The sequence below is a fragment of the Marmota flaviventris genome, chromosome 16 (genome assembly GCF_047511675.1).
Source record: "Marmota flaviventris isolate mMarFla1 chromosome 16, mMarFla1.hap1, whole genome shotgun sequence".
Classification (NCBI taxonomy): domain Eukaryota; kingdom Metazoa; phylum Chordata; class Mammalia; order Rodentia; family Sciuridae; genus Marmota; species Marmota flaviventris.
The window spans coordinates 24,542,299-25,118,180 of record NC_092513.1 but is presented as its reverse complement, the minus strand read 5'-3'; the positions used below and the strand labels follow the sequence as shown (position 1 = coordinate 25,118,180).

At 41.1% G+C, this 575,882-nt stretch overlaps 5 protein-coding genes, 2 long non-coding RNA genes, 5 other non-coding genes and 1 pseudogene across 20 annotated transcripts; 5 read left to right on the top strand and 8 right to left on the bottom strand.

Moving 5' to 3' along the window:
- Nucleotides 1–35,128: 35,128 nt before the first annotated feature.
- Smad7 (SMAD family member 7) lies at nt 35,129–62,594 on the bottom strand. Of its 3 annotated transcripts, none has more exons than XM_027949044.2 (4): nt 61,750–62,594; nt 60,331–60,384; nt 54,752–54,826; nt 35,129–37,224 (listed from the first exon to the last, which is right to left on the bottom strand). In XM_027949044.2, exons 1-4 carry the CDS (start codon nt 62,360–62,362, stop codon nt 36,686–36,688), a joined length of 1,281 nt encoding a protein of 426 aa, XP_027804845.1. In that variant the 5' UTR covers nt 62,363–62,594; the 3' UTR covers nt 35,129–36,685. The 3 variants fall into 3 exon arrangements, with proteins under 3 accessions (XP_027804845.1, XP_027804846.1, XP_027804847.1); XM_027949045.2 differs by having other exon boundaries at nt 54,752–54,823; XM_027949046.2 differs by lacking the exon at nt 54,752–54,826.
- Nucleotides 62,595–128,820: 66,226 nt separating this feature from the next.
- Nucleotides 128,821–200,764, top strand: LOC114103321 (uncharacterized). Of its 5 annotated transcripts, none has more exons than XR_011704803.1 (7): nt 128,821–129,094; nt 135,219–135,409; nt 136,746–136,836; nt 180,247–180,284; nt 181,606–181,686; nt 185,258–185,317; nt 200,655–200,764. It is a non-coding gene; the product is annotated as an uncharacterized lncRNA (long non-coding RNA). The 5 variants fall into 5 exon arrangements; XR_011704804.1 differs by lacking the exon at nt 128,821–129,094 and adding an exon at nt 129,128–129,173; XR_004618660.2 differs by lacking the exon at nt 128,821–129,094 and adding an exon at nt 129,153–129,296 and having other exon boundaries at nt 181,610–181,686.
- Nucleotides 143,212–489,115, bottom strand: Dym (dymeclin). Of its 2 annotated transcripts, none has more exons than XM_027948972.2 (17): nt 488,838–489,115; nt 455,831–456,017; nt 434,945–434,997; nt 430,523–430,616; nt 429,430–429,563; nt 412,327–412,399; nt 388,176–388,301; nt 386,834–386,976; nt 353,852–354,034; nt 349,494–349,672; nt 337,413–337,538; nt 336,613–336,726; nt 335,546–335,640; nt 249,224–249,326; nt 213,429–213,611; nt 197,338–197,451; nt 143,212–145,050 (listed from the first exon to the last, which is right to left on the bottom strand). In XM_027948972.2, exons 2-17 carry the CDS (start codon nt 455,968–455,970, stop codon nt 144,901–144,903), a joined length of 2,010 nt encoding a protein of 669 aa, XP_027804773.1. In that variant the 5' UTR covers nt 455,971–456,017; nt 488,838–489,115; the 3' UTR covers nt 143,212–144,900. The 2 variants fall into 2 exon arrangements, with proteins under 2 accessions (XP_027804773.1, XP_027804772.1); XM_027948971.2 differs by lacking the exon at nt 488,838–489,115 and adding an exon at nt 488,733–488,792.
- LOC114103331 (C-terminal-binding protein 1 pseudogene) lies at nt 424,410–425,773 on the top strand (annotated as a pseudogene).
- A 9,614-nt stretch (nt 489,116–498,729) lies between the features above and the next one.
- On the bottom strand, nt 498,730–503,456 carry C16H18orf32 (chromosome 16 C18orf32 homolog). Its single transcript, XM_027948987.3, has 3 exons — nt 503,235–503,456; nt 499,856–500,043; nt 498,730–499,425 (listed from the first exon to the last, which is right to left on the bottom strand). Exons 2-3 carry the CDS (start codon nt 500,018–500,020, stop codon nt 499,360–499,362), a joined length of 231 nt encoding a protein of 76 aa, XP_027804788.2. The 5' UTR covers nt 500,021–500,043; nt 503,235–503,456; the 3' UTR covers nt 498,730–499,359.
- Nucleotides 503,457–503,565: 109 nt separating this feature from the next.
- LOC139702213 (uncharacterized) lies at nt 503,566–505,593 on the top strand. Its single transcript, XR_011704802.1, has 2 exons — nt 503,566–504,643; nt 504,684–505,593. It is a non-coding gene; the product is annotated as an uncharacterized lncRNA (long non-coding RNA).
- Nucleotides 505,594–507,360: 1,767 nt separating this feature from the next.
- Nucleotides 507,361–509,605, bottom strand: Rpl17 (ribosomal protein L17). Its single transcript, XM_027948983.2, has 6 exons — nt 509,537–509,605; nt 509,402–509,442; nt 508,970–509,104; nt 508,619–508,717; nt 507,750–507,941; nt 507,361–507,450 (listed from the first exon to the last, which is right to left on the bottom strand). Exons 1-6 carry the CDS (start codon nt 509,574–509,576, stop codon nt 507,403–507,405), a joined length of 555 nt encoding a protein of 184 aa, XP_027804784.1. The 5' UTR covers nt 509,577–509,605; the 3' UTR covers nt 507,361–507,402.
- On the bottom strand, nt 507,635–507,698 carry LOC114103400 (small nucleolar RNA SNORD58). The gene has a single exon (XR_003584661.2). It is a non-coding gene; the product is annotated as a small nucleolar RNA SNORD58 (small nucleolar RNA).
- On the bottom strand, nt 508,806–508,870 carry LOC114103406 (small nucleolar RNA SNORD58). Its single transcript, XR_003584667.1, has one exon. It is a non-coding gene; the product is annotated as a small nucleolar RNA SNORD58 (small nucleolar RNA).
- On the bottom strand, nt 509,272–509,336 carry LOC114103405 (small nucleolar RNA SNORD58). Its single transcript, XR_003584666.1, has one exon. It is a non-coding gene; the product is annotated as a small nucleolar RNA SNORD58 (small nucleolar RNA).
- Nucleotides 509,606–509,678: 73 nt separating the features above from the next.
- On the bottom strand, nt 509,679–509,744 carry LOC114103407 (small nucleolar RNA SNORD58). Its single transcript, XR_003584668.1, has one exon. It is a non-coding gene; the product is annotated as a small nucleolar RNA SNORD58 (small nucleolar RNA).
- Nucleotides 509,745–538,644: 28,900 nt separating this feature from the next.
- On the top strand, nt 538,645–562,078 carry Lipg (lipase G, endothelial type). 2 transcript variants are annotated; one of them, XM_027949030.2, is made up of 10 exons: nt 538,645–539,002; nt 542,006–542,187; nt 543,790–543,969; nt 545,452–545,563; nt 550,545–550,766; nt 552,889–553,131; nt 554,136–554,256; nt 555,250–555,468; nt 557,920–558,024; nt 560,013–562,078. In XM_027949030.2, the coding sequence occupies exons 1-10, from the start codon at nt 538,906–538,908 to the stop codon at nt 560,032–560,034; spliced, it is 1,503 nt and encodes a 500-aa protein (XP_027804831.1). In that variant the 5' UTR covers nt 538,645–538,905; the 3' UTR covers nt 560,035–562,078. The 2 variants fall into 2 exon arrangements, with proteins under 2 accessions (XP_027804831.1, XP_071458867.1); XM_071602766.1 differs by having other exon boundaries at nt 558,792–562,078.
- LOC114103402 (small nucleolar RNA SNORA51) lies at nt 546,873–547,010 on the top strand. Its single transcript, XR_003584663.1, has one exon. It is a non-coding gene; the product is annotated as a small nucleolar RNA SNORA51 (small nucleolar RNA).
- Nucleotides 562,079–575,882: the final 13,804 nt, after the last annotated feature.

The following is a 575,882-nucleotide window of genomic DNA, read 5'->3' as shown; positions in this document are numbered from 1 at the left end:
CACAGCTGCCCACGTCATGTAACTAAAGGGTGAAAGCTGGGACATCGGGAAGGATGGAGGGGACCTCAGGAGCCTTGGTCCTCCCTGGTTGGTGCTGAATCCCAGAATGCAAAATATTTTAATTATCGTCCTTTCTTTCCTTCCCTTTTTATTTTGGTACTGGGGATTGGGCCCAAGGATGCTCTGCTACTGAGCCACATCCCCAGACCTTTTTATTTATTTTTTCTTTTGAGACAGGGTTTCCCTAGTTACCCAGGGTGTCCTGAGCTTGCAATCCTCCTGCCTCAGCCTCCTGAGAAGCAGGGATTATAAGGATGTGCTACTGTGACTGGCTTCAACATCACCCTGCCTTAGGCCACCTCCACCCCTAACCCAGCCTCGGTGTTGGCCCAGTGACAAAGTCCAAAGTCCAGGCATCCAGCAACGCCACTGTCCCTGAGCCCCACCACAGCAGGGAAAACAGCCCAGAGGACATTAGAGAGCGTGAGTCGACCATGACCCAGACCCCCCAGGAGCAGGAATCTGCCACCTCTTACGATCCCCTCCCACTGTGGGGTGAGAGAGGGTTCTGGTCTTGGGGCTGGCCGACACACTGCGTCATGTCCCACCTGAGCATAGGTTATGGTATGGTTTTTCTCAGCTTTTGTTAAACACTTTCTCCTCCGCAAACTGCTCAAAAGTCCCAGAGAGAGAGTTTCTGAACTGAGAGGCAACGAGGGTCCAGACCTCGGCTCCATGTCAGAAGCTGACCCGAGGTCAGGGGTTGGGTGGACTCTGGACTCCCGGCAAGGGGCCTGCAGTCCTCCTGAACCTGCTCTTCTCAAGGGCACCTTGTCTCCTTGAGTGTGATGTACCTGCCGTCGGGGCTGCCGTCTTGAGGGGAAAATCCAGCATGGGAGAGAGCAGTGTAAGTTTTCAGGAATGGAAGAAAATCCTGGCGCGGTGGCACACGCCTGCAATCTCAGCAGCTAGGGAGGCTGAGGCCCCGAGTTCAATCCCCTGTGCCGGAAAAAAAAAAAAAAAAAGAAAGAGTCTAGGCGTCCACTGGCCCCGTGGGTGGGCCTAGAGCGGCAGCGAGTGGGTCTTCCTGCGCACAGAAGCTGATGCCCTCCTGGCCAGCCCTCACCTCCATGGAACAACATCCCCAAACTTCCTCCCGGCCTCCAGCAGCCTGTCCTTGTCGCTGGTACACTCCTCTCTGTGGCTCCTGCACCCCAAGTCAGTGGCTGACGTGGGGCCACTGACCCTTCCCTAGTACACCATGATGGGGGACGGCTCCCTCCTCCTGGGGACTCCCCACGTACACACACCCCAAACCTCACAACCCACAGGGTTGGCGGAGGCCCTGGGCTGGCTCAGGGTGGTGGGTGAGGCCAGGAGGGTCTCTAGTGCCCTGCTTAGGAAATGCCCTTCTCAGGCTGACCACCAAGAGAGAAGCCTGAGCCAGGTAGCCGTGGGTCACCTCACGGATCATGAGCTGACCACAGAGGCCAAGGGCAGACTCCAGGTCTTCAGGAGGCCCTGCTCCAGGTGTGAAAGGGAGCAAAGTCATGTGTGAGAGCAAGAGAAGCCCAAGGTGTCTGGGAGGGCTTCCCTGGGTGCGCTTGAGGGAGAACGTCCCCATTTGTGAGAGCGTGTATCTAAGAAAAAGGCAAAAAAATGGTGAGAATTCTGTGAGAGAGGATTAGTGTGGCAAGAAGCAGAGACCCCTCTGGTCGAGGGACAATGCTCCTAAGGTGGACCTGGGTGTGAGACTACTCAAGAATCCCCTGCAGTCCAGGCCAGGCAGGGAGACCAGGGCTGCCTGGGCCAGGGGACGTGCCCCGGCTGCCTCAGGTCTCCCTTGGAAGGACCTGGGGCTCCTTCCTGTCTCCCTTCCGTCAGGGACTCAGGGTCTTCATTTCAAAGTGGTGAGCTGGGGTCTGGGAATTCCCACCCCGGCCTCCCCTGGAGGTGGCCTCAGAACCAGGAGCCTCACAAATATGCCGCTCAGCCGGTGGGACGGCTTTCCTGTCAGCGGCAGCCTGAGAGGGCAGGAGGAGGAGAGACCTTCATTATTCACTGCCCTCAGGCAGGTGACAGCCACCCACAACCTTGAGGGTTCACTGCGAAGGCTGCTGGAGTGTTCTGGGCCCTGGCCCCGCCCACCCTGCTCCAAAAGCCCCAGGGTGGCTTCAGGAAGCCCCTCCCTTGCACAGGGAAGCAACCCTGGGGACAGACTATGCAATCCCACGAGCAGGTCTTCTGTCCTTTGGGGGGTCCCAGACCTCTTCAAGATTCTGAGGAATACCACAGAGTCTTTCCTTAGAAAAATGATCACCCACTTGCAGCTCTTTCCTCTAATTTCAGAAGGCTTTTGAGTTCATTCCTCAGTCCCATAAGGACCCCCAGATCCTGGTAAAGGGCACCAGAATCCCCCGACCCAAAGATGGCCTGAAATTGCCAGAACTGCCCCCCTGGTGACAAGGAGCTCAGCTAGAATCTCAGCACACAGAAAGTGCTGGGTAACTGATGAATGAGCCCATTCCCTGCGGGCTGGGGTGTGGGTGGGGAGCAGGAAGAGTCCCCAGAGGAGCCCCTGAAGTTCTGGCCTCCACCACAAGCAACTTTGGGACCTAAGCCTTGGCTCATGCCTTTTCATTATTGTCTACGTATTTTGCATCAGGCATGATGAGCGTGTGTTGAGCACGTAAAGTAAAATAGACACATAGTCATGTTCTCTGCCCTCACATTGCTTATAGTCTAGGGTGAGCCAGGAAATTAACAAGCAAATCCATAAATAGTCTTCTAGGAGGCAAGCAGGGATTCTGACTAAACCCCTAGGGCTTTGGTTTCCTCATCTGTAAAAATGAAGATAATTCAGTTTTTGCTAGTGTTTTTATGAGAAAGAAATGAAACAACTTACCTTAAGCACTGAACCCCAAGCCTGGCATAATTGGTATGTCATTGAGTGAAACAGGTCAGCAAAGAGAGGCAAGCCGGGCCTCCCTCCAGTGGTAAAGGCTTTGCTGAAACCAGACAGTCACCAGCCTGGACCAGCCTGGACCCTGCGGCTGGAGGAGAGTCAGTCTCCTGGCGGCCTCCAGGTTAGGGACATCATTGGCAGCAGTCAAGCCCCATAGGTGCACAGGGTAGGAGGAGATTCACGAAGGGCTGAAGCTGACCCCTTGGATGGTCAAGTTGAAGCAGTGGTTAGATCTCAGTAGTGTTGGGGAAAGTATAAACGGCAGCCGTACCCCAGAGAAAAACCCCAACATGGCGCTTAACGACCTTCTTTCTCCTTTTTTTCACTGGCGCGAAAAGTTCCCGCGGGTTGAACTCTCCCGCCGGCGCCAATTTCAAATTTCGCTGGCGGGGGAACCTTAGCCCCAATAAGAACTAATTCCTGGGCTTCGGAACTGATATCTGGAAGAACTTGCCAATAAACGGATGGCCTGCCATTTATCTAAGCCCTGCCATCTCTCCTTAGATCTATATAAGCACACAGCCTTTTGCAATAAAATTGGAATTCTCCCCGGCGAAGTATCTTGCGTGGAGGAATTCTTTCAAGTAGGGGTAAGGTCCAAAGTCTGCAGATTTCTGTTTCTGGCTACAGTGGACTAGCTTATATATCATACCCACCTTCCCACCAAGAACAACTGGAATAAAATTTGAAAAGATACATTTTTCAAATTTTCTTTGAAGGCACTGAAGATGTTTAGAGGTCATGATCCTGGAAAGAAGAGAAATCTAGAGAAATGAGCTCAATATTTGGCCCTATTTTTTGCCCTAACCAGTAACCATGAAGTTAAAAATATGAGCAAAAAGTAGAGACTGAGGTGTTTGCAATGTGATGAAGTCAGGAAAAACAAATATGAGTGGAGGGGCCCCTTCAAGAATCTTCAAAGGTGGGGAAGGCTTTTTTTTTTAAGGCTTTCACTTGGGGTTAGGACCCTCAAAGACAAATCAGGTCAAGTGCAGTGGGCACACGTCAGTAATTCCAGCTACTCAGGAAGCTGAGGCAGGAGAATCACAAGTTAAAGGCAAGCCTGGGCAACAGAGTAAGATTCTGTCTCAAAATAAAATTAAAAGGGCTGGGGATGTAGCTCAATAATACAGCTCTTACCCAGCATGTGCAAGACCATGGTTCAATCCCAGTACTATTAAAAAAAGAAAAAAGCAAATCAGAAATGGATCCTCCTTACAAAGATTGAAACCCAACTTGGATTCAGGTAAGTTGTCTCTACTATAATTTCCTTCCAGAAGCAAGAGTAAATCTCCTCTGGGACATCCAGGGCCTCAAATTATCTCTACTATTTTTCCATATATGATGTCTTGGCAGGCAACAAAATTTACTAGCAGACCAGAAGACAAGACCATATGGTTAAAACCAAGAGGTGAAACAAAAACAGACAATGGCAAGAGAGCCAGATTGGCCTTTAAAATAACAGACTCAAAACTAACTGTGACTAATAGATTAAAAAGTATAAAGAAAACTGGAAACTTTCAAAAGTTACCAAATGGAAATTATAAAAATAAAAAACATAATAATCATAATTAATAAAATGGATAGGTTTAAGAACAGATTAGATGAAGCTAAAGGAGGATTAATGAACTGGAAAATAAGGCAGTATAAAATATCAAGACCTGAAACATAATAAAAATTTGGATAGAAAATAAAAGATGGATATAAAAATATAATCACAGCTAAAAATCCTCAAATTTACCCCTGTAAAATACAGTCTACACGGTTTTGTATGTAGTTTTGTAGAGTAGTGTCTATGTATAGTATTGTCACAGCATATGTGACAATGAACAGAATGCAATAAAGAATATATATGTCACCGGGCATGGTGACACATGCCTGTAATCCCAGCAGCTCAGGAGGCTGAGGCAAGAGGATTGAGAGTTTAAAACCAGCCTCAGCAAAAGTGAGGCACTAAGCAACACAGTGAGATCCTGTCTCTAAATAAAATACAAAATAGGGCTAGGGGTGTGGCTCAGTGGTCAAGTGCCCCTGAGTTCAATTCCTGGTACCCCCCGAAAAAATAAAAAATAAATAAAAGAACATATATGTCCACTGAACTTAATGGCATTTGTATTACATAAAAGAACTTGGAAGGCTTATGCACTAAATGTGAAGTTGATCAGACTCCAACGGGTGTCAAACAGTGAGAAGGAATGGACTTTAGTGTCTACTACTTGGATTTAAATCTTGCTTCTGCCCCTAATGTGTAGGCCTGGACCAAATCACAAAACCTCTCAGAAGCTGTTTTTTCATCTATAAAAAAGTGCAGTTCTGTTATGAAGATTCAAGGAGGAAGTGTATCATGTGTGGTGTATCCAGCAGGTGCTTAATACATGACAGAGAGACAAGGGCTGGATTCAGGAGGAGCTGGCTCTGCTCTCTACAGCACAGGAGCTGTTACTCCACAGAGGTGTCTCTTCTCCTGCCTTCAGTCCCCTCCATAAAACCAAAAACTGTTCAGCCCCCTTGCCCCTCGGAGGGAGTCAGTAAGTCCTCCTTCAGATGTCACTTCAGAATGAGCAGCGCAGGGCGGGCGACACTCCACTCCCAGGAGGAACTCTCCAGCGGGATCTGAGGCCGGGTGGGACTCTCCGGAGAGGGCCTCTGAGTGGGGGTTCTTCCTCACGTTTCTTGGTCCACAGCAGCTGGGCGATCTCCCAGGCCCTACAGTGGCTCTCGCCCCAGTGACCACTACAATCAGTCCCTGGTCTTCCTGCAGCCCCTTAACCTGTCCGTTTCTCTCCCACCTCAAAGTTCCTGTGTCTGGAATGTTCCTCTTGGGGCTCTTCTCACATCCTACCATCTACTCCTGCTCACCTTCAGGTCTCAACCCAAATATCACATCCCCAAAGATCCTTAATGGTCCTGTGTCCTGCTTCAGGACATCCAATGACACTAAGCAGTCACTCTTCCTTTCTTTCTCTCTCTGTCTCTCTTTCTTTCTTTCTTTTGGTACTGGGGATTGAACCCAGGAACACTTAACCACCGAGCCACATCCCGGCCCTTTTTATATTTTATTTAGAAACAGGGCCTCACGGAGTTGCTTAGAGTCTCACTAAATTTCTGAGGCTGGCTTTTAACTTGCCATCCTCCTGCCTCAGCCTCCTGAGCCACTGGCATTATAGGTGTGTGACACACTCCCCGGTGGTGCCTGAGTTGGCCAGGCCGCTCTTGCATTTGCCATCTTCCTGCCTCTGCTTCCCCAGTAGCTGGGATTACAGGGGTACACCACCTCACCCAGCTTTTCTCTTTCTTGTTTTTGTTTATGAATTGCCTCTACTGCTTAAGATGGCTCCTACAGAGCCCTGAATATTATGGTCACTATTAGTTTGAGATGACAAGTGACAATCCTCCGTCATTCGTTCACAAAGCCCTTATTGAGGACTCACTCTGACAGAGGTGGAAAGGCACTGGGAGAACAGAATGAACCAAACAGACTAAGCCCCTGCTGCCCCGGATTTGAACAGAGACAGACTCAGGCAGAGATGAGGCTGACCAGGGAGGCTGACTGCGGCTGAGGTCAGAGTCACCGAGGAACAGACCCGAGGTCACAAAGAGGAGACGTGCTGTTCTGTAGGAGGGAACCACGGCGTCCTTGATGACCAAGTGACATGTACTCACAACACTGAAGGAAAGGATGACCCAGCCGTGAGGTTCTGGGGATCAGCTTTCCAGAACTTCCGAAGAGGGTTTGTGTTGCTTGGCCAAGTGGGAGATTGTGTTTGTGTTTATTTGGTTTCCAAAGCAAATTGTCTCTTGTGATTTAATAACATAAATCAAAAACCTTAAAATATGCATACTCTTTGACCCACAAGTCCACTTAGGAATTCAGCCACAGGAAAAATGATATGTACATATATTTATGTATAAGGCTATTGACGAGGGAAAATGGAAACTATGGAAAGAACATAAATGTTTAACATTAGGGATGTGGCTCAGTAAATTAACTGTGCAATAATTAGATGTATTTAGAACACTATTTAAAGATAGTAGGGAGGTGTTGGAAAATGCTCACCACCAATTTCTAAGTCATAATCTATATTCAAGTTTCAGGAAAAAAAAATACATGTGTAGAAAACTTTGAATATATAACTATGAAAATGTTGACAGTAGTGATTAATGAGTGATAGCACTATGGATAACTTCTGCTTTCTTCTCTTTGCTTTTTGACTTTTCTATCATTTAAGGTTTTTTATATCAAGTACATGCCATATTAATTTTGTAATTTAAGAATATTAGTCAAAGGCTGTATCTCAGTGGTAGAGCACTTGCCTATCAAGTGTGAGGCACTGTGTTCAATCCTCCACCCCACATAAAATAAATGTATTGAGTCTATTTATTTTTTTCTTTAAGAATATTAGTCAAGCTGGGTGTGGTGGCACATGCCTGTAATTCCAGCAACTCAGAAGGCTGAGGCAGAAGGATCACAAGTTTGAGGTCAGCTTTAGCAACTAAGTAAGGACCTAAGCAACTTAGCAAGATCCTGTTTCAAAATAAAAAATTAAAAGAACTGGGTATGTGACTCAGTGGTTAAGCATCCCTGGGTCCAATCCCCCAGTACAAAAAAAAAAAAAAAAAAGAAAGAAAGAAAGAAAAAAAGATTAAGTCAAACTGAGCATAATGGTTCATGCCTATAATCCCAGTGACTTGGGAGTCTGAGGCAAGAGGATTGAAAGTTTGAGGCCAGCCTCAGCAACTTAACGAGGAGGACTTAAGCAACTTAGTGAGAACCTGTCTCAAATAAAAAAATTTTTAAAAGGACTGAGAATGTAGGTTAGAGGTAAAACGCTCTTAGGTTCAATCTCTCCAGTACCTCCTGCCTCCTCCACACACAAGAATATGAGTCAATAAACCTAGCTGTCCCTAATACAGACTCATTTAGCAATGAGCAGACACGTGGAGAGGACCAGTTTAGGTCAGGAGCTCTGACAGCAACTCCGTAGTGGTGATGAACAAGTAAATAACAAAGCAACAAGCCACTCGCATCTTACAAAAAGTTCAGGAAGGGTCTCAGGCACTGAGGTGGGGGGGTCCACAGGGGTCAACTGGTAACCACTCAGATGGTGGAAAGACAGAAAGACATGGCCACCAACTGAGAGTGGGCTGGGGCGGGAGGTGCGAGGAAAGTCCAGTCTGGAAGGAGAGCAGATTCCCCACGAAGCACAACGACCTTGTCAGACAGCAGGGGTCCCCTGGGAGGCTTATAATCAAACACTAAAGCGACCCCATCCTAAAGCCTAGGATTTTCTCCAGCCAAATTCAACTCTTGGGGAAAGGATTGGGTTCAACTAAGGTCGGGATTCTCCAAACAGACCCAGAGAGGGTGAGAGAAGCCCAAAATGGTGAGGTTGAAATTGTGGCAGTTGAGAGTCAACAGAGTCAGGGGCCTGGGATGAGAGTGGGGTGGCAGGAGAGAGTGGCGCTCCCTTTCAGGCTGTAGAGGTGGTGTGGCTCCTGGTGGGGATGTGGGCAGGACCGGGCAGGGCCCTGAGACCAAGATTCCCAATGGTGAGCCAGTCTAGGAACCAAGATCTGGATAATAGCAACCCATCTGGAGGGTCCCAAGATGTCAGGGACAGGGCCAACCTCCCAAGGAATGAGGGAAAGTACCCAGGAAGTCAGCAGACAGCAAGTCGGGGTGAGCTCCAAAAAGAGCCGAGCTTCCAGAAGGAAGAGGGAGGAGGGAGGTTGGCAGTGTCAGTGGAAACAAAGATGGCGCCTCCTCCCTGCGGGTACCCCGCTCGATGGGGAGGAGGAGCGCCAGCTGTACCGGAGGCTTCAGGGAGAGCAGAGCACCTTGGGTAAACACCCAGCACCACAGAAGTGAGCCACAAGTCTTTAGGGGTCAGAGAAGAGCTTTGAGTCAGTCCTGCGGTGGTGGACTCGGGGAATCTGCCCTAGGGCAGGGAACCCAGGCCTCCTGCCCTCAGGGGGAGCAGCAGATGGGCCCTCTTCTCCCCACGTCGGCTTGGCACAGCATTCCTGACTCCCTGACCCTAGATGACAGGACAGTCCCCCTTTCCAAGCATTCCACGGTGATTTTAATGCAGTTTGGTTACTTGTTAAAAGAGTGAACTTTTATGGGGAGACACAGTCAGGTTTGGCTAGGGAGTCGGAGGTGGAGGCTGGGGTTCCAAGGACACCCCCAGTCTCTCAGGATGAGCCAGGACAGCTCTGTCCCTTCCTCGCCTGCCTTTGCCACCTTCTCTTGCCACCTCTTATTCTCCCAGCAAGAGCTGGAGGCAGGAAGACGCAAGGGAGAGGGGACAGGGAGGAAGGGACGACCAGGGTCAGCTAGCTGTGCGTGAGGACTGCCCTTGGCTCCTCAGGTAAGATGTGGTTGAACAAGCTCTGCTCCCGGGGCCTCTTGAGGCTCTCCAGAAATATCCACCGCTCTTCATGTACCCAAAGGGCAGACTAGACAAGGGCAGGACTGAGGCTCCCCCGACCCCCAGAGCAGGGGAAGAGGGCCCAGGGAAGCCTGGCACCTGGGGGTAGCAGGTAGCAGCAGGCAGACAGGTGTGTTTTACCTGGACAGGTTTCCTGCCAAATCCAATAATCTTGATTCCATTTATAATCCCAGCCGCTTGGGAGGGTGAGACAAGTGGATCACGAGTTCAAAGCCAGCCTCAGCAATTTAGCGAGGCGTTAAACAACTCCGAGAGAACCTGTCTCTAAATAAAATACAAAATAGGGCTGGGGATGTGGTTCAGGGGTTGAGTGCCCCTGAGTTCAATCCCCAGTATGCCCCCCCCCCAAAAAAAAAATAGTAATAATCTTGATTCCAGAGCCAGCTGGAGAGGACAGCAGGAGGTGGGCCCCCAAGAGCCCCAGAATGGCAGGTATAGTGCCACTACCTAAGGGCTGTCTCAGAATCCAGTGAAGAGGACCCAAAGGGCCTCTGTCCTCCCACTGTATTAGCCAGGACCCTCAGGGGTCTCCTCCCAGAAGACTCGGGATTATACAAGCAAGGATTCTATTGGGAAATGCCTAAGGGGAGAGAAAATGGGAAAGGAGATGGTAAGTGCACAGGAGCCCTGAGATAGGGCACAGTTGGACCTAAGTGAAATGCAGGGAGGAAAGTTCGTGAAGTCTCAGGAAGGCTGGGCAAAGCCAGGAGGCCTCCTGCTGACTTCCACCCCTGGGGGTCCTGTGCCTCCCAGCAACGTGACAGCTGCTGCATGCCTGCCTGTAGGTGGATCTTGGTGAGCAGCGCCGGCTCCTCCATCCGCCTGACCACAGCCAGCCCCACTTTTCTCATGCTGCGAGGCTACAGGCAACTGAATCAGCCTCTCTGTGTCTCCATTTGTCATAAAACCCCCACCACAAAGCAAAGAAGTGAGTAGCCCTCACTCCTGGTTGAGCAACTAGCAGAGGCGAGGTTAGCAGATCAGCCCGTGGGTAGTCCCGTTCAACCTAGCAAAGGAAAGAAAGCAGAGCCCAGCATCTGTCACTGTGCACAGGGGGACACGCAGACCTGTCTCCCGTTTTCTACCCTTTCTCCTCTTTCCTTTCTACCTCTCCTGGTTCCCTGATAGAGTATCCCCAGGTCAGGCAACCATCCCTGGCCTCCAGCCCCACCGCCCTCTGCCTCCTCCTGGGAACCCCACAGCCCAGGGAGGCCCCTCCAGGGTTTATTCATCCCACCCTGCTGAGGTCTGGGGAGGGCTGTCTTGCCTCCTACCTCCCTGAGCACTGGCTGAGCCACAGAAGTCCCTGGACTGGCAGGCAAGAGTCTGAAATGCCAAGCCAGCTCCTGGGCACAGCTTGCCTGGGGGCAGGAGGAGACTGTTTCTGCGCCCCGATTCCATTAATGAAGCCACCTACCGCCTGCCTATTCTGCTCCTGAGCCTGTGTGGGCCTCTGACCTGTTCTTCGTGAGCAGGATGGAAGGTGGACTGGGGACTGAGCACTTAACCAGCTAGCAGCATCCCTGGCCAAGGGCATCAGACTCCTCTGGACTCAACCAGCCCACAGAGGGCACAGGGCCAAGGTTGGGACCTGGGGACCCGCCCCACCTCTAAAATGCCTTCCCTGTCCTGAGTGGGAGGGAGAGGGAGAGGGAGGGGCTGAACTTCTCGGCTGCCACCTTCACCCCTGCCAGTTGCTCCACCAGGAGTAAATGTGGCCAAGGACCCCTTTTCAGGATGAGAAGGGCTGGGCAAGACCCACTGAGAACCCCTCTTGTCCCATCCCTTTCCTGTGGGAACAGGGCCAGGGCAGGAGGGTTGGGGAGCCCTTCCTCCCTCCTGAGAGCAGCAGGGATGGCACTTCATGCTTTTTGGTGAGCTTTTGCATGGGTCACCATGAAATCCCTGTGACACTCCAGGGAGAGGGAACAACACTGTCGTTCCCACAGTACAGAAGAGGAAATGGCAGCCCAGACAGGGGAAGTATTCTGCCCAAAGTCACAAAGTTACTCATAGATCTGCACAAAAACTCTGAATCCCAGTCCTCTTCTTCCACCCGTGTCTGTTGGGGGGCCCCAGGGGCACTCACCTTCCCTTTCCTGTGACCCTGTACGTGTGACATTTTCTCTCAGCATTCTGCAGAATGCCCTTGGCAGCACCTACCTGGCCCGGAGGCTGCCACAGGGGGCAAAGGTAGGAAGGGGAAGCTTTGTCCTCACCTCAGCCTGTCCAGCCCCAGCTGGGGCCAGGCTCCAGGCGAGACCTGAGGCTGCAGGGTGGGAGAAGCGCTCTCAGTCTGGCAACCCCAGCACTCAGCCCGGGGCTGGGATCCTGGCTGAGCACACATGGAGCATGTTTCTTCCCACAGAAGTGTCTTCAGAGCCTGGCACAGTGGTGCACACCTGTCATCCCAGCGGCTCAGGAGGCTGAGGCAGGAGGATCGTGAGTTCAAAGCCAGCCTCAGGAACTTAGTGAGGTCCTAAAAAATCCGGCAAGACTCTGTCTCTGAATAAAATATTATGAAGGGCTGGGGATGGTAAAGGGACCTGCCCCTGGGCTCAAGCCTCCTCCAAGTACCAAATAATAATAATAATAATAATAATAATAATAAAGTGTCTCCAGGGTTACTACACCAGAATGCCTGAGACTGGGTACTTTATAAAGAACACCGCCCCACCCTTTTTTAAGGCTTTCCTCCTGAGACCTAAACACTTCCCATCAGGCCCCTCCCGACACTGAGGCATTGCTGATTAAGTTTCCAACATGAGTTTGGAGGGAACAAAACAGTCAAACCATAGCAACCCTAGCCCCTGACCTGCTGCTCCTTCCCAAGGTCACTGGGATCCCTGCCGATGGCCCCTTTCTCCCCACAGACCTGGGCCCCCTGACCCAGGAGCTAGCCAGGCACAAAGGGGCCATCTCCTCTCCTACCACCTCTATCACCACCACAGGAGCCTGGAGGGAAACAGAACTGTGCTTCTGAGGGTGGCCTGTCCCTGAGGAAAAGTTCAGTCTCCCTCTACCTCTCCTTGGCCACTTGACCTTGGACAAGTCACCTCCCCTCTCTGGGCACAGGGGTGATGTCCACAAGGTCCTTGCCACCGTAAACAGAAGGTGGCTTGGATTGGGAGGTCTAGCCGCAGGTAGAGGGGGGGGTCCCAGGTCCCTGGAAGCTACTTTCCTCCTCCCTAAGGATTAGGGTGAGGGTGAGGGTGAGGGTGAGGGTGAGGGTGAGGGTGAGGGTGAGGGTTGGGGTGAGGGTTCTCTGAGACCCGGGGGAGGCTGCATTCCAAGCCTCCTCCAAGTCCTAAGATCCAGTGCGGACCAGAGGCAGGTCACTCCTGCGGGAGGGACTGGAGGGGACGCGGGGGATGGGCAGGGTGGGAGCTCTTGGGCCCCTCCCGCAGCCCGCCAGGCCTGAGAACGGGCGGCCTTGCCGGCTCCCTCCCGCTTGGGCCGGGCCAGGTCTCCCAAGGGAGGGCCCAGCCATCTGACCCCCGCTCCCTCGGGCTGGCGCGGTCGCGTCGGCGCGTCGGTTCCCAGACAGGGCGGGCTGGCCCTTCCAGCCCCGCTCTCCCCGCCCGGCTCGGCGCCCTCCCCGCACCCCAGCCGCCCCGCTCCGCAGCCCTGCACCGGGTGGGAACCGTCGCGACGCCCCCAGCCCGCGACGCCCCTGAGCGCCCCTGGGGCCTGCTTCCCAGACCGCGGGGACTGTGAGACTAGAGGTCACAGGGGTGTCACCCCCGGCCCCCTCCTCCGGTAGCAGTTCCCCAAGTCTGCTTTGCTGGCAGCAGAACATCCACCCAGCCCTCTGGTTCTTTCTGTCAGGCCCCAGCGATCCAAGCAGCATGAACATGGCATCGATTTAGCAAAAGGAAGCCTGGTCTCAGCCGCCCCACCCCCCACCCCCCACCAGACTTTGCCACATTTTTTTTTTTGTACCAGAGATTGAATCCAGGGGTGCCTAACCACTGAGCCACACCCTCAGCCCTATCTTATATTTTATTTAGAGTCAGGGTTTCACTGAGCGCTTAAGGCTTAGCTAATTTGCTGAGGCTGGCCTTGAACTCAGGATCCTGCTGCCTCAGCCTCCCAAGCTGCTGGCATCACAGGTGTGTGCCACCGTGTGCCTGGTTGGCCGAGTATTCTTGCAGGATCCGGGCACCCTTATCTCCAGCCCTCCTCTCCACCCTGCTGCAGCAGGACTCAGGGCTGCCCTTGCCTCTGGTCTCCCAGGGTCTGTCCAGCCCTACCTTATGAATGAATGAATGAGAGAATGGGTACACCAGGTCCGGGACCGTGGCCTGGCCCTAACAGAGACTGCTTTAAACTTTCTGTCCAAGGAAGGAGACATCAGGGAACTGGATGGACCCAGACTCAGGATGACAAGATGTTGTCTGGTATGGAGTGGGGTACAGTGGTCTGCAGGTGGAGGGGACACATCAGTTTGCAGACCTAAAGCCACCTTGCAGTTGATCATGGAAATGTGCTTCAGAGAATGTCTGTTGTGGATGATCCAGGGCTTACTCTTGTCCTCAAAGGGCACTTAGGAGACAGGTCAGCATTTCCTAGTGTGTGGCTTCACTTTATCCCACCAGTCACCCTGTGAGGCAGCCCTTACCTTCCCGTGTCACAGATGAAGGAACTGAGCTCAGAAACTTCTCATCTTATTCCCCACACCTGCCTCTCTCCTCTGTTTCCTCATTGCCTTGCCTCAAATACAGTCTGTCTACCCATGATTCCTCCCTGTGACCCAGGAGGGCAGTGGGGGGTGAGTGAATGTGGCTACAGAGTCTGTGGTCACTCTCCAGAGGAGAAAGGGCCAAGGGCTCTCCCCAGCCCACCAAGCAGTCTCCACCATGGCCAGACATAGGGCTTCCCAGGCTGGAAGTTAGGAGCCCCAGGTTTTCATCTCAGCCTGGCTGCCTGCTAGCTCTGAGACCTTCCATCTCTATTGTCTCTTGAAACCACACCCACACATTTGTGGGTGCAGACAAGCACTCGCAGATACACACACACACACACACACACACACACACACACACCTCTCTGGGTCATTTGGGATTATAGTTTCCAGAATCACCCATGCTGGGCTCCATCATGTGGCAAAGGAATGGTCTTTGGCTACCAAAGAACCCTTTAAGACCCAGAAATTTCAATCAGGTGCGCCCAAGGTGGAGTCCCCCAGGGAGGCCAAGTTCTGAGCTTGCACATCACCAGAGATTCTGGAAAGCTCAGATTTCTCCAGCAGTCCTGAACTTTTGACCTTCACCTCATTCCTTCATTCCGGAGAATTCTTGAGCACCTCCTATGCCCAAGGCTTATGCCAGGGCTCTGCCTCCCAGAGCTCACTGCAAGGGAGGGGCAAGGCCCATTTCAAACCCCGAGGCAGACCGTGGGAGACCTGGGCAGGTCGATAACTCCTCCCCATGAAGCGAACACTGGTATTTTACTTCATCTCAGTTTTAAATGGTTTGAGAGATTAAATGAGATCATGAACATAAAGAATTTTGCATCTAGACCTGGTGCATAAGTGGTCAGTATGAGGACACCCTGGGCCAGCCATGCCTCAGGGCCCCATGGTCACAGGGACAGGCTGAGGGCCCTGGGCACTGTGCCCAAGGAGGATGTGTGTCCAAGCTCACTGTGTCCACTGCTGAGCAAGGGCTGTGGCTGAGGGCACACTGGGAAGAACTGCTCAGAAAGGCTCCTGGGGACTCTCAGGGCTGCTCTCTCCTCCGAGCACTCCTCCACCAAGCCTCCCCACCTGCCTCTGGGAGTGAGAGAGGCACTGAGCCACAGGCGCACACAGCGCAGAGCCCTGCGAAGAGGTGGGCCCCGGGCTTGGCAGGCGGTGGGCGGCCCTATCCACACGCGCACACACACACACACGCCCGGGAGGGAGCAGGATGGTCATGGTGGAGGGTAGGAACATATTTCCAGGCCTTGCTGCCAGCCTCGCCATGTTCCAGCTTGTTGACACAGTGATGGCATAATTACAGTTTCAATCACAGATTAATAATAAGTCGTTTTTGCAAACGAGGAGGCAGGTCTGCACTGGAAAGAGCCCCAAACGGCCTGTCGCCTCTGCTATCCGAGGCTGCTGGCTGCTCTTGGCTGTTTTCTGCCCAGCTGGGGCTTTTCTAAGGACGTTCATAACTCCCACCACCCAGGGAATAGGGAATAGCATCCTTGCCTGCCCCACCGGCCTCCTGATGGAAGGAGATGGTAATGCCATTTGCTTCAAAGAGGCATCTGCTGTGTGTGTGTGTGTGTGTGTGTGTGTGTGTGTGTAAGAGTTACCCATGTCCATCAATCAGGTGACTGCCCTCGTGTGCTGGTCCGTGTGTTTGATGTGTCCGTGTGCGCACATGGGAGTATATTTGGGAGTGTGTGTGTGTGTTCTCCTGGGACATCAGCAGTGCCCAGAGGGCCCACCCCTCAGGTTGAGGCCCCTCTCTGTTTCTCCCCTCAGGGGGACTGTACTAGAAGACTGGGAGGGGCACAGAAGGGCCCCTGCACCTTAGAGGACTTCGGGGTGCAGCAGAGGCCTTTGGCAGAGCCCAGAACCATCCAGCATTCCTGGGGCTCCAAGGTCAGGCTGGGAACCTGCCTGGTGGCACTGCTCCAGCTGGGCTGGCGAGGAGCTGGTGTTACTAACTCTGACAATAACAACCACTGGCCTGCGTCCTGAGCTTTCTTCTTTTCCATTCTCTTCTATTTTCATGACCTTGTTGGATCCTCACAACCTCTCTGAAGGGAGAGAGGGCAGGCCTCATAAGCACCCCGGTCCCCAAGTGGAAACAGGGGCTCAAGAGGAAGGAGACCTGCTGAAGGGGGCACAGCAGCAGGTGATAGAGGTGGTCAGAGTCCAGTGGAGTCCTGGCCCCTGCTCCGGCCTCAGCAGAGCTCCTCCAGACCCTGTGTGCTCTCCATGGCTGCCTGGGCCATGGGCCGAGGGGCAGGCAGGTCCAGTGACCCAAATTCCCTTTGAAGCCAAAGGGATCTCTGTGCCCATGGGACCACGGCATGACTGTGTCTGGGCTCCCGGGAGCTGGACAACCGCCAGCCAGTCTCCCTGTGCCCAGCTCCGCATTCCTGCTTCACTGTAGACCAGCACCCTCAGGAGGCCTGAGCCCGGCTCCCTCACAGGACAGGGACTTTGCTGCTCATTCCTCTCTGCCCAGCCCGTCCCAGGGGTTTTAACAATGCTGTGGGTGTGGCCTCACCCAGGGAGCCCAGAGGAAGCTAGTGTCATGATGGAAGGAAGAAGGAGACTGCAGGTGAACTTGGCTGCCTGAACTGGTGCTGCCCGGTGCTGCTTGTCCCCATCGCCCCAGCTCTGCCCCGGGGCTCCTGGTTCCCCAGTGTCTGGAGGGCAGGCCTGGTGCTTGCTGTGCTAGCAGAGAGCCGCCATTCTGCTCCTCCCACCGAGTTCTCTGATGGCCATGCGGTTCAAAGCCATGGAGGCAACATCTAATTAAGCCAGGTGCAGAGCCCAAGTTGGCAGGTGGACAATCCCATTTCTCAGCTGGAAGACAAGGTGGAGCATTCCTCAGAGGTGTGGTATGAGTCAGAGCCCGGGCCCGGGCAGGGCAGCCCCTCAGATTCTTTGTTGGGACCCTCCAACCCACTGGAAGCAGGCCCAACCCCTACTTAAGAGCCCCCAAGAACGTCTCCCAAGGCCTGCAAGGCCCTGGTACTGTGTCTTTAAGGACCTGCTACTCCAGGCCCTTCACAGACTGATCCCAGTCCACCCATCTAACCACCACACTGCTTAGGGCCTTGCTGGATCAGTCCTCCAACCCCACGCACCAGCCTGCCTCCGGCTCTCATGGTTAAAGCTGCTCTCTCTCTCCCTCTAAGTGTGGCAAGCGTTAGTTTTGATACCGGGGCTTGAACCCAGGGGGGTTTAACCCTGAGCCACATCCCCCGCTCTTTTAAAAAATATCTTATTTAGAGACAGGGTCTCACTGAGTTGCTAAGTGCCTCACTAAATTGCGGAGGCTGGCTTTGAACTCGCGATTGTCCTGTCTCAGCCTCCCGAGCCACTGGGATTACAGGCGTGCACCATGGTGCCTGGCACGTTGAAGCCTTACACACCCCTCTGAGCCAGTAGGGCTCAAACAGGGTGCCAGGCACAGTTGGCAATGTCTGGGGAGACTTCTGGTTGTCACAACTGGGAGTAAGAAGTTGTCACTGGTATTTAATGAAACCAGGAACGCTGGTCAACATCCAACAAGGCACAGGACAGTCCTACAACAAAGGATCATCCAGCCCCAAATGTCAATACTGTCAAGGCTCAAAACTCTTGCTCTAAGCCTTAGAGTCCAAGGTAAGGTCATCATCCCATTTTACCCTTGATAAAACTGAGACCCAGAGAAGTTGGGTTACTTTCCCAAGATCACACAGCTAGTCAGAAGATGGATTCTTCCCTGCTGTGTAGGCCACAGACCACACACTTCAATCTTGCCTTCTGGCAGGCTGGCTTTAGCCCTGTGGCTAGGATCCCTTCCTAGAGAACAGCTATTTTGACCCCACAGTAAACTGAAACCTCCTCCCAGCCACAGGGAGGAATGGATCCATCTGGGCCAGGCGAGGGTCCCTGAATGCTCAGCCACATTCACCACCCCTGGGACCTGGGAAGTCCTGTGCCAAGTTTGCAAGTGAGCAATGCTGACTTCCGTTCTCAGAACAGGGTCGCAGCCCCTGCAAGATGCCTGTCAGTCTCATGTGCAGAGCCCTGGTGCAGAAAGGTAGGGTCTACACCTCCTCCTGTGTCCCCACCCCACAGACCCAGGACGGCCTTGAACACACAGCTGGGCTTTGTTGGCCTCCTGTGGTTTGGCCTATGACGTGAGGGGAGTGAGCTCAGAGGTTCTGGTGCAGGACAAAGACCGGGTGGGCGACTGGATGGACGTGAGCTCAGGGACCACCAGACTACCCCAGGCGCCACAGGGCCTGGGCTGGAGAGAAAGCCGCGGTTGAAATGAGGAACTTGCTGGGTCCTTCCAGACAGCGGGGAGGAAGAAGAGGCCCATTCAAGACAGGGAGATACCAGGACTGGTACTGGCTGTCTCTCAGGCCCCAGGCCCCTGATCGGTCAAGCCAGCAGCCACTGTCCTGCCTGGGAGACAGTTGGCCAGGGTGCGGGGCCCAGGCTGGCGCCTAGGCAGGAAAGAGTCAGCTGGTTCAGGGAGAAATCTCCCCACGTGTCAGGCCACTGCTTCTAGGGGGGGCAGCAGGCAGGGAGGTCCTCTTCCCCCACCCCTCCCCGTTGGACTGGCAGGGCCTTGTACAGTTCAGGGTCCTAGCTCCCTGTCACCTGTCTGCTAGAGTTATGGTGGGGACAGAAGGGAAAGAGCAGCAGGAGGCACAGGCAAAAATGAAAAGAGATCCTCAAAGGGACAAAGGAGGAGCCATGACATGAAAGCCCAGGGTTGCCGCGCCCAGGGTTAGGGAGCAGGATGCTGCTGGGGGAACCCGTAGCATGCAGCAGGGGGCCTCCACTTTGGGAGGCCTGCCCCCTCCCAGGCTTCCCAAAGATGCCCACTTCCTGTTAACAGCTCCCTGGGCCTCCTCCGTGGGGTCTTGTCTTGGCCTTGCAGCCATCCAGAGTGGGCAGGTGTGCATCCCTTGCAAACGGCCAGCTCCTCCAGCTGCTTAGAGATCCACCAACTTGCAAGTCTTCTCTTACTAAAGCGGAAGAGCCCTCCTGCCTCTGAAGGACACCTCTTATGTCATGCTTCAAGGACGAGGGAAAGACATGAAGAGCGATAATAAATAGGACCTTATCATACTTTGCATATATTATCCCATTCATCCTCACAACAGGTTCCTTGCTATATCCTCAGCAACCCTGACAGTACTAAGCATAATAAGCATTTGTTTAAAAATTAATGGACAATCCAAAAATGGAATTAAAATTCCATTCACAATAGCATCAAAAAAGAATAAACTACTTAGAAATCAATTTAACAAAAGTAATGCAAGATTTAGACTCTGAAAACTAGAAAACATGAAAGAAGATCTAAGTAATTGGGTACACATCTGCTGTTCATGGATCAGAGACTTCATATCTTGACGATGGCAGTGCTCCCCAAGCCGACCTACATGTTCAGTGCAGTCGCCATCAGAATCACAGCTAAGCTGAAAAGTTCTTCTCAGCAACAGACATAATCACTGAGGTGAACAGAGAGCCTATATTTTGGGAGCAAATTTTTACCAAACACACATCAGATAGAGTACTAATCTCCAGGATATATAAAGAACTCAAAAAGCTTAACACCAAAACAACAACAACCCAATCAATAAATGGGCTAAACAGATAATTCTCAGAATAAGATATACAATCGATCAACAAATATATGAAAAAATGTTCAACATCTCTAGTAATTAGAGAAATGCAAATCAAAACTACACTAAGATTTCATTTCATGCCAGTCAGAATAGCAACTATCAAGAATACAAACAACAATAAGTGTTGTCAAGCATGTGAGGGAAAAGGCACATTCATACATTGCTGGTGAGACTACAAATTGATGCAACCAATCTGGAAAGCAGTGTGGAGATTCCTTAGAAAACTTAAAATGAAAGTTTAACCCAGCTATCCCACTCCTTGGTCTATACCCAAAGGACTTAAAAATCAGCATACTATAGTGACACTGCCACATCAATGTTTATAGCAGCTCAATTCACAATAGCTGAACTGTGGGACCAACCTAGATGCCCTTCAATAGATGAATAGACTAAAAAAAAACGTGGCATATATACACAATAGAATATTACTTAGATTAGAAGAGAATAAAATTATGGCATTTGCAGGTAAATAAATGGAGTTGGAGAATATCATGCTAAGTGAAGTTAGCCAATCCCCAAAAACCAAAGGCTGAATGTTCTCTCTGATAAGTGGATGCTGATCCATAATGGTTGGGGGGGGGGGGCATGGGAATAATGGAGGAACTCTGATTGGGCAAAGGGGAGGGAGAGGATGGGAGGCAGGAAAGATGGTTGAATGAAAGGGATATCATTACCCTAGGTACATGTATGACTGCACATACGGTGCAACGCTACATCGTGTACAACTAGAGAAATAAAATGTTGTTTTGCAATTGTGTACAATGAATGGAAATGCATTCTGCTATCCTATATACCTAATTAGAATAAATAAATGCATAAATTTTTTTTAAAAATCACAGCTGACTTCTTTGTAAAAACTGACAGGGCGATTCTAAAATTCGGAGGAATTGCTAGGAACTCAGTAATTAAAACAATACTGAAAAAGAAGAACAAAGTGAGAGGACTCATACCTTTCAATTTCAAAACTTCCTGCAAAGTGACAGTAATCAAGATAATGTGTACTGGCTCAAAGACAGATGTAGACTAATGGAACAGAATTCAGAGTTCATAAAATAGTCCATAATTAACTGATTTTGTGGTGAGTGGATACTCAGAATGAACCCAGGGCCTTGCATACATTAATGCAAGCACTTTACCACTGAGCCACATCCCCAGCTCTATTTTGTATTTTATTTAGAGACAGGGTTTCACTGAGTTGCTTAACGCCTCACCATTGCTGAGGCTGGCTTTAAACTCGCGATCCTCCTGTCTCGGCCTCCTGAGCCACTGGGATTACAGCGTGTGCCACCATGCCTGGCCCCAGCCCTTTGTATATTTTGTTTTGAGATAGGGTCTTGTTAAGTTGCTTAGGGCCTTGCTAAGTTGCTAAGGTTGGCTTTGAACTCGACATCCTCCTATCTCAGCCTCCTAAACTGCTGGGATGCACCACCATGCCTGACTAGGACAACTTTTTTAAGTGAAGTTGGATCCCTACCTCACACCCTATATAAGACCCAACTGAAAATGGATCAAAGACCTAAACATAAGTTAAAACTCTTAGAAGAAACACAGGAGTAAACTTCATGACCTTGGATCTGACAAAAAATCATTAGATATAATGTATGAGCAATAGAATATAGATTCATTAAATTTCATCAAAATTTAAAATTCTGTGTTTCAAAGGACACCATTAGGAAAGTGAAAAAACCCACAGAATAGGAAAAAATATTTGCAGATTTTATCTAAGGAGATTTGTATGCAGAGTATATAAAAAATTCTTATAGTTTAATAATAAAAAGACAAATAACCCAATTAAATATAGACAAAGAAAATTATAGACATTTCTCCAAAACATATGTAAATGGCACATGGCAAGATACTAGTCATATCTCTAGTCATCAAGAAAATGCAGCCAGGCATGGTGGCACACACCTGTAATTCCAGCCACTGCAGAGGCTGAGGCAGGAGGATCACAAGTTCAAGGCCAGCCTGGGCAACTTCGACAGACCCTGTCTCTAAATAAAAAGGGCTGGTAATACACCTCAGGGGTAGAGCACCACCAGGTTTAATCCCTAGTACCACAAAAATAAAAGCAGATGGAAATTAGTAAGATGCCACTTCACATCCACTAGAATGGCTGTCCTCAAAAAGCCAATAGCCAGCGTTGGTGCCAATGTGGAGGAATCAGGACCCTTACCCCCTGCTACTGGGGTTATAGAATGGTGCCACCACTTTGGAAAACAGTCTGGTATTTCTTCAAAAGTTCAACAGAGTTACCACGTGACCCAGCAATTCCACTCCTAGGTATATACACGAGAGAAATGAAAATACATGGTCATACAGAAACTGGAACTCAGATGTTTATAACATTCTTCATAATAGGCATAAGATGAAAAACCCAAATGCTCAACAACTGATAGATGAGCAAAATGCAGTACATCCATACAATGGAATATTTTTTCTGGCAAAGCGGGTGAACCCTGGTGGAAACTATGAACTTTGATAATGACATGTCAATATCAGTTCCCTCCTCCTCCTCCTCCTCCTTCTTCTCCTCCTCCTCTTCCTCCTCCTTCTTCTTTTGTGCTGGGGATTGAAGCCAATGCCTTATGCATGTCAGGTGAGTACTCTACCACTGCTCTAGACCCCCAGCCCCAATATTAGTTCATTGATTAGAACAATTGTATGAAATGCATAAGAGGCTGATGGTGGAGGGAGTGAGGGAGTAAGGGAGAACTCTATCATTTTCCCCAGTTTTGCTATGAACCTAAAATTGTTCTAAATTCTAAAACTTTTTTTTTATACCAGAGATTAAACCCAGGGGTGCTTAACAGTTAATCCACATCCCCATCCCTTTTTAATATTTTATTTAGAGACAGGGTCTCACTGAGTTGCTTAGGGCTTCACTAAGTTGCTGAGTCTGGCTTTGAACTTGTGATCCTCCTGCCTTAGCCCCCAGAGCCGCTGGGATTATAAGCATGTGCCACCGTACCTGGCAAAAACATTTTTAAACTAAAGAAAAAAACAGGAATTAAGTACTGACACATGCTACAACATAGATGAACCTTAAAAACACAAATTTAAGGGGCTAGGGCTGTAGCTCAGTGGCAGAGCGCTTGCCTAGCATGTGTGAGGCTCTGGGTTCGATCTTCAGCACCACATAAAAATAAGCAAATAAAACAAAGGCATTCTGTCCATCTACAACTACAAAAAATTAAAAACAATAACAACATAAAGTTAAGAGCAAGGTGTAGGGACACACTCCTGTAATCACAGTGACTTGGGAGACCAAGGCTGGAGGATTGCAAATTCAAGGCCAGCCTCCCCAGCAATTTAGCAAGATCCTGTCTCAAAATTAAAAAGGCTGGGGATGTAGCTCAGTGGTGGAGCACTCCTAGGCTCAATCCTTATTACTGAAAGAAAAAAAAAAAAAGTTAAGTGAAATAAGTCAGTCACAAAAGACTACCTAATATGATCTTATTTATATGAAACATTCAGAATAGTAAAATTGATAGGGACAGGACATATATACTAGTGGTTGCCTAGGGCTGGTGTGGGGGAGAGTGTTGAAAGAAACAAATGGATACACCAGATTTCTTTTGGGGGTGATAAAGTTGACAGGGCAGTGGTTGCACCCACCTGTAAGTATACTCAAAACCATTGAATTAATTAATTAATTAAATGGGCAAATTATACAACATGAGAACTATATCTCAATAAAGCTCTGGAGAAAAAGATATTACTGTATTGGGGCAGTTGAAATTGCCCCAATGTAGACAGTGAATTTAAAAGTTATATCAGTATTGCTCAGTGCGGTGGCGCACACCTGTAATCCCAGCAGCTTGAGAGGCTGAGACAGGAGGATCCTGAGTTCAAAGACAACCTCAGCAATGGCAAGGCACTGAGCAACTCAGTGAGACCCTGTCTCTAAATGAAATACAAAATAGGGCTGGGGATGTGGCTCAGTGGTTGAGTGCCCCTGAGTTCAATCCCTGGTACCCACCGCCCCAAAAAAGTTATAGCAGTATTAAAACTTTCTGACTTTGATAATTACAAAAAAAATTAATGGACAACCCTATAAGGTAGACACTAGCATGATTCCCACTGGATACCTGAATACCTGTATGTAGCTTTAGAGATTTGAGTTTGTTGGAATCCTGTGGTGCTCTACCACTGAGCTACAGCTACATCCCAAGCCCTTTTTATTTTTTATTGTTTTATTTTGAGACAAGGTCTCACTAAGTTGCCCAGGCTGGCCTCAAACTTGCAATCCTCCTGCTTCGGCCTTCTTCGTCACTGGGATTACAGGAGTGCCCCACTATACCCAGCTATGATCCCCACTTTACAGATGCAGCAACTGAGGCACACAGAAGTCGAGTTACTTGTGCAGAATCACAAGGAGACTAAGAGCCCATGGTCATTACCTCCTCCTGGTTTCTCCTGGTAGCCCAGTCTTTTCTTCTGTAGCACTTACCATTGATCATTTTGTATTTTTAGTACCACAAAGATGGTAAATTCCTTGAGGGCAGAGACGGTTCTCTTCTAACCAACACGTCTCCATATTTTTTTGTTCTCTTTTTGTGGTGCTAGAGATGGAACCCAGGGCCTCACACTTGCTAGGCACACACTCACCACTGAGCTACCCCTCAGCCCCACTTCTCCAGATTTCAAGTGAACATTTTTGGGACCTACTATAAACCAGGCCTCTCTGCACAAGAGTCAGCGGGACTATCTAGCACAGGGGTTGGTTTCTATTGGGTGCTCAGAAGACGTTTATGGTTTGGATGGACAAATGGATGGGGCCTGGGCACATGAGGGTAGGGATAGTTAAATGGATGTGGGGGTGGGTAGATGGGTGGTCAATGGGTAGATCAGTGTGGGGTGGGTGTATAGGTGGAGGGTGGAGTTCTAGACAGGCTGCCTGGGCCTGTCCTCTTACCTAGCTGTCTCCCCTTCCCATCCCACCCTCCCTGCCGGCCTCTGTCTTCAGGCCCGTCCCATCCTGACACTCCAGCCCACTACCTGGCCCCTCCTCTCTCCCACCAGCAGAGCTGTGCGAAGCTTCTCCTTCAAGGCCCCTTAGCCCGTGCTGACTGGGCCTTTTCTGAGCTCCTTCTGAGCACTACTGACAGGTAGCCCACACCATCACCATCTGGAACCATCATTCTGAGACTCTGATTTGGGGAGGGCAGGGCTCCCTCCTCCTCCGCTGTCTCAGGGAACTGGCCCGTGGCAGGCACTGAGTGAGGCTACTTCATTGGTTCCACTGGTGGGAGACGCAGCCTCTCTGTTGGTAGAGAGGGAAGCCCCCGGTGAAGCTGACCAGGAGGACTGGCAGGAGGAAGGCCTCCGCCGGGCCCCCTCCACAGAGCCTGCGGGGCCTGACTCTGGGGGGAGCCAGGCCAAAGCCTGACCCCAGGCGAGGCTGGGGCTGAGCCACAGGAGGAACAGGCAGGGGGACACAGTGTGGGCGCCTCCCTCCCCTCTGCAGCCCAGGCCAACCAGCCCCCAGGCAGGCTGGAGGCCTGTTTGCCTTGGCCCTGGGCCAGGCCGTCCCGCCAGTGAGTAACCGTGAGGACTGCTGGCTCCAGTTCAAGGGAAATGGGCTGGAGTCGGGGCCTCCTCGGCCTCCGTGGGGCTAAGTTCCGGGGGCGGCTTCCCAGAAAGTGCCTGGGCCTAGGAGGCCTCAGGGCTCTGCCTGCCACTGCCCTTCCCTTCCCCTTTCTTGCTACCCTGTCCCCCACCTCCTCTGCCACAGAGACCAAGGAAAGCCCGACCTTGAGTTCCCTCCCAGACAGAGAGCTGCTAGCATGGTCCTGGACCCAGGGAAAAGGAGCCTGCCAGGATCCCAGCCACCCACCTGCGCCCACTAAAAAAGCCAGTCATTGCCTTGCGTCGGCTCACTCTTCTGAGCACCCGTGTGTGGGTGGGCAAGGACCTGCAGAGAGGGAAATCATGAGAGTTCAGGGGGTGGGGCAGGGGTGGGTGAGAGAGAAGGTTCCAGCAGCTCCGGGCGCTTGTACTGGACGCACTTGTACTGGAAGAGGCTCCCAGCTTCTCTCCACCCACACCTGGGCTCTTGGTAAGGACACTGAGGCCCAGGGAACCGAAGTGACTTGCCCGAGCCACAAACTGAGTCAGCTGTAGCAAGGAAAGAAGGAACCCAGACTTCCTGCTCCTCAAAACAGGGGCACTCTTTCTTAAATTGCATGGCCCTCGTGTTGGAGGGGCACTTGCCTAGGATGCTTCCAGTTTGAAGCTGGATTCTTCTGGAGCATGACTCCTGTGGCCTTCTGGGAAACTATGACTCTGCCCCTACTGAGTGGTCTCTTCCTGCTTGGAACCTGAGTGACCACCTGGGTGGAAGGACTCCAAGGTCAGTCAACATCATTGGGGAGGCACAGAGATTCCCAGCCCTCCTGTCCCTGTTTGAAGGCCTTTGCAGCCACCAATACCCCTGTGACCGGCCCCACCGGACTCCCAGCCTCTATTCACGGTCAGTCTTCCTACTTGCAAACAACTTAACATTATTCTGGCTGAGTCAAGCACAAAATAAAAGTCATGGAGGCTCCTAGGGAGTCACTGAACCAACAATGGGCCAGAAAACTTCTCCATAGCAGGGGTGGTTGCCAAACCACACGACAGAGCTGGCCTCTGGAGAACCGCACTGGCCCGGCATGGAGCCCCAGGTGACTCTTCTCTCCCTACTGACATCAGCACTAGACACCAAACACTGGACTCTGCTGTTAGCCCTGTGGTCCCTGCTTCCTCCCCCACCCCACCCCAGAAACAGGATGTGGCCACTGGCCACAGCTAGAATGAGTCTCCCACATTCCTGCTGCTCCCTTCCCAGATCCTGAGCCTAGGATGAGGAGGAGCATCTGATTGGCCAATCTCAGGTCACATGCCTAACTCCGCTGCTGGGTAAGCTGGGAAAGCTGATATCTTCTTGCCCTGTATCTTCTCAGTAAGACCCAGGTAAGGAGCGTCCCTGGCAGACCCACAGAAATAATGAACTCCCACCTCTAAATCCTTGTTTCCCCCACTCTCTGTCCAGAAGTGTGTGGCTAAAAGGGCTTGAGGTCCACCATGTACCTGTGTAATCACCTGTGCTACGTAAGCCCAGTCCTCTGCTGAGGGTGTGGCCCAGCATGAATACTGAGCACAACTGAGTTGCTCTCCAGAAAGGGCTGAGGCGAGTGCTCTGTGGCTCAGCTAGCTGGTGACAGGGTCTGGCCTGATTTATGTGACTCCTCTCTCCCTATCCCATGCACCCGAGGGTATTGGTTAGAAGAAAATGGTACAGCGGAGTCCAGGGCCCAACTCATTCCACCAGGAGAGAGGGGCAGATACTTGAGCAGGACATTGGAAGAAGAGATAGACCAAGAGGGGGACAGGTGTCCCATGCATGGCTTTTACAAACAAACAAAGTAACTCAAATGGCTGCAGGTGTTGCTCAGAGGTTGTGCAAGCGGTTTACAAAATCATACTACAGTGTCATTCTCTAGCCATTTAAATGTCCACTCAACAAATCTCCTGTGAGCACCAATGGTATGTGTAGGGCAAATAAGTATGAGTAACAGAGTCTGGAATGGTCTGTGCTCACATGTGACGTTCTTAGTGATGGGCAGGATTGGAGGTGATTTCTAAATATATATATATCTTTTGTTAATTTGTCTTTCTTTCTTTATTGGTGTGCTGGGGATAAACCCAGGGCCTTGTGCCTACTAAGCACGTGCTCTTCTGCTGAGCTACACTCCTAAGCCCTGGTCCCTAACTTTTAAACAGTGAACACAGCTGGCTAAAGAGAAAAAAGTCAATAGCAAACAAATAAATCACCTATTTTAAGCACCCCCAAAAATGGGGTAAGAGGGTAACTGTAAGTATGTGACCTCCAATATGAGCATGGATGCCAACTATATGGTGTTAAAAGACTTCAAGAGTTGGGTGCAGTGGTACCTGCCTATAATTCCAGCAACCTGGGAGGATGAGACAGGAGGATCGCGAGTTCGAAGCCAGCCTCAGCAACTTAGCAAGGCCCAAAGCAACTCAGTGAGACCCTGTCTCTAAATAAAACATTAAAAAAGGGCTGGGGGTGTGGATCAGTAGTTGAATGCTCCTGGCTTCAATCTCCAGTACCAAAATATGCTTCCAAAGAATGAGGCATAGGAAGCACTTGGCAGAGTATGTCGCACTAGTGACACTCAGGGCTAGTTAACGTCTTTAGTAACGGTAGTAGTCACTATTGTTCTGTTATCATAGTGTGTGGGACCTTAATAAGTCTAGGCTCAGTGTAGCCTTACTAATCACCTGAGGCTGGACCCCAGGTCTCAGGGATTCTATAACCAGAATATGCATCTCTCTCTCTCTCTCTCTCTCTCTCTCTCTCTCTCTCTCTCTCTCTCTATCTCTCTATCTCTCTATCTATCTCTATCTCTCTCTCTCTCTCTCTCCCCCCAAGGATTGAACCCAGGGGCACTTAACCACTGAGCCACATCCCCAGCCCATTTTTATGTTTTATTTAGAGGCAGGGTCTCGCTGAGTTGCTTAAGGCCTCACTAAATTGCTGAGGCTGGCTTTGAACTCAAAATCCTCCTGCCTCAGCCTCCTGAGCCTCTGGGATTACAGGCATGCACCACTGTTCCCTGCAGAGTTTTTCAGTCCTCCTTGCTCCATATTGTAAACAAAGAAGGCAATGTCCTGGGTTTGGCTCATCAGTTGCTGGAAGGGAAGGAGAAAGAGCCAAACCCAGGGGAAATGAGGCTGATTTTGGGGAGAGAGGTTTGCACACCATTGATCCTATTTAAAAAAAAACTGAAGTATAATGCACATACTGAAAATTGCAGAAATCATTTCACAAATATGTGTCCCATGTAACCAGATCAAAAAACAGGATCTCAGGGATAAAGTTATAGCTCAGTGGCAGAGAGCTTGCCTAGTACCTGTGAGGTACTGAGTTTGATCCTTAGCACCATATAAAAATAAATAAATAAAATAAAAGGATTCTGTCAATCTACAACTAAACTAAAAAAAAGGATCTCAGTAGCCCCAGAAGTTTCTCTCCTGCCCCCTTCCTGATGTGTAACTCCATCAATTTGTTTTGCCTGGTTTTAAACTTGTGTAAATGCAGTCCTCCTGAGTGGTCTTTTTGAATGTAGCTTCTTCTGCACGGCGTGGTGACTGGGAACATCCTTCTGTGACACAGGTCAGAGCACCTTCCTTCCCATTGCTGCATGGTGGGCACCGCATAAGCAAGCATCCTACTTTTGATGGACATTCGAATTGTTTCCAGATTGGGACGGTTGCGAATAGCGTTGCTAGGAATATTCTTGTACATGTCCTTTGGGGGACATATGGATGCATGTTGGATGCAGGTATGATCACCTCTAACTTTGGTAGAAACTGTTGAACAGTTTCTCAAAGTGGTTAAACCAAGATACATGCCCACCACCATCACCATCATCCCTCTACTGGACACCTTCACTCCCACTCAGTATCCAGGGGCATATGTTTTAAATGGATATTGGCATCTTTCCAGTTCAGCTCCTGTTATGGTTCTGATATGAGGTGTCCCCCAGAAGCTCATGTGGGAGACAGTGCAGGAAGGTTCAGAGGTGAAATGACTAAATATGAAAGCTTTAACTGAATCAGTGCATTAATCCACTAATGTGGATGAACTGGGTGGTAACCCAGGCAGGTGGGGTGTGGCGAGAGAAGGTGGGTCCCTAGGGGCGTGCCTCTGGGGTTTCTGTTTTGTCTCTGGTGAGCTATGCTTCCTGTTGCCATGTCCTGATCTGCTTTTGTCCACCTTGCCCTTCCACCATGATGCTCTGCCTTACCTTAGAGCCATGCAGTGGGCCGACCGTGGACTGAACTTCTGACACCATGAGCCCAAACAAACTTTTCCTCCTCTTCAATGTTCTTGTCAGGTCATTTGGTCAGAGGGACAAAAAAGCTGACTAAAACAGGTCCCATAGTGGACAAGTATGAAAACGACTGACCGACACAGATGTCCGTGATGTGTCATTAAGTGGTTAAGCAGGTATAACACAACATCATTCTCAAAATGAGTGTCCATAGAGCAGCAGAGGCCTGATTCAGAAAGGTGATGTTCAAGGTCTCTACAATGGTCACCTCTGGGGAGAGGTGTTGGAGGGCATAGTTTTAAATGATGACATCAGGAATGCTTTTTACTTTAGATTTTTGTTTTTCAATATTTTAAAATTAGAAAAAAAAGGGCTGGGGATGTGGCTTTAGCGGTAGCGCGCTCGCCTGGCATGCTGTGCAGCCCCGGTTCGATCCTTAGCACCACATACAAACAAAGATGTTGTGTCCGCCGAAAACTAAAAAATAAATATTAAAAAAAATTCTCTAAAAAAAAATAAAATTAGAAAAAAAAAAACTTTTACATAAATAAAATAAAGTGCGACATCTCCCCTTCTCCTGCCCCCATCGCCGTCACATGCCATTCCATTACTTATCCTGACGGCCTGACTGTCTCCTATTTCCCATCATTCGCTCCTGCTCTGGAATTACCCTGGGCAGGGCTTCTGGGACTAGTCTCCTGGGCACTGTAATTTCCCTGGCTGCAGTGTGTCATTAGACGATTTGGTGCTGATGACACGACGCCCAGATGAAGCAAAGATTATGGCCCCTGACGGGACAGGACGGGGCAGCTTGTCCACGGATTGATCCCCCCACCAAGGTTCCCTGACAGCCGCTGGCATCTCCAGCCTGCCATGGCAGCTCGGGGCCCAGCAGAGGGCTGGAGTAAGGAGACCTGGCTTCCAGCCAGCTCTGCCACGTCCCCTCCTGAGTTCCTCAAGGTCCTTCACGTCCTCACCTATACAATGGGCTAATGACAGCCTTCCCCTTAAAAATGACAACTTAACTCACAGAGAGTGCCTGCCACACACACAGCCCTCAGTAAACACAGGCTGCCATCAGAATGGCTGTGCTGGTGGCTGTCATTGTTGTTACTACCCCGGGAAGAGTTTTCCATTCACTTTTTTGGGGGAAGAAATAACACGAATGAGCTCTTTATTTTCCTAAGTGTCATAAAGTAAGTAGGCATCCAGTTTTCTTGGGGAAAAGTGAAGTTCACCTAGAACTCGATGCATATTTTTGCTGGAAAGTTAAGTAATCATTCAATACGGGTTTGTCCAAGGACAATCTGTGGAGTGCCTACTATGTGTTGGGCATTCTTCCAGATACTGGGGATCTGGCAGTGGCTAGAGCAAAGTCCCTGCTGTCACAGAGCTTCCACTTTGCTAGGGAAATCTGACAGTAACCAAACCAACAAACAGATACATGATAAAATGTCCAGCATGTTTACGATACAAAATGCCTGATGTCCCAACAGTGCCATGAAGAGAAATCTAGCACGGTACAGAGGGAGAGCTGGGGTTCTTTCTGCATGATGGTTCAGATCCGTGTGTTCAGTTAGGCTCTGCCCATACTTTCTACCAGGGGCCACTGCTTAGTGCAACACTCAGGAAAAACAACGCGTATTCTAAGAGTCTGGGATCTGCCCCTGCCAAGCTTCTACTAAACCAGCAGCCCCAAGCTCTGTCTTCAGCTTCACCTGGCCCTGGGCATGTGTGTCCATGAGAGGGCCTTGGAGCTGGGGAGGAGCCCCCCGCCCCTAAATCTGGCACAGACTCCCTAGAAAGAAGCTTCCAGCTCTCTTAGGTCTCTGACAGGTCCTCAGCAGACTCCAGAGTGAGCCCAGCCTGGCCCCCACGCAGGCAGCTGCCCACCTTCGGCCCCAGCCCCCGCCCCCGCCCCATCCCCAGCCCCAGACAGTAAATTGTCCCTGAATTAATCAAAGAGCTTGCACTGGTCTGAACCCACTGGGGGCCTCCTCCAGCGGCCACTTTGTGTTCAGTAGATTAATTGCAGCTGGGGGAGGGGTGGGGAGGGAATCCATTTTTAGAAAATCATTACTTTCAGAAAGAGAGGGGGGCGCTTCTGGCGGGGAAAAGTGCTGAGCTGGCAGCCTGGGCTGTTGCTGGAGCACGGGGGAACCAGGGACTGTGCAGGCTGCTCCCAGCTCAGCGGGGAAGGCACGGCCTCGTCCACACCCGCTCCTCCCCAGGACAGGGCACCCCAGCTTCCCAGTCCTGGCTGCTGCGGGCCTTTGCTTCCTGGCCTAGCTTCAGCTCAGCACTGTGCTGGCATCCTGAGCAGAAAGAGGTCACCCCAATATTGACCACCCCTCGCTGCCGACTGTCATCTCTCTGCCCCACTTGCGGCACATCATACCACCCGGAGGGAGGCCACTGTCAGTCCTGCCTGCATCTCTGGAAAAAGGAAGGTCGGGGACCCCTCGTCTTGACTCTTTTGGATTGCAGCAGTTAATCGATTTAACGATATGAAATTGTCATATCGAATGGTCAGCTACTAGCAATCCCGTTTCCACCCATTATCACATGCCTGCTCTTCACAAGCATTTGCTCAGTAATTCCCATCTCCGTCCCCTGGAGCAGCTATAACGCCCATTTTGTTTCAGAAATTGAGGTTCAGAGAAAGAAGTTAAGTGGCTTGTCCAAGGGAGCACCCAAACTCAGGTTGACTTTTTCTCCAAAAACGTGTCAGTGAGCCACATGGTGTTTCTTGTCTGGTTCCCCCACATCTGCACCCTGCACACCTGCAGCGGACACGGCCAGTTATGCCTTCTTTGCAATGTGACATGGGGAACACAGGCTGCCACCAGCCTCCTTTGTGGGCTGAGTCTGGGGCTTAACAGACTTCTTGGTTTGGGGTATAAATCCAGCCACTGGGCTGTGTAGGGTGGTCAGGTAGGGTCATCCCTGCATGCCGGACGGAACAAGGGGAAGGCTCTCGGTGCATACAAGCACACACACAAATGGAGTGTTGCTTCTGTTGCCAACACTCAGCTCAGCTTGGTCCTTCCAAACCAGTACTTGTTCAGGAAAATGTATAATAGAGTCAGAGACCCCTTGACCTTGACCTGTCCAGAACCATCAAGGATTCTGCCTCTCCCTCCCTCAGGGGCAGCACAGACCCAGACCATGGCCTTGGGGGATGCCGGACACAAAGGTCACCACAGTCTTGGGAACATGGAGGGCTCTCAGGAGATAACTTAGTAGATGGCCTCTCTGGCAAGAAAACTGTTGGCTTCCAGCAAATGCCAGACTTCTCCTGAGCATTCCTCTCTCCCCGCCCACCCACCCAGAGTCAGTCACCCCACCGGCATCCAAATGCCCACACCCCAATTCAAGCCTCCTTCTAGAGCCCACAGTTTGTTCCTCCCAAATGGAGAGACCCTGCTCTAGTGGTGGAGCTGGTGGAAGAGAGGCGCCTGCCTTCTCCAGATTACAAGGTCCTACCATGAGGGCCACAGGGGATTCCACCAGACACTGCTGTTGGAGGGCGTTCCTGATCTCTTACCACTTTCTTCCTGGTTGTGTGACTTCGGGGAAGTCATTTGGCCTTTCAAAACCTCCAACATTTATTTATTTATTAATTCTAGTCTGTTATACATGATGAGAAAGCTCTTCGATTCATCGTACACAAATGGAGCAGAATTTTTCACTTCCTGGTTGTGCATGAAGTAGGGTCACACCATTCATGCAATCATACACGTACCTAGAATAACGTTTGTCTCATTCCACCGTCTTTCATACCCTTTTGCCCCCTCCCTGCTCTCCTTTGCCTCATCCAAAGTTCCTCCACTTATCCCGTGCCTCCTCATATAGATTATCAGAGAAAACATTAGGCCCCTGGTTTCTTGAGATTGGCTTGTTTCGCTTAGCATGATGCTCCCCAACTCCATCCATTTACCTGCGAATGCCATGATTTTATTCTCTTTTAATGCTGCAAAACCTCCATTTTTGAGAAAGGAACAAATGGTGATACTCCCAAATGGTTACTTCATGCTGGTACCGAGGGGGACAATCGGTAGCTATTATCATTGGAGAACTTTCTGGCATGCCAATGCAAGTCAGTGCAAACTGCAATGGCTTCGACAGCTCCCTGAGGTTGCCCTTTCATCCCCCTCCTTCCCCACCTCTGCCACCCTGGAGTTCATTAGAACCTTCCTTGGGTGTTTTCCAGAGATGAGACTTTATACTGACACTGGGTTATGGAGCTGGAATACATGGAGGCAGTTCCAGTTCAACGGACAAAAAGCTGCTTTGAGAGGTAGTGAGTTCCTCATCAGCCCATGTAATTAAGCTGGCCCAAATGGCCATTTGGCCTTTGGTCTGGAGCATAAATGAACACATTCATATTTCTTGCTACACAATTGCATTATAATTCCCTTGAATGAAACCATGGTGCCAGTAGGTTATAGCGCTTTGTATCACTATTTGGCAAAACAAAAAGTTGGCAGCTCTACACTGGCCTTCCAGAAAGGGTTTTAGAACTGTTCTGGTTTATGGTATCTGGTTTTTGTTTGTTTCATACCAGGGATTGAACCATTGAGCCACATCTCCAGCCCTTTTTGAGACAGGGTGTAAGTTCCTGAGGCTGGCTTTGAACTTGCGATCCTCCTGCCTCAGCCTCCTGAGCCGCTGAGATTACAGGTGTGCACCACCATGCTGCTGGTATCTGACCTCTCAACCCCTACTTCAAAGGGACTCCTTCCTTCACCTAGGGTTCAAGATCCCCTGACACAGACACCTGCAGAGCCCTCTGTTGACCCATTTCTGGTTACGAGATTCCCTGGATCTGAAGCACAGCTCAGATCAAATGGCAGAAATCCCAGGTTGTGCAGGAACAGTACTGAGGGGCCCCCTAAAGCTGGGCTCAGTGAAGGGACTAGTGACATGCCACAGAAGTTCAAGCAGAGAGGGAGATGTAGACTGGACTTGAACTCAGAATGCCTGGGACATTACCTAGGAGGCGGCCTAGTTTCTGTGACCCTAGTCCCTCAACCCCTCATCACCCCTCCAGGGTCTCAGCTGCAGGACACCTATCCGGCAAAATCCCCTCCTCTGGGAAAGGTGCAGCAGGCTCAGGATTTAAAGTCAAGTGAGGAGTCAGCCAGAATCCAGTGGGCCCTGGTCCTCGGGCTGTACTCATCCATCCCCTTTCCCGTGACATCCCTCTTTCTCAATTCCACAAGCCCTGAGAGATCACAGGGCTCCTTTAGTTTGTCTCCCCTTACAAATTAAGGACACAGGGTGAGCTTTGCCCTGTGTCACAGCCTAATAAGAGGAGGGTGTCTGGGTCACTGAAGATCTCTCTGGCATCAGGGAGGAGCCACCGTTTCCAGATCAGGTGTGCCAGATCTCTCTCGTGACATCCCCCTCCCCCCATCAACTTGACTGAGCACTAAACACTCCTCCTCCCTCCCCTCAAACAGAAAAAAAAAAAAAAAAGGAGCTAGAGGACATAGAATCAAATATACATTTTAAAAATTGTTTAATGGAACATAAACTCCTTTAGAAAAACATTCAGCTAGGTGATAACACCCATAGAAAAAACACCAATCTTGTGTTTATCGTTTTTAATTTGGCATTTGTTATTTGCATTTATATTAAAGCAAAGTGCATCTTTTCTTTATTTTTCTTGTTTATACACATTGCACAATACATAAATAATGATGCTTATAAAACGTCTTTATATTTACAAGTAATAATATATTTATATATAACATAAAATACATTTTTTTCTTTAATAAATCTCAGGTTTCTTTTTTCCAGGAGTCCTTTCTCTCTCAAAGCACTACAATGCTAAATTTCCAATGAGAATGCTTCTCTTGTTCATTTAAACCTTTGTAGTTAGAAAAATAGCTTATGTTAAAGTCTAAACATGCTCATTGAGCTAAGAACAGTGTCAAAGTATCATACGAGCGTATGAGTTGTAGAAGAATGAGAAGAGGTTAGGTGTCAGCTAGGGTGGTACCTTGGGTTAGGATGGACCAGATCCTTCTTGGAGGGAAGGGGGCCATGAGCAGGTCCCTCCCCGGTGCTGGCCTAACAGCTGAGCTCAACACAAAGCTGGGGAGGGGAGGAGCGAGCTGAGCTGGCTTTGAAGTCTGGGAGAAACCTGATGAAACCAGGGCAGGGGGAGAGGCCGGAGGGCCCCAGAGGGCCCCAGGTGAGCAGTACTGCCCCAGCAGCCCTCAGGAAGCCCATCTCAGAGAGAGCCAGGAGCAGATGGCCAAACAGACAGATGCTACAGTGGCAGCAGGCTGGTGGAGGGGAGTGGGACAAGGTGAAAGCAATTGGTTCTGGTTCAGCCTCTAGCAGGCTGGCTTCTCAGAAGCCTGTGGATAGGCCCGTGTCCTAAAAGAGGGAGGAGGGGAGGGGGCTTCCCAGGCTGGGCAGAACCTCGCTTCTGACAGCTGCTGGGCCTCTGCCCCCAGCCTGCCCAGGTAGAGCCTCTGTCCCACTGAGCATGTCCAAAGGGCATGAGACACACACAGCTTGAAACCGCAAACGTCTCCACCGGGGACATCCATAAGGAACTCACGGAGGACTCATTCCTCATCTGTTCACACGCATTCATGCACACATAGGCACGCACGTATGCGTGCACACACACTCACACAAACACACACACTCACGACAAATGAAATGCTGATCCAAAAGTGGAGGGGAGCCCCCATTCATACACTGTGTTTGGCGGGACTCCGACTTTCGCTTCCCCTCTTCCAATAAGGATGTCCTGCCAGCCACACCCACCCCCTCCAAAAATAAAAAAAAAAAACCACCAACAATTCTTTTCATAAGCTATTTCTCAAAGAACAAAACAAAAGAGAACACAGACAAGATTGACAAGAACAACAACAAAAAAGAAAAAAAAACCAACAAGAACAACAAAAAGAAACGACCAAAGAGTTTGCATGAAGAGCAAGCACTCGGGAGGAAAAGATTAGCAGCAAAGTAGTTTTGAATGGTGGCCTGCCCGGCTCCCGCTCGTCCTCTCCCCACCTCCACCTCTGTCCTCTCCCCGGCGGCTACCGGCTGTTGAAGATGACCTCCAGCCAGCACGGGCAGCTGCTGATGAACTGGCGGGTGTAGCACTGGCCCCAGCCCTTCACGAAGCTGATCTGCACGGTGAAGCCCGTCCACGGCTGCTGCATGAACTCGTGGTCGTTGGGCCGCTGCAGGCTGTACGCCTTCTCGTAATCAAAAGCCTTGATGGAGAATCCGGGGAACACCTTGTGCACCAGCAGCGTCCTGGAGTCTGGGTTGTCCAGTGTGGCGGACTTGATGAAGATGGGGTAACTGCTGCGGTTGTACACCCACACACCGTCCACTTCCCGAGTCAGCTGGATGCCGCAGCCGATCTTGCTCCGCACCTTCTGCACCAGCTGACTCTTGTTGTCCGAATTGAGCTGTCCGAGGCAAAAGCCATTCCCCTGAGGTAGATCATAGAAGATATCCAGGGAAGGCTCCTGGACACAGTAGAGCCTCCCCACTCTCGTCTTCTCCTCCCAGTATGCCACCACGCACCAGTGTGACCGATCCCCAGGCTCCAGAAGAAGTTGGGAATCTGCAAAACAAAATAGCGGACACGGTTGGTGGGGATGGAGATTGGCCGGCTGTTTCCTTTTCCTCCTAGAATCTAGACAGACAGATACCCATAACTAGCTTATCTCTCAGTACAAGACAGGAGGAGGGTGCTATGGTCCTGGACTCTCTGCAACAGGGGGTGTCCTGCCAGCCACACCTGTCCTACTAAAAACGAACAAACATAAACTCCAATGATCCCAGTCCTCCTAACTAGACGGAGCAGACATCTTGACCCAGCGGGGGAAAGAGCCCTGCCTTCCTTAAACGCGTGACTCACTGGGGCGCTCACTCCCTCCACTTCCCCGTGCTGTCAGGAAACCAGGACACCATCACCTGGCCCACCTGGCCACGGCTGCACCCTGGCACTGCCCAGAGGCCAGGGAACCCTTGGTAACACTGCCCTCACTTTCTGTGCTAGAAAAGACCTGAGATGGCCTAGAATTATCTTTCAGTAGGATGGAACCTCGAAGGTCGCTCCTCCAGCCAGACCCCTTTCCAGCAAACTGGAATCCGGACGGCTGGGTCAAGCCCAGTCCCTAGGACCACCTACTCTACCATCTCTGTGCTCATCACCACCTCTCCTTGGTCATAAAAGACTCCAATCTAGTAAAATAAAAATGAGGGCGGTTTGGGGAGAAAAAATTTTTTTTTAAAATTTGTTTTAGTTGTAGTTGGACACAATATCTGTATTTTATTTATTTACTTTTATGTGGTGCTGAAGATCAAACCCAGTGCCACACACATGCAGGGCAAGCGCTCTACCACTGAGCTACAGTCCCAGCCCCAAACATCTATCTTCTCAATAGGAAAACTGCTCTCAGTATGTTAGCAGCAAGGTAACAAAGGTCTAAAAAAAAAAAAAAGCCAATCACAAGGGACAATGAGTGTGAACCCAGACTGCCTTAACAAGGCCTCCTCTGGCCCTGTTAGGAGATTCTAAAATGAATGTGACCATCTTTGAAGTGCCTCCTCTCTGCTGGCACTCCTCCAGGTGTCCCCTCTGCCTTCCCAGGTTGACCCAGCCTGCAACTGAGACGCCCAGGTTCCTCCAGGCGCCCTTCTCTGCAAGCCCACCCTGGCTGGCCTCCCCTGGGCTCTGCCTAAGAGCAGCCTAAGAGCCTGGGGTGAGGCTGGTGAGGCGACTTCCTAAGCAGAAGCTCCGAGGACTTAAAAGTGGGGAGTCATATGCAGGGAAAGGACCCCCCCACGCTGGCATCCCGCTGCCTCCTTAAGCTCAAGCCAGCACTGGGCAGGCCTCAGACTGGGGCCATAAACCCCCAGCCCAGCCAGGCTGCAGGAACGCTGTGGTTTGTGGTGGCAGGGTGGAGACCGGAAGTCTTGTATTTGTTAACAAAAATGGGGAAAGGCCAAGGGAGGTGGGGGCATGAGAGGCAAAAGCAAGCCCAGAGCTGGAGATTAGGGGGCCCCAAAGGTAGGGGCCGAGTGTGAGTGAGAGGGGTCTGCTGTGGCCTTTGTGTTTCTGAGCAGCTGGGCTCAGAGAGCCATAATGGGGGCTGTCCCATCCAGGGCAGGAAGTGGACAAGGACCAGGACCTGTGTCCTGCCACCCCGGTAGGCTGGGAAACCCAGGGCAGCTCAGCACACCAATCCACTCTGACTCTGCAGGCAAGTTAGGACCTGGGAGCCACTCAGCCCCATGCCTTTTTTTTTTTTTTTTTTTTTAAGCAGCAGCCAGTCTTGGACGGCGGTGTCCCGTGAGTAAGTCTGTACAAATGTGCACAGTACAACTCATTGAGGCAGCCATAAACACACACCCTGAGTGGCTGTGCCCTACGGACTCCCCAAATGACCTTCCTGGTGCCTGCCCAGATGGCTACATAAAAAGGGGAAGCTGAGGGCTCCTGCCTCTCTCCCTACCCCACCAAAAACCACCACCACGAAATGGGGCCGTCACTGTTCCCCACCCACCCACTTCCATGTATCTATACAGTCCGTGTGTGTGAGACTGTGTGCTTGAGTGCACGGGTATGAATGTGTTTTGTGAGTACACACACACACACACACATTGGAACAAATGGAAAAAGGAGAGGGACAAGGGCTCCAGGCAGAAGGTGACTCATCAGACATGAACTAGTTTCTGCAAAGTATCCATCAACTGCTAATAAACGCGTGAGTGCTGGCAATCTGTGAACTTGCTTGCCGAGGGAGCTCGGGAGGAAGGCTACACCAAAGACCCAAAACATCCACGGAAAGAAGAATGCTGCTGGCACGCAAGTGAGCAAGGAAGGCGAAGCCTCCTTTGGAGGCACGGAACATCCCTTTGGGGAGAGGGTGTTTTGAAACACTGGCTCATCCCACCCAGACTCCAGCCAGGAAGGGGAGCAGGGCTAGGTCCAGGAGACCCTGAGGAGCCTCAGTGTGCTTTGTTTCCTGCGCCTGCACCCACCCCCGAAATCTGGCCTGGGCCAGCAAAGGGGGGGGGTGAGGGGTGGGGCAGGGGCCCAGGATCGAGTTGCCCCCCCCCATGCCAGGGCGAAGTCGACAAGGGCAAGGGCTGGGGCTCCTCTGCCAGGCAGGCTTCTGGGGACAGAGGAAGCTGGGTGAGGCTGGGGCTTGAGGCTGCAGGGGGAGGGGGAGGGGGAGGGGAGGGGGAAGGGAGAGGGGAACCTGCCCAGGTTTCTCTTTCATCTGTGAGGCCAGTCTACCCAGCACTTTGCTCCAGACGTCCCCTGGAAAGGCCTTTTTCTGTTAAGGTTAATGGCCCAACCAGGATGAACAGCAGCATGTGGGTGTCCCTGGATGGGAACAAGGCCCCTGAAAATTGGCTTGGTGCACCAACCTGCTGCAGGGAGACCGTTGCTTGCTCTTCCCTTCCTCCTTGTCCCCTCACCGTCCTCCAGCAGACTCCCACCCCCGCCAGAGGGAAGTTCTAGGCCCTTCTGCCCCCAGCATTTCTGAGCACAAGTTTGCTCTCCAGCAAACCCATTCATTCAGGGAAGGCACATACCCTCAGGCTTACATCACACCTTCTGGGGACCTGGCACTCCACCCCTCCCCCTCTGCCCTGAATTCCCCAGCTTTTGGACTCATTTCTGGGAATCACCCGGCATCACCTTCATAGACCAGTTCCCTGAATTGGGCCCACAGCCCACGAGAGTCTCCCCGACAAAGGTCAGCATAGACACTTGGCTCCTGGGGCTTCCCAGGACCTTGACAGGGCCTAAGAAGTCACGGTCATCACAAGGACTAAGGAAGACGAGCCTTGGAAGCCCAACCCTGGCTTCGTATCCTCTCTGCGGCCGCTTCGCCTCCCAAGGCAAGAGCCAGCCCCTCGTTAATCTCCCTGGCTTTATGACCTTTTCCGGTATTTTCAACTTCTTCCCCTCCCCAGAAAACTGTACAGGGGCTTGTTTTAAAACTGTATGTGTTCATTTTAAAGCATCCAAAAGAAAAGCTGTGTTGTAAAAAGCTCACTAATCAGATGCCTGCTCACAATTTTTTCTTTTTATTACAGTTGGGGGAATTTTTGGAGCAACACCAGAAAAATGCTGAATCTGCCTAAAATTCCATTGAGGTGTTTCCCCCTCCCCTTCCTGGTTTTTTTCCTTAAAGCAAAAACTCTTCCCTTTAAGGAAAGGGCCAGGCCCGCACTTGCATAAGAAAGCCCACTTCCCAGGGAATGCCTGGCTCTTTCTAGGACTTTGGTAACTATAGGACTCTCGCACTCTGCATCTCAGTGGCACAGGGTGACCAAACCTCAAAGGCCACATTTTAAGTAAGTGAGGAATTTTCCCCTTTCCAAAGATCTCATTTGAAGGTGCAAGGTAATGAGGAAGAAGTAAAGGGAGGCAGAAAGGTCAACGTCAGGGCCTCAGTGGTACCATTTCTGGTCTCCAGCTTGGGAAATTGACCATGAGGTCAGAGGCAGAGCAGAGGCCAAGGAAGGAGTCGCCAAGCAGGAAGGGACCTGGGCAGACACTCGGCCTCCCAGGGGCCTCTCCATGCTACTCAGGGACAAAGCAAGGGCAGAAATGTAGACACAAGGCTCACACCCGGCAACCCCAGAAGGCAAACATCACCACGCCTTGACCAAGGCAGGTCCAGGAGCCTCCCTCTTCAGGACTCAGGCGCCACCAACGGCTGCCCATCCCGTCCTCCCCTCTGCATCAGACATCTCAAAGGTTAACAGCACCACAGCCCTGCTCCTCACCCTGTCAGGGAGCCGGCTGCTATGAACTCACCCAAACCACTTCAGGGACAAGGACTGAGATAAATAAAAGGGGCCCTGGCACCAAGTCACCCAGTCTAGTCTTACCCCCAAACCACTGCAACAAGGACCCTCTTAGAAGGTCATTCCAAGAGGCAAAGGACCAAAAACTAAAGCCAATATGTAAACTGAAGTCTTTGGGCTCGGGACAGCTGGAATCTGCCGAGATTATATGTTGGGTTAACTCTGTTACTGAGAGAAGGAGGCCCCAACCCATGCTCCTTCCCCTCATCTGGCTGGTGAAGAAAGTGAACTAAGAAAGTCGGTGTTTTGCATCATCTGCACTGACGTGGCTAGGTTGGGGGGTGGGCAGGGGGTGCCATGGAGTCTCCTTCAATGGCAGGGTGCTCTCTGGGGTCCCTGGACCCAACCAGCTGAGTCCCTACACTCAGGGATTCCCAGCCATGGCACATTCCAAAGATGAGCTGACCAGCTTATAAAGTAAAATAACCAGGCTTGTGTCAAATCCGCCTGCCATGAACCTCAGTAGGTGACTTAACTTCATCCTCTAATAGGAGCTCCTGGCCCAATAACGTTATTGTGACAATCTGATATAAAACTGGTCGGGGCCAGCCCACTTCAGGGTGAGTGCGCCACACACACTGGTCCAAACTCTTGGGACCCATCTCCAACTGCTGGGAAAAGGCTCATGATAAAGTGTCCCCTTTGTTCCCACACATCCCCAGATAGGGAACGGTCGGACCAATGCTGATACTCAATAAGCATTTACTCTGCACAGGTCTTACTCCAAGTGGCTCAAAATAGCCCCCCAAGATTGCACAGTATTATCTTGGTGTTTTTTTCTTTTTTTTTTTTCCTTTGGTGGCGGGGGGCGGGGTTTGCTGGGGATCAAAAGCGAGGCTAGGTGGGCCTCTATCACGGGAGCCATATCCCCAGCCCAGCCCACCATTCTTTCAAAGAAGGACAAATGAAGCACAAGTTACTTGCCAAGGAACAGAGCTGGGATTTAAGCTCAGGATTTCGGTCAGTGTGAACCTTGGGTAGGAAGCCACTTCAGGCCACTAAAGCCACCATTCCCAATGTTCCTCTCCAAACACTCCAGGGAAAAATCTGGGTATGGGGTCCAGTATCCCGGCAGCAAAAAGTGGGGAATAAAAGTGCTTCTTGGCCAGCAAATTGCTCTGTGACCTTGCCCTCTCTGTTTGATCCATCCTTAATATGAAAGGAATGGAGCAAAATGGCCCCCCTCCAGCCCCGATGATTTTTGGGTTGAACTCTGTGACTCACAAGTGTGATTTATCAGTATCAAGCAACACTGGCTCTGCATTTTCACTACCTTCTAGAGAGTAAGAAAATCACTTTAAGGAACAGGACACATTTTTGCATTTAATTTGCAACAGTTTTGCCCTGTCCATCTCTAAACCAACTATTTTTGTTTTCCTTATTTCTTGAACTTCAAAGAGTTACAAACTCGAGTTCTTTTCCTGTCTTCTCACTCACTGCCCTCAGGAAAAGGTAAGCCCCAGGGCTCCCTGCCATCACCATACTTCCAAGTTTGCCCAGGTCTCACCCCTCACCACCTCCTGCAAAGTCTCCTGAGCTTACACACTTTGCACTTCCTGCTGTTCTAGAAGACGGATTAGTGAGTGTGCCCGTACAAACAGACCATGGTGAATAATCAATTGCCAGAGCTAAAATATACACCCACACTCCCCACACTGGTCCTAACCCAAGTCCCATGCGTCCAGGTCGGAAGCCCCCAGCCCAGGGGTTCCTCCTGAGAGCACTATCTGGCCATCAGAAAATATAATTGAGGGTAGCACAGGGCAGAGGAGGAACCACACAAATCAAAAGCTCCTGTCTGTCTCGCCAGTCAGGCTGACGCGGCTTCCTGTGGCCCTGCATGTTCAGCCATGCAAATTATAGCATGTACCCGGCTGCCTGCAGCCACTGCCTTCCGAGAGGCCAGCTCTGCCTAGCTCTCAGAGAGGCCTCAGAGGAAGGGTGGGGACTCCCAACCCAGCCAACTCCATTCATAATATTTACAGTAAATGGGCCTCTCTGGCTGTTGTTTAGTTGCATTCTGTCTTGGTTTCTTCTCATTTGATTTCAGGGCGCTTCCCTCTCACGATGCACCACCAAGCTCCCCCCAAATAATTGGGCAGCTCCCTTCAGAAGGGAGTTTCACACACTTGCACACACAGAGCCCCCTACCTGCTCACCTGCCTTCTCTCCTTGGAAATGACCCAGGTCGCCTAGGTGGGACCACATGCAACAGAAAGTCCATCTGTGTCCAAGAGGGACATCCAAGTCAAATCTCTGACTTGGCTCACCCACCTGCCGCCTTTGGAGATTTCCCCAAACTGCAGACCTGGATTCCCAAATGGGGAGCAGGAACCTATACACAAAGAAGCCAACAAAAGACTTTCTTGCAGCCCACAGGGCTCCTCCGTTTCTGCTTCTTACTGACCATGCGCAGCTATGTTTGCTCTATATGCTGCAGCTCAATTTCTCAATGAAATCTTAATACAAATGGATGCAAAATAAGCTAATTTTCCAAAAGGACAAAATCCCCGGAGGAGCAGGACCATTTACTTGCCCGCTTTTGCAGGTCCAGGGGCTGTGAGTGTGCAAAAGCCAAGCTCCTTCTGCCTTGGGCCTCATTTTAATAAAGCCCCAGCTACACTCCAGTCCCTGAAAGGTGTCCCAGAATCCTAACGCAGGAGCTGCCCTGCCCCTCCCCCTCCCCCACACAGTTCCAACTTAATTCAAGAGGGTAGGAAAACCATCCTAAGACATGGAAAAATACAGTGAGGAAACAAAAGTCCTTTTCATCCCTCCCCTCCCCCCCTCCCCTTGTTCCACAACAATTATGAAAACTGGTGGATGGGATGGCATGTTGAATATTTACTGCATTCGGGCCAATAAATTCCAATGCAGGATCTGATGGAAAAGCCTCCCTCTCCGGCGAGCTCCCTCCCTGATCCCTCCCAGCCCTCTTTCCTCCTTTTTTACAACCCAAGACCAGGGCCTGCCAGGCCAGGGCTGCACTGTACTTAGAGGGAAAAACAACACAGCGAGGCCTGGAGCCGCGAGGACTGGAAAAGTTAATCATTACTTCTGTCTGCCTCCGTAATCTAATCTGCTGGCTTGGACACACTCACTGCAGGCCATCCCAGCCCTTTCATCCCCAGGGCACCCAGGACCTCCCAGACCTGAGCCCCACTCCCTCCCCCCTCCCCCCTCCCCTCCAGTTTAGAGGCCAAGGCAATGGAAGAGGAATGAGAGGCTTTTCCCCTGGCAGGGGTAGCTGTCACAAAGCCCTGGAGTCCCACAGGCATGGCTCCCGTCTGTGCGGTGTGGCCTGTGATTCAGAGTACTCCCGGCCTCACAGGATGTGGGGCTCCGACCTGGCTGGTGCTTCTGCAGTCCCCTAGGGCCGCTGTCTCTGGTCACTATGCTTAAAAATTGGCAATTTCGTTAGTGTATTTTACCACAATAAAGAAGAAAAAGATGAGGGCTGGGGTGTAGCTCAGTGCTAGAGCGTTTGCTAGCCTGCTCTGTTCCATCCCCAACACAGCAAAAGGAAAAAAAAAAAAAGAATAGGAAGCCACTCCCCCTATGTCCCTGGGTGTGCAGCCATAAACCTTCCCTGCTGAAGGCAGGGTTTCTGAGTTGGGGATTCCTTGGGTGGGGGTGGGTTTCGGTAAAGCCAAGCTCCCCCACCCCCGGAAATGAATGTGTATCTACATTTTGGGGGGCAGAGTTCTCAGCATTCACTCATACTTGGAAGAATTTGCAAGTCAAGAAGTAAAGAATGACGATCTTTCTTATTTCAGAATGGAAGAGGTTGGTGGGTACTCTGTACCCCCACCATATCAACAGGGATCTCATTCCCACACTCCCTCAAATTCAAGAACCAAAGAGCAAACATCCTAGATACCAGAACAGCAAGGGATTTGGAGTCAAGTCCAACCCCTTATTATTATCATTATTTTATTTTTGGTATGGGGGAGTGAGCTCAGAGGCACTCAACCACTGAGCCACATCCTCAGCCCTATTTTGTATTTTATTTAGAGACAGGGTCTCACTGAGTTGCTTAGCGCCTCACCATTGCTGAGACTGCCTTTGAACTCTAGATCCTCCTGCCTCAGCCTCCCGAACTGCAGGGTGGGATTACAGGCGATTACAGGCGGGCACCATACCAGTTCCAATCCCTTATTTTGCAGAGAAGAAAACTGAGAACCAGAACACAAAAATGGCTCTGGCTAGGCCCTTGGGGCCCCCTGGAGACTGAGCCCTCCACCCTCTGCACAGGAGGGCAGGCCAGGTGACTCTCTCAGAGCTTCCTCCCAGGGCTCAGGCATCCTGCAAACACCGATGGGGGTGGTGCTTTTGAATCTTTCAGGAAATACCCCCAGCGGGGTTTCCGCTGTTACCCCACTGAGCTGAACATGGGGCCCACCTCTCTCTAAGTATGTAGGGCACCCAGAGCACAGCAAGACCTCAACCTGCTGCTTTTCCTTCTCGGTTACTGATTAATGAAGGGGAGCGACAGTGCTGGCTAACAGGCTGCCTGCCACGGGCTGACAAGGTCCCCAAGCACTTTCTAAACAAAGCAGCTCAGATGACCCTCACTGAGCCTATGGGGAAGGGGACACCTGCAACCTCACTAAGTGAAGGGGAGAAAGGGGAGAGGAATAATGGTCTAACCTCCAACTCCAGTGGCTCCACTCTCAAAAGTGCAGCCAGGTGAACCTGCCACCAACACAGTCACTTCTTGGTGCTATACTGTCCCAAATCAAAAAGTAAAAAGGCCCTATCAAAATGAGCAAACACGGGGGCCACCAACAGTCACTGGCCTGCTTATCTGAACTTGGAGTTGGAATCCATGCTTCCCTTTCTGCCCTGCATCAAGCCCTAACTAATAAGCCAAACCATCTCACCCAGCCTCTTCTTCCCGATGGGGCTCCTCAGAAGAGCAACCACAGTAATTCAATTAGCAGACTCCATGGAGCTCAGAAGCATCGGTTGGCCCCGGGGGGACCGACAGGGCAGGATGAGCATAAAAGTGAAAAACACCTTGGTAAGCACATCTCGGAGTAATCTGTGCAACAGACCCCAGGCTGGGCTGGGCTCCAGCAATGGCCTTCACCTTCAGATTTAAAATTAAAAAGCAAAAGTTTCAGTTCACTTGCTCTCTTCAGAAAGGGTCCTCATGAATGTCAAGTTCCACAGGGCAAGTCAAATTCCTGGGCTCTGAAAATCCCACCTCCTCTGCGACTGTCAAGACCTTGGGTACTGTCCTGCCAGATGTCCTCCCACAATATCCACTGTGGCCCCACTAAGAGCCTGGGAACTGTCTGGTCACCTCCATCAGTTCCAGTTCTGTACACCTTGGTCCAGGAGGGCAGGGCAGGGGGATTATCACCCTGCCTCCTGCAGCTATTGCTGTTATCTTGTAATCAAACAAGGGGCTGAAACCAGAAGTGTGAGAGGCAGACCCTTCTGTTTATCCACAAACAAGTCAACCCTGCCTACACTGTTGTACCCAGTCACCCCAGGACCCACCCCTGCAGCTGTGGGCTGGCACATCAACCCCCCACACCTGGCCCCTCCTGCTGCCTGCACCACTCACTGACTCAATCACCCCACCAGTGCACCGAGCCTGGCACACAGCAGGAGCTCAAGAGATATTTGCTAAATGAATGGAACTCAGGGACACAGCAGCTTCTTCCAAAGCAGCTGGCCCACCCAGCTTTACCCCTGGCACAAGCGACTCCACCTGGGACAGGAACATGCCTTCCAAGCAGGGTCAGCAAGCAGGACAAGGTCCCCTCCTGGACCCCGTCAAGGTGGGAAGAGAGAAGTCCCTGTCCACAGCTGAACTGCTGCCCAGCCAGCCACGTCAGATGCCATGGAGAGGTGTCTGCAAGGCAGGCGCCAGCCCGGCAACCTCTGTGGGCACGCCACCTGCCCACAGCGTTCTGCTCTGGCGTCCTGCTCTGTTTGGACAAGTTACCATCTCGGAGTGTTCAACAATGCTTTTACACACCCCAGGGCTCTTGTTGTGTTATGAAAACAAAACAAAGCACGCTAGGGAGAGAAGCTGGGAGGTGGGGTGAGAGGGGTGCAGAGCGAGCCAGCCACACACAGCCCCTTTCTTTCTGGTTCCTCAGCAGTGCCCGTCAGGGCGGCTTCCCATGTCCTGTGTCATGAGACCAACGTCTTCGCAAAGCGAAGCCCTGGACACCCAGGATGAATGAACTGCATGCCCGAACTTTCTTCTCCAACCCACTTGTGGGGCTGAGGCCAGCCCTCCTTCTGGGGGGATACCCCTGGTAGGTCACATGACCTGGTTCCTGGACACAGCTGTCCCAAGGGGACTGTGAAGCCCTGTCCTCTCCACTGGGCACTGGAACTAGTCTAAGAAAAGTTAAAGAACTCCTGGGGGTGGCCACAGTGACTTGAAAACAAAAACAAGGGCAACCCTAGGTCCTGGGTGCCCAGGGCCCAGCATCTCTGTGAGGGGCAGGCCAGGCCAGGCCAGGTGGAGAGGCAGAGGGCAGGAGTAAATGCCTACCTCCCCCACCCCTAACAAAAAGGAAAAAAGTGGTGTTTTTTTTTTTTTTTTTGCAAGTTAAAACTGAGCTAATGACACTGGGTGGGGCTGGGTGTTGAGGACAGCGCAGCCAAACCAAAATTAGCTTCCAGCCAAGAGCTGCTTGGCCACACCATTTGGGGAAGGAAGCTGAACAAGTCATGAAAGATTCTTTAGTAAACTGGGAAATAAGGCTGCAGTTAACATTCAACTGAAGGTGACCCTTCGGTAAAATATTTTTTTAAATAATAAAAATAACATAAAGTTCTCAAACAGCCTCTTTCTTAAAGAAAATGGCCTAAAAGTCCTCGTGGGAGTGGAAGGGAAAGGGGGGGGGGGTGGAGAGAAGGGGGGGAAAGCCACGGCCAGCCATCTCTCAGCCACTACCTTTCATGAACAACTTTTTTCTGGAGTTCTTCTCAAAAAAGGGATGATGCAATTTCCTGTCTTGTCCCAATATTTCCTGTTAACTTACAAGGTGAAAGTTATCACTATGTTTAAATAACTGTCCTAAACGCCATCGAAAGTTCCTTTCCCACCCGTTACAACCTGTTCCCATCTCAGAATACAAATACAGCCTTTTGTACACCTTCAAGAGTGGAGCTAAGGCAAAGCCTGGTTCATCCTAGAACAGACACAATCTACAATGTCAGCTTCCACAGGACCTGGGCCAAGGCTGAGGTCCTCAAGCCGAGCCCACAGGGGGAAGGCAGAAGGGGCCGGGGGACGGCAAGTGAGAGCAGAGTGGCCACGACCAAGTGAATGTGGCTTTCTTGGTGTGTTAGCCACTAAATTGAGGACTGTGCCTCAGCAGTTAATAATATCTCCCCGCTGAAAATAGCCCATAGAGGAAGCCTCCGTGTGACAGTAGGCAAGCGGCCAGACACTGGGCCAGCCATTCAATCCCCAGCGAGAAAGATGCTAGAGCCAGTGGTGACCTCCCGGTGGCCAGGCTCACAGTATTCTCACGAGGCTCCCGCAAAGGGCCGGTGCCCTGGCCAGTCACTGGCCTGCCCCAGAAGACAGGGAGGATGTCACACGCACCAGGGGCTCTGGTGGCTCAGGAAGGATCTGGGTCACCTGGCTCTGGGAGCTAGCCCTTACTGCGTCTTGCCTCACTGTCACTGGGCTGGGCAGGCCAGAGGACAAAGCAGGGTGGTTGGGGCAAGAGAAAGCCCTGTGCTCCCTTCCCCCAGCAGAAAGGTCAGATTTGGGAAAGGAACTTCCCCCCACCTTCTGCTTCTCATTTAACTCCAGATGCACTTGCTTGTTCAGGTAAAACAAGAAGCAGGTCCCAGGTCCCAGGTCCCAGGAGACCACAGGGTGCAGTGGAATCAAGCACCCATAGTATCCCACAATAGATCCCAGGACCTAACGGGAGGCTCTCCTCTCCACAGTCACCATTCTTGATTGGTTCTCCAAACATGCACATGTATTTAAAAGCTAGCACAGTTACTTTTTAAAATTGTAAAGACACATAGCAGGAAACATACCACCAGTGACACTCAGCACATTCACCACTGTCTAGTTCCTGAATATTTTCATCCCCACAGAAGGACACCAGACCCATGGGTCACTTTTGCAATCTCATTCACAACAGCAAAGCAAATCGGAGAAAGATACACAGTCACCGCTTTCCAGCAAATGTGTCTATCACCAAGCAAAACTCTCACTTGAGAAGAGGCTTGATCCCAAGGGATTCGAAGGTACAAGCCAGTCTAGAAACCAGCACCCTGTGCCTTTTTAGATTCTTCCAGGTTTAGATATCTGTTTTATTTACAGGTTCTACTTCAAGTTCAAGGCCCCTGGATGAAAGTGAACAAAGACCAGCTCTGCCATCATAACACTGCAAGGAGCAATATTATGGAAAAGTCACAACAGTAATAAAGAAGTAAAGGAGGCCAACTCCATCATGAATCCTCTGGCATTTCCTCCCTTTTCGCTGCCTGGCTGGCTCGGCTTGCCTACAGAGGGTCCTCAGGTTTACAGCCTGGTCTGCTAAGTGAAGGCCCTGCTGGGGGTGGGGGAGTCAGTGTGTTAGATTGTAGCCAAAAGCCACATCACCTGGAGCCTGGCTTTCCCCTGGCCCCCTCCCCTTCACTGGCTGGCCCAGTTCTGCCTGGGGACAGGATGCAAGAGGCAGCAGCCCATCTAGTCTGGCCTGCAGAGCAGCCCAAATTTACTCCTGAGACTTTAAATGCTGTCACCCTGCATTTAACCCCTGCCTAACTGCCACATTCTTTCCAAGACAAAGGGGGTTTTATCAGGAGTTCTACTCCAGGGATGGGCACATGACCTCAGGCACTGCAGAAGAGGCCAACAAACAGTCAGAGCTGCGGTCCAGGACTGGTGACACCAGGGTGTGGGTGTGCACCAGGTGAGCCTGCCCTAGCCCCAAGTCATTAGGCTGGCTTATTAGGGAGATACAGACTGTATGTGTCACTGAAGTCACAGACTGTCATTTCTCACAGTGGCCCAGGGGGAAGGGGGCAGGTGAGGAAGGAGCTCACCCCTGGTCACTGTGCTGGCTCTTGGGATTCCCCCCAAAGCCCGGGCTCCTGACCAACAGGATCAAAGTCTGCCCCTCTCCCCTCCCCCATGCCATCAGAGACCTCAATGAAACCAGAAGGTACTTATTCCCAGGCAGGGAGAGATGACATCGAAAAACACAGCAACAGGCACCCAGGCCCAGATTTCTAGTTCTTTATCACAATTTGAAACCAGACAATAAATAATTGTTCACATGCAGCTGAATAGCTTCCCTTAAAACAGGATGGAGCAATCTTTCCTAAGCTACTTGGTTTGAGCCCAAGTCGGCCATGGGCTGAGCCAGGGAGGCATTTTCAGATTATATAGGCATTTTCGGAGGCTCTTTTCTGAAGCCAAGACAGATGGCAGCAGGGATCAAAGAGGAGGAAACAGACATTGCTCCTCAAGTGGGTGCTGATGCAAGGATGCTCCCACTCCCAGCCTTGGGTGCCATGGATCTTAAGACCTTAGCAAAGGAACTGGCCCCCCTTGGGATGATGTCCTTCCAAATAAGCATGCTGGCACAGCCAAGAGATGGGGTTCCCTCAATCCCCTGCAAGACGTGTGATCATTTTGGCCTCTGATACCCCTACCTCCCTCCAGGAAATCACAGGGACACCTCTTTTGAAGCTTAAATAACTACAAAAGGCTGGTGGCCTCCAATCCTGCTCTGGCTGGGGAAGTCCATCTGGCTGAGAACCAGCCAGTGCCAGGCATTTATATCTGGTGGTGGCGGCTGGAGGACGGGTCTGTCACTGAATAACCTAGAACAGGTGAGAGGTTGCTCCTTCCACCCAAAGGAGGACAGCAGACAGGTGAAGCGCAAGACCCCCAGAAACTCCAGATGGAGGCTCACAGATGACAGCTTCGAACACATGCTTTTCATTACTAGTGACACAGTGGAAGCTGTGGGAGCAAATCCTTTCCATTTCCACCCCTGAGCTGGACCTAGAAGCTTCCCGGATATGTCAGACCTTGCCAAGGTGGATCTTCCTGAGCCATGACACATGTGTCCAAGCAGAAGCAAGGGCTTGATCTGGAGTTGCATTCCTTTCAAAAAAGACACGCTTGCTGAGAGAGCTGAACTCAGGCTGCCAAATCACAGTACCAATCCACAAACACCACCCAAGGCCACATCTTCATGGAGAGGCTCCTCTGACGTCAACCAAACATGGGACAGGACCTTAGCCTATCTCCACGCCTGCCTGTGGGCATATGCGTGCTCGCGTGTCTGCGCACGGGACTGTCTGTATGTCTAAGGCACGCAGTGCATGTATACACACACACACACACACACACACACACACACACATAAGCTTGCACTGAGCAATCCATCTGTCTCAGAGAGCCGGCTGTCAGAAATGAAAGTACAATCTCCTGGAACCAAAGTCACTGCCTTCTAAAAATGATCCATTTTCCCAGACTGAGGATACTTGCAGGGGTGGGGTGTGTTTCACTTGCAAGGAAGGACTGGGCCTGTCGGTCCCCGCACCCACCCCCCCCAGCCAAGATGCGAGGCTGGAATTCCAACCTGCAGCCAGCGGCCCTGCTCCCTGGGCTCTACCCGCCCACTCCCCTTCCTCTGGGCCAGCCATTTGCAAGGGCGCAGGAAAGGGAAGGGCCAGCCTTGGAGTCACCCCTGCATCTCAGGAGGGGGTAGGCCTTTGAGCACGCCCCACCCCCACCTCTGAGGCACCGCATTTTCGCATTTTCACATTCGGCTGCTTTTTCTTTCCCTTCTTCCCTTGCCAAGAGAATCAAGCTCTGGCTCCCGCTGCCGACCTTCCTCCCACCCTAAACTGAGCCCCATTCATTAAGCCGGTCTCAGTCAGGGCAGGACAGGAAGGAAAACAGCACACAGGGCCTGTGAAAGAGACTCCGAGAGGTTATTTCAAGGGGGAGGAGGCAGAACCCCCTCGCAGGCGCTTTGGCTGCTCCCCACCCTGATGCCCAGCTCGCACCCCCATCCTGGGGTCTGCTATGCTAACCCCTTCCCCCACCGTGTCTGGCCCCATTCAGCTGCCACACCCCTGTGGCCCCAAGGCAGAGGTGCCCAGGCCACCCCAGGAACCCTCAACCTCTGGAAAAGGACGAGGTCCAGTCTTTCTGCAGTTCACAAAACCCTCCGTCCTGCCCTGGCTGCAGTCGTCTTCGGGGGTCATACACACCACAAAGAGTATATCCCACCAACTCTTCTCCGGACACCCCCAAACCACTGGCATCAACTCAAAAAGGAGTTCCTACCTCCTCCCCCCGCGGCACGTTATTAATACATGGTTCCAACTACGCTCAGGAAGAAGAAAGAGCTCCAACTTTGAAGCCCTGGGAATTAGTAAATCAAGAGCTAAAATTCAAAACAAATGCTCTTTCATGTGCAGGCCCCCCCCCTTTTTTCTTTTTGCAGTTTTGTCAAACCACACCATTTCTTCAGAGACACACCCCTTCTTCCTAGCAGCTCCACATTAATCTACGTGGCTGCAATTATCTGGGGGTCTGGGGGGGAGTCGGTCATGATTGTTTTAGCCCCTGGTTTCTTTCGAGGACTGGAGGAATTGGAGGGGAGCAAAAAGGCTACCCATCTCGGAAGGGCTGCCCAGGTCACACAGTTTGGCTCCTGGGGCTGGGCGAGGAGGCACTCAGGCTGGTGGTGGCTCAGGCTGGTGTCGTCATTTCCTCCAGCAGAGGAGACAGACAAGATGTTATCAATAAGACAAACCTTCCGAAAAGCCCCTTTCAAAAGCTACCACTTCCCTTGCTTATTTCATGTGGTTTGGAGGGGCTGGGGCTCCTCCCTGCACACCCAGGGTTTAAAAAAATAAAAGCATCCAACAACATCCCGAGCATGTTATTCTGCTCAGACCCTTTCCTCTCCTTGTCCCTTTCTTTCAAGAACTCTCTCAACTCCCTCAGCCTTAGAAAGCAGAAAAAATACAATTTACACATCACTGTGCTTGCCTGCTGGCTCCCTGCTCAGCCACCGTCCACCCCCCACCCCCTGCCCAAAGCCCCCTCTCCTCTGGGTCCTTCTTTTCCTGCTCAGTTCTCATTAGAAGCCTTGAGTAAACAATACCCAGTGTCTCAGATAACAGAGTATATACTGCCCTGAAATCAAAACAAACAAGGGTCTCCCCACAGACACTCAGCAAGCTCTACTCCTGGAGGGGAGGGAGCTACCCAGGAGGAGCTGTATGTGAGCAGCACGTGGTGGCAAAGCTTGACCAATTAGTCAGGGGGTAACCCCACAAAGGAGGGTGCAAAACAAGTTTTACTGCTTCCATTTGAGCTGCTACACTATAGCCTTACACAGTGGCCCAAAGGCAAGAAAATGACCAGAACTCTGCTACAACTACTCTTGCTTTTTACCCGCCAGGTGACTTTCTCTGGCTTTAGCTACTTCTTAAAATCTAGTGATGGCGTGGTGAGGTGAAAGAAACAGGAAGAAAGAGAATGTCTTTAGAAAAGAACTATCTGCCTCTCACTTACACAGTGCCAGTGAGCTTCCCCCAGTATCACCCTTTCCTGGTGTCCTCAGGGACAATGAGGGATAGGCTCCCCAATGGCGCATCTTCTCCATCCCATGATCCTCTAGCACCAGCATTCCAGGGCCGCAGCCTGTGGGCCACCAGAGGAAAGCCTGCCCTCAGGGGACAGCTAGGGAATCCACTGTCTGCAGCATACCTGCCCTGTAGTTCCTATCCCCAGACATGGGCTGGAGAATTTTGCACAGAGCTGGAAGGGCAATCAGGACTTGGAAAGGAGGTTCAAGAATCTGTTTGGAATTGGTTCAACAAGTTCCCCTAAAGGTGCATCCCCCCTGCTTCAAGCCACCTCATGCACAAAGAGCAAGGGCAAAAACAGAGCTTAAATGCATGAGTTCAAGACACAAAATCACCAAGTGGAAGTCCCTCGAGCCATGAGCTGCTTAAAACCACCACAAAACAACACAAAACTAGCCCCTGGCCAGCTCCAGTTTCCCCATCCATGGAACTGGCCAATGCTGCATAAAGGACTGTAGGACGATGAGTTCCAGCACCAGCCTCCCTGAACGCATCCAGTTTAAGGCACATAAAAATGAGAATGAGAACGACTCCAGACCAGCTGGGGTGGCAGAAGGCCACCCCCTTCCTTCAGACTCCAGCAATTTCTAAAAATCTTGGAATTGCCAGGAAAATAAGAGAAAGCATCTTACCTGAAAGCCCCCCAGGGGCCAGATAATTTGTTCCCCCTGTTTCAGCGGAGGAAGGCACAGCATCTGGACAGTCTGCTGTGGATTCAAAGAGGGGGAGAAACATATGAATACACCACGACTCGTCTCTAGGCACAGCCTAAACAGCACAACAGAGGGCCAGCCTTGGTGCAGATTATCAATGTTCTGCCCATCCTGAGACAGACCACAGCACCTTGTCACCTCTCTGGGCTCTGGGGCAGCCCTTAATCTTTAGTCAAGTCAGGCTGGATCACAGACTGGCTCAATTCCTCTTAATTACAAGTCCCCATTGAGGGGACTTGGTGGTTCCAAGGTCAAAGGAGGTTCAGGTATACTTTCTCCACCCTGGCTGCTGTGTCCTCCCTAATAGAGGAGGTAGCCTCTCTGATACGCCCATCCATGAAGGTTTTGCCCTGGTCTTTCTTTTCCTTTTTAACTGAGGTCTAACTTGAGTATAGTAGAGCATAAACGTTTCAAGTGGACTCATGTATACACCTGTGTAAGCACCACCAGATCAAGATAGAAGCTTCCCAGCCAGGCTCCAAGCCCGAGGGGAAATGCTCTCCCTGCTTCCAAACTGTCCAAACCTCCCCCATTTCTGGAAACCTTCCCGGGCAACCCCATTCCACAAGGCTGCTTGATCTCAGCTCCGACAAAAATCTTTCAGGCACTCAGTTTCCTCCTGCTGCCTTGGCTAATCCTTTTCCACCTTCAGATTCTGTTGTGCCCTAACTGGACTTGTCCATCACCCTCAGGTGCTCAGCACAGTGACCTCAATGCTAATGAGGATAATGACAATTCCAGCTGAGAAATAGACTCTACAACCGCCCTCCAAGCAATTTAAACAAAAAATAATGCCCATGAACCACAACTAATTAGCCCCATGGAACACAAATACACAGGACCCTGTCAATTTCTCATGCACCATTGCCAATGCCAAACTTCCTGAAGTCTATGTAGAAAGCCTGAGAATGGTGTTTCCCAGCTCCACAGCTAATGCACCAAGTTGGATGGTATATACTCAAGTCCTTCCACCCAAGGCCACCAGGCCACCAGCAACGAGTCTCTGGGGTGTGCATTACCAGTTTCTAAGTGGAGCCCCCCTTGACAACACTGGCAAAAAGGAAACCTAACCAAAGAGAAGACAGAAGGCAAGCAGTCCACGGGAGCCCTTGGATGGCACAGTACATTCCTCCAACTCCGCTGAAACAGGGGGAACAAATTACAGGTGGCCAAGCCCAGGCTGCAGAGCTCCCAGTCATCGTTATGATCTCCAAGCTTCTGCTGTCTGTCCCCCTTAAATGCTGAGATTCTCTCTCTAATCCAGAGTCCTTCCCTCTCCCATATCCTCTGACACTCTCTCCCAGACTGGAATAATAACTTTTGAAGAACTTTCCTGGGCTGGGCTGGACTAGGGGTTAGTTCAGTGGTAAATGCCCTGGGTTTGATCCCTAGCACCATCAAGAACAAATCAACAAAAGACCCCCTCCTAAATGGGGAGGGGCAGGAGGAGGGCAGGCAGAGGAGGGCAAGGGGAGGGCAGGGCAGGAGGCTGTGTGTGTAATCTCATTTCATCAGGAGAGAGTCTAATTCCTAACAGGAATATACAGCTTTGCAGGATATACTTAATCAAATGGAAAACAATAGAGAGAAGCAGGAAATGGAGTTACTGGTTAATTGGTGTATGCCCTGTACTTTCTAAACTACTCTGAGGGCCTTCACCATTTTCTAGAGATAGACTTCTCATCCCCCTTTCCTCCACCCACCCCATATTAAACATGATGACTTATCCATAGCCACTCCCCCCAGCTCAGGCTGGCTGAATGCCAGGGGCAAGGTGTGTTTCAAAGGAAAAGCTTGGCCTCTCCAGGCAGAGCTGAGACCACAGTCGGGGTGTCAGCCTGTCTCACATCAAAGGTAAGCCAGCTCCACCACACGCGTTTTTTATGAAATGGTGTTCTGCCCTTCTGCAGTGCCTTTGATCTCAGGAGGGATTTACAAACGTTAATTAGGCCTCCCTACCAGCCCTGTGAAGTAGCAAAACATACCTGTTCCACACGCACCCAGGTAAACTGAGGCGTCATTGACTAGCTCAAGGGGCCACCCAGCGAGCCAGGCCATTCCCAAGAGTCCAGCTCCTAGCCCATGGCTGTGTCCACTCCCCGCAAACCCCCGGCAGGCCACTGAGTCTCAACAACTCTCCTTGGAGGTGGCCAGGCTGAACCAGTTTTCAGCATCCAGACTGGCCTCAAGCTACAGCCTGGCTTGTAAAGATCAAGGGGGCCAGACTTTTATCCCTTACCCACAAAGACAGACTTCCAAAGTCAGAGTCTCACCATCTGCCTGTGTCTCCTGCTCCCTAAAACCCAGGCTGGCAGTCAGCAGCACTAGGCTGTTCCTGGTTCTCATCTACTGCTATTTAACAAAAAGCACCCAGGCCATGCTGGGTTCTGGGGGAGAAAAAAAGACTCACCCTCTGTCCTAGAGTTTCTAAAGCAGAGGGTTTGTTACCACAAAGTCTAAAACCCCAAGCCTGGGGAGCAACCACAGAATGAACTTGAGGGAATTTCACCAAACTGTCCCTACCCAGAGAGCCAGGGCAGGCTTACCAACTTAGTTCTGAGCTTCCTAAGCACTGCTGGCATCAGAGTCCACCACCATCACAACCAGTATACCTGGGCTCTGCCCCAGGTGGTTCAAACCTCAAAGAAACCCTAGTAGTGACAGAAGAACGCTGTACTGCCACATTCTAATTTTTAGGGAGGCCCATCATTCCACCTGTGGAATGAATGAAAGGAGCAGTAAATGAATGAATGAATGAATGAATCATCTAATCAAACTCTTTCATCGCCTGGATTTAAAGTGAGACCAGGAAAAGTTAAGAGAGACCTAGGGACCAAAGTTAAGAGGCAAAGGCAGGGTGCCATCTCAGGTCAAGATACCAGACTTTCTGCTAGGCTTTGGAAACTGAATCTATGAATGGTCACTGGCCACCTGGGTTCTTCAAACCTTCCAGAGAGCAGACATAGAGCACACAGGAAGCAGAACCCACAAAGTTACCGTCTCAGATTCCTCACTCCATAAACTGAAATCTAGCAGCAAACAGCAAATTCTTATTACTTGTGGAATAGGGAGTCTTCCTACCTTCCATTAGCCACAAGTCACAACCACTTTGCCCTGAGGCTCAGGCCCCTCTAATACTCCTTGGAAGATGACTGCTGGTGTGGGACCACACAGTGCCAGCTGTTCAAAGTCTGGGCCCTCCCAGAGGCTGTAGCAAGAGAGCTTAAACCACCACAAAATGGAGCCCCCAGTTTTAGCCCGCCAAAGGCTCCTTCAACTCAGTGGAACCTACCCCTACCCACCCTTCCCATCTCCTCTTCTCAAGCTGGAAACTTCATAGCTGTGTAACTGGTCAAGACTTCAAACAGTTGTCCATTATAAAACCTTATGCCTGCTCACCTAGGAACCCTAGAGCACAGATCCAACCTCGGCTGAGCAATGTAAGCAGCCCGTCTAAATTCTCAGGCCCAGCACTCTGTGGTACTAGGTGCGGGTAGGTGGCTAGGGCAGTACCCTCCCATCTGGGTGTCTAACCGCAACACCCCTGGCCACCACCACCAGCAAAACCAGTTCCAGACTTGTCCCCCTCCAGCTCCAGACCATTCCTCTCCTGGGGGGCTTCATCTGTTACTGTCCCTAGGTTCTTCTGCAACAGTTGTCTTTTTGTTGTTGTTTTCCTTTTTTTGTTTTGTTTTAAACAAAATGTTTTGGGTGAGTAACCAGCTGTTTGGGTTTCCGATTAGCAGGTTAATCACTTCCTATTGGCTGTTCTGAAGAACACTTCTCCCCCCCCCCCCACCTTCTGGAAATGGCACATTCCTGTCTTTGTGGCTTCTCTGTTTACACACATTTTGCTACCTAATGTCAACACTTGCTAATGAATAAGTATATCACTCTACTCACCAAAAAGGAGGCCCCTGACCTGACAGAATGACTGCTTAAATCCTGAGAACACATTATCCCAGTGTCTGCAATAAACCCAAGAGAACAAGGTCCTTCTTTTCTATGATTTTGGGGGTTTTGGGGAACACTGACCCTAGCAGTTTCTACCCCTGGGCCCATGAAATTTTCTCTCTTTTAAGGAAAACCTTCAAATTTGAAGAATACAGAAAGAAAAGCAAAACCTAGACAGTGATGGTCCCTTGGAACAACCTAGTCTTGATTCTTTAAGCCAAAAACTCAGGCAAGTTACATTCTTTGGGAAAACAGCTTGGTAATTTTTAGTTAACGTTTGTTACAAATACAGAGAGCTGCTTATCTCCTCATTAATGGCCATTTATCTAGTGTTTTGTAAATCGAAAGCAAAATATCACATGCTTTGCAGGTCACTTATTAGACAGGCACCAGGCAAGCAGAAACGCCTTCCCAACTTGAGAGCTGGTGGAGTCCCGGGAGGGCTGGCTGCAGAGCATGGGCTTCGGTTACACGTTCATTAAAGTATTTAATTTATGACAACGCCCCAGCAAAACTTTTAATTAGTGGGGGAAAAGGCCCGACAGCCAAAACTCATGAGGCGGAAGGACTTATAGAATTCCAGGAGCTAAATGGTGCCCAACCCTTCACTTTTCCTTCTCCCAGAACCTTGGCAAAATAAAAATGTCACAAGCGGTTATATTTTCTCAGGCACCCAGCATTCAGACATAAAAAACAAAGTTACAATCTGTACTTTTAGCAAATGAATCTCCCTCTGTAAGAAGGGGCTCCAGGAAACAAAGCTTGTTCCTGCTGTCATCCCCAATCCGTTCTGCTGACCCTGTCCCCTGGCACTGACAGCTCCAAAGGATGGGCCCTTGTACTGCCAGCCAGAAGTTGAATGCAGACAACCGCAACGGGGCTGGTGCCAGTCTCAAATGGGCTTCTGCCCTGGCCCCATGCCATCCGGTGACAAAGCAACAGGCAGGCAGAGTTATGCTAAAAACTTTTATGGGCCCTACCAAGAATTCTGAGAAAACCCCAGGAGGGATGACTCTGGAGGTGGCTGGGCAGGGGCTGGACCTTCCCTTTACCTGTTGCCCATGCTTCTTAAGTGTTCTAGTGTCTCACCCCAAACCCAAGTCCCCTCTGCAACTTCTGAAACAGTCTTCCCTTCCATCTGATCATCCCTTCCATCCTTTCCACTGATTCTCCTGGCACTTACAAAGTCTCTGAATGTTCCCATCAACCTGTCCTATTTGGCTTCCAAGACACCGCATGGATTAAAGCCTCCCTGAGTTAAAAAAGCTGAGCTAACTTTGGTCAATACGACCAATTTGCAAATACGAAAAAGAGAAACAAAATGTAAAGAATATGAAGGAAACACTTTCACAAAAATAAATAAGTTAATAAGTAATAATAATAATAAAAGCAAAACAACAGAAAAATTCAAACTGCCCATAGAGGAAAACCTAGCACCAACTGGACCAAGCACCTCCCAGGCAGCAGCCCAGACATACACAGCCGGGGTTCTAGAGGTTCCGGTTCTAACTTAAGATAAAATATTTTGAAAATCATCGACTCACCAGTTGGCTTGAGAAAATCCATCGGGTATCTGGAGTAGGGAGGGGGGGGAGACTCTGGAATTAAAAAAAGTAAGAGAATATAAAGTGCGAGCCATGAGAAAGAGAGATAGAAACTTGTGATAACAGAGGCATTCTTTCAGCCCAACTGTTTGTCTTAGCTGTGGGGGTTGGAGGCCGGGCCGCGAGGCGGTGATTGCCTTGATATTTAGCTGTCAGATAAACAAAAGAGGCCGCCTGGCGCCAGCCTCGGCGCTCCGCTCCTCTACGTCTGCGGCCGCCGCCGCCGCGCTCGGCGGGCCCGGCTGGAAACCACCGGCTCGGCCGAGAGACCAAGCCGCACTTCACCGTTCACAGGGCCGGGGGCAACCAGGCCCCCTCGGAATCCTGGAACTCGAGACCCCGCTCCCCTCCCCCACCCGCCCGCCCCCAGGAGGGCAGCTCGCCTCCGCCCCCGCCGCTCCGCCCGGCACCGCGGGTGGGGGGGCACCGGCCCCCCTCCCAGCCCACCTGGGAGATGCACCCCAAGTGTGCTGGTGAACTTGGGGGTTCTGCAGGCATCTAGGGTGCGCCCCCCCACCCGTACACAAAGCCGCCGGGAACAGAGAAGGATGGGGAGGGAAAGATAAAAGGGTGGGCGCCTGGGGTCTCAGCCTGAAGCCGAGGCCCCAGCGCGGTTAAGGGGCAGCAGCGTCACCGAGACGCTGGGAAACCGCCATTCTAACGACCATTAATTGTATACTTTTCTGTGCTGAAGAAAGGAAAAAGTAGGGGGCAGCCAACTTCTCCTGGCTGCCGGTTCCTTTCCACCCGGGGCTGGCAGAGCTTAGGGACAGTAGATACCCAATTCGGCCTCCCATCCTAATCCTCTGCCCCCAAACTCGGAAGCTGCGAGGCCAGGGCAGTATCTGGGCCACTTGTGCCCGACGTGACTCTCCTTATTTACTAAAGCTGCGGAGACCTTCCAGCTTTTATAGCTCGCTTTCCCCAGCCTTCTTTGGCGGGCTTGGACCGTATCCAACTCGGCCACACACCTCAGTGCCTTTCCGGGTGAAGGGGAGGCGTGACCCCCACTTCTCTTTGCACCCCCTTGCTGATCTGCAAACAAGAGCCTCTGGTTTTCAGATGCAAGTCTGTACGGTGAATGCATAAGCAGTGCCCATGGACACCCTCGAGGCGACAGAGGAGAAAAGCCAGGAAGGGAACCCCCAAGGAATGCCCTTCGAACTTCCCCTTGTCCCTTCTCTGTTTTAGTCCCCCCCACGTTTGCTTCAGGAGAGGACATATTGTCCCCTCGGAAAGGTGAGTGCCCACACAACACACACACATACACACACACACACACAGAAAGCCCACCAGGACTTTTCTTCCAGCACTTGCGCACCAGGGAGAGGAAAGAGTAGGCACAGAACAACTTCTTACCTAGTTCGCAGAGTCTGCTAAGGTGATGGGGGTTGCAGCACACCAGCTCGGGGTTGATCTTCCCGTAAGATTCACAGCAACACAGCCTCTTGACTTCCGAGGAATGCCTGAGATCCGGCCACCTGAACACTTTGCACAGCAGGAGGGGGAGCGAGTAGGACGAGGGCGGCTGCGCGGGTTGCGCACTGGCGGGAGCCCCCGGGCCCAGCCTGCAGTCCAGGCGGCCAGGCAGCAGGAGGCACGCGGTGCGCGTACCGCCGCGGGACTCCACGGCCTGAAGCAGCAGCTCCAGCTGCCGCTCCTTCAGTTTCTTAAGCACCGAGTGCGTGAGCGCCTTCAGATCCGCTTCGGCGCCCCCGGCCGCGCCGGCGCCCGCGGCTGGGGGATGGGGATGGTGGTGACCTTTGGCACCTCGGACTGCCTTGCCCAGGCAGCAGCCAGCCCTGCCCACGCCGCCGCCACCGGCCCCATGCGCCCGGCAGTCCGTCGCCCCTTCTCCCCGCAGCTCGCCTCCTCCTCCGCCTCCCCCAGCGCCCTCCTCCTCGTCCTCGCCGCCGGGCGCTCGGCTTCTCCAGAGACGCCGGACGAGCGCAGATCGTTTGGTCCTGAACATGCGGGGCGAGGAGGCGAGGAGAAAAGTCGTTTGCCGGCTAAGGAGCGAACATGACCTCCGCACACCATGAAGAAGTCGGGCGCCGAGTTGGGGCAGCAGGCGCAGGCGACAACAGCAACAGCAGGGGCCCGGGCAGGAGCGGCGGCGGCCCGAGGGGCGCTCCGTGGCATGCGCCAGTCTCCCGGAGGCCGGGGCGCGCGCGGGGGCCCGGGGGCGCCCGCCGGGGCTCGGGGGCCTGCGCTCCGGCTGCCCCACCCCGCACGGCCGGCGCCCTGCGCGGCTCTCGGGCCCCGGCGCGCCCCGGAGGGACGCGGCCGCCGATTCCCTGGGGGCGTCCGAACCTGCCCCAGTCGGCGCCTCCCCAAAAAGAGGCCCCCCTGTAGTGGCTCCCGAGGGTCGGGCTCGCCAGCCTCGGCTTCCTACATGGAAGATCCTTGGGGGCAAAAAACCAAAGGCGTTCGGCTGGGCTTCTGAAGGAAAGAAAAAGCCTCTTTCCCCCTTGCTAAGCAACTTAATTTGGGGGTGGGGAGAAGCAGGCAATTAAAAAAAAAAAAAAAAGCAGGCACGCGATTTATTTTTTTCCTCTATATCCTTAGTAACCGGATCTCCTCGAATTCCGTGCACACGAAGACTCGGGGGAGGGGGCCGAGTGGACTTCACCCCGCATAAGACGTCTGGCGAAAAGAGAAGGCTCTCTTCAAAACCTAAAAACCAAATATGCAAAGCCCCAAATGAAAACCACCACCTCCTCGCACCTCGGAGGTCTGGGGGCGTCCCGCTGGAGCCGAGGTTTAAAAAAAGAAAATGTTTACAAAGTAGAACAAGATGTTTGAGAGGTGGAGAAACGTATCCATGAGTTACACACACCCCTTTTTTTCTTGCAGAGCCCCGATGGTCTTCCTTTTCTTCTGCCCAAAAAAAAAAAAAAATCGTATATATATTTTTTTAAATCCACAGAAAGCTTTGGCTACACTCCTTCAATCTTGCGCATCTGGGTGTTTTAGGGGAGTCTCTGGTCTTTCCTCCTGCACTCCCGGGCCCAGGTCCTCGGCGGGGACTTCCTCAGCGCTGGCGGGGGCGTAGGGGCAGAAGATGCTGCGGCGGCGGCTGCGCCCCGGCGGGGCTGACAGCGAGGGGGAGGGCGGCGCGGCGGCGGGCCACTGACGGGTCGCGCGCTCTCGCCTCCCTGGGCACTGGCTGATCGCTAGTGCGGGGACCGCGGGTTCCCCCTCCCCTGGCTGCGGCTGGCCGCCGGCGCTCCCCGCATAAGCTGCTTGGCCCGACCCGGCTGTGGCGGCAGGAGGCCCGGGTGTCCTCTCGCCGCCTCCTCCTCCGAGACTCTCCTCGTCGCGCCCGGGAGCCTCCTTGTCCCCCGTCCGCCCTCTCCTGGCGCTCGGGTCCTTCTGCTGCCGCCGGGGGCTCGCCGCGCCGCACTCAGGGGCTCCTGGGCCGGGCGCTCGGCGGCTCGGCGCCGGCGGGCTGGCTCCGTCTCGGGCAGCTCTCTCCGGCGCGGCGAGCAGACCGAGCACGGCGCCCGGCTGGCTCGGCTGGCGCGGCTAAGGGACAAGATCCTCCTTGCGCCGAGCAGCAACGAGTGTGCCCGAGGCTCGCCGCCTCCCGCAAGGCCTCCCGCCTCCGCCCCCTTCCCTCCCCCTTCCTCCCCCTTCCTCCCCCGCCCCCAGCCGCCGCCGCCGCCGCCTCCTCCCCGCCCCCCCCACCCGGCCCTCTGCTCGGCTGGTTCCACTGCGCAGTGGCGCGCCCGGCTCCGGCCTCGTCACGTGGCCGTCTAGACACCCTGTCGCTTTAAAAAAAAAAAAAAAAAGCGATTGTGTTTCGCAAACAACAGATCGGGTTTCTAAAAGCTATTTCTCCCCCCACCCCCGCCACCACCACCGGCTCCCGGGTCTGCTGTGGGGGGACCTGTGGGGCAGGATGAGAAAGGTGGGGGACAGAAAAGCTCCCAGAATCGGCTGAGATCCTGCAGGAGCAGAGGAGAAATTGAAAGAGTCAGGAGCACCGAGCGGGCTTCGCCGGCGAGTTTTGGAGCGGAACGAGCCGGTCGGTGGCCGGATTTAGACCCTTCGGAGCTTCGCAGCGGCAGTCCCGCGCGCGCTCGCCCTAGCGCTTCATTCATTCGTTTTGTTTTAAAGGCCCTGGCGGCGGATCCCTTGGCTGCTAGGGAGGGAAAGGGGAGGAGAGCGCTCCCTCTGTTTAAAAGACATTTACACCGCACTGGACCGAGGCCCTGGGAAGTGTGCGCTGGAGGGAACAGCCGGGCCACCGAGGGCGGGGAGGCGGCGCGAATGTGACCTCAGCAGCGGCCGCGCGCTCCCTCCCGCCCTCTCCCGCTCCGGGCTCCGGTTTCTAGGACTGCCTGGAGAAGTGTGTCTTGTGCACAGCTCTGGAATGCATTTGGCCGGCTGACGAGCTGCGAGGGGTAGCATCCTGGCGGGAGAACTGGGAGCGGGAGGGGACTCGCCTGTGCGCCGCCGGCAGGTTTCCTCCAGGGCCCGGAAGACCTCCACCACCCGCCACTCCGCCTACGGGCGCGGGAAGGTTACCCAGCGCGCAGACCAGCCCGGGGCATTCATTTGCATGCGGGTCCTGTTTCCGCGCCCTCCTTGGCCTCGTAGCTTTCAAGGTGCTTAGAATCAGAGTTTATCCCCTGACCCCAGGATCCAGAGATGGGTATTCCCAGCTGGAGGTTTCTGCGTGGAAATGGGAAAGGCGTTAGTTGGGTAAAGGACCTGAGCGCGTTTACGTGGTGAAAGCTGCTGGTGCCGAGAAACGTACTATAGTGTTTAAATATTACATAGGCGTCAGTGTTGACGAGGCCACTAGTTGGCATGGTGATCTAACCTCGCATCTTATTCACTGAAATACGGTTTGTTTTTTAAAGTCACTTAGAATTGGGAGGTCAAGATAGCAATGAAACTTAATGAGGATTTAAAGAATCTTTAGAAAAGGTGATATACTATTTGCATCTCCCTGACTAAATTGTTCTTAAAAGGAAAAGGCAAGGATGAATCTTTATAATTCAAGCCCTTTTCCTCCAGCAATTTGGAAGGTTTTTTACATGCAAGAGATACTTACTAAATATTTAGAGGACTGGAGGTGTACCTCAGTGGGAGCCCCAGATTTAATCTCCAGTACAGCAAATACACACGTGTATATACATATATACACACACATATACATACACACAAATATATATGTGTGTGTGTGTGTATATATATATATATATATATATATATATATATATATATACACACACATACATTAATCCACACTTATAATTTGATAGGACTTAAAGGTGCATTTGGAACCCTCTATCCCAACAAAATCACCTTTGGTGACATGAATATGAAAGGATATTGGCAACATTGGTCACATGATTCTCTCCAGGCATGGGAGCTCATGAGCCTAGAAGATTGTAATACCAACAGCACAGAACCATGGGCAGGGCAGAGGTTGGCATTCTGAATATTTACTTTGTAAAGTCACATAGGCTGTAATTATATAACATAATTTTGTTTATAAATTAAAAGGTTCTCTGTTGAAATTGTGTCTGTGTTTGTGTGTGTGTGTGTGTGAAGACAGAGCCAGGGAGGGAATGGAGGAGGGATGATCCCATCCCCATAGGCAGTGAAAGGCAAAAGAGCCAAATGGCATTGGGGGGTGTCTGAGAAAATATACAATACATTGACCTTCAAAAGACTTAGGAAGAGCAAACTAGAAGTCAGAAAACCTGGTTTTAGTTTGGGGCTCTGCCGTTCACTGGTTAAATAACTGGTGGCAAGAGTGAGCCTCAGGTTAGGTGAGCCCTTGGCAGGCTTTCCAAGGCTTTCTGGGCAAGTGTCTTGTATTCTCAGAGTCCGATTCCCTCTCCCTGTTTTGGGTCTCCCTAGAAGAGAGGCCAGGCCAGACTACAAAGTGTCATGAAGGATTAAACAAACACAGAAAGCAAATGTCATCGTTCTAATACAGCTTCTTGGCTACTTGGAGAATCTGAAGAATCTTCTGGAAATCTGGCCAGTGGTGCTAACACCCTTTGTGATGAGAGGCCAGAGTGCACACAGGGCAGGTAGGTTTAGTGGGTGTTTCAGGAGTTGAATCTGACGTCACAGCTTGTCTGGGTGGAACGTGCATATACTTGCAGAGCTATGTTCCCATCTCGTGTAATTGTGGGTGTTTTAATTCAGGCGTCACCCCTATTTTGCCCTCTCTACCCGGCTTTCCTCCTTCATTTTACTACCCTGGGTAGCAGTGGGTGGGATGCTGGGCAAGTAGCTACAATGTTTGGTGGTGCTTTATGGCTCCCTGGCATCCCCTGAATCAGTTAACATCCCAACCCTCCTGACAGCCGCCCCACCCCATCACATTCTTTTCACACTCCTTTCCTTTCCAAGAAAGAATCCAGAAGCCAGGGAGGTAGAAGGGCTGTGCCTGGCTGGTGTGCCTAGAAAGGGAGGTCCCTCCTTCCCTTCACAGGCATAAATGAGACCCACAAAAACAGAGTTCCAGACCATTCTGATCCTTTAAGAAGAGTTTAGGAGTTCACCAAACTATTGTGAATGAGTTTGATTTTAATCATTTGCTGGCAGGGAATAGTGGAATAAAATATCTCATTTGCAGTTGTTTATTTCCTGTTGTGGCTTCTATTTTCATCTTTTAGTCGCTTTGGTGATAGTAATCAAACCCTAATCATGGTGCAGCCACAAGTCACAGAGACCAAAATAGCAGAGTTATGACAAACAAGGATGCAGGCAGCTAAAGACCTGGCTACTTAATCACTGGCCCCTGCGTCCGCCCTCGGGACTGTGGGGCCGCCTCTCTGCAGCTCTCTGGCTAAGCCTAGGCCTCTGGAGGAGAGCGGAAGCCCAGGGAAATTGCCAAAGGCCCAAGGTCTCTGAGCAGCCAGGGACCCCAGAAGGAGAACAGTAGAATACACAGGAGAGGACTGGAAATAGGTGAATCCCTACACCTGCCCAGAGGGGAGGCAGGCTATCAGCTGGGCCTGGGGTGACAAAAGAGAAGGGCAAAGAAAAGAAGTCTCCCAAAACTCAACACCTCCCAGTGACCAGCAGCAAAAACTGAAAAACTCCTCTGGAGGAGAGACGGGATTCTTTCTTTTAGTTCTTTCCTCATTTTCAGTGGTTTCCTTCAGGAAGGGAAGGGAGGGGAAGGGAGGGGAGGGAAGGGACAGAGAGGCCTCAAAGTGCCTGTGGGTGTGTGTCAGTGGGGGTGGGGGAAGGAGTGAGGCAGAGATGAAGATTTTTCTTGCAAAAGCCAAAGGAAGAAACAATTGAAGAAGCCAAAAAAGTATTGGAAAATATCAACATTTCTTGCACAATCGTCCCCTGAAAAATGCGTGAGTGAGCCCTAAACCATCCTTAACTGGCGACAATACAAAAGGAAGTGATGGTTATGAAAGGAAGACGACGGCAGGAGTGAGGCCAATGTGGCGATCAGCACTTCTTGGCTTATCCTGGGAACATAAGTGAATGAAAATGCATCTAATTCACAATCAAATGAAGAAGCTATAAGCCCTGACTCATCAAATATTCCCCTACTACAGACAGCCTGTCAGCTGATCTGCAGCATTTGCCAGGTGCCTGTCCAAAACACTCAGCCAGGTACTGGGGCTGTAAGAGGGGAGCAGGATGATTTTTGTGAGGGAGACAAGAGAAACATCCAGAAAAAGTAAAGAGTGAGAATAACACAGATTTCAAATATACAGTCACATGTTGACACAGTTTGCTCCAAAGAAAAACTGATGAATTGAACATATATGTTGATGAACCTTTTGAGGGTTACAGAGTCTTACCCAGATGTGGTAAAATGCCTATAATCCCAATGACTCAGGAGGCTGAGGCAGGAGGATCGCAAGTTCAAAGCCATTCTCAGCAATTTAGGGAGGCCCTGAGTAATTTAATGAGACCCTGTCCCAAAGTGAAAAGGGCTGGGGAAGTGGCTCAGTGGTTAAGCACCCCTGAGTTCAACACCCTCTGTATGTTCAAAAAAACATACAGAGTTTTACATTTTTAAACCGCCTGCTTGCTTTTCTCATTTCCTGAAATTCGCTGTTCTGATGTCCTTATAAAGAAGATCAAGTTGGCAAGATCCCACGTGGAAGTGAGGCTATAGACAGTGTGTCTCTCTCTGTAGGACTCTTACTCCAGGAAGGTCGATGACAGCGGAGGCCAATGTCTCATTCCAGACAGCAAGGGTGGAGACTGACTTGTCATGACCCTGGTGAGAGTCAGCAAGGAAACGCGCCAGTCCCAATCAAAAGTCACTACAGATACCAGTCAGGTGCAAGTCCTAACCAGGGACCATGGCCTAATAAACACGAATGCCTCCACAACAGAGGCTCAGGAGGAAGCCTGCCCGGATCTGAGAGCCAGCACTGATTCAGGGCCAATGGGCCAGACACCAGACGAAACTTGTGGGAGATATAAAGACTTAACATTCATCAGCCTCTGCCCTCAAGATGTGTGCAGTTGAGCCTGGGGGTAGGGATAGGAAGCCAAGTAACTCACAAAGTGTGCTCAGGGCTGCCTGAGCAGTGAGTGGACGCCATCAGCCCAGATGTTATATCTCACGGTTCCATGCTGCAGAACCTCAAACCGCATGCAAATGAACTCCAGGTTCTGGTCATATGGGGCTGCCCAGTTAACTCTGTCTTCTGATTTATTTCCTATTTTAATCTTTCTCATCGCCCTGCAAAGGTTGCTAAAGGGTGACTTTAGTGCTGAATTCTACCTAGTGTAAATGCTGGTTAGGATCTGAGCTAGGAGACCTGGCAATGGAGACTCAGAACCAGCATCCTGCAGAGGGGTAAAGGATGTTTCCCTCTCTAGCAGGAAGTTTTTACTAGGGCAGAGGGGCCACAGGTGACCCCATATATAAACTACCCCTGGCAGATGGAAGGATCCACCAAAGGACCCCAGTCCTGGAGTGTGGCCAGAGTGTTCCTCCTGGAGGCACCCAGGGGATCCGAAAGAGCCCCAGCATGAAATAGGCTCTTCTGACATTACTAACGACTGTGAGGCCTTAGCAAAGTTTGTTTCTGTCGCCGCCTGTCTGCCTTCCTCCAGCAACACCAAATCAACAAGGGCTTGTATGCACCAAACCCCGTGTGCGGGCTCAGAGAACAAAGTCCTCCCCATCGGCTGCCCAGAGGAGACCAGACACCACGTGAGCCCAAGTGCTATGTAAACCAAGTGGCATACAGATGCTAATTACCATTATTCTGGATTCTGAGGTCCAAGCTGCCTGGTGAGTTAATTTTGCCTAACCTTGCACGCTTAGGAAATGAATTTTGAGGGGAGATAATGGTCCTAGACTGCTGCTTTTTCTTTTTTCTTTTTTAAAGAGAGAGAGAGAATGAGAATTTTTAAATATTTATTTTGTTTTCGGCGGACACACCACCTTTGTCTGTATGTGGTGCTGAGGATCGAACCCGGGCCGTACGCATCCCCAGCCCGACTGCTGCTTTTTCTGGTGGCTGGGATTTTGTTTGCAGGGATTTTACCAGGACCAGGTGGAACTGAGCCAAACTGGTAAGGCCTGAGTTTGAGTTTAAAAACAAATATGCCTAGGAACTCTTTTTTTCCCTGTTAGAATGAGAGAGAGATGAGTGAGAACACAATAAAAGTAGTTCTTTTCTAGTATTACAATGAGTCACGAATGTTTTCCTGGCTCCTCCGACACCTCTGGTACTGACAAGCAGTGAGGAAGAACAAAGGGGCTCCCTTCCTGGAGGAGACCCCGGGATTCCACACTGCTGATTGAGAATCGGACCTTACCCAGCACCCTGCAGGAGAAAGGTCAGGAGATTCGGGGTGGAAGAGATGATAAAGGGGACAGCCCAAGATGGTCCATGGTCAAGTTTGAACAGGCTTGTGTTCTTCCAAGAGCCACATTATTTGGTGTGCTTATTTTGCTTTTTACGTTTTATTGACTTTTGAACAGGATACATGCAGAGTGGTGCAAAAGACAAAGAATACAAAAGGCTATGCAGAGGAAGGTAAGGCTTCCTGCTACCCAGGCCACGGGTGTTCACTTCTCTCTCCCAAGCAGCCACCATTAGAGCCCAAGATGCAGAAAGTGAGTCAGGGTAAAGAGTTGAGCTCTGCTTTGAACTCCAGTCCCACATATCCACCTGCCTACTTGACATATCTGACACCCTAAGCTCCTATGTCCCAAACAGTCTGTCCTCCTCCCAAAACCTGCTTCTCCAGATGTCAAAGCCGGCAGCCAAAGACGGCAACCTCTCTCTCACCCCTCATCCAAGCAGCCCTCAGTCCTGTCAAAGAGCCTCTAAGTCATCTGTTCTGTCCCAGGCCCACTGGTCCATTGCCAGTGGTAGCAGCCCCCAGCTCCCCTCGGGGACTGATCCTCACCAGGCTCTGCCTGCTCTCCCTAATTCCTCTCTGGCCTCAGGTGAATCCACTTCTAAGAGTGGCCTCAGTGCTGATCTGATTGCACTGCCACTCAAGGGAGCTTCTGGCCTCCCTGGTACAAAGGCAAATTGCCCCCCTTGGACTATAAAGCCCTGAATGGCCTGGAGTCCCCTCCCTCCCCTCCCAGCCACCTCAGTATTCCCTCTCTGTCCCAGGCCTTGGCACATGCTGTTTCTGGGCTGGCAAGCCCTCTCTTCTCTCCTACGGCTCCTCCAGGCTCCCCAATCTTTGTGATCAGGAGACACTCCCTCATGGTGCTCAGCACACCTGCCTGGGGAAGCATTTGCAGCATTTGAAATGTGGCATCTAATAGTGATTCTTTGATGAACATCGTCCACCCCAGCTGCAAGCTCCGTGAGGGCAGGTAGAGATGCCCAGCTCCTTGGCTGGCATGGGGTGACCCTCATGTACTGTGCCTGTGAGAAGATGACCCGTAGTGAAGAATGAATCATATATTCTGAGATGATAGCCTTCCTAGTCTGGGGAATGAATGTGCTCTATCTTTTATGAAATGGTGGTGATCCTACATGGTGTTGATTTACAGATCTATTTAGCAAAATTAAATATTGGCAATTGAATTTAGGGACCTCTCAATTCAAAACTGTGAAGTTGAAGGACTACTCAAGTCCCAAGGACGGAATCTCAGAAGGCAGAGAGATCTGGAGGCGTCCTAAATATGTAGTTGAAGAAAAGGGCACCCCCAAAGTTAAGGGAATGTAATTCAAACTCTCCTAATTTCTCCTGATTAGGTTCCCCTCCTTCCCTCCCTCCCTTCACCATTCCTGTCTGACCAGAAGGGGCCACTAACCAGCTTGAAGAATCATCTAGCTCTTGGGTTTGCATTTCATCTCCATCTTCACAGAGTTCCAGATGAAAGAGAGCCCCTTCCTTTCCAGAGCTCAGCTATTCCTCTGTCTACTTATTGCCCCACAGTTGTCCCGAGTAGACAACAAAGCAGATACAGGGGCCAGCACACACACAAGAGCCCAGCCAAGCTCCCGCGGCTGAGGCTCGCACAGGTAGGTGCTCTGTGAGGAAATGGAGCACAATGTTCACAGGACCACACGTGTCCTTTGTATGTCACAGTCCCCAGAGTCCTGTCTCCTGTCTGCACTGTGAGCGAGGAGGGGAGGGACTGCACCTCCTGTTCTCCTGTACCCCAATCTGGATGACCATTAGGATCTGGGAACATGGCTGATAGCTGATTTCATTGTTAAGTTCCTAAAATGTTTGTTGAGACCCACTCTGTGTCAAGCATCATCCAGGCCCACTGCCACTCCCTTGAGGAGTTCATTCTGTGGGAGAGACAGAAAAAAACAAATAAACATGTGTGTGTGTGTGTGTGTGTGTGTGTATACATACATATATATTGGTTTTTTGTTTGTTTGTTTTTTCTTTTTCTGGTACTGGGGATTGAACCCAGGGGTGCTTTGATCACTGAACCACGTCCTCAGCTCTTTTTATTTTTTATTTTGAGACAGGATCTCACTAAGTTAATGAGGACCTCCCTAAATTGCTGAGGCTGGCCTTGAACTTGAGATACTCCTGCTTCTATCTCCCGAGTCTCTGGGATCACAGGTGTTCACCAGGGCACCTGGCAACAAATACCTTAAAAAAAATGCATAACTTCACATTTTACAAGAGCTTTGGAAAACATTAAGTAGAATTAGGGACTGGAGGCCAGGCGCTGTGGCTCATGCCTATAATCCCAGTGACTCCGGAGGCTGAGGCAGAAAGATCGAAAATTCAAAGCCAGCTTCAGCAACCTAGGGAGGCCCTCAGGAACTTAGCAAGACCCTGTCTCAAAATAAAAAATGAAAAGGGCTGGGGATATGGCTCAGTGGTTAAACACCGCTGTTTTGTACCCAATTCCAGGTGTAAAAAAAAAATAAGAATAAGAATTAGGGACTGAAGCTGGTTGACGGAGGGTTGGCGGGACCCTTTGGTAAAGAGAATGGCTGCAGATCAGGGAAGGCTTGTCTAGGAAGAGCAAAGTTCAGATAAGAGTCTTCCAGGAAAAGGAGACAGCCAGAGCCCTGCCGGAAACCAGACCCAGGTGAGCTGGCTCCTTAGAGGACAGGCCAGGCGACCCCAGGGCCTGGGAGGTGCTATCCTGGGAGAGCAGCAGGAGCGTGGGAGAGAGCTACCCTGGGGCTCCGCGTGCAGGTGTTACATGTGAGGTGCTGGCGAACCCCAGGCCACCGTGAGGGGAGGGTGGAGCGCAACGCACCCCGACATTGGAGCTGGAAGTGCTTTGTTCAGCCTCAACTCTGCCTCCTCTAGTGATGTCACATCTATTTCCCCCCGGGGTGAAATGGAGGGTCCTCATCCTTACCAACAAAAAGTAGTCTAGGGGTTACATGAGACCCTGTAGGGAAGAGGTGTTGCTACCAAATCATGATATGAGAAGGAACTCCCAAAGCAGGTCACCTGAGCTAAACACAGTGCAGAATGCAGTACCCTCCACACCGGTGGGTCCCACATCCCAATAAAAGCTGGGCACAAGTGGCACAAGACTATAATACCAAAAACTGGGAAGGCCGAGGCAGGAGGATCATGGATTCAAAGCCACCTTAGCAACTTAGCAAGGACCTAAGCAACTTAGTGAAACACTACCTCAAAATAAAATATAAAAAGGAGCGCACGCCTATAATCCCAGCAGCTCATGAGGCTGATGAAGGAGGATCGAGAATTCAAAGCCAACCTCAGCAAAGGGGAGGGGCTAAGCAACTCAGTGAGACCCTGTCTCTAAATAAAATACAAAATAGGGCTGGGGGTGTGGCTCAGTGATCAAGTGCCCCTGAGTTCAATCCCAAGTACCCTCCTCCAAAAAAAAAGGGCATAAGCACATGTTACTTTCTGAAAAACAAAAGAACAAGTAGCACTCAATACCAAAAGAGGATTAGAGAGCAGGGATGAGCTCCCTTGTAAAAGCCCCAGGCCTGATGAGCCCCTGGCTGGGTCTTGGCTTTCCTGGAGACCCCACTTTCCTAGAGTGTATTTTTGCATCTAACAGTTCCTGATGCAAAGAGAGGGTGGTCCCGGGGCTGGGTAATGTTAGGGACCTCTGTTTTTTCTTCGGCACCATCTCCTCCTGGTACATTGGCCTATTGGGCAGCAGTCCTCGGGGTGGGTGGCTCCTGGAGGGTTTCCCAGTCAGGTCTCTGTCTCCTCCTGCAGTCCCAGCGCAACTCTCCCCTCTTCCTGCTCCCTGGGCTCCAGGGAACACTAGCTCTGTGTTCTGGGACCAGGTCAGGGGAGAAGCCACCAACAGCCACCTGTGCGTGCAGAACTGCTATCCAGGTAGACTTGTCTGGTTGTCCAACTGAAGGGAGACAGTTAACAGACATCTCCTGAGCTGCCAGTGCTGCGGGAAGCCGGGGAGGGTGGGTCCCACCTACTCTGTTTTCCACCCACCCCCCAAATCCACTCAACCTTGACCTCAGTCAACTGTCTCCCAGTGTTTTCCCCTGACCTGAGAGAGATCTAGATGTAGAGGAGGACCAGAGGAAATCCCGTCATGCTAGAAAAAGACAGTCCCAGAAGCACTACCCAAATGAGAGTTCCCTTCCTCCTTTCCTGGTGACCGTGGCAGACAGGGGTCCCTGAGAGGGTATTTTCATCTTCCAAGAGAATGCGTTCTATTACTCCAGGACTTTTCTGTCCTCCTCCTCAACATGGCCTTGTAGCCCGACACTCAATCTCTCATGGAATGTTCTTGACACTTGAAAGGACCTGGCCAGCACATACACAATGTGGCTGCATTTCTTAATTAATATTTATTGAGTGTCCCTATTAGGTGCCTGGCAAGCGCAGTGCGCTATGTGGCTAAAATATCTATTTCCCTTCCAACCCAGGAAGGCTGGAGGCCAAGGAAAGGAGTAGCCTCCTCTAGCCACAGCCAGACTTGGACATTTGCAGGAGAACAGAGGCCGTAAGCCTGAGCCAGGAGATGGGACCTTGAGTCCTGGGGTCACTGACCAGCTGTGTAACCTCCAGCAGACAGTGTCACGTCTCTGAGCCTATGTCTATACAAATGTGACTTACAATATCATTCTGCCTGCCTCCTGGGGTTGGGGTTGTTGAACCCCAGTCAGATCATGTAATGAGGCCCTTTGAATGGTGTAATAGAATGCCAGATGTTTCCTCTCAAATAAAATCTTTAGGGCCTTTCTTGAGGGACAGGAACATTTCAGGAGACTTTAAAGAATGGGATTCTGGGAAGTCAACATCTGACTAGTTGTGGCGTGAGGTCAGAGCCCCAGGCTGTGATGATTCGAGCTGTAGACAAGCTTCTTTACCCTTCGAAACACCAAATACGCTCATCTTCAATTACACAAGGTACATGATGTCTCACGCACATTAGGAGGAAAGGGAATCCTTTTGGAGATCCCTTTGTAATAACTTGGTGCCAAATAACTGCAAGTACAGTAAATGGGGTGCATGTGCAACATTAATAAATTAGATTGTAGGTTATTTACCAATACGGAGTTAGTGCACAAGCTTGAGAAGTTTAATTTCATTCATTCTTGGTGGATATGCAAATTGATGTGATCTTTCTAGAAAGTGGTAGACAATTTGAATCAAGGAAAATTTGAAACTTAAAAATGTTCTTATGGGCTGGGGGCAGTAGGGCATGCCTATAATCCCAGCGACTCAGGGGGCTGGGGCAGGAGGATTGCAAGTTCAAAGCCAGGTTCAGCAACTTAGTGAGGCACTTAGCAATTCAGTGAGACCCTGTCTCTAAATAAAATGCAAAAAAGAGCTGGAGATGTGGCTCAGTGGGGGCACCCCTGGGTTCAGTCCCTGGTACAAAAAAAAAAAAAAAAGTTCCTGTGGATAAACAAAATAGTATTGTTGCAGTTTAGACCTTAACTGCCACCCCCCACCCCCGCCGGAGTTCAAGTGTTGGCTTTGGTCCCCAACGCAGCAGTGTTCAGAGGTGGTCCTTTAGGAGATGAGTGAATCAAGAAGACTTTGATCTCCTGAGTGGATCAACCCACTGATGGATTCATACCAAAATGGATGATGGAGTGGTGGTAGGAACTTTAGGAGGTTGGACCTAGTTGAAGGAAGTAGATCAATAGGAACATGCCCTTGAAATGTATATTTTGTCACTGGCTCCTTCTTTCCATGCATTCCTGATCACCTTGAAGTAAACAGCTTTGCTCCACCACATACATGCTCACAATCATCCCAAAACAACGGAATCAAATGATCATAGACAGATAACTCTGAAACTTTGAGCCAAAGTAAACCTTTCCTGCTTTTAAGTTGTTTACCTCAGGTATTTTGTCACAGCAAGGGAAAACTTACTAACAGGTATGTATACACAGTGAAATATTATTCAACCTTAAAAAGGAAAGAAATTCTGACACATGCTACAATATTGATGTACCTGAGGACATTATGCTAAGTGAAATAAGCCAGTCACACAAGGACAAATACTGTAGGATTCCACTTATATGACATACTTAAATTCATAGAACAGGAAGTCGAGTAGAGTTTACCAGGAGCCGGGGAGAGGAGGGAATGGGGAGTCATTGTTTAATGAATGTGGAGTTTCAATTTTGGAAAATGAAAAGGTTCTGGAGGTGAATACTGGTGATGCCTGCACCACAACGTGAATGAGCTTAAAGTCACTGAAGTGTATACTATATTTTTTTTCCACTTTTTTATTGGCACATTATAGTTGTACCTAGCGGTGGGATTTGTTGTTCCATATCTGTACGTGCACACAAAATAACAATATAATGTGGCCCAGATCATTCCCAATCCTTCCCCTTCCCCTCCCCTCCTCCCTCCCCGGGTCCCTTTTCTCTGCTCTACTGATCTCCCTTCAACTTTCATGAGATGCCCCTGTCACCTATTTTTCCTTTTTCCCCTCTGGCTTCCACAAGTGGGAGGAAAACGTGAGACCCTTGGCTTTCTGAGTTTGGCTTATTTTGAAGTATATACTTTAAAATGATAAATTATTTTGTATTACGGGCGTTTGGCCACAATTTTTTTCTTTTTCCCTCCCTCCTTTTCTTTCCTCCTCTATTTCTATACTGGGGATTGAACCCAGATGCATTCTACCACTGAGCTACATCCCCAGACCCTTTAATTAATTAATTAATTAATTATTAATTATTATTAATTAATTTTAGATGAGGTCTCACTAAGTTGCAGAAGGTGCCTTCAAATTTGTGGTCCTCCTGCCTCAGCCTCCAGAGTCACTGGGATCACAGCTGTACACCACCTCGCCCTTTGAATGGGCGAGAAATGTCCCTAATCCCCAACCCAGTCATCAATCTAGGAATGCACTTTCAAGGACACAATTAGAGAAGAGGGTAAATGTGTTTGTGTAAGGGAGATGATTTAAATCTTATTTTGGAAAAACTGGGAACAACCCAGTACAAAGTAATGGTGGAATGCCAAATATATTATAGAATTGCCTTTCTTAAGAAAAATACAATGCCGGGCTGGGGTCATGACTCAGTGGTACAGCGCTTGCCCAGCCTGTGTGAGGCACTGGGTTCGATTCTTACCACCACATATAAACAAATAAATAAATAAAGGTCCATCGATAAGTAATAAAAATATTTTTTAAAAAAGAAAACTACAATGTCATTAAAAAGCTTGCTTTGGAAGAACATACAATGACATGGAATAACATGAATAAGAAGCAGGATGCAAAACCATCCACCCAGAGTGAACTTAATCTTGGACATATGCATACCAGTGTATCTGCAAGGAAAACGGATCCTAAGGAGACATACCAGTGGTTATTTCTGGGTGGTAGGGATTAGAGATGCATGTTTATGTTTATGTTCTTCTTCATATGTATCCGAATGGTCTCATATGAGCATGTATTAATTACTTTTATATTGGGAAAAATGATAAATCAATTTTTAAAAGGCCGTAGCGCTTGTAGGAGCCTCCAGATCCCAGCTGGATGTGGCTGCGTCCAGGAAGTGGCTAGCACCCAGGCAGAGTGCCACAGCACATGCTTCCAATCAGCTGAAGGGCGGGCAGATCAGGCCTGGGATAGATGCGCACTCACTGACTGCAGAGCATCAGGGACACGATGTGGACACTCGTGATGAATATTTGTGCTAAGAAGACTGTGGCCTAAAATGCCTTCTACTGCTTTGGGGCATCTGTAGCCCCTTTGCTGGGAGTTTTGGGATATATGCATCAGTAGCTCAGAGATTATGTGTCAGAAATTCCAAAGAAACAAAGTCTGATGGGCATGGCACTTTCAAAGAGGATGTGGTTGACCAGGATGATTCACATGGGGTTTGCCAAAATGTCCAAGACACAATTATCATTACATGGTAAATAGAGGCATCAGAAGTTGATGGAGGGAAATTATGTTATATAATCAAAGAAAAGCTCCTATTTAAATGGCAACCATAAAAGATCCTTAAGAAAAACATTCCAAAAATATGCTTGATCTATAGGAAGAAAACTTTCAAATACTAAAGAAGAGTTGAATACTCTGTTTTTTTGGATGGAAAGATTGATTACAATTAAAACATTAATCTTCCTCAGATTAATGTATAATTTAACTTGATCCCATAAGCAATACCCACAGGATTTAAGCAAGGGATTGGCCAGGCTGATAGACTAAGCCTAAAGTTTAAATGAAAGATAAATGCTAGGTAACATCTGGAAATTAAGAATGATGGACAGGTATGAGGCCAACCAAATATCACAAGATACTACAAAGCTTTGGTAATTAAAATGGTTTCTAAGTGACACACGCATAAATAGATCATACTACAGAATGGAGAGGCCAAAAATTGGTTTAAATATATAAGGTTTCTTTCAAAGAATCAACTTATGGCCTTAATATTTTTTCTATAATGTGTATGTCTATTTTCTATTTTGTTCAATTATTTTCTTTTTTCTTTCTTTAGGCTTCGTATGATTTTTTTTCCTAACTGATCTAAAAATATTTAGAATATTGGTTATCAGCCTTTCTTCTTTTATAATACAAAAATAAGGTCATATAGTTTTCTTTCAGTATAACTTTAGCTATGTCTTGATATTTTATATTTTTATTATTTAATTTAATTCACAACAGTTCTACTTCTTGTGGACCCAGAGTTATTTAGATGTGTGTTGCTTAGTTTCTAAATATTTGGGAGATTTCCTAGGCTTCCTTTTATGCCTTAATTTCACAAAGGTCAGAAAATACACTCTGAATGGTTTCAAATATACATGGATGTTAGTTGTATATACAGATGGCATTTCAAAGGAGTTGGGAGAAAATAGATGTCCAATAAAGTGGCCTTGGGACAATTCAATGGGGACCTGAGGAAAAAGATAATTGGTTGTGCACTTCATTCTACATAACAAGAAAATCCCAGGTGGATCTTAGATTTATTTGTTTTTTATTTCATTTTATTTTATTTATTGAGAAAAAGGAAAAAGAAATTTTATTACTTTGCTAGCAAAGGAGAGACAGGGGACTCCTGACCCAGAGGCTGGGATTCTGCCCACCAAGGGAAACAGGCAGTCTCTGTCCAGAGTTGAAATTCACTTGCAATTTGGGAGACAGTCATTTCTGAGATCTTCTGGTGTTATCCTTAGGTCTGAATGACTTTGTTCCTGAAGTGAGTGGGCATTCAAGGACAGATGACTCTGCCTAGGATGGGGAAGAAAGGTAATCCTCTTTCCCCAAGATTAGGAACCTGGAGAGATTAGGGAGGGGGAGAGAAAGAGGAAGAACAAGAGAAAGAAACACTCCCTTTTAAAATAAGTCTCAGTGGCAGAGCAGCAAGGGCCATATTCAAAGCATAACACTCAAACATTTCCCCAGTGTCAATTTCTACATTCCATTTCTATGGAAAAAACGGGTGGCGACATCTCCAAGCTACTTCCTGCTGAGAGAAGGAAGTTGGGGGAAGTGACCCCAAGTCCTTGTTCTCTATCAGGTTGGGCATGGACAGTTACAGGCCTTCAGCATCAGGGCAATCCAGAGTTCCATGGTGGCAGTTGGTGGGTGACTTGTAAGGCAGGAATCCTGCGAGGACAGCAAAAATCAAGACAGCAGCCAGGTGTGGTGACACAGGCCTGTACTCCTTTCAGCTCAGGAGGCTGTGGCAGGAGAATTGCGAGTTCAAAGCCAACCTCAGCAACTCAGTGAGATCCTGTCTCAAAATAAAAAAGGGCTGGGGATGTGACTCAGTGGTTAAGCACCCCTGGTTAAGTACCCTGTACAAAAACAAAAACAATAACAAAACAAAACTCCAAGACAGAAAAGCATTTCTTTTTTTGTAAACAATTAGCAAAGGATCTTAGGTTTTAAAAAAATATTTATTATTTTTTTAGTTATAGATGTACACAATATCTTTATTTTATTTATATGTGGTGCTGAGGATTGAACCCAGTGCCTCACACATGCTAGGTGAACGCTCTACCTGTGAGCCACAACCCCAGCCCAGGATCTTAGTTTTAGATAAAAACCATAAAAATAATAGAGTCCAGGGGAAACTCTGTTAAAATTTCACAGTAGGGAAACACTCCCAACTCAGAAGCTCAAAAGATTGATTATTTTAGCACATACAAAATATCCAAAGCTTTTCATGGACTAAACCACAATGCACTGATTTTCAGAGGTGCGATGAGAGGCCAAGTCCATGGAAGAATATGTATAAAAATTGCGCTTTCAGAGAGTAGGAGGTTGGACCTCAGAAATAACCCGGTCCTAAATGATCAGTAGGACTTGTATTTATAGACAGGAAGTGGGGCGAGTATGTTAGTCAGCTTTTTGTCACTATGACAAAATATTTGAGAACATCAACTTAAAGGAAGAAAGATTTATTTGGCTCGTGGTTTCTGGCCTTTCGGTCCATGGTCATGTGGACCCATCACTTTGGGCCTGAGGTGAGAATGAACATCAGGGTGGAGAACATGTGATAGAGCAAAGATGCTCACCCCATGTCAACAGGGAAGAGAGAGAGTGAGAGAGAAGGGGCTGGGGGACAAGGTGTACCTTCAAGGGCATGCCTCAGTGACCTACTTCCTCCAGTTAGGCCCCACTTCCTGTCATTTCCATCACCTCCCAGTAATGCAGTCAAATTACAAATTTATCCACGGGTTAACCCACTGATGAGGTGAGAGCCCTTATGAAATTCATTTCTCTTGCTTTCCCGAAGGCCTCACCTCTGAACGCTGCAGCACTGGGGGCCAAGGCTTCAACACACTAACCTCTAAGGAACGGTCAGATCCAAACCCTAACAGCAAGTATTTAAAATCCTGGGAAATGGAGAGGGCCAGGCATCTCCCTGTGCTGATTGTTACAGTTCTGTCCTCAACTTGCTGAAGTCTCAGGGTATGTGATTGAGTCTTCATGGTTGGTCATCTCATTGAATGTGATATTATCCGGGACTCTTATCTGACGTGTGGGTCACAGGTGATAAAAGTTTTCCATATAGACCAGACTAGGGGGGCCAGGAGAGTAGTTTCCATTCAGATCTAGGTGACACTGCTCTACTAGCCCTGTGACCTTGGATGCATCACCAAACCCCCCTATTGGGCACCATTTCCTCAGTTACCAACGGGGTGTCAGGAGAGGCAGTGGGTTGGAAGTACAAACTCTAGACCCATTCACATTTGTAAAATGAAGGGATAATAACGGCAACTTTACCATAGGTTTGTTCTGAGAATTTAATAATATTATTACTATATATTAAACACTTAGAAAAGTACCTGAAACATAATAGTGCTCTGTAAGTATCCACTGTAAAAGTAGCAATCATCAGGAACTGGGGATATAGCTCAGCTGGCCAAGTGCTTTCCTCGCATGCACTAGGGCCCTGGGTTCAAATCCCAGCACCACAAAAGAAATAAAATATGCACTTATTTAAAAAAATAACATAGTTCTGGGGCAGAGTGCTTGCCTTGCATGTGTGAGGCACTGGGTTCGATCCTTAGCACCACACAAAGATAAACAAATTAAAAATAACCAAATGCCGAATGTTTTCTCTGATATAAGGAGGCTGATTCAAAATGGGGTAGGGAGAGGGAGCATGGGAGGAACAGACGAACTCTAGATAGGGCAGAGGGGTGGGAGGGGAAGAAAGAGGGGGCATGGGGTTAGAAATGATGATGGAATGTGATGATCATTATTATCCAAAGTACATGTATGAAGACACGAGTTGGTGTGAACATACTCTGTATACAACCAGAGATATGAAAAATTGTGCTCTATATGTGTAATAAGAATTGTAATGCATTCCGTTGTTATATATAAATTTTTAAAAATAAATAAATAAAGGCATGCTGTCTATCTACAACTACAAAAACATTTTTTTAAAAAAATAGCCATTGTCAGTAGTATGATTTTTATTAATGAAGTCGATGCGTACATGGAAAAGACCAACTCTGTATTGCCAGGAGGCGGACGGCTTCATTTAGAGCCAAAGATGAAATTTTAGATCCTGAAATAAGAGATGCTGGGAACTCTTTCCTCAGGAATGGTGACTCAGAGTTGGGAAGAACGTTAGAAATAATCAATAAGACACATCCTTCAGTCTGTTTGAAGACTTTCAGGGAGTGTGAATTCCCTGCTTTCAAGAAACCTGTTCCCTTGCTGGTCTTTCTAGTTTAAAAGCTGACCCCAACCTGAGCTGAAATTCGCCCCACTAACAACTTCTACCTATTAATCCAACTCCCAGGCTCAGCGGCTACCTAACAGATAGAATGCACGTCCACCTGCCAGCCCTTCTTGGAAGATTTCCTATGGTGTCCTTCACTTCCTCTTATCCCAGGACAGGATTTCCAGATGCCCTCCATCTGGTCCCCTCCACCAGGGAACTGCTGTTGAAATATGGTACCCCGATCTCAGTGTTTGGGTCTGGAATATCCCAGACTTACTTAAGTGTCAAATGAATGAATGAAGTAGTCCAGGTAACACCACAATATACAAGAACTATCATCTCCCTTGAGCTTTTTTGGGGGGTTGGAGTGGTACCAGAGATTGAACTCAGGGGACTTGACCGCTGAGCCACATCCTCAGCCCCTTTTGGGTATTTTATTTAGATAAAGGGTCTCACTGAGTTGCTTAGCACCTCGGTTGGTTTTTTGTTTGTTTTGTTCTACTTAGTTGTACATGATGCACCTCACTTTTGCTGAGGCTGGCTTTGAACTCACTATCCTCCTGCCTCAACCTCCCAAGCTGCTGGGATTATAGGTGTGTGTACCACGCCCTGCTCCCTTAAGGAGGTCCAGGCATACCTCCAGAGTTGCTGAGTTCCCTTCCTGGGATGATAAGGCAGCAGGACCCATTGATTGATGCCCACACCCTGCCCACAGGCCTGCCAAACAGGAAGTAGCCCAAGTAAAGAGGTGCAATCAGAAACACACTTTTCCCATGCAAAGAGGAACGTTTTCCAGGGGCTGACTTGGAAGGCCCTGCCTCTCTTGGTAGACTGAGCACCACTGGAGTATTCCTTGGGGCTGGTCAACCATTGTTTCTGGTTTCAGTCCCAGGAAAAGGTAGAAATAAATGTATTTCCTGTGCCCCTGGAAAGAGGTGTGGCCATGTGATGTGGTTTAGTCACTGAAATATGAGCACAAAAGCCTGGCACTCTCGCATTCTTTTTTTTCTTGCCATTGACCATCACCCAAAGATGAGCCCTCAGTGAAGGTGCCCAGAGCAGAGCCCTACAGCCAACCACAACAGGCTCTGGCTCTCAGTGGAAAGTAGACCTTTCTTGCGGTGCTGCTGGAGAGGAGGACATGACCACCTGCACCTGCCAAACTGACCTAATCATAAGCATCCCAGAGAACAGAGGGTGACACCCCACACAAATGGAGCCACTAGGACCCAGAGAGGCCTGGACCCTGCCATGCCAAGGTGTGATCTTGCAAGTTTCTTGACCACTATGGATTTCTCTCTTTTTTTTTTCCTTCTCCTCCTCCTCCTCCTTCTCCTCCTCCTCCTCCTCCTCCTCCTCCTCCTCCACCACCACCACCAGGGATTGAACCCAGGGGCACTTAACCACTGAGTGACATCCCCAGCTCTTTTTTAATATTTTATTTAGAGAAAGGGTCTTGCTGAGTTGCTTAGGGCCTCGCTAAATTGAATTTGTGATCTTCCTGCCTCAGCCTTTCGAGTCACTGAGATTACAGGTGTGTACCACCACACCTGACGCAGCTTTTATTTTATTTTTATTTTTTAGTGGTAGATGAACACAATACCTTTATTTTACTTATTTTTATGTGGTGCTGAGGATCGAACCAGTGCCTCACACATGCCAGGAGAGCACTCTGCCACTGAGCCACAACCCAGCACGACACCCCCCATCTTGCCATCTTTCATTTATTGTTTATTTTGCAGTGTTCGAGATTGAACCCAGGGTTTCAAGTATAGTAGGCAAGCACTCTACTGCTGAGCTACATCTTCAGTCTTAATTTCTGTTTTCTTATTTCCACAAGAAGAGAATTTGGTTAGATCTTCCTTATACCTCATGAACTCTATTAGGTCACACAAAATGACATTTTTCTTTTATCGGGGAGGGGACTGGGGATTGAATCCAGAGCTCACTTATCCTAGGCAAGTACTGTACCACTGAGCAACTCCAGAGGCTGAAGCAGAAAGAAGGATCACAAGTTTGAGGCCAGCCTCAGCAATTTAGTGAGACCCTAAGCAACTTAACAAGACCCTGTCTCAAAATAAAAAAGCCAGGCACAGTGGTGCACACCTATAATCCCAGCGGCTCAAGAGATTGAGACAGGAGAATTGTGAGTTCAAAGTCAGCCTCAGCAACAGCGAGGCGCTAAGCAACTCAGTGAGACTCTGTCTCTAAATAAGATACAAAATAGGGCTGGGGATGTGGCTCAGTGGTTGAGTGCCCCTGAGTTCAATCCCCAGTACCAATAAAATAAAATAAAATAAAATAAAAATAAAAAGGGCTGGGGATGTAGCTCAGTGGTAAAGTATCTCTAGGTTCAATACCTAGTACCAAAAAAAAAAAAAAAAAGTCAGCCTCTAGATTCTCCCTTCTCTACTACTCCCTAGCAAGGGTTTTCCCACTCCTCACACCTGAAGCTACTCTTACATGCTTTTAATTTTATATAAATGGAATCTCCACATTTTAAAAATATACTTCCTTTTAAGCATCTAACAATATAAGTTTACATGTAGGGGAATTTCAACATAGAGCTGTATTTCACTTGGGCAACTGTGAACGGATTTAAAATCACATTCTATGGACCAGGAGTGATTAAAAACTTATTATATTACTCCAGCTGATCAATTCCCCATGTCAATCTAGCAGTTCACCTTCTCAGGGTCCCCTGGGTGCCTATCCCAGCCTGTCTTAGAATACCTATGCCCTATGTTCCAAGACCACACCAATTTTTGTGTATGTGAATGGCATTTTTGTTTGTTTGTTTGTGTTTTGTTTTGTTTGTTAAGAATAGTTCTAGGTTTTTGGAAAACTTGTGAAGACAGTACATACTGTTCCCATTTATTCCACACTCAGTTTTCATCTTAGACTACAATGGTAATATTTGTCACAACTCAGAAACTAACATCGGTCCATTACCATTAAATAAACTCCATACTTTATTCCAATTATATTATTAAAAACTAGTTTTTCCCTTTCTGGGTTTTTTTTTTTTTCCTCTTCCAGCATCCACCCATCACATTACCACCTTTAATCCTCAGTCTGCTTAGACTCCCTGGGGCTGTGATAGTACCTCAGAATGTTGTTTTGCATGACCTTGACAGTTGAGGAGTTCTGGTCATGAGTTTTGCAGAATGTCCCTTAGTTGGGTTTGCTGATGTTTTCTCATAGTAAAACTTAGGGGTGGGGCTGGGGATGTGGCTCAAGCCGTAGAGCGCTCGCCTGGCATGCTTGCGGCCCGGGTTCGATCCTCAGCACCACATACAAACAAAGATGTTGTGTCTGCCGAAAACTAAAAAAAAAAAATATCAAAATTCTCTCTCTCTCTCTCAAAAAAAAAAAAAAAAAAAAAAAAAACTTAGGGGTTTGGGGAGAAAATCTACAGGTGAAGTGCCCATATCTTCCCATTGTATGAGGCACATGCCATCAACATGCCTTAGTACTGATGATGTTGAACTTGAACACCTTCCTGAGAACTGCTGACCAGTTTCCCCACTATGTCATTACTGCCCCCCCCTTCAATCTGCACCCTTTGGAGACAAGTCACCAAGTAGAGCCCACCCTTGAGGGCAAGGGCATTAGGTTCCATTACCTGCAAAAATTATTTGAAATTATCTATATAGTAGACTGTCTCTTCTTATTTATTGATTTAGTCAATCAATTCTTTTAATCCCTATAGATTCATTCGTGAGTATTTAATTTTCAGACTTTGAGTTACAATCCAATACTTTATTTATTTTACTGTTTAACAGGCCTTGGCTCTTAGGAGCACTTTCAGGTTGGTCCTGGTATCTCTTTGACATACCCACATCCTTTTGATCTTTGAGTACTTTCTTAAGTTCTGACATTACAAGATGCTCCAGGCTCATCTCGAGTATTTCCTGCCTCAGCCCTAGAACAAGCCATTTGTTCAAAGAGTGGACTGGCAGGTTTTGACCCATCTGTTCCCATCAGGATGCAAGCAGTCCCGCAGTGGGGAGAAGTAACCCAGCCTTATGATCTGGTGCAAGCTAGTCATTTGCAAACAACTTTGAACCTAGTTCAGGGTTTTGTGGGAGTTTCCCCAATTTTGGTTTATTTCTATAGTTAGACTAGCTATGTCCTCACTCTTATGCTCACTGTCCCTTCTCCCAGTGTTTTAGTTTGCTTGAAGTCACTTTCTTCACTCACTTCACTAAGATTGTGATGTAGACCCGCCCCCAAGTGAGTCAGGCAAGGAGCTGGGAGAATCAATTAGGCCCTCCTCCTGCAAGGCCTACCCACCAGCCTGGAAAACTGCTATATAAAGATAAGTAGCCAGCTAGCTATGCATGAGCTTACACACACACACACACACACACACACACACACACACACACACACGGCCCCAGTGCTACTGAGAGAGGGCAATGGAGGCATTCCCCCTGAGAGTCATGTTCAAAGGGGAAGCACAGGGAGGCACTTGGGCAATCCAGAAATGCAGGTCTGAGCTGGCCTGGGGTTTTAGCAAAGGAGGATTGAGTTCTTCAGAACAGGACCAATTAAAACCTTTTAAAGTAATTGTTCCCCTGCCTTCTTTCAAAGCTGAGCACTACTCTTTTATTCTTCTCTCTAGTCCCTCATTTTAAATTAACCCCCTTGCTTCTCTCCCCTGCTGCCTCTCACCCACCACAGAATGCTAACACATGGTTGCTGCTGGGTGGCAGTGGAAGCCGGGACCCTGCCACTTGTTTTGCCTAACACATGCATTGTGGGCTTTGTCTCTCTCCTCCCCACTCCACCCACCCCACCGCAGAGCAGAGGAGAGGGGGAAAGGAACCAGACAGGTTACCGAGCAAGAGAGGAGGTGGTAAAGCTTGCTGGCTGCACTACCCTCGGGGTGTCCACTTACTCAGTCTCTAGAGCCCTGGTGGTAGGGTGGGCAGGGCCTCCTGGGACAAGGCCATAAATCGTTTATGGCTCCCCTAAATGTGACACATCGAGTTGACCTCACCTGTTCACCTTCGTTCTTCTCTCCCTCTATCAAGTGTCCCTCCTCTGGCTCCCTCAGTGCCCCACCCAGTTCCTCTGGGGTGGGATGGTACAAAGGTCTGCAGATTCCAAAGTGGTGTGGAAAATAAAGTTCTCAGTGGACTTTTCTTTCTGGCTACAGGGTACTTCATAATTAATGGAACTGACCAGACCGTGAAGGTTACCTTGACCTTGTCTGAGCAATAAATATAACTGGATCAAGGCACACAACCCACCATTCAGAAAAACACACTGCTTTCATCTTTTTTTTTTTTTTTTTAAATCTCCATTTTTGAGTCTCTGTAGCATCAGAACACTTTAAGGAAGGAAGCCCCAGCCTTTCAATCTTTTAATGCCCAGGCTGGACCGTGCTGTCGGCGCCCCTCACTTGGAGCCCACCTTCCTCCCACTGGCTGAAAGGGCGCGTGAGCCCCAGTCGTTCAGCCAGGGGGTGGCGGGGCTGGGGCTGTGACTGCATCTGGGCCTCCAGACGCCTCTGCGTCCAGGCGCTTCCCATAATGGAAGGCTTCGCGCCATTAAAAGTTATTTTGGGGATTCCACAAGCCCACCACCATCCCCCCCAAAGTGGAAATATTATGTAAACGAGTCAAAATAAAGCAACCGTTTCTTAATAAGTATGTTTGGAGTTACGCTCTGGATGAATCCGGGCCGGATCAGGCGAGGGATGCAGACTTAAAGGTTCCAGTGTTCTCCATACGGCGAGACTATTTTTAAAAATTTAAGGACATATTCAAATCCCGCAGTCCACAGCCCCGTGCCACCCCGCAGGTTAGCCAGGGCACGGGCTCTGCCCGGGTGACCCCGGCTTGTCGTCCCTGCGGTCCCTGCAGGGACACCGGGTAGCAGGCGCAGCCACGATCTACTCTAGGTCCCCCTGGAACAGCGTCCCTCCCCTCACCCACCGCACCCCTGTCCCTCCAAGAGGCCGAGGCCCGGCGAGGGGGGGTCCGGGAGAAGGCCCCCGGTCCCCGGCCGTGCCCGGGGCTGGCAAGGAGGCCCGTTCAGGAGGCGGGGGGGGGGGGCAGAAAGGGGTGGGGACATTATTTACAGGGGCATCTGGAGGAGGCCGGGGGCCTAAGGATTCTCCTGGAGGGCTTTGGGGTGTGGAGGATGGAGAGCCAACCACCAGGCTGGAGATGCTCATTGCTTCTCTAAAAGGAGCCTCCCGAGGCGGGGACGGGGATTCAGTCCCCCTCCCAGGCCGCGGGGGTCCGAGGGCGAGCAGCCGATGCCGAGCCAGACGCCGGGGCTGCTCGGCGGGTGACTCAGCCGCGAGGCGGCGGCGGCGGCAGCAGTGGTGCGAGACCGGGGGAGGGGCGGGCTCGGCGCGCGCCCCGATCCTGGGGAGGGGGAGGGGCGCGCGCGCCGGGCGGGACGGGAGCGCGCGCGCAGCGCAGGCGACGGGTGGGGACTGAGGCCTGGCCGTGCTCCGTCTGCCCGGCGCCGCGCTCCGAGCGCCCGCGCCGCCTCCCCGGGCGCCGGCCGCGCGGGTGGTGCAGGTAGCAGCTGGGGCGGGGACCAGGGCCACCTCAGGGCTCAGGTTCCAGCCTCCCGGCGTGGCCCGTGGCACCGCGCTGCCCGCAGGCGGGAGGGCGGGCCGGGGAAAGTGAGGCGCAGGGTCGCGGGGCCGGGCGGAGGCTGACCTGAGCTCCTGGCGCAGCCCCCGCGGGCAGCGCGCTCCCGCAGCCGCGCTCGGGGCGCAGCTTGAGGAAGTGGGGAGCCCCGCCGGGCGCCGAGGCGTGGTGGCTGAGCCGGGCGCGGGGAGGCGCCCGCGGCGGGGACTCGGGTCGGGCGGGGCGCGGGCCGCACAGCCGCGGTGGCGGCGGCAGACCTGTAAACCTTAATGACAGCAATCTTCCCTGTCTGCGCCGCTGACTCACGCGGTGACCCAGCCTCCAGTCACCCGGCGGCCAGCCCGCCCCCCCCCGCCCTCTGGCCTCAGTTTCCCCAGGCGCCAAACAATGAGGCCACTGTGTCGTTATTCATTCCTGAGAGCCCATTCACACAGGGAGTACCGCCGCCTCCCCTGGGAAGGGACCGAGGCGTCCAGCTTTTAATTACCCCTGGTGGGGTCGGGGGCGGGGAAGGCAGAGCTGTGCTGGATAATTGAACACGGTCTATTCCCAAGCCGGCTTAAGCTCTTCACTTTAAACCGTCCTTCCCGATGCATCATGTTTGAGTTTTACCCCTTCCTCTCCACTCTGGTGGGGCTGCTTGAAAAGCAATGAAATGACTCACCACCTCGGTTTGGCAGTTCGTGCTTTTCACAAACACTGCCTGTTTAATTAATTTACTCGTGACAAATTTGAGCGCTTACTCTGGGTGTAGGGCACTGAAGATACAACTGAGCTACAGACAGGGCCAGTCCCCAGGAGGCCCTGCCTGTCTGAGGAGCCCTTGGAAACCCCCCACCCCGCACTGGTTGTCTTTTGTGTAGAACTAGAAAGGTGCCGAAGACTGGTATGTGAATTGGTGGATGAATCTCAAACGTATTTTGCAGGGTGCAAAGTGAGACCCAAAGAATACATACTGTAAGACTCCTTTATGTAAAACCCCCCAAAGATGGATTTAATCCTTAGGTCACCAGAAATGATGATTGTCTGGGGTGGGGGGAAGGCAGGTGACTGGGATGGGGTCAGGGAGGATCTTCAGGGGTGATGGAACTGTCCCATGTCTTGAGGTGGTTACACGGGTGCATACTCATGTCAGAACTCATCTAAGTCTACCTTACACTGGGCACATTTTGTTTTATGTAGATCTAGGCCATTAAGGGTCACAGAAGTCTGGAGGCTTGGTGAACACTACACGGCTAGCCAGCCTTTTGTTTCATTCTTAACATTTGAGAACACGTTGAGAGATATAAAATATTATACCCAGGTCAGTTAGGGATGCAAAGGAATTGGGGAAGGAGAAAAGTTGCCTGTGAGGATTCCTAAGGGAACGCTTTACACATTTCATTTACGGAAATCTTACCACCATCTAGAATGTTACTATTATTATCCCCATTTTACAATAAAGGAAACAAACTCAAAGAGATAAAGTGACTAGTTCTGGTGTCCCAAGCTTACATACAGACGTCACTGAAAGAGACTGCCTACATGCCTCAGTGCACTTAGGCGATTTTATCACTGTGTGTGGGACACAGGTTTGAGAGGCAGGCCCACCAGCAAGGGCTTAGGAGGCAGCGGGGACCCTGTAGGAATCCTGCCCCTCCTGTTCTGTGGAAGGGCCTGGGCCACACTGACTTATCTCAGTCCCAGCCTGGGTTCTCCCCTAGGTGACTTGGAGGAGGTGCCTGCCTTCAGGGCTTGTCATGAGGGGATAAAGGAGCTGAGCAGGACACACCCATGAATGTCCACTGTCCACTGTGACCCTGGGACACCCATGAATGTCCACTATCCACTCTGACCCTGGGCAGGTCCCTTCCCTATAGAGGCCTCATGTCCTCATCTGTAAAATGGGAGGGTGGCTCTGACTGCAGCCTGGAGCCTTTGGGGGTCAGCTGGGGAAGAGGGCAGAGCAGCCTCTGTAGATGGAGATCAAGAGCTGGGCCAGGAGGAAGGAGGTGGCCCAGCTGCCCCTGCCTCGCAGAGCCTCCAGGTGGGGGTCGTGGGGGCATTCCCTGAGGCACCAGGCCCCACCCTCACCGCCACTGCTGGAGGCTGCCTCCTCTGCTTCTGGGCAGCTCTGGGTCCCTTCCACTCTTCCTGTCCTCCTGGGTCTCCTGAGCCACAGTCTTTGCTGACCAGGCGCCTCCTGCTGACTGGAGCCCTGGCCCCTGGGGAACAGGTTCCTCTCTGATATCTCCTTCCTGTCTGTCCAGACTTTCCCTACCAACTGAGGATGAGCCAGACTTCCAGAAGGAGGCCCTTGGTGAGCAGAGGCATGTGGCCAGGCCACTGGGACCACAGCCATCCTAACTGTAGCAGGACCCGCATCACCTGCAGCCCCAGGGAGCAGCGAAGGTGGGGTGGCTGCGACCTCCTCCAAGAGGTCACAGTTTCTAAGTCTAGTGGGAATTCCCTCATAGAGACCCGTTCATCTCAGAGGCCAAGCAGCTGGGGACATTTACAAAGGGCAGCACAGTTTCACACACAGCCGTATTACACACACACTCACCCTGCGTGTACACAACATAGCCACACATCACACACTCTGCCCCCTACACAAGCACACAGTACCCCACACACACCCACACAGAGCTCACACACACACCGGAGACTCCCAAGCACAGCAGGCAGATTTGTCCTGCAGAAGGGTGGCCAGGCGAGGGGTCCAAAGCAGCTCACAAGGTCCCAGGGCAGGGCTGGGAGCCTGAGGGAGGAAGGGCACCTTCTGCTCTGCATAAGGGTGGTGTCTGCACTGACTGAGATTGGAATCCCCACAACAGAGCAGCCCACCCATGTCCAGGCCTCTCTAGATTATAAGACCCTGGTCTCTGAGGATACCCCTGCCCTCCCGCTGTCCATCCGTCCTCCCCCCAACTCCAGGACCTGGCCCACAGTGGAGTTTAGCTCTTCCCACTCAGAGCCCACACCCTTTATCCCCTGCCTATTTGGCATCTCCTGGAGCCAAGCCCTGGGTTCATCACTGGAAAGGCAGGGCAGGCAAGGTCAAGTTTATAGTCAGAGGGCATCTAACTACCTGCAGGGCAGTGGCCACACATAATGAGCAGGGCTATGGCAGGAGTTGTCCCTGGGAGCTGCCACTTATAACCCTGATAAGGGGGTGTTCAGGGAGAGCTCTGCCCCCTCTCAGCAGAGGGAGGCTCCTTTTGAGTTGAGGCCTCCAATCTTAGATGAGGGTCTCTGCCTCAGCACCTAAGGTCTTATCTGTGAAGTGAGATTTTATCATTGTCCTCACTCTGTGAGCTGCCCTGCCCTGGGGAGCTAGGTGACCTCTGCCTGACTAGTCCAGCCTGTAACTTGGAGTCCTAGTGGGAATTCCCTCATAGAGTTGACTCAAGGATTTAAAGCATTTCCATTTGGAGAAGTTTGAGACAGCATTTGGCACATTACTAACTGCTGTGTGTACAGAATGTATGGACATGTATCACAGTCCCTGGCACATAGTAGGGCCTCACCAAATGTCCCAGGATGCACATGACCTTGCTTCATCCCTCTGGACCTTGAAAGCTTTGTCTTTGTGTTGGAGGGAGAGGTACCAGGCTGGGTGCAGAGATGTGTGCTGTGCTCCACTGAGACTCCCAGCCAGCCAGACCTTGGTCTGGAGGGGACGGTGACAGGGAAGAGCCTTCAGTCAGTGGGTAGGTGGTCAACAGTACTGGCCCTGTGCCCATCTCCTCCCATTTGGCAATGTCCTGCAAAGATGTAAGCCTCTCGTGGTGATCTGGTTGCTGTCCCGAGCTCTCCCCTCCCTGGCTTCCTTGGGTAGCAGGTGGATTTCCATTGTCACTGCTGTCTTTGCATTCACTGTGACCCTGGGACACCCGTGAATGTCCACTGTCCACTGTGACCCTGGGCAGGTCCCTTCCCTATACAGGCCTCATGGCCTCATCTGTAAAATGGGAGGGTGGCTCTGACTGCAGCCTGGAGCCTTTGGGGGTCAGCTGGGGAAGAGGGCAGAGCAGCCTCTGTAGATGGAGAGCAAGAGCTGGGCCAGGAGGAGGTGGCCCAGCTGCCCCTGCCTCGCAGAGCCTCCAGGTGGAGGCTTCAGAATAAACATAGAAATGCAAAACAGCCTGAGCAGTCCTCCAACAGCTAGGCCTACAGTTACCCTGGGACCCAGCAAGTCCACGCTCGGGTTTATACTCAAGAAACAAAAAACATGGTCCACATCCGTAATGCAGGAGCCACGGTAGTCTCGACTTGCACAGAAACGCGTATGTGAACACAGGGTCCCCAAAAGGCAGGAACAACCCCACGTCCATCCATGGACGAGAGGCTGAGCAAATGTGGTGTATTCATACAGTGGAATGTTATTTGGCCCTAAAAAGGAGTGATGTGTTGATACTTGCTATAGTGTGGGTGGCCATCAACAGGGTGCAGGTGTTATGCTGAGCAAGAGAAGCCAGACACAAAGGCTTCTCTTTCCTACTTACTGTAGGATTGTATTTGTTTGAAATGTCCAAAATAGGGAAGTCTACACAGACACAAAGTAGATTAGTGGCTGCTTGGGGCAGGGGAGGGGGGTGAGGGTAGGGAGAGAGGACTGTAGATAAAGGGCCTGGGGCTTCTTCCTGAGGGCATACAATGCTCTGGGTCGTTGATCTTGGGGAGGGTTGCTGAATCTGTGAATAGACTTAAGAACCCTTCCTTTTCACACCCAGAATGAATTGGGTGGTAGCTGACTTATATCTCAATAGCTGTGGAAACAAACAAAACACACACTTACATAAATATAAATGCAGTTCTTTCTGCTTCAGGCATTTGTCACCTTGCTGGATATCACCCACCCCCTAGAGGTCCTCTCCCTGCAGTGGGGACAGAGTAGTGAGTGCAGAGGCCGACCCTGGCATCCTTATCACCTCTCCAAGCCATGGGTCACCCGCAGACCAGACTATCACCTTCCCTTTCCTCTGTTCCCATGTACCTGTCACAGCTTTTCTAACTTTCCTGCTGTCCTCTCTCCCTATCCACAGCTGCCTGGGAACCCCTACTTCCTGCTCAGTGCCCCATGAAATAAATACTACCTTCCATGGGTTCTTGGGCCAGCCTCACCAGAACCCCTTGTCCCCGACTGGCTGCTGGTGTTTAGCTTTTTTAGTTGCTATAGGGACTGTGGTCATTTGGTTGTCTCCTTATTCAGCTGAACAGAATATACTTGAGACTGTCTCACACCTGGTTTATTCTTGGAACAAACCATGTGTTAAATAAATACAAATGCTTGTCAAGTTGATTTGCTCAACAAGATACTTGAACTAAATCAAGGAATCAAAAGACTTCCACTTGAAATTTCCAACCATGAACTCAGATGCTAATATTATTTTTTACAGATTTCTTAAATTGTGCTGTTGTTATTTTTGTCTTTGAGATGGTGTCCCACTAAATTGCCCAGGCCGGCCTCCAACTTGCCACCCTCCCACCTCGGCCTCCTGAATAGCTGGAATTACAAACCTGCACCACTACACCCAGCTCGATTCCCGTTTTCTCTCTAATCCGAAAGTACCCAACAAACCCATTTGAATTGGAACCAAATCTGTGCCTTTTCTAAACATGTTCCAGTTGAACTTGAAAATTAAAACCATCTTTTCCAAGCTGGAAATTTCCTGCAGTAGAGACTTGAAAGTCTAACGGCCTTTATTTTGGGGATCCACCTTCCTCACTTCCTCTTGTAGGCCAGAACCTCTCCTGGGCCCAGAAGACTCTACAAACCTCCTGTTTTCCTTGCTTGGAAGCTTTACCTGGTCTCTTCAGAGTGATTCTCACAGTGAGCTATTGTGACATTGAGGCTTGGGATGATTATCCCAGTTTTACTGACAGGAAGTAGCCTTGTCAAGGTCACACAAGCAGTGCCAAGGCCAGGTCTGCCCCTGCCACCTTGGCTTTAACCCACTCTGCAGCATGTCTCCCTGGCAGGAAAAATGTCTGCCAAAGGAATTCCCTTGAGATGTCCCCATAAAAAGGCTTGTAGTGGTGACCTCCCCGGGGCATCTACAGAGAGTTCTTGGGGAATAGCTATTCACGGAAAGAGCTCGCTATTCAAGGGCTTTTTTTCTTTTAACCCCTTTACCAGACTTTCTGAATTATAAGCTTTTGAAAAGCACTTGCCATTGGTTTTGTATTCCCATAGGAGCCTCCAGGGACAGATAGATGCCGGGGAGGGCCTGGTTCTGGGGATCTAATGGCAGCAAAGGGGGTTCTGCATTCTTAACAAGTCTCCCAAGGGATTCTGATGCCACACAGGCCTGCGCCTCAGGTTAGCTTACCTGTCTGTCAGCCTGAAAGGACCCCATGGAGCCCTTTGAGGGTCATTGTGTTGTCCAGAAGTGATAGCCACTACCCACGTGTGTCTGTTTAAATTTAAATGAATGAAAATTGAATATGAAATTATTTGGGCTGGGCTTGATGGCACACACCTGGAATCGAAGCTACTCGGCAGGCTGAAGGAGGAGGATTGCAAATTTGAGGCCAGCTTGGGCAACTTGGTGAGACCCTGTCTCAAAATAAGGTTAAAAAGCTCTGGGGTGTAGCCCAGCTTCCCAACCAGCTCAGGCCCCTGGAGTCACTCTTCCGTAGGGGGGACAGGGGAGGGCGAAGTTCCTTGGTTGCTGGAGCCACATTTTGAGTGCTTAATAGCCAATGTGCTCAATAGCCACTGCTACTGTATCGGACAATACAAATATAGAACATTTCCAGTTTCCATCACTGCAGAAAGTTCTGTGGGATTGCAGTGGCTGGGTGGGGGTAGAACAGAGAGGAGAAAGGGGAGAGGTCAAGAGAGGATGAAGAGAAAATAGAGGAAAGAAGGAGGAAGCAAATATGCTGAGCTAGGAGACTGAAGGAGAGGCCCCTGGGGCAAGCTGGGACGGACCTGGGCTAGTCACTGGTGCAGCCTCAGGGGCAAGCCTGGGTCTCACCTCCCCAGGGCTTCAGGGACGCTGAAGAGCTTACAGGAAGCAGAGCTATGGGCAGCTGAGCTGGGTTAGAACCCTGTATTACAAAAAAGGGAGTGCTCATCCCTTTAAGAGTCAGAACTGTGCTCAATTTTGAATATAATCTTGAATCTCTCTTATTAACCCCCCCAAATTTTGATAGTTTTCTTGGTGACGGGTGGTCTCCATGTGAATCCTATTATTTCCTTGGACTTTGATGCCCCACACGTCAGGGAACTATAAAGGGGAGCTCCTCTCCTCATGCCAGATACTCCAGGCAGCTGAGTTCTTATCTTTTTCCTCCTTGAATCTTTTATTCGCCCAAGGGTTTGGATATCAGCTCACACATGCAGCTACAGTTGTACATAAAGTGGTGCACGCCTGTCATCCCAGTGGTTTGGGAGGCTGAGATCACAAGTTCGAGAGCGGTCTCAGCAATTCAGTGAGGCCCTAAGCAACTTGGTGAGAACTTGTCTCAAAATAAAAAGGCTGGGGATGTAGCTCAGTGGTAAAGCACCCCTGAGTTTAATCCCTAACACCAACAAATTAATTAATTAATTAATTAAAAAATATAAATTACCATTACACATAAAGTAGTTTGAAAGGTTTTAACGAAGGGGCTCACTAACAAAGGGCTTGTGCTATACAGCAAAGGGTTTCAACATGTACTTTGGCTGCTCAGAAGTCTTTTCTATTTAAATCCTGCTCCTATGGGGGTATTTTAAACAAATGTAGTTTTGACTAGTTGACATGTCGCCATTCATTGTCGGTACAGTTACTAAGAGATTAAGACCTTGCCTCCATACATGCATTTAAATTACCCATGACTGCACTGGTTTTGACTACAACAGCCCTGACTGAGAGGCACTGGAGGGTGCTTTGGGGACCAGCAGACTCTACCAGAAAGGCAATGGGCCAGCCCCAGCCCCATGAGCATACTCCAGGAGGAGTTCGTTCACACACACACACACACACACACACACTCACTCACAAGGAGCACCTGATTTAAATGAGAATGGGGTGGGGGGTGTAGAGTGACTCTCTTGGGTGCTCAAAGGATTTGTAGGCTGTCTGTGGCCCTCTGTGGCCCAGCCAGGCTGTTGGAGGGGCTAAGAGAGGGAGGTGGTGGCCACTAAGAGAGGGACCCCACTTCTCTACGCTGCCCAGAGACCTGAAGCACTTGGTTTTGTCCTTCATTTGGAAAACAAGAACCAGCCATTTTTGCTTCCTGGACACAGAGTGGGAGAGGGGAAGAAACAAGAATTCACCCCATCTCCAGCCTGTGGAGCCTGCCAGGCCCCACTGAAGGGGAGGGCTGGACAATGGATAGGAAGGGGCATTAGGTCACACTCCCTGCCATTAGGATTTTTCAAACCCCAAGATACTCTCCAAATGCTTTGACTATAGAAAGTAGCAGTTGTTGGTCACTAGGCCCCAGGGGGTCTTAAAGTTGCTCTCCCACCCTCCTCCACATCTGATTGGACCTCCCACCTGCTCATCTCCCCCCCCCCCCCACCAGGGTTCCTGGAACCATCCTCCCCAGCAACAAATCCTACACACTTCCCCTCCCCGCTCCCTGCCCTCTTTGGAGAAGCTGCTGTTTTGACTGGCGAGCCTCAGCCCAAGTCCTCACTGTTTGTTTTCAGCCTGGGTATTTTTCTGCCATGGTTTCCCAGCCCTCTTCTTCTCAGTGTCCCCTGGCCCAGCCTGCAGAGCTGTGGTTGTCCCTGAAGCCTTCAGAGCCCCTGCCCTCACAGCCTGCTGCTCCCACCTGGAAGACCCCGAAGGCGGCTCCCACCCTGGAAGGTTGGGGCTTTCCTACTGCAGAGCCCAGAGTTTGTTCAGAGACTCCGGAGGTAGGATGGAAGAATCCAGGGAAGATCTGAGCCCCCAGAACTATTGCTCACCAACAAGACAGTCCAGCATCTCGGGCTGAATGAACATAAGCTGGTCTTTCTGCCGTTTTTTTTTCTTCCTCAACCCAAATACGCTCTCTCCTGTTTTCGCCCTCCACACCGGAAACTCTGCTTAGGATTTGTAAATGGTCCTAACTGGGAGGCGAGGCTGATTGGCTGTGGGAGAATTCCTCACTGGGTCCTATCCCACTGGGCCCAGAGTCAGTAGGAGGGCCCTGGGGGCTCCAGACAGCAGGAGACCGGACAAGCCACTGAGGATTTATTTTCTGTGGCTTCGCTCAGGCCTCAGCAGACAGAGTTTTTATTGAATCTGGCCCCAAAACTGCTGGGATTAGGACTTGCTTGGCTACTCAGAGAGAAATAAGTGTTCTGAAGAAAAAAAAAGTTGCCCTCTCCCACCCTCCTCTTCTTCCCCGTTTTCCACCCTCCCCATGTGGTTTCCTGGTTTAAAAGTTTTTCAGAATTTACTAAGGAAGAGACATGTTTTTCCGAAAAGCCCAGAAGGCCCTTTGGCCCCTCCTGGACCTGGAGTTGGCAGTTGGTCTCAGGAGCTGCCTGCTACTCCCAGCTGAGTTTAGGGCAGGAGGGATCATCGCATACCCCCTGTGCCCTGGGAAGGCCTGCCTACCCAGCCTGAGGCCTCTCATGCAGGCAGCAGGGCTTTGCCAGACCTTGCCCCACAGCTCAGAGCTTGGGGCAGATGGGTGGCTGCAAAGCCCCAAACACAGTACCACTCATAGCTTCAACAGGGTGCTGAGGGCCTCCCAAGGGCCTCCCCAAGGTCGTAGATCTTGCCTGGCAGGGTAAGGTCAGAATCAGGCAGAGCTAGCCGTGCATAGAGGGGCACACCTATAATCCCAGCAGCTCAGGAGACCCAGTCAGGACACACAAGTTCAAAGCCATTCTCAACAATTTAGCAAAGCTTAATGCAACTTCGTGAGACCCTGTCTCAAAATAAAAGTAATAAAAAAGGCTGGGAATGTGGTTCAAGCATTCCTGGGTTCAATTCCCTGTACAAAAAAAAAAAAAAAAAAAATCAGAGCTGATTCTTTTTTTTTTTGTACTGAGGATTGAACCCAGGGGTGCTCAACCACTGAGCTACACATCTCCAGCCCTATTTTGTATTTTGTTTAGAGATAAGGTCTCACTGAGTTGCTAAGTGCCTCACTGAGTTGCTGAGGCTGGCTTTGAACTTGGGATCCTCCTGTGTGGCACTACCATGCAGGCTAGAGCTGAGTTCTTTAGCTGGAGTTCTAGGCATTTCTGTGGTACCCTGAGGAGCAGGTTATCGATCTGCAGGGGACACCCAAGCAAATGCTAACAACAGGCTTTCAGGCTGTACTCCCACTCTCACCTGACTTGGTTGGAAATGTCCCGAGGAAGCTCCTCATGGTCCCTCTGGGGCTGCTTAGGGGCTTGCACAGGGATAGGTCCCAGCCCCAGAACACCAATGGGCATTTATCCACTACCACCGGCAGCCCACAGAGGATGCCAGGCCCTGATCCCAGGCACGGAGGTGCCAGGGCAGACTGTGGGCCCTGGCTGTGCCCCAGCCTGCCTGCTTTCCTCTGTCACAGCCTGTTGTCTGCATTGTGCTTGCTCTTAGGACCCTCCTAGGAATCAGGCAGACTACCTTCTGTGACCCACTCATTCATTTATTCACTCAACAAATGAAATAGCCCTAAGATCAGTGCTTTGGGGGTCCCAGAGGGGATGGCCTGTTAGCTGCTCCCCTAGGCTCTTGCAAACTGGAGGCACCTGGGGGGAGCATCAGTCCACCACCAGGGCAGGCTCTGCCTCTGCTTTGACCAAACACTCAGGCTGGGGGGGGTTGAAGGATTTTTGTGGAGGTGGAACTGGCCTGTCAGGCCTGGGCTAGCTTTCAGCTGGCAGGAGAGGGAGGGACAGCCTCTCTGGAGAGAGGGACCACTCTAGTGGAGGACCTGAGGGAGAGTGGGTGAACACTGTTTTTGCAGGCGAAGGAGGATCCCTGGCCCGCTGGGTGGACCCACTATGGGAGACCTCCTGGGAGGCCAGCTGTGGCACCAGTCCAGATTTGTTATGGACAAAACCCAGCCCAGTTGGGCCTGGTGGTTTGTTGACCTGTTTCCTTGTTTTCCCCTGGAGAACTGTCTGTGTGGCGGGAGGGGGAGCTGCCTTATCACCAGGGATTATTGTGGGGCCATGAATAATGAGCCACCAGGCTCCAGGGTGGGGGAGAGAGGCTGGGCAACCAGCCCAGGCCCTGGAGCCCCTTCCTCCTGGCCCTGCCAAATTCCTCAGAGCCCAGTGGATAAGATTAGTGGTTTCTACTTCCGAAAGGTCCTGGCCTTTTTTGTGTGTCTGGTACTGGGGATTGAACCCAGGGTCTCATGCATGTGAGCCATATCCCAAGACCTCAGCCTTGAATTGTTACCCAGTTCCAATCTCTGTAACTCAGATGCCAAATTGGCCTTCAAGGACTGGGAGTTTAGGACCCCAGTGAGGGGCCAGGGCTGAGGAGAAGGGCCTAGAAGAAGCCCCCATTCAGAGGCAGCTCCGTTCGTGGACCCTGCTACTCACCAGCAGAGCCTCCACCTCCTCCCTCTCAAGGCCCCATTCGGTCTCCATTTTCACAGACCTTTAAGGCAATTCTGAAAGTGAATGTCTCCACGCCCACCCTGCTCACCAGACTTCCAGATGGGGAGCTGAGGAAGGAAAGCCCGGCTGGACGCAGCCTGAGAGTCCCTGCTCTGGCCTGCCCTGGGTCCTTTCCCTGCCCTGTTCCTCACTCCAGCCTGGTGTGGGTGGGCCTCATGACTGGCCATCCCCTTGTCTGTCCGTATGTGCACCCACTAGCACCCACTGCCCGCCTGTCTGTGACTCACCTGGCCCCACTGGACCCCTCACCAGATCAGTCTGAGACATGGCAGAAGAGAGACACTGCAGGCTCCAGACCCTTGGGCTTCTCTGTGTGCAAGCAGGGTCTCCTCAATCCAGTGGCAGGCTTCCAGGTGGCAGGGTGGCACACACATGCTCACAAACACACACACACACACACACACACAGCCCCCAGGGCACGCAGTGGGTGCCCAGTGTCTGTTGGTTGGTAAATGATTCACCGTGGTGCATTTAAAACTCCATGGGAGCAGAGTTGGTGGGAGCAGGGTTGGGGGCCCCGGATCCCGGGACTGACCAGCCTGCCCTGCGCCTTGTGGCCCTGTGGGAGTCACCTCACCTCCCTATCTGCAGCCTTCTCATTTCCTACTGCCTGAGATGAGATTGGCCTATCTCTGCAGAACCTGTTATGAACGAGGCCAGGAGAGCTCCCCAGGTCATGTTAGGGTCAAGTCATCCTGGAGTCATCTCAGGGAGGGGTGCTGGGGCCACCTTGCCCTGAGGCTGGACAGGATCCTGATCCAGTTTCCAGACAGGACCGTTTCAGCTCTGATTCCCAGCAGACTGTCTCTCCTGATGGCCTCGAGTTCTCTTCCAGGAAGGAGAGCACCCCCCTGGTGCTGACCCTTCCCCTTTGTCCTCTGCAACACTGAAGATCAGGGCATGTCCCACTCAGAGCGAGGGCCCTGGCTCTGACCTGGGTGACCTCTGGGGGTTGCCCCCTCTACGCTCTGATTTAATCCAAGGTCAGATTTTGGCCAAGGGGCCTCCAGAGGGTCCTCCAGCCCCCTGAGGCTGGAGAGAAGCTTCGGGCTCTTGAGTGGCCAGCCCTGGGCTGTGGCCTTCCCTAGTATAGAGTGACGGGGGGTGACCGCCGAGAAGCCTGGCCAGTGTGGGTTCCAAGAAGCTCGGGGGCCTCCCGCATAGAAGGGGAGGGAGGAGCCCAGTGGATTGAGCAGGGTGGACACTGGGGTTGATGCCCTCCCTGGGGTAAAGAAGCACCAGCGGCCTTTGAGGGGTGGGGAGAAGGCAGGGGCTCTCCTGGGTGGGAGGTGGCCTTGTGGGAGGTGCTCTGCTCCTCCCAGCCCAGCCTGTTCAAGGGGTTCCATTCTTTCAATTATTACTGCTTCCTTCTGACCTAGAACACGCTCAGAGCCCCACGCCTGGCTCCTCTCCTTGGCCAGTGACTTCTGATGCTGGGGAGCTTTGACAAACACCAGTGCCTAAGATCCCCCAGGGACCTTTGCCAAAGGCCTAACCTGACTCCAGGCCCAGGGGCTTTTCTCCCCAGGTGCGCCAGGAGGACTGTTGACACCCTTGGTCTCTCTAATGGGCCCGGGGAAGCTCCCCACCTGGCTACCTGGTGCCTGCACAGGTGGGCTCAGGAGGGAGCCAGGGCCCAAGGCCTGGAGCTCAGGAGACATGTGGAGGGAGGGCATACTGGGTCTGTGCCCTTCCTGACCCGCCTACTGCTCCACTGAATGGAGCTGGTCATGGGTTCCAGCCTCACTTTGTCACCCTATGGTCACTTTCCAGCCTGTCTCTGGGTGGTGATGATACTGTGGACAGTGCCTTCCTCAAGCTTCTAGAATGCTCCGTCACTCCCTGCCTCCCGCCATTCTCCTCCATATGGACTCCTCATTCTCTCCTGCCACCCGCCCCAAATGTGGGGTCCCCAATTGCCACCCTTGGTCCTATCCTTGCTCCACACTCTCCCAGCAGTGACTTTATTCAAGCCACAATCTTACTCGCTCTGTGTGTCCTAACTCACCTCTAGTCTGAACCTCTTTTCTGTCTTTCAGACTCAGGCATCCGGCCACTGATGGACCCTCACTCTGGATATCCCAGATATGTCCCACACCTGCCCACATCCCAAATGCTCCTCCTCTTCTTTCTCCATCTCAGAAATGACAGTGTCATTCCCTGGATTGCCTTGACCTTGTCCCAGCTGCTTCTTGCCCACACCCCCTATTGAGGGCATCCTTCCCCACCTCCAGTCCGTTTGCTTCTCTCCACCTCCCTCCACCACAGTTTCTCATGCGACCACTGCTATCATCTCATTTTTTTTGGGGGGAAGGGGTGTGGTACTGGGGATTGAACTCAGGGACACTCAATTACTGAGCCACATCCCCAGGCCTATTTTGTATTTTATTTAGAGACAAGGTCTCACTGAGTTACTTAGCGCCTCGCCATTGCTGAGATTGGCTTTGAACTCGTGATCCTCCTGCTGCAGCCTCCTAAACTGCTGGGATTACAGGCATGCACCACTGCGCCCAGATACAATCATCTCTTAACAGAATTTCCTCCGTCTGCACTCATCTTCCTTAAAACCTTTCTCTACAACGCAGCCAATGAGAAGCTGGAAACACAGGAAACTGAAGATGCTTCTTCTCTGCCTAAAATCTCCCATGGCTCCCCATTGCTCTTAGGAAAATGTTCTCTTTAAGGAGATCGACCCTTCCTTTATTCCTGGCCCCGGTCTGCCTTATCCTCTCTTCCTCCAGTCGCTCACATTCCAGCCATTCTGTCTCCTTAAGGAACTGACGCCTCTGAGATGCTCTAGAATGCCCTTCCCAATTTCCTCCATCAAACTCCTATACACTCCTCAAAATGTCACTCAAGTGCCACTCCTCCTGGGAAGTCCCCCATACCTCCTGGTGTGTGTGCAGAAGTGCTCAGGAGTGACTTGAGATGTGCCCTAGTGTTTCACAGTGTTCAAGGCCACAGCTCTTCTGCTGCCATGATCATGGGAGTTCAGGGCCGAGAGGCCACAGAATATTTGGACAAGGAGAGAATATCACACATACTTCATGTTGACCGAGTGGCGTTGGGTGGGACTTAGTGGTGGGGGCTTAGGTTTGAGCTTTGCCCACAAGTGCCCTGTGAAGACTTGGTAGGAGCAGTGTCCGTGTGAGGGTGTGCTGGTGTGAGGGCTGTGTTCTGTGCCATGCTGCGGTCCTGGCCCCTTGGTGTATTCATTTGTCAAAACCCAGTGAAGGGCTGGGGTCGTGGCTCAGTGGTAGAGCCCTTGCCTCTCATGTGTGACACACTGGATTCGATTCTCAGCATCACGTATAAACAAATAAATAAACAAAGGTCCATCAATAACTAAAAAAATACTTTTTAAAAAAATCCAGTGAAATGCATGCAGAAGATTGGTGCATTTCATTTTCTATATATTTATTTTGAAAGATGATGCACTTCAGACAAATATTGACTCCAGCTGATGATATGCATGGTGAATTATTTAGGGAAGTGATCTGATGTCACCAACACACTTGCAGATGTGTCAGGAAAAGCCTAACACGCGTGGGAGAGCGAGACCTGCAGTGGGTCGGGGGTAGAGCCCAGGTGGGAGCAACAGGTGCTCACTGCAAGTCTTTTAATTTTAAGGTTTGAAACCTTAAAGTGACCTTATCATAGGAGAGATAGCAGAGGAGACAGTGAGGTCCGGGCTGGGGGCATGCAGACAGGTGTCTCCTGATGGTGCCCGAGAGACAGCTGGCCTGGCTACTGTAGGAGATACCCAGCTCCTTCCAGGGGACCCAGAAGCTGTTGAAGTTCACAGTTTGCATTTATACCAGTGGCATAAACTGGACATGCTTTATTGCAGAGTGGGGGCCCTGCCATTTTCAACAAATCCCTTGGTATCCTTGCAAAATTTCCAGGGTAAAAAACTAGGGGACTCTCCCTGATGATTGCCATCAATGACTGTTGTCCAGGGTCAACAAGAGCAGGCCCACCACCCCCTCAGCACCCAGCAGGAGGATCTTTCCAGAGAGATGACTGTCAACCAGGCAGAGGTCTCTGAATTCTTGAGCCTCTATCCCTACCTCCTGCAAGGTGCTACTTGGGGCAGAGGCCATGCCTGATTTCTCTCTCTCTCTCTCTTTTTTTGGCTACCAGGGATTGAACCCAGAGGTGCTTAACCACTGAGCCACATCCCCAGCCCTTTTTCATATTTTCTTTAGAGACAGGGTCTCACTGAATTGCCTAGGGCCTCACTAAGTTGCTGAGGCTGACTTTGAACTTGAGATCCTCCTGTCTCAGCCTCCTGAGCTGCTGAGATTACAGGCCTGCGCCACTGTGCCCTAGGCTCACGCCTGATTTCTCTTGCATCTCTAGCACTTGGTGCAAGAGACTGGCATGGTGGCAGCTCAGGACAGTTTGCTGGGTGAGAGGGAATGCTCTGGGCTGTTCCAGTGCATGGAACCAAAGGTGACCCCAGCCCCTGCCCCCCCCCCCCCCCCCGAGAGCAGGCATGAAATCTTAAAATTAATTCCCAAGTTTGGGGAGGAACACAATTAGAGCTTAGTTGGGGATAGAGCTCCCTGGTCTGGCTCTCCAAGTGGCTCACAACTCCCCCACCTCCTTTCCATCCTGATTCCTACTCCTCTCAGAGACCTCCGTTTGCTTGAGCCCCACAGCCCTGCCCCCTGAGGTCTGCCTCTGCCTCTATTTCCCAGCTCCCATGCTGCTGCCTGCCCGGTGCTCTGCCTGCAATGCAGCCTCCACATACCAGCCTGTCTGAGCTGGCCCAGCCTTCAAGGGCTTCCCCAGACCAGGGATCTTTTGGCTCCACTGTTACCTTCTGCTCACCTAGCCTCAAACAGTAGTGTTTTTAGTTTGGGGCTTTTTTTTTTTTTTAATATTTTTTAGCTGTTGGTGGACACACTATCCTTATTTATTTTTAAAATGTGGTCCTGAGAATCGAACCCAGTGCCTCACACATGCGAGGCAAGTGCTCTACCACTGAGCCACAACCCCAGCTTTGGGGGTTTTCGTTTAGTTTTGTTTTTCCTTAGTGCTAAGCAAGCACTTGACCCCTGAGCTGCGCCCCCAGTCCCAGCAGTAGTATTAAGGCATCACCGAGCCCACCAATGGCTTCTTTTGGTGAGTCTGGCTGATTGCCCCAGGTCTATGTTCCCTACACCCCAGCACTCCCCCAGGGCTCAGCCCAGTGGGCAACAGGGTGGACACCCTATGAGCTGGTGGACAGAAAGTGAACCTTCAGAGCAAGGGTTGCAGCCTCAGGCCCAGAACAGAGGCCATTTTTATGAATGAAGCATCTGAAATTGAAACCTGCCAACACCAGGACAGGAGCAGGGCCCCAGGTTGCGTCCCAGGCCTGCAGAGTGGGGAACACAGGCAGGAGGGACAGTGTCCCCATTCCTCCAGCTCCAGAGCCCGTCTCCTCCTCCTGCACTTGGAAGGGGGCTCACATCTGCCCGCTCCCCCATCTCTCCCCCATCTCTCCCAGAGCTGCCTCCTGTAAAGTGATCTTTCTATATTTACTTAAACTTCTATTTAAAGAGGAATTCCTCATAATTACTCAGCCACAGAGAGCTGACGCTGTTTGGCTCTGTTTATTTAGTTTCTCCTAGTGATTGGCAAAATGTCCTCAGTGGCTTTCAAGAGCAGATATAGACCAATGACCTGCTGGTCATAAAATAAAGTATGATGTTCTTTTCTGTCCTCATGGGAGATGGCATGGGGAGGGGACATGCCTCCCCACGCCATCCCCTCAAAATGAGAAATCCAGTTGTTTCTGGATTGGATTCCTGAAGCAGTTTTATAATTTTTGAAAGGCCCTGTAACCTCGAGTGTGAAGGTGTACGTGTAGGTAGTGCATGGTGTGCACACACCAGGGCTGCTTACACGCACACACGACCTCCCAAACAGCAAAGAGCAGGCGAGCCAGCGAAGGGATGAGGCAGAGATTCATCCGTCTATTTTTTTCTTTAAAAAATATTTAATTGATACTTGGCATTTAGTCTAGTAGTGAAACTAAAATAGCCAGTTATTTATGTAGAAATAATTCCCAAGGCACTTCCCTCCCCCTCCCCCTCAGCCCCCCCATGATGACCTCACAGACCTCACAGAACATTGAGGGGAGAACACTACTCTGGCCAGCACGGAGGGAGGAAAGGATTGGGCTAGATTTTTATCTGTCAAAACTAAGCAATGAGGGGCTGGACTCAGATGGAGTTGGAGGGTTTTGGGGTGGTGAAGTGCGTGCATGTGCCTGTTGGTCCCAATGAGTTTGAAAGCACGCAGGACACGGGGGGACAGTTGTCATGGCTCCCTAAAAGTGACTCGACCCACCTAGCCCCAGCCGGTCACTGTCCTGAGCTTCCTTTGGATCCCTTCTCTGGATCGATTCATCAGCACAAGCCCTCCAAGTTCTGCCCTCTCTGGGGCGTCCACTCTCCATTCTCCAGCCTCTGGGGCCTCCCCTACCCCGTCAGCCCTTGCTGTGGCTCCCTGGACTGGGGGAGCCTCCCAGCACCCCACACCTTCCCCCTAAATGCTTTCCAGATAGCTCTGTGGGAGGCACGTTGCCCTGTGCAGTCCGATGGGGACAGGCCTGTGTCTGGAGCCCTGCCGTCTCTCCATGTCACCCAGTCACACGGTGGGGACTGCTGTGGCGCACGTAGTAACAGTCCGTACTTTCTGCTTGATTCTGTGGTCTGCCCTGACATGGCGCAATATGAAAACCCCAGAACTGACTGGGGCTGTTGACCAAAGGCTGTCGCTGTCAGGAAGGAGGATGGTGGAAGAAGCCATCAGACCCCAAGACATGGCCTCCCTTTCCAGATCCACCCCTGCTTCTCCTCAGAGCCTGTGAGCAGATGGAAAGATGGAATACAGGACAGGCAGACAGTGAGGCCTGCTCAAGGGGACCATGGTGACCAGGTGACATGGCCAGGGCTCCTTTGCTCAGGAATTGCTGACACCACAGCCTCTGAGTCCCAGGCCATTCTCTAGCTCATGAGGAACCATCTTTCAGTTCCTGCTTATTCAGTGGCCTCATTTCCTGGAAAACCAAGAGGACTGTTGCTATAAAAGAAGTTGGACTGCCCCAGTGCAGTGGCGCATGTCTGTAATCCCAGTGATTGGGAGGCTGAGGTCGGAGGATCCTAAATTTGAGACCAGCCACAGCAATTTAGCAAGGCCCTTAACAACTTAGCCAGACCCTGTCTCAAAATAAAAAAAATAGAAAATAGAAAGGGCAGGGGATGTGGCTCAGTGGTACAGCAATCCTGGGTTCAACCCCACCCCCACCCCCCCACCCCCCCTGTACAAGAAAAGAGTTGGATAATATAAGATGGGAGGCCCTCCCCTCACTACAAAAGTTAGTCGTCCTCAGCCAGCAGGGTCCAAATGGCATGCTCTGCAGCCTCTGGGGACACTCTTCCATACCCATCACCACCCTGCTGTGTTGTTTACCACCACTCCATCACCTGCTAGAATGCAGATGTTCTGAGGGACTCCCTAATCCATGCTTAACATTAAAACTCCAGCTTGAATTAGTGTGGTCATTCGACAAACATTTCATGAGCAGCTATTGTCCTTCAGGACTCTGCTTCAGTGGTGTCAGCAAAGCAGGCATCGCCCCACTCTCATGGGGCCTACAGACTAGTTAGTTTAAAGTTCCTCAAACCTTAGGTGCATCCAAACCCAAGGGTCTGGAGTCAGGGCTTATTAACACCTAGGGTGCAGGCTGAGTTTGGATTTTGGACATCTGGGATAGGATTTGAGATTTGCTTGTCTAAAAAGTTTCCGGAGGTGGGGGCTGGGGTGTGGCTTGGTGGCTGAGCACTTGCTTAGCATATGCAAAGCCCTGGGTTTCCTACCTGGTGCTGCAAAAAACCAAGCGAGCAAAATCAACAAAACCTCCCAGGAAATTCTCAGAGGAGGCTGCTGCTGGTAATCCTAGGGTCCCATTCTGAAAAACACCAGGATTTGCAAATCCCCACAGGAACCGAGGTTGGGGCATTGATTTTACAGGAGAAAAGACTCATGACCCGGAAAACCCAGACGGTGTCCTAGGGGTCCCCAGCACACAGCCACCAGGATCCCTGGACTAGTGATCTCTAAGGTTCCTGCTAGGTCTCATACTATGGAGGCAAGGAATCTGGTGAGAGGCAGAGGTGACCCTTCGGGCTGTGAGCAATGGCAGGGAGGCCGGGTGGAGGATTCTGGAAGCAGCTGGGGTTGGGTGCGTGTTGGAGAGGAGCAGGCTTCGAGGCTTGTCTTGGCTCCAGACTCCTGCTCCGGGCACCACCCCACCCCCACCCCAGACACGGCGGCCTGGCGGGGCTGAGAAGGGCGGGCTGGGGCCAGCAGACCTGGGAGCCTCTGCTGCCCACGACACCTACAGTTTTAGAATCTGGAGAGCAGATGCCTCTCCTTGCTAAGCAACTCGTGAAACAAACAGCTTGCCTAGGGCTGTCTTTTTTGAAGCTGACTTTGTTGTTGGGGTGGGGAGATGTGAGTAGTGATAAGCTTTCAGAGTGATGACATCACAGGAATCATAAAAATGCCACTTTGCACTCTGTGTCTTTCACCTCTGAGGCAAGTTCTTCAAAATAATGACAGGTCAGTGCCCCCTCCTGCCAGTCCCAGGACTGGGGGTGGAAGGAAGCAAGGGAGCTGGCGGCTGGCAGGGGCGGGGCAAGTCGCCCTGCCTCTCAGAGCCTCAGTTTCCCCATCATAGAAAGGGTGGTTTTTTAAGATCCATTGCCTGTTCCCAATTATGTACATGGAGCTGGAATTAACTGGGTGTTTGACCAAAACCATGGCGTTTTCGCCACAGGTCTCTTTATTGTAGTGAATTTCACCTGGATTCTCATGAGTAGAATTTTTCTTGGGGATGATAAAAGCTCAAGGGCTGCTCCAGGTTTTGAGGGGCCCTGAAGCTCATACAACCTGTGAAGGGCTGTTCTGAAGAAAAATATACAGAGTTAAGGATCAAAAGTAGGTGTGGGGCCTGGCAGGGGCTCTGGCCACGGGAATCCTGCCACCTTGAACCTTTTCCTTGTGCAGTGAAAGCCCCACAGCTTGTCCTGGGCCAACGTCAGTTTCTGGAGTATGGAGACTCTTGAGACTGTCATGGGCTGAAATTGGCACTTTGCAGACCTGAGTGTCTCCCGCGCCCATCCTGCCCTGGCCCATGTTTTGGCCTTGACACTGCGTTGCCAGGCAACCATCTATCCTATAGGAATTCACACTCCTTCTTCAAGGCAGACACGTTTAATTTCAGACCCAGAGTGCTCGGTGACGCGGGGTGTCACCAGCCTGCACCCTCACAGAAATAGCCTGAAGCACTGAGTCAAAAGTAGCTGGGGCAACTGATCCCCACATTTGATCTTATTCCCCTAAAATAGCTCTGTCCTGTTTATGAGGCTGCTCAGAGTGGGTCTGTGGAGCCTGGCGGGGTGCACGGCTTCCTCGGCTTCCCCGTTCCTGCTGGGTGCCTGCGTCTGTGACCATCACCGGAGACAGATGCAGTGACTCAGGGCCCTGAACATGATGTAACACCCCTGGCTCTTGGGCGGGGTGCAGGGGACTGTGTGTGACAGCCTTGGAATTCCAGGCGGGCCCCTTGGTGCCTGCTGGACAGTTTTTCACCAAGGTCAGGTGCCGCTGAGAGCTGGGCTCATCGTCTCTGGGTGTGGAGGCTGGGGAGGGTGTCCTGGCCCCTGGGCCAGCATTCTCAGTGACAGGGAGTCCAGTTCTCTGCCTGTGGCAACACACATGAATGTCCTGTTCTCTAGAGCAGCAGTTTTCAACCTCAGCTCCCTGCTCGGATCCCCCAGGGAGCTTTAAGAAACACAGATTCTGATGTCACCATGAGATTCTGATGTGGGCCTGGGCTGAGGGCCAAGGGACGCCTGCCCAGTGTCCCCTCTCCCACCAGCTGCTGTGCTTTTCCTTCTGGGCCAGCCTTTCTGTGGCCCGGGCACCCTCTGGGTTCTGACCTCCCTCTCCTGACCGAGAGAGTCACTGTCCTGCCAGGAGTCATTCCTCAGGCTCCAGGAACCTCAGCATCAGGTCTTACCTGCAGGCCTACCGTGTGCTCCCATGGGGTCAGGCACCTCTGTGTGGGCACATGTGAATGGCACCCCACTAGGGCACAGAGGTCAGAGGCCTCCCACCCCCAGGGTGTCAATGCTGGACCCAGGCGGGGTGGGAGGAGGAGGCAGGTAGCCCAGATGGAAGGAACCTGCGTTGGCTTTGGAAGTACAATCAATGCATTGTGCGTGGGGGAAACAGCAGGGCTCCCCAACAGCGCACGGGCGCCGCTAAAATAGGGTTTATAATTTGCCCATTGGTCAGTTGTTTTTTTAAAATTATTTTTAACTGTGGTAAAAACACATAATACAAAATTTACTCTCGTAACCATTTTTAAGTGCACAGTTCAGCAGTGTCAACTACGTTCACATTATTGTAAAACAACAGATCTCCAGGGCATTTTCCTCTTGCTGACTAAAGTTTGATCCCCATTAAACAGCAGCCTCCCTTTGCCCCTCCCCTCAGCCCCTGGCCACCGCCATTCTACTTCCTGTTTCCATGGTTTTGACTCCTATAAGTGGAACCAAACCGTATTTTTGATTTTTTTTTTCAGTACTAATTTAAAAAGTCCTTTTCTGAAAGGACTACTGGGCAGTACCAGGAGGCAGTGGGTGTGGCTGGAGGAGGTGGGTTTCTGGGGCTGCCCTTGAGGATGGTACCTTGTCCCCCAGCCCCTCTTTCTGTTTCTCTGCTTCCCAGCCACCATGCGGGAACAGCTTTCCTCCCTGTGCCCTTCCGCCATGATGCTCTGCTTCACCTCAGGCCAGAGCTATGGAACCCGCCGACCCAGGACTGAACCTCTGAAACCATGAGCCAAAATAAACTTTTCCTCCTCTAAGTTGTTCTTGTCTGTTATTTTGGTCACAGCAACGAAAAAAGCAGACCAACACAGGTACGTATTCAGAAATGGAATTGCTCCATCATATGGTGATTCTATTTTTAGTGTTTTTAAGAATCACCATACTGTTTTCCACAGTGGCTGCACCTTCTTGCATTTCTACTGTCAGTGTAGGACAGTTCCAAATTCTCCACAGCCTAACCACACTTGTTATTTTCCATTTTCTTTCTTTCTTTCTTTTTTAAATAGTAGCCATCTTCATTGATGAGATGGCATCTCATTGTAGCTTCGATTCACTTTTCCCTAATGATCTGTGATACTAAGCATCTCAGTATGTGCTTATTAGCATTCATGTATCTTCTTTGGAGAAATGTCTGTTAGGGTCCTTTGTGCATTTAAAACAAATCTGTTTACTTGTTTTATTATTGTTGGAGTGCAGAAGTTCTTGCTGGGTGTGGTGTGGTGCCTATAATCCCAGTAACACAGGAAGTTGAGGCAAGGAGGATCCCAAGTTCAAGGACAGCCTGGGCAACTTAGGGAGACCCTGTCTCAAAAAAACAAACAAAAGCACTGGGATTGTAGCTTAGTGGTAGAAGCACCCCTGGGTTTTATTCCCAGTGCCAAAATGTAGGAGTTCTTCATGTATGCAAGATATGAATCCTTTATCAGACACATTATTTACAATTTTTTTCTTCCATTTCATAAGTTGCCTTTCTCTGTTGAGCGAAAGGTTTCCTCTAATGTGTAGATCTTTGGTCAGTTTTTAAGTATAAAATGCAGCTGGCTAAATAATTAACAGCACTAAATAATCCATGGCTCACATTGTCTGTAATAAAACTCAGAGCTCAAAATTGAGACGAAAATCAAATCAAGGTCTGGGGGTGCAGCTCACTGGGAGAGTGTTTGCATAGCTGTGGGAGGCCCTGGGTCAAATTTCTAGCACAGAAAAGAAAAAATAGTCAAGTCAATATCACATCCAACAGTTAACTCTAGCAAGACTATGTTTATAAATTTGTAGTAAGTTTTTTAAAAAGGAGTTGTTCACTGGAGTCCCACTCCAGGGCTGTCCCCAAACCGCCCATGGAGTCACATGCCTGGAACCACCACCCTCTGGAAGAGCAAGGCCTGGGCGAGGGCCTGTGCTCAGCAATCTAGCTCTGGTCTTGGGAACAGAGAGTCTTAGAGCCTTCCCATCTGAATTTAGTGCCCCCCCCATTCTGTTGGCACAATAGGGGGCCAGGCCCCTGGGGGAGCTTGGCTACCACTTGAGGCCAAGGCAGGGAGGGAGGGAGGGAGGGTGTTCAGGGTGCCTCCCGGCCTTCAGGCACATGGACCATCGCCTCCCCACACCTATTGGCCACCCCCAGCTCCTCAGGCTGCCTGAGGTCAGGTCTGCAGACTCCCCAGCTTCAGGGCGGCCTCCTGCTCTTTCCCCTTTACACTTCAACCTCGTGCCCCCTCAGGCTCTCTGGGCCAGGCCAGCTGGGCCAGCTTCCCTCAGAGTGGTCGGGGGACACCCGACACCCTTTCCTCCTGAGTGGAAATGTGAAGGTCCAGGTGACCTCTGTAAGTGACAGAACCTCCTGAGCCTCAGCTTCCTCTTTTATTTATTTAATTTTTTAAAAATTGATTTAAAAAAATGAAGTGGGATGCATCACAATTCTTATTACACACATATTCCACAGTTTTTCATATCTCTGTTTGTCTATAAAATATGTTGACACCCAATTCGTGTCTTCATACATGTACTCTGGATAATGATGTCCATCCCATTCCACCATCCTTGCTAGTCCCCTGCCTCCTCCCTTCCCCTCCCACCCTCAGCTTCCTCTTAATGCCCCACTCTGCCTGGCTCAGGCGGCTTTCCTGAGCCCTCCTTTCATCTAGCCACCACCTAAATATAAGTATAAAATTTTAAATGTCTTATAATTTTATATAAATATATAAACATTTCTTTGGTCTTTTAAAAATCGCTCATATATCCAGGCACCCCAGAGCACACCTGTCATCCCAGCAGCTTGGGAGGCTGAGGCAGGAGGGTCTTGAGTTCAAAGCCAGCCTCAGTAACTTAATGAAGCCCTGAGCAACTTAGAGAAAACCTGTCTCAGGCTGGGGGTATAGTCAGTTGGTAGAGTACCTGCCTTGCATGCACAAGGCCCTGGGTTCAATCCCCAGCACGCACGCGCGCACACACACACACACACACACACACACACACACACACACATATATATATATGGATGTGGCTCAGTGGTTAAGTGTCCTAGGTTCAATTCCTGGTACCAAAAAAATTCCTCACATAATATAGGATAAACATCAGTCACAAAAGGGTGCAATCGCCGTGAGCTCTCTCCCTTTCCCAGGGCTGGCAGCCAAGAATAATTCCCTTTTTTTGCATTATGAACATCTCTGTACCCCAGCCCTGTCTGCAAGTGTCTATTCAATTGACATTCCTCTAGTTTTCTGTGACTTCCTTACCTAGCTTGACACCTGTCCTGGAGGCTTTCCACCATGGCCAAGGGTCTCCAGCTTTTCAACTATGAAACCGTGTTCCAGGATCACAGTGCTACAACTCACGCTGCCACTTGTTTTTTTTTCCCCCTTCGTTGGGGATTGAACCCAGTGGCTCATGCAGGCTGGGCAAGTGCTCTCTCACTGGGCTTCACCCCAGTCCTTTTTATTTTATTTTGAAACAGGGACTCTCTAAGTTGCTGAGGCTGGCTTTGAACTTGTGATCCTCCTGCCTCAGCCTCCCAAGTAGCTGGGATTACAGACAAGTGCCACTGTGCCTTGCCACTAGTCGTCATCATCTTCTTCTTCATTTTTTTTTAACAAAAAAGTACCTTAGAGAAATGAAGCTTTTGGGAGACATGGAGGTCCTGGGATGTGGGAGGCAAAGGTGGCGAGGAGAGGATGGAGCCACTGCTTCTTTTCATGTGATGTGGTCTCACATGCCCGGCTTCACCCAGTGACTTGGGTTGGGGGGACCAGCAGGGGCTGCAGGAATGCCTTGTGGTGGGGCCTTCCACAGCCTTCAGAGCCCCCAACCCTGGCTCAGCCTGCAGCCTCCTCCCACAGACTCTGATCCTCCCACCTCCAGGAGGCCAGCTGGCATCGTGCCCTTAGCCACAACCTGAGACCAGCCGGTGGCTGCTCTTGGCCTTCTTCATCAACGACCTTCATTTACCAACCCCTCCTGACTCAAGTTCCTCACTCCAGACACAGGATCAGTTTTGCCCTCCTCCCCCTCCGCCCCCACCCCTCCCCATCTTTTTCCCCTTCCTCCTCCCCTCCCTTCTCCCAACTTCCCCTCCCCTCCCCTCCCTCCTTAGCTAGATGGCCAGCCCTCAGGCCTTGGCTATACCCACTCCCTTGTACTTCCACCCTCACCTGTTGGCTGACGACATCCCGGTTCAGACCTCTCCTTAAGACCAGGACACGGTGACACACGCCTATAATCCCAGCTGCTCAGGAGGCTCAGGCAGAGGATCACAAGTTCAAAGCCAGCCCCAACAACTTAGCAAGGCCCTAAGCAACTCAGTGAGACCCCCGTCTCTAAATAAAATACAAGGGCTGGGGATGTGGCTCAAGTGGTAGCGCGCTCCCCTGGCATGCGTGCGGCCCGGGTTCGATCCTCAGCACCACATACAAACAAAGATGTTGTGTCTGCCAAAAACTAGAAAATAAATATTAAAAAATTCTCTCTAAAAAAAAATAAATAAAATACAAACTGGGGCTGGGGATGTGGCTCAGTGGAGTGACCCTGAGTTCAATCTCCAGTACTCAAAAAAAAAAAAAAAAAAACCAGCCAGAATCCAATCAACTCTGACCCCTCTGGGATCTCGGCGATTTCATCTGAAAACCTGAATTACTCACTGGTGTCCCTGTGTCCACCTTTGTCCCCCTGCTGTCTGGTGTTAACACAGCAGCCAGAGTCTCCTTGTAAAATGTGAACCATGTCACCGAGCCTCTGTTCACAACCTGGAACCCTCCAGGGCTCCCCAGAGCAGACCAGAGGCCCAACAGCGGTTTTACAGAGGCTGCCTAGACACCTGGGAACTTGCTAGAAAAGAACATTCTCAGGCCTCACACAGGGATGGGGTAGGGGAGCAGCCCTCCATGTTTTCCAAGCCCTGCCAGAGACTCTGAGGCCCCAAGGGTGAGAACTCCCATGGGTAAGGACTGGCCTGGCCTGGCCCTTCCAGATGGACCTCCCTGATGAACCTCCCTCCGGTGTCCATCACCACGTCCCAGCCACATTCAAGCCACGTTGGCCTCCTTGCCACCTTCACAGACAGCAGACTCGCCCTGCTTCATCCAGCTGCCTTCTCCTGAACCACTCACTGCCCCCTTTCAAGTCTTGGCTCAAATGCCCCCTTCTCAACCAAGGCTTCCCTTCCCATCCTAGATACCCTGAAACTCTGTTTTCCGTGTTAACGCCCCTGGCCTTCGAGCATGGTGGACAGTTTACCCACTGACAACCTTCCCTGCTGTCTGCTGACTCCTCTCCCTGGGATCTTACTCCCTGTGGCAGGGGGGCCTTAGTCTCCTACACAGGTGCCTGGTTCAGGGAGCCAGGAAATACCCGTCCATCAGATGATGAAGGAAAGGATGAGAGAATCCACATAACTCCAAAGAGCAATAATTATGGGTTCTTCCGCACATTTTATTCTGACTTCTTTCCAAACGTTATTCCTCATTCTCTCAACATTTCTACCATGGTATGGCACCATCACTGTTTTATGGACAAACTGGATTCAGAGAGGTGAGATATTTTGCCACGAGTTGTCCAGTTAGAGGGGTGCGTTTGGAGTCTTGTCTTGCCTTTTTTCCACTCTTTCTTTCTTAATAATGAAATTGCTTCATTAAAATGGAGGGGGCTTGCTGGAGAGGAAATGTTCCATTGGAATTTGCGAACAAAGGAGCACAGAAGTCCTTCTAGAGGCTGGGTGCTGGGAGTCGGGAATTGTGGCGGGAGTGTGGGGAGGTGGCACCACTTTGTCCTGGGGGAAGGGCAGGTGCCCCTCCCACTTGAAGGCCTGCAGGGCAATTGGACCTCAGGGACCAGTGAGGCGCTGGTGCCCTTCCTAAGAAAGGCCCTGTGCCTGCTCTGCCTTGCCCATGAGGGAGAGTCCCCCTCAGCTGTCACCCTTGGGCTCTGGAGGTAACTGAAGCGGACCCAGTAATCTCTAAGAGCAGATTATCTCCCTGCTCCACAGTTTGCCTTAGCAGGAGGGTTGATGTGTAGACCTCTGAGGTCACCACGACAAAATGGTAGGCCTAGGGCATGGCTGGGGGCAGGGCCAGGGCAGAAGGCAGCCAGGCACTTGGCGGGAAGGACAGTCCAGGGAAGCGGTGATCAGAAGCTTCATCCTCTGGGGCAGGAGCAGGTGTGTGCAGACTCAGTTCAGAAAGGTCTACCTGGAAGAGGCGGCTGAGGAGGCAGTTGGTGGGCTTTCTGCTGAGCACTGTGGGGGTTATGGGGGCGCTGCACTGCCAAAGGGTCAGAAGTGGCTTGAAGGGACAGAAGGACCGAGGCCCTGCCTCATTCTGTCCATGGAGTATATTACCTGGGCTTCCCACCTTGTCTCCAAGATGCCATTAAAGTCACCTTCTGTTGAGGGCTTTTGCCCAGCTCTTGAGAGCATTCCATTTTCCTTTTATTATTTGTTGTACCAGGGATTGAACTCAGAGGCACTGACCACTGAACCACATCCCCAGCCCTATTTTGTATTTTATTTAGAGACAGGGTCCCACTGAGTTGCTTAGCACCTCACCTTTGCTGAGCTTGGTTTTGAACTCATGATCCTCCTGCCTCAGCCTCCCGAGCTGCTGGGATTACAGGCGTGAGCTATCGTGCCTGGCTTAACTTATTTATTTTTATTTTATTGTATTTTGGTATCAGGAATTGAACCTAGGGGTGCTTAACCACTAAGCCACATCCCCAACCCTTTTTTCTATTTTATTTTGAGACAGGGTCTTGTTAAGTTGCTTAGGGCCTTACTAAATTGCTGAGGCTGGCTTTGGACTCAAGGGTCTCCTGCTTCAGCTTCCAGAGTCGCTGGGATTCCAGGTTTGTGCCACCACGTTCAGCATTGCTGAACAGTATTAAAACAACACAAAAGGATAGAAGTAAGGAATTAATATCTACTCCATCCCCAGCCGCCTCCTTCCGGGCACCTCTGGAGACAGCACTGCCCTGACTCAAACCCAGTTCTGCAGTGCTCTTATTCTCTATTACTGTTTGGCTTTAGTTTGTTTTGTTTCTGCAGATTTGGGCTCATCTTATACATAATCATCTGTCACGACTTGCTTCTTCACTCAACAACATGGTATCATGGGAATTCTTCCCAATGGCTGGAATGCTCAAGACTAATATTATTAGAGATACTGTAATTTACTGAAGGCCCCTGTGGTACTGTGATATTGATGCATATTCAGGTGGCCTCTGCATTTTTGTTAATTCGGAAAAAAAACTGCATGAAGATCTTTCCAAATTATCTGCATAGACTTGTGCAGGGACTTTGTGCAACATTTTCCTAGACATGGAATGGCTGAGCTGAAGTCTGTGTGTTAACCTTTGGCAGCTGTTGCTAAATTAACTACCAAAGTGCTGCACTCCAAGTAACAGCAGGTAAGCTGTTTTGACACACCTTTACCTGCGTCAAATTATCAATCTTTTAAATTTTTTTTCCAATCTGATAAAGGAAAAATATCTCATTGTTGTCTGTTTCTATTGGAGCAAATGAGCATCATTTTGTAAGTGTATGGGCCATTTTATTTTCTTCTGGGACTCTCTTTTTTCCATCTTTTGCCTATTTTCTTGTTGGATTACCTTTTTCTTGTATGTACCTTCAGGATACCAATCTTTAAGTATTTTACACATGATGCAAATATGTATTTTCTCTCAGGGTGTCATCTGACTTTGCTTTAAGAAACATAATGCTTTCCCCCCACTTTCAATTTCCAAGTACCCAAAGGATTATCTTTTGTGCTAAATTCTACCCCTCAGGGTAAAATGATGGGTCCTGGGACCCTGGGAACTTGCTGGCATAAGAGCCAAGCCTGGAGGGACTTGAGTTTACCTGAGAGAGAAGCCTTGTGGGAGGTGAGCATGGGGACCTCAGGCCAGGTGTCCTTAAGCCTCCCCCAGGTCTGCAGGTGTTTTCCTGGCCCACCAGCCCGGCCAGACCTCAACATCCAGATGGAAGGGGATTTCTTGGCTCCTGGAAGGGGAGTGAGCAGGGGCCTGCTGGGCGCCCCCCACCCCAGTCGCCATCCTGCTGGGAGAGGAGAGGGCTTCTAGCTCCAGCACCCTGAGAGCTGAGATATGCTAACAGACTTGAGCAGGAAGGAGTGGGGCTGGCTCCAGCCGGCCACCCGCTGCCTCTCTTCCAGCCAGATGCCTGTCTTATCTCCTGGGCCTCTGGAGGGCACTTCCAGAAAATGGGTCTCAGACCCAGAGTGCCCCCCTCCTCGGGCCAGCCCTGCTCAGGGCAAGGACGGCAGCCCTTTGTTAAACACTTGGGTTTTTCCATTATAAAAGTGCCATATACCACACTGAAAAAATATCTCACCCGTCACCCAACCTGAGCCCCAGGCCTGGGATCCTGTCCCGGGGTCTCCTTCCCCAGCTCTTCCCAAAGCGCATCCCCATCGCCTGCATTGTCACCTCTTTGGGGCGCAGTTTTATTATGACATCATCTGTCAGTGTGCAGTCCCCTTCTTACCCTTGCAGTGTCCCCTTTCCCAGTCCTTTTGTTGTGGGGCTTTCATATTCTTTTTTCAAAAACTTCTCTTACCACAAATGAGGCCTGGATCAAAGTGCATTAAAGATACAGGTACAGGGCTGGGGCTGGGGCTCAGCGGAGAGCGCTTGCCTAGCACCTGCGAGGCGCTGGGTTCAATCCCCAGCACCACATAAAATAAATAAATAAATAAATAGTACTTAAAATAAATAAATAAACCCAAGTTTATGTGGCAAAATTATATATATATATATATATATATATATATATATATATACAGAGAGAGAGAGAGAGAGAAATGTACAGTGGAGTGAATAAAGGCGGCACCACTGCCCGCAGGCCACGGGGACACTTCCAGCATCCCAGGTTCCACCCTTGTCCCAGAGCCCCCCCCAGGTCACAGCCTCTTCTTGCCCAGTCCCCCCAAAGTAACTGCCATCTGACTTGACCACTGTCACCTCCTGCCACTGTGGTTTGGTGGTTTGTCTCATGTCTCTTTTTGGCCTTGTTTTGTCAAGGACTGGGGAGCCCCGGCCAGGCTCCTACTCCCACTTTATGGGGGGTGGGCTGCAGGGCCCACTCCTGACCTCCAGGTTATCACCGCACAGGTTGGAGGTCCCTCTGCACCCCACCCCTGCACTGCACAACCCTGGGCAGGCTGCAGCATCTCCTCCATGAAGTGGCTTGTTGGGGACAGGGACAGTGCTAATGCCCAGAGTGCCTGGCTCTTATTTATTTATTTATTTATTTTGGTACTGGGGATTGATCCCAGGGGCACTTAACCACTGAGCCACATCCCCAGACCTTTTTAATATTTTACTAGAGACAGGGTCTCACTGAATTGCTTAGGGTCTCACTGAGTTGCCGAGGCTGGCTTTGAACTTGCGATCCTCCTGCCTCATGCCTGGCCCATTTAAGAAGCAGGACACAAATACTATCTTTCATTTCTGCACCTTCCCACCTGCCTGCCTCGGCCTGGCATAACTTGTCCTCCCTTCCCACGGGATCTCCTACTTCACTGCACCCCAATCCCAAAGCCTCAAAATTTTCTAGCAACTTGTTCCTCCTACATTTTTTCCTCACCCTGCACCCTACATTCTAAAAGGCTCATAAAAACCTCTGCCATTTATGGGGCCAGCTATTCACGCAACCTCTTTCTACATTAGATCCATAATTCTTGCATCAACCGGGAGAAGTGGATTATGACTCTGTTTTATAGATGAGTAAACTGAGGCTCACAGAGGTAGAGAGATTCGCCCAAGGTCACAGCTGAAGTGGGCGAGTGGCAAACCTGGGAATCCAACCAGGAAGACGGGCTCCAACTCACCTCTCCAGTCTCAGTGGACACAGCCAAACAGGGATGAACACTGGGAGGTGGCGGTGGAGGTGGGGACACATTTCCTTCACCCTCTCCCCCAGCATACTTCTTTCCTTGTTGCTTTCTTCTGAAGTACTGAGGACTGGACCCTGGGGTGCCCCACCACTGAATTACATCCTGGTCCTTCTCTTAGTTTGAGATAGCACCTTGAACTCACGATCCTCCTACTTCGGGCGTCCTGCGTTGCTGGGATCGCGGGCCTGCCCAGCTCCTGTGCACTTTTCTAAAGTTCAGACAGGAAGGAGCTGCAGAGTCCCAGAAGCCCCCTAGCTGGTGTGGCCATGCTTGTGGAGAAGGGGTGGTCCCTGGGAGATACACACTCAGATGTCCCGAATCTGATTTACCCCAAGGCCCTAGAACCTGCTATGAGCATTTTATGGCTTTTGCGCCCTAGTGCAGGCCAGGACTCCAACGGTCTCCTTTCCAGTTGTCAGCCAGTGCAGCCATTTTAAAAGCAGTGGGGCTGTATGGGGTGCCTCTGAGCCCAATAGCGGGGACTTCAGTTCCAGTTCCTTCCTTTTCTGCCTGTGTTACCAGGGGCCAGCTACTTCTCTATGCTGCAGTTTCCTCCTCTGTGAAGTTATGAAAGGCTGTTGAGAGCCACAGCCGAGTTGGAATGGCGCCTGGCATATTACCAGAAGGAGTGGTTGAGAGGTGATGCTAGGGAGCCATTAAGATGATGATAATTTAGTTAAGCTGTGTATAATTGCTGTGACTTGGATGATGCTGGATTGAAACAGGCTGTCTATTCAGTTGTATATGGACCCCTGCTGACCAGCAATAGGGTGGCTCCTGCTGCCTCAGGCGCCCGTTGAGTTCCCGTTGAGCGTTGAGCTCTTGCGGGGATTCCTGGAGAGTTTGCGTTGGTTGGTGAGGTTCCAGTGGGGGAAGTTCCGGTTGGTGTGTGGTGTTCCTGGAAGGGGGGGTGGTTTGGCATTCGCAGGAGTTCGGGCAATAAAGAAGTTCCTGTTTGAACCTACAAGTGCCTCGTGGCGGCTCGGTTATTTTGTGCCCAGCCAGACTGCGGCAAAAGGCAGTCCTCTGTGGAGCTTGATTGGAGATGCATCTTAGCCCACTGGGCTGTGGTGAGAACTGAGTGAATTTATACCCTCTCAGGCAGAACTGGGTGCAGAACAAGGTCCATACGTGTCAGCTGCAGTGAGTCTTCCTTGTCCTGCAAGAGTGAGCTCAAGATACCCAGCCTCAGCTCCAGCACACGACTGAAGCGCTCTCACAGCCTTCCAGGCATCCTTGCAAAACATTCATTCCCTCACGGGCCTTGAAGTTAGAGGTTGCAGCATGTCATCCTTCCAGGATCCTGAGGGCCCTAGAAGGCTCCAGTGGTTCCAGCTCTGCCCCAGGAGGTCGGGCTCATGGGTAACATCCATGACTACATGTCCCCTGGGCCTATCCCAAGGTAGGTGCACCTTCTCTAGATCTGGGCCTATCCCAAGATCTGGGCCTATCCCAAGGTAGTGCACCCATCTGATCCAGGAGGACTGGGGTAGAAGGAGCCATGCAGGACACTCACCCTGTTTGAGCACCCTGTGTGCTGGACCATGTGGGAGGGGCTTTGCAAATATTTCATTTTCACCTATCCTATGAGACAGGTGGCATCAACCATCATCTTATTATAGTTGTGAAGAAGAGGTTCAGAGAGTTAAGTAGTATACCCAAGGTCGCACATTACTGGGATTCAGAGTGGACCCACCTGGCTCCAGAATCTGATTTTCTTTGTACAACTCAGTCATTCCTCTAAAGTGGGCAGCTTTCTGGGGTTAGCTGTGGATCATCCCCAGAGAATGAAAGTGAGCTCTCCAACTTTCCCCAAAGAGAGGGCCCCATTCTTACTTCCCAAATGAAGACATTTCAGGGTCTTAGGAGATGGAAATTGTGCTTCATCTCTAGAGCAGTTTGGAGAGTGCTGCCATTTTAATAGTATTATATCTCCGATTCATGAATATGGTATGCCTTCTTATTAATTTTAACTTTTAAATCTTTCAACAATGTCATTGTAACTTTCAGAAAACAAATTCTAGATTTCTCTTATTGAATTTATTATCAAGTATTTTATTCTCTATGCTATTTTAAATGAATTGTTTTCTTTCTTTTTTTAAAATATTTTTTTTAGTTGTAGATGGACCCAATACCTTTATTTGTTTATTTTTATGTGGTGCTCAGGATCAAGCCCAGTAGCTCACACATGTGAGGTAAGTGCTGTACCACTGAGCATCAACCCCAGCCCTGGAATTGTTTTGTTAATTTCATTTTTTTTTTTTTTAAATTGGGGATTGAACTCAGAGGCCTTAATCACTGAGCCACATCTCTAGACCCGCCTTTCTTTAATATTTATTTTTTAGTTGTAGTTGGACACAACACCTTTATTTTATTTATTTATTTTTATGTGGTGCTGAAGATCGAACCCAGGGCTGCGCATGTGCTAGGAAAGTGCTCTACTGTTGAGCCACAACCCCAGCCCACATCTCCAGCCCTTTTTTTTTTTTTAATATTTTAATATTTATTTTTTAGTATTTGACGGACACAACATCTTTGTTTGTATGTGGTGCTGAGAATCGAACCCCGGGCCGCACACATGCCAGGCAAGCGTGCTACTGCTTGAGCCACATCCCCAGCCCTCCAGCCCTTTTTATATATTATTTAGAGACAGGGTCTTCCTGAGTTGCTTAGGGCCTCACTAAATTGCTGAGGCTGATTTTGAACTTGTGATCCTCATGCCTCAGCCTCCTGAGCTGCTGAGATTAAGGCATGTGCCAGATGCCCGGTTTCTTAATTTCATTTTGGATTGCTCATTTCTGGTATACAGAAACCAAGTTGGTTTGTATATTGATTTTTCCATCCTGCAAATTTGCAGAGATTGTTTAATGGTTCTAATAATTCCCTCTCCCCACCCCCCTCGCTGCTAGAGACCAAACCCAGGGCCTTGCACATGCAGGCAAGCACTCTACCACTGATTTACACTCCCAACACTTCTAATCATATTTAATGAATTATGTAGGGTTTTCTCTCTTTGGATACATCATCTGCAAACAGAGATAGTTTTGCGGAGGCGGTGCCAGGGATTAAACTCAGGGGCACTTGGCCACATCCCCAGCCCTATTTTGTATTTTATTTAGAGACAGGGTCTCACTGAGTTGCTTAGGGCCTCGCCATTGCTGAGGCTGGCTTTGTTTTATTTGTTTATTTTTATGTGGTGCTGAGGATCAAACCCAGTGCCTCACACATGCTAGGCAAGCATGCTGCCATTGAGCTACAGCCCCCGCCCCCTGAGGCTGGCTTTGAACTCTGGATCCTCCTGTCTCAGCCTCCCAAGCTGCTGGTATTACAGGCATGCACCAATGTGGTCGGCTCAGAGATAGTTTCTTTCTTTCTACTCTGAATGCCTTTCGTTTCATTTCTTGCCTGCTCACTGTGGCTAGGACCCCTAGCACAATGTTGAATAGGAGTGGCGACAGCAGAATCCTGCTTTGTTCCCAACTTAGGGGGAGACCACCCAGTTCTGCGCCAGTAAGCATGATATTAATAATGAGTTTTTCATAGAAAGCCTTGGGTTGGGGTGGTTCCTTTCTATTCCTAACTTGATGTGTTTTTATCACAAGCTATCTTAATATCATAAAGCTATTTAAGAAATGGACCCAGCCCCCTCTCCTGCTGGGGGCCTGCTGGGGGCTTGGTGGGGAGCAGAAGAGGGAGGAGGAAGAGCTGTCAGCTTGCCACCACTCTCAGGGGTTCCCTTGGCCTGAAAAGGGAAGAAAGGCTGGCAGGGGCCAATCTAGGGGTCACTATAGGTCTCCTGTCACCAACTCATACAGGGACCTGTGGGGGACAAGGGAAGAGGCAGTCCATTAGCTTGCTTTTGCACCCCGAGCTTCAGGACACATATGCCACGGACACACTGGAGAGTGAGACCTCGGCTCCAGGATCGTGGTCAGCTCTCCCAGTCACTTCAGCGACAGCGCCACTTCACCCCTTTTCACCTCTCTGTCCTTCCATCCCTCTCTCCAGTTCTTCCTCTGGAAACAGCTTCACCAGGGAGAATCCCTCCCCTCTTTAACAGTCACCTCTTGGTGCCTTATGATGCTGGGCAGCCTTATCACTGCTGGATTGGCACACAGCAGGTGCTCAAAAAATGTTATCTTCCCTGGATATGCACACAGAGGTGCACCTACATGCATACGTGTGTGCTGTGCGGGCAGGGGAAGGGCATAGGCTGAGCTGGAGGGTCCTCAGATGGCCCTGGTTGGGAGGTGGGGGCTCTGGGAGCCTTGAAGAGACAAGCAGTTCTTTTGCAAGGGTCTAGGGGACAGTCCCGCTGCCCTGGAGTCTACACCCAGCTCTGCAGGCCTGCCATCCTGGGCCCTAAAGAAGACAATGAGGTGGAGGAGGTGTTTAGAGCATACCTCGAGGCTCACAGGCACGACCTCCAGTCACTAGACGGGGACCAACTTGAAGAAGGAGGAAACTGAGGCCTAGGAGGGAGACAGTTCATCCGCAGATGTCACCCTGGAGCCAGAGGGTCTCAGGAAATAGGAGCCTGCCCTCCTTCACCATACCCCAATCAGGGCAGTTAGAACAAAAGGGCCCAGTTAGGTCTGCCCTCCTTGTCAGGAAACTGGGAGAAGCCAAGGCCGAGCTTTGTCCTCTCCCTGGGGGTTGTGAGGAGTGGGGAGAACCCAGGAGGCCCAGAGGGGAGGGGTGGGTTGGCTGTGCCTGTGGGAACCACTGAGCTCCACTCTGGCCCCCTGCGGGCCTTGGCCTGGGTCTCTGAAGGAGGGGCCCTGCCTTCTGTACCCGGATTCCAGTAAGAGGCCTGTTAGAGCTCTGCAGCTTTCTGCCCCGCCAATGTCCCTGCTCAAGGACAGAGCGGATGGGCCCAAACTTCCCCATTTATTTCCAGTTCTTGGGGGAATCTGCGTTGAGGGCTGGTAACCCAGGAATCCTCTGCATCTCCTTAGTAGTGGCCAGCAGGCCTCTCCCTGGACAGAGCTGCCCCTCCCACCCCACACAGCTGCACAGCTGGAGAGCCTGGGGACATGTGCTGGACATGTACCTCCCCCCCAGCCCAGCCTGCATGGCTGAGGAAGAGAGGCCACTGTGACCTGGGCTTGGGCCTTGGGTTAATAAGTTCCTCTCCGAGCTGCTGAGCACACCTGAAGCCCACTCCACGGCCACATTCAACCCTCATGGTGGCCTTTACCTCTGCTCTCCAAGTCCCCAGGATTCTGAGGGTTCAGGTGGTCTGTGATTGTCTATCCTGTCTTTGGCCAGGCCGGTGTCTCCAGTGTTTTCTGTGCACGTGCACAGGGACCCAAGCTCAGCAGGGCTTCAGAAGGTCTCTTCATCTCCCACCCCACAAAATGGACCATTTCCCCCACTGAGGACACCTCCCCCAGCCCCGCCCAGGGCCATCTTCAGCTGTTCCTCTTTCTCCTTCATCCATAACTGGAGCTGAGCCCTGGTCTCTGGAAGAGGAGCCTCCTTGACCAGCCGGTGGGGGACAGGGCGCCCTGGCTCTGGAGTCCCAGGGCTGGTTTGGGCCCCTGAGGTCCCTGTGTGACCTGGATCTCAGAGCTACCCCCTTGGAGCCTTAGTGCGCAGCGGCCGTCAATTTCATGAGGGCCCCTTCCCCCAGTGCAGTCCTGACGCTTGCCCGGCCATGTCCCAGCTTAGACCCCTGAAGGCTGGCGTCTGTGGAGAGCCAGGTGTCCATATGTCCACCCTGGGACCGACTTCCATCCAGTACTTCCCTACAACGTCTCCACTCCTCTAGGTGAAGGAGACAGCGCAAGCCCATCAGCCCCCCTTGCCCTAAGTGCCCTTGCTCATCCCCCTCATCCTCCCGCAGCCCCCCGCCCACCCCTGGCTCTGTCAGTGAAGGGGAAGAGGAAGGGCTGGAAGCCCAGGAAGACATGGCATCAACAAGGAAGCTTGGCGGCTGGACGCTCAGGTCCCCAGGTCAAGGCAAAGGAGCTCCGGGAAGCATGAGCTCAGCTGCCACGCCCCAGGGAGGGGACGTGCCCTTCCCTGCCTGATGGCAGGGCCAGTGGTGGACGCGACCCATGAGCTCACCTCTCCTGGCTCCAGGCAGCAGCCCTGCCCACCTCTGGAGAATTCCATGACTCAGGTGAAAGGGGCGGGGCCCTGCCAAAGTCTCAGAGCCAAGGTCACACCACCCTGTACCTCACCATCTCTGGAGCATCTGCGGGAGATAAAGGCCCGGACTGTGGGCGCTGCCTTCCCACTGGGCAGAGGGAGCTTGAGGGGCCCAGAGGAGAGCTCTGGAGCTTGCGGGTGCCCGGGAGCTCCTTCCTGGCTCTTCCCCAGCAGCCTGCAGGGTGGGAGCTGGGTTGCAGCTGGGGCAGGCAGGCCTGGGGCCCAGAGGTGGAGGCTTGGGCCTAGCTTCAGGGAGCTTCCCTGGCAGATGGGAAGCCAAGTGTGTGCCCAGCTCACTCCCACACCAAGGGCTGCCCGATGTGGCTGCATGGTCGTATACTGCTGGACTCCAGGGGGCGCCCCACACACAGACTTGATAAACTGGCCAGGGGTGATGTGATGATGCTGATTATCTCTCTCACACACCCACCCACACCCACATCCACACCCCCCACACTTACACTCCCACACAGACACACACACAAGCAGGACATCTTCAAAGTGAATTCACACCAGTGTCCTCTTCCCTGCTTAATGAGACCAACAGCAAAGTAAAGGGGTGACTGGGGCCTGGGGCAGGGTTCAGGAAGGAAGAGCTGAACTGCCTTCCTACTGAAACCCCTCTCTGGGGTCTGCTTCAGGTTCCCAAAGGTCAGGATGATCGTCATGACCCTAACTGGGACCCACTGAGGCCAGCTCTGGGCCAGCAGCCTCCAATTGTCCCTGGTGGGCCTGGCCCTTGCTCATGGTGCTCTTCAGCAGTCCTTGCCCATCTGGACTCGGAGGCACAGTTGAAAGGTGACCTGGTGCACAGGGGCTTCCAGGAGCCCTGAACGACTGCGCCAGCCATCCCCTCCTGAGCTGCCCTCTCTCCTTCCCTCAGCCTGGAGCACACCCCTGCCCATTATTGGGTGTCAACCAATTCGAAGCAGACTGAAGGCATCAGACCTGCTCTGAGCGTGCCACTTTGGGCACAGGCTTAATGTTTGTGACAGCGTTGTGTGTAGATCAATTATTATGCTATTTTATACATAAGGATTTGAGAGGTCCCCGTAGTCAGTCCAGGCTGTCTGTTTCCAGGGGCTGAGTTTTTTTTTTTTTTTTTTTAGAGAAAGAGAAAGAGAGAGAGAGAATTTTTTTTTAATATTTATTTATTTTTTTTAGTTTTCGGCGGACACAACATCTTTGTTTGTATGTGGTGCTGAGGATCGAACCCGGGCCGCACGCATGCCAGGCGAGCGCGCTACCGCTTGAGCCACATCCCCAGCCCAGGGGCCGAGTTCTTAAGGTGCCTCTAGTGTCCCCACCTTCCCCTTTCAAGTTTCCAGAGGGAGTTGGTGAAGTAGCTTCTGCTTTACAGGGACACTTGCTTGGATCCCTGAGCTGCTAAGTCTGTGTCCCTCTCCGCTGAGGCTGCGGCTGTGAAGAAGCCCAGGCCAAGAGCCGCGGCTCCAGCCCTCAGCCCAGCTGAGCCTGCAGACAGCCCACTTCCGATCCCAGTCGGCTGAAGGCACCTCCTGGGCATTTTGACCTTGGCGTTGAGTGACCCAGCTTTGGTGACTTGCCTGCAAGCCCCAGACATCATGGGCGGGCATGAGCCATTCCTGCTGTGCCCTGTCAACCTTCTGATCCAAACTCTGGACAGTGGCTGTTTGAAGCCACCAAGTTTTTGGCGGTATCTGAGGTGCAGTACCAGATAAATGGAACAGCTGCCATCTGCTCCTGGCCCTGCTCTGTCACCGAAACCCCTTCAACACACTGGCCCAGGACTTCCAGGTGGCTAAATTCAACGGGCTCATTTCTGCATGGCCTTTCTTCTTCACCTTTTGGCCACCATTCGGGCCTTCTGGAAAACACCCTGGCTCTTGGCTTCTGTGACATTCTTTTCCTCCTGGCCTCTCTCTCACTGCCGAAGCCTTGGTCCCTTCATGGGGCTCCTGTCTGTCAAATGCTCCTTGAATGTGGGTGTCCCGCAGGGTTTCTGTCGTCTTATTCTTATCTCCCACACACAGGGCTGCAATTCCATGTCTCCAAAGGCCCCTGGACCCAAATCAACAGCTGCGTCCTCTTCCCTCTATCCCTGCCTCCCCTCCCAGACTTCCTGTGGCCTAGTTCCTGCCATCAAATCACTCCCCATGCCCGGCCTGGACACTGGGGCCCACAGAACTGGGAAGGCCATGGGTTATGTGATGACGCTGATTATCACACACACACACAGGGAGACTGGTGCCATCAGTCTAGGCAGAGGGCTGTGGCTCCTCCTGTTGTCCCCGCGCAGCCTTATCTGAAGGTAACTGCTGTTTTTCTTTTGCTGTCTCCGCCGGCCTGCTCAAGGGCCCAGTGCTGATGGTTTTGCTGACCATTGGCAAGTGAGTTCACCCCTGAGTGGAAACGCAGAGCCCACAGTCCCTAGGCCCTTGCTCTTGCCCCCTTTGCTTGTTAGATCTGACTCTGCCTTGTGTGAGGACAGTGGCCTCCCGGGACTCCTTGGGGTGAGTTGGCCATTCTGTGGCAGAGGATGGAAATGTCCTTGAGCTTGTTCTGGGGTCTGCTGTGCTCTCCTGGAGCTGTCCCTGTGGACAGATGCTAACAAACTAATAAGCAGAAGAAGGGTCTGGAGGTCAAGAGCCATGGGCAAGTAGTGGGGGCAGTGGGGCCTGTGGTGGTGGGGCTGGGAGATTCCCTTGAGGGGCTGAGAGCAGAATAGACCCACAGGGGACTCCATTTAGGGCATGACCTCGGCATCTAGGGCCAGCAGAGTCTGAGGGCTCCAGAGCAGGAGGGGTGTCCAGTTTCCTACATGGGAGCCTGAGGGCTGCAGGCCTGCCTTGGGTGAGTGTGTCCATTTGAGTGTGGGTGTTGGGGTGTGTGTGTGTGTTTGGGGGGCTAAAGGAAGAGGAAAGCAAGGAGATGCAGTTAGACATGAAGGTGGGGAAGGTCAGGCCAAACGGGGCAACGCAGGGTGGCATCTGGGGTTATGGGCAGAACTGCGTCCCTCAAATTCAGGGAAGTCAACCCCCAGTCCCGAGAATGGGACTGTCCCTGGAGAGAGTGACAGGTCATTGAGGCAAAATACGGTCACTGGGGTGGAGCCTTAATCCTATCTGACTGGTAGCCTTCTGTTAGTTGGCTTTTTGATGCAGGGTCTCACACGAGCCAGGCAAAAGCTCTACCACTGAGCCATGTCCCCAGCCTCCACTTACGTCCTTTGAGCAAGAAGAGATTAGGACAAAAACACACAGGGAGGGAAGACAGGGGAGGACACAGGAGGAAGGCAGCCCTGGGCAAGCCAGGGAGAGAGGCCTCAGAAGAAACCAAGGCTACCGACATCTTGACTGTGGGCTTCAGCTTCCAGAGCCATGAGGAAATAGATACTGTCGTTTGAACCACCCCTCCCCCATCTGCGGGGCGTCTTAGGGTGGCCTCAGCACACGAACACACCTGGATTCCAAGTCAAGACAGGAGGAGGGCATGTTGGGTGGCTGGTGACAGGGATTTCAGATGGGCTGCGCCTCCCACCCCCCACCCAGCCTCAGGGCGAGTCACACCCACCTCAGCATCAAAGTTCCACCACCTGCCCACCCTCAGTTCCTGAAGGTTCAGCTCCTTTGCACCAACAGAGAATCTGGAAGTGACCCCGGCTGTCCTTTAAGAACTGGCACCCCACCTCCTAAGATGCCGTAGCTCCAGAGCCACCCAAGGGCACACACACATGCGCACACACAAATATGTCATCCATTAAAATTCCAGTTTTACAGACTTGTTCTAAAATTGCCCAAAGGATATGGAAAATGGCCCTCTTTGAAGATGTGTGCGTTTTGGAATGGCTGCCTCAGCCGACATCTGGTTTCCTGGTCTCTGGACTGAGGGGGAGGCTGGGTCTGGGCCTCCTGCTCCCTGAGAGCAAGGGCTGTTTTGGGGGTGTTCTCCCTACCCTGGGCCCCTTCTACTCTGCCTGCGTCATCTGGATTGGGGCTTGTGCTGGATGTGAATGTCCCTGTGTGGTGCCTCCTCTCTGTTCCCTTCACCAGCAGACCCTTGGGCCTCCTCCAGCCCCAGGCCTGCATCCCTCATCCAAAGGTCCTGACTCAGTCCCCATGGTGCCGCCCTGACTCAGAGCCCAAGCCCGACACTCCCTCAGGTGGCAGGGCAGATGGGGAGAGTGTGCGGAGGCAGATGCGCAGTGAGAGGGCCGCACTGTGTGTGCCTCAGGCTCCTGTCTGTGCAGTGGGGATAATGATCCACCTGCAGATCCCAGGCTGCTCTGAGGGGCTGCTGGACCCTGGTGGCCAGAGAGGAGGCTTGCCCACCCTGAGGTGGGAGGAGCTGCCAGTTCCTGTTGGGGAACCAGGGAGTTGTGGCCAAGCCATGGGAGCCCAGGCAGGGAGGACGCAGGCTGGGCTGGCCCAGGATGGCTTCCTGGAGGAGGCTGGATTTAAGCTGGGTCAGCAGGCTGAGTCTTCCTCAGAGGTGGCCAGGACATATGTAGAGTTTCTTCTGAACCTTCTGCCCCGTCCCCCAAAAGACAGCCCCCACCACAGGGTCCCACTCTGCCAGGCTCTGGGGCTGAGCTTAGGTTCCCTCACCGCCACCTGTCCCCTATCCCATCCTTTCAGTGGACCCAAAGGGAAGCCGTCCCCTCTATGGGGTTGCAGGTGAGTCCAGGTTCGGACCCACATTCCCGGCAGCCTGCAGGGAGAGCTGCCCCATGCAGCTCCCTCTTGTCTGGGAGCCCCCACTGGGCACTTCACACCTTTCCCTCCTACTCCTGTGGCCCTGCCCCTGGGCATGTCATTCTTATTACACACCAGGGATTTAAGGCTCCAGAGATCTGAGGGCAGACCTGGACCTGCAGGTGCCCACCAGGCAGCCAGGTGGGCTGCTCTGAGGCCAGGTTTCCCAGGGTTTGGGGGTTGCGGGGAAGCATGCTGATGTCTGTCCTAGCCACGGTGTCCCCTGAGGGGGCCGAGCGTGTGAGTGTCAGCGGCTGGTGTTTGAAATTGGAGGCCCCCAGCCCTGGGTCCTAGGGACCCAGAGGACAGCATCTTATCAGTTTGGACCAGGCTGCGTGACAAAGGCAGCTGCTGAACTCGGGGGACTGCAACGGGCCAGGGAGAAGAGGAGGGGGAGTGAGTGGGCAGAGTGTGAGCAGGTGTGTGTGTGGGGACTGCAGCCAGACCCCTCCCACAGGGCCTCTCCCTGCCGAATGCACAAGACCACAGGATGCTGGGCTCCAGGACTGGAAGCCAGGACAACACTTGCAGGTTGAGGGCTCCACTGTGTTGTCCCTGAGGGCAGACTTCCCCACTTAGGCTAGATGGGCCCCTCAGGAGCTGGGATGGGCTGGGGAGCTGTGCCATGGCAAGGACAGGCATGTCCTTGAGGGCTCGGGTTGGCATGAATTGTTTGCTCCCACCCAACTCTTGATTCCTATTAAGCAGACCTGGGAGATGGAGCGGCCGCTGTGCGTCCTGCAGGGGTGCTCACGGAGCCCTGAGGAGCATGGGCTGGGCCGGCCATGAGGTGGCTGTGGATGCCGTGGGCTCATCTCTCCCTCATGGCTCCAGGCCCCCCACAGGCAGACTGGCCTCCACCCTGGGAACTGTCCCTTGGTGTTCCAACAATAGGGCCTGGGAGCTGGGATCCAGGCATCTCTGGCTGGGGTTTTCATTAAGATCCTTGCACTGTCACTGCATGAAGACCTGATTTCTACATGGTTCCCTGGCCACCCTGCCTCTCCCTTCCTCCAAGAATAGCCTGGCTTACACATTCTGAGATTTACTCCATGTAGCCTGGCTCCAGAACCTGACTAGTTTGCCACAACAATGGATCCCTCTCCTTGCCAATATTGGTTTAGGAACTGGGCATGGAAATGTGAGGGGGCTTCTGGGAGAGAACCCCACTCCACACTGTGCTCTGGATGAGATCTTGTCTTGATGGAAACCCCAGGAACTGTGGCAGCCTTCTTGTGACTCCGAGGGGACCTGGCCAGAGGCTGTCAAACTATAGATGAGCAGAGCTTGGTTCTGTTAAGATGGCACTGAGCTGCTGTATTAGCCTTTGCTGGGGTTTCCTATCATGTATGATAATGCAAGTTATTATTTATTGGATGCTTGTCATTTTTAGAAACGGTGCTAAATACTGGTATTAGTCAATAGATGCTTTTTTTCTGTACTGGGGCACTTTATCACTAAGCTACATCCTTGGCCCAGATTGGCCTTGAACTTGTGATCCTCCTGCTGTGCGCCACTGCACGGGGCTAATAAATACTTCTTGAGGTCAGATGCTGTTGTGCGCACAGGATGTAGATTTGTAAGAATCACAAGGTCTCTGCTCTCAGAGAATTTATATTCTCCATGCTCTCGATAGTATATCACTTAAGATCCAAAAAACAGCTGGGTGTGGTGGCGCATGTCTGTAATCTCAGCAGCTCTGAAGACTGAGGCGGGAGGATCGTGAATTCAAAGCCAGCCTCAGCAGCTTAGTGAGACTCTAAGCAACTTAGTGAGACCCCGTCTCTAAATAAAATATTTATTTAAAACAAAGGGCTAGAGATGTGGCTCAATGGTTAAGTGCCCCTGGGTCGAATTCCTGGTTAAAACAAAAACAAAAACAAAAACGCGACTCTAACAACAGCCTGAAGTCCAGTGACAGACGCCACAGCTGGGCTTCAGGGGTCCCAAGCAGGGGGCTTCCTGGCACTAGAGGCTGGAAAGCAGAAGGCATCTCTGGCTCCCCTACAGCTGGCATTCTCCCCTCCTAGAGTCGCCTGGCTGAGACTTGAAAGGGGGAGTGAGTATCAGGGGTAATAGGTAACAGGCATTAGGGAGAAGTGTGGCACTTGGTTCCTCTGGGGCCACTGTGGGCAGAGTTTAGAGACTGGGCTGTCACTGCACCGATAGATGCTGGGTGCTGAATGGGACCAAGTTTTCAGTCCTGGGGAGCCACTGGCATTTCTACTGGCCGTGTGTCATCCAAGCTGAGGTCCCTTCCCCTCCCCGCCCCGCCGCCCCCAATTGGGCAGTTATTTAATACCCAGAAATAAATCATTTTCTGCCTAAGTCAACTCAAGAAGCTTACGTGCTTGCCACAAATACCACCACCACAAATGTACCACCGGTTTAGTCTCATCCACTAAATGAGGTGGTGGATGAGGCTCCACCCACTGTGGGTGAGAGGCTGGTGGCCCTTGGCATAGGGTGGAAAATAATTGGGTCAGAGAGTTGCCTCCTGTATTGAGGAAGGAAGCAGACACAGGGCTGGGAGCAGCAACAGGCTGGGACTTGGGCTTATCTTCCTTGAAGAGGGAGCATGGTGCTGTTTGTTGGATGGACAAAGGCAGAGACAGTAAGGGGAATCTCAGTCCCTCACAGTCTCCACGGTCTCTCCAGCTCCCAAGATGGCGCGGAGTTTGAGTAGTCAGTCTTACTGCACTCAGAGATTGTGGGTCTGGGTGGCCAATGTGGCTGGAAGTGGAGGAAAAGAATCCCAGAGAGAAGGGAGCACCTTAATTTGCTACTAATTGAAGCCACTGACTCTACAGCTGAGCCGTATAGGGGAAGACTCCACCTGAAATTCTGTATGCAGTAAGATGACCTCCAACAGTGAAGGCAAAATAAAGGCACTTTCAGGTAGACAGAAGGTGGATTTATCAACAGTAAGCACTGTAACCACCCTTATTGTGGGCTGCCCTCAATCTACGACATTACCTTCAAACATCGCCCCATGTAAAACAACTCAGAGAAACTGGTTTTATTAAACCCAAACTTTTGAACCCAAAGGTTGAGCTTTGCAGTTACTCCTGCTACATTTCATTTCATAAAATCAGCCTGTTGCTCTTTTTGGATTTTCCCTCTATCATCTCCCAATTTCATGTCATTCACAGGTCTAGAGGACATTTTTTTTTTTCTAAAATTTCATCCAAAGCAAAAGCAAAACAAAACAAAAACCAAAAAACTTTGATAAGAAGGTTGCACAGGGCAAGTCTGAGACCAGAGACCAGAGACCAGAACCATCTAGATAACTTCCCTTAGATCAGTGGTTCTCAAAGTTTCTGGAATCAACACACTGTGTGTGTGTGTGTGTGTGTGTGTGTGTGTGTCTGTGTGTGGTGCTGGGGATTGAACCCAGGGCCTTATGCATGTGAAGCAAGCACTCTACCAACTGAGCTATATCCCCAACACTCAACACACCTTTTGTGCTCTTAAAAATTATTGAGGACCCCAAAAAGATGTGTTCATGTGGGTTATGTCTTCAATATTTATAAAAAAAATTAAACTGAGAAATTAAAAAAATATTTAACAACTTAGTAAAATACAACAATAAATACATGATGTTAATGCAAATAATGTATTTTTATAAAAACCCTTTAAAATTATGAGAAGGGAGAGTGAAATAGTTTTGTATTTTTGCAGATTTCTATAGTGTCTGGCTTAATAGAAGACAGCTGGATTCTCATGTCAGTTTCCCTACTGGATCTTGCTATATCACACACCAAGCAACTTCTGGAAAACTCAAGAAAACTCTCTTTGAGAAAATGAATTTGTAAAAGAGCAAATAACTACTAGTGATGATGATGATGATGAAGCCTCAAGGACCCCTGGAGGTGGGTGTACTGGACAAAGGGGTGATCACATCCAGGGGAGCCGGAGCAGGAGGTGCTGAGCTCTCATCACACTGTTAAGAAATGTATTACTGGAATTTTTCATTAATATATCAGAGGTAACCGAAACCTCAAAGAATGATAAGGGGGACTACTGCACTGCCTTTTATTTATACATTCTGGCGTTGATAGTCATCTGGGGTGCTTCCAGTTTTTAAATTCTGTCTCCTAGTGCACATTCGTGCATTTCTTTTGGGTGTCTTCCTAGCACGGGGATTGCTAGGTCTTAGCAACTTTTTACTAAGGTCTTGTTGTCAACTACAGTAGTACTGCCCAAGTTTCCCCAAGTACTTTTCATTTATATTCCTACATTCAATATATGCCATTTTTGTTGCTCTAAATCTTCACTCACACTGGATGTTTTGGAGAGGTTTGATTTTTTTTAAAAGGAATTTGTTCATTTTCCTAAAAAAACAATCTAAAAGTAATTTCACTGAGAAATATTTGACATCAAAACTGCATGTAAAATGTACAATTTGATTAATTTACACTATAATCTAGATCATTTCATCTAGATTTAAAATGAACCAGTGTCATACTGCTATGGTTTCAATGACCCCTCCAAAGCACACTTTGAAATATATTGCCATTGCATTGGGAGGGAGAGGGCCTGAGGAAGGGATAAAGTTTGGCCTCCAGATTCTTCACGCCCCCCGACCCCATGCTCTCTACCATGTCGTGATGTAACAAGTTGGCCCTCAAAATCCTGATGTTGGACTTCCTAGCCTTCTGAATGGTGAGAAGTAATTTTTATTTTCTTTATAAACCACTCAGTCTGTGGAATTCTGTTATACCAGCAGGAAATGGACAAATGCAATATACTATATTTTTAATTTCTGCACGGTCGGAAGGAATCCAACCATTTCCTCTTCTGATACTGGCTATTCCTCTTCTCTCCCATGCCATTTCTTCTTCAATCACTTTTGTTAGGGGTTTTCAATCCTCAGTCCTTTTAAAGAAACAACTTTTAACTTTTCTGATTTTCTTTATTGTATATTTGTGTTCTTCTGCATCAATAATTTTGGCTTTTATCTTTATTTTTGGGTTTCATTTGCTGTGAGCGTGGGTGTTTTAAATTTTGAGATGGTTGCGTGGATTACTGATTTTCAACATTTTCTCTTTTCTAACACATGCATTTAACAATACATTTCTAAGCACCGTTTTAGTTGCCTCCCATAATTTGTTTTATCCTTATTTTTTGTTTCGGTACCGGGGATTGAACCCAGGGGCACTTTACCTCTGAGCTATGTTCCTAGCCTGTTTTGTTTTTTGACACAAGGTCCTGCTAAGCTGCCCAGGCTGGCCCTGAATCTGCAATTCTCCTGCTGTCTCTGGATTACAGGCACATACCACCCTATCTATTAGTTTTGGTATGTACTTATTTTTGTTATTTGGTATGTACTTATTTTTCAATTCAAAATATTTCAAATTTCCTTTGTGATTTCTTTACCAGATATAGAAATCTAATTTCCAAACATATGAGGATTATAACATTTTAAAATAATCAATTTCCACTTTAATTGTGTTGTGGTCAGAGAATATATTTCTTTTTTATTTTTATTTTTTAAAGTTTGTTGAGACTTTTATGGTCAGCATTTGGCCAAGTTTGCTAATTGCATTGCTTAAAGCTTCTATGACTTGAGTTTTGTATGTTAGTTTTAAATTATCAAAATAGTCATGTTAAAATCTGACTCTCATTACATATTTGCTTTTTATTTCTATCATATTATTTCATTTATTTTCAAATTACATCATTAAGTGCATAAACATTTAGTATTAGTTCCTCTTCCTGTAATTGAATTGAACCTTTTACTTCTGAAAAAAGAAAAAAAAAATTCTGTTTTTGGCCATGAAATCTGCTTTCATATATTTATACCACTTTCTTTATAATTAACTGTTTGTTGTGTATATGGTTCTTCATATTTTTCTTTCATAATTTCTAAACACACGTTTTAAAGGAATCTCTTATAAATAACACAAAATCAAGCCCGACAATCCTTGTCAACATTTGAGCATTAGTTCATTTACATTTGATGCAATAATGGGTTTATCACAAATATTTTGCTTTGTATTTTTCCACCTGTTCTGCTTTTTCTTATTTCCTTTTTTATCTTTTGCAACTCTTAAATCTGGTCCCTGAATTGATTATTCCAATCCCCCTTATTGGGTTGAAAGTTTCATACTCTTCCTAACATCTCAACTATTACATTGTGCATACTTGACTTACCCAAGTCTGATATTAAGTGGGTTTTTACCTCCTTGGATGTTTCAAGGGTCTTAGAACACTCACACTCCACCTGAGTCTTCCCACCTACTTTTACTCTCATGCATTTTATTCCTACATATATTTAAATCTCCATAAGACAGAATTATTGTTTTATGTAATGTTTACATCTTTCTCTTTTTTGTTGCTTTCAAATCATCACATCCCCTAATTTTTTTTACTGTGTGCATTTTCTTCTTAGTCAAACCTTTCCTGAAGCTCTGTCTCCATGTTTGGGATCATTTACTTCTGCCTTTAAAACACCCTTTTAGTATTCCTTTAGGGTAGGTGTGCTGATGAATTAATTCTTCCAGCTGTTTCTCTAAAAATGTTTTTATTTCTCCTTCATTCCTGAAGGATATGTGCCCTGATTAGAAATTTTTAGGTTGACAATCATTTTCTTCCAGCATTTCAAAAGGCAGGATTTCACTGTCCCTACTGTTCCTCTGAAGCTGGCTGTCAGTCCAGATGTTGCTCCTTGATGGTTACATCTGCCCACCCTTTCCCAGCAGACTGGATATTTTGTTTGCTTGAGGATTTACTCTGATGCATCTCGGTGTGGATTGTGTGTTTTTTCTTATCCCACTTGGGGTTTATAGGAAGGCTTTTTCAATTCATGACTTGATAACTTGAGTTTTTAGAAAAGTTCTTAGCTGTTTATTTTATTTAATTTTTTTTTTAAATTAGATAAAGAGAGAGTGACAGAAAGAGGAGAGAGAGAGAGAGAGAGAGAGAGAGAGAGAATTTTAAAAAATATTTATTTTTAAATTTTCGGTGGACACATCTTTGTTTGTATGTGGTACTGAGGATCGAACCTGGGCCACATGCATGCCAGGCGAGCGCGCTACCGCTTGAGCCACATCCCCAGCCCCTTAGCTGTTTATTTTAAAGATCCCATGCTCCTACACTTTTGAGATTCCAACTGTACTTTGATCAGAAATTCTCATGTACCCTTTATGTCTTTTACCCCTTAGTCTCTATTTTCTGTCCTTGACTCTGCTTCACACCCCCCAATTTCTTTTACTGTGTGTATTCTCTTCATAGTCATGTCTAATCTGCTCTTAAATCCATCCAATGAACTATGTTTAAGTTCTTATTATAGTATTTCCAGCTTAAAAAAGTCTCCAATTCTCTGCTGAAATTCTTGGTAATATAGCTGTTTAAAATGCAGTGACTAACATATCTAGAGCCTTTCTGGATATTTGTGTCCCCCTCTAATGGTTTAAATGCAAGTGATTCATATTGTTTGGTCATCCATACCTGAACCTTCTGATTGTAGTACTATAGATGTAATTCAAGAACTTGGGGGCTGGGGTTATAACTCAGTTGGCAGAGCGCTTAGCTAGCATGTGTGAAGCACTTATTGGGTTCAATCTCAGCACCACATAAAAATAAAATAAAGGTATTGTGTTCATCTACTATAAAAATGTTAAAAAAAAGAACTTGGGTTATGTTCACTTTTTAAAAAAAAATAATTTATTTATTTATTCTAATTAGGTATCCATGACAGCAGAATGCATTTTGATTCATTGTATACAATTGCAGCACAACTTTTCAGTACTCAGTTGTACATGATATAGTGTTGTACTGTATGTGCAGTCATACGTGTACTTAGGGTAGTGATGTCCATCTTATTCCACCATCTTTCTCGCCTCCAAGCCTCCTCTCTTCCCCACCCCTCCTCCCCCTTTGCCCAATCAGAGTTCCTCCACTTTTCCCATGCCCCCTCCCGCCATTATGGATCCAGCATCCACTTATCAGAGAGAACATTCGGCCTTTGGTTTTTTGGGATTGGCTTACTTCCCCTAGCATGATATTCTCCAACTCCATCTATTTACCTGCAAATTGCCATAATTTTATTCTCTTTTAATGCTGAGTAATGGTTCATTGTGTATATATACCTAAGTTTCTTTACCCATTCATCTATTGAAGGACATCTAGGTTCGTTCCACAGTTTAGCTATTGTGAATTGAGCTGCTATTAACATCGATGTGGCTGTGTTACTATAGTATGCTGTTTTTAAGTCCTTTGGTATAGACCAAGGGGTGGGATAGCTGGGTCAAAACTTTCATTCCAAGTTTTCTAAGGAATCTCCATACTGATTTCCAGATTGGTTGCATCAATTTGCAGTCTCACTAGCAAAGTTGAGTGTGCCTTTTCCCCCACATGCTTGACAACACTTATTGTTGTTTGTATTCTGCCATTCTGACGGATGTGAAATGAAATCTTATAGTTATGATCTGCATTTCTCTAAGTACTAGAGGTGCTGAACATTTCTTCATATATTTGTTGATCGATTGTGTATCTTCTTCTGAGAAGTGTCTGTTCAGCTCCTTAGCCCATTTATTGATTGGGTTGTTTGTTTTGTTGTTGTTAAGCTTTTTTTTTTTTTTTAAAGAGAGAGTGAGAGAGAGAGAGAGAGAGAATTTTAATATTTATTTTTTAGTTCTCGGCGGACACAATATCTTTGTTTGTATGTGGTGCTGAGGATCGAACCCGGGCCGCACGCATGCCAGGCGAGCGCGCTACCGCTTGAGCACATCCCCAGCCCTGTTGTTAAGCTTTTTGAGTTCTTTATATATCCTGGAGATCAGTGCTCTGACATGCATGTGGCAAAAATTTGCTCCCAAAACGTAGGCTCTCTCTTCACCTCATTCTTTTGCTGAGAAGAAGCCTTTTAGTTTGAATCCATTCCATTTATTGATTCTTGATTTTATTTATTGTGTTTTAGGAATCTTATTAAGGAAGCTGGGGCCTAATCTGACATCATGAAGATTCGGGCCTCCTTTTTCTTCTATTATGTGCAGGATCTCTGGTCTAATCCGTAGGTCCTTGATCCACTTTGAGTTGAGTTTAGTTTCATTTTGCTGCATATGGGTTTTCAGTTTTCCCAGCAATATTTGTTGGGTTATGTTCACTTTCTTCAGAGAGAATTTACATGTGCTTTGGGAAGGTACCAGAGGTTACTCGTGATCTAGTTTCACTTTAATTTACATTCAGATCCTGAGGTGGTTTAAAAAAAGAAAGAAAAAATGCATTGTTTGCTGTGGATGGTGAGCTTTAGTATCCAGGTTTATTCTCGACAAAGTAATAGAGGTAATCTAAACCCTCCAGCTGAGGACAGCTTCAAAATCTGGTCAAAACTCAAACAAACAAACTAAAATAAAACCATACAAATTTGTTGGGAGGCATCCAGCAGGGTGGTGAGAGTTCACCTCTTTAGCTGTGTGGTGCTGTGTCATAGTTTTAACATTTGTCCTCTCCAAAACTGGTGTTAATTGCCACTGTAACAGCATGAAGAGGTGGGCACTTTAAGAGGACAGTGGGCCCTAAAGGATCTGCCCTCTCAGGAAGGATTTTTGGAGTGGTTCCCCTCTCCCTGCCCTTTTGCATTGGGATGAAACAGCAAGAAGGCCTCACCAGATGCTGTCACCTTGATATTGGACCTCCCAGACTCCAAAATTGTAATAATTTTTTTTTTTTTACAAATCGCTTACTGTGTGCTACTCACACCACAGAACACACTAAGGCAGGCTGCTTTTCTCCTGGGCTTTGCTAGGCCCGCAGTAGCTGACATTTGCCTTGTGAAATCAAGTGGTGGTTGGAGCATTGACCAAGTGGTGGGGTTGCTGATGAGTCTCCCTTGCTCTGCTTTGGGACCCTGACTACCCTAATGATTAAATTTTGTGCTTTAATAGAATTCTTTAAAAAAAGAAAAAAAATGCATTGTTCACTGTGCATTGTGTGCTCAGTTTTTCATACTGACAGAAAGCTTAGTTCATCAGAGAACAGAACCCTGACCTCCTTGACTCCAGGAGATCATGGATACTGGAGGAGCCCTGAATTTGTCTTTGGAAGGCCCAAGGATCAGTCCCTGATATCAAGTGGCAACTACTGAAATAGCAGGCAAAGTACCAAGAGGGAACCAAGAGACCTGCAGGGTTGACTTCATGAACGAGCCCGGGAAGCCTCAGCCAGAGCACCTGAGTCTAATTCATGGCCTGCCACACAGAGCAAGGAGCTCAGTTATGCAGGCTCCATACCTGGTGCAAAACCCTGGCTCTTCTGAGTCTCAAGGATGGCATGGTGCCTAAAGAATGATATATTAGGAGGGTACGGTGGCGCATGCCTCTATTTACAGCAGCTGGGAGGCTGAGGCAGGAAGATCACGAGTTCAAAGCCAGTTTCAGCAACTCAGTGAGACCCTGTCTCTAAATAAAATATAAAATAGGGCTGGAGTTGTGGCTCAGTGGCCAAGTGCCTCTCCATTCATTCCCTGGCACTGCCCCCCAAATCAAGAATGATATATTAAGAAACTCAGCACCTAAGAGCCCACTTCCACTGAATGCCTCTTTTGGAGACATACCTTAATCTGTGCTAGTGAGAGGGGCGAACACTGTCTGAGGCTGCTCCTATGTTCTCTCCTCTTTACATCTTCCACTTTTCCATCTCTGCCTTTCCCTCCAGAGAGAAGTGTGTGAGCAGTGTGCCTCCTATGCTGCCATTCCAGGGTCCTGTTTTCTTTACTTTCTGGTCTTTGCCCTCTTTGGTGTGCCCTGCTTAAGGTCCTGTTCAAGGTTGTTCCTCTACCCTATGACACCAGCCCCAAAAGGTGGTGGTTGGGACCAGAGTTAGAATTCTGATGCTTTGTGCAAAGTGCCTGAACTCTGATGAGAAGGTGGAATTGAAAGGGGGCACATTGTTTTAGAAATAAATACGTGGCAGAATCCTTTGTTGATACAATGACGAGATGCAATAATGGCTTCATGCCTCGGGTAAAACCACCTTGTCTATTCTGTTAATTTCCATCTGAACTCTTGTGTTGCTGCATTTTGCACATTTTTACTTTGGGGGAAATGAAAAGATTTCTAAGCAAATTAATACTCAAAATGAATTCAAGCAGGGCAGGGGATGTGGCTCAGTGGCAGAGCACTTGCCTAGCATGCTCAAGGTCCAGGTTCAATCCCAGCACAGGCAAAAAAAAAAAAAAAAAAAAAAAAAAAAAAATCAAGCATAATTCAAGCACAGCACTTAAATTTATTGCCATGTGATAAATCTTTCACAAAAATAAGAAAAGAACTCTGGGTGGCTTTGCAAAGCTGAGGCAGTGATGTGGGTAGAGGCCTTGATGCTGGGGGCCCAGGTGGTGGAGGCTGCTGCCCCAGGGGAGCTAGGCCTCAGCACTTGTGCTGTGTAGCAGGCTGGAGAGGAGGAGAGGGAGGCACGTCTGAAGCCAGGGCTCCGGTGAACTCAGGGAGCCTAGAGGCCTGAGGAAGTGGCCCTCAGTTTCTTGTCAAGGGTTCCGTGGCAGTTTGCTCTTATCAAGATGTCTGGGCTCTTGGGGACCATATTCCCCCCTGCTCCCCACCACATGGATTGACAGTCCTGTATCAGTCCTGTGTCATGGCTGTTCCATGGCACTGCCCAGCCTTCAGACTCAGAGGACAATTCTGTGGTCTTAACAGACATTAGCTGCTTCACATAACACTTAAAAACCTTTTTATTTTTTGATGCTGTTTGTTCAAAGGAAAAGAAAGCAAATTAGAATGCTTTGGAAACAAATTAAAGCTGTAAGTCATTTCCCACATAGGAAATAGGCATAATGCTACCTCAAATGACAACCAAGTCATTCCACCTTCAGGTCACCTGCACCCCAAAGCTGGACTGAGGAGAAAGTGTGAGCCACAGCACCAGCCAGAGATCCCACACAGACCACAGGAGGGGAGTCCATGGCCATTCTTGGGGACAGAGGGGCCTGACAACACAAGTGCTGAGAGGGAGGCGGGCCCAGTCATGTGAAGCAGCTGAGTCCCTGCGAGGATCTCTGGGAGGGCCAGGAGCCAGCCCCTGGGATGCATTTGCTTCCTGTGCCCACCTCTCCAGGCCCTTCGTCATCCGGCCTCAGGGGCTTCCACTTCACCCTGTCCAAATGAGGGTAAGGGAACGCTCCTAGGCCAAAAGCCAATAAGGACGGCCCATCCCTGGCTTTTCACAGGTGGAAACCACACAGAGGTACACTGAAGTGCTGGCATGGTTTTATCCTTTACATCAAGTGTGGTGACTGAGGATGTGACAGACCAAAATGAATAGAGACGCTGGTCCTGAAGAACTGAAGGGGTGACTGCCAGCTGAAGCAGCTGCCCAGCCTCATCTGGGTCAGGCGCTTCCCATTAGGAAACCTGCAGACGCTTTTTCACATTCTTGACAGTGAAACTAGGCTCCTTGTCTATACTGGGCAGGGACTGGCCAGGGACAGTGTGTGACTTGAAAGGACAGTCCTATGGTCCTCATACCACGATTCTGCTCAACAGAGCTCAGTGGCATGTTCCTCAGAGAAGCCCCTTCCTCTAGCTCAAGGACCAAACCCACAGTTTTCACGGCCCCAAAGCATTTTTAAAGTATTAGAAACAAAGAGAAAATCATGTTTTTCATTTCGCCTGGATTATAGCATTAATAAATGAGTCTCCTTTTGCTTTGACTAGCCTGGTTGAAGGAAAACAACTGCTTTCAAAATTAAGCTTTTCTTTTCCCGGTGATGAATACAGAGCAGATTCACTTAACCTGTGTGACGCTCTAGTTGAACTCCAGCTGTAGTTCAGAGGCCAACTCTCCCCAAAGGAGCCTTTTTCTTTCTTTGAGGGAAAGACAAAGAGCCTTGAAAGGTTAGTGCTGCACTGCCCAGGCCAGTGTTTAGGACACTGTGGACTGCTGAGAGGCGTGCACATGCACGTGCACGCACGCGCGCGCACACACACACACACACACACACACACACACACACAGGTATGTGTGCCTACATGGCCAAAACAAAGTCTTAAATGTGCTAACGACAACAACAAAAAAAATAGTGTGTACTGCTGTGTTTGTTATGTGCCTAGGGCATCAGGATCCTGGGAAGCTCTAGATTTTTGGTTTAGAAATAAAACTGCATGTTGACTAGCAGGTTTTCATGTTTATTATTGTTGTGTGCCCCCAACCCCTTGCACTACAATCTAAGCTGAGTGATCTACTGCCAACTGGCATCAATTCTCCAAATCTAAGTGTGCGAGGGAAACACGTTTGTGATCCTCTCTGATAGAAGACACACTGAGCATTCTGTCTGCCTCTGTTCCCCAGAAATAAAATAACTAGCAGGGCTGTTTGGCTGGGGTGGTGGGAGGTGCGTCCTGCCTCAGTCAGAATCCATTGTGAACAGCTGGACGTCCTGTGGGTTCCAGTACAGGCCTACTGCTGAGTTGTAGACCAGAGACCAGACGTAGGGGATGAAAAACTCCTCGGGCTGCTCCTCTTCCACATATTTGAATTTCAATTCTGGAAATTTCTGCAACAAAAACAAGATGATTTTATCATCTCCCAGTTCCATGCACAGGCAAGAGCAGCAGGAGTTTGTAAGTGGTGTGGTGAATGGAGAATCCCCTCCCCTAGTCAGTCACAGGCTGGAAGCGCCAGGCTTTTAAGACATTTGCTGTACAATGGATCCTCAGGAAATGTAAATAACTTGTGGCACGAGTGACCCCACAGTGAGTTCTGGTCAGTTAATGTCAGTCTGGCTGACAGTTTGCTGAGGAGGGACCCAAACAGCGCATATGACTAAGATGAGACTTATCACAGCTGAGCAAGAGCCCCTCCTTTGGGCCGGACAATGTTCAGGCAAACATCCTGTGGTGTATGAGGCTGGGACCTCATCTGCAGTGTTGAGTCATTCTGGAGATGAGGACCCTCCCTCACAAATCCTGGGCCTTGAACTAAAGAGGGAGACGCTGGCCACAGTATTGGAGTGGGCAGCTTTCCCCATAGCCTTAGCTCAAGGTCACTCTTCAAAGCCTTGCAGGTGCCCTGGGCCTGCACTCCTCAGTCCTGTCCCACAGGGGAGAAGGTGAGCCGCTTAGCAGCCTACAGTGGCACTTACATTATAGCAGGTTTTGGGCTGTAAAAATTTTCTAATTTGGGGGCTGGGGTTGTGGCTCAGCGGTAGAGAGCTCGCCTAATGCGTGCGAGGCGCTGCATTTGATCCTCAGCACCACATAAAAATAAATAAGTAAAATAAAGGTATTGTGTCCAACTACGACTAAAAAAAAAAAAAAGACGACTATATATCCTATGCCAATTAAAAAAAATAAACAAATAAAATAAAGGTATTGTGTCCAACTACAACTAAAAAATATTAAAAAAATTTTTTTTCCTAATTTTATTCCTGACCTATATATGTAATCCAGCTTGGACACAGAATGATTCTCCTAGCAGCCTGAGGAGCAGCTGGGACCTACTAAAGCCTTTGGTGCCAGGGCAGCTCTGTCAGGAGAGACCACAGTTTGGCGATCCCAGTCACAGGTGGGTGGGAGATGAGGGGCAAGCCCAAGGTCCTAGGAGGTGGGGGTGGTGGTGGAAGGCTGAGGAGGAGCGCTGAGAAAGCAAAACCACACATCACAGCCATGACCCCATTACATAGAAGGCCTGGCCCATGAGATTTTCATGCTTTGTTAGTGGCTGCATGCCCACAGATAGTGCCAGACACTTGAAAAAGTGACAAATGAACGAGTCACTGAAAGGAGGCAGATCTGAAGAACTGCTTGTCTCTGTCTCAGAGTTTGGCGCAACCAGGAGGCAATAGGCCCTGAGTCAGGTTTATAACTGTAAGTAATGTGGAGAAGATGGTCAATCCTACTATGTACTTGACATTAGGACCGTGACCCAGAGGTTCACAATCTTCCCATTATGTAGTACATTCAGCAACAGCCGAGGAGGAGCTGGGGTTGTGGCAGCTCGCCCTCTGAGCTATATGGGGCTGGAGGATATGGTGGCTGCAGTTGACCAGAGATGACACAGAGCCTTGTGCTTGAAGTTCATAGAGAAAACCTAGTAGGGAGCTCAGGGAAGTGACATTTGACTGGAGTCACCTATATGACATGCCTGGCACATTCTGTTTCACTAGTGGCCACCTTATTAAAAAGAAAGTGGGACCTTACAGCCCATTGCCTTACTGTGTTCACAGCACTTAGCACAATGGGTGCTTATTTCCCGTTAGTTTGTTTACTTGTGTACTGCGTTTCCCCCACGAGAATGCAGGTTCTAGGAAGATGGCCACCACACGAGCACCTGCCATACTAATGACATGAAATGTTTGCTGAACTGAATGAATGAATGACTTCACATTTGCACATGACAAGTATGATTAACCCTGTTGTAGAGAAAGGGAAAGTGAGGCTCAACCAGGTTAAGCAACATGCCAGAGGCCACAGCCAGAAGTGGTGGAGGCAGAGGTAAAGGAAAGTCACACCTTCCACCTGCAGCGTCCCAGTCACCAGGGACCCAGTGTGCTCTTGTTGAGAACATGTACAGGTTTCCAAGTTTTTCAACAAATGATGATGAGCTTTAATGTCCCCCCACCAATAGTACTTAACCTTTGTGCACAAGTGTGAGTGCCCACATTGTGAAATAAAGGGACTGCTCTGTTGGAGCCCCAGGCTCAGGAGGCCTGGGCTCTGCCCTGACAGCTACTGCTAGGCTGGGCAATTTGGGGCAAGTCATAGCATTTTGCTAGAATGCGACTTTCTTACCCTGTGTAAAGTGAAGGCCTCTGAGCTTCTTCCAGTTCTGACAGGGTGTGGCTTTATGAGATGACCCCAGCAAGGTCTAAACATTTCTTATCCCCTGTCTGCCTCTGGGCTCTGCTGGGCTGGTCCCGAGAAAAGCCTGAATGGGTGGGGCCTAGGCTCAGCTGAGGTCAAGCAACCCTGAGGTCCAGTGGTTGCTGATTTCTGCTTAGACAGCTTTCACAGCAGGGAGTGAGTGTTCCTGAGCTGTCCTAGGTATAGACTATAGATGGCTTGAAAGGTCAAGTTCCTCAACTGCTTAAAACAGCATGAAGTTGCTGTTGAGAAGCTCTGTGGCCTAGAGAGCTTACAGGTAAGCAGGCTGGGCTCCAAGCCTCAGCCCCCAAAGATGGGATCTTCGGAGCATCTGGTATATTATTGACATATGTCAATATTGTACTGCTAGTTAAGGTCTGACGCTTTTCATAGAAAGGTTCCCAAACGGATCTCTTCCACGTGTGTGCCACTGGTGGAAAATTGCTTGGACACCTAGACAGCTCATGCTTACATCCCTGAGTCCACAGCGCCAGCTCTCTATGTCTCAGAGTAAACAACTGAGCTCTGAGCTAGTATTTCTTGGGTTGTTTGCTTGAAACTTTTTACTAGCACTTGAACAGTCAGAAAGGAGAATCATGCACAAAAGCAAGAAAAACAAGGGCTTGTTCACCAAACTGCGTACACTAAGCTAACACCTGAAAACACAAGGCAAAGAGCTTCCTCTACTGAAATGAATTGTTTACAAGACCAGTGTCCTGGGAGCACTCTGCAAGGGTGAAAAGTCGGCATAAATCATAAGAGTTTCCACAGTGCCTTTCAGCCAACCTGATGAATGTGACGAGGCTGCTGATAGGCTGGGTCCAAGCTGCATTTAATTGAACCCCTTCCCCAAATGGCCTGTCAGTCTCTGCAGCTGCAGGGAGACTGAAACAGACAGCCTTCAACCATGTGCTTCTCTGAGATGTCTTAGAAGTCTGAAGGCCAAGGAAAAGAAAGACAAAAGGTTTTATTTAGCACTAAGAACACCGGGGACACATTTGTTGGGACCCAGTCCAAGAAATGTCATGTCTGAAAGTCAAATCAGCAACCCAGAAAAAGTCGCCTTTCCTTTTTGTTTCTTTGCAAGCCTGGGGAGAACAATAATGCCATCCCGTGGGGCTGAGGAGGTCCAGCTTCCTTACTCCACAGTGCCTTTGTCTCTGATCCATCAGCAATACACCCTGGGTGAGGGCCATGTGGGGATTGTTAGGCCCTCCCTGCTCCGACATGCATCCAGTGCTTCTCTCCCAATCTTCCCTCCTGGACTTCTCAGGACCCCTGTGGACTCTAGGGCTGCAGGGCGCTGCTCTGGGAAGGCAGAGGAGGTGCTAGGGCAGGAGGGGCCTTGGTTTGCCAGTTAAGGCAAGAGCTAGTGCTAGAACTGGCCAGCACAAGGCAGGGTGCTGGTAATGTCAGTCCAGGCTAACCTGGGAGAGCCCTTGGCGTCCATTCCTCTCTGAGGTCCTTATCCTGTGACTCAGCCCAACAAGGAGAGAAAACCCATCTCTGAAGCTTGGAGTTTGGTCTTGATCCAAAGCTACTTACAACAATCCTGTTGTTTTGATTTTTGGAGCCAGAGGTAATGTTAGACTCTCAGTGTGGCCGGAACATTTTTATCAGCTCCAGTGAATCAACCTACCACAGTGGGACATCCGGACGCCCAGCTCAGACAAAGCAGAGGTCTGATTCAGTGGCGGAGACTTGGATCTAACAAGCAGACCAAGAGCCGCACAGCCCGACTCTGCTGTCAGTTATGCGATCTGATGAAAACCCACAGGAAGTTCAGTGAGCAGATGTAGGGCACAACTGTCATAATTATATTACCACAAAAGTTCAGTGGAGATTTCCAGCTTCCACGTAAAGGTTATACAGATAGCATCAGAAACTCTAGCGAGCACCTGGCATGGCTCCAAGGAAGCTTAATACAATTTTAAATCAAACAGCTACACAGCACATTAAAAAACTTAAGCCTGGATTAAGCCTCTGAACAGACAAGTGGACGGGTGACCATTGGCAATGAGGTGGCCTGGGATCTGCTGGCAGCTGGTGTGCCCTGATGGATGGGCCAAGCCACTGTCCACAGCACAGGCAGGGTTTGTGGTGGATAGTCCTGTCAGTCCTCTCCACAGATTACTGTCATGTGACTTTGGTCCTTCCTTCAACTAAAAGTAGGTGAGCGTCATGATACAGTGGTACTGCATTTGGGGCTGCAGAGGAAGGAGAGGAGTGATACTCTGCTCCAATGGTGTTATTTAGATTTAGGAAGAGGAACAGGAACAAGCAGGGAGGGTGTCTTGAGATGGGGAAAGGGGGTGGACTCCCAGCTAGCTCTGGCTAACATGGGGCCAGGTTTGGATAACAAACTGGGGGAAAGAATGAACTGAACAATCAGGAAACATCTATGACATCCACTCAGTGGAATTACTGGTTGAGCAAGACTATAGGGAAGACTCTGCCACGTGCAATAGAACAAGTTACAGTGTATCAAATACTGTAAGCCCTGGCAAAAAGAAGAGTGGGTTGGTCAATGAATAACAGCACTGAACATATAGTATTCTACTTTATGTGAATTTATTTATTTATTCTCTTGACGGGGTCTAGTTTTGCCTAGGCTGGCCTTGAACAATCCTCCTGCCTCAGCCTCCTAAGCAGCATACCACCATACCTGGCTATGAATTCTTTAAAAAAGAGTCCAGAAGTAAATTCAAAATTTAGAAAATCATGAAGGGCCACTTCTTGGAAGTTATAAATTAAGAAAGACAAAGATAAAATTAAAAAGCCCATAATGTCAGCTCTCAGAAGATGAACAAGACACTTCTTATTCCAGGAATGCAGCACTGGCGGTACACAGGGCCCATGGGGGCTCTCTGGAAGCGTGCTGCCATCAGGAGGACAACCATGAGGTAGCAGACACCACCCTGAAAGCCCAGGCCACCTGGAGTTCAAGAAGCAATTTCACCATTTCTGAGTATCTATAAGTGACACTAATGGCTTCCATATTGGGGAAAAAAAGACTCCTCTACAAAGTAGGAAAGGTACAGGATAAGGTCAAAGCCCATCCAGATGACAAGGTCTCTAAAAGCTTGCCATCATTTAACCAACCAGAATTTGAAGCCCATGAGAGTCCGAAGCCTGAGCATGTGCCCCTGCTGGGCCCTTCCTTACCAGGTGAGGGGCCGTGGGAAGGACAGCTTTTCTGTCTTTAGTTTTCAATGTCTCTTTTCTGGGGGCTGATGAGCAGCCTGGAGCAGAAGGAACGACAGTCCCTTCTGCTGCAGGCGGCATCTGGAAGGGGACCTGACGGTGCAGGGAACCTTGTGAGCATGAGGCTAATGGCTCTCCCTGGACTAGCTGTTAGTGTGGTGTGCCAGCAATTGGAAGTTGCATTTGTGGGGTACAGGGAAGGTGGCCTCGAGGACTGGTGTGAAAAGTGTGCTCATCTGCTAATATGAGTAGAGAGCAGGTTGAGGATATTTATAATTAAAAAGTCATTAGCTTTGCTGTGTCAACTCCTCGTCACTGTCCTTGTGCCAACTCCAATTCAGGAGGCTGGAAGGCAGAATGTTTTGATCCTGAGGTAGGAGGGGTACAAAAGTAGAGTTTATTGTAGAACTTATTTTGCTGAAAGTTGGCCCAGAGGAGAGCCAGGAATGTCTGAAACTATTTGTCCTTCTATGGTGGGCTCACTGTCACAAGGAGGACCCAGACGCCTGGCCAAGAGCAAGTTCTCAGGAAACCAATGCATTTCTATGAGATGAAATTTTAACTAGAATATAAGCTCCATGAGGGCAGGGATCCCACCCGCCCACAACAGGGCTCCCCTAATACTTAGAATACTGCCAAAGGCTTAACAGATATTTGCTAAGCAAATGAATTAGCAAACAACAAATAAAGGGGTAGAAATTATCTGTGGACAAAGTTAGAATTACATATAAAATAAAATGTTGGGAAAATTTGGCCCTGTATACTAAGTGAAATTAATGAAATAACTAGTAAAAATTATTTGGGATCAATATTTATCAACTATACATTATAGTTATTTAGGCAATATTTAGCCCATGGTACTCTAAGAATTAAGTGAGCTGTGCTATTTAGAATTTGGGGGACAACAGTCTAACAGATTAATTTACTTCTCAAATTGCCTGCTATCCTACCATTGTGAAAGTCTCACCTAGGAAAATCCAGCTCACAGATAATGAACCAATAATGCTAACAGAGAGGGTCATCTGTCATATTTCATATATGTTATGAAACTTCATATGAAATTATGAAAAGGAAATGAACTCCTAAACAAGTTCATGAGTTATAGATAGTTATGGGTTAGACTAATGCATAAAACAGAAGCTGAGAAGTTCCATTTTTATTAGTCCCTTACCTTTGACTCTTGTCAAGGTTTTAGTAAGGTTAAAAAAAAAAGCAAAAAAAAAAAAAAAAAAAAAAAAAGCAAGAATATGACCTCAAAATGAGAGTTAAACCTAACTACTATGTTTGTGATAATCTTTCTTCATGGTAAAAATTTTTCCAAGACTAATTTATGAACCAGGGTGGTAGAAGAAGAGGAGTTCAAGGAAGATTCTGAATCTTGTTTAGAGTTGTTGTTTGCCATATTTGAGATACTTTTGCTGGGATTACATGTGTAAAGACATATAGAAGATGGGGGGACAAGAGCAGAGACAGAAGGTCTGCCCATTGACTTGCCCAGACGATGTGTCACTAAGTAAAGGAGTCTGGGTGATTTTATCAGGTGGGGACATAGACTTTGCCACAGGATGTCCAAAAGATATCTGGAAAGAATTACAATCAAGACAGATATGGAGATAAGAAATCTTCAATTTCTCAGGAGCTATCTTCTTGGATCACTCCTAGGATTTAAACTGTAAACACACTTGACAGTTTTTTAAGTCTCCAATGGTATCACCCACACTATTAGAAAATCATGCCTTGATTGTTCCTGAGCAAGAGGTAAAAACTAGGCTCTGGTAATCAACATTCCTTTGCATCCTTGACAGAAGAGGGTTTTTTTTTTTTTTTTTTTCCTTTCTTTTTGCTTTTGGAAAGAACAACCTACTCAGGCTGGGTATAGGCCCAGGGTTCAATCCTCAGCACCGCCAAAAAAAAAAAAAAAAAAAGAACAACCTTCTCTTGGTGGTATATGGAAATCCTGTGGTTGCTAAGCCAGTGATGTTTCTCCAATCTATGTGGAGAAAATCATACTTAAATCCCATAACTCTTTGTTTTGTTCTGTTTTTTTGATGTGCTGGGGATCAAACCTGGGCCTAAAGCATGCTAGGCCAGCACTGTGGCACCGAACTTTACCCCTAAATCCACAATTCTAAAGAATATTTTTAGAGTGAAGAGGAGGAAGTTCAATCTGTATCTCCCATGGCCATATTTCCCAGAGATCCAAGCATGATCCGTGATGTACTGAGCCAGTCCTGTGGCTTCCCTTCCAAGCGCGACAATCTTGGCTCCACGGTTATCCCCAAATGTATCATCAACAAACTTGAAAACACATAATGCAATCTGTTTACTTTTTCATAGCCATAAGGACTAACAAAGAGAATTAGGAAATCTAGAAGTCAGTATCTGGGCCTTGGCTAGGCCGGCTCCATGACACAGAAAGGTGGAGAAACATGCCTGGGGCCTAGAACACAGTGAAGGTGAGCAGCAAGAAAACATGGGAAAGGTGGCTCTAAATGGTGCAGGACAATCTAGTTGGTTCAAATTTTGCTAGGAGCTTCCTAGTTCCACTAGTTTGCAAACAATTATTTTTTATGTCCCTGTTGTATCTTCAAAGATGCTGGTGATAATGCAAATCAGAATCTGAATGAGGTCCTAAGAGTTCTTCCACAGAGTAACAACACTACTTTCCATATTGAAGTCCTGAAGAGCCTGCATGGATCCTGCCATGGTTCATCTCCTGCAAAGCTCCATGCCACCTTGTAAGCTGCTCCAAGTGCAGGGGCTGAACAGGCAGAATGTTAACCAGAGAGCAGCACAGTGCTCTGGATAAATTATCTGAATTCCCTTTCTTAGACAAAGGTCTCTCTGCAGTTAGAATGGAAAGGCAAAGACCATGCTGAGCTGGAGACTGGCAAGGCTGGGCTCATAAAGGTTTCCCTCCAGAGTTCTAAGAAACGTCCTGGGAAGGCTCATAGCAAATGAATGAACAGCACTCAGAGGTTGACTACAATGTAACAGCGGGGCCTGGTGCCAGCCAGTGATGACTTTGGGCTGGTAAGGCCACAGGAACCCTGATGCTTGGCTTGGGAAAGTGAGTGATGGGGATGGAGGGAGAGGGTCGAAGGGCACTCTGGTGTTTTTCAAGTCATGCCTGTCTCTTCAACTGTCACCCTTCACTCCTACCTTCCTGAAATAGAGGCAGGACCATTCAGATAGCCCAGAGACTGGAGAGCCACAGAATGTGCTTAGGGTCCTTCTTTATTCTGGCACTGCCACAGAGCAACTAAACAGCCAGCTAAAGAGAGCACGTTTTTATTGTCAATATTGTGACAGAAAAGAAAAATAATACTTCAAATTCTCTGCTTTCCAAAACCAGTGCAGAGACAGGATAATAAACAAGGGCAGACAATGACTATAAATCAAACATGATCCAGATCTCAGCCTGCCTGCCCCTGAGGAAAATACTCACAGAAAGCTAACAAATGTGAAAGTACTAATATTTATAAACTGAAGGTTGACTCTTTCACTTACAAGTCTGCTCTTTGCTATTCAGGAATCTGCTTTTACCCTTTCCTGGACGAGAAAACTACTCAGTATGTGAGCAGCTCAAAAAATTGGCCACCATATCCAAACTGGAGTCTTGAACTAGTCTCAGGGGACATTAGAAACTCAACTGCATAGGTACAAAGCCATGCAATTTAAATTTTTCTCTATTTTTTAATGAAGATAACATTTTCATATTTTATAACATTGTGAACAAGCAACAACATGGCAAACAGTTTATAAAGGAAAATTATGTTGCGAGGTGGCAAAGTGATGACACTGGCTGAGACTAGGACACCAGGGTAGATGAATAGGACGCTGCTGGAGCCCTGGCCCTTCATGACCGCTCAAGTCCTGGTCATCAGGGCCACAGTTGGACTCTCGTGCATGGCGGCCAGAAGCAGCCAGGTGAGGAAGATGGAGGTGTGTTTGATCTGTGTGCTGCAGATATGGAGTCCAGCTACGATCCCAGCTATCAACTCAGGACTCTGGCAGGAAGACACCCTGTCTTGTGCCATTCGTAGTCGGAAATCTGAAGCTGTGCCAGATATAATGCTCCGTCTTCTGTTCTGCTTTACTTCCCCAGGTGAGACAGATTGGAGGTGGCAGGAAGCAGCAAGTTGACACTTAATGCTCCCTAAGGCAGCTATCATAGTTACCAATTATTTGAAATTTAAATAAATGTCATAAGAAAGCATAAACTTTTATGACCATTATGTACCCCTGCCATCTAGAATAAGAATGACAGCACAGAGGAAAATTCAGGATGTCTGAATTTTAGAGCTGGCCCTGACACTGACCAACTTAGACCAATAATGTCACCTCTTTGACACTGAATCACCTCATCTGTAAACCATCATGGATGACCAGGCGTGCTCTGACCAGCCAAAGACTGGTCCTGCTGGTGAAATGATTCCCATGGGGCTGCAGGTCCAACATGGGCCAGGTGGGGCTACTGGCTGGACTCAGTGCTGCACGTGGCCTTTCCAAATGATGCCATCGAAGGACCCTAAGAGAACTCATCTCCTTCCTGTGGCAGAGGTCATAGCCAAAGGAACACTGAAAAGCAGAGAGCCTCTTCTCTTCTGTCTTTTGGTCTCTAACACTATTTTTTCAAATCAAGATTCCAGAAAGCAATAAAACATCTAAAGGTGATGTATTTAAATACAGTCATTTCCAAAACATGACAGTGGTCTCAGAGTAAGTAAATACACTTAATAGAGTAGGCTTTAATTATTCCAAATTTACTTCTTCCAATAAAGAAAGAGGCATTGCTTTTCTCTTGCTTTCTGGGATCAAGCATGGATAATTTGGTTTGTTAGACACTGCAAGCATGAACATAAACAATATTGGAATTTACCTTGAAAATATTCCCAAAACATTTCAAAGGATCTTTTGAAGGGAAATTTTTTTTTGGGGGGTACTAAGGATTGAACTCAGGGGCACTCGACCACTGAGCCACATCCCCAGCCCTATTTTGTATTTTATTTAGAGATAGGGTCTCACTGAGTTGCTTAGCACCTCACTGTTGTTGAGGCTGGCTTTGAACTCATGATCCTTCTGCCTCAGGCTCGAGAGCTACAGGGATTACAGGCGTGTACCACCGAGCCTGGCTTTGAAGGGAAATTCTAAATTTAAATAGTCAACATACTATATCTTAATATTTGGTTATAAGAAGCAATAGATATTCTTTTATATTTGGATTTATTTAGAGAAGAGAATACAAAACTGTTTATTTTTGTAAAACAAAAACAAAAAACAAAAACCTCCCATGTTTTTGGATAGGCAGAATTAATATTTTCAAAATGGCCATACTATGAAAAGTGCTATATAGATTTAATGCAATTCCTATTAAAATTCTGATGATATTCTTCACTGGAAAAAACAGTTCTGAAATTCATTCGGAAAAATAAGAGACCCAGAATAGCAAGCCTTAACAAGAAAAGTGAAGCAGAAGGCATCGTGATAGTAGACCTCAAATTATACTACAGAACTATAATAACAAAAACAGCATGGTACTGGAACCAAAACAGGCATAAAGACCAGTGGAATAGGATAGAAGACACAGAGACAAACCCACTTAAGTACAAATAACTGATACTAGACAAAGGTACCAAAAATATAATTGGAGAAAAGGTAGCCCTTTTAAACAAACAATGCTGGGAAAACTGGGAATCTATATGTAGAAGAATGAAATTTAACCCCTATCACTTAACCTGCACAAAAGTCAACTCAAAGTGGACCAAAGACCTAGGAATTAGACCAGAAACCCTGAAATTGCTAGAAGAAAACAGACCAAATACTCCAACATGTCAGCACAGGAACCAACTTCCTTAACAAGACTCCTAAAGCACAAGCAATAAAACAAACAAACAAACAAACAAACAAACAAAAACCAATAAGTGGGATGACATCAAATTAAAAAGCTCTACATAGCAAAGGAAATAATTAAGAGTGTGAAGAAAGAGCCTACAGAATGGGAGATCTTTGCCACCTGCTCCTCAGGGCATTAATATCCAGAATATACAAAGAGCTAAAAAATCAAAAACAAAATAACCCAATCAATAAATGGATGAACAGATACTTCTCAAAAGAAGAAACACAAATGGTGTCGACAAATGAAAAAATATTCAACATTTCTATCAATCAGGGAAATAACAAATCAAAACTACATTGATATTTCATCTCATTACAGTTAGAATGGCAATTATCAAGAATACAAATAGGGGCTGGGGCTATAGCTCAGTGGCAGAGCGCTTGCCTCATACATGTGAGGCACTGGGTTCAATCCTCAGCACCACATAAAAAAATAATAAACAAAATAATAAAGATTTAAAAAATACAAATAATAATAAATGTTAGAGAAGGATATGGGGGAAAAGGTACACTCATACACTGTTGGTAGGACTGCAAATTAGTGCAACCACTCTGGAAAGCAACATGGAGATTCCACAAAAAAAACAGGAATGGAACCACCATATGACCATATCCATATCCATATCCAGTCATCCCACTCCTCAGGATATATATCAAAAAGATTTAAAATCATCATACTGCAGTGACACAGCTACATCAATGTTTATAGCAGCACAATTCACAATAGCCAAGCTATGGAACCAACTTAAGTGCCCTTCAACATATGAATGGATAAAGAAAATGTGGTAATGTATATACAATGGAATATTACTCAGACATTATGGCATTTGCTGATAAATAGATGGAACTGAAGACTATCAGGCTAAGTGAAATAAGCCAGTCCCGAAAGCCAAAGGTCAAATGATATGCAGACACGAATCCAAAACTGGGGGAAAGGGGGGGGGGGTAAAAAAATAAGAGAGAGAAAGGAAATAAAAAAATTCAACAAAATAGAGGAAAGATCAGTGTAGTAGACAAACAGGTTTGAGGAGAAGGAAGAAGGTACAGGAAAAGGAAAGAATAGTGGAATAAATCTGACAAAACTTTCATATGTGCAGGCACAGATATGGCCCAGTGAGTTCCCAGTACAGGTGTATCCATAGGACACTAATTAAAAAAAAAAAAAAAAAGTCAACTGTGTATCTGACATTATATATAGCTAAAAAGAATAAAATAAAATTTTGGTCTAAATAAGAAAACAAGGTGAAAACTATAAATCTCCCCTATGTAGGAGCTGGAAGAATAGCTCAGTGGTAGAATACTTGCCTAGCATGCTCAAGGCCCTGGGTTCAATCCCTAGCATTGGGGATGGGGTGGGGTGGGGGAAAGAAATGAAAGAGAACTAATGTATACTCACTATCTAAAGCATGACAACATAAATTCCTGGGACTTTTAAAATGTTGCTTTATTTTCAAAAGAAGCAGATTTAGTAATAGAAAATGTTGTGCTTTTTCAAAAAATTAATTAATTTGTTCTAATTTTTTATACATGACAGCAGACTGCATTTCAGTTCATAGTACACAAATGGAGCATAATTATTTCTCTGGTTGTACACAAAGTAAAGTTACACCATTCACGTCTTCATACATTTACCTAGGGTAATGATATCCATTTCATTCCACCATCCTTCCTACCCTCATATCCTCCCTTACCCTCCCTCCCCTTTGCCCTATCCAAAGTTCCTCCATTCTTCCCATGCTCCCTCCTACCCCCATTATGGATCAACATCCACTTATCAGAGAAAATACCTGGCCTTTGGTTTTTTGGGACTGACTTATTTCACTTAGCATGATATTCTCTAACTCCACCCATTTACCAGCAAATGCCATGATTTTATTCTCTTTTAATGCTGAATAATATTATATTGTGTATATATACCAGTTTCTTTACCCATTCATCTACTGAAGGACATCTAGGTTGGTTCCAAAATTTAGCTATTATGAATTGAGCTGCTATAAACATTGATGTGGCTGTGTCACTCTAGTATGGTGTTTTAAAGTCCTTTGGGTATAGTCTAAGGAGTGGGATAGCTGGGTCAAATGGTGGTTCCATTCCAAGTTTTCTGATGAATCTCCAGATTGATTGCACCAATTTGCAGTCCCACCAGTAATGTACGAGTGTGTCTCCCCCTATCCCCACCCACCACATCCTCACCAACACTTATTGTTGCTTGTAATCTTGATAACTTCCAGTCTGACTGGAGTTAGATGAAATCTGTTTTTTAAAAAATATATATATACATATATTTTTAGTTATAGATGGACTCAATACCTTTATTTTGTTTTTATTTATTTTTTTAATGTGGTGTTCGGGATAGAACCCAGTGCCTCACGTATGCCAGGCAAGTGCTCTCCCACTGAGCCACAACCCTGGCCCTAGAATAGTTTTGATTTGCATTTCTGTAATTGCTAGAGATGTTGAACATTTCTTCATATATTTGTTGATTGATTGTATATTCTTCTGAGAAGTGTCTGTTCAGTTCCTTAGCCCATATTTTGATTGGATTATTATTATTATTATTTTAATATTATGTTTTTTGAATTCTTTATATATCCTGGAGATTAGTGCTTTATCTGATGTGTGGTAAAAATTTAAATGTTGTAATTTACATATACTACAGAAAAATCTTCCATGATTTCTCCACTCTAGTGAACATAAAAAATACTTTCTGATGAAGAAAGATATTTTAAGATAAAACTTCTGATTAAATTCCTCCTGTGAGAAGCTATGATCTGAATATTTGTGTCCCCACCAAATTAACATGTTGAGACCAAAGTGATGATAATAGATAGTAGGGCCTCTGGGAGGTGAATGAGATTAGTGACCTTATAAGAGAGACCCAGAGCTAGCTACTTATTGTCTTCCACCATAGAAGGACATAGCTAAAAGGATACGGTCTACGAACCAGAAAATGGGCCCTCACCAGAAATCAAATCTGCTGGACTTCCAGCTTCTACAACTGTAAGAAATCAATTTTTAATATTTTTATTAGCCCCCCAGACTATGATATTTTGTTAGAGCAGCCTGAACAGACTAAGACAAAAAGTGACCTGCTCACCCATTCATCCTTCCTTCCTTTTCATTAATTCTACATTATAATTACATAAACACCTGCTTTAAAAATATAATATTTTAATTCAATAATGGATAATACAAAATAATAGTCTTCTTTGGCATCAGGCTGACGGATCTTTATCATTTGCCTATGACTACACCAATCAAATGGTGGACCCTTAGTTATTTTCCTGGCTGCTCTGGGGGTCAGGGCTATAGCAGTGGCCTGGGCTGGCAGTGAGAGGTGTGGCTGGCTGCTGGCCAGGGCCCTGGTGTGAGGAAGTGGGGAAGGGCTAGGAGCCTGCAAGCTGGGGGCTCACTTGGCACCACCACAGGCCCAACGTTTGTTCAGGGAGAATTATCCACAAAGAGAAGTGAAGAGGGTAGTACCATGAACCCTGTGTGCCCACTGTCCAACTCCAAGTCATTAACTCATGGCCATTCTTGTTTCATCTACTTCAATTCCCTCCTCTGAATTGTTTTGGTGCCAATTCTGGACATTATATAATTCTGTCCATAAGTATTATCAAATAGGTAAGAACTTTTTGCTCTACTTTAAGATAACTCAATATGAGAATAAATTATAGGGTGACCCTTTGTACCATAAAAGCATTTAATAAAAATATGAAATATGGTCTCTGCCCTTAAGGATCTTAACATTTACTTGGAGAGCTAAGATAAATGTAAATGGAAAAAAGTCACTAAAAAGCAATCCCAATGTAGCCTAACGTTAGAGGGTACCATGTAATGATTGCCAGTTCTGATTTGAATGGATCCTAGGATCTCCACAAAGTAGCTGCACATGACCTCTTAGCTTTATCTGCTTCCTCTTCTTGCACAAACCATCAGCGTCCGCGCAAAGGAACTCCACAAGTTCTCTGCGCCCTCTAGGCTCATGCCACCTCCAAGTCTTGGAACTAGGTTATCTACCCCCCCATCACTACCTCTGAGCTGACCCAAATGCTTCCCCTTTTACCGACAGTCCTTCATGGTCCTCCCCAAGCTCAGCCCTGTCTGTTTATAGCATTTTTCTGCACATTTCCCACATTTCCCATCCAACCTGGCTGGATCCATGTTTGGATATGGGTAAGGTTATTCATTTATGTCATGATGGACATAAATGTTTTGAAGGCTATGCATATGCCACCTACAGCTCCAGGAAAGACTTTGCAGATTGAGGAAGAGCACTCTGCCAAGGGTTATGGTGGCTTAGGAGAAGAGACCCTGTGGACAAAAGCAGTGAGGGGAGGCTCACAAGACAGTAAATTTGGTTTGGTTTTGAGAGACAGGGGAGTATGCAAAGGCTCTCTGAGCAGAGAGGATTATTTAGAAGCCTGGCCAACTAAGAAACAGGATCAAGCCTTCCTACATAGTGACCCCTCTGAGAAATTCCTGGGTAGTGAGGGGAGCATGAGCAAAAAGCCCCATAATGAAATCTGATTGTGCTAGTCTGTGCTTAAAAAAGCCCTTTCTGATGGCAACCACTGCCATGGTAGACGCAAAAGCACAGGCAGAGCCTTTCTGCACTGGGTGTGCATAACTAGGCACAGAGCCAAGACATTCAAAAACCATTACGGGACAAGACAGGGAGTGATAAGAACCCTGTAGAGTGCACTAAAAAGTGTAACTCATGGGGCTCTGGGAAAGGAGAAATTAAGTTGGGAGCATCAAGAAGGGTTTCAAGGAGAAAGTGGCAAATGGGTGGTTTGTAAACAAGGGGCAGAATTTGGGCTGTGGAGATGGGAGGAAGGCAATGCAGGTGGAAGACTTGCCAAGCACACAGAGCCGGGCTCAGGAGGTCTGCAGCACAGTGGGTGGGTTGTATGAAGAGAGCTTGAAGGTGGGTTTACAGAGACCCACTGAGACTATGTTCTGTGTGCAGAGGGGACACTGCATGCATGCGAGCAGGGAAGTGCCCAGGGCAAGAGAGTGGCTTTGGAAGGTTATTCAGAAAAGAGTGTGGGGTACGATCCATGTGGTTCAGAGGTGGAGTGGAGCTGCTGGACAAAGCCTTGTCCAGGTAATGAGGACAAGGGCCTGGGCCCAAGAGATGGGAGAAAGAACAGAGGAGGGTGAAGAGCAGGGAGTCTGGGCAGCCCCTCCCAGGTAGATGTCTTAGAAAATCAGGGTTGGGAAAAGACAACAGGAAAAAATTCAAGAGCCTTCTCTGTCTATGGTCAAATTTCATATTTTGAGTCCAGTGACCTTTGTTACTCTTGCTTTTCACTAGAAACAAAGATGCAGACAAATAGAATTTTGTTTCCATCCCATCTGACTCCATTCTAATGAGTCTCTATCTTTCTGCCATGGTTTCTCTAGCTGGCCTGCCTCTGGGAAAGGGTCTCTGTGCTGCTGACTGCACGGGCCTTGACTATGCATCCGGGCTGGACAGTCTGAGAGCGTGGATTAAGCAAACTGTCTGGAAGGCTTGACAAAGTTATAATTCTCTTGCCCCTGTCTTCAAGAGTTAGAAAAGAGGGAAAGAGGGCCTGGGAGAAAGTCCTAATCCATGTTTCTGAAGGAAGATGTTTTACTTAGTTCTGCACATTTTAATCAGTGATTATCAGCCCTATAAACATTAGAGTGCAATGACAATGGCTTAGGAAAAAGGAAAGACTTACTGTCACTGATGATTACCTTCTGATCAGGGTCTAGGAAGCATCCTTATCTAGCTTGAGCTTAGGACCCATTGACTAATGCCTGGACTTGATAGGGAGCTCTGGCCTGCAACTACAGTGACTAATGACCCTGGTTAGTCCTCCTGCCCAAAGTGTGAGGCTAATAAGATGCCCCCACAGGTTTTGGAAATATAGCAAGCCCTAAGATTCCAGAGACCAAGGACAAAATGGACTGGACTTGGGGGACTTCATGCCAATGGCACAGCACCAACTGTTTCCCATGCACAGGACACACACGGATGGCCACACTGTTTGTATCTGTCCTCTCCCTATAAATTATTTGGAAAGGATATAGAAATCCTTCAACACACTAGGATTAAGGGTTTCAGCTTAGAAAAACTCACTTCAGTGAAGTGCTCTGCCTCTATTCAAAATTTAGAAAAACTCGCTCTCCTCCAGGAATGTGTGTTCAATGCACCCTACATTTCCTTTTCAGTTCTGGAAATGATGGCTGGGAATGAGGTGAGGGACAGGAGTTTATGATAAGTTTGGAAAGTCATTTAGCTAACCTGCCTTCTCTGAGAGTGGAATGCTCCAAGTAGGAGCTCTCTGCATCTGAACTGTTGAGCCACTGCCACATTTCATGTATCACTCATCCTCCTCTTTCTAGCGTGGCAAATCTAGATGGAACCCTACTAATTAGAACCGTCTCTATAACACATCTATTTTTGGACAAATGAACTGATGGAGAATAAGGACATATTCAGCAAGCCAATAACATATGCACACAAACTCCCGAGGAACCCATCACTGAAGTTATTATATATGCTGCCCAATTTCCCAGGCCTCATTCGCACAGGCCTAGGAAGCTGAAACACTGCATGGGTAGGAAAAACATGCTTCTTATCCACTCTGTAAGAATTTCCCCCATGCCAAAAAGCTTGGGAAATAAGTTATATTGAATTTGTATTTGTAGATAGATAGATAAATAAATAGTCAGAACTAAAGAAATAGGTAAATAAAAGGTACTATGTTAAAGGAGGAAATTAGAGGTGATAAGATAGTCCCTGCTTGAGAGGAGCATCCTCTCTACAAGGATGTCCAACTCTGTGACACACAGTCAATTCCAAGCAGGGGGCACTTTCAGAGTTGGGCTGCCAAGTGGTGACACAGACTTGAAAGGAAGGGGTGAGCCACAAAGGCAGTAACAACTTCATCTTCAGAAGGGAGATAGGATAACTGGCCACTCTCGGAGGGACTAGGTTTTAATTTTTTACTTTTTATAAATGGATCACTCATAATGTGTACCTATCATATACATTATGAACATTGGCCATGCCTAGAAAAGGAGCTTTCTTGGACAGACCCTGCTTGGAAATATAAAACCTTGGACTGAAAAACAGGATGTCTCATAAGCCTAATGCCTGGCCAATAAAATTTAACTTCCGAGATTTCAAATATTTGAAAATATCCTTTTTATTCTACCTTCTCCAAAAGTCACTTACCACTTATAAAGAAAACGCCTTGAGATAAACAAGCAAACATTTATATCGGACACACAATTTTAAAAATAAATTCATTTGTGAAGCTCTCCACAGCAAGTGTTCAGACTTCCCAAAGAAACTGTTAACAGTAGGAAATGTCACATTCACTTTCTGAGGGCCACACAGAATTTCTTTTCAGCTATGATGGATTTGATTAGATCCTATTTGAAAGTTAAAAATAACATAAAACTAGCCAGGCAATGCAAGGGCATTTTCAGCTTTGGCACTTGTATATGAAGAGGCTGATACATATTTGAAATCTGCAGCAAAACATATTATGTTTTACTCTCTGGACACTGTGTGCCAAATATATGTATGTATATGTGAAAGTATATACATGTATATATATGTATGAATGTATATGAATGTGTGTGTGTATATATACATATATTTTCAGACTTCTAAATCTGCAACTAAATTAATTTTCCCCATGTTCAAAAATTATAGTTTCTCTTTACTTTTACATAATGTTTTGCAATCCAGCCCTTTTTGTTGCTTATTATATATGTAGTATTAATTTGCAGTCATCTTATGATACAATATTGCCTCTTAAAAACACAGATGTCCTACCCCTAAGGGTTGTTAATCTATAAACAAATTATTTTCTCAAACTTTTTACTTACTTATATGATATAAATTAGCTACAGTCTCATTTCTGAAAGTACTAAATTGTTTAAGGTATACTTAAAAGATACTTGTTTAGCTAATTCATTGCTAGATCAGAGAGAATAACTCAAAAACACAAATTGTCTCTAAGTGCTCACAGACAAATCACAGCTTTGCCTCGGGGTTCCTTGCGCAGCATGTCACTAAAGTACCCACAGGGGGCCTTTTTGTTAGAGAGACCAGGGATGGAATCCATTTCCCTATTCTCAATTACTTCAAACCATTAACTGCACATTCATTAGAATCTCCTCTAACTCATACTGTCTGGATCATCTTTTCCTTTTTTATGAAAAAACTTCAAAAATTTTTACTACATTCCTTATAGTAAAATAAAAATACTATCCTATTCACTGAAGAAAAGTTTTAAAAGAGATTGAAATATTATTATTATGGAACTGTAAAAACTGAAACATGGTGCTCTTTCTCCCTCTAGTCCTTTTTTTAAATATTTTTTTTTAGTTGTAGATGGATACAATACCTTTATTTTATTTGTTTATTTTTATGTGGTGCCAGGGGTCAAGCCCACTGCCTCAGACATGCTAGGTAAGTGTCTACCACTGAGCTACAACTCCCCACCCCCTTCTGGTCCTTTTAGGGCTGGGGCATAGATCACATTTTAGAAGAGAAAGAAGAGGTGAACTCATTTGACTTTCATATGCAAATGAAATGGGTAAGAATTACATTATTGATTAAAAATTTTGCCTTCAGTGGAATCCGCTTAACATATCTATCACTTGCCACACTTTGTTCATTTTTAAATAATGGAGTTTATGGAATCTCCCCCCACCCTCATCCTCACCCTCTTAACCTTTTCTGTTATGAACTATATCACACATCCAGAGAAGTACATAGATATGCAAACAGAGCAACTGCGTTAGAGGATGGCAAGCACTGGAGTCTGGACAAGGGGACTCAAGGGGACCTCTTTACCACCAACCTGGCTGTTGTGGGCATCATTTCCTTGTTATTTCTCATATTTCTCTCACCTGTATCTATATTCCTCAACTCTATAGGCACGTTCTGCTTATCTCTGATGGAATTATATAGTGTGTACCCTTAGGTGTTGGGATTATTTCCTTTTACCACTATGTGTGTGAGATCATACTGGTTAGGGTTAGCCAGTTAGGGTTCACTGCTGTGGAGCTTTCTGTTGTTTGAATATACCACAATGTACTAATTAATTCTACTGTTGATGGACAATGGGTTGTTTCCAGGGTTTGCCTATTAACAATGGTATGGACATTCTTACACATGTCTCCTCATACACAAGGGCAAGCCTTTAGTTATATTTCTAGGGGTGGATCAGCAAAGGGATAATTACTAATAGCAGCTGGACTTCCAGTTTTTCAGGGCTCCATTCAGAGAAGATTTTTAGACTGATAGTAGGCATCACACTTTCCCTGAGTGCAAGGAAAAGTCATGCAGAACATAGAGATGGTACCAATCAGGGTCAGAAACCTGGAGTCTGGGCCTACATCTGCCCCACCAGCCTTGTGATCTAGGACAAGTCAATTCTCATTTCCCTAAAGATAAAATAAAGGGGTTGAAACAGAGCTTCTGAAATACTCTTCTCTCTCCACTGTAACGACTGATGGTGAGCAAAGGGATGTTTTTTGGTCTATTTCCTTGAGAAATGAGAAAGCCCACGCCTATATCTTTTTGTACTTAACATTCCCACAAACCCTAAGGCTTACACTGGAGAAAGGCCCCAGTTTGATGTTGCTCCTTAGAAATGATTCTGAGAATATTCTTTTAAATAATTTTAAGATAGTTTTCATTAGGCTGGTCTGGTGGAGGCGAGACATGCGAGACAAATCAACCAAAAAAAAAAAGAACTAGGCATCCTGACACTTGGCTGCTTTTGTTAAAACTTAAAAAAATCGCACGCAGTGCTCATATGCAGAAGACAAAAGTAGACAAGGAAGTGGCTTCTCCTGTTTCCTCTCTAGGAGTGATTTACATTCCAAACCATTTTCCTCCCCCTCACTTTTGAGATTCAGAATCATGCTCAATTTTAAGGAGTTAACACATCTGCATGGAATTGAGAAGTCTTTTTATAAATAGACTTACTAATGCTCTAAAGGGCCTTAGAACCACCAGAATCAGGGAATAGTCTATAATACTAAGTTTTTAGTTTTTGTATATTGAGAATAGGAAACATGGGCAAAAGAGAAGTACAGTAAAAGATATTCAGTTAGGCTGGTTCAGCCTCACTTTGTACCATATCAGTAAAATATTTACCGGCCTAGTGGGGCAATTATGAGTTAGATTAGATAACTTGGTTTTGATAGTTATTAATGTGTTCATGGAAAATGGTGAATAAACCATGAATTATTATAAATCAAAACATTTTTTAAAGAGTATTGCTATGCTTCTTTCCAATGTAAAAGAACAAGCTATCTAATTGACTAACTATTGACACTCAGCAATCTGGGTTCTGAAAGGTCAGATCAGCGGAGCCTTCTCTGGCCTTAGGTCCTCCCTTTGCTATTTTGAGCCAAGGGGCTTTCTATTTCTCAAAGGGAGAGATGATATCAGCTCAGTGTCCTGGAATCACTCCAACTTTTCTCCATACTTGCAAAATTTTCTGATATCTTTCCAGGAGTAGGGTGTAAGAGTTCTTTTTGTTTTTTGGTACCAGGGATTGAACCCAGGGGTGCTTAACCACTGAGCCACATCCCCAGTTCTTTTTTAAATATTTTATTTAGAAACAGGGTCTCACTGAGTTTCTTAGGGCCTTGATAAATTGCTGAGGCTGGCTTTGAACTTGTGATTCTCCTGCCTCAGCCTCCCAAGCTGCTGGGATTACAGGTGTGCGCCACCACACCTGGCAAGATATAAAAGATCTTAATAGACAGCACAATGGAGCATTCACATATGTTGCTCTCTGACCCTTCCCTAGCTAATGAGGATAAGTGGCCTTCCATTTGCACTATTGTTAACGTACGCACTTGAAATGAGAAGTGTCAGATTGTAAATTAGGGGCTCACAGCCCTCTACTAATACAGTGCATGGAAAGGACTTTGAGCCATTGCTTTGACGTTCAGAATTGATGGCTCTAGTTCTTGTCTTTGTTCTAGAAAAGTGAAGTTGACACAGATAAGCGAAACACTAACATTTACTAACGATCACTGAGTTTCAGTGTGTAGGAGATTTGACAAATACGGACTGGTCCTTAGTTTCCTAACTTCTCCAGCTGTCCTTGAGGTGATAAACTGATGCACAGTGAGGGTTGCATAACTTGCCCAGGCTATCCAAGTGGGGCAGCCCTGATTCACTCTCCGGGCCTAGGGCAACCCGCCTGCCTGTCCTCCTAGGCCAGTTAGAGTATTGGCTTCAGGGTCTGTATTCTGTCCACAGCCCTTTCTCATTTTAAGAAAAATCACAGCATCCCGAAGTCCCCAGGGTTTGGCAGTCTCCTTCCTTGGCTTCCCCTTCCCCTGCCCATTTGCATCCCCAATTTGCTTAAGATTTATTCCTCACTTTTGAAAGGAAGTAGGGAAGCTGTTTCTTTGAATGTTACTTTAGACATCACGCTCTCCTGAATGGAGGGGCTCTTTAAGGGATAACCACTGAGTGCTGCTGGGGCAGGAGCTGCTCAATCAATATTAGTTGAACAAATAAATGAAAGGCAAGAAAATCCCTACTGCAAACAGTAGCTTTGTAAAAAGAGAAATGTTAGCCACTGGATGTCGGAGATGTTGACTCAAGGACTTGGAGGTCTAAGGACTGAGAATACCTTAAATATATATAATGATCATGGGATCACATGGTCCTTGTACCCCATTGCGTCCTGACTTGGAAAACCCTCAGTACTGGATTTGGGGTTTTCTCTTCACCAGGAACTCTTAACAATGAGAGGCTATATGAGGGAATGCACAGAACATTTACAAAGAACGAGCTTGCTCACTAGTTTTTCTCTTTCAGGTGCTGTAAGTTGGAGCTAGGAGTCAGGTAGCCAGAGATGAAGGCGAATCTTTTACAGTACCTACCTGCTATTATTTTACATGTCTGTATCAGCCAAGAGAGTGCCGAATGCACAGCTGATAAGACTGATATTTAGTTAATGGCATAGGTTGTTAAAAACAATGAAATGAACAAAACATACTCTGAATATTTTTATTAGTAAATTCATCTAATGGACATTTTTAATAAAAGAGTATACTTTTCATTTCCAAAAATATGGTCTTTTGCTATAAACATATTATAATTGAATAAAAAAATAATATTCTTGACAAAAAGTAACCACCCACTTCAGTCTGTGCAACATTCTGGGATACAATTGAAACCATGGACACAATGGTCTAAAAGCAATTCAAGTTCACAAAAGCTTATCTCCCTATGATGAATAAAGAGAATGATTCATTCATTTACCCTTTATGGAACCAGTGGGTCTCTTCAGGGCTCAGATTATGAGCAAAGTCACCAGCTGGCATAGGCCAAGAGCTGGCTTTGTGACCATAAGCACATTTTTAGCTAATAGAAGCCACAACAGGCCAGGGTAACAGGGCTCACTGATAGTAACTGTCTACTTGTATAGCCTAAGATAGTCAAAGCTAAGAGTTTAACGAAAAGTATCTCTAAAGGGGGACAATAAGTTGAAGGAATTCACTCCTGAATTTTATTGAGTATATTCATTAACTATTATATTTAATGACAGAGAGAGAAAGGACAATAACAGTAGGACTACAAAGGGACCCATTTATAGTGTCCTGTTATAGGGACTATTGAAAATTAAATAAGGCTGTCTCTAGCTGCTACTGCTATCAATTAGCCAGCAACCACGTCCACAGCCATAATAACTGCCACATGCAAGTTGTGTGTTTACCTCTGGGCTAATTCCAAACACAGGAGACTGCACTGAGCACACCAGTCTGCGACAGAATGCCTTGCTCCACTGACTTCGCTTTACAAAATCAAACGATTCAATACGTCAGAATATTTTGGATAATGTAGCCTAGTTCCGTTCCTTACACATATGAACTGGATTATACACTTGGCAATGATTTAACCTTTCTTCACCCAAACCATTTCTGTGCCACACAACTACATGCTCCTCTTTTTGTTCCTTCTAGCTTCACAAAGTTTAAACAATAACCAGTTTGTGCTGCCAATAAGGTGACTGTGTCATGTTTAAAGGCTTTCATTTTTGAAAGTAAAAAGGTCCTGTGAAAGTGAGACTTAAGGTTGAAAGATGAAGATGTCATCATGAAAAAAAAAAAAAAAAATCCCATGCCCAAGGGTTGTCTTTTAATATCAATGAAAGTAGCTCCCAGTCTCACTCCATTCCTGCCTGTTCCTTGTGGTGTTGCTCAGACCCTGGTATTGATGGGGTTCCCAGGGACAAAGCCTGCAGTGCTGACCAATAATAGTTAATGCTTCTCCTGAACTTTGGAAGAAGTCATATTTCGTCAGTGAGGTTTGGCAATGTGGAAAATGCTGTAACCAATTTCATTTCCTGATAAATGAATGGTCCACAGGGAAAGTCAGCCAGTGAGTTTGGGAACTTTACTGAAAGGTTCCTTAAAAGATCCAGCCTGTCTCTGCTTATCACTGCTGGGCCAGACAGCCCCATGCTAACAAGGAGCTGCCAGGCTCCATTTCCGGCCTTGCTGAAGCACCAGTGATTACCTCTGCCCGCACCCCCAGCGCCCCACCCCCGTGCATGCAGTATCTTCTAGGAAAGGAGGCCAGTGTCCCTTAGATCAGATGAGGTTTTAATCTGTATGTGCCTGTTAAAATTATTTTAGAACAACAGGCTTAAAGTCACCATCATTTAAACTTAATCCCCTTTATCCAGCCCCAAATGAAATATTCTTAGCTTTCAGTTTCAATTCAGAGTTGGAGAAATGCAATGTATACATGCACGCACACACTCAGATACACAAGAGGAAAACCCAGAGTCAACCTGAGGGGAGTTACAAAGAATAGCAAGTATCTCAAAGTGTTGAAAAAAATTCACCTAAAATGTGAAAAACCTCATTAATCACAAGGTCATTTATATTTTAGGCCTGAAATGAATACCTTTGTGTTTGAGAAAACTAAAAGCCAATTGTCATAAATACAGCCCTATATGCTGAATTTATGCTGAAATTTTTTTTAAACTTAAAAGAAGATTTTCTTTTCATATTCAGAATTGGTGAAAGCATATACTGGAAAGTATGTTTACTGAATTCAAATAACTTGTTGTCAAAGGTTCACTTGACAGATTTAAGGTATCTAATTTGGGCTTACTTAGAATGCATATGTGGTTACCCTCCATAAAATACTCAAATGAACACTTGGAGGCAGGAGAAGGGGGAGAGTCTTAAATAATGGCTTCAGGCCCTAATTATAAAATATAAAGAAAACAAAGTCTGAAACTCGCAAGCTTTCCGGAGACTGGCAGGCTCAGGCTGGCAGTGGGGTGCCTCGAGCTGATTAGCCTCACCCTACAACATGGCCCAGCATCGAGGAGGAAGCACTGGAGGTCTGCAGAGAGGGAGACACTAGCTTCATCCACCAATAGAAATGATGCATACGATAAGGGAGGAGGGAGCACCATGGAGCCCTTCAGCTTCCTCGGTAACCATTTAAATCCATTTTCTTCTCTTCCATGATTTTGGGACCATAAAATTCTTTGTTGACTTCAATTTTAGACCCTTGTGACACTGAGCGGGTCTGTCTCCAGGGCCAGGCCAGGGAGAGAAGGGTCTGTGCACTCCCTTGCAGGGAGTCAGCATTATGATTTATTAAGATCAAATAATTTGCCAAATATGGTGGCACACACCTATAATCCCAGTGGCTCAGGAGGCTGAGGCAGGACGATTGCGAGTTCAAAGCCAGCCTCGGCAACAGCAAAATGCTAAGCAACTCAATGAGACCCTGATTCCAAATAAAATACAAAATAGGCTGGGGATGTGGCTTATTGATTAAGTGCCCCTGAGTTCAATCCCTGGTACCAAAAAAAAAAAAAAAAAAATCAAATAATTTGATAACAACAACAACAACAACAAAAAAAGACAAAAGGAAAAGCCAGTTCCCTAGGCTTTTAAAACCAGCTGAGGTGTGAGTTGAAAAGGACAACCACCTTCACACCAGGGCTCTTTAAGTCTCCACCATTTAAAGAGTAAAAGTAGCTGGGTGTGGTAGGGCATACCTGTAATTCCAGTGACTCAGGAGGCTGAGACAAGAGGATTGCAAGATTATGGCCAGTCTGAGATACTCAGTGAGCCCCTGTCTCAAATTAATAATAATAATGGCTGGGGATGTAGGTCAGTGGTAAGATGCCCCGTGTTCAATGCTCAGTACCAAAACAAACAAACAAAACAACCAAATAAAAATAAGTAAGTTTCTAAGCATTATTCTTATGAATCACATTAAATTTCAATCTATATATATGAGAGTTGGGCATGGTACTTAATTTTTTTTTTTTTTTGTTATTGTAGATGGACAGCATTCCTTTATTTTATTTGTTTATTTTTATGCTGTGCTGAGGATCAAACCCAGTGCTTCACCGTGCCAGGCAAGGGCTGTGCCACTGAGCTACAGCCCCAGTACAAGCATGGTACTTTTAAAAACAGAAAATAAGCAAAACTGGAAAAACTGAAAGGTTTAATTTAAAAATAGAGCTCGTTACCTGTGGTGGGAGAATTAGTCTATTTTCTAACATGAAGGCTGAATTGGTTAAAGGATAACCATCAGTACTTTGTAGATCAGAGCTACAAATAACTCTGGAGTTTAATGGCCAAAGCAAATCTGAGACCTCTAATGAATCTCAAGAACCATTTCTTGTAAATATTCTGCAAAGCACATGAGTTTCTTATACAATAAATTCCAAGAGAACTAAATGTTCTTCTGTTTGCTTCTGAATGTGACTGCTTTCAGACGGTCTCAAATTCAGCAGCCAGATGGGATGGCAGTGAGGGGGAGAGGGGTGGAAGGCTGAAGGCTGATATGTTGAGGCTGCCATGGAGCAGGCCTGATGGGACTAGACTCATGGAGTTCTGACAGCAGAGGATACTGAAGGGCCGTGAGGGAGGGGGAAGAACAGGATTCTCCTCAGACGCTCATCAACTGCACATCCTGGGGGTCAGAGACCTGGCTTCAAATTCTGCCTCTGTGCTGGACAGGATCAACAAGGCCTTTGCTGCCAGTGAATGAAGACCCTTGACCTGTGGGTCTGGACACAGGAATCTGAGGTACTCTTAAGTAGGCGTCAGAGAGATTCCCCCTATTGGTATGCTTCTCCCCGCTTCCAGGTTCTCGTGTATCAATGCAAGTCATAAAATTCCCCTAAGGGTTGAGGTGTGGGTCCTATGGAAGAGGTGGTGCTGGTGGTGAGGGGCAGGAAGGGCCGACAGGCCTGCGTGTGGGAGGTGTGCATGCTCCTCCACTCCCACATCTCCCACTCCTTACACGTCTTTCCAGGTTGTTATCTAAGCACCAGGGTCACTCAGAAATGTGTAATTAAAATGAGCAAGTATATCTGTTTTAGAGATGAGGATATGTAGGGACAGAGAGAGATTCAGTGAAGGGGAAAGGGCATCAATGGCAGGGTCAAGAGGAAAATACACGTATCGGGAGTCTTACTGGGGACCCTGGCAACGGTTATGGGCAAGACCACAGACATAGCCTCCCGCCCATATTTTGATGGTGGGGCTCATGGGTAATGCTATGAAATGCCAGAAATTTTCCAACACTGAGAATTCAAAACATTTACTACTGTGAGTCTTGGAAACAAGGAACGGGCAGTTGAAGTTGCGAGGTAGGGAAGCCGAAGGATCAAAGACTGTTTATTCTGTTTTGTAGAGAAAGAAGTTTTATGAAGTGCTCCTACCAGTGGAAGACATAATTATTATTTTCTGCTGGGAAACTTTCTGGCTAGTTTACAGTAAAGATCTAATATAACATGGGAAGAGTTTAGACCCTATATACTTAAAAGTCTGCTAACACATATTTTCCTGTCGAGGCTGTGGCAATGTTTACCTTCTAGTTTGATAGGGCAATGTTGGAATAGTGTTAGCAGGGCACCCTGTTACTGTAGAAGCAGCATAACAACATTAAAGAACATTTTAACAAAGCAAAGCAAAGCACAGCAAAACAGGCAAACAACCCACCCACCCTTAACCTTACTCTAAGTAAGCAAATTTTTATTTTTCATTTTGGGGAATAATCTTTTTGTCTCTCTGTGCTTCTTTCTCTGTATAAATATGAACAGAGTTACAATCATATGAAAAACATTATGATGTTTTAAACTTGAGTCTGGAAGACACATTAAGAAAAACTGCCATGCCTTTCTACTCATAGATGACAGAAATTATTTCCTACTTTTGATTTATTCCCCATGCTACAGAGATTATGCCAAAAGTAAACTACTGAAATATGTTTGGTGAAATATACTATTGTAATTGTTCAAGTAATTCACAACTCCATTTAACAGAAAGCACTGTGTTGTTCAGGTTTTGAAGCTACAGTCACATAAAATGATTTTTCTAGAGCAATTTTACTTTCCATTAGCTATCATATAAATATGTAGTAACAGTAGAAAGTGCAGAATGCTCACATCCTGAAGACACTGGGAAGGGTGAACTGTACATTCTGCTTTAAAACAACCCTTGAAGGTACTGCAAAAATATGGTATCAGTTACTGCCAGAATTCTCCCTGGGACTGCCACAGAGAGGTGATGGATGCCACAGAACACATAGCTGCTGTCAGCCTCCATCACTTTTTGACAGATAATAAGCTTAGGTGGAAAAACTTTTTTTTTTTTTTAATTCCACATTAAAAAAAGCTCATTTTTTGAGAGTGGGTATTACATAGCTTTTATTCTCTGTTATAAGAACTGGCTCTGGGATGTATAATGAGAATATGGAGGAAGAATGGTCTTACGTCCTTCTCAGGAGCTTAGCTTATATAGTTCCTTTTTCCAAAATCTGATCTCTTTAAATGCTCTCTAACCATGAATTAGTTCCTTTTTCAACCTGCGAAACACATAGTACCCTATACAACGTGGGAGCTTCAAGTACTTTTTGGCAATGTTTTTCTGGTCTCCAATTATATTTTTGAACTGAACTCTGACCAAATACTTTGTTTTCCTCTCTTCTTTATTTTGTTCATTTTTTTTTTTTTTTTTAATGTGGTACTGGGGATTGAACCTGGTGCCTCATGCATGCTAGGCAAGTGCTCTACCTCTGAGCCACAACCTCAGCCCACCCCCGCTTCTTATTGAGGATTTCAAACAATAAAAGTGTTCAATTTTATTACTTATACACAACCATGTGATCACTGCCACAATCATATACAGAATAGGTCACTTTGCACTTGATTCCTTACACTGTCTAAGGTAGTCGTGGCTCTTCTTTCTGCCACAACTTTGCCTTTTTTGAAAGCACTTAGTGATTTCTAATCATGTGATGATTCTAATGGCTTTTTTTTTTTTTTTTTTAGATAAGTTCTATGGCTCAGAATAGGGTTTACTTTGGTAAATGTACCATGTACATTTGAAAAGAACGTGAATTCTGCCACCATTACAGGAAATACTCTAAGAATATCAATCAAATCAAGGTGGCTGAAAGGATCTTTCAGATCTCCTATGTCTTCGCTGATTCTTTTGGTCTAGTTCTACCAATTACTGAGGAAGGGATGTTAAATTCTCCAGCAAAGATAGTGGATTATCCATTTCTACCTTCAATTCTGTCAACTTTTTGTTTGATGAAACTTTAAAACTTTGTTACTGGATACGCATTTGCAATTAATCTATCTACTTGTGGGACAGTCCCTTTAATCATTATGCAGTATCACCCTGCACCTTAGGTCTTGTTTTAAAATCTGTAGTAGATATTAATACATTTACTTTAACCTTATACTCTCGGCTCACATGGTATCTCATGTCCCATCCATCTGCTTTCAAACTAGTTTTATAAGCAGAGTATGTAGTTTTGTAGACAGCATGGAGGTGGGTCTTATTTTATCCACCTGACAATATTGCCTCTTATGAGTTGATTTTTTTTTTAAATTTAATTTTATTTATTTTTATTAGCTACATATGACATTACAATGATCTTAGCAATTCATACATTTGAATCATTGGGGTATAATTGTACAGACTGCAGAATCACACTGTTCATAGAGTCACCTATATACATACAGCAATCATAATGTCTATGAGTTGATGCATTAACATTTAATGTACTTAACTGAGTGGTTATGTTTGGGCCAGCCATCTCGTTTTTTGTTTTCTACTTGGATTCTCTCTTATTTCTTCATTCCATCTTTCCTGCCTCAATGGTGGTGAGGATTTTAAAAAATATTTTTTAGTATTCCAATCTTTCTGTTAGCCTTTGAGCTATTCATTTAAAACATTTTTATAGTGGTTGCCCTAGAGATTACAATAGATATCCTTTTCATCGTATATCTACAAATACTACTACTACTACTAATATACTACTTCATGTATATAGCCTACAGGATCATACCCCTTCTCTCCTTTCCTTTATGCTATAGTTGTTATATATAATTCATCTACACACATGCTAAACCCTAAAAGGCAATGTGATGATTTTAGTTTAAGAAATTTTATATAGTTTATTAAAAATTGGGGGTGGTAAAGGAAGAGAGAATGAAAGTATAAATATGAACATTTTGCATTTATCTAGGCATTTATCACTTCTTATAAATAGTCCTCATTCTTCTCTGAAATCTGAGTTTCCATCTGGTATCATTTCTGCTTAGTCTAAAGAACTTCCTTCAGTATTTATTTATTTATTTTTTTTGCAAAGCAAGTGTGCTGGCACCAAGTTCTTTCAGTTTTCTTTCACCTGATAATGTCTTCATTTCACTTTCATTCTTGAATGATCTTTTCACTGGATACAGAATTCTGGGTTGATAATTGTTTTCTTTCAGCACTTTAGACTTTGTTCCCTCTCTTTGAGAGTCTGGTTTCTTAGGAGAAGTGAGATGTTAACTGGTCTGTTATTCTGCTCACCGTGTTGTACTATGTTTTTTTTTTCATGGTCTTCCTCACTTGCTTTCAACAGTTTTGATGCTAATGTGCCTTGACTTGAGATTCTTTGTGCTATTCTGCTTGGTATTAGCATCTCATATCTGCACATTTCTGTCCTTTTTCCATTTGTTTTTTTTTTAATTGTTTCTGTTGCTCAGTGAAGACATCTCATTTCTCTACTGAAATTTTCATGCATTGTAAATGTTTCATGCTATGAAAAAACTGAGGAGAGTTATAGTAGTCACTTTAAAATCCTCATCTGTTAGTTCTAACATCTGGTTCATTTTGGGATTGAACTTAATTGATTTTCTTTTATGTAGGGAATGTGTTCCATTTTCTTGATTCCTTGGATGTCAGGAAATTTTGGATTGTATCCTGAATAAAATTAATGTTAAGTTGTTGAGATTCTTGTCTAGGTTTGAACTGAAAGCATTTTTATTTTTATTTTTTTGCCATGCTGAGGATTGAGTCCAAGGCCTCACACATGCTAGGTAAGTGCTCACCACTGAACAAACTGTATTCTGAGCAGCAGCTCTTGACTCTATGCAGATCTTCTATCTTTAGCTGGGCTGCTTTATTTCTGTAGATATGTGGTTCAAAGTCTCGTTCAGAGACATGGCAGAGAGTGTTTAAGGATCCCCTTTGACTCTTTTCTGGGATTCCTCCACTATTTTCAGAGTTCCTGGATTCTCAGCTTCTCTTTTCTGATTCTCCAGGTCAGGGAGGCTGCAACTTTTTCATATATACCCCATTTCTGCTGTAGGTGTCATGACTACAATAAGTCCAAGGCTAAAAGCCTCAGCCACAGGAAGTTTGATATTTTCCATCCCCAAGTGAACAATATAGTCTTCCCCAAGAGGCTTTCTGAATCTGTTCACACTTTCCAGCTTCAGAGCTGCAACTCTGGTTTTAGTTCACATTTCTGGTCTTTTGGTTGAGCTGCTTTTAGTCTGCTTCTTACACACAGTTGAGGTATCAGTCAGAGATCTAGACAGATATAGTTTGGGGATCCCTCCTCTGGCTCTTTCCCTTTGAGGATTCCTCTATTCTCTTGAGCATTCATGCTTTCTCAGGTTCACTTTTGTGGTTTCCTAGACCAGAAATATTAAGAGTTTTTCCATGTGAGCCCCTCATTACCATGCTGGAAACTATGCAGATTGTACTCAGCCCTAGGCCATGGAAAGAGAAATGTATTTACATAGCTTCCTACCTCCCCTCTTCTAAATGAGTATTAACTCACTGTAGAGTCTGCTTCTACTCACTCTCCAAGGACCTTCAGGTAGTTTTATGTTTTGTATTATTTGTCCAGACTGTTTTCTTTCTTCCCTCCCTCCTTCCCCCCCTCTTTCTTTCTTCTTTTGATACAGGGGATTGAACCTAGGGGTGTTTAATCACTAAACCACATGCCAGCCCTTTTAATTTTGAGTCAGGGTCTTACAAAGTTGTTTAGGGCCTCGCTAAATTGCTGAGATTGGCCTTGAACTTGCCATCCTCCCGCCTTAGCGGGATTATAGGCATGTGCCACCATGCCTGGCTTCATAGCTGTTTTCTGAGGAGGTATTATCTGAAAGATGCTTAGATCATGATATCTGGAAGCAGAAAATTAATGCCCAAGCTGATTTTCAACCATGCTGCATTTATTCATTCAAGAATGGTTAATGATTGCTAGTCTGTGCAGGGTAGTGTATTATGTTAAGATGTTATGGGGAGATAGAAAAAGAAAACACACCAAGGAACTTGAAATGAAGAGAAATTAAAACATGCACATGCATATGTACACATAAGGTAGCGTGGAATAAACCAGTACAAGATGGTAAAGAACAACTTGGAGACAAAAGATATAAGGGTTTTAGCCACGCCTTTGAAATGGATAGAATTTCAAAGGAGGGCAGGAAGTAGCACATATAAAGGCAAAGAGATGGAAAAATGCAAGCAATGTTTTCACAAGAATGCATGGCTCAGTGCACCAAGAGGAGAGGGCATGTCCAAGAGTGTGAAGGACATAATGACAGGGCACATGAATACATGGGTAAATACGGAGGGGGAATCTCCAGTGTTTGTCTACAGGCAGCTGGGGAGCCAAAACTGCTTCATGCTTAAAGTGGCATTTCCAGAAGCAAGAGGTAATTCTTAAGAAGCAGAAAATAAAATAGGACTACAAGGAGATATTTTTTTTCTCCTTTTTGGGTAAAAAAAGAAACTATGAAACACTGCTGATGAAAGCATAAACTAATACAACCATTTTGGGGAGCAGTTTGACACTGAAATTGAACATATGTATGTTATACAATCCACTCTTGGGTATACCATTGTTAATATAGCACTGTTTTCAGTATACAGAAACATAATAGATTTTTGTACACAAATCCTGTATCTAGCAACATTTTTAATTTTGGGGGTGGGTACATAGGATTGAATCCAGGGGCACTTAACCACTGAGCCACACCATTAGCCTGTTTTACCTTTTTATTTCGACACAGTGTCTTGCTAAGTTGTGAGGCTAGCTTTGAACTTGAATCCTTCTGCCTCAATCTCCTGAGCTGCTGGTTTACAGGTATGCGCCACCATACCTGGCTCCAGCAACATTTTAAACTCATTTATTAGTTTCAGTAGTTGTGTTATGGAGTCCTTAAGATTTTGTACATATGGGATCATTTCACCTGCAAATAGACAGTTTTACTTCTTCATTTCCAGTGGGTACACATTTGATTTTTAAAAATTCTGTCTTAAACCACTGTTCAATGCTGAACAGATGTGCTGAGAGCAGACTCCTTGCCTTCTTCCTGATCCTAGAGGAAAAAGCATTCTGCCTTTCATTACCATGCATGATATTAGCTGTGGGTTTTTCACATATGCCCATTACCATTCCTATTTTTTTTTTTTTTAATTTTAATCATGAAAAGATAAAACAGTTCTGTCTGCTAGCACACTTTTTCTGTAAAGGACCAGATAATAAATGTTTTAGATCTGTGAGCCATATGGTCTACATCACAACTACTGGACTTTGCTACTTTAGTGTGAAAGTATCATAAACAACATGTGAGTGGGTGGAGCTATGACCCATAGGACTTGGCCTGTGGGTCATCATTTGTTGGTCTCTGGTCTAATTAAGATGATTATGTGGTTTTGTACTTTATTCTGTAAATGAAGAATATTATATTATTTGATTTTTGAATACAAACCAAATTTTGCATTCCTGAGATAAACATTGCTTGGTCAAGGTACATATCCTTTGTGTTGCTGCTGCTGGTTTGCTAATATTTTATAAAAGATGTTTATGTCTGTTCATGAGAAGCATGAACATATATAAAGTTCATGGTCGGTACTTTTGTTCGATCTCTTTATCTGGCTTTGCTATCACGGCAATACTGGTCTCACTGAATGGGTTGGGGAGCATTCCTACCTCCTGTAGTTTCTGAATGATTTTGTAAAAGATTTATATTATTTCTTTTAAAAAACTATCTATAGGGCTGGGGCTGTAGCTCAGAGGGAGAGTGCTTGCCTAGCATGCATGAGGCATTGGGTTTGAGCCTCAACACCACATAAAAGTAAACAAAATAAAGGCATTCTGTTCATTTACAACCACAATAAACAAACAAACAAACAAACAAACAAATAAAGGTATGAGTTTGTTTAAAAGAAAAACTATTTATAAGTGAAGCTACATGAGCCTGTGCTTTTTCCTTATGGGAAGATTTTAATTACTAATTCTTTTTATTTTAACTTTAAAACTAGTGATGTTATCTATTCAGACTTTCTAATTCTTAAATCAGTTTTGATCATTTGCATCTTTCTAAAAATTGCCTATTTCATCTACAACGTTTAATTTGTTGGTTTAAAGTTGTTCTTAATATTCCTTTACATTTCTTTTTATCATACAGAGTCAATGATGAGATCCCCACTCTCAGTCTTCACTTTGGTAATCTGTGTTTTGTCTTTTTTGTGTGTTTACTCAAGGTAAATGTTTATTCATTTTATTGTTTTTCTCAAAAAAGAAAAAAAAAAAAAAACCCAGATTTTGATTTCACTGATATTTTCTACAATTTTTCTTTTTATTTCATTGATGAGCTTTATGATTTCTACTCTTTTGTTTGCTTTGGGCTTAATTGTTTTTCTTCTTTTAGTTTCTTTTGGTAGAAGCTTAAATTATTTATTGGATTTATTTCACCCCAATACAAGTATTTTAAACTATAAATTTTCCTCTTAGCACCACTTGGAAGAACACCATAGTTTTGATATGTTGTGTGTTCATTTTCATTCAGATAAAAATGTTTTCTAATTACCTTGTGATTTCTTCTTTGATTCACTGAAAGTGTGTTGCTTAATTTTCTAATATTTGGGCATTTCTCAAACTTCTTTCCTTTGCTGACTTGTAATTTAATTCTGCTGTTGTCAGTGAACACATGTGTATGACTTCAAGCCTATAAATTAATTTGGCTTATGACCTAGCATGTAGACTACCTCAGAGAGTGTTCCATTTGCACTTAAAAAGATTATATTTATTCTGTTACCACTGGGTAGAATGCTCTCTACCAGTCAGATCAAGCTGGTTGATGGTGTTGTTCAGGCCTCTATTCTTGCTGACTAACTAATTATTCTATTATTGAGGAACTGAAATCTACAACTATTATTTTTGGATTATCTCTATTTCTTTTCAATTTTGTAAGTTTTGTTTCACTTTCTATTTTTAGTAGCTCAGAATTTGAAGTAATCTGAATGTATGCCAACAGTAGAATGGTGAAATTTGAACTATTTATATGATGTCATATTAATGCATCAGAGGAAACAATCTATATAACAACATAAAGGTCTCTCATAGACATAATATTGAGTAAAAGGAAGTCGCAAAGGAAAATATAGTGCACTATTTCATTTATGAAAAGTTCAAAATTAGAAACTATGTTGTTTGGGAATATACATGCAGATGGTGGATGAAAAATAAAATGATTATCTACAAAGAAAGGACAGTGTTTATTTCTAGGGGGAGAGGGCATGTGGGGACTTCTGGGATGTTGGCAACATTCCATTCCTTGATCATACAGATATTCACCTTGTAGTTTCTCTTTTAAAAGTATATATCTATTATGTAGTCATCTGTATTGTGACATCTTTCTCAATTAAAAGAGTAAAAAAAGGGGGGTTATTTTTGTGGTGGTTCTGGGGATTGAACTCAGAGCCTCATTCTATGTGCACTATATCTGAACTGCATTCCCAACCCTTTTTATTTTTTTAATTTTAAGACAGGGTCTCACTAAATTGCCTAGGCTGGCCTTGAATTTGAGAACCTCCTGCCTCAGCCTCTTGAGCAGCTGGAATTGTAGGTGAGTGTCACTGTGCCTTGCTGGAGGTGGTTTAATTAGTAGAGGGAAACTTGACTATGTTTTAGATATGATGTTTAATCAGAAGCAAGTTATCATTCCTGTGTCTCAAACAACTTCTGAAATTAGCAATAATATATGTTCCTTCCAATTTGATTCTAAGACTATTGAACAACAGTATAATTTGATGCTGAATACATCACATATTTAACTTAACTAAAAAAAAAGCTGATTTAAGTTTTTTTTTTTAAAGTTCATATTTTAAGGTGTAATAGGATCATTTCTAGTTGGAAGAGCACATAAGAAATCTTTTTTTAAAAAAAATATTTTTAGTTGTTGATGAACCCTTATTTTATTCATTTATTTATATGTGGTGCTGAGAATCAAATCCAGTGCCTCATACATGCTAGGCAAGCATTCCACCACAGTCCCACAAGAAATCTTTCTGATGAACAAAGATAATTTCTGGACACAAATAATTAAGCCTATGATTTGTCATTTTTAACATGAGAGTTTTTGTACAGTGGATATTTTTGAAGTGGGGCATGTTGTCTTTAAATTTTAATATTTTAAACTGGGCTTGGGGATTAAAAATCATATTATTATTTTTAAGTTTTCAAAATAGATTTGGTTTCTACTGATTAGAGTGTGCAGTGTCTTAAGTACTCCTACTGCCCTTGGAGCTCCCAGGCAAGAAATCTATAAAGAACCCGTATGTAATGAAGTCCCAGGAAAACAAAACAAAATTTCACATGAACTACTTAATCATCTCGTACTCACTTGGGCAATAATACTATTCACATTCTTCATAGAATTAGGCTAGATTTCAGGGCCTTGAATCTTTTAAAAATCAACAAATGCAGTGTACCAGGAAGTTTGAATCAGTTGATCAGATGTTCACCAGCATTCTCAGTGTGACTATTTATTTGTCAATCACCGCTACCTCCAATTTGCCTCAGAAAGGAAAATCATTAAAGAAAGTGACCTTATTCCTCCAAATGACCAAGTTTTCTGTATAAGGTATTACATTAGTATTTAAGACAGTGGACATTGTCTTTTTTTTTTTTTTTTTAAAGTCTTATATCCCCTTCAAAGTTTTCAGAAACTTTTGGGCTATCTTTATGTTCAATTAAGAATACCCCTTCAAAAGTCACAAGAACCAAATACAATTATTTTCTTATTTTATCACTTAAAAAAGTATATATGAAAAAGCTGAATTGAGAATATAAATAAAATAAGCAGAACCATAGGACAAGTCATTATGTTCTGTTAGCTTTTCTTCTAATCAAACTAATTCATTATTCACTTATGCCTTGACATAAATAATTTTATAACTATCTGGTAACCATTAGTTTTGGCATACATTAACAGTTCAAAGTGTTTTGTAGGAATTGAAATAAATAACTCAAATGATCACTACATAGGCAATGAAACAGTCTCACTGACATTCAGATAGTCAATCTCAGAACAGTTAAGGTTGGGACAGATGAATGATGATAACTGGCTCTGTCTTTTTAAATTACCATACTATATTCTTCTTCTTTTTTTTTTTTTAAGGAAATTTTAGTTTGTGAATCACAAGTTTCTCTCCAAAGAAAACCCTATCAAAATTAATAGGGATTTAAAGATGAAATCACACAGAATAGTATTTCCTCAGCATTTTCCAGAGCTATGCTTGTACTGTGAACCTTACATTTCTTAGTCACTGGACTAGGTGCTATAGACTGAATGTTTATTTCCCCCAAATTCTTTGTAAGACATTATAATTTAAGACATTATAACAAATATCATCTTGATTGTTTATCAAGAATGGCCAGGTCAGGTGCACTGGCACACATCTGTAGTCTCCTCAGCTACTCAGGAGGCTAAGGCAGGAAGTTTACAAATTCAAGGCCACCTGGGTAATACAGTAAGACTCCAACTCAAAAAAGTGCTGGGGTATAGCTCAGTGGGAGAGCACTGGCCTAGTCTGCTGAGGCCATGGGTGCAATTTCAGTATCACTGAACAAACAAATAACAAACCTCCCTAAAAGTAAATATGGGACCACCCATGTGTTTAGTGCAATTTCTTTTTTTGTATCTATATTTTTAGTTGTAGATGGACACAATATCTTTATTTTATTTATTTATTTTATGTGGTGCTGAGGATTGAACCCAGCGCCTCACACATGCAAGGCAAGCGCTCTACCGCTGAGCTAGAAGCCCAGCCCTGTTTAGTGCAATTTCTATGTTATGTACGAGAAAGGCCTAACAACCTTGCAGTATTCCTTAAAGCAGTGGCATCTCAGAGATTACTCTATAACACAGCATATGGATACTGTGAAACCAAGAAGCTAACCTGGCATATTGTGAATGATTTAGGTTAAACAAATTGATCTAACTGTCAGAAGTGACAGGCATAGGCTCCTATCAATTTCTGTCAGGACCTAAGAACATGCATTCTCTACTCACATTGGAGAAGGTAGACAAAAGTCAATCAGAAAAAAGCACAATGTCTCTTTGCTAGACCTTCTACCATGCTCTGCACCTTCTGAGAAAGAACCAGAAATAGAATAAACTAAGATCACTTCACAAATTGATGCTAATAACATAAATCAGAATATTGCCCTCTGTTTGAACTATAATGAAATCACTATGAGCAAAAGCCAAGAGAACCCTGAGAAATATTAAAAATTTAGTAAGGCCAATTTACATAGGAACTATCTTCCTGATAAGGAGAACTAAAGCAGAAGTCCTCACATTAGGGTTTTGTAGCTATAAGAAAGCATGAGTGTGGAATATTATCACAGATTTAAATAACTATTCACCAGTTACATCTGAGCTTCTTTATTACATTTTGCCTTGGAAGATGACTCTTCAAGAGTCGATGGTGAATTCTTCTTCAAAGAATTGTTTTCAAAACAGTATTATAGACCATCACTCACTCAGTCAACAGGCCTATTCTTCCTTTTCTCTCCTTCCTGCCTCTTCTTTCCTCCAAAATAGCAAATATCAAAGTGTCCAGTATGTTCCAGATACTCCAGAACAAAATGTAAAGACCCCTGACCTCCTGGAGCTTATGTCATCTGGCAGGATTATAATAAATAACTTACAGTATGCTAGGTGAGAAACGCTATGTAAAAAGAAAAATATAGTAGGGTTAGAAGGACTGGAGTGCTGAAAGTGAAACAGAGCAGCCAGGGCAGGCCTCAGTGAGAGCTTCCATCTGTTCAGGTGAAGAAATCTGAAGTTAGAGCAGGAGTGAGGTGGGAGGTACCTGGAGGGGGACTGACCCAGGCACAGTTCCAGGGGTAGAGCTGCGAGGTTGTCTAGTGCTGTGCTTCTCCAGTTCCAGCAGGCAGCAGAACTACCTGGAGGCCTGCTACAGTACAGGCTCCCACTGCTGGGTCCCAGCACCATATATTCTGATTCAGCGGGTCTCAGGTGGGGCCTAGGAAATTATATCTCTAACAAGTTTTCAGGGGATGCTGATGGTCCTGGTGCAAGAATCACACTTTGAAAACCACTGATTTAATGCACTGTTTTTAACCTCTGAATCACTAAATGACAATTGATCATTAAATTAATTTTATAGACCTGCCCAGCAATTAAAAAAAAAAAAAAGAAATATCACAGTCCATTGGATTTAATGAGGGTAATTACTGTTCTAAGAAATTTTAATATATAAATATATATAAATGTGCTTATTGCATCACAGAATAAAAATTATTTTTTATTGGGAATGGCATTCACAAAGTTCGAAAGCCCATTAATGACTATTGTATCACTGAATGACAAAAGCCACATTAATTTGGCAGAGGGAATTGAGGAGTCCTACTGTTTCCATTGAGTACCAAGCTGATATTGCCTTGGGCCTTCTCTTCCACTCACTTCCTCTGCCTGGATTTCTCCTCTGCCTAGGATCTTTCCAAGACATAATATGAGTCGAGGTTCCTCTTTAACCTTTTCTGACAAGCCCTTCTCAATGACATCTCCATTCCTTCCTCCTGAACTTAACCTCTACACCCTTTATAACATTCACTTGATACATAGCATAAGCTGCCCTGTTAATATCTGTCTGTCTGTCTATTTATCTATCTCTACCTTTTTCTTTTCTTATCTTTTTTGGTGTAGAGTTGGTATCTTTTTGTTCCCTCAATGATTCCCAGCAGTGCCCCGTTCAAAGTGGAGTCAAATAACTACCTGTGGGTAGAATGAACAGTCAAGCCACATCTGTAAATTATAATGTATTATTTATAGGATATAGGTTAATCAGAGATTTGACAGAGAAATGAAAGATATTTGATGGAGAGGAAGGAGGGCGATCCCAACAGGAGAAAGTTTTTAAGCAAGTCAATATTTAAGAAGCTATAAAAAAGCTTGGAGCTGATTGTGGTATAATCCCAGCAACTGAGCAGGCTGAGGCAGGAGGATTGAAAGTTTGAGGACAGCCTGGGCAACTAGCAAGACCCTGCCCTCAAATTAAAATTTTACAAAAGGGTGGGGGTGTAGCTCAATGGTGGAGTGTTTGCCTAGCATGGGCAAGGCCCTGGGTTTGATCCCTAATAATGAAAAACAAAAACAAAAACAAAAAAAATCACTTGAAATTTTAGAGTAACTTTCTATATTGCTCTTTGTGTAAATGAAGACAATGATGAAAGTACTCTAAAAAAGAGCATATAAAAATGAAGGCTTTAAAAGTCAGTGTGAAACTGGTTATCACTTTTAATTCCTATGATTTACCAAGGGTCTTAAGCAAATGAAATGTTAGGTTAATAGTAACTTTTAACTATCCCAAAGCTTCTTATTTACATGAAATAATTCCCCTTGAAAAGCATGACCTCACATTTGTGTATTTGAGTGTGTGTGTTACTGGGGACTGAATCCAGGGCCTCATACAGGCTAGGTAAGTGCTTTTCCACTGAGCTATACCCTCAGCCCTGGTAAAATTCTTAATCTTCATATGATGCAGATAGTTCACTAAACTGACAAAAAGAGGGAACCTGGGAATTATACATATTCAAATATGAGGTGGTGTGGCTGTGAACATGCATGCAATGTGATGAACTGTGTCCTGCCACCATGACATTCAAATTGTTCCACACTATGTGAAGTAGGAGCCAGGAGCTGCTATAGACAGACAGTGAGAACTTTGAGCTGCAGCTCCTAACTCAGTTCCCAGAGGACATACTGACTTTCTTTATTTCCTTCCAAACCCTAAAGGAGAAATAAGCAACTAAGGATTTCAGAGCTTGTTCTTTAAGTCTCTGTTTAAGCAGGAGGGTCCGGAAAAAATAATTACCTGGTATTGCCTTTCCCAGACTTCACGGAATACCAGTAAGAAGAGAATGTTTAGAATGATATTAATACTATTTACTCTGAGCAGCCAAGTTGTTTAACTATATAGACAGATTTATTCAGAGAGTATATATTCCCACACAGGATATTCTACAAATATTTTAGAAGACTATGTCAAATAGTGTTTGATTGAAAAATATTTTATTTGGTTGAGAGTCAGTTACTATGCCCTGGGCTTCCAGATTTTAATGTTTACTTGCCCCAAAGTAGAAGAATAATTCTTCTACAAATTTGGCTGTAGGTCTATAGTGCTAGGGAAACATCAAAAACTTTTCACTCATCTGCTTCAGCTGACATTAGCTTGGCAAATTCATGAGTAAGGGGCACTGTGATCCTCTTAACAACCCACAAGGTACCCAGAAAGAACTCTGAATTTTTTGGTATTTAATTTACATATTTCAAGAAAAGTGAATCAATAAGCATACACTATTCTGCACGTTCATAGAGAGCTCACTAGAACAGCATTTTCAATTTAAAACTAACTCTTTCATTAACTCACATACAAAGCTGCTATTATATACCCAACAATTATTTTATCAGTATATATTAGTAAACTAACCCAAAAGACTATAATGTGCTCTCATGTGGTGTAATACAAACATTATTCAACACACAGCTTGGATTTTCAATCAATTTTAGATATCATAGTATTCTGTGAATTAAACCCTAGAGGTTTTAAGTGATTCATTTTATTATAAATACTCAATCCAAAAAGATGATTAAAATAATTGAGATAAGGCTTGATTGTAAAGATAAACACAGCCTTTTATTCTAGAAACATCTGTGGTAATAATATGCTACCATTTAAACCAACTGAGGATGACTCACCATCTGTGAGTAGATGTAATTTTAGTTTCCTTTCCTAGTACTGGTGATAGTTATTTATTTATTTTTTTAAAGACGGAATCATCCATCTTCTGTCCTTTTGCATCCATGGAGTGAGATGGGAAGCTGGGATCAGGAGTACAATTTCTTAATGTGCTTCAGAACAAAATTAACTCACTCCTTTAAGGGAATTACTCATGACCTTGCTCTCAGCAGAATCTTACTCTAAAGTTAACTTTTCTAGGACCTCTCAAAGATCAATTAATTTCTTTATTTAGTCATAATACTAAAAAACAAAGTGTTATATTTTTAATTACATGCCACTATCTCAAAGATAATAGGTGCTTTCTGAACATGGTATAATAAATGAACAGCACATTAGTATTCAGGCATGTTGCCTGCACACTATAATTCACTTCACTTTAAGGTCAGTGTTAAAGTGAACTAACTACAAGGTTAATCTTCAGTATCTACTGTGGCCCACAGAGGGGCTCTTGGACCCAAAGTGTTCATTAAAGGAATTAGAAAATAAATCTGGAATTGCAATAAGTAGAAAATATGGGACAAGGACGTAGTGAGAGATATGTCAAAGATAAGAGCAAAGATTTATCGAAGAGATACAGGGCTAGGGCTGTAACTCAGTGGTAGAGTGCTTGCCTGGCACGTGTGAGGCACTGGGTTTGTTCCTCAGCACCACATAAAAATAAATAAAGTAAAGATACCGTGTCCATCTACAACTAAAAAAAAAATAGAGAGCTACAAAAGGAAAAAGTTCCAGTATTTATATGGTAGTGAAGTCGGAAAGCATTTTAGCTGTCAGAAAGAGAGGGAGATGGGAAGGGGGGGGCGTACAAGGTTCTAAGAAGGTGGTGACCTAATGCACACACAGCTCTTGGTTTCTAAAGAAAACCAAAAAAGGAACTGGACTTATTGGGGCAGCAGTGGTTGACTTCAGAGCTGAGCTCGAGGTGGGGAAAATGCAGGGTTACTACGCAGCATCCTGTGGTGTCAGGAAGTTAGTTCTCAAACAAGATGGGGACATGTAGAATGCCAGGGGAACCAACCTGGAGGAGTCACACTGGCCAAAGCTAGAACAACCTGAGCAACAAAATAAACAGTGCTAAAATTGAGTTATAACCCATGGAATAAAATACAAAATCATCACTAAGTAAGTACCACAGTAGTAAGGTATTATTATGTAGGTGAGATCCACCCATGATGATAAAATCAGTAGGCAAAACTGGGAGAAGACACAGCATCCCAGTAAAGACTCTAAGTATCAACACCAATGTATTTATCATTGACAAAGGGAAAGACAGTCACTTTTCACTGGAGAAGCTTGGAGACAGCACCTTAATCAAATAATCAAAGACAATCTCCCAGTCACAAGACATGCTGCCCTCACACACCTCTTGATGATGCACTGAGGACACATTGCTTCTGTGATGTTTTGCCAAATATGCTTAACTTCAGTAGATTGATGAGAAAACATCAGGAAAAACCTAAATTGTGAGACATGCTGGAATGCAAAAAAAAGGGCATCAAGAGAGTAAAAATGACAAAATTCAAGAAAGGTCTGAGTTACCAGTATTATGTTAATACTAATTCGGAGGTTTCCATCACTGTGCTACAGCTACACATGCTGTTAACATTAGGGGAAGCTCGATGAAGGTTTTGTGTGAACTCTATTAAATATTCTTACAACTGGTGCCTACAACATACAGGGAAGGACAGAGAAGTTAAAATTCCATAGAGGATGGTGAAATAAAATTTGAAAAGCAGGTCTAGAGATTGAAAATTTTGGGGCTGGGGATGTGGCTCAAGCTGTAGCGCGCTCGCCTGGCATGCGTGCAGCCCAGGTTCGATCCTCAGCACCGCATACAAACAAAGATGTTGTGTTTGCTGAAAACTAAAAAATAAATATTAAAAAAAATTCTCTCTCTCTCTCTCAAAAAAAAAAAAAAAAAAAAAAGAATGGGATGGATTCAAACTAAAAAGTTTCTTCTCAGCAAAAGAAACAATTTGTGAGGTGAATACAGAGTCTACATCTCGGGAGCAAATCTTTACCCCTCACACATCAGATAGAGCACTAATCACTAGAGTATATAAAGAACTCACAAAGCTAGACACCAAAAAAACAAATAACCTAATCAATAAATGGGTCAAGAACCTGAAGAGACACTTTTCAGAAGATGATGTACAATCAGTCAACAAACACATGAAAAAATGTTCATCATCACTAGCAAGAGAAATGCAAATCAAAACCACTCTAAGATTTCATCTTACTCCAGTCAGAATGGCAGTCAGAACTGTGGAAAGCAGTAAGGAGATTTCTTGGAAAATTGGGAATGGAACCACCATTTGACCCAGCTATCCTTCTCCTCGGTCTATACCCAAAGGACCTAAAAAAAGCATACTACAGGGACACAGCCACATCAATGTTTATAGCAGCACAATTCACAATAGCTAAACTGTGGAATCAACCTAGGTGTCCTTCAATAGATGAATGGATAAAAAAAAATGTGGCATATATACACAATGGAATAAGATCATGGCATTTGCAGGTAAATGGATGGCGATAGAGAAGATCATGCTAAGTGAAGTTAGCCATTCCCAAAAAACCAAACGCCAAATGTTTTCTTTGATATAAGGAGGCTGATCCACAGTGTGATAAGGAGTGGGAGCATGGGAGGAATAGACGAACTCTAGATAAGGCAGAGGGGTTGGAGGGGAACAGAGGGGGCATGGGGTAAATAATGATGGTGGAATGTGATGATCATTATTATCCAAAGTACAGGTATGAAGACATGAATTGGTGTGAATATACTATGTATACAACCAGAGATATGAAAAATTGTGCTCTCTATATATGTAATAAGAATTGTAATGCATTCCTGCTATATATAAATAAAAAAAAGAAATTAAAAAAGTCTTAGTTTTACTATTATTAGTAGAGCTTAAGCTCTCAAATTTACTGAAAGTTATAGTTCAAATTTACTGACAAGCATTTTAAGAAGCAGTCTTAATATTGAAAGGCTGGTACATTATGCAAAACAGTACAGAGGTTCCTCAAAAAACTAGAAATAGAACTACCATATGATCTAGCAATCCCGGTACTGAGTGTGCACCCAAAGAAACAAATCAGTACGTTGAAGAGACCTCTGCACTCACGTTTACTGCAGCACTATTCATAATAGCAATGGAATCAACATAGGTGTCCAAAGATGGATAGATGGATAAAGACAATGTGGTACATATACAATGGAATATTATTCAGTAATAAAAATAAAACATTCTGTCATTTATAGTTAATGAATGAAACTGGAGGAAACTATGTTAAGCGAAATAAGGCACAGAAAGACAAATACTACATAGTCTCACTTGTAGGTGGAAGTAAAAAGTTGATCTCAAAGAAGTAGAGAATAGAACAGTGGTTACTAGAGTGTAGAAAGGGTGTGGGGGTAATAAGGGACTGAGAGTGGGTGGGTTAACAGATACAGGGTGCAGGTGGATGGGAAAAATAACTTCTAACATTCTGTTACACAGTAGGGTATCTGTTGTTGGCAATGATTAATTATTTCAAAATAGCTAGTAGAAAAGATTTATATGTTCCCAACACCAAGAAATGATAAATGTCTGAGGTGGTAGATATGCTAATTACCCTCATCTGATCATTATACCTTTATACACGTATTGAAACATCACAATATACTTCATACAATTACTATGCATCAATTTAAAATAAAAAGATACTAAAAATAAAATAAAAGGGCTGCTGCCAGCTTTTTTTTTTTTTAACCATTCATTTATTTATCTTGGGTTTCAATTTGTTTAAAGGACATATTCTTCCAGTGTGAGATTATTCTCATTGAAGGAGATAAGAGAACCAAATTAGAATTAAAAATGGGGGAATGCATAAATCAATCAATCAATCACGTAGTAGCCTTCCTGTGCTGAAGACCCAAAGCTTCTGGGTTCCCCACTAGAGGATCAAAATCCCTTTCCAATTTGAGTCTTCTGACGCTGTTGTACAAGTTCATGCCACTCCATTGCATCTGGCCTCCACACGCTGCTCCTTCTGTCTTTTGTACACATCCTTTCAAAAAGCCCACACTTGTCTGGGAGTGGCTTTACTACTTCTCATGCTGCTTTACCACTGTCTCTACATCCTGTGCCACAATTTAAGGGGCAACTTAAACACGCTCCTCCCTGTCTCATGCTTTCCCCTGTGGGCAGGTTCTGGAAGCCTGAACCCTACCTTTCCTATCTTATCTCCAGCAGGGCATGGGACTGGATTGTGACAATGAGAGGAACTTATATTTTGGAAGGTGGAAAAAGAAACCTGGGTCTGGTCACAGTGGTGGGCAGGACTGCGGGCGTCAGCAAAAGCTTAGTGTCTTCCTGCAGACCTCCACTTTGATGCTCTGGGCAGGCTAGGTCACTTGTGGTGACATTCCTGCCACTTCTGATTTACTGGCTATCAGCAGTGGTTTTCTTTCAAATTTGCTCCCCAGTCCTTTCTGTGATTTTAAATTCTTCATTAATTTGACTGTTTGAAATCAGAGGTTTTATTTCCCTGACAGGTTTGGTAGCAAAAAACAGAAGCTACTTTATACCAGTCAAACGTAAGGGATTTATGTGTGAAACAGACTGATACAGTTGTTGGGAAGGGTGCGACAGCCGATGGTGTTACATTCTTAAGAGCGCACTGCAAGTGGCTGCAAATTCTCAGCATCTCTCAGTTTCTCAGCCATCAATACCCTGGGCCAGCTATCCCACCAAGAGTGGGGCTATATTTGCATCTAGGATGTTTCCCGAAGGTTCAAGTGTGCTCGTGTTAAAGGCAGTCCCAGTTCATGGAGTTATTGGGAGGTAGTGGCAACTTTAAAGAGGAGGGGCTTGGTGGGAAGTCTTTAGGTTATTGGGTGTGTGCCTTTGAAGGGGATGGCACGACCCTGGCTCCCTGTTCCTCTATTTTGCTCCGTGGCTCATGTTGAGGTGAGCAGTTCTGCTCTGCCGAATGTGCTTCTGTAATAATATGACGCTTTGTCACAGGTCCCAAGCACTGGAACCAAATGATCATGGACTGAAACTTCTGAAACCATGAGCCAACATAAATCTTTGTCAGTTGACTAGTTCAGTCATTTTATTACAGTGGCAAAAATCTGACTAACACAGCAGGTAAGGGCAGGGCTGACTCTGGAGAATAATGGCTTTTCTTTTTCTTTTGCCCTCTAAATCTCATGCAAGTACCTCTCTTTGGCAGACTCTAACCTAGATTGACGAAGAGGACTCTGGGAAATGTAATCATCTTGGCCCCTCCTCTGTAACAGAGAGACAGGAGAAGGGGGTGACAGCGATGCACAGATGATACAAGTTACTCTAGTACAAATGTATCTCTCATATTTGTTTGCACAAAATAATCAGTTAAGTGTATGTTAAGATTCCCCTCACCCCCTAGTTTTCTATCCTTCTTGAATCACATTTTTTTTTTCTCCTCGTTATGAGCTACACACAACTTAAAGCAATCTGTCTTTCTTCTAGCACACAGGTCTGTCATCTGTTATTATAAACTGAAAAGTGAATTCTTTGTAATATAAATCTGCCCACAGTCACAGCTTTTTCTCATTGTTTTTTTGCATTTTCTGAGAGCAATAACAGTCATCAAAATTTATGCAGTTCCCCCTTTGTGGAGAATGACAATTTTAGTTCATGCATAGACAAAATTAAACTCTTAGGAATGGAAAAATCCTTAGCAGCAACACAGTTGGATTTCCCAACCAGTGTTTGAATCTTTATGATCAGAATGGCAAAGAACAAGAAGTATATGTGCTCCTTGCTTTGTGCTCTTGCTGCCAGTGGCAGGGCTTGGTAACACACCTCAGTACTTTTCCCGTTAAACCTGAATTGAGCTTTAGAATACTCTTCTATCACTGTCCTCCAGCTAGCACCAAAAGGTAACAGCTGCATTCAAGATGGAACCTATTCACCTCCCTGCCAAGTGGCTATCAGTCTGTTACTTTCACACTCCAGTGAGAGTGAACACATCACTTTCCCAAACTTGCTCATTCCATCTGTAGAAAGTTCTTTCTTATTGGGATGGAAATGTGTGCCCCTGTATGTGGCTTCCAATCATTTGTCCTAGTCCTGCTCCCTGAGAGCACATATAACAAGACCAAATCTGCTTCTATAAATAATTCTTCCAGTACTTGGAGACAAGTCTTTTCTGCTTGAATCTTTTCTTCTCAAGGCTAATAACAATAGTTCAAGTTCCTGTAATCAGTCACTCCTTGTGTTCTTTTACAATTTTGGTAATCATCTGAAAGTTTCCCAACTGGCATTCACTAAGTTTTCTCTGACGAGTCTCCAACAGACAGCCTGTCTACCCTAGCAGTATATGGCTGAGCCCCACAACACCTAGCAAATCAGGTGTATCCATGACACATCTGGCTGACCAACCTCTGAAAGTTTTCTAGATTGTCTTCAGGATATCCTTGAGACCATACAGACCAAGTTCAAATTCACTTTCGTCAACAGCTTTTCCAGTGCTCAACCAGTTCTCTAACCCTCTGTCAGAACTTAGGTTGTTCTAGCCACCGAATGGAGGTTTTGTAACCAAGGCAGATGGCAGCTCTCTTCTAGGGCGCCTGAGTGCTCTCCCCTCCCCTCCAGACATTTCTTAGATGAATTCTGTTGGTACTTCCACTTTTAGCACCATGGTCCAAGACAAGCAACAGTCTTCTAACTAGTTTGTTTCTCAACCCAGCAGCTAGAGTGATTCTATTAAATTTCTATTAGTGATTCATATAATTTGTCTTCTCAAATCTTACAAAGTTTCCCATTTCATTCCAGAAAAAAAAAATCCCAAAAACAAATTACTAAAATAGTCTAAAGGCCTCATTGTGTGATGTGTGCCCCTCCTTGGTCCCCTGTCAGCTCTGTACACCCATTTCTCCTCTCTCCCAGCTCTCACTGTGCTGTCTCCTTGCCCTCTCCATTATGCCCAGCTTCCTCCTGCTGAAGGAGCCCTTGAGTGGCTCTCTTACTGTGGTGTCAGCATATTTAATTCCCTCATCTTCTTATATTTGCCAAATGTTGCCCAGACTATTCTCTCACCACACCCTCACTGATACGCCCACCCCTTAATCTGTTCCACATTTCCTTCTAGTCCACAGCACTCACTGTGCTCTAACACACCAGACTGTTACTTTTCATGCTTGCTTACTGTCCACCCCTTTCTGCTGGATGGTGAGCCGTGTAAAGGCATGACTTTGGTCACTTACATAGCCCAAGCACCTACAGCAATGGCTGTCACAGAGCAGATGCTTGAGGATTTATTCAGTGTTGATGGGACCCTTGGTAAGCTTAAAGCTAACACATCAAGTGACTTTATCTCACTGGGCTCTGCCTCAGACAAAAGCCCTCCAGCCAGCCGTCCCCTCCTATACTCTTGTCCTCTACTACTTTGTGCCTTATCTCCCCTGCCCAATCTCTTATTTCTTCCCTCTCTCCTACACTCCATGGTTATTTTTTTCAAGCCTGTTTTACGCCCTCATCCTCATTCTTGCGCTCAATCCTTCACCCTTATCTCTTCTTTGATTGTAGGGCTCTACTCAGCTCTACTCCTGATCCCCTGAGCTTTTCATACTCTATATTCTTAAAGTCTGGAAATAGGGTTGGTGACCTTTTTGCTTTCTTTGTTTCTTCCTATTTCTCTTTTACCCTTAAGTAAAATACAGGCTGGTAGCAGCCGCTTCTCTTCCTTGAAGCTGTCCCCCACTGACTTCTAGGTGGCTGCCCCATAACTTCTAGTTCTTCACCAACAATCATGCTTTCATCCACATCCATACCATCTCAGTCCCTCATACTCATGGTCAATCCAGACCATGTTATTACCAAAATCTGCCTCACTTTTGAAATCACAGTCTAAATACACTTCTCTCTAATCACAATCTTTCTTTACTTCCACTAAACAAATTCTTTAATCTTAGAAAATCTTCCTTCTCCCATCTCCTCTGCATTATCCTTCTCTGACGGCCTCCTGATATTTCACTTCTTTCTTGACTAAGCTTAGATGCCAAGATCCATCACTTTCTGGGAAGAGCCACTCTAATCTTCATGGATTTTTGCTCCGGTTCATATGGCATAATGCAAACAAATTGAAATAGTGCAAAACCCCAGAACCAACACTCCAACGTCTTAGTTTATGTAAGAATGGGAATATATTTAGAAAATTGTCAGGAATAGAATAATGTGAAAGCTGAAGGATCCAGTGAACTGTTTTTATGCTATTAGTACATGTGGTGCCACTTATTGATCCACAGAAACATCTGCCATTTTTGCTCAGGACTGTGCAAGTCTCACTGCTGTTTATGTACAGGGGAGCTTCTGTAAGTGATTAAGATGACTAATGTGCTGTTATTTTACAAACTCTGTTATTATAACTGAAAATATTTTTATAACCTACAATAATATCTCTCAAGCTTTCATGAAGCAATGGTTCTAGTGATAGTACAGGAAAACACAGCCCCAAACAGCAACTATGGAACAGAAGTTGGTTGTGATAAAACACAATGAAGAAGGCCAAACATCCACTAGGTTGATAATTTGGGAGAAAGCACTCTACAAAAATTAGATCTAATGAAGGACAAACATAGTGAGAAGTATTAAAATAAAATTATGTTTCAATATTATTCATTCATACTTCTCCCAAAATAGCTCCTTTATATTTTTTCTTATGGGAAAGTTAGTCTTAAAGAATGAATTTCAAATCATGAGATCACTTCAGGAATACATCTATCACACATATGTAAATGTCTTTCCCAAATCCAGCATTTCTCATACCTTTTCCTTGAAATGCTTTCTTTCCCTTGCTATAATGCTGGCATACAGTAAATAGCACAGTAATTATGAGCACAGGCTCTGTAGCCAGACTTCCTGGATCTGAATCTCCCAGCTTAATAATTTTCCAGTTGTGTGTCTTTGACTAGGTTTCTTTGCCTCTCTCTACATCTGTTTCCTCATCTGAAAGACTCAGATGATAACACTGCCCACTTCAAAGGGCTGTTGTGAAGACAGAATGAGTTGATGTAGGTGAATAACGTGAAGCTCTTGTGACACTGAGCAAACACTGAGGAAGGATTAGCTACTGTGGTAACTGTCATCATTGCTACCTTCCCATCAACACTTGATACTTTTACACTAAATTTGCTTAATTGGGTTTAAAAAATAAGGTGCTTCTCTGTTAATGGTATATGAATTACTCACAGGATATACAGGGATACTCACAGGATGTGCTGTGGTATCCTTCTTTTGCTGTTTTCTTTTGAAAAGCTGCAGGAACGGTCAGCACAATTCTGAGTATCAGTACACAGAAGAGTGGGGAATACTTGGCCTTTCTAGCACATGTACTGGGTCAGTGGTACAATTCCAAGTAGAACTTGCTTAGACGATGATGTGACGATGTTACACCAAGTGTCATGGCCATCTTACCTTTAGTCTGTCTTTGGGCAGTGCAACAACCCCTTGCTTAATGATCTCTAAGACCCTCTCCACGGAAAGCTCAGCTCCAGCTTGTAGCAACCTTGAGCTAAAGAAGGTGATTACCTGCAATACAAAGAAAAATTTTTTCCAACAAATAGTTTTAAGAAATATATTTTCAGTAGATGTCTTCCCACATGGTAGTCGACACTGTGTTTACTTGATCCTGCCTTCCTATGTGCAGTCCTGTCTTTCTTAGGGCTTAATGACTACATCAGGACCAAATCTGAACACCAGGGTTGATTATTCATTCTCTGAATTGAGTAGCTTCCTAGATTCTAGTCTTTCTTGTGCTGCCCCATGCTGTATTTGTATTTCATTTAGAGAGCAGCACCCAGGAGATGGTGGGAAAAGAAAGCTCAGTCTAAAAACCTGTCACTTTTGAAGCTTAACAGGAGGTCTCAGAACAAGACTTAATAGGATAGGAATTTTAAGTTAATGGCTAAAATGATGTTTTGGGGATTATCTGTTAAATTTAATTTATCCATATCACTCTCATCCCTGATCATCAGAGGGAATCAACGGCAAGCTGTAATTACTCTTGTTTCATGTCACAGCACAACATCAACTATGTAGCAAGACCCTAACATAGTAGTATTCTCGGAATAACATCTAAATATTTGTCATTAAAAACTAAGAGAGGCTGGAGATGTAGCTCAGTGGTAGAATACTTGTCTAGCATGTGATAGGCCCTGCATTTAATCTCCAATACTGCCAAGAAATAAAACAGAGCAAAACAAAATAAACAAAAATGAAACAAAAAACCTAAAAGAATGCCATAACTTTTTAACAAACCATGTTTAAAACCACAACATTAACAAATCAAGAAGACTTATGTTGGACCTGGTGGCACATGCCTATAAACCCACCACTTGGGAGGCTGAGGCAGGAGGATCACAAGTTTGAGGTCAGCCTCAGCAAGTTAATGAGACCCTGTCTGAAAATTTAAAGAAAAGCAGAGGGGGGGAGGAGGCGGCGGCGGTGGCTGGGAAGGTAGCTGAGTGGTAAAGCACATTCTCAGTAACATCCCAACCCCCAACCAAAAGGCCACTTCTGACCCTTTTTATTCAGGCGAGTATTCAGGTGTTTATAGTCAAATATGCAAAAATATAAAACTTTGTTTTTAAAACTGAACTTTCCCTTTTACATGTTTTCTATTTTATAGGTAAAATGCATTAAAAGTAATACTTGGCAAACGTTTTAATGTTTTCCTTTAAAGTGCTCTTCTAAATATTATTATAGCACACAGGACTATAACTTTTAACTACTCTGTGGAGAGAGTGCTATATTACATGAATGCCATTGAAATGCATTTGCTCTGCAAAGAAAAGACATCTAGGGGAGCAGCACCATCTCCAAGCCTAGGCCTCACAACTTAGGTAATCAGCAAATACAAAGGCAGGTGATGGCTGGCTACACCACTTTTCATTCTAGATAAATCACTGTTTTATCTCAAGCAATTTGTTGGTTTCAGCTCCTTCACAAATTGCTGATTTTGTCCAAAACAGTTTGGTTGTGCTTCTATGCTTATGAGTCTTATTTTTCCCAAATCAGATTTTAAATTTCTTTTGGTATTCTGAGATTAAAATTCTGTTTATGGAGTTTAGAGGTACACAAAATGATTTTTAACATAGTGAATAAATTTTCGAAGAAAGACACAAATAGGAAACACATTGCAATAATTCCGCTAAAATCCTATTTTAAGATATGCTACAAAGATGTGAAATAAACGCTTCCCTTTTGTGTAAATATCCTCACAGGTTTTATTTTTAAAATCTTAAATCTTATAAATGGAGTTCATAACCCACTTGAATCTAATGTATGAAATATGATATGTCAAGAGCTTTGTAATGTTTTGAACAACCAATAAAAAAAAAAAAGGAAAAAAAAATCTTAATCTTATTTCTTATTTTTTGAGATAGGGTCTTGCTGTGTTGTCCAGGTTGGCTTCAAACACTCTTGCTTCAGCCTCCCAAGTAGCTAGGATTATAGGTGCTTGTTACCATAATCAGCCTTATTTTAAATACAAACAATTTTCTGAGAAAAACATTGGTTAACCATATAAAGTACCATTTTTGTTGGTTAAAAAAAAAAGAGGCTACATATTGATAATTTCTTACGGTTTAAATAAATACCTGTGCACAAAATTCTCTTCTTTGATCAAAAAATAGTAGAGTAGGAACATATTTGTTAAAAACACATTCTAAAAAATGAAAAAAATATCAGTGAAATAGTAGACATCTGTTTTAGGCTTACAAAATGATTTTCTTTCTAATATTTACTAAAAGCTGAGATTTTGCTATTGGATGATGTTTAGCTTATAACAATGGAGACAAGGAATAAGTTCCCATATATGTCTGATCATCAAAGGTGGCCGGGAAGCTTGTGGAACACTGATCCCAGAGCCTAACCAGAGGCTTTCTATGTCGTTCTCTCCAGGAGATTTTGACCATTAGCCAGAATCTAGATCAGAGGTCTTAAACTTCTGATTAAATATGTCTATAAGTTAAAAAAAAATTAGGTACTTGCAATATATATGTTCTAATTATTTATGAATTGTGTAATACAGTATAGCATTAATGTTTCACATATCATATAATATATATAAAAGGAATAAAGAGAATGAGATAAAGACAAAATAAACTAATTTTAAAGATACTTAACTAATGATTAAAAAACATTTTTTTTGTACTCATTAAAATATTTTAAAAATTAATTTGTGCCAGGTTCGACAGGAAGATTGCAAGTTTGAGACCAGTGTCAGCAACATAGGGAAATCCCGTCTCAAAAAAAAAAAAAAAAAAAGCTGGGGGTTTAGCTCATTGGTAGAGAGCCCCGTGGTTGCAGTCCCCAGTACCACAGAAAGAAAAATTATCTGGATAATTGGCTATCATATATTTCGCTAATCACAAAGGCTTCACATTATCATCAGCAAGCAAAGTATATACTCACAGTAAGACACACTGTTTATTATTGTGGATGCAAACCCGTAATGGAAATAGTCTTCCTGATAATGTTTATGGATCCATTTCTTGTGAGATTATGTGGGTTTGTCACTGCTTCCACCTTGAAACATGGTACCTGCTCTAGGAGGAGGGGGATGTCAGCTCTACCACTGTCTTCTGTCGTGTATTGATATTATTACTGTGCTACCTTCAGTCTGGGGGGCAATTACCAGGAACGCAATACACAATGAACTGTAGAGGAGTGACAAGGTGAGAGCCCATGTGCCAGGCTGCGTGCTGACTCTCTCCTCTCTCTTCCCTCAGGGCACCTGGAGCTCTAGAGTTGATCCCTGGTGTGTTGTCTGTGCCAATACCATCAGTAAAATGAAATCTCTTTATTTTTAAATGAACAAATAAAGCGTTGGCATATTCTTGCCCTGCTTCTCTGGTGCATCCATTTACTCAGGAGATTGATGATCAAGATAACAAAATGCCCATAATCAGAGCTGAGGGGAACACATGGCATTCATACCTTGGCAGACATTATGAGCCAACAAAAGAGTGAGTACTCACATGTCACATCACCAAATAACAAAGTGATGAGATGACAGTCCTGTTTTGTTCCCTCTGTGGCCTACAATGAGTTGCCTCTAAGCCCCGAGCAGTTTACACCCCACCAGGAGACGTGCACAGGGCGCATGAGGCTTAGGTTCTAAGAAGACTTCTTCTTTCAAACTCTCATTTGTATATTTTAAAGCTGACATTCTAATGTTTTTGCATTCAAATTGACACTATTTTAGCAAATGATAAAACTACCACTTCCAGAAGGGAAGTATAATTTATACATCAAGAAGGAAGAAAATGAACCTGCACTGAATGTTTACTATGGACCATGGGCTCTACCTACACTATTTATTTCATTTTTACAGAAATTTTATGAGGCTGATAAAAAAAAAAAAAAATCCCTGTCCTACTGAGGAGTAAACAGGATCAGTGACAGATGAGGGGCCAGAGTCCCGCCCATGTCAGGAGCAGAACAGCACTCAGGTCTGGTATACAGCAATTTTTATGTAACAAAATGGAGCACAGGCTTAATTAGGATTTTTCATTGAACTATATACCAGGCTTCCTGCCCCCCCCCCCCCCCCCCATTGTATTTTGAGACAGGGTCTTGCTAAATTATCCAGGCTGGCCTAGAATTTGCAGTCCTTCTGCCTCAGTCTCCTGAGTAGCTGGAATTACAGGTGATGTACCAGGCTTAGTAGTTGTTATTTTTATTTTTTTTAAAACAGAAACATTTGAGCTAAAAGGTGTAGGTGCTTAGCCAAAAAATTCAGATAGAACTAGAGTGAAATACCAGCAAAGACTGTGAAAAAATTCACCCAAGGATATGAACTTGTATTTCCTACGCCCAGTTTAGAATTTTACATGCATAGTAACTTTAGTGATGATGACTACAACAGATAATATGGTTTTTATAAACTTGCATAGCAACTGTTAAGAATGTTCAAATGGATAAACTTTTTTCCTCTGAAAATGTCTGCACAAATATATAGCAACAGAAAAAAAATAAAACCTTCAGCTAAAATGGGAATGAGTGCTTTGTTAGTGTGACTCAAAGGAAGGTACTTTTCTATGGTGCGTGCTTCATGACTTTCTCCACCTGCCCTACTTGTCTGCAACTCATGAAATCCAAGTATAGCAAGTTAACTCCCACTATGCTATTAGCCTGGAATCCTGACTGCCCAATGCCATGTTCTGATTAATCAATGTACTCTTGAAGTAATGACAAAATCACAGTTGACTGCCTGTCTCGAAACCAGTGAATGATCATTCCAGCACAGATTTATGGAAATGAACTTTTCTGAGGTAGGGGTATGTCAGGAAAATATTCTTCCTTGGCCATTCTCCCAAGAGTCAAAAGTAGAGTGATCACTTGTTTTTTTTTTTTTTTTAAACAGATAGAATGTCTTTATTTTGTTTATCTTTATATGGTGCTGAGGATCGAACCCCGTTCCTTTTGTATGCTAGGCAAGTGCTCTGCCACTGAGCTACAGCCCCAGCCCCTGTTTTTTTTTTTTTTTTTAAAGAGAATAATAAATAGGTTTTAGAAAGTAGAATATGTATGTATTTCCACATCAACTTCTTTTGGTTTTCCCTCAGATTTTAGTTTAGTTTTTTCTTTTTAAACTTTTTTTTTTTTTTTTGTAGTTGTAGGTGGACAGAATGCCTTTATTTTATTTGTTTATTTTTATGTGGTGCTGAGGATCCAACTCAGTGCCTCACACATGCTCAGCAAGCCCTCTGCCACTGAGCTACAGCCCCAGCCCCAGATTTCTGTGTTTTAATCAATACATGTATTAACACCCATTCAGCAGTGGAGACCTCCAGAGGATTTACAAGGGAAAAATAACAATTTTCTGTCTTCAGAATGTAAGTGGGAAGATAGGTAGCTCAAACATGTATAATTCATAGGTCAGATACATGGTACACTAGACAATAAACTACTCAAAGTGAAATGGCTAAATTGGGCCCTGCCTTGGATATCTAGTAGCAATGTGCCCTGTCAGACACCAAACTTCTTCCAGAGGGAGAATCATGCAGCGGTTCAAAGAACCTACCCAATGTCAGAAGCTTGGGGTTAAATCCCAGCTAAACCTTAAGCCTTGGCAAATTATTCAATTCTATGTCTCAGGGTCCTGATCTATAAGCAAGGAAAAAATATAGTTAGTACCTGCCTCATGGGCCTACTGAGAAAAATAAATGTTACCCTCTGCAAAGTGAGAAATGCTTTACACATAGTGGGTGCTTGTATCATGTCAACTACTATCATTATTAGGTGTATTTCAGTATTACCATTTACAAAATTATAGCGTTGCTTTGTGTAAGGCATAGGAACCAACAATGATAAAGCATGTGAAGCAGTCTGTTAATGATGGAACCTATGCACGTTGCTATCACCACTGCCAGTTTATATCATCATGATCTTTGTTGGAATTCTACTTCTGATTTTGTACTACATGTAGGTGAAAGATCTGTCAGAACTTAGTTTGGTGGCAAAGGTCACCTTAACTACACCAAACAGAACAGCAAGTGAAAATTATCAAAAGTAAATTCCAGGAAAATCTGCAGGTCAAAACCAAAAGATCACCAGCTTAATACATTGCTGAGGGCCAGCTAAAACCTCTCTGATTCTTAGTTGAATTTATATATAAATATTCTTTTTCAGAAAGTGTAGGTTTTATTTTCAGAAATATTAAACTTAGTACCAGATTGAGACAATTTTCTTTAATATTTAGTTTGCAGAATTTTTTTTCTATTGTGAAAAAATGCTAGGTTTTAACAAAGGCTTTTTCTGCATGTATTGATATGATCATATAGCTTTTCTTTTTTGGTCTGTTAATATGAAGAATTACATTTAGTTTTCTAATGCTGAACCAGCCTTCATTCCTGGGATTAATGCCAATAGATCACAATACATTACTCTTTTGATATTTGGCCAATCTACTAAGCTATTGTCCGAGGATTTCTGAAACTATGTCCAAGAGCAACCTACAGCCTATGGGCCAATCCTGGCCTGTTGTCTGAAGTTGTAAATGAAGTTTTACTGGAATATAGCCATGCCCACTCGTTTACATACTGCCTATGACTGCTACTAAACTCTAACAGTAGAGCTGGGTGGTTGTGACAGAGACAGTGCAGCCCTTAAAACCCCAAATATTTACTATCTAGCCACTTACAGGAAAAATTTGATAACCTCTTTTATAAAGTCAATTATTATATAGAGTGAATCAACAATAACAAAAACCTTTTATGTTTGCCTTAGTTTTTACCATTTCAGGAACTCTTTATGTCTGTTTGTAGATTCAAGTTTCTATCAGGTATGTTATTTCTTATGTCTGCATAACTTCTTTTTAGCAGTTCTTTATTGTATACACTGCTAGCAGTACATGTTCTCCATTTTTGTCTGAAAATGTCTTTATTATGTTTTCAGTTTTTAAAGATATTTGTGGGAGGTATAAATTCTGGGTTAGCAAGATTGTTTTATCTTGATATTTAAAAGATGTCACTCAGTTAATCTGACTTGCAGAGGTTCTATTATTATCTTTATTCCTGTGTATATAATATTGTATATAACATTTTTCTCTTCTCTGGTTGCATTTTCTCTTTTTTCATTGTTTTTAAGACATATAATTATAAAGTGTGTTGTGGGTTTTTTTTTTGGGGGGGGGGAGAGGGAGGTGCTGGGGACTGAACCCAGGCCTCCAGCATGCTGTGCAAGTGCGCTACCACTTACCTATACCCACATCCTCTATTTTGTTTTTTGAATGAACTTTTCCTGATTTCTCTTAGATTTTTGAATCTTTGGCTTGATATCTTTCAGATTTTAGAAATTCTCAGCCATTCTTTTTTCTAATATTTCTTCTGACCTGTTCTTTTTCTCTTTTCCTTCTAGTACTTCAATTATGAATGTTTAATCATTTGATATTGCCCTATAGCTCTTTTACATCCTTTGTCTCCCTGCCTGCCATATTGGGAACTGAATGCAGGGGCACTTTACCCCTGAGATACATCTCTAGCCCATTTATTTATTGGGTACCAGGGACAAGAACTCAGGGGTACTCAACCACTGAGCCACATCCCCAGCCCTATTTTGAATTTTATTTAGAGACAGGGTCTCACTGAGTTGCTTAGTGCCTTGCTGTTGCTGAGGCTGGTTTTGAACTAGCAATCCTCCTGCCTCAGCCTCCTGAGCCACTGGGATTACAGGTGTGCACCACCACTCCCGGCTTCAGTCCTTTTACTTTGAGACACAGTCTCACTAAGTTGCTGAGGCTGGCCTCAAACTTGTGATCCCTCAGCCCCAGCCCTTCAGCTAGCTGGGATTGAAGGTGTACGCCACCGTATCTGGCTCTGTTCTCATTTTTCACATTTTTTCTTACTTTGTTTACATAATTCATAATGACCTATATTCAAAATCCCATGTTTCCCCCTTTGACTATGCTCAAGCACACTAATGAGTCAGTCAGGGCAACTCTGTCATGCCAAAGTTTTTACTTCTAGCATTCCCATTTGATTTTTTTCTTAGAGTTTATACATCTGTTTACACAGCTGTCACCTAATCTAACTTTTTCTGTAAAGGCAGTATATATTTTCAGTTCTGTGGTCATAACACAGTCTCTGATACCTATTCTTCTTTTCTAAAACACCCCTTTAAAATGCAGAAGATGCCCTTGGTTCACAGGCTGTACAAAGACCAGTCCCAGGCTGGATTTGAGCCATGGTTCATACTTTGTTGATTGTCACACTAGATCTTCCCTCTGTATTGATCATAAAGTCCCTTTCTGATAGTTCCATCTGAATCACCACTGAGTCTAGTTGGGTTGTCTCTAGACAATTACTTTTTTCTTGCCTTTTTGTGCCTCATAATATGTTGGACACAGCGTGCAGAACTGTAGAGACTGAGGTGAAATCTATGCTAGAGGGAATATCTCTTCTTAGCTCAGGTTTGGCACAAGCTAATTTACTCAGAAGGTAAGCTAGATTTGAGTTTTTCTGTTGCTATGGCTGCACTGAGCACACCATATCCTCTAATAATGTTATGTGCTTAGTTAGGACCTAAAGTGCCACAGGTTTTTCAATGTTCCTGCTTCACTCTCTGCTTTCTCGTGTGCCTAGGTCATAAAGCATGCTCTGGATCTTTTCCCTGTGGCAGACTGCTGTTCTGCTGCTGCTTGTAACTCAGAACTTGCCAGACTGGTGACAGAAGGCATTGGGTCCTGTGTTGTCCTGGACCTGCTGTCCTAAGACTTCAGTCTTACGTGGGCTACATATAGCTGGGCCTACAGCTTGAGGTTTTCTCAGCCTTTTCTTGCCTTTTTTTCCAATGGCAACGGAACTTTGTCTGTGGTGACTCTTGTGGTAGGATATCTCTAATGGTACTTTTGGAGGATACTGGGGTGAGGGCAGTTTCCTGCCGTTTCCCCACAAGTAGGGGGTGCTTTCTTCTATCTTTCCCAGACACAAGGAGTCTCTACCCATGCCAGGGGGCAATAAGGAGTGGCTCTTCCTGACTACTCTCTAAATCTGCAATCTCCCACTTCTACTCCAACTCATTCTCATTTCCCTTTCTTCTTGTTCTTCTTTTTCCCCATGAGCATGTTGATGCTATTTAGTAAATGAAGATAAATGAGATAAAGAAGGCTGCAGAAGAAAATTTTTAATTTTGTATTTTGGAGAAAATCAAGAATTATGATTGAACCTGTTGAACACTTATGAACTGTCAAATGGACAACAAAATGAGCTAACTGGTGCTCAGTAAGGATGGTCAGATATGGAAGTACACAAGCTCTAAGGTCAATTTTACATTGCCCAGACATAAAATAATTCTTGCTTTTACCATATTATATGACTATTAGAGCTCATTGTATCTGTTCTCTACTCACATTCAGCCACTTCGGGCCTTAAGCAATTAAAAAACTTTTCTCCTAACTCTCCTGTTTGGCGTGGCAGTTCTGCTTTGTCCTGCTGCTTATGTCACCAGATCACAGCATCCCATGTTTGGGATTGGAAAGAGAGGGGCCAGTGGGTAATAAAAATGTGGGTACTTGAAAAACATGTCTTGTTCCTTCTGCAGAACTTACAAGTGCTCCAGGATTAGTCACTCCTGTCTCAGATATTCAGTACTGCTGAATATCTGATGTCTTAACGAAAATACCAATTCTCAACTCCCTGTCAGCTAAAAATAACAGTAGATTCCTAGTCTCCTCCACTAATACTTTTCAAGGTTAACTCCATGAAAGAAAAAAAGTAGCAAAGGCATGCTTTTAGGCCCAAATTTCAGGGTATTTAGGAAGGTAGGGGGAAGGTAAAGTGCTGAAAAAGGCAAAAAGCAGAAATGTTATTTACATCTTTATCAACTACAATTCTTTTCTATCTAAATATATGAAAGGAATTTAAAAAATTTTAAAGAATTTCCAGTGTGCCCAGCACAATTTTGGATGATAGTTATTTGACAAAAAATTGCTGAAAAACCTACTCATTTTGAGTCTGTTTCTCCAAGTGAATAATGAAAACATGGGATGTAGAATGAGAAGATCTGGATTCAAGCAGTAGAGTGACTCAGAGGCTGAGTGACACTCTACCAAGGATTTATTTCTCCTCTCTAGGCCCTGCACTGCCTCCCTCCCAGGGAGGGAGGAAAAGTCAATGAGATCTGCATATGCAAAAAACCAGCAAGGATCAAGGTGAGCAGATAAAGTGATCACCTAAGACAGTGATGCTTAGGGAGGGGATTTGTAGTTGGTTTTCTTATTTGTCGAATGGGATGATAACTGTGGTTTATGTGGTTTAAGGGGAGCAAAAGAGATAATGAAAGCACTTGGCCTCACAAGGCAGTAGCTAACCAAAGGGATACCCTGACAATGCACTTTTTACTGAAACAGGTGAAGTATCAGTAAGTCACTTATTCTTGTGACACTGACAGGAAAGTTGGCACAGTGGGCACATGTTTGGATATATGTTCAGATGAATACACTGCTTTTATAATTCCATGGTGCTATATACAGTGTGGCCCTTACTATACCTCCTCACTTGCACTCTGTACTGTTCTCTGAGACTGTTTCAAATGGATGTGATATAAGTGCTTCAATGGTTCTTGTTTGTCCTCACAAAAATAATATAGTTGTTCAAAGACATTTTTAAGCTTGTCAAGAGCATTGTCGGTAAGAATGATCTTCATGTTTACGAATGGTGGCATAAAGACTGATTTGACACTGTTAGAAGTGATCTCAAGGGAGAAAGTAAATAGTGGAAGCTCGAGGCATGTAGGTCTGATCAGACATTTGCAGGGAGTAAACATGTAAACCAATGAGAACCTGCAGGCGCAGCTGGCGAGTAGGAGCGCAATCAGGCGCAACTACAGACACTGGCTTGCTTTATGGCCAGACTGTCTGGGTTTGACTGCTGGCTCTAGCACTTTCTGAATGTGTGACTGTGAACAAGTTAATTAATCTTTCTAAACTGGTTTCTTTATCTGTAAATTGAGGATTAAAATGCAATATACCTCACAGGTTTATTTTTAAATTAGGATTAAGATAATGCATGTAAATGCTTAGCAGGCATGCAATAAAAGCTAGCAATGACAATGAGGAGGAGGTATAGGAGGGGAAGGAGGAGGAGAACAGGAACAGATGTTTTTTGATGTGGTTTAAATAGAATTTTAAAGCTAAATAATCCAAATGATATGTTATCGTATAATAATCTATCACCTATGACATCCATGACCATGGGAGGGGGTCAGAGAACTCTGGGTTAGTCTTTTGAGAAACGCAAAGAAAACATTGGCAATCCCAGTGAAAGTTCTTTGGAATTAATCAGAGAGCATTACCCCCGAATATAATTGGTGTACATTATCAGGCATATATCAGTACATAGTTCAGGTGCCTGTCCTTAAAAACAGACAAAACAAAAAGGAAGGTATGGAAAAAGAAACTGAAATCAGAGAGTGCCAGAGAAAGGCATAAGTTAGGATATAGATGTAACAGAGGACTGTCATTAAGGCAGATTCAAATGAATAGGACAACAAAGATTAGAAACACAAAGGCTGAAAAGGATTGTGTTAGTTAGCTTTTTGTTGCTATGACCAAAATACTCAATGAGAACAATTTAGAGGAGGAAGTTTATTTGGGCTCATAGTATCAAAGGTGGGCTGAGTATAGTGCTCTAGGCCCAAGGTGAGGCAGGACGTCATGGTGGATGGTCCAGGAGAGGAAAGCTGCTCCCCTCATGACTGGCCAGGAAGCAGAGGGAAAGTGGAGAAAGGCTGGACACAGTGGCACACGCCTGTATTACCAGAAGCTCAGGAGACTGAGGCAGGAGGATTGCAAGTTCAAAGCTAGCCTCACCAACTTAGTGAGGCCCTAAGCAACTTATCAAGGCTATTTCAAAATAAAATATAAGAAGGGGCGGGGATGTGGCTCAGAGGTTAAGTGCCCCTGAGTTCAATCCCTGGTACCCCAAAGAAAAGAAGAAAGTGGGGAAGGTGTTACAGAAAAGAACAACCCTTTCCAGGGCATGCCCTCTGTGACCACTTCCTCCAGCCACCTGTTCTGTTACCATTCAAGCTATGATGCACTAATTGGGTTAGAGTTCTCACAATCCAGTCACTTTACCTCTGAACATCCTTGTAATAACACAGGAACTTTTCAGGGATACTTCATATCCAAACCATAAGAAGGATATATTAAATATTTTTATGATGTAAAGATCTGGATAAATCTTGGAAAACCAGAAATAAGCTCTACCCTAGAGCTTGAAAGTGACACATGTATAAATAAATATAAGAACATACTATTTTACCACTGCAATGCCTATGCCTGGGTGATATTCTTAGGCCAATTACATATCAAGAATGTTGAGACCATAAAAGGCCATGCTTGACATCAGGTTAATTTAAAAGGATAAAAGGTCAGGAAAAAAAGCATGCTAATAGCATAGCCACAGATTTTTGTTTTCCTTGAAAATCCTTACAATAGTTTTGGGACTGAAATTTGGCCCCTCAATGACAGTTCAGATCAAGAGAATGAGACTGCTATGGGTGGATGCAGCAGGCACCCTAGCTTGGAAACCATATCTCAAATTGAAAACAATACCCTGTGAAAGTCTTAGCTTCTGGGTTCCTGAAAAGAACATGCCTGGTTATAAGAGTTCTCTTGCTCAGAGCAGCCCAAAGCTATTGCTTCCTATCAGGTATTTATAGTTCCTCTCAGTGCAGACTCAGCTTACCCATCAAATATCATTTTATCATATTATCATTTTACCATAGCAGGGACACTGGTGACACAGCTGACATCCACTTTCATTAGTTTTCTAATGAACTGAGTGAAGAACAGCTTAACTCAAGGACAATTTCTCGTGTATAAGGAAGAAATTTGTTAAACTTTTACTCTGAGGTATCATGAATATTAAACAAGTGTTTTACTTCTAAAAATAGTACGAGCAAGAAACAGAAATGAGGGGCTGGGACTCAGCGGTAGAGTGCTCATCTTGCATGTGTGAGGCCCTGAGTTCAATCCTCAGCACCACATTAATAAAAATAAACAAACAAACAAACAAACAAATAAATAAATGTTAAAAAAAGAAAGAAATAGAAATGAATCCACAGTGGTACAAAGTAGCTTTTTTAGAAATAAATAAAATAAATAAATAGTCTATAAAGTTGCCTTCACAAAAAAAAAAAAAAAAAAAACAACTTCTGCTCAACATTATAATCCATAAGACTGCTGTTAGGATCAGCTGTTAGTAAGGGATGAAGGCTCTCTCTGCCTTCTTTCTGGACAGTTTCTTTGTAAGTCAGGATCAGAGCAGGGACTGTTTTGCCCATCCCTGGTGTTTCTGCATTCTCATCTTTTACCAAAGCATACAATTAACATTAATTATTTAACTATAAGCCACCGTCTACCCAGTCTAGAGTTCAGTCTCCTCCTCCAAGTGCCTAATACAATTAACCAAGGTTCAGCAAATCATGAAATCACCTGAGAACACAAGATCAAGAAGTGGAAAAGCTTCAAGAGAATAGATCATACATAAAGGAAGAAGAAAAACATTTTCAAGCAGGAAGGCTAAAACATTTTTTAAAAATCTTTGGCCAGCCTCAGCAACTTAGTGAGGTCCTAAGGAACTCAGTGAAACTCCATCTCTAAATAAAATATAAAACAGGGTTGGAGATGTGGCTCACTGGCTAAGTGCCCCTGGCTTTGATTCCCAGTATCCAAAAAATAAAATACAATAAATAAATAAATACTATCTAGAAGAAAGAACTTTGAACGTTCTCAACAAAGAAATGATAAATGTTCTGAGGTGATGAGGATGTAAATTACCCATATTTAATCATTACACATTATATACATTTATTGAAATATCACATTATACCCTACATATATGTACAATTATGCATTAACTTTAAAAAAAATCAACATCATATCATCCTTTTCCAAAAAGTTAATGTAGTATATGATAATAAACTGTCTACAAACATGAAACCATAAACCAAGAAAGAGGAAGACACAGGAGCTAGGTTTGACCATAGGAAAACAGTGAGGGAAATTCCCAGGAAGCCACTGTAGCTGTACAGGAGAACCAGCGCACACTGTGTGCAGCAAGAATCAGATCCCCAAGGAAATATGGAGCAGAATGTCCTCTGATCTCTTTTATCATTTTGAGAGAAGACATTTGTTAGAAGACTCTGTAGCTGTGTTAGTGATTGCTAGACACCAAAAATCTAGAGCATAATGGAATAATAGTAATAAAATGTAATATTAATAAGAAACATAAATACTTCAAAAGAAAAACTGGCAAAAGATTTGCATAGGCACTTTACAAAACAGAAAATCCAAATGAACACTAAATCTATGAAACATACTCATTCTCAGTAAAAAAGGAACTACAAACTAAAACTGTAATGAGATGCCATTACAAAATTGGCAAAACTATTAAAGCTAGGATGTTAAGCAACAGGAATCCTTATACACTGTAGCCTGGAATGTAAAATGGTAGAACTCTGGTACGGTTTGGATATGAAATGTTCCCCCCAAAGCCCCTGTGTTAATGCAGAATATTCAGAAGTGAAATGGATGGTGAGAGCTGTAACCTCATCAGTCCATCCTAGTGTGAATGGACTGGGTGGTAACTGTAGGCAGGTAGGGGCGTGGAGGGAGGAACTGGGTCCCTTCTCCGACTTCCCTCTCTCTGTTTCCTGGCTGTCATTTGTGATGCAGCACTCCTCCACCACACCTTTCTCCTATGACATTCTATCTCACCTTGGGACCAAAGCAATCTCTGAAACTATGAACCAAAATAAACTTTCCCTCCTCTAAGTTGTTCTTGTCAGTATTTTGGTTATAGCGACTGCAAAGCTGATTAACATATACTCCAGAGTAAACCCTTTAAGGTATGAGACAGTTCATATAACAATTCCATTATTGCATAGACACTCTAGCGAAAGGCATATACTTATGCTTAGTTATTATTGAAATTATAATATTTGCTTGTGTGACAGTTTATTATCAATTAATTTCCTAGATGTAAGTAACACAAAAACAGGGTGTTGGCTCTTTAGTAAACTTTAGTGTCTAATGCCATGAATCATATTAGTCATTCAAAAAATATTTATGGAACCAAATTTGATCAGAAAACAAATAGCAATAGAAAATTTAACCAAAATCTTTTTGGAAAGGACAGGAAGCAAAAGTTCATAGACCTGTAAAAAATTTTCAATCATACTAGTAATTAGAGAAATAAAAATAAAAATGATGAAATACCAGTTTGCTATAAAAAAAGACAAACATTAAAATAATTTTAATACTCCAAGCTGCAAAAGTGTAGTGAGACAGATCCTCTCACAGGTCACTTGTGGAAATATATAATGATATACAGATGCATAAATTGTACAATGTTTCTGGAAAGCAATCTAGCAGCCTATGTTGAATCTTGAAGATATACATAATCTCTGATGGCAAAACCAGTAAAATTCCAGTTATAACACTAAAAATATAATTTGAAAACGTGAGCTAAGATTTATTTATAAATAGTTCATTAACCATGAATTGATAAAACACTGAAAATAATCAAAAGTGGCAACAATGGGATAATAGTTAATATATTTTAGGATATCTACAATGCAGGCCAGATAGGTACTAAAGTGTACGGCTCAAAGAACTGATGATACCACAGAAAAATTTTTCACGATCTAAATGTTAAGTAGAACAGAACAGAGAATTGTTTAGGTATGATCTCAATTCTATTAATGTGTGTGTTTAATACATACACACACATATGCACACACAGGAATGCAACAATTGTTACATAAAATTATAATCAGGGAATTACAAATTGAAACTATACTGAGATGCCATTACAAAATTGGCAAAACCATTAAAACTAGGATGCAAAGCAATAATAATTCTTATACACCATAGGCTACATAGTTTAAGGAAAGGACTCACTATTGTAGAGAGTTCATAGCAAGGTTTGTTAAATTACAGCTTTTCTGCTTTAGTACTTAAAAAAAAATAATAAATACCTTCATTTACAACTTACCAGATCAATATTTTGCATTATATCCTGAAATGAAGGATGAGTTCGAAACTGTTCAAAGAGATCGCGTTTGTAAAGCAGTGCATACACCAAGTTTGGGTTGTGGTGGAGAGAATTTGTCAGGCAGGAATTGATGATCTCCAACATCATTCGAATCACTTCTTCAATGACATTGAGGTCCTGTGCCTATGAGAAAGTAAACCCCAACACAGAGTCAGTGGTTTCCTCCTTGCTATAGAAGTAATCAAAATTCAAGTAATTATTTAAAACTAGAGCAGCATTAAAAAGATCTTGTAGGAGAGCTGTTCATGGTTATTTCTATCAAGAGTCTTTAGAATTTTTTTTCTTTTTAAAAATTAATTTAGTTACTCTAGGTAGGTATATATGACAACAGAATGCTAGAATTAGTTTTAGAAGTTACTAAAGGATTTGAATTAAAATTGTTTGATCTTATTATGGTGATAATTAGGAATCTCATATAATAAATATGAATAAATGATAAGAGTCACCAATTTAGAGCTTACTCAGCTCCAACAGATCCTCATTTGCAATCTTATCCTAAATCATTAGACTTTCACAATGTAAATTAGTAAAGGGGGGTCTTACTGTTTCCCAGAAAAGTTCCTAAATCAGAAAGTAACCTCAGTTTTCTGTACTGTCATTTCAACCATTATATTTACAGATAAATAGCCTGTGGTTTTGTCACTGTTTCTTAGAGTTAGCAGTCTTTGGGAATCTGAATATAAAATGATTTGCCAGCATCAAAACTCAAGGTAAGCAATGAGCAAGTTTTTTAGTGAAAGATCTAGTCCAGCTCCCAGCTTCCAGCAGGAAAGTGGCCCAGTGTGGTCCTGGCACCTTGGAGATCTCCAGAACTCTTGCTTGCAGGAGTAGGCTGAGCTCCCAACCACTCCTACTGCCTGCCAGGCCCAAGGCTCAGCAGGTTCTCTGGAGCACCTGGCTCCCTGCTTTGAGAGCTTTTTCTGTTTTGGGTTCATCAAGAAACATCCCTGTCATTTTTAGGTGTGGCTATGTATTTTAAATGTTTCCTTATTATGATTCATCTATCATTGGTATGTTTTTATTGCAAAGGGAAGGAGATCAGGCTTCAAATTTGAAACTGACAACATAATCTAAACTGTAAGTTCTCTTAATTGTATTTTCATCTCACCTAGTGTTCGAATGACTAGTGGAGGAGAAGATATGGAGTTTCAGAATTTTCTCTCAGGTCATTTAAAAGCAACTCAGTGGGATAGTATGATTACTTCAGAAACAAAAGTTGGGCAAAATACTAGCTTCCTGTAGAATTTTATGTTAATAAATATTTCATATACTTATTTATGTTAAGTCTAATATATTAAATTTATGTTTACAGGGTTATCTGGTGATGGATTACAATTTCTACTTTCAAACACATCATTTATTCTCAATATTTAATTAAATAATTTGCTGAAGCAAAAAGGAAAACATACCCAACCCTCAAACAGGACCTGCGCATTTAAACCCAAGCTAAAATATTGACCATTTATTTCATTCCTAAGTCAGGAAAGTATAAACTGAAAACTTTAGATCAATATGCAATGCTCTGCATTAATTTTTACTTTGCATCAATCTGACTGAAGGCTCTTTAAGAATTATATTAACCCTTATATATTTAAAGGCATTTCTAGATATCTTATTTAACTTATTTTATGTTGTTTCTCTAATGTAAGTTCTAATGCTACCTTTTATAGACTATATTCAGCTACAGTTATGTAAATTGAATGACAAGAACATATAGTTTCTAATGTTATTCAAATTGAAAATGTAATGTGGGAAGATGTAGCAATGATATTTTATATAACATTAAATTTAGCTGTATTGTCATGATAAAAGGCACTTCTATATTTTCATGCTGTGAAACAAGGTAACAAAAATGAAAAATTATACACAATTAAGAACACTAAGTTAAACTTAAAGAGGAGCTGGTTACATTTTCTGTCAAAATCTATTTTAACATATAAACTTATAATTTAGGTTATTAAAATTTCAACACAAAGACTTTCCAGACCTCAGCACAACTATCCTTTTTATGACATAGGGTCAGTTTCCTTCCTGGATATACCCAGGGGTGAAATTCTAAATATTTAACAACTAGTAGACACTATTAGTTCTATTAGATGGGGCTGTACACAACCCGAGCAGCCCCACCAACTTGCAACAGCTGGATGTCAATTACAGTTATTTTCACAACTACTCTCAAAGGAACGATTCCTTGAGAAATTAAATGAGATTACTTGAAGTCAGCTATCTACATTGATTAGTTTTATTATGTTCTAAATATAGTTCCAAAAATTGCTACATGTATCTTTCATTCAATTTAGTAATTCTTTAGTTTAGTTCTGAGTTAGAAAGTTTAGAATTTGGTCAAAGAATCATAACATCACAAAACATACTCAACACTAGACACTAAAGCTACTTCTTTTAGAGCTAGAGTCTCTTTCCTTCTATAATGTTCATTTCAAGTATACCAGCTTATTCTTGAATACAGAACATATAATATTGCAACAAATTCATTTTCAAGTAACAACCACTACTTTAATTATCCTTAAGAAATAAAGTGTTAACCACTACTTTAAATATTTTTAAGAAACAGCCAGAGTTCCTACAGTGCAAGTTGTTCCTAGAAACCATGCTCTGTGGTCCTTCCATTTCTGTTGGAAGATCATTTGTAGCTTTAAGATATCAAGGAGACTGTGAAATAATCATGGGCCAAAGGGGTAAACTATGTTTACCAAAAATAAGATAATCAACCTTTTGGCTAATTTTAATTTCCAAGAAAAATTATCAAAATAAATATAATCTGTAAGCTATTTGAGTCTTTAAGTTGCTACTATGACTAGATTCTGGTGCAGGTCACTACTGGATATGGCAGTTAACCATATCTTTTATGTTTCATTTTTAAAAAGCATTATTGGGCAATAATGACCACTTGTAAAATGATAAAAAACTAGAACAAATTGATTAGAGAGTTTTTAGAAAAACTACAAATTCATCCAAATTTCAACATATAAATAGACCTAAAGAGTTGTCCAATTTAATCATTATTTGGGTGCCAACACTTCAAATGGTATTTAACATTTTTTTCCCCCTTTTGGTGCCTGGGGATTGAATAGAGGGCTTTGCACACGCTAAGCATGAACTCTACTGCTGGCTACGTACCAGCCCCCATTTAATATTTTTTTAAAAATATTTTTTAGTTGTAGTTGGACACAATACCTTTATTTTATTTATTTTTATGTGGTGCCGAGGTTTAAACCCATGGCCTCGAACATGCTAGGTGAGTGAGTGCTCTACCACTGACCACAACCCCAGCCCTCAATTTTTTTCCCAAGAAGCTTAAATGAGGCTGTATTTGTAAAAACCCTTAAAGCAGTGTGTAACACCAGGTAAGCACCATGTGAATATGCTCCAAAATAAAAACAAAAATATTATTAAAGTACTTTAAAATGGAAAAATCACTGTAACTTTAGACATTATTACAAAAAGAACAAAAAAAAAAAAAATGTCTTTCTAAAGTTGTTCCACTAATATAATTACCATAAATGCCCAAAACTCGGAAGTCACATTTCTAAGTCTTAAATTTGAGTCACAATTTTTACTTTTATTTATAAAACCAGTCTTTTAGAAAACCCTATGCAGAAAACTGCCTTATAGAATAAAATAAGGTTTTATAAAAATTATATGCTTTTAAAAGTTAACCATGTATTCTCTGAGCTGTCAAAATTATCTTTGTCAGAGATAAAAATCTCATTGGCAGAGCAACAAAATATGGAGAGATAACAAGATATGTGTTACCTCATCTATTGTACTCATGGTCTTTTCTTTTTAGTACATATGGCTTCTGTGACAGGAATAAGGTCTAGATTAAAAAAAAAAAAAAAAAAAAAGGTGGGTGCATACTTACTTCATTGCAATTTCAATGTAAAAAAAAAAAAGATTCCCATTTCATGTTTTATTTGAACATGTTGGGAATGAAAGCCCAACAAATTCTATGTTAAATAGTAATTTAATATCTAATAGACAAGTTGGCAGTTGTGGGAATATTTTACCTAGTTAACAGCACTCAGAATGAGTGCCTTTCATTCTATAAACTTCCTTTTCCTTTTAAGAGGGAATTTATACAGTTAAATAGTTTCAAATCATTTATTTTTAGTTTCCTTAGGAGGAGCATATGTATCTTGTTTGTATTAGTTTTGGGGGGATTCCAAGAGAGTTGTCTAAATTTCCTGCATTTTCAGCAGAAAATAAAACCTTCAACAAAATTAATAGGACTTTGCCAAAGGCAGGGAGCAGGAGGAAATGTGCAGGCAAGGGTCTTTTTAAAGTCACTGAGCCACTGGCCTTCAAAGGCAATCCTCCGGTGACAGACTTGTTATCTTTATGTTGTTAATTCACTGGCACACACACTGAAAAGCTTTGTGACCATGTTATTTGTAGCCAGAATTGGATTTGTCCCAAAATATCAAGCTTCTAACTAGCTTTGTGTTACATACAAAATCACAGCTGAAGAATAGATCCTGTGACCAACTTAGACAATGGGTAACCTTCATCAAGAGGTGGGAGGGGCAGGTGGAGAGAAGAGAGCAGTGTTTTGGCCCCACTGTTCCTGCGAGGGAGTGGAAACCAAGCAGTCTTCACTCACTCTTCCTGGAGCCCAGGATCCTCCACTAGGACCCTGGGAAGTGGCTATTTACAAGACACTGCTGTGCAGGCAGTGGTGGCACGGGACAAGATAATGGTGGCCACCAGGGCACTGACTAAGTTTGCACGTTTTCCCACATCTGGAAAATTATCAAAATCCAATGAAGCTGCAGTCCCCAACAATTAGATTACCTCAGCAAATCATGGCACAGAAAAGCAGGTACGAAATAGTGCTGCCCACCCTTACCCAGGCCCTTCTCCCAGAAGGAGAGACTAAGTATACACCAGAGCCTGGCATTTTTCGTTTTTTAATTTAAATGCTTTAAGAATTAATGTTCATTTTCATTCTTTTAAAAATGTATTAGTATTTTATCATAAAAAGAAATACCCTTTCATGTTCTATAAAAGGTAAAATGGTACTCTGGGAAGATATGCTTTTTTTAATGGATTTGACTTCCTACTGAGTGCCTCCATTTACTCCAACTTAGGTCCCAGTGTCCCAATTGGGTCCCAGCTCTGCTAATAACTAGCTTTGTGACCTTTGGTAAGTCACTTGAGTTTCGGTATTTGCCAAAACAAATGCTTATGTGATTTTAAACAATTTCTCTACTCTCAAGTCTCAATTTCATAAGGAATGTAAAAAATACTGAATTTAGAAAGAAAATCATGAGTATAACCAATAATGCAATTAGTGTAGAAAAATCTTTATAGAGTGACCTCAAATTCAGAATTTACTTTAAATTATCCCATCACCTTGAATGGAGTCATTGTCAGTTTTTAGAAGAAAATCAATGCCCCGTGAAAGTACAAACACACAAGGCTAAGTTCCAAAATAATCATTCTCTAGACTGAAGAACTTATTGCTGCTTCTGTTCTCCGTGCATGTTAATTATCTTTGCCATTGTTAATGTGGGGACAGCAGAGGATCATCTCTAAACCTGTCTGTCAAGGACTCTGCATTGACTTCAGAGACCTACAATGTTTGGTGCCATTTTTTATTCTTGCTTGAGAAAGAGTCAGTGATGCTAAGAAAGGCAGTAAAGAATCATACATGGGGGTTTTGTTAACCTGAAGTAAAAAGGAAAAATGGGTGCAGCTGCAAGTTAGCAGAGAGCAGCTCTAGGTTGGGTTCAAGTCTCAGTTTTGCCATTGACTGGGCAAGCCACTTTCTTGGGCCTCAGTTTCTTCAAATGTAAAGTAAATGGGTTCTCTGAGACAATGCCAGGAAGCATTATTAGGGGCCTGGACTTGGGCTTCTGCTTAGGGTATAGGGGAAAAAAAAAAGCCTTTCTATCCAAGCCTAACATGAGGAAAAGCCAGACAATTTAGACTCAGGTCTTGCTGTCAGAGAACAAATTTTCAAGGCAACCCAGTGAAATGAATTCCTTCTAAGGAAAGAAGGAAGACAGGCACTCTCACACCTTAGACTGAGTATGGGAGGAAGCTGTGTTCTCCGCTAAACTTCCAATGAATTTGTAAAGGCTAAGTGTGGTCAGCTGGGTGAGGCTGGGAAGCTGGGAAGCTGGGCCCCAGGTGGAGTGAGGAAGGCCCTTACTTGAGAGCACTTTTCCACAGGTCTCCACCAGAGCACATGAGAAAGGCTGTGTGTGGAACAGGAGATGTAAGGAAGCCACTCCATCAGTCAAGCTTACAGAAGGTGGTCAGCTGCTGCTGGGGACAGATGCCAAGACTTTTGGGCTTCCCAGACTCGACTCTTACGCTATGTAAAAGCCTAGAGCCTTAAGCTAAGCCAAGAACACCGGCATTTCCACTGCTCCTAGGCGAGAAGTATACACATAACCCATCCTGTCCCTGAATGGGTACGAGACACTCTCATGCCTCCAGGATATGGGCAAAGACCCACTCTAGTGGTGGGAGAATAGAAGCAAAAGAAATTCTAAAACTGGGATTTGAGGCAGGAAACCAGCTTGGGTTCAGAATTCCTTACCTGTATGAAGAAGAGGTCTGCCCCAAGGGTAAGGGACAGGGAGTCCGAGAATGCCTAACCTCTGAGATTCAGGCACATTCAGGGACTCCCCAAGATTGAGATGGACAAGTATAACAAAGAGATCCCTCTTCCAACCCAACGGGAGGGACTGCTGAAAGCAGAGGGCAACAAAAGAACACTTAAACAAAACAAAAAACCTCCCTCTAACACCCCAGACCCATCTCGTGAAGTATAAAGTAACAACTGTGGGGAAAATTTGAAGGTAGTGTTGCGCGATAGATATAAACCCTAAAAGCTTAAGTCCCAACAGCAGAGGCAAACCCACTCACAGCAGAGGCATAAGGACTTTTAAACCCCAGTTTCCTTTGACCTATTCACAGTGTCCAGTATTCAACAGAAAATTATGAGATGCATAAAAGAAATCATACAGTCCCTAAGCACAGTGGCCTATACGACTGGTAAGCACTGGCACTGGCAGGTGCTGGTGAGGGAGTGGTGATTCAGACACATTTGTGTCTCACTAAGGTTAGCACTTAGAGGGCAGACACCCTAAATGGATGGAAGTATCAGGGGCTATGGGTGCCTTGGGGTAGGGTGGGGTTGGCTTGGTATGGGGAGTACAGCAGAGTGGCTAGACACATGAACTCTGGAGCCAGGCCAGGATTTGAATCCCAGTTTTAGCATATACTAGCCATGTGTTCTTGAGCAATTCATGGAAACTCTCTGAGCCTTAGCTTTCCCATCTGAAAAATGGGAATACTACCTATTTCAGGGGAAGTAAGGATTAGATAATATAATGTATTCAAAAACATTTGCAGCCTTACTTAGCAGGTAAAAGGGCTCTTTACACAGTAATGATTATGAGCACTTATTTTATGAATAGGCAGAGGCCTGTAAAAGTTGTGGGAAAGGGGAAAGGGAGAGGGAAGTACATGTACAAAAAGCCTAACAGTGAAATGGAACATGGTTTGTGCTTAAAGATTTAGTCCCATGATATTTATTATATAATAACCCCTGAATTTGAGCATCAAATTTGAATTAGTCTTCAATTCAGTTTGACATAATAAACTACTACAAATTTAGGGGTTTACAACAACATAAAAGTTATCTCATAGTTCTGCAGGTACATTTGGCTGTGCTCAGTTTCACCAGGCCAAAATCAGCTAGGTGGGTTTCTTTTCTGGAAGCTGGGAGACAATCTAATTCTAAGTTCACTCAGATTGTTGGCAACATTCAGTTCCTGGGGTAGCAGAGCTGAGTTTCCTATTTTCTTTTGGGGTAGCACTAGGAGTCTCTGTTAGCAACTCAGGCTACCTGAACTACTCATCCTATTGCTCCTTCTGTCTTCATACCAGGAACAGCCTGTCAGATTCCACACATCCTGACTCTCCTTGAGGTCCTCCTCTGGCATAGCTCTTCTACTTCAGCTGGAGGAAATTCTTTGCCCTAAAGCCTCATGTGTTTAGATTAGGTCCACATAGACAAACCAGGCTAATCTCCCTATTTTAAAGTCTATAACCTCATTTCTATCTCCAAAGTCCCTCTTGCTAAGTAACCTAACATATCTGCTGGTTACGGGATATGATGCAGACATTTTTTTAGGGGTGCCCCAAAGTAGATGATTGTTTACATAAATTATAGTGTAAATAGACAAATGAATGTGAGGCTATTGAAATGATTATGAAACTAGTTTTGAAATGCATCTAAATAGGACAGACTGATGGAAGAACAGAGATAAACAGGTAATGATAAAGCAAGTTGAATAAAATGTTAATTGGGGAATCTGGGTGGTGGATACATAGGCATTCATTGTAAACACATTTTTTTTCCAACTTTTTTGTATATTTGAAATTTTTCATAAATTTTTGAGGGAAAAACAGCAGCCCAATGATTTTTCAAGTCCTCCTGAATTTTCCAAACTTTATTGGGTAAAAATCTAAATGTCTGCAAGGATATGTTTTTTTCCAGCAAAGCAGCAGGAAATAAGGTTTTGTTTAAGGTTTACAAAAAAATTAATCTCAAACAGCATTAACTATCACTCTACTTTATTTTTCAAATAATTACCAAACTAAAAGAGAAAGGCAATAGTATAGAGTGCATTTTCTGAATTATTAAAAAACCAAATAATCTCTCGAGTGTGAGGAATTTTATTTCCAAAAGGAAAGTTGTCACTGCAATAATTAACATATAAAATCAATGATGTTTTGATTTGATTGCTTCTAGACAAGAATAAGCAAATCTACTTCACAATTTAACAAAATTCGACAACACAGATCCTCTCAGTTGGCCAAAAAAGATATAGTGAAATGAACTTTACAATGAAAATACACAAGACAATGATTTTACAGACATTAACTGGGGGCCAACACCATGACATAAGCACTATCCTAAGCACTGGGAACATAAATAAACATAAAATAAAATGCAATCCTTTGCTTTTACTTTACCCTGGAACTATAAAATATTGTCTAGTTTTGTAATGCGGAAATATCTCAAAAATACTTCTTTCAAGATATTTACAGTATACTACTTGTACTGTAGTGTGCACTCACAAAGGAATTTAACATTAAAGGAAAAAGAAGGAGAAGTAGGAGAAAAGAAAAAACTGATTTCTTTCACTTGGAATTATTGCCAGTGTATCTGAGGGATACTAAACCTCACTGGGCATGGAAGCTAGTGGCCCAGTCTCTGGTCAATCTGACTTGCCTCTGAATCCTTGTTTTACCACCTACTACTTATGTAACCTTGGGCAAGACTCTAAACCTTGATTTATTTACCAGTAAACTGGTAGAGTGAAAATGAATATGTAAGACATCTACTCCAATGTCTAATACAGAATATTAGCTCAAGAAACTATTGTTCCTACTAGTAATCATGAATGAAAATTTCTCATTAGAAGCAGATGTGCCTGGGAGATGTATTAATACTATCGCTACTAAGATAAACTGTACCTTTCTCTGACTTGTACTGTAGTGTGCACTTAAAAAGAACAAAGAAGTGCTTCCATGATGCTGAAATTTGAATTCAGAACAAATATGTGAGTTATAATGAAATGCTCTGAGCTGTGAACCTGAGATCTTTAAGAACCTAACTGCCATTATTACACTAAATGGTTAATCTCCTTAGGAAATACGTTTAAAAATAATCCAAGTCTAATGCTAAAATATAGGTGATCCCTGATTGAAGACAGCCTGATTTGACACCCAATGTATTATAATCATATTTCACAATAAGGACAAAAAGTTGTAGTTACAGTTGCCTAATGAATGGTTCCAATGCCTACATTTTGTCTAAATAACCACTAAATGCTCCTGATTCAGTCAAGGTCAATGGCAATGGGGGTGACTCAGTCTGCTGCTACAATTAGAGCAAAAGATCACTAAAGTTGCCATGGAAACTGCCTATTGCCCAGCAATTACCATTCAAAACTTTGGGAGGCAATCCCTGTATTAAATTTGCAGTTTATTTCTTGAGGCAGAAACTAATTTTAAAAGCAATTTGAAGGTCCTCAGAGTAACAATAAATGTTTGCCACAGAAAGCATCACTACAAGATACTGTCAGTCCAAACGTCAGTTGATTTTATACTTTTCAAAACCTCAAAGGCACCTAAAAAGCATATATACCACCCAATTTTTAGCTGTCAGTGTTTATGATTATATGGGTATAAAATAAAAATTTTCATATCTATTTTTGTGTTTTCATGGTATGAAATTAGTCTTTTGGGGTGGAACTTATTAATATGTGAAACATTTATAAGGACCTGACTTAACAGGGATCAACTCAGGATCAAATTCTAGCAATCAATTCATGGATTGGGGCTGTCTGTCATTTTGCTAAGTGGTGCTAATTTGGGGGGTGGAGGGAGACAGATGCCTAATTTTCTTTTCCTCACGTTTTTAGAAACAACTATCAATATATAAAAGAAAAATCAAAATAAAAACCAAACTGTTAATGTAGTGTTAGGGTCTGTAAACAAGTCAAGATGGAGCCTGGCATTTTGCCAGGGGGAGTGGTTTGTGAGGTGGCACCAGCGAGCCATTAAGTGTGGAGACTTCTTATTGGTTGACTGCTGTATCTAGTTTATGTTAATTAAGATAAGCTGTGTGGAATGTATATATACCCCTCCTGTCCTTCAATAAAGGGCTCCCACTCCTGCTGTATCAATGTACACAAGTTGTTCGTCACCCCCTGGTTATTTTGCTGCAGCCGGACTGCGGCAATGTAGCATGAAGGGAACCCTCGTCCTAGGAGAAAATGAGAGTTGATATTAATGGAGAAGTACAAACAAGGCTCTTCAAGGAGCATTCTCAGTCAAAATTTTATTTGGCAAGAAGGAATGTGATCCCCCACCTCCTCTTTTCTTCAATAGCACTTCTTTATTCTACTTGTATCAAGATGGGGATAACAAAGAGATTTTATTAGGGGTAAGATATGAAATGCAAGTAAAAGCAATAATAATGATTATTTAAAGAAAACTTGCAGATACCTGTACCAGAATTAAAAGCAAGAAAGACAAGATTCACTTGGTAGTGTTTCTCATCAAAACATACAGACAATTCAAGGAAGTCACATAATGAAGACACAGGTGGTTTTCCACAACGTATGAACGTATGTAATATTTGTCTAATCCCATTATCTCTTACCAGAATGTGCCAAACCTTCACATCATGACTTCTGCTATGACCAGTGACCACTTCCTTCCTATATCCACCTCATGGTGGTGTGGAGAGGACTGGATGAATTATGGTACTCAGAGCAAGGCCTGGCCCCAATGAAATGGAAAGAATACTGAGCTAGGAGTCAGAGGACCTGAGTTCTAGGCCCGACTCTGCTAAACAGTTGCTTCTGAGCTTAACCCATCAAATTCCAAGTTTTCAAATCTGTGAACACAATAAATATTCAAACATTATTTTGAAGTTACCGTAAGTGGTAAACTTGCTGCTCAATTTAAGTTTTTATAGGTGTTCCACATCTGGCACAATGGACAAAATGGGTTAAGCAACTCCTTTAACTTTTCTGGGTGGAATTTCCTCTCTTGTTAAGTAGATACACAGTGCTTACCTACACTGCAAAATTATGAGGGTTGACTTATTTGAAAATGGTTTATTAACTATAAATGTTAAAAAAATGTGTAGTCAACTGTATGTATTGAACCCTTTTGCCTTTGACTCTAGAAATTCTGCCTTTTCCTAATTTTGTGTGAATATTAAGAAAGAGCAAAGAGGTTAGAAAATTTAGCAGCAGATAAATGAAAGTGGCCATAATTTGGTCATCTGTCCTTAAGTTTATAAATAAGAAACAGGCAGTTTTGGGGTTTTCTTCAGTAAGGCAAACCATGCTCTTCCTAAGACCCAGAGTCAGAGACAACATGAGATACACACCAGCTCAAGTCAGTCTCACAGCAGACATACACACTGCACCACTCAAGCTGCAACCACGGAGACAAGGTGACACCTGCCAATCTTTGGCAAGGACCTACTCATGTACAGGAACAATTACAGAAGATCCTATTAGGTAATGAACAGTTTTTAACTTCTTGAAAACCTCTTGGTTTTACCAAGAAATCACATTAGGCATTAGGTGAACTCCAAAGAATCAGGGAAATGGTAGTACCAACCAATTTTAGTAATTTAACTGCCTTCTTAATAAAAATGACACTCCAAGAAAAATTTTTAGAAGGCATTTGTTCTCCTACATATTTGAAAAAAATATATATATATGAAATGTGTTGTGACATTATTTGAACTAATTTACTGGTCATTGTCCAATAGGAACTGCTAAGTCTCTTTGGTGTGTCAACAAGTCAAATAAAAGAATGATTATGATCTTTTTAATGGCTTCTGCATGTCAATTAACATTTGAGTAGATTAGATAAGGAATCAGACATATTGAGCAAAAAGAATAAGAAAACAAAGACAAATGGAGAAATTAAAAATGCATCCATTGCGTGCGCGTATGCGCGCGTGCGCGCACACACACACACACACACACACACCACGGTTACAAATTGCCTTTTACAAAAGATCTCAAAACAGTCGCTATCTGAATATCCCTTGCAGCTCCTAAGAGCCTTGATAATATGGATAATGAACACCTGCTCAGTATTCTGGGCTTCACTGTGATTTTCTGGCTGTGGAGGTTTGGTTGAATGTAATCTAAACAGGTGGGAAAGTTTGGTTACTTTCTTCAGATTACCAATCTAAGTGATTCAATTTAATCAATTCTCCCAATGGGGACCCATTAGCAACCTCAATATTTCCAGATAAAATATATCGTTCATTTAAAAAAAATTGCAATTGACCGACTTTATGTAAAGGTGGAGCTTACACTCCAGTGGGAAAACTGTGAATTGTGGAGAATACTACGGAGGCAGAAAAAGGGAGAATAAATAAAAACAATTTAGATTGGGACCTGAATAAAGAAGTACAGGAAGTGTCCCATTTAAAACTTCATATTATTCGTATCCCTTTAATTCCTTTCATCTAATTGCTCTAGCTACAGTTTCAAGACTATGTTAAATAGAAGTAGTCAAAGAGGGCATCCCTGTCTTGTTTCAGTTTGTAGAAGGAATGCTTCCAATTTTTCTCCATTTAGAATGATGTTGGCCTTGGGTTTAGTATTGATACCCTATACAATTTTGAGGTATTTTCCTACTATCCTTCGTTTTTCTAGTGTTTTGAACAGGAAAGGGTGCTGTATTTTGTCAAATGCTTTCTCTGCATCAATTGATATAAAAACTATCATTACTTGCTGACATGATTCTATACTTAGAGGACCCAAAAAGCTAAACCAGAAAACTTCTAGAATAAATAAATGAATTCAGCAAAGTAGCAGAATATAAAATCAATACCCATAAATCAAATGCACTTCTGTGCATCAGTGATGAATCCTCTGAAAGAGAAATTAGGAAAACTACCCCATTCACAATAGCCTCAAAAAAAAAAAAAAAAAAAGAAGAAGAAGAAGAAGAATACTTGGGAATCAACTTAACAAAAGAGATGAAAGACCTCTAAAATGAAAACTACAGAACAGTAAAGCAATAAATTAAAGAACACCTTAGAAGATGGAAAGATTTCCCATGCTCTTGTATAACAAGACAAAATTAATATTGTTAAAATGGATATACTACTGAAAGCGCTATACAGATTCAATGTGATTCCAATTAAATCCCAACGAAATTCCTTATAGAAAAAGAAAAAGCAATCATGAAATTCATTTGGAAAAATGAGAGACCAAGAATAGCCAAAGCAATTCTTAGCAAGAAGAGTGAAGCAGGAGGCATCGCAAAACCAGACCTTAAACTATACTACAGAGCAATAGTAATAAAAGTGGCATGGTATTGGCACCAAAATAGACATGTAGACCAATGGTACTGAATAGAAGATACAGAGACAAACCCACATAAATACAGTTATCTCATACTAGACAAAGGAGCCGAAAACATACATTGGAGAAAAGATAGCCTCTTCAACAAATGGTGCTGGGAAAACTGGAAATCCATATGCAGCAAAATGAAACTAAACCCCTATTTCTCACCATGCACAAAACTCAACTCAAAGTGGGTCAAGGACCTAATAGAGGAAAAAGTAGGCCAGAATCTTCATCATGCTGGATTAGGCTCCAACTTCCTTAACAAGATTCCTAAAGCACAAGAAATAAAATCAAGAATCAATAATTGGGGTGGATTCAAACTAAAAAGCTTCTTCTCAGCAAAAGAAAGAAAAACAATGAGGTGAAGAGAGAGCCTATATTTTGGGAGCAAAATTTTTGCCATATGCACGTCAGATAGAGCACTAAATCTCTAGGATATATAAAGAACTCAAAAAACTTAACACCAAAACAGCAAACAATCCAATCAATAAATGGGCTAAGGAACTGAGTGGACACTTCTCAAAAGATGATATATATGCTGATTGCAGCATATATGAAGAAATGTGCAATGCCTCTAGTACTTAGAGAAATGTAAATCAAAATTAGATTTCATTTCACACCAGTCAGAATGGCAATTATCAAGAATACAAACAACAATAAGTGTTGTCAAGGATGTGGGGGAAAAGGCACACTCACACATCACTGGTGAGACTGCAAATTGATGCAACTAATCTGGAAAGCAGTATTAGAAAACTTGGAATGGAACCACCATTTGACCCAGCTATCTCACTCCTTGATCTATACCCAAAGGACTTATAAACAGCAGCCACATCAATGTTTATAGCAGCTCAATTCACAATAGCTAAACTGTGGGACCAACCTAGATGCCCTTCAATAGATGAATGGATAAAAAAACTGAGGTATATATACACAATGGAATATTATTCAGCATTAAAAAAGAATAAAATCATGGCATTTGCAGGTAAATGGATGGAGTTGAAGAATATCATGCTAAGGGAAGTAAGCCAATCCCAAAAACCAAAGGCCAAATGTTTTCTCTGATAAGTGGATGCTGATCCATAATGGTGGGGGGGGGGCATGGGAAAAATGGAGGAACTCTGATTGGGCAAAGGGGGAGAAGGGCGGGAAGGGGGGGCATGGGGGCAGGAAAGATGGTGGAATGAGATGGACATCATTACCCTAAGTACATGAATGACTGTACATATGGTGCAATGCTACATCGTGTTCAACCCAAGTACTGAAAAGTTGTGCTACAATTGTGTACAATGAATCAAAATGCATTCTGCTATCATAGATACCTAATTAAAATAAATAAATTAAAAACCAACATATTATATTTTCAAGAGTTTCATCAGTTAAGTGTCATCAGATTTCTATGTAAATGAAGCAGAATTCCAGAAGCAGGAGAAAATGCCTAACTGTGGAATACAAAATGTATCAGTCATTTTTTTGCCAGTCTCTCCTGAATGACCAAAAGCTAGACTATGCTTAAGCGAGTGAGGGTGCTGATGAGTTCATTACTTTAAAAGCTAAGTTTCAAGAACAGTATATTAAAAACAATTTTGAAAATGATTCCAAATATTTACTGTACATGAGGGCTTGCTTTCCTGTTCTTATATTTCTTTTCCCTAAATTTCTGCTTTAATTTTTAATTTTCAGCAAAGTAATAAACACAGCTTAAATGTTCAGAAAACTATTAAAATTAAAACAGAGTCATCTCCTAACATGTCCTTTGCCTCCCCTCAATACTCATTACCTAGGGGGAAGTACTCTGAACCACTTTAGCTGTTTCCTCCAATATTTTTATCTTCTATTTTGAAATAATGTTTGCTGTTATTTCTAACTTTTAATTCTATACTTTTACATTATTTATTGACTTCTTACTCTCAAAAAATAAGGCGTTTCCTCTATTAAAGTAATTCTAGATTAGGCTTAAGGTTTTACTGACTCACTAAACTGTGAAAATATCTTTTTTTTTTTTTTAATTCACTGTATGAAGGAAACACTGAAAAGAAATGGATTTCCTCTAGGCTCAATTGTTGAAGGAAATAAAAACAAAATTAGCAGGAAATCTGAGAATAAGATGGTGCTTCAAACTTTATGATACTGCATGGAGATAATGGCAATTAACAAAATCCCCTTCTATCTGCATGTCTGTTTGTCAGATGAGGAAGAGAGAAGAGGAACTACTCATGGTTAGTTAACGGAGTAAAAATCTGGGTCTGTGAAGCTACAGCATATTTCAGAGTGCCCTCTAAGTTCAATTAGGCCTCTCTGAACTGCACCCCATGGTCATTCCCTCCCTTTGACTGACAAATTCATTTTGTAGCTCTCCAATATGATGAATCCTAGGTTGTTGGTTTTTTCCTTTTTCTTATTCTCTTTTGTTTTCTCTTCTTTTCTTTCTTTTTAAGAGTCTGGCATTCCCAATAGGCAAAGCGGCAATCCTGCAGGCTTTCTCTCTTATTCCTGTGCTATTACATTTAATTTGCGCTTTTATAACTTTGTGCTTACGCCCACAGGCTTTTGAACAATGGGCGCCCATTCAATAAATCCAAGAAATAAATGACTTGATGATTGTAAGTGCTTTGAACTCAATGGACAGAAGGCTCTACATAAGTAATATAATAGTAAGGACACTAGGATAAAAGCATAAGAAGAAAAAAAAAACCCCATAATCTAAAGCTTTTTCAGAACGAATGAACAGAACACACACACACACACACACACACACACACACACACAGAGTTGTCATCCTTTTTTACACAGCATTCATTTCCTTCATTTATACTCAGTTCTCAAAACCTCTTCCTCTATATTTTTTTGATAGGAACATGACAAACATTTGTAAAGCAAAAACACATTTATAGTTGCTTTTAAGGAGTATTTCCTTTGAACTATGTATGGGTTGACCACTGCAAGGCTTCCTCTATAGTATAAGAAATACTTAAATGCATCCTGAAATCTCATGGAAATAATTCTAGTGCTTGATGAGGCCATTTGGTATTTCCTATAACCTGTGATATGAAAATCACTTGTACTCTAGTGCTTCTTATTTATTTTATTAAGTGTAACAACTTAAAATCTGATGTTTAAAGAAAATTAATCAGGATATTTAGCTACTATGAGGTATATAAGTTGTTATTAAAGTACTGATTATCAAATTTGTATTTTAAACAAGCTGGTCTATTACATGAGTTCCCACAAGTACTCATAGAGTGTGTTAAAAAATAGGACAGGTGCATAGACATATTCTAAGGCAATTAGAAGATTAAGAATATAAAATTAGGAGATAATATAATTAATAATAAAATATAATTAAGAATATAAATTAGGAGATTAAGAATATAAAAGGATATTAATTTTATATCCTTTCTTGTAGAGACTTCAATTTACAATTCTATTACTTAAAATAATCTTTTTAGGATTAATCTAGTTATCAATTTATACTATTTCAAAACTGCTTTTGAATAGTACATGCCTAGGTATCATCTGTTTTGCCAAATCCAGTGGACATGCTTTAATCCTCACCTCACTCTCAATCTTTAGTCCATAATGGATTCATCATTTCTTCCTCTTTAAGATATGCCTACTTGATACCATGCACTTGGGGTCTCCGTAGCTCCCCTTGTTAAATAAGAAATAGACTGTTCTCATGTTCAGACAGATTTTGCCAAGGAAGGATATACAAATAAGTCCTTGTCTTATTTTCTGTACCTGAACAATGATAATCGCATTTGACCAATGACTGTATCTATCATTTACTGAAAACCTACTGTGATCAAGTCAGTGTGCCAAGAACATCACATGTATAATCACTAACATTCAATACAGTTGTGTAGCATAGATGTTAGCATCCTCACTTTATAGATATGGAAGTTCAGAGAACACAAAAACTTCACCAAGGTCACTAAATACTAACCTAGAGAGTACAGCTATTAAATGCTAAGACTGAGAGTTAACACAAACTGTCTAACTGGCAGTGTATCATTATGTTACAAGGCACTGGGCAAGAGGAGTTTTTAATAGGCTTCTTCATAATATGCTTTGGTTTTCAGTGATAGGCAAATCAAGGATATATATGTTTCTATCTTTCAGGGAGTAGAAGCTGTAGTGAAATAGCAATGGCCGCTAAGATTTACAGAGGACAATATGCCAGATATTTCCTAAGTACTCTCTAGGCACTATTTAATTTGATATTCACAATTCCATGAGCTAGGTATTATTATTTTTTGTGGTGCTGGGGATTGAACCCAGGGCCTTGTGCATATGAGGCAAGCACTCTACCAGCTGAGCTATATGCTGGTATTATTGTTTTTTATTTAACATATGGAAAAATCAAAGATCAGAGGAGTGAAGGTCAAGGTCATATAAAGGCTAAATCTAGTTCTTTCAGATTCCAATGCCCATATTAATATTTTAAAAAACAGTGGTAAAATACATAAAACTTACCAATGTAACAATTTTTAAGTATACAGTTCAGTAACCTTAAGTATACTCTTACTTGTATAACCTCTTTAACTTGTTTTATTGGAAAATTTCATATATATATAAATAGGAGGGCATAATTACTACCTCATTGTTGGAAGCTCCCCTCACCTCACGGTCAATCTCGTTTCTTTACCTTCATTCACTTCCTCCCCTCAAGTATTATTTCAAAGCAAAGCATATTTTTCAGCCATATGTATGTATTGATAAATACCTTTAAAAGATAAGGATTCTTCTTTTTTTTGGGAGGGGGGAGTGTGGGGGGGGGGCGGTACTGGGGACTAAACCCAGGATCTCACACATATTAGGAAGTGCCCTACCACTCAACTACTTCCCTAGTCTTTAATTTTACTTCGAGAAGACAGGGTCTTGTTAAATTGCCTAGGCTGGCCTTAAACTTGTGATTTCCCTGCCTCAACCTCTGGAGTAGCTGGGATTACAGTTGTATGTCACCACACTTGGCAGGAGTCTTCTTTTAAATTATAAACACAGTGCCATTTTCCATATAAAAAATTAATACTGAATATTTGAAAATCATCAAATCTCATGAGTGCTCAGCTTTCTATATAAGTTGAAAAAATTTAAAGGATAGTTTGTTAGAATGAGGATGTAGGTGAATGTTGTGGTGCACACCTATAATCCCAGTGGTTCAGGAGCTGAGGCAGGAGGATTGCAAGTTCAAAATCAGCCTTAGCAATTTAGTGAGACCATGACTCAAAGAATAAAAAAAGGGCTGGGCATGTGGCTCAGTGGTTAAGCATCCCTGGGTTCAATCCCTAGTATTCCTGAGAAAGAGGGGTGGGTAGAGGATATGAGGATCTAAAAAATAGTCTCTATAATGCAACTCATCCTTATTAAAGTGTATTTTATTCTCCTTTTTCATGGCACTTTGTCAGCTGAATAAACAGTTATTTGTCCTGTATAGTTTCCTGCAATCTTGATTTTGCTGGTATTTAATGTTTCTTTGTTCTGCAAATTTCTGGTAAATTGGTAACAAAATCTAGAGGCTTAGATTATTATTATTATTTTTTTTTTGTTTTTTCACAAGACTACTTCATAGGTGGTAGAGTGTTCTACATTAGAAGGAACACGATGTATAGTTGTACAGTTGTCTAAGTCAGCAGCCATTGATGATGTTCAATGCTTGGATCCACTAATTTATTAAAGCTTTCAAAATGGTGATATTCAAATTTCTCTCCATATTAGTTTTTTTCCCCCTTTATTGTGCCAGGGATTGAACCTAGGGGTCCTTTACCACTGAGCCACATCCTCAGCACTTTTTATTTTTTATTTTGAGACAGGGACTTGCTAAGTTGCTTAGGGCCTCGCTAAGTTGCTGAGGCTGGCTTTGAACTTGCAATTGTCCTGCCTCAGCCTCCTGAGCTGCTGGGATAACAAGTATGTGCTACCGCAAGCTGCCTTTATTATTAGTTATAAACTTGTAATATTTCTCTAAAGAGGAAATTCTCCTTTTCTACTATTTTGTTATACAATGTTCTCCTCTGGTTTCTTTTAGTGAAAATCTGGTTGCTGGGGGATACTCAACGATATTTTATTGGGTAGGTCACTGTTTTCATGAGATCAAAGGACAGAAGCAGAATGACTAGACATAGTTCAAAACATTAATAAACAAAAAATGAGTCCATACAGTTACATCCTATTCAAATTCAAGATCAAAGGGGTTTCACTTGATTGCTTTATTTTATATTAGCATATAATGTTTCCATACCAAGATTCCAGGTTTCCAAGGACAATGGAAAAACACAATTATAATATTTCACAATTATTCATTTGCTTTATCTTTTGTTACCACGAATGCATCTTGAAATAACAACACCAAGGTTTCTATTCAGACATCATTAGTAAAACAGTTTGATAATTTTTCAGTTGTATCTGAATCTATGGCATACTAGAAATGACGAGTCACTTAGATGTCTGATTAACTAGACATATATTTAGGTAAATTTATTTCAATTTTAGAGATTGCTCTTTTTAAATTTTGTTTTATAATCATGTAAAATATTGTTTTTAAATTACATCACAGAACAAGAAATATTTAAAGAAATCTATATTCATTCTTGAAATTAGCTAATTACCTCTTCCCCCCTCCCCATTCCTTCCCAGCATCTAACTTGAAGTATATCCATAATTTCTTTTCAGAGTATCCTCATGGAAATAATGGAACCAGAGATTTCCAACACTAAAGAAACCACACAGAGGGGCTGGGATTGTGGCTCAGCGGTTCAGTGCTTGCCTAGCACATGCAAGGTCCTGGGTTCGATCCTCAGCACACATAAAAATGGATAGCTGAAATGAAGATATTGTGTCCAGTTACAACTAAAAAATAAATGTTAAAAAAAATAGCAATCACACAGAGAATTTACCATAAGATACAATGTAAAGGCAGAGCATTAAGAGTCAAAATAGCAAAGTAAGTCCCCAAACTCATAGTAAATTAAATCTAGCCCAAAAATAGAACTCAAGTCTTCTAATCCACAGGCTGTTGCTCCATCCAAAACGTTCCTGGGTCCCTCCTCAATAAGCATTTGTTCGGGATGACTATAAACATGATTCAGATAACCTCCTTTCCAGCCACAACACCTTGCTAGGGTGGCTGCCCCCAAACCCTTGTACTGTTTTATCTTATTGGAACACATTTCCTCTAGATAGCTGTGTGGCTCTCTGCTTCTTTGTTGGTTCTTTGCTCAACGTCACCTTCTGTATAAGGTACCTACTCACTGACCACCCACTTATATGGCTACCTTCTCATTCCTAGCACACCCAATCCCTTTATTCTGCTTTGTTTTCCAAAGGGACTTAATAATTTTCTAGTATTTTATAAGTTCCTGCATTGAAACAAAGGTTCCATGAGGACAGAGATGTCTATTGTCACTGGGCAGAATAGTGCTTTGAAAACTAAATTTTTGTTGAATGAAAGAATAAGGGAATATGCATATATTACTCTCTCATACTACTACTGTTAATCCAGATAACATTTGTAATTTATGGGCATTTATAATGGGTATGTGAAATTTGGACTTCGAATTAGTTAAGGAGTCATTTTGTATGTAGGTTTAAAGCACTACTAATAACAAAAGTCATTCTAATTTGAATTCACTGACCAGATGAAACTTCTTAAAAGAGATAATACTTGATTATTAATGCTCAGTACTGTTAAGGCTGTTATGAACTGAATATCCATGTTCCTTCCCTGTCCCAAACTTCATACTGAGGTTCCAACTTCCAAAGGGATGGTGTTTGGAGATGGGGAGGTAATCAGGTAGTAAGCATAAGGCCATGGTCTGAAAGGATTAGTGCCCTTATCAGAAAAAGACACCAGAGAACTTATCTCATCCTTCTTCTAGTGCACACACTGACAAAAACATGTGTGAGCACATATCAAGAGGGAATGCAACTGTGCTGGCACGCTGATCTTGGACTTCCAGTACCAGACATGTGAGAAATAAACTGTATAAGCCACCCAGTCTATGGTTTTTTTGCTGTGGCATCTTGAGCTGACTAATACAAGCTTAAAACACAACTCAGAAGACAATATATCATTAATTCAATCACTGCATTGATCACTAGCACTGTACCTTAAATGAAATACTGAGCAACACAATACACACCTCATGACCTCAGGCAAATTCAAATTTAAGATCATAGAAGATACCAGAAGACAGAGATTATAGGTAACTCAAACATGTAAAAATAATTAAACATTTTTGTCCTGTGGATTTTTAAATGAACATGCTCATTCATTTTGGTAGTTCCAAGTACACTCAAGTTCTGAATATTTAATTCCTAAACCTCAACCATGCAAAAGTAGATGCTTTGTTGTATTAAATAAATCAAGAAAACCAATATACTCCAATCATGAAATGGCCTCTAATGAGCATCAAAGCACAATTACCTTGCTTTGTTAAGTCCCAAAGTATATTGACTCCAATTACTGAAATCTCCAAATTCTTATCTCAGAACTCAAATAATCTAAGAATAAATTATGAAACACTTTAAGGCTTAGCTCTATCTAGTGTTCTGGTGTTCTCTGAAGTTTTAAATATAACCTTAAGTCTAGATAAACTAGATACTTTTCCTGTCCATTCTTTTCATTTATAAGGTGATTCTCAAATATTCCTGTTAAGGATTCTTCTCTTAAGAATTTTGCAGAAATCCATAAAATTTCCAGAAAAAAACCGCCAGAATTGAATTCTCAAATACAATTTGTTTTCAGAAATAAAGTCAATCAAGGAAAGGATTGAATTTCCACTCAGAAACTAAAATAAAGTGCCATTTATAAAACATTTGTAGCTTTGACTATAATCAACTGTAATAATAAGATACCAGCTCAAAAAATTCTTTTCATTTAAGCCTCTTTTGTAATACTGCTTTTTAATAACCCTCATAATAGTCGAATTAAAGAACCCCAACAGAAATCATTCATCCCACATAAAACAAACATTGCCTTTTCTTCTTAGCTTTGTTTTACAAGCTACATTATTTCCAGATGACGCTTGAGGGGACTATGGTTTCAAGAATTAGATGCTTAAATAGACAGCTGCTTTCTATTTGCCATGTAAATCAAGGATAAATCAAAGAAAATTCCAAATAGTGGACTTCTTTTCTTCCTATTAGGAACTATGAATTCAGGCAGAAAGGGAGAAAAAGAAGGAGAAACAATTAAGATATGAGTAAACAGAAAACTTAAAAAGGGACTTCTTAAATAAAAGGAAACTTGGAAGATATCTCTGGAAAAGGTGTTTTTATATCAGCTCTAAGAATTTTTTTTTTTTTTTTTTACTATGATGAGAAGGGGGAAAAACCCACGACCATTGGTTTTTACAAATCTATCACACATTACTACTGAATTTAATATGCATGGGTTATTTTTTTTCTGTATTCTTTAAAGTTCACTTAGAAAGTTAATTAATCATTGCCAGATTTCAATTCAAACACATCCTATTTCTTTTTATATGCCACAGGAAGGAACATAAAAGTTATTTAAGTATTTTTAATAATTTTTTAAAGTCCTCAAAAAAGAATATTCTACCATACTCCTTAAGAAGGAACAGGGCAAACTTCCCCTCCAGGAAAAAAGAGAAGGCAACTTTTTTCTCCTGAATCAATCTGTACTTTTAAGAATGAAAAAATTATTCTTAAAAAAAAAAAAAAAAAAAAAAAAAAAAGATGAGAATCCTTCAACTAAATGTTGTCCTTAGAAGCATTCTCAGAAAACTCTCGTTTCCCAGCCAACTTATAGCACAACCCTGAAAATCGGTCTTATGTTAAAGTCAGACGTGGTCTTATGGAAAAGTGGTGGGATGGAAGGCAAGGATTTGCTCTATTTGCATGCTAGAGACTGCTCATTTGAATTTTTAATATTAACTGTATTGGTACAACCATTATCAAAAACAGTATAGAATTTTCTTTAAAAATTAAAAATAGAACTACCATATGACCCAGCAATCTCACATCTGGGTATGTATCCAAAGGAAATGAAAGCAGAATCTCAAAGAATTATCTGCACTCTCACATTTACGTTGTACAATAGCAAAGATATGGAAACAATCTCACTGCCTGCTGACAGATAAATGAATAAAGACAATATGGTGTATGCATGATGATGGAATATTATTCAGCCATAATAAGGAGATGTTCCACTTGTGATACCTTGGATGAACCTGGACGATGTTATGTTATGTGACCAAGACAGAGAAAGAGAATGACTATATTGTCTCACTTATCTGTGGAATCAAAAAAAGCTGAACACAAAGAAGTAGAGTAGGAGATAGTTTCCAGGGGACAGGGGTTGGGATGGAGGGGAAGATGCTGGCCAAAGTACACAAACTTTCAGTTATAAGTTCTGAGGATTATTACACAATATGTTGACTGTAGTTAATAATACTGTATTTGCTAAGGGAATAGATCTTAAATGTTCTCATCTCCCCAAAACAGATAACTATGAGGTGATGGATGTGTTAAATTTGATTATAGTAAACATTTCACAATGTGTACATGTAATAAATCACGATGTTATACACCTTAAAACATATTTATAAAACATTTATTAGTCAATTATACCTTAATATATCTGGGAAAAATTAATAAACTAAAAAAGAAACTTATAAATTCTAATCAATGTGGGGCTTGGGATCTATTTACGTTCAAAGTTGTTGTCTGAGTGATGTTCACCAATCTTATTCTCAATATTTGGCTCTAATTTGTGTTTTATACTGTTCCTTCATTATGAAACTAACTAGATAGAAATTCACAGTCTTCCTTGGAGAACTAGTTGGTATGGGGCAGGGAAAGACCAGATGAACTGGAGCATCCTGAGGGTCTCACAACAGAAAATGAAGTATACCGAGAGGGCAAAGGATGAAACATGAAAGAGTCCCCAGTGGTCAAATTTGGGACACCACAAGCAACATAATAATTAACAGTATCGAATCATATCACAAAGAATAAAATAGTAGCCATGAATCTATATTGATATAAATAATAATTGCATAAATAAATACAGTGGGAAGATACGGTAACTTCTCCTTGCAATTTCTATTAATAAATGTTAAAGAACGAGAAAAACAGAAATCACCAGTAAATCAGTGATAGATGCTGCAGGCAAGATCCACATATAATTTCTAAAATTTGTGGGGAAATGTTTAAGCAGAAATAGTAGTCTAAGTATCTCCTCCACAAATATATAGCGATTACAAAGGAAAAAATAATTTTATGGTAAAAAGTCTTGGCAGATATCACCTTAGTAAAGTGATCAAGGTAAACATGTCCAGCAATATATATCAATATTGTGCATCCCCTGATATGATAAAGGAGAGGTGCATCACCTCTACAGCATGCTCCTCAAGAAGACAAAATGTTAATCTAATCCTAAGAAAACATCAGATAGACCCAAATTGAGGGATTCTACAAACTAACTGATTAGGAGTCTTTAGACATGTCAAGATCATGAAAGACAAGGAAGATTCAAGGGGAGATGACAACAAAATTTCATGTGGTATCTTGGGTTGAATCCCAGAAAAGAATGAGAGCATTAATGTTAAAATTGGTGAAATCCAAATGAGGTTTGTACTTCAGTATTCACAGTACTATAACAATATTAATTTCTTAGTTCTGAAATGTTATGTTCTCATGTGAGATCTTAAAAGAGAAAACTGAGTAAGTATGTAGAAATTCTTTAAAACTTTGTAATCCAAACTGTCAGAAGAAAATAAAGGAAGGAAGGTAGAAAAGAGAGGAGGAAGGGAAAGGAAGGTATGTGTGTATTTGGCAAAAATTAAGATCTATGTCTATAAAAAGTATATAGAGGAAATGTGCATTACTTGTGCATTACATCAGCTTAAAGATGTGAAAGCAACATGCTTTTCTGGGTTAAATCTCTATTGTTAAGATTCAATTTTCCTAAAAAAAAAAAAGAAAGATTCAATTTTCTTGTATTTAAGCTTTTGGCATCTGTAGTCAACTCTTATATACCATGATATAATCTTATACATTTTACACATGTATGTGTATGTAAAATCTAGTATGCAGTATAATTTTGTACATAGAAGTATATATTATATAGAATAGTTTACAAAAAATAAAAAGTAAGTTATCTTTTCTCCTTTCTTCAATCTGACTCTCCAGAGCTAACCATTGCTTTATAGCTTCTTGTACATTATTCCTAGAAATTTTAACACATATTTTCAAGCATGCACATATATGTGTAACTTATAAAGTATTTTTAACCAGATTTATATATGGATACCTTTACATAAACCTATATGAATTGACTTTAAAAACCAGCTGCAGAATACTGTAAATTGGATGAATTCATACATTAAGTAGATACTTACTGATGAATATTTTGCTTCTTTCCAGTTTTTGCTCTTAAACAAGGCCAAGAAATACACTCTCGTGTAACTGAATATCTAATTGACTAGCACTATTAAAGTGAAGATACTACTCAAGAAACAAATTTTGCCCCCTTGAACATATTTTTTCAAAGTGTAAAATTTATTTTCCTATAATCACTTTTGTGCCATAATTGCAGTCAAACTGATATCAATTTCCTATTAATCCACCAATTGGTTCCTCTATTCTAGTCCTCTAAATACTACTTAAAAAAATGGCTCCATAGAGATATAATTCACAACCATATATCTCACCAATTGAAAGAGCATGGTTCAAAACTTTTTAGTATTTTCAGAGTTGTGTAATCATCACCAAAATCTTATCTTAAACCATTTCCAAATCCCTCCAAAATAAAAATTGCCTCTTTTGACAGTCACATCTCACTCTGCCTACACCCCCAAGCCCTATACATCTACCTTCTGTCCCTCTAACATTTGCCTATTCTGAACACTTTGTACAAATGGGACTGAAAAATAGGGGTCTTGTTACTAGTTTCTCTTCCTTAGCATAATGTCTTTTTGAGTTTCATCTATGCTGAAGAACCTATCAGTATTTCATTAATTTTTATTGTTGGATACCATTACATTTTATTTATCCATTTATAAGTTGATGGACATTTTGGTTGTTTCCATTTTTGGTAATTATAAATAATGGTTCTATGAACATTCACATTTTGGGGTGGACATATGTTTTCAATTCATTTGTATTTAAATTCAGGAACAGAATTGCTGGGTTATGGTAATTCTATGTTTAATCTTTTCAGAGACTGTAAACTGTTTCCCAATGTGACTGTACCTATTTTACATGCATTCCCATGAGCAGAATATGAGAATTCTGATTTCTCCATCCATATCATTGCCAACACTTGTTATTAGCTGCCTTCTTGATTCTAGCCATCCTAGTATCTCATTTGGTTTTGATTTGCATTTCCCTATGACTAATGATGTTAAGCATTTTTTCATGTCCTTATTGGCTATTTTTAATATCTTTTTTGGAAAAAAAACAACCTATTCAGACCCTTTCTCCCTAAAAAAAATGCAATAAAAGCCTTATTGTTTACTTTCATCATTGTCCAACAAGGTGCTCAGATGGCCTTCCATGAAATGATTCAGGGATCCAGGCAATGCCATCATTGGAATCTCCTACTGTATGTCTGCATCTGGCTAGCAGATGAGGGAAGATAAGTGTTGAAGATGGTACAGTGGTGATGTCACTTCTTCCTACACTGCTCTGACTACCCCTAATCTTATTGCCCCTTTCTAGACACAATGGAGGTGAAAGATGTTGCTTTGCTGTATAATTAGGAGAGAAAATGGATACTGGTGAGCATTTAGCCAGCCTCTGCCTCACCCAAAGCCTCACCCAAAGCTGAGTGCCTGGAACATTAGGAAAGATGGCTAATTGAATGGAAGCCTGCCAACATAACCTGTCCCTTTGTTTATGGTGGTCACTCTGATTTAGCTTATTTTGGAGCTCCAGGACACACTGAGACTTGGTAACTCCAAGGTCAAGGAAGTGGGGGGACCAATTACTGGTGCCAAGTAACTACTGAGTTGTCCTCACACAGATTAGAAGGCTATCCTGATCTCGCTGCTCACCTGTGGACAGTGAATTTTAACTCTACCTCTGCATCTGATGTCTTATACCTCCCACTACTGCAGGGGCCTCTTCCTGTCACTAAAGGGCCTAGAAATAGTCCCATCCTCTGAACTAACACCTGCTGTCCCAGAATGTCTCTCCACATTTGGGCAGCACAGCACATCAGAGTAAGTGTTGGTCTTAGGTGCTTGCTATGTACCAAGGATCCTACCTGGATACACTCATTTAATCCTCACAACTACCCTGGGTGGTCAATTCTACTGTTAGTCCTATTTTACAGATAAGGTAACTAAGGCCCAGAGAGGCAAAACAACCTGCCCAAGACCACATACCTCACAAGCTACAAATAAGGTTATAAAATATAATATTTGCTCTTTTGTTTTTTCAATACTGGAGATTGAACACAAGAATGCTCTAACACAGAGCTACATCTCCAGATCTTTTTATTTAATTATTTTGAGACAGGGTCTCATTAAGTTGCTCAAGCTGACTCTGATGTTTCAATCCTCCTGCCTTGGCTTCCTGAGTTGCTGGAATTACAGGCATTTTCTACAGTACTAACTATTTGTCTATTTTTTAATTGGGCTATTCATAGTTTTACTCTTTTTTTTAAAAAAATATTTTTTAGTCGTTGATGTACCTTTATTATTTATTTATTTATATGTGGTGCTGAGGATAGAACTCAGTGCCTCACATATGCTAAGCAAGTGCTCTGCCACTGAACCACAACCCCAGCCCCTCATATTTTTACTCTTTGAGTTATAAGAGTTCTCCACATATTCTGGATATTAGTTCCTTGAGGGCTTGTTTGGAGGTTCTAGGCAGAGAAGTACAGCTATACCCTTGACTGAAGAATGGTTCTCCTCAATCAAGGAAGGTTGTCCTCTTTCACTGAGACAGAAGCTTCAGGAGGGATGCATATGAAGCAGTGATGGAGTAAGGGACATCTGCCTAGCCAGCCAGATCAGCCGAAGCAATCAATGGGGTGACAGATGTTGCAGCCAGATCTCCCTCAACTCCTGGATATTAGTTCTTTATCCACATGCTTTGCAAATATTTTCTCCCTTCTGTGGGCTGTCTTTTTACTTTCTTAATTGTGTTCTTTGAAACGCCAAAGTTTTAAATTTTAATGAAATCCAACTTATCTATCCTTTTTTTGTCTTTGGTATCATCTAATAAGTTTTTGCTTAATCTAAAATTTACTTACATTTTCTTTTAAAAGTTTGTTGTGTTAGCTCTTACATTTAGATCTATGGCCCCAACCCAAATTGACATGAGGGGTGATAAATGGTTCTTGAGCACCTGTGATATACAATTTTGTTACATATCTTTAACAAAATTTATCACATGCTGAATTGTATTTTAGTTGTACCTTTGTTCTAAGTAGTCTTTTAGATTCCCTATGTGTAGATACTATACCTTCTTCACTTTTACCATGCTGAAGTAATTCCCAAACAGAAATTTTAGCAATATTCTGATGAACATCACTATCATTTTAATAACTGTATGTAAAGCCAGTAACAAATAATTTTTTGAAAAAAGCCAGTAATAAGTAATTGTTTGAAAAGTGACAACATCTTAAAATGAACTGACAAATGTTAGAATTTCAATATTTGGTTATGTCAGTATATAAAAAATAATTGTTCCCATGTTATGTGAATATTAAATTCTCTATCCCAGTCTTGAGTTAAAGAGTAAACATTAATAAGAAATCTAAAAAACAGAATGACTTAAAATGAAAGTGGGGGAAAGGTAGAAAAATCTTAATAAATTTTCTTGTCATATGTGTGATAGATCACAAATTAAATCCCTTAACACATTTCCGAAGAAACAAAATGTCTAAAAGCAGATATAAAACTTATAACAAAATGTAAAATATGATTAATAACAGCCATCAATGCAAAAGGTAAGACAAATGACATATACCAGGGTTAGCAGTATCTTAGGATTCCATATAAAATAATATGCAATCATGTACACAAAATAAAAATAAATTTCTAATATACTTATTCTTTAGTAAGTTATGATATAAACAAACTATTCAAATTAGATTAAGAAATTGAACTGGCTCTATTTATCTTGAACTAAAAGGAAAAAATACCACAACTACCTCTTGAATATGAAAGCATAGATTTTTAATATACAGATCATGTGACAATTAATGGGGAAATTTAGTTATTTAGCATAGAAATTACCCATGTCTACTATACGTTAGAAACTAATCTATGACTTGAAGATGATCAAAGAACTTTAATTGTATGTTATACAGATATGAATGAGATCCAAGACTTTTTCAATCAAGGATACCTCCCAGAGTGTGCACATATGCTGAGCAGGGCTTCACCCCCATCACTCAGTAATGTAGTCTATTTTCTCAGCCTAGGGTATGAAAATCTCTACACCATACAGATTTAATGCAATTCCAATCAAAATCCCAGTGACATTCCTCATAGAAATAGAAAAAGCAGTTATGAAATTCATGTGGAAAAATAAGAGACACAGAATAGCTAAAGCAATCCTTCGCAAGAAGAGTGAAGCAGGTGGCATCACTATACCAGACCTTAAACTATACTACAGAGCAATAGTAACAAAAATGGCATGGTATTGGCACCAAAATAGACTGGTAGAGATCAATGGTACAAAATAGAGGACACAGAGACAAACCCACATAATTACAGTTATCTTATATTAGACAAAGGCACCAAAAACATATATTGGAGAAAAGATAGCTTCTTCAACAAATGGTGCTGGTAAAACTGTAAATCCATATGCAGCAAAATGAAACTAAACCCCTATCTCTCACCATGCACAAAACTCAAAGTGATCAAGGACCTAGGAGTTAAACCAGAGACCCTGCACCTAATAGAAGAAAAAGTAGGCCCAAATCTCCATCAACAAATGGTATGGGTTCAAACTAAAAAGCTTCTTCTCAGCAAAAGAAACAGTCAGCGAGGTGAACAGAGAACCTACAGAATGGGAGCAAATTTTTACCACACACACATCAGATAGAGCATTAATCTCTAGGTTATATAAAGAACTCAAAAATCTTAACACCAAGAAGAACCCAAATAACCCAATCTATAAATGGACAAGGAAATGAACAGACATATCTCAGAAGATGATATACAATCAATCAACAAATATATGAAAAAAATGCTCAACATATCTAACAATTAGAGAAGTGCAAATCAAAAACTAAGATTTTATTTCAAGCCAGTCAGAATGGCAGCTGGTAAGAATACAAACAACAATAAGTGTTGGTGAGGATGTGGGGGAAAAGGCACACTCATACATTGCTGGTGGGACTGCATATTGGTGTACCCAATATGGAAAGCAGTATGGAAAATTCTTGGAAAACTGGGCATGGAACCACCATTTGACCCAGCTATCCCACTCCTTGGTTTATACCCAAAGGACTTAAAAACAGCATACTACAGGGACGCAGCCACATCAATGTTTATAGCAGCACAATTCACAATAGCTAAATTGTGAAACCAACTTAGATATCCTTCAGTAGATGAATGAATAAACAAACTGTGGTATATATACACAATGGACTATTACTCAGCATTAAGAGAATAAAATCAGGGCATCTGCAGGTAAATGGATGGAGTTGGAGAATATTATGCTAAGTGAAGTAAGCCAATCCCCAAAAACCAAATGCCGAATGTTTTCTCTGATATAAGGATGCTGATCTATAATGGGAATGGTGGGGAAGCATGGAAGGAATAGACAAACTTTAGATAGGGCAAAAGGGAGGGAGAAGGGGTACGCATAGGGGTAGGAAAGTTGGTGGAATGAGATGGACATCATTACTCTAGGTACGTATGAAGATACAAATGGTGTGACTCTACTTTGTGTACAACCAGAGACACAAAAAATTGTGCTCTATATGTGTAATAGAATTGAATTGCATTTTGCTGTCATATATAACAAATTAGAATAAATAAAATTTAAAAAATCTGTTGTCATGTGGATTATATGTATTGGTATTTATCATAGTAGAAACTGAAAATAAAAAAAATTGAAAGCACAAGAATATACAAACACATTGTTACCTGTCAGAACAATGACTATCACATGTCATGTAGCCTCTGGACAAATCCAACATGAAACTTGGAGAACCACTGGAATGGGTCTGCATATGTTGGCAACATTACTTTTACTTAGCAAGTGAAGGACAGACCCTCAGCTACTGTTTATACTTCTGTTGATTTTTCCAATTCTGGTTCCTGTCTTATCTTGGTGAGGGCCTTTTTTTGCCTTGTGCCTTTGAATTACTTTTTTTTTTTAAGTTTATTTTTTTAGTTGTAAATGGACACAATATCTTTTTTATGTATTTATTTTTATGTGGTGCTGAGGATTGAACCCAGTACCGCACACATGCAAGGCAAGCACTTAACCACTGCATTACACTTTGAAATTACATGATAGGTCAGTTCTACAGAAAGACTCCAAAGCTCTCCAGTGAGCAAAAGGGAAACATAATTTCATTTCTGTGACTCTTCCTAGGACAAAAATTAGATTCTTCTCTTCCCAAATAGTTGTTAAGCAATTGTTAGACACTAGGGAAACAAAGCCTATATGACACTGTGACAGTATTAACAATTTAAAAGCCACAGTTATAGTTTAAAAAGTCATTTGTCATATCTTTGTTTCATTTTCTATATTCAGGTTCTGTTATAAGGGACCAAAGTTGTCTGAAAGGGACATTCTGATTTTAAGAAACTATCAAAAGAGTTTCCTGCAACAATTCTGTTCTTTTGGTCACTAAATTTGAGACAGCAAAGCACAGCCAAACTGTCACTTTGTCTGCCCATGTAGAGGCACTATCTGCAGTGGGTCTTCTTGCTCCCTGTAGAGGACTGGTATGGGATTTCCTGACCCCGCCTCCATTCCCAAAGCAGCCAGGACAGCTTCCTCATTATCTAATATTTAGTTGAGAGATGCTCAGAAAAATATGGCTGTACTAAACTACTAATACTAATGTTTTGGTAACTTGTAATTTGCTTTCTATGTTTTACTCAATTGACTTGTGAATTATACAGTATAGTGAGCATAAACATTTTCTTAATAAACTCAGAAACCTCTAGGTAGACTGAAAGTACTCTATGTACTACAGTAAGAAGAAAAACATATCCTTATTTTTAAGCACTTATTCAAACTCTTTGCTAATATATTTATTCAATCTTGGTACAGTGAGCATACATCTGGGAATCCACTGCTGCATTAAGACTGTTTCATTTTCTTTTTCCATCTTTTATAAACAAATAGTCTAAAGCAGTAGTCCATGACACATAATTTTATGTGGCTGTTGGTAAAGATACTTACCAAGTAAAAATTCTGGGGAATAATAAAAAGAGGAACAGGGGCTGTGGCTGTGGCTAAGTGATAGAGCACTTGCCTAGCATGCATGAAGCACTGGGTTTGAGCCTCAGCACCACATGAAAATAAACAAATAAAATAAAGACATTCTGTCCATCTACAATTACAATCAATCAATCAATCAAAGGAGGAACATATTCATTTTCCCAGTTAATGAATAATTTAAAAGAGAATGACTATGAGAATGATTTCAAATTTATAAATCACTTCATAAACAGTGTTTTGAGCAACAGAAATTACCAAAAAATATTGATTTATCATGAAAGAGTGATTTGGCAGTGCTCATTTTTTAAGGTTACTATTGTTTTCATTAATCAACTTTCAGATTGGTGGCAGAGGGAGTGACTGATTCACAGTTATCACTACCACTGAATTGCTGCTAACCATCCTCTTTAATTAAGGCATTAAAACTCAAGTTCATAAACCTATTTGGAAAATGTTGTGATTTGCGAAGTCTCATATATATGAATGTTAAAATAAGAACTGTTAGTGACAGATTCCAAACAAAACTTTCCCACTATTCCTAGGAAGCAGATGTGTTAAGAAATTCATTTTTACTTTGTGAAAATTTCATGAAAGAATAAACTGTGACTTAAAAACTGTAGAATTCAATAATAAAATTAAAATCTCTGGTTTCAAACTATCCTCTATCATTGCACATAAACTTCATAACCAGAAAATATCATTAAATATGACATATTTCCTTTAAAGAAATCAATTTGAGGGATCTCTGATTAAGAACACTTCAGGACTATATAAATCCAATACATTTTGTGGGGAAAATGAAAAGGAATACTGGGTGAAGCAAATAATAATAGCATAAAAATAACAAAACATACGGATGAACCAAATTCAAGTTTTTAAATTTTTTTTCTTGTAGTTGTAGATGGACAGCATGCCTTTATTTTATTTGTTTATTTTTTATGTGGTTCTAAGGATTGAACCCAGTGATTCATACATGCTAGGCAAGTACTCTGCCACTGAGACAGCCCCAGCTCCCTCAAGTTCTTAATATAAACATAATTCCACAATGCCACCCTGTTCGCATCTGGGATTTCCAAGGAGCTATCAGAGGGAGATTTTTTTTCTTATCACAAGTCAAGGTAAGTATAGAATTAAGTGAATTGTTAGGCTAATTTTTAAAAAACTTTTTGAAATTACAAACTTAATACTTAAATGGGATGACATCATATCATAATACAGTGTGTGCGTGTGTGTGTTTACACTTGCATGTGCGCGTACACACACACAAAGATGAAAAAGAGCGCCAGTCAGGTTGTGGCTACACATAGCTATGTATGTTTATCAACAACTGATATCCGGTCTGATTGCTGTTCCCACAGTCTCATATCAGCACAACTATTTAGAAATGAAACAAACCACAGGAAATAAGCAAAACCACTCTTCAGCTATCTGGTGGCACTGCCACTTTAAACACAAATGTTTAAAGTTTCCAATAAAGTTTCATGTATCAACCCACTAAGTTGTTGTCTGAGATTCAGGGATGTCTCTATTAGAATTTAATGAACTTCTGGCAAGATAATTTTTAGTGTCTTCATCTAAGCCATGTTTCCAGACCTGAGGAACATCACAGATAGATAGCAGCACTGCCCTAATGGGATTCAATGCAGCACTCTCCGTCCCATTATGGTACAAGGCTCACCCCAGGGCTGCTTTTGTTGTATTCCATCAGCATCCTTCAAGGTCAGGTGGTAATGAGTTCTTCATCTTTAAAGTGGATGGAACACACAACACGTTATTACTGTCACCTCTGACCATGACTGACATGTCAAATCCCACAGGCACTGAGAATTGGTGCTTCAAGACTCTGATCAGTTAGCTAAAGGCACTATACTCTCAAGGACATGTTACGTGTTGGTGTGAAGAAGGAGGAAGGTTGGGCTTTGATCATATGTTCAAGTGAGCAAGCAGAGTAAACCAGCTGGTCACCAGAAGAACAAAGCAGAAGCAAAGCAGATCAGAGATCAGAAACTAAATGGCCCTCAGTAACAGGACATTCCTGAATCCATGGATTTTCAATTTTAGGTTCTAGTTCTTTGTGAAATCCAGGTGTATTTATGGCCCCAATACTCCCTGCCACCCAAGTTCAGAGAGAAACCTTTGTACTCTTCCTATAAAATACTTTCTTTTGTTTTTATGTAATTAGTTTGAGTACATTTCCTGACTCAGTTAGTAGGATTCCTAATAATTAACATTAATTATTAATTTAAAAATTTTATTAATTTAAAAATTTAAAAGTTTTCCATTGTTTTGAGACCTCATTTCTTTATTTGCATATTAGAGGTTTCTAAGAGCATGAGAGAGATATTGTTATTAATAAATTTAACAATAAGAGGAATATTTTATTGATGAAATAAGGCAACTACTTACATAATCTGGCAGAGGAACATCATCGGAACTCAGTGAACCTCTCAAGGACTGTGTGGCTTGTTCCAGAACTTTGTTATGTTTTTTAGACAGCAAAGAAAACAAACTGGAAAAAAAAATACATACACACACAAACACACAGAGGAAAACTCATTATATTAAAAGAACTAAATGTGACCTTTTTCAGGTCCAATATGGAGTTACATAGTTCTATAGCATATCAATTATTCTGAAAGCTGCTTGTAAATAACTTTTATCATGCCTATATTAGCAGGATTAATAATATTATTATATAACAAAATGGTGAAGAAGATGTTTAAATTATAAGAGTTCTGAAGAATAAAATAAGTTTGATAGTTTAAAATTATGTTTCAAAACTAGAAGAAATTTTTAAAAGATTACTATAGTGTGGAGTACAGTAGACAAAGATTGAGAAAACCTGGGAGATGGGCTAACTGTATGACTAATTCATATTGTAACCTACTATAGGTCACTTGAGCTTATGTATCTTAATTTTCTTATCTTACAAATGAGTGTTGTATCACAGTATTATTCTATGGTGTAATATAAAGTCAATGTTTCTGTATTTTAGTTTTAGGTTCTTGTTTCTCAAAAAGAATTATTTTAAATATATGCCTTATAAAAATTTACTTCTGGCTATAATGGATTAACTAGAGCTTGACTAACTCTCCTGCTGTAAACAACTAAAATCTAGAAAAAATTGCATGAAACAAGTGTTTTCAGATATTCTACTACATCTGAAATGCAGGATTATAATCCCTAAAAGAGAAATACACATGAACCCCATAATGGTGAGTTTCTACATATAGGAATATTCCAGACTATGGCCCAGAAAGGTGGGACCCAAACAGTACACAGCAGGACTGAGCTGAGAAGACTGAGATATGAATTTAGGGCTGCTGTGGCAGCTGGAATTTACAAGGCAGGATACTAGAGAAAAGAGAATTTCAAGAAAAGGGTTGCAGAAATCCAGATGTCTTCTTGAGTACCTGAGTAAGTACTAAGCTATACCTGAGCATAGCAAGATATTACAAGATGTGGTGATGAGCTACCCAGAAGCTGTATACTGAACATATATTTTGGAGGTCATAAAATACTGAGGGCTATTGTGTTCCAACCAGCCAGTAGATAAAACTCCTTGAACATGAACATTCAGTTGAATTTTTAGAAAGGCCATGCTTTAGGATCAGGACTATTGTACAGATTATTGTAGCCTAATAAAGCTAGTGAATAATCTTCAAAAAATAAAGTTGATTTATATTAAATGTAAATGAACTAAACACTGCAGTTCAATGCCAGAGATTTTCAGATTGGATAAAATTGCAAGACCCAACTACTTGCTGTTTAAAAGAAACATACTGTAAATTTAAAGACCCAGATAAGTTAACAGTTAAATGATATAAAAAATCATACAGCTGGGCACCATGGTACATGCTTGTAATCCCAGCAGCTTGTGAGGCTGAGACAGGAGAATCATAAGTTCCAAGCCAGACTCATCAATGGCGAGGAGCAACTCAATGAGATTCTATTTCTAAATAAAATAAAAATAGGGCTGGGAATGTGGCTCAGTGACCAAGTGCCCCTGAGTTGAATCTTCAGCACCCAAATAAATAAATAAATCATACAAACATTAATAAGAATATTAGAGTGGCCATATTGATTACAGACACATAGGATTAAAGACCATAATATTAATAGTAATGATAAAGAGGAAAATTTTATAATGATGAAAGCCAGTTCACCAAGAATACTTAATAATCCTAAATATTGGATCCTTAAATATACATTATAATTATATGATCCTAATATTCAATCTACTATATCTAGTAAAGCAAGAAATTCTCTTTAGGTTATATGGCAGCATAAAAATGGAGACAATCTTGACATCATGTACTTTCCACATAAATTTGAGATATGATTATATGTAGTATATATTTTTTTAAATGCCCAAAACACTACTCTAGTATTTCTTAGTGATGCTCTTTTAAAAAGACTATTGACTCAAATATTAATTTAAGAAAGTAAGCAATGATTTCAGATGATTTAAACAGGATATTCAATGAAGACAAGACCACTAAATATTAAGGTTTTTTTTGTTTGTTTGTTTGTTTTTAACTGGTGCTGGGGGTCAAACCCAGTGTCTCATATGTATGCTAGGGAAGCTCTTTACTACAGAGCTACAACTCCATTCCAAGTTTTAACTAACATCATCAAATGCTCTCCTACACATCAGTGATAAATAAATTAGGGAGACTATCCCATTCACAATAACCTAACCCCCCCCCCAAAAAAAAAAAAAAAAAAACACTTGGGAATCAATCTAACAAAAGAGGTAAAAGACCTCTACAATGAAAACCACAGAACACCAAAGAAAGAAACTGAAGAAGACCTCAGAAGATAGAAAGACCTCCCACGGTCCTGGATAGGCAGAATTAATATTGTCAAAATGTCCATACTACTGAAAGCGCTATACAGATTCAATGCAATTCCTATTAAAATCCCAATGACAATCTCCATAGAACTAGAAAAAGCAATCATGAAATTCATTTAGAAAAATAAGAGATCCAGAATAGCCAAAGCAATCCTTAGCAAGAAGAGTGAAGCAGGACGTACCACAATACCAGACTTTAAACTACACTAAGAACAACAGTAACAAAAATGGCATGGTATTGGCACCAAAACAGATGCATAGACTAATACTACAGGATAGAGGACACAGAGACAAACCCACATAAATACAGTATCTCATACTAGACAAAGGTGCCAAAAACATTCACTGAAGATAAGATAGCCAATTCAACAAAGGGTGCTGATTGGAAATCCATATGTAACAAAATAATATTAAACCTCTCTCTCTCACCATACACGAAACTGAATTCAAAGTGGATCAAAGACTTTGGCACTAGAATAGAGACCCCTGAGCCTAATAGAAGGAAAAAGTAGGCCCAAATCTTCATCATGTCAGATTAGGATTTGACTTTCTTAATGAGACTATTAAAGGGCAAGAAGTAAAATCAAGAATCAATAAATGGGATGGATTCAAACTTTCCTCAGCAAAGGCAAAAATCAATAACATGAAGAGAAAGCCTACAGAATGGGAGAAAATCTTTCCCACATGTATCTCAGATAGACCATTAATCTCCAGGATATATAAAGAATTCAAAAAACAACAAAAACTACCACCACCACCACCACCACCAACAACAACAACAAAAAAACCCAAATAACCCAATCAATAAATGGGCTAAGGAACTGAACAGACACTTCACAGAAGAAATATAATCCATCAACATATATAAAAAAATGTTCAACATCTCTAGCAATTAGAGAAATGCAAATCAAAACTAAGATTACATCTCACTCCAGTGAGAATGGCAATTATTAAGCAAACAAGCAATAATAAGTATTGGTGAAGATGTGGGGGAAAAGGTACACTCATACATTGCTGATGGGACTGCAAATTGGTGCAGCCAATCTGGAAAGCAGTTTGGAGATTTCTTGGAAAACTAGGAATGGAACCACCATTTGACCCAGCTATCTCTCTCCTCAGTCTATACCCCAAATACTTAAAAACAGCATACTACAGTGATGCAGCCACATCAATATTTATTTACAGCAGCTCAACTCACAAGAGCTAAACTATGGGACAAACCTAGGTGTCCTTAAACAGATGAATGGACAAAGAATATATAGTACATATACACAATGAGATATTACTCAGCCTTAAAGAAGAATGAAATTATGGCATTTGACAGTAAGTGGATGGATGTCGTGAGCCATCCATGGGCTGTGTGTGTGTGAGATATGCACATCTGAGCATATGAGGGGACTGGTCTAGCGTTGCGCACTGAATGGGTTATGCAACTCAAGTGTGCCTTTCCTCTCACTCTGCCTGTGATCCCACACAGCACCTGAGAAGGGTGTGACTTGCCAAGATGTTAATCAATCTGCTGACCACAAGACACCATCAAGCAAGACTCTACCCTTGGAAATCCTATCCCTTGACTTATTTGGGTGGAATCTTCTATCAAATGTCTTGTCCCCAATAAGTAGGAATGTGTGTGCTCTGGGTGTGATCTCTCTCTCTTGCTTTTTCCAGCACTCCCCAGCATGGAGCTGATCCTTGGGGTCACTGAGCAGGCCTTCCCTCAACCTTAGAAACTCATTTTCATGTGTTGCATGGTTTGTTTTCTGTTTTCTTAGTTATTGCTGCATCCGGCTCCTTTAAACCCAGCTCATCTTGTCAGCCCGGACAGTTGACAGATGGAACTGGAGAATATCATGTTAAGCAAAATAAGCTAAACCCCCAAACCAAAGGCTGAATGTTTTCTCTGATATGTGGATACTAATTCTCAATAAGGTGGGGATGGGGGGCTAGGGAAGAATAGCATTACTTTGAATTAGGCGAAGGGAGTGAAGGGGTACGGGGTTAGGAAGGACAGTAGAAAGAGTCAGACATTATTACCCTATGTACGTAAATGACCACCTGACCAGTGTGATTCTATCATGTATGACCAGAAGAACGAGAAATTGTACTCTATTTATGTACGATGTGTCAAGGTACATTTTACTGTCATGTATAACTAATTAGAACAAATTTTAAAAAATCCTTAAACATTCATTAGTTACACTAGGTTAGCAAATATAACAGAGGGAATGGATATTCTCTAAGTTTCTATAGAAATATAGTGGGAAGAAAAAAATAATTATAGGAGATTAATTAATAGTTATGAAATGATACTAAGTGCATGCCAAGCATATATCTAAAAGAGCGATTTCTGTCAAATGGAATAGTACCGTATAGGGTTTAGGTCTTACATAATTTTTTTTTTTTTTAAGAGAGAGAGAAAAGAGAGAGAGAGAGAGAGAGAGAGAGGGAGGGAGGGAGGGAGAGGGAGGGGGAGAGAGGGAGAGGGAGAGAGAGAGAATTTTTTAATATTTATTTTTCAGTTTTTGGCAGACAGAACATCTTTATTTTATTTTAGGTGATGCTGAGGATTGAACCCAGCGCCCCGCGCATGCCAGGCGAGCGCATTACCACTTGAGCCACATCCCCAGCCCCGGTCTTACATAATTTTGAAAGGAAGAAAGATTCATTCGTGCAGGAGAGGAGAGGAGACATTTCTGAATACAGGCAAAGCCCAGAGGCATAGGTAGGGGGCAGTGAGAATGAACTTGGAGTAGAGGCGCTACACAAAAAAGCAGGAGAAAAAATTCAATCTATGAGGGTGCATCATTTTTTTTCATTTTATTTTTCTGGATCTCCTGCATTTGAGGTTTTATTTTGTTTTTCCATTTTAAGCTGAAAAGTAAACATCACACTTTCCTCTTACCACTATTCACATGATCCATTAGTAACTAATATCAGAAGTTTATTTTACACGATTCTAGAAATGTTCAATGTACCAATCCATGTATAAATGCATACTGTGTGTATACATCCATAATTTTTATTCCACAAAATATGCATTATTTTGTATTTTGAACTTTTCCCTCCATTCATTCAACACATACTTACTGATTGTCAGTTATATGATATTTAAGCATACGGAAGAACTATGCTTCCTGTAGCCTAGTCACTGCAATTGTTTCCAGTGTTTTGCATCATCTGCAGTACTGCGATCAATACCCTGCACATGACTTTTAGCATAGCCGAGACCACATATAGGATAAATTCCTTGAAGTAAAGCTGCTGAGTAAGAAAGTAATTATGTAATACTGAATTTAATTCAGGGCACATATATTAAAATATGCAAATTATTTTGCAAATGATGCAAAGGAAAAGGTAATAATACATTGGAATTATGAGTAAAGCAGGTTCACAAGGAAATGCATAAAGAAAGAAATCAGTAAGATGATTCAATTGGTTGTAGTACATTTTCTGATATAAATGGAACTTCAGGAGTATTTTGAGACTAAAGGTTGGTAGTCCATTCTAGCACAAGACATGGCAAGACTCAGAGGAAGCTGGGCCCAGAAGCTCACGCTTAGAAGCTCGGGAGGCTGAGGCAGGAGGATCATGAGTTCAAAGCCAGCCTTAGCAACTTTAGAGATCTGTCTCTATTTTTTTTTTTTAAAATATTTATTTATTTTTTTTTTAGTTTTTGGCGGACACAACATCTTTGTATGTGGTGCTGAGGATCGAACCCGGGCCGCATGCATGACAGGCGAGCGCGCTACCACTTGAGCCACATCCCCAGCCCAAAGAGATCTGTCTCTAAACAAAATACAAAAAAATGGCTGGGGATGTGGCTCAGTGGTTAAGTGCCCCTGGGTTTGATCCCTGATACTCAGAAAATAGAAAAAAAAAAGATTCACAGCAATAAATTGGATGCTCAACAGAAAGGGAAAAGGACAAAGGAAACAAAGTGGTGTTTTTGGTTTTTTTTTGAGTTTAGAAAGAACTAAGGAGAGGCCTTATGAGTTCACCAAACCTGGAATATTCCCACTCCCCACAAGCTCTGCATGCATGTGTGCATCCTATTAGTGTACCTTCAGAGAACAGAAGCAATCTATGGTAAATTCCATCATCAAAGGAAAATTGAGTAAATCCTAGAAATCAGAGCAAAACCAAAACAAAACAGAAAACCCCAACAATACTTGAAGCTCATTCCTTTTCTTTGGAAAAGAAAGACCAATGTGTTTACTTATTTATTTTACAAGAGAATACTAACAATCTGTTTTTCTTGTTGGTAGGAGACCAAACAAGGAAATGAGCTTCAATTCAAACATAAGGTATTTCAGTTGAGCATGATGGAAAGTGTGGCTATTAAAGGCATCAAATGTTGCAGCCGTATACCCCAAGAAGCTGTGGTATTGCTCACAGTTATCTTTTAAAAAATTGTCTAAGAATAGATCATTTGAGGTCACTTCCAATTCTCTACCAGGAATGAGAAACAGAATTCACACTGGCCCTTAAGATATTATTCTCATACACTTTGATAGGCTTTCCCTCGAGTTCCTACAGCTAGTGCTTTCAAAGTGTTGTGTGTGTGTGTGTTTAATAGTCTAATTTTGGCTTTCATTTAGCATTTTTAAGGCAAATGACCCAAATTTATAGAAGAAATGACTTGCAAATTGCTGTGACAAAAGTAACTTTTGCTTAAAGCTCTGCATTCCAAGTACTTAGACCCAGCTTAGGCTAGTCAAAGTAATAAAGACATATGATATTTGTATATAAAAAGGTAAATATGTTTATAAGTGAAGCTGATCTTAAAGTGTACTTAGTATTCACTCAGTTGGGATGTATTTGCCAGAATACTTTTTTAAAATTAGAAAAAGATGAATTTTTCTATAAGTACAAGAATATGCATTACAAACTGGGTAAATGATGAAAACAACTAAAATGCTGATGGGGAATGGGTAAATAAACTGGGGTATTCACACCATGAAATACTGTATAGCAATTTAAAATAATCTACAGCTATATGTTTTAAATTATCTAAAACTACAAAGTTGAGCAAAAACCAAGGGAATTCTTATAGAATGGGAACAAGGTGATGATATTTACATAATGTTTTAAAATGTAGAACTAGTGCATATATTTTATAGATAAAACACATGAAATAATAATGTAAAATATATATGGAATGATAAACACTACATTTAGAATAATCATTGTTCTCTTGAGGAAGGAAGGAAGGAAGGAAATGGGATTAGGGAGGAAAAAATAAGGGATTTAGTTTCTCTCATAAAAATGTTCTGGTAATACTGAATACATACACATGAAATTGCTATAGTATTGTCTATTTCTGTGTATGTGTGTGTGTGTGTGTGTGTATGTGCCTGAAATATTATATACATTTAAAAAACTTGATAAAAAGAGCATGCTGTCCTGAAGAAAACAGAGCTCCTGCCAACAGCCAGCATTTCACAAAAGAAAGAAGCATGTAAATAGAATCTGCGTGGTCAGCCCAAACTGGGACGTGTGGAGAAGATCACAAGCTGGTGAAAATGGCTGCAGTTGAGGGTGCACAGATGGTGGCAGGAGCTGAGACCAGAATGAAGACAGTTAGAAGACAGACTGTGAGGGGCTGCTCATGCATCAAAAGCCCTGGACTTTATTCTACACAGAGCTGAGAAGCTAATGGAAACGCTGAAAGAGACCTGGTTTCTTGGCCTCAAGAAGCTCAAGTCCAATAGGATAAGGAAAAAAAAAAAAAAAAAAAGTCTACAATGCTGAAATCAGAGAAGGCTGGGGGTCTGAAGAGAGAGCCATGGGGATATAGAGTAGGATAAGTATATTCCACAGAGGAAATCTAGCTTGAATATGGCCTTGAAGTTTAGGGATGTGCTAATTAGAAAAATAAAACATGAAGAAGAACAATTCAGAAAGGTGAAAAAGTGTACCAGAAGTGTATCAAGAGACTGTGGGGCTACAGCCATAGCCATAGCTTACAGTGAGATTAGAGAAAGTTCATGGGGGTGAGCTGTGGCAAGAGATGAAGTTAGCAAGACAGGCAGAGGCAGATTCAAAAAAGGCCTTACATACCAAGATAAGAGGTTTATGTTTCATCTTGTCAAGTTGTAGAGACAGAAAGTAAGTCAAATATTTACCAAGGGCTCACTATGTGCCAGGCAGAGTAAAAGCTGCCTGATATATGACGGTAAGTCTAAGCAACAGTCAGTCATCATCCTGCCTTCCTGGAGGGCAGTTCAGAGAGGTCATACCTGGATAGACTGGAGTGAAGCTGGAATGTCATGAGGACACAGGTGAGGGCTGCCCACCTGTACTTTAAGATTAGAATAAGAAACCATTTCTGGAGACAATGCCTAAGTGTCCCCTTAAACAACATTTAGGAGTTGGCCAAGTAAGTTAGGTAATGGTACAGGTAACCTGGGTAGAGAAAATAGCATGAATAGAGGCTGAGAAACATGAACACTGCTGGTAGAAGAACAGCATGTAGCAGGGCACAGCCACAAGCCTGGGGCAGCAGGCAGGAGCGTTCAGCACCTCTTGGGCCTCACATGCACCTTGCCAGAGGTGCTCTATGACAGCAGGACTGCAATGCCAGAAAGAGACAAAAAGTCAAGCTGCTGCACTTGGTATTCAGGCATAAGGAGGAATGTAGGATTGGCAGCAAGGATGGTGGTTATCTTTGTGCATCTGTGGCCTTAGCTTCTTTCCTATCCTCTCCCATTCTATGGTGGCCACAGTATCCCTACCATGGAATCCCTCAGGACTCAGAACCAATGTTTGAAAATCACTGACCTGAATAATGAGGCACAAGCATGTAACTATAACTATATTTGCTTTAGAAAACATCCTCTCTCCTGGAGGGAAAGAGGGACAGGAAATTATAAGAGAACAGAAGTGGAAACAGAATTTTAGGGAAACATTTACATTACCCAAAGTAAGAGTTGAGGAAGCTTTGAATTAAAGGAAGTAGGAGTTATTTGGAAGACAAGAGAGATAACACAGAGAATAAATGAAGGGCATCACAGGTGACTGAGGTTTCTAACTTAGGAAATGTAACAGCTGATGGAAAACAGGTAGAAGACCTGAGGCAGGGAGAGGGCTTGGGAGGACAGCAATTCACAACAGCAGCGGCAGCTCTAACACACACAGGGCTTACTGGGTATCAGGCACTGTCCATCAAGCAATCATGTGAGGTAGGTACTACCACTACCATATTCCCTCCACCTCTTTTAAAGGGTTATGATGAAATTGAAGCAGAGAGAAGCTAAGTAATTTGCACAGGTACATAGCTACTAAGGAGTCGAAAGTCAGGAGTTAAAATTCAGGCATTGTAGCTCCAGAATCTAGAGCTGCTCAGGGAAACCAGTGGATATGGGAGACAGGGGTGGGCAGGCCTAAATGGCAGCAGAGGAATACTAATCTGGTGCTATTAAGAGCAGTGATGAGAAATTTTGGGGTAATCTGCACCAGCTTCAGTCAAAAAAGTGAAGGTGATTCCAAAGATGTTGTGTAATGTAAGCAAAGAAATGTAAGGACAGAGCCCTGGAAACCACCAAGACTGAAAGGGTAAAGAAAGCAACAGCAGTCAGTAAAGGTTGATTAAGGAAGTATTCAGAAGTAGGAGAACTGGAAAAGACAGACATTGTGGAAGCCAAGAGAGCAATTTCAAGGAGGGAACAATTATCACTGTTAAAAGCTGCCAATGGGTAAGTAGGGCTTAAAAATGAAACAGGGCCATGGATTTGGCACAAGGAAACAAGTCAATGGTGACCTTACCCCTTTTCAAGGGGGGAGAAGTGAGGCTGCAGAGGTGGGACATATATCTGGGGGAGCAAAGAGGTAGAGCAACACCAGGAAAGGAAGGCACCGGAATAGAGAGCCACCCAGTGGAAGGTGGTAGGCGGGGAGGGGCTCGGCTTTGAGAAGGTGTTCAGACATTTCCCACAGTCCTGCCAGTCCCCACAACTCTGAGGGAACTTCTCCCCATGCCACAGACCTTCCCTCCGCACACTCACAAGGACACTCACCAGGGAGAAGATGAGTTCCTGATGTTCACAAAAGAAAATAAGCAGGGGGCTTACAGATAGAGGTACAGGTAGAGAGTGCTGGGTAGTTGACCTGAGCCCAATATTAATATTGTTTTATAGTTTTAATTCTTATTTAGTTCAGTGATTATAAAGTTCTTCACAAATCCCAAAGAAATGCAAAACAATTGAAAAAAAAAAACCTATTAAAATTATCAGAGGGCCCTAGAAGCCAAATCTTTCCAAACTCTAAGCTCTGCTGCTGTGGTCATTGACTCCTACATGCCTGTCCCCATTTCCTCCTCTCATTCAAGGCACAGCTCCAGAGCCTTATTCACAATACTCAAGGAAGAATGTTTCTCTCCTGTGCTGACCCTGCCTCTGAACTATACAAACTTCGCCACTATTCACTGCATACAAACATACAGTATTAGGCGGCTGATTACCTTACTTTTAATCAGTATTGTTGAGGAATAATTTGTATGTAATAGTAATAAAACAGTGATTTTAAGCATTCAATGTGATATTTAAAAAAAATATAAATATTAATGCAACCCACCACTATAAGCATTATTAGAACATTTCCATTACCCCAGAATGTTCTCTTGTGTTTTTTGACAGTCAATATCTTCCTCTAATAACCTCCCCTACCCTCCAGACAACCACTGCTCTGCTTCTGTGGTTTTGCTTTTTCTAGAATTTCATGAAAATAGGATCATAACCCTATGTATTCTTTTGTGTGTTCTTTCCATCTCTCAACATGCTGTTTTTCCAATTCACTCATGTTGTTCAGTATATCTATAATTCATTCCTTTTTATTGCTCAGTAGTGTTCCATTATATGGACATACCTCAATTTCTTTATCTATTTGCTAGTTGATATATATTTAGGTTGTTTCCAATATTAGGCTACTATGAATAAAGCTGCTATAAATATTCTTGAACAAGTTCTTGTGTGAACCTGTTTTCATTTCTCTTTAATAAACATTTAGTTGTCAATGGACCTTTATTTATTTACCTATGAGTGGGAATGCTGTTTGTTTAATTCTATATCAAACTTCCAAACTGTTTCATATTCTTACTTGGTATTTCAGGGTTTTTTTTTTGTTTTTACTTTAGCCATTCTAGTGGGTATGGAGTAGATTTTCCCTGTGGGTTTAATTTGCATTTTCCTAATAAGTTTTCTTATACTTTCTTTGAAGGATCTATTCAAATTTTTGCCCACTTAAGAAAAGGGGTGTTTTTCTTCTTTCAAAGTTGTATTCTGGATATAAGTCATTTATCAGGTGGCCTGGGGCTGGGGTAGGGTGTTGTCTTTTCATTTTCATAACAGTGTCTCTAGAAGAGAAAACATTTTAAAATTTGAAGAAGTCCAATTCACCAAATTTTAAAAAAAATGTTTTTTGTGTTCTATCTAAAAAAAAATGTATGCCTAACCTAAAACCTCAAAGATTTTCTTCTATGATTTTTTTAGAAGTTTTGTAGTTTTAACTATTATATTTAGGTCAACAAATACATTTAGGTATTTGAGTGAATACGTGTATATGGCACAAAATAAGAGCCAAGGTTCATTTTGTTGGTTTTGAATTTTTTTTTTTAATACTGATATTTAATTGCTCTAGCAGCATCTGCTGTAAAGACTAATCTTTTCCCTTGAATTACCTGGGCACTCTTGCTGAAATTTCATTGCCCACACATGAACCCATCTACTTCTGGACTGTACTCCATTCCATCAGCCTGTCAATCTATCAGGCACTGATATCATACTGTCCTGATTACTCCAACTTAGGTATTCTCTGTCAAAATGGTGTTGGTTATTTTAGCTTCTTTGTATTTCTATACAATTTTTAGAATTAACTTGTCAATTTCTACCAAATAGCTTTAGAAAATTTTTGATTAGCACTGTGTTACATGTATAGATCAGTTTCAGAATCTTTTTTTTTTTTTAGTTGTCAATGGACCTTTATTTGTTTGTTTATTTATTTATATGTGGTGCTGAGAATCGAACCCAGAGCTCACACATGCTAGGCAAGTGCTCTATCACTGAGCTACAGCCCCAGTCCCCAGTTTCAGAATCTCAACAATACTAAATTTCTGATCCTTGCATAAGAAATTTCCCTGTTTAGTTATTTAATTTCTTTAATATTTTATAGTTTTCAGTGTACGGGTCTTGCATGTATTTTTTAAGTTTATCCTTAAGTTATTTAATATATATATGTGAATATGTAGACCTTGTGAATGGGATTATAAGTGTGTACTGCTGCTGCCCAACTTGTACTTTCAGATTTTTGATGCTAATATAATGTTAAAAAAAATTTTTTTGATTTCTGATTGTTCCTAGCAAGAATAAAAATAAAACTACTGCTAAATAGTGACCTTCTGTCCCATGACATTGCTAAAATGCTATAATTTTGGATTATCTATAGATTATAATTTTTAAAAACATGTATTTTTATGCAAATACTAGTTAGAGAATTAAAGACATCTTTAAATCTTCTTTTGCAATGTGAATTTTTTAAAAAATATTTATTTATTTATTTATTTATTTTTAAGTTTTTGGCGGACACAACATCTTTGTACGTGGTGCTGAGGATCGAACCCGGGCCGCATGCATGCCAGGTGAGCGCGCTACCGCTTGAGCCACATCCCTAGCCCCCGTGCAATGTGAATTTTTAAAATGTCTTTTTCTTGACTTATTGCACTGGCTAGGATCTCTAGTATATGTCAAATAGATATGAAAACAGACATCCTTACCATTTTCTTGATCTAGGGGAAAAACACCTAATCTTTCACAGTTATGCTTTTTAGCTATAAGTTCTTTTATCAGGTTGCAGAAATTCAACTCTATTCCTTGTTTGGAAAGTTGTTGTTGTTTTTAATCATGAATAGGTGTTGAATTTGTCAAATGCTTTTTCTGTGCTTACTGAGATGATCACAGTTTGTTAAAGTAGTAGTAGACTGTACTGATTTATGGAATGTTAAATCAATCTTACATTTCTAGAATGGATCCTTCCCTTTCTCTCTCTTTTTTTTTTCTCTCCTTTTGTTGTAGTGGGGATTGAACCCAGGGTTGCTACATCTCTGAGATACATCCCCAGCCCTCTTTGAGAAAGAATCTAACTAAGTTGTCCCGTATGGCCTCAAATTTGTGAAACTTTTGCTTCAGGCTCCCAAGTAACAGGGACTATAGGTGAGAGCCACTATGTAGCCCTGGAATGGATTCTAATAGCTACGTTTTTTTATGATGGTGATATAGATAAGTAACAGGAGTAAGGGTGGTTGTCACTGAGAATGTATTCTATGCCAATCATATTTCTAATCTTCTATATTTGTTAACAAGATTAATAATACAACTGCTTAATGAAGAAAGTATTACTATTATTATCACATTATACATGAAGAAACTAAGGTATTCAGAAGTAAATTAGCCTGCCAAGGATTATATTGCTCAGAAGTGGAGGAGCCAGAATTTACACTCTGGAAATCTGACCAGATCCTGGACTCATAATCAGTTTATTATCTCTTATCTGGATTTATTTTATGATTATGGGCACTATTGTTTTTTCTGTCCTGGATGATTCACTCTCTTTCACTTTTAGGAACTGAAACTACTCTGGGGTGCGGGGCTGAGTTCATGATATATAGGCCATGTTAATTATAATTCCCCATTCTCAGGTCACAAAAACTGGTCAATGGATACATGCTCCTAAGTTGAGCCAGTTGAAAACTTTCCCTAGGATTGTTCTAACTAGGGACTGTGAGAAAACCACTTGTCCTCTCTGGCCAGAAGACTGTAAAGAAGTGGCTATGGCAATACTTCAGCTTCATGGAGAAAACCTATGTTCCAGAAGGAGAAGGAATCTATGTTGAAAGAGAGAATATGAATTTGAGAATGAATACAGTCAGTACTTTCAGCATTTCTACTGCATCCTTGCATTTTTACTAAGTATCCTAAGGAAATTCTTTCCCTTTTTATATATACTAGAGCCTAGTATGGCTTACTTCCTAAGCTTGGGGTCTTTGTTCAAATATCACCTGTTCCTTGAGACCTACCACAATCACCCTAGTTAATATCACTACCCAACCTGGCACATCTACTTTTTCGTTTCACTACTTAATTTTCCCCCTATAACTGTCATTTTTCTAAAGTATCATGTACTTTCTCATGTACCTTATTGTCTTCATCACTAAAACAGAAATTGGCCAACTACAGCTTGCAGACCGAATGCAGCCCACCATTTGCTTTTGTACATGAAGCTTATTGTGACATAGTCACATCCATTCATTCATGGACTGTCCATGGCTGCTTTCACACTATAGTGACAGAGCTGTGTAGTTCAGAGGCCATGTGATAAGCAAAGCCTAGCATTACTTTAACATTCAAGTCTGTTACAGAGAAAGTTTCCTGACTCCTCACCAGTGTGTGATCTCCATGGCAGGGGTTCTCACCTGCTTTGTTCACTATAGCATCTCTAGGCCTGGAATAATGGCTGGCACATAAGGAGTCCTTTGATATTCACTGAATAAAATGCAATGTAGAAAATCCCATAGTCAATAATAGGATTTTAATATGTCAGAGTTTATCTGGTTTCTGATTTTTAAGACAGATACCTGATGGTTTTATGGTGAGGAAAATTACCTTTTGTTCCCCAAATTCTTACTACACTAAAAACAAAACTAAAAAACAAGCACTCTCATATTTACCTAGAAATATAACTGTCTTACATGTTTCGGTTTCTCCTGAGAGAAATATTTCCCTGAATATACAAACCCAGTTGATGGCAGAGCCAAAAGGACTTGCTGCCAGATTAAATTTGGGGTACAAGAGAAAGAGCTGAGGACATCATCAAGGTTTTCAGCATATGGTACAGTGGATGTACCATTTATGGAGACAGGAAGACTGGCAGAAAGGTACAGAGAGACCAGCAGGGATTCCTTTGGGATATGCCAAGTTTGAGAGTCCTCCTTGGTATCCAAGAGGAGGTTCAAGTGGGGGGGTTGGTTTCTGAGTCTGAATTCAGGTAAAAAATATCCATCTGGGAACTGTAAACATACGAGCAGAATTCAAAGCTATTATAATGGTTGAGAAGACTCAGGAAAAGCTGAAAATTAAGCTAGCAGTGGTGAAAGGGAGCAGTGAATGAACTATACTTCAGAGCTCCAGTATGTACAGGTGCTGGCAGCACTGGGTATTAGGAGGTAAAGGCATAGGTGAGTTTCAAAACAGCAAGACTTACTGAAAATCTGCATTTTAAAAGATAGACTTTCATTCCCACCCCTGCCTGCCTCACTCAACCCAGTGGATGCCTTCCTATACCTTGGCAGAGAGAGAGGTGCTCACTCTCAGAATGGTGAACCTGGGACTCTGGTCTTGGGATAGGAGGCCTATGTGAGGATGGAAGTGCTACACTGAAAGGGGCAATGAAGTCACAGCTCAGTACCAAACACAAACCCCTGGCTTCACTCCCCCAATCAGCTCAGAGAATGCCATCAGCTGGGTTTGCTGACTTGAGGATAACTTTGATACTAGAGGATAACTGTTAGCTGAAATTGAAAAGCATTAGGACAAAAAGACCCACAGAAACCAACTCTTAGAAATCTCTCAAAAAGAGCTGGGGCTGTAGCTCAGTAGTAAAGTGCTTGTCTCACATGTGTGAGGTACTGGGTTTGATCTTCAGCACCACATAAAAATAAATAAAGTTATTGTGTGTCCATCTACAACTAAAAAAAATTAAAAAAAAAAAAGAAAGAAATTTCTCAAAAAGCCCAAGTTAGAGCTTCCAAGTCTCCAGTCAACAACACTCAACCCACTGTACAGAATTTCCAATCAGTTCTTCAGTGCCTCACTTTTTTTTTTCTTTTTCTTTTTTTAGTATTCTTTTAGTTATTCATTAACTTTATTTTATTTGCTTATTTATATGTGGTACTGGGAATCGAATGCAGTGCCTCACATGTATGAGGCAAGTGCTTTACCACTGAGCTATAACTCCAGCCCCCAGTGCCTCACTTTATATATATATATATATATTTTAGTTTTCGGTGGACACAACATCTTTATTTTATTTTTATGTGATGCTGAGGATCGAACCCAGTGCCTCGCGCATGCCAGGTGAGCGCGCTACCGCTCGAGCCACATCCCCAGCCTGCCTCACTTTTAAATATAAACTCTTTGTTAAGATCACCAGAGAGGGCCACTAAATGACAAAACAAGCAAAGAAGAAAAAGGGATAAAACAGAGATAATGCAGGAAGGAGAAAAGAACTTCTAAAAAGTTGTGATTACTAAGTCAATGAAGAATAGTAAAGTAAATATACTGTAGCTGTGAAGGAAATCATATTAAAAAGGAGCATCAGGAAACAAAAAATTCTTTGGAAGTATGAGAACAGAAATGAAAATTTTAACAGAAGGAAAGTAAATTTGAAAAGTAGAACAAAAAAAGACTAAAGAGTTGGAAAAACAGTAGGGAAGGGGGAGCAATTAGAGAACTGGTCCATAAGAACAGAGAAATTAGGAGGACATTACTTAAGAATTATTTCAAGAAAAGTTCTCAAAACGGAAAAACACGAATTTCCAGAATGAAAGAGCCACCACAAACCCAGAAATGAGATTAAAAAAAAAAAAAATCATAAGACATAACCAGAATTTCAAAACACTGGAAACAAAAGTTGGTCCTAAAAATTAAAAGAGAAAACAAGGGAGGGAGAGAGATACAAATATCAGGTATTGGTATAGCATTAGACATCTCAACAGCTATTAAACAATGAGCAATAACTTCCAAATACAGGGGAAAAGTCACTGTGAATGTAGAACTAAACACTGCAATATTTAAAAATTCTAGAACAAAGATTAAAATAAAGACTTTTAAAGATAAATTGTTTAAGAAAGGAAATATGATTATATTACACTATGTGGATCATCTGTGAGTAAAACTGGTTATAACACAGTAAATGCGGACACTGACCTCATATGTAATGATCAGCACTGGGAGAGTGAGGGAAGGTGCACTTCTCAGTGTGGGTATGTGCTTGTGAGCTGCTGCAGGGCAGTTTAAGATGAGGACTACAACTTTTGAATACTGATCTGTTCATATACAAAGCATCTCTTCCTTAATCCACTTTTCTGCTGGTTCTTATGGAAGAAACAGAAAAATCCTCTGTCTATTCCAAGAAAGTCAAACAGACCAATGATGCCAGAGCAAGATTCAGGCATCCCTTGTCAAAGGCAATTAGAACAAATCAGAAGTGGGAAAAAAAGGCTGAAGGAGGAAGGAAACCGTCAAATAGCTCTAACAGGTGTGGAAAATATATGAGGAGTAAAGCACCCTTAATAAAATAAAATAAAAATTAAAAAGCACCTAATCTATGAAGATAGAACTAATTTCATTGTGTGAAACTTCTCTTTGTACTTGTAGAATACAAAGGAATAGTGACATTCCAGGCTTTGCCTCTCTATCAATTTACGCCATTTAAAAATTTTAATATGTGGTTTGGTAGTTGCTCTTTAAGTGCTCTACAGCTGTGTATGTATGATATATACACGTATGGTAAACATGTTTTTTCCAAATAATAATTTAAAGCTTTGATTACAGACCTTTGGACAATATTCTGTACACACCGTGGTCTAATGATGTCTTCTTTTTCCTCTTCTATCTTTACTCCAGTAGAAGAAACTACAAAAATGTCAGTATTCTTGCCTTATGAAGTTAGAAACAAGAAGTGTCCCTCCCTCCCCCCCCCCTTCTCTCTCTCTCTCAATGTGGGGATTGAACCCAGGGTCTTGTGCATGCAAGGCAAGCATTCCGCCAACTAAGTTATATCACCAGACCTTAATTTATTTTTAGTAAAAACAACAACTTTTTAAAGACCTCAAGTTACAATGAAGGAGATAGTGAGCCACATAATTATCTTTGCTAAGAACATGGACATTTATATAAAGAAGCAAGATTAGGGCACAGTCAATTGCCCTTTCATTCAAACTACATTGACTTAATAACCATAAATATTTGTGTGTGTGTGTGTGTGTGTGTGTATCAACTAGCTTAAAATTCATTTCTTTCCAAGACAAGTAATAAAATGGTGTTGAGCTTATGGTATAAAAGATAGAAAACAAAAGAAGAAACATCAGCATCACAGCTTGCTGATTGTTAAATAAGGCTTGTTAAATGCAAGCATCTTGTGCTGCTGCAGCAAAGAACGAGGCTCGGACAATGATGCACTCATCACTGCAATGAATGTCACACACACAATCTATTAGAATCTATGCTGTTGTATGTTTCAATGCTACAAGGAAAAGTCATTACCCATCTTCTTCAAGATCTTTGAAATAAAAGCAAAAAGAAAAAGATTCATGTATAAAAAAAGTATGCAAAATTCCCACCAAAAGGACACACCTTGAATTGCAACTGGAGAACCCAGTGGGATTGCCATAAAAACACACAAGGTGTCTTAGTAACTTGCAATTACAGCTACAATGTTCAAAAACAACTAGTCATATATCATGGCAGGTATACAATTAAATAAGGTTTCTTAAAAAAAAAAAAAAAAAACTCAGGAAAAGAACCCCCTCCATTTTAATAAGGTAACTGAATTCCTAATAAGGAAGACAGGAGAGCTGAAAGATGACTAACAACTTTAAAAAGAATGTTACATAATTACTGTAATTATTACTAGTAAAAATATGTTGAGAATAGTGGATAAAACATAAGATCTGTCAATACATGATCTGGTAACTATATTACTAAAAATATAAGTGAGTGAAACAGAGAATCTGTCATTAAATACAATTACTTTAATCTTCACAAAGGCATTCACACAAATTTATTTTATGTGTTTTTAACTTTAATTCAATGAGAAAAATATTTAATAAGTGAAAATAATATGAAGGGTGTTTTTAAGGCAGATTTTCCCAGATTTTGATTAAATTTGCTCAGAAAATCTACTTAGTAAGAATAACCAAATTAGAAAATTAGTAATTTGGTTGCACTCAAAAGGAGAACTATACTCCTAATTTTAATTTATGTTTATACCTATTATACTGCAATATATTTAAGAATGTATATCTATATAAACTATAATAAAGGACTTAAAATATTTTGTAATTAGTATGTAATTCTACAGAATTGAACTTAGAAGTTTTACAGTATTTTCTCTTCTGTATTAGAAAAAACTATTCTGTAAAGAACAGAAATAGGAGCCGAGAATGTCATTCAGTGGTACAGAGCTTGCTTGGTATGTATGTACAAGGCCCTGGGTTCAATTTCCAGCACCAGAAAAAAACTTTAATATAAAATAAGAACAGAAATAGATTTACTGACTTGAAACCATGTAAGTTTTCTTTTCCTGTCATCCTTTCTTAGCCCTTTGAGAAAGCTACATGACTACCAGATACCCATCAATTTAATTAAAAAAATGAAACAAAACCCATAGCATGATATTACTAATTTATGGCAATAAATGGGATCAAAATATTTAATGATTAAATTCACTTGGAAAAAGGAATTACCTCACAGTGAGTACAAGAGAAGCCACGGTGGCAGTTTAGAACTTATTATTATCACAGGTCATAAGGTACTTCCTAAAGTGTAAAGCAATTTCCTTTCAGGGGAAACCTACCAAATAAAGCATATTTCCTATATGTCAGACTTTACAAAGATGGTCACAGGAAACTTGACAGTGGCAACTATGAGGAAAATGCCACAGACTACACCTATATTGTAACACAATTTATAAGGAAGATATTTTCTAAATGTTGGACTCTTAATTTGGAAATCCCAACTAGAACTTAGGGATTTCTGTTTTGCTTAGCCCTTAATCTTAACCCAATGAATATAATTAGGCTTTGGGAGGGCCATAGGAACAGGAAGTCTAAATTGGAATTGTTAGGTCTTTCTGATAAATTCCCTTTTTCAACTTTTGCCAGCTTCATTAGTATTAAAAAAACAAAAACAAAACAAAACAATAAAAAAAAAAACCCTTAGATCTGTAAAACCCCTATCCATTTATTTCAACTTCTTGGGAACTTTGTGTATTTAATTACTGATTTACACTTGCTTTGCAGACTTTTAACACAGATCTTCCTTGCCATCTTGCTTATGCATGTCCTGCTTTCTATGAACACAAGTTCAAGGGTATAGATGACCATGCCACCTTCTTCCTTCGACTCTCCTGCAATGCTCCCTGTATATATGGGTGGTTCTGGTGGGTTAGTTACTCTGGCTCTTTATTTTCCTTTTTCAAAAAGTATCTTCTGACCACATTGGTGGACACAATATACTTTGAGTTAAAGTTTAGAAATGGCTTTTAGAAAAACCACAAAACCAAATATGTTTACAGTAACTTCATAGGAAACCCACGTCCACTGTGACTCATCCTGAAACACAGGAGCAGCCTTTTCCACCTCCTAAGACAAAAACCCAAACCACAAAGAGGCAAAGATTTCCATGCATGAAATGGCCATTAAGGCCCAAAGGAAAGCTATAATTTTAACTCTTTAACTCCTTGACTCAAAGTCTCATTAATTTTATTTTATGAAATTCTCAACAAGCTCAGTTATTAGCATCTTCAGTGGTATTCTAAATAATAAAAACAACAAAGAAGAGGGGAAAACCAGGATGCAAACAGGTAGAGATGGGAAAAATTAAAGTGTAACCAAAAAGAAGTCAGGACATCAAAATAGGAGCAAACTCGGGATTCCATCATGGTTTAGTTCAAAGAGGCACAAATTTAAAGTGACGATTCTACAGGATCAAGAAAAAGCTCATTGGTGTACAAGGTCTTAGACTCAAAAACTCCCCAGAATCCACAACAGTGAGGTCTTCATCCAAATACCTTAAAAACATTTTTGAGGTAGTGCTTCTGTGCAATGTATTTTTGTTATCTAGGAAATACATGGGACTCCACAATTCTCAAGGGTACTAAATGAATTTGGCATCACTTAAAACCGGCTTTAAAACTTGTGGCTTCAAACAGCAGAGCTGATACAAAATCAACAGATTAATTCTCTTAACATAAAATTACAATGCTTCCTTTAAAATATATTTAACAATACAGAAAATAAACCATAGTGATCCTTATGAATAACCACTGATTAAAATACAGATATTGATTGTAACTACCAATAATTATAAAGGTAGAAGTCTATCAGTAGTTGTAAAATGCCATCTTTTCAAGACAAAATTATAGTTCAAAAAACTTTGAAATTAACCTGATAGGAAAGAACCTCATTTTAAGAAGGGTGTGTTAATGTTCACCCACATAAACCCCTCCACAGTCCTTGGGCCTGGACATAAATTCATGCGTGCTTTGTGCTCCCTCTACTGGCTCTCTGACCATACTTAATCCCGTTGCACAAGGCATGCCTGTGCATGCACTGAAAGAAGGAACTGCTTTATAATATCTGGGATCTTAAAAATGTAAACCAGTCCTCTCCTTTGAGTACTGAGGAAAAACAAGAAAAGTGACATAACTTGACCAAAGTCACACAGCATTCTCAGAGACAGAACAATCCTGATATTTTGACTCAATACTCAATCGCTATTTCATAGCGATCTCAATGTTTCCATGTAGAAGACTATAATTGAACTGTATTTTGCTACAGGTTATCTAAAATATGAAGCTTAATGTCTTTGGGTCACACAGGCTCTTCCCTGTGCTACAATCATAACTGATAAGAGGTTTGGCCAATATTCAGTGTGTACATTCTGGGCTTCACGAGTATCCATGTTTCAAAATTTCTTGACAGTGCCCAATGTAAAATAGCTACCATAAAGTTTCCTAACACTGAGTACTTATTTCTCCTATGTTTCTACCATTTGCTTACAAACCATGTCACATTTTTTGGCTTGGAATAAATAATTAACCTATAATGTGTCATCAGGTCAGTAAAACCCACAGTCATTCGTCGATGATGTTAATAACAAGGAGAACAGTTATCATCCACTGGATGTCTATTACAGTCCAATACAGGGCTGCAATTTTATCACAACTGTAAAAAGACCAGTGTCTTTTTAGACACTAGTTTAGAGTAATCTCTAAACTAGGCATTTCCATCTCAATTTTACACCAAAGTAAACTGAGGAAAAGTAACTTCTCCAAGGTATGTCTGACATCAAAGTCTCTGCTACCTCTGCTGTACTTAACTCTTTGTTATTTTGTTCATTCTAGGGATCAACAGAGACTTAACAGGAAAAGATACTCTTACCACCACTATCATCATACTATCTCCAGCAAAAACAAAAGCTTCAGGCAAATTTTAAGTGAAGAGAGTTAATTATTATTAAGAGAGTAAGTTACATGACCTGCACCACAAATTTTAATCAACCCACAGTATGTTAATATTTAGTTACCATTTATTTTTGTGTAATGTATTTAATTATTTGTCAAATAGTGTGTGTTCTGGGAAATTGATAACACTAGCTCTAGTCTGATAACAATGCTATTTGGATAGACCCAAACAGTCTGGGATTAAAGAATCTAATCTGTAAATATTTATCAGCTAGGATATACAAAAGTCTGACTTTGTGGGGAAGAGACATTTGTTTCACAAAAGATATAAATTGTTATCTAAACCATGAACAATTTTTATTCAAAATAAAGTTGAAATTCTGTGTTCCTTTTGAAACCAGAAAACTACAGACATCAATATCTCTTCTTGTAATCTGGTAGTGATTAACTGTTATTTTCATGGAAAAGAATCATGTTAAGGTATTTAAATACCTTATTATTTATCAGTAAACTATTGGAAAGTACAGACAACAAATTTGTCAATGTTTTAGAAATGAGATAATAGCCTATGGTAAATCTAGCCTTAAGGAATTTAGAGGGGAAAAAAAGTGAGGGGAAATTTTAATCTTATACAATTTGAATAATTTAATAAACTTGATACTTTGGGCTTGATGACTAGCACCATATATTTATGGACAGTAATGATTTTTCAACTGAAATGAAAGATAAAAGTAACCTCATTTTTGATGTTTTCAAGATGATCCAGGCATACATGCCTTCAAACCCCAGTTCCACCTCTTACTAGACTGGTGAGCTTGGACACTTCACTTTCCTGAGACTCAAGAGTTCTTACACACAGTGAGGGTGATGATGACAGTTACTAAAAAAGAACTGCTGTGATGACGAGAATTAGGGTAAAAACTCTTTAACAGAAAAACCTCTGAGAAAAGCCTTCATTCAGTTCCAACCGACTACAGGCATGAGGAATGTGGGCTCCGTGTTGCCAGCTATTCCAGCTCTTAGTTATATGTTAGCAACAAATCCTAACTTTTTAAAAACACTGTACAAACTAAACACAGTACCTCTCTGGGCTGAGTCCAGATTGCAAGATACTGGTATACCATTTCTGTTCTGGAGAATCACTGGAAATGCCACACATCCTGAGATTGAGCAAATAATCTAGAGTCAAGGTTGTGCTAGGGTTAGATGGATGTTCTAAAAGAAAGATGTTCTCATGTATTTGTTGATTGGTTGTACATCATCTTCTGAGAAGTGTCTCTTCAGGTCCTTGGCCCATTTATTGATTGGGTTATTTGTGTGTGTGTTTAGTTTTTTGAGTTCTTTATATACCCTAGAGATAAGTGCTCTATCTGATGTGTGAGGGGTAAAGATTTGCTCCCAAGATGTAGGCTCTTTATTCACCTCACAGATTGTTTCCTTTGCTGAGAAGAAACTTTTTAGTCCCATTTGTTCTTGATTTTAATTCTTGTGCCACAGGAGTCTTATTAAGGAAGTTGGGGCCTAATCCCACATGATGGAGATTAGGGCCTACTTTTTCTTTTATTAGACGCAGGGTCTCTGATTGTATTCCTAAGTCCTTGATCCATTATGAGTTGAGTTTTGTGCATGGTGAGTGATAGGGTTTAATTTCATTTTGTTGCATATGGATTTCCAGTTTTCCCAGCACCATTTGTTGAAGAGGCTATCTTTTCTCCAAAGCACGTTCTTAGCACCTTTATCTAATATAAGATAATTGTAGTTCTGTTAGGTTAGTCTCTGTGTCCTCTATTCTGTACCATTGGTCTCCCAGTCTGTTTTGGTACCAATACCATGCTGCTGTTGTTACTATTGCTCTGTAGTACAGTTTAAGGTCTGGTATAGTGATGCCACCTGCTTCACTCTTCCTGCTAAGGATTGCTTTAGCTATTCTGGGTTTCTTATTTTTCCAGATGAATTTCATGATTCTTTTTCTATTTCTATGAGGAATGTCATTGGAATTTTGATCAGAATTGCATTAAATCTGTATAGTGCTTTTGGTAGTATGATAAATGTTCATCATCACTAGCAAATCAAAACCACTCTAAGATTTCATCTCACTCCAGTCAGAATGGCAGCTGTTATGCATAAAACAACAGTAAGTGTTGGCGAGGATGTGGGGAAAAAGTTACACTCATACACTGCTGGTGGGACTGCAAATTGGTGCAGCTGATATGGAAAGCAGTATGGAGATTTCTTGGAAAATTGGGAATGGAACCACCTTTTGACACAGCTATCCCTCTCCTTGGTCTATACCCAAAGGACTTAAAAACAGCATACTACAGGGACACAGCCACATCAATGTATATAGCAACACAATTCACATTAGCTAAACTGTGGAACCAACCTAGATGCCCTTTATGAATGGATAAAAAAATGTGGCATATATACACAATGGAATATTACTCAGCAATAAAAGAGAATAAAATCATGGCATTTGCAGGTAAATGGATGGAGTTAGAGAAGATAACGCTAAGTTAGCCATTCCCAAAAAAACAAATATCGAATGTGTGTGTGTGTTTTTTTTTTTGGCTATAAGGAGGCTGATTTACAGAGAGATAGGGAGAAGGAGCATGGGAGGAATAGATAAATTCTAGATAAGGCAAAGGGGTTGGAATGGAAGGGAAGGGAGGGGGCATGGAATAATTAATGATGGTGGAATGTGATGACCATTATTATCCAAAGTACAGGTATGAAGACACAAATTGGTGTGAATATGCTATGTATACAACCAGAGATATGAAAAATTGTGCTCAATATATGTAATAAGAATTGTACTGCATTCTGCTGTTATATAAATAAAAAATAAAATAAATTTAAAAAAAGAAAGAAAAAATATAAAAAGAAAGAAAGAAAGATGTTCTCTGGCAGGAAAAGTCAAGGGTAGAAGCTAAGATGATCTGTCAAGAGAAATTCAAAGCAAAATTCAAAGTTTCCCTGGATACTTTGAGATAGCTTGGTATTATACTTAAGTGCCAATTAAAAGACAGAACAACTAGTTTATAATTATAAACAGTCTCCACATTCATGTGTCCAGGATATAGTCTTGGCTAGAGGTTTCTTAATTTTATTCAACTTCTCAAGAAATGAGCCTTTGGTTTCATTTATTTTTCTCTATCATCTTTTTGTTTCTATATCATTCATTTCTGCCCTTTATTATTATTATCTTCCTTCTCCTTATTTTGGGCTTAACATCAGATCATTGATTTGAGCCCTTTCTTCCTTTCCAATATAGGCATTTCAGGTTATAAATTTCCCTCACAACACTGTTTTAGTGGCATTTCACAAATTTTGATATGACATTTTCATTTCTCATTTAGTTTAAAATTTTCTTTGAGATTCCTCTTTGATTCATGGGTTATTCAGAGTGTACTATTTAATTTGAAAACTTTGGGGGTTTTCCCAGAGAGCTATCTATGATCAGTCTCTGTTACAGCTGCATTGTGGCCAGACATACTTTCAGTGACTTGAATTTTATTGAAACATGTTTGATGGTTTAGAATGTGGTCTTTCCTGATAAATGTTTCTATGTGTAAATGGGAACAAAGTATATTTGGCTATTATTGATGGAGTGTTCTATAAATGTCAATAAGGTCTTTTTATTGGTGCATTATAATTATACAATATAGTTGGATTCACTATACCGTATCTGTACACGTGCATAACATAATTTGATCAATCTCATTCTCCTTTCCCTTCCTTTTCCCTCCCTTCCGCTGTCACCCAATCTGCTAGCTCTATTATACTGATCTCTCCTCTATTGCTATTATTTTACTTACTGCATTATAATTATATATAAAAGTGAGATTCATTTGGGGTATATTTGTACATGGGCATAGCATATTTGGTAGGTTTTGTTGCCCAGTACTTCTCCTTGCCCTCTTCTCCCTCCCATATCAATCATTTTCTTCTTCTGTTAGTATCCTTTCTGTTTCCATGAGACCTCCTACCCCCACTTTTCTTTTTTAAATTCTCTCCACATCTCCCTCCAACTTCTCCAGCTTCTGCATGTGGAAGAAAACATTCAACCTTTGACTTTTTGAGTCAGACTTATTTCACTTAGCATGATGTTCTCCAGTCCCACTCACTTACCAGCAAATGAAATAACTTCCATTCTTCTTTATGGCTGAGTAAAATTCCATTGTGTGTATCTACTATTGCACACTACAGTGACACATGCATACCAATGCTTATAGCAGCACAATTCACAATGGCCAAGCTGTGGAACCAGCCTAGGTGTTCACCAACAGACAAATGGATAAAGAAAATGTGGCATATATACTCAATTAGGTCTTCTATATTAGTTGGTTGTTAGTATAAGTCTTCTATATTATTGTTCATTTTCTATCTACTTGTTCTACTAATTACTTAGAGGAAGGAGCTATATAGTTGTAGATTTGTCTATCTTTCCTTACAATTTATTAGTTCTCTGCTTTATATATTATAAAGCTCTGCTGTTCATTGCAATGAACATTTAGGATTGTAACAGTCCTCTTGATGAATTGATTCCTTTATCATTATAAAATGGGTTTATTTATTCTGATAATATTTGTGCACAGAAGTCACTTTGATATTAATATAGTCATTCCTATTTTTTTAAAAATACTTTCAAAAAATTTTAATATTTTTTCCTGAATCCCGTTAATTATATTCTTTGTACCACTATTTTTATTTGCACAATTAGTTTCTTTTCACAGATTATAAATCTAGTGAGGCAGCAGTCATCTATAGCTGAAGGGAACAATCCTCACCAGGTACCAACCCTGTTGGCATCTTGGTCTTGGACACCCAGGCTCCAGGACTCTGAGTATCTCAGTGACTGTTCTTTAAGTTATTCAGCCTATGGTATTTTGTTATGGCAGGCAGAGCTGACTAATGCACAAAGGCATGTGGGTAAGATAAGGCAGTTGCGCTCTTCCCACTAAAAGGCAAGTTGGGCTCTTGGGTGTCCAAGACCAGCAGTCTATTGGAGAGAGAAAACAAAACAAAACAAGAAGTTTTTTTGGCAGGGGGAGGGGAGATTGCTTTTCTCCAGAGGGCTATATTCAAACTGTGCCTCATTAGCTACCACTATAACTCACTCCAGACTAAGATAGTTAGACTTTCTATAACCTCTTTTACAAGCAAACTAATTCTAAATGAAAGCTCAATTCCCTAAGAACTGACCACTGGCATAATGGGGAAGTACAAATCTTTATTCTATCATCAGGTCAGTGTTTAGAGATTCTCCAGCAATATCCACCTCAGAGGTATAGAGACCCATCATAGTATCTCTAAAATAACTATTATTTATGAAATCACAGGAACAAAGCTAAAGAGGAAATGGCTAGAAAGAGGCTCTAGTGGTCAGGAATGGATTTACTGAGAAGGAGACATTTAAGCAAAGGCCAAAAGGAGGTTAGGGTGTGAATTATGCAAGTTTCTAAGGAAAGAGCATTTCAGGAAAAAAAGGAACAAGAAATGCCAATGGTCCAAAGAAGGACATGTTCAAGTTAAATTACTGACAATTTCATGAATCTCTTTAAAGGATTATTTAAAGCTTAAAAGATCTTAGTCATATAATTATTTTTATTTGCCAAGAACCATCTCCTCTCATCCCCAACAAAAGTTTCAACTCTTACTTATGCCAGAAAACTTAATGATTAATTCAATCAATTATCACAGTAATAACAGAATCTGATGTAGAACAGAGCTAGATCTGAAAAATAACACTGGACTGGGGTTGTGGCTCAGTGGTAGAGTGCTTCCCTAGCACACATGAGGCCCTGGGTTTGATCCTTAGCATCACATAAAAACAAATGGAAAAAAAAAAAAAAAGATATTGCCCTCCTACAACTAAAAAAAAAAAAAAAAAAAAAACTAAAGAAAAATAACACTGATGAAAATATCTTTAAAAATTATTGAAACACAACATGAGCGTTACTATCCTCAATAGTTTGTTATAGGACTGTGAAAACCTGTCTACTTCTGAGAAGTGAGAATGGCCTAAATAAATAGAAGGTGTGATATGAGCTACATTAGCCACCAATGTATAGTCGTCATCCTAGCAATGGTAGGGAAAATGATCATAGTGGCATCTGAGTGTTTAACATATGACAGGCATTGTACCAAGTGTTTTACACACATTATCTCACTGAGGCCTGACCTCAGCCCAGAGAGGCAGGTTTCCCTAATATCCCCACCTTGCCAGAGGGTCAATGGCAAAACCAGCATTCAAGCCCAGGCAGTACAACTCAACACCTAAGCACCATGCATGTCACCACTCAGTGACTACTCCTGCTGGTCCTGATGCATCTGACACTTATTTACGGATCTTGTTTTGTTTGTTTTGCTTCGTGGTACTGGAGGTTGAACCCAAGGCTTCCTACATGCTCTGCAAGCACTCTACCCTGGACTAGCTCCCTACCTTAGTTCTTTTCATGTAAGTGATCCATTAAAATGTGATTATAATGTTTGCATACTCAGGATTTTAATTTTTCCTCTTTCCTACTTTTCCTCTTTGTGCTCTACTAGGGGAGTTCAAATAATTGTTCAGGATTAAAGGCATAACCACATGTCCTGATTTGCCTAGGAGAGTCTCAGTTTACACATTTTGGCTCATCCTATCAGTGTCCCCTTTCACTTTCCTAAAGTAACCTGGTTTGAATGATAAATTATACGATCCCCCACTTAATAATCACTTTCTTCTTTGCTCACTGTCTTTATTATTAAACAATGAAGTTTACTAAATTGGCAACATTCTTTCTTTGGGGGTATAGTCTCACCACATCTCTTCTATTCAGAGTATCAGCTCTCAACATTTAAAGCACCATTTTTCTTGTCTTCAAATGGCTCCACAACTCTTTTCCAACTCTTATGTCTGATCTCATCTTCTCCTACGTCCTGTCCCATTCCTTATTCTTTTCTCTTAAATGAATCCTTTGTCTCTCTCACCCATTCTTGCCTATATCTTCTTTTATGCCACCCCTACACTTGGAACAAACCTACTAATCCACCGAATGTCTGTATCCTCTAAGCGCTGTTTTAAAAGTCACTTAGTGAGGCCTACCTGAGCTTACCCATCCACCCACCTGGATTCTGAATTCTTCACACTAATCTTTGTGAGGCTCTAGTTTGAAGTGTTATTATTTTTATTATACTACTATATGGTTCATGATATTCACTCACATCAAAATGAATGTGAATCTTGACAAAGTTTATAGTTCAACATTTGGGCTTTCAGCTAAATCTATTAACCAAAGGGAATACATCATGCATAAGGATCTTGCTAAATATTTTAAATCCAACCACTACTTTTAGAGGTTACAGGGGCAAACTCTCCAAAGTGGACATTTGACTATCAAAAGGGAGGTCATATTTCTTGGTAGTACATAAAGAGTCACTCTCAATTTCATGGAGGAAAACAGGTGAAAAAGAGCTCTGGCCTCGCTCTGCTACTGTCTCCTATAATTTGCCCTCTGAACACTACCTTTGTGCCTCTTTGGGGTTAAAGGCTGCAAACTCAGTGAACTAGTATAATGAGCTAATAAATTAGAAATCCCATTAGCCTATTAAGTGTTTTAGTGGACCTGTACATTAAATAAGAAAGATAATATCAGATAACACTGTAATTTCTGAACATCCTGGTTTGTTTAAAATGAGTACAATGAATTAAAATTCAAAGCTGAAATAGGACAACACCAAAAGATATTTTTAATGAGATAATATATCAAAAAATTATAGAATGAAAACTAAACTCTATTCAAATATTTGAATAACAAGATTAACAGGCTTGGAAAATTTTTTTTTTCTTCTTCTTGTACTGGAGATTAAGCCCAGAGGAACTTCATCACTAGCCCACATCCCCAGCCCTTTTTAAAATCATTTTTCAGTTTTGAGACAGGGTCTTGCTAAATTGTTTAAGGCCTCATTAAGTTGCTGAATCTGGCCTTGAACTTGCAATCCTTCCATCTCAGTCTCTAAAGTTGCTGGGATTAGTTGCTGGGTAGCATGCGCTACCATGCCCAGCTGGGAAATAACTTTTGTATTTATATAAACATAGACTATTAAAAGAAATGTCATTTGATTACATAAGTGGGACACCCCAGCTTTTCTTATAGTGTAAAATCAGAGAATGCCACCCTATAGAACCAGAGTGGGAATAATAACTTGATAATACAGGAGCACTGTTAGCTAAAAAACACGACAAGTAATGGGAAAGTGAGTTCTATGGACTTGGTTATAGGGACATATGTCAAACTTTCACATGTTCTAAATGAATAAAGTCACTTCACCCTCTCAGAAGACTATTTGTTAATTCTTTTTCATTCTTGACATTAAAGAGCACTACTCAGATAAGTATGTGCATTCCTCAATACATAAAAAACAGAGACTTAAGTCATGTCACAAATTCAAATCCAAGAATATAAATATACTAGAGTTGAGCTAAGTATTAGCAATCATTTAAGAGTTCATTTTGCTGTTTGGGGTAGCATTCTCATTAAGCAGAGCAAAATAACTACCATTTGGACTACAAAAGGCATTGCAACAGAAAGCCAAATTAACATGATCTCATTAAAAGAAAAGGATGCACAAAAGGCAGGAAGTGGAAGTAACTCCATCCAAGGAGTCCTGGTCCAGATGGTGTAGCACAGAAGGTGCATGCTCTTAATGCATCTTTGTCAACAAGCAGTACATGGCACACAGACAGACCTGAAAGTTGAGGTGAGGGAGCCTTTAAGACCTAGCTGTAACTGAGAAACTCCCCTCAAGAATGAGGGTATACTGTTGCTTTCTTCCAATGAAAACAGATTTTTGCTTCTATAGTTCTGGTCAAACTTCTAAATGGCATATGGAGCACCAGAGAAGCATTAGATAATATATTGTTATCTTTCCCAAAGCAGTTTTAAATAAAAGGCATGAGCTAAGTCTATAAATGGCCAACTAACAAGCATGTGGGCAAACAGCAACAGAAGAGTAAATGGAGCAACGCAGAAATCAGGGGCATTAAGGGATCTACACTTACACCTTCATACCCAATGTCTCTCAGTTTATACTATAACAAGCTCAAGTGGATCTTCTTTCAATAGAACCACAAATTCTTAGTGCATACAGATTCAATGTATAGACAGGCTGTTGTTATCACTATCATATTCACAAAAGGTAGGGAGAGTGGAGACAGGCTGAAAAACAAATACTCTATAAACAACCAGAAAATATCATAGACCTCAAGAGTCACACCAAGAATCACACAAAATTTTGTAGCTTGGCTACCTGCTGCATTTGCTGTTAGTGCCAGGCGCGGGAATTAAATGACAGTGATTTTCAGAAGGAATATTTAAAAACTAATGAAAATGGAAGTTCTTTTCCTCCCTCTAAACAAAACAACTACAACACAGTGCTCCTGTAGCTTTCTTACTGCAGTAAAATACTGTTATATAAGATGGGAAAACAGCAAGAATGAAGTACCCACAGAACAGATGACTGCCCACTCTAACTGATGAGCATTTAATTCACAATGATGCTCTCTGACTTGACATTTAAGGATCCTAAGAGGGATTCAGAGGCTTTTTCACAATTCAATAAACTATAAAAAGTATGCCCCAAACTCACTTTTTTACTAAACATTAGAATTAACACAAAGCCTAGACTTGGAATATGTTATTTGCTTATTTTTTCCTTCAGTTTTTTAATCACTAATTTTAGATTAATTCACTAACTTTTCCTTTACTTTCTCATATTTTATAGAAAGGATATCATTGTAGCGCCATTGCTATCTTTAAAAATTATTTAGAAAGTTTAGGATTGAAGGATATTAAATTAAACCTATTGGAACCCCCATAAGCAGACACAAATTGCTGTTTCTGCCTAGATTTCCAATGCCATGAGCACAGCATGCTATTTTATAGAGACCATGCATTGAATTCATGAAACTTCTACTGTCCAAAATAATGCAACTCGAACTCCCTCCTATTGACTTACAATATGCGTTACTTGAAAACAAATGCACACAGGGAAAGAAATTAATAGTATCAACATGAACTACAACCAAATGAGCTTAAGTAGACATTTTTTAAGTCTATACAAATGTTATTTGAATAAATATACACATACATGGATACCAACTGTACTTCTAAACACCTAGGAAAGCCTCTCCTTATTTGTTTACTTACAGATAGAAGAATGACACAAATGTTAGTCATTAAATAGAGGAATGACAAGGAAACTATAAGACAATTAGTTACCATTCCCAATTATATTCAGGTGCTAATTGTGTTATTTGCTTATTTTTTCCTCTTTCCAGTAGTAAACTAAAAAACTTATTCCTTGGGTCACCATGAAAATCTCTATAAATGCTTGCTTAATTTGTAAAATTCAGTTAAAAACAATTGAGAGGGCTGGGATGTGGCTTGGGAATAGAGTGTCTCCAACACATGCATAAGGCTCTGGATTATGTTCCTAGCACCATAAAAAAAATAAATAAATAAAGACTGTTCTGTATCCATTTCACTATTACCTTGAGAAGAAAACAAAAATCAAACTTTTATTAAAAATTAACACAAAGCCTAGACTTGGAATATGTTATGGTTTGGATCCAAAATATTTTCCCCAAACCCATGTACTACAGGTTTAGTCCCCAGTGCAGCAGTGTTCAAAGGTGGAGCCTTGGGAGGAGATCATGAGAGCTCCAACATCATCAATGGATTAATCATTGATGGGTTCATAGCTAGTGGACTATTGGGAAGTGGTAAAAATCATTAGGAAGCGCTCCCTCCACTTCTAGCCATCATAAGGTAAGCAGTTTTGCCCCAACGGCAACAAGGAGCTCAAGGACCATGGACTGAAACCTCTGACACCTTTCCTCCTTTTCAATTGATTCTCTCAGATATTTTGTCACAGCAACAGATATATTCCTGTGAAATTTTTTAAGGACCAGTATGGAAAACAAGATATGCTATATGTTTTTAGAGCAGAAACCAGGATGAATGGTGTTCAAAGAATTTTAAAAGATGAAGAAATAATGAGATTCCTGTTTCTATAACCTATACTTCAATTTAAATTTTTTTTTGCTAATTTTATAAACTATCTCCAAGTGAAATTTTAAGTGGTTAGAGAACAGAATATGTTCAAGAATTCAGACATAATATAGTTTAAAATGTATAATCACTAAATGAGATTTTTAGTGAGCTTTAGAATGGGTTGAAATGATTTCAAGGACAAAGTTACTTAATAAAGCCATATTATTATAAAAGGCTTTATGATAATATTTTAAATAATATTTCGGAAGCAGTATAACATTAAATGTATGGCTTTTGGAGCCAGCATATTTGAGAATCAATACTGACTTTTTCACCTTCTAGCAAGTTATTTAATCATTCTATGCATTAGTTTCCTTATCCATAAAACGGGAATAATCATACAGTAGCTCAAAGAGTTATTTAAAAAAATGTTTTTTAGTTGTAGATAGACCTTTATTTTATTCATTAATTTATATGTGGTGCTAATAATCAAACTCAGTGCCCCATGCATGGTAGGCAAGCCCTCCACCACTGAGCCACAACCACAGCCCTCAAAGAGTTATTTTAAATATTAAAACAAATAGTTAATAATTGGAACAGTTCTGCTAAAGAATAAGAATTTAGTAAGTATTAGCTATTATCACAACTAGCAGACAATAAAATATTTTATATTTATGCTCTAAAAAATATATACAGTACATCTAAAGTTCACCTTAAAATTAATTTTTAATAAATTGCCTCTAAAGCTAGTTGTTGTGCTAAAGAAGTGACTTCTTAGAGAATATTTTATTCCAGTTTAAGATCAATATAAGAATGAACATGGAAAAATGCCAAAGTAACTCTCCAATTCCTGTTCCAGCTCAAATCTGTGAGAGATTTAAAAATGTAACAGAACTGAAGTTTTAAAATCTCAAAACATAAAATTTTTTAAAAATAGAACAGCTATCTATTTAGAATAATTCACTAAGCACATGTATGGTAAGATACATTTATCTTACTTTATAATGCTGTGATATTCAATAAGATGAAATTTAGATAAGAGCATGAACTCCAGAGAGACTGGATTTTACTTCCAGCTCATTGTCTGATCTTTGCCAAACCATTTAACTCTGTATTTTCTTCTGCTTCCTCATATTTTGTCACACAGAAGTAAATCATTTTGTTGTCAATATAACTTAGAGGGATCAGATTAGTACAAATGCCATTTCCATCCTGTAGCCAAACTGAGAAGGATTTACCTGCTTTATCACAAGTACAGTGGTTTAGTCACTTAATGCCAGTAGGTGAAATATTAACTTCTGATTTACATCAGCGCCTATTTAAATTCTGGAAGTCAAATAAATGTTATGGGCTGGCATCATGACATGCCAAGGCATGGAGAGTGGGTGGAATTACTTTTCTTCCATATACGGGAAACCCTGTATGTTTAAGTCTGTTAGACACTAGTAACCAAGAATATTTCTATAATAAGCAGTTGTGCAAGTCTGCATGTCTGAATATGTGCATGAAATTCCCTGCAAATGGCAGCCCCAGGGGAAGAAGAGCCACAAATCCCCATACACTTGCCTGAGAAATTTTAATTTATTAGAGTGTTTGGGAACTCTGGTCACAATTACACACCCACAGATGTCAACTAAGACTTGAGTGTATGCTTTGCCTGAGATTCATACACAAGGAGCAACTGGTGGGGAAAAGATCTACCATTTTTTAAACCAAATATGAATTTTTATTGCTCTTTCATAAGATTTTATCAATTCTCATTCTGTTTACATCTGTCAAAATGCTAATGACTTCCTCCTCCCAGTATAAAAATTTACTTAGTTAGTAGGTATCTTTTGGTATATTTTAGCTATTAATTTTATCTAAATTTCTTCCCTTTGAATGATAAATTTTACAATACAATTTTGTGCCATTTTAGTGTAGATCACTGTCATGACTGGCTAGTATAACATTTATTTTGCATGGGATTTTAATATTGGCCTTCACTAAATCTTACTGATATTCTTATAGGGAATACACTGAAAATATTTTCTAAATAGTTCCAATTAGGCATCATATCAGAATTTGGTTTTCCACTAGTAATTTTGAATTAAAAAGCTAAAAGGAATTTTTACTACATACAATAATATATTTTCTTACTTCTTACTTATATTTTTAAAACTTTATTCTGATATCACCAGCCATTTACCTCCATAATTTATTACACCACTTTTTGAAAGGGGGGGTTGCTAAAGCTTGTTACTAATTACTCTGTTTTCAAGTAGTTTTTCAGTGCTGTGTTTACATTTTAAGAGGCAAAATGAAATGTAAAATAATTTTACTTCTGTGTTCTTTTGCTTAACCAGAGCTATCAGAATAAATGTTTTTTATGAGGCATCTTTTAAAACATGTTGATATTGCCTTCCTGGTCACAGATTACCAGATATCCAAAAAATTAAAAAAAAATTGTAAAATATTTTACTGGGAGAAAAAGCAATCCAGCTTTACATATTCCAGAAGAATTAAGGATCCTTCCTTTGCCGGGCAGTTTTACTACCAATCTGTGGAAACTGTAACCAGAGAACTATAACTAGAATCCTCCATTATCTAATGATGCTATCTTAAGTGATATTCTGAAGATATAGCAGTATTGGAATATGGTGCCACTTTTCTTCATTTGGTTAAAATAATCTCTGAAGAAGGTGGTCATTAGAAGACTGAGTAAGTTTGCATTAAGTTAATTTCAATTAACTAAAACCATTCATTCTCAGCAAATATGAAGCACCTGATGAATTCAAATAGCTAAGAATCATATTAGGTAGTGGGGTCAGTGGTTAAACACACACACGTTCCCTGCCTCTGTGAAACTTACAATCAACTCAGGGTGTACATGTGTGTTTGGGGGGAGGTGAGAATGAGAGAAAAAGAGGGAGGGAGGGAGAATATGAATGTGTGAGAGAGAGAAAAAACATAGTATGAAGGTATAACAGTGAATGACAAATGTAAGAGAGAGAGAGAGAGAGAGAGAGCAAGGAAAAGACAGGAAAGAGCATGTGAAAAGTCCTAAGATGGAAAAGGGGTCAACAAATCCAGGGAAAGAAAAGACAACTGGTGTGGCTAGATAATGTACCATCCTAAGGGCAAAGAGAAGCCACTAAAGGGTTTAAGTGAGGAAGAGAAATGATCTGATTGAGAATATATGAAGACACTTACTAGATAAGAGTTAAGGGTGGGATCGGAGTGGCGGGAGTATAGGAGGAGAAGCAGAGAGGAGTCTGGTTGTGAGATAAGGATGGTGTGAGCCAGGGTGGCTGGCAGAAGGAACAGAAAAAAGAGGGGATTCACTCTATATTTTGGGTGCAGAACTGAGAGGATGGGTGTAGGGATGAAGGGGGGAAATGATGATTCTCATGTGACAGGCAAAAGCAACTTGCTGTCTGCAGTCACCATTCACTGAGATGGAGGGGATGAAAAGAAAAGGTTTATGGAGAAGGCCTAAGAATCAATGGGAGAGGGTAAGGTGAGAAGCAGGAGTGGTGGTGCTAACGGTAAGGCAGCTGACAGTATAGGCTGGAATTCAGCATTTCAGCAGGAGTATGGATTTGGGAAATACTGGCTCATGGATTGACATTACAAGTGACAGAAAATGATGAAAATGCCTAGAGTAAGAGTTCAAGTGAAAAGAAAGAAGCATCTTAGGAACAAGACTTAACGCATTCTAATATTTAAAGCCCCAAAGCCTAAAAACAAATGGCAAAAGGGTGGGAAGAAAACCGAGAGTATACTGTCAGAGAAGCCAAGAGAAGAGGGTGGGGCAAAATTATCTACCCCAGCTGTGACATCCAGCAAAGATGGTGGCTGAACATCTTCTCCTTTCTTCTTCAGAGTGTGCAGTACCAATTCATTCCTAGAGCTCTTGAGAAGAAAAAAAGAAAACCCCAAACCAGAACACAAATCAAGTTAGAAGAGGGAATTCTAAAACAACATTAACTGCTTATTGCATTTTCTTACCAACTTTTCAAGTCTGGGTTTACTTGTCCTACTCTGATTTATACTGTACTAAGAACAAAGCAGTCAATCTCTGAGACCAAACAGCACATTCTAGAACATGGAAGGAGTATAATCAAGCAGAGAATACGTAATTCAAAAGGAAACCATAACGACTTAAGTGGGATAATACATTTCATTTCATGCCACAGAAGTGGCACAGAAATCAATAAAGCACACAGCCACAACAGAATTATTAGGACAGTATCATATGCACAAAAAATTATTACTATGGTTTCAGATATTTATTTATTACAGATTCAGTGAGTGGTATACTATGAAAAGACCATTTCAGCTATTTTTAAAAACTCTTTTGAGGAAACTCATTAAAACAGTGTCTTAGATATAGAATGAAGATGCAATTCTTTCAAAGTAATAAAATGGCACCAGATGTGATTTTTTTTTAAATACTTCACTTTACAATTCTATTTTTTTAAGAGAGAGAGAGCGAGAGAGAGAATTTTAATATGTATTTTTTAGTTTTCGGCGGACACAACATCTTTGTTTGTATGTGGTGCTGAGGATCGAACCCGGGCCGCACGCATGCCAGGCGAGCGCGCTACCGCTTGAGCCACATCCCCAGCCCCACCAGATGTGATTTTTAAACCACGTATAAAAGACACACCAAATGGGCCAAAATACTCCAAAATCTGAAAAGTGCTACAGTTTAGATATAGAAATGATTTAATGTTGTGCTCACTTGGAATTATAAACCCATTCAGTGAAAGAGGGAAGAAAAGAAAAATGGTGAATGTATACACATTCTAAAATAAGTCATTGGAGAAAGTCTCTGTGATAACGTCACGGGAGCTCCTACCCACTCTGCAAATCACTGCAGTTCTGCGTCAAATAAATGACATTACATTACACTGATGGGGAAAAAAGAAAAGTGTATATTTAACTTAGGCAATGAGAAGGAGGGCAAAAAAGAGGACGGAAGAAACTTTAATTTGTATAATCTTGAAAAATTTCTAAAAAATGAATTTGAAATTATTTTAAAAGAAATGTCATGTATATTATGCTAGTATTTCATAGCTATTATACATTATTTAGTTTTTTTGTGTATATGCATATAATTTTTATATTATTGCTTTAATAGCAGTATATAGTTTTGTATTCTCTTTTCATTTATTTTTTTTTTGTTTTTTTTTCTTTTTATTTTTTTATTATTAGTTGCTCAAAACATTACAAAGCTCTTGACATATCATATTTCATACATTTGATTCAAGCATCTCTTTTCATTTAACATTCAAATGTTTTCTGAGTATCTACTTATTTTTCTTTATAATATTTTTTAACAGCTGCATATTTTTCCACTGAATTGAGAGAATACATAGTTTACTTGACCATCCCACTATCTTATACCTAAATATAACTCTTTCCTTAGGATAAATTCCCAGATGATCACATTTAAATGAATTTTGGTAGTTATTTCTAGTGTATTCCTTAGTAGAAACCAGTATTTTTCACCATTCTTTTCAAAATTATTTTTTAATTGAAAAACACTATGTATACTTATGGTGCACAACATGTTTTGATAGAGGTGCACATTATGGAATAACTATGTCAGCCTAATTAACATATCCATTAGCTCACATACTTAATTCTTTTTTTTTTTTTAATGGTGAATACACTTAAAATCTACTCTGTTCACAATTTTCATTTACAAATATGTTGCTTTTAACTGCAGTCACTGTGTAACCATAGTCATGGTAAAAGGAAGACTGAAAACATTTCTTGAATCACCATTTTTTATCTAGCAGATACAATTTATGATTAGAAAATAATGCAAGATTGGATATTCTACCATATCTCTGGACTATTAAGGCAGAGTTTTTAAAGTTTTTGCTCTTGAAGCTCAGTAGTAGAGTTCTCACCTCAAACATGGGAGACACTGAGTGTAATCCTCAGCACCACATAAAAGTAAAATAAAGGTATTGTGTCCATCTACAACTAAGAAAATTTTTAAAAAGTCTTTGTTCTTGAAAAATCAACCTTTACACTGGATTAAATAACGCTTACAATATTGAGTATTAATAACAAGAATATCTCTGCATAGTCTTACAGTATAAAATATAAATCACACTGACAATATATACTAAATATGTGCCATGCTGATCGAAAAGAACTAAGTACATGCACGGAAGAAACGGAAGAGTTCCTACAGTATTCATACCATATCATTGCAATGATTACATTCTTTCAATATGGCTCGCGAATTCATATTTTTCAAAAGTCATCTACATTGATTCCTTCTTTAATCATCTCCACTGCTACAATCAGCTAGTCTCTGTTTTGGTCTTTTGCTTAAATTCAGATTCTTCCCTCTCAACTTCATGTAAATGCATGACAATCATCATCAGAATGATGCTTTGACCATATCACACTCATGCTCAAAAATACTAAAGTAAATTCAACTGCCTACAGAAATCCATACACAATGAAAAATGTCAAAAATAAAACAAAAACATACATAATGAAATGTCCTGGCCTGACATGCAAGATCCTCAGGAATCTGACCCTATACAATATAACTAACTGCAATATTGAGTAATGCTATATGTAAATCTGCTCTTCCCAAATGACCCTATTTATTACCCTAGAATATATACTGTGTGCTCTTCCTTTGAACTTGAGTTTTTGGTACCTGTTCTACTAATCTAACACTATCCTTTGTTCCTACTTAAATACTACTTATTTGAGGATACTTCAGATCTCCCTGTCAGAAGAAATCTCTTTTTACACCTGACTAATTTTACATTTAACTAACAATGCAAGATAGGGATTTTGCCAGAGATTTTGTCTTGTCTTTCTGTCTTCACCTTAAGTCCTCTTCTTGGGTGGCACAAGACTAATAACATAGTAATAACTGAGTAAACATTTGCTAATTTTATGACCCAGGACAGGGGCTCTCAATGGTGAGACACACATAGTAATCCCACAACTATCTCCCCTTCCTTCCCAGGAAGAAGATTTTTAGCACACCACAGTCACTTTGCTAAAGACTCAACTTCTAGCAGTCCAGGCAGGTTGGACAGTCTTATGATTAACTTTTTGTCGAGGGATGGGTGATGCCTATAAAACGGAAATTTACATAAAACCCCAGTTCCTTCCATCCTCCTATTCTCTGGAGTGCAGAACTTGTGGTGAACCATTCCAGACTTGTTGGGTGAGGTCAAGATACTGTGGAAGGTGGAACACAAGAGAGGAAGACTCTGGTTTGAAACTTCTATGGGACAGAGCTGCTGTACCAGCTCAGGCTTTATTTTAGAAATAAATTGCTATCTGTGCAATCCATTGTTATGGAGGGGGTGTTCCTCTTTTACAGCAGCTGGATCTAATTTTCTATCTTAATCAGATCCACAAAACCTCTAAAATTTAAAGGCAAAAATTTCTCTGTCTGTTGGTGAGAGGGTCCATAATTTTTAAGACATTATAGAAGGGTTCTATGGCACCCAAAAGGTCAGGAGCACTGATGACAGCAAAGTATTAATTAGCCAAGAACTTACGTGTCAATATGCTTAAGAAGAGAAACATAATATCTTAAAATCAATATGTGATAGAAAAAATTTTTAAACACTGCTGGTGTTCTTTTTCAGTATTCAAACACCCGGCAGCAATAAACTGAAGCCCCAAGTTAACAGTTATTCAAAATAAATGGTGCCAGTACAACAGAATCATCTCAACGCTAAACTTTTCCTTGATCTCTCCTTGCCTTTGGCCAAATTAAACTAATAGCAAGCAACTATGTTTTTTACATCAGCCAAAATAAATAAATTAAATATGCAGTCCATTAAAAATAAGGAAAACAGGTATTTTCTTACTTCACAGATTTCTTATAAAATTTATTTGCCACTCCACCCTGAAACCTAAGAAAGTGGAACTTAAAGTTGGACATAAAAATCTGATCATTTGACTTCATGTAGTTACCAGCAATGAATTCAAATTCTCAAGTGCTCCCTCAAAATTCTAAATTTGATTTCCATAGAAACCAAATCTAAGGTTAGTAGCTCAAGAGGTGAGCTCAATATTTGGGGGGGTAAAACAGAGGAGACACCATGTCTGAAAGGCTTATAACTTTAACTTCATGAAGTATGACGCAACCAGAAAAAGACAGTAAGAATACATTTATTCTTTCTTTACATTTAAGTAAAGCCTCTGCAATTACATCCAAATAATTAAATGTAGAACAAGTCCAGGGAGATGTGTGTTCCCATGGAAAAATATCTGAGAATTCTACACGAGCCAAAGTGTACCTGTTTTCAAACACCAGTGAGTCTTAGGACAAATTATGAATACTATGTATATGTATGTGTGTATTATACACACACACACACACACACACACACACACACACACATATACACACATACATTTTTTTTCTTTTATACCAAGGATTGAACTCAAGGCACTTTACCATTGAGCTTTACCTGCCAACCCTTTTTATGTGTAATTTTAAGGTAGGGTCTCACTAAGTTCCTGAGGACCTTGCTAAATGCTCAATCTGTGATCCTCCTGCCTCATCCTGCCTTGAGATTACAAGTGTGTGCTACTGCACCCAGCAAACTGAGTAAAATTTATAATTTAAAAATTATAAAAGTCAAAATTATAACTTGCAAAAATATTATATCTAATTCTGGATACAAGATTTTATGATTGGTACTGTCAAAAATAGCCCATCTAGGAAGATAATAAAAACACTGAATAAATTGTTGTACAGAATGGTTGAAGTAACCTAGGTAGTTAAGCTGAAGGAAAAAATTAAGAAGTCATGACATGTATTTTTAAAAACCTCAAGGAATATCATAAGCCTCAAAGTTTCTGCATTTGTACATTTCTCTCAAGTTCAGAGCTACAACCAACTTATGAAAATTACTGGCAGGCAGACTTGACAAAAATGAAGCAGCAGGAATTCTACCATCTCCTGAAGTAGTAAGCCCAGCTCTCTCTCAAGGCCACTGTAAGAAGAATTCTTATGCTGGGAAAAAGTTTGCAGCAAAATGACTGAGATTTCTATCTAAAGGAGTAATACATGTTAGACTTAAGGACTAAGCTCATATTTTTCTCTAGGAACTGAATTACATTTTAAACATTCTGCACAAGCAAAAGCAATATGATTTTGTAAAGTGAGTTTGAGTGCTCCATTCAGACTTTGGCTAAGTTTGTCCTTTTTATCATATAATTCTGCTGGAAGATAAATTTCTCAACTATGGGGATTAAACTATAGTTGACCATGTGTCACTGGGTACGCAGGATGTTAGCTACTTGCAAATGAATACTGCATGAGAAGGTGACCAGAACCTCCTTTTAGGCAAAGCATGCCCACATTCTGAGGTCTGTCCTGAACAGAACAGTTTCCTGTGCACTATCCCAGATTGGAGGTGGTGGGTCTGGGACTGAAAGCCAGTGGAGAGGCCTTAACTCTAGAGCTCATGTCTCTAACTAGCACACTGCATTAGAACAGGCAGGACCTGGCAGACTTGTAGGCCCAGAGACAGCTTATCCGGAAAACAGCCCTAGAATAAGGTGAGAAAAGATGGAAGACTGTAGGAAAACAGAATGTGTTCAAAAACACTTCAGAGTTTTTTTGGCCCCACTCTATTTCCTCAGCTACCTACCTGGGTGTACTAGGGCCTAACATTTCCCATCACAGATGCACTCACAAGGGTAGTTCAGTCCTCAGGAGGGTTGATATTGAAAAAATACCCTCTGGATGCTTATACCTTAAATCCTAGCTGAAAGCACTAAGGAGGAGAGAGGAAGTAAAATGGATAAGAGATGAGGGGTTCCAGGAAAATCGTTGAATGAGGAAACAGAAAATATAGATGGAGTTCTATGTGGACCTAAGGCACAGTGGAGATTTAGCTCTGTGGCAGGCAGCTAAAGCAGGCATAGGAAGAACACTCTGCTTTTGCCACATGATGCCTCCATCTTCTTCTCCCTCTCAACATTTTTACTCTTGTTCCTCCCTACTCTGCTTTCCTTAGCCTTTTCCTTTCATCTTCCTACCTGACCATGTGTTTATCTTCCTTGTCTGTCCCTGCCAGGTGAAGGGTGGAGTGACTCCAGAAGAAACTATAGGCAGTGGCCTCTATCACAAATGGCAAACCGGAGAAACTGCTGCCCGCAGTATTCATGAGGGTTAATGATGTGCTGGGCATGAAGCTACAAGGTGTATGATGATGTACAAGACTGAATGTTCACTCCCCGGAGCTTGTACCCTGATATGACAGATCCAAACACAGGGGACCAAAAAGAAGTACAGCATGACAGTTACTTTTATGTTCCACATGTCTAGACTATGGCACCTAGTTCCTTCAAACACTAAGTCTAGATGTTGCTGTGAAAGTATCTGCAGATGTCTTAACACTTACAATCAGCTAATTTCAAGGAAAGTAGACTGTCCTCCATAATGTGACTAGGACTCATCCATACATCTGATGGCCTCACAAAGATTGGGTTTCCCAAGGAAGAAGTAATTCTGCCTTAAGACTACAACATAAAACTCCCCCGTGAATTTAGACTGCAACATCAATACCTACCAGAATTTCCAGCCTGTCAACCTCCCCTATAGATTTCAAACTTGATAGCCCCTCCAGTCACCAAAGTCAATTCCCTATGATCAATTCCTCACTGCATATATATATATATATATATATATATATATATATATGTAAAATCTCCTATCAGTTTTATGGACAGCCCTGACTGATGTACTAGTGAATAAGGATAAGGTCAATTATGCTGTCAATTTAAGAGGTTCACTGAGCAGTATTGCTCCCCATTCCTTGCAACTAGACAAGATCTGTCTACAATTCCTAAAAGCATTCACTTAACTGACAGTATTTTGTGTAAGTCAGTGAAATGTCAGTGACTTTAGTTTGATTCTTCTATATTTAAGAGTTTATTATTTTCTCTTAATTTTTTATTCTTGATTTCTCAAAAGTATCTGTACCATACTTATCAACAGCATAATGAGTCTATAAAATCTTTATGCTACCAAAAAAAGGCTCTGCCAACTTATGTGCCACACAGTGTTCCTTTCCTAAGAAAGTGTTTTCACTTAGATATAATGTGTAGTCTGAAGCTTTTGTATGTTTCTTCATCTGTGAAGGTCTATTTTAATTCTAAATGCTTTCCATTTCCTGGTTAAGGTTGCCATGGAGTTTTTTTCCTCCTCCTTCTAAATCATTTGGCAGTGAAGATACTGCCTTAAATCATCACATCTAGCTCACAGTATAGTGTTGGTATAAGTCATCTCTGACTTATAGGAAATGTGTTTAAAAATGTCAACTGCAAAGTACAAAGCAGTAATGTCATACTGCCCCTCTATTTTGGTGCACGATACACACTAAATAGCAGGTGTTGATTTTCTCTGATATTTGAGATTGATTGCTTGTCTGTTAGTACTCCCACCATCATTATGTTTAATCTACACTCATCTATGACACATTGCAACTTGCTGACTTTATAACTACTCTGTATGTAAATAAAATGAGCAAGAAATAGAAAACCCAAATAGGATGACTTCTATCTTCCTATAAAATCAAATCTGCTCAACTGAATGTGCCTCTATCAGAACAAGGGCAAAGTCCTAGAGTGAGCTCCTAGGTGCACTTACAGATCAAGAAAAAGAACTAAAATTTCATTTGTAATTGATGGTTAACTGTAAAGTACATTTCATAGGCAAATAAGACAGAGCACTCCAACTACTATAAAATAAGTCAAGAGATCTGCAAAGGAAACAAAATATAGAAAAGTTCTGACAAGTTTATGTGACAATTGTGTGGCTAAAAGTTTTCCTCTTTCCCATGAAACATAATATAAAGTACTGAAGACATATGTAAGGAAACAAATCCCAGGCAGCACTTTAAAGAATTATTTAGCAGTAGTTCAAATATAAATTTTCACTCTTATTATTTAATTGACATGTGTCCTATGAAAGCATGCAATTATCAGTTATACACACCATGCAGCATGCAGTAAATGGACAGCATAGGTTAATAACCTGGAAGCATAGGATCTGAGAATGTGAGAGCAAGTTAAAGACAAGAGTTCCTCTCCATTTTCACTGAGGGCCGAGAAGCAATGCTGAAGCGTAGAACAGTGAGAGTGGGGGAAATACAGTTTGTCCAACACATAAACATATCTCCGCAAGTGGCGGCAGGTATAACTGAAAGACAAAGGTAAAAGGAGAAAAACAGAAAGAGAGAGTTTTCCTTTGAAAAAAATAAAGTCATTCTTTATGCCCTCAAAGCTTTCTGTGTATCTTCACTAGATGGTGCCCAAGATAAAACAACTATTAAAAGAGAACATAAAAAGGATAAAAAAGCAAGCAAAAAGAACAACAAAAAACCCCGACTAAAAAATGGGCATAAGATATGAACAGACACCTCACCAAAGAAGATGTACAGATGGCAAATTAGCCCATGAAAAAGTGTTCCCCATCATGTGTCATTAGAGAAATGAGAATTAAAACAACAATGAGATAGCAGTACAGATCCATTAGAACAACTAAAATCTGGAACATTGATAACACCACAGAAAATATCACTCACTAGTGGAGGGAATGGAAGTGGCACAGTCACTCTAGAAGACAACTCTGCAGTTTCTTACAAAACTAAAGACACTCTTACCGTAAAATCCAGCAATGTGCTCCTCAGAATTTACCCAAAGAAGCTGAAAATGTATGTCCACCCAAAATACCTGCATATGGATGCTTACAGTAGATCTGTAACTGAAAAACTTAAAAACAACCAAGATATCCTTTGGTAGGAAAATGGATAAACTGCATTATATTCAGACAACAGAGTATTACTTAGCACTAAAAAGAAACAAGCTATCTAAGTCATGAAAAGACATAGAAGAAGTGCATATACCAAGAAGCCAATCTGCAAAGCCTACATATTGTGATTCCAAGTATATGACACTGTGAAAAAGGTAAAACTAGGGAGTCAATAGAAAGATCAGTGGTTGCCAGGGGTTAGGAAGGAGGGGAGGGATGAAGAGGCAAAGCACAGAGGATTTTTAGGACAATGAAAATACTTTGTAGAGACTATAAAGGTAAATACATGCCTTTATACATTTGTTCAAAGCCACAGAATATGCAACACTGAAAGTGAACCTTAATGTAACATTAAAGTCTTTGGGTGACAATGATTTGTCATTGCATTTGTTACTTGTAGTGAATTTTTCTGCTCAATTCTGCTGTGAAGCTAAAACTATTTTTTAAGTCTATTTAAAAGGAAAAAATAAACACAAAAACTCATAGGGAAAAAAGTCTCAAAATATGTTGGTGTCATTAGTGAATCATATATCTGCTTTGGTGGAATAAAGTGATCTAAGATATTTTCTCTTCACAGTATTTGAAATACATTCTTGTCAGATATGCAATAATATACCAAAATGATATGGAAGATGCTGTGGCAAAGGAAATATTAAATAAGGAATCAGAAAATTTAAAAGTCTAGATCCAGCTCAGTAATTAGCAGCTTTAAAATAGTAAGTATTTGATCTCTTTTGTCTTAATTCCACAAATAACACAGAACTTAAAACTTTAAATTGCTCCAAAATTTTGAAGGATATTATGAAAAAGTAAAGTAATCAGAGGGACAATTAGAATTAGGATTATTATTAAAGTTAGGGAAGTTTCACTGTTACCATATTTCAGGCCATTTAAGTGTAACAAGTTCAAAGAGGAAAATGCAAAATCAATCTGAGAAGGTGAACAACAAAATAGTGAACATATCAAGTGACACACCTTGACTACTAGTCTTAGAGAACCACGTCAAAAGCATAAAGTTACCAAGGGGGTATCAGATGATTATTAAAGTACGCTGAACTCAAAATAAAACTAATTCATTGGAAGACTTTCAATTGGCAAATTTCCACAAATGAACAATGCACTTATCCATTTAACCACTAACCAAAAAACCAGCTGGCCAGGCACTAACTACTACCTAGTGCTGGGCACTGAAGATAGGGTAAAGAACAAACTAAAAATCCCTACTGTTACAGAGCTTATACACTAGAGGGAAAGAGAGAACAAGACTTTACTGAAATTGGAAAAGTCTTAGAAAGCTAATAATATCCCCAATAAGGCAATTCAATGAATTTCAAAAAGGACTCAATCCACCAAAGGCGAGTAAAATCAAGAAAACTGAAAAACTGTGTTCTTTAAAAATGTGCTTCACCACCACTTTCAACAAGTGATCAGCAGTTACTTTTATCATCAGAAATGGGACCAGCAGACATCATGTGTCTCCTGAAAGGACCACAGCATAGTGAAAACCTACTGCTGAGGAATCAGACAAACTTAAATTGAGATTGAGTCTTAAAAAAAAAAAAAAAAAAAGTTTTGTACCCTTTAGCTTTTGAAGGTCATGAAAGACAAAAACTGAGGGACCGTTTCAGATTAAAGATGAACAAGGACAACAAACTGTAACATGTGGTTTTGGTATTGAATTCTCTACAATAGGGGAAAAGGCATTTTTTCTCTTTTTCCCTAGAAAGGGAATTAGCAGGGCAAAGGACAAAAAAAGTTGGATGACAGAAAATTAGACAATACCTTTTAAAATTAATGTTAATTTCCTGATTTTGATAATGTCTTCTTCTTCTTCTTTTTTTTTTTTTTAAAGAAACACATACTGGAGTCGTCAGAGGTATGGTACATCATATCTATACATTCATTTTCAAGCATTTCAAAAGAAGAGAGATGGAATGATGACAAAACAAATGTGGTAAATTTTGTGGAATCTGAGTGAAAAGTAAATGAAAATTATGTGTACTATTTTTGTAACCTTATTTGTACTATTTTGTAACCTTTTTGTAATTCTAATTTCAAGATAAAAAGCTTTAAAAAATAAACACAGTATTAAAACATCAAAAAATAATTTAAAGAAAAGAAAAAAAACTAGTTTTTTTTTTTTTTTTTCCAAACTGAATGATACTCATTTTAACATGGATTCAAATAGAGGGCCTTAAGAATGTTACCCTGACCTCTATACTTAAGGCTCGGGCCATCAGAAAAAGTAGAGCGTGGGAAGTAAGCAAATGTGGTCTGGAGTTATCCCATAAAAAACAGTCACTGTTACTTAAGAGTTGCACTTTCATAAAAACTAAAGCCTCCTTAGTGCCTTCTTATATAAAAATGTCCAAGATTATGCAATGTATAGTTCTGAAACGTTACTTGATATGGTTATCCTTCACACCAAAATAAATTATGAAAATGTTCTGTCCTAGAACAACATTCAAATCTGTATAGGATGCCAAAAACCACAAGCAAAAAAGTAAAGCTTAAAAAGTACCCTGGAGTCAAGTCTTAATAATGATGTATTTTACAGTACTTTGACGATAAAACTGTAATTTTCACAGCAATTTTTACTAACTTATATTCTCAGTTATTTCTATGCTTAAAGAACTTTCAAAGAAAAATAAGATTACCAGAGGCAGGTTAAACTTTAAGGACTACTGAGAATATTCTGAATGCTAGCTACCCTTTTCTTTTTCTTTTTGAGTTTCTCCCCTTTCCTTCCTTTCTTAGAGGAAACTTGTTAACAGATCCTTTAGTAGACATAAAATATAAAAAATTAATTTAATAAGAAAGATTTAGAATTTACATGAAGAAAATTATAAAAACTTACTGTTGGGTATAAAAGAAACGAAATAAATGGAGAGACACTGGCCTATTTCTGAATGGGAAAACAAACTATTATAAGGGATGTTATTATCCTTCACAGATTTTAAACCAAGCCTTGTGTTTTTTTGTTTTTTTTTTAATTTTTATTGGTTGTTCAAAACATTACAAAGCTCTTTTTTTTTTTAAACCAATTTTGAGTTCATTTTTGCATCTGGTGTGAATAAGGATCCAATTTCATTCCTCTGCATATGGATATCCAGTTGTACCAACACTATTTATTAGAGACTACCCTTTTTCCATAGAGTATTCCTGGCACCTCTGTAGAAAACCAGCTGACTATATATGTGTGGGTTCTCTTCTCTACTCTCGTCTTCCCCTGGTTGTATCTTTTTCCCCATGCATTTTAATTACTACAGTTTATAGTATGGTCTCCTACTTTGTTCTTTTTGTTCATGATTGATTTGGCTATTAAAGATATTCTGTGGTTTCATTTAAATTTTATAATTGTGTTTTCTATTTCTATAAAAATAAGAATTTTTATAAATATTGTGCTGAATCTGTATGTCACTTTGGCTATTATTGACATTTTAACAATATTAAATCTTTCAGTCCATGAACATATAATATCTCTCCATCTATTTGTGTGTTCTTGAATTTATTTTATCATCCTTTCACTTCCTCAATTTAACTTATTCCTAAGTTTGGTAGCTGTGTTTTCTTTTCTTCTTTTTTTGGGGGGCGGGGTGGGAGTGGGATTGTCCTATGACTTCTTTTTCAAATAATTCATTGTTGAAATATATAGAAATGATAGCCAGGCACAGTGGTGCATGCCTATAATCCCAGCAGCTTGGGAGGCTGAGGCAGAAGGACCACAAATTCAAAGCCTCAATAATTTATCAAGGCCCTAAGAAACTCAAGAAGACCCTGTTTCTAAATAAAATATTTAAAAAAGGACTGGGGATGTGGCTTAGTGGTCAAGTGCCCCTGAGTTCATTCCCCAGTTCCAAAAAGTAAATTAAAATATATAGAAATGTTAGTGATTTTTTGTATATTGATTTTGCATTGTGCAACTTTACTGTACTTGTTTATTAGTTCTAGCAGTTTTTTAGTGAAGACTGTAGGATTTTCTTTATCTAAGACCACCTTATCAGTAAACAGTGATAATTCTACTTTTCCCTTTTCATACTGTCTCCAAGAGACTCATCTCACTTATTTCTTAAAATATTTTTTAGTTGTAGGTGGACACAATACCTTTATTTTATTATTTTTATGTGGTGCTGAGGACCAAACCCAATGCCTTACACATGCTAGGCAAGTGCCACAACCCAGTCCTCATCTCACTTTTAAGGACACATGTAAGCAGGCAATGGTGGTGCATGCCTGTAGCCCAAGCTATTAGGGAGGCTAAGGGAGGAGAATTGCATGAGTCTACAACCTAGGCTACATAGTGAGATCCTGACAAGAAAGAAAGGAAGGGAGAGAGGGCGACTGAAAATAGACTGAAAGTGAAGGACTGGAAAAAGATATTCCACACAATGGAACTCAAAGAGAACAGAGGTATCTATTCTTAAATATACAGACAAAACAAACTTTAAGTAAAAAACTGTTTTTTTTTTTTTGTAAAAAAAGACACAGAAGGGCATTATATAATGTTAATGGGATCAAATGATCAAGAGGATATAATAATAGTAAATATATATTTACCCAACAACACTGGAGCACCTAAATATATAACACACTAAAGGATCGAGAGAGTGAGCGAATGAGTGAGAGAGAGAGAGAGAGAGAGAGAGAGAGAGACTGAGACTGCAATACAATGGAGGACATCAATATCCCACTTTCAACAATGGCTAGATCATTCAGATAGAATATTATTAAGGACATACTGGATTTAGACTTTAGGTCTAACAGACTACAAATATACAGAACATTCCATCCAAAAGCATCAGAATACACATTCTTCTCAAGTACACCCAGAACATTCTCCATGATAGATTAAATCACACATGGTAGGGCTCAAAAAAGCCTTAGCAAATTTAAGAAGACTGAAATTTTATCAAGTATCTTTCCTGACTATGATCACATAAAACTAGCATTTAATAGGAGGAATTTCAGAAAATTCACAAATACCTGCAAATGAAACATGCTCCTGAGGAAGTTAAAAGGGAATTTTAAAAAAATCTTCAGAAAAATGAAAATGGAAACATAACTTATGAAAATTTATGGGATATAGCAAAAACAGCTCTTAGAAGAAAGTTCAGGAACTGGGGATGCAGCTCAGTGGTAGAATACTTACCTAAAATTACTTTAACATTAAAATCTGTTACAGAGAAGTTTCCTGCAGTGGCACATGCCTGTAATTCCAGTGGCTTGGGAGGCTCAAGCAGGAGAATCACAAGTTCAAAGCCAGCCTCAGCAACTTAGTAAGACCTTGTCTCAAAGTAAAATATGAAAGGGGCTGGGTATGTGGCTCTGTGGTTAAGTACCCTGAAGTTCAATCCTCGAAGGGTGGGGATAGGGGTCAGAGAAAGTAAGTAAATTTCCTGACTCCTCACCAGTATGTGAACTCCTCCATGGCAGATCAATGAGACATAAAAATCCTCAACAAAATAGTAGCAAATAGAATTCAATAACATCCATCATGATAATGTGGGATTTATCCCTGGAGTGCAAGGATGGTTCAACAATGCAAATCAATGATTATGATACATTACATCAATATAATGAAAGACAAAAGTACATGATCATCTCATTAGATGCAGAAAAAGCATTTGACAAAATTCAATATCCTTTCATGACAAAAACTCTCACCAATTAGAGTCAACACAGTGAAGTCATATATAAGAAGCTCGTACCTAACATACTCAGTGGTAAAATACTGAAAGGCATTCCTCTAAGATTTGAAACAAGACAATGATGCCACACTTCTACTCAACAGCATATTGGAAGTACTTGCCAAAGCAATTAGGCAAGACAATGAAATAAAAGGCACATTGTAGTTTATAAGCATCATGCCCACTAAAGGAAAACTTGGCTCCTGGGAAGAATGGCTATTTCTAGGACTACAACAGAAAATATACAAATTAGCCTGAGACACATTGGCCTAAAAGCAAATAAAGAAGAAAATTATCAAAGATAAATGGGGTCCTGGGCTGGGGATATAATTCAATGCTATAGTGCTTGCCTAGCATATGAGAGGCCCTGGATTTGATCACCAGTACTACAAAAAAGAAAACCAAACAAATGAAACAAATGAGTCCTGTGAAAAGGACATAAGAAACAATAATAGGGGTCTCCCAGTGACCAAAAACAAACAGAAATCAAAATGAATAATTATCCTGCAAGTGACTAAAACACATAGACTATATATAAAAATCCAGGAGTTCATTAAAAAATAATAATAAAAACATAAAACCCAGTACTTATTGGTTACTCCTAGAGGTGAGAAAGGCATCAATATCTATTTCTGAAAATTAAATATTAAAACAAAAAATTAAGGACTAATCCTGTGTTTTCAACTAACCAGAGTTGATGAGGGAAAAAAATCCTCTTTTAATAGAAGAATTGCACTTACTATTACAATTAGAAAACTGTCACTTGGTAGCCTGTAATAAAATAACTAATTCAGCAAAAAATCATCAATGAGACCATTATGTGACAGAATGATAGTAAAATTTAGAATGAAGGGAATAGGCTATCACCATATGAACCCACTGATAAATCTCAGCTTGTCTAGCATAATTAGATATTATGCGTCTTCTGACATGATAAAATAGGAAATATATAGGTACAATTATTAAGAATATTTACAGGGGTTGGGGTTGTGGCTCAGTGGTAGAGTGCTTGCCTAGCATATGTGAGGTACTGGGTTCAATCCTCAGCATCACATAAAATAAATAAATAAAATAAAGGTAATGTGTCCATCTACAAATGAAAATATATTTTTTTAAAAAAAGAATATTTACAAAAACAACCCTGAGTTAATTTTAAGTTTACAGTAGAAATTAATGTGAGAGGACATATTAACATGAAAAGAAGCAAACAAATTCAGAATGCAGGATATTGTCTAAGACAAATGACCTATCAATAGAGTTGTCAATGATATATGAATTAAACAAAAAAAAAAAAAAAGAAAAAATGGGATACTTCTCTAGACTATATAAGTCAGCAATTTCTTAAAGAGTCAGAGAGTAGGTGGGTAGTGAGGTATGAGATCGATCTAATTATGTGCACATAAAACTATGCCACAATGAATCCCACTATTTTATTGGAGCATAACTATTATACACCAGTAAAGATTTTTTCTTTGTTTTAAAGAGCCAAATAATAAATACTTAGGTCTATACTTAGTTAATTTTGCATTTGCTGAGAGAAAGCAGTCATAGAAAACACATAAGTGAATGGGCATGGCTATGTTCTAATAAAATTTTACTTGAAAAATCCAAACCTGCTACACTGAAAAAAACAAAAAACCTGATACATAAATAATCACATGTGGTGTGATGATCTTATGTTCATTATGATTGAACTAACCAAAATTGTTTTTTTCCCCCCAAGCACAATGTGAATATGAATTTGCTATGAGTTGATATTAGGAACCACTGTTAATATTTGGGTGGACAGAGTAATTAAATAGTCAAATTGATGTAAACAGGTAATGAAGTACTACAAATGAAACTTAAAATAGGGAAAACTTCACCTGATCAGATAGGTAAGGGAAGGATTTCCTAGAAAAGTAATAATTCAGTCAAGTTTTAAAGAGTGGAATAAAGATAAACAGGAAAATAATTTCAAACAGAAGTAACAACACAAACAAAGGACCTGGGTTGGAAGAAGAGGCTTCCTATGCGTAAGTAAAGACCAGTGTGGCAGGAGCTGACCTTGAGGGAGAAGAAGCAGGTAGCACAGGAGTTTTGTCTTTATCTTAGGAACAATGACAAACATCTGGAGTGTATTAGGAAGAGAAGTTTCAGGTGAGATCTGTTCTTGAAATGATCGGTCTGGTTATAGGCCGATGAAGCAGGAGTTGACAACAGACCTGCTAAAAAGTTAATACACCTGTGGGGGCTGGCACATAAATGCCTGTGATGTCATCCCAGCTACTCAGGAGGCTGAGGCAGGACAACTGCAAGTCTGAGGCCAACCTGGGCAACTCAGTGAGACCCTGTCTCAAAAAAAAAAGGGGAAAGGAGTGGAGATGTAGTTCAGTGGTAAACTGTTGACCTGGCATGAGTAAAGCCCTGGATTCAATTCCCAGTACCATCCCCACATGAAGTTAACACAGTAGAGACTAAGGTGACGGTAAAGGAGAATGGCTGAATTTGAGGTATATTTATTGATAAGTCTTGGTAATAAACTGGATATGGTAGGTAAGAAAAGGGAAGAGTCCAAAGAGACTTTCAGGTTTCTGACTTGCATAAAACACAGTGTCAGTCATGTGGGTACGAACAGGAAAAGAAGATAAAGGAAGGCTGGAAAAGGATAGGATTTCCATTTTGGATGGAAAGTGGAAAGATGCTGTCAAGTATCTGAGTGGGCACGCAGTTCTCAGAGCCCAGACCTGGAGATGTGTGCTTTGTTCTTTGTATATATAAACCATTATGTGTGCTTTGTATACAGGTGAGAGTGACTATAATCACCTAGGAAAAGGGAAGGGAGAGAAGGGGGTCGCAATGCTTTCAGTTTGTGATCCCAGTCCCCCAGATTCATATCTCAAAATACCAACCCCCACGGTGATGATATTAAGAGGTAAGGTCTTTGGGATCTGATTAGGATTAGATGAGGTCATGAGAGCAGAAGTTTGTGTACAGGATTAGTGACCTTATAAGTCCTGACAGAACTTGCCTCTTTTCTTCACCATATGAGAACACAGAAAAAACGAACCTCTAAGAACGAGGAAATGACTGTCTCTAGAACTATTCTTGAAGAGTGCAATATATAGAGCTTAAAGAACATGCCAAAAGGTGGAGGTAGCCACAGAACAAGGCTTCCAGATAACTTGGTACACACTGTGTGAACTAAAACAGAAAAGACTAAGCCCAAGAATAAGTAAAACTGTGCTCTCCTCACTTACAAATAAAGCATGGCTTTGGTGGGATGCCAACACCAGGAAGACAATCAGTTACATCTTTAGCCAATGTCCTTTGGACCTGTAGGGGGCCACCTTAAACTTCCTAATACAAAAATCAGAAGATGTGAAGACTAGAAGGCATCTCAGTATACAATTCCCCCATTTATAGACTAGGAAACTGTAGGCTCTGACCAAGACACAGAGATGTTACTATTGTGGAGTCACACCGATACATGACCAATAAGCTGAGACAAGAGCTCTGTCTTCTGCCCACTATCCTTGCACTACTCCATGCTGAGCCCTCTGGGACCTGCCAGGACTCAAATCTGCTCATGCCAAGGCATACTCTTATTAACTGCTGTCAATTGTTCTTGACAGGCAGTCTCTGTGTCGTGACTGAAATTCCAGCAAGTTTTATCTCCTGCGTTTCCTGATTGACTTGACCATTTTTGCAAGAGTCAGGGTAACAGACAAAAAATAGAGTCAGTTGGTCCTTCCTAATTTCTTTGCTGAGAAGAAAGCCTGAGGAAATTATTCCTCATGTGAACAATGATCTATACTTTTAAACATTGTAAAGAGCATAATTGTCAGATAACAGAAGAATGATTACACAAATTTTGTAGTTTCTGTAAGATGGAACACTATTGAAATTAACATTATAAAGAATTTTTAATGATGTGGTTTAAAACTGCTTACGGAAGGGGCCTAGGATAGCGGCTCAGCGGTAGAGCGTTTACCTAGCACGTTCGAGGCCCTGGGTTCAATCCTCAGCACCACATAAAACAATAAATGAACAAAATAAAGGTATTGTATCCAACTACAACAAAAAAAAATATTTAAAAAATGCTTAAGGCATTATGACAAGTGAAGAAAAGCTAAATATAAAAAACAATATGTGGCACAATTTCAACTATATTTTGAATTATATAAATTCCTATTTTATACTTAGTAAAGTTCCAGAAAGAAATGCATCAAAATATTAATAGTATTTATCACAGTTTTATAGAAAGATTTTATTCTTTTTTCACTTCATGTCTAACCTATATTTTATAATATGAGCATTTATGATATTTAAATTAAGAATTAAGATCTTAAGGGGGGGGGAGAGCCAGGAACTGGGTCCTCACTGGACATCAAACTGGCTGGTGCCTTAATTTTGGACTCCCTAGACTCCATAATTACGAGAAGTGAATATCTGTTTCTATAAGCTACTCAGTTTATGGTATTTCATGAGAGTAGCCCAAATAAGGACAAGATGACCCTGAGAAATGGCACTGTTTAATACAAATTCACTTTAAATCAAGATAGAGGGAATTAAACTTTCATTACAGAATTTTGAAGAGTGGCAAAAAGAAAAAGAACACACATAACCACAAAGAAGAGAAGATGAGGAAACCAAGAAAAGATTATCTTAAGGAAAGAATAGGTAACTGTCAAAAATATAAGTAAGAAGGCAAGTTAGAAGAGCCACTGGATTTAGCAATATGGAAGTCTCTGGTGATCAATAGTCCTTTTTGTCAATAATATTAATAAACGATTCATTAAAACATAATCTGAATGTAAGACTTCCTGAGATATGCTGAATCCCACTGATTCACTCATTTATATAAATTAAATATGTATTAAGTTTCTAGGGGAGGTTTCTGCAAACCAAAAAATTTACAAAGTAGCACACACATACAATTTTATATTATTTTACACAGTTTAAAACTTCCATATCCAAGAAAATAAGCAAAGGAAAATCTGGGATGACTGTCAGGAAACTATACAACGGTGGAGGGAAGCACACCCTTGAATCATTTAACTCTTTGGCAGCAGAAATAATTTTTCCTGGAGCTGAATCTGCCACTAGCAATGAACATCTTGGGAATCTCTAGTATGAAGGATTAACAGACTGACCCAGGCAGTGGAAAATACATTGAAAAGAAATAATCCAGAGCTAGCTCAGAAGGGATGAAATGACCTAATATCCCAGGGCCAGATCTAGAAAGTAACAGGGATCAAAATAATAAAAAAGAACCTCTTTAACAATATAAATATCTTTTTCTATGAATTAGTTTATTAATTTGGTTGCTAAAAAATTTCAGAAGAAGAAATTCCTAACTTTGTAGCATAAAATTTTTAAGCAAATAAAATTTATACTGTCATTAATACATGAAATTTAATCAAATTCCCTAATACAGATTTTATTTCCAGTAAGCACTTTTATCCTATATTTGGCACGTATTTTGGCAAGTAAATGCATCAATAAAGAGCTAACTTTTTTGGAAATCTAAAAAACAGCCAAGTATTTCAGATAGCAATTTTACAATGTCTTGTTCAAATTCCTTGCTTCATGATTTTAAAATATTTGTTAGATTAAGACATAAATTTGGTAGTACTACAGGATTAATCATATTTTCTCTTAAACTTTATTTCCAAGAATGTTTTTGAGAACTACAATTTGTTTTGAAGACATAATCACAGTGCTGCAGAATCTCATTCTCTCTTCATATAAAACAAAATATACTTAAAGGCACTAATTTTCTTCTGCTACCAAAGCAGATGCAGCACTTAAAAATAGAAAGAAAGAAAGAGAGAGAGAGGGGGGGGGGGAGGGAGGGAGGGAGGAAGGTTGATTCATAAACAGTAAGGGTCATATGCACCAGGTATCTAAAAACACTAGACTAAGCAGATGTAAACTTAAATGGTACCATTGTCCCTTGCTTTAAAGATGTTATAATCTATATTTACAGTTGTGATTAAAGATTAATTTATTGCAAGCATTCCTTTCTACATAGCATGTATGTAAAAAAAAAAAGTCCCTTGATTTTGGACAAAGCAACTATTTAAAAAGAATGGTGTCATGGCTCTCCATTACAGACACTTGCTCTGCAAATGCCCAATACGGCCATGCAGTAATACGAGGCTGGCTGGGTTCCCAGCAATGCATAGTTTGCTATATGGCTTGAAGCTGTATTTCAATGAGTTAATAGCATGTTACTATCTACTCTCTACTTGTGTATTAATAAGCAAAAATCTAAAAATTCACAAATGCAGACATTCATTCCAAATTTCCTCCTAACACTTTCTTTTCATGAACATACAGTTAGGATGAAGAGAACACTGAAGAAAATTTCATAAGGAAATATCAAAATTTATTTTAAAATAATTTCTTGATTAGATTTTTTTTCTTACAATTTATATTTCAAGAGGCATTTCCATGTCATTATGACCCTCCCTGTACAAGGAGAAGTGATAGATTAACAGAGGACACATTAAAACAATGACTCCCACAGACACCAAATTGGGTCCCATGGGAGTGTAGTTGACTAAAAGAAAAACAGATCTTGGGCTGGGGATGTGGCTCAAGCGGTAGCACGCTCGCCTGGCCTGCGTGTGGCCAGGGTTTGATCCTCAGCACCACATACAAACAAAGATATTGTGTCCACTGAAAACTAAAAAATAAATATTAAAAAATTTCTCTCTCAACAAACAAACAAACAAAACAGATCTAAAGCATGCGCTCATTACGTAAACAGCTACCAGAGGCACACAACTAGACTGAAACTTTTTAAATTTACTTTTTCATGTCATGTGGAGAAATCAAGATACTCATCAGCACATTTTATGATCACCAAAAAGCTTGCTCAGTTTTAAAGTCATTATATCTTATAATGACTTGACAAAAGGATTTATACCCATTATAAAATTCTTCTGAATTCTAAGTTTTGACTCTTCACATACATGCCACAAGTGTTAGATCAGTGAAGTTAGATAATCTAGAGCTATGAAATAAGGAAAATTCTACTGAGGCTGATTAAATATTTATGTCACATCCTTTCTGCAGCAGAGCTGGAAAAATACACACAATAAAATGCTATATAGGAGCTGAAAATCTACTGGAATCATTAAAAATAAGAACAAATATTCCCACAGAGAGTGCTAATAACTCATCAATGGAGGACCATCTCAGAGTCATTTTTCAGTTGTGGTCATGTATAGACACTGAAATATCTACATGCCCTCATCGTTTTACCCATCTGGGTGTGGAGACACACACTAAATCCACATCTGTGAAGATTATGGGTGCTGCCTGTGACAGGAATGTGGTTACTATCAAATTGAAGCTCACTTGCCTGGGTGGGTAAAGATGAAAAGCCAGATCTTGGTCTCACCAGCTCAGTGCTCTAGTCAGGCTCACTGATGGAGGAGCTGAATTTCTATGGACCTTCTCCCAGGAAAAAGACAACCAGGAATCCTCTTGCCTCTGCGTATTTGCACTAGCTGGCTGTCAACTATCTGGACAGGCTTGCTCAACTTCCTTGTCCTTTTGGCAAACTTCCATTCCTCCAATCTTTAAGTGTGACCCTTAAGAGGCCTTCTTCCATTGCTTCAGAAACATTTTGGTATTTTCCCTAGTAGCTAGCACAGTGCTTTGGCCCAGGAAGGTTCAATATTTATTGATTTATAGGAGGAAAACTGGCAAAAATTAGCATTCTAGATTCAATGGTCCAAAAGTCATTCTTATTTATGGGAATTTCTATGCATCACAATTACTTTTATATTGTTCTGACAATCACAGCTTAGGCTGGGCTGGGATTCAGAGTCATAACCATAAACATAAAATTACTTCCTTCCTTAGGAGTGAGCAAAGGTCTATAAATCACTGACAACAGGAACTTAAACCTCTCTCTGAGGCCTTAATTGCTAATTTTTTTAAATCCTAAAAAATACTATTATCTGCCCACTTTTAAATCCTAAAAAATCCTAATTTTTTTAAATCCTAAAAAATACTATGATCTGCCCACTTTGCAGAAATGCAAAAGAAATTAATCATTTTAATCATCCTAGGCACCCAATCAAATAAAACCTTCCTGTTTTCTTCCAGTAGAGCAGAGAATAAGAACAACATGATTAATCTCATGGTTGGCCAATCTGAAATAATTCTGAAGGCATTACTTGTTATCATTTATTTCATTCTAATGGATTATTAAGTTGTTTTGGATCAAAATTAGCAATATTTCTACCAAGTTCCAGAATTAAGGTTCTGGCTACCTATCCTTTCAAAGCTAAAAGCTGTAACTTTTGAATCTAAGAAACAGGCAAGATGGTATATACCAAAGAGATCATTGGTGGAGTGGAGGGGGCGGGGGCGGTGGTGGCTGCTGTTTATTGTGTATAGGAAGGAATACAAGCCAAAGTATTTTTCAGGTGACCATACACAGAAGGAGAAAATTTGGTACAAGGAAGACCTATGCCATAATGGAAGAAATACAGGTTACTATTTCACATTGGACTTGCCTTTCTCATCTTTACTTTGTATATAACCTACAAGACAATTAACCAACAGTTACTCATTAAACAGTTTATAATCTAGTTGAAGAATCAAAATATAAACATACTAAAAATTAAATAACAAGAAAACAACATCAAACATACAACAATTCCATATATTTACTATTTAACAAAATAATAAATCTGTAACAATAAGACCTAGAAGAACAGGGAAAGAGAGAGTACTATAAAGAATGAATAAGTATAGGGCTGGGATTGTGGCTCAGTGGTAGAGTGCTCACCTAGCACATGTGAGGCCCTGAGTTCAATCCTCAGCACCACGTATAAATTAATGTAAAATAAAGGTATTGTGTCCAACTACAACTAAAAAATAAATATTAAAAAAAGAATGAATAAGTATCAAGAAAAATATTAGGTGGGTATTATGAGATGAACTGTTTCAAAGACACTATTAAGAGACAAGCGAAAAAATGGTAGACATACATTTTCAAAATACATACCTGTAAGCGACTTATATCCAAAATATATAAAGAATTCCCCAAATTCAAAGTTCAAACAACCCAATACAACATGACAAAAAAAAAAAAAAAATCTCAATACACATCTCACCAAAAAAGGTATATGGCAAAATAATGCATGGAAAGATATTCAAAGTTATTAGTAATTAGGAAAATGCAAAATAAGATGAGACACTACTACATAATTTTTTAAATGGCTTTTACAAGAAGATAGTACTAATTGCTACTCAGTGAAGATATGGAGTAACTGGAACTCTTGTGTTGCTGGCAGAAATGCAAACAGTACAGCCACTTTAGCTGGCAGTTTCTTATAAAGATAACATTTTCCATATGACTAAAATACTCCTAGTATTCACCCAAGAGAAATGAAAACTTAGGCTCCCACAAAATTCTCTATGTAAATATTTATGTCAGCTTCATACATAATTGTCCTCAAGTAAAAAGCAACCCAAATGGTGAATAGATAAACTGCAGTAACCACATAATGGAATACTGCTCAGTAATAAAAAGGAACAATATATACAAGAACATGGATAAATCGGTAGACTTAAAAGACTATATACTATATGATTTCCTTTATTACAATCTGGAAAAATGGGAAACTACAAAACAGAAAGGGGCTTGGATAAATGGAAAGATCTGACCACAAATTGGCACAGGAAAATACTTAGAGATGAAATTTTTAAAATCTTGATTATGGTGGTAACTATCATCCTAACACAAGACTATCTGTGTTTGTCAACTCAAAGATCTATACAAAAGGGAAATTTTCTGTATTCAGTTTTATAAGTTATAAAACACAATTTTTTAAAACTATATTAAAAAATTAAAAATGATGACAGCCTTTGATGAAGCATTAGCCTATCTATGCTTGTCAAATGTATCATGTTTTCTAAGGAGGAAAAAAATTAGGTGATAGATTTTAAGCAAAGTTCTATATGCTGTATTCAAGCACAGATCATTTGTTTTTGTAGAAACTTTTAAATACAAGCCCTTTATAATCTCCATGCACTTTTCAAGTTTCTTATTCCATGCCAGCATCAAAAATATCTTACTATTCTTAGCCAGGCATGGTGGCGCACACTTTTATAATCCCAGTGGCTCGGGAGGCTGAGGCAGGAGGATTGTGAGTTCAAAGCTAGCCTCAGCAACGGCAAGGCACTGAGCAATTCAATGTCTCTAAATAAAATACAAAATAGGGCTGGGGATGTGGCTCAGTGGTTGAGTGTCCCTGAGTTCAATCCCCAATACCAAAAAACCAAAACAAAACAAAAAAACCTTACTATTCTTAAGACAGAACTATGTACTATCAGTTATCAGGAACAAAAATCAAGTGTTTAGTGCAATGATAGATATTTGTCAATCTCCTACCAAAAATGAACTATATTGAAATTACGTAAGTCCTTAAGAAAAGATTTCCACACCCTAAATGCTACTGCAATGGCTTCCTTCTGCATCAATATGTGTACTGGCCCCAAACAAATGAGAAGATTATTAGAGAAGAATTATTTCTTCAGGTCTTAATGGAAGTCAGAGGAAACAGTCAATGAAGCCCTAAATATTTAATTCAAAACACTCAGTACAGTTGTTTGGTAGCTTGAGACATATGCCTTATAATTAATAAAACAGATTTTCTCCATAAGAATCCATATTCTACCTGCTAACAATAAAATTCTGTAAGGCAGAGAATAAAATAAATAATAGAACCAACTAGAAAAACTCAAAACCCTATATGCAAATATAAATTTTTAAAAGTTTCTATATCACAAATTTATTTTAAAAGGTTTCAGAGTTTAGTCAAATGAACCCATTATTTATTTTTTAAAACCCTAGATTTCAAGAATGATACTAAATAAATGCTATTCTTATGATGTATACTATCCATAGAAAGATTTAAGGAACCCTAAGTTCAACCTCAATACACCATTATTTAAATAAGTGTGGTCTAATTTTCATCTTATTTATTCATGTATACATATATGCATGTTCTTCTGTACTTAAAGCAACGGAACCCTTTCTTCAAATGAAATCTGATGGCAAAGAGTAACATGTAAAACAGAAAAAGGCCGAATAGAGATGCTCTAAGGAGAGGGAGAGAGAGAGAGAGAGAGAGAGAGAGAGAGAGAGAGAGAGAGAATGTGTGTGTGTGTGTGTTGGGGGACGGGGTGGTGTTACAGATTCCTAGGTACTCATGTTGCCATGGACAAAGAAAACAAAAGATCTGCAGGAAAACAAAACCTAGAAACTACTACTTTTGAGTAAAGATAACAAAACCACAGATTCCTGGATTGGGAGGGACATTATTTACCTTTTCATCCATCTCTCCTGTGGCACCTGCAAAGGTCTGCAGCCACTGTTGAAGAGCTCACATTCTTAGTTCTTTTCCAGGTTAAGCCAAATGCAGGTCATACTTTCTACACTGCTCTGTGTGAAAGATACTTAAATGCAAGAACAAGCTACCACATCCCTCTTAGTTATTAGCAACAACATGTTCACTTTGCAAAATCAAGTAAGGTGGAGTGGATTGATTTATAGCTGATTCCTCAGAGTCAAGGGGCAATCCAGATCCAACTCTAATGAAATAAGAAGCCTTCAAAATGCTTCACATTGTACTGGCACATTCAGAGCTGAAAAATCACCAGAAAAATCTCAAGCAAGGAATATAAACTAAGCACCAACTAGTCTTCAAGAGGGCCATGTCAACATGATTCCTAAAATTGATAGCGTATCTGATTTTACTCTCACTGGCAGATTGAAGATAAGAAAATCTCAGAAGCAAACATTCAATTATGTAAAATTAAAAAATAAAAAGCAATTCCTTTACAATAATAAGCAGTTCCATATACTTTCTAAAATTCTCCTTCCTTGCTAACCTGTTGATTGTTTTTAGTAACACATGTGATTTTCCTATTCCCCTACTTTTACCCATTGAAACAGTCTTCATGTCTTAAAAGCTCACTTCAATGCCTTGTCCCTCGTGAAGTCTGCCGTTTTATCCTAGGTTAGAACCACTCATTCCCTCTTCTTTCCATATCCCTGCAGCACTGTGTACCACTCATCACTTTTGGTCTCGTATCTGTTGGCCATACAAAAATCCTTCTGGATTGAAATTGAATTTCTTATTCTTAATCTGTACTCTGACATTTTCTTTCAGTGTATAAGATACTTAGAAACTGTAAGAATTAAAGATTCATAAAAGGCAAAAATGCATGGACAGGTTACAGATTGTGGGATGCCTAGTTGAGACTTAATACAATATCCAAGTATCCAAGAATGTACCTTGGAACATTCTCACAGAACAGTTGGATGTAAAAAGGATCCTCTGCAGCTTTATAAATAGCTTTCTCACTCAAAATGCCACTAGAGGAGTACCATTTTGGTAAATTCACAAAATAATTACTAAGATTTACTCTTGGAAAGCACTGTGTCATATATATAAGAATAGAAAATTCAAGACTAGATGTTCTTTTAAGGACAGAAATTTTGAGTTCAGATGTCAAGATGCACTATTTAAGGATTTTTCTTCAACTTGACCCTAAGGACCTTTAATTTGCTCACAAAGACACTGAACCCCATCCTGAAATATGGTATTTGTGCTACTGCATTAGAGACCTAGGTTCCTAGTCTCCAATGATGAGATGGGCAGAAGCTGTTGGCTATTTCCCAATAACCCATTTCTCCCTTCTAAACTAACAGATTTTTCAGCTGGGCACGTGGCTACAGTGTCCATCTCCCAACTTCCACTTCTGCTAAGTAAGGTCGAATGTCTAACTTCAGGATTAGTAGACCTACATTTCCTGGCAGCTGCTAGGAACCTTCCTCAAGACTCACCCAGTACATCATCTCACCTTTTATTCTTTGTCTCACCCTCATTTGGAAATTAAATAACATTCTCTGAAGAACCAATGAGTCTATGAAAAAATTTGCAGGATAAGTTGTTAAAGTTCTTAAAAGAGTGGGAATGAAGATACAACATTCCAAAACCTATGGAATATCGCAAGAGCATCACTAAGAGGGAAGTTTATAGTAATAACTACCTACTTCAAAACAGAAAAATTCCAAATAAACTACATAATAACGAAACTCAAGGAACTAGAAAAGCAGGGGAAAAGACCAAAATTAGCAGAAGGAAAGAAATAATATCAGAAACAAAAGAGTGACTTAAAAAAATACAAAAGATCAATGAAGGGACTGGGGTAGTGGCTCAATAGCAGAGTGCTTGCCTGGTATGTGAGAGTCACTGGGTTTGATTCTCAATACCATATATAAATAAAATAAAGGTCCATCAGCAACTAAAATACATACATTAAAAAATCTAAGAAGAGTTGTTCTTTTAAAAAAATAAACAAAATAGATAAACCTTTAGCTAGACTGACTAAGAAAATCAGAAATGAAAAAGATGACATTACAACTGACATGTAGCAGGGCTGGGGTTGTGGCTCAGCGGTAGAGCGCTTACCTAGCATGTGTGAAGCACTGGGTTCAATCCTCAGTACCACATACAAATAATAATTAAAACAACTGACATGTAGGACTTGAAACTATGAAAGGACTGGGGAAACACTTCAGGACATTGGTTGGGGCAAAGATTTTTAAAAATATGACCCTCAAAGCACAGACAACAAGAGCAAGAATTAACAAATGGGATTACATTAAATTAAAAAGCTTTTGGACAACAAAGGAAATAATAAACAGAGGGAAGAGAGAATCTACAGAATGGTAGAAAATACTGTCAAACTATTCTTCCAATAAGGATTTAATTTCCAGATACATAAAGAATCTAATCAATTGTACAGAAGCAATAATAATAATCTGATTTTTTTAATGGGCAAAGAGCCAGGTGTGGTGGCACATATCTGTAATCCAGTGACTCAAGAGGCTGAGGCAGGAGGATTGCAAGTTTAAGGCCAAACATAGCAACTTAGTGAGGCTCTTAGTGACTTAGTGAGATCCTGTCTCAAAAAAAATAAAAAGGGTTAGGATGTAGCTCATAGCTCAGTGGTAGAGCACCCTGGATTCAATCCCCAATACTAAAACAAAAACAAACAAACAAACGGAAAATGACCTGAAAAGACATTCCTTAAAAAAGGGTATAGCATAGTTGGACAAGTATAGTTGACAACATCTAATGGAACATTTCAAAACAACTAGTAGGGAGGATTTAAAATGTTCCTAACACAACAAAATGATTTATATCTGGGGTGATAAATATGCCAATTACCCTGATCTAATCATGATACATGTACACATTTATTGAAACCTCATACCATACGCCATACATACATACTATGTGTCAATTTAAAATACATTTTTAAAAGATTATATACTTTAAAACAGGAAAGTAATCCAGATGTGCACAATCTAGTCACATGGACCCTTAAAAGCAGAGAACTTTCTCTGGCTGAGGTCAGAGGGTTTCCGTGCATAAGCAGCAGCATTTGATGTTCCACTGACACTAGATACAGAGAGCCCACCTGAGTGCTAGTAAGGCAAGGAGGACCTCAGTGTAATAGTCACAAGAAAATGGATCCTGCCAACAACCCAGTGAGCCTGAAAGAAGACTTTCACTAGAGCCTCACAGTAAGAGCTCAGGAGGCCAAGAGCTTGATATCAAACCTTACGAAACTTAGAGGAGATTTTTTCACCTACAGAACTACAATAAAGTTGTGTTGTTTTATGAAGTTATGTTTGTGGTGATTTGTTATAAGCACAAATGGAAACTAATACAGATTTCCTGGAGCAAGGCTCCCCATCAGCCCTGGAAGGGCTGCTTTAGACTTTTATTTCTCTGGAGAGAAATAAAATTCTTTCTTCTTTCAGCTACTTCTATTTCTCACTTTTCTGTTATTCATAGTTGAATCCAAATCTGATTAATACACTTGATGAAATTCTTTCAACATATTAACATTACTATTATCAACAGCTAAAATAAAATACTACTTTAAATTATAATGATTTTTTAAAAATAGATGTAGAGCTAATACTTTGAAAGACTTAATAAGGTCTACAAACACTTTTTAAGTTGTAACAAAGAGAGCTGTGTTGATACTCCAGATTTTCTTTTATTTAGTGTCTCACCAATTTTAAGAAAGTGTTTTAAAAATGGCATAAGATTACACTGCTACCAGAGCCTGGACCAGTCAGGGTTAGTAATTACTTATGGGATACAGCAATTTCAGCCAATACACACTAACAACACAGGTGCAAATGGTACAGTAGGAAATAAAAGTACAATTTCAAGTAAGTGCTACGCATGGCTGTGAAAAAGAAACAAAATACTTGTCTAAAATCTTTTAATTATCACACAATATTCTTGCCACTTCCTAAGTGTAGTATAAAAACAGGCCACAGAATCTTTTCATACGGAATCAAAAAGATTTCTGCAAAATAAAATTTGTTTGCACTAATTCACCATTTTTAACATGAGACATCTGATTTCTAGGTATACGAAGAATCTAAAATTTGTATAAAATACTATAATAATTTAGTTACAACTTTATTTTTGGTTCTGGGAAGCTTTATTCACATTTCAGTTGTCACTTTGGATAATCTAAAAACTAAACTTCTTTTAAAGCCTATTGGAAAGGACTTCCAGTTCTTTCTTCATGGCAGGGTGGTCTGTGAAATACCCACTAATACATAACTGACAAAAAAATGTAAATAGTCATTTTCAGTCACATTTGGTATTTCAGGACTGTTTCAATTTGATTAAATATACTCCATGTTAAGAAAACCAATCTGTAGAAGGAGAAAATGAATAAATGGTGACTCAGAGAGCAAAATAGGCCAGTATAAATTCAATAGCTAATTAACAATTAATAAATGAAAAGCAAGCCTTTTAAAGATAATGATGTAGGTAGATGGGAAAAGCATGAATTGACTGCCCTAAAAGCCAGCACAAGGTACTCGCTGGCTCTGAAGTAGGATGAGCATAGCACGCACATCTAAAGAGTCAGGTTAGACAGAACAGATGTCCTCTTTGCTAAAAGAACTTGGTGGAAGAGAAATTAGCGGTCCCTTTAGACCCCAAACACCTTTCCCTGCTGTTTCCTGAAGGTCAAGACACACCTCTGATCTGGCAGCCCTGTAACCAGCATCACCTCTTTAAGAAAGGGAACTGCTCTGAAGCCACCAACCAGGTATTTTCCAAATGTTAAACTTCTTCAAGCCAATTATACATAAGGGTCTCCTGCTTGTGACCCCAGGAGAACAGTGCCAAGAGGATAAGCTATAATCAAGTGCTCATGAAGGGTTTCAAGGCTCACAAATGTTCATCAGTAATAGTCACTCTGAATGAAGTCTGCCTTTGGTTTTTCCCACATTCCACATGGGGAGAAGGGCTGTCTATCATTAAATTTAACATTGTTCTAAATGATTTTCCTATTTTTACTGATTTAACCATCATAATAACCCCACAAAGTAGGCACTATTGTTATCCACTGTATACACAGAATGGCTAAATAGCCTCAAAAGTTCACAGCAGCTACAAAGAGGCGGAGATGGGTCTCACTTTAGTGTTTGCCACTGCTAACCACTAGCACACATTATCTTTAAGCATAAACAAAGACTTTCTTTCCAGAGCTGGATATATGTAAGTGTACAAATATACAAACAACTTATATACCCAAATATATGGCATTATTAATTTTATTTGTATAAATTTTTCCATATATGTATAATGGAAAATGCCTACAAAATTCTTTATATGGTATAGCCTGTGTTTATAAAAAATATATTACAATTATATGAACAGAAAATAATCTAGAGTATTATATATGAAGGCATTAGTTTAAGGATTACTTGGGGCTGGGGGGGAGCACAGCTTTGTGGTAGAATTCTTGCCTAGCTTGTATGAAGCCGTGGATTTGATCCAAGTGTTATGGTTTAGATATGAGGTGTCCCCTCAAAAGCTGAAGTGTGAGACAATGCAAGAAAGTTTAGAGGTGAAATGACTGGGTTATGAGAATTTTAACTTAATCAGTGCATTAATTCCCTGACAGGGATGAAACTGGATGGTAACTGTAGACAGGTAAGGTGGCTGGGAATGTGCCTTTGGGGTATGTATTTTGTTCTTGATGAATGGAGTTCTCTGTTTCCTAATTGACATGTCCTCAGCTGCTTTCCTCCTCCATCCCTTTCCACCATGAAGTTCTGCCTCATCTTGGGCCCAGAGCAATGGAGCCAGCCATCTATGGACTGAGACATCTGAAACCGGGAGCTCCAAAAAATAAACTTTTCCTCCTCTAACTGTTCCAGTCAGGATTTTTGGTCACAGCAGTGAAAAAGTTGACTAAAATACTCAACATGGAAGAAAGAGAGGGAGAATTACTTAGACATGGGCATTCTGGTTGTTTTCAAGCTTGTGTATACCTTCTGTAATGAGTCTATGTTGCTTTTGTTTTTAACTGAGTTATTTTTGAAAAATAATTTACTCTAAAAATGTTATTTATATGATATATATTATTATAGATACTTAGGATACATTAGTGAACACATAAATACATAATAAAGATCATACACCGAACACAGTCCCTTTGGTGCTCACATGGTGAGAGAAGAAAAAATATAAGTCTTGCTTTCTTCCTACCCCATAACCACTCTAATCAGTTTACAGTATATCCTTCCAGAGTTTCTACTTGTAAAGACAATGCAAATGAATATGATTTCCCCCTTACTTACACTAATCATATACCACACATATTGTTCAATGCCTTGTTTTTTTACATCATATATCATGTGGAATATTCCATCAGTACCTTTACTAATTTTTTTTTAACAGCTGCACGCTATCTGTTCTAACAGTGTACTAACTTTATTATGTCTTTATTGATGGACATGAGTCGTTTCTAATTCCTATTATTTAAAAACTTCCAAAATAAACTGTATACTGTCATTTTGCACGTGATTGTTGGGTCAAAAGGTTATGAATTGGAATTTGGACAGATATTGCCATTGTTCTTCAAAGAAGTCATACCAATTAACACTCCCACCAGCAAAATTTTAAAAGAATCTATTTCTACATAACCCAGCAAACAGATTTTTCTAATGTGGTAGGTAAACATGATATGCCAGTGAAGTTTTTAAATTGTATTTTTCTTGTAGAATAAAATCATGCCTTTTGAAATATATTTCAGGGCTATCTGTTACCTTTTAAATAATTTTTAAAATCATGGGGATGGGACTGTAGCTTAATGGCAAACTGCTTGCCTAGCATGTGTGAGGCACTGGGTTTGATCCTTAGCAAAACATTAAAACAAAAACAAAAAAAAACCTAAAATCATGAACTTTGCGAATACATCATCTATAGGAAAGCAGGTTAGTACCTTCAAGGTCAGGGTGTCTACAGTCAGCTATGGATCTGGCTTGAATTCAGTTAACACCTCTCCGCCCCGCCCCCCTCCTACTATTCAGGAAATGTCAAGAAAGTCGAAAGCCTATGAGGCTATGAGGACATCTATGAGGACAACAACTCTGCCTTATTAGTTCCTCCAAGCCTAGCACAGGGTCTAGTGCACCCTAGCATTCAAAAAAACATGTTTGCTAAAAACAACAATTAAAAAAAGGGGGGGGGGCACTAAAATGCTGTTTTCTTTCGAAGTCAATGCAACAGCACCACCAAGGGGAGCTTTCACTAAAGCACCCTCTATCAAATTTTTCTTCCAGCAATATCTCCAAACCACTGTGAACACACAATCAAGCTGGAGGCAGCAAGAATGATGTACAAATGCCACGTCAAAGCGATCTTCAAGCTCCAATCTCCAAACTTACTGCCACCTCTCAGGGTCTCTTACAGAGAACCTGAAGCTGCCACTATCAGAGAGTGAGCATCTCTCTGACAGGGGGCACTGCTAGTCACACTGCCACAGGATTAAGAGAGCCCTACATTTTTCTCAGACCTGAGATGAGACCTAGTCAATATCAACCACTCTGTGGTTAGCAAGTGCAGTCACATGAACATCCACAGAAAAGGAACTCTGTGCCTCTGCTCCTTTACTCTAAGTAAAGGCACCTCTACCACACACTGGGCATTTCCTTCTCAACAAAAGAAACTGAACATGAGGGGAAAAATGCTTATGTCAAATGTAAATTAAAAGGAAAGAAAAGTGAGAGAAAAGTATTTGAAAGATTCAGCTTATTTTTCTATGACATTTATCTTAAGCCAAGGCTTCAGGAATAAAAGGAGTTATTTGTTTTCATTAATTTGTGTCACTGAATTCAACAGTCTTCATAAGAGTCTTAGAGCAGCAGCTAGTATCTAAAGATGGCCACAAATGAACCACACCTCCCAGCATTTATGAATTGCTATGATCCTCTCTTTCAGGATTTGGTCTTATAACCTGCTTTTGACAAATAAAACGGAGCAGAAATGATGTTCTTGGATAGCTGAGCTAGGCTGTAAAAAACTGTTTCTTCTACTCTTGCGATATTCCCTCTTAAGAACCTAGTTGCACTGCTGAGGGGTCAAGCTTCATGACTAGGTCACATGCAAAAGAACCAACGTATTATGGTCAATGCCTCAACAGCCCTCCCAGCTTACAGCTAGCCTCAACAGCCAGTCGTGAGTTGGGGTCCCACTGGGCATCCAACCCAACTACCCTCTGACTGAAAACACAAGAGACCTCAAGGGAATGTCTCTTGGTTAAGCAATCGGGACAGCATGTAAGAGATCATTATAAACTATTGTTTTCAGCCACTAAATTTTGGGGTGGGTTGTTACACAGCAACAGACAACTGAAACAAATTTATTTCATAGTCACACACAGGCAAATGAATGATAAACTTAAAAGACAATTTAATACAGTGACATTGCCAGCTTATGACTCTTAGAGACCATAAGCTCCTACAGATAATAAACATGATTTATATATTCAGTATGCCCCCTTTCTCTTCTAACCTGATAACCATATTCTCAATAAATATTTATTAAATGGAAGCATGAATAATACAAACATAGCTAACTATTGATTATATTGATGAAAGGAAGTAGGTCATAATTAATTCAGAAATAGTAGATATTTAAAAGTATATACAGTGAACTCTGCAATACAGACATGTTTATATTCGCTCTGTCTACCTTGTCCTCTGAAAGGCAAACAGCAGTTCTCAAACTCAACCACAGAGCCCCTTTTGGCTCAAAGAAAATTGAGGACCTCAAAGAACTTTTTTATATGTGCACTATACCTATAGAATTTGAAACTGAAAGAAATCTAACATATTCATTAGTTCATTTAGATGCCATAGTAAACATATTATGTGTTAACATAAATAATATGGTTAATGAAAAATAGTCATTAGTTGTTTGAAAAACATTGGTTGAGTTCGTTGAACAGATCTTTACAATGTTGATACGTTTCATCATATAGTATCTTCAAAAACCCCACATTTATTAACATTATGATTGATTTCATCACAAAAGTCTAACACTGGCAGGTGTTTTGTTGGAACTGACAAGCTTGCTTTCTTCATTTTCAAGAAAAAGTCTCAATAACCACAGATTGCACTGGTTCCTTCTTCTAAAAGTGGTATTCCACAAACTGAGTGGCCAGCTGAGCTCACAACTGGGATTGCCCATATGCTCTTCCTAAAGACACCACTGTGGTTCGGAATGCAGGCATGCTTTATGCAAACTTCTAGTTTTATCACATGAATATTAAAAAACATGCACTAAAGGGTCAAGATTTATTGCAACAAATCATCTTTACTATTACATTTTAAAGTGAAGATGCAATAAAGTGAGTACCAGCACAGTGTGTGGTGCACTTAATTTATGCTACAGTCTCACCAGATTCACCTCAACTGTGCTTTTGCACAACTGATGCAATTTTCAGTACAGTGAAAATGGCAAATGATGCCTGATAATAAAGAGTTTAGATTCCAAGGACCCTCTATGGCCTGCAGACACATTTTGAGAACCACTATATTCGAGTGACCCAAGACTGTAGAAACTCCACAAAGTGGATATTCCATTCATTCCTGAGAGTCCAGGCATAAGGTAGACAATGTCTGTCTATTCCTCTGAATATTTATCAATATCAGGTCTTCCAGAAACAACATTTCTAGGCTAGGGTCAGTCCAAGATTCCAGTCTCAGTTGCATCACACTATGAGCTACTTGACCCTGAGTAAATTCCATAGTCTCTCTGGGCCCTCAGTTTCCTCATCTATAAAGTAGACATTTTGTACTTTGTAGAGGGCTATAATCACAAATAAAATAGTGTCAATATAACATTGATTAGCACTGTGAGTGGCACAGAGTAAGCCCTGAACTGAAGTGGATTTGAAATGACAAAGGTACCAATGGCTAATGTCCATGTTTAGTGCTGATTTTATTTTTTTTCTCTATCACAGAGGAACCAAATCATATATATGTGCTCATAAAAACTTGTCCTTTTTCATAATGTAATTTAAATCCATGAAATGATGTCAGAAATTGCTTCAAAATAATCTACAGTAGGGAGGAAAAGGTGGTATTATAAATGAAACAAAGCTGGTCACAAATTGATAGCTTTTGAATTGAGATGTAACTTAAAGATTTATCATATTATTCTCTATAAATGTGTTTTGAGTTTTGTACTCATTTTAAAGCTTCTAAATAATCTGGCTCTAGTGAATTTAATTATGTGGCAGTTCATAGACTATACTGTTGGTCACCTTCTGTGCTGGTAGTTATCAACTGCTTTCTCCCCCCACAACACACACCACACAATCCCTAAGGAATCTTTGCTGCAGAGATGAGTTAGCCTGAGGTCACACTCTAATTGTTACACCCCACTCCACTGAAGAACTGCTAATCTGTTTGGTGTTTAATCAAACTAAACTTTAAGTTAAGAGTATTTCAATTATCTGACAACTATGATACAAATTGAAAAACAGTTTTCTGAGTAAGAAAAATTAAAATTGGATGAAGGTCAGATTGGCCCACAGCCTCTGCAGTAGTTTTTACTTTAATTCATATTATTATTTTTATCACTTCTTGTGGGAATCAAGTTAGATAAATTTTGTGAGTGTTGCTGTAGGCAGCTGAAAGGGAACCATGTATACAGAAGTTAAATTATACCTAGGTTTTTAAAGGAAGGTGAGGGAAGGAAGAACTGGAAGCAAAACAAATGGAGAAAAGAGGTAACTGCTCATCTTCCAAGACTCAACTCCAGCATCACCTCCCTGATGAGGTTTCAGCAACATTCAGGAAAGCGGTCTGCCTTCTGCTGCATGCTGCCTCAGAGCACCACAGTCCTCCAAGACCGCAGTCCTCTACAGCTGCTGGACTCAAAGCCCTGTGAAGGCAGTCTATGAGTCCTTGGAGATGTCTGACATGATGGACACAGGGAAATATCTGATGGTTAAATGACCCCTAAGTACCTGCTCATGCCAAAAAGAAATCACAACTGTGTTATAAAATATTCCTTGAAGAAAATATTTGAACCAGTATTAGTTTCTTGGAGGGTATATTTAGAATCTCAGTTTTATTTAAGACTGAATCATTCTAAATAGGAAATGTGAAAACACCAAGGTCTTCAATTAGTTGATGTGCTGTAACACCATCATGGTACTAAGGTAAAAGATTATTACTACATCAGGCAGTAAAAATAATGACAGAAGTGTGTACCTATCTGAATTTCCAAGACTAAAAGGTCCATGAATGTATACTAAATAAAGAACACAGTCGTTCTCATACTTCAATATAATCTTCATGTTTGACTAACAAAGGTAAGAAAACAAGAACAATTTTAGAACACCAAACATTAACAGGAATGTTACACAGGGTTCCTCCAGTGATTTTCTTCATCAGTATATCTAAACCCAGAAGGCCTCTCAGATCTTTTCAACCAGATTCCTACTTCTCTCTTACATGCTTGGAAAGGTATTAACTATGTGCCATCTTTGGGAGAAGAACTGTAACTCCTCTCATTTTCTCTTTTCTCTCATTTTTTTCTCTACTTATGGTGCTGGGGATTGAACCCAGGGCCTCATGCAAGCGAGGCAAGTTGGATAACATGAACAACATATTGTATAAGGCAAGGATGCAACACGTGACAGATACAAGCTATGCAAACAAAGGCTGTCTATATGGCATGTTGGCTCCATCTCACCCATAGCCAGTAGATTTTAACCATTTATTTTAGTCCATTTAGAATAACTGGAATTTTGCCATTCGTTGAAATACCTTCTTGAGCTATCACCAACAAGACATGGTACTGTGTGTCTTCTAACAAGACAGATTTTGTTTTTCCCCTCTGATAATTACTGATAATTGCTATCCAATAGATGTGATTCTAAGCATTCTCTACATATTAAGTTATTTATTCTTCACAGTGGCCCGGGGAGGACAGTGCCATTTTATAAATGAGGAAATACAAATGAACAAATGATAAATGCTCAAAAAACTCATACTATACTATTTGTGATAAGGAGTGTCTAGCTACCCTTTCACAGCCACCTTTTCCTGGTTCACCTCTTAGATCTTCTAGGGAGGCATTCTCTCTTCCCTCATTTGTTCCATCTCTGGTACCTCTGATTCACTGTGCATTATCATTCATTTTAAGTCTCTTTACCTTCATCTCATTTCTCCTGTTAACACAACATTCGCTTGTCTTAGAAAAGATGCCTTTTACAAAAACCATGAAATATGTGCAATATATCAAGAAAAATATTTTATTAAGTCAGTATATTTCTCTTATCTGGCCTTAGCATTTTATAACATATTAGATATCACATGTATGAAGAGAGAGAGAGAGAGAGCGAGAGAGAGAGAGAGCGCGCAAATGCGCGCGTGCCACTCTTTTTCTCTCTTCTGTTCTAAAGTCACATGCCAGGAGCTAGAGTCCTAAGTCTGCTTCTGCAATAGTTTTCACTTAGACTAGTAACATAGTAACTAGGTTTCGATATCACCACATATGAAAAGTACAGATTGGTCACAAATGATTTTTTAAAGTCCTTCCAAATCTATAATTTTAAGATTCCATAAAATTTTACCAAATTACTTTATCAATTATAATATTAAAAATATTATAAATTATAATAACATTATAACAAAAATATTCTGGGTTTGTCAAAGTCACTCAGACCAAGGCTTTAGGGGTTGTGTTATGGACATTGACCTTGAGCTGGAGATTCATTATGACAAATGTGTAAAGCAGAAACAAAAGAGCCCCTTCAATACTTCTAACATATATAAAGCCAATGCATTTACAAGTGAGAGAGAGAACCTAGGGCAGTATCAACTAGTTACCTTAATGAAACAGTGACAGGCATTTCCAATCAGCAATACAAATGCACGACCAGGTAGAAGATGTTGGGGGACAAATCTTCAGCAGTATATTATTTCTGCATATCTTAAAAGCAGGTACACAAACAGCCTTGTGCTCTGGATTATCTGTTCATAGATGTTTATAAAGTGAATAGACTCTGAAGAGATAATTGAGACAGTATCTCCCTCCACAACAGAGGGCAATTATTGTTGAATACATTAAAGATCTCTCCTTCCAAATTAAAGGCTGGGCAAGTTTTTTGAAACCTGCTATACAAAATTATGGCTTTCCAGGCTCAGGGTTCCTCTCCTGCAATGCAACCCACGATATTTGCAGGGGTTAGCTGCCTTGTCATGTTGTCCTATGGGCAGATGGAACCATACAAGAAAGTGATGATACTCTGGCTCCTACTAGTGTTATGTTAACTATAAAATATGTGATAAAAAGACAGTAATGTACTGTTCTTTGTCTCTGATCCAGGAGTCCTGAATTTCCTACCAGAACCTACAACACTGTGGGAGGCTAATTCGCTAGCTTAAAAGCAGGGAAAAAATCTCAGATCCTTCACAGTACAGCAGACAGAAATGGATGCTTAGAAATTTGGGGCTAAGAGGACAAAGTATGAGACATATCTCTCCACATACCCACTTATCTCTACAATGTGATATGACATCTATAAAGCTCTAAGAAAGTTATTCTATTTAAAGTTATGTTTAATTTCCTATGTAGCAATTTTGTCCATAAAGGTCTCTACTCAAAAGAAATAAAAATTCAGATAAATGTGTGTGACATGCTGCTTTAAAACCTAACATTCTATGGTGCTGGGGTTGTGGCTCAGTGGTAGAGCACTCACCTAGCACGTGCAAGGTGCTGGGTTCGATCCTCAGCACCATATAAAAATAAATAAAATAAAGGTATAGAAAAATTTAAAAATAAAACAAACGAACAAATAAATAAAAAAAACCCTGACATTCTGGATGTGCCAGCAATCTAAACTGAAATTAAATCAGTTATAAAGTTTTCACATGTCCCATCAAAGTCTGCCAAGACACTCAGTTGTATGTTACTAATAATCCTCCAATTAGTTAGAAATTTTCAATTGGGAACTTAAAATTTTTCAACTTGGAGCTTTTTAAATGCTTTCAATGTAACTTCTTAAGAAAACAGTAAACTAGAAAAGCAAACCATAACAGATTTCTTTTAAAAATTTAGCTGCCTTCAAAGTACCACTGTAGTAGGAAGCACAGGAAGCCAGATTTCTAAGGCAAACATTCCTCCTTCCTTTCTTGGCTAATGCTCTGCCAGGATCAAACAAGGATCAGCAAAGACCACAGCAATGGAGAAAGTGGAACCTGTTTACTGCCTGGGCATAAGGCAAGAACAAGTTAATTCAGTCTTTAAAAATGAAATAGGCCTCAAATGTAACTCAGAGGTACAGCACTTGCCTAGCATGCGTAAGACTACTGCAAACAAACAGAAAATGAAATCATGTGCATTTAAAAGAAGTATTTACCTGTGAGCCATTGTTCAGATCTCCCTCCAATCTAAATAAAAATTATTATTATAAACTTTTATTTACATCCAATGAGACTTTTATTTTCTTCCTTTATAGAAAATACAGTCAACTTGATGACCTTCTGGCCAGGGAATCGGAATCTAGGAATATTAACAGAGACCAAGAAAATCTTTTGCACAGATGTTATCCAGATTTTATTTTCTGATGCAAAGTATCTTTAAAATGTTATAATAATATAAAAGACATGCAAAAGTCTTTATAAGCCATTATTGACTCTCACAACACTCACACAGAGTAGTTATATCTTATTTTAGAGATGAAAAACAGAAGTTAAAGAACTTTCCAAGATTTTGAAACACAACTGAACTATTCATTGTAACTCTTTGTATCAAATAATTCCTTCCCTATTTCTTGACTACAATGATATTAGATAGTAAAATAAGGGTCAAATTCAATTAGTTTAAAAAATAAAATCACTACAATTTCTAGATACGACAAATGGTATTAGTCTAAAATGAAACTAAGAAATCTCAAAGAGGACTTTAGAGGTGGCAGGCATACAGAAGAAGATCAATAAGTATTAATTGAATTAAAATAAATTTTAACATCAAAGATTAGATGTAAAAATATTATTAGAGTTTCAGCCTAAAGGCACATAGTCCTTGTCCTCTTTTCATGCTTACTTCCCAAGACAAATTTCAACAGGTCATGCATATAATACCTGAACACGTCCACACCTGTTGGTTTAGAAACAATTAACACAACCTTACTGTCTTTACAACTGTCACTTTAGGTTCTTAACTACATGGAAAAGCAACTGGCCTGAGGGATACGGAGTAGCTAAAAGAATGGCACCAAGGGCTGGGCTACTTTGCAGAGTACCATAGGCTTCATATAATTCCTGGGAGTTTAAATGCACAGTGCCAGGCAGGTTAACATTCTGCTAGTCTGGCTATGACAGTACTGTGGAATGAGCACAGGCTTTTGATTTGGGACAGTCACTTACCTATGGTATAAAGCCAACATCCTACACTGTATAAGCCCCCCAGCCTTTCACCAGTCTTAAAAAGCAACAAAAGGGAAATAGCAGTGAGAAGCTGAAAGTGACAAGAATGAATTTATTATTAAACTTATCACTTTAAAAACAGGACAGTATTCCTAAACTGTCATAACCAAGAGAAATGCCAAATATCATGTTACTGTATTATACATTGAAAATATGTGTGTACAGAACAGATTCACGCCAGTAACGAACATGGAATTTGCTTATTAATATTCTCATTAAGCTTTTTGTTTGTTTGGTTCAGAAACAATCAACCCATGAAAATTTAATTCAGTGGGGACAGAAGTGAGGAAGGCTGATAAGGTTAAGACTAGAAAATATTATTCAAAGCAAATTTGATTGCATGGGCCAGAAAGGTGTTTATTTGCCCAAAATATAGGAGCTATATGTCCAGAGTTAAATAAACAATTTGTGCTTTTGTAGTTTTCAAAAGAGTGCTGGGTGAGTAGAGTATACACCATCACATGTGCAGAACAGGAAAGGCAGCTTATTAAAAATGCCGTCGTGGGACTAGGGAAAAGCTGCATAGCCTGGTTAAAATTTGAACAGTAAGTGTTAACTACTGATGGCTGTTAACTGTAAAGTGAAAGAATAAATAAAGTTGTAAAGATTTCTAAATTCTCAAATTATATGACCAGATTTTACCAAGAAGAACAACTACTATTACAAATTATTTTAATTAAAAATCAAATTGATGTTTTGTGTTAATTTATTCTCAATAAGTTTGAAAAACCAGAAACCTCTCAATCATGTCTTGCATTGTCTAGAGCATTTTACAGACATGTTGTCATAAATTTCACCAGCTTTGAGTAGCAGCAGATTACCTGAAACGTGGCTGAGTTATATTAACTTACATGAATTTCCAATGGTGGGTGCCAGAACCAAGCTTAAAATCCCAGATTGCCAACCCATCCTCCAAAAGTCAGAACTAAGTATTAAGTTCTATAATATGCCTCTCTGTAAAGTATGGTAAAGAAATGTACAAATCTTTTTTGGGGTGTCAAGGGGTTTACTGGGATTGAGCCTAGGGTGCTTGATCACTGAGCCACATCCCCAGCCTTTTCCATTTTTTATTTCGAGACAGGGCTCACTAAGTTGCTTAGGGCCTCTTTAAGTTGCTGAAATTGGCTTTGAACTTGTGACCCTCCTTCCTCAGCCTCGTGAGTCACCGGGATTATAGGCATGTGCTACCACTGCTAGCTGACAAGTCTTTTATCTCCTATATTATTGCTCTGCACAAGCAACAAGATTTGCAATTTCACGTCAAGCCAGTGTGTCACTGGACAAGTCAAGACTCAAGTTCTCTTTCTTTTGCCTACTTCTGAGAGAGCCAGATTTTCTAGCATATAACTCTCTATCCATGGCCCTTCTTTCCAGCTCTTGCCCTAGTAATTAGCTGCTGGGTCAGAAACTGACAGTGATCCACGGGCTGCTACAAGGAAATTAATAGAACCATTTGGGCACTTTTCCCTTTTAATGTGAACGGGAAACAGGAAGGAACTATGCTAGGTTCCAAAGTAAAAAGTACCTGGGTCCAAAGTAAAAAATCTGGGAGCTGAATGGAGGGGAAAGGAGTGGCAAGTCAAAGAGGCCATTGCAGACTTCAGAAAAAACAAAAAGAATACAAGCTGTGTGAAAGAAAGACCTTCAGAAAAAAGGTAATATGGTCAGTGTATGGTCCACTTTTTTTTTTTGTAGTTCCAGACCACATTTATCCAGATGCAGAAATGTGGCTGTGGAAGAACAGAGAACTGTAATGATTCCACACAAGGAAGCAACAGTGGTTGTCAAGGAGCAATAGAAGACTAACAGTAAAGGCCAGTGCCCAGACAATGTCACTCTGAGGCAGGGTCTCTAGCTTTGATGCTACTTTCTGACACTTTGGGCTGGATAACTCTTTGCTGTGGGGGCTCGTCCTGTGCATTGTAGCAGGTTTAGCAACATCTTGGTGTCCACCCACTAGATGTCAGTAGCAACCTTCTCCCCAGGTGTGGCAATCAAAAACAAACTACAGATAATGTCAAATGTTCCCTGGGAAGCAAAATCACCCTCAGTGGAGAACCACTGCTCTAAGCAGGTTGGATGCTAGCAATGGGAACCCGTTTAATAATTTTAAGCAAAGGAAGCAACAAGGTCAGATCTGCTTTTTGAATAAATAGCAAGCAGCGTGAAAGGAGACCATGGAGGGGCAAATAGAGAGGCAAAATGATCAGTAAGACCACAAAGTTCGGGTTTGAAAATGGTGAACAGTAAACCAAGGCAAAGGCAACAGAGTCACAGAGGAGGGTACAAATGTGAGACACAAGGGCAGAGTTAGAACTCTAGGCTCAATGATATAGAATTTGAGGGTAAGGGAGAAGTGTGACAGAATTACTTGCAGGTTTCTGGCTTGGCAATTCAGGTAGCTAAGGTGCAGGTCATTATCTTGGATATAAAATTTAAAATAAAGAGTTCTTTAAAAATCAGCTAAACATAATAAAAGCTTACAGTAAGTATGGGCTGTCCAGGGAGTGAAGTCCAAAAGAGTCAGTGCTCAGCTACTAACACACAGTACACATTACAAATATTACAAAATATTAACTCGCTTAGTCCTCATCATCGTCCTTTGAGATGTTTTCATCTTATAGATGGGGAAACTGCTACACAGGAAGTTAAAGAACTTCTCCAAGATTCCATAGCCTGTCAGTTTTGGAGCTGGGATCCCAACCTTGACATGTAGCTCTAGCATGTAACTCTCTATCCCTGGCCCTTCTTTCCAGCTCTTGCCCTAGTAATTAGCTGCTGAGTCAGAAACTAACAGTGACCCACTTGACAGCTGGCTCATTCATTACCCACTACACTTCACTGCCTGCTGGTACATTTAAAGAGAAAGAAAAACAAAGGTCTAGATGAAAAATATAGATTTGGGTGGTTTCCAGTATACAAATGGACAGTTGGTAAAATTATAGAAAAGAAAATGTGTAAAGTCAGAAGAAAAAAAAAAAAAAAGGTAGAATGAGCTACTAGAGAAAACTACCTGCTAGGCAAAGGTGGAGAAGCCAGAAGCAGCAGCCAGTGAGAGGGATGTGAGAGGCAGAAAAGGAAAGTTCTAAGGCAGGACATTTGTACCCCAGGCAATCCTTTGCATATAATCTACTCTCCTCCATAAATGTCTTTAAAGTGAATCATTAACTTCAAACAAGGAACCTGTCAAAAATCAATATTATATGGCACATTCAAAATAATTTATTATAAAGTTGAGCAGAACTCAAATCATATGGGCTTGCAACTTTTCTAGACATTGAGAGTTTGTGAAAGGTACACTGTCTAATTAAAAATGAATAGCCAAGGCATCATAAGAAATCATTCTTTACATTTATATATAGCTAAGAAGATTTTAAAAGTTTCATTCAAATCCTTTCATAGCAACAAAACATGTTACTGTTATCCATTTTGTTGAGTATCACATGAAATATTGGCTCTTTGAAGTTTTGAAACTGACAGATATAAAACTATATCCTAAAAGAGGATTTAGAAATAGTATACATGAGAATTCGTCACTTCTCACTCAAAAGAGTTACCTGACTATCAGTAAATCTAGAGGTGCATTTCTCTGTAACTCTCTGTTATCTAAGAAGTTTTGTTCACACATTTCTTATCAAACTTTGCAATTCTAACCCTAAACACAAAAATATAGTAGGAAATAAGTTCCCTCAAGATACAAAAAGATGGACTCACTTCCAATTCAAGACAAGTATTTCCTTGGGTAATAAATCTTGATTTTCAGGCCAAAAATTTAATGTGCATACAAATCATTCAAAAGGATCAAGCTAAAAAGAATATTCTAACTAAGTAGGTCCAAAGCAATACTCATACTCTGCCATTTCTAACAAGCTTCCTCCTGAATGACATGGATTCTCTGGTCCACAATAGTTACTCAAATGTGGTCCTTGGACAAGAAGCACTGGCAGCACCTGGGAACTTGTGAGGATTGAGCTTCTCCCAGACACCAAACAGAACATAAGAATATCACCTACTGAAATGGCTGATCCTAGAAATCTAAAAGTTTTTTCCTTAAAATCCATCTACAACTCATTCACTTACTTTTTATATTTTGTTGTTATTAAAGATTACTTTTCCACTATCTAAAGCTTAGAGTCTCCAGTTCTCTCTGGCTCCTCACCTATAATCCCGTATGAGTCTACAATATGCCAATCAGATGGGACTGGTGATTTTTTACTACAAATCATCCTCCCTCTCAAGAGGTTTTGTTATGGTGGTTATAGTTGATACTTCCCCTCATCTGGGCAGCCTCTCTAGTCACTGCGCCTAATTTCTCAATGAAATGTGTTCTCACCATTCTCTGAACCAACAACTTATTCCACTAAGGAATTTTTATTTCATTAGAATGTTTACCACATTCTGCTGAATATAAGACATATTTATATGTGGGAGGCCAACCTTACGGGTGACTGAGTTACACTCCCCAGCTGGGTGCTGAGGCGCTCAGTCACAGAAATGGGTGTGTCTTGCTACAGCCCCATGGGTGAAGCTATGCTCACCTGTTCCTTTGTAATATAACCCCTTGCCCTGTTTAGGATAGAATCTTCCATGGAAGTGCCTTGTGTGTGTCCCCTTCTCTTACTGTGCCCTTGGGTGTGGCCTACCCAGGTGTCAGTCAACCTGCTGACAGTGGACATCATGAAGATAGACTCAGCCCCCTGAAACCTGACCCCTTGCCTCATTTGAATAGCTTCTCCTCAATAAAAGGGGTCAGCGCGTGATCTCGCTCTCTCTCTCTTTCTGTGGACCCTTAAGGTCAGAGGAGCCGTCACAGCTACCCCAAAGAAAAAGGTATTTGTGTCTCTTGTGTGGTTATTTCGTGCAGCCCAGTTAGCCCAGTTTAACTAGAGTGACCCCTGAGCCTTTTAGTTGCGAGAACAGAAACCCGTCATTTGTATGTACAAGGCTAGGGTCTTTTGACCTATTGCTGCTGCTGAACTATAAATTATTTGAGGGCAGGAATCTTTATTGCTAATTCTGATATTCCTTGCATTGCTTAACATAGTTCCTTACTCATATAATACTCAATAAAAATCCAAGAAAATGAAATAAAGCACTATTATTGTTGAAAACTTAATATAAACACTCATTCATCACAAATTTAAATTATGTTTTTTACTTTTTCAACCATGATTGATTTATTTTCTTTCTTTGGCATAACAGACATGAAAATTAGGCACAGGGCCTTTATTTTCATTTTTCCCCAACTCTAGAAAATTTTAATTTTTAATAACCTTACTTAATACATTTTATCAGAACTTAAATTCTGAACCAATTCCTTTGGCATTTTCATATTGAACAGAGTTGATCAGTTGAGAAAAATGAGTCTTATGATGAAATCTTTTTTTTTTTTTAAGAGAGAGAGAGAGAGAGAGAATTTTTTTTTAATATTATCTTTCAGCTTTTGGCGGACATAACATCTTTATTGTATGTGGTGCTGAGGATCGAACGCAGGCCGCACGCATGCCAGGCGAGCATGCTACCGCTTGAGCCACATCCCCAGACCTTATGATGAAATCTTCATAAAATCATCATAAATCTCTGCACCTATGAATAGAAAATGACTACAAAACAGCATAGAAATCATTAAATCTGTCATGTTGAAATAAAGTACAGTGGAAAAGATTAACTTTTGGAAACTAAAGTCTCTTCAGGATGCCTAACAATGTGAGAAGTATAAAGAGACTGTCAGGTCTACTTTAAATCATAAAGTTTAGGTTAGTCCAAAGTTAGCCAACTAAAAAAAAAAAAATCTCTCAAGCACAATCCCTTCAAATACAGTAGAATGTATAAAGACCAGACATAATTTAAATAATGAGTTAATGCAAAATATCCTCTATTATTCTGAAGATAAATAAAGAACATAAGTCAATTTCAAGTTACTACTAAAAATGAGCACAGGTCAATAAGCATATAACAAATGGGCAGAATATGAGATCAGAGCTTAAAAGTGATATGGAGTTGGGTTCAGCACCAATGGCTAGAAACAAAAACTAATCTTCTAAACTGTACTTCCCTAAAAGAATTAAAGAAAACAATGACTTTGCTGACATCTAACAAGTGTTCTATTTGAGAGCTGCTAACATTCAGCATCCTACTAGAATACAAAAAGTAACCACATGCTGAAAATCCCTGAAAGTGATATTTATTCATGATTAGTTAATTAGCTCTCTATACTTTAAAGATCATGTCACTGGCAGAGGGTGGGAAAGGAGTTTCTGATGATGACAGTGATGGCAGACAGTACAATGCCTGCCCCCCATCCCCACCCCCAAGTGCCCCAAATGTCACACCTTAATCCCCAAAACTTATAAATATGTTACCTAACATGGCAAAAGGGACTTTGCAGCTGTGATTCTGTTATAGATCTTGAGAAAAAGCAGATCACCTGGATTATTTGGGTAGGGCGGAAACAATCACAAAGGGTCCTCTAAGTGCCAGAGGGAACAACAGAGGAGGGCAGAGTGATGAGAAATGAGAAGTACTCAGTAACCTGCTGTTGCTGGCTTTGTAAATGGTGGAAGGGATCATAAGCCCAGGAATGAGGAAGCCTCCAACAGCTAGAAGAGATCAAGAAAAAGATTCTCTCCTGGAGCCTTAAGAAAGGAAAGCAGCCCTATTGACCTTTGATTTTAGCCTAGAGAGACCTGTTAGACTTCTAATCTATAGAATTGTAAGATAACAAATGTATGCTGCTTTAAGCCCATTAATTTGAGGCAATTTCCTATGGCAACAAGAAATGAACACAATGGTAAATTGCTATAAAAAGAATTCTCAGGGCTGGACATATAGGTTAGTGGTAGAATATTTGCCCAGCATGAGCAAGACCCTGATTCAAACTCCAGCACCAAGAAAAAGAATTTCCTCAAAACAAATACAGAAAACACCTTTAAAGTGTAACATGATGTTCTGTGAAATACTCAGCAAATATGTTGATTTTGTTTGCAATACTCATAAAAGCACCTGTTCCCCTGTAAAAAGATATCACACAATACCTACCACTAGAAAAAAAAATTAAAAGTAAATAAAATGAACTTTGATCAAAAAGTAGATGAGAAAACAGAAAGATATTTTCAACCAAAGAAGAGGGTGATGAAAATTAAGTTGGAAATTTTGGTATTTCTTACATTTAAAAAGAGACCAACATTGTATTCTACTCATAGGTCAGCCAGAAGGCAGAAACCACTATTTCTTTTAAAGCTTATATTTACCTGATGATCCTCTGTGCAGCATACTGATGGAGGGAGCGAAACTGTGCTGACATATTTGCTAGCGCTGCCAAACAATTTGTGTGAAGGTACTTGTCCTGTTAGAACACAGCAAGTTTAAAGCACATGTCAAATCTTCTCTACATCTTAAGCAAGATTAACTAGGAGCAAGTGTAAATTCAATTATTATTTATTTTAGAAAGTTCAGGTGCAACATTCCTTTTCTCTAGTTCCCAAATCCATAAAGTTCAGAGAAGTCAATGTTTTTTCACAACCCATCTAGAAGCAACTAACACAAAATATTATGCCACTGAAGGTGTCCATCATTCCCAGCATGGTGAACACTCAAATAGTTTGCTGTGGAAATATTAATGTTAAATATAGTGTGCTGCTTCAGACCCTAATGATCACACGTAATATAATACATACACTATAATTACCTTCCTAAAATACAATGAATTCTCTATACCAAAACACATCTGGCTCCTAGGGTCTCAGATAATAAATATGAACATAGATCTACATTAGCCCTATAGAGAGAAATAAGCAAAAATATTTAAGTTAACTGGACCATTTAGCTATGACTTCTATACATTACTTTCTTTGATAATATATTGCTATAGACTAGAACTGAAATTCACTCATCAGTAGTACATACAGAATCCAGTAAAAATTTTTCTTTTACTCTTTCAAGTATTCTCTCTCTTCTACATTTCTTTCCCATCTGAAGTCATATTTTCTCCTATTTACACCTTTTATACTTTGTTGTTGATGCTTTGAAAAAGGCAAATCGTGTTACAGTTCAGCAAAGATACATAACTTTGATCTAAATGTGTTGCACTGCTTGTTTTCTATTTCATATAAAATATCTCTGCTAGTATAGATAGCCATTAAATATTAACAGACATTATCCAATAATCATGCAATGGAGTGACTATATGCTGATGTGTATTTTCCCACTGAATTTCATGAGAATTTTAGTGCCCCCCAAATTAAGATCATTCTAAATTGTAGTCTTACTTATACTGTATGAATAAAAATTAAAGGAAAAAAAGCTGAGGAATACTTACTCTTGTCCTTGTCATATTGTACTGAATGGTTCTTATTACAACCAGAATCAGGAGACTCCCCAGTGAAATTTCAGTTAAAACCCGTTCTGAATACCAAGTAATATTTTTTAATATCTGTAACAGAGAAGAAAGGTTTAAGTAAAAAATAGTGCTTTAAGGAAAAAGGTACTGCTCCATGTCTACAGTTTTTGATAAGCTACAGCTTCACTCAGAAAGGTTAAACAGTAAATAAAAGTTAATTATGAGATTTTTTCAGTTCTAGCAAGTAAACGGAGCTAATGTGCTTGCTTCTTCCTTCTTAAAATAGAAGAGACAAAAAAAATAAGCCCAACCCAGTCTGAAAAACAGAGGAAGAGATCATTAATAGACAAAAAGGAGATATATCTGAAAGAGATATGGCATATAAGATAAAAGTGACAGAAAAAAGTGATTTGAAAATAAGAAAAGATAGATGCCTTTTGAAAAGTAGAGCTTTCCCAACAGAGTTCAGAAAACCTCTCCCGGTATGTGTAGGAGAGAGGCCAGGAGCACAGGGAACCTGACTTTCAGGAAGGATGTGCAGCCACCAGCTGTGGCTGTGTGAAGCAGGCAGCTCTGGAGAGCAACTCCAGGCCTCAGGGAGAAAGAACTGTTCCTAAATTAAGCTGAGGTGTTTCCACAGTAGATCTGTACCATGGGTGTCAAGGAAGAAAGGAATTACACACACAAAAACTGGGCATGAGAGGATTCCCCCAGCAAATTGTATGCAGAAGCATATCTGCACTGTAACTCTGACTGGGGTCAAAGTAACTGTAACTTACCACTTCATGAATGGACCTATTGAAGCCATCATCTTCTGTAAGGATCAATAATATTATAAGGGCCATATATACATGGTGTGAATTTCTTTCTTCAACATGATACAGAATCTCAAGAATTGGTAAAACCTAGGGAATAAAAACCATAATGTACTATTCCAATACCTTACTCAACTGTTTTAAACCCTTTACACTTTTGTACTTTTTACATTAATATCATAGTTATATTTGAATTTAAAGGAAAAAAACATGCAAACCCACTCCTGACTACATGCACTTCCCATAAGCATAGCTAAGAAACCAAGAAAGGAAATCATCCCTAACTCTAGGAAGGTCTATGAAAGTCTATCCAACCTAGAGACTGAATTTTCAGAGAGCATTTAGGGTCAGGGGCTGAAATGTTTAAGAAATCACATCACCTTGCCCCAGCCAAAAAAGGGGAGAAAAGCCAGATGCCCAGAAATTCAAGAATGTTTTCATGCATATGCTTAGTTTCACTAAGTGAAACTAAGCATAAACATGTATTACAGTATGTATTTCAATGTTAATAAGTTAAACAGACTACTATAGCCCATTTTTTCATGTATATTGAGGTTTTACTCTTCAGAGTATTTGTCCAGCATTTCATTTTATAATCCTGTTTCCACACAGACAAATTTAGTCTATTTCAAATCATTACTTTGACACCTTCAATTTGTTCATTCTCTACTAATTAAGTAGATTACTAAATGTATCTATTAAATATGAGCTAATTAGCTGCAAATTACTCTTTATATGAAACTACCATGAATACTCTCCAGTGGATGCAAGAAAACAAGCAAAAACTCTTATATTGTAAATCAGACAATAACCTGTAATGAGTTCACTGTACAAAGTTCCCACAGTGGTATGCAAAGCCATAAAAATAGATACATTCGGGAAGGTACACCTATGGTAGTTGTATATTACTCTTTTACAAGTTACAGCTGAAACTTTCTCTTATTTCTCTAAATTGTAAAGTGCAGATGCATGAACATCACTAAATTCAAGAACTAAATGCACCACAATAGTCATTGCTCTTTTTACTTTGTACACCCCAGGCATCTTTCTCTTTAGAGGTCCTTCTGATGTCAAATACAATATATTATACTCACATTTCACATTACCTAGTTAGCATAGTTAGATTCTGTATAGTCATTTAACTCAGCATTTGTTATTTCTGATTCTGCGGTTTTCAATAGATTTTTTGTGCCATGTCATTCTTGTTCTGTCTAAGCCTTAAGAAACACATTCATCACTACAGTGAATGTACTACAGGTATTACATACTGTACTACCTAACACACTCTTAAAACCCTGTACTTTACTGAACAAGACAGACAAGTAAATGGTATATTCAAACATATGAGCAATAATGCAGGAATATGTAATGGGTCCAAAATGAGTATGTTGGAATAGCGCTTGAATTTTTTTCTTTTAAACATTTTTTATTGAGCTATAACTTACATATCATACAATCAATCCATCCATTTAAAGGGCAAAAGTCAATGATTTTTAGGATATTCATAAAAATGAGTTAACCATCACAATTTTAGAACATTTTTATCTCAAAAAGAAATCCCAGGCTCTTTAGCTATCACCCCAACCATCCCTCTTTTCCTACCCTGCCCAACACTCAAAGAAACTACTTTCAATCTCCATAAATTTTCCTGTTCTGGGGTTTCTTTTTTTTTTAATTAATTTTTTAATTTACATATGACAGCAGAATGCATTACAATTCTTATTACACATGTAGAGAACAATTTTCCATATCTCTGGTTGTATACAAAGCATATTCACACCAATTTGTGTCTTTATACATATACTTTGGTTAATAATGTCCATCATATTCCAACATCATCTCTAACCCTATACACCCCCTTCCCCTCCCACCCCTCTGCACTATCTAGAGTTCATCTATTCCTCCCACGCTCCCCCTCCCTACCCCACTATGAATCAGCCTCCTTATATCAGAGAAAACATTCGGCATTTGGTTTTTGAGATTGGCTAACTTCACTTAGCATTATCTTCTTTCTGGGGTTTCTAATGAAGGGAATCTCATAAGATGTAGACTTTGGTGATTGCCTTCCTTCACTGAGCATGTTCCCACATAGTAGCATCCATCAGGATCTCATTCCTTTTTATGTCAAATATTATTTTACTGTACACACTTAATTTGTTGATGGACTTCTTGATTGTTTCTACTTTAGGACTATATTTCTACTCTACTTTAGGAATGCTGCTGCTATGAACATTTATTGAAAAGGTTTTTCTATAGGCAGGTTTTCATTTATTTTGAATATGTACTACCATTTACAGTGAATTGTTGGGTGATATAACTGTTTCAAGATCTGTCAGACTTCTCCAAAGCAGCTGCATGATTCCATGTACTAACAATGAATAAAAGAGCACATATCTACACATCCTTGCCAACACTTAATATTATTTAACTTTTTTTACTATAGCCTTCAAGTGGGTAAAGTGGTATCTCACTGTAGTTTTCATTTCCATTTACCTAATCACTAGTGATGTCAAGTACTGTTTTTATGTGCTGATTATTAGCCATTTGTATGTCTTCCTTGTAGAATGTTTATGCAAATCTTTCAAGCATTTTTAAATTGGGCTGTTTTTATTATTGAGTTATCAAGTTCTTTATATATTCAGACCCATGATTTGCATTCATTAACCTTGTTCTCACATCTGTGGACTCTTTTCACTTTCTTGATGGTATACTTTGAAGCACACAAATTTTTATATTGATGAAGTCTAGTTTATCTGTTTTTTCCTTTTGCTTTTCATGCGTTTGTTGTTATACCTAAGAATCATTTGCCAAATCCAAAGTCATAAAGTCTAACTCCCATGCTTTTGATGCGTTTTGAGTGAATATGGACATAGTTTGAAGCTCAACTCCATTCTCTCACAAGAGGCTCTCCAGCTGTCTCAACACCACTGGTTCAAAAAAGACTATTATCCCTTCCATACTAGTCTTGATTCCGACTAAAAATAAGCAGACCATCAAAATAAGGGTTTATTTCTGAACTTTCAAATCACTTCCATTCATCTATTATGTCTGTCCTGTGGCAGTAAAGTCCTAATTACTGGTACTTTGTACATTTTGAAACAATAAGGAAGTGTGAATGTTCCACCTTCATTCTTTTTTAGGAATGTTTAGGCTGTTCCAGGTTCCCTGTAATTCCATATGAATTTCAGAATTGCCTTATCAATTTCCATAAATAAGTTGGCTGAGTTTCTAGAAGGTATTGTGTTGAATCTGTAAGTCAGTTCAGGGACAACTGCCATCTTCACAAAGTTAAGTACTATGATCCATAAATATGGGATTTTTCCCATTTCTTTCAATAATATTTTCATAGTATAAATTTTGTACTTCCTTGGTTAAATTTATTCCTAAGTATTTTACTCTTTTTGATGCTACTGTGAATAGAACTATTTTCTTAATTTGATTTTTGGATTCTCCATTGTTAAGGAATAAAATTACAGTGGTTTCTACATATTGATTTCGTATCCTAATCCTATATCTTACAACCTTGCCAAACCCTTCTAATAGTTTTAACAGTTTTTTTTTTTTCCCCTGAGGATATATTAAGGTACTCTACACATAAGATCCTGACACCTGCAAATACAAATGTTTTACTCCGTACTTTCCCATTTAGATGACTTTAAGCCAGGCATGGTGGCACACACCTGTAATCCTAGTGACTCAGGAGGCTGAGGCAGGAGTATCACAAGTTTAAAGGCAGCCTCGGCAACTTAGCAAGACCCTGTCCCAAAATAAAAAATAAAAATGGGCTGGGGATGTGGCTCAGAGGTTGAGCAACCCTGAGTAAAATCCCAGGTACCAAAAAAAAAAAAAAAAAAGGCAAAAGTAGGCATCTTTATCTTTGATCACAGGACCAAAGTATTCTTTCATCATTTAGTATAGTGTTAACTCTGGGGCTTAGTGACACCCTTTATCAGACTGAGTAAGTTCCCTTCCTGGTTTGTTTTTTTTATCATAAAAGTTTTTATCATGAAAGGGTAATAATTTTGACAAATGCTTTTTTCTGCATTTCTTTAAATGATCATGTGATTTTTAATTTTTACTCTGTTGACATGACATTAACTGATTTTCAGATGTTGAACAAAGCTTATATTCCTGGGATAAATCCCACTGGATATGATATATAATTACTTTTAGAACAGCACTTTAAATCTGAAAGAATTATTGAAACTGAGATCTGAAGAGTTATGGGAGTTGAGAAAAAGGGCAAACAGACTTCTGTGGGAAGAAGTATTCAAGAGAGAAAACCATGTCTAAACTTAGGAAATAGATCACATTGAGAGAAATTCAATTAATTGAGTATAAATAGAAAAGAACACAAGAACAATAATGCAGAAAAGAAAAACCCAAAAAAGGGATCTGTGACAAAATTAATGTAGTCTTTTGGCTACATTAAAGAATCAGAGTTTTAACTGAGGAAACTATGAAGACATGAAAAGACTTTACAGCTAGGAAGGGACATGATCATATCTGACATTAGTAAATTCACTTTGACTAACGGGTTGAGAATGTTAAAGACTGGCAAGACAGAAAGCAGGAAAGCCAGTTAAAGATATTGAAGTAATTGAAGAGATAAGCAGCTTAAACCACAGGAGTGGCAATGAAGAAAAAAAATTAATAGATTCCAATAGTATTAAGGTTGGGAAATCAAAAGGACTTCTTTGAATGTGGGGGGAAAAACAGAAGGGTCAAAGCATCTATCTTTCATGAACTATATGGATGGCTCATCAATGTGATAAAGAACACAGGAGTAAGAGAAGAAGGAAGAACAGGTCCTGGGGAGATAATGAGTGAAACTTTCACATGTTTGGGACAAGGTATCTATGATGAAGCCACTAGGGAATGTCTGGGGCAAGTGGGAACACAGATTTAAGACATAGGCAATGAGGAATGTAAATACAGAACTCAAAAGCTGTGCACATATAGGGGCTGGGGCTGTAGCTCAGTGGTAGAGCCCTTGCTTAGCATGTGTGAAGCTTGGGTTTGATCCTCAGCACACATAAATATAAACAAATAAAATAAAGGTATAAAAAATACAATGACATCATTAAAAAACACATATAAATGACAACACAATGGAATTCACTAGATGTTTGAGGGAGAAGAGCAAAGCAGGGGGAAAAAAATTAGGAGAAAACTCTTCAGCAGGGCACATTTGAGAGCTAAGAATAACATATAAAACAGAAAAGCAAAAGGCACAGAGGTAGAATACCAGCAAAGAACAAGGGTCGGAAAGATAAGAGTGTGTGTAGGTGGATAGACAGCATGTTTCTACTCCCCAGAATTCACAGGTTGAAACTCTAACCCTAATGGTATGGTATTAAGAGGTGAAGTCTTGGGAGGTGATTAGGTAAGAAGGTGGAACTCTCATGATAGGACACAGCTTGCTTCCTCTCCCTTTAAGCCCTTCGCCATATAAGGACACAAGCAAGTACACAGTCATATGCACACCAAGAAGCAGGCCCTCACCAGACAGGGAGTTGACAGCACTTTTATCTTAGAATTTTCAACCTATAAAATTATGAGAAATAAATTTCTCTTGTTTAAGCATTCACTCTGCAATATTTCTGTGACAGCAGCCAGAATGGATTAACATATGGAGGTTGGGTATCTTAAGAATAGAGGTGAACACTGTCAAATGCAGTAGAATGCTCAAATAAAGTAGTGATGAAACATGCCCACTGGGTTTAGCAACAAGCAGCTACTGACAACAGAGCTGTGGGAACAGAAGCGGATCATAACAAGCTGAAAAGGGAACACTAAGTAAAGAAGCTAAGGCAAAAAACATGTCCCAAGGCTTTCAAGAAACACAGTCATAAAAAGAGCTAAACATGCTGGGTATGGTGGTGCACACCTGCAATTCCAGTGGCTCGGAAGGCTGAGGCAGGAAGATGGCAAGTACAAAGCCAGCCTCAGCAAAAGCGTGGTGCTAAGCAACTCACTGAAACTCTATCATAAATAAAATACAAAAAATTGGGCTGGGGATGTGGCTCAGTGGTGAAGTGCCCCCTAAGTTTTATCCCAAGTACCAAAAGAAAAACAAACAAACAAAAAACAGGGAGATTTTAGGTTTAACCTTGGGAACTATCTGTGGCTCTCCCTGGCAAGAGATTGCCCAAGGCACATGACCTTTATCTTCACTGTGCTAGGAAGATCTCTTAGGGTTGCTCTAGAGATGGGCATAACCCATTGGGAACTGGACAGCCCACCTTTAACCTTTTTTGGAGAAGAACATTCTATGGAAGGCCTTTGATGTTCCCCAATATAAACTAAGCAGGTGTGGGCACCATTTTGCCTTCTAATATAGAAGCTGGATTCATATGATTGACTTGCCTGTCCTGCCCACGCTTTTTTGAAATTTATTTCTGTGTCCTGTAGTTTTTTCATTGTTCCATTTTTCTTAGCTTTTATTTCTCAGCCAGCCCATTTCACTGAGGGGAACCCCATTTCCATCGCCTGTGCAGGGTGCAGGCTAGACTAAACAAATAGGATATTTGACCTTTTTTATTTTTATGTACAAATCACACTCAGAAGCTGGTTCAAGAAGTTAAGGCAAGAGGATTGCAAGTTCAAAGTCAGCCTCAAGAAACATAGTCATGAAAAGGACATATTTTTTGCCTTAACAATTTAGCAAGATCAAGTCTCAAAATAAAAAATAAAAAAGATTTTTAAAAAGGCCGGGGATGAGTCCCAGTAGTTAAGCAACTCTGGGTTCATAAATAAGTAAATAAATAAATCTGTGGGAGACCACCTCGCCCATGACTGAGTTAACTCCCAAGCTGGGCCATGTGGTGTCAAGCACCCATGCTGCTAAACTGCCCCGTTCTTCTAGAGTTCAAGTGACTATGTCTTTGTGCCCGGGCAGGTCTTCCTACAGCCCCATGGGTGGAGCTATGCTCACCTGTTCCTTTGTAATATAACCCCTTGCCCTGTTTAGGATAGAATCTTCCAGGGAAGTGCCTTGTGTGTGTCCCATTCTCTTACTCTGCCCTTGGATGTGGCCTACCTAGATGTCAGTCAACTGCTGACAGTGAACATCATGAAGATGACTCAGTCCCTTGAAACCTGACCCTTTGCCTCATTTGAATAGCTTCTCCTCAATAAAAGGGGTCAGCACATGCTCTCTCTCTCTCCTCCTGTGGACCCTTAAGGTCAGAGAAGCCCTCAGAGCAACCTCAAAGAAAAAGGTATTTGTGTCTCTTGTGTGGTTATTTTGCGCAGCCCAGTTTACCCGAGTGTTTTAGTTGCGAATGAAACCCGGCAAAAATCATACTCAGAAGATAAGACAGCTATCCAGAAGAAGATATAAAAATCCTTATGTAACTTGTTTTGATAATTCATGACACATAGACTTTATGTCACCAATAAATACCTATCTCATTTTCTATGTGTCTCTTCAGTAAAGTTTTAAGCTTGTAAGCTATAAATATGACATGACTTCCATATGTACAGTATATATGCAGGTTCAAGGCCTGATCCAAGAGCATAAAACTGGTGGAGGCTTAAGGGAAATGTCCACAAAATCTCTACCTGACTGATGAACATAAACAGAAATTTAAATGGTAACTAACTTATAATCACCTAATTAAAGAAGTTACAAATAATGCAATGCTCCAGTGAGTATATCTTATTTGTCCAGAATCCCTTTTAAGAAATCCTCTTGTACATTGAAGAAAGATATGAAAGAAAAACTCAAGAGAATGGAAAGACCTCCCATGTTCAGGGAGAGGCAGAATTAATATTGTTAAAGTGTTCATACTACCAAAAGCAATATAGAGATTCAATGCAATACCCATTAAAATACCAATCATTCTTCACATAACTAGAAAAAAAAAATCCTAAAATTCATTTGGCAGAATAAAAGACCCAGAATGCCAAAGCAATTTTAAACCAAAAAAAGCAATACCAGAGTCATCACAATACCTGACTTTCAATTATACTACAGAGTTATAGTAACAAAAACTGCATGGTACTGGCACAAAAACAGACATATAGATGGTACAGAATATAAGACACAGAGACACACACACACATCTACAGTCATTTGATCCTTGACAAATGGTGTTAAGAAAACTGATTATCCATACGTAGAAGAATGATATTAGACCCTTATCTCTCTACATGCACAAAAAAATCAACCCAAAATGGATCAAACACTTAGGAATTAGAACAGAAACAATCAACCCCTAGAAGAAAAGATAGGATCAACACTCCAATGTATAGGCACAGACAATGACTTTCTCAATATGACCCCTAAAGCTAAAGAAATCATGCCAAGAGTTAATAAACAGGACAACATTAAATTTAAAAGCTTCTGAACAGCAAAAGAAAAAATTAGGAATGTGAAGAAAGAATCTACAGAATAGAATGGGGAAATATCTTTGCTAGCTGTTCTTCTGACACAGGATTAATATACAGAATATATAAATACAAAAAAACAAATAACCCAATTACTAAATGGGCAAATAAACTAAGCAGGCACTTCTCAAAAGAAGAAATACAAATGAACAATAAATACATGAAAAAGTGTTCAATATCATTAGCAATCAGGGAAATGCAAATCAAAACAACAATGAGATTTCATTTCACATCAGTCAGAATGGCAGTCGTCAAGAATACAAACAATAATAAATGCTGGAGAGGATGTGGAAAAAAAAAGAAACACTTCTATACTGTTGGTGGAAATGTAAATTAGTACAACCACAATGGAACTTAGTATGCAGGTTTCTCAAAAGACTAGGCATGGAACCACCATATAATCCAGCTATACCACTCTTTGGTATTTACCCCAAATAATTAATGTCATCAAACTATAGTAATATATGCATACCCATGTTTATAGCAGCATGATACACAACAGCCAAACTATGGAACCAGCCTAGGTATCCATCTACAGATGAATGGATGAAGAAACTCTGTTTTATATATACACGGTGGAGTATTATTCAGCTATAAAGAAAAATAAAATTATGTCATTTGCAGGAAAATGAATAGAACTTAAGACCATTATGTTATATTATGTGAAATAAGCCAAGGTCAAGGGTCCTATATTTTCTCTCATATGAGGAAGTTAGGTAAAAGAAAAAGAAAGGCGTGTGTGTGTGTGTGTGGGGGGGGGGGGGGTTGTCTCATGAAAACTAAAGGGAGATCAGCAAAGGAAGAAGACCAGAGGATGGAAAGAGGGGAGAAAGGGGGAACAATACTGGGAAATTATATTGTTATATGCATATGTAACAACAAATCCCACCAATATGCACTACTATAATACACCAATAAAAAAATGTGGAAAGAGAAAGAAAGAACGAACGAAATCCTTTTGTTAAAGGTTAAGAAGGCTAATTATTAAGAGGGCTCCATTCCATAGTGATTGGTCAAGGAAGTGAACACATGGCCCAAAAAAGGAATACTGGAGCACTTCATGAAATTTTTATGAATAGTAGATGTAAATTTTCTTCCTTCTGGCTTACAAATGATAATATAGACACATGCTCTGAGCTACACATGGTCCCCTCTCTCTCCATTTCAAAGTGTAATGCCTGACAACAAGGCCAAGGCTTTCTTGTTTAAGCATTTACTTTGGAAAGCAGAGGCAAGGGATGGAAATGTTTAGCCCCTAGATCCAGCCATGACTGAAGCTAAAAAGCTTCATGAGTTTTTCATTTGTGCCAAAACATTTCTTTTCACTCAAGGCAGACATAAAGAAGTTTGTTACTTACAACTAATAGAATTGTGACATTTAAGATGTCTAGCTACTTTCATGGATAAACTACTTTGCTTGTGATGATAAAATCTTAAAAAATCACATCAGTATAGTTTTTTCCTAAAAAGTTTGCCTTCTTTAATTCTATTCTTAACATTTGGGTACTTGGATTCTGCCTGAAACACTATTCATAGAAACAAAAATAAATTTAGAAGTCATTGCATTGTTATTCTAATAAATACCAATTTAAAAATGCATCACAAGAAGTTAGACCAGATTAAGGAGTACTTGAGTTAAAAGAAGTCAAAGAGCTATTAAGTCAAAGCACCAGTACAAAGAGCTCAAGTCAGTCTACACTTGACATTGTAGAGAGGAAGGAGTTCCTCCAGCCTCACCAGCACCTGTACACTACAAGGTATTCTGAGAGACACTGTGATATGCCTAACATTGTCTTCTTCTTCTTTTTCTTCTTTTTTTTAAGTGGACATAATACCTTTATTTTATTTACTTTTTATATGGTGCTGAGGATTGAACCCAGCGCCTCACACATGCTAGGCGAGCATTCTACCGCTGAGCCACAACCCCAGCCTCCTAACATTGTCTTCTTAATATCAGAGTCTAGAGAATTAAATAATGTTAACAATAACAAAATCCTCAGTACAATAAATTCCAACTGATAACGTGTTTTCTGAGAAAGGCAAAAGGACACATGGGGACACAAATTAAAAAATTATCAAAGTAATCTATGAAAGAAAATTAAAAACAAAACTAAAACAAATGCTACTCCATCCCCCTAAAAACCTCAGAACAAAACCCTGCCACCATTCACTGTGTGTTGTCAAGGACAAACAGCTGCAGCTCCCTGCCTCATCTTGCATACCCGTATCCTCACCATAGAACACTGAAAAGGTGATGTCCTGGACTTTCTGGGCTTTCTGCTTAATACATTTCTGTTAGAATGCAACCCGCTTAGACTTGTCTCTGTGCTTATTCATATCCATGAGAAACAAACCTTCTCTTTATAAGTTCATACTCCAGAGCAGTACACTTTTACACCCAATTTTGCTATTTAAACAAAATATGTTTTCCACACGTCACTCGTGAGGAGACAGGTTCTTTCATCACACTTTCTGTTCATAGTGTCACTGTGATGCAGAATATGCTCAGTGAATTCCAAAAGCTCATGTTTCTTCAGTATTTACATAGCACTTTAACACTGAAACAAATGGCCACCAAATTTCTTATCAATCTGTAAAAACTGGGGAAGAGGGGACATTCTGTTGCTATCAGCCAGCTGCAGGCTATTTCAGGAATGTTCACATTTTTTATGAATGCATTAATACATTGCCATCTGAATATCAGAGTTTATAGATTAAAGAATGTTAACAACAATAAAATTGGACAAGCACAATAACAGTCCACAGTTATCTGTATATGATAAGATATCAAACATACCTTAGTAAGATGGCTAATGTCTTACACATTAGTTATAATGGAAATCAATGATTTTTTATAGGAGTTTATATCTAGAGATAAATATTGTGGAACCAATTTCACTCACATAATGAAAAAACACTGTTCATTAAAGAGATGTCTAGCTGAGTTCAGTGGTGCAAGTCTGTAATCCCAGCTACTATGGAGGCTGAAGCAGGAGGATTGCAATTTTGAGGTCAGCCTGGACAACTTAATGAAATCCTGTTTCAAAATAAAAATGTTTTAAAAAGGACCAAGGGATGTGGCTCAATGGTAAAGTATCTTGAGTTGGGAGACGTCCAGTAAGGTACCTTAAAATAACTAACTATAACAGGCCAGGAACTGTGTTCAGACAGAGCTAGAGTCCAAGCCTTCATGAGGATGGGACACTATCACCTTTCCTTTCAGCCATTCTCCTCAGGAAGATGCTGCAACTGTGACCAATTACACTAACATGGTGGGCAGGCAGCTAGCAGCTGGAAGGGACCAAGAAGAAATAAAAATCTTGAGAATTGCAGAGGGTGCTTCTTAGAAGACTTTAATCAGGCTGAATCCTGAGCAATGAGTGTCTGCTAAAGGCCCCAAGAACTGGGAAGCCTGGCACCAGCTGAGGATGCTGCTGTGCTCAGCTCTGTGAGGTCACTGCTATGAGAGGAGTATCACACACCGAAGCAATGCAGGCCTTTGCCTGTGCCTAGTGACATTTTCCCTATCAACTTCTTAACCATCAATCTGTGTGGCAACCAGGCAAACATACTTACCCTCTTGGGAAAAGAAATTATTCTTCAAAATATTATAAAATACACAAAATGTGGCAGGTTTAGCATGATACTTACAAGATTTTCCATATCTGTGCGAGCCAGCATGTATGTTCTGACATTACTATTCTGATGGAGCAGTGTGTACAAGAGGAGCGTTGCTTGATCAGATGTTTGCTGTTCACACAGGGCTGTGTACAAACTGTTAAAGTTAATCTGGAAGGCATGTGGAATTGATGAGGGGAAAGGGCTGCTATCTAGAATACAAAAAACAAGCAGATTTTTAAAAAATAGTGCATGAGTATTTTCTGGACCATGTTTTTTGTACAAACAATAAAAGCACTGTGAAAATAATGCATACAAATCAATTTCTCTTAGCTTTAAGTAAAATCCCTACATTTCAGAGCCAAAATTTCAAATTATATTTTAAACTTTACTAAAATAAGTTACATAGTTTGACTCTGTTACTATGTTACCATAAATAGAGCTGAACTAAATCAGCTAAGAACATGTGTTTAAACAGCGCCATGGGGCAAAAGGTCCTTCCATAAATACCATTTAACCAAGATACTGAGATCCCTTGACGTCAAAACAAAAGCACCAATACTAAATAAAAATATCTAAAAAACAAATAATACAGCTTCTATATAAAAAGGAAGTCTTCTTATAAGATAGGGTTTACAAAAAACCTGCCTTGAAGCTAAGTTCATTTACTGCAAACAAATAAATCATGGCTGAAGTATTCACTAATGTTATTAACCCATTTCTAAATATGGATAGAAAAACAACATATAATTTAGCAAGTTTTAAAATAATACCCAAATCAATACACATTCAACATTAGTTTCTCTAATGTACAGAACATACCAAGCCTAAGACAATTACTAGAAAATTTCTATAACATTTTGTTTAAAAGAGAACAAAGCTAATTGACCATAACTGCTAAGAAATTTCTTCTTCTTCTTTTTTAAAGAATGGTCACTGGAATGATAAAAAGCATAAATCATAGTCTACTCTGGGAAAATTCTTCATATTCTAAAACAGACATGTCCCTTTTTCTATAGTTCACAGGATTTGTGTAGAAACTGAAGGAAGGTTAGATTTAGGAGATAAAGATAGGTTCAACAGAAAGTCATAATCTCCTGAGATAAAACAAGGGAATGTGACACTACAAAGAGCTGACGCTTTCATGTGTGCTGAAAATAAGCACCAAAAATCTCTTAAAAACATGAAAGCAGGGGCTAGGGTTGTGGCTCAGTGGTAGAGCTCTCACCTAGCACATGTGAGGCGCTGGGTTTGATCCTCAGCACCATGTAAAAAAAAAAGTAAAGATACTGTGTCCAGCTACAACTACACACACACACACACACACACACACAGTAAAGTTGCCACCAATAAAGCAAAACATTTACCATTCCTGAAAGCCATGCTCTTGTGGAAAAGAGTTATGTCCGAACACCAAAAACCCTAGTGGCCCTGTACCTCTGATTCTCCTTCCTACACTTTGTGTTTGTGAGAGGAAGGCATCTATAAATGCTTTCACTTCTACTACATGGTGCCCTGGCTTTTCCACATTTGAAATAATAGATTATTTTTTCAATCTTAACACTATCATTTTGACACTTATAAAAATAATGCCTTTGTGTGACCAAATTCTTGTAAAGGATGGCAAAAAGAAGTTTGTCTTCTACTTTAAGTATGCAAATATTACAGAAGACTCACTGGAAAAGACTCTGGACACTCTGAACCTCTTTAAAGTGGAAGCAGAGCAGCGTGTTCACTGAGCTGTAGCACAGCTGACGGCACTGAGTGCCTCCACGGCGTCAGCAGCAAGGGCTACCAGCCAACCCACAGCCGGCTTTCTGCCTGCTAGCCCCTGCTAGCCCCTACTCAACGTGAACAACAGCCATGTCTTTATCTGACCAGCTGGACAAAGGATGAAATGGAGACTTGGAGAGAATAAGTAGCTTTTCTCGGGTCAGCCTTGAGTAAAAACCAGATGAACCTCAGAATTACATCGGTTCCTATAACAACAGGAATAATGTGGTAAGTCTGTGCTATGGTAAAACCCCAGTTAATTCTTACAAAAATCATGTGAAGTAGAGATAATAACCCCTGCTTTACAATTCAGGGCAATGGTATTGAAAGAAAAAAGGAAAAAAAAAAAACCCATAAAGCCAATTTTTTAATCTCTGTACTACATGGTCTCCCAAAAAATGACTATCTCAAGCAAAGTTCAAACCAAAATGCTTACTAATATTTGGCCAGAGCAGCCACACTAACAGCAGTAGAAACCATGGACAGGAGAGGAAGGCATCTATAAATGCCTTCATTCTACTACATGGTGCCCTGGCTTTTCCATATTTAAAATAATAGATTATTATCTATGTGGTAAAATCTGAACTGATCATTTTAAAATTTTATTTTTCTTAGTATTTATATAAATGCTATTAGGTGGCATTATCTTCATTTCATAGACAAAATCATTGAGGTGTACTAATTATGTGAAATATCAAAGGTCTCACATTCTAAAGTGACCAAGGTGAGGTGTGAACCCAGGTCTGTTTGGCTCCAAAATTTGTTTACTTAACCATTAAGTCACATTGTCACCAAGAAGAAGAGTGTAGTAATGGAACAGAAAAGTACTACCACCAGATGTATGAGGTTTCATTATTTGCTCATCAAACTATTATTGAGTCCCTATTGCCCTGTGTTTCTGGCGTGAATTCTAGTGTTGAAGCTTAGACTCCAACAATTGTGTTAAGAGGGGAGCCCTATAGGAGGTGGTTAGGTCTTAAATGCTCCTCCCTTGTGAATGGGATTAAAGCTCTCATAAAAGAGATTCCACGCAGCCAGTTGGCTTCTTTAAGTCCTTCCATCTCTTCTGCCATGTGAGAACACAGTATCCATAGTACCATCTTAGAAGCAGTTTTCAGTTCCTCACCAAACCTAAACCTTTGGAGCCTTTGATCTTCCCAGAACTGTGAGAATAAATTTCTGTCCTTTATAAATTACCCAGTCTCAGGTATTTAATTACAGCAGCACAAATGGGCTAAGATACTCTGCAAATAATACCAGAATTGGCAAAGATACAATTAATTGATACACTAATCCACTGACTATTAAAAATGTATGTTAGAATAGTCTGGAAAGACATAGCACAGAGCATCAGAAGCCTTAATGTTCCTACCCAATGTATGTACATTTGCACAACTTAAATACATGAATGTTGGGTGAATCTCTGTTTTAGGACATTACATTTATACGTTATTATTGGGGTTCATTTTGACATATTCATAAATGCATATAACAGTTTTCTCCATTTCAATCCCCAGTGCTGTCACCCTCCTTCTCTTCCTCCCTTCTGATTCCCTTCCTCTACTCTGTTGTCTTCCTTCCATCTATTTACTTATTTATTGGTACATGATAGCTATATATAAATTTGGAATGCACTGTGATATATTTATGCATACATATAGCATAATTTGGTCAACTTTATTCTCCAGTTCTTCCCGTTTCCCTCTCCTCCTCCCTCCCCATTAGTCCCCTGCTTCTACTATACTGCTCTCTCTTCTGTTTTCAAGAGATCAATCCCCTCCTTTTCCTCTCTAGTATCTGCATAGGAAGGAGAATATTCCACCCTGGTTTTCTGCATCTGGCTTACTTTACTTAGGATGACGTTCTCCAGTTCCACCCATTTACCAGCAAATGACATAATTTTATTCTTCTTTATGGCTGAGTAGAACTCCACTGTATATATGTACCATATTTTCTATATCTATTGCATACATCTTGATAATCTAGCTACTATAGAATTGTAGAATGTTACCTTTTGTTAGGAGATTACTATTTTAAAATATATCTATCTGTTCATGTTCTACTTTAGGGGTTAATGAAGTACAGTCCACCATCTGTTTTGGAAATAAAGATTTTCTGGTACATGGCCAAGTTCGTTCCTTCTTGTGTTATCTATGGTTGCTTTTCAATTGCAATGGCAGAGTTAAGAGGAAAAGACCAGATGACCTTGTGAAGCTACTGCTCCTTAATATTTGCTGATTTCTGATCTAATTTTTAGTTCTATAAAACTCTAACTAGAATAGACTTTAAATGAAAATTTAAGATAACCTACGATTTGGTTTTCATAGGTTATTATTCTGAATCCCTAATAGGAGGACAAGCTGGCCAAATTAAACACAAGCTAGTTTGGTTAGCTCTGAAAGAAATATAAACTTAAAGGGATATAAAGGATCACAGCACTCTTCTAAGATTTATTTGACCTTCCTGAGAATATTGACAGGAAAATCTAAGTTTTTCTCATTTTTAACCAATATAAAAATAACAAACTGATACATCTCCAAATCTATAAGACAATAAACAATATGGTGTGAACAACAATCTCATTAGAAAGAATATTCAGAGAAAAAAACATTACAAACCTTGTGTGTTCTTAAAGGACATAATGGCCTGTCTGTAGGGATTGGGTGCATCTGGAGCATCTGTCAGGTTAGCCAGCACCAGCAGAAGCAGGAGACTCTGGTTGGCCAGAGGGGAAGAAAGCTCTGGAGAGGCAGCCGCTTTGCTGCCCACACCTCCTAGTGTGAACACAGTCCAGAGTCCAGCTTGAGAAGAAAACACATAGGATTGCTGCCATCAATAATGTATGCATTTCTGCACAATATTCTACACTTTTTAATGTTTAAAATTTGAAATAACACCTTTTTTATTATAGGAGCAAAACAAGTTCATAATTTCAAAATTCTATTGTTCAAATGTTTTAAAGACTATCAGTTTCTAATTCCATAACTCTACATAGATAACCGTAAAAGATAATTATTTAAGAATTATCTTAATTATTGATAATTAACAATTATCTAAATTCTTCTTTACATAAGAAAGCATATGCATAATTATGAGAAAATTCCATGTACAACTTGATACCAATAATTCACAGTGCTCAAATCTGTAAACACACGAACTAGTCCCATTAATACCATCAGTATCAGCATTGTACTACTGGTACTCCAAGCAAGATTAAGGTAAGGAAAAAAAGACTTCTTAAAAGTTAGGGGAAAAAAAATATTCATTATTTGCACACATTATGATTGTCGATTTAGAGTGCACTGTCCAATAGAGTACCCCCTGGCCACTTATATTTATGGAACATGTGAAATATAGTTCAAATTGCATATGCTGTGGGTATAAAATATACAATGAATTCTGACAATTTAATACAGAAAAAGAAGAATGTAAAATATCTTACTATATTATCTTTGTAACACTGCTTACATGTATTTTGGATATAATGAGTTAATGTATATCATTAAAATTACTTTCACATGTTTCTTTTTATTTTTTAATAAGACTTCTAGAAATTTACAAATGTGACTTATATTTATATTGGGTAAAGATGCTCTAGAACATCAAAGAGAATCAACTGACACTGCAATACTAACACACTATTATAACTAATAGAATATTTTGACACAGTTCTATGGCTATAAGATAAAAATCAAAGCCTTTTTATACATAGTGATAAATAATTAGAAAATATATTTTTCCAAGCCAGGTGTGGTGGCACACACTGGTAATCTCATCAACTCAAGACACTAAGACAAGAGGATTGCAAGTTCAAACCAGGCTCAGCAACGTAATGAGGGCCTGTCTCAAAATTTAAAAAAATTCGAGAGGTGGGATGCTGGGGATGTAGCTCAGTGGTAAAGTGACCCTGGGTTCAAATCCCCAAATTAAAAAAGAAAGAAAAGAATATATTTAATTCCAATCATAATAGTAAAATACAATAAACTATTCAGGAATAAAACTAAAATATGTAAGACCTTCGGGAAAGCAACCCCAAAACTCGACTGAAGGCCATAAGAGATCTAAATTAATGTAAAGGCATAACATGTTTGTGGACAAAGACAGTACTGAAAAAAAAAGTCTCATCTGCCCCCAACTGAATCTAAAATTTAGTATGTTAGCCATCAAAATACGAATAAGAATTTATGTGACAGAAAATTTTATGCAAACAGAAGATTTTCAAAAGACTTATACCACCCAGCATTGGCAAAAGTTCAAATTGTAAACAGAAAGAGATCAAAGTGAAACAGGATTTGGTAGAGGATAATTTGGTAGTTTTCATTAAAATTTAAAATGCATATCCTCAGGCTGGGGAAGTAGCTCAAGAGGTAGACCACTTGCATAGCAAGCACAACTCCAGAAAATGTGACATAATATACTTTGGAACTAGGGATACAGCCAATGGGGGTGGACAGGGGAAAGAGGGGAAGAAGAAGAGAGAAAGGATGGGAAGGAAGGAGAGGAAGGACTTCTGATAATTTTGGAGGAAAATAAAAATCACCAACACATATAACACTCATTCTATCTAGAAGAGTGGCAATGGATTTGTTATTTTACTTGAATCATTTTACATGTCTGTATTTATTACTTACTATAGTGGGCAGATGTTATTTTTTGAAAAACACCTTTGTCAAAGGAATTAAATGTTTCTGGAAAGTAATCAAAAAAACTGCATAGCAATATAAGCAACTGATAATTTTTATTCCTCCTGAACTGACACAGGCAGATACTTTTTATTCCTTTTTTTTTTTACACTATAAACAGTTTAGTGTGAAAATTTGCTCTTTTCTAATACTATGTGTTTTTAAATTCATGCAATCTAAACTACCTCATAAAAGCCTATCAATGTATCCTTTCTTACAGAATTTTGAGCATACAAATCTCAAGACTTTTTCTATCATTCACTGGAATGGTTTACTACTAACTCAAGCTGTTATGAGGGAAGAGTGTAGTTCCCTACCCCACCAAATTTCAGAGATCCCTAGAAGAGTATGAAGGGAATTTCCAATGACATATTTGCTATAAGTCTTCAGTGAGACACAAGCAGAGTTGAGGCTCAGCAAGGATTTTTGTTTTTTTTAAAGCAGGAAGGATTTTAAGATAATTGAGGAAGATACAAATGTTTCTGTTAGTAGTGTACTTCCTCCTTTTCATTAAGAAAATCTGAGTAAAAAATATCAGTAATTGATATCTACAAATCACAGATTCCCATTTAGTCAAAACAATGGCCACAACAGTTAAGAAATAAGAAATTTAATAAGAAAATCAAAATTATTTAAGTATAGCCAGTAGCCAAGTATTAATTACTGGGATTGGTTTGTTGTTTATCTGTAATATTTTTTAAAAAGCTTTTAGGTCATTTCCTTCCACTTAGAGGTTGTTCCATGACTGTCTGCCCCTTATATCCATCACTGTGTGTTCCAGGATTGCAAGTAAAGAAAAACACAATTAGGAAGTTCAATCCACAACAAAAATAATCACAAAATGCTTTCCAAGATAAAATAAGTAGTGTTTTTTTTTTTTTAATTCCTGTTTTTGTATTCTCTTTGCAGCTGCTCATTTTCATTACTATGAGAACCAAGAGTTGACTATCCCCGGACAAATTCCCAAATCAAAATATTAACTCTACTTAAGCACAACTTCACTCCCCCATTCCCTTTTGATTGTTTCTAAGAGGACCGAGAGCTGCTTATTAATGTCAGATAAACTAACATTTTATGAGGAATCTCCCCCATCTACACACACACCAAAAAAGAAAAGAAAAGAAAAAAAACACTTTCCTTTTCTAATGAACTGCAATGTTGCCTTTCCTTATAGGGAGAATGAGGCCACCTGCCATTGCTTACATTGTAGTTTAAACTGGCCCATGATATTGGATCAGAATTCTTCCAAAGGTTCATTTCTTTTTGTTGATCCAAGCCTCTGATCTATGACCCAAGAATCTTAGTGGAACTGTACTTTCCTGTTGGGGGCAAGGGGGACACTCCACCAGAAAAGTAAACGAAAGTTACAGTGTATTTTCTTCTGTTCCAAAAATTATATTAAGGATGGTTCCCAAAGTTATTTAATTATATCCCCTGGGTATTCCAAATAAGTTCTGAAATAAAATTGATCTAACTCAAACAAAAATGTACTGAAATTAACTAAAAAAACAAATCTGGTGTTGATTCTATTGTTTTTTTAAGTTCTCAAGGATATGTATTCTTAAAACTCAAAATGTGATGAAAATACCAAGAATGACAAACTGAAACATTAATAAATATTATAATCATCAAGGAAAAGAGATTTCTCATTTAAAAAATATGGAACTCGGGCTAGGACTGTAGCTCAGTGGAAGAGTGCTTGCCTAGAATGTGCGAGGCACTGGGTTCTATCCTTAGCACAGCATAAAAAACTAAACAAATAAAGTAATTCTATCCATCTACAACTATAAAAATTTTTTTAAATGGAACTCAAAAAATCAATGATATTTCCTTAAGACTTAAAGAAACAGAGGTAAATTACTATTTTTCCATGTTAGTAAACATGCTACTTGCTAAATTAATTTCTTACATCAAACAAATATATTACAAAACACTAAGTATTCCTTCAGAACTATATAAAAATAACTAACATTATCAGAATAGTTATAAAAATCTGGTAAAATGGTCATATTCATATATTTTTAAAGATATAATATTATAACAATCTACATACTTGAGAAAACTAAGACGATAGGTCAGCTATCCTATTGTCCATGGATGAAAATTCCACTAGAGATATTTCAATCCACACCTACAAGAGGCTATTCAGTCAACAGATTAGGAATGCCTGCTGGGGTTAGGCTCTACACCACAACTGAAAATACAAATAAGGAAAGCCTCCCACTCTGACTTTGAGGAAGTTAGTACAACAGGGAGAAAAGGGTTCTAACAACTAAGAACCAACTTTAGTTGCCACCACAATCCAAAAAATCTCTCAAAACATCTGGGCTTTTCATATACAAGTATAGAAAAATAATAAGGGAAGACAGTTTTACCAAAAAAGTTAGTAAACATGTTCCAGGATAAACACGATGGCAAGCCCTCCTTTCTATAAAGGACATACACAGTGGGATTCAGCAATGTAAGCTGCATTTCCCAACCTTTCCTGCAGAAAATTATGTATCATAAATGCAATTATGTATCATAACATTCCAGAATATTACTCCTCAGAGTTTTTTTTTTACAAATAATATTTTAAATTTTCTGCCCATAATTTTTAAAAACTTTTTATTTTAAGACAACTGTACAGAGCCTGGGTAGAATATGAGGAGGGCAGATTAAAAAAATATACAACTGTAGATTCACATACAGAGGGATCCTGTATACCCTTTACCCAATTTCCTCTAACAGTAACATCTTAAAAAATTGTAACACAATATCACAATCAGGACTTTGGCACTGATATAGACAAAATACAGAAGAAATTTACCACTAGTTAGGAAAATCTGCATGGAAAAAAATATTTGACAATCACTTAACTTCTCTATAGTTCATTTTCCCAATCACCTATACTCCAAACACAGATGAAACTCCCTATCTCTAAATATACCCCGACTGCCTGTGTACTGACATACATACATTCAACTCATGGTGTATTCAGGACCTGCTACAGATTGGGCAAACTGCAAGAAACTGGATTTGAACTGATGAACCAAAGATAATCATGCTCTACCCACTGTAGCTTAAAGTCTAAAGGAAACACTGACATAGAACAAAAATAAGCAAATGAACTACAGTATGTTTGCTGGGGTGAGGGGCAGGAGATGTTACCTAAATATAATGATCCATGAAGAAAAAAAAAATTGCTCAGAAACTTGTGAAGAGGACTGACCATTGCTTGATAGGTTTTTATATGTATACAAAAATGTCATTTCACTTCCTCCGTTTTAAAATTTTTCTTTCGCTTCTTTTCTTATTTTTTTCTTGCTTAGAAAAATCCTTCAAGGTCCACAGCAGTTATTTGTTGTAATACATAAAGCAAAAAGTAATTATTCTTGGAGCTGGGGGTATAGTTCAATGGTAGAACACTAGAGTGGCATTCACAAAGCCCTGGGTTTGAGCCCCAGTAGGGAAGAGGGGGAGGGAAGAGGAAAATTTAAAAAACACAAAAAACAAAAACTATGCCTTCCTCTTAGCTCATGACACTAGGCATCAGAACCATCTTTTTAAAAAGTATACCATCTCAACAAAATAATGATCATCCTAAAATGAACACAATGATCAACTTAAAAGGCTGTTCATAGACACAGTGAAAATGTATACACTTAGAGGAGATGAAATAAGAGGGAATGAACTAGTAACTTGTGACAGAAAACCAACCCTCAGTTACAAATCTAGGCATATGACACAGAATATCAACAAAGTTAACATTTTTCCAGCAGAATTTCACATATTTTTTATATCCAAATTCCCTGGAACATATCACTCAATTTAATGCTTTTCAACCAGTGTTTATGAAGTAATGTTTTATATCTCCCAAACTCACAAAATATTTTTAACAAATAATATATGAAGAAGATCAAGTATCATTACAAAGATAATTGGCACAATAGAATTACTGACACTTTGAAAACTAATGTGATGTATGTGTCATAATTGCTGGTACCAAGAGAAGAACACAGCAGCATATCTTAGTGCACCATTCTCCCACTGGGAACACAAACTAATCATGTTTCCATAAGACCTTTGATTTGAACCCTTGATTTTGCTGAGTGTTATACACTAAAAGGCAGAAGTTGATAAGGTGTTAAGAATATTCTGGCAAAACTAACAGAACTATACACTACAAGGTACATTATTAGCTCCACAAGGATAAGTTTTTACTGTTTGTAATTATACTTCAGTAAATCTATCTCCATCTTCCTCCTCTCCAAAAGTTTTGCTATGGATGTGGAGCAACTGGAACTCTCATATAATCTATTAAGCGTATCAAACTGGTGCAAATAATTAGCAAAACTATATAATTTTAATTATTAAAGTTGAATGATGCAAAACTAGGACCCAGCAATTCACTGGTGATTAATACAAAGATAGGTTTGAGTGTTATTACTACAATAGTCAAAATTTAGAAACAAACCAAATGCATATTGTAATACAAAGAATAAACAAAGCATGAAATAGTCTTAAAACGAAATAATACACTGCAATAAAAATGAACAATACTTTGCATAAAAATATGGATGAATATCTCAAATTTAAAAAATAAAGACAACCACAAAAGAATACATAGCACATGATCCCATTAATATCAAGTTCACAGTCAGATAAAACTTATCTACAACATTAGAAGTTAGGATAGTGGATTCTTCACTGGTGAGAGGGAAGAGTAATTAGGAGAGTGTGTGAGAAAAGTTTCTGGAGTGCTATAATTATCTGACCTGACTACACGTTCACTTACAATTATTAATTGAACTAAAACCTAAACTACCTGTGTTTTTCTGTACGTTATAGTTATGTAACAATGTTTATCACTAAGAAAAAGAAAAAAGCAGCGTGCATTCCTTTTAAGATGATAGATGATGGTGGGGTACACTGTAATGCTCACATGGCATTACAGTGATTATATAGTAAAAGAAATAAAAATTTTAATTTGAAAAAAGATAACAACAAATTCTTAGAACAATGTTTTCTACATGAAATGGAGTGTTGGTTTCATCGGAGGAAAAAAAATACTTGATGTTTTATCTTTATCAAAGAGCACAGTCCTGAAACACCTCCTTTTCTATACAATCAAATTATACAAATTATACTTTGTATACAATTTACTATTTTTGCCAGCTTAAAATAAATGTAAAACAGTAACATACAGAATCTTGAACTGAGGCCAGACTATATAAGGCTAGGAAATTGGGGGGAAAAGGTCACTAATAGTTTCACTTTTTACATGTGTTTACATTTAAATCACTCTTGAAATATCTGGTGACTGCTAGTTCCTAAAACAGTTTTGAGTCAAATTCAATTTTCCTAACACAAAACAACATATTACTACCCCCATTCTGTCTCCTAAAAGGAATGCTTTGACCATCTCAAAAGAGAGAAAGAGAAAGAAAACACATTATAAAGGAACAAAGAAATCTGTTTTTTTTTTTTTTTAAATTCATAGCACAGTAAAATATTTTATCCACCTTTGTAGTTTGAAATCTGTCAGGATCTCTGACTTATAATCTGCATAATACAAGCCATACGGAACTTTTTAAAAGTTTAATTCCTTTAAGAATAGAAAACAGAACAATTGTTAAATGTTTTTAAAATATACATGATTCAGTAATTATGATGACTGATACCTGTTTTCAAAAATAAAAAACAATGAGAGGTAATAGAACTCATTTTTTTTTTTCAGTAAAAGTATAGATTCACACTCACACACCCCTAAAATAAACATTCATGAGAACCTTAGATGAGCTGGACCTATATTAAAATGTAAAATATAAAAAGAAACAAATAAGAAATTTTGTGTACTTGGAGATAAATCCTATGTCATACACATATGCAAAAATAATCAAATTAATCATGTTCTACGAAACAGGAAAGGGCACTGAGCACAGAGAGCTCCTCCTCGTTTCCAGTAACTTTATTCATTATGTCCCAATGTCATCCTCTACAGAGTTTTCCCAAACTGGTAAATGAACCACTGGTGATATGAGGCATGGTTAAGTGTGGCACAGGAAAACTTTTTAAAAAATCTATAATTGTTATGTATATTAGAAAGATATACAATTAGCATCTCCAAAGCAAAAAATTTTAAGGACTTTGTCACTTAACATAAGGATAAAGTAAATAATATGCTTAAAATTTTGAAACAGTGAAATAAGTATTAGAATTCAAGTTACATAAAACAAAATCATGGTTGTTGCAGACATGTTGAAGTTTGGTAAATATCAGCCACTAAATATCTAACAGTGTAGAGCAGTGCCCCATTTCCATGGGGTGCCTTCCAAGACTCACAGTGGAAGCCTGAAACCATAGGTAGATCAAACCTTGTATAGACTTTTTTTTTTTAAACTACGCCTGCCTACCTATGATAGAGTTTGTGAATTAGGCACAGTAAGAAATAAGCAATAATTACTACTAATAAAATAGAACAATTATAAGACTATACTGTAATAGAAGCTATTCAAAAGATACAAAATTTGATAATAAAAGAACTGATAGCTTATGGGGAGAAAACGTAGATATTTTATTCCTAGAAATTTTCATTTAATATTTTTGGATCACCACTGATAGCAGGTAACTGAAACCACAGAAAAGATAAGAGAGGACTATTACAGACAACCACAAGATACAAAACACGCCCTGTCCCATGATACACATTCATTAACCTGGCAACAGCTGTCCACCCTTATATCTATTAATAATGAGGTACCCCAACAGAACATAACACTTTGGTGTGTTAGTGATGGAAGAGAAACGTAAGTCAATCAGGTTTAACCTAATGCAACCATTTACTCCTCCTTCAGCCGAGGAAATCTTGCATGTAGTGTGCCACATCTGTGAACACCACAGGACCTTGCTGTGTTTAGAGCATCTGTTGTTACTACACACTTCTCTTCTCCCCATGGCTGTCCTACATCTGTGGCTTGCAAAACCATCTAGATATGGGTTCCCTGAAACAGTACTTCCCTTCTTCACCATGGTTTAATTCCTTTGTGCCCCAGACAGGATCAAACCAATTTTTGATATTACATTAAATAGGAGGAAAATAAATATTTTTTTAATTTTGCATTTTTGCAGACTGATATTTTTGTCTTATGTAAAAATATTCATATAAAATTCCCTTCACAAAATCAAAACTAAAATCTAAATCATATATGATTTGTAAGGAACAACCTAGATTAATGTGTGATTTTCACATATCAAAAACATACAAAATAAACTCATTAATTTTAACAGTACTAGTAAACAAAAAAGGACAAATTTGAAATCTACAGATAAAAGTTTCTACACAGTACAATCTTAGACGAATTGTTTACAATAACGTGTAAGTTTCACTTGCAAAGGCATAAATATAAACCAAATGACTGCAGAGGTAATTTACTCCTACCTTCAGTAACTGTCATGTTTTTCTACTTAGGTCTCCAACTGCTACTTTTCTGGTAATTAACAATTGGTTCCCCTTAGAAAACTTGGAACCACCATTTGACCCAGCTATCCCACTCCTCAGTTTATACTCAAAGGACTTAAAAACTGCATACTACAGGGACACAGTCACATCAATGTTTATAGCAGCACAATTCACAATAGCTAAATTTTGGAATCAACCTAGATGCCCTTCAGTAGATGGATGGATAAAGAAACTGTGGTATATAAACACAATGGAATATTATTCAGCACTAAAAGAGAATAAAATCATGGCATTTGCAGGTAAATGGATAGAGTTGGAGAATATCATGCTAAGTGAAGTAAACCAATACCAAAAACCCAAAGGCTGATAAGTGGATGCTGATCCATAATGGGGGTTGGGGAGGGGGCACTGGAGGAATAGAGGAACTTTGGGTAGGGCAAAGGGGAGGGAGGGGATGGAAGGGGCCATGGGTGTAGGAAAGATGGTGGAATGAGATGGACATCATTACCCTAGGTACATGTATGAAGACACGAATGATATGATTCTACTTTGTGTACAACCAGAGAAATAGTACACAAATGAATACATTTATGTGAACTGAAATGAACTGAAATGCATTCTGCTGTCATGTATAATAAATTAGAATAAATAAATAAATAAATTTTTAAAAAAAGAATTGGTTCCATGCAAGATTACTGTAGGCCAAAGGAAAGAGAATTCATAAGCACTGCTCCCTTGTTGAAAGTGACATTCAAGGAAAGATAGAATTTCTTCCCAAAGCTCTGATGTTATTAATAATACCAAGAAGAAAGACACAGTTATCAAGAAAAGTGTTCCAGGCCTTCAACACTGCAATTGCAATGTCATCTCCATGGACAGATGAGAGCTTGGGAGGCAATGGGAAATCAGAATCTTTGAAATGAGAGGCCACACATAAATATTTGAAAAAGAGGATTTCAAATGAATGATTCCAGAAGGTTCCCAAGACATAAAACCGTCAGCAAATGAAAGAATGTATTAAATGGATAATATGCAAGTAAGAGTGAACATGGCAGAAAGGAATGCTCTTAAAGTATTCAAGAAATAAAAAAAAAATATCCTGAGCAGTCAATTCAACTCGGCAAACAAGTTAATAAACACATTCTGACACTAGTCACCTCTCAAGTGAGAGAATCGAAAACCTCGATTTCATCTGAGAACTTAGCAAAAGCTAAGTTTTAGCAGTATGCATCACCCAGACTGATACTCAATCCTTCTTCCAGGAAGTCACGGTCATGTGTGATACACCAGGTTTCCTGAGAGAAGTATGGGAGCCCTGCTGTGCAACCGGGAGGACAGAGGCGCTTGCTCATTCTTTCTCTTTCCATATAGTGATACATTGTGGTTTAGTGTGCTTACAATGTTACCTAGGTTCAGCTAAACTAACTGACTGGGCTGGGGTTGAGGCTCAGTGGTAGATACGCACTGGCGCACTGGCGTAGCATGTGTGAGGCACTAGGTTCAATTCTCAGTACTGCACATATATAAACAAACTGTCAAACTCAATTTAAAAATAATGGAAGCATACAACTGTTCTAAAACTTTCTTGTAAAGAAATCACAGATTTAAAAGTATATATTAATGATCCAAATACAAGCAAACAACAAGGACACACACACACACACACACACACACACACACACACCAGCAGAGTTGACCCATCTGCAACCTGTATAGACTCTGTTAGTCATGTTGCAAGTTAAAAACAAAGAAAATATGAGTCAGATCTCTGAAGAAAACTACTCCCCCATCCATTACAAAGACTCTCTGAAATATAGATTTATATCCATCATTATTAACAATGAACATGGCTATAAAATACTTTCTTGAGACATTAAATGACACTTTGAAGCCATTGTAATTAGCAAAATATTAAAACTTACCTAATTAATAATTTTACATCAAAAAGATTTATTAATAAACATAATGTTAAATACTTTGAACTTTTTATTTAACCTTATCTTTTAAAAAATGCCAATTTATAGATGTCTTTTGTATATATTAGCATAACAATGTATTACATAATTCTTAAATCCATTCCCTTAAATCGGGGATTGTTTAAAGTGCTATATTGATAGGATAGATAATCGATGAAGTTTAAAGGTCACTATACTCAAGAAAGGGGGAATGAAATGTTAAAAAGAAAAGTAAAGGAGAAGGAAAATAGCAACATCTGTCATTCAATGATGATCCAAATTATCATTTAAATCTCACTATGGTTTTACAGATAAAGGAATTGAAGCTCAAAGAGTTAAGCTCCTTACTCACCAAACAGAGCTATGCAGATCTGCATGCCTGTTGTTCTAACAATCAAGTGGATGCACTCAACCACTGCCTTCCCTCATTGTCTCTTCTACTCCAAAATAATGAAGGGAGCCCCTGCCTCAGCTGGGAATTTGTAATCAGTCTGAAATTTGCCATAGAATAGATCTTTAGTACCTGGGATACAAATGCCTATGCCCAACCTTTTTGCTTCGGGGAATAGGATTTTTGGTTTATAATGCAGCTAACCTCAAACCATTTATTTAGATTTTTCTCCCATTCTTCATCATCTTCCAAGAACCCCAGATCCAAAAGAAAAGCACAACTGTGTTTCTGTTCTTTTGTTTGTTGGCTCTTCTAGCTTCCACTCATCATGACACTGCAGTGTTTCTTGATTCCCCCAAGGAACAATCTCACCTAGGCATTTTGCCCCTTTCTTTATGCTTCACTCCTTTAATATTTGCCAAATTGTCAATCTGGAAGTCTTCTCAGATTCTTCAATGAATAAATTGCTGTCACTATATTTAAGGTATATAATTTTAAGAGAGGAAACAGGTAAGACTACCATTTTACATGTTATAAGGAGAGGTTTACAAAGTTCTTTGGGAACAGAGAGACCCAGCTCTGCTACTGCACTCCACAAGAGCATCCCCAAAAAGGGCTACCTGTGACCTGGGGCACGGAGGTTGGGGACAGATCTGAAGATGGAGCAGAGATCAGACAAAGCTAGTTAACTCAAGTTGGACCTTTTGCTGGAGCTGCAAAGTCCAAGAAGGCAGGCGAGGGCAGCTGTGCTGGATGGGCATCACTGTCTGCTTCCTCAATTGGGATGTATGAGCCCTTGGAGACAGCCTACGACATGCTAGGAATAAGCAACACCACAGAATAAACATGGTACATTTTCCTAGACCACTGATTTTACATAAACGTTTCAAAGAAGCTAATTAATTAAATTAGCATGTAATTACATCTTTAGAAATAAAAATATGGATATTTTTATTAAAGCAGAACTTACATTGTGCAGACATTTATAAAATATGAAACCTGAGCACATGCTCAGTGCTGTACATTCAGTTATTTGCCTCAGCTAGTACTGCCAAAAGTACCATTAAGGGCTTTCATGGCTTTCTCAAAAATATGTGAACTACCATGATTCTCAGTATTTAAGGTGTATTTAAGGTCTCTTTACAAGAAAAAATATTCTTTGAATGATTCACTACACCTTTGTTGTTGTTTCTTTTACTCTGGATCTAAATGTTTTCTATTGTAAAGAGTATGACAAAAAAAATGCCAGCGGACCGAGGACAAAAACTGATAGACAGGAAGAAGTACATGGTTCTGTCTCATTCCACACTCTTCTGCTTGAAATTCTGATGATAACTTCTACAATAACCCAAACTATAATAATAGATTATTATACCATGACTCTATCTTTACCTCCTAAACATTAACTCTAAGAGTAGAAGTCAGGATGAGGGGCAGTTACAAGTAACAAGCCTGTATAATAATGGCTTCCACAAAATCCCCAAAGTAAATGTAGCAGAGGTTGCATGCTGCTTCATCATGTTCAAGAATCAGGTTCATTTTTCAATTGTTCTTTCACTGGGTAGGGTTTCCCTTCCTAAGGCTACTTATTGTCCAAGATGGGTAAGTTAGCTCTAGTCGTCACATTTTCATTCAAGTCAGCAGGAGAGATGAGAGCATATGAACTCCCTTTAAGAACCCTTAAAAGGGATGTGGCTGAGTAGCTGAGTACTTGCCTAGCATGCAAAAGGCCCTGGGTTTGGGAGGAAGAAAGGGAAAACTTTACCTGCAAGTTTGCCCATGCCTCTTCTGCTTACTTCCCTTTAGCCATACACAGACCATATCTGGTTACAAAAGAAACTGAGAAATGTGTCCTATTCTTGGTGCCCATGTAGTCAGCTAAAATGGGGAATATAATGTTTTACTTAGATGTGGTGTCATGGTAAAACATTTGTAGTGTCCCCAAAATATGCTCCTTCTGTCTCAGATGATGTGAGACAGCTAGTTTGCCTTCCATACTCTGTCCTTTAAGTCCTTTCTTTCACTCAGTTTAGGGGAAGCAACCATGCCCAGACAAACCAGCAAGCTGTATTAAAAACATGAGACTGGCAGAAGAACTGGTAGCCTTCCCATAATATCCTCCCTCTGAATGCAAGCAGCAGGATGCCTCAAAACATGTGCTATAAATCACAGAGCCAAAAGAATGAGGAAAATAAACTTGCTCCTTTATGGCAGGAATTTGCCTACTTTCCTGATGTGACTGAGTCAGGAACTGAAATTAATAAAAGTTAACAACTTGGATTTACTGCACCTTTCTTTATTAGGATTTTCAAATGTCTAATAATATGCTATTTTATTTTCATAATATACTGTTGCTGTCACCCACGGGTAAACTTATACCACCATCTCAAATATTATTTCACCAGTTGATGATTATCATTTCCTCACTTCTCTGTATAGTTTCACCAACTATAAACACAACACTAAACAATGTAGTTTGGTTTGGCTAGCTTTTCTCTCTCTCTCCTTTTGCAGTACTAAGGATAACCTGGGGAATTCTAGCACTGAGCTACATCCCTAGTCCATTTTATTTTGTTTTATAATTTATTTTTGAGACAGGGTCTCATCGATACTGGCCTTGAACTTGAGCTGCCCTCGTCTCAGCTTCCTGAGCAGCTGGGACTACAAGTGTGTGTCACCACATCCAGCTTGGTTCTGCCATCTCCGTAGACACAGTTTTTGCCTGGTTTTGAGCTTTCGTGCTATATGTGTTCTTTTGTAACTTGCTTCTTTCAGTCAAGCCTGTCTTTGTGAGAGTCACCCCAGGTGTACGTGTATAGCTGCAGCTCCTTCAGATGCATATAATGAATATAATATCTGTTGCTAGTCAGCTTCTTCCTGTTCTGACCAAAATACCTAACAGGAACAACTTAGAGGAGGAAGTTTATTTTGTCTCAGTTTCAGTACTCTCAGCTCATTCATGGCCAATTCCATTGCTCTGGGCCTAAGGTGAGCCAGAATATCCGGGAGATAGGAATGGCAGAGGAAAACTGCTCAGCTCATGGTAACCAGGAAACACAGTGAGAGAGAGAGGATCCAGAAACAAAATATAATTCCCCAGGGCACACCCAGTGACCCACTTCTTCAGCCACACCCACCTGCCCATGGTTATCACCCAGTTAGTCCATTCAAATTATGAATCCATCAAGTGGATAAATCTAACGTCTTTTAGTTATAGCTCTCATAATCTAATCATTTCACAAACTCTGAACATGTCCCATGACCTTTGGAGAACACCTTATATACAAATTATTACATTTGTAATTACAAACAATGCTGCTACAATTTATATATATGTGTGTGTGTGTATGTATGTGTGTGTGTGTGTGTGTGTATATATATATATATATATATATATATATATATATATTTCCTGATATACATGTGCAAATTCCTCAGGGGAGTACACTTGAGAATGGAGATGCTCAGTTCCAGAACACGTACATGTTCCTATTTTACTAAATAATGACAAGCCCTGCAAAGTGGCTGTGCCTGATTACATTCTCAAAGTGAATAAGATTTCCTACTGGTGTCCAAATGCCTTCTTTTGTAATTTAGTAACATGCATCACCAGTTTTGCAATTATTATGTTTTCATATTTACCCAATTTTCAAACAGGTTCAATACATTTTCACTTCATGCAAAATAGAAGTAAAGTTATATCCACAGTCTAACAAGTAACATTCAGCTCCATACAGAACTCACAGGTGAATTAAGATATTCATGCCCAATGACTGACCACTGGACCTCTACGGGAAGTATCAAAAACAAACAAACAAACAACAACAAGAAGCCATTAGAGCTATTCTTCACTCTCCTCTGTGTGGTTCTTATTTTGTGGTACTATAATCATATTTATTAAGAATGCTTATTTAAACATTTAACATACAATTTTAGTCTTCATAAATCTAAATACCCATGCACAAAAATACTGAATGCTTTTTTATCTACCAGAATTATATTTGGCCTGTCTGCAAGGTGAAGGGGAAAGAAACAGAACTACCAAAATCTATAGTAAGAAAATGGAGCCAGGTTCAGTGGCGCACACCTGTAATCCCAGAGGCTCAGTAGGCTGAGACAGGAGGATCGCAAGTTCAAAGCCAGCCTCAGAAGCAGTGAGGTGTTAAGCAACTCAGTGAGACCCTGTCTCTAAATAAAATACAAAAAGTAGGAGTGGGGATGTGGCTCAGTTGTCAAGTGCCCCCGCCGCCGAGTTCAATCCCTGGTACCAAAAAAAAAGGAAAGAAAGAAAAGAAAAAGGAACTTTTTGGGGGGCGGGGGGGACACTGGGAATTGAGCTCAGGGGCACTCAACCACTGAGCCACATCACCAGCCCTATTTTGAATTTTATTTAGAGACAGGGTCTCAATGAGTTGCTTAGCACCTCACTTTTACTGAGACAGGCTTCGAACTCGCCATCCTCCTGCCTCAGCCTCCCATTCTGCTGGGAACTTTTTCTTTTTTTCTTATTTTGGGGTGTGTGTGTGTGCTGGGGCTTGAAATCAGGGACATTCAACCACTGAGCTACATCCCCAGCCTTATTTTTGTATTTTATTTAGAAACAGGATTTCACTGTGTTGCCTAGCACATCGCTGTTGCTGAGGCTGGCTCTGAATCCGCAACCCTCCTGCCTCGGCCTCCCAAGGTGCTGGGAACATATTTCTTAAACACTGAATTACATTATGAACATGTAATGTTATAAACTTCAGACACAGAAGTAAAGACATTCTTATAAAGAATTCATCCACTTGCCACCCACTACTGCCCACTTTGAACAGTTATGGTCTTATCAAGTGTTGCCCCAGTTCTGCATGAAACTAAACAACAATATTTTAAAATATTTTTTCAAAATAAATATATTTAAAACAATCAGTTCAAATGCTATCTGATTCTACCAGAATTTTAAATAAAATTTAAAAGCAAATGGACCATAGCATATTACTCTGTTGTACCAAAGTGTTCATATAATTGTTGATAACCTGAAAGCATCTCCCAGTGGCAACCATATAATTTGGAACTCTACATGTCAATACTTTGTTTTTGATTTAAAATAAAACAGTCTCTGAAAAACCTCAAACAAGTATTTTCTTTTAAAAAAATAATGGAAGTGCTAAGATAACAAAATACTCTAATATAACTGAAAAAAATAAGAGACACATACTTTATGATTAAAAAAGAAAGAAAGACGTTTTACTGAAAGAGATTCCAAGAGTACAATAAAAACAATAAAATAATGTTTGCAGGAATTGTTCCAAAGCTGGATATCATTACAATATCATAAGAATAGTGTCGCTGTCCTAAAAATGCTATATAGTATTCAACTCATTCCTGTCTCCCTCTCCTGAACCCCTTGCAATCACAGATCTTTTTACTCCTCTTTTTTTTTTTTTGCATTTTCCTGAATGGCATACAGGTAGAATCATGCAACATATAGCCTTTCAGACTGAATTCCTTTCCTTAGCTTTTTAAGATTTCTCCATATCTCTTCTGGGCTAAATAGGTCATTTCTTTTCATTGTCTCTTGAATAGTGGTAGTTCCCTAATCTTTAGTCATCCAGATTTTCAAAACTGGCCATATTCTTACAAAGACTAGATGACATTTATTCTTTTATTAAATATTTTATTGTCTCCTACAACCCAGACTCTCTGCTAATGAGGTGAAGGTATAGGTCAGAACAAGAAGCAATTCCTGCTCATCCAACCCGTTAGCAGAGGATCATAGTTAGGGAACAGAAAGGCCTAGTTCATTTCAAAAATCACAGGGCTGCTCAGCAAAACAGGTTGTTCTATACAGATCACCCTCTGAACTCTAGTTCTTATTCTCATGCTCTTTTGATCCTGTGCAAAATCCTAACTCTGCCACCTCAGACCCTCGCTCCAAGGTTCACTCTTCAAACTATCAAGTCCCCAGGGAGCTACTACTGTTTCCAGTATCACGGACCCAGAAATGGGAGCAGTTATTCAGGACAGGGCCACACACAGCTGCAAAGTAGGGCAGGAAATGTAAGTAAGCCAAGAGCACCGAAGAAGGGCCAGAACGGAGAGGGGTGGAAAGGTGAACAAGAATGGGACCATGAGAACAAACTGAGACAGGTCCAGGAGCTAGCTTTAAAAACAGGCAGAAAACCCCACAAATTTTTTATTTACTCACATATTATCAGCTCTTGAGTAATACAGGTATGTAGGTAAAATTATTTTTACTTTTAGAGACAATCCTATGAAGCTTTATATTTTGGAATAATTACCATTGGGAAAAATGGCTCCTTTAAAATGAATCTCTCTTGGTCTTTCTACACTTTCTAAAATAAACGGGATCTAATGTACATCATGAAGACTATAGTAAATAATACTGAAAAATGTTAATCAGACTAAAAAATTAGTACTGATAGTAAGACTTCTAATTTGGTGAAGTCAGGATGAACATGATTATGGAAGTCGCTGCTGAATCTATATTTATTATCTTTTTTAATAATTTGGAAAAGGAAGGAAATTACCTTAATTTAATAATTTTAATTTTAATTACCAAAATAGAAAGGCTAAAAGGACCAGGAAACAGAAAAGATATTTAAGGTGTTAACTAGTACAGTGCTGCTTTCAGCACTCATGTACTAGATACTTGTTCATTACTTGCCACATGTCACCTGAATATAACAAAAGTTCACAAAGGCATCCTAAATTCTGCTTTTTTTTTTAGTTGTAGTTGGACACAATATCTTTATTTGTTTATTTATTTTTATTTATTTATTTTTTGAGAGAGTAAGAGAGAGAGAGAAGGAGAGAGAGAGAGAGAGAGAGAGAGAGAAATTTTAACATTTATTTTTTAGTTTTTTGGCGGACACAACATCTTCATTTGTGTGTGGTGCTGAGGATCGAACCCGGGCCGCACGCATGCCAGGTGAGCGCGCTACCGCTTGAGCCACATCCCCAGCCCCATGTTTATTTATTTTTAATGTGGTGCTGAGGATTGAACCCAGGGCCTCACGCATGTTGGGCAAGCACTCCACCGCTGAGCCCCAGCCCGAGCCCCTAAATTCTGCCTTTAAAACAAGGAAGCTAAGTAACTTGCTCAAGGTGACACGACCTGTGAAAGGCAGGGCTCAGCTTCCAGCTCAGACTTGTCTGATGCCCAAAGCCTTACTCTCTTTCAATCCAACATCCTGCTCCTGAGGACAGCCACTAGTTCTCTCCCTCCTTTTCCTTGTCTTGCCCTGCCAAGCAGGCGAATTGGACAGCCTTTCAGAGTGAATCTGGTGGCTGAAAAGCACCGTGAAGAGGACAGTTTCATGCTCTCTCCTTCACTCACCCCACTGGATCTGACGGGCCTTCAAGGACCGCACTCTGGCTCACAAAGATTATGAACAAGTAGAGGAGGACAAGAATGAAGGGACATTTGCCATAATCCTACAAGGAATCCTCATTCTATTCTTGAGATGAGGAAGGGCTTAGAGAGGTTATAAAACATTCCCCAAGAGAAATGCAAATTAAAACTATGCTGAGATTTCATTTCACTCCAGTCAGAATGGCAGTTATTAAGAATACAAGTAACAGTAGGTGTTGGTGAGGATGTGGGGGAAAAGGTACACTCATACACTGCTGATGGGACTGCAAATTGGTGTAACCACTATGGAAAGCAGTCTGGAGGTTCCTCAGAAAACTTGAAACGGAACTACCATTTGACACAGCTATCCCTTGCTTGGCATACACTCCCTGTTTGGCATATACCCAAAGGACTTAAAATCAGCATACTATAGTGAGTGACATGGCCACATCAATTTTTATAGTAGCTCAAGTCACAATACCTAAGCTATGAAACCAACCTAGGTGCCTTTGAACAGATAAACAAATAAAGAAAATATTGTAACTATACACAATGGAATATTACTCAGCCATAAAGAAGAATGACGTTTGCTGGTAAATGGATGGAACTGCAGACTACCATGCTAAGTGAAACAAGCCAATCCTAAAAAACCAAAGGTCAAAGTTCTCTCTGATATATGGGTGCTAACACAAAATAAGGGTATGACAGGGAGAACAGAAGTTCACTGGATTAGACAAAAGGGAATGAAGGGAAGGGAGGGAGGATAGAAATAGGAAAGACGGTAGAATGAATTTATAACTTTTCTGTGTTCATATAGGAATACATAATCAGTATAACACCCCACATCATGTACAACCATAAGGATGAGAAGTTATACTCCATGTATGTATAATATGTCAAAACACATTCCACTACTGTCATGTATAACTAAAAAGAACAAATTAAAAAAAAAAAAAAGAATTTCCCCAAGGTTATAGAGCTAATTAATCTGCAGTCTGGGTTCACGCCCAGGTCTGGTCCGACCCCAGCTCTTCAGAAGCTCTTACTTAGCACTTCTGGAAAGACTAGGGAAATTCAAAGAGATACCTTCCCCGCCCCCATCTTTGTCTAAAATAGACAAAATGAAATTTAGAACAGTAGTTCATCCTTGGAATGATTCCATATTCCCCCCACCGAGATTTCATTTCACTCCAGACAGGATAATTTTCTATTATGAAAATTGTCAAACAAACAGAAAAGCCAAAAAGAATGATAGTGAATTGCCAAACACTCACCACCTAGACAATACATTAACATTTTGCTGTATTTGTGATACCATTCTTATTTATAATACATGTATCAATATAGTTTATTTTATTCATCCATTTCAAAATAAGCTGCAGAAACATAGTGATTGCATTTTAAAAGGAAAGCTTTTGAATATTTTCTAATAGGTTTTTTAAATTTTTATTTTATTCACATATAAAGTGATTTCAAAACTACAACAGCTTTAATTTATAAGAATTCTTATTAACAAATTCTGTCAGCAAATAATACTGAATAAATTAATCTTTAAATTAATCTGAACACCCATACCTGCTCCATAAAAGTTATGCTCACTTGACTAGAATAGGTTTTAACAGTCTTAGAGGAAATCAACTTGCTTTATTTTTCAAAAAATAAAATTTGCATTCTCAAATCCCATAATTTTAATAATTTTAGTATTCTTATTTATACAATTTCTAAACCCCACAATAAAATTTACATTAATAGAAATTTCAAAATCAAATTAATCATATATAACAAATTAAATTTAAAAAACAGATTAAATCATTTGTACCAAAAAACACACAACTGTAGCAAGTCTCAGATATACATTCCTATGATTTCAACTGAAATTCATTATTTCACTCCATTCTTCAGAGTAAATACAAATGAATTCACTCCCCAGTTATTTGTAGTATGGAGGCGGCCATCAATCTTCCCTTTAAATCTGTTACAGACTTCAGAATAGAGGGCTAAAAGGAAGCCGATTACAAGGAATAGGATAAGTCAAACTATTTTGAAAATATGTTTTCTAATAAATATCACTTAGTAAATACCTATCAAAAAGTTTAAATCTAAACCAATACTTTTGTCAGAAAGCAATTAAAATTTACTTTTAATAACATTACTACTCTACAACGAAATACAGTCATTTTGGATTGTTGATACTATTTTAAATCTTCAGTGTATCTATCCCTTCAAGGAAACACTCCAATGCAACAGTAAACTGATATTAACTGTATTTTATAAATTATAAAATGAGTTCAATACTGGGGGAAAAAAGAAAAGAAGTCATTCTCTCATTTGATATATAAAGTCTACCAAATCATTCCAAATAAAAATGAAATGAGAATATTATTATTGTTTATAAAACACTTTCTGTATTGAAAGTTCAAAGTGTTTTAATTAGGAATTTGTTATTTTCACAGTGATGCCTGTTTCTGAGTGTCACATACTTTTTCTCTTACTGTAGTTTTTCTTTCTCTTAATGAGTCATCCCAGAAAAAGCCAAAACTGAAGAGAAAAATAACCATCATGTAAAATAAATTACAACTACTAGATACCATACCTATTTTAATAAATTCAATAATTTTCTCAACAACAGCAATTGGGAAAAATGAGTTTTAATTTTCAATTTCTACTTTATTAATTTCTCTATTGCAGCATTTGCCTAAACAAATAATCACTACTTTGGCCTTATAATTTGCCTTGGACACCCACCACTGCAAGCAAAGGGAAAAAAAAACATTTTTGATGGCTCATTCCAATGGAAAAACCATATATCAGAAGTTATTGTGTAAAAACTCAGGACTTGTGAAAGAAAGCACAGTTTGGCAGAACACATTTAATTAGGCTTGACTCTTTAAAATATTAAATACTCAGTTAAAATCACATTACCACTTTGTCTTATAACTTAAAACACAGAATAAATTTCAAAGTCAACCCTTCCTTGCTTCACCATTTTTTAGACATTAGCAGTAATTACAATGTTTGGAAATACAGTAAAAGACCGATCAAAGAAGTAAGGATAGAAGCAAAAGAAACTCTGAATAAATGTTATAACATTTCTCCATACAACATCAAATTTTCAACATACTATTTCTTTTCACTACTATCTGAAATCTGTTATAGTCATGCACCACATGACAGTTCAATCACAACAAACCGAATACACAATAGTTGTCCTGTAAGATTATGATAAAGCTAAAAAATTCCTCTTGCCTATAATCATCATAACGTTGAGTGCATCCCACATATTTACACATCTGATCTCTGAGATGTCGTTGGTATAGACAAACCTACGATGCTTCCAGTCAAATAAAAGTTCAGCATACACAGTATAGTACAGAATACTTGATAACGAAAATAAATGACTGTTACTGGTGCATGCATTTATTATACTTTTTAATGTAATTTTAGAGTATTCTCATTCTTAAAAAAAAAAAAATGCTGTCAACAGCATGCCAGGTTATGCTGGCAGGAGCCTCACACACCTCAAGATTACTGCATCTCTTGACTGCACCATTTTCTTTTGTTATTGATTTAATTTTGTGTTCTGTTCATCATGCCTATGCAGCAATAGGCCACACAACACACAGCGTAGTGTGCAGTGAGCTATACCACCTAGGTTTGTACAACTGTACTCTATGATGTTTGCATGATAAATCACCTAAGGACACATTTCTCACAATATATCTCCATATTTAAGCAATACATGACTGTATATAATATATAATACAAAAATAAAATGTACCAAATAACTGATGTTTTCATAATTTATTTACATTAAAAACTGGGTAAATTTCTAAATCATCATGAGGTCATTTTTTCTATTATTTTAGCATTTTTAAACAAAGTTATATTCTAAATGTTACTAAGTGATATCTACTACTATTAATGGTCATTTATTGTGTATCTAGAAGATGTCAAGCTCTTTCCTACACATTTACACATCTGATCTCATCAGCCCTACAAAGGCAGGTACAGTGCTCACTCACCCTACAGAGGACATGTTCAAAGACCCCCAGAGGATGCCTGTGAATAGAACCTTTTCCATATTACCTAAGCATTTATCACACACTGTTAACTTGTGCAGTTTGGGGTATAATAGCAAAACAGGCATAAATTTCTTTTTCTTTTCTCACAATTTCATAGATTGAAGATTCATTCTTACCATATATCTTAGCAATCTTAGTATTTGATTTTTTTTTCTTTCCTTATTAAGTGAACAGCATTCAGATTTGCAATTTATGGCTTTTCTTTGGTATATCTAAATTGCAAGAATCACTCTTTTATTGCACTGTGGGGTCACAATTAAGTAAAATAAGGGCTACTTGAACACATGGACTATAACAGTCAATCTAAGACAATTATCAAGTAACTAAATGGATGGGTAGCATATGTAGCACAGATACACTGGACAAAGGGATAACTCACATCCCAAGCAGGCTAGAGCAGGATAATGTGAGATTTCATTGTACTATGCAGAGCAGCATGCAATTTAAATCTTGTGAATTGTTTATTCCTGGAATTTTTTCCACTTGATATTTTCAGACTATAGCTGGCTGCATGCAGGTAAGTAAAACTGCAGAAAGTGAAAATGTGAAGAAAGAGCAACTATTATATTAACTTCATTTTACCATAAGGAATTTAGGTCATTGAGAGTTTAATAGCCCAAGTACACACAGTAAATGGCAGGTCTGGGGTTCGATCCTAGTTCTACCTAATACCTACATACAATTATCTTTTGCATATTATCAAATTATCATAATCCAGAATTTGCTTCTCCAAAGGACAATATAAAGGTGGTCTCCAGAGTCAGAATACAATTTATTTCAATCATACAACTGCTTTTTTCTTGGATTTCTTATACATTTTGGCATGATTTTTTTAAATTAAACAAGTTAGTATGGTTAGAATCGACTGTGAGTAACATCTTCACCACCACCAGCAAGCAGGGTTATGATGTAAAATAAAGAGTGACTGGAGCCAAATGCTTTTTTAGCTACCAATGTGTAAAAGATGAGTACTTTACAAGTTAAATATTACAGGAAGCAGAATTCTAGCATAACCTACTTAATACCTGGTGCTATGGTCTAAATATGGTTTGACCTCTAAATCCACGTATGTGTTTATGGTATTATGAGAGCAGAAACTTAACCCAACTATAGTGCTTAAAGGTGGAAGGAACCTTTGTAGAATGATTAGGAAAATGAGGTCATTAAGATGGAGCCCTCACAATTAAATTTTGGTGCCTTTATAAAAAGAGAGCAAGAGACAAGAAGAGACAAGTATGGGTGTTTCCTTATGCCTCAGGACATGGCAAGCAAGAAGACCATCATCAAAGGTCAAACCAACAGAGCCCACCAGATCTTGGACTTTGAACCTCCAGAATTATGAACCAAAATAAACCCTGTTTTCCTTATAATGTAATCTACCTCAGTTATTTCATTATAATAATAAAACTTGACTACTACACCTGGTTATAGAATGGATTTTTGCTTCACCTCCAAAATTCATGTTAAAGTTTTCTCATTGTATTGGGGGTAAGGTCTTTGGAAACTAATTAGGTTCAGATGAGGGCATGATGGTAGAGCCCCCATGATGGGATTAATGCTCTTACAAGAAGAGGGAGAGATGCCAAAGTATCTTCTGCTATGTGAGGACAGAGTAAGAAGGTGGTTAACTGAAAACCAGGGAAAGGGCCCACACCAAGAACCAAATATGGTGGTGCCCTGATCTTGGGTTTTCCAGCTTCTAGAACCATCAGAAACAAATGACAGGACTGGGGTTGTGGCTCAGTGGTAGAGTGCTCATCTGGCATGTGTGAGGCACTGGGTTCAATCTTTAGCACCACATAAAAATAAATAAGTAAAAATAAAGATATTGTGTCCATCTACAATTAAAAAATATATTAAACAAAGAAACAAATGACAGTTGTTCAGCTGCCCAGTCTGTGATATTTTATCTTAGCAGCCTCTGCTGAGTGAGACAATACCTTCTGACCATACATCCTGCCCTAACAAATTAACAGATCATAGACATAAAGGTCACTGGCCACTTATAAAACATTTTTTAACAAGGGAGGGTAATGTGCCTATAGATTAAAGTAAGAATTATCTTACTGACTATAACTAAGACTAACAATACTACTGATATCTATGATTAGTTGAACATTTCAAATATTTATTAAAACACAGGATCAAATATTTTCTAGTAAAATCAAGTCTTTTCTATTAAAATCTTTGACTAATTTTATGAACAAAATGTCAAAAAGCAAACATAATAATCTATCAGATAAATTACTGAGTAAGAAATGGTACCATAGTGATTGTTGTCAAGGCAAGCTCATTTAGGAAGCAAGGAGAAATCTCTTGTGGAAATATCTATTTAACAATCAAATTTTCCTTTCTAACTGACATTGGCCAAATTTTACACCACATAAAATGAAAAGCCAATTGGAGAAAAAACAAAAACATGGCAGGCATATTCAATTTAGTCAGTTTTTCAAAATATTTTTTACATAAACTTTTGCAGAACAAAAAAATACAAAGATCTTAATTTTTTAAACTAACATAAATGTGTCTGGCTTTTCTGGACACTAGCTGTTTCTCCAAATAAATGTGTTCTAATTATTTTTATTTTAATTAACAAGCACCAGAACTTTAGTACAGATAACAAAAGTTATTTACATGAGGACAGATACTATATAGTTTTACAAGTGATTTCATTTGTTCCTCATAATAACCCTATACAAAACTGGTCTTGTTATTTATCAATGTTACATATTAGTTAATGAGATTTAAAAAGATGAAGAACTTGTCCAAGGTCATGCTAAACTGTGACTCCACCCCAAATCTTCTGATTCTGATTATCAGGCTCTAGAATCCAATCTTATCCACCAGGATTTCCAGTAATGGAAATGAGAAAAAGCAATTGAGAGGTCTCTGGGATACAATCACAGTGGAGATACTGAGGGGTGGGGGACATGGTTTGAACTCACAAAAGGATCACCTAGCACCTCCCCACCAGGGGGATTACTAGCTCTGGTTTCAGGTAGATTCTAGCAGGTAAGCCCTAAAAGTCAGGGAAATCCTCATTAACTGTGAAGTCTACTACCTGGAAAACACAGGCTGCTGTCCCTACAGCAAACCCTTCACCCAGGTCTCCAGGAAATGAAATCTGTTCCAGGTAGAACAGTCACAAAATCCCTAACTATGTTCACATTTGTTATTTTTCACATGACATCTACAGAAGCACTCTAATCTCCACACATCTCTCAGCATGGTGTTGAGGACACAGTCATGGATACAATAGGAGGCCCCAAAATATTTTTTAATGATGATCTAGAGCTAAAAATAGAAGCTACCTTATCCATTGAAAGGATTTATAGACCACACTACACCTAACACAATCAAATCCTACTGGATACACTAAAAGGTTACCTTTGTGCATAAAATTTGAAGGGAAAAACAGGAGATAAAAACTATTGATATAGAAAAGATTTAGAACCTAAAATTGATAGTAAATCCATTAATAATTAAATATTAATAACCAAAAGTGGCATAAAATCTAGATTAACTTAAAAAACAACACTAGAATCAAGGAGATCAGAATTCCAACCTATTTGTTTTACACTGAAGTACCATACTCATTGTCACCTTTAACAGACTGATTCTGACAAGCTGGACCTCACTAGTAGCAGAAAACACTAAGAATAGAAACCAAGAGGGCTGGGGATATGGCTCAAGCGGTAGCGCGCTCGCCTGGCATGCGTGCGGCCCGGGTTCAATCCTCAGAACCACGTACAAACAAAGATGTTGTGTCTGCCGAAAACTAAAAAAAAAAAAATATTAAAATTAAAAAAAGAAAAAAGAAAAAAAAAGAAACCAAGAAAATGCGTCAAGAGATTAGTTAAACACATTAGCACCGCCTCAATATATTTCCTCAGCAATTAGTATTGGCTCAGCCACTTTCCATGAAGGGCCCCCAGGAGAAACAGATTCCAACCCTGGAAAAGGGGCTGCACCCCACCACAGTGGTGCCCAAATCATATCAGAATAATCTAGAACACTCATTGAAAATGTGTATGGCTAGGCCCCACCTCATATCTAATGATTTTAAAATTCCAATGTCTGGTTTTAATGATATATTTTTTAAAAGTATGCCAAGTATACTGAAATTCTGATTCATTTAAAAATTCACTTAACATATCAAAATAACTAAAACTGGTACTTTTCTAAACAGTGAAATGATACATATCAATTGATTCTTTTTCCATTCTTTCAGAATAGTGGAGGAATATCTAAACTAAAAAAATATAGAGAAAGGAAATAACTTTTTATTATAAAAATATGAATAATATAGTTTATTTACAGGTGTTATAAATATTACAAATTAAGGTAATATAGTAACATGTAATTAATTCTAACCAGTTTCAGTGAAAGAAACCACACTTGACAGATTTAAGGTTTTTTTTTTTAAAAAAAGATGAAATCTATACTAGTTAAATGTCACTGTTCTCAATAACAACAAAAAACATACTAGTTGTCATTTTTAAAAAAAAATTTTAGTTGTTGATGGACCTTTATTTTATTCATTTATTTATATGTGGTGCTGAGAATTGAACCCAGTGCATCACACATGGTAGGCAAGTGCTCTACCACTGAGCCACAACCCCAGCTGACTAGTTCTAATTTTTAAAAAATTAATAAATCCTCCAATATCCATTACATTGATTCCACACTATGCCAGGACTCCCTGCACACTGGAGTCCCGACAACAGAAAGAAGAAAGACTTGTGATGCGCCATGGAGCCTTTAGTCTAAGATAGTTAGAGGAAAACCTAATCATAAAAATTCAACTTCAATGCAACACAAATGATTGTAACTTAATAGAGGAGATTTTAAAATACAGAGAAAAAAAATCTTTATTTCTTTATTTTTACTGAAGTAAAAACAAATTCCCTAACTCACCTGTATTTAAGGGTAGTGAAATGTTAAACTCACTGAAGTTGGTAAATATGCTGTAGTTGAGTAAGAAGCATCCCCTTCTAGAAAATAAGTACACTGAAGAATTGAGGGAGTAAAGGGCCATGGTGTAGATAACTTGCCCTTAAGCGGTTAAAAAAAAAACTGTGTGTGTTTCTGTGTGTGTGTGTGTGCGTGCGTGCACGCACACATGTAAAAACAAAGAGAATACAATGACAAAACGAGGGGATAAAATGCCAACATAAATCAATCTTGATAAAGATACACATAGGGGTTTTTTAACATTTTATTTTTGAAACCTTTCTAAGTATATAAAATTATATCCAAATAAAAGGGTGTTCCTTTTTAATGTACAAAGAAGGAGATAAATGAAAAAAAAAAACAAAAACAGCAAAATGTTGACCATTCCGTAAGACAGGTTGTGGGTAAATGAGAGTTCATTCTATCATTCTGTCTACTTCTGTTCATCTTTATTTTATATACAAAAACATGAAAAAAAGAAAACAGTAGATAAAATCATGTAGGTAAGGTAGCTACTATAGTGCCTAGCAAACAGAAGGTATTCAATAAATGATAGACACTTTTATTACAACTGAGTCACATGACTCTCAAGTGTAGACAAGTATTGGCTTTTAGTGTATAATTACATTTTAGTATTAACTGACAATCCATAGATGTAAGGTGCTTTGCTGGACACTGTAGTGCCAAGAAGTAGCTCAGAACTCAGGTGGTCATGACACTGTAAAAAAAAAATAGAATAGCCTATTTCATATAGATGAGGTTGCTATGAGAATAAAGCAAGCGTTTAAAGAGTTCTCTTATATACGCAGAAGAGTTATATAAATGTTAGCTCTCATTTTATTGTACATAAGAGACAATATAGGGAGAATAAGGCACATATGTATGTAAATATAATCAAAATCAAGTGACAGGTTCCACAGAAAACAATCACACAGACATCAAAGGAAGTCTTCATGGAGAAGGTGGTACTCAAAATGGACTTTAAGAGATGGATGAGCAGAAAACTGAAGTCAGTGAGAGGAGGAACTAGGATGCAAGACTACTGAAATAATTCAAGCAAAGGCATACTAAGAGAATGTCAGGAAGCAAGAAGTAACAAAACGTTAGGGCCTGGGAAAAAACAGCAGTACGACCACAAATACTTCTGTAAAAGTGAATGAGAAGAAACTACAAAAGGTCTTGCCTGACTTGGGAGGCTCCAGGTATGTGGCTCGCGACTCATCTGGACCCCAGTTCTATCACCAGGTTTCTCCTCTTCCCATGGCTGGTGCCAATAAAACTTCACTATCCAAGACTGTTTTTTGAAATACGAGACTCTGTTTCAAAAGGGACATTTTAAGCAAAGCATACAATGCAGAAATTGCTATGAAAGGAAATGCTTTCTATGCCCAGGGAAAATTCAATCACAACAAAAATGAATGTAATCCAAATAAATTTGAAATTTACATTTAGCTTTTAAATATAATTTTTTTCTGTGAGAAACTTCCAAATCATATATTTCATAAGCTGTTTTAGTCAGCTTTTTAATCACTATAACCAAAAGACCTGACAAGAACAATTTTAAAGGAAGAAAAGTTTATTTGGGAATCACAGTTTCAGAGGTCGAAGTCCATAGATGGCTGGCTCCATTGCTCTGGCCCAAGGTGAGGCAGAACGTCCTGGCCGAAAGGTGTGAAGGAGGGAAGCAGCTCAGGACAGACAATCAGAAATACAGAGAGCTCTGCTCACCAAGAACAAAATATAAATTCCAAAGGCACGCCCCCTCAATGACCCACCTCCTCCAGTCATACCCTACCTGCCTGCAGTTACTACCCAGTTAACCTATTAATGGGTTAACCCACTGACTAGTTTTCAGCTCTAATAATCTAATAATTTCCCCTCTGAACAATCTTACATTGTCTTACATATGAGCTTGGAAGACACTTCATATCCAAACCATAACACAAGCTAATATTAATGTAAGAAATTCCTTAATTACCAACTAAAAAATCATCAAAAGTGAGCACATGACGAAAGTTAAATTTTGTCAGTGTAACTGATATTTCTAAAATGTAGTTGAATTCAAAATTACATGACTGTGATAGTTCTTAAATTTTATTTTGCTGACAGTACATAGCTGCATTTTTTAATAGTATGTCCTTTGTTGTTTTTTTATTACGTTTTGACTCACATACTGTAAAATAATGAATCCATAATTATTCCATCCTGATTTATGCTTCTACATGAATAGTTTTATGAAGATTTAGGAAGAGAACCAGGCAAAATGTCCCGCTATAAAACATACATCTATTTTAATTCCTTACTAAATTTTAAAACAGTGAAAAAAATACCAGAGAATCTTTAAAAGTTATTTTAGAAATAACCTCAGAGATCATTATCCCAATCAATCTTCTCACTCAATAGGCAAGGAAATAGTTAGGAAAATTAGAATTATATGCTAATAATATGATAACCTCCTTATGATATGTTGCTAACTGATTAAAAACAAATCCAAAATTTTAAATTCATATTTTTTGGCACCCAAAATACTAATGACACCACATACAATACTGGGCATCTACCTAATACAACACAACACATAACCTAATACAATACATAACTGAACGAAAAATCAAAAACTACACACATTTGTTTACTTTAAAAAAGAAACTGGCTATGTATTATCACTGCCTTAAAGGAAAGCAGATAATAAACTTATAACATTCCCCCTAAAGCCTAAATATTAAAAATGGTCACTTTTAAATACCAGCTTACCGACTCTGTTAGCATTCTGTTGCTGTGACAAAATGTTTAAGATAAACAACTAAAAAGAAGGAAAGATTTATCTTGTCTGGTGGTTTTGGAAGTTTCAGTCCATGGGTGGCCCGTTTACTTTTAGGCCTGTGATGATGAAGTACATCACGGTGGTGGGAGGATGATGCAAAGGAGGGTGCTCACCTCATGGCAGCCAGAAAACAGTGAGAAAGAATAAGGGGTCAGGGACAAAACACATGCTTCAGGAACATGCCCCCAGTAACCTATTTCCTCTAAGTAGGCCATTCCTTCCAAAGTCTTTACCACCTCCCAACAGCACCAGCTAGGAACTGAACTCATGTGCTGACATGAGTCTTTGGGGGACATTTCAGATCTAAAACATAACAATGATTAAAAAAAAAAAAAAAAGAATTGAAAATACTAACAGATCAATTAAGTCTTCCAATGGGACACAAAAAGCCATTCTTGTGTTGCCTTTGCCTTTCAGCTTATGGATGAGCTGTACATAGCTTCCTTGTCTAAAATAATACAGACCGGCATTGGGTAATGCAGGTACAGCATTCTAAGCAGGCTGCTCAACACCAAAGACAAGGGCATCAGTGATCACAATGTATTTAAGTTCACAATATTAAGAGAAATCAAAGGAGGACAAATCTAGAAAGTCTAGTCTACTGATCAATTTCTTAAATCAACAAAACAAACCCAGAAGGGTTTGTTTTGTTATTTGTTTATTTGTTTGTTTTTAACCACTAAGATACATCCCCAGCCCTTTTTAATTTTAAGATAAGGTCTCAATAAGTTGCTTAGGGTCTCTCTAAGTTGCTGAGGCTAGCTTCAAACTTGCAATCCTCCTGCCTCAGCCTCCCAAGCCACAGGGATTACAGGTATGTACCACTGCACTCGCCAAGTTTACCATTTCTTAACAAAAAATTACCAACATTCATTATCTAATAAGTTATTGCACAGTACTGCCTTTTCCTATTACACTGATGTCCTGCCTGAGTATGGAGAACATGCCATGACCACAACTCCACTGTAGAAACCAGCTTCATCTGGACCCTGCACTCTAATTAAAGAGAGTATACTGCACACTGTGTAGACCTGACAACTGCTAAAGTATCACTCTATTTTTTATTTATCCTTCAGAATAAAGCAAAAGTTCAGTGTTGTAACCTCATATGACCTGGGATCCCCAAGCTAACAAAGGGGAGGACCAGAGGTACTTGGTGCTTCTCATGTCCTCAGGTCTGAACCCTGTGAAGCAGAAATGAGAACTTCCTATGTGGTAGGGAAAAAAGGGCTTTCTTCAGCTACGACACTTTTTCCCAAGCAGAAAAATTCAAATTTGTAACTACTTCAGAGTTTATTAGAAATTCTTCAAATGTGCTAATTTGTCACTGAATAAAATGGAGCACTAAATATAATAGAAAAACTAAACTCAATTGGCCATATAAAATCCCAACCAATAAAGACTCTAAAATACAAAGGTCTTTTAAAAAAAAAAATTTATTTATTTTAGTTGTAGTTGGACACAATGCCTTTATTTTATTTATTGTTATGTGGTGCTGAGGATTGAACCCGGCGCCTCGCACATGCTAGGCAAGTGCTCTACCACTGAGCCACAACCCCAGCCCCCCAAAGGTCTTTTATAACAAAAGCAGTAAGAAGTTTAAACTTATTTTAAAAGGTTTAAGTTTATTTTTACTGTATAGCCAGAACTCATAAAATATAGATATGTATGCATAAACATTGTTCTTGAAGAATGGTGCTTTATAGATAAATAATACATTCATTATCTGCATGTATTTAATATAAATCACTGCACAGAATGGAAAGAGTAATATTTTAGTTATTTTCATTATTTCACACTTACCCAATACACAAATCCAACATAACTGTTGAAGATGGCAGTCAAAAGAACAGAATTTGTTATTCCTGATTAAATGTATACACAAAAAGAATTGAAAAAATCTTATAGGACTTACTTGCTACTCCTGATGCCAGTCCATAAAGCAGTCCTCCCCCATCTGACTGCTGGGGGTAAATATGGGCTCCTGGAGGAGGAGGCTTTTCTTGTCTGATGAAGTTATATAATAAAGTTTTCACAAGTTTGCTGGTGTACGGAAGACTACACAAAAAGAAAAAAATCAAACATGTTAATGGGAGTCACCTAATTCTATAAAAGTGACACAGAAGTAACTCTGACATTAATATTGCTTGAAAGAAATATTCACTGTCACATATCAGTCAAGACTCTGAGGGCTGAGATCATTGTTGAGGCTTACTTCTGACTTTGCCTCTTGCCACACCAGAAGACACTGGTCACATCTTTAAAATAACTGAGAGTCAGTTACATTAGCTGTAATCAATATAACATTTGTGAGACATTAATTTAGTGCAAAATATAGTACTGGTACTTAAAGAAAGGTGGTAATATGAAATCATTACGGAAGAGCAAGGATTTAAAGATAGTAATAAAAGACTGCACTTGTTAAGCATGAAAGTATTCGATATATCCAATTATTTAATTGGTAATACACCAATTCCTGCAATCTATATTGAATTTATTAACAGATCCTTGAATGTACTATTGGAATTTTAAAAATACTGCTTCCAAAATTAACAACAAAAATCAGTAAAAGAATATATTATAGTTTAAGTACCTGACACCATACTAGTACAAAAACCCTACTATCTATTCATTCAACCAATTGCAGATTAAAAATTTCAGAAAAAATATGCATCTGTATTACACATGTACAGAGATTTTTTCTTGTCATTATTTCCTCAATGATAAAATGTAAATCATTTGGATATGATTCAAAGTATACAGGAAGATGTGTATAGGCTGTATGTATTTTATATAAGGAACTTGAGCATACAAGGATTTGGGTATCCTTGGTGGGGGGCTGTGGGAGGGGGGTTCTGAAACCAATTCCCTGTGAATAACAAGGGACAACTTTAGTTTCAAACAGATGAGTGAGAAGAAGATACAAGAACAATTTGAACAAACAAATATGACTTGATGACTGCTAAGACATAGAAAATGAAGAAGGAGGAAAAAAAAAAGAAAGACACTTTGAAGGTTTCTATTCTACAAAGCAACTGCTAGAGATGGCAATGAATTTAGGGGACAAGAAAAACAGGGAAGATGGGTAGTTTGAATACAAAATTGAATTTAGACCCTAAAGGATGTAAAGTTGTAGTAAAAAAAAAAAAATCAAAAGCAATATATTGGAGATACAGGACCACACTTAGGTAAAAGGACAAGAATACAAATATAAATTATGCAGCTTAAAAAGGGACAAATTTAAAATAGAAACATACCATGGACCTTGCATCAAATACTTGTGACTAATGCTCTGTCGCAAAATTTCTTTGTGGAAGAGTTGGCAGGAAAGGAAAACAACCATTGTTGATATAGCTTCCACTGATATTTCATATGTAATATCTCTGGAGAAATAGGGAAAAACAGTAATGATCATTTTGAGAAATTAATGTACTACTCTTTTTTAAAATAAGATATACATTAAAAACTCAAATCAATATTTTCTTAATATTAAAGAACTTACATATTTAACAAAAAAATTAAGTCAAACAAAAATATTAAACTCTTTCTCAGGCATTAGTTATTTTATTCTGGCATTTCATTATTTTCCTAATTTCCAATTCCACCTCATACTGAAGGACATGCTTGTCATGAACACAATAACCAGCAGTGTTCTACTTTGAAGATCCTCTCTAAACCCCTACATTTATCCCTGTATAGTAATGGCACAGAAATAAATATTCAGATTGTAAAGTGGAAGATAAATTACAGTGCAGGGAAGAAAACAATATTTAGGAGTTCATAATTTCTTTACACTCATAACCATGGTAAAAGATCTTTCATCTCTAGTGTATGCTTTCTCAAGGTCAAATTTGCATGTCTGGCAAAATATTAGTGGTAAACACATCATTTCTGTTTTATTAAGCATATTTCTTTTAGGAAGGACTAACCTGTCTGTCCTCTCAAGATCATTAACCACTTTTAGAAACAAATCTTAGATCACTAAAAAGCAAAAGTTTCAGCTGAGTAAGGAGATCAAACAAGAAAAATGTATCAAGATATCTTGAGGGCTGGGGTTGTGGTTCAGAGGTAGAGCGCTTGCCTAGCATGCATGAGGCACTGGGTTCGATCCTTAGCATCACATAAAATAAAATAAAAATATTGTATCCACGTATAATTAAAAAATAAATATTAAAAAAATAAATTTTGAGTTACAGTAAAAAAATGGGATTATTTCAGGGACCAGGAAAGCAGAAATCTCAACAGCATAGCAAAAAGAATAGTAGCTCCAAAAGAATGCCAAAATACTTTTATAAATCTGAAATATCCATACAAAGTCCAAATTTTAAAAAGTACTTAACACATCTACTTAAATGAAACCTCATTAAATAATTTAGGGAAAACTTGACTCTAGAGTTAGACAAGCTTAAACTCTACCAGATATTTTAAGACGTTATCAATAATAGAAATATGTTTAAAAAACAAAGTCGGCAGGTCTGGGGTACAGGGCAAAAAAAAAAAAGTATACAAAACACTCAACTGATCCTATTTTGTAATGAATAAATCTCAATTCTACTCAGAAATTTTATTTTTAAAGTACTTTAATTCTCTTTCCTAAAATTTCCAGAACTACTGCAATAAAAAATAAACCATATAAAAAGCAATTCTTATACTTAATCTGATTTGCAAAACTGAATGAAAGATAAACCTGATGTTTTATGCTTATGATATGATTCACTAATGATGATTTGGGTGCTCAGATAAGATTTTACATTAGGTAATCATTCATTTGTATTGTCCAGGCTTGTCTAGAATCCATACTCTATGTCAACTGACTAGGCTTTTCAGTTGAGACAAAGTTTAAAGCCAAATCCTGAATTAACAAATACCCTTCTAGTAAGACAGAGCCTATCTAGGGGAGGGGGTCACAGATAACAAACTACAACACATCTGCAAAGGTATTCAATAACTAAATCAAAAATAAAGTATCAACTATAGTGCTTTACAACTCCGCATCTTGTAGAAACAACAAAGACTCAGAAATACATGGTTTTATTTTGTTTAAACTATAAACTATAACTATTAATAAATACTAGGCCTAAAATCCCTGAGGGAAAAAAGCATGTATTTAGAAATAAACAAAATCACAAGTGAAAAAAATAGGAAAAGTGTTAACCCTTGGATCATCCTCTCTGATCAAGGAATTCTGAAAATTTAAGAGTGAAGAGTAAAGGGTTTGATGTTGGGAGGTAGTAAGTTCATAGTACACAGAATATTGACCACACCAGACTAAAGGTGCATTCCCCAAGACTTCTAATTGGAACCATGGCCCTTACCTGTATTATTTCATATGCCCAAACATATAAATTCTATCAAATTGTTTATCAAACCACCCTTTGGCTCACATATCATTTAATAAATATTTATGAAGAATTTACTCTTACTATACTTAGTGTTATGGTTTGGATAGGAGGTGTCCCCCAAAAGCTTATGTGTGAGACAAAGCAGGAATGTTCAGGGGTGAAATGGTTGAACTGTGAGAGTTGTAACCTACTCTGTGGATTAATCCACTGATCTAGATTAACTGGGTGGTACCTAGGCAGGTGGGGTGTGGCTAGAGGAGGGAGGTCACTAGAGGTGTGCCTAGGAGTTTACAGTTGGTCTTTGGTGAGTAGAATCCCTCTCTGCTTCCTGCTTGCCACGTCCTGAGCTGCTCTCCTCTGTCGTGCACTTCTGCCATGGTGTTCTGCCCCATCCTGGCCCCAGAGCTGTGGAGTCAGCTGACCATGAACTCAACCTCTGAATCCATGAGCCAAAATAAACTCGTCCTCCTTCACATCGTTCTTGTCAGGTCTTTTGGTCACAGTGGCACAAAGTTAACTAAAACGTCTAACTAGGCATTATATTACATATTGGAGACAAATCCATCAACAAACAGACAAGGCTTCTACCTTTATGGAGTTTGCAATTTAGTGGAGAAGACAGAAATCAAATACTTAGTCCAAAAAGGGACACTTATGGAGGGGTAGGGAGGGGAGAGGGGAAGAGAAGGAGGGAGGGAGGGAGGGAGGGGGAGGGGGAGAGGGAGGGGGAGAGGGAGAGGGAGGGAGGATTATACGGAAATTGTTTTTAACTTTGAAATTAGAAGAAAGTTTCTCTAAAAAAAAGTGACATTAAATTAAACCTGAACTATAAGGGGGCAGTTCTTTGCATTGAAGTCTTTCTTACTAGAACACATGAGGTTCTAGCTCAAGACTTTTTCATTTTTGGTATCGTTTGTATTCTTAATTCTAGTACCTAATAGGCATTCAACAGATAAAGAGAGAGAAGGCTCTTTATTGCTCTGATTTTGACTAAAACTTACTTGATAGTTTCCTAAACAGATTCATCAGCATAATGTAACAACTTAGGAAAATAAACAGGAATTAGTATGTGAGGTATTGTAATACATATGATAAGCACAAAAGAATACTCATGTGACAAAAACGTATAGGGAATTTCTCAAAAGAAGAATGCAGGATGTTACTGACTGGATTAGAACTATGAAACATGAACTCTGCCTGACCAACATCCTCCACCTCCCCTTCTTTGGCAAAAATAGCCCTCTTTGCCTTTCAGGCCATTCCTCACACCATTCAAGGTGCAGATGCTTGACCCTACCTCCTGGTTATAAGAGGTGATCAAAGACTGGCCAATAAAAATGTTCTTATTAAAATGTTTCCCAGGACTTTTGGAACTATCAGGGAAAAGGCACTCTTTCCTCCTGACTTTGTAAGTATAAAAACCATCATATCTAGAGCTTCTGGTGGCTTTCTTTGCCAATGCAGAAGAAGCTCCTGCCTGAGAAATGGTCCAGTTGAGGGTGTGAGCATAGCAGAGGCAAGAGATTGAAAGGAAAAGGGGAAAAAAGCAAGAGGAGAAAGTAAGGGGTCCTGCTGATTAGTCAACAGAAAAATCAGGCATATAAAAAACAATTATAATGATAATGAAATCCAGCAAATGTCCAAGAAAGTGGTTTTTGTTTTGGTTTTGATTTTGGTTGGTTGGTTCTTTGGTGGTACTGGGGATTAAACCCAGGGGTGTTCTGACCTATACCCCAGGCCCTTTTATTTTGAGATGGGGCTTCACTAAGTTGATGAGGCTGCCTTTAAACTTGTGATCCTCCTGCCTCAGCCTCCCAAGTAGCTGGGATTACAGGTGTGTACCACCATACCCAACAAATATGTCCTATCTTAGGAACACAAAGATAACGACAATCAGTATTGCAGGAGCAGAGCTTGTCTAGTACGTGTGAGGCACTGGATTTGATCCTCAGAACCACATACAAAAATAAATAAATAAAATAAAGTTTAAAAAAAATAACTGGAGGATCTTCATGTAAGATCTGAAACTCTAAAACTACTAGAGGAAAACCTAGGGAAACATTTCAAGATATTGGCACAGGCAACAATTTTCTGGCTAGGACTACAAAAGCAAAGAAAACAAAAATAAGAACTGACAAACATGACTATATCGAGTTGAAAAGCTTCACATAGCAAAGAGTGAAGAGACAACTCTACAGAAATGGGAGAAAAATCTTTGGCAGCTATTCATCTGACAGAGGATAATATCCAGACAGCACAAAGAACTCAAAAAACTTAACAAGAAATAAGTAATCCAATCAAAAATGGGCAAATAATCTGAACAGATAATTCACAAAGGAAATATAAGCCAGGCTCAGTGGTGCATGCCTGTAAACCCAGTGACTCGAGAGGCTGAGATAGAAAGATTCCAAGTTTGAGTCCAGCCTCTGCAACTTAATGAAACCCTCAGCAACATAGGGAGGCCCTGTCTCAAAATAAAAACTAAAAAAAATGAAGTGGGGATGTAGATCATTTTTAAAGCACACCTGGGTAAATTCCCAGTACCAAAAAGAAAAGAGGGGTCAGGAAGAAAGAAAAGAAGGAAAGGGAGGAGAAAGAGGAGGAAGACGATGATGATGATGATGACCACAACTGGCCAATAAATACATGAAAAATGCTCAATTTGTTTAGCCATCAGGGGAATGCAAATCAAAACTGCAATGAGAGTCTATCTTACTCTAGTCAGAATGGCCATTATAAAAAGTACACAAATAACAAATGCTGGAACCCTTATATACTGTTGGCATGTAAGTGAATTATCCAGCCATTATGAAAAACAGTATGGAGGTTCCTCTAAAAACGAAAAATAGAACTACAATATGATCCAGCCATCCCACTCCTGAATATCTATCCCAAGGTATGCGGCATACCTGCAAATCCTGCAGTACTATTCACAATAGACAAGATATAAAATCAGCTTAGCTGCCTGACAATAGATGAATGGATATAGAATATATGGCATATATATCATTCAGCCATAAAGAACAAAATCCTGTTGATTGCAAGACAATGGATAAAAACAGAGGGCATCCAGTTGAGCAAAATAAGTCATACACAGAAAGACAACTACTGAATATTTTCTCTCATGTGTGGAAACTGAAAAAAAGAAAAAAAGATGAAATGAATGTAGGAAGGAATATTAGAGACTAGAAAGGGGCCCAGTGGGGAGGACAACAAGAGAGGAGGTGGGAAAAGGGTAGAAGAATGGTGGATAAGCATGATCAATGCACAATATATGGATGTATGAAAATATCATAGTAAATTCCATTAATATGCCCAATAACTATTTTATAATAATTATTATAAAAATAAAAGTATATGCATTAAACACAAGAGTGGCTGTTTATGAGAAAGAAAAGGAGTACAGTACAGAAATAAAGGGAAATGAGTGAATGAATATTAAACACAGGGAAAGAGAGGCTTCACACAAGCCAATGACATAGTGCTGAAGAATGTAATTAACTCACCCTATGCCTGACAGGTCCAAAACCAGGAACTGTGGGATGAAGAGAAGCGTAAGAGGTGAAAGAACATATCAAAGTGGGAAAATGCTTAAACTAATGCAGGATACAGAAGGAGAGTGTGCAATAAATCATTTGGTTGGGGCATTATGACGATTTTGACTATGAAAATGGAAAAGAGCAATCAGACATGAATGACATTTAAGAAAATAAAACTAGTACCACTCTGTGACAGAATGGATGCTTAAAGTGGGAGAGAAACCAAGACCAATCAAGAGAGACCGAGGTGTCTAGATTTAGAACTCACATGGTAATATCATCAACCTAAATTGTAGAAAACAGAAAATCATTATGTATATAGTCAATGCTCATTATTCATAGATTCCAATATATTTGTGATTTTACTTATTCACTAAAATTGGCTTGTAATTCCAAAATCAGTATTGCAGCAGTTTTGCAAACTTAACTATTTACATGATTTTCACACATCAAAGAAATCCAAGACAAAAGTTCATGACAAAAAAAATTCATTTGCTAAAAATTGCAAGTGAATTTACACATGAAAGTGTATACATTATGATAAAGATGACAAAATAAAAACAAGATCAATATTTTTCTTGGGTCACTGGGGAACATGAGATAATAACTACAATAGCAAAACTCTACGTAAAATTGCTCAGAAACATGATGCCTCAAATTTTCTTTAAAACAATTCAAGAGGTGAAGAAAGGGTGGCTGTGAAAATAAGAGTAACCCTGAGTTGATAATTATTAAGGCTGAGTGACAAACATATGGCGTTTCAGTATTCTCTCTGTATTTGTGTGCTTATAATTTTCCACAAGTCTAAAAATATAAAATAAGCTGACCAATTATGAAGTGTTTATAGACCATGAGTTTGGTACAGATAGGGTCTTCTCTTCCAGTAAGAATCTACCATGATTCCCCGAAGTCAACAAATGTTAGCTGGAATGAATGAACAACTGAAAATTCTATCTTAACAAATCTAATCTGCTGAATGAAGTTTCTGCTTGAGAAGCTGCATATGTTTCATCCCCATGGTATTAGTTTTATATATATATATATTGTTGCCATTAAACAAATCTTCACAAATAGCCACTTTAAACAGCACAAATTAGTTGCACTGTTTTAGAGGTCAGAAGTCTGGCACTGGTCTCACAGGTGTTGGAAGTTCTAAGGAAGGATCCATTTCCTGCTCATTTGGGTTGTTGGCAAGATTCAGTCCTAGTAATTGTAGGACCTAGGTTCTCATTTTCTTTTCTTTTTTTAATTTTTTAAAAATTTGTTGATAGACCTTTATTTATTTATATGTGGTGCTAAGAATAGAACCCAGGGCCTCACACATGCCAGGCAAGTGTGCTACCGCTGAGCCCCAGCCCCAGCCCCTAGGTTCTCATTTTCTTGCTGGCTATACACTGAGGGTGCTTCCCAGATTCTAGAGGTCATCATATTTGATTATGGATCTCTTCTTCCATCTTCAAAGCTACCAACAGTTTTGAATGATACATGTCTCATTTCTGTCCTACTTTTCTGGTTTCCTCGACTACTGAGACTGCCCCCCTGGGATAATGGAGGGCATTATTAGAAAGTCTTTAGCTTTGATCACACCTTTGCAATCACTTTAGACAGGTATTATGTTACTCATAGTTTCCGAGGATAAGTGTAGGGACATCTTTGGGATTAAGTAGAAGACATTACTTTGCCTTCCACTAGCATTAGTATAAAACAGGTTTAAACGCTAATTTTAATAAGAACCAAAAATCTGCCTATCATTCAGCATGAAAATAGTACTCATTATACTAATCTACCAGATTAGGTGGGGAAGTAAGGGTAATAAAAATATAATGTTCAAAAAATAGATTAAAACAGGCTCCAATATACTGGCTTGATAGAAGAAATAATTTAAAACACAATGCTTCAAACAATAACAAAGGTATAAGTATTAGAAATCGCTAGAATAGAATCTTCCCCCTCCCAAAAGATGTCAATTTCCATTGCATTTACAGGTGTAGAACAGAGAAAATTTAAATGAGAACAGTAGAAAACATCTAAATAAGATGATGACCATCTAGTAGTTGCTTCACATCTCTGTGTGTGTGTGTGTGTGTGTGTGTGTGTGTGTGTGTGTGTGTGTCTGTTTTGCTGGGGATTGAACGCAGGGCCTTGTCAATGGGAGGTAAGTACTCTACCAATTGAGCTATATCCCTAGCCCCTGTAGCTGTACATCTTATGGGGGGCAGGGAGTGGGGGCAAAGACCCTACTAGCTAACTCCGTCAGACTCCAGGATTTCTGGCTAGTCATGCTAACTCACCTCTACCACATGCCCTCCATCCTTGCTCATTCTGCTTCAGCTTGACAGCCAGCCAGGTGTCTGGACATGCTAAGCATGCATCCACCTCAGGGCTTTGCATCTGCAGTCCCCTCTGCTAAGAACGCTTTCCTTCAGACAGCAGCAGAACTTTCTCTAACTTCATTTTAGTTTCTGTTTAAATGTTTTCTTCACAAGAAGCCCTCCTTTACAATCTTGGCTATTACCACCTATTTTTTTTTTTCACTGACTTTATTATATTCTGACATCATATTATGTATTAATTTATTATCTTTCTCACAACTCTAGTTTGTCATATTCAGTATTATATCCCTAGCACCCAAAAAAGAAGCTGATGAGTACATACTCATTATTTGCCAAATAGTCTTTCCTACTATGCTCACAGGTGCAAGGAAATACCTGTCCTAGTTTCCAAACACTTTCATGATTTAGCACTATACATAAAATTCACTAGACTCCTGGAGCCACATAACTAGTGGCAACAGCAAAAATAATTACTCAAAACTACAGCAAGACTTAGGCAAAACAGCCCATGCCCTCATTTAATTCATTTTCTATCATAAATGGTACTGAAGATGATTGACTTTTTTTTTAAAAAAAACTCAGCTACAAAATAAGGAACCCAGATTTGTGTTCTGCCCATCTAGGGAAAAAATTGATATAAACAGAAAAATCTCTCAAATAGCCATTAACAAAATATAGTTGAAAGACACACATGGATAAGATGCAACTACCTATCAATTGCCGCTTCCTAGTTACTACAGCCCCTCATATCTCTCAAGTTTGTGTGACAGCTCCAGCTTCTGAATCTACCCCGAAATTGCTGGGCTGAATCAGATTCATCATTCACAACCGAGGACTAGTTTCTTCACCTCCTCCAGAAAATTCTCAACTCACAAAGCAGGTTAATGATGTTTCTATAAAATAGTCTCAATACCACTATTAGAATATATTTAATATTCTGTAGTTCTACATCACACCAGACCAAAAAAAATGCTGATTAAAAATTCAACTGATATTAGAAAATATTATAAAATAGCTATATTTTATTTTAGTATTAACTTAGAGAACCACATAATATTTAAAGAGAATACAAGAATTGGGGCTACTCCCATTTCCAACAATAATGGACAAGAAATTCAGAAGAATCTTCTAATGAAGTCAATAAAAATCCTTGGGGGGAGTAGAGGTAGGAAAGGGCACTTCATGAAAGCATCAATGAGCTAACACAATATTAAAAGACTATAATGCCAAAATGGAAGGCACTAGGAAAACTCTTCAGCCTGACATCTGGAATTGCTTTGGCCCAGGCATGTTTACTGATTTCTAAGAGGTAGCTGGGAATCATAGGTGCTTTGATGTGGCTGAGCTGGAGTCAAAGGATGCAGGCCCTGGTGATCCATCCCAAACAAAGAACTGGGATCCTCAAAAATATCCTTACCTGAGAGTAAAGGAGAGAAGAAGTAAATCAACTCTCCCTGGACTAGAACCCAGCTTTAAGTTGTCTGGTTGGCCAGAAAACTTCAACCCTGGAAATGAATCCAAAGCACTCAGCAGAAATAAGAGACAAAGCTCTCTCGAGAAAGATAAAATTATCCTAACCATCAAATCATTTCTACAACATTAACACTAAGAAGTAATAAAAATTAGGCAGCTAAATAGAAAGAAATGCATAAAGAACTACCATACACCCATAAAACAATCAATCAAAATCCTCTCAAATAATTATTAAGCACAACTACACTTACTATATTTGTGGGATAAAAGGCAAATTTTTTAAATCAAAATTTTCTTGAATACCCCAAAATTATACTATTTAAATAATAAAACGAATCTAAAAAAATAAGGTCCAGAAAAAAATTAAGAACTTAAAAAAAAAAGCTAAATTTAAATTTTAATTCATTTTTTAAAAATAAAAGGAAGAAAAAAGATAAGTACAGATTATATCCAAATGAAGACAGATTTAGGGACATGGACAGTAAATCACAAGAATTACCATAGTAAAATATAGAAAGTAAGATACTGTTGATGGGCATCTGGGTTGTTTCCAATTTAGAGCTATTATAAATAACTTTATAAATTTTGCATACAAGTCATTTGCAACAATATAATTTCATTTCTCTTAGGCAATACCTGAAAGAAAAGTCTAGAGATAGATAAGTACTTGACTTTATAAGAAATTATCAATGAAAACTATAGAACATCAAAAGAAACTGAAGAAGACCCTAGAAGATAGAAAGACTTCTAAGTTTTTGGATAGGTAGAATTAATGTTGTCAAAATGGCCATACTACCAAAAGTACTATACAGATTCAATGCAATTCCCATTAAAATTCCAATGCTGTTCTTCATAGAAATAGAAAAAGCAGTCATAAAATTCATTTGGAAAACTAAGAGGCCCACAATAACCAAAGCAATCCTTATCAAGAAAAGTGAAGGGGGAGGCATCACAAAACCAGATGTTACATTATAATACACAGCTATAGGAACAAAAGCAGCCTGGTACTGGAACCAAAACAGGCATGAAGACCTGGAACAGAAGACAAAGAGACAAACCCACATAAGTATAGTTGTCTCACACTAGACAAAGATGCAAAAACATGCATTGGAGAAAAGATAACCTCTTTGACAAGTAGTAATGGGAAAACTGGAAATCCATATGTAGTAGAATGAAATTTAACTGCTATATCTCACCCTGCACAAAACTCAACTCAAAATAGGTCAAAGACTTAGGCATTAGACCATAAACCCTACACCTGCTAGAAGAAAATGCAGGCCCAACCCTTCAACATATCAGCCCAGAAACTGACTTCCTTAACAAGATTCCTAAAGCACAAGAAGTGAAATCAAAAATCAATAAATGAGATGGCATCAAATTTAAAAGCTTCTTCACAGCAAAGGAAATAAGAGTGTAAAGAGTCTACAGAATGGGAGAAAATCTTTGCCACCACCTCCTCAGATAGGGTGTTCACATCCAGGATATACAAAGAACTTGAGAAACTTAACGCTAAAATAATAAATACCCCAATCACCAAATGGGCAAAGGAACTAAACAGATGTTTTTCAAAAGAAGAAATACAAATGGTCAAGGAATACATGAAAAAAATGTTCAACATCTCTAACCATTAGAGAAACACAAATTCAAACTATACTGAGATTTCATCTGACATCAGCCAGAATGGCAATTATCAAAGGCTAGGGATGTAGCTCAGTTGGTCGAGTGCTTGCCTCACATGCAAAGGCCCTGGGTTCAATCCCCAGCACCACAGAAAAAGAATACAAGTAAGAATAAATGTTGGCAAGGATGTGGGGAAAAGCATATACTCGTACATTGTTGGAAGGACTGCAAATTGGTGGAACCATTCTGGAAAGCAGTATGGAGATTACTAAAAATAAATAAATAAATAAGAATGGAATCACCATCTGACCTAGTTATGCCACTCCTTAGTATATATCCAAAGAATTTTAAATCAGCATACTATTGTATCAAAATGGATTCTGCTGTCACATATAACTAAAAAGAACCAATAAATAAAATAAAATACTACAGGGATAAAGCCACATCAATGTTTATAGCAGCATAATTCACAATAACTAAGCTATGGAGCCAACCTAGGTGCAGTTCAACAGACGAATGGAAAAAGAAAATGTGGTATATACACACAATGCAGTATTACTCAGCCATAAAGAAGAATGACTTTATGGCATTTGCAATTGCTGGTAAATTAGATGGATCTGGAGACTACCATGCCAAGTGAAATAAACCAATCCTCAAAAACCAAAGGTCAATTGTTTTCTCTGATATGTGGATGCTAACTCACAATGGAGAGAGGAGTGGCAAGGGTAGATTTAAAAAAAAAAAACAAGTTCAATGGAGTAGACAAAAAGGGAATGAAGGAATGGGATGGGGGATGGGAAAAAGAAAGACAGTGGAATGAATCTGACATAACTTGCCTATGTACATATATGAATATACCACAGTAAATCTTACGATCGTATAAATACACAAAAAATTAATTTAAAAATTAACTATGGATAAACTGCACAAAGATCAGTTAAGGGAAGGGAACAGGGTGGGGGTATAAAGGAGAAGGAGAGGTACTAGGGATTCAATAGCACAAGATATACTCCAGAATTTTATAATTGTGTCAAAATGAATTCTACTGTCATACATAATTAAAAAGAACCAATAAACTTTAAAAAAAAAAAAAAAGAAGAAGAAATGAACTATTATATAGGGCAAAAAAAAAAATTAAACAAATACAGATTTTTTACCTCGGAAAAACAAAAAGAAATTATCAAACCTTTTGCCAAAGTGCTTGTACATTTTACATTCTCACAGCAATATTTTAATATAAATTTAATATTTTAGAGAGGTTTTATGCTCACAGAAAATTAATGGAAAGCACACATTTACAAATGCATAGCCTCCCCTACTAGAACTAGAGTAGAATACTTGTTACAATCAATGAACCAGCACTGACCCTACAATCACCCCAAGTTCACAGTCTGCAATAGGATTCCTTCCTGGTGTTGTGTATTCAGTTTTGATAAATGTATAACACCAGGTCTCCAATGTTACAGTATCATTCAGAGTAATTTCACTGCCCTAAAAACCCCCTGTGCTTATTCCTCCCTCCCCAACCCCTAGCTACCACTGTTCTTTGCCATGATCCTAGTTTTGCCTTTGTAGCCTTTTCAAATTGGCTTCTCCCACAGCAGTTTCTGAATTCTAGTTGCTTCACATTTTCACCAATTTTTAGTACTGTCAATCTTTTTGTTTTTAGCTACTTCTAGTAGTAGTAATGACAATAACTCATTATTTTAATTTGTATTTTCTGATATTAGATATCTTTTAATAGCCACTCACATCTTTTATGTAAAATATAAACTTTAAGTCTTTATCTTTTAATTGGGTTTATTTTCCCAAAATGTTAACACTATTTTAAGTTATAATATACCTTGATATACTCAGGAATAAAGTCTTTTGTCAAAAGAAAAACTTAATAGTCTATCATGGATACAATTTATAGACATTTTTCCATCTGTGACATGACTGTTCATTTTCTTATGAATGTCGTCCTCCACCCTTTCTTTTTCATTCTTTTTGGTGGTGGGAGGAGGGGATTGAACCCAGAGGCGCTTTACTACTGAGCTACGACTCCAGTCCTTTTTTATTTTTTTAATCTATTTTTTAAATTTTTTTAATCTATTTTTTTTTATTTTTTTATTTTGTGACAGGCTAGCCTCAAACTTGAGATTTTCCTGCCTCAGCCTCCTGAGTCACTGGAATCATAGGCATATGTCACTGTGCCTGGCTATCCCATAACTTTTGATTTATTGGAACAGTTGCTTCATGATGTGTTAAACAAAGGTAGCAGTCTATGTTTATGGTAGCAGATGTGCCCATAAATGCATACATATGCAGGTGCTGATATGAAAAAATAAAAACAGCAATCCTAAGACACGAAATTATAACAACTTTTATTACTTTTAATTGAAATTCTTAAAATGGTAAGGGTACAAAAATGATGGAAAAACTAATGGTCTCTATTAGGAAATTTCCAGAAAAATTATAAAAGATGGCCTAGGAATTACATCGGTTATTGTTCTCTCACTTCATCATTAACAATCAAAGTAAAAGCTATATGCAAATAGGGAAAAATACTCTAACATGAGCTAGCCATAGCTGCCCATCAAAGTGTGAGTTAAATTTTTTGCTCCTGGCACAGTCACAGATTAACAAATTCAGTCTCATTAAAAAGTGTTTAGTAATTAAATGTATTTCAATACTACTTGACAGCTTTACACCTAGAAATTCTATTCCAATATAAGAAAAAGCACTCACAGAAACCTAATTTGTACCAACCATAAAAAATGAATACAATTTCAGCACCAAAAACTGCACTGAATATAAAGGGTAGTGACATTGTCCAAGATAGTATCTGTTAGTCTTGATTATTTCCAAAAAAGCTGAGAACTATAAGCCAAAAACTAGGAGATTCCACATGTTGACCTACCACTTAATATGAATAAAAGTTTAAGACATTTATTTCTAATAAAAATGTTTATTTAATTTATATTTATTCCTAAATGAATATAAATCTTATATTTTTATCTTTCTTTTTAAAGAAGAAGATAATGAACTTTAGAAACTATTAATAATTTATTACAGGAATGCTATGATTTAAAATAGGAAAACCAGCCAGGTGTGTGGCACAGGCCTGTAATCCCAGCAACTTGGAAGACTGACACAGGAGGATCATGAGTTCAAAGCCAGCCTCAGCAAAAGCAGGCGCTATGCAACTCAGTGAAATCCTGTCTCTAAATTAAATACAAAAAATAGGGCTGTGGATGTGGCTCAATGGTCAAGTACCCCTGAGTTTAATTCCTGGTAACCCCCTCAAAAATAAAATAAAATAGGAAAACCACAATAAGATGTTGACATTTAAGCAAAGACATGAAAGAAGTAAGGGGGCAAGATTAGTCTTCCAGGTAGAGAGACCAGCACATACAAAGGCCCTGAGATAGGAACATGACTAAAATATTTAAGGAACAGCAACGAGACCAGTAGGGCTAGAACAGAATGAATAGAATATGCAAGGAGAGTAATAAGAGATGAGGTAACAAAAGAAAAAAAAGGAAGAGTTTGTAGATCCTGAAAAACTGCCAATGACTGATAAAGTAAATTTGTTAAAATTGTTTTTAAATATTCAATAGGCAAAACCAAGAGTATATTATAAGCAAAAAAAGCCAAGTCAAGAGACAAACTGAGAAACAATACATTTCAGATTCATTTCACAAAGGGCTAATCTTGCTAATATAAAAAGGGTTCTAGAAACAGATACAAGAGGCTCCAATACAAAAATGAGCAAAGGATATGAACAAAAAAAAAGTTAACAATCCTCATGTCTATCAAGAGGGGAATGATTAAATGCATTCTGTGTGTCCTACAACAGGATATTATACAGTTTTTAAAGAACAATGAGAAAGGATGTGGAGAAACTGTAACACTAATACGTGGATGGTGAGAACGTAAAATGGTAAAGCCACTGTGGAAAAATCTGGCAGCTATTCAAAAAGTTAAACACAGTGCCAGAGGATCTAGCAATTCTATTCCTAGATATCCACTCAAAAGAATTGAAAACATATGTCCACACAAAATCTTATACAAGAATTTTATAGCAGCATTATTCATAATGGCCTAATAGTAGAAACAAACCAAATGTCTAGCAACTGATGAATGTTTAAACAAAATGTGGTACAGACATACAATGAAATACTTTTCAGCAACAGGAAAGAGTGAAGTCTCAGCAACAACATAGATAAACCCTGAACACATCATATCAATTTTTTTAAAAAGCCAGACACAAAAGGCCCAGTCTCATTTCATTAATATAGAATATCCAGACCGGAAGTAAGGTGTGGAGATAGTCACAGGGACAACTGGGGATGGATTACTAATGGTAATGGACACTTCTACCTGGGTTAATAAAAATGCTCTGGAATTAGTGGTGAGGTTTTCAAAACTCAAAAACACTGAGTTATTTCCTTTGGAAAGGTGAATTTTGGGGTATTTAAATTACATCTCAAGTTCTTATTTCTAAAACTAAAAAATAAAAGCCCTCTAAACACTGGTATGCAAACACTGCCAGAACAGATTGCTAAAAGAGCAAAGTCAAAAAAGAAAAAAAAAAAATGTGGCATTTTCTACCTTTATGTGAAAACAGGATGAAGAATCTATATCAGAATTATGTGTGTGTGTGTGTGTGTGTGTGTGTGTGTAAATGAGTGAAATTTTTCAAGAAAGATACATAAAAAACTAAGAACTGTAGTTAACTACAAAAGCAAAGGGAAGGGAGACAAGGATGAGAGGGAGCACACTTTTGTGAGATGAGTTTTGAATCGCGCAAATGTATCAACTAAATTAAATTACTCAAGAGCTGGAAAAAACTGCCACAAAATCTTAAAAACTGAACTTTCACCTATTAAAATTCGATGACATATTGAAATAAGAGCAAATAAAAAACTTAATCACCCAAATCACTTTGTGGTACGCGATAGGACTCATTGACTTAAAATTTTAAAAGTTGGAATCTATTTCTCAGTTCTCAACTCTGTTAACTTTGACAAATAACTTCTCTAGATCTTGTTTTTCTTATTTGAAAACAGGTATACTGAGCAAGATGATCTCTAATGTCATTTCTTACTGTAATTTACTTTAATGGTTAAAAAAAGAATTCAAGGTAACATTAGATTCCTGTGAAAACAAAATTTAAAATATTAATTGGGCTATCTTAAGCGCCAAAAAATCAGAGAAATGAGCCAGAGGGCCAATACTTGAAAGAAACCAAAATTCTACCATGCTGAGTTGTGGTGGCTTTCAAAAGATGAAAAATATATTAAGCCAACAGATCTTTCTTGTTTTAGTGTCCTTGTATAATCTTCAGAAGATTTTCATTACATAATCACCAAAACAAAGTCAACTTTAGAAAGCCAAAATGTTGCTTTGGCTGCCATATCATCCCAAGAACTTTCCACCATCTGGTCTGGAAATGTCCTAGAACAAACTACTGTTGGAGCAAGTTATTAATTTTGTGTGAAGAAAAAAAGACAGGCGCCATGACCTTGTACTGCTCTGCTCGGGCAGAGTGGAACACTTGGATAAAGACAAAAGCCTTCATGAAATGGGTGTTAGTGTTGGCTAAGGGCAAAATCAATGAGCACAGAGGGGAAAAAAACATGCTTTTTTGACTTACTATTGGATAAGAAACCTCAAGGTACTGTAAATGGAACATAAGTTTAAAACAAGTGACAAGTTCAAAGGATTACCAAAATTTAAAAATATTAATGCCATACCAACAAGGAAATTCTAAAAGACAAATATAAAGAGAAACTAAAAGTTAGTATCATATATTAGATACTATTAATAGTGATGGCTACTTTTAAGTTAATGAATTAAAGACATGGTAATAATTCTCATTTATAAATCTTTTTTTTCTGGTGCCCAGGATTGAATCCAGGGTCTGTGCATGCTAGGCATGCACTCTACCACTAAGCTACAACTCCCAGCCCCTATAAAAATCTTAACAATAAAACAAAAAGTGCCTGGAGGTCAAGAGTCAAGAAATCTGGATCTAGTTTTAGAACTGACACTCATTACCTTTATCAACCACCTTATCTGTCAACTCATATGTAAAAACTAAAGGGGTAGGTCACAGGAACTCAAGTATCTATTCATGGTTGCAGTTTCTCAAAGAACTGATACTCCATATGTAAAAATGCATTGATTGTTTAAAACAGAGCCACAAATCTTGAAACAAAGTTCAACAGAGTTTCTAAAAAATCCTTAAAAAGCAAAAATTTAGATTGACAAGTTGAAAAAAATGGGAACATAACAATAATGCAAACATACTAAAATCATAATAATTACAGAATGTATGGTATGAATGTGAGTGTCCTGAGTGTAATTATGCCAACTCAAAATGTTTCATTCATAGGGCTGAGGTTATGGCTCAATGGTAAAGCACTTCCTTAGGATGGGTGAGGCCTTGTGTTCAATCCTCACCACCACATAAAAATAAATATATAAAATAAAGGTTAAAATCTTTTAAAAAAATGTTTTGTTCATGAAACAAGAATAGACAGAGAAAAAAAGCTCCTGAGGGGAGAAAATTATTGCTAAAACTTCATCAAAAATTAGAAATAGCTTTTAAATTGACATGTGTTACATAATAAGGTTTCAGTATATGACAGACCACATACACAGGGTGGTCCTATAAGATTATAATGGAACTGATAAATTCCTATCACCTACTGACTTTGCAGCTGTCATCACACAGCTCAGAGTTATGTGTTTCTGGTACTGATGCTTCAATAACCAACTATGCTTCCAGCATCATAAAAAGAATAGCACAGGGCTGGGGTTGTGGTTCAGCGGTAGAGTGCTTACCTAGCATGTGTGAGGCACTGGGTTCGATCTGCAGCACCACATAAAAACATAAATAAACAAAATAAAGGTGTTGTGTCCATCCACAACTAAAAAAGAAATTCTTTAAAAAAAATAGCACATAGAACTGCATACCACACATAATATTTGATAATTAATGACTGTTACTGGTTTATGAATTGATTACACTATATTTTTTATTGTTATCAAAGAATGTAATCCTTCTAAACTTTACTGTAAAACAGTATGCCATGTGACCAGCAGCAGCAGTCTCCTATGTTTTTCTGAGAAAATGCATACAAAAAAAAAACCTAATAAGTTCCATTTTTAACTTAAACTGAAAATAATTTTTGACTAGTTTCTTTTTATTTTTAATTGACACATAACTGTATTCATATATTCATGGAATATGGTGTGACATTTAGACACACACATACAATTGCAATAACTAAATCAGGGTGATTAGCATATGCATTACTCTGAATGTTTTGGTTTTTTTTTTTTCCTTTTTTTTTTTGTGTGTGTGTGTTGGGAACATTCAAAATCCTCTCTTGCAGCTATTCTGAAATGTTAACTTGAGTCACTCTACTGTACTACAGAGCATTAGGACTTAATCCTCTTATCTAGCTGTATTTTTGTATTCAATAACCAGCCCTTCTTTATTCCCCCCCTCCTCCATACCCTTCCTAGCCTATGATAATCATTATTCTACCCTCTACTTCTATTAAAAATAACAATCTAAACATATAGCAGGGAAAATAGCAAGAGAAAGTGTGAAAGGAAGCAGAAAGAGATAATCAAGTGAATAGACATCAATAAATAATTTAATGAATCAAGAAATAGTGGTATACATTTATATCAGCACTCAAAAAATGAAATGTTAGGGTAAAAACCTAACAAAATATTTACAGGAAAAAAATTTTAAAATACAAATTTTAAAAATATATGTACTATGAGAGAAACCGCAAAACTCTTGATGATTGGATGTCAGATCCCTGTTGATTGCAGTAATTAAAAACCCAGAAACTGAAAGTACAAATAAAATAAGACTATTATTATTAAACTATCACCTTGCTTAGCTGTTCCTTCTATGCTATATGAGTTGTTTTCTGAACTCATGCAACTCCATTTCCATATCTAAAATATTTAAAAACTGAACTACATGCCTACAAATGTCTTTTTCAAACGACAATCTCCAATCTGTTAACTCTGGTTTTACTGGAGGATATAGAGACTGGGGATTGAACCCAGGGCCTCACACATGCTAAGCCTGTGTAATAAACAAAATAAAGGTATTGTGTCCATCTGACCTATATCTCCAGCCTTAATCCCAATTTTAAAATGAGAAAACAGGCCTGATGCAATGTTGCTGCTTAGTAATAGAAGTAGAATTCAAACCTTATCTTCTGTGTTCATGGAATACATGGATATTTTTCTCTGCTACGAGATATAGCTCATACCTCTTTACATTAATCAGTTAAGCATTTATAAACAATCTAGCACCTATCTTGTAAAATCAACACTGTGTGTACTGATAAATATTTTTCAGATTTCAATAAACCAGATAATGTTTACTTGTTAAAAACAATTAACTGGAAATCCCTCCAACCAAGACGCCAGGCGGCAATTTTCTTTCTTTGCTGTTGTTGGGTTTTATTTTTGTTTGGTACCAGGGATTGAATACGAGGCCACATCTCCCTTTTTTAAAATTTTTTTTAAATTTTTTTATTTTGAGATAAGGACTAACTAAGTTCATTACAGCCTCACTAAGTTGCTAAGGCTGGCCTTGAACTTGCGATCCTCCTGCCTCAGCCTCCCAAGCTGCTAAGATTACAGGCAAGTGCCATCAGACACAGATCAATTTTCTAACTAAAAAGCTATTGGGGATTTTTAATTATATAATACTATCTTGGTACATAAAAACTCCATAAGCTTTGATTCAATGCTTATAGTGTCTTAAATGCCTCACTCTTGCAGAAAGCTGTATGAGATGTTTACTTCACAGCACCTAAATCAACTGCTGACTTGCTGTAGCCCATGCCCTGCCCCGCCCTGGTTGAATCCGGCTTTGGAAGAGTGTTTGAGAATCACCGCACAGGAGGGAGCAAAGCATTTTCCCAACAGGCCTTTCACTGCCAACCACGGGCCTCTGATACCTTCCCTCTCTTCCAACAACTGGAGACTTCATAAAGAACCATTTATGACTCTTCAGGTTCTTCAGCCACCTACTCACTGTTAGCAGCAAACACTTTCAATATTCAAACTTTTCACAGTATAATATCTAAAGACTATGGGCTAAATGTACATTTGAATAAATGTGCATTTTATGTAATTTTATTACATTTACGAAATCCTGCAGATATAATTAATGTTATAACTAAGATTATTAATCAGTTTTAGTTTCATTCCCCCACCCCAAATTTCCAAAATGGACAGCAGAGAAATAGATCTAAAAATTATGCTGTTTATATGTAAGAAACAGAATCCTAAGCATAATTAAAACTTCAATCCTCTAACAGTCAACTCTTTGCTCCACCAAATAACAAAGCTTTCCCAGCCCTAAATTTCTACAAACCTGCTGTAATCAAATCAAAATAATAATGCTCTTATTATTCTCCAAACATATTATTCACCATGAGAGGTCCCTATCCAGCTCCTTTCTAACTCTTCAATGATTTAGCCACTAATAATCACTATCACTCCAAATGCATTTATCCACTGTTCCTCTTACGGAGCTATCTTTCTGTGTATCTTTCCATCTCCAAGGTTTTTAAGAGTCACTCCTTTCTATAACCTGGGCCTCGTACAATATATATCCATCATATATTTAAAATACATTTTCAAGGATTAACTTAATTAAAAAGAAATTATTGTACTGTGAAGGGATAATCTGGGGAAACTGAAATAAAAAGCCAAAAGTCCCTTATTTCCTTAAATATTGTCAGATGTTTTGACTTCTATAAATGTCAGTAAGACACCTGTTTGTTACATAACAAAAGGTACCAAGTACAAAGGGATCTGAGCCATGACACTTGGAAGGGAATATTGCCTTAGCACAATACTGTGTTTCTGTACAAACTAAATGATGAAAAACAAGCAAACAAAATGTTTTAAGCACATTAAATAGGTTGTATCCTACTAATTTACTTATTTAATAAATATCTTTTGAGGCTCTACCACATAGAACTGAGTACCAGGGATATAGCAGAAAACAAAGCAAACACTGGCACATGAAGACTCCTGGTTTTCATGGAGCTTTCATTAAAATTTTATTTGAAAATTGCAAACAAAAGAGAGAACAGATAATATGAAAAGTAGTGCTAAGTGTTCAGACAAAGAAAGAAGCATGACAAGAGGGCAGAGAAGGATTGGGAGCTGTTTTAGGTTAGCTGAAAGAGCAATTTCTGAGAAACAGACCCCAAGCAGAAGAAAGCTGAAAGGTGGTTAGGGAAAGAGTCATGGAAGTGTCTGAAGGGAGAGAGTCAAGGCAGAAGAAGAATGTTAAAGATGCTGGAGAGAGTTTGGCTGGCACAGAAGGGGTGTGGACAAGGTGAGCAGCTGACACCAAACACTCCCTGCACTCAACAAGCACACAAAGTCACACTACACAGCCACTAAACGGCAGTAGTGATGGCAACTGATTACAAAATCTCATCTTCATCAATCCATAGCCCATGAAAAAACTAGGAAAGGTTTCCTCAGATTAAGCTATCACTGAAAAATCTACAAATCAAAGCCAGGATAAGAATTAATTGAGCCCCAGTTCACAATGAGTTCACAGGTTCAGAAAGGAGACCACCACATGAATGGATCTCACAGGGAAAGGCTGCATGTCAGGCCTGGTACCAACAGAAAGGCCTACTCTGCACAGACCTCTCAGGGACCAGCACAAGAAAGGAGGAACAGGGCCTGTACTTGACGATGACATCATCACATACAGCTAACAGCATCAGCATGGCCCACACTTAGGGCAACAAAAACAGATAAAAAGACTAGGTCAGAAATCTACTTCAAGTCCTCTATTCAAAAACTTCTATTTCACAACAAAACAACATCATAAGCAGTCCCCAAAATATAAATATGGTACTGGGTCTAAATATAACCTAACTGCTTCTGGTGCTGTAGCCCCATGTAAACCCCGCCACTGAGTTGATTCTCACGGGTCTCCCTCGGCCCTTTCAGTGACACTGTGCAAACCAACACTGTTCAAATTCTAAACTTGGGGCGTGACTCTGGCCTATATATTACACTCCATGTTAATGCCCTGAGGAAAACACCTCTCTCTTACTTTATTTCTTTCCAATTCCCTTGAGATCACAGAAACAGTCTAAAAATCAAAGGCATGGTTTTTCTCTTGGAATACTCATTTAAATTCTAGTGGTATCAACTCCAATACACTGAAAAAATATTAAGGGACAAGTAAGTCTACATATAACAATCTTTATTTTAATTATATAAATGCTGAGAGATATGGAGTTAAAGAAGGATTCCTCAGAGATTTGCAACTTTAATTTGACTTTAAAGATTTATACCTTATAGAATTAATACTTTAACAAGTAATCCAAAGTGTCTGAAAAGCAGTGGCTGCTAACAACTTAAAAGTCAATCTCCTCTTCAAATGAACCCTGCAAAGTTCATTGCAATGAACTTCTAGGGGTTCATCTAACCTACAGTACTACAGTTGATCCTATTCTCTTAGTAATAAAGTATCATGTATAAATATATGTGTATGTGTGTGTGTGTGTATGTGTGTGTATGTATGTATGTCCTTTGGTAATCATTTTTCTTTCAATTTTAATAAAATGACTTAACAGAGTCTCATGAGAAACATTTAAGCTAAGTTTTGACTTACTCTCTGAGTACTAAAATTAGATTTCTCACTATTCACCTGCTAATTCAGCACAAACATGTCAAGGTTAACGTGAAAACTTCATGGCAAGCTTGATGATGTTTAGATGTGACACCATTCCCAGCTTTCATATATTGATATTCCCCTTAAATCATAGGCAGATCTATAATACTGCACTATAGTTATAGTTTAAAGAGTAGCTTGGTTTCACATGGAAACTGTAACCAAGACAAACCTTCTCATAGGATGGAGTTCCAAGACCATTAAATCATAAAAAATTGTTTCAGCAGCTGGTTAAAGCTGAGTGTACATAACACAAGACATCTGGTTGTCTGTGCATTTTCAGTTCATTTAAAAAGTATAAACACATTAAAACACTGAAATGTTTGATAGATTGCAACACCGTTTGCTCTTCAAGAGTGTCTAAGTGGCTATTCACCCACTGTGTTCACACAGTTTATTTCTACCTAAAGATATTTACAGTTTTCATCCCCCTTAACTTCACCAAAACATTTTATTAATAAAGGCAAAACAACAAAAAAGAATGTAACTATTCAGTAAATATATTAAATCATTGCTATTTGGTAATGAAAAAAAAATGTTACTAGACGTGTAAAACTAAATCAGAAGCATCTGAAGCACTCTACATGCTATGATAAGGAAACAGCAGACAATATTTGGGTTCCGCTGCCCTATCAGTGACAGAAATCCAGTCACAATAACGTAGACAAACAAGGGTCTACTGTTATCACACTAGAAGTCTGGGATGAGGGAGGGGGACCCTAGTTGACGACTTTGCTTCAGCAGCTCAATAACATCCAAGCAGAATATTCTGTTAAATACTTGGTTCAGGGTGTCAAAATGGCCAGACAACTCAAAAGACCTTGTCCACATTCTTTGACAACAAAAGGGTTGTCAAGAACAAAAAGATACCCCTCCTTCTTAAGTGTTTTACCCAAAAGTGTTATTGGAGGATTTCTCCAGGTCTCAACTTCCCCCCTAGCTTCAAAGAAGGCTGGACACAGAAATCTCTGAAAAGAGGCCAGAAATAAAATCAGGCCAGGATTTAGAATGGCTAACTAGCTGTGTCTATGACATACAAATTTGCTTTTCTCTCAAACTCATTTCCATAGATCTATAAAATCTCTTATTACAGAGATTAATCTAATTCTGTGCCTAACGCTTAATATTGCCAAAAGATTTGATTATTTTCCCTTAATATAAAGTTATTATTTTGATGATAGATAATCAAAGTATAAGTACTATTAGGCAAGAGAGATAAAGGAATTCCATGGATGTATAATCCTTAAAAGACACACATAAAAATACTACACCTGGACCTACAAACTCTTTAACATTATCTATTATCATCTTCAATACACAAAGGAGATAAAACAAATCCTGGCTTAGCCAGAACTTACAAGAGTGGAATATCAGTGATTAACTGCATCAAACAGCAGAGCAATTCTTCCAAAAGATCTTCTGAGTCAGAACCTGGCAAGACACAAAAAAAGTTTTTAACAAAGTATATAACAGAATGGATTTGTTTAGAGGTTTTCAGTCCTAATGAAAGTAAGAATAATTATCATTATATACATTCACACACTAATTCTGACCTCTGAATAAAATACAAATCATAAGCAAGTTAGCATCTATGATTATTAATTAATAATAGTTATTAATAATTCATCAGCTATTAATATAGCTTTTAAAGCTGGAAAGTATCTTAAAGGTCCTGTAGGGCAGTAGTTATGCAATTTCTTATTCTGCACTGCATTTCTTTTAATGAAATCATATATTAAGGTAAAATACTGTTTGAAGCAAGGGGAGAGTACATGTACCCCATCCTGCTATAAATATCTGACCTTATCTTTGCTCTTCTTGATAAGCCCCAAGGCATCTTTTCTGAACCCTTAGGGTTCCACAGATCAGACTGAATCCCACCAAGAAGCTAATCAAGTCTTTACAGACAAAATGACAAATGAAATGGCTTTCCCAAGTCACAGAATAAATAAGTAGCAAAGGTAGGATACAAATTACCATTCCAATAGAACTGCCTTCTATCCCAGACTGCTACTGCTAAGTGACTTTCAAATTTGCAAAGCCAATCAATATCCTATGTGACTTCTGGTTTTGGACATGTTATTCTTTCCTGAGTTCCTGTAACATTTTATTTCCAACCCACTTCTCTTTCTATTTCTTCCCAGTGTCTGCTTCCTCAGACTACCTGCCCTGAGTGCTCCCGCTGGCTGTCTTCTCATTCCCAACATCTCTCACCAATCACTACCCATGTACAAGCGACTCCTATAGTTTTCCTCTTGGCCTCATGTCTGACTGTCATGTTTCTATCCAATTGCCTACTAGCCATCTCCACCTAAAAATCAAACTTACCTCTCCTAACATTTCTTCTTTATTCTCCTTTTTGGCAACTGCATCAGTAGCCAAGGTCTAAACCCAGACTACATTCTCTTACTCATCCTTCTGTAACTCATTCAGTCTGTTACTAAAACAGACTGAATTTGGGAGCACCCTACTGAATTAAGAGGAACTTTCTCAAGTGGGAGTAAGAGCTGAAGAGTTGAACCCCCAAACCAGAAATGGGCCTCTGCCCAGGCCTTTGCAGCACAGCTAACTCAATGTGCATCAGTATTTCCTGTCGTTTTTTCCATTGTGCTTCCTCTTCAGGTCTTCTAAATCTACATATGTCTATCACTTGGCTTTTGTTTCTATAAACTGTTATGCCTCTGTAGGGCTGGCAGGAGAAATAAGAGAAGCAATTTAGTTGTTTCTCCCTAGTTTGATTAAACTGCATTAAGTTCATTTTTCCCCCTTTCATTTTTTGCCTATTTCTTATTAGGGCGGGTGGTAAAATCCAGCCAACCAGGACTCAGGCAGGGTCCCTGGGCTGGGTTGATGGTAACCTAACCACCCAGTCTCTGGGTCCTGTCAATTACCTAGTCCACCTCTCTGCCTCTTTCCTTCAGTCCCTCTGTTATGACTCTGTTCATTAGTTCATCATCTCATTTCAGTTAAACAAGTTTATTAAATTAAAACTCACTCCTGAACATTTCTAACCCTTCGCAGTTCTAATAATTGTACCTCAATTTCAATCCTCTTCAATCTAAACTCCAGATGATAACCAGAGGGAGCTAACTGAATTCCATCCTTTCACCTCCTAGCTTAGATCTTTTCATTACTTTAAGTTGATGACTATATATCAGGAAAAAATTCTGAGATCTAAAGTAAGCATGCCAGTCCTTTCAAGTTATAGACCTGCACCCACTTCTACCTTCTCTCCCTCCATTATCCCTTTCACAGTGTATATTCCAAGCTATCTGCTATATGCCATTTTATACTTTCACAACATTCCCATTTCTTGGAATACTCTCCAACAATAAAAATATGATTTTTTCCTTCTCTTTTTCTTCCTTGTACTGGGGGTTGAAAACAGAGGCACTTTACCACTAAGCTACATTCCTAGTCCTTTTTTTTGAGATAGGGTCTCAATAAATTGCGGAGGCTGGCCTCAAACATGAGATCCTCCTGTCTTGGCCTCCCAAATCACTAGGATTACAGGTGTATGTCATGGCACCTAACTAATGATTGTTTCTTTTCTTTCTTTTTTTTTTTTTTGTACTGGGGATTGAACCACTGAGCTACCTCCCTCGCCCTTTTTATTTAGAGGCAGGGTTTCACTAATGTGCTTAGGACCTCATTAAGTTGCTGAGGTTGGCTTTGAACTGGTAATTATCCTCCTCAGCCTCCCAAGACACTGGAATTATAGGCATGTGCCACGATGCCCAGCTAATGATTTTTCCTTAAAGTCCATGTTTATCCATCTGAACTATTCTCAGTATCCATCTCTTTTATAAAATTCAGTTGCCTAACCATAAATAAAAATAATAATCTATAAAGTATCCATGCGTTAAGCATGACTTTGATTGCACACATATGCATATATGTTTCATCCACTGACTATGGTAAACTATTACTTCCTATCTACAAGCAGGCAGATCCTTATTGGATTCTAGACTTCTTGAGGGCAACACTGATAAACAGCTTGAACATCACTTGGCCCTCCATGCCATCCCTGAATTCAAACAACTGCAGATTGAAAATATTTGGGGGGTTAAAAAACTGCCCATATTGAACACATATGAACTTTGTTCTTGTCAATATCCCCTAAACAATAAACAACTATTTGCATAGAATTTTCATTGTGTTATATCTATACATAATCTGAAGATGACTTATGGTATATAGGATGATTATGTAGGGTATATGCAAATACTATACATTTTATATAAAGGTCTTGAACATCTGTGGATTTTGAAATCTATTAGGGGGTGGGCATTCCTGGAACCCATTCCCAAAGATACTGAGGAAAAAACTAATATATACTCAAGACATATTTGCTGAACTGAATCCAGGTGTATTAGTAAAGATTCAGCAGTTGTATCCAAATCATTCAGAGTCTCAAAAAAAAATTTTAGTCTTTTTTTTTCCTAGGCCACAATATTACTTGCTATTTAGAAATTATAGAGAAACTTTCCTGCCTTACCACAAAGAGAACTGGCACAGTAGCCCTTTGATGGGTGAGTACAAATATTGAAGAGAATATTAAACCACATTGAACATACCAATCAATGCTAAAAAGAATACACAGCAAGACTCAAGTTCCCGATTGGACTTTTTATTTCTTGGCTGTAAACATATCTAATTTTTAAGCCTTAAAATAGTGACATGAACTCTCTACCCAGTTGCCATCATGACCACAGCCAAGTTTACAACTAGGTGAAGGAAGGCATATTAAAAGTATTCTTATCAATTTAATATAAAATGATAATTTCACACAAGTAAAAATTTTTTGGGCATTTCAAACCCAATGCCCTAAAAAAGATAAAAATAAACAATTTCCATAAAATTTCAGAAGACTTAAGTTTATTTTTAAAAAAGCTTCAGACTCATTATTAAAATAAATCTTCAGAATTATTATTTTTGGGGGCTAATCCAGAAGTAAGTACTTATGCACTAAGTGAATATTAACAAGGTTTGACTGATTATCTGGTTTGTCATTAAGCAAACCATTCATACTGCCCTGATTTCCAAGAGGTATTTATATCACCTTAGCTTTCAATTAAAAACAAATAAATATAAATTCATCTACCAAAAATTACAACAAACTCATAACACTCCTCATAGTAAAGAGAATCTAAAAAGCCTTTCAGGTTAGCAGGTCAGTGACAAAGTACACTGAGATTCTTTTAGCACAGAACTCTACAATGTTCAATGTGTTTACTCCACTGTGAATTTTACTACTTACAATTTTTCTCCTTAAAAGAGACTGTGTCTCTCTTAAGAATTCTTAAAGAGTTTTAAATTGAGGCTAGGATGAAGCTCAGTGGTAAAGTGCTTTCATTGCATACACAAAGCCCTGAGTTTGATCCCAGTTCCAACAGAGAAAAGACAAAAAATAAGTAAATAAATTGTCTAAATAGCTGTAGTCAAATGTTTTAATATTTTAACTCTTACTTTCTGTGAGCTAATATAATAGCAAATCTTACTGAGTGCTCTGCCCTTTGAGAGGCACTGTGTGGGAAACTTCACACTGTCTCAAATTGATTCTAACAATAATTCTTAAGGAGTTGATATGATTATAATTATCATTTTACAGATGAAGAAATCGAGACTCAAAGAGGTCAGTTTACTTAGAGTAAAGGGTACAGGTCACATCTGTACCCAAATCTAGACTCTCATGGGGGAGAAAAAAAAACTTACAAATTATTCTAAAGCCCTGTTTCTAAAAATAGCAGAGGAAAAAACCTGGTCAACTGAGCCATGTTTCACTCAAAACCCTAAATACAAAATCTCTGATAAGTGAGGATTGAGAGCCAGATTAGGGGAGAGAGATGTGAACTATTAGTTTATGCACCAGCATTGTTTGCTATACATTCAACAAGCACACAGGAAGTCCCAATAATAACCAATCTAAAATAATGAATAAATATTAAAATTATTATGCAGAAAAGCTCAGTAATCTCAGCCCTGTCCCTGGATTTCTTCCACTCTAAAGCCTTAACTCACTTCTCTGGTTCCTATGAGTTTCACAGAGGAAGGAGCAAGGATAGGAGGATTTCTCAGGTCCTTTCCAGCTCTACTAATCTATACCCCAAATTGAGCTACAGCCAATTTATTCCTTTTGTTTGGCACCCACTTGGTACCATGGGTCAAGATATCCCTCGTGTTTTGTCCTTAGGAAAAGAAGCAGAGTAAAATAGTGTCTGAATCAAATGCCTTCTATCAGAGTAAGAGGAGGAAAAAAAAAGAAAGATAAAAATAAAACAAAAAAAAACACTCATTGATCACTGGTTTGTTTTTTTTTTTGTTTTTTTTTAAAAAGCAATCAAAATAAAGGAAAACATGGGTCAATTAAATCAGGTTACATAGTGTTATTAAAAGAAATGTTAAAAGACCAAGAGCTAACTATTGTTGTCCTCAAGTTAAAATGCCAATTTCTCAGTGTTGCCCAAAACTACACTGTGCTAAAAACAATCAAGAACAGAAACATGCTCCAAAAACAGAGTTAAAAAGAGTGCCTAAAAAGTTGGGAACAAAATTAACTTCTTAAAATTAAAGGCATATAGCCAGACTCTAATTATCATAAACTTAAGAGTCACAAAACCATGATAGATTCTATGTTGTTACCAGTTGTAATTGTAAGGCTAATATTAAAAATTATTCTAAAATATTAAACATCTAATTAGCAAGATTTTTAAAGCTTATTAGCTAATCACAAAGCAGAAAAACAAATGGACTTACTTCTTTCTAAAAATAAAAGTGATCTACATCTCAATGCATTATAATAGCTTATGTCCTATACCAATCCAATGAAATCAATAAGAATTTTGGTTGAGTGCTAAGACTGTGGCCAAACAGAAATGTTTTTAATTGCCTTTATGAATAATACTATCTACCATCTTTGATTATAAAATATGTGCTCATTAGCAAAGTTTAATTGTTTCTGTTCAACTGATAACAGAAAAAGAGAAAAGAAATACCGCAATGGACAGCACCCATCACAGAACCAAAGAACAACTTAATGTCCTGAAGGCACATTAGTTTTTCTGCAAAGAGAGATTACAGTTCTTATTGTGTTGAGTATTTTAACACAATATTTAATATTTAAAATGCTTTCTTTTTTCCTCTTTTTCCATTATTAGTTTATTGTTCATATTGCTTACCTATAAAAATGAAACTGTTAAATTTTTGCTAAAATAAAAATAAAATAAAACCTACTCAGCCATTCACTATACAATTCTAGGTTTACCTCTTGAGCTAACTACAACCTGCCCCAGTCTCTGAGGACCAGTTCAAGGAGAGAAAAGTGAGTTGTGAAGCCCCTTTTCCAGACAGCCAAACCACATTGGCCAGCAGAAAAAAACAAATAGTTTCAAGAAAGAAAAGATTTACCTCTACCGAATTTAGCAAAATGAAAATTCCACAGATTTTAAAGGTAACTCCAAAGAAAGAGTTTTGAAAAAGTTTTAAGCCACAGGAGAACAGAAAGGAAACTGGTTGTATTAAGAGTACAATTAGGGATTTTTATCTCTCTCCACAAATTCCCTCTTATCTGACTTTTGTTTGCTTTATTGCTTACAAGTTTGCTGTCTTTTTCAATCATGTGGCTCCACAGCTCTCTATTGACCTGCCAGAGTAAAGCACACAGTGCCATGTGGCAATACACACTGCAGGGGTCAGAGCTGCCTCATTGAGGACACCCAAAAGTCAGTCTTTTCCTTGTTTGGTACGCTTTCTCTAGAAGAAGGTGAAATCCTGATGCCAGCATCTAGAAGCCAAGTCCAGACACCTCCTTCCACCACAACCTTTTCACCCACCCTGTGCTCAGCCGGCCGGTCCCTTACCACACCTAGGGGCCACTCATGGAGGCCTGTGGTTCAGCCTCTACCAAAAACAGACCTCCCGAAACTGGGGAAGGAGTGGTCTCACAACTCCATGACTGAGACAGGATCTTGACCTCTATTCTGCTTCTTTCAAGCGGTCCTAGTTGTCTGCCTTTCAGAGATGCCTGGCACTTCCAATTCCCAAATCTCTCCAGGTATTCTCCAGCCCTGAAGGTATTCAGCTTTCAGCTTCCACTAAGCAGTTAAGCTCTTCAGTGCTCAGTTCTCTAACTTCCAGTGTTACTAGCATTGTGCCCCCCCTGCTTCTCCTTACTGGTGTCTTTTGGAGTTTTGAGAGAATGCAAAGATAAACATACATGTTTAATCCACTATGCCTAAGAGCAAGTTCTACAAAATAATTAATTAAAAAAATACATTTATAACCAGGCCTAGTGGCACATGCCTGTAATTCCAGTGGCTCAGGAGGCTGAGGCAGGAGGATAGCAAGTTCAAAGCCAGCCTCTGTAACTTAGAGAGGCTCTAAGCAACTTAGTGAGAACCCTGTCTCAATAAAACATTAAAAAGGACTGGGGATATGGCTTAGTGATTAAACAATCCCTGGTACCAAAATAAATAAATAAATTTACACTGAACTACTTTGTGTCAAGAAAATGTAGTTAAGCCTTTCCCTTTTCTACTCTCTACAGAACTGAACTAACCAGTTTTCCAAATCCCCAGCTCTCCCAGCTTTAAGAATGTGACCCCTGTCCCCTCTCCACCCCACCTGAAGAGTGACCACCTATTCCAAACCCCAGCCCCACAGTTCCAGAGCAGCTGCGCAGGCCCAGGTGGTACTTGCTTTTCCAGCAGGCCTTCACTCCCTCCCTACACTCTTCCTGGAATCTCCTGTTTCCCTGGGCCTGCCTTTCAGCATTTTTCCCCTTTTGTGGCTTCTATCTTTAGTCTCTCAATTTCCAAAGGCTTTCTCTTTCCTGGAAAAGGGGTGAGAGTATAGAGCCCTTGCCTAGCATTGTAAGACCCTAGGTTAAATCGCTGGCATTTATATTTAATTATAAATATTTTTATCATAAAAATAAATGAAAGTGGGGCTGGGGCTGGGACTCAGCAGAAGCACACATGCCTGGCATATGTGCGGCACTCAGTTCAATTCTCAGCACCACATAAAAACAAAGGTCTATAACAACTAAAAAAAAAGTAAATAAAAAATAAGTGAAAGTAAGGAAACAAACTGCCTTATGCTGGCAGCAGCACTGTGAAGTAGCTACTCCATCACATTTTTTTGTGTATTCATGGGCTTCCAGAAAGTAAAGATCTCCAACAACCCACACACCATAACCAAAAAGAACAGTCACAAGCAAGTAAACTGATTTGAATCTGTGGCAAATACTGTGCAGCAACCTCTAAAGCAGCATACCAACACGAAGGAAGCCTAAGATACCTCAGTTGACTTTGCTCGGTTGTTTGCAGATAGTCCTGTGCTTACGTGAATTCAACCTCACACAACCTATACTACTGAATATCATCAATCCCTAAGCAGTCTTTCACACATCTAACTCAGGTGTTCATAGATGAGCTGATAAATGAATGCTTTTAGCTATTGCTTCGTGAGGTTCCCATTCACTACTCTTTATTTATAAATTGTAAAAATATTGGAAGACAATCTAAAAAGGGCTTAAATTAATGACCAGAAGTAGAAATCTTAAACAATATGTAAGACTAAGACAAAAATAAGTATATATGCCAAAAACAGCAAGCCTTTAACCTTAAAAAGACATTATGCTGGTGAACCAATAGTAGACTCAATAATAAACAAAAAGAACGTCATTAAAATGCATGTTAAAAAATCCTAAATTGCTAACTCCATGTAAAAGCAGATAGTTACCAAATAGCAGACCTCACAGATTGCTCTTTTAGAGTGACAACCACCTTGATAATGTAGTCAGTGGTTAAGAAAGTATTGTTTTTACACAGTCCCTAGGTAATCTAGAATGATTAACAACAATAACAAAAACATGTTTCTCAAGCCTGGAGGAGTGGGAATGAAGGGGCAAAATGGATACTGAAGGGAGGATGATGGCCCTAAAATAAACACAGTGTATCTCTTAAGTACATCTATTTACTCAGTAGTAAGTAACAAAAAATAATTTCATATTAGAATTAAAATGACATAGTATTAATGTATAAAGTATGCATACTTTTTAGAAAGAAATACAAAACCAAGAGTTGGGTTTACAGATGTTGGTTGGATTACCCTCTTAGGTCCCATGGGGATAAATACTGACTCTGTTCTTGCTGCAGAACTTCATGGAAAAGTTTGCAACTCAAGTAGCAGAACTATTCCTGGTAATGTTGGTTCCACAAACATGAAGGCTAGCATTAATAAAATATGCAAGTCACAATTCTTATTTAAAACTCTGCTTAAATGTTAGTATATATTTAAGAAATACAGAAAGCTGATTATCAAAATAATAAATCAAACATATTCATCTCTTAAAGAGTTTCACAAACTCAAAATCAATACATAAAACTCAAGCTCTGAAAATCAATGCTGAATGATAAACAATAATTGTGAAAGACACTGGAGTATTTTAGAAATAACTACATTAAAGTAATTCTACAAAATTTTCACAAACATTCCTTCCTAGAATAAGCAGGCTCATAACATTCAAGACTTCAAAATTCTGCAGAATTTCTCATACACCAATTTGGTTTATTTCCTCAAAATCTCTGATTAAGTCTGTGACTATGACACATAGTTACACAGTATATTAGAGAACATAACAATTGATCCAGAAAGAGGATCAAAATCAGCAAAAACTCTAGCTATATTCAGAAGTAATTTAGAAGAGCTTAACTTCATTATGTTCCTTTCCTTTTTTTTTTTTGTAGATAAGAGAGAAAAAGATAGGAAATATATTTGGTCTGTGACCAGTTTAAGTTTAAAAAAAAAAAAAGAATTGTTTTTTTCAATACACCTAATTAATTGAATTTGAAGCCAGAAGGCCTTTCATTATTGAAACCAGTTTTGGAAAAATAACAACAGCTCAATCTCTAAATGTGCAGGATGTTTCTGTGTGCTTCCCATGCCCAGCCTCCATTTTCCAAAATACTTCACAGATCTTTAAAACGGAGCTGCCTGTCCTGTTACAGCAGAATCTGAGGGGTTCCACAGGAGCCACTCAAGAGTGAACAGCAGGGCCTGGGGCTGTAGCTCAGTGGCAGAGCGTTTGCCTTGGACATGGGAGGCACTGGGTTCGATCCTCAGCACCACATAAAAAATAATAATAATAACACACAAATAAAATAAAGGCATGCTGTCCATCTGCAACTACAATTTTTTTTTTTTTTTTAAAGAGTGAACAGTACAGAATTCAAGAAAGGAATAATTATTTGATCTGCAACAGAACTGGACAGTTGCTTCCCGAGAGTGACAAAGTAAATATTTTCATATAACGGAAATACACACAAACAGTCCAAAATACCGAGCACTCTCAGTTATAAAATGAGAAGGGGGAAAAGACACACATAATCCACACCTAACTTTGGTTTGTATTTTATTTATTTATTTTTGACTGGAGGTAGAACCCAGGAGTACTTTACTACTGAACTTAGTCCCCAGCCTTTTTTATCCTTTATTTTGACTACGTCTTGCTAAGTTGCTTAGGGCCTCACTAAGTTGCTGGGCTGGCTTCAATCTTAAGATCCTCCGGCGTCAACCTCCTAAATCCCTAGAATTACAGGCCTGAGCCACCATGCTCAGCTAAATTTGATTTTGAAAGTAAAAATTATCTGTGATTATTGTATTTTATTCACTCTTTAAAGTAAGCTTTACTTGATGAATTATAACATGGCATATTATTTGAAATTTAACTGTTTTTAATAGCATCAAGAAGAATTTTTGTATCTACACCTCTCTCTCTCTAGTCTCTCTAGTCTTCACCTTCCCTACTGTTCCCCAAACTTAAGGAGGTATCTTAAAACTGGACAAAAAGGGAATGATTTTCAATGGAAAAGTTCTTTTGAACAAAAGGGGCAATAAAAATGACAGCAAATAAAATTGCTAAAATAAATATTAATATGCTTGCTTTGTTCAATAATAATAACCTAGTTAAAGGTATTACATTCTTGCTTTGAAATGAAGAATAACACAGCTTTAAAAGAAAAGTAGACTATATCATGATTCAGCTTCCCTGAAACCAGAGAACTACATCATTTGTTTGGAAAGAAATTTTAGAGTATTAAAGAAACAAAACTTGATGTTGGTCTTTTTTTTTTTTTTAAATTCAGCAGCCTCTTGGGGAGGAAAGTGCAATAAAGGTAAACAAACTCAACCCGTATTTTTCCTTGTCATTAGAGGAAAAAGAAAGATTTTTCACCTAAGTTAAGCTGTTCCTGGTAATGCTGGAACATGTGAAGCACTGGGTTTGATCCTCAGCACCACATAAAAAATTTATAATAAATAAAATAAAAGCATTGTGGCCATCTACAACTAAAAAAAAATTTTTTTTAAAGATGTCCTTGTTCAACATACACAAATCAATGAATGTAATTCACCCCATAAATAGAATGAAGGACAAAAATCACAATCATCTGAACATATGCCGAGAAAACCTTTGACAAAATTCAGGACCCACTCATGATAAAAAAAAAAACACTGAAGAGCAGGTGCAGTGCTTCATGCCTATAATCCCACATAGGCATATAAATCCCATATAATCCCTATAAAATAAATGCTGTGAATGAAGATGGGATTTGGCTCAGTGGTTAAGCACCTTTGGGGTTTAGTCCCTGTATAAAAAAAAAATTTTAAAAGTTCCACCAGAAGACTGCTGAAGCTAATAAACTCAGCAAAGTAGGAAAATATAAAATCAACATACAAAGATCAATAGCTTTCCTATATATCAATAATGAATTAGCTGAAAAAGAAATCAGGAAAATAACTGTATTCACAAAGTCAAGAGAGAAAGACACACACACACACACACACACACACACACACCTTGGAATAAATCTAATCAAGGAGGTGAAAGAACTCTACAATGAAAATTATAGAAAACTGAAGAAAGAAATTGAAGAAGACACTAGAAGATGGAAAGATTTCCCATTTTCATGGATAGGCAGAATTATCATTGTTAAAATGGTCATATTACAAAAGTGATCTGATCTACAGATTCAGCACAATCCCCATCAAAATACCAATGACATTCTTCACAAAATTAAAAAAAACAGTCATTCATTTGAAGATGCATGGCTGCTGTCCCACTTGTCTCGGCTGAGCAGCAGGTAGGAGAAGCACCATGGCTGCCCAGGCAGGGGCTAGCAGCTATGCAGCCTGTGGGACTGAGACTGAGCCCCATGAAGGCCTCAGTAGTGCTGTGGAATAGCAGTGGCACAAGAAGTTTGGTTAAAGATGTGGGATGAGGAGCTGGGATTGTGGCTCAGCGATAGAGCGCTCGCCTATCGTGGGGGCCCTGTGTTCGATCCTCAGCACCACATAAAAATAAATGAATGGAATAAAGGTATTTTGTCCAACTACAACTAAAAAAATAAATATTAAAAAAAAAAAAAAAAAAAGATGCAGAATGAGGCACCACAACAGGACACGATTCTGCCTGGGGATTCTGGAGATGAAAAGCTTTGAACAGCTGGTTCCAACCTCCTACTGGAACCAGCCCATGCACCCTAGGCCTCTGGTAGTGCTGCTTGACAGCTGGGACTACATGGTGGAGATGCCCATCCTGAAGGACATGGCCATGGTGGCCTATGGTGACGCACAGCTATGCAGAATATCCATGAAAAGGTGCTGAACAAGACAGTGGGTGCCCTGATTGTACCACACCAATGGTACAATCTGGTACTAATCCAATCAGAGAAGACCTAGAGAAATTCAAAGCTCTACAATTAACCATGAGGATCAGTGGCAGCCTCAACATCAAGACAGCTGGGACACGGATGGCGTTGGTGGTATAGTGGTGAGCATAGCTGCCTTCCAAGACAGCTGGGAACAAGGTGTCACCAGCAATATGCCTATGGCATCTGTGGAGCAGACCACAGACTCAACCACATGCCATATCTTGAACCTGTACCTGTGGACCATCGGACTACACCAGGTACTGGGGGAAGGCATAGGCCAGAGTGGTGAGCAGATCCTCAAAGAGGCTTCAGAGCTGCCAGGAGCTGCAGGGAGACCATGAGCAAACCAAGGACATCATCTGAATAGGACACATTGGGCTGGCAGCAGCACTACAGGACAAGGCCTTCAGCTTCAATATCCTCTTCAATGACCCCTACCTGTCCTAGGGCATTAAGCAGGCATGATCACCCTGTAGGACCTGCTCTTCACTGCACTGCCAACTCAACGAGCACAACCACCACCTCATCAATGACTTCACTGTCAAGCTGATGAGACAAGGGGCCTTCCTGGTGATCACAGGCCACGTTGCTGGATCTGGCTCAGGCTCTGAAGGAGGGGGCAGATCCACAGCCTGGTGCTAGACCTGCATGTGTCAGAGCTCTTCGGTTTCAGCCAGGGACCCTTGAAGGACACACCCAACCTCATCTACAACCCCCATTTCCTGTGGTACAGTGAGTAGCCATCCATCATGATTTGCAAGGGGGCAGGCCAGGAGATCTGGGGAGCTATCACAGGCTAGATCCCTGACAGCCTGAAAAATGGCTTTGGCAAGTACCACTGGACAGTCTCCACACACACTGGACCAGAATGGATCTAGCCATGGGGCACCTGAGCTCAAGAGGACTTCCTGCAGGTATACCCAGTAGTCATGAGTGTGGCCCTCACCTGCATCCCAGCCTCGGACAAAGGACTTGTCCTAGCACCATGTCTCTGTCCCATCCCACCGCCATGGCTCACCCACCCCATGCCCCTTCTCCTGGCCAAACTATCAAGCCTTAGGTGGATAGAGACCACACAGGTGATCAGCTATAGCCCATGGAGAGTTCTCCATTCTTAGGCTGGAATGTGCAGAGGTGGTACCGCAGAGACTGGGCTGGGTGTGAGCAAGGGGACGAGAGACAGAGCAGCTTCCCTGTGTCTATCATAGTTGTCCGGTAGCATGAGGGGGCTCACTGACCTGTGTCCTTTGCATTCCTCATAGAGCAAAAGAAGTTAGTAGCTAATTCTATCATGAATGTTCTTGTCTGTGTACAATTTTTAGGATATTTAGGAAGGACATGTTTGCTTAGCTATCTACAAAAAGAAAACCTGAGCAAGTTCAAAGTTCAGCAAGTCAATTGAGATTCTTTTCCTTTTCTGTATTGGCACATGCCAAGAGCGATGAGTGGCTGGCACACTTCTCAAGACAATGGATCCTTTCCATTTTTCTTTTTTATGCCTCACAGTGCATTGCTTTTTTTTTTTTTTTCTAACTGCTTGTCTTATTTTTAGAATAATTTAGAAAAACAAAACAAAGGCTGTTTTTTCCTAATTTGAGAAAATGGACATGGCAGCTCAGAGGAAAGGGAGCGCCCAGGGAGCTTGCTGCCTGATGACTTCTGTCATGGAGAAGGCTAGTCAGAGTGTCCACGACTAGGCACTTGCCATCCTGCTGATGTGGTAAACCAGCAATATTTTGTTTATGACTGTAACCATTTGTATGAATTATTTTGAATAAAAATCCCAGAAAGTAAATAAATAACAAAAGATACATAATAGGCAAAAAAAAAAAAAAATTCTCAGCAAAGAAAAAAAAAAAGCAATGCTGCAAGCATCACAATACTTGCCTTCAAATTATATTACAGAGCTACAGTAAGAAAAACTGCATGGTCCTGGCATTAAGACAGACATATAGGCCAATGGAACAGAATACAAGACACAGAGACAAACCCACCCAGATATAGGAGCACCAAAATTATATATTGGAAAAAAGATAGCCCTTTTAACAAATGGTGCTAGGAAAACTGATTGTAGAAGAATAAAATTAAATTCCTACTTTTTTTTTCCTGGACTCAACTTTTCTTCAATTTATTCTTATTGTTTTATATATGACAGCAGAATGAAATTCAATTCAAATTATACAAATAGGGCCCAATTTTTCAAGCCTCTGGTTGTACACAAAGTAAAGTCACACAATTCATGTTTTCATACATGTACTTAGTTAGGGTAATGATGTCTGTCTCATTCCACCATCTTTCCTACCCGCAGGCCCCTCTCCCTTCCTCTCCCTCCCCTTTGCCCTATCTAAAGTTCGTCTATTCCTCCCACACTGTCCCCCAATCCCCATTATGAATCAGCATCCTTATATCAGAGAAAACATTCGGCATTTTGTTTTTTGGGATTGGCTTACTTTTAGCATTGTATTCCCCAACTCCATCCTTAAATTCCTACTTTTTACCCTGCAAAAAGTCAACCCAAAATGGATCAGAGACCTAAGAATTAGACCAGAAACTTTGCAACTGATAGGCAAAAAAATAAAGAATTAACACTTCCAATATACAGACATAGGCAATAACTTCCTCAGTAGGATTTCTAAAGCTCAGTAAATAATAAATAAATGGGAAGGCATCAAATTAAAAAGCCTCTGCATGGCAAAGGTAACAAGAACCTACAGAATGGGAGAAAATTATTGGTAGCTACTTTTCCAACAGAGGATTAATATCCAGAATATAATAAAGAACTCTAAAAACTTGCCACCAAAAAAAAAGACCCAGTCAATAACTGGGCAAATGAACTAAACAGACACTTATCAAAAGAACAAATACAAATAGCCAACAAATATATGAAAAAAAAATGTATAATATCTAAGCAATTAGGGAAATGCAAATCAAAACTACACTGTAAGACTGGGATTGTAGCTCAGCGGTAGAGCACTCGCCTAGCACATAAAAAATAAAAGACACTGTGTTGTGTCCATCTACACCTAAAAATAAATATAAAGAAAAAAAAGAAGTTGTGAGCATTTAAAAAACAAACTACACTGTAGGGGCTGGGGCTGTCACTCAGTAGTAAAGCACTTGCCTTGCATGTGTGAGGCACTGGGCTCAATGCTCAGCACCACACAAAAATAAATACAGATACTGTGTGTTCATCTACAACTAAAAAAACAGAAACAAACAAAAACCTACACTGTGATTTCACCTCACTCCAGTTAGAATGGCAGTCATCTTGAATATGATAATAATAAATGCTGCAGAGGATGTGGGAGAAAAGGAACTCTTTCACATTGCTGATTATATTATGTCTTTTCATTTATTTAAAATGTAACATAATTCCCTCATATATTTAAAGGATAATAACCAGAATTTCTTGAGATTTCTGCCATCCACAAATGGTTTTAAGAAATGCCTAAGCATGGGGCTGGGGTTGTGGCTCAGTGGTAGAGCACTTGCCTAGCATGCGTGAGGCACTGGGTTCAACCCCAGCACCACATAAACAACTTAAATAAACAAAATGTGTCCATCTACAACTAAAAATAAAAATAAAAATAAATGCCTAAGAACATTAAAGGTTAACTGTCATTTCACAGAATCTTTTATTTCCCTACAACATTGCTTTTAGAATTTTCAGAATTTAGGAAATATTTCACAAGTGGACATAGAGTTACTCAAAAAATCAATACACTGTGATTTTTTTACCTGAATGAATCATTGACCCTCTATATGTTTATTTTCCTTTGTCAACACTAGATTTTGACATTTAAAAGCATATATATTAGCAACCACAGTGGAGAGAGAATCACTTGTAAGTATATGAAAGTTAAGTGAAATTAAACATGCACGAAATCACAAGGCATAGGGGCCTCAATAAAAAGTGCAAATATTACAAAGTTCTCACATTGCCTGCACCCAGGAATTGGTAAACTTTGAGTCACATATGATCCCTGTCAGTCTGATGAAGGCAGAAAGATATTTTGTAAACAGAATTCAGAAAGGAATGACACTGCTTTGGGCCTCAGAAGAGGAAGTTGGTAGCAAGGGAGTATAACACGTGTATTCCTGATATTCCATTTGTTAATAATCCTATTTTATTCTTTTACTTCCTGGTTGTAAGTTTTAATGCTAATAAATGAAACACCAGCATCTGATCTTGAAAACTGTAGGCCCACCTAACTTGGAAAAAAAAAAAAAAGAGAGAGAGGAAGAGGTGGGGGGAGAGAAAAGAAAAACAAACCTCGAGCAATATCAGAAGAAAATGGTAACTTTTCTCTATATCTTCACATAAAGGTAGATTTCAACATCATAACACTGTCCTTAAAAATGTTATTTCTGGTGAAGCAGCCCCAAACACACCCAGTCTCAAACTGTTGCTGTGTCTTGTGAAAGAAAACTTTAACATTTATAAAATCCATAATTCTGATTGATCATCTCTCTTAATGATGTATTCCTCAGAAATTGTATTTACATTTGACACCTTTGTTTTTTAAAGGAATAAATATTTGTGGGCTTTGTATTTATTTAACTTCTTTCTTGTTTCACATGAATGCAAGTCAAACAAATAAAAGCCTTGCTCCTACTTACTTTCTTATCAAGAAAAAAAAGTGATGATAGGAAAATTGGAATTTTCAAAGTTATACATCTATTCCTCAAACTTTAGCCTTATATGTTACACATACTATACCCAGAACATCTTCAAAAGGCAATGCTTACCAAAACTACCAGGAGACTTTTCTTCATAAGTAAAATGAAGTTGTAACTCCTCATCTGACATTTCACAGATGAACACTTTCAGCAAACAACAAATAATAAACAAAGCGTTATGTGTCTGCCAAATGAAGATGTGACTAGAAAGGAAAGACCAAAAATCATGTAAGAATGATGAGCATGATTATTTCTAGTCAATAATTTCTTCATAATTTGTCAATCATTTTGTCCAGTCTACCTGTAATATTTGATCGATGTCCATATCTTTTAGTGGCTCATTATTACATTGGACCAGTGATACTTACTGCATTCATATTTTACTCTGTGTATCTCCTATAGTGAGTCTACTTATAATAATAACTTCATTGATTCCTGTGGACTGTGTTCTTAACTTTACAGTTTTCCTATATAAAGATAATTAAAAGTAAAAAAAAAAAAAAAAACTAAAAACTCCAAAAAATTATGATAAAATAATCAGTATGGGCTGGGATTGTGGCTCAGAGGTACAGTGCTCACCTAGCATATGTGAGGCACTGGGTTCGATCCTCAGCACCACATAAAAATAAAATAAGGGTATTGTGTCCACCTCCAACTAAATAAATAATAAGCAAGCAGTATATGCCAATATGTAACTGGAATTTTTAAATGAGGCATCATCAGTGGCTCAGTACAATGCTTGCTATTTGTACTGATGACCATGAACTCACAAAAAAAGGGATTATATTGGGCTGGGGTTGTGGCTCAGTGGCAGAACAGTTGCCTAGCATGTGTGAGGCACTAGATTCGATTCTCAGCACCACATATCAATAAATAAAATAAACATCTATTGACAACTAAAAAAAAAAATATTTTAAAAAAAGGGATTATATTTCTAAAGTTTGTCCAAAATGCTGAAATCAAAGTTTCCAGAATTTAAAACTTCACTCCAATGACTTATGACACTAACTTAAACCTCTCTTTCACCTTTCTCCCCCTTAATAATCAAAATAAATCCTTCAAAAGAATTTTCTGAAGACCATAGCCTAATTCCACCAATAAATGAAAAATAATATTCATATTATTAAGTGAAAAGCAAACATGATTTAATCAGCCAGCTTACTTCTGACATTCTGCTGAAAGTTTGAGTTCTTTGGTTCTAGAAAGGAAGACCTTAATTAGTGCACCAAGATTTCCTGTTCGAGGATTGTTTTCAACTGCAAGAGAAGAAAATGATTTAAAAAGTTAAAATCAAGCACTAATATCAAAGAGAACATATAGTAACATCTATAAAATCAAATGTCAAATTGAAATTGCTTATTGACCAACCTTATGCCAATTTCACATCAATTAGGGAAATAAGCAATGAGAAAAACTGCTTTCTTGGGTCATAATTCTGAACATCAAAACTACGATTTGCAAAATAAAAATTATGGGAACAATAGAAGAAAGTGGCTACCTTACCTCAGAATCCAAAATTGTAACTTTGTAGTTAATAGATACATTCATGTACATTAAAATCACAGGGCATTTTATTAAAATACAAATTCTGATTCCACATGTATGAAGTGTGACCTCAGAAGAATCTCATCTTTAACAGTCTCCCAGATGGTGCCCACTATTGCTGGCTGGAGAACTCCACAGTGAGGAGCAAGGTGCCCCATGTACTGCGAGTTAGGGGAGCTTCTGTCCAGCTTTCACAATCAAGAACAGATATGCAGTTAGATGTCAGATATCACTAGAGTTTCAATTTGAAACAAAAATTTCCTAGTTTTCTTTCTAGTTTTGGGTGTAGTTTAATTAAAAATACCTTGAGATTTTCAGGATGAACTGTTTAAAAAAAAAAAAAAGTTAAGTTTACAAATGTATCTCTGTGGGGTTTAATATTAGCTAGCTTCTGTAAATCAAAGTAAAATAACGAATCCAGGTGTGGTAGTACATGCCTATAATCCCAGCAACTTGGGAGGCTGAGGCAGGATGATCAAAAATTCAAGGCAGGGGCTGGGATGTGGCTAAAGCGGTAGCGCGCTCGCCTGGCATGCGTGCGGCCCGGGTTCGATCCTCAGCACCACATACAAACAAAGATGTTGTGTCTGCCAAAAACTAAATATTAAAATTCTCTCTCTCTTAAAAAAAAAAAAGTTCAAGGCAGTCTTGTCTCAGCAAGCAACTTAGTGAGACTATGTCTGCCCCCCCCCCCCCCCCGCAAAAAAAAAAAAAAAGTCTGGGGATGTAACTCAGTGGTAGAATTCCTCAGGGTTCAATCACTAGTGCCACAAAAATAAATAAATATTGAAAGAAACTAAACTGATGTGACTACTGTCATTTAGAATCCCAATTTTAATCTTTGTTCAACAGTCCTTTTATAATGAATGACTTTATAAGTAATCAATTGAATTTGCAAATGGTTATCTATTTAAACACAAAATGAATGAAAACAATACTGTTGTTGTTGGAAGGAGCACCCAGGCTACTAGACTGCTGTAATTAAAGCTTCCCACTGGGGTGGTACAAGCCTGTAATCCTATCCACTAGAAGGCTTATCAGGAAGTTGTTATCTTCACAGCCAGCCTAAGCAATTCAGAGAGGGGCTATCTCAAAGAAATTGAAAAAAAAAAAAAAAAAAACATAAATATACTGGCTCAATCCCCAGTACCACAAAATAAATAAATATATAAAATAAAGCTTTGTTTACCTTTTTCATTCATCATGTATTTACTTTACACCTGCACTATTTCAGGCACTACAGAGGCACCTGTAAACAGAACCCCCTGTCCTCGTGGAGCTTACATTCTAAAACAGGGGAGCTTCTGTCTAGCTTTCACAACTGAGAACAGAAATGCGGTTAAGATGTCAGATATCCAGATATCATTAGAGTTTCACTTAGAACAAAAATTTCCTAGTTTTCTTTCTAGCTTTGGGTGTAGTTTAATTGAAAATACCTTGAGATTTCAGGATGAACTGTTTGATAAAATTAAGATCAAAACTATAAATTAATAAAATTAAAGATGATCTCATTAATTAAATTAAATGAGTTTTTAAAAAATTATGTCTTATGGTAGATTCAAGATTCCAAAAGACTGACATGGTACAAGGAATGGAATTTAACACCAGCAAAGTTAATTGATAAATATCAAATGTCATGGAAGCTGAAGGAGCTTCAAGAGCCAGAGCAGCAACTACACCTGACAGGCAAGCAGAGCAGCAGGATGGGACCGACCAGATTGAAGATTCCGATAAAGCAAAGATCCTAGCATGAACAGTAGTACCATTTATATAAAACTGTGTATATAAATCTAGTCCAGAGTCGGGCACAGTGGTGCACACCTGTAATCCCAGCGGCTCGGGAGGCTGAGGCAGGGGGATCCCAAGTTCAAAGCCAGCCTCAGCAAAAGCGAGGCACTAAGCATTACTCAGTAAGACCGTGTCTCTAAATAAAATACAAAGTAGGGCAGGGAATGTGGCTCAGTGGTCAAGTGCCCTGAGTTCAATCCCCGGTATCAAAAAATAAATAAATAATTTTTAAAATGAATCAAATCTAGTACAGAGCACTATGAATAGCAGTGATCACCTCTGATAAATATGGAAAAATTTTTATTTTAGCTGTACCACTGTACTATTGGAGTTATTGGCAATAAAAATTTATCTTTTATTTTCCTGTTCCTAGAGGTACTTTTAATGACATCCTTCCAATACAATGTCAAGAAAAAAAATATACATTAAAAATAATAGTGGGAAGGTGCTAGGGTTGTAGCTCAGTGGTAGAGCACTTGCCTAGCACATGTGAGGCACCGGGTTTGAATCTCAGCACTGAATATAAATAAATAAATAAATAAAGGTCTATTGACAACTAAAAACAATATTTAAAAAATAATAGTAGGAGCTGGGGTTGTGGCTCAGTGATAGAGCACTTCCCTGGCATGCGTGAGGCACTGGGTTCGATCCTTAGCACCACATAAAAATAAAACAAAGATAAATAATAATAATTGTGTGTGTGTGTGTGTGTGTGTGTGTGATGATGATGATACACATATTTGGTGTGTGTGTCACCATGTATCTGCTAAGTCAATATTACTTCCAATGTTTAAATGCAAGCTTTATAAAAAAAAAAAAAAACAAGTTCACCTTAAAGCCACCATCATAATGACTGCACTGACACCACTGTGATATAAAACTCTATAATTTTCAGCATTAAACTGCCACATGATTTTTGAGAGCCAGCTATAGATAGCATAAAATTCTGTAATCTATGTTTTAATTAAAAGCAAAACAACAATAGATCTCTATCATTACCAACATAATGTTTCCAAATACAAAAATATTTCATCAAAGACTGTTACTGGTAATGTAACTGATATGAGAGTTGCCCATAGAACTCATATGCTTATCAACAAGTCTGATCTGGTCTGGTGTGGTCTGGTTTGGTTTTGTTATGCTGAGGATTGAACTTGGATGCTTTACCACTGAACTGCATCCCTACCCTTTTTTATTTTTTATTTTGAGACAGGTCTCACTAAGTTGCTGAGGCTAGACTCAAACTTGCAATCTTCCTATCTTAGCCTCCTAAACTGCTGGGATTATGGCTGTGTGCCACCATGCCTGGCAACATGGCTTGATTTTATAACAGATATTAATATTACTTTAAAGATCCTTATACTGGATATTTTATAAACACATTCTCTCTCATTTTCAAAGCAATGATGCACAGTAATTACAGTTATTTGCATTTTAAACCCATATTTTTAAAAAGCATACACATTCCATTCTAATTACTATCAACTTGAAAGTAAAGCATTTGAAAAATGAGGCCAAAAAAGGAAATAGCTGTTGACATAAAACTGTATAACAACTAGATACCATGTTCTATACTGGATATTTCATGTTATATCATTTTTATCCTTTCAACAATCTTGTAAAATAGTTGTTCTTAACGTCAACTTTGATGAGGAAATAAAGGTTCAACTAATAAGTAGCAGAGCAGAAATAAAGATCATAAAAGTATTCTTGATCTCATGCTTTCTACCTTAATATCAAGCTGTCATGGAGAAACTTCCTAATATACTTTTGTGAGTAATAATTATTCTGGTTAACATAGTCAACAATAGCACATGCAGTCAGGGCAGATGGCAAATCACAGGATGAATGGTGAATTCTATATGAACTGTCCATTACTAACCTAATATTTTGATTTTTCTCTGTATTTCAATATTCACAAATAGAACAAGCTGAAAGAGTACCTATAGCTTAGCATAATCTATTACTACCACTACAAATATAGCTCAGTGCATGTTAACTGAATGGAATCTTCTGTTAACATCCATAAGTATTATGAACAGAAATAATTATTACTTATTTCATTATCAAGATACATCACTTCATTAATCCAATTCATATAATATTGACAAAATCTGTAACAGAACATTTGAAAAAAGTCCCCTACACACATGCATACCTGCACACACACATGCATACCTGCACACACACATGCATACCTGCACACACTCATGCACCACACAAACACACACATACACACCTTCTCCCTTACCTAAAGCCTTGCAGACTGAAATGGTTGCCTCCTCCAAGAGCTTCAACTCAGAACTGGAAAGACAAAATAAGAAAGGTACTTTACAACTACAATACCAAATGCATATATACTCGTCAGTTAAAGGAATATATAAATAAGAAAAAAAAAATTTTTAAAAAATATTGTATACAAGGTAAACAATAAAATGAGAAATATAAAATAAAACTTTAAGCTGAGAGTGACTGCTAATCCCAGCTACATGGAAGGCTAAAGCATGAGGACTGGAAGTTCAAAGTCAGCCTCAGCAACATAGAAAGACCCTAAATAACTGAGTGAGACCCTGTCTCTGAATAAATTATTTTTTTTAAAAAGGCTGCAGATGTGGCTCAGTGGTTGAGCACCCCTGGGTTCAATCCCAAGTACAAAAATAATAATAATAAAGATATATCCAGATCAAACCAACAATAAAAAGTCAATCCATGGAACAGATAAAAGTATTTGCAAATCATATTATGATAAGGCTTTGATATCCAAAATTACTTTAAAAACTCCTACAACAACAATAAAAACCACCTAACTAAAAAAGAGAGAAAGGTCTTGAATGGCCATTTTTCTAAAGAAGATGTACAAATGACCAATAAGCAACTGAAAAGATGTTCAATGTCACTAATTATTCCAGAAATGCAAATTAAAACCACAGTGACAACCAACTGTATGTTTATAATCTTTACCCCATTAGGATGACTACTATCAAGAAAAGAAAAGGAGGCCAGGCAGGGTGGCACATGCCTATAATCCCAGTGGCTTGGAAGGCTGAGCAAGAGTTCAAAGCCAGCATCAGCAACTTAGCAAGGCACTAAGCAACTCAGTGAGACCCTGTCTCTAAATAAAATACAAAATAAGGCTGGGGATATGGCTAACTGTTCCTGAATACAATGCTTGGTACCCCACCCCCAAAAAATAAATAAATAATAAATACGGAGGGGAGGGGAGGGGAGGGGAAGAAAGGAACAAGTCTGAACAAAGATGTGGAAAAACGGACTGGTGTGCTGCTAATAAGCATGTAAAATGATGCATCCACTGTTGAAAACATATGAAGGTTCAAATAGTTCAAAGTTAAAAAGAAAATAGGATTTCCACCTGATCCAGCAATTCCCATTTTGTACACCCATATTCACAGAAGTATTACTGACAAGAGCCAAATGGTAGAAGCAACTCAACTGTCCACTAAATAATAGATGAATAAAGAAAATACAGCACATACATACAATGGAGTATTCTCTGACTTAACAATAAGGAAATTCAGACATATTCTATAATATGGATGAACTTTGACAACGTTATGCTAAGTGAAATAAGGTAGTCACAAAAAGATAAAACTTGTATGATTCCTCCTATATACAGTACTTAGCTGACAAATTTATAGAAAAAAATTAGAAAGTGGTTGCCAGGAGTTGGGAAGAAGGATAATGGGGAGTTTGTTTTCAGTTACTACAGACTTTCCAACAGAGAACATGGAAAAGTTCTAGAGATGGAAGGTGGTCATGATTACAAGAGACGGAGCATGTACTCAATGCCACAGAACTGTACATTTGAAGATAGCTACAATGACAAATTTTTCTTGTATTTCAATTCCATATTTTTAAAAGGTACATTCTCACACCAGTTTACTTACCAGATAAGTGACCCTGGACTAATTTCCTAACTTCAATATCATAGCTTCTTCATATATAAGAGTACCTTTATAAGCTTGATTCTATGGTTAAATTATAAAACACCTATAAAGCACTCATAACATTTCCTAGCACAAAGTAAACTCTCAGTAAATAATAGCTATTACTGGCTCTAAAATGTAGTGGCCTTTTTCTCTCTAATTAAATTAAAGTAATGCCTTCGATTTATAGAACCTGTAAATGTCTTTCAAAGCATTTTTCAAATTTATCAGTGCATTTAAATCCCATGAAAATCTCTTCTAGTGAACAGGGCCATTATAAGCCCAATTTCTTATAAATAAGCAAACTGAGGTTTCCAGAGAGGATTAGTGACAGTACAGGAAAGAGAAGTCTGAGAAGAGGCAACAGTTTCCAGCCTGGACACCTGGTTAATCACATGCCCTTTTCTGCCAACACAGGTAATACAGAAAATTCTCCAGGTGAGCAACTCTACTGTAGCTGGTTTTAAAATCCCTACCTGTCTCCCCAAGAGTTCTCTGCTGATAGTGATGAAGGGCATTTTTTAAAAGAGCGATCTTTTAGCATTAAGGCTTTTTACAAAGAAATTTTAGAGAAACTGAGGAAGAAAACCGAATGCTTTGAGACAGTTCTAAAACTATCCAGTATGGTAACTACTAGCTACAAGTAGTTACTCACCACTTCAAATGTGGATATTCCAATTAAAATGTGTTGGAACATACCATATTGCAAATATTTTTTTAAAACTGGAAAATATTTCATTCATAATTTTATATTAGTAAAATCATAATATTTGAGATATACTGGATTAAATACATCATTCAAATTAATTTTACCTATTTCATTTCACTTTTTCAGTGTGGCTAATAGAAATTTTAAATCACATGGATGGCTCCCCTTAGATTCATATTGAACAGATTGCTAGACCCTACTTCTCAAAAACTGAAGACGTATCATATATAGGAAATATCACCAGGGCTGGGAATGTAGCTGTGGTAGAACACTTGCCTGTAAGCAACAAGGCCCTGGGGTCCATCCCCAGTACCACAAAAAAAAAAAAAGAAAGAAAGAAAGAAGAAATGTTACCACATACAGAAAACTAAGACCCAACTACATGTGAATATGCCAGTACCTTAAAAATCTCAACCCACATTCATATTAGAAAGGGTGAATATGATTTTGAAGAGTTAAATCTTTCAGGTTCATATGAAATTGATTCAGGGAGCGAGATAAACTAGAAATGATCTCACAGTGGTTTATAGGTCTCCAGTATTTGCCATTCTATAGATGTTTTCAGAGTGCTTGCCAGCCCCACAATGTCTCTCTGCTGTCTGTCTGCCTTACAACTTTTTTATCTACCTCCCCACCTACTATTTAGAGATGAGGAGAAGCAGGTGTGTCAGCATGACCCCCACCTCTGGCCATAGCTGCTGACTGAATCAGGGTCTGACAGGCAACCTGAGCCAAGCCCGAAGTTCTGGGGAATTTGGAATTGAGATGGAAAAACAGGCTTTCCATATGGCTGGAACTTGGCTGCAAAACTGAGCATTATGAGAGGCCACCCTCTCCCCACTGAGAAACAGAAAGCCAGTTCACAAGAAAGATGAATAAAAGAGCTTTGCCGAAAAAAAGCAAACAGAAAGGACTCTTGGGATTCCTGCGGGCCTTCCAATTCTCAGTTCCAGTTCTTCCTGAAGCCTGGCTGTGTTCCTAATCTTGGAATCTGTGAAATGCCCCTGTCTCTTCATCACATATTCCCCTCTTTGTCACACAGTCTAAGTCAAACTGATTTTTGTTAATATCAAAAGACTTCTAATTAATTGAAAAACTGCAGTCAGATTTTAAAATACACATTAGTATTTAATTAACAGAAATTGGGAACCATGAATTACTCAGTGTTTTGGTTACTCAGGCAAAAAGTAAAGAGGCATAAAATGCAAAGGACTGTAAAGAGTTTTATGAGGTTAATAACTAGGCCACATGCATAAAATCTGTTTCACTGGTGCTTCTACATTTTTCAGTAAAATGACACTCTCTTTTATAACTGGCTAGAACCAAGAGCTTCAATTATATACATGACCGTAACCTTCAAAAGTTATTAAATCTGGTTCATTCAACAAACACTGACTAGGCACCAAAGGTATGCTGGGTTCTGTGAAAAGATCCCTTTGCCTACAAATTATATGGAGGAATGAAGAAGCCAGACTGCTTGGTGCAGGACAAGTAAAAAATTAAGACCAGCCTTGTGCGTGAGCTCACAGGATATGTACCCAAACTCCCCCAGGTGGAATCAAGGAAGAAGGAACATCTGTCCTAGAGAACCAACAGAAGTGAGACAAGGGTTATGGCAGTCACAGAGACCCTGGCACATTCTGGGACCTGAAGGTCAATCAACATGGGAACGGCAAACTATTAAGCTGGGAAAGTATGCCTGATGGATGGAATATGGAGTTCAGTGCCTCAACTTCCTTTCAATAGCAAGTTGCTAGGTGTTCCCAAAACAGGGTTTTGATTTATCTTTAATATAATATTAGCCTTTAAAAAGGAATTAAGCCCAACATTTAAGGTTGGTATGGACATTACTTTTTCCAAGAAACCTTCTTGATCACCAGGTGAGACAGGTAAGAAAAGCACACAATCATAAAACTGAGCCCACAGTAGTAAGATGGCCCAATTGCTTGTCTGTGAGCTCCTTGTTCATCACAGCACTCTCAGTCTGGTACAAAGCAGGCACTTAATAAAAATTTACTAAATGAATAAGTGCCACTGTCAGGCACTTCCTTGGCAGAGAACAAAACTATTTCCCCTTGCTCCTGAAGAAACACTTCCTACTTTCCAGCCCTCGAGGCAAGCTCTGACCTCAAGTTTAAATTTTTATTAAAATATTTTAAAAGATGTTTTTTCCAAGTGTAAAAGAAAGTGTCTTTTTGAAGCAGTCTGATTTCTTGGAAAGCTCCCCCTTGTGTCAAGCCAGCCAGCACCTGCCTTGCGTGATGAGGCCCCCCAGATCTGGCTCCCCCTGCATGTGGCCACCACTGCTCCCTGCCTCAGCAATCACCACTTCCTGGAGAAAACATCTTCAGGGCCTAGATTATATTCTCTGAGGGAACAAGGAAAGTGCTTCAGTCACTCATGCATTGCCTACTATGCCTGGCTTGGCCAAAATAAAAACTCCTGGTAGTTATCTGTTCATTAAAGGATTCACAGGGCTCTATCTGTTGTAGTACTCCTGCAATTTCTGCACTCTGAAGTGTTATTTATTTCTACAAAGGAAATCAGCCAGGCACATCCCTGCCAAAACCAACACACTGACTGTTATAATAGAATTTCTTTCCTCTCATCCCTCCATTCTCCAGTTTTCTAAACTTACTGGAACATTTTAAGAATAATCCGCTTTCCCTTTTGCTTGACTTTGAGCCATAATGAGGTGGTAAGCAACTGGCGTGGTTGGTAACTGTCACGGCCTGTTATAGGCATCTATGCATGGTACTGTTTTAGTTAAACAAATGAGCTCAGATGTTCTGGCAGCAGGCAACTAACAAATCATCGTTTGCAGTAAATAAAAGTAAAATGGTACTGCAAAAACATGCCAATGTTTCCAAGACAATTACAATTAGAAACCGAATGTTGTTTTTGAAGGCAGACTCGGGACACTGGAAACATGCAAAAAGGGGACAAAAAGGCAGCAAATATCCACAATACTTCAGATTAAATATATTAGAACCACACAGAGTACTTCAAACTTACTAAATAAATACATAAACTCCTTACCTCTAGATCAATTAGAAAATTGTCAACAGTGGAAGGTTATATAAATACTTAACAGTAATACTCTCTTAGTCAAACCTGTGCTAAACAAACTAACTTACATAAACAACCATATTGATGCAAACACCAGATAAGACTACCTAAAGCAATTCTTATTATGTGAAGGAACATCAGGCACCCTCTTCTCAAACCTTGGCCACACCATCATTTGGGCAGCATCACAGAAAGGGAATCTCAGTTTTATTAGTGATATCCTAATGAACTTGAAACTAAAAGTACCCCAAAATTTCACACACATATACATTTCATTAGAAAATCTTTAGCAGATCTAGTAAGTTTTCCATAGTTTTAAGAACCTCCACTGGGCTTCCCTGAAGATAATTAATTCACCAAGAAAATAATTAATAAAATTTTCACAACCACAAGGAAGTTTTTAAACATTACTGCTGCCATTTCTGGGCTATATTCTAAACCCATTTACCTCCTTACTTTGATTTCATGAAAAGATATCCCAGAGGAGATAAGTCTCATCAACAACAATCTCACACTCTCCACACACCTCTGTAAGAGCACTGCTACAAAATTCCACAAGAGGACTGAGGTTGTGGCTCAGAGGTAAAGCGCTCACCTAGCATTCATGAGGCACTGGGTTTGATCCTCAGCACCACAGAAAGTAAAATAAAGATATTGTGTTCACCTATAACTGAAAAATAAATATTTTTTTAATTCCACAAGAAATACCAATAATCCAACAAATTCATTCCCCCCCCCCCTCATCCTGGAGATTGAAGCCAGGGGTGCTTAACCACCCAGCCCTTTTTACTTTGAGACAGGATCTCACTAAATTGTTTAGGGCCTCGCTAAGTTGCTGAGCTCTAAACTTGTGACCCTACTGCCTCAGCCTCCCAAGTCCCATCACTGGACTCGCCTCCAAATTACTTCTAAACCTGTCTTGATCAATGTAATCTATGCCACCTCTGCTAAATCTGCCAACATATAACATGACTAAGTTAAGTTACTGGGGAGTGTTCATAACAGAGAAGACTGCAAAGGTAAAACAGAGAAAAATAATAAACTGCTATTTAAGGAGTTTGGATTTTATCCCAAATGTAATGAGTAGTCATTAAGCAAAATATCAAAAACACACACTAGGAGGATAGGAAGGGCAGCAGAATAGAATAGTCAATATGATTGATGTATGTACGTTCCATGTATGTATTATATGTCAAAATACATTCTGCTGTCATGTATGACTAAAAAAAATAAAAAATAAAAAAACACACACACACACTAGCAAAACTCAACATAACAGCAACAGCAGCAAGGAACAGTGGTTAAAAACCTGACTCTGCTGGGCGCTGTGGTGCATGCGTGTAATCCTAGCAGCTCAGGAAGCTGAAGCAGGAGGATCATAAGTTCAAAGCCAGCCTCAGCAATTTAGCAAGGCCCTAAGCAACTTAGCAAGACCCTATCTCAAAATAATAAATAAATATCTGACCCAACTGATGACCTGATGACACAGGTAGGAGAGCAAGAAGTTGTCCTCACCACCAGTTGATAGGTGTGGCTGTTGGAGGAAGGCCCTCATATCTGCTGTCCTGAACCCCTTTACCTTGGTGTTTGAAGCAGACACAATGAACCCAGCCAACCCTACTTATCCAAGACTGTGTCTAACCCCAGTAGATTTTCCAAGCAAGCTCACGTTGGGGGACAGAAGTGATGGCGTGACCAAAAGCCAGCCACAAAGCTTCAAGGGCTGCCTAAGAAGAGTTGACAGACTAGGTTCTTTTTCCCAGTGGTTTTATAAAGATAAATGTAGATAAAGAATATCATGTTTATAAAATATTAGTTTGAAAAAAATCTGACCCTGACTATAACTATCCTGAGATTTTTAGCAAAAAAAAAGAAATTTTAAAAAGATAATTAGAACAACAACAATTATAATAGTAATGCCTCTACTAGCACATATGATAGGACCTAACCATGAGTCCACAACAACATAATTAACAACTGCTGCTAAATGTCAGGCTACCACACTTGGATAAACCACTAACTGTTACTAAATCAGAACATGGGAAGTACATACTCTTTAAAAATTCTGGTTAAATTCCACCAAAATTTTATACCAAATTAAAATACTAGAAGGAATTTCAACAGCAAGAATAGGTAATGTCTCTGCAACCACTAGATTCACAGGTTGATCACTTTCAAAACGTGTCCAACAAATATACTACTTCTCAATTTAACCACTACCATCAATTAACAAAACTCAAGCTCACTACATACACACGGATTTTCAAACTGTGTGTATACAAATTGTAAAGTTGAATATTTAAGTCCCAGAGTCCATATTTCCTATTGGTATGAACTAGTCATGTTACTTAGTTTGAGTCTCAGTTTCCTCCTCTATAAAAAGAAGGAGGGAGTCCACCATCTCATACTAGTTGTGAGAAACATATGGCAATGTATGGAAAGTGCCTGACACACAGCTCAATCAAGTTTCCTAACCCTCAACAGCTACAACAACAACAAAAACCCCACAAATATTAAACTGTTAAACATGTATTCCTTGATACACTTAAAAGAAATTTACCAGCATTACACGTCTTCTCATATTAGGAGGGAAGCAGGTAAAACTTAGGCAGTTTCACATAAAAGCAGGTGATCTGCCAGGCATGGTGGTGCACTCCTACAACCCCAGAGGCTCAGGGGGCAGAGGATCATAAGTTTGAGGCTGGCCTCAGAAACTTAGGCTCTCTCAAAATAAAACATAAAAGGGCTGGGGATATGGCTCAGTGGTTAAGCACTCCAGGTTCAATCCCTGGGGTGCCTCAAAAGAAAGCAACAGTCCTGTTTCTTGATTGTGATGGTGGTTTAATGAATCTACATATATGATAAAACAGTATAATGCTATATAGAAACACACACAAATGGATGCAAGTGTAACCAACCAATGAACTCTAGGGATTGTACCAAAGTCAGTCTCCTGGTTTTGATGCTGCGTTGTAGTTGTGCAAAATGTTACAGTTGAGGGGCTGGGGATGTGGCTCAAGCAGTAGCGCGTTCGCCTAGCATGCGTGCGGCCCGGGTTCGAGCCTCAGCACCACATACAAACAAAGATGTTGTGTCCGCCGAAAACTAAAAAATAAAATATTAAAAAATCTCTCTCTCTCTGTTTTGTTTTTTAAAAAACAAAACAAAACAAAAAAACGTTACAGTTGAGCAAAAGGTGCTAGGGACCTGTATTTTTTTTTTTTTTTTTTTGCAACTTTCCATGAATCTAAGTAATTTCTAAATAAGTTTAAAAAAGTGAACCATAAAAATAAAAAACTATTCAAACATATACAAAAAGTTAAATAAATATACACTTCTTTAAAATATATACAAAAACAATTCTACATGAACAAGATTATGCTGTGCGATGGTTTTATGACTGGCTTTCACCACTGAATATGCTGTAGATTCTTTTCCTTGTCTACAAACATATGACCATTTCTAATGGCTATGTTGTCCCAACATGCAGATGTACCATTATTTATTTGTTTGTTTATCTATCTATCTACCTACCTATCCAATCTCCTTACTTGTGGACATTTAAGTTGCTAGCAATTATCTGCTATCATAAACACTGTTATGAATGTCTTTATATATGTATCTTTCTACACACATTTCTGAAATCATCCCCTTTAACATAAATTCTAGAAGTTTAATGGTTAGGTCAATGAACATTTCTGTACTAAAAAGTTTCATAAATTATATGACAGAAAGATTTAACCAATTACCCATCAACACTGCTTAACTGTGGCTTGTAAGTGCCCACATAATGCTAAATTTGTAAAACTATAAAATCAGATCTTTTGACACCAAAACTTGTGGTCTTTATACTTAGATAAACATGGATTGGCAGTAAGCAATCATAAGATTCTTTATTGCAAATATAGCCACCACCACCCCTAAAATGGCCCGTAAGGAGGAATTCATCAAGGATATGGTGTCTATCTAGTCAACTATTACCATAACACCATAAATGTAGAACAAATTCTATTCAATACCACCTAACTCTTTACTTGCATTAGATAATCAATTTTTGAATTAAATAACATGGAGGGTGTCGTATAGTTTACAAGTCCTCTGGATTTAAACTCCATGTTACAATCCCTTGGCATGAAAAAAAAGCTCTAGCCTTAACTTCAAGAATGGTCTAGCAGCAGGGCCAGCTGTAGTGGTACAAACTCCATAATCCCAGCAACTCAGGAGATGAAGCAGAAGGATTGCAAGCTCCAGAGAAGCCTCACCAATTTAGTGAGACTCTCTCTAAAAAATAAAATTTAAAAAATAGGGCTGGGAGTGTAGGTCAGATGTAGAGCATCCCTGGGTTAAATCCCTAGTATCTCAAAAAAAAGAAGTGGGAGGAGGGAAGGAAGGAGGAAGGAAGGAAAAAAGAAAAAGGGCTGGGGGTATAGCTCAAATGGAGAATCTATAGGTCTTGAATTCAATCCCCAGAACCTAAAAAAAAAAAAAAAATTTTAAAGAATAATCTAGTGAGCATGCACAAATGTTCAGTTGTGATAGAAAAATAAAAATTTAGCAAATATTGTGGATAATATTTTTTCATTATAAAGAGGGATGATCAACTATATCAGCCACTGAAGCAGAAAATACCTCCAAATGTCACTGGCCACAATTCAGGAGGTGACAGAATAGAAACAACCCTTGGTGAGTATAAAACAAGATGATAGATGACTTGTAACTACAATAAAACCATATTTTGTTCCCTAATTCACCACTTTCAGTAATTTATACTTGCCCTTGTTTTACCTTTAGGCATACCAGTCCCTTATGTGAATTTCAATAATAACAGATAATAAACTCATAGTTCAAATCTTTAAAAAAAAAAAAGAAAGAAAATGGAAATGTAAGGGTGATCTGGCTGTAATATCTGTCACCCCATTGATCACCAGGGTTGGTTTGGCTGATCTGGCTAGCTAGGCAGGTGTACCCTTTGTCCCTCACAGCTCCATGTGAGTCCCTCCTGAAGCCACATACTCAAAGAGGACGACCTTCCCTGACAGAGGACCTTTCTTCAGTCAAGGGTATACAAGTAGCTGTGTTCCCCTGCTAGAATCTCCAAACAAGCACTCAAGAAAAGCAAATAGGCAAAAAGCTATTGGGGGAAAATTATAATAGACTTCTGAACACAGATTTACTGAACAATCAAACTATAATTATGAGGTCCATAAAATAAATACTGACAATGATTAAGTCCCTTTCACTGAAAATTCTTCTGTAATTGCTTCGAACTTGACACTTTATATTAATAATTTCATTTTTCAGCCCACAACATACCTATTCTGATAAATACATAATATTTGTCAGTTTAAGAAAAGAGACTGATAAATTAACAAGTAACCATTCAGAAAAGTATCGAAGCATTTCTAAAGACTCCCTTCTGCCTTACCTTAGCAAAGAGAATTATAGACATCATTCACAAAATGAATAAGAGTCAGCCCATTCAGTGGTTAAACAGTGGAAAGATTAATGTTTTTAAAGGACCTATTTATAACAAAAAGTCAAAGGATAAAAACTGCATATAAATTTATCATTGAAATTTTTAATGCATCAAGCAGAACCAAAAAGGTGTTTATATTCATGTGATTTCACACACAATTCTGTATTCTGACATTCAACTGCCAAAATGAAACAACTGTAACTACTAAACTGTCAAAACTCAGGCAACTACCATGCTAGATAATGTTGCATTTATTTTCTCAAGAAAGCAAGAGGGGAAAAAAAGACTTTAAAAAATCAGAATCCAACCAATACAGTGAGAAAAAAATCAAGGGTGCACTTGAAGTAAAACTCGCTTGCTCCTTTATTTAATGCTTTAAAGGATGCTAGTTGTTTCTCCCCATTTAAACTTCAAAGTTTAAGGGAGTTAATTCTGGGCAAACTCAATCATTTCTAAAATAATTGTGCATAGAAAGGTATGAATGAAAGAACAAGAAAAAAATGTTCTAACTCAAAATGCAAAAACTAAACTTCTTGTGGTCCCTCAATTTGAGAAAATAAAGATGGCCAAGAAAAGTCTTAAATTATGTATTCAATTAGTAAAATGGCCTAGCACATTATTTTGGTCAACATCCAAGCAAACCAATGATGAAAGAACTAGAAAAGAATTTAGAAGACAGTTTAGTAGTTATCCCAGGTCCACCTCTGTGACAGAGCAGACTGTTTCAATTTGAAAAGTTGCAATAAAATTGTACACAAAGTGTGCCAAAGAATTTAAAAACACAAAAACAGGCACCATAGAGTCAGAGAAAAAAATAATTTTATAATCATTTAATTGTTTCTTTCAGTTAGAAACTTGTAACCCAATTCAACAAAATCTCTTTTCCTGTTTCTCAACTGGGGAAAGAGATTACAAAACTTTGAGAAAGGATCATTCAGGCAGCTCCTCTAAGCAGAGAAAAGATACATACACTCCACTGAAGACAGATAAAAAATATTGGATAGATAAACCATAAGCTTACATGTATTATTGTGAATAATGGCATTCAAACATAAGGTACCTGTGACTATGACCTATACCTTTCAAAGAGCTTCAAAACATTTTATTTATATTTATATATATATCCAGATAATTTAACATCATAGCTCTTTGTCATTACTTGAGGCTGAGACAGGGATTAGTCTATTTTCCCAAAAGAGACAGTGTCACATGATGGGCAACAGAATACATCATACATCTCTGGAGTTACATAAACCTGATTTACCAGCACTTGATGTATAATGCTGGACAACCCTCCTAGACTTTTCCTATGCATGGGATAATGATAAATATAAGAACTAAACAAAGAGACAGATGCATGTAAGGCAATGAGCCCAGCACCTGGCACATGGAAAGTGCTTGATAAATAACTAGTAAATTAACAATGATGATCATGTTAGCAAAGCCTCTTAGCACATGTACATTTCTTTTATTACAAGAAAAATCTAAAAGAAAAATCCAAGTGGTTATCAAAATTTAATAATGCTATCATGTACAATCACAAGACTGAGATCCAAATTAGAATAAGTTATATTCCATGTATGTATAACATGTCAAAATACACTCTACTATCATGTATATCTAAAAAGAACCTATAAGCAATTTAAAAAAAAAAAAAAGAATTTAACAGGCCTGGCACGGTGGCACACACTTGTAATCCCTGAGGTTTGAGAGGCTAAGACAGAAGGATCTCAAGTTCAGAGCCAAGGCAACTCAGCGAGGCCCTGAGCAACTCAGCGAGGCCCTGAGCAACTCAGCGAGACCCTGTCTCTAAATAAAATATAAAATGGGCTGGAGATGTGGCTCAGTGGTTAAGCACCCCTGGGTTCAATCCCTGGTACCAAAATAAATAAATAAAAGAATTTAACAACCCTAAAGAAAAATGGAAGCCCTTGTTAAAAGAGTGTGACAAAGTGAAGTTTAAAAAACATTATATGATACAGTATACACACACAATGTATATTATGGCACATGCTAGAATATGGCTGAAACTTGAAAACATTATGCTAAGTAAACTAAAGCAATTCTGAAAAGGTGAATATTGTATGAGTCCACTTACATAAGGTGTCTAGAGTAGACAAATTCATATAGACAGAAAGTAGCCTAGAGGTTATCATGAACTGAAAGGAGCAAGGATTAGGAAGTTAGTACTGTTTAATCAGTACAGCATTTCTGTTTCAGATGATGAAAAGGTCTGAAAATGGAGAGTGAGGTTAGTTGTACAACATGCACTTAACACTAAATTACATATTTTAAAATGTTTTTAAAAGGTAAATTTTATGTTATGCATATTTTAAACACAATAAAAAATTCTGAGGGCTAGGGTTGTGACTCAGTGGTAGAGCACTTGCCTACCATGTGCGAGGTGCTGGGTTTGATTCTCAACACCACATAAAAAAAAATAAATAAATTAAATAAAGGTATTGTGTCCAACCACAACTAAAATCTTTCCACTTTATAGGACAATTGGTAAATCATAGCAGACTAGACTCAATTCCCAAATACCAACATTAAAAGATATTCATCTCTGGAATACTAGACAACATAAAAAAATCTTTAACATGGCTAAAATCCCTGGGGTATTTGTTTCCTTGCTCACCCTTCTACCACACTGATCTTTTATTCTAACATACACAACTTACTCCTGCTTCAGATTCTTTATGCTCATTCTTCCCTCTACCTAGAATATTCTTCCCTGGAATATGCATGGCTCACTCCCTGATGCCACAGGTGTCTGTTCACATGCTGTTTCTGAAGAAACCTCCTGCTGGTATTTGCTCCCATTACATCCCTTTCCATGGCCTGGCTCTATTTAATGTTTCTTTATTATACTTAGCATTTCCAAGAATGACCATATATACTTGTTTATTTATTATTAATCTACTCCACTAACATATAAACTGCATAAGGACAAGGGACTTTATCTCTCATATTTTCAACCCTTAAAAACAATGCCTGTTAAATGTGTCTAATAACTATTTTTTAAGTAATCAAAGAAGATTCATTTAGTAAAAAGGAAATAAATACATTATTTCAAAAAATTATGTAATATGGTATAATACAAGTTTTGAAAAAAGAAAAAACAGTTATAAATACACATCCATATACAGGATATGTGTATTTCTATAAAAGTAAGAAGAATACATACCAAAATAACAACTGTGATGATCTTTATGTGATGGAAAAACATACTATTTTTCCTTCTGTTTCTGTGTTTACTGACTTCTCTTCAATGACAGATTATCTAAGTGGTTAGAAAATATTATTTTACTGGAATATCTACTATAAAGAATCTACCTACTTATATAACTAGGGATTATGACAAAGACTTGGTTACAAGGAAATTCATTGTATTTTTCTGTATAATCAAGTGCAATAAGAAACAATGGAATGATTGACATTAATTAAATAACTCATGGATATTCATAAAGTAGACTACAACCAATTAAAATTATGTTGTAGGAAATGTGAGTTAAAGAAACAATGCGTAGAATATGATGAACATTCAAAAATGAGAACTAAAAAGATATGCAACCAAAATGTTAACAATAGTTGTTCCTGATTATTATTTTTACCATTTTTGCCTTCCTTGTGTCTTTTTGTTTAAAAGTATCAAAAAATGAACATACACCACAATGGTATTCAGAAAAATGAGTTTTACATGACTGTGCCAAATGCTGTCTTTTTGCCTTATATGAGCACCATCTAGTGTTCAATACATGTAATACAATTTCCATAATGCAATGAATGTTTGAGAACAGTAGCATTTATTTTAAAAATACATTTAAACACAAAGACAAATATTACTATACTCAGTGTCTGGCCTAATTTTTAAAACATATGAACAACTAGTTCAAGAGTCATATGACTTTAAATCATCAAAATAAAGAGATCATGAGAAAACTGATTAAATTTCTGCTGTTTATATTCAGTCCTCAAACATTTTTAAAACTCTCAAGACAGAGCCCTTGTTCTCCTTTTAAACTAATAGATATTTACTCCTTGAAAGAAAAGGAAAGTCAGACATTTCATGTGCATCATGGTGTTTAAAGTGGCAGGGATTATTTTTTTTCCATTTCACAGAAGCAGCAACAGCCTCGATGAGATTAAGTAGCTTGCCTGAGTTCACAGAGCTGGTAAGTGGTAGAACTGAGCTGCAAGACAAGGTCAGTCTGGCTCCAAAATCTATGTTCCCTTAATACGCTTCACTGTCTCCATTCTTCACATCTCACCCCAAATCACTGCACTTTTGAGGTGCTTCACCACTGAGATACTGTCTCATTAAGTTGTTTAGGGTCTCACTAAGTTGCTGAGGCTTGAACTCAACAATCCTCCTGCTTCAGCCTCCTGAGTCACTGAGATTTCAGACATGCACCACTGCACCCAGCTTCACTGCACCTTTTGACAAAATAATTCCACTTAAAATTACACAAGCTATTGCCATATTGCTTAGCTCTGCTCTCAGATCTAGAACTTCAAGCTCATTAAGTATTAATGTTTAAATAAATATCAATTTAAACCAAAAGAACTCTTAAAATATATTGTTCTATATAATGTTGTTAGGTGGAAACGTCAGTCTTTATAGGGATGTAAGATTTTCCATTTCCTATATAACAGCAGAAAGTTAGACCTTCATCATATCATGGGTACATTACTTTAGATGCCTCAGATTTGGTTTCCCTGTCCTAGTTATTATTTCCTGCTCTTTCCAACCTATCATACATCCTACTTAAGAAGTAAGCTCTCTAAAACAATGCTTTCACCAAATCCACCCAACAAGAGCTCACAATGGACTGTACTTCTAATTCTCGGCTTTCTAACAGGTATGTCAAAAATAGTTAACAGGTAGATAGATTTTTATTTCTCAGGACAGCCTTCTGTGGTCAGAACTCCCATCCTTGAGAGCCTCTAGGCCTTTCTAGATCTGAGCAGCCTGGCCAGTTGCTTGAAACACCAGGAAAAATGTTAGGAAGCATTCTGAATGCTCCCTAAAATCTTCCCAATCTATTAACACTTCTCATGCCCTCCCAAAACTGAGTGAGTTTATAGAAGTCATCTGGTCACATTTACTTCACAGTATAAGGAATCATTTCTACCTATTATATTTAAAGTTACTCACTGCATTATGTGTAATGACAAAACACTAAAAGCTATCCAAGTGACAAAAGTAAATGGCAAGGTTTGGTAGCGTATGCCTGTAATCCCAGCAGCTCTGGAGGCTGAGGCAGGAGGATTCCAAGTTCAAAGTCAGCCTCAGCAACTTAGTGAGGCCCGAAGCAACCCAGCAAGACTCTGTCTTTAAATAAAATATAAAAAAGGGCTGGGGGATGTGGCTCAGTGGTTAAGCACTGCTAGGTTCAATCCCCAGTACCAAAAAAAAAAAAAAAAAGTTAAATTAATTTTGGTATACTCAGCAATTATGTACTATACCTCCATCAAGAAAAATGAAGAAGCAAACAGCAAACATACACAAGATTCTCTAAGATATATTCAATACAAAAAAAACACAAAGTGAAGAAGCATGTATAATATGCACGCTATTTTTGTCTAAAAAGAAGGTAATATATGTGCATATTTGTATGCATATGTTATATCTTTACATTCAAGCAACCTGATAACATTGACTGCCTTTGGGGAAGAAAATCAGGCATGCAGGGGGATAAAGAATAACCTCAGTATCCTCTGGGTTTTGAACCACAAAAAGGGGGGGGGGGGGCAGAATCTTTTTCAAGCAAAAATAAATAAAATTCTAATTTTAAAATTCCATCTACAGACACCATAGTTCCTCATCTCTCACACCACTGCCAAAGCTGGGAGGGCTCTAGCACTCAAAGCAAGCCCTGTGATCAACATTTTCCTTTGGCAGGCCAGTATCCCACTGGGCCATACCTGCAGACTGAGCTATGTCCTGCCTCAATGACTTTGGCCACATACTTTTCAAATGCATCTGAACTCTCTTGTTCTTGCTGGCTGTCTCTAAATCATCCACCCCTTCAGGGTTTTATGCACACCCCAATGCCTCCAAAATACCTTTCAGAATCCTGTAATCATGACCATCTCACCAAGGACCACATACCAATTAACTCTGTACTTTAGAACATGTATATCTGATCTCACGTGTCAACTGTTTTTTTAGAGAAACAAAAACTTTGTAGTCAAGAAGTAATAACTTCTAACTATGCACATGCCTATAATCCCAACTACTCAGGAGGCTGAGACAGTTGGATTGAAAGTTGAAGGCCAGCCTGTGCAACTTAATGAGACTCTGAATTAAGACAGATTTTTTAAAAAGAGTTGGGACTTAGCCAGGCACTTGCCTGGCATGCAGGAGAACCCCTGGGTTCAATCACCAGTACCATTAAAAAAAAAAAAAAAAAAAAGTAATAATTTCTGCTGAAAGATAGAGTGGCCACCATAAGGTGAAACAACTAAAATATCAAATCAAATAAAAACTTGATCCTGTCTTTCTGATAAAAATCCTTCAATGGTATCCACCAAAATTAAAACAAAGTTGAAATGCCTTAGTATTCTTTATAAGAACCCTCAAATCTTCCAAACCATCTCCCCTCACTAGTCCTCTTCACTTGTGAAAACATGGCATGTTCTTCCCTACCACTAGGCTTCCCTCCTTCATGCTGTTCCCTCTATCTGGATCAGTCTTCTGCCCCCAGCCCCCATTCCTCTGACTCTGGTCATCTTTGGCTGCCTTCAGAAAGGAATACTGAGGTAGCAGAGGGATAGGAACAGGAAGGAGATTTTTCATTAAATACCCTTTGGTATGTTCTGAGACTCAAACTATGGGAATAAATTACCTTTGAAAACATAAGTGGAATAAATAAATGTGTACCACTTCTTCCAGGAAAGCTGTGACCCAACCTGCTCATTCCAGCGTGGCTGAGGAGATACTCCTGCCATGTGCATGCTTCCCTGTACTTCCATAACGGCCCTGATCACACCTCACCACAGCCAACTGTTGACTTACAATTAAGATTATAAGCCCTTTGAGAACAAGTGTCTTCTATTTAGCTCAACATTATAGCTTGAAAAACAAACAAATAACAGATGGATCAATACACACTGAAAGATCACCTGGGTCCTTCAGTTTTCAATGACAAGCAGGACACCCATGAGTGCATTCACACAAACCATACCTTCACATGGGAATATTCAGATGTCTACAAACCGAACAAACAATAAGCACAGATTTGTTTTGCATTGCTGCTACTATTATGGAATTTAGAAACATAAAAATCAGTCATGTAAATTGCTTAAAAATATTTTATTAAGAAAAATAATTAGCATATTATATAAACTTTACTTGAATTATTCTTGATTTCAGGACTTTGCTTCACAAGTAATATTAGTAATGTGAAAAATTTTAAACTATTAAGGAATCTAAGTAGGATTTTGCAACCAGGCCTGGAAGTTTTAACAAAATCAGTTTCCTCTGATGCTAAAAAGGTTAACAGCAAAGAACAATTAGATTAGTCCTGAAGGCCTTATCAGTGTTTCTAAAACTTGACAGATATTAATTTGTGGGTGCAAAACCAGGCTGTACTTGAAGATAGCATATATGGATACAAGGAATTCGAGGAGTAACCAAATCTCAGAAATATTGGATTCGTAGTCTTTGCCTGCAGAGACTCATCTTAACCCTGAATGATTCATAACAAGGTAATCCTAGCCCCTAACTGTCAAGGGGGCACCTGCTACCTCAAAGCCTATTCAATCTCAAGGTTTGGTTCTGTTGTTTTAGTTACCAAGGATTGAACCCAGGTGTGCTTATCCACTGAGCCACATCCCCAGAGCCTTTTTTTTTTTTTTTTAAATTTTGAGACAGGGTCTTGCTGAATTACTCATGGAGATACTTGTACAACTCTGTGACTATGTTAAAAACAATGAATTACACACTTGAAATAGTGGGTGGATCACATCTCAAAAAAGTTTTAGTTTTCTATTGCTGCTATAAAAGTTGCCACAAATAAAGTCGTGTAAAATATGCAAATTTATTATCTTATAGCTCATAAGTTTGAAACAAGTCTCAGTGAGCTAAGATTAGGATGTCAGGCTCTAAGACAAAATCATTTTTCTTGAGCCCTTCAGCTCCTTGAGGCTGCTCACCTTTCTAGGCTCATGACCCCATTCCTCTAACTTCAAAACCAACCAGGGCAGGCTAAGTCCTCCTCTAGTCACACCACATGACTCTGACTTGTTCTTATTCCCCTGCTCCCTCTTTCACTTTCAAGAATCCTTGTGATCACACTAAAAATCACCTGGATAATCCAAATAATCTCCCTAATTAAGATCATCTGATTAGCAATTCCATTTGCTACCCTAATTCCTCTTTGCCACCCTAATTCCTCTTTGCCACATTAACATAACATTCACAGATCATGGGAACTAGGACATGGATATCTGGGGGCAGGGAACTATTCAGCCTCTTACCAGAAGGCTATTAAAAATATATATATATTTTTAAATGTACTTATTGAGAGGCTGAGGATATAGTTCAGCTGGTAGAATGCTTGCCTCACATGCACAAGGCCCTAGGTTCAATCCCAAGCACTGCCAAAAAAAAAAAAAAAAAAAAATCTACTCATTGAATATATGGAAATGCAATATTCTAGTTACCCTACATTACATGTCAATTTTTATAATAAAGGGTTAAAGTTAACTACTGTTTTTCATCTACCAAATTTTCATTGATCCAATGTAAAAATTGCATTAAATTGACAAAGATGTGGAGAAACAGGCTCTTATTCACATTGCTCATAGGAGCATAAACTGGTAAAACTTCCAAGAAGCACAGTGTGGCATAACTCCCAAAATTAGAAAGCAGCCACAGGGCACACACCTATAATAATCCCAGTGACTTGAGAGGCTGAGACAAAAAGTTGAAGGCCAGCATGGGCAACTTAATGAGACCCTCAGCAACTTAGTGAGATCCTGTCTCAAAATAAAAAATAAAAAAGGACTAGGGAGGTAGCTCAGTGGTAAAGTGTTCCTGGATTAAATTCCCAGGATGAAGGAATAAAAAAATTATAGAAGCATACATACACTTTGACCCCACAATTTTACTTCAAGGAATTTATTCTAAAGACAGATTCCTATGCATGAGAAATGATATATTCAACATCATCTATTAAAACAAAAGACTGGAAACAGTCTAAATGTTCATCAAATAGAAAATTGATTAAATATATTCTCCAGTTAGTTTGTAGCCATTAAAAAGAAAAAGGTGCAGCTCAGTGGCAGAGCACTTGCCTAGCATGTGTGAGGCACTGGGTTCAATCCTCAGCACCTCATAAAAATAAAAAATGGCATGATGTCCATCTATAGCTACAAAAGAAAATTAAAAGAAAAAGGCAGTTTTGTGTATTCTTACATATAAAATACATATTTTACTTAACTTTTGGGGAAAAGCAAGGAACAGAATAAGAATAGCATGTATATATGCTATCCTTTGTATTTAAACAACATGGGATATATGCTTAAATAACCTTGTTCTGGGGCTGGGGTTGTGGCTCAGTGGTAGAGCGCTTGCTTAGCATGTACAAGGCGCTGGGTTTGATCCTCAGCACCATAAAAATGTAAAATAAAGATATTGTGTCCATCTAAAACTAAAAAATAAATATTTTTAAAAAATAACCTTGTACTATCTCTAAAAGAAACTACTAGTAGCAATTATTTCTGGAGAAAGGAGGTAGTGAAGTAAAAAAGGAGAGAAAAACGTATTTCCTACTGTTCATACCTTTTGGATTTTCTATTAGTATATATATGACAGAGAGAGAGACAGACACAGATCAAACAAACACTAAAACATACTTTCAAAAAGTAGCATATCACACAGGTTAGTGTGGCCTTCTATATGAATTTTTCAATTTCCAGGCAATCTCTTACCTGCTAGTTGGTGCAGGGAAAGAAAAGGAGAGAAGCTGATTCCAGAATGGGTCATTCTCAGAGACAGATTCTGTGCCTGATAACTTTTTTAAGTACTCATTTTTAGGAAGATCACTGATCCTGCTGCTGTTTGATCCCATCTTCTAAAGTGGTAAGATAATTTACACCTGCATTTCCACAGTACAACCTAGAAAAAATGGAGAAAAAATTCAAACTTGTTCAAAATAGTCATCATAACTTTTCCCACCTTTAATTACATATAAAAAAACTATAAACTTACTAAAGGAAATTACATCTTTCCTTATTTGTAAGTATATTAGACATCAGATACAAAGTTACAAGGGGAAAGACTTAGCCAACACAAACATAAGAATCCAAATCTATACTTGCACCTCAGATATTAGGATGGGACTACCTCTGCTCAAGAAAATGTCTCAAAGCAAATTTATACCTATGGTAACTTATTAACAAACATTCCGAAAATGAGGCTTATTTACAATTGAAACAATGGTGGTAAAGAAATACAGAGACTAGCCACTGGTGGTGCACACCTGTAATGCCAACTGCTCAGGGATCAAGCAGGAAGATCTCAAGTTTTAGGCCAGTCTGGGCAACATAGAGAGACCCTGTCTCAAAAAAGGGGGCTGGGAGGTAGAGGCAATTATAGAGACTACAAGGCATGAATGTGCAAGGAGGAGAAAGTAGTTCAAGTAATTACCATGTTCTACTGACACGAATTGTGGGGCTGACCTGAATTACCTGCTTCTCCTGAAAGAGCTCCCAATTCTAAAGGAATCACATATAATTCTCTCTCGTTCTGCTAAGTATACATACAGTATTTGTTGACATATTCCTTCACTAAACTTTGAATTTTTTTTTTGATGATAGCTCTTAATTCATCTTTCTATCCCCATTAACTAGACAAACATGTAATAGGCATTCCCTAAACAATATGTTGAAAAGAATAAGTGACTGAATAATTATACACAAGGCTCTACAGTATTTGTTGTGCCAGGTCATTAAGGAAAAAACTAATAGTTGAGTTCAAATATGAATTACTCTCTTCCTCAAATCACACTCAACTTAGTTCTAGAACAAGCTTTATCACAATTTTCAGAATAAGTGTCACTGAATAATAAGATGGTGGTGAGATTAACAATAATTACACTATTTTCGAAACGAAAGAAAACTATGTGGACTCAGTGACAGAAAAAGTTCCATTCAGGTGAGAATTTTTATTAGTAACTGACTTTCTTACTCATGCCCCTCCTCATTCCATGAAGGCAAGGAAACCAAGGGCAGAATTTGGAAGGATGCCTTCTTGTATTCTCTACAGATCTGAACTAGCTGCTTATATGAGGGCATGAGGCTCCCCCAATGCACATGGGCAGATGGGTCTTAGAAACATGTAAGAAATACCAATCTGGCTCCTTGGCACCTGCCTCTGAACCCACAGCCCCTGTTTTCATCCTCCCTAGTCAATTCAGCCTCCATATCAAGCCAGCTAATTATAAGGTTTAACTTCTTACAATAGGCATTGTTAAGCCAAACTAGAAAATTCTATAAAGAACTATTACAGCCAGGTGCAGCGGTGCATGCCTATAATCCCAGCAACTTGAGAGGCTGAGGCAGGAGGATCCTGGGAGTTCAAAGCCAACCTCATCAAAAGCAAAGTGCTCAGCAACTCAGTGAGACCCTGTCTCTAAATAAAATACAAAAATAGGGCTGGGGATGCGGTGCAGAGGCTAAGTACCCTGTGTTCAATCCCCAGTACCACCCCCTCAAAAAAAGAACTATTATAAAACGCATGAGTTCCTTACCTTTTTACTATTAACTTTTATTTTGTTTATTTATTTATTTATGTGGTGCTGGGTATGGAACTCAGTGCTTCAGGCATGCTAGGCAAGCACTCTACCAATAAAACACAACACCAGCCTTTTATACCCCATTCAAAATTACTTTACATATTTTAAGCTATTTAAAATTAAAATTAAAGTCTTACAATGGGATACAATACATTAGTAAAAATGAATGAATCAGAGGGCTGGGATTGTAGCTCAGCGCCAGAGCACTTGCCTACCATGTGTGAGGCACCGAGTTTGATCCTCAGCACCACATAAAAATAAATAAAAAAATAAAGGTACATCAACAACCAAAAAAATATTTTTTAAAAATCTTCTGAAAAATGAGTGAATCAGGCTAGAGTGATCAATATGAATACATCTTTAAAAATATAAAATGTGTAAAAATGAAAAAAAAATTATAGAATAATGTACATGCTATAGTTTCATTTGTAAGACTTTAAAACATGCAAACAATAGTATGAATATATTCCTATCTAATACCAAGTATTAAAGCACACAGGAAAAACAAACACCAATTTCTAATGCTATCAGAAAGGTGAGGGGGCTTCAACTATATCCATAAGTAGTTTCTTAAAGGGAAAAGGGGGCTGGGGATAAAGCTTAGGGTGGAGCCCTTGACTAGTATTTGGAAGGCCCTGGAATTGATAACTGCAAGGGGATGGAGGGGACAGAAGGAAAAAAAGATTACGTACAAATAGCAAACATTTACATTTGGTGAAAGAAACAGTATGTAGGTAGGTTTTTGTTATATTACTCTCTATTACCATTTATTTCATATTAATTTTTTTTCTGGTACTAGATATTGAACCCTGGGGTGCTTAACCACTGAGCCACATCCCCAGCCCTTTTTATTTTTTATTCTGAGACGGGGTTTGCTAAGTTTCTCAGGGCCTTGGTAAGTTGCTGAGGCTGGCTTTGAACTCAATAACCCTCCTGCCTCAGCCTCCCAAGCTGCTGGGCCTGAACCACTGCACCTGGCTCATATTATTAACTTTCAAAAAGAAAAGAATGGTTTTTCAACATCTCAGCAGCAATACTTGAAGCTAGATGACAGGAGAGCAATGCCTTTAAAATATTAAAAGGAAATAATTTATTAGAATTCTACAACTAGCCAAGCTACCAACTAATTCAGTATGCAAGTAGAATAAAGACTTTTTTGACATGTCAATAATCAAAACACAGTCCAGTGACCCATTCCCAGGAAGACATATGAGGAAATAAGGAAAGACATGGAATTCAAGAAACAGGGATTCAACCTGAACTAGTGGTGAAGAGAAGTCACAGGACAAGAGCAGTAGAGCAGGTCAGGCAAGACTCAAAACAGCCCCAGGATCTCCAGGTAAATAAAAAGTAGGACTGAAGATCACTTGATGTGTCTGACTTTATTATGTGGATTGTTACAAGATGTCTGAGAACACGGCAGTATTGAAAAAAATCACAAAACACAATTAAATGATTTTTTAAAGACTACATGCTTTGGGGAAAATAAAAACTGTTCATGTAGCTCAGAGGCAGAGCACTTGCCTCACATGTATGAGGCACTGGGTTTGATCCCCAGTACTGGAAAAAAAAAAAAAAATAGAGGTATCAGACACATTCAGAGCTGGGAATGTAGCCCGGTGGTAGAAAAACTGCCTATGTAAGGCCCTGGGTTCGATCCCCAGCCCAGCCCCACCAAGAATAAATAAATAAAGTTCAACAAATGTCATAAAAAACAAAAAGGACTAGGGATGTAGTTCAGTGGTAAAAGTCTCCTGGGTTCAGTCCTCTGCGTGCGTGCGTGCGTGTTTGTGTGTGTGTGTGTGTAAAATACTATCATCTAAATATTAAAGATTTAACCCAAAATTGTAATGTATATATTGAGAAGATTCCAGAATAAAGAAGAGAGAATGACAATTTAAGAGTTTTAAATTTTCATCTTCCATAACAGGTAGGGAGTCAATAGAAAATATGTAAATTACTAAATTTTTAAAAAACAACTGTAAAAGTACATTAGTTATAAGGAGATATAGAACAACAGCATCAGCTAATAGATTTGAAAGTGGCCACCTTTGGGGAAAAGGACTAGATAATGGGGAAGGTGGTATTGCAATTTTTTTTATTTTTTTATTTTTTATTTTTTTTTTAATATTTATTTTTTAGTTTTCAGTGGACACAACATCTTTGCTTTTGTATGTGGTGCTAAGGATCGAACCCAGGTCGCACACATGCCAGGCAAGCACGCTACCACTTGAGCCACATCCCCAGCCCGCAATTTTTTTTTAATATTTATTTTTCAGTTGTAGGTTGACATAGTTCCTTTATTTATTTTCTTATGTGGTGCTGAGGATGGAACCCAGTGCCCCATGCATGCTAGGCAAGCACTCTATCTCTGAGCCACAACCCCAGGCCTGCAATTTATTATAAGTTCATCATATTGTTTGACAGCTTTTAAAACCACATCCATCTATAACTTTGATTAAAAAGTAAATATAAGGGGGGCTAGGGTTGTGGCTCAGCAGTAGAGCACTCGCCTAGCATGTGTATTGACAACTACAACTAAATATATATATATATATATATATATATATATATATATATATATATATATATGTATATACTTTTTTTTTTTTAAGTAAATACAAGGAGGAAGGAAAGACAGTGGAATGAAATGGACATCATTACCCCAAGTTCATGTATAAAGATATGAATGGTGTGACTCTACTTTGTGCACAACCAGAGACAGGAAAAATTGTGCTCTATATGTGTACTATAAAATGAAATGCATTTGCTGTCATATATAACAAATTAGAATAAATAAATTAAAAAAGTAAATATATTTTAAACTCCAACATTCCATATCCTATTCAAATTTAAATTTTTAATATACATGGAACATAGAATGTTACCATCATAACTAAAGTAATGATAACAAAAATGTGACTTATTCTTTACTGAGGCACATAATTAGCAAGCTTAAGAAAATCTATGTCTAATACAGTTTAATAACATATATATTAGGGCTGAGGATGTGGCTCAAGTGTTAACGCACTCGCCTGGCATACGCAGGGGTGCTGGGTTCGATCCTCAGCACCACATAAAAAATAAAATAAAATAAAGATGTTGTGTCCACCGAAAACTAAAAAATAAATATTAAAAAATTCAAAAAAATAACATATAAATTAAAGCTGATATTTCCAAAATATAAATTCCAAATTTATTACATTGTATAAATTTACTAACAAGCATAAATCAATGCTTAGTCATAATAATGGGAATTAAATTCAACCCCACAATAGTGATTGATAAACAGAGCAATAAAACAAAATAGAAAAATGCACCTGGACCCAACAGTGCATGCCTGTAATCCCAGCTACATGGAAAACTAGGCAGACAGGAGGCTCACAAGTTCCAGGCCAGCTTGGGCAACTTAGCCAGATCCTATCTCAAAACAAAACAAAAAAATTAATAGGGCTAGGTATGCAGCTCAGTGGTAGAGAGCCCCTGGATTCAATTCCAAGTAGAGAGACAGAAAAGAAGGGAGGGAGGGAGAGAGGGAAGGAGGGAAGGAAGGAAGGAAGGAAGGAAGGAAGGGAGGGAGGGAGGGGGAGGGAAGAAGAGAGGGAAGGGAGAGAAAGGGAAAGAAAGATTCAAAAATGAACTCACAAACGTACAGACAATTGATTTTTTTTTAACTTTTTTTTAAATTTGTTCCTTTTAGTTATATATGACAGTAGAATGTATTTTGACATACACACATGGAGTAATAACTTCCCATTCTTAATAGTTGTGATGTGGAGTTACACTGGTTGTATATTTATATATGAACACAGGGAAGTTGTAGACAATTGATATTTGTCAATGGTGCAAAAATCAAATGAACAATGGAAGGACAGTCTTTTAAACAAATAATGCTAGAACAAATGGACAAGAATAGGGACCAGTTGGGGGAAGGAGTTTTTATAATTTAAATTTTTTACAATTTAATAAGTGTTTTGATGAACAAATATATATAAAACACTCAAGAAATGATAAAACTACAATGAAAGAGAACAGAAATTCATTTGTAGGAATGGAAAGTTTCCGTATCTTGTGTGTTAATTATATGAATCTACATGTAATAAAATTTCACAGAACTATACACAAACATCAGATAAAAATGAGTGCATGAAAAATCTGAAGAAACACAAGTCCAGTCTGTGGCTATTATATTGTGCCAATATCAATTTCCTGGTTTTGATAATATGCTATAGTTGTATTAACACTGGGGGAAGCTAGGTGAAAAGTACACAGGTACACAGGACTTCTCTATACTATTTTTGCAACTTTTTTTTTTTTAAATGGGGATTGAACTCAGGGGCACTCATCCACTGAGCCACACCCCAGCCCTATTTTGTATTTTATTTAGAGACAGGGTCTCATTGAGTTGCTTAGTGCCTCAATTTTGCTGAGGCTGGCTTTGAACTCACAATCCTCCTGCCTCAGCCTCCCGAGCTGCTGGGATTACAGGCATGCGCCACCACGCCCAGCTATTTTTGTAACTTCTTATGAGTATATAATTATTTCAAAATAATAAGTTCTTAAAAATAAACAAAAATCAAATAAAATAAAAATCTACATGTCCCAAAGATGCCAATAAATCAGACTAACATGGGTGGCATGCAGCTCAGTGGTAGAGTGCTTACCTAGCATACTTGAGGGCCTGGGTTCAATCGGGAGTAGCACCAAAAATCAGACTAACAGGTAACTTTCTTTCACACCTCTGTTGTTTATTTTTACATATCACTTCATTATCTATACTATCAAATGATGAGATATTAGGATCTCACATTCTAGCTACTTGGTATCTTGGACTATACTTTCACTTATAACCTATTTACATAAAAAAAATTCTTTCAAGTCTTATTCAGAATTGAACTATCAGGGATGAATATGTAGCTCAGTGGTACGCACCTGCCTACATGAATAACGCCCCAGGTTTGATCCCCAGCACCACAAAATTAAAATAAATAAATAAAATTTTTCAAAAGCTCAACGGTCCTTTAAATAAAACCAAAATATGTATTTGGGTCTTTGGGAAGCTACATTAACTTCATTAACTCTGAGAAACATACAACAGATTTTATCTTCTTCCACCTTCTTAAGGATACTGCTATTTCCTTTTTACCAAACCTTTAAAATTCTTTTATTTGCCCAATAACTCCTGTGACCTCTGAGTAGGCCTCAGTGAAATATTTTTTTAAAAAATCTCTAGAGTATAAGAACTTGTTGAGAGCCACAGCCAAAAGGGGCCCCAGCAAACTTCCAGCTGCCAGAAAACTTCTAGCTGCCAACTGATTGGCTCCTCTGCGGTGATGCTCATTGGGCTGTTTCTCTGCCCTTTCAGACCACGGAGCTGCTCATTGGGGGACTTTTTTGGCTCCGCCCACGCGACCCAGCCAATCGGCCTCAAGAGCAGGAGGAGTGGGGGAGGTTGAGAGGCTTGTGGGAAGCTGGTGGTGGCAGTTGGGCTCTGAGGGTTTTCCTGAGGAGCTGTGTGGTGCGGTGTGTGTGTTCGTTTCTTTTGACAAATGGCTCCTGAATTGTGCCCAGCCAGACTGCGGCATTTGGTGGCCCGTGCGGTGAACACGACTGAGGGTAAGTGATAAGGTAAACTGCTCGCCCCTGAGGGCAGGGTGAGAGGATGGGTAGCCATTTTAAGATTCTTCTTTTGTTTGCTTCACTTTTGTTTTAAGTTGTCTGTCCCTGGAGATGGATGAGACGGAAGAAAAACTGCTCACATCTGAGGAAAAACTATTTGTGTTTGAGGAACAGATAGGGAGAAAGGACGGATGGACATTTCAGGAGGATAGAAAGGCTATAATGATTTTGTGTTGTTCCATTTTTGTTTCATTCTGTCTTGGTTTTGTTTGGCATCATCTTGTTGGGTTGTATTATAGTAGAAATATGGGATCAGAAATTAGTAAAAAACAAACCGAAATTGTTAGAGGAAGGAGGCATCTCAGTAAAATCAAGAACAGTCAGGGCATATGTTGATACAATACAAAAATGTAGCCCATGGCTTTTTAAGGAGGAGTTGTTAAATATATCACAATGGAACCATCATGGTGAAGATTTAAAAAGAATAGAAAATAAAAGCCCAGGGACTCTACCAGTTGGCACATTGCCATTGTGGACTTTCGTATCTTGTTTGCTTAGTCCAAAGCCTTCAGTTCAGACAATGGTAGAGGAAGGAGAAGACATATTGATTCAAGTAAAAGAGAAGGTCTCTCAAGTTAGTCAGACAGAGGAAAAGATTCAAGTAAAAGAGAAGGTCTCTCGAGCTAGTCAGACAGAGGAAAAAATTCAAGTAAAAGAGAAGGTCTCTCAAGTTAGTCAGACAGAGGAAAAGATTCAAGTAAAAGAGAAGGTCTCTCGAGCTAGTCAGACAGAGGAAGAAAGTTTAGAGCAGAAAAAGCCATCGGGGAAAAGTTACAACAGGAGACTGCTACTAACACCTTTCTATCACCAGAGGGTGTAAGTGTCCAACCAACAGCGCCACCTCTACAGGAGACTGCTACTAACACCTTTTTATCACCAGAGGGTGTAAGTGTCCAACCAACAGTGCCACCTCCATATGCTGGGAGGCTCCCAACCCCCGCAGTTGATAGCTGGGATCCTGAGACAGGATCTCAAATATTAACATGCCCTGTATTTGAGCAGGCAAGAGGGCAGCGAATTCACCATGCTTTAAATTTCAAAAAAGTGAAGCAGCTAAAAGAGGCTGTAACAACCTATGGTCCTCAAGCACCCTTCACTGTAAGCATGGTCGAATCCATTACCAACTTGAACATGATGCCAGCAGATTGGGCTAATATGTGTAAAGCTGTGCTAAATGGAGGACAATACCTGTTATGGAAGGTTGCCAATGAGGAATTTTGCAAGGAGACGGCTAGGCAAAATGCAGCAGCTGGTTATCCTCAGAGAAATCTAGATATGTTGTTAGGAAAGGGACCTTATGAGGATCAGCAGCAACAAATTGCATATGATCCTGGCGTATACATACAAATTGCTGTAGATGTGGTTAGGGCATGGAAGACTTTACAAGGACATGGAGGTTTACAAGGTCAATTATCTAAGGTAATACAAGGATCTAATGAACCTTACGCTGAATTTGTAGATAGGCTTATTCAAACAGCTACCAGAGTTTTGGGGAATACAGAACAAGCAATACCATTAATAAAACAACTAGCTTATGAGCAAGCGAATCGTTGGTGCAGAGAAGTCATTAGACCATGGAAACATGAAGATTTAAATACATATATTAAATTATGTAGAGACATTAATGAACAAGGGCAAGTCGTGGCAGCTGCAGTACAACAGGTTTTAGATGCCAGAGACATTAATGAACAAGGGCAAGTCATGGCAGCTGCAGTAAAACAGGCTTTAGATGCCAGGCCAAGAACATGCTACAATTGTGAACAAACAGGACATTTTAAAAGGAATTGCCCCATAGGAGGAGGGTTTAACAAAACTAGGTATCAAAGGAGTAGAATACCGGGTATTTGCCCACGATGCTGTAGAGGGAGACATTGGGCTAATGAATGCCGTTCTCAAACCACCATAGAGGGTACTCCATTATCAAAAAATGAACAGGGACCAGGTGTTTACCCACGATATCGTGGAGAAAGGCATCGGGCTCCATTGCCAAAAAATGGACAGGGGGGCCCAATGCTCCGGGGCCCAAGACCACAAATATACGGAGCACTGGAGGAACCCAGCAATCCCAGCAGGGTAGTGCCCAGGACACATTGTCCATTAGATCCCTCATCAGACAAACCAGAGTGAGCGCAGGGTTGGACATCTGCGCCTCCACCAGAACAGTACTAACTCCAGAGATGGGAGTTCAAATCATTCCCACAGGGGTAAAAGGACCTCTTCCCACAGGAACAGTAGGCTTATTATTGGGACACAGCTCTTCTACTCTAAAAGGACTTATGATAAGTCCTGGGGTAATTGATCCCGATTATGAAGGTGAAATAAAAATTATAGCCAGTTCTCCAAAGGGTATATCAGTAATTTCACCAGGAGATAGAATAGCACAGTTACTAATAATACCCAGCCTACATGATAAATTTTCCAGTCGTACTGTAGAAAGAGGTTCCAAGGGATTAGGCTCCACAGGTGTAGATTGGGCTATGCTTTCTTTAAATTTAGATTCTCGCCCCATGCTAAAACTAAATATTCAAGGACATAAATTTAATGGGCTAATGGATACAGGTGCAGACCTTAGCATCATCTCTCCTCAAGAATGGCCAAAACATTGGCCATTACAACAAGCCACTCAAACGCTTCAAGGCCTAGGAGTGGCAACTAATCCCCATAGAAGTGCAATGGTATTAGATTGGAAGGATCCTGAAGGATGAGAAGGAACTATACAACCATATGTATTGGATCATCTTCCCGTAAATTTATGGGGACGAGATGTCCTAGATCAATTAGGTTTCACATTAACAAATAACATCAATCAAAATGCACCCACTATTATGGCTAGACAAGGTTTTAGGAAAGGAAAAAGATTAGAAAACCAAGAACAAGGTATAGCAGCACCAATACAAATAGATCAAGGAACAGACAGACATGGGTTGGATTTTCAGAAAGGGCCACTGAGACAATAAAAATTACTTGGAAATCAGAAAGACCAGTATGGGTTCCTCAGTGGCCCCTGACTAAAGAAAAGATACAAGCAGCCCATGACCTGGTCAAACAACAATTAGCGGAAGGACATATACAACCTTCTGTATCTCCCCATAATACTCCCATTTTTGTCATCAAAAAGAAATCTGGTAAATGGAGATTATTGCAAGATTTAAGAGCCATTAATAATGAGATGGTTATTATGAGACCTGTTCAATCGGGGATTCCTCAATTGTCTGCTTTGCCAAAAACCTGGTATGTTTTAGTTATAGATATTAAAGATTGTTTTTTTTTCAATTCCAATTCATCCTGAGGATAGTCCATGTTTTGCATTTACTATCCCTGCACTAAATCATGAAGGTCCTGATCAGAGATATGAATGCAAAGTACTCCCTCAAGGGATGGCTAATAGCCCAACTATGTGTCAAATTTATGTTAACAAAGTAATCCAGCCACTTAGAAATCAAAATCCTGAACTACAAATATTTCACTATATGGATGATGTATTATTAGCACACAAAGATAAAAACACATTGCTAGAATGTTATGCCACACTTACAAACTTATTAAAAAATTATAATCTAGAGATAGCAATAAATAAATTACAATTAAATTGTCCAATTAATTATTTAGGAGTTCTATTATCCTCAACCATGGTCCATCCACCAAAAATTCAAATACGAGTAGATCAACTCAAATCACTTAACAACTTTCAAAAGTTATTAGGAGACATAAATTGGATAAGGCCTTATCTAGGTATACCAACAGGAGAGTTGGGACCTTTATTTGATATCCTAAAAGGTCCATCAGATCCAAATTCACCCCGAATGTTAACACCTGAAGCAAGAAAGGCATTAAAAATCATTGAAACATATATGGAAAATATACATTTGGATAGAATTGATATAAGTTTGCCTTTATTATTTATTGTACTACCAACAAAAAATATTCCTACAGGAGTATTTTGGCAAGAAGGTACATTATTATGGATACATTTATCTTATTCTCCTAACACTATTCTTACTAGGTATCCTGAGGCTGTAGAACAATTAATACTCAAAGGAATAAAAGCAGCAAAGGGAGTGTTTGGAATTTCTCCCAATAAAATTATTACTCCATATACTATGAATCAAATTGATGAGTTAGCTAATGAGTTAAATACTTGGGCATTAATCATGTGCAAATCTAATGTTTCATTTGATAACCACTTACCATCTAATCCTTTATTGTCTTTTTGGTCATTGCATCCTGTAATTTTTCCAAAAATGACAAGAAAAACACCTATCATGAATGCTCCAAATATATTCACTGATGGGTCAAATAATGGTACAGCAGCAATAGTTACACCTGATCAAACTTTTACATTTTTAGTACCAAACAATCAGCTCAAAAGGTAGAGCTTAATGCAGTATTACAAGATTTTGTGATGTTTAAAGATCCTGTATTTAATTTATTTTCTGATAGTCAGTATATAGTTAATGCTATAGTATCCCTTGAAGATGCTGGTAGGATTTCCCCTTCCTCTACTGTTTTCTCTTTGCTTTCCACTATACAAGTCTAATCTGGGACAGAAAAGATCCATTCTTTATAGGACATATCAGGGCACATACAGGATTGCCTGGAGCCCTTAGTTTGGGCAATGATTTAGCAGATAAAACTACACATGACATACATATTTTCTCTACACTAGAAGAAGCTACAAATTTTCATAAAAAGTTCCATGTCAATGCTAATACTTTACAAAAGCGTTTTAAAATAACTAAGGAACAAGCTAGACAAATAATAAAACAATGTCAAAATTGTGTGATCTTTTTACCACAAGTTAATCTTGGAGTCAATCCTAGAGGACTGATACCTAACCATATTTGGCAGATGGACGTCACACACTTGCCAGAATTTGGAAAATTAAAATATTTGCATGTTATAGTTGATACGTCTGGATTTTTGATGGGCTCCCTTCATGCCGGAGAAAAAACTAAAGATACTATAGCTCATTGCTTACAAAATTTTGCCACTGTGGGCATTCCAAAACAGTTAAAAACAGATAATGGTCCTGGTTATACTTCTACCTCTTTTAAACAATTTTGCTCATCATTTGGCATTACTCATACAACAGGAATCCCATACAATCCACAGGGACAAGGCATAGTTGAAAGAGCTCATCAAACTATTAAAATGTACTTATTAAAGCAAAAAGAAGGAATTGGGAAGGGGTATATATTCCCCAAAGATAAACTTAAAATAACCCTTTTTACTCTAAACTTTTTAAATTTGGATTCATCAGGGCTTAGTGCTGCGGAAAGGCATATGTGTCCAAAAAATGTACATAAGCCCAAGGTACTTTGGAAGGATATTCTAACAGGACAATGGAAAGGTCTTGACCCAGTAATTGTCTGGAGTCGGGGGTCTGTTTGTGTGTTTCCACAGGGAGAACAGCAGCCGATTTGGATTCCAGAGAGATTAACTAAGGTCCTGACCCAGTGATTGTCTGGAGTCGGGGGTCTGTTTATGTGTTTCCACAGGGAGAACAGCAGCCGATTTGGATTCCAGAAAGATTAACTAAAGCGATTTCTACAGTACAAAAAGAAGATGATTTGGCTCAAATCCATAACAGCTGATATCCAAAACTCCAGTTTGGCTATCCTTACCTTACTATCTGCGACATAACCAGGATGCTTTTTTCAATATCTATTTTATTATTACCCTTTCCCACATCATAAAGTTCTATTTTGTTTTTTGAGCTCATACAGACCTAGGTTAATGTTTTGCTGATCAGTTCTATTTTTTGACTATAGAGTTTTTAAACATTGCAATGGAAATTTCACCTGTAAAAAGTTATAAGGCCTTTACTATTATGTGTTTTATGTATTATGTGTGCACACTTGTGTTTTATGTTGTATGTTTGTATGTACGTATGTCCATATATCATATATGATGAGCGCTCATGAAAAAATGGATCCAAATATTTTTTTATTCACGTAATTTAAATGATTTAATTTAAATTGGGTAAACAGCTGTTGAGGACTGTTTTAATATGTGAACAAAAAAGAAGGTTAACAGATCTGTTTACTTTCACCTTTCCTTTTCATTATATTTAATAATTCTGTTCAAGATGTAAATTGTTCAGAAAATTGTTTTCTTTTAGTGCCCTCTGGAATGTTACATGATTTTTTTCTTTAGCCATTATTGCCAGAATTCCTATCTTCATCCCAGTGCCGGTGAAGACAAAGATAAAACCAATCTACAGCTTCTGCAATTGCCATCACTGAACTGCTTGCAGAACTTGCCTGCACTATGTATCACTTGTATGCATTGTGATCTATTGGTGCAGTGACTTGTTGTTAGTCTGTAAACAAGTCAGGATGGCGCCTGGCATTTTGCCAGGGGGAGTGGTTTGTGAGGTGGTGCCAACGAGCCATTAAGTGTGGAGATTCCTTATTGGTTGACTGCTGTATCGAGTTTATGTTAATTAAGATAAGCTGTGTGAAATGTATATATACCGCTCCTGTCCTACAATAAACGGCTCCTACTCCTGCTGTATCAATCTACACAAGTTGCTCATCACCCCCCGGTTATTTTGCTGCAGCCGGACTGCGGCAACTTGTGGTAGTGTTGTGGTATTTTTGCTGATGTTGTCATCGGTGGTACAATTTTTCCAAAAGGAGCCATCAATTGGCTTGGTGTATCCTTCTCCCTTCTGCTTGTGATGGTCGTTCAGCTAAAATTTGGGGGCCAATGGAGGTGAGGCAAAGAACCCCACCCCCACCCCCACCCCCACCCCCCGTACAAAGACCTATCCACAGGTGTGGCTGTATGCTGGACCGGTAGTCAATGACGGGTAAGATCCAATTGCACTGGTACCAACCTAAGACAGGAGGCTGACGCCTTGAGGTCAGCTCATCCGACAACAGGTAAGGACCATATGTAGTATTGGACAACCTAAGGCAGGCATGGTCCCTAAGCCACATGCTTGTTGTTTAAACAGAGAGGGGAAGATGTTGAGAGCCACAGCCGAAAGGGGCCCCAGCAAACTTCCAGCTGCCAGCTGATGATTGGCTCTCAGCGGCCCCAGCAAACTTGTAGCTGCCAACTGATTGGCTCCTCTGCGGTGATGCTCAGTGGGCTGTTTCCCTGCCCTTTCAGACCACGGAGCTGCTCATTAAGGGACTTTTTTGGCTCCGCCCACATGACCCAGCCAATCGGCCTCAAGAGCAGGAGGAGTGGGGGAGGTTGAGAGGCTTGTGGGAAGCCGGGGGTGGCAGTTGGGCTCTGAGGGTTTTTCCTGAGGAGCTGTGTGGTGCGGTGTGTGTGTTCTAAAAATAAAGTTCATTTCTTTTGACAAGTGGCTCCTGAATTGTGCCCAGCCAGACTGCGGCAAGAACTCAAAAAGTTAAACAACAAAAAAACAAATAACCCAATCAACAAATGGGCCAAGAACTTGAACAGACACTTCTCAGAAGAGGACATACAATCAATCAACAAATACATGAAAAAATGCTCACCATCTCTAGCAATCAGAGAAATGCAAATTAAAACTACTCTAAGATACCATCTCACTCCAATAAGAATGGCAGCCATTATGAAGTCGAACAACAATAAATGCTGGCGAGGATGGGGGGGGGGGGGAGGTACACTCATACATAGCTGGTGGGACTACAAATTGGTGCAGCTAATTTGGAAAGCAGTATGGAGATTCCTTGGAAAGCTGGGAATGGAACCACCATTTGACCCAGCTATTTCCCTTCTCGGACTATACCCAAAAGACCTAAAAAGAGCATACTACAGGGACACAGCCACATCAATGTTTATAGCAGCACAATTCACAATAGCTAGAATGTGGAACCAACCTAGATGCCCTTCAATAGATGAATGGATTAAAAATATGTGGCATTTATACACAATGGAATATTACTCAGTGCTAAAAAATAACAAGATCATGGCATTTGCAGGGAAATGGATGGCATTAGAGCAGATAATGCTAAGTGAAGTTAGCCAATCCCTAAAAAACAAATGCCGAATGTCTTCTCTGATATAAGGGGATGACTCAAAATGGGATAGGGAAGAAGAGCATGAGAAGAAGACTACCACTAAATAGGGAAGAGAGGTGGGAAGGAAAAAGAGGGAGAGGGGGAAGATGGAAGGAGAACCTCATCGTTATACAGAATACATGTATGATGTTGTGATGAGAAAAAGAAAAAAAAAGTGTGTCACATTAGATTGGATAGAGAGAAAGGATGGGAGAGGAGGGGTGGAGTAGGGGGGATAGGAAGGGCAGCAGAATAGAATAGACAATATGTTTGCTGTATGTATATAGGTGACTCTATGACCAGTGTGATTCTGCAATCTGTACAATTAGAAAAATGAGAAATTATACCCCAATGATTCAAATGTATGAATTGCCAAGATCATTGTAATGTCATGTGTAGCTAATAAAAAAAATTTAAAAATTAAAATAAATAAAGAAAAAATTACCTTGATGACTTGTTTACAATCTGCTATTTACCAGGCACTCTTTGTTAATTAGCAGTTAACACTGTAGGTCTGACATTAGTGCACTGGATAAAACCTCTAAGTGTATGGGTCACACTAGGCTAGTTGAGAGAGTTTGGTTTACTGGCACATGTAGTTTAAGTACAGCTTCTCCTGGCTCTACGACAGAATCAATTTTGCCTCTCTATGCCTCATTTAAATTAAAAATCTAAAAAGGACACCAAATCAAAATAAATGAGAAACCAGAGCAATTTGTTCTGAATTAAGTAGGCCAGTATTTTACTTTTTGTGTAGCAACTTAAAAGCAATCAATTAAAACAATTTACTTTGGGAATTTAGCATTGTATATGAATGCTAGATTTTCAAAAGAACAAAATTTCATTTTAAAATCAACTCCCTTCCCATCCTAGACAAGGCAACAATGAGAAACAATACTTCATAGAAGCCTAACGAAGAAATTTAAGTCAGACTTGTTATTTTTATTTTCTGAATCAGCAATACACATGGTACAAAATATAAAACTTAAAGGACATATAGTAGAAAGTGTCACCCTCATTTTCCATGTCCTAACCATCTAGTTTCTCAACTCAGAGAAAACAATACCAGTTTCTTGGGCACAGTTCCACAAATATTCTATGCACAAACATATGTATTTGTTCTTTTTACACAACCATGGCACATGATATATGCCTCTTTACTTTGCTATTAACACCTATCAGTACATACTAGAAATTATTTCCTTTCTTCCTTTCTATACATGAAGCACTTCATTCCTTTTACAACTATATATCCATATATATATATATATATATATATATATATATATATATATATATATATATATATAAAATGACAGTGATGAAAATTTACATAATTTACAGATTTTGTTATTACCAATAATTCTCCAATAACAGATAAGTATTATTTATATCATATACAGTCACTTGACATTTCACACACATGAGTACTCAGGTATGATAAATCTAGAGAAAAAGAAACATGGGTCAATGGCCATGTGCATCTTTAGTGTTGATGGGCACTGCCTACTTGCCTTCCATAGTGGCTAAACCAATTTGCACTCCTACAGCAATGCCTGTTTCTACAAAGTGTATGATCCTTACCAACTAATACGCGAAAATTCTTATTTACAGTTTTAATTTACATATTTCTTTTTTTTTCAGTTGTTGACAGACCTTTATTTTATTTATTTATATGAGGTGCTGAGAATCTAATCCAGTGCCTCACACATACCAGGCAAGTGTGCTTGCTACTGCTGAGCCACAGCCCCAACCCCTTAATTTATGCATTTCTTACTGAGAATGAAGTCATTGCCTGTTCATATCCTTTGCCTATTTTCTGTTGGAATTTACAGGATAAACTTTACTTTCAAAACTGCTAGGGTAGACCACAAAGTTAGGTATTAAATCAAAATAAGTGTTCAGACCAGGACCACTGTGAAATCATTCCAAAACAACAATATAAATAAAGACTGCAAGTATATCAGGAGATACTAGACAGAATACAACAAAAAGACAGGTTACTGACACAAAGGGCAGGGTCTCCTTCTCCTCTTTTCTCACTAAACCCTAGAAATAATGTAGGAGGTTTTTTGTTTTGGTTTTGGTTTTTAAATAGTCAATGAATAAACAGCCATGCTCAAAAATTCACAAGGAAATTAAGTACCATGACCTGTGCCTGTAATCCCAGCTACTCAGAAGGCTGAAGCAGAAGGACCCAAGTTTGAGGCCAGCCTCATAACTTAATAAGACCCTGTCTTAAAAAATAAAATAAAATAAAAAGAAATCACAGGAGATCACAAGCATTGAGAAATCCTCATAAAATAGAAAACAGCTTAAGTTGGTTAAAAAGAGAAATGGCATCCCAGAAAAGGTACAAGAGCTTCCAAGGGCACCATCACAAAGTGTGAGAACAGTAATTCCTGCCCGCAGGCAGAAAGGCCAGAGCCCAGGGGCTACTAAAAGGCCTGGCCAGAATACCCTGGGCATTCACCCCAGCCCAGGCAGAACATGAGGGCACTATTGGCTGAGAACAGCGAGTGAAGCCAATGCATGAGCAGCTGAAATGCCCAGGTGGAAAAAGTTCAGCCTAGCAAAAGAGAACTAGTTACTGAGGGCCTCTGGCAGCAAGCTCCACATGCTCCCTACCCCCAGAGAAAACAAAATCAAAGCTGAGTTCCAATGACACCTATCCTCCAATGATTCATGCCAAGGATTACATACACACACACACACACACACACACACACACACACACACACACAATCACCTGCTCCTATGGTCTTATCAATGAAAACCAGAATGAGATGGAACTTAAAAAGCCCACTGTTCCATCACCTCCAAAGAATCCTCCTAGCTAGTGCCTCTACTCTCTTACTGTGCCAGAAGACTTCCTTGGCTTTCAGCTATTTTCTCTAAATTTGCCCATACTTGATCCTATCTTCAAATCTCTCCTGGCTCCCACCTCTGACCAAAGGCCAGTTCTAGCAATATTCCTAAAATACTCATGCTTTTTAAACTCAGTTTCCCCTTTCAATTCACTATTCCCTAAAGCTCCCACCACGTAAAAGATGGCCTTTGAAATGTTACCTTTCTATCTCCCCAGGTAGATTATTCCTGAAAGCCATGAATCAAGCTTTTTATCTTTTATTTCTTCCTTATTCGTAATTAACCTACAGAATACTGCTAAAGAGAAAATACCTCCCCCCCCAAAAAAAAAAATCTGCCTAAATAGCCAAGGTCCCAACACTAGTAAACATGTGAAAAGATCTTCAGCCTAAATTAGGAGTAAAATGTGTTAATTAAGCAATAAGGAATCTGTTTTACCCCACAGATTAGCTTAAAAACCTTAATGACAGTGTGAGAGTAGTAAATAAACAGACCAATAGTGTGTAGCTATTTGTCAATATCTATCAAAAGTTAAGTGTACCTGCTGTTTGTAACAACAATTTTGTTTTTAAAAACTTATTACCCCATGGGTAAACTCATAAAAGGTGACAAGTTCTATGCATGCAGATATCAATCATATCATATTGCTTGCAATAACAACCCAAATGATCACTGTCTGGGGATTAACTGCATTGTGGAATACTCTGCAGACAATGAAAAGAATGAGACACACAACTTTAATCCCAGAGGCTCCAGAGGCTGAGGCAGGAGGATCACAAGTTAAAAGATAGCCTCAGCAATTTAGCAAGACACTAAGCAACTTAGGGAGACCCCGTCTCAAAATAAAATTTAAAAAGGGGCTAGGGATGTGGCTCAGTGATTAAGCAACCCTGGGTTTAATCCCCAGTAGCAAAAGAGAGAGAGAGAGAGACAGAGAGACAGAGAGACAGAGAAACAGAGAGAGATCTTCAACATGTGAATATGTAAAAATATCCTAAATAATTCAGGTAAAAATAAGGATACAGAATAGGTGAAACACGAGTAGGCTCTCATTTATGTAAATAAACATGAACTTAATTTTTTATTTGTTCTTTTTATGTTTTTATTTTTAATTTTCTGGTACTAGGGATTGAACCCAGGGGCACTAAACTACTGATCCACATCCCCAACCCTTTTTGTATTTTTAGAGACAGTGTCTCACTGAGTTGCTTAGGGCCTTGCTAAGTTGCTGAGGCTGGCTTTGAACTCCCGATCTGCCTGTCTCAACCTTCCAAGCAGCTGGAATTACAGACATGCACCACTGCTCCAGTCTGTTCTTTTTCAGTTATAATTGACAGTAGAATGTATTTTGACATACCAAACATACATGGAGTATAATTAACGTCCAATTTTTGTGGTTGTACATGATGTGGAGTTAAACAGGTCATGTATTCATATATGAACACAGGAAAGTCATGTCCGATTCATTTACTATCTTTCCTATTCTTGTCCACACTCCCTTCCCTTCATTCCCCTTTGTCTAATCCAGTGAATTCTACTCTCCCACTCACTTATGGTTAGTTAGCAACCATATATCAGAAATAATATTCGTCCTTTGATTTTTTTGGGATTGGCTTATTAAACTTAGCACAATAGTCTCCAGTTCCATCCATTTACCGGCAAGTGCCATAATTTCATTCTTCTTTATAGCTGAGTAATATTCCACTGAGTATATGTACCACATTTTCTTTATTCATCATCTGTTGAAAGGCACCTAGGTGGGTTCCATAACTTAGCTATTGTGAATTGAACTGCTATAAACATTGATGTGGCTGCATAACTGTAGTATACTAAGTTTAACTCCTTTGGGTATGCTAAGGGGTAGAATAACTGAGTAAGATGGTGGTTCCATTCCAAATTTTCTGAGGAATCTCCATACTGCTTTCCATAGTGGTTGCACCAATTTGCAGTCCCACCAGAAATGTACAAGTGTGCCTTTTGTCCTATATCCTTGCCAACATTTATTATTCCTTGAATTATTTTTAAATTCTTAATTTGTTCTAATTAGTAATTCATGACAGTAGAATGCATTTTGACACATTGTACACAAATGGAGCACAAGTTCTCATTCCTCTGGCTGTACATGGTGCAGAGTCACAATGGTAGTGTAATCATACACGTATATTATTTTTAAATTCTTAATTTGTTCTAATTAATAATTCATGACAGTAGAATGTATTTGTTGTACACAAATGGAGCACAAGTTCTCATTCCTCTGGCTGTACGTGGTACAGAGTCACAATGGTAGTGTAATCATACATGTATATTGGGTAATAATGTCAGTCTCATTCTATAGTCCTTCCAATCCCCACAACCCCACCCCTCTTCTCACTCCCTTCTGCGCAATCCAAAGTTCCTTCATTCTTCCCTTACCCCCCACCTATGTTTTTTTGTTTGTTTGTTTTTAGGGTACCAGTGATTGAACTCGGAGCACTCAACCACTGAACCACATCCCCAGCTCTATTTTGTATTTTATTTAGAGACATGGTCACACTGAGTTGGTTAGTGCCTCATTTTTGCTGAGGCTGGCTTTGAACTTGCAATCTGCCTGTTTCAGCACCCCCCACGCAGGTGCTGGGATTACAGGCTTGCACCACCACACCCACCCCACACCCACCACTTTGATCATCCGCTTATCAAAAAAAACATTTGGCCGGGATTGGCTTACTTCACTTAGCATGATATTCTCTAGTTCCATCCATTTACTAGCAAATGCCATAATTTTATTCTTTTAATGCTGAGTAGTATTCCATTGTGTATATATACCACAGTTTCTTTATTCATTCATCTATTGAAGGGCATCCAGGTTGGTTCCATAGTTTAGCTATTGTGAATAGAGCTGCTATAAACATTGATGTGGCTACATCACTCTAGTGTGCTGATTTTAAGTCCTTTGGGTATAGACTGAGGAGAGGGATAGCTGGTGGTTCCATTCCAAGTTTTCTAAGGAATCTCCATACTGCTTTTCAGAATGCTACACCAATTTGCTGTCCCACAAGCAATATACTAGTCTACATTTTCCCCCACATCCTCTCCAACATTTATTGTTGCTTATATTCTTGATAATTGCCATTCTGACTAGAGTGAGATGAAATCTTAGTTTTGATTTGTGTTTCTCTAATTGCTGAACATTTTTTCATGTTTGTTGATCAATTACATTTCTTCTTCTGTGAAGTGTCTGTTCAGTTCCTTAGCCCATTTATTGATTGGGTTATTTGTTTTTTGCTGTTAAGTTTTTTGAGTTCTTTATATATCCTAGAGATTAATGCTCTATCTGAGGTACAGGTGGCAAAGATTTTCTCTCATTCTGTAGGCTCTCTCTTCACATTCTTGAATGTTTCATTTGTTATGAAGAAGCTTTTTAGTTTGAAACCATTTCATTTATTGATTTATGATTTTACTTCTTGCACTTTAGGAGTTTTTTTGTTTGTTTGTTTGTTTGAGGAATTCAGTTCCCAAGCCAACATGATGGAGATTTGAGCCTACTTTTTCTTATGGTAGGCACAGGGTCTCTGGTCTACTCAAAGTGGTCCTTGATCCACTGTGAGTTGATAAACATGCAGTTCATATAGGATGCTTATAAATCGCTCACAGGAGGCATAAGCAACATTTCAAGACCACTTACCTCTGAAAAATGGGGCTGCAACCTGGGGAAGGGGCCTTCACTTTATGTCCAGTACTGCTTGATTTTTTTCCAACAATAAACATGTTATAAAGTTAAAATGCAATAGTTAAGGGGAGTATGCTTTCTTATCCTTCAGGAAGAATATGAATGTACTCCTGGCTTGTGTTACCATCTCTATATGAGTGATCCTACTACTATTTGTTCAATCTTCAACTCTTAGTCAAAACTCAACCATAAATCTTGCTTGATATTACAATTTGATGTCATTATATCATATTAAATCTTAAAATAGACTATCTTTTGTCCCCCAAAATACAAAACCATTTGAAAAGTCACTACGTCTATCAATGTTATCAGTATTCTTGGTTCATATAATCTCACTCACAAAACCAAGTGCTCTTCCACAAATACCTATCACATATGTACTATAAATTCTAGGTGTTAGGATGATTACTAAAAACACAACAATGAATAAAACTGGGCTTCTGCCATTAATAAACTAAAATCCTAATGGGAAAAACAATATGCCAATAAATTACTAAAATACAATATGGTTAAGTGCTGCAATGGAGTTGTTTATATACAAAGAGATATGGATCACTGGGCAAAGTGGACAACACCTGTAATCCCAGCAGCTCAGGAGGCTAAGGCAGCAAGATTGCAAGTTCAAAGCCTGCCTCAGTAACTCAGTCACACTTAACCTTGTCTCAAAATTTAAAAATCAAAAGGGATGGAGATGTGGTTCAGTTGGTTAAGTATCCCCAGGTTCAATCCTTGGTACCTCCTCCCAACCCCCAAAAAGCAATAGATCCCCATCAAAATACCAATGACATTCTTCACAAAACTAGAACAAACAGTCATAAAATTCATTTGGAAGAACAGAAGACCCAGAATAGCCAAAGCAATTCTAAGCCAAAAAAGCAATGCTGGGGACATCACAGTACCTGACTTCAAATTATACTTCAGAGCTATGGTAACAGAAAACTGTATGATTCTGGCATAAAAACAGACACATAGACCAATGGTAGGGAATAGAAGACACAGAGACAAACCCACACCAATACAGTCATCTGATCCTTGACAAAAGTGCCAAAACTATGCATTGAAAAAAAAACAAAACATTTTTAACAAATGGTGCAGGGAAATTTGGTTCTCATATGTAGAAGAATGAAACTAGATCCTTATCTCTCACTCCACACAAAAACCAACTCAAAATGGATCAAAGACCTAGGAGTTAGACCCATAAACTATGCAATTTCTAGAAGAAAACACAGGGTTACCACTCCAAGCATATAGGCACTGGCAACAACTTTTTCAACAGGACCTCTAAAGTTTAGGAAATAATGCTGAGAGTTAATAAATGGGATGGCATCAAGTTAAAAAGCCTCTGCGCAGCAAAGGAAGCAATCAGGAATGTGAAGAGAGAACATACAAAATGGGAGAAAATCTTTGCTAACTACTCTTTTTACAGAGGATTAATATCCAGAATACATAGAGAGATCAAAAAAAAAAAAACTTAATACCAAAAAAACCCAAATAATAAATGGACAAATGAATTAACAGACACTTCCCAAAAGAAGAAATACAATTAGTCAATAAATACATGTAAAAAATGTTCAACATCACTAGCAATTAGGGAAATGCAAATCAAAACTACAATGAGGGCTGGGGATGTGGCTCAAGTGGTAGCGCGCTCGCCTGGCATGCGTGCGGCCCGGGTTCGATCCTCAGCACCACATACAAACAAAGATGTTGTGTCCGCCGAAAACTAAAAAAATAAAAAATAAAAAACTACAATGAGATTTCACCTCACCAGTCAGATTATCAGTCATCAAGAATACAATAATAAAAAAGAATAGAAATAATAATGAATAATGAGAGGATGTGAAGAAAAAGGAACTCTTTTACACTCTTGGTAGGACTGTAAAATTAGTACAACCATTATGGAGATCAGTATGGAGGTTCCTCAAAAGACCAGGAATGGAGCCACTATATGACCCATCTGTAAGAGTCCTTGGTATTTATCCTGAAGAATTAAAGTCATCATACTACAGTGGCACATGCATACCCATGTTTATGGCAGCACAATTCACAATAGCTAAACTATGTAACCAACCTAGGTATCCATTAATGGATAAATGAATATATACACCATGGAGTTTTACTCATCCATAAAGAAAGGGTCATATGTTGTCTCTCCTATGTGGATGCTAGAGAGGAAAAAGGAAAAGAAAGATAGGGGACTAAAAATCAAAGGGAGATCAGTAGAGGAAAGGGATCAGGGGACAGAAGGAAAGGAAGGGGGGAAAGGACTGGGGTGTGATATTGGCCAAAGTATATTGTTATATTGTGTGCATGTACATATATATAACAACAAATTCCATCATTATGTATAACTATAATGCACCAATAAAAAATGTGGAAAGAGAAAAATAAAGCAGCCATGGGAATATAGAAAATCTGAGACAAAGGGAACAGTATGTGTAATGGCGCTTTTGTTTAATCAATTTGTTTACATTTCTTATTTCTAGTCTATATGCCAGAAACTAGTTTAGTGCTTTACAATTATTGACTCATTTAGTCCTTGGATCAATCCTAAGAGGTGGGTACTATTATCTCAATTTAGAAATGAGGAAACTAAAGCACAGGGGACATAAGTAATTTGACCAGAGTCCCAGAGATCCTGGGATGATGGCCAAGCCAGGATTTGAACCCAAGCAATCTAATTCCAGAGTCCTTGGTCTTTACCACTTTTCTAGGCTGACTCTCCAATGACATCATCAAGTCCTATAGGTTCTTCTACAACATGTACAACTGAGAAAGCTACTGCCTGTGCCTATATACTAGAGTGTTGACCCTATGTCTTCCTCTAGGAGTTGCATAGTTTCTGATCTAACTTCTAGATCTTCAATCTATTTTGAGTTGATTTTTATGAAGAGATGGCTAAATCCAGCTCTTCCTTTATAATGTACTACCTCCATGTAGCCCATGCCAGCAAAAGATGGTATGCTCAATGTGTTTCTATAATCTCACATGATTTAGTGCAACAGTATCCTAATTTCTTTGCTTCCAATCTCTCAATTTTTGACTCACTTTCTACATTCCACCACTAAATTAATCCTTATAAAACAGAAAATTCAGTCCAGCATAGCAAGTGAGACCAAAGGTTTTAGTATGAGATAGACCACACTAAATCTATATAGCTCAAGTTTGAATATCCATTTTAACACTTATAAAATCCCACAGTATAACAAGAAAAAAATATCCATACTTAGGGCTCATAAGATTTTCTAAGAATCAAGCAAAATGATGTATGCAAGCACTTAATAAAGGACCTGGCACAGAGAAAGCGCAGTCAAATAAATGATCAAATATAATTTATTTTTAATATTAGCAAAATCACTACTTTCATCATTTCATTAACCAGCTCAAAAACATTCAATGAATAAATTCTTCATTACTAGAAAGACTAAATACTGACATTCTATAATCTCACATATAGACAACTACTCTCCAAACCTGTGGTACTAAAACTTAGATATGTGCAGAAATAACTGAGGAGCATGCGGTTAAAATTACAAATTCTTGGAGCCAAAATTCATAATGGCAAGGTAAGGCATAGGCATCTCCATTTTTAAAAAAAGTGATTTTTGATACAAGGGCTCTGTAAACCTTAATTTGCAAGTAAGTGTCATAACAAAGGTAAAGTTGTCTTAGTGTCTTTGGTGTTCATCCACACCTCTCCTCCTGCCACTCAGGTGTGTCTTTCAACAGCCCTGCACCTGTTCCACACACCTTCAACCCTGCTCACTTCCTCACAGCATGATCCTCTTTTTCCCTCTGTAATCCTAGAGCACTCACTTCACTACTCATTTAGAATTTAACTACCCTTCCTATATGCCTTGTCTGGCTGTCTAACCCTTATCAAACTTCTCAGGAGATCAATTACTTTCCCAAGTCAATTTTACCATCATGGGCCACAACTATACAGTGAAGCAAGAGATGGTATGCTCAATGTGTTCTACGTAATTTGTGAAATATTTACTATAAATATAAAATTAAATCTCTTCTTTTTTGTGTAGCGATTCACTATCTCCTAACCCAATATGCCTTAATGGGAAATAAACATTAGTGAATATGAAAATCCATAATAGCCAAATTCTGTCCTAACATCTTCAAAATAAGTAAACAACACCATAGTGCACTTTGTCCCATTCTAGTTTGAGAAAACATAAATCAAAAGCTATATTTGCTCCATAAAGAAACCATCAAATATTCCAAAATATCGCAAAACAATTTTCCTGTCTCCTAAAAAAGAAACAAATATGTATATACCCAATTTATACTCAAAAGACTTTAACCCATTTTGTCCCAAGGTCCCAGATGTGGAACACCTATAAAAACTTAAATGGAGCCAGGCGCAGTGGTACATACCTATAATCCCAGTGACTCAGGAGGCTGAGACCAGAGAATTGCAAGTTCAAAGGCAGCCTCAGCAATGGCGAGGCACTAAGCAACTCAGTGAGACCCTGTCTCTAAATAAAATACAAAATAGTGCTGGGGGTATGGCTCAGTGGTCCAGTGGCTGAGTTCACTCCCTGGTACTAAACAAACAAACTTAAATGGAGCAACCAATATACCATTTATAACTTCGAAATAATATTTGAATATTGTGTTCACAGAATTGAAAACTTGGAATTTAAAGAGTTAAGGAGAAAAATCTAAGTTGAAATAGGAAACCAAAGTAATGGCCAATGGTCACTAGCCACAGGACATGTTGAATGCCATAGGCATCCTAAGTTCATCAAGTAATAGAATCTACTGAAAGGCTGCTATGTTTTAAGTGCTATAATAAGTACACTTGGGTATGCCACACCAGTAAATGAGAACAGTGAAAATTAAAAGACATGCCACAAAAATAAGATCAGGGCCTAGATATTTAGCTCAGGGGCAGAATGCTTGCTTAGCATGCCTAAGGTCCTAGGTTCAATATTCAGCACCGAAAAGAAAAAACATATATATGTAATCGGGGGAGGTGTAGAATATGGAAAGGTGACAGAAGAGTGTAACCAAACCCACAAAGTTGAGGAGGCCCCAACCTAAGTGCTTGCAAAGAGGGACAGTAACAAGCAAGTAGATCACCACGTGGAATCCTGAGAAGGCTACAGACCAAGTCAAAGCACAAGAGAAAAGAGGCAAGGTACAGGGGGCCGTGTCCCCATCCCCAGGAGGAGCTGTTAAGTGCGCTTTCTGAACGAAGCTAGCTAGAAGGATCTGGGACTCCAGGGCCAAGGTTGGGAAGGTAAGGAGGTGGAGGATGAAACTACAAGAATGAAGATAACCTCAATTGGCTACACAGTTACACAGTGGGTTTCCCATGCTCTGAGGCAAGAGACTGGAGGATTCTTCTCAAGAGAAACTGAATGGGTCCCAAGGACATTTAGGATTCCTCCCTCCCATACTTAAAGCACTGCTTACCACCTTATGGCAATGCCCACCACTCAACAAAATCCACTTACACAAAAAGCTTCCAACCAATATGGGAGGTGGGGCTGGGGGCTGGGGGGGGGGGTGCATCTCAATCTCAAGAAAAGACAGGCAAAATCATTAATTTGTAATGAAAGCCTCCAACATGAAATACAGAAGCCAAAACAAACTGAAGAACGGGATCATAGAAAACAAGATTCTAAGACAAAATCAAAACCTAAAAGTAATATCCTTAGAGAGAATAATAAAAACACCAACAGTAATAATAAAAAACATTATATAGCACCTACTATGTCCCCCAGGGACGACTCCCAGTGTCTCACACACACCGACTGATCCATCCTTCACCTCAATCCAGGAGGTGGTACTGTTATTCTCACTGCCTAGATCATGGGTCAGCAAATGATGACCCAAGGACCAAATCGAGCCTGCTGCCCAAAGACTGATTTTTATATTTTTAAATGGCTGAGGGGGGGAAAAAAAAAACAAATAATATTTTGTGACATGTAGAGATTAAAATTTCAGTGTCCATCTAGAAAGTCATATAACACAACCATGCTCCTTTGTTTACATACTGTCTGTAGCTGTATTTCTGATGTGACAGCAGAGATGAGGAGTTGTTACAGAGACTATGTGTGGCATCCTCAGCTCTTTATACCACTACTCAGCAGACCACACTTCTCCATGACAAGTTACAACTCAACAATATTAGCCAGGCATGGTGGTACATGCCTATAATCCCAGCACTCAGGAGGTCAAGGCAGAAGAATTGAAAGTTTGAGGCCAGCCTTGGCAATTTGGCAAGACCCTTGTCTCAAAATTTTAGAAAGGTGCTCGGGGTATAGCTCAGTGGTGGAGCACTTGCCTAGTATGTGCAAGGCCTGGGTTCAATCTCCAGTACAGCAAAAATAAGTGTAATAACAACAACTCAACAGTATTTCAAGTGTCATGCATATTGCCATACTATGATTATTTTTTATTAGTGAGTATAATCATGTCAACACACAAAAAAGTAAACTCTGATGCCATACGTTCAACTTACAGTTAAGTATAGCTTTCTTAATCTAATTAGACATCCAGCACCATAGCTGTGCTAAAGAATACTACATAGGAAACATTAGCCAACTAAGCATCTGTCACAATATCCTGAGTTGCCCAACCACACCACTCACTCCCAACACATGAGAGCAATGACCAGGAGAATGGGAAAATGTAACACAAGGTAAATCATCACAACAGAATGTCTTCCCAAAAATAAAAAATTACTATGAGGCTACAGCCAAAGCACATTTCCAAATGGCTAATTTGTTAATCAAGTAAACAAAGACATTTATCAATAGTGAGTTAAATTGTATTAGATTACAGCAGCCAAAGAAATGTGTACAGAGAAAACAAACATCTTTAACATATGAATCCTTCAGTGAAAAGTTACTCAAGTTACAGTCCATATGGAATGATTACAACCATGAATATTTTCAAAACTAATTTTAAAAATATTAACTCAGGAGAATCTAAAGCAGAACCTGCTAAGATGTGTAATAATCGATGGTGGTGAAAAAACCTATGGAGCAAAAAAGGCTTAGCCTAACAAATTTTACAACCCCTATAAACTGCAAGGTGTGTGGAAAAAAATAATAATAATAATAAAGTGTGTGGAAATGAATTTTTGCTGCAGACTTGATAGTAATTCTTAATGAATTCAAACTAAAATCAGAAGACCACATTGCTTATTTATAAAACCTCTTGAAGTCACTTCAAGAACAACCAACATTGCTTGAATCATAAGTAACATTAAGTTGTTTTATATGCTTCCTATACTGTCTAAAACTAAAACAAGAGGGGTTGGGTTTATGGCTTAATGGTAGAGCACTTGCCTAGCACATGTGAGGAACTGGGTTCAATTCTTGGCACCATAAAAATAAATTAATTAATTAAAGATATTGTGTTCATCTACAAATAAAAATATTTAAAAGAAAAAAAAACAATTATAGGCACATGCCTATAATCCCAGCAGCTTGGAAAGCTGAGGCAGGAGGACAGCAGGTTTGAAGTCAGCCTCTGCAATTTAGCAAGGCTGTAAACAATCTATTCTCAAAAATAGATATGGCTGGGGATATGGCTCCTGGCTAAACACCCCCAGGTTCAGTCTTTGTATTGAATAAATAAATAAATAACAAGAAGCCAGGCACAATGGCATACACCTGTAATCTCAGCAGCTCAGGAAGCTAAAGCAAGAGGACCCAAGTTCAAAGCCAGCTTTAGCAACTCAGTGAAACTCTTGCCTCTAAATAAAAATATTAAAAAGGACTAGGGATGTGGTTCAATGGTCAAATGCCCCTGGATTCCCTCCATGGTACCAGAAATAAAAAATAAAAACAAAAATGAGGTCTCCATTCCCACACAAATATACAGCAAATACATTCTCCAAAATCAAAGTACATTTCCAATAGCATTTTTCAGACCTCAATTCAAGTACAAAAAGAAATTTCCACATTTCAGAAACCATTTAGCTATGTAATGAGGAACTTCCACCCTCAATTGTTAGTGATCAGTCTGTAGTGTGATGATATGCTAAAAGACAATTCTGTAAATACCTTCCAAGCAATGAATATGCCCTATTAAAACCATATGTTCAGGGCTGCGGTTGTGGCTTAGTGGGGGAACACTTGCTTAGCATGTATGAGGCCCTGGGTTTCATTCTCAGCATGACATAAAATTAAAAGGCAACAGTCCTCTCTAGCTCTAACCATTATCCACTATCATATGTGAAAGATGGCATTCTTGTTGCATTTGCAGAAGCAAAAAAAACCTCCTACTTTCTTAAGCCTCAGCAAACTATTCCAAAACACATTGTGGTAGGCAGAAAAACAAATCCAAAGTTGTCCACTTCTTAATCTATGGAACCTATGATTGTTACTTGCAAAGGGACCTTTCAGGTGTAATTAAATAGAGGATTTTTACATGGGAAGATTATCCTGGAGTATCCAAATAGGTCTAATCCCATCACCTAGGTCCTTAAAAGCAGAAAATTTTCCCCAGCTGTCGTCAGACAAGTGTTGACAGAAAAATGATCAGAAAGATGAATCACTGGTGTCTTAGAAGATGGAGAAAGACAGGGGGACATAAACCAAGGAAAGTGACAGCCTCTAGAAGCTGGATGAGGCAAGGAAATTAATTCTCCCCTAGAAACTTCCAGAAAGGAACAAAGTCTTGTTGACACACTGATTTTAACCCACTGAGACTCATTTTGGACTTCTATAGATGTATAAAATAATACAACTGTGTTATTTCAAGCACTAAATGTGTGGTGATACATTATCAGCCATAGAAAACTATTAAACCCACAGTAAATGACTTTTCACAATATATAAAAATATCAAAGCATAATCAAATTGCCCAAATATTTAGAGCACAATAAGAGTTAGTTGTGTGTATTGCAATATATTTCACTTCTATTTCTCTCCTGCCATCACAAAATTCCATTCAGTAAAAAGCCAGCAACACCTGTAATCCTAGTGACTTGGGAGGCTGAGGCAGGTGGATCACAGACTTAAGGTCAGACTCAGCAACTCAGCAAGACCCTGCCTCAAAATAAAAAAATTTAAAAAAGGTCTGGGGATAGTAGTTCAGTGGTAAAACACATCTGGGTTCAATTCCCAGTACCAGAAAAAAAAGAAAGAAAAAAAATGGCCAGGGCAGTGGGGAGCTAGCAAATGTGTCTTCAAACATTTTTTGCACTGAATGAGCCACTTTATTTTTTTAAATGGAACAGTTAGGACAGCAGGATCTACTGGAAAAATCAAGAGACAGTTACACTATATTCTTCAGAGTCAAACATAAAAGTATTTGCACTGTTTTCCCCCCTTGTATCAAATGGATACCACATTTAAAAAAAAAAAAAAAAAAGTCCTGCTGGGTGTACTGGCATATACCTGAAATCCCAGTTACTTGGGAGGCTAAGCAAAAAGATCACAAGTTCCAGAGCCTGGGTAACTTAGCAATACCCTATCTCAAAAAATATAAAGGGCTGTGGATATGATTCACTGCTAGAATACCTCTGGGTTCAACCCCAAGTACAGGGAGGGGGGAGGAACCTTTCTAGATGATATTAAGACTTATTATTAAATTTTGCATGACAAGGATATTATGAGCATATTAAAAGGAGAGTGTGATCTATAAATATTTTATACTGAAATATTTACAGATGAGATGGTATGCCTAAGATCCCCTTTAAAATAATTCGGAGTTGGGGGATAGGAATGAATAGGAATATAGCTGAAACTAAATTGGCAGGAGTAAATCACTGTGGGAGCTGGGGAATGGGTACATGGGAATGTAATATATTATTTCACTGTTTGTTTTTTATATTTTTCTTTTTTCAGGGCCTCATACATGCTCAGCAAGTTCTGTACCACTGAGCTACACTTCCAACCCATTTGAACTTTTCTTTATTTAAGAGGTACTAAAACAAACCTTGACCTATCATAACAATACAGACTTCTTAATAGTTGAATTGCCATCTTATTAACATTGCCTGACCTCAATTCCCTATCACTTTCCATTGATAGTTTTATCCAGTATTCCTTAATCTCAACTCAATTTGCCCTATTTAGTAATCTTATAAGCACAAGCAAGTCTAATACCAACAGTTTGGGAGGCCGAGGCAGGAGGTTCTCGGGCTCAAAGCCACCCTCAGCATTTAGCGAGGCCCCCAAGGAACTTAGCGAGACCCCATCTCAAAATAAAAATAATAAAAAGGATTGGGTTTGTGGCTCAGTGGTTAAGCGTCTTGGGTTCAAACCCTGACACAAATAACAACAACAACAACTTCTCAGACAACTACACTGAGACAGAAAAGACTGACAGTGGAGGGGGCGGAGAGATGAGTGGCTGCTAATAGGTTGGGGCTTCTTAGGGGATGAGAAAAATGTCCTGGAATTAGTGGTAAGGTTGTACAACTATGGGAATCTGCCAAAAGCCACCAAGCTGTACTTCAGTTATACTTTTAAAGGGCGAATTTTTATTATATCTCAATAAAAATGTATGTGTCAAAACACACACACACACACACTACTGCTCACCCTGCCCATCACACGCCCATTTGTCAGCCAACATCACCCCATCTCCGGAAGCATCGAGCTGCCCTGCGGTGTCCCCAATTCCCAGTCCAGACGGACCGAGGCCCCTCACACTCTCGCCTCACACACCCCCTCGGGCCCGCAGGGGAGGCGGAAGCCAGGCCCCGATCCCGCGGCTCGGCACAGCCCTGGGGGTGGCCCAGTCCCCTCCAGCAGAGGAATGTCCCTTCTCCCTGGGGTGGCGGAGCTGCCACTCACCGCCCGACGCGGGCCTGGAAGGAGAGGTGTCCGGAACCCGCTCTAACCAGAGGCGGGGGCCGAGCTGCCGGGGTCCGCGCTGCCGGGGGCGGCGCCACAGCCCACCTGTCTCAGTCTGCTGGAGCTCCGCTTCCAAACCCACGGACGGAGGGCGGGCTGCAAGAGGGCGTCAGAGAAGCGCGGTCCCGCCGCAGCACGGGTGGCGCACCACGGCTCAGGCCTCCATGTTTCCACGTCTTTGCGGCTCCGGGCCGGGCTCCGGATGTGAATGGGCTCCGACTAAGCCTCCAACCACGGCCGCGTCGGTGCGGAGGCCGGGGGACGGGGGAGAGAAGAGGAAAGCGGCCGAGAACGCGGCGAGGTACCGAACAGCCGGGCGCGCGCCGGCGGGCGGTCCTATGGCGCGCGGCGCGCGGGCTTCGGGGAAATGTAGTCCTACGGGCGTGGCTCGTGTCCCCGCGTCTCCCCGGCAACTGCCCAGCCACGTGGCAGAGTCTAAAAGCCGGAAAACTCTTGGCTCCTGATGCCTTAACTGTATTCAGGCTCAGGCTCCTGTTAATTCCAACAGGACAACCAATCCCAATGTCAAAATAGTTTCTTGGGAGGTTCTGAGGAATCGAGCCATGGAAAAACAACTTGATGGAAGTAACTGTAAGATCTAAACCTACCTGCGGTATTATCAGGACCCGTCACACAGGAAGGAAAATCAATATGGTGTAGTGCCAGAAGTACAGAAGTTGAAGTCAAATGAGCTGAAGTTACCATATTGACGTTCTTCAGCAATTACTTTTCCTCTCCTAGACAGTTTCCCCATCTAAAATATAAACATGAGGATTATTGACATTACAATAATAATTAACCATTCACATTGAGTTATTTTCTGCTATGCACTGATATTTCTCCACATAACCCTATGAAACCACTCTCATTTCCATTACGTAGTCAATATGTTCTCTGTAAAATACTGCACAGATACTTGATATCCTTTTCCAAATCTACTTCGAGTAAATTCCCTGAGTCTGCAGAAGAACAGGAAAATATACATAAACACAAGATATCTGGGTGCCTAGCTTAAAAGAGGTGGATACTAATGTGCAGCCATTGGAAAGAATACTATGGATGAATATTTATTTGAAAGCATTCAATATATACTGAGTGGAAACAGTATTCATAGTATTATCTGATTTTTGTAAATTAATTATATTTATAATACCTATTACATGCTCCCATATAATATAACAATATGCAATTTGGGATCATGATTGTATGATTGTGTGATTAAAATTACTTTTTCCCTAAATGTTGTCTAATTTTTCTGCAATATATATTAATTACACATATAATATCATTTTTAAATTATACCAAAAAGAGAAGTAGTCACCAAATCCAAACTCAAAAGTATTTTGTACTTTTGCCTGCCCGCACTTTTCCTCCAAATTGACCTAGAAACAATTATGAACCTCCCTTTTGAACTGGTGTTATAGACCAAGATGCAACATATTCTACTTTAAAGTGATCCTAATAGAGAAATTTAACATTCACTATTTTGTATTTTTTGGATGGTATGTTAGTCAACTTCTGGTTGCTGCAGCAAGATACTCAAGATAAACAACTTCAAAGAAGTAAATATTTGGGGCCATGGTTTCAGAGGTTTCAATCCATGGTCACTTGACCCTATAACTTTCTGCCTGTGATGACAGGCAGATTAGGGATGTTACTCACCCATGAGGGCTGGAAAGCAAAAAACAGGGGGAAGGGGTCAAAATATCCCCTTCAAGGGCACACCCCCTGTGACCTCATTTCCTTCCAAAGAGCCCCATCTCCATCCTGTCCCCACAGTGCCACAGGCTGGGGACCATGGGTCTTTGGGGAACATAAGAACTTGAATAAATGGCTTGAAATTTAAGAGAATCTATCCATTGTTCCCAGGCAACTCTCAAAATGTTGCAAGGCAAACTTCCCAAGTCAGAGGGTAAGATTGGGAATGGTTTTAACAACATAGGAAGCCTGGATTGGGGTAACAGTGCTTCAGTAACTTTAGTGTACATATAAAATGCCAAGTCTTATCTTTGGTCACTAATTTTCAATAATACCTGCAGAAATAATCATGATACTTTGACTTCTTCAGTGTCTAGTACTAACAGACACACCAACAGGAAAGTCATACATGCAAAGACTATCTCCAGGTAATAAAGAAACTGGCCACCTTGACAGTCTCCTAGGAGGGAAACTGGGTGCTTGGGAACCATGGGAGAAGGAGAAATCTTGTTCTCCTTACATTTCCATCTTATGAACTTTGAACTTGGTACCTAGTAAAATTATCACCTACACCCACACACACACACACAAAAAAAAAGTCGGGTGCAGTGGCACATACCTGTAATTCCAGCAGCTCTGGAGGCTGAGGCAGGAAGATCATACATTCAAAGCCAGTGTCACTGTTGTAGGGGACAGACAAGGCAAGGCACCGAAGATAGCAGGAAACAATTTTATTTGGCTATACCCAGGTTCCGAGGGCATAGCTTTTGCTGTAATAAATTAATCCCCTGAACCCCAAGTTCAGGTAGTTTCAGAACTGTATACATGTTAGGGGAGGGGCTCAGAAGTTCACAGTCTGCAGACGTTCACATAAAAGCAGCTTTTTCTTTCACTGTTCTGGGCAAGTTAACCCTTCAAGGACCAACACCTGAGAAGGGGAGAGTTTCTTCTCCCTTTTCTTTCCTCCCGCTGCCAGCTGTCACCATGGAGCCCAATTGGTAACTTCTCTTAGAAATGCAGACATCTCTGTGAAGCTCCAGTTCAAGGCCTTGTTAAAGGATCTTTTTTTTTTTTTTTTTTAAATCTCATTTTGCACTTGCAAACACACTTCTACAAACTATTATACTGGATAAATGTTGTGAAAAACTAGTAAAGGGGCATACAGCACCTGGAGTGCCAATTTCTTCCAGGCCAGTGGCCAAGTAAAATAGAGCAATGGGAAATAGGAAGTTTACCTACATTGAACACTTTTTGTAGAGACTCTTGCTGATAGTTCTAAAATCAGTTCTGATGAAGATTTCTAGAGAAGCTTAGATAAGACCTTCTGCCAAGGGGGAGGTCCCACTACATCAAAAATGAGGTGCTAAACAACTCAGTGAGACCCTGTCTCTAAATAAAATACAAAATAGGGCTGGGGAGGTGGCTTAGTGGTCGAGTGCCCCGGAGTTCAATCCCTGGTTACCCCCCCCCCCCCCGGCCAAAAAATAGTACAATTTAAGGTTTTTAAATTCTGCAGACTGAAAACTCAAAAACAGAAAAACAAAAAATAGATAGCATGTGGTTCAAGTTCAAAAGGGCCTGGAAGTTATTAGATGACTGAATTCAGTAAGTAGGATAGGCAGCTGAAAGAATTCACTCATATTCTGGGAAGGTCAATTTAGATGTAATATAGTAAAAGAGAAAGAGTAGCAGCAGCTATTTATTCATTTGTTACTTTGTTTATACCTTTCTTTCTAAACTACTTAAGATGACTTGCGAATTATGTACAAAATTGCAACATTAAAAACAAAAGGAAAATAAAAATAAATAAATAAATAAATAAAAACAAAAGGAAAAGAAGTAGTGGGGGAGACATAAATTAGAGACCCTTGAGTAAACTACCTATCCTTCAAAACCTTCTCAGCTAAACTTTTCCTAACTATTGGTTAGCAAGGTTCGGAGTGCAACTTTACTGTATTGCAAGTTAAATATACACATTGGAAGCTGATCATGGTGGCTTATGCCTGTAATCCCAGCCATTTGAGAGGCTGAGGCAGGAGGATCACAAGTTCAAAGCTAGCCTCAGCAATTTGGTAAGCCCCTGAGCAATTTAGTGAGATCCCATCTCAAAATAAACCCTACAAAGGGCTAGGGATGTGGCTCAGTGGTTAAGCCACTCTAAATTCAATCTCTGGTACTAAAAAAAAAAAAAAAAATCAAACAAACCCCACACACATTGGAGCTGGAGGGAGCTGAATTTCTTTTTAGAAGGTAAAGAGCCAAAAAATGACCTATAACTAAGAAGATACTCCACAAGCAGCACCAAAACTGCCCCCAAGTTATTGTCTCAAGTCTGTTCCAAAAATAGTGCTCAGGTTTTCACTTCCCTGAGAAAAAAGAACAGACTTTGGAGCCAGACAGATCTGGGTTGAGTTTAGGTTCCATAATTTATGTGCGGAATGACTTTAGGCAAGCCGCTTCAACTCTCTGTGCCTCCATTTTCTCCTGAAAGGTAGTAGGAAGAGTAAGGACAATGTAGGGAATGTGAGCAGTTAAACAATCTCATCATTTTAGAGATGAGGAATTGAATCCTAGGGACATGAAAAGACCCCGACAAGAACACCCAGCCAGTAAGCTGAGTAAACAACTGGGCAGACTCCTGAACTAGCATTGCAGAAGCTCTGCCTGATGCTATGGTAGTGAATTTCCTGCAAAGCCAGCTGTTAGCAGCCAGGGTCAAATGTGGCTGCAGATAGTTTGCTCAAAAGGCAGTGATTCCTCTAGCTACTTAGGAGGCAGAGGCAGGAAGATCTCCAAGTTCAAGGTCAGTCTGGGCAACTTAAAGAGACTCTGTCTCAAATTTTAAAACAATGAACAAATTAAAATTAAAACCCCCCAGTACCAAAAAATAAATAAACAAACAAACAAACTCTTTAGACAGTAGGGTCCTTGATAGGTGGTGACATGAGATTCAGATCCACAGTAGGTTCTCAAGTGTGATGTTGGAGTATATAGGTTTTGGGGTTCTGTCCACTGGTTCTGGCTCATAATTCCCTCCCCCAAATAAGACATAACTAGAATTTCTCTCCCCCAGGATGGGTCAGAGAAAATATCTTCCCCCACCTTTCTATCTTGGAGCTGGCCACAAAGAAATTCTTTGACTTATCCAAGTACAGAGACACATGCCTGTATTCCCAGGGACTCAGGAGGCTGAGGCAGGAGGATCTCAAGTTCAAGGCCAGCCTCAGCAACTTAGCAAGGCCCTAGGCAGCTTAACAAGACCCTATCTCAAAAATTAAAATATTCTCTGACTTACATTGTCAACAGCAGGTCACTAGACCCTCCTCATTCCAGAGGGGTCCTGCTCTGAACCCCGGAAGGGCAGCTGCCCAGAAAGGCCAAGAAGAATCTGGACAGGCTGTGTTTGCCCACATAGGCTATGAGCATTCAATCATAATGCCCATTTTGTCCAATCACATTTTGACACCATGTTTCTAGCATATGTATGTAATGAAGCCTTCATAAAAATCCCCAAAGACAGGATTTGGAGATGTTCTGGATAGCCGAATATATGGAGATTCCTGGGATTCCAACCAGAAAGGGCATGGAAGCTCCATGCCCCTTCTTTGTACCTCACCCTATTCACTTCTTCATCTATATCCATTATATATCCCCTTTCAATTATAATCCTTTATAATAGTCCAGTATACGTGTTTCCCTGAGTTCTGCGAGCCACTTGGGCAAGGGGTGAGTGAGAACCTGATTTATAGCCAATTGATCAGAAGCACAGGTAAAACAACTTGGGGCTTGTAACTGGCATCTCAAGAGGGGGTAGTTGGGGGAACTGAGCCCCCAACCTGCAGGAACCAAAGCCATCTCCACGTAGATTGAATTAGAGGACACCCAGCTGGTGTCTACTGCTGCAGAATTACATGCTTAGTGTATGGTAGAAGCAACCTATCATATGAGAAAGTCTGAGTTTTTCTTTGGGGTTTTATTTCTCCAGCACATCTGGTAATTAAAGGATTAGAATCATTAGGAAAGTGGTAAGCAGACTTTTTAGGTTTTTGTTGTTGTTGTTTTAGTTATAGGTGGACACAATACCTTTATTTTACTTATGTGGTGCTGAGGATGGAACCCAGTGCCTCACACATGGTAGGGAAGCGCTCCACCTCTGAGCTACAACCCCAGTCAGGCAAGCAGACTTCTAAGAGGCTTCCCTAGATTTCTGGTCCCTGGTAGAAACCACACATCATCTCCCAAACATCAACTAAATATTAGTTTGGTGCTGCTGTGAAAGAATTTTGAAGATTGATTTCAAATTAGTTGACCTTACATATGCAGGCCTGACCTAGTCATAGGAGCCCTTCGAATGCAGATTTCCTGACTGGTCCCAGAGGATCAGAAGGGCAGGAAGAAAGTGAACCCCAGTGTGGTGAGTGCACTGTGGGACTCTGTGCAACGGAACTGGGAGTGGCCTCCAAGAGCTGAGGCCCCAGCTACCTGGAAGGAAACCCGGGACTGCAGTCCCACAAGCAGCAAGTTTGGAAGAGAACCATGGGCCTTCCTGAGAACCACAGACCTGGCCAACATCCTGATTTTGGTCTGGCGAAACCCTAAGCAAAGAAACCAGTTATGCCATGAGGACATCTGACCCAGAAAACCTGTGAGATAATACATTCATGTTGTCTTAAGCCCCCAAGTTTGTGGTAATTTGTAATATAGCACTAGAAAAACAAATACACCAGTGAAATATGAAATAGCATCTGCCAAATTGCCAAGTCAGAAGCAGAACCCCGTGTATGGTTGTATATGTAATGCACCGACCTAAGGGAATCATTTACATGGTTGTCAATGTGCCTTCTGAAATTGCCCAGTGCACACTTGGCACAACTGTACCCAGCAGTCCTGCAGGAGACTCCACTCTTGCCCTATCCCAGCACCTGAGCCACCTCTTTTGTCCTTGGTGAAAATGAGAGGATTGGGTTAGATGTGCCCTAAGGGCCAGACAAGCTCAACTCTTGGGAGTCTTTGGTATATTTTGTGAATACTTTACCACACACTGGCCCTTCACAGTTCGTCTGCAGTTTTTTTTTTTTTTTTTTAACATTGATTTTTTAGTTGTAGTTGGACACAATACCTTTATTTATTTTTACATGGTGCTGAGGATTGAACCCAGGGCCTCGCACGTTAGGCAACCGCTCTACCGCTGAGCCAGAACCCCAGCCCTCCCATCTGCAATTCTTGACACTCTCAATTCCAACCTCTCCCTTCACTTGAAAAATCTGAAATTTCTTTCCCTTTCAATTAACAAGGTCTCTCTGAAGAGAATGGAACCTCAGCTTGGCCCGGGTGGGTTCTTGACTTTCAACACTGAGATTTCAGGAGGGAAGGTACAAGCAAAGATTTATTTACGCATAGCAAAAATGTACACACCCAAAGGCAGGGCATGGATACACCCTTCCTCAAAGAGAAAACCAGGACATGCCCAGGTTGGGCCCTGATTACCATAATTTTTTTTCTGGAAAGAAATGTGCAAGTTTTCAATCTTCTTTGAAAGTAAATTTCCATAAATGTGGGGACAAGTGCACGGAGTACTGCATACATGGCATGTTATGGGCATCATGAGTGGCAAAACACTCAGCCTTGCTAGGCTTGTGTGGGGCAAACTGCATCCCTGTAGGCACAGCCCTGGGAGTGAAGCCTTTGGAGCAAGTTCCTGTGCTTGCTCCAAAGCCCACTCCTTGATTGGTCGCTGCAAGGACAGTTAGCAGAAACTGCATTGGTGGCTGCCTGTAATCTGCTTAGCTACTGCCTGAGTATATACACATGGTAACTGTGCAATAAAATGAGACCAGCTTCCTGCTTGGTCTCCAGAGGTCTTGTTTAGCAACTCCGCAGCCACACTCTCCTCTACCCTGTTCCGTAGACCTCCTCGCTGGACGAGACACAGCCTACGCACATGAAAATCATTCTGTACTTGGGGTTCAGAATGTTGTTCTTTGGCCAAACGGTCTAGCCATCAATCATTTGTAGGCCCATTGTATAAGTCTTTGAATCTATGAAATTTAAATTAATCATGTTTTTGTTCTTATTGATCTGTTACAAACACACCGCAGAGGTTTTGTTTATCCAACAAAAGTTCCAGGTCTCCATCTACTAAGGGTCTCTTTTTCTTTCTTCCTGAGACCCCATCTATCTCTTGTCTAACTTTGGGCCATCTTCTTTCTCTTCTTGTTACTTGTGGTAACTTCATAAGAATGTCTGCCTGTAGTTTGTGCTTCTTCTTTAAAGCAGAAGTCCACATCAACAATTAATAGCTTTGAGGATGGAACAAACCAGAAGCTCCCTGGGGAAATCATAAAGAACCTTCCCTCCCCCACTTCCACTGTGATTTGAGTGAACTCAAAAGACGTTTAACTTTATGGGGTTCAGGAGACTTGACATCAGTGGTTAAAAGTTCCTTTCAATAGAATCCACCTAAGAGGGCAACAAGCCAGTGGACAGTAATTTTGAGAAAATGCTGACTTACCCATGTTTCCTAGGAAGGTAGCTAGCTAAGCAATGAAAAAAAGGTGACAAAACCCAGGAGTCTTTCAGGTGAATCTTGAATAATTATGTAAGAAAATGAGTTTGTCTCACAAAGAGACAAAAATTTTAGCTAGAATTTACCAGGACAAAAGTAAATTATTGAAAAGTAGGTAAATTAAAGCATCATGCTGCAAGGTAAGCAAAATTAGAACTTTAAAACAAGCTCACAGGGGCTGAGGCTATGGTTCAGTGGTAGAGTGCTTTTCTAGCATGTGTGAGGCACTGGGTTCAATTCTCAGCACCACATATAAGTAAATGGATAAAATAAAGGTCTATACATCTAAAAAATTAAAAATAAAATAAAAATAAATAAATAAAACAAGTTCACAAATACTGATCAGTTCAAACTCATGCTCTCCATTTTTGCTCAATTATTCCCAATAGGTATTACTAGCAAATATGTATTACAAGCTGTGACGACTCCTTAGTGTAAGTTAAGGAGAAGACCTTAATCAGGCATGGCAGTACATGCCTGTAGTCCCTGCCACCTGGTAGGAGATCCAGAGATCACTCAAGCCCAGGAGTTCAGGACCCAGTTTTTTTGGGGGAAAAACAAAACAAAATCTTAAAAACATAGACTTGCCACTTAATATACCTTAACTCTATGATCCTGTTTTGACCACTTCAGAGTTTCACAAATATCCAATACCTTCATGTATGTGATATACCCTTATACAGTGCCAGGCACAATGCGTTTAATAAATGGTAGCTCTTAGTAGGACGGCAGCCCTCAGGTATAAGTTGTCCAACAGGACTGATACTTTGGGGAAGGGTGAACTGGTGTGATACTGGGTAGCAGCTACCAAACCTAGTAAAAGGACAGTTGAAGAAAGCATTTCTCAATCAGCCATAAAAGTGAAGAAAAATGGTCCAGCATAGTGGCACATACCTGTAATCCCAGTGGCTCAGGAGGCTCTAAGAAACTTAGTGAGACTGTCTCAAAATAAAATACTATTATCTTATATTCTTATGTTGTCTTATTCTTTTTTTTATTAAAATGTCTTTTATGAAACATTGGTAATAAATGAGAGATTTTTTCCTTTGCAGTACTGGGAAATGAACTCAGAGGTGCTTTATCACTGAATCTTTGTTATTTTTTCTTTTAAGACAGGGTCTTGCTAAGTTGCCAAGAGTGGCCTTAAACATAAAATTGACCTGTCTCAGTCTCCCAGACTGCTGGGATTACAGGCATGTGTCTGGTTGGTTGAGGCAGAAAAGTTGAGACCTGCTGATTTATATCAAATGAAGTCCAGGGTGTTTCCATAGGTTAATAGGCACATAGCTTAATATAACCTTGGTTAAGACCCAGGACTTCACTGAGGACCCAAGGGCAAGAGTGCCTTTTAATTCTTCCGTTTTCAAGGAAATAAATATAAAGATATACCTCATGATCTTTGAATATTTACAGATCCCTAAACTGAACTAAAAAAGCCCAGGATGAAACAGTAAGCCCCCAGCTGTGTAAGAGAGCTCAGACAAGCCAAGAACTGCCCAGACAAGTCACTGTTATTGAAACTACTCAATGATGGCCTGCCTTGTGCAACAGTAGGTAACTGTTGTCCCATCACTATCTAAATGCCATCTCAGTATTAAAATTGTCTTATGATATGATAAATAATTTCCCTTTCAAACATTTAATAAAGACTTTAAGAGAACAAAGAACCACAAATTAAACTGAATGTTTAATGCATTTGTAGGAATGGAAGGAATGCAACAGCATTATAATTTTATAACACATTAGACATTTATGTAAAAGATGTTTCATTTTTCAAAGTTTCTCCTATATCTTCTTTTCCATCTTTCTCAGAGCAATAAACAGTAGTTACTTACTCTCATAGATAAACTGCTCCATTGTGTTGGACAGTAATCTTATCTTTAAGTTTCACATCATTATCATCTGTACTATTTCACAGTAAAACTTAATCCATTCAAATTAAAAGGACCTGAAGAATTAGAGCAAAGAGCAGTCAAATTCACGTGGATGATTGAATGCTAGAGGCCCAAGGACTTTAAGTACTGAGTATTTACTGGCACAAACCTATTTATTCATATTATTAAAACAGCAGTAATAGAAATTAAAGCTACTATAATGAAAATGGAACTCAGGAATGAGGTCATTAAATATAACTAAGTACATTTTAAATATAAATACTATGTATTTCCCAGTAAGTATCAGATAAATAAACTCTCTATCCAAAATTCTAGTTTCAGAGAAAAAAGTCAGAGACAATTACAAAGAAGGTGCTTTGTGTCATCAGGTCCATTTTAAAAACATTTGCGATCCTTTGGAAAAGTTGCATTAGTCTTTCTTTTTATCATAGGTTCCTGTTGGTCCTTTTGTTGGTAATCCATTTCTGTCAGCACCCTAAAATGAAATAAATATTTAAAGAATTATTATAAAAAAAAAGATACTAAAAAAAAAAAAAAAAAAAACATTTTCTTTAAAAACACACAACTTTAGAATGAAACAATTTTGTTTCCAGAAATGTGCAGGATGCCTAAATTAGTACAACAGAATACAGTCAAAGTTGAACTTAACAAGCACCAATGCTAAAGGCAACAGAGTTGTCTAAATATTAATTTTCAAATACCTTCAGTTTGTCTTGGCCATAAGGCAAAGGCAAAGGACAAATGCACTAATCCTCTGTCTAATTTAAACCTTTAAGTTAAATGTTAATTACTTGAGAAAAACTATTGAAGCTTCTGGCTCCAAAAACTTGTTCTTCCAAAAGCCAAGTGTTAACTCAAGTATCACCCCTTCACTGCCCTTGTTCAAGGCATTTGAATGTTCTTACCTTGCAGTCTACTTTGCCTTTGTTTTTATCACTGGATTCTTGTACAGCTTTTTTAGGCCATATGCGACTAACAAAGGGGGAAATCATAGGGTATATGTATGGCTCCAGGAATTTTTTGTAGATCCAGAGAAGAACAGGAATGACAATACAAGGAATGCACACCATTGTCCCAGGCTCAAGCTCCGAAACTGTTGATATATGTGAGGAAAACATTAGTTACCAAAGATTTAATGGCTAAAGAATTTTACTTACAGTAACATATCTGAAAGGGCGGGGTGTAGTAGCACATATCTATGATCCCAGCTACTTGGAAGGCAGAGGAAGGAGGATCACAAGATCAAGGTCAGCCTCAGTAACTTAACTTTCTCAAAAAAAAAAAAAAGGGGGGGGGGGGCTGGGGGGTATAGCTCAGTGGTACAGCACTCCTGGGTTCAAATCCCACTACAAAAGACAAGAAAAGAAAAGAGAAGAGAGGAGCAAAGCCCCAAAGGACTCTTTTTTATAGTGAAGGGGAAAAGTTTAAAACCATTATTTCTTTCTTTTTTAATATTTTTTAGTTGTAGGTGGACACAATACCTTTATTTATTTATATGAGGTGCTAAGGATCGAACCCAGTGCCTCACACTACCATTACCACTACCACTGAGCCACAACCCAGCCCCTAAAACCATTATTTCTTAAAACAAAGTTTATTAAATAAAAATGCTGCCATCTGCAAGGTAAAGGAATAAGATGTAGACATGAATAATGAGATGCCAGCATCCAAACCTTTTCGATCACTGCTCCCCAATCATAAATTTGATGATAAAAGAAGACACCAACTCTCAATAGGTACAAATAAGTTTACATACACTAACTCATTTAATCCAGGAGGCTGCGTACCCTTGCTATTTCCACTTACTGATACAGAAGGAACAAAGACATCATGAAAGTGTAGAGTACACTGAGTGTGAAATAACTTCCAACCCCAATATTCAGGGACTGACAATATCAATTACCCAAACCTTATAACACTAAAGGCAAATTCTGTAATCAAGACATTACTTTGGAAGACCTTGAGGCTACAAATCAATTGGCCTTTACTAGGCAACAACTCTTAGATATGCTTTGTTTTTCTTTCTTTCTCTTTTTGTGGTGCTGGGACAGAACCCAGGTCCTTGAACACATTAGGCAAGCCATCTTCAACTTAGCTATACTCCCAGTCCTGTTTTTTTGGTTTCAAGGGCATGAATTAAGGTGTGCTGAAAAATAAAAAATCTTATTCAATATTATCACATAGGTCAATTTCTAAAAGTTCATTTCTAAAAGTTAACATGGCCAATTTCCTTGGTAATTATGAATCCTATTGGAATTTCTGAAAATCACCAATTTCTTGAAAAAAGGCCCAATAACAGTTACATAACACAATTAAATCAAAAGATCTTTTAAATTTACAAGAATTTTTACTCCTCTAAGAGTAGGATGCAGAACCTTAAATAAAAAGTAAGCAATTTTAAAACAGTGCACAAGGCATAATTCAGTATTTTAAAATTTCTAATTTTCAAAATATTGTAAATTAAGCAGTGTTGACTGGCAAATAAGTCAGCACCATGAGTATACTATTCAATTTTAAATTGTTCACAATACAGGTAGAAAATAATGGTATGGATAATCCAATCTGAATGTGCCCTTGAAATGATTTAAGATGGAGATGAAAATTTACATCAAGGAATACAGCTATTTTACAAAGGACCCATTAGATTCTTTGAAACAATCCCCTAGTCAAAACAACACTTTAAGTGAGCTGGGGCTGTAGCTCAGTGGTAGAGCAGCCTGCCTAGCATGTGTGAGGCACTGGGTTCCATCCTCAGTACCACATATAAATAAGTAAAATAGAGATATGTGTCCCATCTACAACTTAAAAAAAAAAAAAAAAGCACTTTAAGAATCTACAAAAGTAACCTGTTCCAAAAGTTTAAAGAACATATTCTCTGATTAAAGTATGACAAACTAGCCAAGCACGGTGGCACAAGCTGTAACTCCGGCTCCCTGGGGAGGCAGAAGCAGGTGGATCCTGCTAATTCCAGGCTAACCAGGGCAACTTGGTAAGATCCTGTCTCAACCTAAAAAAAAGTAAAAAGGCTGGGGGGAATGCAACTCAGTGGTAAAGCTTCCCTGGGGTTTAATCCCCACCCAGTATGGGAAGAAAAGGGACAAAAGAAAAAAGGCATACTAGTGCTGATTCTCGGAATTTTTCAAAGGACCATTATTTTTGACCACACATATTTAGAATCTGATCTGAGGACATTTCAGAGGTAATCTGGTTTGGGTCTTGAACGTTCTTTCAGGTACTACTACAGTACTACTTTGGCTGGCAGTTACCTGGATTTGAGAGGGGCATGACCACTTTCTCGGTGACATTTCTGCACAAATAATTTAACCCAACAGTGCCTTAATTTTTTCTCATATGTAAAATACAGACAATGATAGTATCACTCTTCAGGAATGCAATGTAGGCCAGATTGTCTGCACATATTGTAACTTACGTATTATTTTTAAAAGACCAGAAAAACAAAAAGCTCAAAAGTTGTGACCTGTCCAAAGTTCATTGTAAACAGAGTTAAGACCAGAATTTCCAGTTCCAGTTTCCCAGCTCAAGACTACTGCCTTTTCCCCTTTGAAAAAACACAATGATCATGTTCTCCACCTTCTACCAAACCTTCAAAACCAAGCGACCCCTTTCAAAACAATGGGTAATACTCCCAATACTAGGTTACACTGGAGACTGGCAATCCTTTATGAAGATTCATTTTTACCTTTGAGGTTGTCTTAAGTAAGATCGTTCACATTATGTTGTAAATCAACTCTCTCGAAAGCAAATGCTACTAACCACTTACGTTACAATTACAGCTTTGATGAATTTTAGCTCTTTTTATAAAGAAACTACTTGTATTTTATCGTTTAATCTTCATAATGATTCGCTACAGGAGAATGTGGTTTTAGAAAAGTCTAGAAGGTGGCAAGGAGAGACTCATTTGAACTATTCTCCAAAACAGCAAAGCGAGCAAATTGAATTAGAACTGCTGCAGAGGAATCACCTTTCATTCGACTCGGCCCAAGATGACAATGGAACAGAGAGGAAAAGGCCAAGGCTCCATCAGAAATAGGTCAGGTAGGGCGGGCCAGAAAGCCACCTCGTTCGAAGAAACCCTGAGACTGAGTCAAAGACAACTGAAAAGACCGAAGGGAAAAGCAGGGTCAGTGGCGAGGATTACAGAAGGGAAGCGACACGGACATCACCAGGCCAAGGCAGAGAACGAACCGGCAAGGAGAAAAGGAGCTGCAGGACCAAGGCCCGGAGCGGGCGGGTGGAAAGGGCGCGCGTGGGGAGCTAGAGTACCGTGGGGCCAGGCGGAATGTAGCGAGAGCTCAGGCCGCCGCAAGGCTCCGGGCAGGGCGGTCAGGCGAGCCGGCGAGTCGCGCACTGGCCGAAGGCTCCTGAGCGCCACCGGGAAGAGCCTGTGGAGCTACTCGAAACCGCCGCGGGAGCGCAGAGGACAGAGCGCAGCCTGCCCGGCGCATCCAAGCCTGGTTCACCGGCGACGACGAAGTCACCAAGGCAAAGCCCGCACTTCCGGGGGGAGGGACAAGCTGCCGCCTAGCCAATGGGCACCTCTAAAGGGGCTGACAAAGGGTGCTGCGTCAGCTTGAAGACGCACGGGACGTAGTGGAGACGCGGAGCGGGACTCGCCCGGACTACCGGCGCTACCGTCCAGGACCTGAGCCTTCAGGCCCGGAAGTACAACCAAGCTCTGTAGGCGGCCGGTAGATGCAGCTCCTTTCGGAAGAATATTTGAGCTAGGGCCTGTTTCAGAATGCAGAATTCAAAATACGGATTCTGGAAATATCGCCTGTCAGTGGCCGCCACACACAGGAAATGTTACACCACTGGCACGTAATAGGCTGTTTGCAGGCCCACCTGGCTTAGGCTATTTGCTCAGCAAATTTAAGCATCTTAAATGGAAGGGCAGGAGATTTGGGAGTAAACGTTAAACTTAAGGGGATAGGGGTGTAGCTGAGTGGTAGAGCAAGTCCTTGCCAGACGGCTCAATACCCAGTATCAAATGGGTTAATAGAAACAGTTGATTTTCAGGGAGCTTGCCGACGCTGTCGCAGGGGTGGATCCTGTGCTGCCGAAGCCGCCGTCCTGCTCCTACGTACGGGTTCTTCTAATCCCATTGTTTCTTTTAGATTCGCTCGGGCCTAGTCGCCCTCGGAGCCCGATATACGGGCTGGGGGGTACCGCGGCCTGGGCCTAGGGGCTTAACCGTAGCAACAGCGGCAGCGGCGCGGTAGCAGCAGCAGCGGCGGCAGCACTAGCAGCAGGAGCACTATCAGCAGCAGCACTAGCGGCCAGCAGGAGTAGCACTAGCAGCAGGAGCATCACTAGCGGCTGGAGCACTATCGCCAGCAGCAGCACTAGCGGCCGCCAGCAGGACTTTCAGCAGCAGGACTATCGGCCTCAGGACTATCGGCAGCAGGACTATCGGCAGGAGCACTAGCGGCAGGAGCAGCCAACTGACTCCGCACAAGTACTACAGGCACCCAAAAGGCCGCACAGGCGTTTAGAGAAAATGGCAGACGATATTGATATTGAAGCAATGCTTGAGGCTCCTTACAAGAAGACTTGCCTAACGATATCTCACCTCTACTCCCATGAATTCACCTTTGATTCCAATGTGAACTGTCAATCATAAGGATGAGAACAAGTTGAGCGGTGCTAACGGTCATGAAGAACGTAGCAAAAAAGCTCAAACTACCTCAGTCATTCTCACAACAGCTTTGTTAGAATACTTTGCATTTAAAATTTAGATCTTCTTACATGGAAGAGGTCAAATCCAGTTATAGCAAAATACCTTTACAGCAGAGGCCATACAACCAAAAGGTCCAAAGGCCCAGACCAGTGGACCATTTACTTCAATGATGCTCAGTACAAAATTCCACCCCCACTAAAGACTTTGGAAAGTCCCATTTAAGTTGTAACAGGATTTGACTATTAGTATGGATTTTGATAACAGTTCTTTAGTTAACCTAACACGTATTCTTTGAAGCTGGAATTTGTTACAGAGAAGTATACTGGTTTCTTATATAACTTTTTGTCTGGACTTTTATGTAGAAGATTATGTTTCCTTAATGTCTTAGTACATTGTTGTCTTTTTACCTGTCGGGTTGCCTTCAGATGTGGGTAGGAACTCATTATTTACAAAAAGTCCTAGGAAGATCTTAAGTTAAAATTAGCTCTCTGATTTTTGAAGTCTTTTCTTTGGCAGAGTACATTTTGGGGTCTGTGAGAGATAAATATAGAGGTTGGCTACCTGTGCTATGGGCCATCTGTGAGGAGAGAAAATCTTTATTAATAGTGTCTTTTGTGGGGAATAAAATACTTTTTATCGTGTCCCCTAATTTGAATTATGTATGGTTATAAACACATACTTTTGGTTTTAACCATCTCACAGAATTTTGTAAGAGATAGTGGCAGGTTTTTGAGGCAAATGGAATGTTATCTGTTGCCCTTCTGGGCATTGCTTTGACTTCTTTATAAATAATGAGTGTAGCCTAATTTTCTATCATGTGCTGCCTAGCATATACATTTCTGACAGTCAGGTGGATTATCTTGAAATTTTAGACAAAGTTTCTGCCTCCTTGGAAAGCTCTACATCTCCTTGTGATTGGAGTGTGGGTTTCAAGATTCCAGAAGGTGGGTGTCTTCATTTTCTATTTTCAGTGCACTCTAAGGTGACCTGCTTATGGGTTCTCTGTGGCGGACCTCAGTTGCTCTTATGCTAACTACTTTGATAAGGACTCAACAGTTAAGTAAATTTCCAGATAATGATGTAGCATTCTCAGTATTCAATCTTTAAACCACTACACATGGACATTTTAGTGGAATAAATTTTATTTTGAAATGTCTTTTAATTTATATTGAAAATCTGAAGGCACCTCTAATTAGATGATGACACAGATATAGATTGTAAGATTTAATTATGAAATGAAGGGTAGAATACTGTGAAGAATTTTGAAATGAACAGATATATATATAACGAATTTTTTTACCTTTCAGAGTTTGAGATTTTATAAAGATTTGTGAAAGTCAAGTTGATTATTTTATTGCACTCCACAGGCTTGTGTAAACTGGTGTAAAAATGGCATTCTCCATTTTCTGGTGTATTTATTACAACTTTAAATTTTAAGTATTTTAAATGGTCACTTGAATGTCTAATAGTTTCAAAGTGCATTCAACTGCATTAGTTCTAAGTGTCCTGTTATTGTTACTTTATGAAAAGCAAAATGTTGATGCCTATGTTGCCCTTTGAAAGTATAAAATGTTCTGTAAATTGTTTAAAAATGGACTTAGTATTATGAAAATTTTTATGTGAACAACTACTATTACTCATGGATTTATTGTAACTTGATTTTAGTACTTTACCTTGTGGATTATAATAATGCTTATTAGATGGTTAACATGAAAGTTTTACTAAAATGCTCAGGTTTTTCTTGTACCTGGCAACTAGTCCTATTTCTCATTAAAGCTGTAGCGGACTCAGGAAAAAAAAAAAAAAAAAAAACGGTTGTACCACTTCATCACCTTTAGGATTGTTACCTGAAATTTTGTACTGGTAAGAATTTGGAACCACTGCTGGTGGGAATGTCTTTTGACAGTTCCTCACCATGTTACTGGGATCATCTTATGATCAAAAAAGAAATGCAAAAATGCCTACACAAAAACGTGCACACAAGGCTTTGCAACACTATTTGAACAGCTACTGTTCAGGAATTGATTATATGGAATACATGCCATAATACACACAAACCCCCAAAACATGCCATGAAATCCAAATCAGACACTAACTCAATTTTCATGAAATGTTAAGAGGCAGATCTATACAGAAAATAGATTAGTAGTTACTTAGGGATCAATAGGGGAAATGGAGAATGAGTTAACTACTGTTAAGACTCTTTGATGGGTCAGGTGTGATGATGCATGCCCATAATCTCAGCAACTGGTAAGCATGAGGCAGGATGATTCCAAATTCAACACCAGCCTCAGCAACTCAAAATAAAAAAGGCTGGGACACAGCCAGGGTTAAGTCCCCAGCACACACACATAAATTCCTTTATGGGACAAGGAACAAATTCTAAAATTGATTGTAGTGATGGAGTACCTCACTGAACAATACCCTTTATAAATGGGTGGACTATATGGCATGCTAAATCTCAAGGCTGTTTAAAAAATACAAAGTTTCAGAAATTTCCCCATATTATATTTTATACAAAGGATCTCAAGAGAATTAAAATAGCATATTTTGGACTATGCTAGCTACTTCAGAAGCTGGAGGATGACTTTGATCCTAGGGGTTCAAGGCCAAAGACCCAAAACAATTTTAGTTTATGACTTCTGAGAATACCCAAAATACTTGCTAGGCCCTGGGTTCAATCCCCAACACCACCACACAAACATAATAAAAGACAACCAACATCCTTTTATTTGCATTTATTTTTTGTTGAATTTATTCCCGTGCCATAAGTTTTTGTTTCTTTAGCTTCTTCTGGGATATCTGGGAAAGGAAAAAGAAAAAAAAAAATTTGAGATTTCAGGGACATGTATTTAAAGTGGCTAGGGAAACCTAAGTGGGACCACAGATGATTATATGCATTTGATATACTGACTACAAAATTATTATTTATTGTTTAGGCAAGAAACAAATTAGGGTCATGAAAGCCAAAATAAAGTGTTAAAAGGTTGCTCAGAATACTTTCCTTTCATGGTTATTCCAAAGGTGTCCTAAGATGGTCATCATAGCAACCATAGATCTTTCTAAAGTACATGAACAAAATCAAGCTATTAAATAATTACCTTTTTCTTCTGTGCAACCTCCTCTTCTGGTTTAGGAACAATTTGTTCCTTTTCAGTGAGGATCATCTCAATGTGGCAGGGGGAACTCATGTATGGGTTAATCCGACCATGAGCTCTGTAAGTACGACGACGCATCTTGGGTGCTTTGTTGACCTGGATATGTTCAATGACCAGAGAATCTACATCTAAACCCTGGCAAGAGAGGGAGAACAAAATAAGGTAACATCTTTCACGGTCTTAAAGCTACTAACTACATTATTGGGAAATACTAATTCCCAACCAATACCCCATCCATGTCTGAATAAAATCATTTTTGAAAGACAATCCTTTAAGATCTTCAATGGTATATTTTTTTCAAGACCCTCTCTGCTTTCTGAGTTATCACCATAATGATGTTCTTACTGTGCTAGAGTAAGTGCTCTACCACTGAGTTGTATCCCCAGTTTACTATCATGTTTGTGACCACCCTATGCCTATAATCCCAAGTTATGAGAGGCAGGAGCTTCTCAAGTTCAAGGCCAGTCTATAACAACTTGGACAGTCAAAAAGGTTGGGGATGGTGGTGGCAGCTGAAGGATGTAGCTTAGAGGAAGAGAACAATGTACAGCCAGTTTCTACACCCTGATATAACCACTAATAAGGCAATCATTTTGATAATTAATCATACTACCAAAAGGTTCATGGCACAAGAAAAGTTACAGCTGTTGGTAGATTTTTATGAAAATCTTTAGACAAAATTTTGGACTGCTGGAGACAGAGAAGTCTTTAGAATATTTAAATGAGAGATTTAATCAGAGCAAAGCAATGATACAAATCTGGCACAACACTTAATTTGCATATACACATAAGGAGGCTTACGGTTTGGGTACCTTAAGTTCAGCATTACTCTCTGCATTTTTAAGCATGTGCAGCAAAAATTCAGCACTCTTTTTGGGCCACCGGCCCTGTGTCCAGCCCCACTGTTTGGCCTGAGAAAATGAAGGAATGTGATTAGTAACTTTCCACGGTTTAAATGAACATTGGAACCATGATGAATCTATTTTATCTAATATCAAGGTTGCTCAGCACATGGTTTATTTCATGGTTAATCCAAAGGTGTCCTAAGATAGTCATCACAGCAACCAAGAAAGCTTGACAAAGGCAGATTCTAGCCACAATTATCCCAGCCAATCACCTTTCCTTACAATTTATATTTTCAAATAGCCACTAAGAATTCTCACCTGGGCACACCTCCCAACTCCACCATTGTAACGCCGGAATGGCACGCATTGCTTCTTTAATGTGACATCTTTCAGGTACTTGGTGGCTTTTCGGATATGCATACCCTTGATGGCTTGCGCAGTTTCACGGGTGTTCTAAATACGAGTAATGAAGTTTTGGTTAGCGTAATCTTTAAAGCAAACATTTAAATTCCAACATCCAACTACTTTCTCAAGGATTCTCTGGTACTTTTATTCAGTTTCAGAAATCCTGAATCAAATTGCTCATTATACAATGATAATCAATATACAAGTAAAGGGTAGCTGCTCAGAATGTATTAGTTTTCATGGTAAATCCAAAGGTGTCCTAAGAAAGGCATCACTGCAGCTTCCTTTAAAGATGAGCAACACTAGAACATGTGGAAAACTTAGATTGCATTAGGAGTCTCATACCTTAAAGTGAACACGAAGATTTGAGCCTCTTGATTTGCATGCTAGAATATTAAAAAAAAATTTTGGTTAATTTCTGGCTATACTTTTATGCTCACCCCCAAGTAGAAATTATAGATCTATGTCCTATTCACTTACATTTTGTGGGGTTTTCCGGGTCAAGAGAGTAGCGGACCATTTTCACAGATCACCTGGAAGGCAGCACCCCATACTTGTCAGTAATAGATACTTAAGGGTAACTGATGAACTTTAAATAACACAGTGTTAAGTGATATTAGAAGCTGCTCAGAGAATAGTTGTTTTCATGATTAATCCAAAGGTGTCCTAAGATATGCCATCATCGCAGCCGTCCTTTCCCTCCACCCTGTCCTTTCTTCTCTTCCCTCTGCATCAACCAACCACTACGGCGCTGATTACACGAATAGTGATTTGGACCTCCAATCAACCCTCTCCCTTCCCCTTTAGAAGAAAACAGCCAGTTTTGATCTAAACGTGGGTCTTTTAGACCTAAGACGCCGCCAATGCATGGCATTTGACATAGCAAAAACCAACTCCGGATCCTCTCCGCCCTCCCTCCCTCTTTACAGAAACCCCTTCATTCACACAGCTTCACAGGAATAGCTTCCCACACCACAGACTTTACACTATCACCCACGTTAGGTAGGAGCCATCCAATTTGCAGCACTTAACTGAGAAGGGTTTGGTTTCGATCTGCCTTTATTCCCTCAAAACTTTCTCGCATTGCGGCCACAAATGCTCCGCGTACTGGCCACCACTCACCGCGGGACACTGGACCTCCACAGTCGGAGTAGACACGGAGGGCAGCTGCCCGTACCCCCACCAGCCGACGAGCTTCTCCCTCCCCCCGTCCCCCATCCATCACGTTCCTCTGCAGCTCACAGAGGCCTGCCGGCCGGGGAGCACCAAATCGGGCACTCTGCCACGTCTCCTTGCACAGAGAAACATCGCTTCCAGCAAGAAATCGTAGCCCTGGGAGTTTTCCTCCCGGGGTCCTTGACGCCCGCATTCCAGAGGCCAGGATGGCGGTGATGACCGGAGGATTGAACACTCGTACCCAGACTCTAGAGATGCACTCACCTCAGGCCGCTTACAGGAAGAGGAAGAGCGGTGGCTTCTGGGAGAATTCATGAAAACTCGACCTCTCGCGAGATTTCAGGATAAAAACCGAGAACTGGGAGGGCAGAAAGGGAGTGTGGGATGTGATTTGAGAATGCTTGGAACGAATGCCAGTCTCCTTAGAGACTGTCTCACATTTCTCTTATTTATTTGGTATCCAGAAATAAAGTTATGGGTTTTAAATATCAGTCAACTAAGTCAGGCTTGTAGTTCTAGGTTAGAAACATGTTACTAGACGTGAACGAGAGAGATTGTTTAGTCGAGAACATTCGTTAGGTTTGATTGTGCGATCATATACTACTTGAAAGTAATTTATAAACGTAATTAAGAAGAAAGAAGCCGGACGTGGTGGCGCATGTAATTCCAGCGACTCGGGAGTCTGAGGCAGGAGGATCGCAAGTTCAAAGCTAGCCTCAGCAACTTAGCGAGATCCTTTCTCAAAATAAAAAATAAAAAGGGGACTGGGTTTGTGGCTCAGTGCTAGAGTGCTCACCTAGCCCGCATAAGCCACTGGGTTCCATCCTCAGCACCATATAAAAATAAATAAAGATATGAAATAAATAAAAAAGGATGGATATGGGGCTCAGTGGTTAAGCACCTTTGGTTTCAATTTAAAACAAATCCCAGATATATATCTCCTTTAATTTTTTTTTTTTTTTGGTTGTTGTTGTTGATGTTGTTTGTTTGTTACTGAGATTGAGCCCAGGGGAGTTTTTTACTGAGCCACATCCTCAGCCCACACTTTTTTTTCTTTTTTTTTTTTGGAGATAGGATCTTGTTAAATTGCTGAGGCTGGTCTGGAACTTGGGATCCTCCATCTTAGTCGCTTGTCGCTGACATTACAGGCGTGTGCCACTGTGCATGGCATTTGCAAACAATTCTTTTTTTCCAATTTTTTTTTTAGTTGTCTATGGACACAATACCTTTACTTTTTTTTAGGACTAATGTTAGCACTCCATCTTGGCAAGTACATTAGGAGATAGAAATCACTTTTTAGGCTGGGTACAGCAGTGCATGCCCATAATCCCAGTAATTACAGAGGCTGAGGCAGGAAGATTGCAAGTTCAAAGCCAGCCTCAGCAACTGAGAGAGACTCTTAAACTTGGCAAGACCCTGTCTCCAAATAAAAAAATTTTTAAAAGTTTGGGGATTTAGCTCAGCCATAAAGTGACCTTTGTTTGGGTTCAATCCCTATTACCAAAACAAGAAAAAAGAAACACACACACACAACACACACACATATATGTATGTATTTTTTAGTTGTAAGTTGACATAATATCTTTATTTTATTTATTTATTTATATGTGGTGCTGAGGATTGAACCCAGGGCCTCGCATGTGCTAGGGGAGCGTTCTACCACTGAGCCACAACCCTAGCCCCACACTTTTTAAGTTATAACAGTGCATAGCACAGTAGTCATTAAAGTCACTCATGTGCAAACAAACATAACACGGAGCAAAAGAGTATTGTATTATAAGATTCCATTTGTATATATACTTTAATATTAATAGCTCATTTCATATAATGTAATGATTGTTTTGGCATGTCATTGTCACAGGGCATGGGCCTGCTGCCAGGCTAAGACAGCCTTGGCAGTCCTTTCTCACCCTGATTCTTGCCATCAGGCCAGAAAGATTTCATTACAGACATACCACTCAGATAGCGGGCATGAGTTTTATTAGAAGGGATTGAAAAAGGGAAGAGGAGTACTCCCAGAGGAGGAGGACCACATCGCTTGCCCCTCCCCACTCCAGTTGTTTGTTTTGTGCTGGGGATTGAACCTGGGGCACTCTACCACTGACTATCCCTAGTCCTTTCATCATGGGAGAAGAAATGTCTCCAGAGAAGGGTCCTAGGAGTTCTCAGAGGGAAGTGGGAATTCAACTCCGGGCCAGAGGGGTTGTTGGCATACCTGACAGAACAGAATTTCAGCATGAGCCAGACAAAGACATAGACAGAGGTTTATTTAGGAAGTAGATACACATTCAAAGGAGAAGTGGGCTGTCTCCAGGGTGAGAAGCCCAGCCTGTGTTGGGAGTCCAGTACTTAAAAAAGGGCTGTATCCGGGGCCGATCTGGAGCCAGGGTGAAGCTGCACTGTTTCATGCCAGTTTTCCCTGCACTTGTGTATTTCCCTCATTTTACAAGGGTATGGGCCAAATGCCTGCTTTTTCAAGATTTGCAGCTCAGCTTTCTGAATCTCAATGGCTCAAGGAGGTTTCCTTTAAGACTTAGTATATCTCTCCATGCTAAATCGCTATTTCACTTTTTTTATTTTTTATTGAGACAGAGTGTCACTAAATTGCTGAGGCTGACCTCAAACTTGCTATCCTCTCGCCTCAGCTTCCCCAGTCACCCGCCCTCCAGTCTTCTTGGGGGGTCCCAGGGAAAATTCTAAAATCCCATTCAAATTCGCCTCTTGACTTTTGACTGACAGAAGGATGACATCAGACTTTCAAGTTTCCACTGTTTGTGACAACTCTAGGTCGCTTTGGCCCATGTTTACCAGTTCTAATTGAAATGTGTCCCTTTTTTAGCGGGGGATTAACTGGAGATTGAACTCAGGGGCATTTGACCACTGGGCCACATTTCCAGCCCTATTTTGTATTTTATTTAGAGACAGGGTCTCACTGAGTTGCTTAGCACTTTGCTGTTGCTGAGGCTGGCTTTGAACTTGTGATCCTCCTGCCTCAGCTCCTGAGTCATTGGGATCACAGGTGTGTGCATCATGCCTGGCTGAAATCTTCTGTCCTTATAGATTTTATGGGTAGGGGGAATTATCCTTATCTCCCTGAGCTCTGGGATCTGGTCTATATATAGGTCACAAAAATCATTCCCACTTTCAGGGTAACGTGTTTTTTTTTTTTTTTGGTGGTGGTGGGGTGGAGAACCAGAGGGACTTTAATTGCCAAGAGTACAGGATAAAGGAAATCCACACCTATAATACCAGTGGCTCCAGAGGCTGAGGCAGGAGGCTGAGGAGCTCAAAAGCCTCAGGAGGTTAACAAGATCCTGTCTCCAAATAAAATATGAAGAGGGCTGGAAATGTGCCTTAGGGGTAAAGTGCCCCGGGTTCAATTCTCATTATTCCCCCACCAAAAAAACCAAAAACCAAAAACAAAACGAGAATGTTTTAATATTCATGAGGGAGTTGATGAAAACCGAAAGTAGTACACAAGCCTGCAGAAGCTCACAATACTGAGTGTCGAGGGTGCAGGGCACAGCCCCCTAAAGAGCTCTGGGGCAGCATCAAGGGAAGGAAGTGGATCCAGGAACACCCATTCCACTCCTAGACCAGAAACCCAGACACTTGCTTCCAGGTGACTGAAATGACAGGTGGGGACAACAATCAGATGCGAAAGTAGCCAGAGTGAGGATCTGCGGGACCTGCGGAATGTGGCAGGCGTAGAACCCATATACATTCAGGAATCTCCTGGACCTGATTTGTCCGTGTCCTCTTCCTCCTGGTCTGAAGATGTGGCGACAGAGACTTGGAGCTTTCGAAGCTATATAGAGCCTCACAGGCTGGCCCCCTGGCCCACTGGGGCCCTGAAGCTGGGTTGCTGCTGATGGGACGCCCTCCTGTGCGCTGCCCGCAGGCCTGGCCTGGACTGGAGAAGCAGGGTTGGTCCTCTGGGAAGAAATCCTAAGGACTGACACTTAAGTCGCCCATTGCCTCTGGGTGTGCCCACATAAGCCCACTGCCCCAGCACAGGTAGACGACTTCTGTCCAGGAAGAAGGTGGGCTCAGATGCTGCTCCAGCTGAGGGTATGGTGCCCGGCCAAGGTATGAGGCCTGGCAAGCCACAAACTACTTCTGCACATGACGCTTCTCCAGGTCAAGCCTGGTGGCCAGGACCACCAGGGCACTGTGGGATGGATAGGGGTCCTTCAGGAAGTGTTCATTCTGCTCCTTTTGCTGCTGCTTGCTGAAGATCCTAACAAGGCAACTCCAGGGGACATTGAGTTTGGTAAAACATGAATTTCTTCCATTGCAGCTGCTGCTCTGTTCAGGTGCATCACTTGTGTGCTTTTTCTTGACATTTTGGACTTTCATTTCTCCTTCAAATAACAGGTTGTTTGCTGAGGAGTGTAACGTAGCCTGTTGACTTTAGTCAGGCAGGGCTGCAGGTAAATTGCTTTTATTTTTTTAAAATTTTTTTACGATGCATGTGGAGGCCAGCACAGTGGGCCCCGTTTATAGAATTATTCCCTTAACCTGTGTTCCCACTGCTCACCTCTATCTGTTCCCTATCATCCTTGATATAAAAATTATTGAGATATTTTACAAGTTTAAAAAAAAAAGATCAAGTCTTCAAAAACCGATGCATGTGTTTCATACCTACAGCACATCTCGGCATGGGCCAGCCACATCTCAACTTCTCAATAACTTGTCCAATCACATTGTAGAGAGCAGCTGTAAATAGTTGGTCAGCAAGGCAAATAGGATAGCATGGCACAGCATATTAGATAGATCCTATTGCCCTATATTACAGATGAGAAAATTGAGGCTTTTGGAGGTTAAATCACATACTGCTGAGAGTTAATAATTTGAATTTGTAGCCAATTTCTTCTTTTTCACTGTGATTTTTTTGTGTCTGGAAACTTCATCCATTGGAGCTACCTCTACTTTTGACAAGATTAGGTATATTCAGGATGGTATGTCTGCAGGCTACCTCTACTCTCAAGAGTAGGACTAAATGTGCATATTTTAAAAATGTCTATTTTAGTGCCTTATAGTAATACATAATAGTGGATTTCTTTTGACAGACATATTCATAATTTGCTCCATAATTTGTTTCATTTCAATCTCTGGGACATCTCCCTTCCCTTTCCCTGACCCCCTCCTCCCACTCTACTTGTATTTATTTATCTTGTGTTTATTTATTTATTCTGTGTTTATTTATTTTGTATTTATTTAATATTTATTTATTTATATATAAATCAGTGTATCAGTGTATTATAGTTAAATCAGTGTATTATAGTTACAGATAAAAGCTGAATTCACCATGATACACTCATAGCATTAATTTGGTCAATTTCATTCTGAAGTTCTTTCTCTTTATATTACATACAAATGTTATTCTGTAAGAAGTCAGGATGGTGATGGCCCTCAATCGGGGTAGGGAGTGGTGACGAGAAGGAGACACAAGGTGGCTTTCAAGTACTGAATCTCAAGCTGGGAGCTGGTTACCTGGCTTCTTAACTTGTATATGGTCCACTTAATAAAGACCCATACAGCTAGACACCTATGATATGTGTCTTTATGTATATTATGCTTCAGTAAAAAGTTTATTTTTAAAAATTGCTTGTATGGAGTTTCAGTGCTCGCAGGAGTGAGGGCGTGAGTCTGCCAGAGCTGCCAGGACAAGGTGTTGCAGACTGAATTGTTCCAGACGACAGAACTCACGCAATTCTTTCCCTCCCTTCTTCATCTTTCTTTCTTCCTTTCTTTCCTTTCCTCCCTCCGTTTATTTCCTCAGATGGAAAAATCCACTCGACTAAGGAGCCACTGCATGCATTTTTTGGGTTTGCCTGGCCAAGTTAGCTGAGGAGCAGGGGAAGGGGTGGACTTTCCTGTCCTCAGGCTTTGGGGCTGGGTGCTTTACGTTTACCATGGAACCTGGATGTCAAGAGCTGAGGCTCCTTGGGGAGCAAAGTCAGTCGCAGGGACACATGACCCTGGATTCCATGCCTTGGCAGGGAGGTAGAAGCATCACTGGTGAAAAGGCAGGGCTGACTGCCACAGCACACAAAAAAAGACTTCAGCCAGCACCATTCCAACCCAGGGAACCCTGGAGCTGAGTGTTCCTTCGGAGTTTGCCCAATTTTGGAGGCAGGGCCGGAGTTGGGCCTTTGTTCTCCTACCTCCCTGCTGTGATCCATCACTGATTGTGGGCTGACCCTGGAAGGAGGTGTGACTTTGGGTGAGGCAGTTTTCTCCAGCCAGTCCTCTTTGAGGACCCCTCTACCTAGCAGATGGAGAGTAAGTCCTTCATTCCTGTAGAGGTGGTCAGGAAGCCCAGCCCAGGGTCCACCAGGCTAAGTATGACTGTTTCATTTAACAGTTCAAGGCCAGGTGAGGTTGTGTACGCCTGTAATCCCAGTGACTCACGAGGCTCAGACACGAGGATCTTAAATTCGAGGTTAGCCTGCGCAACTTTGAAACACCCTGTCTCAAAAAAAAAAAATCACCAGGACTAGGGATGTAGCTCCGTGGTAAAGTGGCCCTGGGTTCAATTCCCAGTACCAAGAGGGGAGAAGAAAAGAAAAGAACTTAGATTGAGAAGAGGCAGAGGCAGGATGTGAACCTAGGCCCGAGTCTGAAGCCCGTGCTCTTTGCCATCACACTCCCTGCCGGTTCTGCACACGCGTACCTTCCTGATGACTTCTGGACCTCCAAGTTTCCAGGTACCTCATCCACCTCACCTTTGCTAGCCTTGCTTTCCGCCCTGCCTCAGGCAGCCATCTCTGGGTCAGCTATCCTGTGTCACCCCGCTGGGGCTCTGCTTCCCTGCCCTGGACTGGTGCACAACCCCCTGCTCTATGTCCACTGCTGCCTGTGCTCATCAGATACCCCCACTGAAGGCAGTGCTGAGGAGGACTGTCCCAGCATGAGGCTGGGTAGATGGGGACGGCCAGGGACCTGGGAATAGATTCTGACAGAGCATCAGGGAAGCTGTAGCCAGTGTTAGGCACTAGGTAATAAGAGTATGCAGGGGTGAGGAAAGGGATATGAATGTCCTTGGGCTCCTCAGACGAAGTTGAAACGACCCTCCAGAGACCCTGTATTTGGTTTACTTAATGGTGACCACTGGGACTTCACATACTGTGTGGCTCTCTTCCGAGCAGCAGGAAACGACAAACCCCTAGTCTTTCCCAAGTAGTAGCCATTGATTCTTCCACTGACCAGCAAAGACAGATGTCAAGTGCGCCCAGCAGGAATTTGACAGTTTGGACAAACAATGATTTTCGTTGCAGTCATAAATCTCTTAGGAAGGGTTGTTCAGCTGATGTGTTAAATCAGTCAGCCGGCAGCCATGTGGATTACTGACCATCTTTGTAGAAAGAACCGTCTTTGGGGATTTCAGATGAGTCCGTGTTCCATTGTGGCATGAACACCCACCTCCCCTGTCCCTTGAACAATACCGTTCAGAGGCTCAGCTCCTGGCATCCAGGAGAGACCAGGGAGGAAAGTTTTAATCCCCTCCGCAGGGATTCGTTCCACTCTCCTCTGTCCCAGCCGCCCATACAATGCAGTTTTAATCTTCACTGAGAAATTAGCCTTATTAGCCCGGAAAGGGGAATTCTTTTCCTGACAATAAGGAGAATGTAATCCTTTCCTCAGGGGGTTGGAGTCCTTCTATTTGCTTCTCAGGGCATCTCCTCTTTACCCCTGGCCTGTTTTCTCTTACCCCCCAAAGCTAGTGTACTATGGAATCATCTTTCTGCACTAGGCTTTCCTTAGGGGTCCTATTCTGTTTGTTTTCCTAAGACTCTTCAATTCCTTGAGCTGCAGAGTTTGTTCCTTATCACTATAGCTCTACTTCTGTGAAATTTTTAGGAGGGGTGTGTGTGTGTGTGTGGTACTGGGTATTGAACCCAGGAGTGCTCTACCACTGAGTTACATCCCCACCACATTTGGTTGTTTCTTTTGAGATAGGGTCTCAATAAGTTGCCGAGGCTGGCCTGGAACTTAGGATCCTCTTGCTTATGCTTATGCCTCCCTAGGAGATGGGATTACGGGAGGGTGTGCTCCACCTCACCCCACACCAGATAAGAATTTTCAAGGTCAAATTTAAAAGTACATTTTCTTTTCATCTTGCCATTTATTGACTCTGTGTGTGTGAGTGTGTGTGTGTGTGTGTGTGTGTGTGTGTGTGTGTGAATGAGAGAGAGAGAAGGGGGGGGTATTTCCCTGGCAGGGTCCTATCAAAACTCCACAAAGGGCTGGTAGTTTGTGTTTACCCTGTTGTATAGCAGCTCTCTGGACTCTTCCTTTACTGATCAACCCCAGGATTCATGCAAATCACTATCCTCCCTTTTTGGGCAACAAAAGACACTGAATTACTGTGTATTATTGTGGTATTATTTAGTATTACTATTGCTGTGTAAATGCAATTCCTTATCAAACATTTACCTATTTTTTTTTGTGTGTGTGTATTATTAGAAATTGAACCCAGGAGCACAGTACCACTGAACCATGTCACCAGCCCTTTATATTTTTTTGAGACAGCATCTTGTTAAGTTGCCAAGGCTGGCCTTGAACTTTCCATCCTCTTGTCTCAGCGTCCCAAGCTGCTGGGATCACAGGTGTGTGCCACTGTGGCCAGCTATACCTCATGTTTTATTAACATCAATTAGTGATATTTCTCAGAGTCAAAAATTTTATTATGGTTTATTAAGGTGCTAATTTTCTTATTTCTATCATTTTTTAAACTCAGCTAATATTTTCCTTAATTAAAAAAATTGAATTGGAAAGCATTTTCTACTGTGAAATTAGTGACACTTGCTAGAATCAAAAATTTTATTAGGATTTATTAACCTGCTAATTTTCTTATTTCTATCATTTTTTAACTCAGCCAATATTTTCCTTAAGTAAAAAAACTGAATTGGAAAACATTTTCTACTGTGAAATAATCTCAAACTCACAGAAAAATTTAAAGGCTAATATAATCAATTCTGTACACTTTTTACTGAGGTTTGTCAATTATAAATATTTCATCTCATTTCTTATTCTCTATATTATTATATTCTCTCTATATTATTATATGTATGTGTAAATACAATATATGTATGTATAAATGTGTGCATCTCTGCACAGAGCCAGGCGGGCCTGACCTAATTTTCTCCCTTTCCATTATACATGCTTGTCACAGAGTAGAATTCCAGAAGGGGATACTGGAATTCTGGGACAATTTGCCTTGGATGTTGCTAAGGGCTAGCCCAGAAAGAAGCCTGAGAACCATTTACGAAAACTTCATTAGGACACATTCCTGTTATGGGACAGCTGGCCACCAGATGGCAGCAGTTCAGCATGGGGGACGCTTTCTCCATCGATTTCTTGGGCAAAGGGCCTGAAGTAGCACCTTGACATGTAAATATAACTTTGACCTAATGAACTCTGAGTTTCCTCCAAACGGAGCTGACTTTTAAGCTTTCCAATGGTGTGATTGTGAGTAGGGGTGGGGACTTAGAATAATGACACCCAAGCCCCAGTAAAAAGTACTGGGTACACACAGTACCCAACTTGTCATTTCGTGCCATTAAAAGCCCTTGAGAGCATTAGGATTGGAAGGACATGAGGACATTATCTGGCCCATCTCTCATTGCACGGATGAAGAAACATTCTTTCCTGCTTTCTGAGGGAGGGGGTCCCTCACCTTATGCAATCAGTGTCATAAAAATTATGGGCCCAACATCTTGCCCTGTGGCCTCCCTGGTAGCTGAGGCCTTTTGTAAAGCAATCAGATAAAGGATGCAAATTTTGCTTCCTTCCCGTTGTTTCCATAAAAGGACTTTTTTTCTTTCTGCTAAATAGAAATTCTCTGGACAAGTTTTTCAAACTTGATTAATCTGACAGTCTTGTTACATTAAAGTGAAGGCGTGTTTGGCATAGAGCAGAGAATGCTCAGAAATAGGATTTGCACTGACATATGACTGGAATTTGGATCACCATGTGGATGAGGGTGCAGAACTAAATCCAGCAGGTTGAAATGACCAGGAGTAGGTTTGACCTCAAAAAAGGACTCCTGTCATTTACAGTGACCTGAATAGAAGGAGGATACTGCCTTCAGAAGCGGTCAGTTCCTTCATTCCATGGCTTCAACCAGCATCCAAGATGAGATGAACTGTGCCCAGGACCCTGGAGGGGATTACACCCCTCCATGGGAGTATGCTGGGTAGGATTTAAGATCTCAGAAATAATCTTTGTTACTTGGAGATATTTAGGGTGGACATTGTAGAACAGGAAGCCAGGTGGAGCAAATATCCTAGAGGAAGTTGAACTTCACCCTTTATGGGAATCTATTCAGGTCTAAAGCCTCTCCAGAGGGACCCCAAGGAAGCTCCCCCTTCTCCCACTGAAAACTTCCCAGAAAGTAAAGGTCAAGATGACTGCAATAGTTGTTCTCACAGTTGCTCTCTGCGACTCCAAAGAAATTTTTCATAGTTATATCAGAATGTCTGCAGATAAGGAGACTGACCAACCGGAGGAGAGAAAGCAGAGGCCACTGAGTGGTATCTTTTGGCAGGTCACACTCAGTCTTTTTCTGCTCACATCAGCTGGGGTTGCAACAGCTGATGTATCTGAGCTGGTCACCCGATGGCTGACTGAACACCTCACCTCACTATTTACTGCCTCTAGAACAAATTCCTTGCTGATAATTCTTTTGCCTGTCACTGAAATTGTGCCAAATGTCATCAATTCTGGGACAACACGTAAAACCTTGCATGGAAGATAGAGCTCTATTGATTTATTTTGCCAGTCAGAATTACTTTTACTTCTTTTATGCATTTCTGACAAAAAGACAGACACAAGTGGCAGTTTCTGTACTTGTCATATTTATGCTGCTGAATGGATTCCGACGGGGGTCCTGTAGGTTCAGGCTGTCCTTTTCAATCCTGCCTCAGCTGATGCATGGCTAATGCTTTGCTTGTTGTTCATACTCTCTCAAGCAGAGATGTACTTTGAAGACGGCAGGGAATTTACACATGTGTTTGTGTGTGTGTGGGTGGGTGGGTATATGTGTGTGCATGTCCAATGGCAACTGGGAATGGGTCCCACTTTCTGGGCTTTTCTTCCACTGGACCAGCTAGCCTGAATTGTTTACTTTATCTCTGTGCCTCTGGGCCCTTCTGCCTGTCAAAGCCTTTTTCTGGAAAAGACTTGGTCTCTCATTCAATGAACAGAACGGGAAGCCCTGTTCTATCCTTGATTCTGACACCGCATGCTGGGTAACCTTGGTCACAGCACCTGGCTTCTTTGCACGTCCCTTCCTGATGTGTGGCTGGAAATCTTTGTTAATTCAAACCGAATCTGGACAGTGGGAAGATCTGCATAAACCAGCCACCCCTCTGGGTAGCTATAGGGATTAAATAACATAATAACTTATTTATTTATTTAGCATGGTGCTGGGATGGATCTAGGGCCTTGTGCATGCTAGGCAAGTGCTCTTCCACTGAGCTACATTCCCGTGAGTCGCTCTGAAACAACAGCATTTAAAGCAGAACTCTTTTTTGACTGTGCCATGTAAGCTCAGGCCAGAGTCTTGTGAAATCCTGTAGCCCACAGTGACCGTTCTCCTCCGATCTGTCACTTCTCCAGCCTTCTACTGCTTTGCTTATTTACAGTCTGTTTATGTGTGTGCTTTGCCTGCTCCTTTTGTTCATGATGCTTTCTCTGCCCTTTTGAATCCTTTCAGAGTCTAGAGCGATGCCTTAATCATAACTGGGTTCGGGACGTCTTTGTAGGCTGGGTACTTAATTGAAGCTGGGGATACATGGAAGGAGACTTATTTTTACAGGGACCACCCATTGCAGGACGTTGGGTTTGAAATCATTTTATGCCCTCTTTTCATGGTGGGATGAAGAATGAATAACAGTCCTAATGAATAATTCAGTGTGTCATGAGTTGGAAAGGGAGAGAAAAAGAGGGCATCTATACATGTCATTTTCAATCATCTTGACTTGAATTGCTGGGTTTTATTCTGTCAAACAATGAAAGCTGGAGAGAATGGTGAAACATTATTTGGATCTTTGAGACAAAGTAACTGGCTGACTGTCTTTTGGGCTCAGCAGAATTTGCTGGCCCCTGAAGCTGCCACCACTATTTGAACTGACGCAAATAGGATCATACCCCCAGAGGAAGCAGAAACATAGCAACATCTTTATTTTTGCCTTATTAGTGTAACTTTGTTCACAAAGAAGACATGGAAGAGAAAGGACTTGAAAAGCAGGAGAGGGGAAAGAAAGATCGTAAGGGAGGGCCAGGAGGAAGTAAATAAGCCTACCAGTTAATGCTCAGGGAGTATTCAAAGTGTCCAGTGGAGGAAGGATGGGTGGATTTGCTCCACGTGCTGAGAGACCACAGATCAGACTCACCTTCCTCCGAGCTCTACCCGGAGGGACGTCAGGGTCTATTACATGTGTGAGTAATTCTCAGACCTGCCCAGCCGCCCCGCCCCCCATCCCTTGATCAAACCTCAGCTCAGTGGTGCATGACTGTAATTATTAAATGAGAGACCCAGTCTTTTCCAGAAAAAGACTTCAATAGGCAGAAGGGCCCAGAGGCACAGAGATAAAGTAAACAATTCAGGCTAGCTGGTGCAGTGGAAGAAAAGCCCAGAAAGTGGGACCCATTCCCAGTTCCCATAGTGGTACACGCCTGAACCTCAACTTCATCCTGCCCTGGTGCACTGGTCAGAGTTCTCCAGACAGACAGAACTAACAGAATGTGTGTGTGTGTGTGTGTGTGTGTGTGTAAAGAGAGATGTTTGTTTATTTCTCTTTTTAGTACTGGTGATTGAACCTAGAAGTGCTTTACCATTGAGCTACATCTCCTGACTTTTTTTAATTTCATATTTTGCAACAGGGCCTTGCTAAGTTGCTGAGGCTGGCCTCAAACTTGAGATCCTCCTGCCTCAGCCTCCCAAGTTGCTGAAATTACAGACCTGTGCCTCTGCACCTGGCAAGATATTTATTTTAGATAATTCCAAACTGCAGGGTAGGCTGACAGGGTGGAGACCTGAGGGAGAGTGGTGGTTTGTGTCCAGAAGCTATCTGCTGGCAGAAGTCCCTCTTTTTCGGGAGAAGTCGTTCTTTTTTATTAAAACCTTCAACTGATTGGATAAGGCCCATGTACACAATGGAAGGTAATCTGCTTTACTCAAAATGTTAATTTTAATTGTTTTTTGGGGGGATTCCAGGGATTGAACCCAGGGGTCTTAGCAAATGAGCCACATGCCCAGACCTTTTTAAATATTTTAAGACAGAGTCTCATTGAGTTGCTTAGGGCCTCACTAAACTGCTGAGGCTGGCTTTGAACTCTTGATCTTCCTGCCTCAGCCTCCTGAACCACGGGGATTACAGGCATGCACCAATGCACCTGACAAAAACTATTGATTTAAATGGTAATCACCTAACAAATACCTTCACAGAAACATCTAGAATAATGTTTGACCATACCATGGCCCAGTCAAGTTAACATAACATTCACCATTGCACCTGGGAAGGGAAGATGGATTCATGGTAGAGCTGACTTCAGAAGTGGACGGCTGCTTCCCCCTCCCCACATTTCCCTTTTTGGCATTATTTATACTTTCAAGCAGGAATATAGCTGCATGGTAAAAAAAAATTTAAAAAGTCTAGAAGGATATCCAATGCAAAGGAGAAAACTCCTTCCCACTTCTAACTTGTTTTGGGGAACTTTTTTCAAGATACTACATGACTCTATAAGCCTTTTCCCATTAAAAGTAAGGGTAACAAACGTCACATACCTTTCTAGACCTTGCTTTTTTTCTTTGCTTAACTAGAAACTTGGAGTATTTTCCTCTAAGGGTCAACATTGACCTACCAGATTGTTTTTAATGGCCTTGGAGTATTTAATAGAGCATTTAAACAGTTTCCCAGGGATGCACAGGTATAGTCTGCAATTTGATGCTGTTGCAAACCTTATTGCAACAAATGTGCCTACCAATCTGTCACCAAGGCAGCCCTTTTATTGCTTATACCTGTGACATACTGAATGTATCCTTCAGATGCATTCCCCCCTGCCCACACTCCCATCACTCTCTCCTGGCTTTATCTGACCTTTCTGAGCTAAGCTACTACCTCTCCTGCAGACTCAATCTCTCCCTCCAGTAGGAAGGGAATCTCTCTCTGATTCCCTGAGGCTCGACTGAATTGGACAGTGTCTGCCTGTGTGTCTTTGTCACACTCCAAATGTGGTTCTTCAGATTCAGCCAGGCTTGCTCTTTGTTGAAGACCGCGCGTATCTTTTTCTGAGCTTATTCCAGAGGCAGCAGCATTCAGATTCAAATTTCTCCTGGCACTTGGCTGCAGTCAAAGTGACCAAGGAGAATAAATTGTAACCAAGACAGGCGACACAATCCTCTCACCCGGCAGAGGGCTTTGTTGCCTGCAAATCCTGTCACCAGGCAAGCGGACATCCTCATCTTCCGTGGCAGCTCCTGGGGCTGTGATGGGGAGTGGAGGTTGGGTCACCTCCAGGTCCTGGAAGGAAGATCTAGTGCCCAAGTGCGTGGACAGTGTGACAAGAGGCAGAGAAGCAGGAGCTGGAGGAGGTTGCAGAGATCTTTCAGGCCAACCCTGCTTTGAACAGATAAATACAGGGATCCAGGGCTGGGTCCATCAGCCAGAGGACCTAATCTAACCCTTTTGGGGCCCACAAACCTCTTTGAGAACCTAATGCAACGTGGGGTCCATTTCTCCAGCAAATGCATTGTCACAGTGTTTTGTATGGGCCAGTGTTTTGGTTGGTGTTGTGGGTGGCGAGGTGTGTGTGTGGGGAGGCGTTCTGGGTTAGGAACCCAATAAGATGATGCCTGAGAAAGGTTTTCTCTTCAGGTATATGTACATATCAGGTGCTATGATTATTTTCTTCTCCTGCCCTGGACATTCCTCCACTAACCCATCTTTGGCTGGACTGACTTTAAGATCACTGTCATGCTGGTTGGAATGTAGTGGCCGATGGCCCTGTTTTCTGAGAGGAAACTGGTTTTCCCAGCTCACTGGACTGAGGTGTGGGCAGGCTTGTTTGTTTAGATGCTGACGAGCTCCCTCTGCTCATTGTGGGTGGCACATGCTCAGCTGAACCTGCCATGCTGAACCTGGCCTCTCTGGCTGGCCCGCCTGGATCCAAGAGAGGGGAAAGCCAACAGGACTGGACCCAACGGGAGGATACAAAAAGACCTGTTTCACTTCTGTTAAAAACAACTTTATCTCCCCACTAGTCTTTGCCTTTTTTCTCTCCCTGGCATTGGGGATCGAACCCAAGGCCTTGTGCATGCTAAGCACGTGCTCTACCAGTGAGCTACACCCCAGCCCCTCCCCATGAATCTTAAACAATATGTAATTTTATTTCTTCTCCCTCTACCAGAGCAAAACTTTCTCATATAAAAAGATACAGAGAGGCAAAAGAAAAAAATTCACAAATAATCCCAACCTTTAGAGTGTTAATATTTTGGCGTATGATCTTCCAAACACACACACACACACACACACACACGCTCAATTTACACAGGGAGATTGTGTATTATGCTTTCTGCTTTAGATTTGATTATTTCTCTTTAAAGGAAAGAAGGAAAGAGAGGAAGAAAGAAAGAAAGAAAGAAAGAAAGAAAGAGGGAGGGAGGGAGGGAGGGAGGAAGGAAGGAAAAGAGATCTCCAACAACTGAAGTGATTCATTAATGGAATTGGCTGCATCAGAAACAGTAGGCCCCCCTGTTTTGGGGAGTGTTAGGTGAGGTTGACTGGGGTGGGGGGGGAGCAGTTTGCCTGGAAGCTTTCTAAGGATTGCGTGCGCTAGAGGCCTGGGGCGTTGGTTCAAAACGGTGATTGCAGGAACTCTTGGGTAGGTGGCTTCCTCCCTACCTCACCTCCTCTAGGCTCCACAGTGCCACCGCCTGCCTCTCTGTGAAGGGCCTCCGAGCCAGACAAAGTGACATCAGCATTCTTCTCCACTCTTCTGCCAGCATTGTTGCCAGCCCCAGGGTCAATGTGACATGCAGAGGCTGTGTCAGTGCCACCTTCCATTTCTAAGCAATGACCTCATTGGTTCTTTGGTTAGCACAAGAGAGAAGATATTCCATTTCTATTCTATTGTACACTTCCGTGGGCACTTGGGATTTTTTAAATTTAGCACTCTACCGTAGGTGGTGGTGGTGGTGGTGGTGTGTGTGTGTGTGTGCATGAGCATGTGTGGGGTGGGAGTTTTACTTGCCCAGATCATCCTACCAATCACACTTGTGTTCTCATATTCCAATCTTCTCCTGTTGACTAGTGCTTCAGTAAGTGGACGAGTGTCTGAGCTTGCAAGGTTGGGAGGCTGCCGCAGTCTGGCTGGGCACAATTCAGGAGCCACTTGTCAAAAGAAAGGAACTTTATTTTTAGAACACACACACACACACACACCACACCACACAGCTCCTCAGGAAAAACCCTCAGAGCCCAACTGCCACCACCGGCTTCCCACAAGCCTCTCAACCTCCCCCACTCCTCCTGCTCTTGAGGCCCATTGGCTGGGTCACGTGGGCGGAGCCAAAAAAAGTCCCCCAATGAGCAGCTCCGTGGTCTGAAAGGGCGGGGAAACAGCCCAATGAGCATCACCGCAGAGGAGCCAATCACTTGGCAGCTAGAAGTTTGCTGCGGTGGCTGTGAGCCAATCATCAGCTGGCAGCTGGAAGTTTGCTGGCAGCTGGAAGTTTGCTGGGGCCCCTTCGGCTGTGGCTCTCAACAGGAGGCAGTGAGAATTTGATTAGTCAAAGGATGAGTGTCACAGAGGAATCTGACCTTTATTTTATCAACTTAATTTAAATTTCAGATTTTAAATTTTGATATTCCAAGAATGCAGAAGAATAAAGAACAATCTAATTGACCCCATCTATCTCATTCACTGGATTTAACAAATATGTAATATTTTGCTGTATTTATTTTGGAACTCTCTACTTTTTTAGGAGAAAAAAATCTTACAGGCACAGCTAAAATCTGACACTCATTCTTCCCAGCCTCTCCTTGGGCTAACCACTAATCTTTTCATTTATTTATTTATTTTTATTTTGCAACATATATAAATGTGGCCATAGTAACATATTACATTGTCTCATTTGTTTTAAAGATTTACTAAATGATATCATACTGCAGATTTGTGGCTTTGTTTTTCATACAATACTATGTTTTTGAGAACTATCTGTGTTGACCCATACTGCTTTCATTGATTCATTTTCTTTTCTCTCTCTCTCTCTCTCTCTCTCTCTCTCTCTCTCTTTTCCAGTATTAGGGATTGAAACCAAGGAGCACTCAGCCACTAAACTACATCCTCAGGATCCTTTTATTTTTATTTTTTATTTTGAGGCAATTTCTTAAACATTACCCAGGTTGGTCTCAAACTTGCAATCCTCCTGCCTCAGCCTCCCAAGTTGCTGGGATTACAGGTGTGCACCACTGTGCCTGGCCATTGGTTCATTTTCAATGTCATATAGTATTCCAAAGTATGAAAGGTACATTGTATCTGTTTTCCTAATGGGACCTCAGGACAGTTTTCCTCCCCATCCCACTCCTTCTGTTGCTACTGCAAATAAGGCAGTGGGGAAATCTACCCACTGAGCTCCTTCCTACATGAAAGTGTGAGAATATTCCTAAGGTCCAGATATCAAAGTAGAATTGAAGGTTTATAGAGAGTGGAACTTCTTTTTTATAGTTGAGAATAAAGGGCATTTTAGTTGTTAACATAATTTAGTTTTTAGAAAATTGTGATAAACATATATATGTTTATAAACTAAATATATATACATACATACATGTATATCATGAAATTTGTATATACAAATTTCATACATGTATATACAAATTTCGTATCATGAAATTTACCATTTTAGCCATTTTAAAGTTCAGTGGCATTGGGTACATTCATATTATTGTGTGGCCATCACTATCATCCCTGTGTCCATTAAATAATAGGGCCCCACTTAACCTTCCCATACATAAACATTTGTTGAGTGTCCATCTTGTGTCAAATATATACATAAAATTTAGTTGTGCCATCAAGAAACTCCCACCCTAGCCAAAGAAGGTACAGGAACAATTATGAGGAGCAGGTGTTAGAATCCAAGTGCTAGGGGCGCCCCGAGGCAGAGCGATGAATTCAGAGGCAGGGATGAGGGAGATGGAGTGGGAGTGGGAGAGAAGAAAGTCTTCAGAAAGGAAAGAATTCTTTTATTTGCAGGGCTGGGAATGGAACCCAGGGCCTTGCACATGGTAGACAAGTCCTTGGAAAGGAAAGATTTTAAAGCTGAACCTTGGGTTAAGAAATACAGTTTTTCCGGGCAGCAGGATGGGTGGGGTATGGGTTTGCTGAGGTTAGAAACCAAGCCTATCAATCAGTCAGGCTAATCAACATCCGAGAAGGTGTGCGGGACAAGGGGCATTGATGTTGGGTGTAGGCTACCTGGGTGATGGAGGAGCCGAGGAGCCCAGCGGGTGCAGGGGAGGCAATCCAGGGACTAGCAACTGAGGGAAGCTCCTACCATCCCCTAAGTCAAAGGTCAAAGGGAAGAGGAGACAGCTGTTGGAGCTGTGGTGGGGGCATGGCCACCTATGGAGGGACTGCCTGGGACAGAGGGAGGGGATGGAACCACCAGGCTTCTTCCTTCCTGCCACCCTTCACTTCCCATTGACTGAAGAGCAAAAACAGAGCATCAGGATAACCCAGAGGTAGTAACCACAGCAAGCAGCTACCACCCCATTGTGGGGACGGGTGGGACAAGGAGAAGAGATTGTGGGCTTAGCAATGAGAGTACTAGAGAGGGCTACTCTGATCTGGTGCTCAGACTTCTGAGAATGAAGGGCTTCCTGCCTGCTTCTGAGACTGCATGGTGGGAGGCCAGGCCCCTGCTGGGTGGGTGCACAGACTTCTGAGGGTCTAGAAGGTCCTCATTTCACCAACATCAACAGAGCTGCTGCCCTTACTGAAAGCCTGACCTGCCAACCACAGAGACTAGTGCAGGGGCCAAATGCGGCCATTTCCCCAGATGTTGAGGGAGGGAGGAAGATCAGCTGGCCACTTGGTGGCAGGTTGATGACATCGATCCTTTTCATTATGAAGGAGGCAATGTTTTGTTCCCATTGAAATAGACAGTATTATGAATGTGGATTTTCCTCCTCGGCCTCCATGTGCAGCACCAATGCTACCTACAGGATGGACCTCCAGGATGCCCCAGACATCTTCCATACAGCATTACTGCTGTCCAAGAACTGACTTCACAGAAGAAAAAACAGTGACAATGAGTGCAAACCTGGGGAACTCCCTGTTCTTATCATGTTCCCTAATTTGGCCTGGGAATAAAGACTTAGATATGGTGCCAATTGAGACCAATGACTTGAAATGCTGAGGTTTCAACTTACAGGATGTGGTATATGCTCTGAATCAGTGATCAGAACATGGTGCGGCTCTTCCCACAGACAGAACAAACTGGTCTTGGAATCAAGGGGCAAATGTGGGAGAGGCTCTACAAATTATTACACTTAACCCACTCACAGAATTTTTGCTTGGTATTCCTGCAACTTTGGGCTTGTGTTTTGAAGGTCTTCGTTACCAAGAGAGGAATTCTTCTACTATGAGACTAGGGGATTAGAATACATTTGGCCATGAATTATGGATGGAGTGATTGATCCTAATTACCAGGGGAAATTTGGTTGCTGCCATACAGTGGGGACAAGGAGGACCATGTCAGGAACTTAGGGCATTCTTGGAGTGCCTCCATGTACTGGGCTACTTCTGTGTCCAATAATGGAAGTTAATGTAAACATACAGCACTTGCATGCCTGTAATTCCAGCGGCTCACAAGGTTGAGGCAGGAGAATCACAAGTTCAAAGCCAGCCTCTGCATAAGCAAGGCACTAAGCAACTCAGTGAGACCCTGTCTCTAAATAAAATACAAAATAGGGCTGGGTATATGGCTCAGTGGTCGAGTGCCCCTGAGTTCAATCCCCAGTATCAACAACAACAACAAAAAAAGCAAGACTACTAGACATTCAGGTTTGAGTCACCCCAACAGATAAAGTACTCAGCCAGCTGAGATAATGGCTGAGGAAATGCAACATGAAATTGGTAGAGGAAGAAGTCATATCAACTACAGCCTTGTGACCAGTTGTCGAAGTGAGGAGTGTAGCAGCTATGCATATTTTCCCTATTTATCTGTTTATGGTTTTGGCTTACTTATATATCTTATGCTTATGTATTAATTATATTCTTATTTTCTCTCTCTTCCTCTCCCTGTATTATCTTATTATTGTATCATCCTGTAGAACTTATCTTTTGTATTTTAACAATCTGTAATGTGTCTGCCTCCCTGCTAAGCGAGATCCTGAAGAGAAGGAAGCTTTTATATGTAAGCCAAACACTGACCTACTCTGCTGGACATGCCGCCTGGCCATTTTCAGTTGCTTCTGCCAATGAACATCTGCTAACCACCTGGAATTCTCTGCACAGAAACAAAGGGTTAATTCAACGCAGGAGCTTTTACTGCACATTAGTTACAATTATCACTTGGCTCACAGGCTGGCCCTGCTGGGAAACCTCACAAGAGAGGAGTTAGACATTGTTTAAAGAAGTTGCTATGATTCACAGAAAATAAAAAGCAATCTCTCTCTCCCTCTATCCCTCTCTTTTCATACATATATATGTATACTTATATATAGTGCCTAATGCAACAGCTATTAATAGCTAATATTTATTTAGTAGCTAGCCCTGGATACAGAGAAGAGATGTCTCACTACAGTGGGAGGTGAACTAGTAAACCCTGATTACAGGACAGTATGATAAGTGTTATGCCAGAGGTTGGGAGGGTAGCTGCAGGAAAACAGAGGAGCAGCATTGACTTAGACTGGGAGAGATCTGCTGGGAAGGCTTGTCGGAGTGGGTGGCGTTGAGTATGAGGCTAGAAATAAGTTAGCTTGACCAGTGAGTTAAGGCTGCGCTGGGATTCTCTGATGTAGGAAACCAAGAGTTAGTTTTCAAGAGAGAAATTCTCAGGCTAGAGAGCTCAGGTTAGCTTTAGCAGTGGGTTTGTTATAGACATAACCAGGAACCCGTGCACAGGAGTCCTGCTACACCTGGGTCTCATAGAAACTGGTCTAAGGCAGCCGATCTCACACTTGAGACACACCAGAATCAGGAGGAGGGTTTCCATTCCAGACTATTGGGCCTCACCTCCAGAAGTTATGATTCAGTTGCATGGGATGGGGCCAGAGAATGTGTGTTTCTAACAAGCTTGCAGGTGTTCTGGGGATTGAACCCAGGACCTTGCACATGCTAGGCAAGTGCTTTGCTAATAAACTATACTCCCTCCCTCCCAACCCCTGCCCTTTAAAAAAAAAGTCATTTTAAGATAGGCTCTCACTAAGTTGTCCCAGGCTGGCCTTGAACTTGTCATCTTCTCACCTCAGCCTTTTAGGAGTGCACCACCACACTCTGCTCAGAAATGGACCATGTGCAGGTGGTTTATTCCCTTAAGCCAAGAGTGGTTCCTGGAGAAGGATTGATTTTTAGTAGGTTAACCCTCACTTTTCTTTTCCTTTTTCCTTTCTAGCATCCACATAGGAGAGAAAAATATGACCCTTGACCTTCTGAGTTTGGCTTATTTCACTTAATATAATGGTCTCAAGTTCCATCCATTTTCCTGCAAATGACATAATTTCATTTTTCCTTATGGCTGAATAAAACTCCATTGTGTAAATATACCGTATTTTCTTTATCCATTCATCCTCTGATGAACACCTACGCTGGTTCCATAGTTTGGCTGTTGTGAACTGTGCTGCCAAACATATGAGTATGCATGTTTATGTATCACTGTAGTATGGTGGCTTTAATTCTTCAGGATAAATACCAAGGAGTGTATAGCTGAGTCATATGGTGGTTCCAAGCCTAGTCATATATATATGTACACACACACATACACACACACACATTTAGTTGTAGATGGGCACAATACCTTTATTTTATTTATTTAATTTCATGTGATGCCAAGGATCAAACCCAGTGCCTACATGTGCTAGGCAAGTCCTCTACCACTGAGCCACCACCCCAGCCCAGGCCTAGTCTTTTGAGGAACCTCCATTCTGATTTCCATAGTGGTTGTACTTACAGTCCCACAAACAGTGTAAAAGTGTTCCTTTTTCTTGACATCCTCTCCGGCATTTATTATTATTTGTATTCTTGATAATTGCCATCCACACTGGTGTAAGACAACATCTCAGTGTAGTTTTAATTTGCATTTCCCTAATTGCTAATGATGTTGAACATTTTTTCATGTATTTCTTGGTCATTTGTGTTTCTTCTTTTGAGAAGTGTCTTTTTAATTCATCTGCTCATTTATTAATTGGACTATTTAATTTTTGGTGTAAAGTTTTTTGAACAATTTATATTCTAGATATTAATCCCACATCAGAAGAGTAGCTAGCAAGCAAAGATTTTCTTCCATTCTGTAGGTTTTCTCTTCACATTCCTGAGTATTTCCTTTGCTGTTCACAAGCCTTTTAATTTGATGCTGTCCCATTAATTAACTCTTGGCATTATTTCTTGAGCTTTAGGGGTCCTATTGAGAAAGTTGTTGCCTGTGTCTCAAAGTTGGAGTGTTAACTCTAGGTATTCTTCTAGAAGTTGCATAGTTTCTGATCTAATTCTTAGATCTTTGATCCATTTTGGGTTGATTTTTGTGCTCAGTGAGTGATAAGGGTCTAATTTCATTCTTCTACACATAAATAACCAGTTTTCCCAGTGCCATTTGTTAAAAAGACTTTGTTTTCTCCAATGTTTGTTTTTTGGCACTTTCGTCAAAGATCAGATGACTATAGATGTGTATGTTTGTCTCCGTGTCTTCCATTCTGCACCATTGGTCTACGTGTCTGTTTTTTATGCAAGTACCATATGGTTTTTGTTACCATAGTTCTGTAGATAATCTGAAGTCATGTATTGTGATGCTTTCAGCATTGCTTTTTTGGCTTTGAATTGTTTTGGTTATTCTGGATCTTTTATTCTTCCAAACAAATTTTTTTTTCACATTTTTATTTTTTTAACTTCCAAACAAATTTTAGGACTGTTTTTTTTCTAATTCTGTGAACTATATTTAAAAAAAATATTTATTTTTTAGTTGTAGTTGGACACAATACTTTTATTTTATTTATTTTTATGTGGTGCTGAGTATCGAACCCAGGGCCTCACACTTGCTAGGTGAGTGTTCTACTGCTGAGCCACAACCCCAGCCCTGTGAACTAGATTTTTAAGGATGAGTAGCTTCTTGCTAATTTGTTGAGGCTGACCTTGAACTTGTAATCCTCCTGCCTTGCCCCCCCAAACCATTAAGATTACAGGAGAGTGCCACCACACTCAGCTATTTTTTCTTTTATTGCCTCTGTTATATCTTGCTTAGAGAGTCCTTACCTCTGATATTGGAAAAATATATTCAGCATGTAATCATCCATGTTATTGAATTATGTTATTTTAAATTCTTTTCAAACACCTATTGAAATAACTTTTTTTGTTGTTGGCTTTTGGCAAATTATATTTATAGATTTCCTCATTTTGGGCCATGCTTCCTTGCATTTCTGAACTGATTGTATGTATCACAATAGCTGGGGTTGTACTTTGAATGCACTCATGAGTATTATTTGTTAATATTTTATGTAAAATGCTTGAAATGAAACTGGTTTATAGTTTTCTTCTTTTTAATTTAATTTTTTTATTTATATATGACAGCAAAATGTATTACAATTATTATTACATATATAGAGCACAATTTTTCATATATCTGGTTGTATACATAGTATATTCACATCAATTCGTGTCTTTATACCTGTACTTTGGATAATAATGATCATCACATTCTACATCATTAATTACCCCATGTCCCCTCCCTTCCTCTCTAACCCCTCTGCCCTATCTAGAGTTCATCTATTTCTCCTATGCTCCCACTCCCTATCCCACTATGAATCAGCCTCCTTATAACAAAGAAAACATTAGGCATTTGGTTTTTTGGGATTGGCTAACCTCACTTAGCATTATCTTCTCCAACTCCATCATTTACCTGCAAATGCCATGATTTTATTTTCTTTTATGCTGAGTAATATTCCATTGTGTGTATATACCACTTTTTTTTATCCATTCATCTATTGAAGGGCAACTATGTTGGTTCCACAGCTATCGTGAATTATGCTGCTATAAACATTGATGTGGCTGTGTCCCTGTAGTATGCTGTTTTCAAGTCCTTTGGGTATAGTCCGAGGAGAGGGACAGCTTTATTTCAATCTTGTCAATATTAGTTTGGTAGTTTGGCATTAGTTTCTTTTAAATTTATTTTTTGTTTCTTTTTGGTATCGGTTTTATTCTGGATTATTATAAAAAAAGAATTTTGATACTTTTTGGGGGCTTTGAGAAAATTTAGAGTTTGAAAATGTATCATGCATTTATTTAACAAATATATATTAAGTCCTGGTGCTGGGAATACAACAATGATCAAAATAGACAAAAATTCCCCTTATCTTAGTGGGGGAAGGCACACTGTAAACAAATAGTTAAGCTATAGAGTGTGTCAGAGGGCGGTAAGTGTTATAGAGAAAATTAACGGGCTGGAAACAGTGCTGAGAGTGGGGGTTTGCAACTTTAAATCTGGTGTTCAGGGAACCTCCATGGAGACACTGACACTTGAGCAAAGACCTGAAGGAATGAGAGAGTGGGCCACATGTTAGTATCTGAGTGATCAATAGAGGAAATAGCATAGAAGGCCTGCAGTGGGAACATGTGGGGTGTAGGAGGGATCTGAGTTGGGGGAGAGTAGGGTGCATTCATGTCAGAGAGGTGAAGCGGAGGTTTTGCAGAGTCAGGGACTACGAATGAGATGAGGTGACACTGGAGGGTATGTCAGCTGGTTTATATCAGGTGACATATGCTGGGGTTGGACTGGGGTGGACGCTGTGGAGGTGTTCAGATTCTGGACTAGTCTTGAAGGAGGAACCACTGGGATTTGTTGGATTTTGGATTTGGGATAAGAAAAAAATGGGAGAAGTAAAATCTGACGTCAGTTGTTGGCTGGAATGTCTAGGAGGATTAATTTGCCACTTATTAAGATTGGGAAGATTGAGGCAGGAGTAGCTTTGGAGGGACAAGTTGGGGACTCAGTTTAGAATGTAGCATGTTTGAGATCCTTTTTGGTAACTAAGATCATTATCACGTCTGCAGTTTAGGGAGAGGGGTTTAAGCTGGAGATAAACATTAGAGAATGACATAAAGATGGCTTTCAAGGTTTAGAGCCCATGAGATTAACAAATGCCTTGGGGCATTCAAATCCAGTGTTTCTTCTGGATGGCTGCTCAATAAACATCTGATGATTAAGTCAGTTTTTTATTTTTATTATTTATTTATTTATTTATTTAGTTGTAAGCAATACAAGTGGTTTCTGGAGAGTTAATGCTAAAGATGAACTCATTAATAAAATATTGGGTGGCATTTGGAGTCTCTGCAGGACAGAAGACCCAGGCTTGGAGGACTCACTGAAGCAGAGAGCAGTGCCCCCAAACTATCAAGCCAGAGGAGCAGACCTGGCTGCCCGCTATTGCCTGAGTTTAAATTGGGAACCAGCTGTAAGGGAGGTTGGGGAGGTGAGGGTTTGTTTTTTAGCTTCTGTAGTGCAAAGTGGGCTCTTTCCATACAAGGGAGATTCACAGCCGTAACATAGGAAGAGCCTTTTAGAAGATGGGTTGCCAAAAGGAAGTGACTAGAGTTCTTACCATGGTAGTCCTGACCTTGCAATTTTGGCTAAAACACAACTGAAGTTTCCACCAAGACTCCTCAGTTGAAAATTCCTTCATGTAGAAGGCTCCTAGATCTCCTTGTGGGTTTTCTGGGAAGTATGGAGAACAGGAGTTGATGATATACATTTGAATGCTACTATTAAAATTTCATTGTCCTTTGGAATTTCTTACATGATATTTTAATATGGAGACACAGGGGGGCACTCTAACCAACCAGCAATAAAACAACTGGTTTCATAGCCTGGGAAGTTAAAAAATGGGCATTGATTTGTTGATCTTGTTTTTTTCCTCAGACAGGATAATCAATTTTTGTAGCAATACCTGCCTCTCCCAGAATATCTCACTTGTGACAAAGGTCTCCAAGACACACCCTCCATATTGTCCAATTAATATTATTGGGACAATGGCTATGAACAACCAACAGGAAAGGGGATTTTCCTTTTTTCCTTGATAAGGTGTCTTACTATGTTGCCCAGGCTGCTCTGAACTTTTGGGCTCTACCAACCCTGCCAAATCCCCAGAGTAGCTGAGCTTGCTGGGTTAAGGAGGATTTTTAATTTTTTATATTTATTTATTTTGTTTGCTGGGGATTGTACCCAGAGGTGCTTTACTACTGCGCTACATCCTCAGTCCCGTTTATTTATTTTTATTTTTGAGACAGGGTCTTGCTATGTTGCTAAGACTGGCCCTGAATTTGTGATCCTCCTGCCTCAGCCTCCTGAGCCACACGGGTGCACCACCTCTATGGGCAAGAATTTTTTAATCGTAGTTTACTCCCTGCCTCAACCATTAAGGAGATGGAGATAAGGCTGCCAGCGGCTCATATTTAGAGGTCAACTGGCCAAATCAAACCTAGAGCAGAAAAGAGGGATCCTGTTACGAGATTTCCTTTAAATGTGCAGCCTGCCCCGGTGCCGGTTTTCGCATCTGTACAATGGAGCTAACACTTGATCTGTGTCTGCATAATTTGTCAATGGAGAGCGAGGGCGGGCGGGGGATGGGAGTGACAAGTCTGGGGATGACTAACCATCCCATATAGAGTATTGAGTTTTATATTTAAAACAAAATACAGCCAGCTTGCCTCCTGTTAATGGATGATAGCACACAAGAGGGACAAAGCGTGCTCGGATGGCAGCTGGAGTAACAAAATAACTAGGATAGGTCAGAACAGGACCTGCTTGCTCCGGATCGTTTTCCTCAAACTGTCGACTCTCAAACTGGAGCGTCGACACCACTGAAGGGGCTGCTGCAGGGGTTCTTCTCCTTTGGCAGGAGCGGGACTTGTTCCTCATGACGGCAGGGTTACTCTCGGTCAAGGGTGCCGCCTTGCAGAGCCAGCTGTCCCCGGTTGGAAGGAGTCTGGATGGTTGTGCACAGAAAATGCGTTGGTGCGTTCCAGCTCCCTGGGTCCTCCCAGGTTTCCGGACGCGGTGGCTCCGCCAAGGTCCCAAGCTCCAGACGCAGACTTCAGGCCAAAGTCTCAGGCGCTCTCCACTTTTTAAAAATAATTAATTAATTAATTTTAATTAGGTCTGTATAATAGCAAAATGCATTCATTATACACAATTGCGACACAACTTTTCATTTCTCTCGTTGTGCTGGATGTAGCGTCGCACCATATGTGCAGTCATGCATACATCTGGGGTAAGGATGTCCATTTCATTCCACCATCTTTGGGATCTCAGTTAAAAGGGGAGGATAAGAGGGGGGAAATGATGGAGGAAAGAGAGGAAGAACGTGTCTAATTCCACTCACCAGATAATTACAGCGCGCAGCGGAGGCTGGGCCACGCGTCTAAGACCCTCTCCATCAAGTTAGGCTCACTCTTCCCTTTGGGGAGGGTGGCCTTCTATCCTTCTACTCCTCCACCCTGTGTAGGAGAGCGCCTACCACATTCCCGGTGCCGCACTAAGCCTTTCCAACATTAAACTCTTATCAATTTCCCCCAAATCCTGAAGTGGCAGGAACGGTTATCGCCCGCGAACTGAGGACGACAGGATGGCCTTGGAGAAACTGGGTGTCTGGCTGAGTTTTGCAGCTAGTGGTGGAACCAGGTACTCTGAGCAGGTTTTGTGTGACTTTGAAGCGTGGGTCACAGCCCACAGTCCCCCAGCTCTGCGGGGTTATAAGTCCAATCACGACGTTTGCACCTGTTGCAGCACTCTCCGGTCTGGAGTGGAGGAAAAGTTGGCTTCCCCCAATCCCGACTCTCTGTTAGTTCGCCTGGGATCGCGTTCCCAGAGCGCGCACGGTTTCGGGGAAATGTGCCCCTCGGGGGGCGGAAGGGCTAGTGGAGGACCTACGGGTCTGCGAGAGACACTACAGGGAAGCGGAGGTGGCGGGAGTCGCGGCAGCCTGTGGAGCGGCCGCGGAAGCAAGGCCACTTGTGCTAGTGTCCACGCGGTGGGTGTGCGGGCGCTTTCATTCAAACTTTGGGGAGTCTCGGTTTGGGCGTCACCGAAGGCGTGACCAATCAGAGCCCAGATTTGGGAATAAATTATGCAAATAACCATCTGGCGATGGGTCAGATGACTTCAATACTTTAAAAAACTACCTCGCTAGGAGCTCTCGGTGTGACAGTGGCGAGCCCCGGCTTCCCGGCAGCTCAGAGCGAGCGCAGGTCGGCTTCTGCCGCAAGTCCCTCCTCGCTCTTCCCTCCCACCGCCCGCCGTCAGGGCAGCCAGGTTTTCAATTTCCACCTTCTCCTCCAGCTCTCTCTAGCCCATCAATCTGACCGAGAGAAGGGTGCCCACTTTTGGTCTTACTGGCTCGGGAGGTGGTGTTTTGTTTGAAATCCCTGTTTCAGGGGAGGGGGCGTGGCGGGGAAGGATGAAGAACTCGGTTCCTTTACTCTGCTTCTGGAGCGCCTATTGTTGCTTTGCGGCGGGAAGCCCCACACCCTTTGGTCCCGAGGGACGGCTGGAAGGTAACGTGCATCTATGTTTATTACCCACTCCCCACTTCTTTTCTGTGCTGGGTCCTCTCTGTCTTGCCGGCCCTTCTTTGGTTCCTCCTTGTTCCTCCGAAATCCTCCTTGCTTCCCCACAGCGCTGTCCATCTTTCTCATCAACCTGGAGCCACTTGTCCTTCAGCGCTTCTAATGAGGGCATCCCCTGGTAAATCAAGAGGAGGCAACAGGCGGGCAGGGTGTTGTCTGTCTTGCCCTATCTCATCCCGCCTGCTTCCATTGTATGAGTCCCTTAATCGGTGCTGTCCAGCCACCCTTTGCCCGTGGGCAGTTCTAAAACCTTTTCCTGTCTTTGAAGCTGGAGGGTTGAGAGGCAAAAAAGTTGTTGGAAAGAGCTCTGCCTTCCAGCGCTCCTCCTTTTAACCTTGGCCCAGGGTTTTGAAAGTGAAGGTGGCAGGGGAGCTGGCTTTAGTTTGATTAGTGCTTGCAGGGAGCATCTAGTGGGTGGCTTGGGTTGAGAGGCTGCCTGGCGTCCTAGCTCCTCCAGATTGTCAGCCTCTTCCTCCCCAAAGCTCTTTCTTTCCCCACTCTTCCCGGGCCTCCTCCTAGACTCTAGCTTTTCTTCCTTTTGAGTTCTGTATGGAAGTCTGTTCCATTGGAGGCAGTCTGCCTGGTGGAGTGAGAGTAGGGTCACTTGGAGCCAGTACTATCATCTAGTTAAGTAGAGAAAGGCTGGGAAATCCCAAAACCCAGCCCCATCATTTCATCCACTTGTCTGCAGAGGTCCGAGTTGGCTTATATGTGCATGGGGCTGTTAATGGAAATGAATGGGGAAGGTTTGCTTTGCCTAACAGGTTTCCAACTCTAGTGCTAACTAGAAGCATGACCCTCTCTAGTTTGTCTCCTGAGAAACGCTGAAGTTCCTTCCAGGTCCTATATTCTGACTTTTGATGATTTGGAGGCCATGCCATTCATTTGAAAACTATTTGTTGCTTTCCTGCTTAGTACCAGGAACTCTTTCAGGAGCAGAGATGACAGCATAAAAGAGAACAGGATTATAGTCCCTGTCCTAGTGGAGCTTACATGTTATTGGTGGGAAAACAGATGGTGCATTTATGAAAATATATAAATGGTGCTTAGGGTTATGGAAGAAAAGAAAGTAGAGGGGACGTTATGGAGTGCTGCTGGTGGAAGGTGGTGAGATTTTAATTTGTGCTCAGGGAAGGCATTACCCAGAACTTGATTGATCCTTGAGTAAAGGAGCTGAAGGAGGTGAGAGAATGAGCCACAAGGACACCAGGGTGAAGAACAGTCATAAAGTCCCACAGACTGAAGTGACCCTGGTCCAAAGTAACAGGAATGAAGATAGAGTATTGTGGGGTCACAGATGGAGCCAGAAACCAAGGTGAACTTTTTTTTATCCATTCATGTGCGTATCTGTAAGTCTGTCTCAGGGGACAGTAGACCTCTTCTAGGCTTCCCATCTGTTCTCTGTGTGAGTGGCTATCCAGGTGGAAGTTGGGGAGCTGTCAAACTATGTCCAGGGTTCAAATTTCTGCCAGTTGGAGCTTTTGTTCGTGACTTTCATGATAGCCTGGGTTCTGCTCATGTGCTATATTTTACAGAACATTATCCCCTTTTCATCTGGTATATTTCTTTCCACCTTCTGTTCCTTTGCCCCAATTTAACACTCACCACCCCTTCAACTATAATATGTTTTTCCATAATTTCTTTTGCTTCCCTCTTTTTATTTTGGGGGTGGGTGGGTAACTGGGTTTAAACACAGGGCCATGTACATGTTAAGGGAGTGCTCTACCACTGAGCTACATCCCCAGCCTTTTTTATTTTATTTTGAGATGGAGTTTTGCTAAGCTGTCAAGGCTGGGTTTGAACTTGTGATCCTTCTGCCTCAGTCTCCCAAGTAGCTGGTATTAGAGGCATGTGCCACCACACCCAGCTTCTTTTGCTTCTTAACTCTGCAATAAATTAAGCTCCTGGGTGGTCACTTAGTATTTCCCCGATTGTAGATGACAGGAGAGTTTGATCTCCTAAGTAGTTAGCAAGTGATGCTTACCAGGATGACTGAAAGAGTGCTGGTGGGGGTCCATTAATGATTATTGGGAATAGTGTTGGGGTGACAGTGACTGCCTATACAGGGACCATCAGTGGAACAGGCTGCACTTTGGGGAGCAGGGCCATTGCCTATGGGGCACTGTGTGCAAGCAGTGCAGCTGGAGGGGTGCAGCTTCAATCCTTTATGTTACCAACAAGCTGAATGCCTGGTGTCTGTTGGTACTGCACAGGGCTCTGAGGATGCATGAGGTCTTTGAAGTAAGTGCTGGAATAGAATTGGGAACACAGGGAAAAGCCCACTGTACCACTGGTCAATAGCCTCTGAACTCCGATTGCAAAATCCAATATCTCTCAAAAGGGGAAAATTTGTTGGGAACTTGTTTGTCAGCAAAACCTAGCCTTACCTGATCTAAACTCCTTTGGCAGCAAAGCCTGACCTGAGAAGGCAGAAGGCTACTTATAATGTTTATTTCTGCCATTAAATGTGAGCACTCCTATATTTTTCTGCAGAAATATCAGTGTCTTTGATTCATGAGGGATTCCCCAGACCCCACTGGTAGTGTTATATAGTAAATGGTATATGTTCTATAATGCTTTCCTAAAATATGCAAATTTCTGAGTTCTGAATCTTAACTGGACCTAAGCATTTCAGGAAAAGAATTGAGGAGTCATGCTTTAAAAGTAGAACTTGAGGGAAAGAAGAAGTTATTTCAGTAGGCAAGAATAGAGAAAAACAGAGGCACCCATTTATTCAGAGCAAAATAATTAATGACAGTGACTAATTAATACTGATTGCATATAGATGAGAGGTCCCTTTATCTTCACAATTCTCTTGAAGGGTGAAACCCAAATGGCTTAAGTAATTTGCTCAAGATGGAATTAGAATCAGACCCTAGCTCTCTCACTACCCAAGCCACCAGAAGCATCTATACTACTCTTTCTCCCCAGGTGATCTTCACGAGTCCAGGAAGGTCCAAGCTGTGTCCAAACCATCTGTGAGTTTTAACCTTCGCACCTCTAAGGACCCAGAGCATGAAGGATGCTATCTTTCCCTGGGCCACAACCAGTCTTTAGAAGACTGTGGCTTCGACGTGACAGCCAAAACCTTTTTCATCATTCATGGATGGACGGTGAGCCTGAGGAGGGAGCTCTGTGGTTTTACACAGATTTGGTTCCTTTTGTTTTGGTCAATTAAAAAGAATACTGGTGCTTCCCGATTCTAAACCCTCTCCCCCTCTTTCCTTGTGGGCTGCTTGTATTTCAGACAGCTGTGAAGAATGTAATGGGCACTTTGCTGAGGGGGCCATGTGGACTCCAGCAGGGCGGTATTTAGTGCTGGCACACAACAGGCTTTCAGAAAGTGGGTCTCCTGAGGGCAGCAGCCCAGCTCCACTGGCTCTGAAGGACCCTCTAATTACACTTAATTACATTGGTCAACCACTGCCTGGAGGGGGCCGTCCTTCCGTAAGAGCTGAGCTGAACTGAAGCAACTTGACTAGCTCAGAGTCTGTGAGGGCCAGCTGGCCTGGCTGGCTGGCTGCCTTTGGCATGGCGCCCTTGTATTTGCAGAGAGATGGGCCCGTTTAAAGGCACTGGGGCTCTTTATGTGCCCTAGCTGAGCAATTCCCATTGAAAGGCCCATGACAAACCTCAACAAAAAAGGGCTTTGACGCTCAGCTTCAGAATCTCTTGGCCAGCGAGGGATTTATTCATTCATGTAATGACAGTCTATAGGAAAATGGCACTATTAAGTGAGCAGGTTTCTGCGTGGGCTAATTGCGAGGGGACATTCTTCCACTTAATGATAAGAAATTCATATCTGTTACATTCTTTCTGGGTGTTTAGGTCGATCACCAACAGTTGCGATGGGGTCAAGGGCAGGAAGGGTTGGTGTCTACCTACCTAATGTGAAGAAAGGGTTGATTAAAGGCTTGTCCGTCTGTCCTCGTCCTGCAGCCTCCGATTGAAATCATGTGTTTGAACCTTTTTAAGTCTTTCCTGTCAAAATGCAAATACAAACTGCCTGTGACTTACAAATGGAGTGCATTCCAGAAAGTTCTTTTATAATGTGTTTGGAACTTGGAACAGCCGTTTCCCATAGAAGCAAGATTGTAAATTGTGTTTGGGTTCCCAGGCTAGGCACAGAAAATCTATTTATTTGATAATGTACTTGTAGATAGGGTTCAGTCACCATTTATAACTTGGTTTCTGTGGGAAAATGTGTTCTGGATTCTAATTTGGAATTCCAGGGATGGATTTTCACTACTTTGGGGTCAAAAGAGATGGCAGAGATAGGTTGTGGGAAGGGGTCATTTGTTAACTCTGTGTTTGCCTAGGAGGCAGCATCTCCCTGCATCTCTAAGGGAGTAGCTAATTCTCCAAGGCAACCCTTCCGAGCTGCCTTTGAAGGATGGAGCAGGCCACTTGCCTGTGACAGGGACTTCATGCTTGTAACACCACCAACCCACAGTGGGGCAGCTACATAGGACACTACCTATGAAAGTTTTGATAGGAAAAACTGGGGATGTAAAGAGCAATGAAAGAAAATGCCCATGTAGCAATTCTGCCTCTGATTGGCTGTGCTCATGTGCAGATGTTTAGTTCCTAAGTAGTAAGTGTGAAGGCTCTAAAGTTGGATGGGGAGAGGGTCAGCAATGGAATGCTGTATTCATAGGGAGTTTTGAAGTCCAGGAGAAGAATATATAAAAATAAGTTCCCCATTTTCTTTGCAGACGAGTGGCATGCTTGCAAACTGGCTGTACAAACTCGTGTCAGCCCTGCAGATGAGAGAGAAAGACTCCAATGTAGTGGTAGTTGACTGGCTGCCCCTGGCTCACCAGCTTTACAGAGATGCTGTCAATAACACAAGGATGGTGGGTCACAGTGTGGCAAGGATGCTCGACTGGCTGCAGGTAACCGGGAATGAAAGAATGAAAGCGGTCATTACCTCTCCCCAGCAGGATCTTAAATCTGAATGGCCTTAGGAAATACAGGCCATACTTTACCATGAATTTCCAGATTCTGATCAAATGCATTGGGATTAGCCAAGCAGGGTGGCACATACCTGTAATCTCACTTACAAGGGAGGCTGAGGTGGGAGCATTGCACATTTGAGGCCAGCCTGGGCAACTTAATAAGACCCTGTCTCGAGATAAAAAAATAAAAAATAAAATAAAAAGGACTGGAAATGTAGCTCAGTGGTAAAGTGCCCCTCAATGTAATCCCCGATACAAAACAAACAACAAACTACACCAAAAATAAAAAATAAAATGAAAACAAAGCAATAAAAAAATAGACATTAAAATTTTTGCTGAATTCAGTATTATTTGAAATATTTGAAAGCCTGAACTTTCAGAGAGCCTTTTAATTATTGATAGATCTCTAGATTTTTCCTGTGACTTTATTTGTTGTAAGAAAATTTGTCTTATGGCTAGTTACTTGCTGATCTTAGAAGCTGATACTCTTGGTTTATTGGGAATGGCCAGGAGCCAGTCAGGTTTGTAATTTCAAATAACTTTTGAAGTCTGCTCTTGCCTCTGAAGCATGGCTGGGCTTAGGGTGGGAAGGAGGTTTGTTCAAACAAATGCCGCCTAATACCTCATTAAAAATATTTAGTCTGGAAAACAGATCCTGAGGTCCTGTATTTACTTTTTATAGGTTAATTATTTGCTTGAGACCAGTGGACTTAACCAGGGCAGGAGAGACAGGGGTACATTGGCAAAGTGACTCTAGGATCTGGGCAATTCCAGCCTGGCTTTTCTGGAACTCTAGAATTCTGGGCAAGATTCTTGAGCAGTCCAACTCTCCTCTGCCACAACTGTTTGAGAGAGTTGGGTCCCTGAGCCATGGAGTCAGTTCCCTATCTCCTCACTCCCTCACAGTTGAGTACTCTGGAAAGGAATCATGTTACAACTCTGACTTCACATGTGGGCTTGTGGTGAGGATGCCCGCAGCTCCTGGGCCCAGGGTGGAGGTCAAGGCCTTATGAGGGCAGGCAGAGAACAATCCGCTGCAGGCTGTGGCTGGCATGTCAGTTTCTAATGAGTATGGTGGCTTTGACCTTCATCCATACTGTTCTCTCTCCCTGCCCCCTCATACTGCCAAATAGAATAGAAAACATGTAGGGAACATTTAGGGGAAGGGTCAGGTATGGAGCCTATAGTCACATCCTCTGCTCTGCCCCTTCAGCATTTGAAGTGCCACCAAGTCCTTGTGACCTCCCCGTCCTTGGCTGTGAGTCATGTGTGTTGCATGTTCAGCAATGCCACTGATGCCCTGGGGAGTCTCTGTGCCCATGGCCCCTCCTCCATCCTGAAGGACTTGTTGAATGGTGGGTGGAACTGGGGGCTCAGGATCACATTCTTCATCTCACACTCTTTGGTGACTTCCTGCAGGAGAAGGATGATTTTTCTCTAAGAAATGTTCACTTGATTGGCTATAGCCTCGGAGCCCATGTGGCTGGGTACGCTGGCAACTTTGTGAAAGGAACAGTGGGCAGAATCACAGGTAAGCCCTGCTTCCACCACCATCTGTGACCCCTGAGCTCCCTTTGCCACTCTCTAACACGGGTGTTCTGAACCAGAGTACTCCCCAATGAGGCTCGCTTTGGAAGGAACTTGGCGAATACCCAATCTAGAACTTTCCAGATGTTCTTTTCAGTCACAGGAAACCTTTTTACAAATTGAACTTTGCAGGGCCCCAATACATGAGATGATAGAGGGGGATATTTGGATTGAAGTTGGCAGGAATATGTGATTGGTGTTAGCCTTGCCTTGTGAGCCTTCCTGGAGGGACTTCAGGGTCTCTGAACACTGGGGAACATAGTTTGGAAACCACTGGTCTAATCTAACAGGTGCAGAAACAGTCAGAGGTGAGGCAACTTACCCAGGGGCAAATGGCTGAGAACTAAGGAGCAGAAGGCGGATGGCGACCCGTCCTCTAGGCTTCTGGGTGTTCTTTTCAGGTCTCCATCCATGATACTCTAGGGATTCAAGAGAAAAGAAGAAATGATAGATTCTAGTTTATATTCAGCCTCTGATTTCTCTTTCTTCCATCAATAGCCTGTTGGTTAGCATATTTATTAATAATAGTTACTTATTTAAAATGAGTAATTTTAAACAAGTTACTATTATTAATAAATATGCTAACCATCAGGCTATTGATAATTAGAGACTTTTCTGACATTGATACCAGTTGGTCAATTGAAAATTGAGCTTACTATCTGGAAAATTGAGTCTCAGCGAACTTCCACTGTGAGAATCGTTTAATGATTGTGAAAAGTGTGAAAGATTATTTTTCATCTTTGGGCCCTAGAAGTTCCTTCACACTAAAATTAGTGGTAAATTTGTTGCCCTGACTTTCTGCCCTCCTTTCAACATACTTTTACCTGTATTTGTACCTAGCTTCTCCCTCACCTGCAAGTACCAAGAATGCCATTTTAGACTCTTTTTTCGTTGGTGTAACTGAGGAGCACAGACTGGGTAATTTTTAAAGTGTAGAAGTTTATTTAGCTTCTGGCATCTGGGAGGGCCTTGCTACTGCATGATAACATGGTGGAGCACATCCCATAGCCAGACAGAACAATTGTGCTAGCTTGACTCTCTCTTTTAGAAAACCACTAATGTCCTCATGGGGACCCCACTCTAATGTCCTCATCTAATCTAAGCCTAATTACTTCCCAAAGGCCTTCCCTCCAAATACCATTAACATATATGTGTTTTGGGATCAAGTTACAGACCATAGCAGCTAGTAACCTAGAAGAAAAGATGGGTCAATTTTTTCCCCTGTAGTGTTTTTATTTTAAAACAGGATTTAGGCCCTCCTGATTGATGCTTACCACAGGTTCTGTTCTTACTCTGACCATACAGAAAAAGGGGAGGCAGAGTAGGCCTATCCCACGTCGGCCTCAGCCCAGGCCCTGCGCCTGGTGGGTGTTATGAGTGGGAAAACATGGAGGAAGAAAGAAAGAAGAAAAAAGAAAAGAAAGAAAACCAAAACAAAACAGGACTCTTAGATAAAGAATGATTTAGTAAAGACAGGATTTCAGATTTTGGCAATAAGCTGGTAGAGTAGTTTTTTAAAAAATATATTTGTGAGGCTTCATCGGACTGTCTCCATTACCATCTCTGGGTGTAAGTCTAATATATGCACAGATATAAATCATATAAAAAAGACATTCATTTAGATCCAATGATTCCATTTAGCATAGCTTAGTAGCTTTATTTTTTATTTCTAAGAAGGTGGGGCTTGAGCTGTCCAAAGTGAACTGTGGGAGTGTGGCCACTCCTGGCTGCTCATTAACCCACTGCGGGTGCAGAACGGCTCTACCTGAGGCCACTCTGGGTTCTACCTGAACCAGAGGTGATACGTTCTAGGGATAGACCCTCTGGATTCACTCTGCAGCACTCAGGCCGCCTCAGAGTCAAGGCCCAGAGTGTCATTGGCAACAGGGACAAACTGCAGATATGGTCTTTCCCTGCTTTTAAACCTGAAATGAGATGGGGCTATCATGAGGGGCTTTCCAGTTCTCTCCCCAACTTGTTTGGGTGGCAGTTGTTGAGAGGGCTTCTCGCTGTGGCTGGCCAGGGAGCCTACAGAATGCTAATCAGTGCTGTGTGGAGTTGGGTGTCCTGAGCGTAGCCCATTATTCCAGCCCCTATCAAGTTGCCAGCAGCACCTCTGAGGGTATTTAGCTCATTGCTTTACACTGCTGTGCATGTCTGATGGAGGAGGCTGTCTCCTTATCTCTCCCTTCAGCTAGTAGAGGGCTTAATTTAAGAAATATGAATGAAACGTTCACTCGGGGTGGACTCTAGGCTGATGTCAAATACTGATGCTGCCTGATGTCAAGTACTCTAACGTAATTACTTGACAGGTGAGTGGTGAGGTACCTCCTGCTCTCTCTAAATTACGTAGCAGCCCTGCACATTTTACAAATGGGTACCGTGGGACTCAGTGATAAAATAGCAGGCCCAATACCCTAAGAGTAGCACAACTCGGATTCAAAGCCAGATTCCAGAACCTGCACCTAACCACGGAGGCATCCTGCCTCTCTTCTGGAGGTAGAGATAAGACAGCTGTTGAAGAACAGCAGCTCAACCCTGCTAGGCCAGAATACACAGCCCCCAGGCATTTCCTGTGTGTGTGTGTTTACTTTCCATGTGCTGTTTTGGAGGAATCTACAACTGATTGGAAGACGTGAGGTCCTCTATCTCTCCCCCCCCCCCCCCCCGCCCCTTTTTTTGGGAGGATGTAAGTTCTTCCTCCCATTACTAGTTTAAAAAGTAGATTGTATCACTATCTCCACCCCAAGTCTGTGGGCCATAATTGTGTGTCAGAGACAGTTCCGAGCAGGGAGGCCGGCCCAGTCTGGGTAGGTGAAGGCCCCGCCTGCCTGCTGGCTGGCCTGTGGGGCCCTGTCAGCTGCCTGCATTCCTCCAGTGCAGCTTGGTTTCCATGGCACTGCCTGTCTGGTGGGGACCTTTGTTCACACCAAGCAAAGAACCTCTCTTATATTGGTTGCAAAGCAGAATGTTTTTTCTCTCTCTCTCCCTCTCTCTCTTTTCCCTTTCCCACTACTGCACATGGCAAGAGGCAGGAAGAGGCCCCTTAATGTCAGTACTGTGGTCCTTGCCGTCTCTAAAATGGGTCATTGTGGTCTATTCTGGAAGAACCCTGCTTTTGTAGCCATCTTTCTTTTGGGTTCTGGGTTAGAGATGAGCCCCTAAATATCCTGGGCTTCCTTTCTGCCTTGGTCATATATTAAATCATCTAAACTTCTTCTGGAAGTTCTTTATTTTCAGCCTCAACTAGTTCTCATGAGTAGTGAGTCCTATGAGGCGTCTGCTCACTCTAGACATCTTTGCATTTTGTTTATCCTGAGATGACACTCTCGAGCTTCCCATGTGCTCCCTGGTTCTTTGTCCTGGGGTCCGATGAGTCTGGTTCTGTTACCCATCTCCTCCTTTCAGGGCAGAATTCTTGGCCACATCTCCTCCTGGTCTTGGAGCTTTTAGGTTAGCCGAGACACTGTTGACAGGTGAGGCCAGCCAGGGCTTTGTTGTGTGTCTGGGGGATTGTCTTGTGCAATGTAGGATGTTTAGCTGATCCCTGGCCTGTCCCAACTAGATGCTAGTAGTTCCCCTTCTTACAATTGTGACAAACAAGAAAGTCCCCAGACATTATCGAATGTCACCTGGGGGGCAAAATCACTCAGAGGGCAAAACACTGTTCTAGACTGATCAGAGCCTTTTCTCTGCTGCACCTCACATGTCTTAACTTTCTCCAGGTCCTCTCTGTGTGTCTGTAGGGCAAAGAGCCTTTCTGGTAAGGAGGAATCCAGTTCCCATAATTACTTGTATTTCGTAAATGTAGCTATTTTCGACAAGTATTTAATCTCTTAAGGTCTCACATGCACAGTATGAATAAAGGCATTCAGGTTCTACTTCATAGATAATACTGAAACACAGGGATGCTTTTCAATAACTGGTCTACAGACCACATTTCTAGATTTTGTGCCAGACCTACCTGTTAAAATCTCTAGAAGTCAGGGAGTCGGAAATCTGCTTTTTATGCTTTGCAAGTTCTTCTTCTTCTTTTTTTTTTTGAATGGTTTTACATTCACATAAATTCTCTTACTATTACAAGTTTCCTTCCTCATACAGAGGAAGATACATACAGATAACTACAGATAACTATTGCCCATTCTTCCAGAGGGTTTTTTTTTAATCTTATAGCTACATGGTACATCCCAAATTTTTAACAAGCTCCCCAGTCCTCTTGGTGCATTCTCAGATGTGAGGACCAGGGCCCTATGCAGGGCTTCTTGCTGACTCAATACAGACAGTTTGGAGGCAAAAAGGTTTTCTCATTGTGGCTGCTAAACAGAGGAATTCTGGAGGCGTGGTGTATGGATTCCATCCTTAGTGTTTTAGGGGTATTGAAGGTATCCCCTTTCTTACCATCCCATCCCTGGGCCTGACTCATAACTAAAGGAAAGGGAAGAGTAAGTCCAAATATAAATAGCTCAGTTGAGAGAGACTGACTCTTCCAGAAGGATGTAGTCACTTATTTGTTTTGTAAAAATTCTGCTGAAATTAGGGCCATGGAAGGCTCAGTGGCAGATGACTGGACTGAATGGCTGAGACTGAGGCAGCCCAGGTTCTTTCTAGAAGTGCTCTAGTTCTGACCACCCATGGTTCCTCAGAGCTGGTGGCTGTGTGGACCTTGTAGCTAGTCTCCTGGTTCTGCTAAGGCATCAGGTCACAAGGAGGCTTCAGAAGGCAGTGTCAGCTCTCCATTCACAGGATATAATCTCTATGGCAATGTCTTGGGTCAACTGCATATGAAAACGGGTTCCTGATTTCATTCTCTGCTTCCATGTCACGGTGCAGAGGGCACCTTCATTCTGCACAATGGAATTCTACTCAAACTCAGGCCTTGTTGACATGGTGCACCTGATCATCTCTCTTGGCTTCTCCTACTGCAGGTCTGGATCCTGCTGGGCCCTTGTTTGAAGGGGTGGACATCAACAAGAGGCTCTCCCCTGATGATGCGGACTTTGTGGATGTTCTGCACACTCACACAGGAACCTTTGGCTTGAGCATTGGGATTCAGATGCCTGTGGGCCACATTGACATCTACCCCAACGGGGGTGACTTTCAGCCGGGCTGTGGATTCAATGATGTCTTGGGATCAATTGCATATGGAAGTGAGTGTCTTATCTTCTGCTTTGTGTTTGACTCAGTTTATCCAAACTCCTTCTAAATCAGCCAGAGCTATCAGTGCTCCCACACAAGTCATTTTATCATTCTCACTCCTCCCACAGTGGCCCCAGTGTTGTGTTTAAGGTTTTGAGTCCTATTGTATGCCTGTTAATAGCATCCATTTGCTTTCTTGTGTTTCCAGGCCACAGGTGTTATTGATTAATTTCTTTTTATGACAAAATTAACACACATATGTTTACTGGAAAAAAAAATCAAGCAATATAGAATAGCATTAAGCAAAAAAATATAACCATCCCCCCATGCCTTCTTATGTTTTCTCTCTTTTTTTTTTTTTTTTTCTTATGTTTTCTCTTCAAGGGTGGCCAGCATGGATGTTTGTGTGTGTGTGTTATTTCAGGCTGTTTTCTGTGCAAATTTATGTATGTTCTTCTAATTTTTCCCAAATCACTTTGTTCTGCAACTTCCTTTGGTCTGTTGTAATATATGATGAACATTTTGCAACATCAGAGAAAGTACATTTATTAATTTTATTTTTTTTAGGCTGTATGATATTCTATAGTGTGGCTATACTGTATTTTAAGCTTTGGTAACATTTTAAAGAAGCCAAACCAAGAAGTTTTTCTTGTTCACTTACAATTTATCCTCTGAATGCCTGAACCTATTTTCAGCAGACTTGGGCTGAAGTCAGTTTGCTGCTGAAATTGCTGTGTGGCCCAGTGACTGATCACTCTTTGGGATTCCCATACTCTCATTGCCCTGGACGCTGGCAGCATTTCCCAAGTCTTGACTCCATTTGGCTGTCTGCACTCTGAGACTTTGTGCTTTGGAGGTCCCACTCTCTCACTTGGTCTTAAGGCTGTTCCCTGCTCCCAATGTGGTTAATGTCTAAGTAGCTCTGAGTGGCTGAAAGGCTCATGAGAGGGTAGTTCTCCTCTGCTCCAGCTTTGGGATGATGGCATTTCTTAAATTAGTGGTGCCAGTGATGAAGGTGCTGAGGTAGCATTGCCAGATTTTTCTTAAGATTACAGGAATTATTTCAACCAATTACTGTTGACTTCAGCCTCTGGTTGCAAAGAACAATGATATTATAGACCAGAAAATTCAAATTATACTCTTAACTTTGCAACCAATTGTCTGTATGAACCTGAGCAAATTATTATCTTACATTTATAGGCTTTTTTTTTTTTTTTTTTTTTGGTCCTGTGGACTGAATGGAGGGATGCTTTACCACTGAGCCACATCCCCAGCCCTTTCTATCTTGAGACAGGGTCTCACTAAGTTGTTTAGGGCTTCACTAAGTTGCTGAGGCTGGCCTCAAATTCTTGATCCTCCTGCCTCAGCCTCATGAGCTGCTGAGATTACAGGTGTACACCACTATGTCCTGCATATGGGCCTTTGAATTATAGTCTGGAGTTGAATGGTGTGGGCATTTTCTGAAAGGTTGACTAGTAAATATTTGTAGCCTTATAGGCCATACAATTTCTGTTTCAACTAATCCACTCTGGTGGTAGCACAGAAATAGCCATAGAGAATACATACACCATTGCTTCTTCACCTTTTGACTAAGATCAAATAATACATATACCAACAAATGGGGTTATGCTCCAATAAAACTTTAGTTATAAGACCAGCTGGCCAGACATATTTTGCTGATCCCTGGACTAGATGATGTATAGCATTTGATGCCCTTCCTGAGTTTTGTGACCATACAACTCTGGTAGCATTTAGTGACTCCCACCCCTCAGCTGGTCTGCATCACTGTATTTAGCACTTATTATATGAACTCTCTTTATTTATCTCTGTCTTATTGGTGCTGTATTCTTACCAAGGTTAGGAGTTCAGAACAGTCTTCAATTCTTCCACATCTTCATAGGAGCCTAGCACATCACTGGTCCCGGATTAATATGGATTAAGAATTACACAAATGAACATATAACAAATTGGAATAAAAAATAAATTAATTATTTAAAAAAAGAATTCCACAAATGAAAAGACTAATAAACTGAATAAACATAGCTCTCACTGATAAGGTGTATAGTGATTATAGATGGAGTGGGTCACCATGGAGAAGTGGCTTGTCCTGCATGGTCTGTCTTTTTCCCCCAGCCATCACGGAGGTAATGAAATGTGAGCATGAGCGAGCGGTACACCTCTTTGTGGATTCCCTGGTGAATCACGACAAGCCGAGCTTCGCTTTCCAGTGCACAGACTCCAACCGCTTCAAAAAGGGGATCTGTCTCAGCTGCCGGAAAAATCGTTGCAATAGCATTGGTTATAACGCTAAGAAAATGCGAAACAAGAGGAACAGCAAAATGTACCTAAAAACACGGGCAGGCATGCCCTTCAGAGGTAATCTTCGGGCCCCAAAGTGGCCCTTAGTCTTTCTTTCTCTCTCTCTCTCTTTTTTTTGGTACCAGGGATTGAACATGGGGAACTTAACCACTGAGCCACATCCCCAGCTCTTTTTTGTATTTTATTTAGAGACAGGATCTCACTGAATTGCTTAGTGCCTTGCTTTTGCTGACGCTGGCTTTGAACTCATGATCCTCCTGCCTCAACCTCCTGAGCCCCTGGGTTTACAGGCGTGCACCACTGCACCTGGCTCCATTTACTTCTTTTTCTTCTGTTATGCCTTCCTTTTCATGAAACTAATGAAAAGGCATTCTCTAAGGTTCCTTTTCCATTTGCTAGGATTATAGGTGTGCGCCACTGCATCTGGCTTTTTCCTCCTTAATATTTTGTTTCCCAAGAGTGGTGGCCAGCACAGTCATATCAAATTATTGCAAATCAGATCCCATTGGGCATGTCCTAAGAAAATTATTCTTCAAAAACTAATGGTGAGAAGTCCTTCTGTGCTGTGAATAACACTATATGATCATAATATCAGTATCTGAAATTTCTGTCTTGCATTAAACTTTTCAAAGCCATTTCATATTTGATTTCTCATTTGATCACAACAAAGCTGAACTAGGATGAACGGAGGATTACAAATGATTTTTATAGTGTGCTATAGAACTATAGTGTTTTGTGGGTATTGTTCTACACATGAGAAAGTTACATATGAGACTCAGAGAGGTTAACACCTTAATCCTTAGTCCAGGGTCACACAGTTAGAAGATATCGAGGCCTAAATCCCCGAAACATCTCCTAATCCCTAAATTCAGGGCTCTTCCTTAGTGGTGACCTCTTCTTATGTCTTTGGACAGAATAAGACTAAAGGGAGGCTGGAGGCCAGATTGCACTAAAAGGATGTTAATCCCTAAAATCCAGGGTGCTGGGTGAGTTGGTGTGGGTGAGGGTACCTGAGATGACAAGCAAGGCTCACCAGCATCTTTGATTTGCTGTCTCTACAGTTTACCATTACCAGATGAAAATCCACATCTTCAGTTACAAGAACAGAGGAGAGATTGAGCCCACCTTTTATGTTACCCTCTATGGCACCAATGCAGACTCTCAGATTCTGCCTTTGGAAATGTAAGTCCTGAGTTTCCTTTTGCAACTTTGGCTCAAGATACAGAACAAGCTGGCTCACACTGAGAGGGGAAGGGAGCTTTTGAACAAGTGCAGGAGTGACGTTGGATTGCCTGGGGAAGGGGCTGGCTGGTTCTAGCCATCCCCAGTCCACTTTCCCTGTGGTGTTCTCTCCACCAACCCTGACTCAGAACATTCTGGGAGGGAACCTCCCATGATGAATCAGGGGCGTGAGAAAGTGCTGGATCAGCTGGGCAGAACTGCTGTTTCATTTCAGGCAACGCCTGACACCTGAGGCTTTAGGGAATCTGGAACTTGGTGAATGTCATTTCTGTACCTTTTAAATGATCGGCTGTGGGAGGGGCACATGACTGTCTGTTTGTATTTGTTGAGGACCCACAGGGACAACGTGCCCTGCAAAGTAATGTTGAGCTTGTGAAGGAACATCATCAAAGTAACTCACTGCTCAGGGCTCAGGGTCTAGTATGCATACACACTGACAAACAGCTGGGGCCAGGGCAAGCCACACTGAGTGTTCAATGAAAGGGACAAGCAGGAAGGGGCTAGGAGCTGAGAGGGAGACTCAGGAGCAGAGAGGAACAGCACAGTGTTGTGTGGCGATGTGACTTCCTGTGCCTTCTCATTGCTGCTTTCTTGGTCCCGTCTTCCCAGGAAGTAGTAGCATGAACAGAGAGATGCTCAGATATTTATTTTTAAATTAAAAATTTTGTTCTAATTAGTTATACATGACAGTAGAATGCATTTTGTTACATCACACATAGAAATGATTTTAATAAGAGATCAGATGCTGTGGACTAAGTTTTTTCCCTGTCAATGTGGAACACAGCTGAACTTTCACCTTGGTCCTGTGGGAGGGACTTGACTTCTGCTTCTCTCCAGTCCTTGTGGGGGAGGTGCTGCCACTGTGTCACCTGGCACAGTGAGGCAGTTTTTCAGGTGGCAGGGAGTGACACAAGCTTCTCTCTCACTTTGTAGAGTGGAGCAGATTGGGCTGAATGCCACCAACACTTTTCTGGTCTACACCGAGGAGGACTTGGGTGACCTCTTAAAGATCAAACTCACCTGGGAGGGGACGTCACAGTCCTGGTACAACCTGTGGAAGGAGCTCCGTAGCTACCTGTCTCAACCCAGCAACACCAAGTGGGAGCTGCATATCCGGCGCATCCGAGTCAAGTCTGGGGAAACCCAGAGGAAGTAAGTACTCCTGGCCCTTCTTTGCCCCATGTAAGTGATGAGCAGAAGACTCTGATCTTATGCTCTGATCACAGGCTCTTGGCTGGGAGGACTAGGAATGAGGGGCTGGAATTCAGCTCTTTTCCTGTTTTCCAAGCCCAGTGTCAGCCTGGAGGAAGGAGGGTTCCTCTGTGAAGGGGTCTTCAGGGGTGCTGCCTTGTCGATTTGTTCACTGCAGGGCTAACTGGAACAGCATGTCCCACTGAGGAGGTCTGTGTGAGAGGACCTGGTTTCCCCCAGCACCTTGTTTTCAGAGCATGATGCTCTCTCTTCTCCAGAGGGTCTGAGTGGGGGATGTAGGGCGAGAGTTCAACCTTCAAGGAACAAAGAATCCTCTGTGCCATGCCAGCTGGCACTTCTCCACTTCTTGGAACCCTGAGCCTTGCATGAAAGACCCAGACCTTTATATGTCAACTTCTGATACTGTGCCCCAACTCTCTGAGCAGGCTTCTATCTAAACAGAAGTGGAAGAGGGCTCAAAGCCAGCAGAGCCTGGGAGACCTTTGTCAAGAGAGGAGGGTTTTCTTAACCACGTCCTTCCCCCCAACCTCTGCAGTGGTCACTGCCAGCCTCGGGGTGGGAGGGAGCAGCTTCCACCCTCTCGGTCCCTCTCCTGGCATTTTCTTCATTACGATTCTTCACACGTCTTGTTTGCGTCCATCCACCTGCATCCCAGCATAGCAGCAGATGGGCTGAATTGGAGCTTTGGATCCTTCCTCTGGGCACTTCTGGTCTGGGGGCTCAGATGGGGGAGACTGTTAGTGCTAAGCCAGTGAACTAGATAATCCTGTGTCTTTTTTTTTTTTTTTTTAACTTCTCTAGGCTCTTCTAAGTACAGCCTATGCCTGTGGGTGTGGTAGCAGAAAGATGATTACTTTTACAAACTATTTCACATATAATAATCACCCATTTAATCCCCATTGAGACTTAACAAATTAAGCAGTTTTCCTTATTGGTTTCAGATAGAAGGTTTTAAAAGTAAGACATTATAGACACAGTTGAAGTCCCACTGTGCTCTTTCCTGGTCTCATTCCTCCCCTTCTTTCAAACCAAGTATAAAGAATGTTTCGACATTAACTAATGGTAGTGTTTCCTTACTTCATATTTTTATGCCATTAGTATTTTTGTTTATATCCTTAAACAATATATGGCTAGGCAAATGCTCTGCCACTGAGCTATATCCCAGCTCTACAAGTTGCTTTTTTCATTGAAACATTGTCTGTGAAATTAATCCAATACATTGAGATTTAATTCTTATAAGTCATCATTGTACAAACACTGAATACTTAAACTTTTACCTTTTTTTTTTTTTGTAATTACAAATAGTGCTGAGATGAATGTCTTGGTGCATTTTCCTTGCACCTCTGTGTGGAGGCTTCTTTGTGGCCAGTTTACTAAAAAGTGGAATTGCTGAGTTCTCATATGTGCAGCCTCCAATATAATCAGCTATTATTACTCTCTGTCCAAAGTGGTTGAACGAGTTATCAATCTTGGTCACATAGTAATAGTTCTCCTTTTCCTTCCTTCTCACCACCATTTGGTGGGACATTCTTGCCATTCTCATGGGTTCCCTAATGTATTCATTTGCATTTCCAGACTGTGAGTGTGCAAGCCATCCTTAGGGATTCCTGGGAAAAGTTTTTAAACCATTCTAAATGTGGTTCTTGTCCTGCCTCAGTATCAGGGTCAAGTTCCTCACACATTTTTGATTATGCAGTCATTGCTGGTCAAACACCAGGGAGGCTACATGGATAGCCTTAGGTTATCATGAAATGGTTACGAGGCCCCTGGCCATTTCTTGTGATCTTGGCTGCCTATTTGCTGAATTGTGCACTTTGACTTGCAGCTGGGTTCCGGTTACTCTTGCCAATGTGTATTTATAGAGCGCTGTCTTAGAGGCACCTGGAATTCTTCCATTCAAGGAGTTCACAGTCTAGTGGAGAAGTTGACTGTAGATATAGGAACCAACAGCAGTTTCAGGCAGTGTAGAATACTGTAAAATAAAACGACACATTCACTTTTAACTGCACATTGTAAGAAGTAATGACCATTGTAAAAACAACATCTAGATAAGAATATGCCTTTTTACTAAGTTGAGAGGTCCAGAGAGGATTAGGTTCATGGGGGCTTCCAAGAGGCAATGGCCTTGACGGCAGGCAGGATTTGGGGTAGGTAGGGGAGAAGGTGTGAAGCTGGATCCTAGAAACCTTCAAACTAAGACACAGTTTGGAGTCCAGCAGTAGCCGTGGCCATGGCTGTTCTGAAGCTCTGGCATTGGCACGGCATGATGAAAACTTCCCTTTCCCGCCTCCAATTGCCTGGAATCCAGAGGGTATGGTCTGCATCCCCTTAGAGCTTTGGCAATGTCAGTGGTTTCTTTTTTCTATTATTATTATTATTATGTTTTTTTAGGCTGACATTTTGCACCGAAGACCCTGAGAACACCAGCATATCCCCTGGCCAAGAGCTCTGGTTTCACAAGTGTCGGGATGGCTGGAGAATGAAAAATGAAACCAGGTAACCAGGACTTTCTCTGTGTTCTGATCACCCTGTACCTGCTGGGCATGGACCGGGGCACTTGGGCCATGAATGAGCAAACCAACAAGAACCCCTTCCTTATGAAGCCAACCTCCTGCTGGAAGGACGTAGATGATAAATAAGTGAAAAACATAGGTTGTCAGAGGGTGCGCATGTCCTTCTGCCTCTTGGTCTGCCTCCCCTTGAAGATGCTCATTGCCTGTGGCCCTGTTGGGATCAGGTTTTTCAGTTGCGGATTCCCTGGGGTTGGTGTCCATGCCCCTCATTTTAGATTGAAATCTCCTCTGTAGTGACCAGGGCTATGGGAAGACCCAGTCTTCTGAGCTTCTTCTGGAATCAGGTTGGAGTGGGAGCAGCCTGGGAGGGAGAGGAGAAGCACAAAGCATATTTCGCTTTTTAGGTTTTCTGGAACCCAGTTTGGTGTGGGTAGATATTAGTGGGCCTGATTCACCCCTCTGAGAATCAGGAATGCTCGTGTGTGGAGCTGAGTCAGTGGACAGCTTGTTTGGCTTCAGTGTCCCACTGTGCTATCCTGGAATCCCACGATTTCAGGCTGAGGAAGGCCCAGGTCAAGGTGTGAGGCAGTGGACTTCTCCAGGGAAACCAGCCACATGCCTTCTGAGCCTAAATGCTTGCTGAGGATGAGGGGAGACCATGTGTTCATGCATACATTGAGCACTTAGCACATGCTCACTTAGCATCCAGAGACTTACACAATCTTTTGCTTTTATCATCAACCCCAAAAGGCAGGTGTTGCTATCCCTGGGTGCAGATGAGGAGACCGAGGCTCAGGGAGATGAAGTCACTCTCCTAAGCTCCCCCAGCCGGTGATGGCAAAAGGAGGACTTGGAGCAGGTCCTTCTGCTCTAAAGTTTGTGCTCTTTAGTGCGAAGGTTCTATCTGCTCAGACGAATCACCTCATCTTGGTCTGGATACTAATTATCAAGCATACTTGGGGGGTCCCCTGTGATTAACTGTCTGCCAGTCCTGAAGGCTGGGCTGCATCTCCAGCTGCTCTGTCTCCAGTTTAGGAGCATCAACAGGACCTCAGGCTTAGTGATCACAGGATGTGTGGGGTCTAATGACTGCCTCTCTAATTAAGGGACTCCATCTAGTGAGGGCTCATATGATTTTCCATTATAATTATGATTTTAATTCTTTATGTTTGTGTCCAAATTTATACCTTTCAAAATGCTTCCTCATATATTAACTTCATGGATCCCCTGAACAGCCTTGTTCTTTGGCCACACTGGGAAGACTGCTATTTTTATGATGAGGGTTAAAATATGTTATTCTTCTCTGCTCCAGAACTTCTGAAGGTTAAAATTGCCATGACCTGCCTTACCCTTTTACCTAAACTTCTTTTAGAAAATAAGTTGCCCTTTCCCCTCCCCTGCAAGGAACAGGAAACAGGAGGATCTCAAGGAATAAATGAACACTAGGAAGTTGTGGTATCCCTAGACATATGCAACACTGTCAATATTCTTCCTCTTGACATGGACACCATACACCTGCTCACTGATTAAAAGACAGAGGTTCAGAGTGGTTCAGTAGCACATTCCTGTAGCTGAAACTAGAATTGGGGCCTTTTGACTCAGCCTTGCCTCTTTGTTGCCTTATTACAGTTTCTTATGTTTCTAGACAGAGGCAAAGAGGGCACTTTGATAGTTCTCCTGTTTGTGTGGGCTTGGGTTCACTTGCTATGCTAAACACTGAATGTATGGGCTGTTATATACACAACTAAGGTCCCAGAGAGGCTCCCCTCGGGTATTTCTCAGAGTGAAGCTGTGGCTTTGGGGGCAGGAAGGAGAAAGAAGCCGTCAGGATCTTGTCTGCTCCTTGAAAGGAAATTGAGCAAAATAGTTGCCCAGGGGTGTCAGAAGCTGATTCAGAGCACAGCCCTGTCCAGGGCTGCCAGGTGCTGGTGAGTGAGCCAACGAACGCTGGACTTGCATGATTCCTTTCAGTCCAACTGTGGAGCTGGTCTGAGGGTGCCTGGACGTGTTGCCAGCACGTAAACCAACCCCGCCGTCCAGCTGTCCGTGCACATGGAGCAAAGTTACTGCAGAGGACCCACCCAGTGAAGGACTCCTCTTGGACTTGACCTTGGAGCCCCTGGGCCCACCTCTGTTGCCTGTGAGGGTTGCCACTTCCTGCATGAGGAGACTGCTCTGCTGAAGCACCAGTTGCCGCTCTAGATGAAGTCTAACTCCAAACCTCCATTGATGCCCCTGGGAGCCAAGGCCAGACCTGTGTGGGAGCAGCAGAATGCCCGGGGCCCTCGAGCACACCCAGCAATCTCCCAGTGGCTGGGTGAACCCAGGCTTTGCCTGACCCCAGAAGGCTGGCTGGGCAGTGGTTGTACTTGGCCTGACTTGGGACTTAGTGTGAGGTCTTTTCCTCCAGAGCTGACTCGTGTCAGGATGGCAGTCCTCTTACCTCACTGGCCCAAACAGGGAACCTTAGATCTTGCCTGGGGCTGAGGCCCTGCTGTGGGAGTTCCCAGGGCTGCACTGGTCAATACTGGTTGTATCTTAGAGCTTCCGTCCAGCTCCTTGCTCACCCTCTGAGGCACACATCATCTGCTCTCTACTGTTTCCATGGTTCATCTCTTGATTGAACAAGTGCTTATTGGGCACTCAATTAGCTTGTGGCAGCAGACATGTTACTCAACCTTTCTCTTTGGAAGCTCATGGGGTTGGCGTTTTCTAGAATCCTTTCTAGTTTAGTGATCCATGGGATTCCATGTGGTGAAAGACAGGAGGGGAGTGGGGTGGGCTCCAAGCTGTAAGAGTTGGGGACTGAGGCTTTAAGTGGTTCCTTTCTATTTCTTTTTAGTTAACAGGTGCCATTTCCTCCAAGAGTGACAATTCAATCACTAGCTGTTTATCATACATGCAGGGACCACATGGCCAATTGCTAGACAGGGTTGGGATCTATTAGATGTTACATATGCTCTACATACTGTTTACACAGAAACCTGGGGCTGAGGATGCATGTCGAGTGCTTGCCTTGCACATACAAGGCCCTGGGTTAGATTCCCAGGACAGCAAAAAGTCAAAAATGAACCAACCCTGTGTTACAGAAAGTATCCCCTGTCAGCAGAGCTAAGAGTTAACACAGTGCTTTCCTTCTTGAAATATCTTGCTTTCACACCAATGCATTTATGCTATTGAACTTGGAAAAGCCTTCAGTTCTGGATCTTGATTTGAATGAAGAAACATGATAGATGAGCAACCCTTTTATACTTTTCAAACGATTTGCATGTGCATCACCTGGAGCAAGGTGAGCAGGCAGCTATTATTAACCTTATTTTATAAAATCAGGGCTTACTGAGATTCAGCCACATGCTTGGGATTATATACCAAGCTTGTGGTGGAGCTGGGCCAAGGATCCAGATTTCCTGGAGGCAAAATTCATGGTTCATTCATCTCTGAAACTTCATGAAGCTATCTATAGCCAATTCCTGCCAATATGCTCCAGATGTGACAAACATGGAATCCTTCCGGAGCCATCCATAAAATCCCAAACTCTTTTATTAATATATAACCAGGATAAACCTGTGCCAAGAGGTTGGGTTTTTTATGGGTGAGAATTATTTGGGAGGAGGTGTGCTATCAGGTGGGGGTGGGAGAGCAATTTTCTTTGTACTTAGATTTTTTTTTTAAAGGACACTGTTTTAATTTTCACTGTGCCAAAGTTGTGTCACTGTTGAATGCCAAACTTCTGAAGACATAACCAGTAAAGCCTTAATTCAGAGTGTGCTCTCCATCCACTGTGTACTTCTGCAACTGCTTTCTAGCCAAAGTGAAACTTGTATTATTGGCCTTGTGTCCCGGTTACTTCTGACTTCTATTTCCAGGAAGGGGAGGGTTGGGGACCGAATCCTCAGTGGGTTGTGTATTTATACATTTGGCTTGAAGCCTTATTTGTATATAATGAGTCTTTTTTTTTAATGCTACTTAAAACTCTATTTATTTCTCAAATGTATATAATGTATAAAGATGAATATACGATTAGTCTTTACTTGAAGATTAACCGATTTAAAGATTTAAAAATTTTAATAGTAAAATAATAAAAAAAAAACTACAAAATTCTTAATGGCTTGTCAACTGACTTCTTAATATATGGCTGCCCATACCTTGGGTTTGACGTGAAGTGACTTCAATGGAAGATATATTCCCTACTTGATACTCATTGTTAGCAGGACATGGACGGCAAGAAGGATAGTTATTTGAATCGCTGCAGAAAGGTCTGAAGGTGGATGTTGGGAAGAACAGGGAGGGTGGTTGGACATGGGTGACATTAGTGAACATATAGATAAGTGACTTAATCCAAACAGAGGCTGTTTTCTCTATTGTGTTAAAGCCCAGCTCAAACTGAGGTTCTGTTCTACGTGGCCACAAGAAGTCAGGCTCTCAGTTCTCCACTGTGCCATCCTCAGGGTGATTCTTTCATGTCCACAGCCCAAGGTATTCCCTTAGGTTCCCTTTTAGCCAGCCAAAGAGAAAGGGGAGGATAGTCCCCTCTTAAGGGCTTGACTGAGAAATTCCAAATTCTATTGGCCAGAAATTAATTTCATAGTCGCAAGGAATGCTGGGGAATATTGTTTTTGTTCAGGCCCCCATGGACCCAGCTCTTCAATGACTATTAAAGAATGGATATTGCCATCTGCTTCTCAGGATCACTTCTTATCTCCTGGGAGATGAACTAGGGCACCCTTTAATTCAATCCTGTAGTCAATTTTTAGTAACCTTAAATTGAATCATCACTACGAAGTTGGGTGAATCACATAAATTTGACTTTATTTCGAGGCTTAACTGTCAAGACATTTAAGAATGAGAAGAAAGCTCTCTGTAATGGGTTTAGCAATGGTAGAAAATGGCTGCTCTCCATCTCCACCAGCCACATCTCGACCTCCCAAAACCAGGTGGAATTCACAGCAGTAGGGTTTGGGAATAGAGGCGTGTTCTTAACTTAGTTCAGGTGTGAGAGGAAAGGGCCAAAATGGTGTCTCTGGCAGAGCAAAGGACATAGTCTCATGACTCCAGAGTGCCTTTTGTTTGACTTGGAGACTGCAAGTCACCCTTTGCACATTAAAGTCCAGGAACTTCCAGGGCCTTATTTGAATTCTTCAAAAAAACGGAAGCACCAAGCTCTTGGAAAGGATGGATACCCAGTGGGGACAAGAATAGTCGCTGTTTTCAAATGTGTTTCTTATTTGCCATCTCTGTGTTCAGATCTGCCCACTGAAGTCTGCCATGTGAGCTCTATGAGGGTAGAGACCTTCATCCGGCTTGTGTTCTCTGGTTACCTAGAACCCAGAATAGTGTCTGGTCCACAGTAGGTTCCCACAAATACTTGAGCGGATGAAATTAGGTACAAGAAACCAGCTGCTTAAATAGGTGGTGTGGGAGTTGGGAAAAGAGCAGTTAATTTGGAGTCTGAAGTCTTGGTATATCATGCAGGATTATGTGAGCTTTACCCTAAGTATAATCTTTCTGAGTCTGTCTGGTCACTTAAAAAAACAGATAATACCCTGCAGGACTGTTGGGGATATTAAATGTGTATGGTAAAAAAGTATTAATGCTTTGTAAACATTTGAATTAGAAAAAAGACAGTGAGATAAAGATAGAATAAAAATAAAATCCTTTGCTTGTATAGTTAGATATTTTATACATAATAAAGAGAGTCTGTTAGTCATTGAAGAAGAAATGGATGGTTGTCTAGATGACGGTGGGAAAGTAGACTCATTTGATAAGGAGAAACATAAAATTAGAGCCCCAGCTTACACTGTATACAAAGCCACTTCCACTTGAATGAAAGGTATGAATGTGAAAGACGGCTGGGGTTGTGGCTCAGCAGTAGAGCGCTCGCCTCGCACGTGTGAGACCCTGGGTTCGATCCTCGGCACCACATAAAAATAAGTAAGTGAAATAAAGGTTAAAAAAAAATCCATGACTGAAATCCCTGAAAATAAAGAACTTTTAAATAAAAAATAAAAGAACTTTTTAAAAAAGTGTGAAAGAAAGTCAAAAGGTAAATAGATACTATGAAATACAAGTTGAAATCTGTATAAAACCCAAAAGATTTAAAATGTCACAATTAGAAGGATAAGAAATAGAAAGTTTGAATAGATCAACAAATATTAAAGAAATAGAAATGCTAATAAAAGATTCTCTTTTACCCCGTACATTCAAAAAAACTCCCTGGTCACAGAGGTTTTACTGGGAAAATATACCACTATTTCAAGGAGCACGTAATCTAATTTATACAAGTAGTTCCTGATAATAGTGAAATCTTTCCACATTTCAAACCATTTATGTAGAAAATTAGAAGCCAAATTTGTTTGTTAATATAAACGAGAAACTTACAAAAATATTAGGTACCCCGATGGCTGAACCGTGTCCTCTCCAAATTTGTACATGTCTCAGAATGTAACTATATTTGGAAATAGTACTTTAAAAAAGGCAATTAAAGTTAAATGAAGTCAAAGGGTTGGGTCCTAACCTATTCTGGCTGGTATTCTTCAAGAAGAGGAAAAGAGACTCCAGGAAAAGGCCATGTGGGGACACAATGGCAAGATGGCCATCCTTCAGCCAAGGAGAGAGGCCTCAGACGAAACAGATCCTTGCCAAAACCTTGATCTTGCCTTCTGCCTTCCAGAACTACAGGAAAATAAATTCCTGTTGTTTAAGCCACCCAGTCTGTGGTATTTTGTTATGGCAGCCCTAGAAAATGAATACAGCTATTAAATCCAGCAAATACTGTAAAGCCATGAATCACGCCTTAGTTCATCCCAGAAGTGCAAGAATAGATTACAATGATAAACATCTATCCGTGTAATCCATCTAATTAATTTACTAAAGGAAATTTCATGTGATTATCTTAATAAATGCAGGAAAAATATTTCACAAAATTTTTTTAAACTTCTGCCTTATGAATCACATAGAATGGTTGATGGCTTACTTGGCGAAGATATTTGTGACATTTAAAACTGACAAGAGATGAGTTCTGATACACAGAATTAACCTCCATAAATCAATAAGAAATGTATCACTTTTCCATGTATGTATCCAACAGAAAAATGGGATACATATGTGGAAAAGTGATTAAGAAACATATTAAGAAATATTCAAACTCATAGAAATCAAATAAATGTAAATTGCAAGTGAGATACTACTTTATACCATTAGAATAGCATTTTTTTTTTAAGGATGTGGTAGTCTGCTAGACCATAGAAAGCTATTTTGTGTATCATGTAGCTGAAATAATGAAGGAGTAAAACTCACTGTAAGTTCTGTGTCTGGGAAATCAGGGTGTGAGAGAGGAGGAGAAGGAAGAGGAGAAAGACTCCAAGGTCAGCTTCAGTTAAGATATTTAACTGGGTGAAGTTTTTGTCAATCACTGATGTTTCTTTCTTATGCCTCTTACTTCTTTCTATGTAACATCAGGAGAATTCCCCCCCTTTTTTTTGGTACTGGGGATTGAACCCAGGGGTGCTTAACCACTGAGCAACATCCCCAGCCTGTTTTTTATGCTTTATTTAGACAGGGTCTTTTAGTGGCTTAGGGTCTCACTGAGTTGCTGAGGCTGGCTTTGAACCTGTGATCCTCCTGCCCCAGCCTCCCAAGAGACTGGGATTACAGGAGTGCTCCACGCATTCCCTTATTTTACTAGAGTATAATGAACATTTTTCAAGTGGCCATTGAGGTGAACAGTCATCCTTGTGCAGTTGTTCCTCTGTGGCTGACCACATTCTGTTTCTGATTACTTGGTTCCCTGTTACCTGCTCTCCTGCCCCTCTAACATGTTCTCATTTTGCTTCAAACACTTCCCCTCCCATAACCCTCAAGCTCCCTACTTTCCGCATTTCATCCACTTCCTATGCACCAAGCTCTTTCTTTTCTTGTAGCTGATTTCCACAAGGAATTTGTTGGACACTTTTAACTGAACAAAGTCAAGCTCTTGTGGTTAATGGCTTGTAGACCTTTACCTGGTACAGAGTTATATATGAAGCTTAGAGAAGAAACTTGTTAGTCCAAAATAATCTTAGATTTGCTTTGAGGCAGCAAAGTAAATCGAAAGGAATGTTCCTTGTGAGTATAGAAAGATATTGGAGCAGGGTGGTCGCCTTACACAGAGGCTGGCCCTGCTTGGGAATCTTCCTTCCAATCAACTCCCTTAGAGTCTCCCTGTGCTGAGAGCCATTGCTAAGTAGGAATGACACATGGCAATTTCTTTGTCAGCCTACCCAATGTTGCTTAGAGGAAGGACTCTCCATATTGACCCAGGTCATTTGCAGTGACATTGCATGTAAGGTGACCTTGCTCAAGGACCAGGGCGGATCCAGGTTTAGGGTGTATCCTGCTGGGATTAGGGAGTATCCCGCTCTTTGGGTTTAGGGTGGTTCCAGGTTTAAGGTGTACCCTGCTGGGAATAGGGCGTATCCTGCTGCCTCAGGCGCGCCCGCTCCTTGAGTTCCCATTGAGTTCTCGCGGGATTCAGAGAGTATTTGGGATTTTGCCCAGAACGTGATTTTGCCCAGAACGTGTGTGTAAAGTGCCGGTGACAGTTCGAGAATAAAGAGTTGCTGTTTGAATCTACAAGGTGTGTGGTGGCTTGTGATTTTGTGCCCAGCCAGACTGCGGCATCCCTGAGTTTCACAGTTGATTTCATCCCTTCACTCCTGAACTTAGAGATCCTCCAGGTAAGCTCCAGCATTGGCTTGTCTTTCCCCTTTCCTGCCCTGTGGTGTCCATAGTGGCAGTAGTTGCTGTGAAGAGGCACAGAGCCGTGTCAACACCATCTTTTGTCATTGTGAGTTATCAAATTGGGGATGGTCTCTTAAAACGCATTAATAATAAAAGTAGTAAGAGTAAAACAAACTGGGTCTCAAGTCACTTGTTTGCCTAAGCCTCCATGGTTACCAACACCATTTAGCCTTGACTTACCTGTTACCATACCCATGCATAAATGTGGTGCACCATCAGAAGGGCTGATGGAAGAGTCTGGAAGCAGGGACTGGTCTGAACAGGCAAGAGCTTAAGTCCCAAGGCCAGGCAGGGGAGTGGGGCACAGTTCTTGGACCAGCACTAATCCTCTCAGTTATAATAAATTCTATCTCATTTAATAGTTTCATGAAAGGCAAAAGATCTTAGACTCCCAGGAATTGGTCATGATAGAAGACAAGGGACAGATACCACCTTGAGTGTGCTGTGACCAGGAAGGGAGGTTAATTCTATGCCTGGAATGGAGAAGCTAAGATTGCATTTTAGAAGGCGCTATCTCTGGCCTGGGTATCACCCCGAGACAGCTCCGGGGGAACTGTCATGCCGTCAAAGCCTCAGCTAGTTACTGCGAGAACAGCATTTCTAGCACCACCTCGACAACTCATTTCCTTTTTTCTTTCAGAGACATCAGCCCACATATTTGTCTTATGCTCTTGATTAGACAAACAGATCATTCTTCCATCTGACCAGGCCACTCAAAACTCTCTGTAGGGGCTTCTTTTTGATGGTCAAAAATAGACCCTCAGAAATGTGGCTTCAGACCCCAGATGTGTTCCCCTGCCTCTCCTTTTCCTTCCTCCCTCTCTTTCTTCTTCCTCTACTCTCCAGTTTTATTGAGGTTTAACAGGCACACACTAAACAGTGCCCGAGTCAGTCATATAATTTGATATGGTGGTATGTGAAGTCATCACAGAACTGAAATTATTACCATAGTCAAGGTTGTGAACATATCACCTCCCAAAGCCTCCTCATACCCACTCTTCCTATGGCTCCCTCCCCAGGCAGACACTGATCTGTAGATTTATTTTCTAGAATTTTATATGAGTGGAATGGATGTACAGTACACTCTTTGACTCAGCACAGTTATTCTGAGATCCATCCATATTGTTTCATTCCTCTGTCTTCTGGAAGTTTTAAACATTTCGGTTGATAATCTATGTAAATTTTTTTTATGTGTGTGCAAGGTACAAGTTTTAGTAATTAATTGTAGGGTTTCTTTTTTTGCATATGGATATTTATTTGTTCCACCATTTATTGAAAGAATATTTACTCTCCCCAGAATTGTCTTACTGTCTTTGTTAAAAATCGGTTGTTTTGGGGGGTGGGGTGGGGGTGGGGGGCTGGGGTTGTGACTCAGTGGGGGAGGGCTCGTTTAGCACATGGGAGGCTCTGGGTTCCATCCTCAGCACCAATAAAAATAAATAAATAAAATAAAGGTATTATTACCAAATACTTCCAAAAAATAAAAAATGTTTTTTTTTTTTTTTAAAAATCTGTTGTTCAAATATGTGGAGGTTTATTTCTGGACTGTGATTTGTTGTTCTATTTGTGTAGTTTGGTGGCAGCGTCACACTGCCTTGACTAATGTAGCTTATGTGAGTTTTGAAACCTGACACTAGTAGTCTTCTAACTTTGATCAACAAGTTGTTCCAGTTATTTTGGGTCCTTTGAGTTTTCATATGAATTTTAAAATCAGCTTGTCAATTTCTACAATGCAAACGCTGTTGGGATTTGGGTAAATTTTTGATCCCTTTACAGATCTATTTAGGAAGAAGTTATAATGATTTTTTTCAATTCATTTTTACCAGTTCATGATTTGAACTGGAACCCTTTTTACATTAAAGCTGGAATTTTCCAGCTTGATTTTCTGATAATATAATTTCTTCTCTCCACACTTTTCCTTTGAGTTGGGGTCTCACCATGTTGCCCAGGCTGACCTTGACCTCCTAGACTTACAGGATTAGGTGGAACTACAGATATGCATCACAATACCAGGCTGCTAAGATAATGGCCTCAGGGCTGTGGCTCACTCTTCCTGAACACAGATCTCTTTGAGTCCCAGTGGGTTCACTCCTGACAAACACATTATAAATTAAAAACATAAGTCGAAAATGCATTTAATATACCTTACCTAGGAAACTTCATATTTTAGCAGCACAGTACACTGAGTATACTGTGGAGACTTGGTTGTTCACCCTGGTGACCATGTGGCTGACTGGGACCTTGGCTCATCTTGAGATAGAATTGTATGACACGCCACTAGCCAAGCAAAGATCAATTCACATGATGATCTACTGAATTCATATTACTTTCACAACATCATAAAGTTAAAAAATCATAAGTGGAACTCTCGTCAGTTTGGTATTGCCTGTACAGAAGAAATGTTTTAAGAAGATACATTCATTGCTGTGACCAAAATGCCTGGCATAAACAATTTAAAGGAGAAAAAGAATATTTTGGCTTATAGTGCAGAGTTTTTCTGGGCAGACTCCGGACCTGAGAGGAGACAAAACAACATGGCGGAAGGGTGTGGCAGAGCAGAGCTGCTCCATTCCTGGCAGCCAGGAAGAAGCATTCAGGGGTGAGGGGGGGGGGGAGGGATTGGGGAGTCTCCAAGAACATATTCCCAGTGACCTAATTCCCTCAACCATGCCCCACCTGCTTACAGTTTCTACCTCCTCCCTGTAGTCCATTCAAATTACTAATCCATCAAATGGATTAATCCACAGATGAGGTCATGATTCAATCATTTTCTAAAAGCCCCACCTCTGATCATTGCTGCATTGGGGACCAAGCTTTCAACAGATGGGACTTTGGGTGCCATCCCAATGCAAACCATAACAAATGGCATTTGGTTGTGGTGGGGACCACCAGGTGCCCCCTCAGGTCTGAGGTACTCAGGGGGCATTGGCAATGTAGGATTTCAACTTAGTCTCTCTAGGAATTGCCCTTAATCAACCAATGGGCTCAAGTTCACAGCTTCTCTCCAGAGGTAGTGCATATCCAGTGACAGGTTAATAAGGCCTGATTCCCTTGCCTTGAGATGGGGAAGTTCTGCAGGGCATTTAGGCTGCAGAGCTCCTGGTGGCATCAGCAGAGGGCTTTGTCTAATCCTACCATCTCCTCCCCTGCCCATCCTGCTGTCTTCACTCCTCCTTGAGGGTTGGTCTTGAGAGTGCACCCCTGTAAACTTGCCATGTGCAAATCTCCATCTCAGACTGTTTCCAGGGAATCCAACCTAAGACAGATGGTTCTTTCTTTCTTTCTTTAGATTTGGTACTGCTGATTGAACTCAGGGCCACTCAACCACTGAGCCACATACTTAGCTCTATTTTTTTTTTTTTTAATTTTATTTAGAGGAAGGGTTTCTCTAAGTTGCTTAGTGTCTCACCATTGCTGAAGCAGGCTTTGAACTCATGATCCTCTTGCCTTAGTCTCCCAAGTTGCTGGCATGTGCCACCGCACCTGGCTCCAGATGGTTATTTCTTGATCTGTTTGCAGTTAATGCAAGAGCTTAGAATGTAGCTAGAGACCCCCAAGGTCAGCGTGCAAGACTCAGGGATAAGATAAACAGTTTATTAGTGGCTGGTGATAATGTTTGCTTATCAGTGTCACTTATCAGTGTCACATTTGAATGTGCTTTCCCTTTCACATGTTATAGAGTGAAACCACCCCATGTTGGGAGGCAGAGAAAGTACCTGGCAGGCTTCTGCTTTCTCAGTGTGGTGGGGACACAGATGACACGGTGGGCAGAGAGGAAAAGGGTACTGGGGCACAGAGGCTTGTCCACGGGGAACAAGGTATCCCAGAGCTGGAGGGACACCCTGATAAGAGGTGGAGATTAGCCTTATAGCTTTCTCAACTCCTGTCTGGGAGGTGGGGGAGGGAAGAGTGTGAGCTGAGAAGTAAGAGGGAACAGTACCCAACTATCATTGAATTAGACATTGCGACACTCAAACATTTTTTATTCACCTGTTGATGCTGATGAAACCGAGAGTGATCAGGAAGGACAGGTAGACAAATACCATCTAATGAATGAAGCTCCTAATTGCTCTTCTTTGCCACAGATGTTAGCTAGAGTTTAGTCTTCTACCCTGATATAAATCCCGTCCTACTGTCCCCAAATATGTGCTTCATGGATTTTTCCCCACTCCTTTTGTTAAAGTTAGAATAATTTCTTTAAACAATCTTGTGCTGCCCCTACTTTATACAACAGGTAGACTTACATAATTTATGTTATAAAATGGTGACTAATACATTTATTGTATTATAAAGTCCTTTCCCCTGTGTTTCCTCATTGACCTTTACATAATCTATGTGAGAGGTCCTGGGCTGTTTCATTCCTAAATTGTACGAGAGGGCTTGGCCTTTCAGGGGACTCCCATAGTGAGTTTGCTTATCTGTAGAATTGGAGGTTCCTCTATTATGAGGTGGAGACTACCTGTTTTCTCTGGGGGAAACGCCCATTTCAAAATTTTCTAAGAAGAAAATGAGTAGTGAATAGGTGATCTCTTCATTTCTTCAGGTGAATGAGAATTTGGCAGTCACTGAGATTTCCAGGCTTACCCACCTGGCTTGCTGTAGGCAGCTCAGGATTATGCACATTCCTGAGGAATGCTTAGAGGTGTTTTACCTTGTGTGGTGGGAGGTACCTTGCCTGAGGAGAGGTGCTATGAGGAGGAATCTCTGAGGTAAGGCCTGGACACACTCCAGCTATCAGTTAGGCAGGTCCAGAAAGTTCTAGAAAGTAATAGAGGACCCAACAGGACACCAGCCCCTTTGCAGGTGGGTAACATTGAGTCCTCACTGTACTGGTGTGAGATGAGTTTCCCTGCCTTTATTTTAAATGTGCAAACGGAGGCATGGAGAGGCCAAATTGCCAATCAGCTCTGTAAGTGGTGGTCAAGATGTAAGCCCAGGTCTCTCTGATGGCAGATCTTTTGTTTGTAATCACCATGTTGTGTTGAATACAGAGCTAAACAGGATAATCACTTGCGTTGCATAGGGTCAGACCCATATTTAAAATGTTTCTTCAACACTCAGTGAAAGAAGGCAGGCCAAGGGGGGAGGGCTTCCTGCTTGGAATCCTCATTCAGCAGACGCAGTCTTGCCATTGGAACCTTCTCCCTGCTTGTGAGGCAGAGGAGGGCTGCTCTGTGCTTCCTGGGTTTACTATTAGGAGATACCGTCTTCCCCACCTCAACCAGCCCAGCGTGAAATCCCTTACAGGTACCAGAAGTTTGGGCCCCCAGAGGAGGCCTTGTGAACAGCGCTGCAGGGAGGGTGCAGGGCTGAAGGCTGGTTTCCCCGGCAGTGACACTGTTTCCTACCAGGTCAAACCACAAACCAGATCTGTGGGTAGAAGCCATTTCCAGAAGGCTCTCTGGAGATGGCACATTCTGACTCCTGGCCCCATTGGTTATGGCCTGCTGATGCGCTTGTTCAGGGCTAGGGACCAGACTGGAAATGCCGGCCCCTCTGGCCAAAAGGCTCCATCTTTCCTCCATCTCAATCTGCAGGGGGTGGGGGTGTCAGCACTTCCTCTCTGCCGGGGAGCAAGAGGAGATGAGGGATCCTGGAGCTTTTTTCCAGTGATTGCTACCTTCTGTGCCTGGCTTCCTCCCGGATTTACACCCTCTGTGACCCCTCAGAATGACAACAGCTCAGGAAATCAGGTGATACCCACATCTATGCACTGTAACCTGAAGGAAGAGTGGATCACGGAAAGAACGTCTTCAGGGAAACCCACCCGGGGATTTGCACTTTGTAATAAATAACCAGTGGCCTATATTTACTGTCTACCATCAGCAGAGGACTGTATTAAGGTTGAAGTCCACAGAATTTAGGTTGGATATGAATCCAGCTGAACATTTTTAAAAACTATCATTTTATACAATGATTTAGACACTTTCCTATAAGAGAGTTAATAGTCTACAAAAACCTGGTCCACACTAGGGTATAGATTTTTACTGTGCCCAAACCAGGTTTAACATTTAGGATAACATGACAGCTTGTGCACAAATAAATACGGATTTGTGAGAATAAGGGAGATGGACAGAAGTGGGCAAAGATGACCAGAGGTGACTGACTGGTAAGGAGGGATGAACCAGCAAGAGCTTTCACCTGATGGAATGTGCTCACTGGAATCCTGATTATTAGCAAAAGCAACAAAAGCAAAAGATGAACGCTCTGTCCCCTAAGCTAGGATCATACCTGCCAGAGGCCTGGAGGAGCCTGACCTAATCTGTGTAAAATCAGGAAGAGTTTTGTCTTGGTAGTCACAAGATTTACCTGAGCATGAAAGATGTGCAGATTAGTCCATCAATAGAAGACTCTGGAAGAATGCTTAGCTGGTGTTTGGAAAATGAGCTCAAATTTCCTGCAAAATGTTCCAGGCCATGGATCGCCCTAGCTGAAGATGTGTGGGTAACTTCCTACTAACTTCTTATGGTTTTGCCTACACTCTATGAACACAGAATTGGCTGATCTAATGAGGAGTGAGATGGTACAGAGGAAGATGCTGGTGTAATGGGTCTGGCCCTCCAGGAGGTAGGAGGGTTGAAACACCTGGCTGTGTATGTGACATTTGGATGATATTGTTATATCTATGGTGATGCCAATGTTCCCTTCTTTTGTTCTCAATAGGTAAATACGCTAAATCATTTAATGACTGGTCTCCAAATTCCTTAGAAAGGTAAGGAGTGATTAATTAAAACAGAAAAAAAAAATTAAGTACAGAAAAAATGACTTATCTAAGATCTTACAGCTCAGTGGTGCTAGTCCAAAGCTTCTGACTCTAGTAAGTGGCCAAGGGGATGATTCCTTCTCTCTTTCTACAAATTTATTCCTAACCCAAGAGTGGAAGAATCAGCGCGATTCTTTCTTTTTCTGGTTCTTTCAGAAAGCAAATAGCATTTGTTTTAATAGCTCAAGTGACATGATAGGCATTGTTCAGATCAGATTCTAACAGGCAGATCTGCAGAAGTCATTCTAATCAACTGAATGAAGAGAAGACACACCGTGTTCAGACAAGGAGATGGGGGTGTTTTAAAAGTTAAGCATAGGTAAGGGACATCTGTGAAAAGTAGGTTAAGTAGGTACTCAAGGTAGGTGGTTTCAAGGGCCTGTTCCTTCACAAAAACATGGAGAATCATCAAAAGCTGTCTTAATAAACTTTGCCTGACAAATAGTTCACTTATTTATAACAACTAAGTCAACAGTAAATCAAGAAAAAAGCAACTCAAAAATGATAGAAGAGGGGCTGGGGCTGGGGCTCAGCGGTAGTGCACTTGCCTGGCATGTGTGAGGAACTGGGTTTGAGTCTCAGCACCGCATATAAATAAATAAAATAAAGGTCTATCAAAATATTTAAAAAATAATAGAAGAGTTTTACCATAATCTTACTTGTTCTTGTTCCACCTCCTCCCTCAGCAAGGCAGGAAAGTCTTAAAGGAATGCAGTCTTCAAGATGGCAGCATGCATTTCTTGTGTGGGTCCTGGTCCTTGGTTCTGGATGAAAGAGAGAAAAACTTATTTGCAAAGAACTGTCTGTTTTAACTTATCTACAGGTCACCTGAAGGAAAAATGCAAGCCTTTGTTTCACCTAACTCAGAACCTACTCAGGGTGGGAAAGCATTTGTATGGAAAGTATTCCTTGAAAATAATGATGGACACATGAAGAATCTTCTGTTGTATAGGCTAAAAGATTATAGCTGAGGCAAATGACAGATCACCAAAAGTCTGGGGGAAAAAAATTGGGAGTTTCTTTGGGAAATAAGTGCATTCAAATGTGTACCTGAGGGGAATTTTGGAAGACCACTTTCATGCCCAGGACATAATAAGTGCTCAGAAAAGATCTGAGAAGACTTTATGCTTTCAGTTGTAGCTTATCTTAAGCTCAGTAGAAGAAGGAAGGCTAAGGCAGAGTTGTAAATGGACTCATTAAACATTGAAGGAGGGCTCCAACATGTATCTTATCTCCAAAGACTAGGAGAGGTATTTTTTTCCTTTTTTTTTTTTTTACTTCTGGTGTTCAAAAAAATCCCTGTCAAATACTAGCTGAATATGACCTAAAGTAACAGTGACATCAGAGATCACACATGACAAAGAATATAGACTTTACAAAAATAGTTTAGAAAAGGCACTAAGCAATCAACAGGTAGAACTCACAGCAAGCAACAAAAAGAAATCCTGAACGTGAGATAAGGAACTGATTTCTAGAGTTACCACATAATAATATTAAAAATATCCAGTTTTCAACAAGCAAGTATAAAGCATGGAAGGAAATAAGAAAGAATGGTCCATTTACAGATGAAATTAACAGCAACTGTTCCTGAGGAAGAACTGACTCCAGAAATAAATTAACTGTCTTAAATATGCTCAAAGAGCTCAAGGAAACTAAAGAAATGATGCATGAATATGTAGAGACTATCAATAAGGAGATAGAAACCATAAAAAAGAACCAAGCAGCAATTTTGGAACTGAAAAATACATTACTATTGTTTACAATATCATCAACACTCCCCAGATTGATTTCCAGATTTGATGCAATCTTTATCAGAATAACAGCTAACTTCTTACATAAACTGACAAACTGATTTTAAAATTTATATAAAATGTTTTTGAATGTTTCATACTTTACCACAAATAGACAAAACAGCCTTGAAAAGAACAAAGTTGGAGGACTTACACTTCAAAACCTACTACAAAGCTCTAGTAATCAAAATAGTATGGTACCAATATAAGGAGGAAAATATAGACCAATGAAATAGAGTCTCCAGAGGGAAACACATACAACTATGGCCAATAGATATTCAACAATGGTGCCAAAACCATTCAATGGGGGGAATGACAGTGTCCTCAAATGGTGCTGGGAGCACTGGATAGCCATATGCAAAAGAGTGAAGCTCTTTCATGATATTTATAAAAATTAACTCAAAATTGGATCAACAATCTAAATATAAGGGTTAAAACTATACAACTCTCAGAAGAAAACATAGGGATAAATATTCATAACCCTGGATTTGGCAGGTTCTTAGACATAAT

Bases quoted from the DNA above. Each gene is read 5' to 3' on its own strand.
- Smad7 (XM_027949044.2), bottom strand. From the start codon at position 62,362: ATGTTCAGGACCAAACGATCTGCGCTCGTCCGGCGTCTCTGGAGAAGC. The intron at 60,385-61,749 runs GTAAGAAGTTGT...TTTTAATTCCAG, and splicing joins TAGCAGACTCTGCGAACTAG to AGTCTCCCCCCCCTCCCTAC. The intron at 37,225-54,751 runs GTAAGATGCTTT...TTTGTTTTGCAG, and splicing joins GGCCCCTGGGGGGCTTTCAG to ATTCCCAACTTCTTCTGGAG.
- Dym (XM_027948972.2), bottom strand. From the start codon at position 455,970: ATGGGATCAAACAGCAGCAGGATCAGTGATCTTCCTAAAAATGAGTAC. The intron at 429,564-430,522 runs GTAAGCTGGCTG...TTTCCTTTCTAG, and splicing joins CTTTCAGCAGAATGTCAGAA to TCACATCTTCATTTGGCAGA. The intron at 386,977-388,175 runs GTATGTTTCTAT...CTTTTTGTGTAG, and splicing joins TATTTGATGCAAGGTCCATG to TCTTCCGTACACCAGCAAAC.
- C16H18orf32 (XM_027948987.3), bottom strand. From the start codon at position 500,020: ATGGTGTGCATTCCTTGTATTGTCATTCCTGTTCTTCTCTGGATCTAC. The intron at 499,426-499,855 runs GTAAGAACATTC...ATTTCATTTTAG, and splicing joins AAGGCAAAGTAGACTGCAAG to GGTGCTGACAGAAATGGATT.
- Rpl17 (XM_027948983.2), bottom strand. From the start codon at position 509,576: ATGGTCCGCTACTCTCTTGACCCGGAAAACCCCACAAAAT. The intron at 509,105-509,401 runs GTATGAGACTCC...ACTCGTATTTAG, and splicing joins ATCTTCGTGTTCACTTTAAG to AACACCCGTGAAACTGCGCA. The intron at 508,718-508,969 runs GTGAGAATTCTT...TCATTTTCTCAG, and splicing joins GAGTTGGGAGGTGTGCCCAG to GCCAAACAGTGGGGCTGGAC.
- Lipg (XM_071602766.1), top strand. From the start codon at position 538,906: ATGAAGAACTCGGTTCCTTTACTCTGCTTCTGGAGCGCCTATTGTTGC. The intron at 542,188-543,789 runs GTGAGCCTGAGG...TTTTCTTTGCAG, and splicing joins TCATCATTCATGGATGGACG to ACGAGTGGCATGCTTGCAAA. The intron at 554,257-555,249 runs GTAAGTCCTGAG...CTCACTTTGTAG, and splicing joins CAGATTCTGCCTTTGGAAAT to AGTGGAGCAGATTGGGCTGA.